Consider the following 562,983-nt stretch of genomic DNA (forward strand, 5'->3'; position numbering starts at 1 on the left):
ACCACCTGAAGACTTGCGGGGGTTGAGCTCCAGAGTTGGGACGTCAGCTGCAGGGTGATAGGAGAAAGTCCGGGGAGGTGGGCAGCTCTGTGGAATAATAGAATCCTGGAATCTCACAGCTGGAAGGGGCCAACAGAGGCGTTCCTGCCTGCCTCCGAGCCCCTGCACCCCTCAGAGCTAACTCCCGGCCCAACATCCCGAGAGCCCCATCCCAGGCAGGACCTGAGGTCAATCAATCAATCAATCAATCGTATTTATTGAGCGCTTACTGTGTGCAGAGCACTGTACTAAGCGCTTGGGAAGTACAAGTCGGCAACATATAGAGACAGTCCCTACCCAACAGTGGGCTCACAGTCTAGAAGGGGGAGACAGAGAACAAAACCAAACATACTAACAAAATAAATAGAATAGATATGTACAAGTAAAACAAATAAATAAATAAATACAGTAATAAATATGTACAAACATATATACATATATACAGGTGCTGTGGGGAAGGGAAGGAGGTAAGATGGGGGGGATGGAGCTCAGCTCAGCCTCCAGCCGCAGGGTGCACCATTTCCCTGAGCGGCGGTCAATATTGACTCCACTCTCTTGATTGACTATGGCAGACCCATTTTCACCGCCAGACCTGGCCTCTGGGAAGCCCCTCATTTGACCCCAGTAAAACATTCGCAGAGACTTCCGAATCTGGATCCCTCCTGGGTGGGTCTTTCTCCCGGGTACTGAGTCGCCGCTGAGCCTGGCACACTAAGTGTAGGTGTATGAGGGTCAAGCTTTCTGCCTGGCGACTGCCGCCTGGAAACCCAGCTAATTACAAGGAGCTGACTTCCTCGGCCGGAGGGGACGGATTGTTGTGTCAATAAGCGTCCTGTGTTGTCAACTGTATGAGACATGCTGATTGTCTGCGCAATGGAGTGGAGCTAAATATAGGGAGTGCTCCTGGGGACTCACCCCTGGCATCGTGTCACCCTAAGTCTTAACTTCCAGGAGGGTGAACTTAACAAAGGAGCCAGCGTGGCTCTGGGGCTCAGCTGTGGGTTGGATGCTCACAACCTCATTTCAAGCCCTGATGGAAGGTGAAAGTGGGAGGGTGAAAAGTAGCAGAAGCCTCTGGACCTCTGTTTTACCCTCTGTAAAATGGGCACACCAGTCAGTCAGTCCGTCGATCGTATTTATTGAGCGGGGGCTGTGTGGGGGCACTGAACTTGAGAGAGTACATTGTAACAATATAACAGTCACATTCCCTGCTCATAATGAGCTTGCAGTCTAGAGGGGGAGGCGGACATTAATATAAATAAATAAAATAACAGATGTGTACGTAAGTGCTCTGGGGCTGGGAGGGGGGATGAATAAAGGGAGCAAGTCAGGGTGACCCAAAAGGGAGTGGAAGAAAAGGAAAAGAGGGCATAATCAGGGCAGGCCTCTTGGAGGAGCTGTGGTTTTCAAGTTGGGGAGAGTAATTGTCTGTTGGATATGAAGAAGGAGCGCATTCCAGGCCAGAGGCAGGATGAAGGCGAGAGTTCGGCAGTGAGATAGATGAGATGGAGGTAAATTGAAAAGGTTAGCATTAGATGAGTGAAGCAAGCAGGCTAGGTTGTAGTAGGAGAGTAGCACCAACCCCACAGGGCTCCAGTGTGGTCGGACCTATGGGGAACTCTTAAATGGGGGAAACCCTCCCGCCCAACTCCCCACAACCCCATGATTTCCCATTCAGAGAGCTAAGCGTAAATTGACTCCCCCAAGTGCCCCACCTCAATGAGTGCCCACCCTTATACCCAGCCTGACCCCGGCCAGTCAGCCATGTGGGTGAAATGGTCCCCTCCGGAGGCAGGAAATTGGATTCCCAGCTAGCAGCTCTGGCTTGCAGACTGAATCCACCCCCTCTGCCAGCAAGGCAACTTGAAGTGTCCAGATGTTTCTGCGAGACTCAAGGGATCCAGCTGTGGAGGCGGCAGGAGGAGAGGGAGCAGCAAGGATAGGACACAGTGTTCAGTTGTTCTTAATGAGGAAGGCTTATTGTTCTTTTACTACGGGCTTATTGGATGGACAAGAAGGGAGAAAGGGGAAAAGTGGTGTTCTCAGAACCTAAATTTGTGGCCCCTGGTAAATATTCCATGACGGAGACAAAACCAACTATCCTGTTCTAACTGATCCTTGCTGGGTTTTCAGCTCTCATGCTTATTCAGAGGCCCTCCACTTTGTATCAGATTGGGGTGGACCAATCACTCTTCTTCCAGGATCCTGTGTTCCTTCCAGTCTGGTGGGGACTATAGCTCCCTGCAGGCTGCCTGACTTTCTGATTGGGACACCTCCAACTGACACCGGGAATGATGCTCAGACAGAAGTGAAATGGGAACAGATTGGCTGGTAGAGATTTTTTTTTAATTTCTGTGCTGGTTTTCAAGGGACCACCTGAAGGCCCTGGAGCTCTGAAAAGGAGGTTGGGAATCTGGGCCCCAGTTCTTGCTCTGCCCCTTGTTGAAACCCTCAGACAAGCCAGCCCTGTGCTCCGGGTCTCACTGTTTCCCATATATATGCCAGGGAAAGTGACAGTTTCAAACAGTCTCAAACAGTCCCCTCCCGTGGCCTGAGAGAAAGTGCAGAGGTGGGGTACGAAGGTTTGGGGCTCCTTGCAGAACTGTGCTATGTCATTCAAAAACTGGAATGTCACTGTCACATATACCCCTTGTGCCTCATTCTCTGGTTGGAGGCTCCCACAGACATAGGGAGAATCTCTGCCTATGTTATTGTGGTCTGCCCTGACCCTCAATGGGCAACCTGCTCCCCAGCCTATTGATCTGCATTGGAAAGACGCTGAAGGAGACTGAGGGAGCAGCAGCTATACTGGCTGCAAAACCATGGTCTCCTCTCCCCCAGGAGCCCCCGCAAACTGGGCACTACCGAGCTTACATTCTAATGGGGAAGGCAGACATGAAAGTATTTCCAACGGGATAAACAAGATAAATAACTGAACGTTCAGTTGAACAAAAACATGTACCTAAGTGCTGAGGACCTCCACATTTGTTTGCACTCTTCACCAGCTCCAGGTACTCAGACCACACTGGAATATCTGTCCGAGGAGCAGCAATATCAATAAGCCATGCTCTTTAATTAAGTTTTACCAACATCAAAAAATCTGTTCTTTGGCCAGAATTTTGTTGGTCTGTTCTCTTGGCTCTGCTCCAATCTAACCTGGAGTAACAGTTGTGTGTTCATTGCTAACAGCATTAGCAGTTATCATAACATATCATAATCCAACTGCAAGGATATCAGCTGGTTATCAGAAACTCCTGCCTATATATCAGGAGATTCTGGCCAATCAACACCCAGGCAGAAAGGCCGGGAAAATGGTTGGTCAGGGGAATGCTGGGCGATGGACCAGGGATGGGGCAGAGAGAGTATTAGGGTACCACTCATCAGCCTCTTCTCCTGTGGTGACTCCTGCTTTTGGCTACTAGATGAAGGAATGGGATGATCACACTCCAGTGAAGAGCTGACTCTGAGCCAAGTGTCTCCGAAGCAGCTGAATTCCCCATCGATGATCACGGAGGGAGCAGGAGAGGCTGACTGCTAAATTCATTCCATATCATTTGGCCCTTGTAGTCGCCTCCTCATTGATTTATTTTCTGACGGGCTGCCTGTGGGCCAAAGAAGACACAGAGGTTGGCGAGCTACTCTCCCACCATGCTCCTTTGGTTTTCCCTGGGGAAAGTCAGCCTCTAACTGGGTTTTCAGACACATCTGATGATGAAGTCTTGGGGAAATCCGCTTGGCCCCAGAGTTCAGAGGGTCTTGTGTGACAGGGTGTTGGTTTGGTTTCTGGTGGAAGGAATCTGGGGTTCCATAAATTCCTTGGAATGTACATCAGGGAAGGAATTCTAGGAAGAGAAATTATTAACGGAAAGACTCCAGAGGTAATAGTGAAAGGACCCAAAGTCTTGTCCCAGCTCTGCCTCCTGATTGACCTTGGGCAAGTCACTTAACTTCTCGGGCTCTCAGGTTCCTCATCTCTGAAACGGCGATAAGATGCCTGCTCTCCTAGACTGTGAACACTTTATGGGACAGGAACGGTGTCTGGTTTGATTATTTTGAATCTATCCTGGTGCAGTGCTTGGCATAGATGAATAACTCAGTTATTATTATTATTACTACTATTACATCCTCTGTGATCAAACGCCCCAGGGGCAGGACTTGTCTGCAGTAGGGAACCAGTCCACCTGCAGTCTCAGCCTGCTATCCAAAATGGGAGGTATAGGCCTGGTTGGGCAGCATTGAAACCTCCAACTTCTACCCCTTCCTGGATCTCTCTCTCTCTCTCTCTCTTGCTCCTCCATTAGATTTTGCTCCCCACAGTCCCAGCTCTTTCCCCCAAGGGACCCCTCCACAAACCCCTGGGACCCTCAGGAAGCTAGAATCATCCTAGAAGTTTTCACAGGTTAAATTTTCTGTGGGTGGGCAACTCTTTGCTTTCTCTGTCTCTTGCGGGGGTCCTTCAAGGCAAAGGAAGCTTTCTGGCTGGGTTGAGGCCTTCCTTTCACAGGGCGATTGACTTTGCAACTATTTATGACTCTCTTCCTGGATGTGGAGGGAAGGCCCAGGAGGGAATGATGAAACAGAGAGGTTAAGTGACTTCATCAAGTGGTCACACAGCACAACTTCCTGCTTTGTTCCCTTGTGGTGGAACCTACATCTGGGGAGAGAATCAGCTGCCCCCCAACTCTTCAGTCCTCAGGTGTGAAGTGGAAGAGCAGCCAACTGGCACCCATTCATCAGCCAGGTGATGCTCCGTGACCCCTCCACGCCAGGCCCTGACCTCACTTTGGCCAGAAATGCTGTTGGGCACAGGCAGCCTGGGAGCCGGGAGCTCTCCAAGGTCCGGCTGTTCCCCAGGAACCCTTTCGGAGAGCCCAGCAAGGAGCTTCTCCCAGATTTAGGGAGCTGGACAAGGGCTGGGAGTCTTGACACCTGTCCACATGTTTTGTTTTGTTGTCTGTCTCTCCCTTCTAGACTGTGAGCCCGTTGTTGGGTAGGGACCGTCTCTAGATGTTGCCAACTTGTACTTCCCAAGCGCTTAGTACAGTGCTCTGCACACAGTAAGTGCTCAATAAATACAATTGAATGAATGAATGAATGAGTGCTCAGCTGTTAATGGGCACCAAGGGCCAATTCCCCGTTGGCTCGCCGGGCTGGTTGGAATACTAGAGGTTTTAACTGGCTGGACCCGGGGAAGAGAGCTGCCCCATGCCAGGTTGAGGAGAATGCTTGATATTTGCATCTTTTGTTTAGTTGGTGTCATTCTTCTTTTATACCTTTTATATTGAATTCCAGTGCTCTAAGACCTTCCCAACCCTGCTTATGAGGTCAGGGGTAGTTGGGAGGGGTAGTTGCGATCCCCAATTTGCACATGAAGAAACTGAGACCTAGGAAGGAGAAGGAATTGCCATTACTAGGTGCTTGCTACTCTCAAAAGCACAGGTGATGATTAAGGCTGACCATCTCCTGGTCTCGGGAGGAGGGGCTGATAATCATACTCTTCCGAACCCAGTACCTCAACTCTCTGGGTCTAGGCAGTGGTAGCTGGGGAAGAAGCAGAGAGTTAACTTGGTTAATGTTTCTTAGGCACTGTGTGATCCTGGCCAAGTCACTTAACCTCTCTGTTCCTTAATTCCCTCTTTGGTGAATTGCCCCAGGGTGACTCTGTGGAGGAACTAATGAGAGAATTTCAACAGTGATAAACTGAGTACCCCGAAGTCAGTGCCAAAGCACGTTCATTCTCCTGGTCTCCACGCTGGCATTTTACTCAGCTCCCAGAAGTCAGTGAAAAGTTCAGGGCCCCATTTTCAGATTTACAGGGGTTCCCAGGCTTTGCCAATAGGAGAGTATTTGGCGGTTATGTGGCCCTTCATTCTTCCCTGAAGCTTTAGCTGTTTGTTTGTGCTGGAGCTGGAAGTTGAATTAGAGACGCCTCCAGACTTCCTCTGCCCACTGGGGAGAAAAAACAGGAGAATCGATTTCAAGTGGCAGTAGTTTTGTCTTATTGCCTTTTCCAGCCCTGGGAACAGTCACTTCTTCCTGCTGGGAAGTCCTCCTGACCATAGGAGCCAAATACAATCATCATTCCCCTCATTCCCTGCAGGATCCAGGGGGACTCCCTGGGCTCAGAAACAGCTTGGAATCAAGAGTTTTGGTTTCTAATCCCGGCCTGATGATTGATTCATTGACTGATTACTTGAGAGGGGAAGAGCACAAACAACTTTAAGCATGTTTTTTTTCAGTCAATCAATCAACAGTATTTATTGAGTGCCCACTGGGTGTAGAACACTGTACTAAGTGCTTGGAGAGTGCAGTGGAATTAGTAGATACATAATCCCTCCCTGCAGGAGTTTTACAATCTCATGGGAGTGACAGCCACAAAAATAAATAGGAGATCAGAGAAGGTCCTAGAGTATAAAGATATACCAAGTCCATGGACATGTGATGATAATGATGGCATTTGTTAAGCGCTTAGTATGTGCCAAGAACTATTCTAAGTGCTGGGGTAGATATAAGGTTATCAGATTGTCCCACGAGGGGCTCACAGTCTTAATCCCCATTTTACAGATGAATTAACTGCGGCACAGAGAAGTGAAGTGACTTGCCCAACATCACACAGCTGACAAGTGGTGGAGGCAGGATTAGAACTCACGACCTCCAACTCCCAGGCCCAGGCTCTTGCCACTAAACCATGTTGTGTGTGCGTGCAAGCGCACACACGCCCACACACACATCAAGTTGTCAAGAGCTTTCTTGGTTGACTGTGAAGTATGAATATGTCCAAATGGCAACCTGCTGGGAAGTTTGAAAGGTTTTGATCTATGGGGAAAAGTGGATCCACATGAGAATTTCACACCAGTTAAGCCTGTTTTGGTAGCTCCTAACATAATATCCAGCTTCTTGGAACATTGATGTCTGTGTCAATGAGAACCGTACAGCACTGTGGATGTGCTCTTTCTGCTTTTCTGCAGAAAGGCAAAAGAGGAATGCTTCCCCATTCTCCTGGGGTCTTACAGGGAGATTGGGGGGAGTCGAGGGCCCAGAAAGTGAAAGGATCAGAATAAAACCAGGGAAATCTGAGAGGGTTAGGGATTATGCCTGGACTATGCACCCCTTGAGAGCAGGGGATTATGTTTAGTGCACTGCTTGCTGTTTCCCAGGTGGGAATTGAATAAGTAATTGTGACATTGGTGATGATGATGATGATGGTAATTGGGATTAAGAGCTAGCTGCTAGCTATTAGCCACTAGCTACTGTTATTGAAGATGGACATGGGATCTATTTTGAAACTAGAATGGGTACCTACTGACCATAAGGACATAAGCAGAACCATACTGGACCATTCAAGCCAATATTTTGCCTCAACTCCAGCAGTATTTTGTCTCTAACAGTAGTGACAAGATGCTTGGAGAAATGGTGTGATGGTGCCCCTTTTGGACATCAAATTGGAGAGTTGTCGTGCCATCTAACATCTATAACTTTCCCTCTAATAACTTGTTGTGGGCTTCTCAGCCCTGAATTGTTCCAAACCCTTCTTAACTCTATTAACATTGTCTACCTGCCCAACTTCCTATGTCAGGAAGTGAGTGCATTTAATGAGTGCGGGTGAAGATGCATTTCCTTTTGATGATTTGCCTCCTTCAAGCTTCATTGTGTGCCTCCTCACTCTGGTAGGGAGGAATTCCGCAAACAACAATTTTGCAGAGGGCCTGTCCACCCTCTTATGATTTTGTAGACTTTAATCGTGTTCCCTGTCACTAGGCAGCCTGGACTGAAGCTAGTGGCCATTTCTATAGTAAAGAAAATCAGTTCCAAGAGACCAGGAATTCCATTTCCAATTCCTTCCAAGCCCGTAAAGCTCTTGGCTAATTCTGAGTCCTCTCAGCCCCCTGGGGACAGGTAGAAGATATATGCCTGAGGCAACTAAGGCCCTGTCTGGAAATTATGCCTTTCTCAATTTCCTTCAGTCTCCCCTGAAATAAGGTCAGGGGGCTAACTACAGACCACTCTACCTCAAGTGCCAGGGAGGTGGAGCCTCTGAAAGGGACCCTCCTGAATGCCACTGAATTCTGCCTTTCACCTCGCCAAAGAGGACAAGCCCTTCGTTGTGGGGAATCAAGACAGACCTGACAGTTTCTTCTCCCTCGGCACAGCTGAGAAGCCCCCGGTTGTTTCCTTAATGAGGGGCATGCAAATATACTTGCTGTTGTTTAAGTATCCATCGTTAAGGGTGGATATGAGTCTCCATCATGCTAACAAGCGCTTGATAAATGTCACCGCACAATTGGGGAGCGGTAGCAATCAGCAGTAATAAAAACCTTAATGGTTTTGAACAAATTCAGTCAAAAAAAGATCAAACATTAGTCAGGGAAGAGGGAACTATTGGTAGGGGGAATGTAGGAGGAGATGGATGTCAGCTGGAGTTGAGTAAATCTGAACTGTTTGTAAAGGGAAATGAAACATGCTGAATTAAATGAGAGAGATTGTCCTCTCCCAAGTGCTTAAAATGCTGCTCTGTACACTATAGGCACTCAATAGATATTATTGATTAATTGATAGAGATGGGACTCCAGCAGTGGTGAGGATGAAGGAATCCTGTGACATGTGTTAACATGTAAAAGTTTTCATCCCTCACTTGCACATCTGGTGACAGAGTGGACACTTCAGACTGGCCCCTGGCCAGATGGTCTTCAAGCAGCACTGGCTTGACAGAGTTCCTGCCCAGAGGGGTCTGACTTTGCTAGCAGTTACCACTGGCCTGAGCAGGAACAGGCTGAATTGGCTCCCACATTCTGCATGGTAGCTGGGCCTGTTTCTTTTCTAAGGCTGATGGGCCAGAGCCCAGAAAAATAAGGTTCCGGTCAGGCACCAGAAAAGTGCCAGTGAGGTGGTCCGGTCCAGGCTACCCACTGATCTTGGGAAGGACTAGCCCCTTTCTTGAATATCTCAGAGCGATGTCTCCCCCAGGCTCCCTTCCCAAAGAGGAGACCGGTTCTGTGGCTATCTTAGCCTCCCAATTTACTAGTTAGCGCCTGGTGCCTGAAAGCCTTCTTGTTTTCCCAGAGCTTGGGCAGCCAAAAGGAAAGAGGAGGATCGATTTCCTCCCAAATTCACCAGATGTCAAGAGGACAAAATAAATGGGCTGAGGTGATGGGGTTTGAGAGGAACGAAGACTCAGGCCTGTGATTGTAGGCCAAGAACTCAGAAGCTGGTGTGCCCAGTGATGGCACCGAGACCCGCTTCCTATACCCTTTCCAGGGACTGGGACCAGGGCCAGGCCAGGCTGAATGAACCACGGCTTCCCAGATGAGCTGCAATGAAAAAGAAGGGGCCCGTGGAGAGGGAGGGATTGTGCTTAGCTTTTGTCCGAAGACCCTGAGGGCGCGTGCATGCCCACCAAGGCCTGGCATTCATCTGGGCACTGATTAGTGAGGGCTCTGCCGTGTGGCGTTAATAGGGTGGTATTTTGTGAGCAGGACTCCCTGTTCCTACAGGCTGTGCTGGTATTCAAATTGCTTCAATTTGCAAAGCCACAGTGACCGCTGAGATATTGCAAGCTGCAGCAGGGGGACTTCCGCCATGCACAGTCCGCGGCTGCCCCTGCTCTGCCCCTGCCCACCTCTCCCTTCTGCTCCCAGCTGACTAGAGGAGAGCATGGCTTCAGAGGCCAGCCTTCTCTGCGGTCCCTCTTACTCTTTGCTGCTTACACACAAGGTCCTGTCCAGTGGTGTCCCCCCTCCTATAAAGGCTCCAGGCTGGAAGCCCCGCCACTGAGACCTCATCCATCCTTGCAGCCCTTGAGTGGGAGACAGGAGCCTTGGGTCTATGAAAAGAAGCATGGCCTAGTGGAAAAAGCGTGGGCTTGGGAGTCAGGGGCCCTGGGTTCTAATCCCAGCTCCGCCACTGGCTTGTTGTGGGATCTTGGGCAAATCATTTCATTCTCTGTGCTTCTATTTCCTCATCTGCAAAATGGGGACTCAATACCTGTTCTTTCTCAGACCATGAGTCCAATGTGGGATCTGTTTATCTTGTATACCCCAGTGCTTGGCACATAGTAAGTACGTAACAAATACTGCAGTTATTATTATTTCGCCACCCCCCCCCCCCCCCCCCCCCCCACCGGGCCCCTGCAACATTAAGACTTTTAAAATTGCTTCCTCATTTTTCTGTGGCTCCCACGAGCCCCTCCTGGCTCCCTCACTCCCCTCACTCCCCTCACTCCTGAAGGAAGGGTCATAAAGGAAGCTGGGGTTGCAAAGTTGAAACTGATGTGTCGTAAATGGGACGAGAATTTAACTCTGCAAGGGCCATTCAACTTGACTCAAAATACCACAAATCAAAGATAGCTGGAAGAGCATTGGCTGCTCAAGGAGGCTTCTTTCTTTGCCAGCAGCAATGGTAAACACATATTAGTCCTGAGTCCATCGGAGAGATGTTAGGCCCAGACTTAGAAACCACGGTACTTATTGCTCTGGACTTTGGGAGCTTTGGGGACTCCTCAGACTGCACAGGAGCATGACAGCACAGAGACTGCCTCCATTTAGAAATGATTTCTAATTCCTCCTCCACCCCCAGATCATGGGCCTGAAACTTTCCCTCTTATGCTTCCTCTGTGGGCGTTCAAAACCTCTCCCTCCTGCTCCTCTTTCTTCCTCGTCAAAGACTGTTTGGTTACTAGGCTGTAGACATTAGGGGACTCTGGTTCCCACTGAGGATTCGGGTGCTACTGGAGGGGATTTGGATTGTGACAAATGTCAAACACAAGCATGGTGGGCTGTTTTGCCAAACCCAGGGAAGGGTTGACTGGTAGCTGCCTGGAGGTGGGGAAAAAATGCTGCCTCCTCCCTACAGCTGCCCATCCTGAGGTACTTGAGTCTATGTGCATTTCTCAGGGTGCAGATTGTAATGCAATGACATCCTACAGAAATCCACTTAAACCCTGGAACCTTGAGTCTATCTCTGGTGGAATTCCTAGTTAACCATCTTCATTCATTCATCCAGTCATATTTATTGAGTGCTTACTGTTTACAGAGCACTGTACTAAGCGCTTGTAAAAGTACAGTGCAACAATAAACAGTGACATTGCCTGCCTACAACAAGCTCGCAGTCTAGAGTGGGGGAGACAGATATCAATACAAATAAATAAAATGACAGATATGTACATAAGTGCTTTGGGGCTGGCAGGGAGGGGAGAGCAAAGGGAGCAAGTCAGATTGAACAGAAGGGAGTGGGAGATGAGGAAAAGTGGGGCTTAATCTGGGAAGGCCTCTTGGAGAACATATAACTTCAATAAGCCTTTGAAGTACAGGGTTGAACATAGTCCTTGTCCCATGTCGAGCTCATAGTCTCAATCCCCATTTTGTAGATGAGGAACTGAGGCACAGAGAAGTGAAGTGACTTGCCCAAAGTCACACGGCAGACATGTGGTGGAGCCAGAACTAGAACCCAGGTCCTTCTGATGCCCAGGCTCTATCCCCTAGGCAGTGCTGCTTCTCACAAAATTTTACTATCACCCGCAGCAGTGGAATCAATGTAAAGGAGATGCGAACTTGTGGAGTTGGGTGGGGAGGCTTTTGCAAAAATAGTACCACAGCAGTTTGAGTTATGCTTAGGGACAATATGACCTTAATAAGGCTTCAAAGCTGAGGAGAGTGGTGATCTGGCATATATTGATTGGGAGGGAGTTCCAGGCTAGGAGAAAGATGTGGGCAAATGGTCAGCAGTGAGACAGAAACGATCAGGGCACAGTGAGTAAACTGGAACTACAGGAGCAAAGTGGGCAGACTGGGTTGTAGTTGGAAATCAATGAGGTAAGGTAGGAGGGGGCTAGATGATCTGGTAGGGACTGTCTCTGTATGTTGCCAATTTGTACTCCCCACGCGCTTAGTACAGTGCTCTGCACACAGTAAGAGCTCAAGAAATACTATTGAATAAATGAATAATCTAGTGCTTTAAAGCAGATGGTAAGGAGTTTCTGTTTAATGCGGAGGTGGACAGGCAACCACTGGAAGTTCTAGACGAGTGGGGAGACAAGGACTGACCTGATTCACATTAACAGAAAATGTGCAGTTTACGTGGCAATGCTATCCCTGAAAAAAGCAAAACCTTTAAGGTGGTATAAGAAGCATTAATTTTTTTACTGTGTGCACCCCAGCTTTTAACTGTATTATTGTCACACTTTGGTAAATAAATACAGGTTAGGAATAAGCCTACTACCTTAGAGAAGGCCAACATACATTGCATACTTCAGCTTTTTTCTATAAACTGTTATGTTACTTTGTACACTACCATGACATGATAAAACATAATGTTCTGTAATATGAGTGAAAACAAAGGACTTTTCTGCATTCCACAGTCCATCAGGATCAGGTATGTGGAGAATATGCTCAGCTTATATTCTCATGAAATAATAATAATAATAATGGTATTTGTTAAGCACTTACTATGTGCCAAGCACTGTTCTAAGTGCTGGGAGGAAAGAAGGTCTATATGACTTCCTGAAATTCTAAATTCCTCTTAAGATATTGCCGTAGGGACCTCCTAGACAGCTGTAAGTGATGCTACCTTACCTTTATCATCACTAGGAAACTTTGAACATATGTTGTAAAGTTTAATTTTAAAATTTTCAAAAGACATTTGAGACTACCTTAGATTGATTGATTGTCACAGCCAAGGCAGAGGACCCATAGGGGTTCTCAATCCTTTGAGCTGGGCAGTCCAATTGGACACAGTCAGGGTTGGGGTGTTCTGCACATAGAGGGGCTGTAGGAAGAAGAGCCAGGCTGGGAGTTTGCAGGGGATTTCAACCATTTTAGCAAAATGACTTTTTTAAAAATGGTATTTGTTAAGTGCTTACTAATATGCAGGCACTGTACTAAGCACTGGGGTAGCTACAAGCTATTCAGGTTGGACATAGTCCTTGTCCTATATTGGGCTCACAGTCTTAACCCCCATTTTATAGGTGAGGTAACTGAGGCACAGAGAAGTTAAATGATTTGCCCAAGGTCATATACAGCAGACAAGCAGCAGAGCCGGGATTAGAACCCAGGTCCTGGAAAAATATGTGTATGCAAAATATATGGAAGTGACCCTGCAAATTAGCATCTACTTGAGTCAAACACTCAGGCCCGTCTTTCCGACGGTCCAGGTTTCTGCAGCTGCTCCTGTCATCCTTACTGACCTTTGGGCTTTCCACGTACATCCTAGATATTAACATCTCACCAACCAAGAAAGAGGCCCTGAACAGAGCCCAGACCCAAACTCTCAGGAGGTACTCAAGTTCCTTTAACTCCCTCAGACAGCCTTACTGAAGGGTCTTGCAATCCAAGTTCAACTGAGAACCCTTCCTCATCTGTCCAATTTCTCCCTCCATCATTTCCCCACAGCACCTCTGGGCAAAAGCACAGCAATCAGCAAAGGGTAGCTCTCTGGTTCTCCCCATTTTGGGGATGGGAAAATTGAGGCTGAGAGTGGTGAAGTGGCTTGTCGCCCATCATCATCATCAATCGTATTTATTGAGCGCTTACTATGTGCAGAGCTCTGTAGTAAGGGCTTGGGAAGTACAAATTGGCAACATATAGAGACAGTCCCTACCCAACAGTGGGCTCACAGTCTAAAAGACTTCCATCACCAGGAAGACTGAAACTGCCGGGGCTCTGTATATGCTGCTCTCTCAGGGTCTTAATCCCTTTACTATTCTGCCTATCTCCTGGAAATAGAAACATTCTCCCAAATCTGCTCAACTGCAGCGTCATCAGTGGGTGCCCTCCTCCTTCAGAAGCACCCACCCTTCCTAAAACTCTCAGTTCTCCTGGGAGCTCAAAGGTCACAGCTGCACATCCTTCCCTGAACAATGGTGAGGTTGTCATGGTTATTTTTAGTTACCTTTGAATTCCTTCCTGATTAAAGACAAGGAGGCGGTGCTGGGTGGGATGCATGCAGTAGGGGTATTTTCTCTCACCTCTGCACCCTTGCCCTTTATTATCCTGGCATCATGGCTGCTCCTGCAACACCCCCGAACCTGTGGGCAGAAGGAGCGTAGACTCAGATGCCATTCATCTTTTTATTTCTGGGGCCCTGTGCACGCTGGGGTCAGGGAAGTTCCTGGAGCACTCAAGCACCCCAACCCCTTCGGAGCCTAGCTGGTTATGGCCAAAGACTAGAGAGAAACCTGGGAGGTGGCAGGAATGATATTTATTGCGTGCCTACTGGGGGCAAGGCAGTTTACTAAGCGCTTCATTGTGAAATTGGGGGCGACAAGAGGGGAGGTGTTTTAGGAGGGGACGAGGACTGGGAAGGAATCTGGAGGCCAGAAAACTTGGGATTTCCATTTCCGGCGCGGCCCAAACTCTAAGTGAAAATCCACTTGTTCTCCTTCTGCATCCCCCGGATCCCCTAATGAGCGAATCTCTGCAGGGAAAAGAGACAACAAACGAGTCATCCAGGTCAGCAGGCTGCTGATGGGGTAGGCCTGAGGCCCCCGGCATGATCGATGCAGTGCATCTCCCCAGCTTGACAGCCGATGTTTCCATTTAGCCCCCAGTGACCCACTGCTGACTGCAGATTTCACTGTACTTCACACATCAGCATGTGATAGCTCCATTGCTGAATCTTTGGGAAAAAGAGGACTGCACAGCTAAACCGTTTTCCCTCCCTGTGGCAGCCCAGTAGACTGGAATGCCTCAACCAACCAACTACTCAATCACTCATTCATTCATTCACTCAATCGTATTTAGTGAGCACTTACTGTGTGCAGAGCACTGTACTAAGCATTTGGGAGAGTACAATACATCAGCATTAGCAGATATATTCCCTGCCCATAATGAGCTTACAGTCTGGAGGGGGAAACAGACATTAATGTGAATAAATAAGTAATTTATAATATATAATTTAAAGATATGTACTTAAATTCTGTGAGTTTGGGGTGGGGTGTTTATCTGTATCAATAAGCCCTAGGGGGTGATTTGAGTGTAGCTCTCCTTGGAGGCAAACACCTTTACATGATTTTTAATTCCTTTCTGGCCTTTAGATTTTGTGAGCTTTACAAACTAACTTACCATTACAGGGCTCTTGTAGACTGTAAGCTCTTTGTGGACAGGTATCACATCTGCCCACTCTGTTGAATTGTACTTTCCCAAGTGCTTAGTACAGTGTTCAGGACACAGCAGACGCTCAACTGTAAGCTCCTCTAGACTGTAAATTCACCGTGGGCAGGGAATGTGTCTACCAGCTCTGTTCTATTGTACTCTCTCAGGCATTTAGTACAGCAAGCACTCAATCAATACAATTTATTGATTGAAAAAATACCATTGATTAATTGATCCAGAGAGGTTGCAGGAGACAATTGTTACTGAGATACAAGTGCAAGCATAAGGGCCGGGGAGAGAAACCTTCACCCGGATTGCCATTTAGACCACAGTTTCTGTTCTAAAGGGGCAGGCTGAAGGAGGGAAGGAAACAGATGTTCGGGGGAAAGGGAAGAGGGAGCGGAGGGATAGGAGGGTTGGAGAGAGAAAATCTGGGAAATGAAGATACCTAGATAGCAGAGAAAAACAAGCTACATGGTGGTTTAATTCCTAACCAGCAATTTCCATTTTAAGCCTCCTCTGCCAAATAAAGGCAGGACAATAAAAGCACTAAAAGGGACTTGAAAACCTATTAGGGGAGTGCTGGAAAACACTATGACTGAGCATATCACTCAGAGGAGAGTTGGAAATGTTTCCTGGAACAGATTTCATCTCCTCAGAAGAGATCAGGTAACTCAATGGGTGGTAAAGCAAAAGAATTAGTCACCAGCCCCGAGCTCAGCTCCGTAACCAAGGGGTGGTCAGACATCATCAGTGGGATTTATTGAGTGCTTATTATATGCAGAGCACTGTACTAAGTGCTCAGGAGAGTACAGTACAAGAGAGTTGGTGGACACATTCCATGCCCTCAACGAGTTTACAGCCTAGAGAAGCCACAGAACCAGGTGGTTTCCAAAGTGTTCCTGGCATCCGAGACTCTCCTGGATTAAAGAGGAAGCACTCTATGGGCAGGGAGCATTGTGGAAATAAGAAACAAAATGGTGGCTCTGGAATAGTGAGGGTCCAAAGGAAGATTGTGGCTCAACATTGCCAAAATTGTTCAACTTTTCCCGGCATCGGGGAGAAACACCCTTGCCAACCAGAATGCCCCCCGATATTGCTCAAGACTAAAAATTACTCCCTGTACCAAGAATAACCACCGGCCAAAATTACGCAGGACTGTTGACATGCTCCTAATGCCCCAAGGCTTCCCGCCAGGTCTCACCGGGGCTGCTTAGCCTCCTCCCCAAACCACAACCCTGCCTCCCTCCCTCCCTAATTTAGCTAAGGCCTCTAGCCTTAGCTAGATGGGAGAAGGGGAAGGGGCACAGAGCTGGTCCCTGAATTCTGCTAGGGGTTCAGAACCCTGGAGAAAAACGTCATCTTGGTTTTCTAGAATGTCACGCTCTTTGAGAGCAGGGCCGTGTCTATTTTTTAAATAGCTTCCCAAACTGTGCTCCCTGGGGCCCCTCAAGAAATCCTGGTTAACTGTTGGATTGGCTTTAGAAGAGCAGGAGATAGAATGGCTTATTTATGATCCTGCTATTCCTAGCTTTGCCCTGGGAGCTGCCTATCTGAGAAGTGGAATACAACCTGTGGGTTTTTGAGGCTGGCCTTCAGTCACTGAGCAGAGAGGGGCTGGTCCCCTATTCCCTTCTCTAATGAGGCAGGAGGAGAGTTCTTAAAGGAATCTCAAAGAATCCTAGTAAGCAGCGTAGTCTAGAGGAAAGAGCACGGATCTGGGCATCAGAGGACTCCAGAGTTCAAATCCTAACTCTATCATTTGCCTGCTGTGTGACCACGGGCATGTCACTTAACTTCTTGGTGCCTCAGTTTCCTCAACTGTAAAATGAGGATTTAATACCCACTCTCCCTCCTGCTTAGACTGTCAGCCCTATGTGGGACAGGGACTGTGTCTGACATGATTAGCATGTACTTATCCCAGCATTTAGAAGACTGCTTGACACAGAGTAAGTGCTTAACAAATACTGTTATTATTATTTATTATTAAGTAGAAATCTGGGCTTCCCAGAGGCAAAGGAACAGGAAGGAGCAAAAAGAGGGAAACAGAAAAGGAGCAACACCTAACAGAAGAGTCATTTCCACCAGAACAGGCCTGGGAGTCCTCTGACTCCTCTGCTGAAGTCACTTCTCTATGCCTCAGTTACCTCATCTGTAAAATGAGGATTACGATTCTGAGCCATAAGTGGGACAGGGACTGTGAACAACCTGATTATCCTGTATCTACCCCAGTGCTTAGTACAGTGCCTGACATATAGTAAATGCTCAGTAAATACCATTAAATAAAGAGATGCCCAGGAGACCAGTCATTTCTTGTTTCCATGATTTGAAACAAATATTCATCAGGTGGGATCAAAATAACAATAATTATGGTACTTGTTTAGCGCTTATTCTGTGCCAAGTACAGTTCTAAGCGCTAGGGTAGATATAAGGTAGTAAGGTTGGACACAGTCCCAGCCCCACATAGGGCTCACATGCTTAATACTCCTCTTTACAGATGAGGTAACTGAGGCCCAGAGAAGTGAATTGACTTGCCCAAGGTCACGCAGCAGACCTGCGGTGGAGCAGGGATCAGAGCCCATGACCTTCTTACTCCCAGAACCGTGCTGTATCCACTGTCGTGCTGCTTCAATAATGAATTTGCTCTGTCAGGACAGCATAATGAGAAAGCCAGAGACAGGGCAATATTGAAAAGACTGTTCGCTCGGGAATAATGAGAGCGAAATCAACTGCTTTTCCTACTCGGCTGGAACTTTTAGGGCTAATGAAACCAAAATATTGGACTTGAAATACCCAATAAAAAGGGATGGGTGGGTGTTTACTACCCTCTGCTGGACATATGGAATTTGGTTTCCCACACATCGCCAATCGGAGCGGCACTGCTTTGGGCGCCCATTTGGGAGCTCAGGATGTACTTAGAGCACAAGAAAGCATTATACTAAACGGCAGAGGACTGCAATAGTGTCAGTAGACCCAATCTCTGTCCTTAAGAAGTTTACAGTCTAGTGGACCGACATTAAACTAAATTACAAGTAGGGGAAAACAACAGAGTTCCGTAAATGACATTTGCGTAAGTGCTTCTGGAAGGATGAAGCAAAGGGGGAAGTGAGTGTCCAGTGATGTGTCAGTGCTGAAGTGTCCATAGGGGGGAAACGGACTGCGAACATGAGAAATTAATTAGGCAAGGCCTCATGGAGAAAGTGTGATTTCAAAAGGGCTTTGAAGGTAGAGAGAGCAGTAGTCTGCCCAATGTGAAAGGGGAAGGTGTTACAGGCTGGAGGGAGGATGTGATCAACGGTAGAGATGAGAATGAGGCATTACGAGGAGTTTGTCTAAGAGGATGGAAGAGCGTGAACTACAGCGTAGTGGGAGTGGAATGAGGATGAGTAATGGGGAGAGAGACGATTGAAGGCCTTGAAGCCAATAATGAGAAGTTTCTGCTGTCTATGAAGAAGAATGGGTTTTGCAGGATTTTGAGGAGTGGGGAGACATTTGCAAAATGATTTTTAGAAAAATGATTTGGGCAGCAAAGTATGAAGTGGAGAGGGGAGAGATTGGAGGTTCTGGTCTCTTGACTTCCAGTCCCATGCTCTTTCCACTAGACAACACTACCTCTCCAGTTGGCTGTGGGAGTGAGCTAGTGGTTCCAGGCAAGGCTGTCTGAGGGGGGACCCAGGACTGATCACAGAGACCACAGTTAGCTCCACCCAGCAGGCTTTCAGTTATTAACCAGGGCCAAGATTCCCCAGAGGCACAGAGTTGGCCAGATAACCTGAGGGGTAGCCCCAGGGGTAGCCTCCAGGGTAGATGAGGAGAAAGGGGCATAAAGTCCTTCTCCCCAGTGCTTAGAACAGTGCTTTGCTCATAGTAAGTGCTTAGTAAATGCCATTATTATTTACGGGAAGCAGCATGGCTCAGTGTAAAGTGGGAGTCAGAGATCATGGGTTCTAATCCCAGCTCCGCCACTTGTCGGCTATGTGACTTTGGGCAAGTCACTTAACTTCTCTGGGCCTCAGTTACCTCATCTGTAAAATGGACATTAAGACTCTGACCCCCACGTGGGACAACCTGATCACCTTGTATCCCCCCAGCTCTTAGAACAGTGCTTTGCACATAGTAAGTGCTTAACAAATGCCATCATCATCATTATTATTATTATTCTAGACTGTAAACTCACTGCGGGCAGGGACGTGTCTGCCAACTCTGTTATATTGTATTCTTCCAAGCTCTTAGCACAGTGCCCTGAACAGAGTAAGCACTCAATAAATAGGATTTATTGATTGATACATAGGTCAGTATCCACTAAGGCTCTAGCCCCAGAGCTGCCATGACCTCAAACCCCCAAATCTGTGCCTTGAAATGTTCACCAGTCGCTTAGTACAGTGCTCTGCCTGACTCTCTCGGGGAGGGGTGGGGCCGAGGGGCTCTCTCTGCCCCTCGGGTGACCGTCAGAATTAACCACAGAGCCACGGATTCCCTGAGAGCCTCAGGTTTCAGGACTGGGCATCCACATACCCTTGGGAGCCTTAATTCCCTTTCAAGAAGCCTGGGAAGGTTGCAGGCGGGGAACCCGCATTCACCTAGCTTTAGAAGAAACGCCAAGGATTCTGGCAAGACAAAAGGGACTTTTGATTCATTCCTGAGGAGGATTTCTCAGATTGCTCTGTAACCTCAAAACTCGACACAAGAGGGTATGGTAATCCCAGTCTGTTGGCTGAATTTCACCAGAGGTGAGAGAAAAAGCGCTAAGCCCTGCACTAAGTTCTGGGAAAGCAGCATGGCCTGGTGGATAATGAGCCTGAGAATCAGAAGGACCTGGGTTCTAATCCCAGCTCCGCCTGCTTGTCTGCTGTGTGATTTTGGGCAGGTCTCTTAATCTCATGGTGCCTCACCTCCTATTTACACAGTGAGCCCCATGTAGCACAGAGACTGTGTCCAACCTGATTATTTTGTAACTACCCCAGTGTTTAATATAGTTCTTGGTACAAAGTCAAAGTTTAACAAATACCTTAAAAAAAATCAGGTCGGGCACAGTGCCCGTCACACAGTGACGGTGCTCACAGCCAAGAGGGAGAATAGGTATCTAAGTTCCATTTTACAGATGAGGAAACTGAGGCCCAGAGGAGTTAAGTGACTTGCCCAAGTCACACACAAGCAAGTAGCAGATTCCCAGGCCCGTGATCTTCCCATTAGTCCATGCGTGGCCCACAATCTCTGCAGACAGTTCTATTCTGGACATCTCCCACCTCCGCCCTCACATTTCCCTTCTCACTGGCCCAGGGGTGGGTCACCTTCCACCTGGGCTGATCCTGAAGATCTGTCCTCCTTTGCAACCCAACTTATAGGTGCCCAATCAAAACGACATCAGAAAGTCTCTTCTCCCCGGGCTTCTCAAATCTGCATATGTTCACACCGCATCAAGTCCTGAGTCTCCAAGCTCCCCCCAACCAAATGACCGCATTCTCCTTCACGGGTCAATTTCCAACTACTCCCTTACCTGTAACCAGGTAAACTTCTCCCTCCACATCATGGGGAGCAGTGTGGCCTAGTGGATAGAGCACAGGCCTGAGAGTCAGAGGACCTGGATTCTAATCCCAGCTCTGCTACTTGTCTGCTGTGTGATCATAGGCAAGACAGTTAACTTCTCTGGGCCTCAGTTCCCTCAACTGGAAAATGGGGATTCAATACCTGTTCTCCCTCCTACACCCTCATGTTCTCCCACCCACCTTCGCATCAAACAGAAACTCCTTACCATCAGCTTTAAAGCACTCAATCACCTGGCCTCCTCCTACCTCAACTCGCTGCTCTCTTCCTTCAACCCAGCAGGCACACTTCACTTCTCCAGTGCCAACCTACTCACTGTCCCTCGATCTCCTTTATCTCGCCACTGACCTCTCGCCCACATCCCACCTCTGACCCTTTTCATATCCGACAGATAATTAGTCTCCCCACCTTCAAAGCCTTTTTGAAGGCATATTTCCTCCAGGAGGCCTTCCCTGACCAAGCCCTTATGTCCTCTTTTCCCACTCCCTTCTGAGTCACCCTGATTTGCTCCTTTTATTCACCAACCCTGTCCACAGCCCCACAGCACTTAGGGATGTATCTGTAATTTATTTATTTATATTAATGCCTGTCTCCCCCTCTAGACCGTAAGCTCATTGCGGGCAGGGAATGTGTCTGTTATATTGTTGCTTATACTCTTCCAAGAGGTTAGTACAGTGCTCTGCAGACAGTAAGTGCTCTACAAATAAGACTGATTGATTGACTGATTGGTACTTACTCTGTGAGCCCCATGTGGGACCTGATTATCCTGAATATACCCCAGCGCTTAGTACAGTGCTTGGCATATGCAAAGCGTTTAACAAATACCACAATTATTATTACTGTTACCTTCCTCTCCCACTTGGAATATTTGCATAGACTCTTGTTCTTGCCTGTAACAGGAGGCTCGCTTCCCTTTCCCCCAAACCATTTCAGCCGTCTTGTCTTATCTAGTCTATGCTCGGGATGACATCTTGGGTCATCCTAAGATTGCTGGACTTTGCTTGAGTCATCTCTGACCCACATTAATACTATTAAAATCTCACCTCTTTCAGGAAATCTCCATGTGGGCAGAGAGTATGTCATGTATTCTCCAAAACACTTAGTACAGTACTCTGTACACAGTAAGCACTCAGTAAATATTATTCATTGAATCGGCCCCCACCTCTAAGCAAGATGTCTGTTTGTTCCTTTACAACACTATGTGTTTCTATTTTATCTCTCTTTTAAAATGATAAGTTCCTTGAGGGTAGGGACATGGTGCTTTCCCTATCCACCTTCTGTTCCCTTTCTGTAGCACTTAGTACAGGACACAGTGAGTGCTTCAAAAGTTTTTGTTGATGATAAGGTCCTTGTTAAACCAAATGCTCCCATAACAGGAGCTCCTGTCCGTCCATCAGCCTCGGACATTCTAAGACAAAGATAGTGGACTTGGAGGTCTGGAATGCCTCTTGAAAAGCCATCTGGTCTGTCCCCCTGCCTCCAGGTGGGACTGGCTCCAAATCACCCCAGAAATGGAGGAGGAGGAGGAGGAGGAGGAAGAGAAGGATGAGATGGAGGATGAGGAGAGGGAGGAGGGGAGGGAAGAGGAGAAAAAAAGAAGAAGAAGGAGAAAGGAGAGGAGGAGGAGAAAGTGGGGAGGAGAAGGAAAGGTCCAGTGCTTATTCACTCCTGCAGAATTAACAGTTGGAATTTTGGCATAGGCCAGAGGAACTCAATTAAATGACAGCCCTCAGCTAACCTAAGAAGGCTCAGGGGTCAATTGAGAACATTAGGAGCAAATTCAAGTTTTCTCTCTGTCTCTCTGTCCTCCTCCTTCTCTCTTTTCTCCTCTCTCCTTTCATATCTCTGTATCTTCCCAGGTCCCTCAGGTTAACATCATTGACATTCTTCCTGGTGAGCAAGACTGGGCCTCATTTCCCAACTTGACTGTTCAGGCCTGTAGGCCAGAATCAGAGCAGAAGCTAAGGCCTCAGTGGGCGCAATCCCACTGGTGTCACCGATGCCTTTGGTGGCTTCAGATTAAATTTTGGCTCTTGGGAGAGGGGTTGAGAACTCCAAACTGTGATTCAAACCGTGAAACTTCCAGCTAGTCGTTTCCCCATCCCAATAGGCTCCAGGATGTAGTGAGGAGAGAGCAAAGTCTAGTTGTGGCCCTTTAATTAAGCCCCTCTGAAAGAACCACCCAGAAGGCCTGTGGGAGTAAAATTTAAGCTTTATTGACCCACTTGGGGACTACGGAATCACTGTGCCATGGGCCTAGACCAGTGCTTCTCAACTAACTGAGAAGCAGTGTGACAGTGGAGAGAGCACGGGCTTGGGAGTCAGAGGTTTTGGGTTCTAATCCCACCTCTGCCATTTTGTCAGTTGTGTGACATTGGGCAAGTCACTTAACTTTTCTGTGCCTCGGTTACCATATCTTTAAAAAGGGGATTAAGACTGTGAGCCCTACGTGGGACAGCCTGTTAACCTTTTGTCTACCCCAGCACAGTACCCCAGTACTGTTCTAAACAGTACTTGGCACATAGTAAGCGCTTAACAAATGCCATCATCATCATTATTATTATTAACTAGTGATTCTCTTCAATGACAGGTGGCCCAGCTGCCATTGGGTGAAAAATGCCCTGGTGGGGTCACACATTTTCCAGCAACCATGTCGGCCACCGATCAGGCCACATCCCTGAATTACTGGCTCAGGCTCTACTGCTGTTTCCAAAGCCCCATTTGAGTGGAAACACATAAGAAAACATGTCTTTGGTGCCACCTCACTCACCACATTAGACTTTGTTCTTGTTCCTGAGACAGACTGGAAAATCCAGGGGATATTTTGACATATTTTCCATTTGCTTTACGGGTGAGTAATGCAATTTGGTTTGCTTTCCCAGGTTGTGCCCCTTCCTCTGTACCATGGCTGTCTTCCAGGACATATATGTTTTGAGATTCGGTCTTATCTCTGTTTGCTGGTTCTCCCTGTACTGTAGCCATTTTCCGATGTGTTTACCTTTTTGTTAACAGCCTCAGTGACTTAAAATTTGCCTTTGCTTATCCGCACAACACAATTTGAGTCAGTTCTCTTCTCAACCCAGTTGATTTGATATATGTGCCATATCCTGAGAAATGGGATCTTTTTGGTGTTCAATTTTATCCAAGTCATGATAAAAAAAAAAAAGCACTGCTTTTACTTAAGTAATGCTAGGGAATCTTCCTTTAAATATCTTCCTAAATAGGAGGGAAAAATCTCTCCTGAAGGGGACCAGTAGCCTCTCCCATTAAGAACAGATTAAAAGGAGTAGTCAGATGCATTGCAGTATCTTCAGATGAGATCTCCTCCCTCCTCTCAAGTGCTACTCCATACACCTGTGCTTCAGACCCCATTCCCTCTCATCTTATGAAGTCTCTCGCCCCTCCTTAACTTCCATCTTCAACCACTCACTCTCCACTGGTTCCTTCCCCTCTGCCTTCAAACATGCCTACGTCTCCCCCATCCTAAAAAAAGCCCTCTCTTGACCCCACCTCCCTCTCTACTTATCACCCTCTCAAGCAGGAGAGGAGTTGGGAATGGAGGGAGTGTGGTTCAGTGGAAAGATCATTTATTATCATTTACTATTCTATTTATTTTGTTAATGATGTGCATCTAGCTTTATTTCTATTTATTCTGAAGACTTGACACCTGTCCACATGTTTTGTTTTGTTTTGTTTCCTGCCTCCCCCTTCCATTCATTCAATCATATTTATTGAGCACTTGCTGTGTGCAGAGCACTGAACTAAGCGCTTGGAAAGTACAAGTTTCTGTCTGACTGTGAGCCCGCTGTTGGGTAGGGACCGTCTCTATATGTTGCCAACTTGTACTTGTACTCTATATGTTGCCAACTTGTCACAAGATTGGGGTCTGGAACAGGAGCCTGCAGGTGAGAGGGGTGGTGGAGAGAGATTCTGATTGCAGTGGGAATGTGGGAGTGGTACAGTTGCAGAGTTGAGGAGTGAGAGAGTAGTGAGAAAGGGAGATATTAACCTTGATTGAAACTCAATAAGTGCTCAATAAAAATCACTGATTGACTAAGTGGCCTCTGGTGGAAAAGGCAAAGGAATGATCTCTTCATTTCCCTTGCTACTTCTCTCTGAACTATGATTCTCTAGAAGAAGCAGTGTGTGAGGGAGCCCTTCAGATAGTACCGAAAGAAGGTTTTAACTAAGCACCCACCTGCTTATGGTGCCAGACCTGGGGTGATTCAAAGTAAGTTAAATACAGTATTTGCCCTTCAAGAGCTCAGCATCTAACAGAGGCTAACATATCTAGCATTTCGGTTGTGGCAGAAGTTGTGGGCAGCTGGGAGGAAAGAGGGAGCTAGACACTATTACACCACAAACTACAGTATCTTCCTCTTCAGGTCTGGGAAAATAACCGAGAACTCGAATCCCACAAATTGGGAAATTCAAAGATTCTGGTTCTTGAAGTGACTTTATCTAGGTCTCCAGACTTGGGGTGGGGTGGGTGGGGTGTGAAACTAATGATAGCGATATTCTCCCTCTTCCGCTTAGATTCGCTTCCCATCCTAATTATCCATTTTCCGAAGAGTACTGAAGAGAGGGGCCCTCCCGGGTTTCCTCCATGGTCAGTGATTCGGGAATTACCCGGACCAGATTCCTCTGTCTACCTTGGGAACTATTAAACAGGAAATAAAATAATTAAAACATCCCGAACTTTTGTTTCTAGTCCTGCTTCTGCTTTGCCTCATGCCTTCTCTCTACCTTCTGAAGCCATCACCTCTGATCACCCTAGAAAGGTTCAAGAGGGTCATGCCTTTGCCCAGGAGCTTAGGAGAATCACACTAGCTGAGATTTGGTGATCTGAATGAGGGACTCTGGACTCTAAAAGGAGAAGTTATTTAGGAACTAAAGCCTCAGGATACTATCAAAAATCCTCATTTCATCAATGGTTTCAATATCCACTTTCATCAAACTCCTTTCTGGAGTCGCTAAGAAGTGAAAAAATTGACAGTAGGAGCCTCTTCTAGTCCCTAGATATTCTTTGACCTATGAAATGGCCAAAAAGCATTAGGGAAGACTTCTAGCCCATTCCCATTCAAGCTCCTGAAGGAAAAATTCAGAGTCTATATACTCCAAGCCCTGTTCCAGTCTTGTCAGCACAATTATTCAATCAATTGTATTTATTGAGCACTTAATGTGAGCAGAATACTGTACTAAGTGCTTGGGAGAGTACAATATAACCATAAATAGATACCTTCCCTGCCCACAGTGAGCCCAGTAATCCAAATGCTTTTTTGGGAATTGGCTCCCAAATGCTTTTCTCCGCTACCCTATTCTAATAGGTCCAGATGCAAATAATAATTGGGGTATTTGCTTGCACTTATTGTATGCCAAGCATCTACTAAGCACTGGGGTAGATGCAAGTTAGTAGGGTCAGACTCATTCCCTGTCCCCCATGAGGTTCACAGTCTAAGAGGCAAGTCACTTCACTGTGCCTCACTTTCCTCATCCGTAAAATAGGGATTAAAAACTCTTCTCCCTCCCCCCTATTGCAAACTCTGAGCCCCATGTGGGCCTGAGACTGTGTCTGATCCGCTTATATTGCACCTACCCCAGAATTCTGGCAGACAGCAAGCACTTAATATTACTAATAGTTCCCCTGGGACCAACAGAGGACCCCTCCTTCCTCCATCCACCAGCCCACCCCGGGATTGGAAATCCCAGGAGCCGCAGCCTGGAAAGTCTCAGCAGCAGCAACTTGGGAAGTCCTAGTAGCCACAGCTTGGAGAGTCCCAGCAATCTCTCACTCCCTCAAGCCAGGACTGCTTTCTGATGAAAACAGTGAAGAGTATGTCTGAGCCTCAAAACAAGGCCCTTCACTGCCCTCATCCCTCCCTCTTTCACCTCAATAAATACAATTGACTGACTGACTCAAGAGGGTGAAATTTCCAAGAACTTGCCTGCTAGGTGACCTTGGGCAAGTCACTTAACTTCTCTGGGCCTCAGTTAACGCAACTGTGGGATTAAGAGTGTGAGCCCCATGTGGGACAGCGACTGTGTCCAACCAGATGAGGTTGTGTCTATCCCAGTGTTTAGTGCGGGGCCTGGTACAGAGTAAGCACTAAACAAATACCATTAAAAAAAAGTGGACATGGAGGTGAGTGGGTAAATATGGCCCTCTGAGCCAGGCCAGAAGAATGGGGTGCAGGGGATGGGGTTGGGATAGTTTCTTCAGGCTCCGGGCTGAACGTGGGGAAGGGAAGCTGGCCTTAGACAGAGGGATGGGTACATTAATCATTTAAAAATTGATCCAAATTGGTTTCAGCTTCATTCAGCCTTTGGTGTGTCCCTTGCTTGAGTTATGTTGTACTTTCCCAAGTTTTAAGTGCGGTGCATTATGGCCAGAGGATGCTTAATAAATGATGCTACTATTTGCCATCCCAACAGGTCTGCTTACTGGGATTTGATATGGAGAAATCCTCAGGACAAGCCCAGTCCGGTTCTGTACCACCAGCTTCAGAATGAAAGGGAGGAAGAAGAATCAGTAAGTAAGCAGCTTGAATTAACAAAAGAGTTTGGACCTACTAATGGGAAGCCCTGTATTCTAATTCCCGGTCTGCTGTGTGATCCTGGGCATGTCACATCATCTCTGTTCCTCAACTTCCTCATCTGTTCTCCCTTCTACTTAGTCTGGGAGCCTCTTGAGGGACGTGTACTTTGTCCAATCTGATTGTCTGTATCTATCCCATACCTTAAGTACAGTGCTTTGCAAATAGCAAGCACTTAACAAGTGCCACAGTATTTATTATTAGGCAATACATGCTGGAACGGTAAACCACTTCTGTATTTTTACCAAGAAAAGTCTATGGATACACTACCAGAACAATAGCAGGTGGAGGTGGGGTGTTCCAGGAGAACTGTGTTCATGGAGCCGCTATGGGTCGGAGATGACTCGACAGCATAAGACACGATATGCTGGTGTCCGTAGACAGATTATTTTATATTACAAATTAGATAAAAGGGGGTGTGGAAGAATAGGCGCGGACTAGTGAGAGAGGGCATGGAGCCCAAAGGGATGTGAGGAAGAAGACATCTTGGAACAACTTGATAGAAAATGGGAGCTTGTCTGGGGACTGACCAAAGGGGAAATGGAGGGCATACTGACCAGTAAGGAAAAAGGGAGCTTGTGCTGGGATGGCAGGAAGCCCTGGGATCAGAAGGTAGCAGGGCAGGAGAAGGAAGAGCCATGAGGGCAGTGTTTGGTGTACCAGGAAAGTGGCATCGCATGTGTCATTTGCTTGTTTTGTACATCCTAAGATCTTAGTTAAGTGCATTACACCCAGTGGGTGCACAGTAAATGTGATCATTTCTAATAATTACTCCCTTTGGTGTTAGCCACCAGCAGAGAAAGAGTCAGAAGTCATTGTGAGTTCAAACAACAACTTTATTTTCCTTTCATGAAGGGACTATGAAGAGACTCCAGTAGCCTGGGGATTGAATCTTTGTCAATTTCATGTAAATGGTCATCAGGCTGCCTGGAGTTTGAGAGGGATTGGGCATCTGACTCATACTTCTATGGCCTCAGTTCTTCAGCATAGGGACCTTATCAGTATTCCTCATTAAATGGATAGTTAGGGTGGGATGAGAACCTGTAAAGAAAAAGGAAAACACAGTGTAATAACAATAATAAGATTTTTTTAAACAGCGTTTACTCTGTATTAAACTCGTGGATAGATACAATTTAGTCAGATGAGACACACTCCCTGCTCACCAGTGACTCACACTCTAATAGGGAGGAATAGCAAGTAATTCTTTTAAGCATCTGCACAGTCTCCCCCCAGGCCCAGAGAAATTACGTGTGGACACGGTGAGGGGAAGCTCAGGGGTGATAGTTCAGGGCATAGGTGAGGCCATCTTCTTGCAGCAGCAGCATCTGACTGAGGTCAGTCCCGACTCAGACCCCAAGAGATTGGGTCGTGGGGGCCAGGAAGGGTAGGAAAGGTAACTGAACCGGGGGGTTTCGTAGAAAATAGCCAGATGGAGAGGTGGTGGTGAAAAACCAGTACTGATAGAGAAGCAGCGTGCCAATGGATAGAGCATGGGCTTGGGAGTCAGAAGGACCTGGGTTCTAATCCTGACTCCCCCACTTGTCTGTTGTGTGATCTTGGGCAAGTCACTTAACTTCTCTGTGCCTCAGTTACCACATCTGTAAAACGGGGATTAAGACTGTGAGCCCTAGGTGGGACAGGGACTGTTTCCAACCTGATTACCTTGTACCTACCCCAACGCTTAGTTCAGTACCTGGCACCTAGTAAGTGCTTAACAAATATCGCAATTATTATTATTATTATCCTGCCAGGCTGTAGTAGTCAAGAGTGATGGCAGACTCCCGTGACACAGGGTGTTTCACCTGCCGGGCAAATCCTCAGGTACCCATCCTCATCTCCACTTTCCCTAAGTTTCAGTTCCCCTGGGCACCAATGCCCATTTGCCCAGTTTTATACCAGGCAGTCTGGTTTTCAGCTGCGGATCCCTTTTCTGAGGAAGATATTGCCCTAGACACTTTCATGTCATAGGTTTCTACTTGGCTTTTGCCTCCAGGTTCCATGGCTCCAAAGCAATGTCTGCATTTTCAAGCACCTGGGAGGGGAATGAAATGGCTTTGGAGCAAGGGAGGGTCAGACAGACTGCCATGAAATGTGCCACAGGACAAGAGTATCTAGTGTATGTAATGTCGAGTGCATCTGAGTGGGTGACATTGGCATGGCCATTCATTGAGGCAGGATAGGGCTGGCCATTGCCCCTGGAGATGGAGCCAGTCATCCTGCAGCCTCCCTCCTTCCCTGGGGTTCTGGACCTGCCCACAGTCTGCCCAAACACAAGCTGACCCTGTTGACCCCATCATTAAAAACTGACAAATTGGCCAGCCACTGAAGCAGCATGGCCTAGTGGATAGAGCACGGGACTGGGAGCTAGAAGGACCTGATCTAATCCACTCGTCTGCTGTGTGACCTTGAGCATCTCACTTCACTTCTCTATGCCTCAGTTCCCTCATCTGTAAAATGGAGGTGAAGACTGTGAGCCCCATGTGGGACAGGGACTGTGTCCTACTTGATTACCTTGTATCTACCCCAGTGCTTAGTACAGTGCCTGGCACGTAGTAAATGCTTCACAAATACTATTATGATTATTATTCACTCACTGATACCGGACTCCCCTTTGCCAATCAGAAGTAACACATGCATGAAACATTATGCAGGTTTTGCAATGTAATTGAGATTATATGGATCCTTTTGCAGAACGAGGGATCTCTGATCCCATCACTTTTGCTCCCTAGAAGAAGAAGGCTGGGCTTTGCCAATAAAAGTACCAGTCATAAAGGCATCAAGTGCTGTCTCCGCACCCAACGGGAAACCGACCAGCTGAAAACCAATGGTTATAATAATAATAATAATGGCATTTATTAAGCGCTTACTATGTGCAAAGCACTATTCTAAGCGCTGAGCACTGTTGTAAGCGCTGGCACTGTGGTTATGAATGACTACCCTATCCATAGGGGCGCCCCGGGGTTCAGGTTTCTATTCCAAGTGCCCACAGTCTCAATCCCCATTTTACAGATGAGATAACTGAGGTACAGAGCAGTGAAGTGACTTGCCTAAGGTCACACAGCAGACAAGTGGCAGAGGCAGGATTAGAACGCGTGATCCCAGGCCCGTGTGCTCTATCCATTATGCCATTCTGCTTCTCTGACATGGCCAGCCCTAACCCACAGGCTCAGGTGAGGGAAGACCCTTTTCTGGCCCTACAGGGTAGGAAAAACCAAGCTCTCATTGTTCCCCGGGCTGAGAAAGGATGGCCCTTTAAAAACTCAGACCACCATGCGAACAGTCAGTCACAGCTCCTGGAACCTGCTCCCTCATTCCCAGACAAGAGAGCTTTTCTGCTCTAGCCACACCTCTACCCCACCCAGGCCAAGGTTCTACAGCAAAGTAAATAATTGGGAGATTCTGGGGTGGCAAGAGTAACCCTCTCCCCTGTGAGGCTTCAGGTAGATGAGCAGGCCCGAGTTTAATCGGGAAAACCCGGATGCTGTTCAAACCACAGCCCTGCTTCCCTACATCCCTGCCAGACGTATTCCTTGACCTGTCTGGATATGCCCCATGACCCCCACAGCTCCACGTGCCGAAAACAGCAAGTTGGGCCCAAAGACCAGACACTCACATTTCCACCTGAATATAGCGGTAATTTCTGTTGAGGCCGTCGATGGCCTTCATATCCTCCGGGTTCAGCTGGAAATCAAACACCTGCCAGAGGGGTGGGGGGTGGGAGGGAAGTTCATTATTCAACTCCTCTGAAGTAAAGGTGTCTTGACTGATTCTGTCAAACTTCCCTGGGGAAGGGCCCCTAACCCTAGCTGTGAATACCTTGACAGCAGTGACCGTATCTGCCTTCCCTGCTCACGGTGGGCATGAAATCACCGTTGTTGACTGACTGACTGATTGGAGCTGCCAAGAGAAGGCTAACAGGGAACATGTGCAAACTCTTCAAGGTCAGCCACCTCCCTCATATTCACCTCGCCAAGCCTTTTCTTCTGTTTTTTCCTTCTATTCCTGTCCATCGGCCACTGGTGCTGCTTCCCTTCCTTTCCTGCCCCCACTCCTTTCCCCACCCCCACTCAGGACTGGAGCAGTGAAGAACAGGCGGGTCTAGGACTGCTGGCCCAGCAGAAAACCTCCGCTCTCACTTTCTTGGAAGTGGCCACCAGTCTTCTGGTTTCTCAGAAAATGATGAGGCACAGTGGGGGCTGATCAGGGCTCCATCTGCTGTCTCCAGCTTTGGCATCAATTTGCTTTGGAGGTCTCAGGTAATGATTGACTAAGTGGCCCTTCTAAATTTTCTCTGTTCATCTCTAACTTTCAGGCAGATTCCAAGGAGTCTTTGGGATTCGGCAGAGATCTAGAATGGATCCACTCTTCCGTTATCACTCCCCAGGGTCAGTGATTCTCCTCACTATACTCTTCCTAATACCAGGATTTGACTTCCACCCTTCCTCCAGAATCAAGGAACAGATCCCCTCCTTCCCTAGCATTCACACCCACCGGCAATACAGCTGCAATAGTTCCTTAATTCCCCTTATGGCCTCTTTCTTCCCAGCCTCCTTACCTGAATGTTCTCCTTGATCCGGTTCTCGGTGAAGCTCTTGGCCAGGACCACAACTCCACGCTGCAGCTGGTAGCGCAGGGCGACCAGGGCTGGGGTGCGGTTGTGTTTCTTGGCGATGGCGCCCAGGACTGGGTCCTCCAGCAGCACTGGGTAGCTCGGATTATCCTTCCTTATGGCCAGGGTTTGGATGGGGATTCAGGGAACTGAGGGGCTAGCTCAAAACGGGATCCCTGGGGCTTCCCTGATATGGGAAATACCTTGGGGAGGAGAGAACTAAAAGCCAACCTGCCCTCACACCCAAACCAGGGCCCTTAGGACTAGAACTTTCTGAGGCCGTGTGGCGTTCTCCATGCCTCGCTCCCCACCAAGATCTAGGGAGCATTCAGGTTGGAGCATCCTATGCCAAACCCAAGGAGTTTGGGGTTTAGTTGGACTTGGGCTGCAGGGAGAGAACTGGCAAGGAAACCACTTGCAATTAGCCAGCTTGATTTACTCTTTCCAGACTGTGTCCTTCCTTACACTGTCGGAATGACCTGGGAGCCCAGGGCACTGTATGCCACCAAAGCGATAGAGTTGGCCTTGCAGAACTCCAGGAGTTTGCTCTGGTTGAGGTACGGGTGACATTCTACCTGCAGAAGATCCCAAACATGGAGATTTCAGAGTGAATGAGACACCAGAGAGAGACCCTAAGAATCCAGGCAGAAGTCATTTGAACCATGAAGAGGGGAGCACTGTCTAGTCACAGCCATCTGAAAAAAAACACACCTGGGTGAAATAATAATAATAATTAATGATATTTGTGTTATTTGTTAAGTGCTTACTATGTGCCAGGCACTGGGGTGGATACGAGATAATCAGGTTGGACAGCGTCCCTGCCCCACATGGGGCTTACAGTCTTAATCCCCATTTTACAGATGAGGTAACTGAGTCACAGAGAAGTTAAGTGACTTGTCCAAGATCATACAGAAGACAGGTGGTGGAGCTGGGGTTAGAACTGAGTTCTAACTCTGAGCTGAGTTCAGAGACGCAGTGTGGCTTAGTGGAAAGAGCCCCGGCTTGGGAGTTAGAGGAAGCATGTTCTAATACCAGCTCTGCCACTTGTCTGCTGTGTGACTGTGGGCAAGCCACTTAACTTCTCTGGGCCTTGCTACCTCATCTGTAAAATGGGGATTAAGACTGTGAGCCCCATGTGGGACAACCTGATTATCTTGTATCTACCCCAGTGCTTGGAGCAGTGCTTGGCACATAGTAAGCGCTTTACAAATACCATTATTATTATTATTATTATTATTCCGACTCCCAGGCTTGTGTTCTATCCACTGGGCCATGCTGCTGAACCTTCCTGAGATTCCTTCTAGCCTCTAGGCTAAGAATTATATTTGGTGAGGGAAGGGGGAACTGTTGGGCTACACCTGGCAGGGGAGAAAACAGAGAACCCGAGCCTCAGGATGAGTCAGGCTTGCAGAGACCAGGGGAACTGAGTTCATTCATTCATTCATTTAGTCTTTCTTTCAGTCGTATTTATTGAGTGCTTTCTGTGTGCAAAGCACTGTACTTACTGCTTGGGAGAGTACAATATAACAACAAACAGACACATTCCCACCCACAGCGAGCTCACAGTCAAGGGGGGAGACAGACATTAATACAAATAAATAAATTACAGATATATACATATGTGCTGGGGGGATGGGAGGGAGGATAAATGAAGAAGCAGGTAAGAGCAGTGCAGAAGGGTGAGGGAGAAGAGAGAGGAGGGCTTAGTCAGAGACAGTTGGGAAGAACGTGAGCGGATTCATCAGGAGAGGAATCAATCAATCAATCAATCGTATTTATTGAGCACTTACTGTGTGCAGAGCACTGTACTAAGCACTTGGAAAGTACAAGTTGGCAACATATAGAGACAGTCCTTACCCAACAGTGGGCTCACAGTCTAAAAGAGTGAAGCAAACAGTGAACAAACTGATATACCTCTGGTCTGCAGTGGTTACTGGCAGCACTTCAGAATATTTAGCACTGTAAGCTTGCTATGTGCAGATAACATGTCTGCTAATATTATTGTACTCTCCCAAGCACTTAGTACAGAGCACTATGTAGGGTAAGCGCTCAACAAATAGCATTGATTGATTAGGGTACAGTATCTAGACTGTAAGCTCATTGTGGGCAGGCAATGTGGCCATTGATTGATTTATGCAATATCACACACATTACACCAGGCCCGCAATGTAACATGATGGCTTCATGGGTGCCACTTTGCAGAAGTACTCCGAGTTTGCCCGATCTTAGATCATTTCTCCAGGGTAACTCCTGGCTCCCGCAATTGCTCCAGAGCCCTCGCATTTCTTTCCCAGATCATCTAGCAGATGGGCACAACTTACCAGCTTGGGGTCACAGAGGCAGAAGCCGCGGCAGAAGGAGATCGGCCAGCTGAAAACCCAAATGTCCAGCTTAAAACTGGATAACTGATAACCCTACTCTGCTGCCCTTCTCAGCTTCTGAGGCAGTGGTCAGCCTCATTTTTCCAAGATGGAACTTGAGATTTTCATGCTGGGAACTGTCCCTAAATCTGTTCAATGTAGGGAGGGCTACAGACCCTCCTCCAAGGAATTGTCCTCTCTTGGACGGAACTAATGATAATTCACACAGATCAACACAGATGCAAGCAAGTGCCCACATTTGTGTAAGAAGGAAGAAATGTTGAGGGGGGCAGAAGAAGAAGAGATGGTCAAAGAGATGTAAGGCACCAGAAAAACAGTCGGAGACGTCTTACCTGGTTGCAGACGGGTTTATATTTGAGGCCGGGCTTGGTCAGGATCATCTCTAGCTGCTTGTGGTTGAAGTTGGAGACGCCAATGGATTTGGTCAACCCTGCATCTTTGCATACCTCCAAGGCCTGTGCCGGAAGAAATTGGGATTCCTGAGGCAGCCACAGGGCTATGAGGGATAAGCGGTTCCAGCCTCTGCTCCTATATTCGTTCATTCATTCATTCAGTCATATTTATTGAGCACTTACTGTGTGCAGAGCACTGTACTGAGCACTTGGGAAGTACAAGTTGGCAACATATAGAGACGGTCCCTACCCAACAGTGGGCTCACAGTCTACAAGGGGGAGACAGAGAACAAAACAAAACGTATTAACAAAATAAAATAAGTAGAATAAATATGTACAAGTAAAATAAATAAATAAATAGGTAGAGTAATAAATACATACAAACATATATGCATATATACAGGTGCTGTGGGGAAGGGAAGGAGACAAGGCTGGGGGGTGGAGACGGGGAGGAGGGGGAGATGAAGGAGGGAGCTCAGTCTGGGAAGGCCTCCTGGAGGAGGTGAGCTCTCAGTAGGGCCTTGAAGGGAGGAAGAGAGCTAGCTTGGTGGATATGGGGAGGGAGGGCATTCCAGGCCAGGGGGGTGACGTGGGCCGGGGGTCGACGGCGAGACAGGCGAAAACGAGGCACGGTGAGGAGATTAGCAGCAGAGGAGCGGAGGGTGCGGGCTGGGCTGGAGAAGGAGAGAAGGGAGGTGAAGTAGGAGGGGGTGAGGTGATGGACAGCCTTGAAGCCCAGGGTGAGGAGTTTTTGCCTGATGCATAGGTTGATTGGTAGCTACTGGAGATTTTTGAGGAGGGGAGTAACATGCCCAGAGCGTTTCTGGACAAAGACATTCCGGGCAGTGGTGTGAAGTATGGATTGAAGTGGGGACCTTCATTGTGTGTGGTGGGGGAGGCGGGGGGGAGGAGCGTGGTCCTTACTCAACCACTAGTTCTAGCGTTCTACAAAGTGTAATGGCCTGCCAGCCCCTTGGTGATTTTTCCTCCCAATTCATGTGCCCTATCTATAAATTTCTGAAAGTCTTTGTATGGATAAAACCTGCCCCGAGGAGGCCCTCGGAAGTGCTTTCCTCAGTTCAAGTTCTATGAAACCAGATTCAGTTTCATTTGGTCTGCCCTCCCCCATCCCTAGGGTGACCACCAACATATTCGACTGATGGGCCAAGGGATAGCAACGTGAAGTTGGATGGAACATTCTGCGGGTTTGGCCCCAAACCTACGTTGAGGTGATAATAGTAGTAAAAGTAAATGATAATGCATTCTATTAAAAATGTTAATGATAGAATTGCAACTAGAGTGCTTAAAAAATTCTGGTTAGAAAATCTTCGCAAAGTTGCAAGTCCATCTCGCTGCCTTTGTTGCTTATCGTCTGACACCGGCCCCGGCCATGGGGAAACACGGGGGGCGATTATTAAGTATGTGACTGCCCTTCTACACCTTTGTAATTAACAGCCGTAGCATTTGTAAAGAGCTGGTGTCTGTCAGTCTCCCCTTTAGACTATAAGCTCCTTGAAGGCAAGGTCTGTGTCTCTCATTTAGGTGTACTCTCTCAAGCACAGAAAACAGTGTTCTGCACACAGAAGGCACTCAGTAAATACCATTGATTGATTGAGTGATGTGCTATCAGTACTTCTATCAGCTCCTATCTGATATCAGGTAAGGAGGCCATTAAAGTATGCAGCTGCAAGAGGAAGAACTAGCAGGATTTAGAGACAAGTGAATGTCTGGAGGCAGAGGGTCAGTTGAAGGTTTCTGGGATAGGAAGGAGGGTGGTGTTATCAAAACTCAGGGGAAAGTAAAGAAGAGGAGAGACTTTGGAAAGGAAGTTCGGTTCTGTTTTAGGCGGATCAAGTTTAACTGGCTGTGGACTCTTCCAGACAGATGTCCTGGAAGGCAGGAGGAGGTGGGAGGTTATAGTTGAGCTGGCCAGGGACAGGATTCCTCCCCAGGAAGCCTTGGTTGGCCATGGAGCTGTGCCTCCATGGGCTACTCACCTCCCAAGTGGTGCAGAGATCCACATAGTCAAAAGACAGTTTCTCCTTTTTCTTTAATACCTCCAAGTCCATTCCAGGCTGAAAGACAAAAGGAAACATCTATTCTCAGCATAACATCCCCCTGGAGATTTTACCATGCAAAGAGAGCTCATGACTGCCAGAAAACATTAAGGAATGGTTTACATTGCAAAGACGATACGTTGATGAGCAAGGGAACTCAAATGCATTCTTAGGGGGAAAGTTGGGGATATAGAATTTTAGAGAGAAAAAATGTCATCCTCTCAGCATTACGGATGGAGGGTAAGGAGAAGAACATGTTTCCTCCAAGCAACTCATTGCCACTATCCATCCTGGTGCACCCATGGGCTCACAGTCGAAGAGGTAGGGAAAGCAATTATCCCAGTTTTGAAGGTGAGGCAGCTGAGTCCCAGAGCAGTTAAATGACTTGTCCAAGGTCACCCACCAGGCCAATGTGAGATCTGGGACCAGAATTTCGATCTCCTGGTTCCTAGTCCCATGCCCTTTCTGCTAGCCCACGCTGCCTCCCAGATTGACCTGGAGGCCAGGAATCAGGCTGGTGGGACTGGGTGCCACAGAGCCAGCTAAGGCAAGGTAGTCTGTCTCGGAGGTGGATGTTTTGACCCCATAAGCCCACTGTGAAGCACAAACCCAGGGCTCTGACGATGAAGCTGTGGTGAAGTGTTTCTCCTCCTCAGAGAAACCACTCCGAGCCTAGCAATAAACAAAGCACTGGGCAGACACCAGCAAGTTGGAGTGCTTAGTACAGCACTCTGCACGCAGTAAGTGCACGGTAAATACCGTGGCTGGAATGATTGACTGGAGACTTGTGTGGATGAGCCTATGTGGCTCTCTGGTGAGCAAAAGCATTTACCTTCAGAGTGACGGGCCAGTGAATGATGTAGAGATTGAGGTAGTCCAGCTGGAGGTTCTTTAGTGTCTCTTCCAGAGCTGGGCGCACGGAGGTAGGGTAGTGACAGCTGCTCCAGAGCTGCAGGGTTGGGAAAGGTAAATCCAGCACTCATTGTGCAACTCGCCAGGACTGTGTGCGGGACAGTGGCGGAGCATCAAACAGTAGGGAGAATGGATTGGATTTCTCTTGGGTGCAGAGCCCACCCTCGGGATTCACAGAGGAGGCCGGGGTTTGGGGGCTTCTTTCAGGAGTGGGCACAGAGTCAGGATCTGGCTCAGGCTGGGACCCCCATCTCCCCCGGGGAGGTCTCGTAACTAGCCCTACTTCAGGTCTGGATCCAGCAAACCCCAACAGCCGAGGCAGAACCCCGGGCCGGGTGATGTCTGGCCAAAAGAAAAGAAGCAGTGTGGCTAGTGGATAGAGCACAGGCCTGAGAGTCGGAAGGACCTGGGTTCTAAACCTGGCTCCTCCACTTGTCTGCTGTGTGACCTTGGGCAAGTCACTTCACTTCTCTGTGCCTCAGTTACCTCATCTATAAAACGAAGACCGGGAGTCCTATGTGGGACAGAGATTGGGTCCAACCTGATTAGCTTGTATCTACCCCAGTGCTTAGAACAGTGTCTGGCACACAGTGAGCACTTAACAAAAAAAAGGGTCTTCCACTGAGGCACTCATGGAGCACAGGACACTCCATCTTTTTGCTTCACAGGGCCTCCAGGCAGATGGGGTGGGAGGCAATCGGGGTCAGGGAGAAGCCTACTGATGGCACTGTCGAGGCAGCAGTGAAGCAATGCCAGTGGCCTGGTCTTGGCTCAGGCTGGGCAGAAGGCCACCCCTAGGACTGTGTGGGAAGAGAATAGGATGGAGAGGTTGGGATATATCTCCCATCACTGTTCTCATCTGTCCCCCTTCACACCCTCAGTGCTGACTCTTCATTTCTGCTCTTTGCCAAGGGAATAATGATAATAAGGATAATAATAATTATGGTACTCGTTGAGCACTTACTTTGTGCCAAGCACTATATTAAGCACTGGGGTAGATGCAAGATTATCAGTTTGGACACAGTCCCTGTCCCTCGTGGTCCTTATAGTTTAAGTAGGACTGAGTAGGATTTAATCCCCATTTTATAGGTGAGGAAACTGAGAACTGAGAATTGACTTGCCCAGGCTTCACTGTCTCCCGGGCCCATGCTCTTTCCACTAGGTAGGCCCCGCTGTTTCCACAGTGTGAAAGGCAGAAGTGGGGGGAGCAGGGCTCAAGGGGCGGGGGGGTTTGTTGGGGAGAGTCTCAAGATGGCGATTGTTCTGATGGAGGGACCGGGTGAGTCTCTGATGTTCAGAAACCAGCCCTTCTCCCCAGGTCAAGGGACCCCCTTTCGCGCTTTCTCTTCTCCAGCTCCTTCCTTTCCCAAGGGGCCTGGTGGGAAACTCAGGGATGGCGACCTCAGAGGTTGGGAAAGGGGGGGCGTAGATCTCCATTTCCTCCTATCACCTAAGGGTAAGGAGAGAGGGGGACGTTCCTGCAGAAAGGCGACTCGAGAAACCCCTCCCAGGGAGGAACTGTGGGGTCCCCAGCTGGTCTGTGCCCCCAGATTCCGAGTTCCTTCACTGATCTAAAGCAGTTACCATCTTTTTCAGTCAGTCAGTAATGACTGTCAGATTGTGACATACCTCATTTAGGGCCTGCCTTATGGTGTCGGATCTGAGAGGCAGTAAATATACTTTTCATCTTAATGAATGAGCCTGATGGACATTATCCCAAGAACCATTTCAACAAAGCACGACCGCCAACATCCCCCCTTAGCACACCTTTCCAGTGTAGAAAATGTCCTCCCTAGTCACAGTACCATCTGCAATCTTTGCTTGAATGGCCCGTCCAACTTCCCTTTCATTCTCATACAGGGAAGCCCCATCAATGTGTCGGAAACCAACTTCAATGGCTTTCTTGACCGCCATTTCTCCTTCACTTATAGCCTAGAGATTGACAAGACAAAGAGAGACAGAGAGATTGCTTAGTAGCCTGTGAAGTGCATGGCCTGGGAGTTGGAGGATGTGGGTTCTAATCCCAGCCCTGCCACATGTTTGCTGTGTGATCTTGAGCAAGTCACTTCACTTCTCTGCAGCTCAGTTACCTCACCAGGAAAGTGGGGCTTACATCCGACTTCCTCCTTAGATTGTGAGCCCCATGTGAGACAAGGACTGTGTCCAACCTGATTTACTTGTATCTACCTTAGCGCTTAGAACAGTCCTTGACATCCAGTAAGCGCTTAAGAAGTATCAAAAGTAAGAAGTACCAAAAATTTGTGCCCGGCGGGTGAGAACCAAAGGTAACTGCCATATTATACAATCACAGAGTCCTGGTGCTGGAAGAGCTCTCAGTAGGTCAACTGGTCCAGATCTCTGCCTCCTGATAGGTAAATTAATAACATCCATGACAGCACACAGGAGGTGACAAACGTGATGGAAAAACAAGAGGGCAGCCTTTTTGTGTATGCACAGTGAAGCCAGGAATGTGGGTCTCACCTTAGCCCTGTCAGTTACACACACCCCTGGGTGACTTTCACCATCATTTGCATCTACTTTTGTTTTTTTTTAAATGGTATTCGTTAAGTGCTTGCTATGTGCGTGAACGGTATTAAATGCTGGAGTCCTTACAAGATAACCAGTTTGAACAATATTTAATCGTCATTTTGTACATAAGGTAACTGAGGCACAGCATAGCTTAATGACTAACCCAAGGACCCATAGAAAGAAAAGTGCCAAGGCAGAATTACACTTTGCCAAACAGCAGCTATGTTGGAAAGAAGAAGGGACTTTAAAGTAGTGAGGCAACTCTTGTGGACTCTGGCATGGACTAAAAGTATCCTGCAATTGTTTGAAGGAGGACTATTTTGTAAAATTCTGAAGGTTGCAACCCATGCAAGGTCAGATGTCGCCACTTAAAGGTTAACTGGAGAAAGAATTTTCATTGGATGTGGATTGGATTGGTCCCAAGAGGGACCAATAAGTGAAAGTTCAGGAAAGCAAGGTCTCTGCCAAACTGGACATCAGCATCCAGAGTAACATTTTACCAGAGGAAAATGATACTCCACTAAGCCGTATTCAAAATTAAAATTTTTAAATTTTAGATGAAAGGAAAAGTCGATGAAAAGGACATGTCTATATGGCCGCACTTTCTAATACCCCAAGAAGTGATTCTTGGATGGCAGCACATGTGCGGTTTAATCGAATCACCAAAGAGCTCTCCCTCCTAGAAGATACTGATTTGGGACATAAGGCACTCTTTGGAAATCGGGATTTATTTCAAGGACTAAGTAGTTTGTTAGGGCAAAGGAGATACACCCTGAGTAAATTCAAAGCCTCCTATTTGACATCCAGGTACAAAGCTGGAAAGTGGCATGCCTAGTGGAAAGAACACAGGTCTGAGAGACAGAGAATACAGGTTCGAATCCAGGCCCTGCCAATTACTTGCAGCGTGATCTTGGGCAAATCACTTAATTTCTCTATGCCTCAGTTCTCTCTACTGTAAAATGGGGATTAAATACCTGTACTGTCTCCTACTTAGACCATGAGCTCCATGCAGGGCAGGGACTGTGTCCAACCTAATTAACTTGTGCCTATGTGTAAAAAGTGTTTTATGCATAATAAGTGCTTAACAAATACCATACCCAAAAAAGCTGCACTTTCCTCTTCCAGTTAACTTAAGGCAAAGCTAGGAAGAATGAGGAATTTCCTATCATTATTGTTATTGTGAAGGAGAAGTGGAAGGAAAAAGAGAAGGAGATGGAGAAGAAAAACTTGCTACATGCCAAGTCTTGGAGTAGGTACAAGATTGGACACATTCCTTGTCCCATTCAAGGTTTGTAGTCAAAAAGTAAGAAGATCATGTGTCTTATCCCCTTTTTATGAATAAGGAAACTGAGGCTCAGAGAGAGTAAATGACTTGCCCAAGGTTACACAGCAGATCATTTTCAGAGCGGGAACTAATAAAACCCGGGTCTCCTGGCTCCCAGATCCATACTCTTTCCATGAGGGCTCACTGCTTTCAGTTACCAACTAGAAGCTGAGGGATCTCTGGAAGGGTTCCCTTTAGTCATCAGGGGAAAAGCCAACAGGTAATTGTGATGCTTGGATCCCAGGGCCCTCGAAATAGCAATCATTTCATATTGTGGCAAATGGGAAGAGTCTCTGGCAATTCAGATGCTATGTGTCACTTTGGCTACTGGAGCTAAACAGTTCTGGGTCAGTGTTTTATTTTGTTTTGATTTGAATGGTATTTGTTAGGCGCTTACTATATGACAAGTACTGTTCTAAGCACTGGGGTAGATGCAGGTTTATCAGGTTGGACACAGTCCCTCTGTCCATGGGGCTCACAGTCCAAGGTAGAGGAAGGGGGATTTAATTCTCCTTTTAAAGATGAGGTAACTGAGGCCCAGAGAAGTGAGGTGACTTGCCTAAGGTCTCTTAGTAATCACCTGGAAGAGCTGGGATTAGAACCCAAGTCCTCTGACTCTCGTTTTCTTTCCACTAGACTATGTTGCTTTCTGGGGTCCAGTTGCATTGCCTCCCTTTCTTCTACCAATTTTGTTACAGTGCTCTCCATTTTTTAACCAAAACAATGACTTCTAAATTTAAAAAGGGAGCTTTGTAACAAGGGCAAGAATAGCTAATTTATTTGTGAGAATTATTTAACCAAGAGTTACTGTCAATTTTCTAGAGTAACTTCAGCATCATAATAAACTAGCTGTTTCAATAGATAATTTTGTGCATGTGTGGTCTAGGCAATTATTCACATTTATTACAAGTTGTACATGGAGTCCAGCTTGAGAATGATTATTTTTGATCCTCATAAATCTCAAATTTAACCCCCCAGTGGTGGGGTAAAGAGATCGATTGGTGTAATCTGCTTATAATGAGTCCCCGTTCCCTTAGCGGGGGATGCAGTGCCCAGAGGAGAAAGCATCCCACAAAAGGATGTCTGTACTTACGTTCATAAGTCCAAAAGTCCCAAATCCCAGCACTGGTATTTTGTTCCCATCATTCAGCAGCATGTGGCGAGCTGTCACAAAGTTCATTGTTGGTGGATGAACAGAACCAGTCAGCAGGACTGGGTATGTGTTCACTAGATGCCTCTCCTCTTTGTGGAGCAAAAGAGAAGAAGGTTTTACTCTAAGGTGCTATTTATAAGCTTCCACTACCATGTAGATCAGTAGGAGGGGCCTGGCTTAAAGTTGCAGTTTGGAGAGGAACATAGATCAACAGAGTTGAAAAAATCAATACATAAAACATTTGGATTCAAAAAATGAGGTCAGGTTGGCCATGGTGAGGACCTGAAACTGGAGGACATCACATTCATTCATTCATTCAGTCGTATTTATTGAGCGCTTACTGTGTGCAGAGCACTGTACTAAGCGCTTGGGAAGTACAAGTTGGCAACATATAGAGACGGTCCCTACCCAACAGTGGGCTCACAGTCTACAAGGGGGAGACAGAGAACAAAACAAAACATATTAACAAAATAAAATAAATAGAATAAACATGTACAAATAAAATAAATAAATAAATAAATAAATAGAGTAATAAATGCATTTTGTGTATGCATTTCACTTCTAAGTGAAGTGTAGGGCTGTTCTAAGCCCTGGAGTAGATAGAGACAAAGTGATAGGTTGGACACAGTGCACGTCCCGCCCGGGGCTCACAGTCTTAATCCCCATTTTACAGAAGAGCTTACAGTCTAGAGGGGGAGACAGACATTAATATAAATAAATAAATAAATTATGGATACGTACATGAGTGCTGTGAGGCTGAGGGTGGGGTGAATACCAAGTGTCCGAAAGTGTGCAGCTTCTCAGAGGAGAAGCTGACTGAGGATTCAGGAGTAGGTGGTCTTTTCAGTCATTTAATCAAAGTTATTGATAACCCAGTGCACTGCACCAGGCAGCTCGGTAAGATGGCAGAAGAAAAAAAAAAGAATTTTCCCCTCGGATTATTTAGCAGGGAGACAGGACAAGCCTAAATATGTGAGGTAGTTAACGTCCAGAACCTAAAGCTACATAACAGGTCAAATTTGATAGCCACAAGCCTCAGTGAAGAATAATAATAATTATTATTATTATTATGGTATTAAGTGCTTACTATGTGCCAAGCACTGTTCTAAGTGATGGGGTAGATACAAGGTAATCAGGTTACCCCTAGAGGGGCTCACAGCCTTAATCATTCATTCAATCATATTTATTGAGCACTTACTGTGTGCAGAGCGCTGTCCTTATCACCTTTTACAGATGAGGTAATTGAGGTACAGAGAAATTAAGCAGCTTGCCCGAAGTCACACAGCAGACAAGTGGTGGAGACAGGATTAGAACCCACGTCTTCTGACTCCCACTCCCTTTCTCTTTCCACTGAGCCACACTGCTTCTCTAATTATGACTGAATAGTGTCAGGTCTCCCTAAATGGTAGTGGAGGTTGGTCGGCAAACAAGGAATATGGGGATGGGGTCAAACAGATGGCAAGATTGCTTCACCCCAGGGCTGCAGGATGAGAGAGGCGAGGAAGAAGGTGCAGCATGGAGGAGGCCAGGGATTGCATTGCCCTTTCCTAGGGTGAGGGTGGATTCTGTGATTCCCACCTCCGTAAGTATCTCAAGGCCCCAGTAGCATGTGAATCAACAGCAGCTGCTGCAGAACCAAATTCCTTCTGTGCTTTCCCTTTTTTTGGTTTTCAAATGGTATTTATTAAGCACTTACTGTGTGTCAGGTGCTGTTCTAAGCCCTGGAGTAGATAGAGACAAAGGGACAGGTTGGACACAGTGCACGTCCCGCACGGGGCTCACAGTCTTAATCCCCATTTTACAGATGAGGTAACTGAAACCAAGAGAATTTCATTCATTCATTCAATTAATTCAATCGTATTTGTTGAACGCTTACTGTGTGCAGAGCACTGTACCAAGCCCTTGAAAAGTACAATTCAGCAACAAATAGAGGCATTCCCTGCCCAACAATGGGCTCACAGTCTAGAAGGGGGGAGACGGACATCAAAACAAGTAAACAGGCATCAATAGCATCAATATGAATAAATAGAATTATAGATATAAATATACACATCATTAATAAAATAAATAGAATACACAAGTACTGTCCAAGGTTACACAGCAGACGAGTGGCCGCCAGGATTAGAATCCAGATCCTTCTGACTCCTAGGCCTGTGTTCTATCCTCTAGGCCATGCTGCTTTTTCCGGCAGGTGCAGTGTTTCTCAGCACTCAGTGACTTGCCTCCAGGCCTCACAACCCAAATTGGACAACCGACATGTGTCCCCCCCACCGAGGGGCTCATTACCCAGACCCCTTTACTTCTCTTATGTGCTCTCTGCGGATACCTCCAGCACAAAGTGGGCCAGGACACGGAGAGAAAGGGGAACTCAAAGAGGCATTTTGCTCCCGAAGAGCCCCTTTGTACAAAGGGGAGGGAGATGGAAGCATTTGACTAACAGGACTCACTGTCCTCAATCGCGACTTCCAATTATCCGAACCCTTCCCAGCCCCTCAAGACTCGAGATAATGAAGAGTTGCGGGGGTATTTGGTAGTGGGGGCCAAGGAGGATGGGCCTCCTAGCACTCTGGGCTTCTGGAATAGCCCCCAGGTTAGGGACCGTCTCTATATGTTGCCAACTTGTACTCCCCAAGCGCTTAGTACAGTGCTCTGCACACAGTAAGTGCTCTATAAATATGATTGAATGGATGAATGAATTAATTAATGAATTGGAAGTACGGAAAGATCCTGCTGCCGTTTGGATAGAGAGGAAAGGGCGGACTTGAGAGAACCAGCTGGGTTTGGTGACAGCTATAATATGTGGGTTGAATGAGAGAGGTGAGTCGAGGATAAATGCCAAGGTTGTGAACTTATGATATGGGGAGGATAGTGGTGTCATCTATAGCGATGGAAAATTGGGGAGGACAGGCTTTGAGTGAGAATATGAGGAGTTCATTGGTAGAGGTTCATCCAAGTAGAGATGTCCTGAAGGCAGAAGGAAATGTGAGACTGCAGAGGAGGGAGCTCAGGACTGGAGAGGTAGATTTGGGAATCCTCTCCATAGAGATGGTAGTTGAAGCTGTGGGAGTGAATGAGTTCTCTGAGGGAGTGAGTGTATATGGAGAATAGAAGGGAACCCAGAAGTGAGCCCCAAGGGACTCCCACAGTTAGAGGGTGAGAGGCAGAGGAGGAAGCTGTGAAAGAGACTAAGAAGGAGCAGCCAGAGAAATAAGAGGAGAACAAGAAGAGGATAGTGTCATTGGTAACCTTAGAGATGGCTGTTTCCATGGAGTGAAGAGGGTGGAAATCCCAAATTGGAGGGGATTGAGGAGAGAATCAGAGGGGAGGAAGTGGAGGCAGCGGCTGTAGACAACTCACTCAAGGAGTTTGGAGAGGAATAGTAGGAGGGCAATAGGGAAATAGTAGGAGGGGGTGATAGAGGGAAATGTGGCATCTAGAGAAGGTTTTTTTTAGGACAGGCAATACATGAGCATGTTTGAAAACAGTGGTGAAGTGGTGAAGGAACAGTGGTGAAGGAGCTATTGGAGGGTGAAGGTGCAACATGATGGGTTTGGAGGCGCAGGTGGAGGGGATAGTTTTTGAGAGGAGATGGTAGATTTCCTCTCGAGATACTGCTGGGAAAGATGGAGAGTTGAAGAGGGAGGGAGGAGAGGAGAAGGGGAGATTTTAGAAAGATCACGCCTGATGGTCTCAATCTTACCGATAAAGCATGGGGCAAGGTCATTAGGGACAAGAGATGAGTGGGAGGGGGCCAGGTGGTTTGAAGAGGGAGTTAAAAGTCCAAAATAACTGGTACAGGCAATGGGCATGGAGTTAATAAGGATGCCAAATGGCAGCTCTAAGCAGCTGATGTTTCTGAGTCACATCTACCCCCACCAGAGCAGGGAGAGATTGATTCTGAGCAAAACAAACCGTAGAAAACATTTCTGTCCAGCTATGGTGTTAGTAGGGAGACTCCATTTATAAGGCCTGGACTGGTATCTGAGACTCAGAACTAAAGAATTTGGTCCGCAAACACCTCTCAGACCCTTGAGATTTGGTTTAATAATGGGGGCTCAGAAACTTCTTGGGAACAAGAACTGGGTGTTTGCTTTCCTAAAGCTGATGGTCTGAGTTATGGGCAGGGAATGGGTCTGCTAACTCTGTTGTATTGTGCTCTCCCAAGTGCTTAGAGCAGTGCTCTCCTCATAGTGATTAATCGATTGAGCCCTTGATTAAAGGGGAGGACCAGGGGAATTTTGTGCCTAGTAAAAAGAGCATCACCTGTGTCTCCCCTACCCTCCCTAGGTAGTTCCAATCCTTGCCCCTTTGCCCAACTTGTGACCCTTCTGGGAGTTGGGAGGGAGGAGGATATAGGAGGAGGTGGCCAGCTCAATGCAACAGCCCCCACCCTAGCCATGTTCTTCTTTCCCAAATTCATTCAATGGTATTTACTGAGCATTTACTGCACACAGAGCAGTGTTCTAAGTGCTTTGGAGAGTACAATGTAACAATAAACAGACACATTCCCTGCCCACGATGAATTTACAGTCTACAGCGGGGGAGAGAGACATCAATACAAATAAATAAATTCCAGATCTGTACATAGGTGCTGTGGGGCTGGGAGGAAGGAAGAACAAAGAGAGCAAGTCAGGGTGATGCAGAAGGGAGTGGTAGAAGAGGAAGTGGGAGGCTTAGTCTGGGAAGGCCATTTAGAGGAGATGTGCCTTCAGTAAGACTTCGAAGGTGGGGAGAGTGATTGTCTGACAGATTTGAGGAGGGAGGACATTCCAGACCAGAGGCAGGACGTTACCAAGGTAATGGTGGAAGGGAAGGGGCAGATATGGGAAGTGTTGAGGAGAAAAATCGACAGGATTTAGAAGCATGCAGTAGCAGAGTTAAATAAGAGCAAAGATGCAAAGGTAATGCCATGGTTGTGGGATTTTGAGACAGCAGGGGTGGCAGTGTTGCCAACTGTTGTGAGAAAGTTAGGTGAACAGGACGTACTGGGAGAGGAGATGAGGAGTTCAGTTTCTGACATATTAATCTTGAGGTGCTGGTTGGACATCCTTGAGACACCTTGCAGTCAGAGGAATTGTGAAATGTGGTGAGAGAGATTTGGGAGCTATCTGCATGGATGTTATTGATGAAACCACACAAGCTTCCTGAAGGAATAACTATGAAAGAAGACAAATAGGGGAGCCAGAAAGGAGCCTTAAATAGAACAAGCAGCTGAATAGACAAGGAAATAGATGTTTTCACCCACTCTTACCCAGAATACATCCAAACTAAAGTACAGAAAAGCTCTGACTGGTCCCCTTGGCTTCCTCCACCCCATCTGTTCAAAATTCCCAAATTTTCCAGACCATTTCCATCAGGGAGAGGAAGGATCGAGAAAGTAGCCCAGTAACCGTGCAGGTGATCATCTTCAACCTTGAATATATCCTGCCCTCTAAGTGGCATAACTAGCATCACTTGATGGACAGCTGTGTGACTTTGGGCAAATCACTTAACTTCTCTGTGCCTCAGTTACCTCATCTGTAAAATAGGGATTAAGACTGTGAGCCCCACGTGGGACAACCTGATCACCTTGTATCCTTCCTAGTGCTTTGAACAGTGATTTGCACATAGTAAGTGCTTAATAAATGCCATCATTAGCATTATTATGGACCAAAAGCTACCAGAGAAGCTTCCTATCTACTTCCCTCTGGAGTGTTGAGACCCATTAGTCCATCAGTAGTATTGACTGAGTAGCTACTGTGGGTAGAACTTAATATTCACAGTTGTACTAAGAACACACTCAGTACAATGGATACTAAACACTTAAGAGAGTTAGAAGACACGATACCTGCCCTCAAAGTGCTGACAATCTAGTAAGGGAGAAAGACACTAAAATAAACTAAATTACAGATCAGACCCCTGAATTTCAGAATTTCAGGGTTATCTAAAGGCACAAACTAAAAAGTCAGCAGTAACCTACTAAGTGGAATCTGAAGGTTGCACAAACACCCAGAATAACAAAGCTTTGCAAATTATCACATTTCTGCCCAAATGGTTAACTGCACAATCAGGAAGGAGGATGATGTTTCAAAATCTTTGCAGGTGGTAGAAACAGGAGAAAGCCATTCTACATCTTCCAGTTTATGCCTGTGGGACAGCACATGCCTTTGTGGTGGGAGAACTGAAATGGTTTCTTCAAGATCCAGGATTTTTCATACTCCAGGCTTAAACCTTCTCTTTCAATCCCTCTGTCTATGCTTCCCATTCCATCCCTACACTTGGCCCATTTTCAGAATCACTACTGCTTTATAGCCACAATATCAAAACTTCATGAGCTCTTTTAAAAATAATCAGTTAGTCCTCAAAGCTTGTGAGGAAAGCAAATGTTATTTTTCTTCTGGAGAAAGCAGGGAACTTGTCAGATATACATTCTTCGCTAGGTCTCCCAGAAAGTGTTTGGCAGAGCATTCTGGATTTCAGTTCTCAGGCCAGTTTATGTCTTGTTAAAAACCCTAGATATGATTGATTTTGAGGTAGAAAGTTTCTATGTAGTGGATGACTCTTAAAAGCTCTTAGCCTCTAAGCTTCATATGGGACAGGAACTGTGCCCAATCTGATGATTGTGTTTCTACTCCAAGTGCTTAGCACAGTGATATCGGCACATCATAAATGTGCACATCATAAATTGTTGGAAATGGAGCACCAGGTGTTTTAAACATCAAACATGAGCACACAACAAAGTATAGTTTGTGTACCTGCTGTTGCAGGTCCAGGCTTCCTGTGAGGTATGCCCATAGTCCATCCTCTGAAGGGCATTGCAGAGACCCACTCTGGGCTGGGCTCTGGTAAAACTACCCAAGATCTGTTCTTGTCTCTTCCTAGAAAAGACAGGATTTGTGTTTCTGTTTGGGAGTCCTCAGCTGTACCCTGATACAAGGCATTTAGACCCACATCACAGAGCTGGTCAGGCCCTTTCTTTAATTCTGTCCAAAACCAAAAGTTGCCAGAAGCATCCTCTTCTGGTTCCCAGGAGAGTAGAGAACAAATCCAGCTTTGGTGCTGACTGGACCCTGGTCTGCCATATGATTGGATTCCTGGTAATCAGTCAATACGTTATATTTTATTGAGTGCTTACTGTGGGCAGAGCATGGTATTAAGGGCTTGGGAGACTGCAGCATAACAGAGTCGATAGTCACGTTCCCTGCCCACAACAAGCTTACGGTCTAGAGGACTGGTACCTCCAACCAATCAATGGTATTTATTGAGCCCTTACTATGTGCAGAGCACTGTACTAAGCACTCGGGAGAATATAATAATAACAGAATTAGCAGACACGTTCCCTGCCCATAACGAGCTTACAGTCTAGAGGGGGAGACAGACATTAATATGAATAAAAATGGGGATTAATCCTAATCCCTCCTACTTAGACAGTGAGCCCTGTGTGTGACAGGGACTGTGTCCAACACGATTAACTTGTATCTCTCCCAGCACTTAGAACAGTTCTTGACACGTAGTAAGTGCTTAATGAGTACTGGAATTATTATTATTATTAGAAAACATCAACTCATTCAATAAGCATTTCTCATATACATTACCATTTCTCCCTTCTATATGAAAATTATTTCAGCATCTGCCTTGCCTCCCAAAGCTATAAGATTCTCAAGTGTGGAGAATCAAGTCTACTATGTCTGTGGTGCATAAGAGAAGCAGCGTGGCTCAGTGGAAAGAGCACGGGGTTGGGAGTCAGAGGTCATGGGTTCAAATCCCGGCTCCACCAATTGTCAGCCATGTGACCTTGGGCAAGTCACTTAGCTTCTCTGTGCCTCAGTTACCTCATCTGTAAAATGGGGATTAAGACCGTGAGCCCCACATGCGACAACCTGATCACCTTGTATCCTCCCCAGCGCTTAGAACAGTGCTTTGCACATAGTAAGCGCTTAACAAATGTCATTATTATTATTATAAGCCACACAGAGGGGAGGACAAATAAGGTGAGGAAGTGAGGGGTTAGTCACGGGTGGCTTCTTGGAGGAGATAAGATTTTAGGAAGGATTTGAAGGTGGGGAGAGTGTTGGTTTGTCAGATATGAAGAGGGAGGGGGTTCCAGTAAGCGCTCAATAAATATGATTGAATGAATGAAAGTCTTGATCAAGAGGTCAGTCACGAGACAGGGAGATGGAGGTACAGCCAGTAGGTTGGCTTTAAAGGACTGAAGTGTGCAGGATGGGTTGATTAGAGAGGTCAGGCCAGAGCAGGAGAGCTGACTGAGTGTCTTGAAACCAGCTGTTTGATCTGGAGAAGCATGGGCACCCTTCGGGGATTTTTGAGGAGTGGGGAGATGTGAACAAAACCTTTTCTTAGAAAAATGATTTGGGCAGCAGAACGAAGTTAGGACTGGAGTGGGGAGAGACAGGAGCTAAGGAGGTCAGCGAGGAGGCTGATGCTGTAGTCAAGGTGGGATCTGAGTGCTTAGATCAGTGAGTTTGATTAGACAAAAAGGGGTGGATTCTAAGGATGTTATGAAGGAAGAATTGACAAAATTTGGTGATGGACTGAGGATGTGGGTGAAAGATTATGGGCTTGTAAGAGAGGGAGAATGGTGGTGTTGTTTGGAGTGATCGGAAGGTTGGGTGGAGGACAAGATTTGAGTGGGAAGGCAAGAATTTTGTGGTGGACAAGGCCTGTGGGCTGCAGGACTGTTTAACTTGAATTACTAAAGCATTTCTAATTTGCATGTTGATTCACAAACTTCTGAATGCTACAACAAAGGGACCCTAACTCCATTTTAGTCAAATCAAATACAAAATAATAGAGGGGTCTTCTTTCACCTGGCCATTTTTGTGTTTTTCTCTAATTCCTGCATCTTTGAGAAACTAGCTTCCTTCCAACCTACATATTCCTGCCCACAGGGAGTTCATAGTCAAAAGGGTAGCTTTGCTAGAACTTCACTATTCTACGAAGTTCCATGATATAACCCTTTAAAAGCATCTTTAAAACTTTTCAAGGTGGAAAGAGAGGCTCTCAAGCCCCTGAATGTCTTGCTGCTCTAGAAAGGTTTCTCTGCCCAGTCTTCTCATTCTGGAATTTTTACCCGTGTGTGCAAGGGTGCAAAAAATTCCTTACTGAAGACCCTCAGCAGCCACAGATGCAGTCCCCATCGACAGCGACATCTTGGAACCCCAAGACTGAAAGAGGACAAACTTCTTAGTACAAACCGTGCCCATTTCCATGTCCTAATTTCAATGTCTTTCATCTCCTTTACTGAGAGTTCACGACTTGTGCAACTCTAAAATTGTTTCCTAAAAAATTTGGAAATCTGTCTGTGGTGTGAATAACGTTGTCCTGCTGGTGGGGAAAATGCACAGAAAGCCTCTGTGAAGACCTTAGAAAAAACATACAAAGCAGCAGCTTCTTTATCACCACAGATTGCTGCAATTTCACCTTCACTGATGCAGAGCCTTTTAAGAGATAAACGGTATGTTCACAGGAATAAATCATGATTTATAATTCATCACCCCCCTGCTCTAAACCAAATATCAGTGACCTTGCAGAATGAACAAACTAAGCTGTTCACTATGAGCCTCAACTCTTCACCAGCCCAAAATTTTAATTCTGATAAAGCCCTAGATGTGTTACAAGCTGGGGAAGGAAAAATTCTATTTGGGAGGACAGGGGAAAAGTCCTTTTAAAACTTCTTTCAGTGAGAATAAGATCACAAAATCAAGTTTTGGATACAAAGCTGTTGTGGAATTCGGGAACATTCTTCCGACTGCTGTGACAGTCGTGTGATGATGATTCGGTTCATACCAAAACACAAGGTTTTCCAAGCATAGGATATATTGAGAATATTGCCCCCATCTCTACCCCTAGCCCTGTTTCCAGACAAATGATGGCACTGACATTTGGTCATAGCACTCTCCTTTGTATATAGAAATCTGCTAGGTCTTTGGAATTATACAAAGGAGCTTACTATCTAGGGCACAGTAAGGGAACTACAGCTACACCATTTACTCTCTTTTACTCTTTTCTCTTTCACCATTTACTTCTTTCACCTTCCAGAGCACAGAAGCTTCTACTGGTTAAAGTTATGTAGGTTTGCAGGAAGAGAAGTTTTGCAGCAACCTATCACTGTCCTAAGATGGACTACTAGCAGCCGCTCTGGCCAAAGTTCAGGGCAGCTTTTTCCCTGTCTTATAGATGTCAGCCCAGTCATCATGGTAACTACTGCCATGATCAGTCAGTACCTTCCAACCCCTGAGCCCAGCATTCTTTTAGCTCATCAGAACATCAGCCGACCAGCAGCACCGTTGCTGGAAGACACCAAATGGGAAAGGATCAGCCATACGAGCAGACCGCCACATTCAATCCCCCAAACTCTTCCCCCCCAGACACACACCAACGGAGGCGATTGAAACTGCTTCTGCCTCCCTGCTAGGCCTGGGATTCGAACCCCCGCCCTTGGAGGGAGGCTGGCCTTTTCGATCCAGAGAACCTCACCACTTCACAAGGAATCTCAAGAATGGCATCAGGTTCCTCCTGGGATTTTAGTGGACTTGTCATTCTTATTGTGCAGGCTGAATCTGACCCTCTAATAATAATGATGGTATCCGTTAAGCACTTACTATGTGCAAAGCACTGTTCTAAGTGCTGGGAAAGAATATACCGCAAAGCAGAGCAGACCACAAATGATTTGGCATGATCACTGGGGAATTTTTCAAAATTTGCCAGCAGCCTTCCTGGGATGTTGGGAAAACATAACCCTAGCATCCTACCGAGCAAAGCAGAGAGCTTTGCCAGCATCCACTGGACATGGTGTGCTATATGTCTGTGATCATGGGGAGTACCAGAGGATGTAATAATAATAATAATAATATTTGGTAATTTGGTATGTGCTTAATATGTGCCAGGCATTGTGCTAAGCACTAGTGTAGATACAAAGTAATTGGGTTGGGCATAATCCCTGTCTCGTATGGGGCTCAGTCTTCATCCCCATTTTATGGATGAGGTAACTGAGGCACAGAGAAGTGAAGAAGTGAAGAAGTGAAGTGAATACTGTCATTATTGTTTTAATTATTAAAAGAAGCAGGGAGGTACTTATAGCCTCAAAACAAGAACTGTCAAGCACCAAATGTTGAGTCCGAGACCAGGTGCTTGTGACAAAATGCTAAGACCCATGACATTCTGCTAGGGTAATAGTTTGGAAGAGTGCCTTGTCTTCTTAACTACGTAAGTGTTTACATAGATAGATCCACCCAGCAGCAGTCAGCCAATGGGCAATATAGGGGGAGGAGGAGGAGGAGAAGGAGAGGGAAGAAAGGGAGAAGCAGGGGCAGAATTAAAGGACGAGTGCAGAGGGAGAGAATGAGGAAGGGGAACATCTGGTCCAGGAACAACCCACCTAAACAAATTCTGAACAGTCCTTCCTCTCCTAAAGCAGTGGGTAGTGGACTGCAGCAGTTTTTTGTAACTTTGAAGCCAGAGAATCTATTGGCCGGCAATTCCGAGCACCTCTTGGGAGTGGAGACTGTGAGTTGAAACTTGTTATATTTGTGGGGTGAAGGAACCATTCACGGATGTCCCCAACTTCCATCTGGAAGCCCAACCCATTCCTGTCACGGTAAAAATGCTTTGGAACCAGATTTCATCTGATTCCCTCCCTCGGGGAAAAATGGGCATCCTCGGTCCCATGGTGGAGTGGACTGGGTCCCGGCTGTTCGCAAAAATCTCCAGTGGTCCTCAGAAATCTCCAGTGGCTACCAATCAACCTATGCATCAGGCAAAAACTCCTCACCCTGGGCTTCAAGGCTGTCCATCACCTCGCCCCCTCCTACCTCACCTCCCTTCTCTCCTTCTCCAGCCCAGCCCGCACCCTCCGCTCCTCTGCTGCTAATCTCCTCCCCGTGCCTCGTTCTCACCTGTCCCGCCGTCAACCCCCGGCCCACGTCCTCCCCCTGGCCTGGAATGCCCTCCCTCCGCACATCCGCCAAGCTAGCTCTCTTCCTCCCTTCAAGGCCCTACTGAGAGCTCACCTCCTCCAGGAGGCCTTCCCAGACTGAGCCCCCTCCTTCTTCTCCCCCTCGTCCCCCTCCCCATCCCCCCTTACCTCCTTCCCCTCACGTATTTATTACTCTATTTATTTATTTATTTTATTTGTACATGTTAATTCTATTTATTTTATTTTGTTAATATGTTTTGTTTTGTTCTCTGTCTCCCCCTTCTAGACTGTGAGCCTGCTGTTGGGTAGGGATCGTCTCTATGTGTTGCCAACTTGTACTTCCCAAGCGCTTAGTCCATTGCTTTGCACACAGTAAGCGCTCAATAAATACGATTGAATGAATGAATGAATTGGGTCAATCAGTCAGCCGGTCGTTTGTAAGCTTGCACTGAAAGCACTATCTAAGGTGAAAGCAGGGTCGGACGACTTGCCTCCCTCCCACTGCAGCCAAGGCCGTGCTCCTCCCTCTCTCCCACCCCAAAACCCACATCCCCACACAGGGCGGCCTGACTGCCGCTTTCTCATCCTCATTTCAACCCAAAGTCCAACAGAGTTCTTGTCTCCTCCCTTCACTCTAGGACGGACCATTTCCAGCCATCTACCATGGATTTTGACCGAAACTACCGTGTGAAACTGAATGATGGGAACCGAATCCCCGTGCTTGGCTTTGGGACCTCTGTCATCAGTCCGGTAAGTGAGCCCACTCGGGGCTGACTTATTTGCAATCTGTTGGGCCGGAGAGGTTTACTGCTGCCTTCCAGGCCTCCGGAGGCGGGGTCCGGATCAGATTTTCCCATGATTCAAGGAGACATAAGCCAGGTGTTCTTTTCCTATCTGTAATTTCTTTTACTGTCCAACTCCCACTGTAGAATGCAAGCTCCCTATGGGCAGGGATCATGTCTACAGATTCTTTGTTTTGTATTTTCCCAAACACTTTAGTACATTGCTCTGCACACAGTAACTGCATCAGAGAGAGGCAGCATGGGCTCATGGATAGAGCATGAGCCCGGGAGTCAGAAGAACTGGGTTCTAATCCCGGCTCCGCCATCTGTCTGCCAGGAGACCGTGGGCAAGTCATTTAACTTCTCTGTGTCTCAGTTACCTCATCTGTATATTGGGGATTAAGCCTGTGAGCCCTATGAGGGCCATAGACTGTGTCCAACCTGATTAGCTTGCATCTCCCTCAATGCTTAGTACAGTGCCTGGCACAAGGTAAGCACTTAACAAATTCCATTTTAAAAAATCACCACTTGATTGATTGACTGATTGATCTGAGGGGGTCTGAGCGATTGCAAGTGCGAGACTGAAGGGCCAGGGTGGCTTAACAGCTCCCTAAGGGCAGGGAATGGGTCTATCAACTCTGTTATATTGTACCTCCCTAGGTGCTTAGTAAAGGACTCTGCACTTAAGAAGCACTCAATAAATATGATTGATTGCCCTAGGGCAAATCACATAATAAGCCCTTATAAATATCACAATTATTATCTTTTGGGTGGAAGATTCCAGGTATCACAGGGCTCTTGGTCATCTTAGTAAATAGAATCCGCCTATCTGGCCTGGTCCTACCCTCGCTGCGGCTCGTGGCCACGATTCCAGTTTGCCAGACCTTGGTCCTCCAGATGGGACAGTGCTGTGTGAGTAGCTGGAGGCTCCTCAGCAAAAGGTGCCAGGGTGTAGAGCAGCTATCTGAAACTCGTGCTCCTCAATGGCCTTGGTGACTGTCTTGGTGACTGAGTTTTTACAGGTCCCATAGCTACAACCACGGGAAGGATTGGTAGCCCTGAGACTATTCTCTAGGGCACATTTTTCCCACTGGTTCACTCCCTCCCTTTTAATTGGCAGGATGAAAATATGAAATCTGAGGAGATTATTAAAGTGGCTATTGAAGGTGGTTTCCGCCATTTTGATGGAGCCCTTGTGTACGGGAATGAAGGGGCAGTGGGAAAGGCCTTCCGAGCTAAGATGGCAGATGGCACCGTCAAGAGGGAGGACATATTTTACACCGGGAAGGTAAGTGGCTTTATCCCACTCTTCCCCACATCCACAATGACTAGAACAGTTCTGCCGTGGTGCGTGATTTTGCTATGATGTGGGCTGGCTTGAACACTGTTGGTGGATTAGGAAACGTTGGTCTAGCAACACAAGCTTGTTCGGATACGGCGGGACACGGTGTCGGTGTCGGCTGTGTGTGTGTGCTCCGTGTCAGACACAGGAAAGAATTTAGTGCATTGTCCTAAATATGGGGTTATAGGAGTACCCAACCTTGTGGAGTAGAGGCAATCCTTACAAACTATCAGGAGAACGGTCCTGGAAGAACAGTTATCTCTGACCTTGACTTTGGTCCTTTGAATCGCTCCAGCTGTGGTCCACTTATCACCGCCCAGAGTTGGTTCGGAAAGGTCTGGAGCAATCGCTGAAGTACCTGCAACTGGATTATCTCGATCTCTTCATCATCCATTATCCCTACTCTTTTAAGGTAATGTTGACGTCAACCCACTGGGGTCTTGCCTTGGGCCTCACCATCAATAATTATAATAATAATAATAATAATAATTATGTTTGGGGAATTTGTTAAACCGTGCGGCCTGGTGGATAGAGTCCAAGCCTGGGAGTCAGAAGGATCTGGGTTCTAATCCCAGTTCCACCACTGGTCTGTTGTGTGACCATGGGCAAGTCACTTACTTCTCTGTGCCTCAGTTACCTCATCTGTAAAATGGGGATTAAGACTTTGAGCCCCAGGTGGGACACGGACTGTGTCCAACCTTGCATCTTACTCAGCACTTAGTACAGTGCCTGGCACATAGTGCGTGCCTAACAAATACCATAAAAAAGAGTAAATATTGTATTTATTGACAGCCCACTCCCCTAAGCTCCTGAGAAAGACATGTACCCTGCCCATATGGGACTTACACTGTAATGGGAGAGACAAGAGTAAAATGAATTACAAATAGTGGAGTCAGAGTAAATAATTGGATATACAGTTAATCAAAAGGTTCAGTTTCCCAGAAATACCCGCACCCTCACAGTCTCAAAGCACCTCCCGTGTTCCATGCAAGAAAAAGGCATGGCTATGCCTGTCAGCACCCGCTTCACCTCTCTAGGAGATGAGAAGTTTCACCTACCCCATACCCCTTCAGGGCCAGCTTATGATCTGGTTGGAAAACTTTCAAACAGAATTTATTGAGCTCTGCTGTTGGTCCAGGGGAAAGAGCACTGCTGTGGGAATCAGGAGACCGGGATTCTAGTCCCAGTTCTGCCCAGACCAGGCTAACATGGGTGAAGAAGATGGCACATGCGCTTAACAGTGCATTGCACCCCTGTCCACACACTGGATCGTGGCCCTCTGTGCCCCAGCAGATACATGATGGGCAAGGAGGAGAGAATGTGAGTAGGAGCTAGCGCACAAGTCCCTGGCACAATCACCCATTCCTCCACATAGGTTCTTGGCCCTCAGTAATAATAATAATAATGATATTTGTTAGCGCTTATTATGTGCCAAGCACTGTTCTAAGCACTGAGGTAGATACAAGGTAATCAGGTTGTCGCACATGGGGCTCACAGTCTTAATCCCCCTTTTACAGTTGAAGTAACTGAAGCACAGAGAAGTTAAGTGACTTGTGCAAAGTCACAGAGCTGATAAGTGGCAGAGGCAGGATTAGAACCCACGACCTCTTACTCCCAAGCCCAGGCTCTTTCCAAATAAGCCACGCTGCTTCTCAAGCCTCAGGTCTGAGGCTTATCTAGAGTTCCTGGCAGGAGAGTCTATCATCATCATCACCATCGGTATTTATTGAGCACCTACTGTGTGAAGAGCTCTTGGGAGAGGAAAATCGAGGTAGAAGACAAGATCCCTGCTCTCAGGGGGTTTATAATTCAGCTACGATAATTATAATAACAATTATGGTATTTGGTAAGCATTTGCTATATGCCAAACACTGTTCTAAGTGCTGGGGTAGATATAGGGTAATCAGGTTGTCCCACGTGAAGCTCAGTCTTAATCCCCATTTTACAGATGAGGTAACTGAGGCCCAGAGAAGTGAAGTGACTTGCCCAAGATCACACAGCAGACAAGTGGTGGAACTGGGATTAGAACCCACATCCTCTGACTTCCAAGCCCGTACTCTTTCCACTAAGTCGTGCTGCTATACCATAAGCCTCCACTGCCCTCACATAATCTGACTCATTAGCCAGCTCCCATTAAGGGGACTGATCCTAGAATCAATTGATCTATCAATCAATAGCATTTTTAAAAATTATTTTAATGGTATTTATTAAGCACTTCTACGTTCCAGGCACTTTTCTAAGCACTAGGGTAGATACAAGATAATCAGGTTGAACACAGTCCATTACTGAGCGCATATTTTGTGCCAAGTATGGTACTAAGAATTTGGGAATTTGCAAAAGTACAATAGGATTAGAAGACATAATATTGCTACCTAGGATTATACGGTTGAGTGGTGAGACAGAAACATGGTAATCTACTGATGGAAGGAGAGAAAGAAAAATTAACCTGTAGAAGATTAAGCGCTTTACTAGAATGGTGTGTAAGTAGATATGTCCAGAAATACTAGTGTGGGGGTTAGTGGAAGGGCAGAGCTGGGGTGGTAGTGGGGAGCTGGGGAAAATCAGGGGCCAGAGTAATTCCTGGGGAGCATCTCAGCATAGTGGGTCTCCTTAACAATATATTGGTTGTTCTTTTCCTCCCTTCAAGCCCGGAGGAGAGTTTCTATCACTGGATGGAAACAAGAAACCAACCCCAGATGATGTAGAGCTTCGAACTACAAGGGAGGTGGGTGAGACCCAGGTGCCCAGAACTAGGAGGTCCGGGAGCTTGATGAGGTTTGGGGGGAAACTGGGGGCTCAGGTTCTTCAACATCCCACGGCTGCCCAGCCGCCGATGTGCCCTGCACATTGCACTGTCCGGCTGGGTGACCCTGACACTATACCAGACCGGTCCCCACCTCCTGCTTCCCAACCAACCATGTGTCCCCAGCTCCCTGGCTCTGAATCGCTGACCTCACCTTTCTTCCCCAACTTGACTCCCTGAGAGAGCTTCCCCACCCAACCCTGCCCTATGACTCCCCTCTCATAACCGACAGACAATGACACTCCCCTCATCAGAGACTTATTGAAGGCACATCTCCCTCAAGAGGTCTTCTCTGGCTAAGCCCTCATTTCCTCTTCTCCCACTCTTTTCTGCATTGTCCTATTTGCTCCATTCACTCATCCCCTCTTCCAGCCCCACAGCACTTATGAACATAGCTGTAATTTATTGATATTAATTTCTGTCTCCACTTCTAGACTGTAAGCTTGTCATGGCCAGGGAATGTGTCTGTTTACTGTTGTATTGTACTCCCCCAAGTGCTTAGTACAGTGCTCGGCATACAGTAAGTGCTCAGTAAATATAATTGACTGACTGATTGCCTGACTGACTGATTGAGATTTCTGGACCCCCATCTGCCATCCTGGGCCTGAAAAGGGTCTTGGAGAGGATAGAGGCAGCAGGGAAGGGATAGAGTTGCAAGCGGATGCTCCTTGGGGAGATTGGGTGCTTCAAACAGACACCCTGGAGGTCCCCAGGAATTTCTCTGACTAATCAGAGACATCATCATTACTGCCATCATCAGTGTATATTGAGCATCTTCGGTGTGAAAAGCCCTGTACTGGATATCTACCATGTACAAAGCCCTACACTGGACTCCTACTGTATAATAGAGTCCTGTACTACACATTTAATGGGTGCAGATCACTCTACTCATTCAATCGTATTTATCGAGCGCTTACTGTGAACAAAGCACTGTACTAACCACTCTACTAGATGTCTGCAGTGTGCAAAGTACTGTTCTGGGCACCCACAGTGTGGAGAGCCCTGTATCGGGTGTTTACCGGTTACCTTCTATAAGAAAGGCTTACCCTGGATGTAGAACCACTTATTGCACCTTTTCTGGGTGCCAAGCGCTGTATTGAATACTTGGGAGGCTGCAATAGAAGAAAAAGACAAGGATAGGTGGTGTCAGTGGGGGAGAGATTAATCAGGAAGACTTCCCCGAACAGATGTGATTTTAGTAGTTCTTTAACTGAAGTGCTAAAGAGCCCATAATAGAACAGTCAGAATGGCCCTGTGGCTATCTGCAGTGACTTGGCAAATGAGTTTTAGGCCAGAGCAATACAATATAAGCCTCTAGCAAGCAGGCTTATTATACATATCCTTCGGCCCCACTTTTGGTCCAGTTAAAAGAGTATTGCTTGGGGAATCGGGCGATCTGGGTTTGTTCATTCATTCATTCAATTGTATTTATTAATAATAATAATAATATTAATGGCATTTATGAAGCGCTTACTATGTGCAAAGCACTGTTCTAAGCGCTGAGAGCACTGTACTAAGCACTTAGGAAGTACCAGTTAGCAACATATAGAGACAGTCCCTACCCAACAATGGGGAGACAGACAACAATACAATACATGTAGACAGGTGTCAAAATCATCAGAACAAATAGAATTATAGCTATAATGCACATCATTAACACAATAAATAGAATAGTAACTATGTACAAGTAAATAGAGTAATAAATCTGTACAAATTTATACAAGTGCTGTGGGGAGGGGAAGGAGGTAGGGCGGGGGGAATGGGGAGGAGGAGAGGAAAAGGGGGGCTCAGTCGGGGAAGGCCTCCCGGAGGAGGTGAGCTCTCAGTAGGGCTTTGAAGGGAGGAAGAGCGTTAGCTTGGCAGGGAGGGCATTCCAGGCCAGGGGAAGGACGTGGGCTAGGGGTCGATGGCAGGACAGGCGAGAACGAGGCACAGTGAGGAGGTTAGCGGCAGAGGAGCAGAGGGTACTGGCTGAGCTGGAGAAGGAGAGAAGGGAAGTGAGGCAGGAGGGGACGAGGTGATAGAGAGCCTTGAAGCCAAGAATGAGGAGTTTTTGCTTGATTCATAGGTTGACAGGCGTACACTGGAGATTTTTGAGGAGGTGGGTAGCAGGCTCAGAGCGTTTCTGTACAAAGATAAGCCGGGCAGCAAAGCGAAGTATAGACTGAAGTGGGGAGAGACAGGAGGATGGGAGATCAAAGAGGAGGGTGATGCAGTAATCCAGTCGGGATAGGAAGAGAGATTGAACCAGCAAGGTAGCGGTTACGATGGAGAGCAAAAGGTGGATCTTGGCGATGTTGTGGAGGTGAGACTGGCAGGTTTTGGTGACGGATTGGATGTGTCGGGTGAACAAGAGAGCAGAATCGAGGGTGACACCAAGGTTGCGGGTTTGTGAGACGGGAAGGATGGTAGTGCCATCTACAGTGACGGAAAAGTCAGGGAGAGGACAGGGTTTGGGAGGGAAGATAAGGAGTTCAGTCTTGGACATAGTGAAGTTCTGGTCTTGGATCTGCCCAAGGCCAGATAGCATGGCTGAAGATCGCACACACACAATTTTCAACGTGGAGGCATCCCTGCCCACCTACTCACCTGTTGCGCTCCAGACCCCAATGGAAATTTAACGGACAGAGGCCAGAGAGAGCGAGCGAGGCCACTTCTGTTGCTAGCACTATCGTCAGTTCCTCCGCAAAAGTTCTCGGCCCCAATGTCTCAGAACTGAGGCTCAACTGTCGTTCCTGATGGAATTCTCATCACGGGCCCCACATACACCAAACTGTCACGGGCCCCACATACACCAAACCCACCTCACTCGTGTTGCCAAGACAATAAAATAATAATAATGGTATTTGTTAAGTGCTTACTGTGTGCAAAGCACTGTTCTAAGTGCTGGGAAGGTTACAAGGTGATCAGGTTGTCCCACAGGGGGCTCACAGTTTTAATCCCCGTTTTGCTTGTACATATCTATTCTATTTATTTTATTTTGTTAGTATGTTCGGTTTTGTTCTCTGTCTCCCCCTTCTAGACTGTGAGCCCACTGTTGGGTAGGGACTGTCTCTATATGTTGCCAACTTGTACTTCCCAAGCGCTTAGTACAGTGCTCTGCACACAGTAAGCGCTCAATAAATACGATTGATTGATTGATTGATTGATTTTACTTGTACATATCTATTCTATTTATTTTATTTTGTTAATATGTTTGGTTTTGTTCTCTGTCTCCCCCTGCACACCTGGGGTGGGGGTGTAATGAAAGTTTGCACACCTGAGTGTCACTGCATACACAGAAGCACTGTGGCCAGTGAGATGCAGCATGGCCTGGTGGAAAGAGCACAAGATTGGGTCCACAGACCTGAGTCCTAATCACACACAGATCTATGAGTTTGGGCAAGTTGCTTAACTTCCTTGGGCCTCAGTTTCCTCATTTATAAAATGGAGACAGTTTGCCCGCTCTCCTTCCCTTTTAGAATGTGAGCCCCATGTAGGGCGGTGTCAGTCCATCAACTGTATTTATTGGGTGCTTACAGTGTGCAGAGCACTATACTAAGCGGTTGTTACCAACAATATAACAGAGTTGGTAAGCACATTCCCTGCTTACAGTCTAGAGGAGGATATACATGTTAATATAAATAAATTATGGATGTGTACCTAAGCGCTGTGGGGCTGAGGGATGAGTGAAAAAAGGAAGCAAATCCAAGCACAAGGGTAACAGTGGGAGAAGAGGAAATGAGGGCTTAGTCCCATCTGATTTGTTGAATCTACCTCAGTGTTTAGCACAATGCTTGGTACATAATCCGCATTGAAAAATACCACAGCTATTCCTACTGTTACTGGGGAGCAGAAATGAAATTGTACCAGGGCTCGGCCCTAGCACCTCTGGGCTTGGCAGTCCCTTATCCTGACACCTCTAACAGTAGAAATTAAGCCCCGCTGTGAAACCAGGATGTGCTGGCACAAAATTGAGCCCAGGGGTGGCCAGGCGGATTTGGGCAGCCTTCCCCTGGCCCCCAGCCGGTGTGAGAGTGAAGGGGAGGGAGGAGGCTAAGTGCGCATTTAAATATTCTTTTCATTCTGGTTTCATTCCCACTGAGCTTAAGGGGTGCTGAAACCAAAGCCAAGAAGAAAGCCTAAATGTAAATTGTCCCCTGGTAGCACCTGAGCTGAAATCACTTGAAACCTGGACCCATACAAGACAGGGGGTCGAATCCGATTACGCTTCTGGACCCCAGCCAGAGCTACCTGGTGGCCTCCTTTAAATGTCAGTCCCAGATTGTACATGGTCGTGCCTGGGTTGAACCCTGAAAATCCAGGCCCTGCCAAGGTCTCAGAACTCTGCTTGTGCACCAGGCTAGAACGTGGACTTTCAGGGGATTGACACCTCCTCCCTGCCCGCCACCCACCCGCACCACCACCACCAAAGGCCCTACCGGTGCTGTTAGATCGGGAGGCCCCGGGGCAGACGTCCAGAGAGGCCGAGGACCAGGCCGGAGCAGGCCGCTGAATGGCTGAGTGCGGGGATTAGGGATCGGCTGGAAGCAAAGGACCCTTTGGACCTGCCATCTCGGTTCTCTTTCAGGTTCAAGCATCATCCCATGTTTACGTCGCCTAAAGACTTTTAACAGCATTCCCCAGCCCCGCCAGCCCAAAATTCATTCCTGGTGTCCTGTTCCCAGGACCAGAGGGTGGCCCTAGCCCACCCTCCTCCTCCTCTTCCTCCTCAGAAACCTGTGTAGACATGGTGATAAGGCGGTAATCCTGGTATGGATCTGGGAGCCAGTTCAAGGAAATCACAGGTGACCAAGCATCAGCCTGGAAGGAGAATAAAGTTAAGTTCAAACCTAAAAGTCTTTGCCTTTTGGATGTGAGCTTAGGGCTTCCTCTTCTCACACTCCTTCACAAGATCTGGAGTTCTTAACAAAATTACAGGGCAGCAATCAGCCAGCCCTGACATTGCCAACTGAGGGGAGTACTTGGGGTCAATCCACCCTGGCACAGAAAGAAGCAGTGTGGCCTAGTAGATAAAGCACAGTCCTGGGAGTCAGAAGGACCTGGGTTCTGAACTCGGCTCAACCATTTCTCTCCTGTGTGATCCTGGGCAAGCCACTTCTCTCCTCTGTGCCTCAGTTACCTCATCTGTAAAATGGGGATTAAGACTGTGAGCCCCATGTGGTTCAGGGACTATTTCCAACCTGATTAGTTTGAATCTACCCCAGTACTTAATACAGTGCATGGCACATAGTAAACACTTAAGAAATACCATTTTTTTTTAAAAAAGATTCATCCGTAGAGCTACCTCCTTTTTGGGGTTGATTGCCCTAACCTTACCAAGAGTGGGGTGGGGGAAGCAAGTAGATGAGGATTCTCCACTCAAATATGTGATGATTGTGGGGCCCTTGACACCCTTTTTTGACCAACCTTTCCCCTAAACAGGTCATGCCTGTTTTCCTCCAGAGCATCTGGGCAGCGGAAGTCAAGGAAGCAGGGCTTCTGGAGCCCTTCCCGTGGGGTGGGCAGCAAGGGGTGAGGAAAGTGGGTTTGGGGGACTATGGGGAAAGCAGGAGGAGGTCCCTGGGAAAAGGTGGAGATGTTATGAGGCAACTCTCCCTTTTCCAACCCCTTAGCCAGAACCTAGTTAGACCAAGTCATGGCCAGAGACCCCAGAGGTGCCAAGGCTCTTATTCATTCATTCAGTCATATTTATTGAGCGCTTACTGTGTGCAGAGCACTGTACTAAGCGCTTGGGAAGTACAAGTTGGCAACATATAGAGACGGTCCCTACCCAACTGTGGGCTCACAGTCTACAAGGGGGAGACAGAGAACAAAATAAAACTATTAACAAAATAAAATAAGTAGAATAAATATGTACAAGTAAAATAAATAAATGGAGTAATAAATACATACAAACATATATATATATACAGGTGCTGTGGGGAAGGGAAGGAGGTAAGGCGGGGGAATGGAGGGGGGAGAAGGGGGGAGAGGAAGGAGGGGGCTCAGTCGGGGAAGGCCTCCTGGAGGAGGTGAGCTCTCAATAGGGCCTTGAAGGGAGGAAGAGAGCTAGCTTGGCAGATGTGGGGAGGGAATTGACCGCTCCAGTCTGGGGAAAGGGCAGGGTCTGTCTGTTCTTTTCCGAGGCCTGGTGTTGGCACTCCAAGGCCTACTTCTGCCAGATGCAGAGTCAAGGAGTTTGCAGCAAGACTGATTATCTAACATCTTATCTCAGCTTCTATTGCTGCTGCTTCCAAGGTTCACTCTCAGTGAAGTTAACTGACCTTTCAGGTCATAACCTTCTGTTTTCGATCATTCCTGTTATCACCGAAATCACTACGCTCTTCATCCATGGTGGAGCAGCATTGAGTATTCGGGACTTTATTAAATGCCCAAATTACTGGTCTTTTTCCTCCTAGGTATCTGTTAGTGTCAAGCACCAAAATGTCATACTTCCGTAGTTCCTGTCTCAAGGAGCTAAGACTAATAATGACACTGTCAGTACTTGTTAAGCACTTACTGTGTGCCAAGCACTGTTCTAAATGCCAGAGTAGATACAAGTTAATCAGTTTGGACACAGTCCCTGTCCCACACGGGGCCCATAGTCTAAATAGAAAGGAGTAGGATTTAATCCCCATTTTACAGATGCGGTAACTGAGGCACAGAGAAGTCAAGTGATTTGTCCAAGGTCACCCAGCAGGCATGTGGAGGAGCCGGATTAGAATCCAGGGCCTCTGACCCCCAGGTCTGTGCTATTTCCACTAGGTCATGCTGCTTCTCAATCAGGTCATTTAACTGCGCAATACCCCTAGGAGAGATATCGTAAGCCCTACTCATGCCAACTATTTCCGCTGCAGCTACTACTAATCCAACCTACTCTCTGTACTTCATTCTCAACCCTTTCACCTCCAGCCTCTTGTTCCTTCCTGCCTGAAACTCCTCCCTCCCCTCACACCCAACTCTCCCATCTTCAAAGCCCTTCTGAAATTACATCTCCTCCAGGAGGCCTTCCCTGATTACTCTCAACTCCCCGCCTTATATCCCACCCCCAAATGCCAGTTCCTTGAATTCCTTGAAGGTGAGGATCAATCAATCAATCAATCAATCAATCATATTTATTGAGTGCTTACTGTGTGCAGAGCACTGTACTAAACGCTTGGGAAGTACAAGTCGGCAACACATAGAGACAGTCCCTACCCAACAGCGGGCTCACAGTCTAGAAGGGGGAGACAGAGAGGGAGATCAGGAGGGAGTGGGAGGGCAGGGAGGCAGGGGCTGCCGAGGGGGAGAATCAATCAATCAATCGTATTTATTGAGCGCTTACTGTGTGCAGAGCACTGTACTAAGCGCTTGGGAATGACAAGTCGGCAACACATAGAGACAGAGGATCAAGTCTACTGAATCTGTTGTACTCTCCCAAGTGCATAATACAGTGTTATCCTCACAGGTCTACTGAATCTATTGTACTCTCCCAAGTGCGTAGTACAGCGTTCTGCAACTGATTAATCCCAATTTACAGATGGGAAAATCAGGTCCAGAGAAGGAGGTGAACTTACTCAGAGTCATAAAGCAAGAGTGACAAATCCAGGTACCCTCCCTCCTCTCCTGGGGATCTGCTCTTTGGGCAGAACGGGCACTTCTCTCCCTCCATCTTTCCGTCAGGCAATTTAATTTTAAGCACTCAACCTCCCTCTTCCTCAGCTCCCATCACCAATTTCTGTGGCTTGGAAGTGGCGCCCGCGTTCACAGGGACCCAAGAGGGGAAAGCAGCAGCCTTGGAGCAAGGGAAGGGGTCAGGAGTCCCTCTCCCTCCCCCGACCCCCAACCTCGGGAAGAACATTCTAGTTTCAGCAGAGTCCTTACGACCCTGTTAAGGGATGCTATGTGACCTGCATCACTTCCATAACAGACATACACCTGTTGCTTCCAGGTTCCCGGAGGAGTGTCCCATATTCTTATTTCCTAGATTATTCCCTCCCCATCATTCTGTCTGCATGTCTCTCCATGCCCGTCTTGTGTTTCCAACCCCCATTTGCATCAGCGTGCCTAGAACTGCGTGTTCTTCCAGGGGGGAAGAATGGAAGCTTTGGGCTGCACCTCTGGAAAAACTTCCTTTGTCAGGGACTGTTTTCTTTCCCCTGCAGTGACAGGGTGTTTCAGCAGGTCGTGACCGGAGCTCCAACCATAATCAAAACCACGAAAGGGCCATGTAAAAGGATCTTGGCTGTGTGCTCATACTTTCTTCTTGCAGAAAAAAAAACCGTGGGGAGCCAGAGTCCAGACCCACCAAATCGGCCTCTCTGATCCCAACTGCTCTGCACAGGGCTTGGCAGAAGCAGCGTGGCTTAGTGGAAAGAGCCCGGGCTTGGGAGTCAGAGGTCTTGGGTTCTAATCCCGGCTCCGCCACTTAATAATAAATAATAATGATGGCATTTGCGCTTGTCAGCTGTGTGACTTTGGGCAAGTCCCTTCACTTCTCTGTGCCTGTTACCTCGTCTGTAAAATGGGGGGTTAAGACTGTGAGCCCCACGGGGAACAACCTAATTACCTTGTATCTACCCTAGCGCTTAGAACAGTGCTCGGCACGTAGTAAGTGCTTAACAAATCCCATTATTATTATTATTATACTACCACCATTATCATTATGATTATTGGTGGGGTGCGGGACTTGGAGGTTGTTCCATTTCCTTCTGCCACGCTTGGGGTGCGTAATTCATAGTAACAGTTGGAGAGCGCTCAGTACATTCAAAGAGCAGGCGGACTAATTGATCCTAGAGTGGCTTGAGCCAAACTCTGATGGAAAACCTAACGGGGGCGGCCAGAGATCAAGTGGAAAGACCTCGGGGCTGGCAATCAAACCACCTGGGTGCTGCTAGTTTCGATAATGCCTTGGCAAATCGCTCAGCTTCTCCCTGCCTCAGTTTCCTCCTCTGTCTCTTGGGAACCCCGTGTGGCACAGGGACTGTGACCAGTCTGATCATTTTGTCCCTACGCCAGCACTTGGCACCAGGTAAGTGTGTAATTAACCCACTAGCTGAGTAAAGGTTTTACAACTTTTAAGGGAAAGTTCAGTTTGGGATCCAGACTTCCAGCTTCTGTAATGGAAGGTTTTGTTGGTGGTGGTGGTTTTTTAAATGATATTTGTTAAGTGCTTACTAGATAGATACAAAATGATCGAGTTGGATGCAGTCTATGTTCCACGAAGGGCTCACATTTACAAATGAGGTAACTGGGGCACAGAAAAGCCCAGGTTCGTGCAGGAGACAAGTGGCAGAGATTCACTTGAGGTAACTCCGGTTTCAGTTGGCATCACTTCCTCGTTTTCTCCACCCACCCACCTTCCCTCCCTCCCTCCTTCTCCGTCACTATTGACTGGCTCCTGGAGCCTGTTCTGTTGGCCAAGTCGGGGAGACCCTCTTTAATTCTCATCCAGGTGCTTTTTCCCAGTGCTAAATATACCCTTTGGCACACAGTAGACACTTTATTAATATTAATATCTGTCTCCCCCTCTGGACTGTAAGCCTGTTATGGGCAGGGAACACATCTGCTAATTCTGTTGTACTCTCCCAAGCACTTAGTACAGTGCTCTGCAAGTAGCAATTGCTTAATAAATATGGTTGATTGATTAATATATAGTATTGCTACTTCAGAGAGCTTCCTGAAGGAAACTGGCAGCAGGCTAGGACTGAGCTGCGAAGACCTTTGTCACGACATCGATTTATTCACCTCCCATACTCCCTTCTCTCCCCCCTCTGCAAGGCACCTGTTCCAACTAAGCCAATTTAAACTCTGGGGAACTAGACTCAGGGCTGCTCCTGCAAAGTAACCTCTCTCAGAACAAGATTTAATAAGTGTGGTATGTGTTAAGCACTTCCTATGTGACAAACCCTGTTCTTGGCACTGGAGTAGATGCAGGAAAATAAGGTCAGACACACAGTCCCTGTCCCCCTAGGGCTTACAGTGTAAGTAGGAGGGAGACCAGGTATTGAATCCCCATTTTATGGATGAGGAAACTGAGGCACAGTTTGACTTTCCCAAGGTAACACAGCAGGCAAATGGCAGAGCCTGGATTAAAATTTAGGTCCTTTGACTCTCAGGCCCATGGTTTTCCCTCTAGGCCACATTACTTCCCAGTTTGATGATCTTTAAACCGTAATAGGGAACCCACTGTCTTTTGTCACGATATTTCTCTCAAGACCAAAGCATTTTGTGAGTTCACCCCCGTTTGTCATAGAACTTCTGTGATGTCAGTCATAGCTAGATGTTTTATTTAACTGAAGAACAGGTGGAGGGTATTTGGAAAACCTTCAAAAGCCCAGTAATCAATAAAATGCATAAGCTACCACGTGAAACAAACAGATGTTGCCATGTGGCATTAATAATCAATTGATCATATTTATTGAGCACTTACTGTAGTAAGTATTTGGGAGAGTACAATATAACAGAGTTGGTAAGCACGTTTAATAAGGTTTTATTTTCCCCCAATTGCCTGCCAACTTCACGGAATTAAATGGACTAAAAATTATAGAAGCTTAGTGGAGCATTTGATTTCTAAGTACTATTTCAGGCGAAAGCAGCATGACAATGGAGAGGTAAAATCATTCTACATGCTGGCTGATGTGGACAAGAGCTCCTGGAGCAAGTCCAGGAGACCCTGCTGAAAGGCTTGGTCAGCCGGTCACTCAGTTCTAAAGTTCATCAGCCAGTCAGTCAATCCACCAGCCGGTCAGCAGAGTCTCTTCAGACTGATTGAAGGAGTTTTGAGGAGGGAAGGCTGAAGGGAGGATTTGAGAATGACATTTAAGAACATCAAGGGGTGCTCCAGGGAAGAAAGGGGAGAGCTATAACTATGTTTTCTCAGCACCTAGGATGGGGCTGTGTACATTGCAGCTGTACTCAGTTCTGTTAGCCAATCAACTAGCTCACTTCCAATCCTTCTAGAAGCTCTTTGAAGTAGTTGAAGGATTTATTAAGTGCCTGTTGTGTGCAGAGAACTGTCTGAGACCCTCAGACCTGGTCCCTGCCCCCCAAGAGGCTCACAACCTCAGAATAAAGACAAGGAGGAAGTTGGCAACAAACACATCAGGAAAGAAGAAACAATAAAAATACAATATAAAAAACAAGACAGTGATAAATACAATGAGAGCAACAAAGTGCCGTTGAGTAGAGGAGTGGCGTCTCCGGCTCCTCACAGCTGAGAGTCCAGTGGTAATCACAATTGCCGCTGCAGCAGCAAATGCAGCAGAAGCTGTCGGTTGGGTGGTGGGAACAGCGTCCATGGTGAAGAGAAGTGATTTCTTCTTCCTAAACTAACATGGGCCTTCTGCCAAAACCTCTGACCTCCTGAGCCCCAATCCTACTTGCCTGCATCACCCACATTCCTGAGGGTCAGAATGTTGGATTTCAGACCCCATGGGGATCCAGAACTGAGCTCTGCGGCCGTGGGAGGCCAGACTTGGTTAAAAGACGTATTATCTCCTTAGATGCCAATGGGCTCACTTATCTCCACCTTGAGCTACTGCTGTCTGGAGAACCCTGAAGAGCCTCCTCTTCGAGTCCATTGACCTCTTTGTTGTCCACGTCCTCTGTCTCTCCAGGTAGATGGTCCTTCTTAAAAACCTGTCCCTGCATTTTACTTTTTAACAGGATATCAGTGTGGGATTTTTACTGTACACCTGGTTCTGCTGTATCACAGATTTCATTACATGATTTGGTACTAATAATATAATATATAATAATAATAATAATAATGGTATTTAAGGGCTGATTTAATGGTATTGCAATCGGCTGAGACAAGGTCCCTTTCCCATGCGGATCTCACAGCCTAGGGAGAAAGAACGGGTATTGAATCCCCATTTTACAGATGATGAAACTGAGACACAGCGATGTTAAATGACTTGCCCAAGGCAAATGGCAGACCTGGGGGTAGTGGGAGGGGCAGGAATATCTGATCAGGGGCTCTGGACCGCGGAGTCCACAGGGTGATATCGGATCATGGACTGCTCCTCAGTGGTCTGTATATGTGAAGGAGCAGACTTGGCCGCAGCAGAGGATACAGAGCCCAGGCCATGGTGAGCCAGGTGGTCGGTTGGCCCCCAGCAACGCCTCTGCTTCTGTAGTGAGCCCACCATAGCTGTGGGCAGGGTTGCCCTGCCCCACTTTGAAGTAGGGACTGCGGGAAGCTGGAGGAAATTCATGATAATATTTTTAGTATTTATTAGGCACTTACTATGTGTCAAGCACAGTTCCAAGTTGTGGAGTAAATACAGTGCAGTCAGGTCAGATGGAGTCCCTGTCCCATTAAGGGGCTCAAAGTCTGAATAGGAGGGAGAACTAGTGTTTCATCCATATTTGATCTCCATTTTACAGGTGAGGAAATTAAGGCACAGAAGTTAAGTGATTTGCCCAAAGTCACACAGTAGGCAAGTGGCAGAGCCAGGATTAAGAATTCAGGCCAATAAAATCAATCAATCAATGTTATTTTCTGAGCACTTACTGCATGCACAGCACTGTTCCAAGCCCTTGGGAGAGTACAGTAGAATGGGTAGGAATGTTTCTTGCCCACAGAGAACTTTCAGTCTAGACATGGAGGAGGATATTAAAATAAATTACAGATGTGTACAAAAGTCCTGTGGGGCTGAGTTTTGGGTTAATATCAAGGGCTTAAAGGGTACAAGTTCTAGCTCAAGGGGGATGCAGAAGGGAGAGGGAGTAGGGAAAATGGGGCCTTAATCAGAGAAGGCCTCTTGGAGATGTGATTGTAATAAGACTTTGAAGGTTGGGGAGGGTGGTGGTCTGATATGAAGGGAGAGAGAGTTCCAGGCAAGAGGGAGGATGTGGGCAAGGGGTCAGTGGTGAGCTAGTCAAAATTGAGATTCAGGTACGAAGTGAGAGTACCTTTGGAGTGAAGTATGGACTGGAGTTGGGAGAGACAGAAAGCAGGGAGGTCAGCCAGGCAGCTGAAGACAGGGTAAGAGCTTGTATCAGTAAGGTAGGAGCTGGGATGGAGAGGGCAGATTTTAAACCTTGTTTGATATTACCTTGTATCTACCCCAGTGCTTAGAACAGTGCTTTGCACATAGTAAGCACTTAACAAATGCCAACATTATTATTATTATTAAACAATGTTCTGAAGGTAGAACCAACAGGATTTGGTGACAGATTGAATATGAGCATTGAATGAGAGAGAGGAGTCAAGGATAATGCTAAGCTTATGGGTTTTGAGACAGGGAGGATGGTGGTGTACTAAGCGCTGAGTACAGTGCTCTGCACACAGTCAGCGCTCAATAAATATGATTGAATGAATGGTGTCTTAAGTGATGGAAAAGTCAGGGGAATGACAGGGTTTTGGAGGGAAGATGAGGAGTTTTGTTTTGGTCATGTTAAGTTTGAGTAATAATGGCATTTATTAAGTGCTTACTATGTGCAAACCACTGTTCTAAGCGCTGGGGAGGTTACAAGGTGATGAGGTTGTCCCACGGGGGGCTCACATTCTTCATCCCCATTTTACATATGAGGTCACTGAGGCCTAGAGAAGTTAAGTGACTTGCCCAAAGTCACATAGCTGACAGTTGGCGGAGCCGGGATTTGAATCCACAACCTCTGACTCCGAAGCCCGGGCTCTTTCCACTGAGCCACACTGCTTCTCAGATGTCAGCAGGACATCCAAGTAGAGGTATCCTGAAGGAAGGAGAAAATGTGAGAGTGCAGAGGAGAGAGGTCGGTACTGGATATGTAGATTTGGGAGTCACCCATATAGAGATAGTTGAAGCTGTGGGAGTGAGCGAGGTCTCTGAGTGGATAGGTTTAAACGGTAAATAGAAGGGGACCCAGAACTAAGCCTTGAGGGATTCCCACAGTTAGAGGGTGGGAGGCAGAAGAGGAGCCAGTGAAATAGACTGAGAAGGCGCAGTCAGAGAGATAGGAGAAGCAGAAGAGGACAGTGTCTGTGAAGCCAAGGTTAGATGTTTCCTGGAGAAGGAGGTGGTACACACTGTCAAAGGCAGCCAAGTCGAGGAGGATCAGGACTGTGTAAAGGCTGTTGGATTTGGTGAGAAGGATGTCACTGGTGACCTTAGAGAGGGCAGTTTCCATGAAGTGAAGGAGGCAGAAGCTAGACTGGACGAGGTCAAGGAGAGAATCGGCAGGAAGTGAGACAGCAAGTGTGGATAACTCAGTCAATGAGTTTGGAGAGGAATGATAGGAGGGAGATGGGGCAATAACTGGAGGGAGCCGTGGGGTCAAGAGAGCATTTTTTTTAGGATAGGGTATCCATGAGCATGTTTGAAAGCAGTGGGGGTAAAGCCTCTGTAGAGTACACAGTTGAAGATGGTGGCCAGGTAAGGAAGAAGAGAGGAGGCAAGTGATTGGTAAGGTGTGAAGGGATGAAATCGGAGGTCCAGGAGGAGGGGTTAGATTTCTGGAGTTGGGAGATCTCCTCTTGAGATACTTCCGGGCGGCAGAGGGAATGGTGACCAAGCCTGAATCAGGTCATCCTGCCTTTGCATCCCCCTGGGCTGAGGACTGCTGGGAAAGCAGGCAGCTGTGGCCCAGTGAAAAGGCACAGAGACAACTAAGGGGAAGAAAGCAGAGTGGGAGCTCCCAGGAGCTCCATCCTGGATGGAAGCAGCTCCAAACTTCATCTCTCTCATATCCTTCTGTCTATTGATGAAAGGTTGAATTTTTATTCTTAGTCCTCAGTGCCGCCTCCTTTTGGGTCCCAAAGGCCATAGTTCTCTCTCCAAAGCCTTCAGGGCCCCTCTGCTTCCCTCACTAAACTCCTTTCTCCAGGCCGTCCTTTTTCTTGACCCTTCCACAAGCCATCTCCTCTGACCGTCGGCAGCTTGGCCCCCATGCCTCCTGCTATAGGCAGGCCCAGGACGCCGAATTGGGGTCCCTACCCCATGCCCCTCCATCCCACCAAAAGTTTTGATTCTGCTGTTTGAGCCACTGCTGACTGCCTATCTGCCCTCAGGCAAGCCCCTCCGCTCCCCCTTCTAGACCTCCGCTTACCCCTCCCCTTCCCACAGGACTGTTGAGAATAAATAAGATGGAGGAGGAGCCGCAGACGCTATTCAAAAGAACACAGTTGTAGTACAATAAAGGCTGTCAGAGAAGCCAGTCTAGAGGTCTCCCCAGACCCACTGATGGGAACGATGAGCTTGTCAATGAGGAGGTGCAGCCAGGTCCCGAGAAGAGCTCTGTGTGCTCTGCACACAGGAAGCACTCAATAAATACGACTGAATGAAAGAGGCAGGAGGCCCCCTGGGAGAAGGACTCTTTGTGCTGTCTTCTGGGCCAGAAAAGGCCAGGTGGGCCTACTCGGGTTCAGACCGCATGTAAACCAGGAGGTATGCTGTTTCACCCCTAGGAGGAAGAGGAAACGACAGTGTCAGGACAAGAGTGAGAGAGTGGGGGGCTGTGAGGGGTGACAATGGAGATGAGAACTTCAACTCCAGTCCAGGGGAGAGGAAAAGAGCAAAGCCATCAAACTTTCCAAACACCACAACCTGCTCAGAGGCGGTCTTGCTGGGGAAAAGGGCATGGCCCGTCTCTGCCATCGGCTTATTGTGTAACTAAGGGCCAGTCACTCACTCTGGTCTCTTCGGACTCTGTTTTCCTATCTCTAAATGAGGAGAATAATCCCTTCCCACCACTCTGCCCTGAAGGAATGTTGGGAAGGAAAATGGGATCATTCGTGAGAAAAGACTGGGTTCCTATGAAGAAAGGACCCAGAGACATCAAAAAAAATTGTTTCTGAGTCCAATGCCGTCCCCTGGTCTGTCTGGCTCTTTTAAGCCCAGATAGGGATGCCCTCAAAGATTAAGTTGTTGTGGGAGGGGAGATGGAGGAGCCCATCCTTCACTCAGACACCCACCCACCCCGGCACATTACTGAAGTAGCCAAGGACCATCCTTGTTCAGGTTGCTCAGGGACCTGTGGCTGCCAATGGAGCTACGGGCTAACAGTCAGCATGGCTGCCATGATGCCACCCCCCATTCTGACATCTCCTCGGCACACCTTGAATGGCAACGCCAGGGTGCAGAGAGGTGGCAAGGTAGTCAACATGTCACCCGCTTTGAGGGTATAATCAGGGAGGGGATAAAGGCAAGGGATTTCCCTTCTGCAGCTTCTTTGGGAGATCTGGGTGGGCCACTTTCCTGATGTGCAACTAAAGGTCGTGAAGACCATTACACTAAGAGCACAGACCCCTTACTGGACTATGACCTGCAGAGCAGAGAAAATGGACTCATTATGCACTCACAGGCACAGCTCTGACATAGCTAAATGCCTTGAATTTTATATAGTTTTTCAAAATACTTTCCTATAGCTCATTTCATTTCTGCCCCCACAACATCTCTGAGAAGTAGGAAGAGGCAAGTGTTGTTCTCTCCAATTCTGAGATGAAAAAACTGAGACCCAGAGAGGTTAGGTGACTTGCCTAAGGTCACACAGCAGGTTGGTGGAAGAGCTGGATGATAATCCAGGCTCCTCAGCTCCCAGGCTAATGTTCTGTGGTTCCCCTGGACCACACTGTCCCCCTGCAAATAACCCCTTGGGCTGAAGCAAATGTTACTCCTCTCCCTCAGCTTCATTCCCTGCTGTCTTATCCCTGTGCAGGCAGCAGGGAGTCAGAGATCAAATCACGGAAGCTCAGGAGGGCTGGAACCTTACCCGTATGTTCTGTTTATTTCCCAGCAGCCCCAGGGACCCACCTCAAAGAGTTAATCCACTAACCCAAGATTTTCTTACCAGTACAAATTCCACTTTCCATAGGTACATTTGATGTCCTCCCAAGACACCTAGAGCAGCCAAAAGACAAGGAAGTGAGCCAGTCTACCCCAAGGCCCAAGGACCCTAGAGATCTCAGGCACCCACGGGGCAGCTAGTTAAAGGGCATACAGGGTGACACTGCTGTTACATTCACATCGAGATTCTCCGCAAGTGGACCGTCCCTTTGCTGGATTATCCAAGCTCAACCCCAGATGCAAGCCTGCCTTCCCTTGTACCTCTATCACCACTGGATCTTCCCAGAGTCTACTATCTGAGGGGTGTCTCCTCCTATGTCCAGTTTAGACCCAGTCCCCTCTTCTGATTGCTATCTGTTGCTTTTTATTTTCTACCACCTTTTTTTTTCCCTCTCTTTCCTTCATTGGTATAGAAAATTGAGAACTGGCTGAACGTGACGGCCCCGGGTCCAGTAAGGATTTCACCCAGATGGTAAGATTACCACGCATCTCCCAACACCAAAACCTTCACTCCTTTCTGTGCAAACCAGAACCCCCTGAGAAAAAAGCTCCTTGTCTTGCGCGGCCCCAAACCCTCAGTCAGGCCCTCAGCGAGTTTGGGGTGAAGTTATTGGATGAGGCTAGGGGGCTAATTTGGGGTGGCAGGGGAGGTGGCTCACCCAGCAGACGCTAGAGTCGTTGAAGCACAGCCACTTTCCGTTGGTAGGGTTGCAGATATAGGCGCAGTAGTGGCCGAAGTTGGCGGTCCCAACGTGGGCGATCACGGCAAAAAGTTCATACTGGAAAGAGACAAAACCCACGCAGCTCACCCGCCAGGGCTCCCGGCCCAGCCCAGAAGCACCCAGAGACCAAAGTCTATTGAGCTTCCTCCCTGCTGGGAATCCAGGACCTGAGTGGTATCCAGACATAGAAAACCAGGGGCAAAACAGGTCACTAGCACCTCTATGCTAGTCAAAGGTACATTCCCCAGAGTCTAGCCCCGGGACCAGTCCAGTATGGTGGGGGAGAAGCAGCAGGGCCTAAGGGAAAGGGCCTCAGGCTGGGAGTCATGGAGGCCCGAGTTCTAATACCAGGTGTGCCACTTGTCTGCTGTGTGTTCTTGAGCAAGTCACTTCACTTCCCTGTGCCTGTTTCCTCACTAGTAAACTGGGGATTGAAACAGCTGTTCTACTTCCCTCTTAGATTGTGAGCCCCATGTGCGCCAGGGACTGTTTCCGACCTGATGATTTTGTATTTACCTTGGTGCCTGGCACATGGTAAGTGCTTAACATATATCAAAATTACTGTTATTGAGAGGTGTGAGTGGCGGGGAGAGAATTGTTTATCCACAGGCTCCTTAGGAATGCAGAGGCAGTAACAAAGAAGCCAAATTAGGGGATTAGTTCCTCCATAATGCTGTAAACCCTTTAAGGGCAGGAATCACACTTTTCAAATAATAATAACTATGGTATTTTTAAAGCACTTACTCTGTCACACACTGTATTAAGCCCTGGGGTAGATAAAAGATCATCAGGTCCCACATGGGACAATCAAAGTAGGAGGGTGAACCGGTGTTGTATCCCCATTTTGCAGATGAGAAAACTGAGCCACAGAGAAGTTAAATGACTTATAATAATAATAATGATAATATTTCTTAAGCGCTTACTACGTTCCCAGCACTGTTCTAAGCGCTACGGGAATACAAGGTAATCAGGTTGTCCCACATGGGGTTCACAGACTTAATCCCCATTTTACAGATGAGGTAACTGAGGCACAGAGAAGTGAAGTGACTTGCCCAAAGTCACACAGCTGACAAGCGGTGGAGTTGGGATTAGAACCCATGACCTCTGACTCCCAAGACCGTGTTCTTTCCACTGAGCCACGCTGCTTCTACTTCTGTGTGGCTCCGAAGGGCCCCGGATGGTGCTCTGCTCGCCATCAGGGCTCATCCGTACACTTAATTTTGCCACAATGCTAGTTTGTTTTTCCCATTGCTGAGTTCTGCCACTCTGGATTCTAAGAGCACTGTGTGAATTAATGGGAAAGACAATGACTTTTGTGGGGAGGAAGGAGTACAAGGCACCTCCTCCCCAGCCCTCCTGCCTCTAAGTATACCACCGTCTGGCTAGCAGCCCAAGTGGTAAAAATGGTTCCGGGAACCACACTCAGAATGGTATCTAAGCACTGCCCTGCTCAGAGCGGGATGGGGCGGACCTACTCAAGGAGCCTGCAAGGGTGTGGGGAGAAGAGAACCTGGGGGGAGCAGCAGCAGTTTCAGTGAGTCCACTGCCCATCTGTGCCCTGTCTGAGCAGGGACGCCTCTGGGATGCTCCGGTTTGAGAGTGTCTGGGCATCCCGGGAGCCCAGTGCAGACTCGGGCCCCAGCAGAGGGAGGCAGATGCTTCTCTGACCAGATTAATTACCTGCCCATTGGCATCCCAGGTATCACACTGCATTGGCAAGATCTGGCCGAGGTCCAGGCTCTGGGGGAAATGCAGAGGGTGGCCGACCTTTTGGGTCTCGGAGTTCTTGAGCCTGAAACGCTGGAGATGGATGGTCAGTGTCTGGGGAAGGCTAACCAGCTTCAAGGTCTGAAATATAAAGCACGTTGATCCTGAAGGTTGGGGAGCAGGAAGCAGAGGATGAGAGAACCCGGCGGTGCGGTGGAAATCAAAGAGGACCGGCCTCCTTTCCAAAGGCAAAAGCTGACGTTCCTTCACGCTAAGGAGGCAGAGTGGCCTAGTGGATGGATCACGAGTGGTTCTGATCAGGAGACCTGGGTTCCAGTCCCAGCTTTGCCCCTGGCCCTGCTGTGTGATGGTGGGCAAGTCACTGCTGTGTGATCAGGGCCTCGTTTTTCTAGTCTGTAAAATAGGGGTAAGATATTTGTTCTCCTTTTAACACTGTGAGCCCCCATGTGGTACAGGGACTGTGTCTGACCCGATGATCTTTACTGAACTCAGTGCTTAGCTGAAGGCCATGGCTGTCCCTGACCTTAGGCAGAAGTGAGCATCAGGGGACTGGGTCACAGGTAAGAAGGGCTGAGGGACCAGAGGGGATTACCTGTAGTTTTGGTGTTTTCTCCCCACACCTCTCACACTTGCTGAGGCCCGAGGGCTCGCGGGGTTGAAAGAAGCAGCGCAGGGAGTCCTCCTGACAGTGTATCAAAGAAGGAAAAGCAGCGTGAGGCAAAGACCCCCAGTCCTGGAGCCTGTACCTTCAGTCCCAGGGCGGGGTGATAGATAAACCCACACGGATAGGGCTAAGGAGACCAGGAATATTCCCCTGGAGAAGAGGAAGATGAGGGACAACTGCGGCAACCTACAAGCCTCAGGTGCCTGTCTGTTGTCAGGAAGGAAAGGAGACAGGAGAGGAAAGAAGGGAAAGGAAAAGGAAAAGGGAGGAAGACTTATGGGAAATTTCACAAGGGAGGGTTGCCAAGGACTAAAATAATGCTAGGGCATCTCCCTGAGGCCCAGGGGAGATTCTTTTTTGTGTGGGGTTTATTGGCGGTGCTGCCTGGGAGCAGGGACTGGACCAGATGGCCTTCAAGGACCTTTCTGAGACATTATGACTTTATCCTGAGGAGGTTGAGGATGGTCAGGAGGAGCCAGGGCTCAGATGTAGCAGACCATTTCCCGGAGAAAGAGCCCAGGGCAGGAGGGCACTCACCACTGTCTTTAGGGGGTGCTTTCCAGCATCAAAAAGTGGGAGCGAAAGGGTGAGCATGTTGCTCCACCTCAGGGAGTCCAGGGAGCAGTGGCGGCACAGCAGTGATTCCAGCACCTGGATGGTGTACAGGGCATTCAGCCTCCCTGTCTGTGGGGGAATGAGAGGGCAGTTGCAAGGGACCTGGGGAGAATCCCCAAGAATCCCCCTTCGCTGGGACTCTCTGCTGCAGGTGACGCCTCCCCCAGTCACCTCATGGAGCTGCATTCCCAGACGGGCAAACCCAAAGGCCCAGGGATGGCCCCACTCTGGCCCCACTGTCCTTGTCTTTCCATGGTCCCCTCTAGCCGTTAGACCAGCAGGCCCCTCCCAGGCCTCTGAGGAGGAAGAGGAAAAAGCGGGATGGTTCAATTTCTTCCTCTTCTCGCCTCCCCTTTTACCGTGCCACCTAGAGTCAGGGACCTTACCAGCTCCGAGTCAGTGATTTGGTTCATGATCAAGTTCCAGAGGGTCTGGAAGAGCTCAGCTGCATCGTGCTGGACAAATCCTGGCCAGAGACAGGGGATAGGGGGTTTGGCAGGCTGAGGGGCAAATCTCCCTGCCTCTCTGCCCTCCAGCCTCCCGGGGATTTCCATGATGCCCGAGGCCTTCCCAAGATGTTCCAGGACATCAGCCTCCAATCACTGCAGTCATACACCCCCATGCACTGCCCTGGGGCCTGGGGTGGTTCAGAGCCAGATGGGGCTACCCTCTGATGGACAGGAGGGACAAAAGGCAAGAAGAGGAAGGAGAAAGGGACTGGAAGGGGGAGAAAGGAAGGAAAGCTTCAGACCTGGAATTATTAATAATAATAATAATGGTGGTATTTGTTCAGTGCTTACTATGTGCCAAGCACTGTTCTAAGTGCTAGGGGGGGATACAAGGTGATCAAGGTTGTCGCACGTGGGGCTCACAGTCTTAGTCCCCATTTTACAGATGGGGGAACTGAGGCCCAGGGAAGTTAAGTGACTTGCCCAAGGTCACACAGCTGACAAGTGGCGGTGTCTGAATTCGAACCCATGACCTCTGATTCCCAGGCCCGTGCTCTGGGAGCCACACAGACTGTAGACTGTGGAAATGAATAGGAGGCGGTATTGTGGGAAAAAATTGTTCCCTAGGATCCAACCAACCCTCCCCAAACCTGGAAGATGGAATCTGTTCCCTCTTATGGCAGGATCTACTCCCCCGCCAACACCATCAGCTACTCTACTGACAGCACAATTAGCATGAATCAGGTGCCCAAGGCCTTAAGGCAATACGGCCTAATGGACAGAGCACAGTCCTAGGAGTAAGGAGACCGAAGTTCTAGTCCCAGCTCTGCCACCTACCTACTGGGTGATTTGGACAAGTCACTCACCCTCTCTGGGCCTCAGTAAAATGGGGATAAGATACCACCTGAGCTCCATTTGGGGCCGGACAGTGGCTGGTCTGATTACCTTGAATTTATTCCAGTGCTTGCCGCCTCCCCAGGCAGCACTTAACAAATATCATCATTACTTTAGGGCAGCAGGTCTAGATTCATTCAGTCAGTCGTATTTATTGAGCGCTTACTGTGTGCAGAGCACTGTACTAAGCGCTTGGGAAGTACAAGTCGGCAACATATAAAGACGGTCCCTACCCAACAACGGGCTCACAGTCTAGAAGGGGGAGACAGACAACAAAACGAAATGTGTAGACAGGTGTCAAAGTCATCAGAACAAATAGAATTAACGCTCTATGCGCATCATTAACAAAATAAATAGAACAGTAAATATGTACAAGTAAAATAGAGTAATAAATCTGTACAAATATTTATACAAGTGCTGTGTGACCTTGGGCAAGCCACTTCCCTTCTCTGGGCCTCAGTTTCCTCATCTGTAAAACGGGGATTAAGACTGTGAGCCCTAAGTGGGACAACCTGATCACCCTGTATCTATCCCAGGGCTTAGAACGGTGCTTGGCACATAGTAAGCGCTTACCAAATGCCATCCCCATTTTCCAGATGAGGTCCCTGAGGCCTAGAGAAGTGAGTTGCCCAAGGTCACCCATAGATGATATCAGGCAGTGGGCCTAAAAGGGCCCCTTCTTCCCCACCTGGCTCCTGTCTCTGGCCTGGTTTTTGTGTCTGAGTGGCGGGAGGGGCTTGGAAAGGTAAAGGGTGGGTCTGCTGCAGGTTAGAGGTGTGTGTGCACACAAGGGGCTGGGATGGATGGAGCCCAGGAGAGAAGGGAGGGGAAAAACATGCAGGAGACATGCAGGCCTGGAGGCTGGTGTGAAAGGCTGCAACCTGGAGATGGATCTGGTTTAATCAACCGGGTCCTGCTCTCCAGTCCTCTACCCACCCACCCTGGTGGGCTGAACCTCCCCCCTGCCCAGCCCCGTGCTGACCCCTCCCCGGGCCCAACAGCAGCCGTGACCCCTTACGCTGCACGTTGTGCTCCTGGAGGCAGAAGGCCAGCTCTAGGGGCTGCACGGCTTTCCAGCGGCTGTCTTGCATCTTCTCCAGCAGCAGCAGCAGCTGGTACGGGACGCTCTGTCGCTGACGCTCGGCCCCCCATGGCACTTGGATCCTGCCACGGGAAGGGGAACAGGATGAGGCCTGGGCGAGGGGTCGGAGGAGTCGGGGGAACGGGGAAGGGGTGAAGGAGGGTGAGCCAGTTGTTCTCTTTCCCCGTCTGGGCACTAATAAGAATTCAGAGGAGAATCGCTCCAAGGGCCTGAGCAGAAGCTAAAGGCAAAGATGGGAAACAGTTCTTCTGTAGCTGAACCAACTGGGCTGGGCCCGGTTGAGAAAGGAGCTGGGTTGGGCAGGGCGTGGTGAGGGGTTAGGGTTCTGGGAGCTTGCCATTAATTGGTGAGGGAACCTGGTTGCCAAATGTGTTGTACTCTCCCAGGCGCTTAGTACTGTACCCTTCATATAGTAAGCACTCATGATGAGGAGGAGGAGAAACCGTTTTTGCCTAGGTGCACATTGATTTCCCCAGCCCCACAGAACTTACCTACACATCCATCGGTAATGTTGTATAGTTGCACTTTCCCAGGCACTTAGCACAGTGTTCTGCACACAGTAAGTGCTCAATAAATATCACTGACCGCCTGAAGTGAGTTCATAACCAGATACAATTAATGGAAAATTTCCAGATACATAAATCAGAGTGGGGCTTAAGAGAGTCAAACCCACTTTCTCCACCTTGGCCCTGAGGTCCTTGAGCTCCTTGTCTTACCTCTTCAGGATTCTGGTGAATTCCCGGTTCATAAAGAACACCTGGAGAAGGGAGTTGAGGCTGCATGTCTGTCCGATGTTGTAGAGTCCAACGGGGCCTGTGTGGGTTCAGGGGGAGGTGGGGATAGGGGGGCTGTCAGGACAGGTGGGATGGTCCTCCCTCCCCTTCTCCTGCTTCCTAAAGCAAGAGGCCAGGATCCCCAAGGAAAGGAGCAGACACCAGGAGTGGAGGAGGCACGAGAGGTGCTGGGAACAAGGCAGAATCACAACTGAGAAGAAATGACCCACAACAGGCAGCACCTCAGGGCTCCTTTAAGTTAATCAATCGTATTTATTGAGCACTTACTGTGTGCAGAGCACTGTAACCAATTGTATCCCAGAGCCCCAGACTGGAGAGGGCTTCAGAGACATGGAAGCAGGTTCTCACTGCAGGGGGGCTGGCGAGATTAGGACTGGGAGGACCTTGAGGAGATCAGTGATTCCTGGGGTCATTTGGGATGCTGGAGGCTGGCTCAATCCAGGACCACAGTACCCCTAGGGCAGCCCCAAGCCCCAGGGATGGGTCAGAACCTGGTCCCAAGGCTGATTGGACCCTCAGTGTCCCCTGACCTAGGCCCTGATCTGTGATGCCAGGCTGGATTCAGACTAGCCTCTGGCACTGCTTTGCAGATGATTCCCAAATCTCCATCCCCAGCCCTGATCTCTCTCCCTCTCTGCAGTCTTGCATTTCCTCCTGCCTTCAAGACATCTCTACTGCCTGCCTCCTGTCTCTCCCCATTCCCGTCCATACTTCACTCTGCTGCCCGGATCATTTTTCCACAGAAACGTTCAGTACATGTTTCCCCAGTCCTCAAGAAACTCCAGTGGTTGCCCATCCACCTTCACAAAGAGAAACTCCTTACCATGGGCTTTAAAGCACTGTCACCTTGCTCCCTCCTACCTCACCACCCTGCTCTCCTGCTACAACCCAGCCTGTATACTTCCTCCTCTAATGTGAACCTATTCACTTTACCTCGGATCTCGTTTATCCCTCCACTGACCTCTTAACCATCTGGCCTCCAGCCTGGAACATCCTCCCTCTTCATATCTGACAATTACTCTTCCCACCTTCAAAGCCTTATTGAAGGCACATAATAATAATAATAATAATGATGGCATTTGTTAAGTGCTTACTATGTGCAAAGCACTGTTCTAAGCACTGGGGTAGATACAAGGTGATCAGATCTCTTCCAAGAGGCCTTCCATGACTAAGCCCTCATTTCCTTTTCCCCCACTTGCTTCTGTGCTGCACACAGAAAGCGTTAAATACGATTGATTGGTTGGCAGTGGGGGCAGATGAGGACAGACCGGGCTATGGGCCGGGAGGAAAAAAGTTCTAAAAGGGGATAAAGTCCCCTGGGGCTAGGAAGATTCCAATTTTCACGGACAGTTCTGCCACCCAGCTCTACCAAGGCCGAGAACAAATAGTGCTGCTCAGAGACCCTAGAGTGAGAACCTGAGGGAAGCCAAAAGACAAACAGGAAAGGAGTTAGTGACCTTTGTAGCAACTCGAGGTATGGCACAGGCTTCTCAGCATCCCCCTCTTCTTGTCCGTGGTGCTGCTGTCTTTGGGCTTATTACCACAGGCGTCTGATGCTGTCAGCTCTGGGTGAGGAGCTTGGCTCTCTTGGCCGAAAACCCTGCCCATGAGCTGGGGCTGTGGGGTGCCCAGCCTACCGGTCTCGGCGTCCGTCCCAAAGGTGGAATTAAAAGTCTGCCTCTCGCCGTAGCTCCCACCAGCCTGCTTCGGGGTCACCTGTGGGGAAGAAACAAAAAGGGAATGGGTAAGGGGAAGAAGGAGGAGCAAGGATGGGACTTAGAGGTTGCCTGATCCAAATGTTGGATCAATCTAATACCACTGATTGATTGATTGGAGGGATGTCTCATTTGAGGAAGTGAAGCTCTCCATCCAGAGAAACAGTGATGAGGCCCCTCCATCTCCGTTAAACTGTAAGCTCCTTGAGGGCGGTGATGGTGTCTTTTACTTCTATTGTACACAGCGCTCAGAACTGAGTATGCACTCAATGAATACCATCAAATGAATCGAAGTAAAATGTCAAAATTAGTGCTAAACAGAGTCTTCCCTTAGGCTGCTGATACTGAAGGGAGAGAACCCCGGAACAAAATAAAATCTACAAAGCATCTTTTCCCCTAGGGGTTTAGAGAATTCACATTATAATATACATCATTCTACCAGAAAGGTGGAGAGATAGGTGTTATCCTTTGCCTGAGGTCAGACACGAGAAGAGATTTATGCAGGTGACCCTTTCTTGCTGTCATCTTCTTTCAGAAAAAAAGTCACAAGAGAAGATCAACCAGAGGATGTGGTAGGCAGAGTTGAGCTCTCATGAGGAGTTGCATGAGCAAGGAGCTCCTTAGAAAGAGAGCAAATGTTGCTGGCTTATAAATTTAAATGAGACATGAGAAGAGACAGAATAAGTTCCTGGAAGCACAGTAATAAGAGTTTCCCAAGGTATGAAAATGGCCAATGGTTCAAGGAACAGGAAGCTGGAAAAGAATGGGGGAGAAGTCCAGGGAGGAAAAGGACGTATTTATTGAGCACTTTCTGTGGGCAGAACACTGTACTAAGTGCTTGGGATTGTACAACATAGCAGGAGTTAGTAGATATGATCCCTGCCCAAAAGGAGCTAAAAGTTTCCTAAACTTTAGGCAAATGGTCATTTCCAGCTCTCTGCCTGCATTCAGATTTGGGTCTCTGACTAGGCACCCCGGGGTGAGACTCAATCAATATTTGCTGATGTTATGGGTGGTGGTGGAGATGATGATGATGATGGCAGCAGCTGAGAAGAATCTACCTGAGACAGGGTCAGATTACTGCAGGGGCTGATGGAGCTGCAGTCCTTGCACTTCAGACAGAGGAGCAGCATGGCCTAGTGGCTAGAACAAGGGCCTGAGAGTCCGAAGGACCTGAGTTCTAGTCCCAGCTCCACCACTCATCTGCTGTGTGACCTTGGAGAAGCAGCATGGCTCAGTGGAAAGAGCATGGGCTTTGGAGTCAGAGGTCATGGATTCAAATCCCGGCTCCGCCACTGGTCAGCTGTGTGACTTTGTGCAAGTCACTTCACTTCTCTGTGCCTCAGTTCCCTCATCTGTAAAATGGGGATTAAGACTGTGAGCCCCACGTGGGACAACGCGATCACCTTGTAACCTCCCCAGTGCTTAGAACAGTGCTTTGCACATAGTAAGTGCTTAATAAATACCATTATTATTATTATTATTATTATTCTCTGGGCCTCAGTTACCCCATCTGTAAAATGAGGATTAAGACTGTGAGCCCCATGTGGAACATGGACTGTGTCCAACCTGATTAGTTTGTATCTACCCTAGCGCTTAGAATAGTGCCAGGCAAACAGTCAGTTCTTAACAAATCATCATCATCATCAATTGTATTTATTGAGCGCTTACTGTGTGCAGAGCACTGTACTAAAAAAGAAAGGCAGCCTACACCTGCCTGAGTCCTGGCATGGTTGGCTTTTTAAGGGGACATCCCCCTCCCCACCCCAGCCACTGCATCCTTCTAATACTCATTTGTGCTAATTCCTGACCACCCCTGCACAGCTCCTCCATCACCACCACATCCTCCTCCTCCCCAGCTCTCTTCTTAGTTCACCCTCAGGCTTGACAACTGGATATCAATGAGTCCCAAAGGGAAATCAATAGGACTCATTAACCTACCTCCTCCTCTCTGCCCCCCAGCTTGTGAGCCAGGCCCCCTGTTTTAGGTATTTTACAGAAGCGGAGGTTTGGGAGTCAGACAAGCAGATGGCCGGAGTGAAGCGGGTGGGAACGGTTAGAGTTAGGTCTAGGTAAAGGTAGGACAGTGTGGGCTGATGAGGCCCGTTTTCACGTGTGATGTCACCTGCGCAACGTGGAGACTCCCAAGTTGCTCCGGCCCCTGGCTCTGGTTGATCTGGTCCTGCTACTCAGGATGGAGGCCAAAGGCAAAGCCCCCGGTTTTCTATTCTCCTGTGTTGGCAGTGCCACTCAGCAGGGGAAAATCTACCCTCCAGAAGAAGGAAGGGAAGAATATACTGGGCTTCAGAGCAAAAGCTGCAGTGGAATTATAAGATCAAGATTTGGGTTAATCACCACAAGGGGCTGGCTGCCCTTCAGTCTGCTGTATTGCATTTCCCCTGGCCCTTGCTGACTTAATGATCTCTTAAGATATCACTAGTGACGATTTTGACCTACTTCCCTTTTTGTGGATCTGAAAAGAGAAAGTCAATCGATCAATCAGTTGGTATTTATCAAGCACTTCCTGTGTGCAAAGAACTGAACTAAGTACTTGAGCAAGTACATTATTCATTCATTCAATCGTATTTATTGAACGCTTACTGTGTGCAGAGCACTGTACTAAGCGCTTGGGAAGTACAAGTTGGCAACATATAGAGACGGTCCCTACGCAACAGTGGGCTCACAGTCTAGAAGGGGGAGACAGACAACAAAACAAAGCATATTAATAAAATAAAATAAATAGAATAAATATGTACAAGTAAAATAAATTAATAAATAGGGTAATAAATATGTACAAACATATATACATATATACAGGTGCTGTGGGGAGGGGAAGGAGGGAAGGCCGGAGGAGGGGGAGGAGGGGTTCAGTCTGGGAAGGCCTACTATTCATTCAATTGTATTTATTGAGCACTTTTTACTGTGTGCAGAGCACTGTACTAAGCATTTGTTAGTTATTACAGAGTTGGTAGACACGTTCCCTGCCCACAAGGAGGGGTAGATGGAAAATAAAATAAGTTACATAAGTGTTGTGGGGCTGAGGGTGGAGTGACCATCAAGTGCTTAAAGGGAACAGATCCAAGACATAATGCAGAAGGAAGAGGGAGTGGGGGAAATGAGAGCTGAATCTGAGAAGTCCTCTTGGGGGAGATGTGAAGCCGGGAGAACGGTGGTCTGTTCGTTATAAAAGGGGAGGGAGTTCCAGCCCAGAGGGAGAATTTGGGCAAGAGGTTGGCAGCAAGATAGATGAAATCAAAGTACAATAAGTAGGTTGGCGCTAGAGGAGCAAAGTGTGCAGACTGGGTTTTAGTAGGAAATCAGCGAGGTAAGATTCGAGGGGGCGAGCTGATTGAGTGCTTTAAAGCCGACTCTAAGGGGTTTCTGTTTGCAGAAGTGGATGGGCAACCATTGGAGATTCTTGAGGAATGGGGAATCATGGACTGAACATATTTTTAGAAAAATAATCCGGGCAGCAGAGTGAAAAAAGGCCAGGAGGGGGAAAAGGCAGGAGGCAGGCAGACCAGCGAGGAGGTTGATGCAGTAGTTGAGGCAGGATATATGTGCTTGGATAAGCATTGTAGCAGTTTAGATGGAGAGGAATGGGTAGATTTCATAGAAAACAAGCATCATCAAGCAACAGTGCTCCAGAGAGTTGTTAATGGACCAAGCTCAAGGAGGGAGTACAGACAGTCTGGAAAGGTGGGTGCCCCACTGACCAGAGAGAGATAACCAGGATCCCCCTGGCCGGCTGATTCCTTCTGCTCTGGAGGACCCAGAGGACGTGGAAAGTTAGTGTTGGATCCAACATCCAGTCCTTTGGGAAGACGTTCCCAGCTCAATAGGGAGTCCATGTTGTCGAGCGTCCTTGGGACAAACCCTCATATCCAGACGGCCAGTTACACGCGACTTCACAGCCGCATCCACCTATGTGATGGGACACCAGAAGAGTCATCTTTGAATCTGGAGGAAAAATGATACCCTAACCTGTGTGTGTATACTTGAACATGCATATGCACCAGTAGGTGGTTGCTAGCCAGATAATCTTCCAGGCTGTGAGGGAATGGGGCAAGGAGGGGAGGAGAGAATGAGCATGGCCTAGTGGATAGATCCCAGGCCTGGGAATCTGAAGGACCTGGGTTCTAGTCCCAGCTCTGCCACTTGCCTGCTGTGTGACCTTGGGCCTGTCACTTAACCTCAGTTACCTCACCTGTAAAACAGGGATTAAGGCTATGAGCCCCAAATGGGACATGGACTGCAACCTGATTAGCTTGTATCTACCCCAGTGCTTAGAACAGTGTCTGGCACATAGCAAGTGCTTAACAGTTACCAGAAAAAAAATTTAAAAATGAGGCCATGAAGAGGAGGGTCTGCAATTTCATTTCTCGCCCACTCCGGCTCCAACCACAGCACTCCCCTGGGCTCCTGGTCACCTGAACCAAGGACAGTCTGCAGTGCAGCAGAAACACTAAAGTACTAGGAGAAGCAGCATGGCCAAGTGGGAAGAGACCAGGCCTAGGAGTCAGGAGACCTGGGTTCTAATTCCAGCTCCAGCATCCGTCTGCTGTGCGACCTTGGGCAAAGCAGTTAACTTCTCTGTGCCTCAGTTACCTCGTCTTTTAAACAGGGATTAAGACTGTGAGCCCCACAAGGGACATGAACTGTGTCCAGCCCAGTTTTCCTCCATCTACCCCAGGGTTTAGTACAGTACTTGGCATATGGTAAGCACTTAAAAATACCATAAAAAATACAGCAGGAGTCCCTACTGCCTGTTATCCCCACTAAATCTTTCAGATGAACAAATATTTGCAAGTCTGAACCCAGTGGGATGAGGCTCTCTTAGTGGGCATTGCTCCATCCTAAGGGTCATTTTATTTGTATTTTCTGGGTTACCGGAAACAGAAGTTCAGACACCTGTGCGTTTGGCCAATTGGTTCGGTGCCCACTCTGAGTACTCACACAGCATCTGATAGTGGCTTGGACCAATAGCTCCTTTTGGGGATAAATTCCTTTCTCCTTACTCACCACACTCTGGGGGAAGCCAGGCTCAAACCCACCCAAATCCAGTTTTGCTCCTCCTCCCCTAAACACATGAACAGAATGGCTTGTCTGAAGAGGGAGGAGGAAGAAGACAGGGAGGTTTGCCACCCCCCAAACCCATTAGCACGGAAACCTCTGAGCATTCCAGCCCACTAAAAGCCCTTCCCCTTTTGTGCTTTTATTAATTTCCATTTCCATCGTTACTCAAGTTCAGCCATGTGGTTGTTTGCACTTGGCATATCTGCCCAAATCAGCGGTTGATGACTGGTGATGTGTCAGTAATCAAGGATGTCCACGAACGTAACCGTCTCACCCTTCCTCCAAGCATCCTGGTTCCCCTGGGGGAGGTGGAGTCCTGGGCTGGGTGCACATCAGCCTGACCTCGGAATGGGAATGTTGATGGTCCTGGCATCCCAATGACTAAGCCAAACTAGCGGATTTGGCAAGAAGGAGGTCATTGGTGACCTTTGAGAGGGCAGTTTCGGTGGTGTTTAGGGGATGGAATCCAGATTGGAGGGGGTCAAGGAGAGAGTTGGAGTTGAGGAATTTGAGACAGCAAGTGTAGACGACTCATTCTAAGGGTTTGGAAAGGAAGGGTAGGAGGGAGATAGGGCGATAACTAGAAGGGGCAGTGGGGTCAGGAGGGGATTTTTTTAGGATGGGGGAGACGTGGACATGTTTGAAGGCAGAAGATGGATGTTGAGGAGGGAAGGGGCGAGAGTTTTTGTAAGATGAGCAGGAATGGGGTCCGAAGCACAGGTAGATAGGGTGGCACTTGAGAGGAGGGAGGAGATCTCATCTGAAGATACTGCTGGGAAGGATGGGAAAGTAGCGGAGAGGGTTGAGAGCAGAGGAGGGATGGAGAAGGGAGAGGGATGACTTTGGGGAGCTCAGAGGGGGATTGTGTCCAACCTGATTTGCTTGTATCTACCCCAGCACTTGGTACATAGTAAGTGCTTAAATACCACAATCATTATTATTATTAGTAGTAGTAGTGGTAGTAGTAGTAATTGGGGAGGACATAAAAAGGGCGGGGGATGGGAGGTGTCTACCACAACTGTGCCCTGAGCAGGCAGGAATCACCCAGAGGAGCTGACCTTGGGCCAGCAGAAGGGGCAGAGATGGCTAGGTCCTGCAAGGACAAAGAAAGTGAAGAAAAGTGGGAGGGGAGGCATGGGAAGGGGTCTGAAAGAGAACAAAAAGATGAGGAGACAGGGATGGGAGGGGACTCTGAAAGAGGAAAAGAACAAGAAGAGGAAGGTGGATGGCAATTGGCAAGCCGGCACGGGGGAAAAGCTCAGGCTTTTCCTGGGGAAGTCGAAATCAGTTTCCGATTTCATCAATGGCCACACCTCGGTGGGCGGGGAAGGGTTGGTAGGTACCACAGGAACTGCTAAAGCCCCCAGCATCTGGGAAATCGAAATCGAGGACGGTTTCCTGGCCCCAGTCATTTTTCTGATCCTCCAGAGCAGAGTGAACCCGTGTGAATTGCAAATTTTGCAGATTGCTTTCCATTTGCTAAACACATTAACATCTTCAGGTGTCAGCCCTTCCGCCCTTTCTCCCTTCCCAATCTAGCTGGAAAAATTCAGCTAAATTTGCAAACGGTGATCAAACCCTCCTCCTTCGCTGCTGGCAAGAACTGATGGCAAAGAAAATCCCAAACCAAGGTGGCTTCAGGACCCCAGAGCAGAAACCCCTAGAAATCTTTATATATCAAAAGCCTGGGGCAGCGTCTTCCAGCTGCCCACGATCTTCAAGAAGCTGCATTAATTGATTTAAATCCCTTAATTGTCCCCAGCCATCAACCGAACCCATCTTCTTTGCATTTACTCAATCAGTACTCTATTTTAAGCACCTTCAGGGTGGCTGCAGAGAGCCCAACTGCTACGAAAGGTGCTGGTTCGACTGTGTGCATTGCTTTTCCAAGTGGCTTTTGTTTCCCTGGGCATGAAATCGTTTGTACAGACATGTTGGCCTGGAATATCACCCACCCTCATCGGTGAGATCTCCTTTACCCCGGCTTTTGGCACTCACTACAGCATCCTTAACAGGGAGATGCCCCGAGAGGGAGAATTGGGAAAGTCTGGGTGGCATAGGGGTAAGAGAGCGATCTTGAGAGTTAGAGGATGTAGGTTCTAATTCCGCTCTGCTACTTGTCTGTTGTGTGACTGTGAGCGAGCCAATTAATTTCTCTGTACCTCAGTTACTTCATCCGGAAAATGGGGATTAAAACTGAGCCCCACCTCAGTTGTAAGAACAAATGGGGCTGTGGGGGGTTGGTGGGAGGGCTGAGAGGGTTAATGAGGGGTGGGGGGCGCCCTGGTGGGGTTAGCGGGGGGCTGGGGGGAGGGTTGGGACACTGGTGGGATTGGGGGAGTGGGCAGGGGCAAGCCCCTTCACTTCTCTATGCCTCAGTCCCCTCATCTGTAAAATGGGGATGAAGACTGCAAGCCCCACGTGGGGCAACCTGATCACCTTATATTCTCCCCCCCCCCAGCGCTTAGAACAGTGCTTGGTGCATGGTAGCACTTAACACCATTTATTATTATTGTTACTGTTACAGCCTAGAAGGAAGCATTTTCCCTCCCACCCTGGAAATGCGTGTGTGTAGACTGTGAGCCCGTTGTTGCATAAGGACCATCTCTATGTGTTGCCGACTTGTGCTTCCCAAGTGCTTAGTAAAGTGCTCTGCTCATCAATCAATCGTATTTATCGGGCGCTTACTGTGCGCAGAGCACTGCACTAAGCGCTTAGTACATAACAGTGCTCATAGTAAGCCCTCAATAAATACGGCTGAATGAATGTGTGTTTGAGAGAGATGGGGGTTATTAATAATAATAATGGCATTTATTAAGCGCTTACTATGTGCAAATAATAATGATGGTATTTGTTAAGCGCTTGGTATGTGCAAAGCACTGTTCTAAGCGCTGGGGGGAACAGGGTGGTCAGATTGTCCCACAGGGCTCGCAGTCTCAATCCCCATTTTACAGGTGAGGGAATTGAGAAGTATATTTATTACTCTATTTATTTATTTTACTTGTACATATCTATCCTATTTATTTTATTCTGGCGGTACGTTTGGTTTTGTTCCCTGTCTCCCCCTTTTAGACTGTGAGCCCACTGTCGGCTACGTGTTGCCAATTTGTACTTCCCAAGCGCTTAGTCCAGTGCTCTGCACACAGTAAGCGCTCAATAAATACGATTGATGATGATGAAGTGACTTGCCCAAACAGCTGACAATTGGAAGAGGCGGGATTTGAACCCCTGACCACTGACTCCAAAGCGCGTGGGCCGAGGGTCCCGGGGGTCGCGGGGGGGACTTACGGAGGCCAGGGCTGGGGATGCTGTTGGTCCTGAGCTCTTCTCCTCGCTGCTGGCCGTCTTGCTCCGAGGGCAGGCACGATCTCCTCTGGAGAGGGGAGGAGCAGGAGAGGAAAGGAGGGAGGCAGCCTGCTCAGTTTTCATTTCCCCTCATCTTGGTGCGAATGAAAAGTGAAACTTGGACGAAGCAGAGGCTCCAGCGGTGGGCGGGGAGGAGGAGGAGGCCCAGGCTGGACAGCAGGGCCGGCCAGATAAGGCGTCTCCCCCGCTCCCACCTTCCTTGACCATCCCGACAAAGGACTTTGGGGACTGCCTTCGTGCAACCGGTTCTCCAGCAGAACAGCCATCCTCCTCAGTTGTATTTATTGAGCGTTTACTATGTGCCGCGCACTGTACTGAGCGCTTGGGAGTGTACAGTGCGGCAGAGTTGGTAGACGTGTTCCCTGCCGGCTACAGTTGGCACTAGATTGCATGCGCATATAATAATAATTATGGCATTTAAGTTACTGAGTGCCAAGCACTGAGCATATATATGTATATCCTCAATCGTATTTATTGAGCGCTTACTATGTGCAGAGCACTGGACTAAGCGCTTGGGAAGTACAAATTGGCAACATAGAGAGACAGTCCCTACCCAACAGTGGGCTCACAGTCTAAAAAGGGGGGAGACGGAGAACAAAACCAAACATACTAACAAAATAAAATAAATAGGATAGATATGTACAAATAAATTAGAGTATAAAAATATGTACAAACATATATACATCAATCAATCAATCGTATTTATTGAGCGCTTACTATGTGTAGAGCACTGTACTAAGCGCTTGGGAAGTACAAATTGGCAACACATAGAGACAGTCCCTACCCAACAGTGGGCTCACAGTCTGGGTGCTGTGGGGAAGGGAGGGAGGTAAGATGGGGGGATGGAGAGGGGGACGAGGGGGAGAGGAAGGAAGGGGCTCAGTCTGGGAAGGCTGAAGTATCGAACTGTACTTTCCAAGCGCTTAGTACAGTACCCTGCACACAGTAAGCACTCAAATAGGATTTAATTAATATAGATGTATGTATATAGAGAAGCAGCGTGGCTCAGTGGAAAGAGCCCGGGCTTTGGAGTCGAGATCATGGGTTCGAGTCCCGGCTCCGCCACTTGTCTGCTGTGTGACCTTGGGCAAGTCACTTAACTTCTTTGAGCCTCAGTTATCTCATCTGTAAAATGGGAATTAAGACTGTGAGCCCATGTGGGACAACTTGATCACCTTGTATCCCCCCAGCGCTTAGAACAGTGCCTTGCATGTAGTAAGCGCTTAACAAATGCCATCATTATTATTATTATTATTATTATTATTATTACTTCTCTGGGCCTCAGTTCCCTCATCTGTAAAATGGGGATTAAGACTGTGAGCCCCTCGTGGGACAACCTGATCACCCCGTATCCTCCCCAGCGCTTAGAACAGTGCTTTGCACATAGTAAGCGCTTAACAAATGCCTACTATTATTATTATATAAATATTTGTATATGCATATAAAAGCCTGCCGCACGCGCACACACGTTCCCATAAAATATGTTCGTACTTATAAAACGTGCACATTTGCCGTTTAAGCCAGTCCTCGGTATGCGTCTTTTGTTTTTCAAACGGCATTTGCTAAGCGCTTACTATGAACCAGGTGTTGTACTAAATGCTCTTTCTTACTGGAAGACTGAAAACACGGATTGCTGTAGTGCTCACCATTGCAGGCGTGCAGACCAGTACTGCAGGCTGGGAGGCAGCTGGGTCTGCTAGAAAGATCACGGACCTCAGAGTCAGGAGACCCGGATTGTAGGCCTGGCCTTCTACTGGCCAGCTGTGTGACCGTGAGCTAGACATTCTAACCACTCTGTGCCTCAGTTTCCCCTCTGTGAAATGGGGGGAAGATACCACTTAGATTGTGAGTGTGCCCCATCTGATTACTGTGTATTCACCTCAGTGCTTGGCACATAGTAAGTGCTTGATAACGATAATAATAATAATGGCATTTGTTAAGCGCTTACTATGTGCAGAGCACTGTTCTAAGCGCTGGGGGGATACAAGGTGATCAAGTTGTCCCACGTGGGGCTCACAGTCTTAATTCCCATTTTACAGATCATTACTATTCAAAACAATTCATGAACCATTTCCCACCTCATGCCTCAGCCCTACCCAGCTCTTCCGTTCCTTCTCCCTGCCCCCAACCAACACCATGGTCACCACCCATGGTGACCCAGATCTGTGACTGCCTGTGGTGTTTCTCTTCCTATAAGAAATTGTATTTGCCCTCAGCCCAATTTCTTTTAAACCTTGCACCCACCCAAGGGGCAGGAGAATCAGATGCAGGGTTGTCAAACTGTCACACTCTCTCCACTGTCACCCAACCAGGACAATGTAGAATTTCTGCAAACAAGGGTATTTATTTTGTGCTTACTGTGTGCAGTGCACTGTACTAAGCACTTGAGAGAGTACAATACCACAGAATTCGTAGACACGATGCCTGCTTACAGTAGGACAGACTGTGAGGTCTGGAAGGAGGATGGGGGGGCGGGGGGGATCGATGTTGCTGACTATTCCTTTATTTGTCCTCCTGGAAAGTTGGATGGGCCTGAATGTAGGTGTACCCAGGTGATTTATTTCTGCAGCCATCTCCTCCTTCAGCTTCTCCAGTTTCCCTATATGCTATTTTTGACCACCCCGCTTCAGGTTTGCTGGGAAACAATCGAGAATTTATAGTAGAGCAGTCCACAGGTCCCAGCATCCTGACCCCAAAAACAACTTCCAGACTCTTTCACTTCCACTTTCTACTTAACCCTCATTACCTATAGCTTGCATAGGTGCCCTTTGATCCTGATCTTTCCCCCCCATCCCTTCCCATTCTAGCCAGGCCCAGGAGAGCCACCTGGGAAGGGAGGCCTCCCTTCCCCTCCGGCCCCCCCACCTCCAAGGAATGACCTTCTGGAGAGAATCTTGGGAAAGTGACATGGGCTTAGAGGGACAGCCACAGCTCCAAAATCTCCCTAAGGTCCCTACTTACCAGAGGGGTGGTTCACACACATGTGCATATTGTCCAGAATTCACCTCCTTCCCCTTTCCCAGGGGGCCGAGGATCTTGAACAAAGTTGAAGCTGGAATTGGAGGGGGTTTGGGGCGGGGGGGGGGGAATGGAGACAGCTGGGAGACCCCAGAGCCTGCCGTGGCCAGGGTCCCCCAGACGAAGTAAGTTTAAAGAAGCCACCTCAAGGAGTGATGCTACCAATATGATGAAAGAAAGTGCGAAGGGATGGGGGGAAAGATCAGGATTAAAGGGCACCTACACAACAGTTATAGGTAATGAGGGTGAGTAGAAAGTGGGAATGAAGGAGTCTGGAAGTTGTGTTTAGGGTCAGGATCTTAAGAGAAATCTGAATTTAGGGGTGTCTGGGGGAGCAAATTGGAAAGCAGCAGAACTAAGACTTCCTTGGAGGGAAAGGAGAAACGGGGTAGGGGCCACAGAGAGGCGTAAGGAGCAAAGATCCAGGGGTGGGGCAGGAGAAGTCAGAGTCAGGCGGCGGCCCTAGGAAAGTCCCAGGGTTTCTGCCTCTCCAAAGGCAGCGCGGGGGGAGAAACCTGGGCCAACTCGGGGCAGAGGGCAGCTCGTAAGCCCCTGCCAGTGTGGGAGGGAGAACTGGGGCTCACCCTGTCCAAGTGCTGAGAAGATGAACCATTTCCAACAGCACCCACTGCCCTCCATGGGCTCCTCCGAAGCATCGTGGCTTTGTGGAAAGAACACGGGCTTGGGAGTCAAAGGACGTGAGTTCTAATTCCGCCTCCGCCACTTGTCTGCTGTGTGACCTTTGGCAAGTCACTTCCCTTCTCTGTGCCTCAGTTCCCTTATCTGTAGAATGGGGATTAAGGCTGAGCCCCACGTGGGACAACCTGATTACCTTGTATCTACCCCAGTGTTTAGAACAGTGCTTGGCACATAGTAAGCGCTTAACAAACACCATATTATTATTATTATTATTATCAATTCCCTCCAGCCTTCAGGCTCCGGTCCAGGAGTCCCCTTTTGGGAAGAGTCTCCTGGTCAGGGGTAGGTGGGCTGAGGGGGCATCTGCTCTCTTCAATCTGTCACCTTGGGCTACAGTCCTCACTCATAAAGTGCCTGGGCTGGTCACCGATATGGGCTCTGTCTTATCTGATTTACTCACTACCGACTTAGTTGTGAGACTGAATATAAGCCATCATCATCTCCTCTTTCCCTCCAGATGCCCCACCCCCAGACCTGGACAGTCAAACCTGGTTGACCCAGCCTGGAATGGAGTTCCAAGTGGGCTCTTTTGGTGGCATCGGCCCCAGTCTCCACATCCCCTCTTCCCTGAACATTCAACGGCCTATTCTCCCAGGAGATCTGGAGGAAGGTGAGAGGGCATCCAGACTTTCCAGGCACAGCCCCGGATGAAAGGCCAGCTCCCAAGAGGATCTGGGATCCCTGATTCTCCAAAGAGAATGGGACCCAGGAGCAGAGATGAACAGGTAAGAGGCACCGTGGGAGGGGAGATGAACGAGGAAACAGACGCCCCAGTGAGGGAAAAATGAATAGGAAAGGAGGCACACGAGCTAAGACCTAGAGGACACTATATTTAAAATTCCTCTCCTTCATTTTCTTCTTCAAAGGAGTCAGTGCCCACTTCTTCATAGTCTTTCTCCAAAGCCGCCAGGTCCTCTCTGGCCTCTGAAAACTCGCCCTCCTCCATGCCTTCGCCGACGTACCAGTGCACGAAGGCCCTCTTGGCATACATCAGGTCAAACTTGTGGTCCAGCCGGGCCCAGGCCTCAGCTATGGCCGTGGTGTTACTCAGCATACAGACGGCCCGTTGCACTTTGGCCAGGTCTCCCCCGGGCACCACGGTAGGGGCCTGGTAGTTGATGCCCACCTGATGAGAGAAGAGAGGAGATGGGAGAGTCAGTCCGAGGTTGAGCAAACACTGGGACTAGAAGACAAAGTGCTTCTTGTGGGGTGAGGTCAGGGGTGTGTGGAGGGAGGGTGGCAGGAGGAAGAGGGTTGAGGAGTGGGGAAGATGGCATCAGTAGGGCAAGGGGGGAGGTGCTGATGAGAGCAAGAAAACGGATGGTCATGAGAGGCAGAAGCTGGAGAAAATGTTTAGCATTAGGGAGAGGAAAGGGGAAAGGAGAGTCGGTGGGAAGTGGGGAAGGAAGGAGCAGAGGTAGAGTGTGCATGATTGGTCACAGGAAGACAAGAGTGGTGGAGGTTGCAGTGGGACAGGCCGAGAGGCAGTGGAGATGGGGATAAGTATAGGACTTGGGAGGGAATTCATTAAATCGTATTTGAGCACTTACTGTGAGCAAAGCACTGTACTAAGCACTTGGGAAGTACAAGTTGGCAACATACAGGGGCGGTCCCTACCCAACAACAGGGAATCCAAACCACACTGGGCTAAGGTGAACTTTTAAAATAGGAACAGTTCCTATCTTTGTGAAATTACTTGTGAAAAATAATCCTTTACATCTACAGAGCATTTTATGTGCCCCAAGAGCTGGACCCGCCAGATTTGAATCATGTTATGAAAGAGGGGAAGAAGCGGGGTGTTTCGGTTGCCACAATTCTCTGGCCCGGAAAGCCCTAGCAGTTGCCCGCAGGAAGGCAGGGTTTTCCCTCCCTCCAGCCCATCAGCCTCTCCTCCTCGTGTCTGCCCTTCCTCACCTTGAAGCCCGTTGGGCACCAGTCCACAAACTGGATGGTCCTCTTGGTCTTAATGGCGGCGATGGCCACGTTGACATCCTTGGGCACCACGTCGCCCCGGTAGAGCATGCAGCAGGCCATGTACTTGCCGTGCCGCGGGTCGCATTTGACCATCTGATTGTTGGGCTCAAAACAGGCGTTGGTGATCTCGGCTACCGACAGCTGCTCGTGGAAGGCCTTCTCTGAGGAGATGATGGGCGCGTAGGTGACCAGCGGGAAATGGATGCGGGGGTAGGGCACTAGGTTGGTCTGGAACTCGGTCAGGTCCACGTTGAGGGCCCCGTCGAAGCGCAGAGAGGCGGTGATGGACGAGACGATCTGGCTGATGAGGCGGTTCAGGTTGGTGTAGGTGGGGCGCTCGATGTCCAGGTTCCGGCGGCAGATGTCGTAGATGGCCTCATTGTCCACCATGAAGGCACAGTCCGAGTGCTCCAGGGTGGTGTGGGTGGTCAGGATAGAATTGTAGGGCTCCACCACGGCCGTGGACACCTGCGGGGCCGGGTAGATGGCGAATTCCAGCTTGGACTTCTTGCCGTAGTCCAGGGAAAGTCTCTCCATGAGCAGGGAGGTGAAGCCGGAGCCGGTGCCGCCCCCAAAACTGTGGAAAATCAGGAAGCCTTGCAGCCCACAACAGGCATCTGTCTGGAAAGCAAAGGAAGACCAGGGGAGTCAGCCTCGGGCTGCAGGCGTAGCGGGAGGGAGGCATAAAATTCTGGGTCTCACTGTTTTTGAGAAGTGATTGGGGGGGGTCAGGCAAGAGGCCTGTTCCTTTAAGAACCCCATTCACCAATGGGGTGCTAGAGACAGACCTTGGGAAGCACCGAGCCACCAAAGCCCCTGGCTGCTGGCATCTCCACCCATCCACCAAAAGCTCCCAGCCCCGTACCTGCTGCACGGAAATCCTCCGTACAGCCTATTCAAGGGATACCTGGCTGCTCCCGTCAGCTCCCGGCCCTCAGTCCTTACCAACTTGCGGGTGCGATCCAGCACTAAGTCAATGTTGTCTTTGCCGATGGTGTAGTGGCCACGGGCGTAGTTGTTGGCCGCGTCCTCCTTGCCCGTGATCAGCTGTTGCGGGTGGAAGAGATGGCGGTAGGTGCCCATTCGGATTTCATCTTGAAAGGAAAGGGAACAGTGAGGCAGGGTCCCTCCCACCGCCCCCCGCCCCCCCCCAAGGCCTTTGCCCTCCCGTGAGGGCAGAGAGAGAGAGAGGATGGAGCTCTTGGGTTCCAACTAAAGAACCACAATTCCATCTCCTTTTCCTCCTGGGACTGGGGCTCCATCCCTTTCATCATTTGGAGGGCTTTCTCTGGCCCAAGTTGAGCTGAAGGTGGCCTGGCGTTAGCTAAATGGTAGGAAAGTTTGTTCCTTCCAAGGGGAAAACCCCCAGTCTCCGGGGACATGCCAGGGAATCTGTGCGTCCCCCTTGCCCCACCAACTAGGCACCCAGAAAGCTCGGAAGGCAGAGAAGGACTGCCTCCAGAAGCCTCCAGGTCCTTTTGAGAAGCAGCATGGCTTAGTGGAAAGAGCACAGGCTTGGGAGTCAGAGGTCATGGGTTCTGATCCCGGCTCCTCCACTTATCAGCTGTGTGACCTTGGGCAAGTCACATCACTTCTCTGTGCCTCAGTGACCTCATCTGTAAAAGGGGGACTAAGTCTGTGAGCCCCACGTGGGACAACGTGATTACCTTGTATCTACCCCAGCGCTTAGAACAGTGCTTGGCACATAGTAAGTGCTTAACAAATACCATCATTATTACTATGATTTTAGCTCACTCCCTCTACTTCCTCTCCTTCTCCCATTTATAGCTCCATGTGGGCATGTTGGGACTCACTTCCGGGGCCAGAGCCAGGAAGGGTGGGGGCCGGCTGAAGCGACACCCCCTCTTTCCACCGCCTCTGGTTTTATCCGGGTCACTGGGTCCCGCCCGCCTCTCACCTACAACTGTGGTCTCCAAATCCACCATGATGGCCCGCGGCACATTCTTGCCCGTGCCGGTCTCGCTGAAGAAGGTGCTGAAGGAGTCGTCGTGGGTCATCTTGCTGGCCTGGTTGTTGAAGGAGCCGTCGGCCTGGACGCCGTGCTCCAGGCAGAAGAGCTCCCAACAGGCATTGCCGATTTGGACTCCGGCCTGGCCCACGTGGATCGAGATACATTCACGCTGCAGGGGATGGGGAGGATGGAGAGGCAGAAAGAAGTCAGGGGAGCCAGGTCTTTTCCCTCTATTCCATCCCACCACTCCCATGGCACATCCGTCCGGCAGCCTCAGGGCAGCGGCCGGGGCTGGACTCTGCTTTCTCGCACCCAGACCCCCAGCTCCTTGTATCTGGGCTGTAGCACTTACCCCAAGACGGTTGGGTCTGTGGGCCAGCAAAATCGCTGAACATCGAGGCATTTGCCTTGAAGTTTTGCAAGACAGAGACAGTCCCACTTGGTACCCAACCACCCCTCACTCTCTACCTCTTTCCCCGCAGTGAGCGATGGAGTATGTGACGGTGACCAGTCCGCTGTCCACCCACGGTCCCCCAGATGCCCGCAACTAGGAACGCAGGTATGTGGTTATTGCCTTCTGTCCCCATCCAGGCCCTGAAATAGCCAAGCCCCAGGTAACTTTGAGAGGGGAGCCCAGGCAGAGGGATCAGAGGCTCCTCATAATAATAATAGTGTTAACCACTTACTACATAATAATGATCATTATGGTATTTTTAAAGTGCTCATTATGTGCCAGGCACTGTACTAAGCACTAGGTGGATACAAGATAATTGGGCTGGACACAGTCCCTGTCCCATGTGGGGCTCACAGTCTCAATCCCCATTTTACAGATGAGGTAACAGGCACAGAGAAGTGAAGTGACTTGCCCAAGCACTACACTTAGCCCTGAGGTAGATACAGGGTGATCAGTTCCTTAGTTATGTTTTTGTTTTGTTGTCTGTCTCCCCCTTCTAGACTATGAGCCCGTTGTTGGGTAGGGACCGTCTCTATATGTTGCCAACTTGTACTTCCCAAGAGCTTAGTACAGTGCTCTGCACACAGTAAGTGCTCAATAAATACGATTGAATGAATGAATGAATCAGGTTGAACTTTCCCACAAAGAGCTCACAGACTTAAGTATGCGGGAGAACAGGTGCTGAATCCCCAGTTTGCAAATAAAGAAGCGGAAGCACTGATAACTTAAGTGACTTGCCCAAAGCAAGCAAATGGAGGAGCCGGAGGTCCTCCGACCCCCCAGATCTAGGCTCTTTTCACTAGGCCATACTGTCCTACTAGCCCTGAGATGGAGAAGATGCCGCGGCTGAGCACCAGCCTGGGCTAGGCTGCCCCAGATTGGTCCCTTTCCCCACTCTTACACCTGCCCTACTCACAACCAAGCACAGCCCATTCCGCCAAGTCAGCTGGGGCTCTCTGGCTCAAGTGAGTAGTATTTTTAAGGTTTGGACCCGTTTTCTGCCATCTTGTCCGGACACCCGCCCTTCCCTTTGCCAAACCCAGGTTGGGCTGTTCGTGGCTACAGCCCAGTTCTATCCTGCAGCAGGGATCGTGGGAATGCCATCCCTCCGTCAGTGGTATTTATTGAGCACCTAATGTAGAATAATTGTGGTATTTTGGTAAGCACTTACTGTGTGCCAAGCATTGTACTAAGCGCTGGGTAGGTACAAGGTAATCCGTTTGGACACAGTCTCTGTCCCACGAAGGGCTCACAGTCTTTATCCCCATTTTACAGATGAACTGAGGCACAGAGGAGTGAATTGACTTTCCCAAGGTCACACAGCAGACAAGTGGCGGAGCTGGGATTAGAAACCAGATCCTTCTGACTCCCAGGCAAGGTGTTGTGTGAAGCTCTTGGCAAAGTACAGTTGAGTTAGAGGGGCCCCTGCCTTCAGGGAGCTTATAATGTCGGGACTAACAGATCTCCTTTCAGCAGGGAGAGTGAAGGAAGAGAGGGAGGAAAATTCACGCAAAAATCTTGTCCTCAGAACCAGGCTCTTCCTGCCTGGGCTTCTCTCCCTCTAACTCCCCTACTCCCCCCAACCATCCCTCCCACATCCTGTGGCCCCATCCTTGCCCCCCACACTCCTTTTCCGGGAGTCTTCTCCACCCAGCCTGGGACCTCACCAAGCCCATGCCCCAACCACAGCCCTGCAGCCTGAAGCCCAAGGAGACCTGACTGCTGGGTAGGCAAACACGGAGAGCATCTGTCGAGCCCGTCTCCTATGCCGTACCACAAACCCAGAGCAACTGGGGCCACTGTGATAATGCCAGGCTCTGGGCTCACTAGCCTGGCAGTTGTAGATTGTTCATTTGTTCTACAATTATCACCACCTCCAGCTTCAGTCTCCTCCCCATGAGTGGCCCTAAGCCTTTCCTCTCCATCTTTTGGGAGTCAGATAGAGCTGACTCAGCCTGGAAAAATGAAAGGGAGGCTCCGCCGGGGCAAGGCCTAGAACTCAGGCCCAGGGCAGGCAAATCTGCATCCCTGCAGGCAGCCACAGCTCAGTCACTGAGTCCTTCAAAGGGCCTCCTCTTTGCCCCGGGATTCCTGCCAGAACCCAGGACCTCTTGTTAGACTCTAAGCTCCCAAAGGGCAGGAACTTTGTGGAATCTTCCCTGGGACTCCTCAGACCTGCAGGTCAGGCTGAGCGCCCTGTCAGCCAGCTAGCCCCAAGCTGAGGCAGAGTGGCTCCTCTTCCTCCCAGCAGGACGGATCACTACTTCAGGCTGGAGCGGGGCAGGAGGCTTAGAGGCCCCACAGGATGGTTGGGTCCCTCAGAACTAGGTCAGCCCCCGCCCTGCAGCCCGGCCAGCCAAGAGCCGGCCGCTGCTGGGCCTGTTTAGGTAAACTGATCCTGTTGGGGATATTTAAGTCCTGTGCCTTCTCCAAACTCATATTTCAAATCCCCCTCTGCTCACCCAGGCCTCTTGCTTACTCTTTCTAACTATAGCCCCCCTGCTCTATTTTAAGCCAGGCCCCGGGGAGCTCAGAGGAGGCAGGGTGCGGGCAGGGTGCTTGTCTGTCCCGAGGGGAGTGCCCTCCGTCCCCACAACAGAAAGGCGGGTGAGTCCGAACGCCAAGCAAACCCAGAGCTGGACCAGCCTGCACTGCCCCCCTGCACACAGACATTGTCTCCTCCTCGGCCCCCAAGGGAATTCAGGCTGTGGGGTGGGGGGGCGGTCCTGAATCAGGGGACTCTCCTGTCCCACATTCCCACCGTGCCCTCCCAATCCAGGAAAAGCATTCATTATGACTCAAGCACCAAGAGCTGGGGCTGAGGGAAGCCGATAGTGATGTCAGCGATCAGTGACAGCCATCCCTCATGTCACACTGGGGCTAGACTGCCAAGACAGCTTTACCCCCTGGGGCAGATGTTGACAGAATACTACAATTACAACACTGACTCCAAGGACTACAATGTTGCAATACTAACAAATACTACAATTATGATGATTAACCTCCCCGGGGGGAAGGGTCTCCTTTTTGTGCCGGGGTCCCCTAGCCCCAGCTGTCCATAACCTGCTGGGTCAGTGAGTGGAAAGTGCAAAAAGTACTGTCAGGTCAAAAAGTTAAAAATAATTGCCTACCAGCATGCCCAAGAGCGTGATGCAGAAATAGCCACACCTGCCGGGGTGGCGGGCAGATTAGACTGGAGGGCAGTGGAGGGGAGGGAGGGTGACTTTCTGCAGGTGAGGGGGCCTGACTGTGGAATCTAAAACTCCTCTCTGCAGGATGGGGTCTCTTTGGTCAGAATTCAGCCCTTCCTCTTGGGCCCTGCTGTGTCCCCAGGTCAGGTCAGTAGCAATCCAGCCGGACGGGCAGGGGAGTGGAGAGTAGCGGGACGGGCCTCTACCAGGCCAGATGGTCTTGTCCCCCAAAGGGGTAATGTGGGTTTTTCTGGAATGGGCCCAAGCACTGAGATTTCTGCAGCAGAACCCAAGGTGGAGCCGGAGGGGGTGGGACTGACTCCTGGCCCAGCTCAATCAGGGGATAATAATAATAATAATAATGGCATTTATTAAGCACTTACTATGTGCTTAATACCCCTATAATAATAGTGGTAATTGTTAAGTGCTTACTATGTGCTAAGCACTATGTTCTAAGCGCTGGGGAGGTTACAAGGTGATCAGGTTGTCCCACGGGGGGCTCACAGTTTTAATCCCCATTTTACAGATAAGGTCACTGAGGCCCAGGGAATAATAATAGCAATAATAATTTTGGTATTTGTTAAGCGCTTACTATGTGCAAAGCACTGTTCCAAGCGCTGGGGAGGATACAAAGTGATAAGGCTGTCCCATGCGGGGCTCACAATCTTAATCCCCATTTTACAGATGAAGTAAAACCTGATTACCTTGTATCTCCCCCAATGCTTAGAACATAGTGCTTAGCACATAGTAAGCACTTAACAATTACCACTATTATTATAGGGGCTAATCAGATTAGACACAAGCACATATCCCACGTGGGGCTCACAGTCTTGAGCCCCGTTTGACGGATGAAGTAACTGAGGCCCAGAGAAGTGAAGTGACTTGCCCAAAGTCACCCAGCCGACAGTTGGCGGAGCCGGGACTTGAACCCATAGCCTCTGACTCCAAGGCTCGGGCTCTTTCCACTGACCCTGGCTGCTTCCCCTTCCCCTCTGGCCGGCGGGGCTCCCCAAGCCGCTCCAAGTCGGGGAGGGCCCGTCTCCAGACGTTGCCAACTTGGACTTCCCGAGCGCTACGCCCAGTGCTCTGCACACAGTAAGCGCTCAATAAATACGATTGATTGACTCCATCCGCTTAGCCCAGTTGCTCTGCACACAGTAAGCGCTCAAGAAATACGATTGATTGATTGATTGACTCCATTCAATCTGCGTGCAGAGCACTGCACACAGTAAGCGCTCAATAAATATGATTGATTGATTGACTCCATTCAATCTGTGTGCAGAGCACTGGACTAAGCGCTTGGGCAACGCCTAGAGAGACGGTCCCTACCCAACAGTGGGCTCCCAGTCTGGAGGAGTCCGGGCTCTTTCCAGTGGGTCTCCCCCCCCCAGCAGCTTCTGGTCCCCGAGGGGTGGCTGCCGCCCCGCTCCCGGGTGCGGGGGGCTGCGGGCGGGTCTGCCGTGGCTCCCCCAAAGCCCCCCCAACTGCCCCTGTCACCATGGCTACGGCTGTCTTCCCCCGCTGGGCTCCTGGTGCTGCTGCCTGGGCCGCCTCCGCCGTGGCCGTGTGAGTCCTGAGCAGCAGGGAAGGGCCCGGGCACCGCGCTCCCCCGCCGCTGCCGCCCTCCGCATCACAGTACAGCGCCCGGCCCGGCCCTGCCCTGCCCTCGGCGGGGTCACAATCGCCGCCCCCGCCCCGCCCAATCATTTCCCCCGCGGCCCCCGCCCCGCCAATCAACAACCCCCAAATCCCCCTCCCTCCTTTGCATACGGCGCGTCATTGGCCGGCTATACTGGCCCTCATTTGCATAGGATTGCCCCGCCCCTTCTCCGAGATGCCCCCGCCCTCCCTCAATCAATCAATCGTATTTATTGAGCGTTTACTGTGTGCAGAGCGCAAGGACAAGTCGGCAACATAGACCCAACAGCAGGCTCACAGTCTAACAATCAATCAGTCGTATTTATTGAGCGCTTACTATGTGCAGAGCACTGTACTAAGCGCTTGGGAACTACAAATTGGCAACACATAGAGACAGTCCCTACCCAACAGTGGGCTCACAGTCTAAAAGGGGGAGACAGAGAACAGAACCAAACATACCAACAAAATAAAATAAATAGGATAGAAATGTACAAGTAAAATAAATAGAGTAATAAATATGTACAACCATATATACATATATACAGGTGCTGTGGGAAGGGAAGGAGGTAAGACGGGGGGATGGAGAGGGGGACGAAGGGGAGAGGAAAGAAGGGGCTCAGTCTAGAAGTATATATGTTTGTACATATTTATTACTCTATTTTACTTGTACATATCTATTCTATTTTATTTTGTTAATATTCAGTCGTATTTATTGAGTGCTTACTGTGTGCAGAGCGCTGGACTAAGCACTTGGGAAGGACAAGTCAGCAACATAGAGAGATGGGCCCTACCCAACAGCGGGCTCACAGTCTAGACGTATATATGTTTGTACATAGTTATTACTCTACTTATTTTACTTGTACATATCTATTCTATTTTTTTTTGTTAATATTCAATCGTATTTATTGAGCGCTTGCTGTGTGCAGAGCGTTGGACTAAGCGCTTGGGAAGGACAAGTCGGCAACATAGAGAGACGGTCCCTACCCAACAGCGGGCTCACAGTCTAGAAGTATATATGTTTGTACATATTTATTACTCTATTTATTTTACTTGTACATATCTATTCTATTTTATTTTGTTAATATTCAATCGTATTAATTGAGCGCTTACTGTGTGCAGAGCGCTGGACTAAGCGCTTGGGAAGTCCAAGTCGGCAACATAGAGAGACGGTCCCTACCCAACAGCGGGCTCACAGTCTAGAAGTATATATGTTTGTACGTATTTATTACTCTATTTATTTTACTTGTACATATCTATTCTATTTTATTTTGTTAATATTCAATCGTATTTATTGAGCGCTTGCTGTGTGCAGAATACTGAACTAAGCGCTTGGGAAGTCCAAGTCGGCAACATAGAGAGACGGGCCCTACCCAACAGCGGGCTCACAGTCTAGAAGTAAATATGTTTGTACATATTTATTACTCTATTTTACTTGTACATATCTATTCTATTTTATTTTGATAATATTCAATCGTATTTATTGAGCGCTTGCTGTGTGCAGAGCACTGGACTAAGCGCTTGGGAAGTCCATGTCGGCAACATAGAGAGACGGTCCCTACCCAACAGCAGGCTCACAGTCTAGGAGTATATATGTTTGTACATATTTATTACTCTATTTATTTTACTTGTACATGTCTATTCTCTTTTATTTTGTTAATATTCAATCGTATTTATTGAGCGCTTACTGTGTGCAGAGCGCTGGACTAAGCGCTTGGGAAGTAAAAGTCGGCAACGTATAGAGAGACAGTCCCTACCCAACAGCGGGCTCACAGTCTAGAAGTATATATGTATATATGTTTGTACATATTTATTACTCTATTTTACTTGTACATGTCTATTCTCTTTTATTTTGTTAATATTCAATCGTATTTATTGAGTGCTTGCTGTGTGCAGAGCACTGGACTAAGCGCTTGGGAAGTCCAAGTCGGCAACATAGAGAGACGGTCCCTACCCAACAGCGGGCTCACAGTCTAGAAGTATATATGTTTGTACATATTTATTACTCTATTTTACTTGTACATATCTATTCTATTTTATTTTGTTAATATTCCATCGTATTTATTGAGCGCTTGCTGTGTGCAGAGCACTGGACTAAGCTCTTGGGAAGTCCAAGTCGGCAACATAGAGAGACGGGCCCTACCCAACAGCGGGCTCACAGTCTAGAAGTATATTTGTTTGTACATATGTATTACTCTATTTTAGTTGTACATATCTATTCTATTTTATTTTGTTAATATTCCATCGTATTTATTGAGCACTTACTGTGTGCAGAGCACTGGACTAAGCGCTTGTGAAGTACAAGTCGGCAACATATAGAGACGGTCCCTACCCAACAGCAGGCTCACAGTCTAGAAGTACATATGTTTGTAAATATTTATTACTCTATTTATTTTACATGTACATATCTATTCTATTTATTTTATTTTGTTAATATTCAATCGTATTTATTGAGCGCTTACTGGATGCAGAGCACTGGACTAAGCGCTTGGGAACACAAGTCGGCAACATAGACGGTCCCTACCCAACAGCGGGCTCACAGTCTAGAAGTATATATGTATATATGTTTGTACATATTTATTACTCTATTTTACTTGTACATATCTATTCTATTTATTTTATTTTGTTACTATTCAATCGTATTTATTGAGCGCTTACTGTGTGCAGAGCACTGGACTAAGCGCTTGGGAAGGACAAGTCAATCAATCAATCAATCAATCATATTTATTGAGCGCTTACTATGTGCAGAGCACTGTACTAAGCGCTTGGGAAGTACAAATTGGCAACACCCAACAGCGGGCTCGCAGTCTAGACGTATATATGTTTGTACATATTTATTACTCTATTTATTTTACTTGTACATATCTATTGTACATCTACTTGTACATATCTATTCTATTTATTTTATTTTGTTAATATTCAATCGTATTTATTGAGTGTTTACTGTGTGCAGAGCACTGGACTAAGCGCTTGGGAAGTACAAGTTGGCAACATCAATCAATCGTATTTATTGAGCGCTTACTGTGTACAGAGCACTGGACTAAGCGCTTGGGAAGTACAAGTCAGCAACATATCGAGACGGTCCCTACCCAACAGCGGGCTCACAGTCTAGAAGGGGGAGACGGACAACAAAACCAAACACACAAAGAAAATAAAATAAATAGAATAGATATGTACAAGTAAGATAAATAAATAAATAGAGTAATAAATATGTACAAACATATATACATATATACAGGTGCTGTGGGGAAGGGAAGGAGGTAAGATGGGGGGGATGGAGAGGGGGACGAGGGGCCCCCTTCTCCTTTAATAATAATTGAATGGATGAATAATAATAAATATAATATAATAATAACGATGGCATTTATTAAGCAATCAATCAATCAATCGTATTTATTGAGCGCTTACTGTGTGCAGAGCACTGGACTAAGCGCTTGGGAAGTACAAGTTGGCAACATAGAGAGACGGTCCCTACCCGACAGCGGGCTCACAGTCTAGAAGGGGGAGACAGACAACATCATCATCATCATCATCATCAGTCGCATTTATTGAGCGCTTACTGTGTGCAGAGGACTGTACTAAGCGCTTGGGAAGTACAAATTGGCAACATATAGAGACAGTCCCTACCCAACAGTGGGCTCACAGTCTAAAACAAAGCAAAACATATTAACAAAATAAAATCAATAGAATAAATATGTACAAGTAAAATAAATAGAGTAAAAAATACGTACAAACATATATACAGGTGCTGTATATATGTGTATATGTGCTGTATAGGTGCTGTATGCTCGCGACCAATTTGCATAGGATTGCCCCGCCGCTTATCCGAATTGCCCAGCAATCAGCCCCGCCCTCACCCCCCACTTTCCCCCTTCCCCTTTAATAATAATAATGGTGATGATGATGATGATGATGGTATTTGTTAATAATAATAATAATAATAATAATGGCATTTGTTAAGTGCTTACTATGTGCAAAGCACTGTTCTAAGCGCTGGGGGGATAATTCATTCATTCATTCCTTCAATCGTATTTATTGAGCGCTTACTGTGTGCAGAGCACTGGACTAAGCGCTTGGGAAGTCCAAGTTGGCAACAAAGAGAGACGGTCCCTACCCGACAGCGGGCTCACAGTCTAGAAGGGGGAGACAGACAACAAAACAAAACATATTAAAAATAAAATAAATAGAATAAATTAGTACAAGTAAAATAAATAAATAGAGTAATAAATGCGTGCAAACATATATACATATATACAGGTGCTATATGTATGTGTATATGTGCTGTATAGGTGCTGTATACTCGCGACCAATTTGCATAGGATTGCCCCGCCCCTTATCCGAGATGCCCAGCCATCAGCCCCGCCCTCACTCCCCACTTTCCCCCTTCCCCTTTAATAATAATAATAATAATGTTGGTACTTGTTAAGTGCTTCATTCATTCATCCATTCAATCGTATTTATTAAGCGCTTAGTGTGTGCAGAGCACTGGACTAAGCGCTTGGGAAGTCCAAGTTGGCAACATAGAGAGACGGTCCCCACCCGACAGCGGGCTCACAGTCTAGAAGCGGGAGACAGACAACAAAACAAAACATATTAACAAAATAAAATCAATCGAATAAATATGTACAAAGAAAATAGAGTAATAAATACGTACAAACATATATCCAGGTGCTGTGGGGAGGGGAAGGAGGTAAGGTGAGGGGGAGGAGGAGGAGAGGAAGGAGGGGGCTCAGTCTGGGAAGGCCTCCTGGAGGAGGTGAGCTCTCAGTAGGGCTTTGAAGGGAGGAAGAGAGCTAGCTTGGCGGTTGTGAGGAGGGAGGGCATTCCAGGCCAGGGGGAGGACATGGGCCGGGGGTCGATGGCGGGACAGGCGAGAACGAGGTACGGTGAGGAGATTAGCAGTAGAGGGTGTGGGCTGGGCTGGAGAAGGAGAGAAGGGAGGTGAGGCAGGAGGGGAGCCCACATGGGCCTCACAGTCTTAATCCCCATTTTACAGATGAGGGAACTGAGGCAAAGAGAAGTTAAGTGACTTGCCTCAAGATCACACAGCAGACAAGTGGCAGCCCCAGAATTAGAACCCAGGTCCTTCTGATTCCCAGGCGTATGCTCTATCCACTAAGCCATGCTGCTTCATCTGTAAAATGAGGATTAAGGCTGTGAGCCCCACGTGGGACAACCTGATCACCTTGTAAGCTCCCCGGCACTTAGAATAGTGCTTTGCACATAGTAAGCGCTTAATAAATGCCATCATTATTATTATTATTATTATTCACAGCAGCAAGCTTGTCTGCTGTGTGACCATCGGTAAATCACTTAAGTTCTCTGTGCTTTACTTACCTCATTTGTAAAATGGGGCTTAAATCCTCCTCCCTCCAATTTAGATTGTGTGCCCCATGTGAGACAGGGACTGCCCTGTACTTCATCTGTAAAATGAGGATTAAGACTGTGAGCCCCACGTGGGACAACCCGATCACCTTGTAAGCTCCCCGGCGCTTACAATAGTGATTTGCACATAGTAAGCGTTTAATAAATGCCATCATCATCATTATTATTATTCACAGCAGCAAGCTTGTCTGCTGTGTGACCATCGGAAAATCACTTAAGTTCTCTGTGCTTCACTTACCTCATTTGTGAACCCATGACCGTGCTCTATCAACTAAGCCAATATACAGCACAGTTCGATGTGTCTCAAAGGTGTACCTCCCAAGCGCTTAGTACAGTGCTCTGCACACAGTAAGCGCTCAATAAATACGATTGAATGAATGAATTTGTAAAATGGGGCTTAAATCCTCCTCCCTCCAATTTAGATTGTGTGCCCCACGTGAGACAGGGACTGCCCAACCTGATTTCTTTGTATCTACCCTAGTGCTTAGAACGATGCTTGACCCTTAGTAAGCGCTTAACAAATGCCATTAAAAAAGGGGGAATTGCGGCTTGCCACGTGGCACTCCTCTCTCTTGTCACCTGGGACCCTGGCACCAGGAGGGCGGGAGGGAGACCTACACAGCTAATGGCTCAGTCCACACTTCACCCCACTGAGAGCATCACCACCGCCCTCCAGCTTTTTCTCCCCATCGTCCTGCAACTTTTCATTTTTTCCCTTCATCCTGGCCCTCTAAGGGACAAGTCAGCGAGTAACCTGTGAAAAGGACAAGGGAAGACAATTTGATTAATCAGTTGCTCAATTAGATGTATTGATTGATTGAAGCAGCGTGTCCTAGTAGAAAGAGCACGGGCCTGGAATTCAGAGGACCTGGGTTCTAATCCAGGCTCTGCCATTTACCTGCTCTGTGGTCTTGGGCAAGTCACTTCACTTCTCTGTGCCTCAGTTCCTTCATCTTGCAAAATGGGGCTTCAATACGTATTCCCTCTCCTACTTAGACCTTAAGTCCCATGTAGAACCTGATTATCTTGTATCTACCCCAGTGCTTAGTACATTGCTTGACACACAGTAAGCGCTTAACAAATACTACAGTTATTTATTGAGCACTTATTGTGTGCAGAGCCCGAGGCTTGGGAGAGTACAACAGAGTTGGTGGACATGTTCATTGACTAGTTACGGTAATTTTCTAAAGTAATTTGTACTTGAGCCGCAGCAAACAAAGGAATGAAAGGGACTTAAAATTCAAACATATGTAGGTTCCTTTGTGCAGTAAGAGGTCTTGAGAATTTCAACAGGCACTCACTGGTGAACTTCTCAGCCGGTCATTTTCTTCGAACACGAAGGACAACTATATATAGAGAGAGCCTCATTCTAATGACCTGGAAGCAAATGGGACATTTTCTATTTCTGTTTCACTCTGGCCCAGCCATCGTTTAAGAAAGAAATGTCTTACCCACTAGAGAAGGTTAACCGTGAGTTCACCAGAAAGGACGAACCTCAGGTTACCCTTCCCTAAGAATGAACTCGTTTGGTGGGCTCTGGTCAGCCCCTTCCCTAACTAGAATGGCTCCTCCGGCACCCCTCTCCCCATGAAGAAGGACAAGGGGCAGCAGTGACCCTCTCTCCAAGTCAGAAATGGGAAACTGAGGCATCGAGTGGCTTAGTGAAAAAAGCGTGGGCCAAGGAGTAAGTGGACAGGGGTTCTAATCCTGGCTCTGCCACTTTTTTTTTTTAATGGTATTTGTTAAGCACTCAGTATGTGTCAAGCACTGTTCTAAGCGCTGGGGAAGACCCAAGTTTATTAGGTTGGACACAATCCCTGTCCCACATGGGGCTCACAGTCTTAATTTGGAGGAAATAGGATTTAATCCCCATTTTTACAGATGGGGTAACTGAGGCCCAGAGAAGTGAAGTGACTTGCCCAGGGTCACATGGCAGACAAGTGGCGGAGCCAGGATTAGAACTCAGTTCCTCTGACTCCCAGGACCGGGCTCTTTCCATTAAGCCACGCTGCTTCTCACCACTTGCCTGCTATGTGACATTGAGAAAGCCATTTAACTTCTCTATGCCTTAGTTTCCTCATCCGTAAAATGGGAAATGCCTGTCCTCCTTCCCTTCTAGACTCTGAGCCTCATGTGGGACGGGGCCTGAGTCCAACCTAATTAACTTGTACTTACCCCAGCGCTGAGTACAGTGCTTGGCACATAGTAAGCCCTGAACAGGTCCTATTATTGTTGTTGTTTTTTATTATTAATAATAAAGGGACTTGCTTGAGGTCACACTGCCGGCCAAGAGAAGAACCCAGTTTAAAACCCTGCCTGCCTTGGTCCCGGGGATGTCAGAACCTCGAACCAGTGCAAGGAAATGGTTATAGCACCGGTAGATTACCGCTTGTGTTCCTGCCAGAGACTTTTCACGTAGGACCCATTTACTGCCAAAGTCACTACAGCAGGGTGCTGCCGCTGACCTGTAGCCCCTCCGTCCAGTCGAAAGTTGCCTTGGTATCCATTCTCGTCTTTGCCATCTATATTACCCAGTTTGTTTTCAGGATTCCCGCTGGATCCGCCCACCTATCGGAACACTGTAGGGGGTTCTTTGGTCAGAAAGCAAAATGGCCTAGTGGAAAGAGAGACTAGACTTGGGAATCAAAGGACTTGGGTTCTAATCCCGGCTCAGGCTCCTGGGCGGCCTTAAGCAAGTCACAACTGCTCGGTGCCTCAGTTTCCTCATCTGTAAAACGGGAAATCAATCCTACTCCCTCCTGCTTTGACTGTGAGCCCCATGTGGAGCAGGGACTGTGTCTGACCTGGTTGTCTTGTAACTTCCCCAGTGCTTAGTACAATGCTTGGCACATAGACTGTGAGTCTATGTCTTTCAGACTGTGAGCCCACTGGTGGGTAGGGACTGTCTCTATATGTTGCCAACTTGTTCTTCCCAAGCACTTAGTACAGTGCTCTGCACACAGTAAGCGCTCAATAAATACGATTGATGATAGTAAGCGCTTAAAAAATAAAATAATAATGAAGAAGAAACCTTGACCACTGATGGTATGACCCTGGCAGACATGCCCCTACTTGCAGAGTCGGGATTTTGACCCTGGTCTCCTCATTCCTTGAGCTGTGTTCTTTCTGCTTAGTTTAGCACTTTGCACACAGTAGACACTCATTAACCCAAACAACCGTGATGGCATTTATTAAGGGATTACTGTGTTCCAGGTATTGTACTGAGTGTTGGAACAGATTCAAGCTAATCAGATTGAACACAGTTCCTGTCCCACCGAGGGCTTACAATCAAGAGGGGTGGAAAGCCAGTATTTTAATGCCCGTTCAGGTGGGGAAATTGAGGCACAGATAAGTGATTTACCCAGGGTGACACTGTGGGCCGAGTGGCAGAGCCGGGATTAAAGCCTGATCTGTGCCCTTTCCACCAGGCTATGCTGGCATTGATTGGTTAAGTGCTATTTATAATAGACACGGTGAAGGGAGTTAACACAGTAGGTGGTTGTGGTAGTAGTATTTACTAAGTACCTACGTAGGAAAAACACTGGAAAAAATACACGGTTGGGAATCAGACGTGGTCTCTGGCCCCCAAACTAGGAATGAGCGGGCAGAAGGATGTGGGGGTGGGTGCCCCTACCAAAGTGCCAACTAGGGAGCAAGCCACCACAGGGCCACCTCATATTTCATAGGAGTTTCGGGTTGAGGGGAGGAGAAAGTTCTATCCCATGACCCGCAGGATGCCAGCTTGATTTCTTGATACGTTGGTAACGATGGGTAGATTAGAAGAGAGCAGCGTCCCTCAACAGCGTGGCCCAGCAAAGGACCCCATGGTGTCCGAGAGGCACGACCGAGGGAGACGACCCTATCCCAAGCACAAGAGGCTAGGAGTCAGGATTCTGGTCCCAGCTCTGCCGCTGGCCTGCTGGAAGACCTTGAGCAAGTCACCTATCCTATCCGGGCCTGTTTCCTCATCTGCAAAATGGAGTATAAGCTAGTGAGCCCCAAGAAGGGGCCGTTCAATCTAATAATCTTGTTTTTACCTCAGCGTTTAATAATAATAATAATAATAATGGCATTTGTTAAGCGCTTACTATGTGCAAAGCACTCTTCTAACACATTTGTGGTAAGCGCCAAATAACTAGCTTAGTTAAATCATCATTCCTTCAACTGTATTTATTGAGCGCTTACTGTGTGCAGAGCACTGTCACAAGTGTGTTAGAATCTCGGCCTGGGCTGCCCAGTCACCGTCAGCATGTTATCCTCCAACACGAAGGCCAGTTTTATCATCATCATCATCATCATCAATCGTATTTATTGAGCGCTTACTATGTGCAGAGCACTGTACTAAGCGCTTGGGAAGTACAAATTGGCAACAGTTTTATGTATGGAAACTCAGGCAGGGACAAAACTGAAACCATAAAACAGAATGGACTCAGAGTCCTGGAATCAATCCAGCTCCGAGCCATACTAAAAGATAGAGGTGATGCCTGTGGTGTTTACCCGTGGGTCCTGCTAAAAACAGAATTGCATTTACGCTCACAAGTTTTATGGCCTGTGAAAAGCAGCAGCGCAGTTCAGTGGAAAGAGCCCGGGCTTGGGAGTCAGAGGTCATGGGTTCTAATCCCCGCTCCGCCAATTATCTGCTGTGTGACCTTGGGCAAGTCACTTCACTGGGCCACAGCTACCTAAAATGGGGATTAAGACTGTGAGCCCCCATGGGACAACCTGATCCCCTTTGTATCCCCCCAGGGCTTAGAACAGTGCTTTGCACATAGTAAGCGTTTAACAAATGCCATTATTATTATTATTATAAGGAGTTTGATCCCCCTCTCCCCTCCCAGCGGCCAAGAGGGATGCTGTTAGCTGGATCTGCACCTCAGGCCCATTTGGGCTGGGTCGTAGCCTGAGGGGCTCAGAGCCACAGAACCTGGCTTGTGAAGCATCATCACCCCAACCCTCAACTCGTGTGGTCCGGGGAGCCCCCGCAATCCCAGCTCAGCTCCCTCGCCCCGGGTCCGGTTCCTCAGAGTTTCACCTTCATGTCCAACACGGGAAACATCCCAAGCTCTCAGTATACTGGTGCAAACTGTAAAGCAGGGGGTGGGATCGCCACAGAAGATCAGAATGCCTCTTTTCAGCCAAAGTTTTATTTCTGGCATGTGTTCTCCCTCTCCTCCGGCTCCGATTAGCATCCCAGGCTCCGTCTCCAGCCCGTCCGACCTCGGTGTCGGCCCGCTTCTCAGGCTGCCCGAGTGAAAATGGAGCCCCGCACCAAATGCCAGCTCTCGTCTTCAAAATGGGGGCGGAGATCCAGGGGGGCAAATTGGGGAGGGGGAGTTACAGTAGACCGGGGCCAGAGGTGTCCTTGTCTCAGCTGGGGCCCTCAAAATCACCCACACGGCCATTCCCTTGAGCAAGGCAGAAGTGGGGCCACTGACAGTCAGAGTAACGGAGCCGAGCCAGTCCCTCCCCGCCCAGCCCAGTGGAAAATGGAGCTGTGGGCCAAGGTGCAACAGACAGAGTCACTTTACCCTGAGAGATAAGGAAGCTGAAGACTCTTGTTTGCTTTCAGCAGAGGGGGAAGGTGGGGCAGGGTCTTGCCCTGAGAGTGTAAGCGAGGGGCCCAGTGCTAAGTTGGCACTCCCCCCGCCCCCCCAGGAGGTCCGGGCAGCAGGGTGGCACCCCCCACCATCATCCTCCTGTTTAGCCAGACCCCGGCTGGCCTGCGTACTTCGGGATCAAGAGCGGAGTTAAAACCCCAAGAGGAGACTAGGGGGTGAAGGCCGGGGTCGGGAAAATGGAGGAAGGGGCAGGGCTTGCTGCCGCCCTTGGGCATCCTCCAAAGGAAAACCCCTTTCGAGGGCAAGGATCAGGCTCAATCAAGTAGAGCGGACCTCTTCAGTCTTCCAAAGTCACATTGCCCAACCTGCGAGACCTTCCTGCTCCCCTTCTCCTGGCCCTCCCTTTCATGATTTGCAAGCTTCCATCCCCCTTGAAGACCTCCCCATAGAGCTCCCTTTCCCAGTGCTTGCTAAGGGCAACAGAATACCTCATTCTTTATGTGTGAGCGTGCCTGCACACATATGTGTTGCAAGTGCATACGTGTGTGTGCATGTGCAAATCTGTGAGTGGCAGGAGAGGTGGGATTCCAAATGTTACAACCCTTTCAGGGGCCCCTCCGCAGGGAGGACCTTAAAGAGGGGGCAGGATCCTTAAACCCTGCCCCACCCTATCCTGGAGACGGGCAGCAGTGAAGGTTAGTTCAGGCCCACCTTCCCCACAGTCAATTCTGTTCCTTTGCAGCCTGGCTCGAGGGATGGGGGGGCAGATCTGTGGGGGATGTCACTTTCCAGGAGCCCTGGGGAATCTCCATTTCCAGCCCCCTTTCCCCAATCATGGGAGTGCAACTGCTCAAGGGGCGAGCAGAGGTGGGATGCACTGGGGCAGGACCCTCGGCTCAGTCCCGGATCAGGGGCCGGTAGAGGGGGGAGAGCACGGCTCCTCGGAGCCAGCGGAAGAGCTGGGCCAGCCTGTGCAGGAGAGGCAGCGAGGAAGGGCTGCCTGCAAGACACAACACAACACTTCTGTGAATGCTGCTTCTGCAGGTCTTCCTCCCCCACCCCACTTTCCTCTCTTTCACCCTCCCTTCCCACACCTTGAATCTCTCTCCTCACTTCCACCTCTCCAGCAAACCCCGGACCCCCGTCAGGCCTCTCAGACTGGGACTGCTATGGAGTGGGGCTGAGGTGGGGTACAAGCCCACCGGGACGGGGACTAGAGACCCCACTTTCTCCCTCTCCAAGGAAGAGGGAACCCTTGAGATGAGGGAACTGGTGTGGGCAGGGGGAGAAGGTGCCAAAGGAGAGGAGGAAGCAGAGGGGCCGAGGTGGAAGGAATTCTGTCCGTGACTAGGAGAGGGGCTGGCTCTCAGGAAAAGCTGGGGGGGGGGGAATCAGGGCTTATCGGCATCAGACATGTGATCATCCGGAGGAGAGTGAAAGTGTGACTGAGGATATCAAGCAGCTGGAAAAGGACGGGGAGGACCAATGGGGAAGAAAGCCAGAGGGACTTCTGAAGTTCTAACTGATCTAAATGGTTTGCAATCTACAGCATACAGGCAGATTTGCAATGGGAGACCAATAAAATGAAAAGGGGCAGGTACGTTTGGGGGAGTCAGGGGACTGTTTGGTTCTCAGTCCTGGACCCAGGACGCAGAGCCTTGGCCCCGGTGTTCAGGAGATGGCTGGGGGATGGGAAACGGGCCGGTCCCTCACCAGCCCCCTCCAAGAATCTGGGACCAGCCCCATTCCCGCAGCCCCCAGGCAACTGGCCCCCAACCTCGCCCCATGATCGCTCCTACCCTGCCCCACCCCACTTACCTGGGTCAAACCTGAGCACCAGGAGGCCCAGGACCAAAGCAGCCAGCAGGGCCTTCTTGAAAGGAAGGGCCAGGAGGTGACCCGCCCCCGACGCCAGCACTCGCCGCAGCCACAGCAGCAGGACCAAGACCTTGTGGGGGACGGAGCCTGGATGGGGGAGAGCAGAGGGGCAAGCTGGGATTATCCCAGGGAGACAATCTAGCTGTGGATGCGGCGCGGAGGCCTCGTAGGGCCCGGCCGCTCCGGTCTGAGGCACGCCGGGGGTTCTCACCCTCCCCTTTCCCATCTGTCCCGGGGTCTCCCCCAGGTGGGTCTGTAAGGATGGAGCCCACCCTCTCCACATTCGCTGCTCCACCACCGGTCAAGGTCCAGCTGAGCTCTTCCATCCCATCTTCTCCTGCCCGTCCCCACAAAAGCCACTTGAGCTAGCACGCTTTACAGTTCCTACTGAGGCTTCCACTACGGGTTCCCACAGGTCTCTTGGCCAGTCTGTACAGCCCAAACTCAGTCACCCCCACTATGCTCCTCTGCCCTGGGAAATGGCACCAGCTTTGTTTGGAGGCTGATGCGAGATTTCAAATTTCTAGCATCGTACCTAGTCAGGTTAGTGTCAAGTCCCGGGACAGGCCTCAATATCTACCTGGTAAATAGGTCACCCTCCACCCACACTGGCAACTGCCTTCCTTGTCCCCGGGCCAGGGGGATGGGGGACCCTGTCAAACAGAGAAGGCCCGATGGAAAAATCCCTCAACAAGCCACACCAGTTATTCTGACTAGAGGTAACAGGAGAGTTCAGGGTAGGGGATCTGGGTTCTAATTCCGATTCCACCACTTGCCTGCTCTGTGACCTTGGGCAAGTCACCCAAGTCTCTGTAAAATGGGGAACCAATGCCTGTTCTCCCTCCCGCTGACTGTGAGCCCCATGTGAGGACAGGGGGCTGTGATTATCTTGGCACAGAGTAAGTGCTAAATACCACAATTATTAGTCGAACCGACGCACTCACAGGCCCAAGTGCAGTGCTAGAGGGTGAGGTGGGGAGGAGGACCAAAGCTCTCACCCAAAACAGGCTGAGGAAAGGCCAGGAGTTTGTTGGGGAGGGTGGAGGGCTGGAGAGGAGCAGGGAAAGGCAGAGATGTCCTACCTTCCCGTTTCTCCTTGGGCGGGGGGCACTGCTGCTCTTGGGCTGGCCGAGTGGCCTCCTCGGGACCGGGCTGCCCCTCCTCCTGTCTTGCCTTGTCGATGGCTTCCAGGGCTCCCAGCCGCTGCTCCTCACTGAGTCCCGCGCAGCCCCGGGCCAGTTCCCGCGCCTCTGCCCAGCGGCCCAGCGGCAACAGGACCCGCAGCAGGTGAAGCTCCACCAAAGCCCCGTAGTCCCGCAGGCCCTGGTTAGCTGGCTCTCTCAGCCAACCGCCCGCCACCTCCAGCATCACCTGGGGCTCCTGCACTCGGCTGTACAGGAGGATGCTGCCCGCACCGGAAAGAGGTAACGGCATTGGCGCCGTCCCGGCACCTCCCACCACTGCTATTCACTTCTTCCCCACCCCCCCACGTGGTCCCTCTGTTTAAGGTACGTCCGCGGGATCTGGCCTAATTCCGGGCTGCTCTCCCACTACTCCAGCCCCGGCCGGTCATTAGCTCATCAGTCCCTGGAAGCAGGCGGGATTCGGGCCTGGCCAGGTCTGCACCTCTGGTGGCCCCTCAGTTCTATTTTTCCTTGTGAAATTAATTAAACAAATTGGGTGGGGCTCAAGGGAACAGCAGCCTGTACCCTCCCATACCCGTTCCTCACCAGGGCTCCCGAGTTCCCGGCCAATCGGTAGCAGGGAACCGGGGACGGCGTTGGCGGTAGTGGCAACCCCCCCAGTGTTTCCGACCGCCGTGCCGGAGGCGCTGCGGATACTCACTCACCACAGCTCCAGGAGTTGAGGAGGCAGGCTCTCCGGGCCCGGGTAGTACCGGAGGACCCACGGCAGGACTTCCCGCCACCGGTCCATCTCCGCTAGGGCCTGGATCCCCACGACACACAGGGAGCATTTCACTTCTGCAGAGCTGCCAAACACACCGATGGCCTCGGTTTGATTTCCCCCTCCCATCCCCTCCACACCAAACTAAGGCCCTTCCAGCAAGGTTGCTGCCTCTTTCCCTTAGGAGAACGGGCCAGTGTGGGCCAGCTTGTGGGTACAGAGGGAGGGCAGAACTAGAGCCCTTGATTTCTGCCTCCTTTTCTCTTCCCTCTCCACGGAGGGCAGACGCCCAAAGGACCCGGAGCAGAGACCTGCTCTGTGGGTGCTGATTGTCAAGGCTAATGCCGTCACAAACATACACCCTACTTCCTCTACAATACCCTATCACACACGCACCCCCCACCACGCACACACACTCTCTCTCTCTCTTTCTCCTCCTTCACCCCCACCCCAACTGGTCCCAGTCCTTTCTGAGACAGCAAGGGGCGAGAATCAGCCATCAACTTTGCATCCGAACTCTGCCACAGCTAGCTGCGGGACCTTTACGGCGTTCCTTTGCAGGCTCAGTGGAAAAGAGCCCGGGCTTTGGAGTCAGAGGTCATGGGTTCAAATCCCGGCTCCACCAATTGTCAGCTGTGTGACTTTGGGCAAATCACTTCACTTCTCTGTGCCTCAGCTCCCTCATCGGCAAAATGGGGTTAAGACTGTGAGCCCCCCATGGGACAACCTGATCACCTTGTAACCTCCCCAGCATTTAGAACAGTGCTTTGCACATAGTAAGCGCTTAACAAATGCCATCATTATTATTATTATTATCTCATCATCATCATCAATCGTATTTATTGAGCGCTTACTGTGTGCAGAGCACTGTACTAAGCGCTTGGGAAGTACAAATTGGCAACATATAGAGACAGTCCCTACCCAACAGTGGGCTCACAGTCTAAAAGGGGGAGACAGAGAACAAAACCAAACATACTATTGAGCGCTTACTATGTGCAGAGCACTGTACTAAGCGCTTGGGAAGTACAAATTGGCAACATATACAGTCCCTACCCAACAGTGGGCTCACAGTCTAAAAGTCTAAAACATACTAACAAAATAAAATAAATAGAATAGATATGTACAAGTAAAATAAACAGAAATAGAGTAATAATAAATACAGTAATAAATAAATACTCCACTTTCCTCATCTGTGAAATGGAGGCAAGATGGCCACAAGGAATTACTGATGATAGTTCCAGTCCCCGTTAGAGTGGGATATACCCCCCGTGGTAATCTTCCTGAGTTCCCCTACACCCCCCCCTGACCCAAGTCCCTGGCATACTTGTCCCTGCTCCCATCCTCGGGATCGGAGGCCAGGATCTCACAGCCCCGCTCACATGTCTCCAGGGCCGCCCTGAAGTCCAAATCCACCACGAGCTGGTCAGAGGCCTCTTCCAGCAGGAATACCACCAGTGGGGTTGGGGGGCCGGTGGGTATGGGTTCGCTGCTCCGGAGGGGACCAGCTGCCCCCATCGATCCGGCTAAGGTTGTCGATGAGTCGCTCCGCATGGCCGGTTCCCAGGTGCAGCTTCCTGCTTTAATAATAATAACAGTAATAATAATGGTAGTATTTGTCAGGACTTTATGATGTGCCAATCACTATGTTAAGCACTGTGGTAGATACAGTCAAATCGGACACTGTCCCTGTCCCACAGAGAGCTCCCAGTTTGAGAGGAGGAGAGCAGGCATTTTGCCCCCATTTTACAGATGAGGAAACTGAGGCACAGAGGAATAATAATGATGATGATGATGGTATTTGTTATGCGCTTCTAGCACCGGCGTAGAGAAGGGAAGCAGCGTGGCTCAGTGGAAAGAGCCCGGGCTTTGGAGTCAGAGGTCATGGGTTCTAATCCCAACTTGTCAGCTGGGTGACGTTGAGCAAGTCATTTATCTTCTCTGTGCCTCAGTTCCCTCATCTGTAAAATGGGGATTAAGACTGTGAGCCCCCCATGGGACAACCTGATCACCTTGTAACCTCCCCAGCGCTTAGAACAGTGCTTTGCACATAGTAAGCACTTAACAAATGCCATCATTATTATCATTAAGTAGACAGATGTTAATACCATCATTCATTCATTCAATCATATTTATTGAGTGCTGTGTGCAGAGCACTGTACTAAGCGCTTGGGAAGTACAAGTCAGCAATATATAGAGCTGGTCCCTACCCAACAGCAGGCTCACAGTCTGGAAGGGGGAGACAGACAACAAAACAAAAAATGTCAGATAAAGCAGCGTGGCTCAGTAATAATAATAATGGCATTTATTAAGCGCTTACTATGTGCAAGGCACTGTCCTAAGCACAGGGAAGGTTACAAGGCGATCAGGTTGTCCCATGGGGGGCTCACAGTCTTCATCCCCATTTTACAGATGAGGGAACCGAGTCCCAGAGAAGTTAAGTGACTTGCCCAAAGTCACCCAGCTGACAAGTGGTGGAGTCTGGATTTGAACCCATGACCTCTGACTCCAAAGCCCGGGCTCTTTCCACTGAGCCACGCTACAGAGTCAGAGGTCACGGGTTCAAATCCCAGCTCCACCAACTGTCAAATGTATGACAAGGCACTTCTCTGGGCCTCCGTTACCTCACCTGTAAAATGAGGATTAAGACTGCGAGCCTCCCGTGGGACAATCAATCAATCGTATTTATTGAGCGCTTACCGTGTGCAGAGCACTGTACTAAGCGCTTGGGAAGTACAAGTTGGCAACATATAGATCAATCAATCAATCGTATTTATTGAGCGCTTACTGTGAGCAGAGCACTGTACTAAGCGCTTGGGAAGTACAAGTTGGCAACATAAAGAGACAGTCCCTACCCAACAGTGGGCTCACAGTCTAAAAGGGGGAGACAGAGAACAAAACCAAACATACTAGCAAAATAAAATAAATAGAATAGATATGTACAAGTAAAATAAATAAATGGAGTAATAAATATGTACAAACATATATACATATATACAGGTCCTGTGGGGAAGGGAAGGAGGTAAGATGGGGGGGATGGAGAGGGGGATGAGGGGGAGAGGAAGGAAGGGGCTCAGTCTGGGAAGGCCTCCTGGAGGAGGTGAGCTTTCAGTAGGGCCTTGAAGGGAGGAAGAGAGCTAGCTTGGCGGATGGGCAGAGGGAGGGCATACAAAATAAAATAAATAGAATAGATATGCACAAGTAAAATAAATAAATAAATAAATAGAGTAATAAATATGTACAAACATATATACAACCTTGTAACCTCCCCTGCGCTTAGAACAGTGCTCGGCACATAGTAAGCGCCTAATCAATCAATCAATCGTATTTATTGAGCACTTACTGTGTGCAGAGCACTGGACTAAGCGCTTGGGAAGTACAAGTTGGCAACATCATCATCATCATCAATTGTATTTATTGAGCGCTTACTATGTGCAGAGCACTGTACTAAGCGCTTGGGAAGTACAAATCGGCAACATAGTCAGTCCCTACCCAACAGTGGGCTCACAGTCTAAAAGGGGGAGAGCCATTATTATTATAAATAGAATGATACACACACACAAACACGCTTAGAGCAGTGCTTTGCACATAGTAAGCGCTTAATGCCATTTAAAAAAACCCACATATATATGTATATATATATACAGATATATTCGGCCAGGGACTTTTCCACCTGCAGAGCGATGCAGGCTCTGAGCCTCGGCTCCTTCGGATGGGCGATCCGCCCTGTGCCCACCTCCAACTTCAACCCCTTTAAACCCACGCTAGCGAAGCAGTAGTTGCCCACCGGGTTCCCGCAGCCAGCGGCCTGGACCGGCGAGTTCTCGCGAGATCTGAGCAAGGGCTTCTGGGAATTGTAGTGTCTCCGCCGCTCGTGTCCCAGAGAGCGGGCGGGGCGAAAGGAAGCCGGAACTACACTACCCAGCATGCACCTCGCCCGCTAGGGAGGCCAGGGTGCGAAAAGGATTCTGGGACTTGTAGTTGGAGGGTGTTCGGCCCTGCTTCCCTCAGGGTCGGCCCTTTTCCCTCTCAGTTCCTGAGGAAAAGACTAAGGCTCTAATACTAAAACAACAGATTTGGTTGATTCATTAAACTCCCTTCCCTTCCCCACAGCACCTGTATATATGTTTGCACGTATTTATTACTCTATTTATTTATTTATTTTACTTGTACATATTTATTCTATTTATTTTATTTTGTTAGTACGTTTGGTTTTGTTCTCTGTCTCCCCCTTTCAGACTGTGAGCCCACTGTTGGGTAGGGACTGTCTCTCTATGTTGCCAACTTGTACTTCCCAAGCGCTTAGTACAGTGCTCTGCACACAGTAAGCACTCAATAAATACGATTGATTGATTGATTCCCTAGGCGAGCTAACCTGTTAGCGCTGAGTGTTACTGCCATATGGTTGTCTGGCTTCAAATCGGATCATCAGTCAATATGTCAACCCATCAGCCGGTGTGTCTTGAGCATTTACCATGTGTAGAGCACTGTACTGAGCGCCTGGGGGAGAACAGTAGAATAAGTAGACCCCATCTCTGCCCTCAAGGATCTTGCGGGCTAGCTGGGGAGACAGAGACGTTCTCGATTACAGGTGTTGGGTAGGGACTGTCTTTATCACTCTTCCCAAGGTCTATGAGCATTCCTGGCTCATTCGAGGCTCCACTGGCAATAATAATAATAATGGCATTTATTAAGCGCTTACTATGTGCAAAGCACTGTTCTAAGCGCTGGGGAGGTTACAAGGTGATCAGGTTGTCCCATGGAGGGCTCACAGTCTTAATCCCCATTTAACAGATGAGGTAACTGAGGCACAGAGAAGTTAAGTGACTTGCCCAAAGCCACACAGCTGACCGTTGGTGGAGCGGGATTTGAACCCGAGACCTCTGACTCCAAAGCCCGGGCTCTTTCCACTGAGCCACGCTGCTTCTCCGGCTCAGTCATTCATTCATTCAATCGTATCTATTGAGCACTTACTGTGTGCAGAGCACTGGACTAAGCACTTGGGAAGTACAAATCGGCTAAAGAGACGGTCCCTACCCAACAACGGGTCAATCAATCAATCAATCAATCGTATTTGTTGAGCGCTTACTGTGTGCAGAGCACTGTACTAAGCACTTGGGAAGTACAAGTTGGCAACATAGAGAAGCAGCGTGGCTCAGTGGAAAGAGCACAGGCTTTGGAGTCAGACATCATGGGTTCGAATCCCGACTCCACCACATGTCTGCTGTGTGATCTTGGGCAAGTCACTTAACTTCTCTGGGCCTCAGTTACCTCATCTGTAAAATGGGGATTAAGACTGTTAGCCCCACATGGGACAACCTGATCACCCTGTATCCTCCCCAGCGCTTAGAACAGTGCTTTGCACATAGTAAGCGCTTAATAAATGCCAATTATTATTATTATTATTATTATTATTATTATTATTATAGAGACAGTCCCTACCCAACAGTGGGCTCACAGTCTAAAAGTCTAATAATGGTGGTATCCAATCACGTGGATTGCATATTCCAGTCAGTCAATCAAATAAGTATGCAGAGCGTTCTAGTAAGTGCTTGGGGAAAAGTACAGGGCAACAGAATTGGTAGAAAAATTCCTTGCCCAGAAAGAGCTTACAGTCTAGGGAGAAGCTTGCAGTCCAGCAGTAAGCAAACACTTGATGCTGATTAAGGTATTTATAAAGTGTTTACTCTGTGCCAAGCATTATGCTAAGCCCTGGAGTATATACCAGATAATCAGATACAGTCCCTTTCCCCTCGTGGGGCTCACAAAAATAGAAGGAGAATCTTATCCTCTTATCTGATCTTATCTTATCCTCCCCTTCCTTCCTCTCCCCCTCGTCCCCCTCTCCATCCCCCCATCTTACCTCCTTCCCTTCCCCACAGCACCTGCATATATGTTTGGACATATTTATTACTCTATTTATTTATTTATTTATTTTACCTATACATATCTATTCTATTTATTTTATTTTGTTAGTATGTTTGGTTTTGTTCTCTGTCTCCCCCTTTTAGATTGTGAGCCCACTGTTGGGTAGGGACTGTCTCTAGATGTTGCCAACTTGTACTTCCCAAGCGCTTAGTACAGTGCTCTGCAGACAGTAAGCGCTCAATAAATATGATTGATTGATTACCCCATTTTACAGATGAGGAAACTGAGATGCTTGTGTCCTCTGGTCCTGGGAAGAAAGTGGATGGGCTGGGGACGACATCGCGGATGAGGGAGTGAGGCAGGCCGGGGAAAACAGTGGTGGGCATGAGAACAACCCACAGCACTGATGTAAAGAGTGATAAATTATTTATTCAGATTGATCATCAATCGTATTTATTGAGCGCTTACTGTCTGCAGAGCACTGTACTAAGCGCTGTCTGTCTCTCCCTCTAGACTGTGAGCTCGTTGTGGGCAGGTATGTGTCTACCAACTCTGTTGAACTGTACTCTTTCCAGCACTTAGTACACTGCAAGTGCTTCTGCCTGCCTTCAAGGCCATGATGAAAACTCCTCTCTCTGTCAGCAAGGGAGGTGTGGCAAAGTAGAGTAGCAGCGTGGCTCAATGGGAAGAGCACAGGCTTTGGAGTCGGAGGTCATGGGTTCAAATCTCTGCTCCACCAATTGTCGGCTGTGTGACTTTGGGCAAGTCACTTAACTTCTCTGTGCCTCAGTTACCTCATCTGTAAAATGGGGATTAAGACTCTGAGTCCCCTGTGGGACAACCTGATCACCTTATAACCTCCTCAGCGCTTAGAACAGTGCTTTGCACATAGTAAGCGCTTAATAAATGCCATCATTAATTAATTAAAGGAGGGTCTCCTGTGGTCCCCAGGGGGAGGTGGGGCCCAGGGGGCACCATAGGCCTCTCTCCAGGCTTGCGGACGTCCAGCTGTCCCCAGGGGTCAACCCTTGTCCTGATCAATCAATCAATCAATCAATCGTATTTATTGAGCCCTTACTGTGTGCAGAGCACTGTACTAAGCGCTTGGGAAGTACAAGTTGGTAACATAAACATATAGAGACAGTCCCTACCCAACAGTGGGCTCACAGTCTAAAAGGGGGAGACAGAGAACAAAACCAAACATACTAACAAAATAAAATAGAGTAGATATGTACAAGTAAAATAAATAAATAAATAGATAAATAAATAAATAAATAAATAATGAAAATCCTGATGGGCTGTGCCAGGAGTGGGCTTCGGCATGACCAGCAGCAGCTGCGTCCACCCCTCCTTCCGCCCTCATCTGCGTTGGCTGATCCCATGACAGGTCAAGACCTGTACAACCTGGGCTACCTAAATGCCAACCTCCAGAGCCCATGTGCCCGTACCTTTATACCCTATCACTTCCTCCTGTGCTGCTTTTATCTTAGGGCCCACCTTCCCCTGCTAAGCTGCCAGCTCTTGAAAGGTAGGGATCATTTCTTCTGACTGTATTGCACTCTCCCTAGGGTTTAGAGCAGTGGTCCGCAAGTAGTAATAATAATAATAATAATAATAATAATAATAATAATGGCATTTATTGAGCGCTTACTACGTGCAAAGCACTGTTGGGGCTCACTAAATGCCACCAATTAGAGAGGAGCTGGCAAGGGGCCGGGAAAGCAGCGCTGGGAAAGGCAGTGGCGAAAACAGCAAGCGAAGCATTGGAAAGGGGAGAAAGCCAGAGGCCAAGGCCCCTTTTTGAAGTAGAGGCATCTACATGAAGAGGAGGAGTGAAGTCATCAAAATAAATATGTTTTTCCCCCCTAATGATAGCTCCTTCTATTTACAGGGCACACCTTCAGAGGCCGTGGGGAGTTCTTTCCTGCCCTCAGCAAATTCTCCTCCCTGCTTGCAGGCAAGAGAGGTAAGGGGGAGGCACAATTAATTATCCCCAGCTTTCAGATGGGCAAACCGAGTCCCAGGGACAGCAAACTCAGCAGCCCCACTGAGTAAACTCATCCTGAGAGCAAGGTGGGGACCAAGTCAAGGTTTCTTGATGGCCATCCCACCATGTCAGCCCTTCTCTCCCCATAACCGCTCCCGCTCTAAGCTCTCTCCCTGCCCATCCCGTCCATCTCTTGTAATAATAATAATAATTATGGTATTTGTTAAGCGCTTTACTATGTGCCAGGCACTGTATTAAGCGCTAGGGTGGATACAAGCAAATTGGGTTGGACACAGTCCCTGTCCCATGTGGGGTTCACAGTCTCAGTCCCCATTTTACAGGCGAGGTAACTGAGACCCAGAGAAGTGAAGCGACTTGCCCGAGGTCACACAGCAGACAAGTGGCCGACCTGGGATTAGAACCCATTACCTTCCGACTCTCAGGCCCGTGCTCTTCTGTGTCATGCTGCTTCTCTTGTGGCTCAGGGCCTGCCCTCAGAGGGACAAACTACAGCTCCCAGGAGGCGAGGGGCAGAGGCTGGGCTGTCCCCTCACACGGATTCCCAAATATGGAGCCCAATTGGGTTTAGGAGGAGGAGGGAAGAGAGCTCGGCCCTGAGAGACGGGGGCAGGGGCGAGGAAGGAGACAGGGAGAGAGAGAATGAGGTAAGTTTGGAATATTCAACTCAATCACCTAAGCATGCGCGGGGACTTTCCCACAGAGCAGCCCAGGCCACAGCCCGCTGCCAGCAGGATTCGGGGTGGGGAGAAGGAGGGCTGCTGTCGGGGCATCAGCCTGGCACCTCTCACTCGCTCCCCAGAGCTGGGGCTTTCCGTTGTGTGGGGCCGGGGGAGGCAAGAGGCTTTTTCTCTAGTGCCAACGGCCCCTGCTAGCAGAGGAGACTGACCAAGGGGATGCGACAGGCGGGGGGTCCGGGCCCACTTGGTTCTGCAGGAGGGCAGCGCTGCCGTCAGCAGAAAGGCGGCTGCAGGGGCCTTAGGAATGTCTGCCCTGAGATGGAGCGCCCAAGCTCCAAGGAACCAGGAGGCCAGAGGCCTTCAGACCTTACACACACACACACACACACACACACACACACACACACACACACACACACACACACGCACAATGGCCCAGGAGGACACAGAGAGGGGCTACTTGGGCCCACCAGTCCAAGAAGGGGCACAGGGACGGATGGCTTCAATCCCATGACCTCAGGAGGGCCAAGGCTCGGAAAGAATGGACCCTACAGAAACTCAGTGCCCGAGGGGCAGGCCCGAGAGAAGGGCTATTAGCATCTGACTCTGTGGAATCCAAGAAGGAGAAATCAATCAATCATATTTACTGAGCACAGACTGTGTGCAGAGCCCTGCTCTAATCGCTTGGGAGAGTACAGTATGATAGAGTCGGTAGATGTGTTCCCTGCCCATAACGAGCTTATAGTCTAGAGTAGGGGAGATGAATGGAAGAGATCACCTCCTTCTTCCCACTGCTTCCTGGCCCTAAACCAACCCAGAGAAGGCCGCCCGTTATTCTCTTGGGCCTCGTGTGAACTGTTCAGCATGGCAAAGAGAAGGCAAAACGGGGCAATAATCGCAATAATGGTTTTTATTAAGGGCTTACTACATGCCGAAGCACTGGGGTAGATACAAGATAATTAGATCAGACACAGTTCCTGTCCCAAACGGGGCTCAGAGGAAGGGAGAATGGGTACTCATCCTTAAAGATGAGGAAACTGAGGCCCAGAGAGGCTAGGCGACCTGCTCAATGTAACCCAGCAGGCTCTGGTTATGATCACTTGTATCTCTTTTTTTCCTAACTATAGATAATTTGGGGTCTTTCCTGGTGGAAAGAACATGGGACTGGGGACTCCAGAAGCAGCACGGCTCAGTGGAAAGACCAAGGGCTTGAGAGTTAGAGGTCATGGGTTCTAATCCCAGCTTCGCCACTTATCAGCTGTGTGACTTTGGGCAAGTCACTAACTTATCTGTGCCTCAGTTACTTCATATGTAAAATGGGCATTAAGACTGTGAGTCCTATGAGGGACAGGGACTATGTCCAAACTGATTATCCATGAGTCCTATGAGGGACAGGGACTATGTCCAACCTGATCCAATATCTACCCCAGCACGTAGAACAGTGCCTGGCACATTCATTCATTTATTCATTCATTCAGTCAGTCATATTTATTGAGTGCTTACTGTGTGCAGAGCACTGTAGTAAATGCTTGGGAAGTACAATTCAGCAACAAATAAGAACAATCCCTGCCCACAACAGGCTCACAGTCTAGAAGCGGGGAGACACACATCAAAACAAGTAAACAGGCATCGGTAGCATCATTATAAATAAATAGAATTATAGATATATGCACATATTAATTGAAAAAATAGAATAATAATTACTAATGTGTACAGCTATGCACAAGTGTTGTGGGGTGCAGAAGGGGGTAGAGCAAAGGGAGCAAGTCGAGGCGTTGGGGAGGGGATATAAGCCCTTAACAGGTACCCCAATTATTATTACTATTTTGGCACTGTGAAAAACATGGAAACTAAACTGGGATCTGGCCCGCCCGAGAGGACTCAATGTCCGAGCCTTGGGCGCTCTCTGATGTCAGCAGCAGAGCCGAGTCTCTGCTTGACCGGCCACTAGCTCGGCCGGCGGTCCCCGTTGGCCGGGCATCTTCCCCATTCGGTGGCCATGTGGGGCAACCTGCCACCCCCAGTACCCCACTAGATGTGTTCTGTGGAGTTTCAGGGTTGGGCCTTTTGGGGGGCTTTCTCCCTGCCCCTCCCGGTCCTTCTCCCACTGAAGCCTAAGATTCACCTGACCTGTGCCTCCCCTGCCGCACTTCTTCCACCCCAGCCCTGAGCCCCCTCACCCACACAGAGCAGGTCTAGACTGTGGCGGGGGCTCGGCCAACCTCTTCCAGTGGTCCTCCTCATCCTCCCTCCAATGGGGCCACGAGCTGTCTGCCCCGACTCCCCCAATTCCTGAGCCTTCCCCCTCCAGCCCGCTGTCCAATAGATGTCCAGCCCCGCTTCACTTCCTGTACTAAACAGAGCCTTCCTGGATCTCCTGGATCTTCCTGGATCCAGGAGGCCTTCCCAGACTGAGCCTCTTCTTTCCTCTCCCCCTCGTCCCCCTCTCCATCCCATCTTACCTCCTTCCCTTCCCCACAGCACCTGTATATATGTATATATGGTTGTACATATTTATTACTCTATTTATTTATTTATTTATTTATTTATTTATTTATTTATTTTACTTGTACATTTCTATCCTACTTATTTTATTTTGTTCGTATGTTTGGTTCTGTTCTCTGTCTCCCCCTTTTAGACTGTGAGCCCACTGTTGGGTAGGGACTGTCTCTATGTGATGCCAATTTGTACTTCCCAAGCGCTTAGTACAGTGCTCTGCACATAGTAAGCGCTCAATAAATACGATTGATTGATTGATTGATTGATCTCCCCCAGCCCAGAAAGGATCATGGCCCTCCGTGGGCCAGGGTAAATATGTCTGCCCTGATCCCTGCCTGGGAAAGGGTGAAGTGCTTGGGGGGGGTTCTTTGAAAGAGAAGTTCTGGAAAGTGCCGCCACCATCTCCATCTTGTCATTTGGCCCAGGACCTGGTAGCAAGCTCTCTCTCTCTCTCTCACTCGCTCTCTCGCTCTCTTCTTCACAGGTCCTGGTAGCAAGCTCGCTCTCTCTTCTTCATTCTCCCTCAGTCCCTCCTTATGTCGGGAGACTGGGTAGCGAATGAGTTCCTGATTGTTGGGTGCAGTTGTTTACTCGGCTAGATGAGGGCAGGGTGGCTCCTGGGAGAAGCCAGGGAACATTGTCTCTCCTGGCTCCTGCTCTCTCTTCCCACCCCTCTCCTCTCCTTCCCACCTTTCGGCTACAAAGCAACCCGGAACTCGGAAGCCTAGGGCTGTCAGCTGGTCTTGGCCATTAGAGACCACTGGCTCCCCGTACTGTTTCCCACGAACAGGCTCCGATCCCTCTCTCATCGAAGAAACCTTGAGGTAAGATTGGCTGTTCCCCTCCTCATCAGGCCTGGAAAATAGCTGTGTCTGTTTGCAATTGACCCCACTCCGAGGGTGCCCCACAGACCCAGCTTCCCATAAAGTCTTCTTTGAAAGAGACTATGAAGACCAGCAGAGCTTTATTACATTTCTTTGGGGCCCTTTGCCTGATTTCCTGCTGTATCCTGGGGATGTGGGGAACATGCTTAAACTGCGGAATTTGCTTAAATGGGTAAATCCGGGCGGGAGCTGCAGTACCTAGGTGTCACCGCTAGAGGGCGCGTTTAATCCTGCTTTTCGTCCTAGAGGGAGAGGGCTATTTATTGAGCGCCGGCATTGTACTAAGCGCTTGGGAGGGTACAGTACTACAGTAAACAGACACATCCCCTGCCCACAACGAGCTTACCGGGCTGGGTTACTTTAGAATTCATGTGGGGACAGGAGGGTAGTAGTGATAATAATAATAATGATATTTAATAATGATGGCATTTGTTAAGTGCTTACTATGTGCCAAGCACTGTTCTAAGCTCTGGGGGGGAATACAAGGTGATCAGGTTGTCCCACATGGGGCTCACAATCTCAATCCTCATTTTACAGATGAGGGAACTGAGGCACAGGGAAGTTGTGATTTGCCCGAAGTCACACAGTTGACGAATGGCAGAGCCGGGACTAGAACCCGTGACCGCTGACTCCCAAGCCCGTGATCTTTCCTTGTTAGGCCGTTGTTATGTGTCAGGTACTGTACTGAACACTGGATTAGATGCAGGTTAATCAGATTAGATACAGTCATCTCCCTTCCCAGCCCCACAGCACTTACGTACATAGCTTTAATTTTATTCATTTATATTCATGTCTATCTCCCGCTCTAGACTGTAGGTTTGTTGGGGACAGGGAATGTGTCAGTTATACTGTACTCTCCCAAATGCTTAGTACAGTGCTCAGTGCACAGTAAGCACTCGATAAATCTGATTGATGGACTGACCGACTACCCAGGGCTCGCAGTCTAAGGGGAAGGAGGACAGTCATTCAATTCCCATTTTACAGAGGAGGAAACTGAGGCCCAGAGAACTTAAGTGACTTTCCCAAGGACACAAAGCAGTGTCGGAGGAAACCATTCATTCAGGGAGCCTGGCTTGCTAACCCCCTTGGGGTGCTGGGAGGATGAAGGCCAAATGGACCAGTTATTAGAGTTTATTAAGCATCTCAAATTTCTTGGACGAGGATGGAACAATAACTCCGATGTTCTTAATTACCCACGGTGACCTTGGCCCTCCTGCATCCCTGATGAATCCCTCCCTCTTCCCTAAAGTGGCATCCTCAGCTTCAAAGGGGAAGGGAATGACCTGGGGAGAGGCCAGAGGAAAGCTCTGATTAGAAGGCTGGAAAACGGGGCCCATGAAAGAAAGTTAAAGCAGTGTGGGAAGCTTTTTTTGATCCCAGCCCCTTCAGGCCTTTCAGCCAGAGATGGGTCAACGGGCCAGGATGCTGTCTCTCGGAGGCAATTCTCAGGGTCAGGACACCCTTGGAGCCCAGTTCTTCCCTGGCCAGGAAGAATGGAGGCCTGGGTTCAGAACATGATGTCGGGCGAAATGAGATGTCCTCCTCTTCACCACAGAGCTGAAAGGGGAGGGGGCTGAAGCCAGAGAATTGCTGTTTGATCCTGGGTTGTTGGGGCACGGACACCGGGGGTGGGGGGAGGGAGTCTATAACAGTCACTGTCGGGGGGCTCGGGGGACCAGCCCCTCCCAATGGCAGACACCCCTTCTGCCAATCCTGTAGCGATGGGGTCAGCCAAGTAAAACAGAACCAGAGTGGCCAGTGCCAGCCCGGCCAAGACCGAGCGGGCCAAGTTGAGATTCTGGGCCGAGTCTTGCCCATCCTGATTCACTGCGGCGGGGAGCGCTCCGGGGAGGAGTAGGAGCAGCAAGACTGGGCACTGGAGGAAAGGCTAAAGGGAAAGGCCTTAGGAGCAGCATGGCGTAGTGGATAGAGCATTGGCCTGGGATGGGAAAAGCCAATACTGAGCCATAAGTGGTCAGCACTCAGCTCGTGCCATCTAAACCCTAGTGAACAATAATAACCATAGACTTGGCAACTGGAAATGGCCAAAGGCTCGCTCTCCGCTGGACCCTCTGACTGACAGCGGAAAGGAAGCCCAAGGAGGAAAGGGGAATCAAGGGAGGTGGAGGAGCAGATAGGCAACCACCTGGACCAAATACAAATGTAGAGTGGCCAGAGAGCGGCCAGGGGAAGCTAGGGAAAGCAGAAAGCCATCTGGAAATGCAGCTGGAGAACGTTGTTTGTCTTTACTGGTGAGATCACTGCACCTAGGTTCCTGATAGGGATCTTCTGTGGCACTATTCACTGCAGCTCGGGAGAGCATCCCTGCTGGTTTCTGTTCCGCTGCCGGATGGCACACAGCACCAGGATGGGAGACACCATGTGTCCCCTACTCTATTCCCCAAAAGCTCTCTGCAGGGCACTGGTGGGACAGGAGCCATCCCACATCCTCCTCGGTGACTGCAAGGTTGCCATGAGGCCCAGCTTCCCCCATCCTGCAGGGAACAAGGGGCAGTTTGGGATCTGGGTTGGGGAGGACCAGGACTCCACCACCTCAGTGGTCACCAGGCCCAATCCTGCTCCGCTCGCAGGGGACACAAGGGTTCACCTGTTTGGCCCTCAGTGGGGTGGCCAAGCCTCCTGCCGGGAAGTTTAACCTCGTGTCTGGATACTTAAATGTGGACACAGCTATTGTGCCCTTGAGTCTGGGCGGGCTGCTGCCCCAGGCGCTCCTCCGGGGATATTGATCCGGGTGGAAATCCCTGAAGTCTCCTTCTTGCTAGTCCCACTCTGGCTAAGGCTACCCCAGCAGAGGGGTTTTGGGTGGAGAGGGAAAAATTATATAATCGGTTCTCAGGAAGAGCTTACTAAGTGTCAAATGCAGGGATAGGCACCAGCTGATCAATCAATCAATCAATCGTATTTATTGAGCGCTTACTGTGTGCAGAGCACTGTACTAAGTGCTTGGGAAGTACAAGTTGGCAACATATAGAGACAGTCCCTACCCAACAGTGGGCTCACAGTCTAAAAGATCAAAAGATCAAAACAGACAGAGTCCCTGTCTCTCACAGGGCTCACAATCCACAAATCTGGGAGAACAGGTGTCTATCCCCATTTTAAAAGTGAGGAAACTGAGGCCCAGAAGGGTTAAGTCACTTGCCTAAAGTCACCCAGCAAGCCAGGGGCAGAGTCAGGACTAGAATCCGGGTCTTCCGAATCCCAATCCTGGGCTCTTCCCACTCAGCCGTGCTGCGAATGACCCCGGCAGACTCTTAACCTGGGAAACCCCAGTTTCCCATATAGCAAAGTAAGGGTTGCCATGAGCTCCTGAGATCTCCAGCCCCCAACTCCACCCTCGGAGGTTCTGCATCCTGGAACTTGGCATCCCGGGAATTTGTTCTGCCACTTGAACCCTCACATGTCGCCTTCCCTAAGTTCTTTGAGGAAGGCCATTGCCGCCACCAGAACAAAGTAGAGTCCAGTTCCCTCCCCCTCCTTCCCTCTACAGGCCCCTGACCCCTCTTAAGGCATGGGGGTAGCAAGCAGCGATAGGACACATTGATGTCCTTCATGGAATCCGGCCATACTTCCACATCCTGCAGGCCGACCCCTCGGGGGCCCGGGGGGCCCCACTGACTTGGCTCTGGCCGGAGGCGGTGGGGAAGAAAACCGCGAGGAACAAAAGAAAGTTTCAAGAACAGAACAAGGCGAACGCTGAGGGCCTGGTTGTGTGGGGGAAGGAGGGCGAGCCATATGAGGCAAAAGAAGAAAGCAGCTAAAAGTGGCCAGTTGGGAAAGGGAGTGAGTAAGAGGAGACAGGGTGATATGATCAGGGAGCATGAGATAATAACAATAATAAATAAGTCATACTTCAAGTTTGTGTGACTCCTTTTAGAGAGCAGGGCAGCTGGGCACTTGTGCTTACTCTGCAGGCAAGAGGCACCAGAAAGTCAAGGATTCAGGGAGCCTCCAAAAACTGCTCTTTCCACCACCTACTAAAGGGAGGGGGTGTAATATTAATAATAAGTGGAGAACGCAGTGTGGCCTAGTGGAAAGAGCAGAGGACCTGGGTTCTAATTCCGCTCCATGACTATTGTGTGATCTTGGGCAAATCACTTAACTTCTCTGGGCCTCAGTTACCTCATCTGTAAAATGCGGATTAAAGGTGTGAGCCCCATCGACATGGATTGTGCCCACCCTGATTATCTTGTGTCTGCCCCAGCACTTAGAACAGTGCTTGTCACCTAGCAAGCACTTAGCAAATACCACAAAAAACAAATGATAATTTGTTAAGTGCTTACTGTGTGCCAAGCTCTGTCCTAGGCACTGGGGTAGATAAAAGATAATGAAGCAGCGTGGCTCAGTGGAAAGAGCCCGGGCTTTGGAGTCAGAGGTTAGGGGTTCAAATCCCGGCTCCACCAACTGTCAGCTGTGTGACTTTGGGCAAGGCACTTCACTTCTCTGTGCCTCAGTGACCTCATCTGTAAAATGGGGATTAAGACTCTGAGCACCCCGTGGGACAACCTGATCACCTTGTAACCTCCCCAGCGCTTAGAACAGTGCTTTGCACATAGTAAGCGCTCAATAAATGCCATCATCATCAAGTCCCCCATTAGGCTTACAGTCTAAGTAGGAGGAGGAAAAGTCTTGAATCCCCATTTTGCAGATGAGGAAACGTTGGCACAGAGAGATTAAGTGACTTGCCCATGGTCACCCAGGAGGTAAGTGGCAGAGCCAGGATTAGAACCCAGGTCCTCTGACACCCAGCCATGTTGTTTCCCTCTGGGTGTGGGAGAGGGACCTCAGAGCAGAGAGTTTGCTAACTGGGCTCCTGGTCTGCTTCCCCACCCCTGACCCCCGACCCTCTGTGAGAACTTGAGCAGGTGATTTGCCCTCTCTGAGTCCCTCTTCCAATTGACAGGAAAGGGTCACCACTGACCGATGCTGGAGTGAGAGGAAGGATGCATTAGCTTGTGTTTGTTGAGCTCCCTGAAGTCCTGGGGATTTCCACCTATTTGGGTATCTGGTCGTTGGGCTTTCGGAGCAGTTTTTCTCCAGAGAGTTCAGTGGTATATAATACCGGCCCAGGCAGCCCTGACATGTGTGCCTGGTGACCACAAGCCACTGGGCCAGCGAGCCAGCCTCCTGTGGCGGGGGACCCAGGGCCACATTAGCCACCATGCTGTCTGTCTGTCTTGCAAGAATGTATACTCCCCATGAGCAGAGAACTTGTCACTTGGTTGTTTTGAATTTCCCAGGTGCTTAGTACTTGGGCAGCTCACCCAATCTATGCCACATGCACTGATCATCTTCTTGAAGCCTTGCTTCTCTCCTCAAATCTCTGTTGTTTCTCTCTGCATCAAACAAAAACTTCTCCCAGCTTCTAGCCTTCCCACCAAGTCACCCCTCTATACCATTCTGCTGTCTTCACCAGGCTATTTGCCAACTCTCTCTCTCTTCATCCCCCCCAAGCTATCCTTCTAGTTGTTCCCTCTGTTCCCTCACTCACCCTGTTCCTCCACCGTGGAACTCCCTCCCTTCCCAAATCCAACAGACCACAGCTCTCCCCGCATTCAAAGTGCTCCTAAAATTCCACCTCTGCCAATAAGCCTTCTGTAATTAATTTCCCAACATCCTAAGCTTTTTAAACCCTGTCAGCCAACCCCTAGCTCTTATGAACTTATTTACATCCTCCTCAGCACTCTTGTGTGTATGTTTAGTCGGTTGTACATTTGCTTATCTACTTTAACGACTCCTGTAAATGTCTTACATTTGTCTCCCCCATTAGAATGTAAGCTTCTAGTGGGCAGGAAATGGGTCACTTCTGTATTCTGTACTTCCTAAGCAGTGTGGTGTATCAAGTGAGAAGCAAAATGCCCTAGCAGAAAGAGCTCAGGCCTTGGAATGAGAAAACCTGGGTTCTAATCCCAGTTTGGCCACACTTTTTTTTTTATATTTAAGCACTTACTATGAGCCAGGCACTGAACTAAGTGCTGGGGTAGATACAGGCTAATCAGGTTGGACCTAGTCTATGTCCAACGTAGGACTCACAGCATTAATCCCCATTTTACAGTTGAGATATCTGAGACACAGAGAAGTCAAGTGATTTGCCCAAGGTCACACAGTAAACAAGTGGAGGAGCCACGATTAGAATCCAGGACCTTTGGACTCGCAGGTCCATGCTTTATCCACTTAGCCAAGCTGCTTCTTGGGCAAGTCTTGTAACTTCTCTGCGCCTCAGTTTCCTACACTGTAAAATGGGGATTAAGTAGTCCATTTTAGACTGTGGGATAGGGGACTGTGTCCAGCCTGATTATCTTGTATTTACCCCCGTGCTTAGTACAGTGTTTGGCACATAGTAGAGGCTTAAACAAAACCAAGCAAAACGAACCACAGAGCTGAACGACAACTAAAAATGGTTGCTGGGGCTGATATCACTCAGAATACATTCCTCCAGGGGAGAGGAATCAAGCCCTCAGGCCCTGATGCGACATCGTGGAAGGGTTCATTATTCCAGTGATGCTTTTTATCCATCAAACTGTGACACACACGGCTGGGGTCCTGGAGAGGCTAATAGGAACACATAGAGTCCCAGGGAGGGACTGGGCTGGTGGGGTGAAGGGGTGGGGGTGAGGGGGACATAAGCGGGGCTCCTAAGGGGGAGGTCCTTAGGGACCATGGGAGAAGGGGGAATGACAGGAAGGAAGATTGGAGTCCCAGTCCCAAAGCTTGTTCTGTATTCCCAGAACTGCTTTACTTCCCCAGTCCCTTCCCGTGATCCCACTTATCCTTTACCACATCCCTATAGGAAAAAGGAGCAGGGTTGAGTCTCCCCATTTTACAGATGGTGGCAGGGGGGATAGACTCGGAGGGATTGTGACTTGTCCAAGGTCACACAGCAGGTCAGCCATGGGTCCTGGGTTCCTAGATATGCTTCTTCCACTGTATCAGTGGAAAGAGCACCGAGAGAAATAAAGTGGCCCAGTGGAATAAACACAAGCCTAGAAGTCAGGGACCTGGGTTCAAATCCTGTTTCTGCCACATGCCTACTCTGTGATCTTGGGCAAATCACTTAATTTCGCTGTGCCTCAATTTCCTCATCTTTAAAATGGAGGTAAGATACTTGTTCTCCCTCCCCTTTAGACCGTGAGCCCTGTGTAGGAAAGGAATTGTGTCTGATCTGCTTTATTGTGTCCACCCCAGTTCTTGGCACATAGCAAATGCTCAGCAATTATTACTATTATTATTAATATTATTGTTATCATTATTATTATCATAGAGGCTTGAAGCAAGCAGCACTTATCGAACTTGCAGGTCCATAGCCCTGGGTGACCACTCAAGCTGCTAACAGTGGCAGGGTATTGTTGTGGGGTGCTGTTCTCTTCCCTGCTCTCCTCTCCCCACTGTGCAGACTGGGCCCCAGAATAAGAGGTGAAGAGACCACTAGAAAGGAAAGAAAGCCCCTTCAGGGGCAACCATCAGTGGATGGAAGCCGCTCCCTCTCTCTCTGTCTCTCTCTGTCTCTCTCTCTCATTTTCTTGCCCGCTGCTGGGGATGGAGGATCCTGGCATCTGGATTGAGCCTGAACTTTGGCCTTTTGTTTCCCTGCACTTTCCTCTTGGCACCACTCAGAGCCCTTCAGTGTTGTGTTTTCAAAGTCACATGATAAGATCTTTGCACAGCTGCCTAGGGAGAGAAGGAAAGATACAGAGACAGAGAGAAAGAGAGAAAAAGAAAGCCCAATCTCTGCTGTTTCTGTTCCTGCTTTGACTGATGAAGTCGAGTGCTGAGACTTGGCAATGCTGGGAACCCACATAAACACGCTCTCCCTTACCCTCACCTCCCCTTGCATAACAATCTACCCCTGCCCAGCTATAGACCCACAGTCCATCACACTGCTCTCTCCAAAAACACACAACATACACACAGACCCACACCCCTACTATGCTTCCCTACAAGCTGAACAAAACATGTTTTACTTCCTCCTTGAAATGCATCTATTCATTTATTCTCAGACTCTTTGTTTTTCTCTCTTTCTCTCTCCCTCCTTTCTTTTTGTATTTCTCTCCCTAATTCTCAATACCTGAGCCCAGTCAACTCTATGGTTTCCCTTTCTTTCAGCCCCTCTACCCCAAACAGAAACATTCATTCCTCTCAGCCATCACACTCCCTTCTCTGTCATTACTTATTTTTCAATTCACTGCAGCTCTGCTTTCTCATCTTTACCATCAAATGACTCTCAGTAAGTACCCTGTTACTGTACATGATGCTGTGCTTGGTGCATTACGGGTTACTCAAAATGCCCTCAAATCTCCTACCTTCTGTAATAGCCACACACTAGGGCCATTAGGCATACAGAAATTTAGAGATGGAACAATGCAAAATGAATAAATAATAGAGATCTATTATTTACATGCTTTGTGTTTTGATCACATTGAGTTCTATATCTTTCTCCTATACACCTTTCATCCCCATCTCTTGGGCCTGTCAGGGAACGGATTAGAAAATTTAGAATCGTAGAATTCTGGAACTGGATTGGACTCCAAGGGGTCACTGGATTTAGCCCCCGGCCCCCAGTCAGGGAATTACTTAAATCATCCAGGACAGACAGGTGTCTAATGTGTCTTAAAATAACTGCAGAGATGAAGAGTCCACAATTTACTTTAGGAACATATCCTAATATTAAGCCACCTTACAATCAAGATTTTCCTAGTCTAACCTAGCTCCCTCTTGTTTTAACTTAAGCTCAATTTCTTGGCTGGTCTTCCATGAACATGAAGAAACACAAAGCAGCCATCTGCAGTGTTTGGGTGTTGGTCTTACCTCGAGCTCTGTGCCTCTGTTTCCTCATCAGTAAAATGGGGGAATAAAAAAACTGCTCTCCCTAGGTTTTGGGAGCCCAAGTAGAACGCGGGTTGGATCAGATTTGATGATCTGGCCTCTACCCCAGGACGTAGCATATAGAAATCGCTCACTACCGTAATTATAATTCTAGGGAAGGGCCCGAGGGAGGAGAACAGAGTGCTGGGGAAGCCGATACAATTAAATGAAGCCATTTAATAATAATCATAATAATAATTGCGGTATTTGTTAAGTGCTTACTATATGCCATGCACTGTTCTAAGCGCTGGAGTAGATATAGGGTAATCAGGTTGTCCCACGTGGGGCTCACAGTCTTAATCCCCATTTTACAGATGAGGGAACTGAGGCCCAGAAAAGGGGAGTGACTGGCCCAAAGTCACACAGCAGACAGGGTAATCAGAATGTCCCACGTGGGGCTCACAGTCTTAATCTCCATTTTACAAATGAGGGATCTGAGGCCCAGAGAAATTAAGTGACTTTCCCTAAGTCACACAGTAGACAAGAGGCAGAGGCGCAATTAGAACCCATGACCTCTGACTCCCAAGCCCACGCTCTTGCCACTAAGCCATGTTTCTGCTCTGTTGTCGGGGTGGGGTGGAGGGGGAGGGTTTTCCAAGGTGCAAGTGGGAGAGAGAAATTCAGGAGCAAGACTAAAACCGTAGAGATTTTCATTCTATTTCAGTCTAGCAACTTGTATTTAATATCTGGCAATAATTTGGGGCGGTTTTGGAGAGATTGATTTTTTTTTCACTTCATGTCTATTTTTGTTCAATATTTGTCCTTTTGCTGCAAGATCTTCCAAATAGATGTTCATCAATGTTAGTAGTAACAATGATAATCATAATAGCATTTATTAAGCACTGACAGTGTGCCAAGCTAAGCTAAGCTAACCACTGTGGTAGGTAGGTACAATTTATTGTACCAAGGGCTAAGAGGAAGGAAGGAAACAGATGTTTTATCCCCATTTTTACAGCGGAGGAAAGCCAGGCTCAGAGAGGTTAAGCAACTTTCCTAAGGTCACACAGCAGGTGAGTGGCAGAGTCTTCCGACTCTGAGTCCCGTGCTCTTTCCACTAGGCCACCCAGTATTGAATTCCTCAGGCTGCCAGCTGGATGATAAATCCATAAATTGTACTTTCTAAGCGCTTAGTTGTACTTCCCAAGCGCTTAGTACAGTGCTCTAAACACAGTAAGTGCTCGATAAATACGATTGAATGCATGAATGAATGAAATCCTTTTGATAAAGTTGGAAGATGTGTTTTTAGAGTGAAGTGGCCACTGACCAATGATCCCTGTAGGATTCGTCCAGAGAGGCCCGAGAGAAGTGACTCTCTCAAGAGAGCCACCCCACTCAATCAGTCAATCAATCAATCAATCAGTTGATCAATGGTATTTATGGAGTGCTTACTGTATGCAGAGCACTGTACTGAGCTCTTGGGAGAGTACAACAGAGTTGGTAGACATGTTCCCTGCCCACAAGGAACTTACAATCGAGAGGGGAAGACGGGCATTAAAAGAAATTATAGATATGTACATAAGCGCTGGGAGGCTGAAGGTGGATTATTAAGTGCTTAAAAGGGGACAGATCCAAATGCAAGGAGTCGCAGAAGGGAGAGGGAGTGTGCAAAATGAGTGCTTAGGGAAGATCTCTTGGAGGAGATGAGATTTTAATAAGGCTTTGAAGGTGGGGTGAGTGGCGGTCTGTCGGATATGAAGGGGGAGCGAGTTCCAGGCCCGAGGAGGTTGTGGTCAAGGGTCGGCGGTGAAAGAGAAAAGATCAAAATGATTAAAGGAACGAAGCTTGCGGACTGGGTTGTAGGAGTTGTAGGAGAAAATCAACAATGTAAGCTAGGAGGGGGCAAAGTGATTGAGTGCTTTAAAGGGGATGGTAAGGGGTTTCTGTTTGCTGCGGCGGTGGATGGGCAGCCACTGGAGGTTCCTGAGGAACGGGGAGGCTCCAAGATCCAGAGAAGCAGCGTGGCTCCGTGGAAAGAGCCCGGGCTTTGGAGTCAGATGTCAGGGGTTCAATTCCTGGCTCTGCCAATTGTCAGCTGTGTGACTTTGGGCAAGTCACTTCACTTCTCTGTGCCTCAGTTCCTTCATCTGTAAAATGGGGATGAAGACTGTGAGCCCCCCATGGGACAACCTGATCACCTTGTAACCTTCCCAGTGCTTAGAACAGTGCTTTGCGCTTAATAAATGCCATTATTATTATTATTACTTCACTGCTCTGTGCCTCAGTTACTTCATCTGTAAATGAGGATTAAATCCTCCTCCTTCCGATTTACCTGGGAGACTTATGTGGGATAGGGACTGTATTCTATCTGATTATCTAGTATCTACCCCAGTGCTTAGTTCAGTATCTGGCACCTAGTAAACACTAAAAAATATCATTAAAAAAAAAGAAATCAATCAATCAGTGGTATTTACTGAACATTTCCTGCATTTAGACCACAGTACTGAGTTTGGGAAAGTACCCTATAATAGAGTTGATAAGCCTATAAAGAGCACGCAGTCCACAGGGGGAGACAAACATTAAAATAAATTATAGATTGGGGAAATAGCGAAATAAAAGGATATTTACATAAGTGCTGTAGGGCTGGGGAGAGTATCAAACAAAGAGACTCATATGAAGGGGGCACAAAATAGTAGCTTGGAACTGCTCTAATTATATGTTACTGGATTGGACAGTGCAATAAAATAAGTCCTCACAAATTAGTTTTGACCTGCTCAAAGGCTTTCTCTGGCTTTTTCTTCCAATATTGATATATCCTTCCTCTTTCTCCACACACACACACACACACACGCACCACCCCACCCTTATCTTCTCTTTGCTCATCTATACTTTCGTGCATGTGCACAGGTGAATATTTCGCTTTCACGCCCTACCCCGCCCCCCCAACCTCATCATACCCTCAAACACCCATGAATGCCTGCTCATCTTCCCACTCTCGCACCCTTTCTCCCTCCCCTTCCCACGGATCCCCCCACCCGTTCTTGGAAAGGTATTCAGGGAACCTTCTCGTTTGGAGGTAGCGCCGTTCAGAGGGCTTTGCAAAGGAAGCCTCCACTCCTGGGAATGTGGTAAGGCAGCCCTGAAGGTGAGCACCAGCCCAGAACCTAAACCAAATCAGGCAGCAGGGCCTAAATGAAATTGACTCCTATTTCTTCGGCATTTGTTTTTCAAGAGAAGAGAAACTCTGGGGTGTTTGCTATAGGCCGCCGCTTGCCCTTCTATTTCTTCGGCATTTGTTTTTCAAGAGAAGAGAAACTCTGGGGTGTTTGCTATAGGCCGCCGCTTGCGTACTGCTCGTAGAGGCAGCATGGCGGAGTGGACATCTTTTAGACTGTGAGCCCACTGTTGGGTAGGGACTGTCTCTATATGTTGCCAACTTGTACTTCCCAAGCGCTTAGTACAGTGCTCTGCACACAGTAAGCGCTCAATAAATACGATTGATTGATTGATTGATTGATTGACAGAGCCAGGCCTGGGAGCCAGAAGCTCGTAGGTTCTAATCCTGGCTCCTCCACTCGTTTGCTGTGTGACCGTGGGCAAGTCATTTGACTTCTCTGTGCCTCAGTGACCTCATCTGTAAAATGGGGATAAAGACTGTGAGCCCCACGTGGGACAACCTAATTGTCTTGTATCCACCTCAGCACTTGGCATGTATAGTAACTACTTAATAAATACTATAATTACTACTATTAGTACTCTCAGCTTTGAAAGAAGAGGTTGGCAGGCTGGGGGCCTGAGGCAGGAGAGAATGGGGGCGGGCCAGTGAATTTTTTACAAGTGGGATAGAATATCTGCGGCTGGAAATTCTGAAAGGGTTTTGCCCATCATCCCTTCAGCAGGAGCTGCAGTGAGAGTAGGAGCAGATTTGGAGGAGGGAGAGGGGTCCTGGTAGACATAGGAATGGATGGGTCCCTCTTCCTGGACTCCCCAGAGCACTCCCAATCTAACCTGCAGAAAGCTCCCCTGATGCGGGAGAGCAGGCACCATGGGATTAATAGCCTCCTCATCCGCTTGGTTGTGGGTTCAAATCCCAGCTCTGCCAATTGTCAGCTGTGTGACTTTGGGCAAGTCACTTCACTTCTCTGGGCCTCAGTTACCTCATCTGTAAAATGGGGGATTAAGACTGTGAGCCCCCCGTGGGACAACTTGATCGCCTTGTAACCTCCCCAGTGCTTAGAACAGTGCTTTGCACATAGTAAGTGCTTAATAAATGCCACTGTTATTATTATTATCCACAGGCCATTTTCCCCGTGTCCTTAAGTGCTCTGAGAAGAGGATTATTTCACCCCATGCTTCAGGGAGACAGGATGGGTAAACTCTGAGCCGGCGGCCGGCAGGGCGGCTTCCGAGGGTTTCCTTTTCCCTTTTTCATTTTTTATTTCTTTAATTATTATTTTTATGGCATTTGTTAAGCACTTACTATGTGCCATTCACTGTACTAAGTGCTGGGGTAGATACAAGTTTGCCAGATTGGACACAGTCCCTGTCCCATTTACATTTTACAGATGAGGTATCCGAGGCCCAGAGAAGTGGAGTGACTTACCCAAGGTGCATACAGCAGACAAGTGGCAGAGCAGGGATTCGAACCCAGGTCCTCCTGGCTCCCAGGCCTGGGTTCTATTACCTAGGCCGGGCTGAGCCATCAGGACCTTAAATTGGTGCCACTGGCGAGATAGCAGCAGGAAAAAAAAAGAACTTGTGCTGGGTGCCCCTCCAGGCTCCTAGTGGGTGTCCGAGCAGGCACAGTTAGCCTGTGCCGCGGTGGCAGCGGCGGTGGTTTTGACTTCGCTGATATCTGCACGGCTGTCCGCTGCCACTCTCAGCTCGGGAAATCACCCAGATGGAAAAGCTGATGAGTGGAGATGGCCCCATTAGCCGCTGTCAATCAATCAATCAATTGTATTTATTGAGCGCTTAATGTGTGCAGAGCACTGTACTAAACGCTTGGGAAGTACAAGTTGGCAACATATAGAGACAGTCCCTACCCAACAGTGGGCTCACAGTCTAAAAGGGGGAGACAGAGAACAAAACCAAACATACTAACAAAATAAAATAAACAGAATAGATATGTACAAGTAAAATAAATAAATAAATAAATAAATAGAGTAATAAATATGTACAAACATATACATATATACAGGTGCTGTGGGGAAGGGATGGAGAGGGGGACGAGGGGGAGAGGAAAGAAGGGGCTCAGTCTGGGAAGGCCTCCTGGAGGAGGTGAGCTCTCAGCAGGGCCTTGAAGGGAGGAAGAGAGCTAGCTTGGCGGATGGACAGAAGGAGGGCATTCCAGGCCCGGGGGATGACGTGGGCCGGGGGTCGATGGCGGGGCAGACGAGAACGAGGCCCGGTGAGGAGATGAGCGGCAGAGGAGCAGAGGGTGCGGGTGGGCTGTAGAAAGAGAGAAAGGAGGTGAGGTAGGAGGGGGCGAGGGGATGGACAGCCTTGAAGCCCAGGGTGAGGAGTTTCTGCCTGATGTGAGGAGTTTCTGCTGTCAGTTTCCTCCCTTCGGTCCTGAGCGATGGGCTGCAGCGAGGTCTCGGGCTGGAGGAAGCCGTTCTCCTCTGGACCAGCCGACCTGCCGCGGGTGAAAGCGAGATTGCTGCAGGGGGAGAAGGGAGGCCCAACTAGGCTCTAGACTGTAAGCTCGTCGTGGGCAAGGAATCTGTCTGTAATATTGTTGTACTGTAATAATAATAATAATGGCATTTATTAAGCGCTTACTATCAATCAATCAGTCGTATTTATTGAGCGCTTACTGTGTGCAGAGCACTGGCCTAAGCGCTTGGGAAGTACAAGTTGGCAACACACAGAGATGGTCCCTACACAACAGTGGGCTCACAGTCTAGAACTACATGCAAAGCACTGTTCTAAGCACTGGGGAAGTTGCAAGGTGATAAGGTTGTCCCACGGGGGGCTCACAGTCTTAATCCTCATTTTACAGATGAGGTAACTGAGGCATAGAGAAGTGACGTGACTTGCCCAAAGCCACACAGCTGACAATTGGCGGAGCCGGGATTTGAACCCATGACCTCTGACTCCAAAGCCCGTGCTCTTAGCACTGAGCCACACTGATTCTCTACTGTACTCTCCCAAACACTTAGTACAGTGCTCTGCACACGATATGTGCTCAATAAATATGACTGACCGACCAACCAACAACGTAACCAGAAGCAGCGGCCTCTTCATCCTGTCAGCTGGTAATAATAATAATAATATTGGCATTTGTTAAGCGCTTACTATGTGCAAAGCACTGTTCTAAGCGCTGGGGGGGATACAAAGTGATCAGGTTGTCCCATGTGGGGTTCACGGTCTTAATCCCCATTTTACAGATGAGGTAACTGAGGCTCAGAGAAGTTAAGTGACTTGCCCAAGGTCACACAGCAGACATGTGGCGGAGTCGGGATTCGAACCCATGACCTCTGACTCCAAAGCCCGTGCTCTTTCCACTGAGCCACGCTGCCTTCAAGCTTCCAGTATTCCATCCCTAGAGCCATCTCACTGGCCAGAGGGAACCCATCGGGACAAGTCACTATTCCTTGCACGAACCTGTGGGAGTCGGGAGGGAAATACTAGATTAGTTAGTTGCAACCTTTCTCTGATTCTTCCCACTCCTTTTCCCCAAAGGAATGGTGTATGACAACAATAATTGTGGTATTTGTTAAGCTCATACCCTGTGCTAACCACTGGCATGGATACGGTGTAATCAGATCAGACAAAAGTGGAAAGGAACAGGCTGGCCTTGTGGATAGAGCAGAGTCGGAAGGACCTGGGTTCTAATCCCGGCTCCACTTATGTGCTGTGTGACCTTGGGTGAGTCACTTCACTTCTCTGTGCCTCAGTTACCTCATCTGTACTATGGGAATTTAGACTCTGAGCCCCCACATGGGGCAGGGACTGTATCCAAACCTGATTAATCTGTATCTATAACCATGCTTAGTACAGTACCTGGCACATAGTACGTGCTTAACAAATACCATCCCCCCCTCCTTACCTCCTTCCCTTCCCCACAGCACCTGTATATATGTATATATGTTTGTATGTATTTATTACTCTATTTATTTATTTATTTTATTTGTACATATTTATTCTATTTATTTTATTTTGTTAATATGTTATGTTTTGTTCTCTGTCTCCCCCTTCTAGACTGTGAGCCCACTTTTGGGTAGGGACCGTCTCTAGATGTTGCCAACTTGTACTTCCCAAGCGCTTAGTACAGTGCGCTGCACACAGTAAGCGGTCAATAAATACGACTGAATGAATGAATGAACCAAAAGAAAAAAGAAAGGTGTGACAGATTGGGGAACCCTGACCCTCATGAGTTGAAGCATCGATCGGGCTGCCAGTTCTAGCCACTGCGCCCTGTGGGCATCTTGGCAGCAAGGTGCTCCAATGTACTTTTTAGGAGGACCACCCCTCTGCCCGCTTAAGGCCAAACTGCCAGCTGAGCATGGTGGGAGCAGCAGCCCTAGAGGAAGCGGACCTCGGTTCGGGAAAATTATCAATATTGGGACTGGATGCCGGCGACTCACCCGGGGAGAATGCAGGGAAGGACCCAGGGATCATGTGGGAAACGTGAGTGAAGGAGGCAATCGTAGGTTCCCACGCCCTGCCCTCTCCATGGATTTCCTGGCATATGCCCGACCTTGTGGGCTGAAGATCCTCCAGACATCATCCTCTTCCACTCAGTGGTCTTCCCTTCCCTTTGCTGGTAAAAACGTTGGGTTCTCCCAAAGTGTGGGGGATGACACTTGGCTTTCCAAAGCCCTGCTGGCAGGATGGAGTCCCTGGCCCGGGATGCTGGGTTGGAGGACGGGAAAGGGGAGGAAGGGGCTGCCAGATGGGAAGCTCCTAGGGGGAAGGGCACTTGTTTATTCAGTCTATCGTGTCCTCCTAAGTTCTTAGCCCAGTGCTCTGCCATCAGGCATCAGAATTGGTCAAACACCCACTGTGCAAGGAGCCCTGAACTAGGCGCTGTGGGGTGGCAGCAGCAGCTGGAGATGTGCCCCTGTCCTCAAGCAGCTGGAAGGTTACTAAGGGTAAAGGCAGGCAAGTTAACCTGCATTCCCAAATACCAGGAACCAGTAAACGTATCACAAGCCAAAAATAAACCCACAGAGTTTAGTACGTAGCACCTTTGGACCCTGGAGGTGGGAAGGATCCTGAGGAACTGAGGATTTTCCACAAGCTCTCAGGAAGGGCCGGGTGCAGAGATTTTCTCTTCTCCGGTCCGCCCTGCCTGCCTATCTGCCTGCTTGCCCTCATCCCGTGGGCAGGGACCGGGGCTTATCTCTAGGTCGGACAGCACCTGGCACGTAGCTCCTAAGACATGCGTGTGGAAAGTCAGTTGTAAAGTTTCACGTGTGTTGAAAGTCAGTTATAAAGTTCCTGGCATGGAGGTGATTCCTCATGAATAGTGCCTGTAGAAGTTCCACCCTGAGTCAGCAGCCAAGGGCCGGCCTAAAGCACCCATCCAGGCAAGACTGGCGAGAGGTGACCCCTCCATTTGCTGCCCCAAAGTCTCCCAGGAGGGAACCACCCACCCGCTCCTCCTCCCGACGCCCGCATGCTATTTCTCAGGCAACACTAACTGAAAGCTGACATTTCAGGGACTATTTCTAGCCAGGGTTTTGCTACTGAGGGAGCAGAATTCCCTGTTTTATGGTATTTGTTAAGCGCTTACTATGTGTCAAGCATTGCTCTAAGCGCTGGGGTAGATACAAGTTAATCAGGTTGGACCCAGTTCCTGTCCCACATGGGGCTCACAGTCTAAATGTGAGGGAGTAGGATTTGATCCCCATTTTACAGCTGAGAATCCTGTGGCACCGAGAAGTGAAGTGACTTGCCCAGGGTCACACAGCAAGCTGCTTGAGAAGCAGCGTGGCTCAGTGGAAAGAGCATGGGCTTTAGAGTCAGAGGTCATGGGTTTGAGTCCCGGCTCCGCCACATGTCTGCAGTGTGACCTTGGGCAAGTCACTTCACTTCTCGGCGCCACAGTTCCCTCATCTGTAAAATGGTGATGAAGACTGTGAACCCCATGTGGGACAACCTTATCACCTGGTATCACCAATCAATCAATCAATCATATTTATTGAGCGCTTACTGTGTGCGGAGCACTGTACTAAGCGCTTGGGAAGTACAAGTTGGCAACATATAGAGACAGTCCCTACCCAACAGTGGGCTCACAGTCTAAAAGGGGGAGACAGAGAACAAAACCAAATATACTAACAAAATAAAATAAATAGAATAGATATGTATAAGTAAAATAAATAGAGTAATAAATATGTACAAACGTATCTACATATATACAGGTGCTGTGGGGAAGGGAAGGAGGTAAGATGAGAGGATGGAGAGGGGGACGAGGGGGAGAGGAAGGAAGGGGCTCAGTGTGGGAAGGCCTCCTGGAGGAGGTGAGCTCTCAGCAGGGCCTTGAAAGGAGGAAGAGAGCTAGCTTGGTGGATGGGCAGAGGGAGGGCATTCCAGGCCCGGGGGATGACGTGGGCCGGGGTTAGAACAGTGCTTTGCAAATAGTAAGTGCTTAACAAATGCTGTTATTATTATTATTATTACAGAAAGCAATCGGCAGAGCTGGGATTAGAACTCAGGTCCTCTGACTTTCAGGGGACTGTGCTCTTTCTACTAGGCCGTGCTGTATCTCTTCCCTGGGGCTTGGGCCTCATGATCACGCTGAGATTTCCATCCCATCCACGTGACAGGTGCTCTCTGGGGATGGCTCAGCAGGCCAGCTCCCTGCAGGAGCCTAGACAGGCAGTCCCTTCCAGGGTGGCACCTTCACCCAGAGGGAGGGGCAGTGGGAGGCTGGCACGGCTTCATCGTTCCCCTCCCTTTCGCTGCTATGCTTCCGTGCCACGGGAGAGCCTGCACCTCCTGGTTGCCATGGTGACGGCGCTGCACCAGCAATCTGCTCCATCATACCGAATTCACAAGGACACAGCCGAGACGGGGTCGGTAAGCTAGCTGGGAAAGTGCGGGAGAAGAGGGAGCCGCCCAGGACCCAGCTTTTGCCTGGCCGGGCCCATTTTAGGCTCCCGGGCATCCTGAATTAGAAACCGAGGAATAGGAGGGAGGAAGAAAAAGGGAGCAGGAAGGGCAGGTCCTAAGGAGCACCTGAAGCCAGCCTGTGAGATAAGAATAATGATGGCATTTATTAAGCGCTTACTATGTGCGAAGCACTGTTCTAAGCGCTGGGGAGGTTACAGGGAGATCAGGTTGTCCCACGGAGGGCTCACAGTCCTAATCCCCATTTTACAGGTGAGGTAACTGAGGCCCAGAGAAGTGAAGGGGCTTGCCCAAAGTCACACAGCTGACAAGTGGTGGAGCCGGGATTTGAACCCATGACCCCTGACTCCAAAGCCCGGGCTCTTTCCACTGAGCCACGCTGCTTCTCTGAGAGATGCTCTGAGAGCTGCCCAAGCCCCGCCAGGAAAGGCCCGTGGTTTGGAGAGGCAGAACCAGAGGATTACTCCCCTAGGGGAAGAACCAAATGTGTCAGGAGATGCAGTTTCATGCCTTGTCTTGTGAGTAGCCATCAATCTCTATTTGCTTTTCATCTCCCTAGAGGTGCACCTGTGGCTTGATTCATAGTTGAACAAATGCTGCTTTTGATTTAGTTTTTCCCAGGCAACATTTTCCCTTTCCAGTCGTGTTTGGCCTCAGTCCATTTTCCTTGAAGGACACTGAGCTAGGGGGACAGCTTCTCCCCCACACTGGCTTCCAAGTGCTCTGACACCTGTACATAGGCTCCCCCCCGTCCCTCATACACGCGTGCGCATGCGCACGCACACACACACACACACACACACGTGCACACGTGCAGGTGTACGCGCAGGCAGAGGAATGCCTCTTCCCCCCTCCAGCTCAGCACATTACAATAATATTTTCTCAACCCCTTTTGGCATCCAAGTTGCTCTAAATTCTCTGACCATCAGTGTGAGGCACCAGGAAAGCTGACTGGGGTTGGAGGGTGGGAAACACGGTGGCAGGCTGTCTGTTTATTGTTTTGTTGTACTCTCCCAAGCACTTAGTACAGTGCTGTGCACACAGTAAGTCCTCAGTAAATACAATTGACTGACTGACTGACTGACTGATTGATGGGGCTGACAAAACTGGCCCTGGGCGTGTTTCCTTACTGGTAAACTGTGTCCTTCCCCAAGATCTGAGGGAAGAGAACCATTAGCTTATTGAGAAGGAATGATGATGGCACCCCCCACCAACACACACACCGTTCTCCCACACCCTACTCCCCCACAGATAAAATACACACATAGACACTTAGGCGGCCAAGATATGATAAGGAATTTTTATTTCCTTAGAGAAGTTTAAGGACAGACTTCTGGGGACAGGGGACTGAGAAGCAGCATGGCTCAGTGGAAAGAGTGCGGGCTTGGCAGTCAGAAGTCATGGGTTCGAATCCCCGCTCCGTCACTTGTCAGCTGTGACTTTGGGCAAGCCCCTTCACTTCTCTGTGCCTCAGTTACCTCATCTGTAAAATGGGGATTAAGACCGTGAGCCCCACGTGGGACAACCTGCTCACCTTGTATCCTCCCCAGTGCTTAGAACAGTGCTTCACACATAGTAAGCGCTTAACAAATACCATCATCATTATTATTATTATTATTATAAATGACCTCTGGAAGACTCACCAAATCCCGGGAATAGACAATCCCTCCCGGCCCCGCCCCCCACCGCCCCCCACACCATCCCTCTTCTACAATCCTAGAACAGTCAACTTCCTTGGAATGAATTTCATTCATTCATTCAATCGTATTTCTTGAGCGCTTACTGTATACAGAGCACTATACTAAGCACTTGGGAAGTACAATTCGGCAACATATAGAGATGGTCCCTACCCAACAACGGGCTCACGGTCTAGAAGGGGGAGACAGACAACAAAACAAAACATGTAGACAGGTATCAAAATCGCCAGAACAAATAGAATTAAAGCTATATGCACATCATATGCCAATTTGTACTTCCCAAGTGCTTAGTACAGTGCTCTGCACACAGTAAGCGCTCAATAAATATGATTGATGATGATGATTAACAAAATAAATAGAATAGTAAATATGTACAAGTAAGTAAATAGAGCAATAATCTGTACAAATATATATATACAAGTGCTGTGGGGAGGGGAAGGAGGTAGGGTGGGGGGGATGGGGAGGAGGAGAGGAAAAGGGGGGCTCAGTCTGGGAAGGCCTCCTGGAGGAGGTGAGCTCTTAGTAGGGCTTGGAAGGGAGGAAAAGAGCTAGCTTGGTGGATGTGTGGAGGGAGGGCATTCCAGGCCAGGGGAAGGATGTGGGCGGGGGGTTGATGGCGGGACAGGCGAGAACGAGGCATGGGGAGGAGGTTAGCGGCGGCAGAGGAGCGGAGAGTGCGGGCTGGGCTGGAAGAGAGAAGGGAGGTGAGGTAGGAGGGGGTGAGGTGATGGACAGCCTTGAAGCTGAGAGTGAGGAGTTTTTGCTTGATTCGTAGATTGACAGGAAGCCACTGGAGATTTTTGAGGAGGGGAGTGACATTCCCAGAGCGTTTCTGCACAAAGATGATCCAGGCAGCAGAGTGAAGTATAGACTGAAGTGGGGAGAGACAGGAGGATGGGAGGTCAGAGAGGAGACTGATGCAGTAATCCAGTCGGGACAGGATGAGAGATTGAACCAGCAAGGTAGCGGTTTGGATGGAGAGGAAAGGGCGGATCTTGGTGAATGATTTCCTTGACTGAGCCTGGCAAGGCAGGGAAGGGGTGTAAAAGTCTTCAGAACAGTAGTGTTGATCCTGGAACTTGAGGTCTCTGAACCGCTGTTTGGTGGTGGCAGAGGGGCTGGGTGGCTCCTCAAAGACCTCCTCCCTCTAGACTGGCCAGGGATCGTGTCTATCAACTTCATTGTATTGTACGTTCCCAAGCACTTAGTACAGTGTTCTGCACACATTAAACACTCTAATATTGATTGATTGATTGACCCAATTACCAAATTATCCTGGTTGCTCTCCAGCCCCCTCCACTTGTTACAAGACTGGACCCACCCCAGAACTGTCCTGTAGGAAACAAACTCCCCTTGATAATAATCGATCGATCAAACAATCAGTGGTATTTACTGAGCACTTTCTGTGTGCAGAGCAGCATACTAATCTTGCAGAGTACAATGCAACAGAGTTGGCAGACACATTTCCTGCCCACAAGAAGCTTACAGTCTAGAGGGGGAGACAGATATTAAAATAAATTGTGGACATGTACATAAGTGCTGTGAGGCTGAGGGCGGGGTGAATAGCAAGTGCCTAAGGGATACAGATCCAAGGGCTTAGGTGCTGCGCAAGAGAGAGGGAGTAGGGGAAAGGAGAATTTAGTCAGGGAAGGCCTCTTGGAACTGATGTGATTTTAATAAGGTGGGTAGAGTGGCGGTCTGTCAGATATTGGGAGGGAAGAAGTTTCAGGCCAGAGGGAAGACACGGGCAAGGGGTTGATAGCATTTATTAAATGCTTGCTCCGTGCCAAATAGACTTAAGTGGATGGGACACAGATCTAGTCCCCAACAGCATTCATGGTCAAAGGGAGAGGGAGAACAGGTGTCTTTTCCACATTTTTAAAGATGAGGCGACTGATACACAGAGAAGTTAAGGGATTAGCCCCAGGTCACACAGCAGGCAACTGGTGGAACTGGGATTAGACCCCCAGTGGCTCCACTACCAGTCCAGTGCTCTTTTCACCAGAGCTGATTCTTCCCCTGTTGTTTGTGTGTTTTTTAGCCTAGAGTGCCTGCTTGGGTTTAAATTCTTGTTTTTGCTCTGCACACAGTAAGCGCTCAATAAATACGATTGATTGATTGTTTTGTTTTTAAAAGGAAAAAGGTCCCTGGCAGCAGAAGTCTGCTTTCCCCCCAAATAAAGAGGAAATTGAGGGGAATTCTGCAGGGCCCGACCCTGAAATCCCCTCCCGCCGGTCCGGCTGGGTTGAGCGCAAATGGGATTTTGCTTGTGACAGCGGAGAGCTTGGTCTTTGGGCCCGGTTAGGGGTGCCGGGCTCAGGCCTCGCTGTAATCTCATTAGTCCTCTAAGGCTGCTTGCGTGTGTGTGGTCCCGGAGGATTTAGGCCGATAGGAGATCTGCTGGGGGAGATGGAGGAGCGAAGAGGAGGTGTAGGAGGAAAAGGGGGAACGCTGTGCCTTTGAGGAAGGAGCGGGGAGTGCTGAGGCCTTCAAATCGCCAAGAGCCAGCAGATAGGAGAGGAAGGAAGAGTCTGTCAGGATTCCCATCTCTGTGAGTCGATGGGGTGGCAGGAGGTCGACATGGCGCTGAGTGAGGCCATGGGGAGTTAACGGCTTCATTTCCATTAATGCTAATCAAAATCACGTGGAGGAACTGAGGCTGGGAGTGGTTGCCGCTTGGCGGGGAGTGGCCCAGGTGTGAGGCTGGGAAGGCCAGAGCTCCGAGAGGCGGGAGGGAAGTCAGCCATCTGCAGTCGGTTGGGTATCAGTCATCCACAGTCCTTCACCATGGAACAGGCTTGGAATCCCCGACTATCCTTCCTGGATGGTTAAGGTGTGGCCCAGACTGGAGGCACCCCCTGAAGGCTCCCTGTGCCCCTCATTCTCACTGATTCTCCTTCAGGAGTATTCAAAAGGTGGGAGAAAGATCCCGGGGGCACCCAAGCAGGGGATTCTCAGGCCCACAGGGCTCACAGAGGGAATCAAAGCATGTGCAGGCTCTGGACAGGAATTTTAATCGCTATGGAAAACAAAACATTTGGCACAGATTCCGGACTTCCTCATGCCTCTCCTGCTCCTGGCCGTCGCCGTCAGCTGCATCATCTCTCTGACAGCGCTAAGGGGCAGGCCTCGGCCTGTCCTCTCGAGGGGGCCCCATTGCCGTGACTTCACCCACAAAGCTGTTACCATTCTGCCCCTACCCAAGGGGAAACCGAGGCTGTGATCGGGCCAGGACCTGACAGTGGGTCCTGGCTTCCTAACACTCTGGTTTAAGCTCCCACTCCTCCCCACTCCCGCTTCTACCTGGGGCAGGACTCCGAACCCAACGGCGCAGACTCTCGGACTTAGTCCGCGCCAAGGCACGGGTGACTCCGGTAATCCACGCCAAGACAAGGATGACTCCCACGCTGAGCTCTCCCTTGGAGGAAAAGTCCTCTCCAGCCTCGGAGACTTCTCTGCAAGGAGTTCTCTTCTGATCGCTTCACGGAGCTCTCCCTCCCTACCTTTCCCTCATTACTCATCCTTCCAGTCCCTGCTTCTGATCTAGACTATTCCTCTGCTCCCTGGGCTGTTTACACTCTGCAGACATTTGCAGACAGTTACTACATCCTCCACCCTCCCCTTTACTCATTGTTTGGCTAAGAGACAACACCGTATACATCTGCCATCTATAGAAAACAATGCAGGGAGTCACCCTCTCCTTGGGTCCAGGGTGGTGGTGTGGTGATGCCTCTCTAAAGAAAACCCTGTTCTCCAGAGGCTGGAGAGTGTGGGCAGAAAGCCCGGGGCAGGACCGGCCGCCCCACATCTCCAGTCTGCCGTGGTGTTGGAACCACTGTTTCTAGCCAGGGTGTGAGAATGCGGTGTGAAAACGCGTCGGGGCAGGAGCCCAGAAAGAGCAGGCTCTCACCCAGCCACCCAGGAAGGCTGGGGAATTTCCATCCCTGGAAATCTGTCCCTGAGAAACAGCGTGGCCTAGTGAATAGAGCATAGGCCTCCGCCATTTGTCTGCTGTGTGATCTTGGTCAAGTCGCTTAAATGATCTGTGCCTCAGTTACCTCCTCTGCAGGATGGAGATTGAGACCGTGAGCTCTAAGTGGGACAGGGACTGTAACCAACCTGATTAACTTAGTACAGTGCCTGGCACATAGTAAACACTTAACAAATACCATTAAAAAATCTTTAAACAGAGGACAGACAATTTTCTAGGTGGTTTAGGCGTTTTACCCGCCTGAAGCAGGAGTCTGGATCAATTGATGGTTCATTCAATTGCATTTATTGAGTGCTTATTGTGTGTGCATGTGTATTACTCTATTTATTTATTTATTTTACTTGTACATATTTATCTATTTATTTTATTCTGTTAATATGTTTTGTTTTGTTCTCTGTCTCTCCTTTCTAGACTGTGAGCCCGTTGTTGGGTAGGGACCATCTCTATATGTTGCCAACTTGTACTTCCCAAACACTTAGTACAGTGCTCTGCACACAGTAAGCGCACAATAAATACGATTGAATGAATGAATGAATGTGCAAATCATGGCCTAGTGGGTACAGCACGGGCCTTGAAATTAGAAGGACCTGAGTTCTAATCCTGGCTCTGCCACTTGTTTGCTGTGTCACTTTGGACAAATCACTTCACTTCTCTCTGCCTCACTTACCTCAACTGTAAAATGGGGATGAAGACTGTGAGCCCGAAGGGACTGGGACCAACCTGATTAACTTGTATCTATCTCAACGCTTAGTACGGTGAATAGCACACAGTAAGCACTTAACAAATACTAAAAAAAAAATCAATCAGTAGTATTAAAGTTCCTGTGTGCAGAGCACTATAAAAATGCTTGGGAGAATCCAACTTAACAGAGAGAGACACAGTAAAATAATAATAATAATAATGGCATTTGTTAAGTGCTTACTATGTGCAAAGCACTGTTCTAAGTGCTGGGGGGGGCGGATACAAGGTAAGCAGGTTGTCCCACGTGGGACTCACAGTCTTAATCCCCATTTTACAGATGAGGTCACTGAAGCACAGAGAAGCTAAGTGACTTGCCTAAAGTCACACAGCTGACAAGTGGCAGAGCCGGGAATAGAATCCATGATCTCTGACTCCCAAGCTCTGCTCTTTCCACTAAGCCAAGGTGAGCACACAAGGTCATGCCTGGCTCTGTCTGTCTGTCCTCATTTTAGAGGTTTTCCCCTCTATGTTTAGAACAGTGCTCAGCGCTTGGCACATAGTAAGCGCTTAACAAATACCATCATTATTATTCCTCCAGGCAGAATTTTCTCTGGTTACAAATCCCTGTTCCTGCCAATAACTGACCACCCCTCACCCACCTGCCATTCTTTCCTCCAATGGAGTTTTTATATTTGGAATAAATATTTAAGCTCTCCCCAACAGGTTATGCCCCTGCCTGTGGCTGAATGAGGGCAAGAAAAGTCCCGCTGGATCTGCCAAGGGCCTGCCCGTCCGGCTCACTCCAAGCTTATTGTATAATAATAATAATGATGATGATGTTGACATTTGTTAAGCACTTACTATGTGCAAAGCACTGTTCTAAGCGCTGGGGGGATACAAGGTGATCAGGTTGTCCCACGTGGGACTCACAGTCATAACCCCCATTTTACAGATGAGGTAACCGAGGCACAGAGAAGTGGAGTGACTTCACAAAGTCACACAGCTGAGAAGTGGCGGAGCCGGGATTAGAAGCCATGACCTCTGACTCCCAAGCCCGGGCTCTTTCCACTGAGCCACGCTGCTTTTCATCGTCACCGCCATCCGCTTTTCCCTGGCTAAGACAAGGGAGGATCATCATCATCATCATCAATCGTCTTTATTGAGCGCTTACTGTGTGCAGAGCACTGTACTAAGCGCTTGGGAAGTACAAATTGGCAACATATAGAGACAGTCCCTACCCAACAGTGGGCTCACAGTCTAAAAGGGGGAGACAAAACCAAACATACTACAAAATTAAATAGAATAGATATGTACAAGTAAAATAAATAGAGTAATAAATATGTACAAACATATATACATATACACAGGCGCTGTGGGGAAGGGAAGGAGGTAAGGTGGGGGGGATGGAGAGGGGGACGAGGGGGAGAGGAAGGAAGGGGCTCAGTCTGGGAAGGCCTCCTGGAGGAGGTGAGCTCTCAGTAGGGCCTTGAAGGGAGGAAGAGAGCTAGCTTGGCGGTTGTGAGGAGGGAGGGCATTCCAGGCCCGGGGGAGGACGTGGGCTGGGGGTCGATGGCGGGACAGGCGAGAACGAGGTACGGTGAGTCACTGTGAGGATGGAGTCACTGAGCTGGCTCAAGTCCTTTGGTCTGCCTCAACTTCCTCAGCCACTGAAGAAGCCAAAGGTCATTTAGAACATGAAAGATCCTCTTAACGGTTTTCACCTGGTGCCTTGCCCAGCCTCAGAGTGCTGCAGACTCCCCGTGTAGGGAGTATTTATTAAGCGCCTACCGGTGGAAAGCTCTGTACTATGCTTTGGGTACGCCTATTACCCTTATTGTACCTTCCCAAGGACTTAGTACAAGGCTCAGCTTAGCCTAAGTGTTCAATTAATAGCTTTGACTGATTGATTGATTAACGAATTGCAGTTGGGCTAGGAGGAGGAGCCTTTACTCAGACAGGAAGCGGGTTCTGAGTTTGAGGTGGGAAGAGCGAGGGTTGGATTTGGGCGATCTGTTCCAGGCCATCCTGTGACCCCTGATTAATCAAGTAAGTTCATTATGTATTAAGTGCGTACTATGTGCCAAGCACTGTGCTAAGTGGTGGGGTAAATACAAGTTAATCAGATCGGGCCCAGGCAAGACAATGAAAGGTTCTGTAAACCGAAGATGGCAATAATAATAATAATGATGGCATTTGTTAAGCACTTACTATGTGCAAAGCACTGTTCTAAGCGCTGGGGGAGATACAATGTGATCAAGTTGTCCCACGTGGGGCTCATAGTCTTAATCCCCATTTTTACAGATGAGGTAACTGAGGCTCAGAGAAGTTAAGTGACTTGCCCAAGGTCACACAGCAGACTTGTGGTGGAGCCGGCATTCGAACCCATGACCTCTGACTCCAAAGCCTGTGCTCTTTCCACTGAGCCACGCTGCTTCTCCTTGTCCCAGGGGCAGGGCTATGAAGTTCTGAGACTTTGGAAAGCAAAGTAAAAGGGAAATGTGGGAAGAAGGGAGAGATAGGAGTTGTAGACGTGTGGGTGACACCTTTTTGATTGCCAGTAAGATGGTCCTACTCACTAGGTTTCTCTTTTTTTATGATATAATAACAATACTGATGGCATTTATTAAGCGCTTACTATGTGCAAAGCACTGTTCTAAGTGCTGGGGAGGTTACAAGGTGATAGGGTTGCCCTGCGGGGGGCTCACAGTCTTAATCCCCATTTTACAGATGAGGTAACTGAGGCCCAGAGAAGTTAAGTGATTTGCCCAAAGTCACACAGCTGACAGTTGGCGGAGCCAGGATTTGAACCCACGACCTCTGACTCCAAAGCCCGTGATATCTGTCAAGCACTGGGATAGATACAAGCTAATTAGGCCAGATACAGTCCCTCTCCCCACATGGGACTCGGTCTAAGGAGGGAGAATAGGCAATGAATCCCCATTTTGCATTTGAAGAAACTGAGGCACAGAGAAGTTAAGTGACTTGCTCAAGGTCACACAGCAGGCAAGTGGCAGGGCTGGGATTAGAACCCAGGTCCCCTGTCACCCAGGCTCGTGCTTTATCCATCAGACCACACTGCTTCCCTTCAAATACCGGCCGAGGCTCTGGGGAGCCACAGACAGGTCCCACCACATTCAGCATCCTCTGCTGTCTGACTTGTTGGCTGGATGCTGACTTTTAGACTGTGAGCCCACTGTTGGGTAGGAACTGTCTCTGTATGTTGCCAATTTGTACTTCCCAAGCGCTTAGTACAGTGCTCTGCACATAGTAAGCGCTCAATAAATACGACTGATGATGATGATGCTCTCTCAACTACTGCAGCTCTGCCTGGATAGGCTTAGCCCTAGCCACGCTGATGTACCTCTTTGCCCAGGAAGATCCCATATTTTTGATTTTTCAGAGCCGAGCAGGGCGGGGAGGGGATGGATTTTCCGAGTGACTGCTCTTGCTGTGACCTACAGCCATAAACTACACAGAAGTGTGGGTGTTAAGAGGTTCCCAGAAGGAAAATTCACAGGTCTACGTAGTGGCTTATTTAAAACAATCAAACACCACAAAACAAAAAGAAAACATGTTCTCTCTCTGCCCAGCTGCAGGGATAAATAGATTAGTGGGTAAGAGCCAGGAGCTGAGTTCCAATTCAGGGATCTCTTTGGCTTGCTATGTGATCTTGGGCAAGTCTCTTACGCTTTCTGGGCCTCATCCTCTGTAAAAGGGGAACGATACTACCTTATCTCTTCTCTTCGGGTATGCTGTGCCAAAGAACGAGAGCCAAATTAAAAACAAATTGAGAAAAAAATGAGCTGTGCAAATAAGGCTATTACTCTGCTAGTCCTAGGGAATTGGTTCTGAGACTATTCACATAAAAAATGGGTTTTTCTCTGCTAGACTATAAGCTCAGTGTGGGCAGGGAACATATCTACCAACTCTGTTACATTGTAGTCTTCCCAAGTGCTTAGTACAGTGCTCTGCACACGGTAAGCGCTCAATAAAAACCATAGAATGATGGATTGATCTCAGAACCAGTAAGCTATAGGGTTGGGATCCTCTCAGATCCTATTATAGATCTTTTGTTATCGCGTCAGAAGCAACTGTTTCCGGCTCTGACTGGAAGGCTACAGTTTCGCTGACCGGTTCAGAATCTCCCAGTAGGAGCCTTGGGTTCAGCACTTCTTTCTAAGGAGGGCAGAGCATTTTCTAGATTGCACGTAGATATGTTGCAATTAGAACACCGATTACACTTATAATTAGGACAGTGAGGTAGCCCGACTCAAAGACCCGTCCTGACAGGTTGCCATGGGGGTGGCCTGGGGGATCATCATCATCAATCGTATTTATTGAGCGCTTACTGTGTGCAGAGCACTGTACTAAGCGCTTGGGAAGTACAAGTTGGCAACATATAGAGACAGTCCCTACCCAGCAGTGGGCTCACAGTCTAAAAGGGGATGAGGGGCCTCCTTTCGTACCTGTCCGAAGATACCCTCGTGACCATGCTCGGGGGGAGTTGCCAGGTTCTGGTCTCTTCCCCCAGCCCCTGCTGGTGCCAGGGATCCTCCGCTGGGCAGAACTGGTGAGATGGACCCGAGGGCAGAGCGCCCAGACATTGACATTATTCATTCATGCCAACTTGGACTTCCCAAGCGCTTAGTAAAGTGCTCTGCACACAGTAAGCGCTCAATAAATACGACTGAATAAATGAATGAATGAATTACTCTATTAATTTATTTATTTTACTTGTACATATTCTACTTATTTTATTTTGTTCATATATTTTGTTTTGTTCTCTGTCTCCCCCTTCTAGACTGTGAGCCCGCTCTCGGGTAGGGACCGTCTCTAGATGTTGCCAACTTGTACTTCCCAAGCACTTAGTACGGTGCTCTGCATACAGTAAGCACTCAATAAATACGACTGAATGAATGAATTACTCTATTTTACTGGTACATATTCTACTTATTTCGTTCATATGTTTTGTTTTGTTGTCTGTCTCCCCCTTCTAGACTGTGAGCCCGCTGTTGGGTAGGGACCATCTCTAGATGTTGTCGACTTGGACTTCCCAAGCACTTAGTACAGTGCTCTGCACACAGTAAGCGCTCAATAAATATGATTGAATGAATGAATTCATTCACTTCAACTGTATTAAGCGTTTCCTGTGTGCAGAGCACTGTACTAAGCGTTTGGGAAAGTACAATTCAACAATCAACAGTATCGGTCCCTACTCACAGCGAGCTCACATTATCCTGCGTCATTTATTCAATCGTATTTATTGAGCGTTTACTGTGTGCAGAGCACTGTACTAAGCGCTTGGGAAGTACAAGTTGGCAACATAATGGCTGCAGAGGGTGGGTTTAAGGGTCAAGGTACTCAGGTACTTCTCAACTGAGTAGTTTTTTTTTTAATATGCATTTAAGTGCTTACTACATGTCAGGCCCTGTACTAAGCGCTGGGTTAGGTGGAAGCTAAACAGGTTGGACACAGTCCATGTCCCACAGTCTTAATCCCCATTTTACAGATGAGGTCACTGAGGTATGGCCAAGCGAAGTAACTTGTCCCAGGTCACACTGCAGACAAGTGGCGGAGCCGGAATTAGAACCCAGCTCCTTCGGACTTCCAGTCCTGTGCTTTATCCACTAGCTTCACTGCTTCTCATTGTTGAATACAGAGAGTACTGTATTAAGTGCTTTGGAGAGGCCAATACAATAGAGTGGGGGTACTTACTTCCTTTCTGAAAAAATGCATTAGGGACATTTTCCAAATCCTCCTGGGATTGTTTGGCCTTTTCACTGTCTCCTTGCAGTGGGACCCGGGCCTCCGCTCCTAATCACCCAGGGTGAAGCTACCCTTGCTGAGGACACCTCCTCCAGGAGGCCTTCCCAGACTGAGCCCCTTCCTTCCTCTCCCCCTCGTCCTCCTCTCCATCCCCCCCTTCTTACCTCCTTCCCTTCCCCACAGCACCTGTATATATGTATATATGTTTGTACATATTTATTACCCTATTTATTTATTTATTTATTTTACTTGTACATATCTATTCTATTTATTTTATTTCGTTAGTATGTTTGGTTTTGTTCTCTGTCTTCCCCTTATAGACTGTGAGCCCACTGTTGGGTAGGGACTGTCTCTATATGTTGCCAATTTGTACTTCCCAAGCGCTTAGTACAGTGCTCTGCACATAGTAAGCGCTCAATAAATACGATTGATGATGATGATGATGATGACACCTGAGAAGGGAGATGCGCTTGCCTTCCCGGGCAGGAGTTGACTATCCAAGCTCTTGCTTGTGGCATTTCATTTGGGGAGCACCTCTCAGGTCCTCAAATCTGCTAGCTGGTTTTTTTGGTTGTTTGTGTTTGTTTTTTTTGACAAGATCGGGGAAGGGCTGAGAGATGTGGTGGGAGATTGTGAGCCCGTAGTGGGCAGGGATTCATTCATTCAATCATATTTATTTAGTGCTTACTGTGTGCAGAACACTGTACTAAGTGCTTGGGAAGTACAGGTTGGCGACCTGTAGGGACGATCCCTACCCAACAACGGACTCACAGTCTAGAAGGGGGAGACAGACAACAAAACAAAGCATGTGGACAGGTGTCACATTGTCAGAATAAATAGAATTAAAGCTACATGCACATCTTGAACAAAATAAATAGAATAGTAAATATGTACAAGTAGAGTAATAAATCTGTACAAATATATATACAAGTGCTGTGTGGGGGGGGGGGGAGGAGGAGAGGAAATAGGGGGCTCAGTATCGTCTCTGTATTTGCTGTTGTCCTTTCCAAGCACTTAGTACAGTGCTTTGTACATAGTAAGCACGCAATAAATATGATTGAGTGAGGGAGAGGAGGACAGACATTTTTTTCTCTGGGGCACGATGACAAGTCTTTCTCCCAGGACTGTACAAGTTGGCAGTTATTTGGAGAGGTTTTAATACCTTCGAGGGGTATTTTCATGGTGCCATTTCACCCAGACCTTTTGACAGCCAACTCACTGAAGCCTCCACTCACACTCACTTCCTTCTCTCTGCAGCTGCCCTCACTCTGGATCAAGAGGGGGTATGTTGCAAGTGATTTAAGTCAAGTTCAGTCCAAGTCCAGAGTAGCCTTTGTTTGCAAGAGTCTTGTGCGCTTGCCTGCATGTGGGAGGGGGACAAAGGGAGATGATTGTAATAGCCCGCTTCCCCTCTTCGGTAGTACAAAAAGCCTTCAGCAGGAAAGAGAGATTATTCAGCACTGCAGCTTTTTATGGCAGAGAAGGTCTACTAGTTCAAGAAGTTTGTCCTTCGACTATAAGTATCCAGAGAGCAAGGGACACATTCCACTGCCTTACCTTACATCATCATGGTGTTCTGCTGCAAAGTAGTTACATATGCAGAGCTGCTGCAGCTGAATGTGACGATGTTGTGAGGCTTCTAAAGGTCTGGAATATGTTTGTCGAGGAGGATAAGGAACCTCCTCCTTGGAGGCTTTCAAAAACAGACTAAACAGCCATCTGTTTGGGGTGGGAAAGGGGCGGTCCACGCTAGAGGCAGGGGGTCGCCCTGGATGTCCTCAGGAAGCCCTTCCAACCCCCCAGGATCCTCAGGCTCTGCAGAAGTGACTGAAGATGGGATTTCATTTTGTCGCTTGTTACGCCTAGAGATCTCTCCTGGGTAGCAACTCCCTTCCTCCCCCAACTGCCTTTGTTTTAACCTAGGTTTTGGCTACCCAAGTGGGTAAATGCCAGGGAATTGGGGATAAACAATGGTCCAGCTTTTGTTCCTTTTGTAGAGGGCAGAATTAGAAAAGGATCCCAGAGAAGCAGAATTGCCGCTTAATTATGCTGCAGTTTAATTAGTGTGAACCTTCCCTTCCACAGAGCAGGGTGAAAACCCCCAGAGGGCTACAGCTAGCTACATCCTGGCAGTTTAGCATGCCTGCACAGAGTGTTGATTTGGTTGTCCGGGGTGCCAGTCAGGTCTGGGAGAAGGGCAGGGAGTGTGTTTGTTTACTATTGTATTCTCCTCTCATCATCATCATCATCAATCATATTTATTGAGCGCTTACTATGTGCAGAGCACTGTACTAAGAGCTTGGGAAGTACAAATTGGCAACATATAGAGACAGTCCCTACCCAACAGTGGGCTCACAGTCTAAAAGGGGGAGACAGAGAACAAAACTAGACATACTAACAAAATAAAATAAATAGGATAGATATGTACAAGTAAAATAAATAAATAAATAAAAAGAGTAATAAATATGTACAACCATATATACGTATATACAGGTGCTGTGGGGAAGGGAAGGGGGTAAGATGGGGGGATGGAGAGGGGGATGAGGGGGAGAGGAAGGAAGGGGCTCAGTCTGGGAAGGCCTCCTGGAGGAGGTGAGCTCTCAGCAGGGCCTTGGAGCACTTAGCACAGTGCTCTGCACACAGTAAGTTCTCAATAAATATGATTGACTGACTGACTACTGTGATACAGAGCAGCTCTAGGAGGCAACCAGCTTGAATCCAAAAGGATAGGGAAGATTAGAGTCACTGGAGGCGTCTGGTGGGGGCTGACACTGATTTATCCTACCTTCAAAGCTCACCTCCTCCAGGAGGCCTTCCCATACTGAGCCCCCTTTTTCCTCTCCTCTCCATCCCCCCGCCCTACCTCCTTCTCCTCCCCACAGCACTTGTATATATTTGTACAGATTTATTACTCTATTTTACTTGTACATATTTACTGCTCTATATATTTTGTTAATGACGTGCATATAGCTATAATTCTATTTATTCCGATGGTTTTGACACCTGTCTACGTGTTTTGTTTTGTTGTCTGCCTCCCCCTTCTAGACCGTGAGCCCGTTGTTGGGTAGGGACCGTCTCTATATGTTCCCGACCTGTACTTCCCAAGCGCTTAGTCCAGTGCTCTGCACACATTAAGCGCTCAATAAATACGATTGAATTAATGAATGAATTGAGCAAGAGCTGAGCCTTTCCCTCGAGGTGAATCTCTTGGAGCCAGGGATCTCCTGTAGCTAGGTTCTTGATTTATGGGGTCTCCCATCCTTTGAGGAGCTGGAATTGAGTTGGCTTGTGAGTGGGATGGGAATATGGGGAAGTTACTTATCTTGATGCAGTCCCTTCTCTGTGCTATCCAGCACAACACAGCAAGGTAAGGTAAACCTGGCGTTCTAGCCACAGAAAGGTTTTTCCTGAAATCAGCTTTCTGTAGCTGCCTGCTCTCTTCCCCCACCTCCCTGGTTAGACACTGGCCTGGGCTCCCTTCTCTTTTGGCAGGGGGAACCTCCCCTTTCCGCTCCAAACAGTAAAGTCCTCTGACTTGGAAAGGATTCACCACCACCCGAGATCAGGAAGCGCTCCGAAGCTCCTCTGCCGAAAGCAACAAGTTCAATCTCTTCCTTATGGACTGGGCTCCCCTTACACTCTGACAGTTCCCAAGGATCCTCTCGAGCAGCATCAACCTGAGGTGGGGGTCCCATTTCTGGGCTTCTTCTCCCCCTCTTCTTCTCTTTCCCCAGATCGATGCTGGTGTTCCCAAAGCAGGATGATCGGGAGGAGCAGCCAGGGGTGGTACCGTCTGGCTTCCCACCTTCCCCTCCCAAATACGTCTGAGCCTTTTCGTTTTCAGTCCAGAGCTTCCGACTGGCTTCCCATCTTCCTCTCCCCAATATGTCTGAGCCTTTTTGTTTTCGGCCCAGTGCTTGTGGCTTAATTAAGGAGCGGAGGGATTGGGAGATGCACCCCTCATTTTTGTGGCCTCCATCAGCAGAGAGGGCTGTGGGCAATTGTCCAATTTGCTCCTCGGTTAAAGCGGCCTTGACCTCCCCTCCCACCCTCCTGGACAAAGTGATGGGTTCAGCCTAAGGGCAGTGGTTGTGTCTACCATCCTTTGCTGCTGTAGTGGATCAGCAGAGTCAACCAGTGGCATTTGTTGAGCATTGTCTGTGTTTAGAGCACTATACTAAGTGTTTGGGAGAGTTGGTTGACACGTTCCCTGCCCCCAAGGAGTTTACAGTCTAGAGTGGGGTGATGACTTGTATTCCAAGGTGAAAACATCACACTGGGTGAATCCAAGTAGAATTGAATCAGACATCCTCCTAACCTCAATCACACTGGGTGAATCCAAGTAGAATTGAATCAGACGTTCTCCTAACCTCAATCACTTCAGTGAGTGCTAACTGTGTGCAGGGCACTGTACTAACTACTTGATAACCTCCGCTAATCTAGAGCGTTCGCACGCCCGTTTTTGTGGTGGTTCACAAAGGTAGAAAGAAGCAAAGTTGTGGCCCCAAAGTGGTTTTATTGGGTTAGGGGTGCGTGTCACGTTTGACTTGTGTGAGGCAGGGCAGTGTCGGCAAGCCTTTGGGATGATTGACAGTCTCCTCTCGTGGTTTCCTCCGTGTCCTTAGACGGGAGCCTGTCGTGAGAGAGGACTTTGCACCTCCTTGGAGCCAAGGCAGCTTCACCGGGGGAACCACGTGAGCCCCTTCCTTCCTCTCCCCCTCGTCCCTCTCTCCATCCCTCCCATCTTACCTCCTTCCCTTCCCCACAGCACCTGTATATATGTATATATGTTTGTACATATTTATTACTCTATTTATTTTACTTGTACACATCTATTCTATTTATTTTATTTTGTTAGCATGTTTGGTTTTGTTCTCTGTCTCCCCCTTTTAGACTGTGAGCCCACTGTTGGGTAGGGACCGTCTCTATATGTTGCCAACTTGTCCTTCCCAAGCGCTTGGTCCAGTGCTCCGCACATAGCGCTCAATAAGTACGATTGATGATGATGACCGTCTCTATATGTTGCCAACTTGTACTTCCCAAGCGCTTAGTCCAGTGCTCCGCACACAGCAAGCGCTCAATAAATACGATTGATTGATTGATTGATGATTGACAGTCTCCTCTCGTGGTGTCTTCCGTGTCCTTAGACGGGAGCCTGTCGTGAGGGAGGACTTCGCCCCTCCTTGGAGCCGAGGGAGCCTCACCGGGGGAACCACGTGCTGGACGGCGCCCTTCTGGATGCGGAGAGGGGGAAATCGCGACGAGGTTTGCGTCCCCTTTAAATCACCTTCCGCCTCTCGGGGAGGGGGATACTGCGCTCGTCCCGTCGCGCCTTCCCATTGGTCAATTCGTCCCTCTCCCCGCCCCCTGAGGGCCCGCCGGCCAATCAGGCCCTGGATGCTCCCCGTCCGCTCGGGGGTGGGCGGGGCCGACTTTGGAACCTACCACGGGGCGGGGGGGAGGGAGGGGGAGGCGCCCGGTTAGTTCAGCCGATGTGCACGGGGAGAGAAGGGAAGAAGGGGTTAAATCGGAGGGGAGGGAGGGGAAATGCGATTGGATTCATCAGGGGTGGAGACGTGACCTGCATAGGTTTAAAGGAGGGAGGAGGTGTGGGGGGGGGGTGTTGCCCCCGCTCCCCCCCGGGGAGTCGGTAATGGACGAGTCTGAGGGGCGGCTTCTCCCTCCTTCCCTCCCTCCCTCCCTCCCTCCATGTGCCCGCCCCGCCCGCGGCCCCCGTGCCCAGCGCTGCCATCGGGTGGGAGCGGCGGATCGGCCCGGTGCCCGCCGCCCGCGAGCCCCAGCCCTGGCATCTCCGGCATGCGGCCAAGGTGAGACTCACAGCGCGGACCGGGCCTCGCCCCGGCCTTCATTCATCAGTCGGATTTAGTGAGCGCTTAGACCACTGGCCTCGCAGCAGCATTCAGTCAGTTGTGTTTATTGAGGGCTTACTGGGTGCACAGCACCGGCCTGGCAGCGGCGTTCATTCGGTCGGATTTATCGAGCGCTTAGAGCACTGGCCTCCCAGCAGCATTCGGTCAATTGTGTTTATTGAGCGCTTACTGGGTGCAGAGCACCGGCCTCCCAGCGGTATTCAGTCAATCCTATTTATTGAGCGCTTACTGGGTGCAGAACACCGGCCTTGCCCCGGCATTCATTCATCAGTCGGATTTATTGAGCGCTTAGAGCACTGGCCTCCTAGCAGCATTCAGTCAGTTGTGTTTATTGGGCGCTTACTGTGTGCAGAGCACCGGCCTCGCAGCGGCATTCATTCAGTCGGGTTTATTGAGCGCTTAGAGCACTGGCCTCGCAGCAGCATTCAGTCAATCGTGTTTATTGAGCGCTTACTGGGTGCAGAGCACCGGCCTGGCAGCGGCATTCATTCAGTCGGATTTATTGAGCGCTTAGAGCACTGGCCTCGCAGCAGCATTCAGTCAATCGTGTTTATTGAGCACTTACTGGGTGCAGAGCACCGGCCTCGCAGCAGCATTCATTCAGTCATATTTACTGAGCGCTTACTGTGTGCACAGCACCGGCCTCGCAACAGCATTCATTCAGTCGTATTTATTGAGCGCTTAGAGCACTGGTCTCGCATTAGCATTCAGTCAATTGTGTTTATTGAGCGCTTACTGGGTGCACAGCACCGGCCTCGCAGCGGCATTCAGTCGGTCGTATTTATTGAGCGCTTAGAGCACTGGCCTCGTAGCAGCATTCATTCAGTCATATTTATTGAGCACTTACTGTGTGCACAGCACCGGCCTCGCAGCGGCATTTATTCAGTCGGATTTATTGAGCGCTTAGAGCACTGGCCTCGTAGCAGCATTCAGTCAATTGTGTTTACTGAGCGCTTACTGGGTGCACTGCACAGGCCTCGCAGCGGCATTCATTCAGTCGGATTTATTGAGCGCTTAGAGCACTGGCCTCCCAGCAGCATTCAGTCAATCGTGTTTACTGAGCGCTTACTGGGTGCAGAGCACCGGCCTCGCAGCGGCATTCATTCAGTCGGATTTATTGAGCGCTTAGAGCACTGGCCTCCCAGCAGCATTCATTCAGTCATATTTATTGAGCGCTTACTGGGTGCACAGCACAAGCCTCGCAGCGGCATTCATTCAGTCGGATTTATTGAGCGCTTAGAGCACTGGTCTCATAGCAGCATTCATTCAGTCATATTTATTGAACACTTACTGGGTGCAGAGCACCGGCCTTGCCCCGGCATTCATTCATCAGTCGTATTTATTGAGCGCTTAGAGCACTGGCCTCCCAGCAGCATTCAGTCAATCGTGTTTACTGAGCGCTTACTGGGTGCAGAGCACCGGCCTCGCAGCGGCATTCATTCAGTCGGATTTATTGAGCGCTTAGAGCACTGGCCTCCCAGCAGCATTCATTCAGTCATATTTATTGAGCGCTTACTGGGTGCACAGCACAAGCCTCGCAGCGGCATTCATTCAGTCGGATTTATTGAGCGCTTAGAGCACTGGTCTCATAGCAGCATTCATTCAGTCATATTTATTGAACACTTACTGGGTGCAGAGCACCGGCCTTGCCCCGGCATTCATTCACCAGTCGTATTTATTGAGCGCTTAGAGCACTGGCCTCCCAGCAGCATTCAGTCAATCGTGTTTACTGAGCGCTTACTGGGTGCAGAGCACCGGCCTCGCAGCAGCATTCATTCAGTCGGATTTATTGAGCGCTTAGAGCACTGGCCTCCCAGCAGCATTCATTCAGTCATATTTATTGAGCGCTTACTGGGTGCACAGCACAAGCCTCGCAGCGGCATTCATTCAGTCGGATTTATTGAGCGCTTAGAGCACTGGTCTCATAGCAGCATTCATTCAGTCATATTTATTGAACACTTACTGGGTGCAGAGCACCGGCCTTGCCCCGGCATTCATTCATCAGTCGTATTTATTGAGCGCTTAGAGCACTGGCCTCCCAGCAGCATTCAGTCAATCGTGTTTACTGAGCGCTTACTGGGTGCAGAGCACCGGCCTCGCAGCGGCATTCATTCAGTCGGATTTATTGAGCGCTTAGAGCACTGGCCTCCCAGCAGCATTCATTCAGTCATATTTTCGCAGCGGCATTCATTCAGTCGGATTTATTGAGCGCTTAGAGCACTGGCCTCGTAGCAGCATTCAGTCAGTCATATTTATTGAGCGCTTACTGTGTGCACAGCACCGGCCTCGCCACGGCGTTCATTCAGTCGGATTTATTGAGCGCTTAGAGCACTGGCCTCCTAGCAGCATTCAGTCAATTGTGTTTACTGAGCGCTTACTGGGTGCACAGCACCGGCCTCGCAGCGGCATTCATTCAGTTGTATTTATTGAGTCTTTTAGACTGTGAGCCCACTGTTGGGTAGGGACCGTTTCTATATGTTGCCAATTTGTACTACTCAAGCGATTAGTACAGTGCTCTGCACATAGTAAGCGCTCAATAAATATGATTGATGATGATGATGATGATTGAGCGCTTAGAGCACTGGCCTCCCAGCAGCATTCAGTCAATCGTATTTATTGAGCGCTTACTGGGTGCACAGCACCGGCCTGGCAGCGGCATTCAGTCAGTCGGATTTATTGAGCGCTTAGAGCACTGGCCTCCCAGTAGCATTCAGTTAATTGTGTTTATTGAGCGCTTACTGGGTGCAGAGCACCGGCCTCGCAGCAGCATTCATTCGGTCGGATTTATTCAATCAATCAATCAATCAATCGTATTTATTGAGCGCTTACTGTGTGCAGAGCACTGTACTAAGCGCTTGGGAAGGACAAGTTGGCAACACATAGAGGCAGTCCCTACCCAACAGTGGGCTCACAGTCTAGAAGGGGGAGACAGAGAACAAAACCAAACATACTAACCAAATGAAATAAATAGAATAGATAGGTACAAGTAAGATAAATAAATAAATAGAGTAATAAATATGTACAAACATATATACAGGTGCTGTGGGGAGGGGAAGGAGGTAAGATGGGGGGATGGAGAGGGGGACGAGGGGGATGAAGAAATGGAGCAAGTCGGGCTCAGAGCACTGGCCTCGCAGCAGCATTCAGTCAATCGTATTTATTGAGCGCTTACTGTGTGCTGAGCACCTGCCTCGTAGCGGCATTCAGTCGATCGTATTTATTGAGCGCCTACTGTGTGCAGAGCACTTGAGCCCACCGTTGGGTAGGGACCGTCTCTATGTGTTGCCAACCTGTACTTCCCAAGCGCTTAGTACAGTGCTCTGCACACAGTAAGCGCTCAATAAATACGATTGAATGAATGAATGAATGAATGAACTGGCCTCGTAGCAGCATTCATTCAGTCGTATTTATTGAGCGCTTACTGTGTGCAGAGCGCTGGCCTCGTAGCAGCATTGTCAATCGTATTTATTGAGCGCTTACTGTGTGCAGAGCACTGGCCTCGTAGCAGCATTCAGTCAATCGTATTTATTGAGCGCTAACTCTGTGCAAAGCACTGTACTAAGCGCTTGGGAAGTACAAGTTGGCAACTTGCGCGCCGCCTAGTCCGTGCCCCCGTCGCCCTGTATATATGTATATCTGTTTGTACATATTTATTACTCTATTTTACTTGTTCATCCATTCACTCAATCGTATTTATTGAGCGCTTACTGTGTGCAGAGCACTGTATTAAGCGCTTGGGAAGTACAAGTTGGCAACATAGAGAGACGGTCCCTACCCCACAGTGGGCTCACAGTCTAGTACATATTTATTCTATTTATTTTATTGTGTTAATAATGGTTTGTTGTCTGTCTCCCCCTTCTAGACTGTGAGCCCGCTGTTGGGTAGGGACCGTCTCCCTATGTTGCCAACTTGTACTTCCCAAGCGCCTAGTACAGTGCCCTGCACGCAGTAGGCGCTCAATAAATACGATTGAGTGAATGAATGCGGGAGGAGGGGGCTTCCCGGCCCCCGGGAAGGGCACGGGGATGTGCGGGGGCAGAGCTGCAGGATCCGAGGCTGTTGCAGTTGTTGCTGTTGTCGGGGGTGTGTGTGTGTTTTGTGTGTGTGGAGGGGAGGAACCTCTGTCGGAGCCTGTGGCTCCCAGCGCTTAGAACAGTGCTTGCCACTTAGTAAGCGCTTAATAATTACTATTATTATCATCATTATTATTTTTGTTGCTATTTTCAGCCCCATCCCCCAGAGGTCCAGGCCGGTCCTTTTCGGTTGGGCCTGAGGGATGAGATTTTGGGGGCGGGGGGCGGGAAAGGACGTTATTGGGCGAGTCAGTTCACTTCTCTGGGCCTCAGTTCCCTCATCTGTAAAATGGGGATGAAAACTGTGAGCCCCCCGTGGGACAACCTGATCACCTGGTAACCTCCCCAGTGCTTAGAACAGTGCTTTGCACAGAGTAAGCGCTTAATAAATGCCATCATTATTATTATTATTATTAATCCGAGCTGCGAGACCCAGTGAGAGGGGGGTTGGCGGGAGAACACTGGGGAAAGGGGAACCCCTTTGGTTACCCCCCTTTGTTCGTCCAGCTGCCGGGAAACGGGTCCGGGGTCCGGACGGGCATAGCTGGGGCCCTGCAGCCCCTCTTTCCCAGGTAAACCCCCCTCACCCATCCAGGGACCCAGGCCACAATAATAATAATAATAATAATGATGATGGCATTTGTTAAGTGCTTACTATGTGCAAAGCACTGTTCTAAGCGCTGGGGGGGATACAATGTGATCAAGTTGACCCATGTGGGGCTCACAGTATTAATCCCCCTATTTACAGATGAGGAAACTGAGGCCCAGAGAAGTGAAGTGACTTGCCCAAGGTCACACAGCAGACTTGTGGTGGAGCCGGGATTCGAACCCACGACCTCTGACTCCAAAGCCCAGGCTCTTTCCACTGAGCCATGCTGCTTCTTTAACTCGGCTGGCGTTTCGTAGGGTGGGTGGGGTCACCTCCTTGCCCCCTCCATCGGGCACAGAACCGAGCGTTTAGAACAGTGCTTTGCACAAAGTGCTTAACAAATGCCATCATTAGTTAATTAACCCAAGCCACGTCTTCCAGCCTTCAGCTCGTAATACGGCCGTGGATTCTGCTTCATGGTGCTATCGCCGCAGCAGAGGAGGAGGCCTTCTTTCTGGGGGCCTCGGGATTCGTTCAGTCGTATTTATTGAGTGCTTACTGTGTGCAAAGCACTGCACTACGATTTGGGTCTTGGCTCGCGTTAGGGTGGACTAGGGGTGTTTGGATTTGGAAGTCGGTGTCCAGCGGGGAACTGTGCAGGCCGGCATCCCCCCACCCTCCCTCCCTTGCATCCCCCGGGCTGCTCTAGAAGCGCTTAGAACAGTCCTTGGCAGATAGTAAGCGCTTATCAAACACCATTATTATTATTATTATTTATCGTTGCGTTAGCCCCGTCCGGTCCTGTTTCCGGGGCCGTTAAGAGGATGCCGCCAACCCGGTGCGTGATGTTCATCTGCGCCTCGGATGGAAACTTGGCCTTCAATAAGCCTTAGCCCGAGAGTGAGTTTCCTTTGTGCGTTCCGGATTGTAAAAGCCTTTAGCCCTATGACAGGGTATTAAATACCAGGAGCGCGGAGGACAGGTTTCGGCCGCTTAGAACAGGAGCTTCGGACGGGCACGGCGGCGGTGCCCTTTGTTCCCAGGCTCCCGGCCCAGGCCGGCTGAGGAGGGCAGCCAAGACGCCGTTTGCTATTTATTTTTACCCGGAGAGACGGTTTAAACGTTTGCCGCTCGGTTATGGCGCATGAGATTTTTCAGGGTGGCGTTCACTGAAACGCTCCCATCCATGGTGGGGTCAGGAGGTGGGAATAAGCCTTTTTTTTTTTTTTTTTAATCCAAAGAGGCCTAGTGATATCCCTACCGGGGGTCTGAAGATGTAAACACATGTGGGTGTCGACCCCGCCACCCCACATTCACCAGTTTTATCCTGTAGCCTCAGCTCAACACTTGAAGCAGTCGCACCTTTCTGCCTTTTTTTATGGGAGTGTAAAAATAAAACTTGGCCACCCTGCATAGGGACGGCGGAGGTGGATGCTTGCATGTATCTTCCCCCACTCCTCCCAGGTCCCTTTTTATCTCCATACGGCTTCGGTGTTGCATGTTGTGTGGGGGCTTGCCGCAGTGGCCACTCGGCAGCAAAGGCGGGGGGGGGGGGGGGGTGTTTAACCCTTCCTTCCCCGCCCCTTGGGCTGGTGAGCAGCTTTGGCCCCAGGGTTGTCGGCTTTGTGCCGTGGTCGGCTTTGTGCCGTGGTCGGCTTTGTGCCGTGGTCGGCTTGTTGTGTGGTAGCGGAGCCTTCCCTCATTCCTCAGGTGTACGTTACAGGCTGGACCGACCCAGCGGTTATTTGAGACCTCTCTCCTAGCAGGAGCTGAGCAGGGACTGGGAGACAATCCTCTTGAGAGCTGGCTTTAACGCCCCCCCACCCCCTTCCTGCCCCCCAAACACACCCTGACTGGACTGTAGCCTCAGCAAGGCAGCACCCCAACTTTGGGGTAATTTCCTTGGAGACTGCCTCCAATCAACCCTCCCTATGCCATGCCAGTTTTTGAGACCTTTGGAGGAGGGATGCTGCTGTTTGGTAACGCCCTCCCCCCTTCCCCCCACTCCCCGAGGGCACTGCGCTTTAATAAGCTCAGTAATTTTAATTATGTAGACCCTTTTTAAGCATCTTTCCAGGCATCCGTGGGAAGTAGGCCAGAGCAGCCACTGTTGTCCTTGTTTTTCAGTGGGGAGTGGGGGCTACAGGCACAGCGAGGTAAAGAAACCTAATCAAGGTCACACAGTGTCAAGACTGGAACCCAGATCTCATCACTCTCAGCCAGAGGCCCCCTTGGTTAGGCCGCAGTGCCATCTTAAGGAATAGCATCACCAAATGGGTTTATTTCCAGCCTGAAACCCTCCTGGAGGACACCGACGGATACAGGAAGAAAAAGTAGTGATAAAATATTTCTGGTATTTATTAAGCACTTACTGTGAGCTAAGCTTTGGGGGAGATGGGTAACAATCCTGGGCCTCACGGTCTAAGGGGGAAGGAGGACAGGATTTAATCGTCACTTAGTAGATGAGGAAAGTGAGGCACAGAGAGGCTAAGTGACTTGCCCCAGGTCACAGAGCAGGCAGGTGGCAGGGCCAGGATTAAAAAGTGCTCTTCCCATTAGGTCATGCTGAAAGCCGGGTGACATTGTCAGTGACATCAAAATGGCATAGGTGGACTTGAGCGATAACCACGTATTACCACTGCCACTGTCACTTGAGGTACAAACCAGAATGTACAACCCTTTGGTTGAAATGCCACCTGTACAAGGACTGGTGGCTGTCACAAGGAAGATCCAAATTAAAAACCAACCCCAATCCCACCCACGTGGAAGTTGAGATGGTGGCATTTTGGAGGAATTATTGGAGGCTTCAACAAAATTCTCGCTTAAAAGGGTACTATCTCTAGCATCTTGGCACTTAATTGCTTAAGCTACAGTGGTGTTGCTACCTCTTTGAAACTGTAAATGGAGAGGCTCCTTGGCTGAAAATCCGTTCATCTGGGCAACTGATAAAGCTCTCATTTGCTTCATCAGATGGCAAAGGTGGGAGTCTGATTCTTGTGGGGCTCTGGCCTTCTCCAGGAATATAGCTAGATTTGGAATCTTGTGGCCAGGGAACGTGTCTGCCAACTCTGTTTCTGTGGTCTCTCCTAAGTGCGTAGTACAGTGCTCGGCACCCAGTAATCGTTCAGTAAATGCCATTGGTTGATCTTGTCTTCTGCTAGTGTACTCTCCCAAGTGCTAAGTATAGTATTGTGCACACAGCAAGTGCTCAATACCGTTAATTGATTTTTGGCTTCTGACTCTAGTATACTATCCTTAGTGCAGTGCTGTGTGCACCTTATTTTTAGCTGCGCCCAGTTGTTGTTCAGTCAGTGCTACCGGTTGATTTGCAGTGCAAATCCTAGGGATGCGGCCATAAAAGCCAGAGCCTGCAGGTCTTGGGAAAAAGACCGTTTTCTCTTCCTACCGTTTTTCCGACCTCTGCCAAAAGGTCCAGCTCTGCCAAAGTCGGGGGGCCCTAAGCTGTGGGTCGGGGTCCTTCCTGTCCCCCGGCATTTTCAAGCAGACTCGCCGATCCCAGGTTTCTGGCGGTGTGGGCAGGTTGTGGTGTTTGCTGTGGCATTGTTATCCGGGGGCTGCAAGTACCATGTTGTGCAGCTGGCCTTTCTAAAGTGAGAAAGCTCGGCACCAAAGTCCACCTTGCCTATGTATTGATCGTGGGGCCTTTTAATCACTTATATAAAGGACAGTGATTCAGGCACCAATCTGGGCCCGCGGGGGGAAGGGTAGAGGCACAGGGAAAGAAATGATGGAGTGAATTAGGTAAAAAAACAATCCATCAGTTGGATTGATTGATTAAATTCAGCCAGGGGCCGGCGTCCGCTGCTGGGAGGAAGCAGTTCTTGGCTCCTCGGGGCTCCAGGCAGGGCTGGCCTCTGGGGAAGCTCCCGGAGAGCAGGGGTGCCCGTCTCCTCCCCGGGATGGATGGACCGGTGGGTGGAAGGGCGGGCAGGGAGGGAGATGCCCCGCTGATGCACCCACCTGGAGGGGCAAGGGGAAAACGTATGGGTGCCTTAATGGGTGAATTAAGCTGTCCAGGCTTAATGAGTGTATGTGGCTTTCTTGGATTTAGAAGGCGATGCTCCTGGCGGTGTGTCCGGGACTGACTGAAAAGGCCAAAGTGGGATCCACAGCCCCAATCTCATTGTGTGCCCACAGATGGTTTGGGAATGACGACGCTCAATAAAGGCCACCGATTGACAACCCGTGAGGAAGATTTGGAAATAGGTGTTTACCCAGGGAACTCTGTGACAGATAAATAACACTTTTAGGCTCCTTGTTGAGGTCTGCAGGCAGAGGAGACGGAGGAGGCACAGAGTGAATCAATCAACCAGTCAGTCGTATTTACTGAGTGCTCACTGTGTGTGGAGCACTGTACTAAGTGCTTGAGAGAGTACAATGGAACAGAGTTGATAGACCCGGTCCCTGCCTACAATGAGTCCAGAGGTAGGGACAGATATCAATATAAATAAATTATTGTTATGGACATAAGTGCTGCGGGGCTTAGGGAGGGGTGAATAAAGGGAGCAAATCCAAGCGATGCAGAAGAGAGTGGGAGAAGAGGAAGTGAGGGCTTAATCAGGGAAGGTCCCTTGGAGGAGATGGGCCTTCAGTAAGTCTTTTGAAGGTTGGGAGAATGACTGTCTGGTGGATATGAAGAGGGAAAGAGTTCCAGGCCAGAAGCAGGACACGGGCAAGAGGTCGGCAGTGGGATTGACAACATCAAGGTACAGTCAGTAGGTTGGCGTTTAGAGGGGGGAAGTGTGTAGGCTGGGTTGTAGTAAGAGAAATGGACCTTTAGAGAGTGAAGTTTTTTGACGCCCGAAAGTCAACGAAAAATAGCTTTGGGCGACCTCGGCTCAGAGAGGGAAAGGGGGCCGGGGTATTAGGGAGAAGAAGAAGTCCCTCCTCCAGCGTTCACGTCTGTCCGAGTTTGGATGCTGGGAAGGTTCCTGCAGAGGGATGGGGGAGTCGGGTGCTTCGTCCCCAGCTGGAAAGCCTCAGAACCATCTCTTCTTTTAGCGGTGCTGGAGGGGTCATAGTCATCAGACATCTCTGACGCCAGGAAAGGTCCTTATGTGAGAATGGTTGCCTTCTCTGAGCTGAGGCTCTGGGGAGACCAGGTGCCTGCAAAGCAGGTGGGAAGACGACCACAAGCAGTGGGCTTGAGGGGGTTTGTTTAGTAAGCACTTATTGTGTGCAAAGCACTGCGCTACAGAGCGGCAAAAGGATATACACAGGTGGGAACTTTGTGGGTTCCCTGGTCCTCAAGGGGCTCCCAATCTAAGAATAAGGGGGATGAGGGGGCTGAAGGGACAGGAGCTTCTGAACAGCCGAAGGCAGCGCTCTTGGGCATCCAAGCGCTTAGTACAGTGCTCTGCCCACGGTAAGCGCTCAATAAATACGATTGAATGAATCCATGGTTGCTTGGATTGTCTGAGCTCATGGGCTCATTGTTGCCCTTTTAGAAAAAGGGGTGGTGGTGAGAGAGAGAGAGAGAGAGAGAGAGAGAGAGAGAGAGAGAGAGAGAGAGAGAGAGAGAGAGTGAGTGTGTGTGTGTGTGTGTGTGTGTGTGTGTGTGTGTGTGTAAGGCATTGTTCAGCCCAGCCTTCTGCCTTCAGTCAGTGATATTTGATTGCTAATAATAATAATAATAATAATAGTAGTAGTAGTAGTATTTAAGCGCTTACTATGTGCCAAGCACTGTTTTAAGTGCTGGGGGAGGTACAAGGTCATCAGGTTGTCCAACGTGGGGCTCACAGTCATAATCCTCGTTTTACAGATGGGGTAACTGAGGCCCAGAGAAGTTAAGTGACTTGCCCAAAGTCACACAGCTGACAAGTGGCGGAGCCGGAATTAGAACCCATGATCTCTGACTCCCAAGCCCGTGCTCTTTTCACTGAGCCGTGCTACTTGCCTGTTGTATGGGGGGCACTGTACTAAGCATTTGGGAGATCATAATAGAATTAGTGCACATGATCACTGCCTCATTCATTATTATTAATTATAATAATGATGGTATTAAGTGTTTACTTTGTGCCAATCACTGTATGAAGCGCTGGAGTAGATACAACTTAACCAGGTTAGACATAGACCCAATCTTGCATAGAGCTCACAGTCTAAGGGAGACATAAATCTTAAAGCGGTGGTCTTGGTTAGTGTTGGACCCGTGACCTTTGGGTGCTCCGAGAGTCTTGGCTGGGGTGCTTTTTTCCCCAAATCTTTCATTTTGGTTAAGGGTGGGGAGAACCGGCTGCGTCCCATGGGTGGGCTTTGGGCAGAGTCAGGATGACCGGGAGAATTGGGTGCCTGGTGAGCCCAGGCGGGCCTGTGTCTGCAGCAGCAGTAGCAGAAATATTCTATATTGAGCGCTTACTTTGGGCCGAGCACTGAACTACTAGTAATAATGATGATGGTACTTGACTGTTAAGCGCTTACTATGTGCCGAGCGCAGTATTAAGCGCAGGGGTAGGTACAAGATAATCAGCTTAGACACAACTCCCATATGGGACTCACAGTCCTAAGGAGGAAGAAGTAGGATTTGCTCCCCATTTTCTGATGAGGAAATTGAGACACCCCCCTTTAGACCGTAAGCTCCTTGTGGGCAGGGAACATGTCTCCTAACTCTGTCATACTTTCCCAAATGCTGCAGTGCCTGGCACCTAGTAAGCACTTAATAAATATCATTATTATTGTTAGTAGTAGTAGTACAATGCTCTGTATATGGTAAGCGCTCAATTATTGTGATTGATTAGGAAGTTAGGTGACTTGCCCAAGGTCATGCAGCAGACCTATGGCAGAGTCAGGATAAGAACCCAGGTCCTCTGATTCCCAGGCTTGGGCTCTTTCCACTAGGCCTTGTGGCTTCCATAGTAAACACTGGATGTTGAGTTCCCACCAATGCTTCGTGGGACGTGGGAGTTGTGTTTTCCCCGGGACACCAGGAGAAGAGCGGGGAGAACTGTGGTTTTTACAGTGTAGGGAGGAGAGTGGGAGCTCAATGTTGGAGCGTGGCTTTTCACGCCACGAATTTGAGGGTGACTGAAAAGTCCAGAAAGGTCAGTTTTTGGGCCAGAAGAGGTCAATCAATCAATCAATCGTATTTATTGAGCACTTACTGTGTGCAGAGCACTGTACGAAGCGCTTGAGAAGTACAAGTTGGCAACATATAGAGACAGTCCCTACCCAACAGTGGGCTCACAGTCTAAAAGGGGGAGACAGAGAACGAAACCAAACATACTAACAAAATAAAATAAATAGAATAGGTATGTACAAGTAAAATAAATAAATAGAGTAATAAATATGTACAAATATATATACAGGTCACGGGGCAGACTGTTTGGCAGCTTGCTGGAAGGCACAGCTAGCTTGGACGCTAGGCCTATTTTGAAATTAGATTGTGCTCCTTCGGATCACCCCAGTGATGGTGTAATTATCTGGTTCCAGCACCCTGGGGACTTGTAGCCTCTTTCTTCTGAGGATCTCAGAGGCCCTGACCTGCATTCTTGTGCTTATCCCCCCCCGACCCCCCAGCCTCCCTCTGAGACCTTTGACAGACGAGGAAGACAGAATGGCCTCTTGCAGAGGGCATGGGACTGGGAGTCTGGAGATCTGGGTTCTTGTCTCACCTCCACCGCTTGCTTGCTCTGTGACCTTGGGCAACCCGCGTAACTATTCTGCACCTCAGTTTCCTCATCTGTAAAATGGGGATAAAATGCCTCATGAACCTGGGGTGGAATGGGTACTGTGTCAGTATAATGATCTGGGATCTGCACCACTGCTTGGTGCATAGTAAGCATTTAGTCCCTTTGTGGTTATGATTATTAGGTCGTATCCCCCCTGTTTCACAGATGGGGAAACTGCGGCACAGATAGGTGGAGTGACTGATCCAGTCATTGAGCGAGGGGGGCATGAAGGACGTGAGGCCTGGAGATCCCCAACATTCAAACTCAGTCCAGTTTTGGGACTGAATCCTCAGCGTTTTATGCTGTCCTCGGAGTGTTCGGACAGCACACTCCAAACCTCTTCCTCCACCCAGCAACTGCTCCCCGTCCGCTCTTTGCCGGGCTGAGAAGCATGAGGAATGAGGAGTCCCGCACATTTGCACCTTGGCTCTTTCCTCACTAGGGCCGGCCCTGGGCCTCTGTCCAGCGGGGGCTGGTCCAGATGATCATAAGCACCCTGATATCCGCACCCATTGCCCAGGCCATACTAGGCTTTGTTCCTGAGGCCTGGGCACCGTAAGCCTCCTTGCCGAGGATAATTGGCCCAGAGATAGTGGGACAAGCCCTCTCTTCTTTCCTCTGGCCACAGGCCTCCCTTCGTCTTTGCTCAGTTTTATCTCAGCCCTGCAGACCACTTTTCTGTTTCCAAAGCGCTTTCATATCGATTTTTTCATTTTATCCTCAGGACATCCTTGTGAAGTAGAGGAAAGCAGGAACAACTGCCCCATTTTGCAACTGGAGAAACGGGCATAGAGAGGCTAAGGGACTTGTTTGAGATTACCCGTTAGGCCAAGACCAGAGCTGGAACTAAAACCTATGTGTCCTGTCTCCCAACCCCATTTGCTTTCCAGGAGACCATGGTTACATCACCAGATTCCCCTAGCAGGTGTTCCTGGGTGTCCGGCCCTTGGTGCCAGCCTGAGCTCCCCTTTTCCTCTGCTCTTCCTCCCCTCTCCATCATCCCTACTCTCTCCTTCTGCTCTACCCCCTTCCCTGCCCCACGGCACTTGTGTATATTTTTACATATCATTCTATTTAATGATGTGTTTATATCTATAATTCTATTTATTTTGATGCTACTGATGCCTGTCTACTCATTTTGTTCTGTTGTCTGTCTCCCCCATCTAGACTGTGAGCCCGTTGTTGGGGAGGGATTGTCTCTATCTGTTGCCCAATTGTACTTTCCAAGTGCCAGTACAATGCTCTGCACACAGTAAGAGCTCAATAAATACGATTGAATGAATGAATGAATGGTGGAACCGAGGTGGGAAAGAGTGAAGAATCTATGTCAGGAGGCCCCCAACAAGGGTCTCGGCTTTTTCCAAGACCCTCACTGCCTCAGTTTTCTGCCCCCAGGGCCGAATCCAGCGCACCCCTTGATCAATCTGCAGTATTTACCGAGCACCTACTGTGTACAGAACACTGAACTAAGCACTTGGCAGCATTCACTAGAGTTAGTAGACTTTTCTCTGCCTTCAAGAATTTATAATCCAGAAGTGGCGACATACACTGAAATGGTATGCCTTCAGGGAAGAAAAAGGAGAGGCAGCTTGGTGTCCAAGCTAGTGTTTAATTAACAGCCGTGGGGAACATTTCTGAGAGTAAGAAGCCTGGATTTTGGGGCCCTGGATTCCACTTAGGGCTACGTACTGCACCGGTAAAGGAGGTGAGGTTTGATCTGGAGACGCAGAGTCCTGTAGCAGTAGACCGTTTGCACCTGGCTTGAGCCATTGGATGCCCTCCTGGGCTGTGGTGGGGTAGATCTCGGGGAAGGGGCAGAGGCAGGGGGACCCGGTTGGGAATTGGGGTGAGAGGGGTATGAGGCACAAGGACACCTGGGTTGGTGGGAAAATCATCATCATCATCAATCGTATTTATTGAGCGCTTACTGTGTGCAGAGCACTGTACTAAGCGCTTGTGAAGTACAAGGGAAAATGTGTCATTGAGGTGGCAGCCAGGCTGCTTCTGCCGGGAATTTTACCCGCCCAGAAGCAGCACAGCCCTGTGGAAAGAGCCCAGGCCTAGGTGTCAGAAGGACCTGGGTTCTAATCCACTTGTCTTGTGTGTGACCTTGGGTAAGTCACTTAAGTTCTTTTTGCCTAAATTACCTTATCTGTAAAATGGGGATTAAGACTGAGAGCCCCATGTGGGACAAAGACTGTGTCCAACCCGATTGCCTTGTATCTATCCCAATGCTGAGCACAGTTCCTGGTGTATAGTAATACAATTTTTTTTAAAAAAAACAAACAAACCAATGGCTTTCACCCACCAGGCATCCTCTGGTGTCCTCTGGAAAGATCAGAGCTCCCATCCTGGCCCTAAACTCCATAGCCCGGGGCCGGACGCTGCCCTGAGTGCCCTCAAGCAGGAAGGGAATGCTGAGAACTGTTAAATGGGTTTCTGGGTAGAGAGCAATTTCTAGATGAAAGAGCCTGCTAAGTGCTAATTATTTGCTTTTGGGACATCCAGGAATTGACTTGGAAACATCCCTCTCTTTGCCCCTGTCCCCATTTTCCTCCTGCTCCACCATGAGCAGGTAGGCCTGACTGGATTCTTTTCCACACGCTACTAGATCGGATCTCCTAAGGTCTGACAGGAGGTGAGGAGCTATAGGGAGCCAGAAGGATTGCTCAGGAGAGTGAATTGAAAGAAGAATAAAAATTAGTGCCCCCTCTGGGATCGAAGGTCCTGCCTGGCTGGTCCTCGAACCCAAGAGTGCACTCCTCCCCCCTGCAGCCTTCCTTGGTTGAGGCCATCAGTCTGGGTTTTTTTTTATGGTATTTGTTAAGCACTTACTATGTGCCAGGTACTGTACTAAGCGCTGGGACAGATATGTGATAATCAGTTTGGACACAGTCCCTGTTCCATATGGGGCTCTGTTCTGGTGGATCCCCTACATGTTCGTATGCTACTGCCACTAGAATCCATCCATCAGTTGTATTTCTTGAGCACGTACTGTGTATTAAGTGCTTGCCAGAATCCAGTGGAATCAGTAGACCTGATCCCAGCCCTCAAGGAGTTGCTAAGTGTAATTATTGGCACAGTCCTACCTCTCCCCTACCCCCAGTTCTCCTCATAAAGGTCAGCCCCCAAAGGACCCCCTTGATACAGAGTGTTTCGTACCTGTAGGACTGCAGAGTCTGAGACGAGAACATCTGTTGGAGTGGGAAGGAGGAGGGATAAGGAGGCAAAGGACAGAGTTTGATTTTATTTTTTTTCCCCAAAGTTCAGGTTGTGAGGTCCCGCCCAGTTTAAAATGCTTTTGACAGTGAGGATGGTACAGGTGAGGGACAGAATGGCCCCCATCACATCCTCCCCCTCTGCTCCTGCAGGTTTACCCTTCACCTCTCTAGTGGACGACCCCCTTCCCTCCCAAAACCTTCCTGAAATGTTCATGACCCTTTTTCTCTGGGTCCTGCCGTTGGGGTGACAGAGCCAGGCTGGGAAGGAGATCTGGGTGGGTGGCACCATGCCTCCCTCACTCTACCTGTCCCCAGTGGGTTTTGCGGCCAAGGGTGCAGACCGTGGCCCCTCTGGGGTGGGCACCTCCCAGAGCCTGACTTGGTGCCAGCAGGTCTAGCCTGTGGGTCATTGGGCTGCTCTGTTCATGGGCTCGGGCGGGCACACGTGTGTGAGCCTACATTGACCCTCACTGTTGGACAGCCATGCCAGCTACTCCATCCAAGGAAGGGACAGGTCAGGTTACAGTTGCTGTGGGAACAGTGACCTTTGAATTTCCTGGCTTTCCTGGGGAATTTCGTTGCACAACAGTGGAGCACTATGCTTTTTTATTTTCCTCTCTCCTTTCCCTTTGGTATTTCATTTTTATCTGTATGTAAACGGGGTGTCTTGCCTCCCCTTTGCCCCCCAACACTCCCTGCTGAGGCGTGGCGGATGGGTCACGTCTGCCGGGAAGCTGCCTTGACCCCGCCGACCATTCTGGCCGTAACTCCTCATCCAACGAATGAGGCGGCTCCTTTTGGTTGCCTACTGCTTCAGCGTCCTGTTCTCTGGCAGATGCTCCTGGCCATTAAGGGGCTGGGGGTGGAGGGGTCAGATGAACACCCCCTCCCTTCCCCGCCTGCCTGACTGCCTGCCCGGAATCTTTAAATTCCTGGCTCCAGGTTGGCAAAACCACCCCAGTCTTCTCCCTCGGCGATGGTCCGCCTCAGTTCCCGAGTGCCCGTCTGAAAGTTTTCAGGAAAGAGTGAAGCGGCGAAGGGAGAAGCTTCCTCTTGTGGGCAGGGGAGTCTCAGCCTTGAGGGTCTCAGAGTCACCTGGCCAGGACCTGGTTGTGCCACGAGGTGTGGGAAAGGGCGGGAGTGTCTCACTGGATGATGATGATAATATTAATAATAATGATGGCATTTATTTAGCGCTTACTATGTTCAAAGCACTGTTCTAAGTGCTGGGGAGGTTACAAGGTGATCAAGTTGTCCCACGGGGGGCTCACAGTCTTAATCCCCCATTTTACGGATGAGGGAACTGAGGCCCAGAGAAGTGAAGTGACTTGCCCAAAGTCACACAGCTGACAATTGGCGAAGCCGGGATTTGAACCCGTGACCTCTGATTCCAAAGCCCACACTCTTTCCACTGAACCACACTGCTTCTTCTGGGTCACAGCCTGAATGCCCCAGCTAGCCACCGGCCCCGTCCACACACAGCGTCTGCGAGGGTGATGGAGGCCGGCTCGAGTCACTCTCCACACCTAGGGTAGGGGTGACTCCCACTAGAAACTCCATTGCTAAGGGGATTCGTTGACTCTTCTGCCTCCCTGTAGTCCTCTCTTCAACTCCTTGCCTCTCTGCACCATTGGAGATGAGCTCCTTTGGCCGCACAGATGGGGACCCAGGGGTCCCTGTCTGGTCTCCTGTAGGGACTCGCTCTCTCCTTGGGAAGAACAGGGGTATCGAGCTTCTTGTCTGCTCTTCTTCCCGGGAACATTGGGTGAGAGAAATGACTGATGAGTTAGGACCTTTAGCTTGTCAAATGAGAGGCTCTATGAAATCCGCAACCGAATCCTCCAGCAAGGTCTGTCCTGACCCTTGGACGAACTGGCCGCCCGAGAAAGGTTGGAGGGGAGGCCCCCGGGGCCAGTAGCAGATGCGGTGACAGAGTGGAAACTGGTGTAGAGCAAGCGATTCTGTCTCCAGGGAGTGTGAGCTCCTGGACCCAGGGAGATGGATGAGAGAGGAAGGGGGGGCTCAGACCTCGCTCTTTCTCTCTCTTTTTCTGTCTCTCTGGCAACATTCACCCGGGGTGGAGGCTTGCGGGTTGATTGGCCTCCCCCGGAGAGGCAGTGGGAGGCAGAGAGAGGAGAGGGAGCCCAAGTCCAGGCTTTGGGGAGGAAGAAGGAGGAGCTGGGATGTGTGTGTGTTCACATCCAGATCCAAGGGGGGAATCCAGCAAAATGGGACTGAAAAATGCCTCTCCTGCCCTCTTCCCACTCCTCATTTAGGCCCTCTGGCTCTTGGTCCAGAAAGAGCATCCTGCCACGGCTTGGCTCCCACCCGGAGCCCGGGGCAGCCTGCAGAGCCGCCCTCCCAAACACAACGCATGATGTTCCAGGTGGCACCTTATTGTTCAGCTCTCCCCGCTTTTTGCGCTCTGCTGATACGGTTTCTCAAACTTCTTGATCCCTTGAGACATCTGGCTTTTCTCCAGCCACCACAGCGCGTCCCGGACCCACATCTTTCTCTTTTAGTCTCTTCTCCAGTGTCCTTTTCTTAATATACCTCCCTCCCAACACCAGTTAGTTCCTCACTTTGAGCACTCCCCTTCTCTGAGAGACCAGGGTTCCTCCCCTGCCCCCCGGGTAACCTGGCCGGGGGAGAGGGATCCAGTGAGACGGTTGGGCCAAGAGGGGAAGTCAGAGGTTAGATGCTTCCTCAGGGGGAAGGGTTGGGGTCGGTGCACGGGCTGGGGAGCGCGTGCATTTGATCCAGACAGCAGCTCAGTCGGGCCCCGGAACAACCTTCTGGATGAAGATTCCTTCCAGTCCACTCCCTTAAAGCCGGCGGGACTCTCAGAAGTCATGGCTTACGGAGAACTCAGTCATCTTCGGTTATCAATTCTGAAGTTTCGCCCTGGCAAATTTGCCCGACCACCTATTTGACTTGGGTCCTTCTTCCTGCTCCCAGCATTTGAAAATCCTTTTGTCTGCCTGGTGCCCCCCATTAGATTGTAAGTTTCTTGCAGGCAGGGGACATGGGTCTTTGCTTCCATTGTGCTTTTCCAGTGACTAGGACTGTGCTTTGCACCCTGAAGGTGCTCAGGAAATAAAACTGATGGATCGTCTCCTACCAACTAGGAAAAAACATCCCAGACCTGTTCATCTGTGGCCCACATCTTCTTCGCTACCTAGTTTCCCCTGAGGGCCAGGCTAGGGGACCGATTTGGGGTGGGTCATCGAAGGATTTCTTCCCCCCGCCACCCATCCCCTGCATTTTTGTGCTCTCTACGTCTGTCCCTGCACGTGCCTTCTAGCCACATTTGACTGTAGAGGGACTAACAACTGAAAACCCAGAACAAGCCACTTCTCTGTTTCCTCCTTCCCCATCCCCTCTGCTCTTCTGGAGAGTGAGCAGCAGGGGGTCTGGATCTTGAATTTGTCTCTGGGGGCAGTTTCTTCTTCATTTTTTTCCTTTTTTTAAAAAAATTCAAAGCACTGAACTCTGTCTCGGGTTGATGAAGTGAGCGTCATGCTCTGTAGGCGGCCCCCAGCAGAAACCAGCTGCTTGCCCTTTGAGGGTGAGCTCCCAGCCCAGACCACCCTGGGGCTCCTGGAGGGAGGAGAGGAAAAATATAGTCTATGGAGTTTTCAGTTTATTACGTTTCTACTGCTTGAGAATGGGTGTTCTGCCTGTCTCCCCCATTTGAGTGGAAGACCTTTGTGGACAGGAATGACATTTTGTGCTTCTGTTGTTTCCCCCGTAGTGCAGTGCACTGCATCCAGTAGGTACCCAGTAAATTCGATCCCCACTACTACTAATTACCGCCTCTGCTGCTGCTGGCTGTGGACCAGGGCAGAGGCCACGTGGTTGCGGTCTGTGGATCCAGGAATGGTGTTGGGAGCTGTATGTTTAAACCCTTAATCTCCCTTAAGTGTCAAGATATCCTAGGGGATGAACCCTTTCGCCTGTCATTATGTGGAGAATGTTCACAAAAATGAGGAAATGTGGCCCCTCGTCCCCCTCTCCATCCCCCCCATCTTACCTCCTTCCCTTCCCCACAGCATCTGTATATATGTATATATGTTTATACATATTTATTACTCTATTCATTTATTTATTTTACTTGTACATATCTATTCTATTTATTTTACTTTGTTAGTATGTTTGGTTTTGTTCTCTGTCTCCCCCTTTTAGACTGTGAGCCCACTGTTGGGTAGGGACTGTCTCTATATGTTGCCAATTTGTACTTCCCAAGCGCTTAGTACAGTGCTCTGCACACAGTAAGTGCTCAATAAATACGATTGATTGATTGATTGGCTACTTGAGAGTTGCTAATATAAAAGACTGAGCAGAGCCCCTTCTGGTCTGATACACCAATTCTAAATGCTAGTTCCACTTGGGGCCAGGGGGCCCCCAGGAAGAGAAGCACAGTTAAAACAGCCCCAGACTGGGAGTTAGGAGGCCCGGGTCCTTCATCCTGGCTCCACCGCTTGCCTGTTGTGGTGCCTTGGGCAAGTCACTTACTTTCGCTGTGCCTCAGTTTCCTCATCTGTTAATGGGGAGTAAGTATCCATCCTCCCTCCCCCTTAGACTGTGAGCCCCACGTGGGCAGGGACTGTGTCTGTTTTGATGGCACTGTATGCACTCTGAGGCTTGGCAGAACGTTCAGCACATAGTAAGTGGATAACAAGTACCAGCCTTATGATGATTATTCTGATTAGACCAAAAGCTCGTAATGGGCAGGGAACGTGCCTGCTAGTTCTGTTGTATTATACCCTCCCAAATGCTTTGTGCAGTGCTCTACACATAGTAAGCACTCAATAAATACCATTAATTGAATAATTGTTAGTAAGGGGAGAACAGACAGTCTCTCTGCCTTTGCTGGTCTGGGGAGCGTCTGGGCATCTGCTGCTGCTGTTTTGGGGGACCAGGAGGGGTGGTAGGCGGGGAGCGAACTTTGTGCTAGAAACCACATGCAGGAGGGTGCACGTCTTGGCCGGGCCTCTGAGTGAGTACCCGCCTCTGCGTTCTCGACCGCACGAGCACGTGAGAAATCTGAAATGGCGGTGATTCAGCTGGCTGTCCCCGGGCCTCTGAGCGGTGGGGAGAGGAGGGCGGGGGTTTCCCGAAACAAAGCCACCTCTGTGGGGTGAGCGGTCTTGTCCAGCATGGCCGGCCCACAGCTGGCGATGGTGGCTTTGCCTAGGGTCAGGGTGGCAGAGGGGGCGAGCCGGAGTTTTGGGCTCTAGTTTGGGCCATGCAGGCGTCTGTGGCCTTGGGCGAGGGGGAAGGCCTGCCGGGCAGCCGGACCATTACCTCTCACGCGTCCTTTGAGTGCCTTGGAAAGCGCTTTGAGACCCTCAAGTGAAAGGACCTTAGTTCACAGTGGGGAGACGCAAGGCCAGTGGACAGGGTTGGGTCTCTGGGGTTCTATCCCAGCTCTTATCCTGACCAGCTGTGGGATTCTGATCTCAGTTCCTTCACCTATCAAGTGGAGCTATAGTTTGAGCCCAGGGTGGGGCAGGGATAGAGGTTGTATTGTGGTGGTAGTTGGAATTATTACTATTATTATTGTTATTGATGATGATAATCAATCAATCGTATTTAGTGAGCGCTTACTGTGTGCAGAGCACTGTACTAAGCGCTTGGGAAGTACAAGTTGGCAACATATAGAGACGGTCCCTACCCAACAGTGTGCTCACAGTCTAGAAGGGGGAGACAGAGAACAAAACCAAACATATTAACAAAATAAAATAAATAGCATAGATATGTACAAGTAAAATAAATAAATAGAGTAATAAATATGTACAAACGTATATACATACATATATATATACACATATATGCAGGTGCTGTGGGGAAGGGAAGGAGGTAAGACGGGGGCGGTGGAGAGGGGAACGAGGGAGAGAGGAAGGAGGGGGCTCAGTCTGGGAAGGCCTCCTGGAGGAGGTGAGCTCTCAGTAGGGCCTTGAAGGGAGGAAGAGAGCTAGCTTGGCGGATGGGCAGAGGGAGGGCATTCCAGGCCAGGGGGAGGACGTGGGCCGGGGGTTGATGGTGGGACAAGCAAGAACGAGGCACGGTGAGGAGATTAGCAGCAGAGGAGCAGAGGGTGTGTGCTGGGCTTGTATACCCCCCCCCCAGCACTTAGAACGGTGCTTGGCACATAGCGCTTAACAAATACCATTATTATTATGATAAGGATATTAAGTGCTTACTGCGTGCCAAAACTGTGTGCGAGGTGCCACAGTAGATACTGAACGGTTGGGCACGGTCCCTCCCACAAAGAACTCCCAATATGAGAGGGAAGAGCGCAGGAATTCCATCCCCATTTTACAGATGAGGAGACTGAGGCCCAGAAAGGCCGATGCTCCTCCCTGAAGCTCTCCTGGGCCAGAATCTCTTCCCAGTCCTCCCCGGCATCTCCTCTCACGCGTTCAAAGAATTAAAATAATGGTATTTGTTAAGTGCTTACTATGAGCCAAGCCTTGTGCTCCCTAGTTCACTAATGTATACTGAGCACTGCTGCGCGCGGGAAGGGGTTGTCGGGCCGGGCAGTGCCGCCTGCCAGCTGAGCCTCGAGGACTGTGTGTTGTAGCCTGTGATGGTGGATAGTGAACGGAGGAGGTGGCCGTGGTGCCCAGCACCCCCTGAGCTGCCGCCGGCACCATTGGTTGGGGGTGTTGTCCCATTTGCCGCTGCTGTGGGACGTACCATCCTGGAAGTAGAGGGATGGGACCCAGGATGCAGGCAGTGGGGCTGTTTGACCGCGGGACGGGTATCGTAGTATCGTAGTCTCCCCCACCCGGGAGATGGTGCAGTCAGAGGCCGGCCTGAACTGCATCCCGGGCTGCCCCCGCAGCTCCCAGGGCAGCGGGTCCTCGGCGGGTAGCAGCGGCCACAGAGGGACCCAGGGCTCACTGAGGCTGGGCAGCTATAGGACGAAGGTTTGGGATTTGATCGGGGTCCGGGGCGGGGCATCCTGGTGATTGCACACTAAGCCAAATTGTGATCCAGGGCCAGGCGGGCCCCTTGGGGGCTCTTTAAACCCAAGGCTCCCCAAGAGGGGCGTACTGGGGTTACCCCGATCATGATCAAAATCGTCAAGAACCAGGCCGGCTTTCAGGGAAGAGAGGGTTCCCGTCTCACCGTTTTCTTGTTCCGAAGCCCTTGGGGATGGGGCCGAGCGCGCTCTCCCTCCCCACCGCAGGAAGTCTGTGGCAGTCACTTGTTCTGGACCTCAGGGCAGGACTGTGGTCCGGTCGAGTCCCCCGAGAGCCAGCTAGAGCCGATCATTTTTCTTCCTGTCTTTGCATTTCTCTTCTCCCCATAACTTGCTCTCCTCTGCCTGACCTCTCCCAGCGCCAGCTCGGCTCCGTCCCCTCCCTGCAGACGGAGAGGATGAGCTTGGCAAGACTGGGCAGATCCAGCAAGTGTCTTCGTGGCGAGGTGAGCCACACTGTGGATCTGAGAAGGCCCTCCCTCTAACTCTCCTCATACCCGGGGGCTTGTGGTCAGCTCCTTGTAGCAGAGAATCTCCCTCTGTAAGTTCTGTCGCCACAAAGCAGGGGCCCAGCTAGATAGACGGCGATAGGCAGCCCTGCCATGAGTTTCTGGTTTTTCAGTGTGCTCTCTGGGGACATTCATTAACCTGAGCTGTGTCCCGTGTTTTCATCGATGGCCGATCGGGCCAGCCCGGCTGGTGCAGGTTTTCCCCTCCAAGTGCCCCACGTCCAGGTGGAAGGCTTGTCGCCTGCCTCGTCTGCCTGTCTGCTCTCACGACCCCTGAACGTGAGACTAAGCTCCCCTGCCCCGCACTTCCCTTTTTCTAAACAAGGCCCTGAGCCAGCTGGAGAAAGAGAGACCGTGAAAAGAGGGAATGAAGGGAAAATATGCTTTCTCCCCACCCTCGGTATTTAAGCACTTGGGAGAAGCAGCGTGGCTCAGTGGAAAGAGCCCGGGCTTTGGAGTCAGAGGTCATGGGTTTGAACCCCAGCTCCACCACATGTCTGCTGTGTGACCTTGGGCAAGTCACTTAACTTCTCTGAGCCTCAGTTACCTCATCTGTAAAATGGGGATTGACTGTGAGCCCCACGTGGATCAACCTGATCACGTTATATCCCCCCAGCGCTTAGAACAGTGCTCTGCACATAGCGCTTAACAAATGCCATCATTATTATTATTATTATACAGGTTCATCTGGTCAGACACAGTGGCTATCTCACATGGGGTTCCCAGTCTAGGGCGGAACACGGGTATGGAATCCCCACCCTCTACATTTGAGGAAACTGAGGCCCAGATAAGTGACTGGCCCAAGATCACACAGCAGGCAAGTGGCGGAGCTGAGATTAGAACTCAGGTCCTCTGACTCCCAGGCTGATGCTCTTTCCACTAGGCCACAGTGTCTCTCAGACCTGGGCTGAATGTTTTCTGCCCAGAAACGAAGCAGTTTTTACTCGTCCCCCCGCAGCTGGAGGCTGGCAGCCCAGAGTTCTGTCCCTGTCCCCCCAGGAGAACAACCCACCTTCCTGTTGTGAACGGAGCTGTTTCTCCAGAGCTCGGAGTGCTTTAGGGGGGCAGGGGTGGAGGGCAGAGGGCGGGAGGTGTGGGCAGGGGGCGAAGGAGGAAGCGTACAGTACAGATATTGTTCAGCTTGGCAGAGCCCGCCAAGTGTGCGCTCCCTGCGCGATCGAGCATGTTATTGCACTGAACCAAGGACAATAGGGGCGAGGGTGGGTAGGGGGCCCGGGACCCCTCCTCCCTGCTCCCCCCAGCCTCTGCTTGCTAATGGGGAAGGGGGCAGCATTCTTGGCGGAGTTTTCCCTGGAGGCGGTGAGGCCCGCTCACCCCCTGGCATCGGTTGGGCAAGAATTGCTGGGCCTGATGACAGGGTGAGCCGGGCACCTCGGGGCTCTGGGGGAGCGGGTCCCTGGGGGGCAAGGGCAGAGTCTGCAGCCACGAGACCTGAGCAGTCACCTCGCTGCCCAAGCGCTTAATACAGTGCTCTGTTCACAGTCTCCCCCTCTAGACTGTTCTCTCTTCTAGACTGTAAGCTTGTTATGGGCAGGGAATGTATATACCAACTCTGATATATTGTACTCCACCAAATGCGTAGTACAGTGCACTGCACACAGTAAATGCTCAATAAATACGACTCTTGCTTGATAGACGGTGCTTAATAAATTCCGTTGATTGATTGCCCCCCATGGCTTTGAGTGGTGTTAAAATGGGGGGTTCGCCTCATCATTCTGTAATTACTTCTGTGCCTTTCCTGTCTTAAGCGCTGATGCCACCAGGGTGTTTATGAGATCAGCACACTGCCAGTGGAGCTGATAATGATATGATGATGGTGTGTATTAAATACTCGGTGCCAAGAACTGTGCTGAGCTCTGAGGGAGATAGAAGAGAACCAAGCCAAACATAGTCCCCATCTCATGTTGGGCTCACAGTCTGAGGGGGAGGAACAGTAGATATTTTAATCCCCATTTTACAGGTGAGGAAATTGGGGCTCAGAGAGGTTAAGCGACGTGCCCAGGGTTATAGAGCAGATAAGTTGCGAAGGGTGGCCTAGAACCCAGGTGTCCTGACTCTCGATTCCAAGCTTTTTCCATTAGGACACACTGCCTCCCCAGCTCTTATGAGATGATGAGAGTGGCAGGTGTGTAAATAATGCTACTACTAATAATTGTGGTATCTGTTAATCGCTTACTATCTGCCAGGCACTTTAGTAAGCACTGGGGTAGATACAAGGAACTCAAGTTGTACACAGTCCCTTTCCCACGTGAGGCTCTCAGTCTCAATCTCCATTTTACACATGAGGTAACTGAGGCCCAGGGTCACACAGAGGACAAGTGGCAAAGCCCAGATTAGAACCCATGACCTTCTGACTCCCGTGCCCATGCTCTATCCACTATGCCATACTGCTTCCCATGAAACTTGTCACTAGGCGTTGGCCAAAGCTTCTTAGAAAGCCATGGAACCACAGAGTAATCCCCTCTCCCTAAATACCTCACACCATCAAACCATTGGGACTGCAGTACCGCTCTTCCAAGAAGTGGCTAGGGAAAGGAGGAAAGTCCGTAGTGGAAAAGCCAAGCTAGCCACTCTCTGGGCCTAGAGAACTCCCAATTATGTTTTTTCAGTGTCCACTTCACATCAAGTGCTGGGTGAGCCCTGGGGGGGATTCAGGAAATTCAGATCTGACCCAGTCCCTGTCCAGTATGAGGCCTGGGGGCAGCCGATATCAACCCCATTTTAGGGATGAGGCAGGGAGGTCAAGTGACTTGCCCAGGATCCTACAGCAGGTCGGTGACAAGGCTGGGTTTAGGACCCAGGTCTTCTGACTCCCGGCCCCAAGCACTTTCCACTCGGCCACGCCGCCTCGCAGCCAGGATTCTTCCTAGTAGCAGACAGGCCTTCTTCAGCTGCACTACTTAAGAAGGGCTTAGCTGGCCTGTGGGCTCAGGGTTAACTGAGCGGTCACTTAGGGGTCATCTTGATTGATCTGAGGCAGGTGCGGACTCTGATTGCCTCCTGCCTTTGAGTTGACAGCCTTGCACTTGGTCACCGGTCTGGCGGAGGGGTTGCTAGGGGCAAGGAGCAGAAAACCGTTCTTTCCAGGCTGGGAGGGGAAACCTGGCTGGCTGGCATGGTGCCCCTCAGTCCTCGGCCCATCTGGAGTGAAAGGATTGCGGGGGGTGTGAGTTAACCTAATGCATTTCTCCCCTAAGAGAGCCTTAAAAGCATTTGCTATTTAATCTGCAGAAAGGAGGTTTGAGCCCTCCAAAATCCCGCTGCCTCAGCTGTGGGGGAGTCCAGGTGTGACCGAAAAGTGGGCCCAGGAATCCCTAGGCCCTAGATCAAATGAGGGAGGGTAGGGCTGGCTCCTGGAAGGACAGCGAGAGGCTACCACATTCACCCTAGAATTGCCCCTCATTTATTCCCCCCCCTCGAATTTGTCAAGCCCCACTATTGTCTCTCAGCTCTGGATGGCCACTCTCATTCTGTCCTCCCAGCATCCCTTGGTAGAAAGAGTCAGGAAAAGGACCATGGCCCAGAGAGACCAAGTGTCCTTCCTGAGATCCCTCAGCCCGGTGGCAGACCTGGGGTTAGAACTCTGGCCAGAGTTCCTAGGTTCTGGCTATTAGACCCTGTGGGCCCCTCAGCCCCTGCCGGCCCTCCACCGAACCCCCCATCCTCAGCCACAGGCTTTCCTGAGGTCAGCCTGAAGGTGCTTTTGGCTTTGTTCCTCATTGCCCCTTTGGCTTCTGGCTGCTCCAGTTGGGTTGCTGGATGCCTCAGAGACTAGATCTTTGTTTAGGTCAAATCCCACCCTTATGCCTTTCTGTATGTGTACGTGTGCCTCTCCCTGCACCGAGGGCTTGGAGGACAGAGCATGGAAACCCAACCGTACTGTCCAAGCACCTCAGATCCTGCCAAGCCCCTGCTCCACCCTAACCCTCTCCTTACAGCCTCTGTCTCAATTGGTGGTATTTATTGAGCGCTTGTTGCGTATGGAGCCCTGTGTTAAGCGCTTGGGGGAGTATAGAGCTGGTACTTGTCTCTCCCCACTTCAATCCATACTTCACGCTGCTGCCCGGATTGTCTTTGTCCAGAAACGCTCTGGGCATGTTACTCCCCTCCTCAAAAATCTCCAGTGGCTACCAATCAACCTACGCATCAGGCAGGAACTCCTCACCCTTGGCTTCAAGGCTGTCCATCCATCACCTCGCCCTCTCCTACCTCACCTCCCTTCTCTCCTTCTCCAGCCCAGCCCACACCCTCCGCTCCTCTGCCGCTAATCTCCTCACCGTGCCTCGTTCTCGTCTGTCCTGCCGTCGGCCCCCGGCCCATGTCATCCCCCTGGCCTGGAATGTGCCCTCCCTTCCCACATCCGCCAAGCTAGCTCTCTTCCTCCCTTCAAGGCCCTACTGAGAGCTTACCTCCTCCAGGAGGCCTTCCCAGACTGAGCCCCCTCCTCTCCCTCTCCATCCCCCCCGCCTTACCTCCTTCCCTTCCCCACAGCACCTGTATATATGTATACATGTTTGTACGTATTTATTACTCGATTTTACTTGTACATATCTATTCTATTTATTTTATTTTGTTAATATGTTTTGTTCTCTGTCACCCCTTTCTAGACTGTGAGCCCACTGTTGGGTAGGGACCGTCTCTATATATTGCCAACTTGTACTTCCCAAGTGCTTAGTCCAGTGCTCTGCACACAGTAAGCGCTCAATAAATACGATTGATTGATTGATTGGTAGGTACAATCTCTGCCCCCAAGGAGCTTACAGTGTAGTAGGGGAGACCGACATTGAAATAAATTACAGGTAGGGGAGAACAAGAGAGGATAAAGATATCCTCCTTATCTTATCTTATGTGTCTTAGGTACAGACACATGAATAGGTAATACCGAAGGGGGACAGGGTAAGGAGGTGGTGCTCCTTCTTCACATCAGCTACTCGGATTGACTCGGGACTTTACGGTGATTTATTTTTGACCAAAATCTATTCCGTGGATTGAAGGCCTGAAGGATCCGATTTCAGATCCCCATTTACCTACCAGTCCCTCCCCCTGGTCCCGCCCACCTCCTCCTTCCCAGCCTGGCACCTCCACCACCTGTCCATGGGTAGGGTTGGGTGGCTTGTTTGGCTCGGGAGCAGCCCAAGAATGCTGGGGCTGACAGTCCTAATCCCATTTTGGCCTGCAACCGAGAAGTGGCTTCCCTGCTAGTTAAAATCAGAATCCTAGTGCGCAACTGCTTCTCGAGGGTGTTGGGGGAAAAAACCACCAAGGAAGCCGCTTGCAGAATTCCCGCCCAACCGGGACTGCTGAAGGAGAGATGAGGGAATTGTCCTTAACAGGAAGTCGGTGGTGTCACTGCCACCGTCATTGCCCCTTGGGTGGGGTCAGCCTGGAAGGGCTGTGACTGAGTGAGACCCTCCCTGCCAACAATCTTACCTGCCCCTAAGACCTTGGACCCTGAACAAAAGGGCACAGCAGGAGCCACTGCCCAGAGAAATACCTGTTTCTAGGATGCTTGCCCAAATTCTTGGGCAAGAGAAATCCCACCAGGTTAGGGGATTTTCCAGCTCTTACTGTCATCATCAATGGTATTCATTCATTCATCATTCATTCATTCATTCAATCATTTATTTATTGAGCACTTAGAATGTGCAGAGCACTGTACTAAACACGTTGGAGAAACACAGTAAAACAGAATTGGCAGACGTGTTCCCTGCCCACAGCAAACTTTAAGTGTACCCCCAATTTGTCTCCAAACCCTGATCCACTCTTTCCTCCCGTGTCTTGTAGCCACAGACAAGACCCTCTGAATGAAAAAACGGTTTTGGGGAGGCTCACGTAGGAGAGAGTCTGGCCCCCACCTTTCAAGGGAGTGGCCCCCAGACTGCTTGGACGCCATCGGAGGAACTGCCCCTTTCTTTCCCCATAGTTCTGGGCTAGGACTCTTCCCTCTCTCCCATCCCACCATCCCCTCCACTACCACATTCCCCATCTACCCAGCTGACTTTTTCCTCCCCAGAGGAGAAGGCCTGGTCCCAGAAGGGACAGGAAGGAAAGGACATTTTCAGGCTGCTTGTGGCAATGTCTGTAACATGCCAAGAGGATTGGGACTGGGCCAAAGGGAGGAATGAGGTGATGGGAGGGACGGGGGGGGCGGCTCCCTTTTTACCACCCTTTCCCCTCACTCTCCCCTAGGTACCCTCATTGCCCATACTGGGGAGAGGTAGGCAGTGGGCAGCCAGGGGACATATGGAGGATGGGGACAGTGGCTGCTACTGGGTCTCTGACCTCACTCGAGCTGTGGATTGGGTTGAGGCTTAGCTATCTGCCATTTTTCCTTCTGAATCCCAGTCTCTCAAGCGTTTATCTCCTTGGCTGCCCTCTGCCCTCTTCCCTGTCTCCCTGGGGAGCTTCCCTGCTCTTCCTGTGCCAGGGAGAGGATGTGAGTGTCGGCATGTTGAAAGAGGCCCAGTCAGCCCCAGTGCCAGGCAGGGAGGAAGCCCAGTATGGCGGGAAAAGGCAGGCGGGCAGACTGACTAACTTCCATTTCCTGCGAGGCCGTTGCCGGAAGTGGGTGTCATCCGGGATGAATCCCATGCAGGTCCTTTCGGCTCCAGTACCTCTTGGCTCCCAGTTTGTCCTGGCCGGATTTCTGGCTAGGAAGTGGCATGCCTGTCCAGTTTCCACCACCCGCCAAACTAACATGGACTTGGGAAAGTAGGAAGTGGGGGTTTCTGCATCCCAGCCCTGAGCTAAGCCCCTGGGTGGGCTGGCGGTATGTGTTCTGGTGCACATGTGATCCCCTGGACAGAGCAGGGAATGGTTGAGCAGAGGAGAAAGGAGATATTGAGCTGGCAAAGGGGGCGTCCCCTGAAATGCCCCAAGCCCATGAGAACTGTTGGAGGTGGAGATGAGACCTCTCCAAACTGGAAGCTCCTCGTGGGCAGGGAATGTGTCTGCCAACTCTGTTATATTGTTCTTTCCTGAACACTTTAAGTGCTCTGCACACAGTAAGATCTAAGTTAAATACTGCCGATTGATTATTAATTGATTAGGTTAGGGTTAGCCTTGAGAGGCTGAAACTGGGAGTTGAGGTTTCTTGAAAGATTTCTTTCTTGAAAGGTTTTTAAGAAAGATCACTCCTGGCCTGAGTTGTTGGAAATGCAGTGCTACTTGGAGGCAGGGGAGTGCTTGGCTGGGCGGGGGGTTGTGGGTGTGTGTTTTGTGGGGAGGGAGCTTCCAGGGCTCCGGGGCTCAGAAGGATCCATAAGAGGTAATGGCCAACAAGGAACATCCCGTAATGCCCAACTCTGGACAAGGTCTTAGCAGCGGCTCCCCTGCCATTCTTAGGAGAAAGGAGAATCGATCCCCACGGGCCATTGCCCAAACCTTGAAGTACATTGACATAGGCTCCCTGTCATGACCTGCTCTGACTTGTATTAAGTCCCCGGACTTCCCTGTTAAATCAAATCTGCCGTATTCCGTCCCTCGACATCCTCCCTTTGGCTTAACCAGCAGTGCCTGGAGGACAAGCTGCCAACGCGAAGCTTGTGTGTGTTTGCCTTTGTTTCTGCTTGGGGATGAGGGAGGGGGAACAGCTTGAGGGAGCCCCAGGTGGGCTCCTCTTACGGGCCTGCCCTGTAGCCCCTGAGCGATCCAGGGGCCAATCTCTGTATCTGTTCCCGGGTCAGGTTGGCTCACCAGGAATTTTCCAAAGCCTCCTGTCACAGCACGTCCTGCCCCGGGAAGGTTGCCGGCCCCCACAGCTCGTGGGCCCAGTCTCCTTTCATCCATCCCCGGCCCCTGGGGCTTTGATTTGTCTGGGGGAGAGGAAGCTCTGAAGCAGCCCCCCTTCTGCCACCCCCGGTCTGTGGCCCTCTCCGGCCCAGTTAGGCAGAGCTTAATTCTGGGCTTGCCTGCAAACGTGCAATCAGCGGGCTATCTTTAGACTCTTTGTGGTGGAACTTCAACCCGCCAGAGACTGAACGTTACAGCTGGGCGATATTTTTCAGTACCAAACCCACAGGGAGGTGGGGACAAGGCCCTCCCCCTGCCCCCACCCCCCTCAACATGGGCTCGGATGCCCCGCTCTGCCCTCTGCCCATCTCCTTTTGTCCCATCTCCTCTTATTCATCCTGTGGGAGATGGGGCAGGTGGGTGGCTGAGGGGCGTGGGGGTGGGGTCTGGGCTGTGGCATAGGGGATAGGGACTGGGCGAGCTAGCACTTATCCCCTAGGATACCCTTAATAAATAGGCTTATCATTATAATAATAATAATGATGGCATTTTATTAAGCGCTTACTATGTGCAAAGCACTGTTCTAAGCGCTGGGGAGGTTACAAGGTGATCAGGTTGTCCCACGGAGGGCTCACAGTCTTAATTCCCATTTTACAGATGAGGTAACTGAGGCCTAGAGAAGTTGTGACTTGCCCAAAGTCACACGGCTGACAATTGGCAGAGCCGGAATTTGAACCCACGACCTCTGACTCCAAAGCCCGGGCTCTTTCCAGTGAGCCACGCTGCTTCCCCCAATTATCAGTATTGGAGGGGCCACTTGGGTTACCCCCAGCCTTGGTTTCAGAGCTGAGTGGTTTATCTACATGTTGTCTGCTTGCCTTCCTACTCCACATTCTCCTCTCCGCCTCTTCCCCACCTTGCAGCCCAGTCACCATCATATATCTATCTATATCTGTATATAGTTACAGCTATGTATAGATACCTATATCTACATGGAGAAGCAGTGTGGCTCAGTGGAAAGATCCCGGGCTTGGGACTCGAAGGTCGTGGGTTTGAATCCCAGCTCCGCCACTTGTCAGCTGTGTGACTTTGGGCAAGTCACTTCACTTCTCTGGGCCTCAGTTCCCTCATCTTTAAAATGGGGATGAAGGCTGTGAGCCCCACGTGGGACAACCTGATCACCTTGTATCCCCCCCCCAGTGCTTAAAACAGTGCTGTGCACATAGTAAGCACTTAACAAATGCCATCATTTATTTTATTGTCAGCTGTGTGACTTTGGGCAAGTCACTTAACTTCTCTGGGCCTCAGTTCCCTCATCTGTAAAATGGGGATTAAGACTGTGAGCCCCAAGTGGGACAACCTGATCACCTTGTAACCTCCCCAGTGGTTAGAACAGTGCTTTGCACATAGTAAGTGCTTAATAATGCCATCATTTATTATTATTATTATATAGATGTATCTCTATATATCCCCCATAAAGGGGATTTTCATATTCATTCATTCAATCGTATTTATTGAGTGCTTACTGTGTGCAGAGCACTGTACTAAGCGCTTGGGAAGTTGGCAACATATAGAGACAGTCCCTACCCAACAGCGGGCTCACAGTCTAGAAGGGGGAGACAGACAACAAAACATATTAACAAAATAAAATAAATAGAATAGTAAATATGTACAAGTAAAATAAAGTAAAATCAGACTTGCCAACTCAGTAGCTTATTCTAAGGGAAAAGTTTGATAACTGCTGTGAAAGCCCCTTGGGAAAATAAAAGCTCTGACAGTCCCTAGAATTTAAACCCCCTGACGCAGACATAGTCTCTCGTTCTGGCCACACCGCCATCCTCAGTTTCCCCAAACTTGAATGTGGGAAGTAAACTGGAGGGCCTGATTTGGGAGAGCCAGGGTTAGATCTGCAGTCCCTGAGTCCATTGCAGCCACAGTGTGCGCAGTCCAGCACTTCTGCCCGCCCCCATCTCCCCCCACAAACCGTGAAGGCCCAGGGGCACACAGTGTGGGAAGCTTGTCGGGCTTTGCTTACTGCCCACTGGTCTTGGTGCCCACGCAAGACCACCACCTGCCAGACTTGCATCCATCGGTGTTCTGATCAGGGAACCCGGGCCTTCAGTGTCTTCGATGCATCTGGAGGCCGCTCCCTAAAGCCTGCCAAGTTTCCTCTTGGATGCAGAGTGATCTGAAGGCCGAGGTGGCCTTCTGGAAAGGGCCGGGAAGTAGACCTGGGCATCTCCCTTGAGGGGATGCCTGACTTTACAGCATCATTGAATCCCAGCTGGAGCCAGCAGATCTTGGTTCGGTAACGGAGCTGCGTGACCCACCGGTGATTCCCCCCCCCGCCGCCCCTCCCAACGTCTATTTATAAAGTGTGCACTCGGGTTGAAATCCGAACAGCTCCTGCCTTGGGGAGGGGACCCGGCGTCTGGCAAAATGGTGTTCATTTCACTCTTACTGACCATTTCTGGTAGTCCACAGCTTGCTGTAAAAGGGATCTTCTTCCCTACTCCAGGGTTAGTGGCAATTTTGAGGGTTAGTGGCAATTTTGAGTTCCCTCGGTTCCATGACCCCGAGGATTGGGATGTGAGGCAGTTTTACTAAAGGGAGTGGGCATTGAGCAGGGAGCCAGCCATCCCCATTCCCTGTCCCCTCCTAGACTGTGAGCCCACTGTTGGGTAGGGACCGTCTCTATATGTTGCCAACTTGTACTTCCCAAGCGCTTAGTACAGTACTCTGCACACAGTAAGCGCTCAATAAATACGATTGATTGATTGATGGCCAGTTGGTCGGTTTGCCATCTTGTAGACCCAACATTTACCGTCACTGTTGGCATTGCCGTTCCCTCTCCTTCCCAGAAGTCTGGCCAGCTTGGGTCCCTGCCAGGAAGGAGCTGAGAGGTTGGTTTGAGGAGAAGGAAAGATAATAATAATGGCATTTATTAAGTGCTTACTGCGTGCAAGGCACTGTTCTAAGCGCTGGGGAGGTTACAAGGTGATCAGGTTGTCCCACAGGGGGCTCACAGTCTTCATCACAATTTTACAGATGAGGGAACTGAGGCACTGAGAAGTTGTCACACAGCGGACATTTGGCAGAGCCGGGATTTGAACCCATGACCTCTGACTCCAAAGCCCAGGCTCTTTTCCACTGAGCCACGCTGCTTCTCAGTGTGCGGGAGGCAGCAGCTGACACATTACCACTTCTTCAAGTGTGGCCTGGACCTTGTCTTCTCTCCTGGGCCAAACCTGTGGGTGGCTGAGTGTTGGATGACTGGGCTTTGGCCTTTCCCAGTGAAAGGCTGGAAAAAACCCAACCAGGGCAAAAAGTAGGTCTTTCCACCGCCCCCAGCTCCATCAGGAGATGCCCCTGGACTTGCAAAAACCTCAGGGATTTAATGGCTCTTGTGTACTTAGAAGGTGCAGGCCTGAGACTACATCTTTCTGGACAAGGAGCTTGAATTTCCTTCTGGAGCAAGAAATTCAAGGAAGGACAAAGAGGTTGGACTTGCATCCCATGATGAATTGACTCAGCCCCATGGTAGGCTGGATCCATTTCCCCAAACCTAACCCCCGAGACGTGACTTTTTCTCTTAATGCGGCAGGTTTTCCTGGAAGTTTCTCCAGCTGGGATGGCATTGCTTACTCAGCAGTTTTTACTCTGGGTAGATTACTCCACTCTCCTCTCCCATCTCCTCCTCCCCCTTTCCTTAGTGATCCTCAAAAAGGGAGAAACCCTTTTCTTCTCTCCAGTGGAGATTTTCATTAGTAGGGACCTGTGGTGGTTTTATGACCAGGCTGGGGGGCAGAGATGCCCTCCTCTTCTGCCTCTTGGGAGAATCCAGGCAACTGAGGCCACTAGAGCATGACCTTGTGAGTCAGAAGGACCTGGGTTCTAATCCCAGCTCTGCCACATGTCTGCTGTGTGACCTTGGGCAAGCCATTTCACTTCTCTGGGCCTCAGTTACCTCATCGGTAAAGTGGGAGTTAAGATTGTGAGCCCCACATGGGACATGGACTGTGTCCAATGTGATTATCTTGTATCTACCCCAGCTCTAGGTACGTTGCCTGGCACATAGTAAGCACTTAACAGATGCCATTAAAAAAGAAGAGAGTGGCAGGGGGTGGCTGCCTTCCCTGGGCATCTTTTGGGGATGCTCTGGGGGAGTGAGCCCACGGGAGTGACAGCAGGTCCGGCCTGAGGCTAAATCCGAAATAGGATTGGGGATGGTCAGGCCTTCCCCTGGCTCTCCGCACCCCCTTCTCACCCTCACTAGAACAAGGAGAGTCAGTCTGCAGTCTGCTACAGCCCAAATTCCCAAAGGAAATAATAATAATAGTAATAAGAATGGCATTTATCAAGCGCTTACTATGTGCAAAGCACTGTTCTAAGCACTGGGGTTAACAATAATAATAATAATAATGACATTTATTAAGTGCTTACTGTGTGCAAAGTACTGTTCTAAGCGCTGGGGGAGATACAAGGTGATCAAGTTGTCCCACGGGGGGCTCACAGTCTTCATCCCCATTTTACAGATGAGGGAACTGAGGCACAGAGAAGTTAAGTGACTTGCCCAAAGTCACCCAGCTGACAAGTGGCGGAGCCAGGATTTGAACCCATGACTTCCGACTCCAAAGCCCAGGCTCTTTCCATTGAGCTGCTTCAGTGTATGCAGCTCTTTCAGCCCTGTCGCCTGGTTTCCTTGTAGTTCCCTGCTCCACTCTATCTCCATTAGGACCCAAGACGTGAGCAGAAAGTAAACTGCCTGCCTCAGTTGGCCCTCAGTTTTCCGGGAGAGGGGTGAGTGGGCACAGGGCCTCGAAGGAGGTTATCCTGGGCCTCGCCGACCCTGTTACCTCCTAAACTGGAGAGTTTTGACTGAGCTGTTTCAGCTCAAATGAAAAACAACAGGAAGCAGAAACTGACACAGCTTTCCTTCCTGATGCCAGACCAGCTTTCCCAGAGAGCCACACAGGTGCTGGAATCAGAGCCCTGTATCCAGGGCAACCCCTGCTCTTACCTCTCTGCCCAGAAAGCCTCTTCTCTTCCATTTTCTCCTCTTTCTCAGTTTCTAAGTTCATTTCAACACCAAGCCTACTGGGAGTAGGCCCTGGAGAAGTCTATGGGGGGGACCAACACACAGACCAAATGAAAGGCGCAAGTGACAAGAGTCATAGGACATACTGAGCCCCCTTTTTCCTCTCCTCCTCCCCATCCCCACTGCCCTACCTCCTTCCCCTCCCCACAGCACCTGTATATATGTTTGTACGGATTTATTACTATGTTTTACTTGTACATATTTTCTATCCTATTTATTTTGTTAATGATGTGCATCTAGCTTTATTTCTATTTATTTTGATGACTTGACACCCGTCCACATGTTTTGTTTTGTTGTCTGTCTCCCCCTTCTAGACTGTGAGCCCATTGTTGGGTAGGGACCGTCTCTATATGTTGCCAGCTTGTACTTCCCAAGCGCTTAGTACAGTGCTCTGCACACAGTAAGTGCTCAGTAAATACGATTGAATGAATGAATGAGTATTGGCGGCTCCTGTAACAACTGATGGAGTCAGTTGTTTTAGACTGACTTTTAGTCAGTCTGACTTTTAGTCAGTCTTTTAGACTGTGAGCCCACTGTTGGGTAGGGACCGTCTCTATATGTTGCCAACTTGTACTTCCCAAGCGCTTAGTACAGTGCTCTGCACACAGTAAGCGCTCAATAAATACGATTGATGGTGATGGAGGAGCCTTGACCAATCCCGGAGGGCTTTGAGACCGAGAACCCGTGTGCAGGAAGTAATCATAGGGCCATTGGTTTGTGCATGGCTGCTAATAATAATTATGGTATTTGTTAAATGCTTACTATGTGCCAAGCACTGTTGTAAGTGCTGGAGCGCTGTTCTAAGAGCTGGGCTCTCTTGTCCCTGCCAGTAGTGTTCCTCTTGGGCCAGTGGGTGCAACAAGCAAGGAGGTGGGCAAACAGGCTCCAGAAATTTTCATACCAAACCCATTCCAGCTCTTCTCTTCTAGACTGTGAGCCCACTATTGGGTAGGGACCGTCTCTATATGTTGCCGACTTGTACTTTCCAAGCGCTTAGTACAGTGCTCTGCACACAGTAAGCACTCAATAAAAATGATTGAATGAGTGAATGAATGAAATTGACTGTGGTATAGTGCCGCTGCCGCCACTGTCAGCAGCCTCTTCGTATACGGGGGCTGACTAGATGGGTATGATGCAGTAATAATAATAATAATTTTGGTATTTGTTAAGTGCTTACTACATGCAGAGCACTGTTCTAAGCACTGAGGAGGATACAAGGTGATCAGGTTGTCCCATGTGGGGCTCACAATCTTAACCCCCATTTTGCAGATGAGATAACTGAGGCACAGAGAAATTAAGTGACGTGGCCAAAGTCACACAGCTGACAAACTGTAGAGCCGGGCCTTGAACCCATGACCTCTGACTTCCAAGCCCGGGCTCTTTCCACTGAGCCACGCTGCTTCTCTGTGCCTTGTGCCTCTGTCTGAAGGGGTGGAAATTTATGTAGCCAGCCCCAGCCGAGGGCCAGTCTGATAGAAATGGGGATTTTAAGCCTTTCGGTGACCCTCCTTCTTCCGTCCACCCACCCCCACCACATTATTCGCCCCAGACATCCCTGTCCTGGTACCTGTGTGACTCAGGCAAGGATTGGAGTGAGGAGGGAACAGGGGTTCCCCAGGTCAGCCGAGGCCTCTGGGTGGAAACGTTGGTGCAGAAATGGACGGCCTTGTCACTTGACAGCCTTGTCAATAAATACGATTGATTGACTGTGACCAAGCCTGGTGCCCTCCTGCGCTCAGCAAAAGCAGAGCCTTCGGCTCTCTGGGGAGCCGGACTCCCCACTTAAATGGGTTCTGGCTGGTGCTGGGGCTGGGGTGGGGGTGCTTTGGGGGTGGAAGCAGATCTTGTCTTGGCCAAGAAAATTAAGGAGGGCAAGGCCTCTCCCCACTTGGTGAGGGTTTGCACAGGCGGCGCAAACACCGGGTCCAGGTTTGGGGAGAGCCGCCAATGACCACCTGCCTGGATGCTTGGTGGCCGACCTCTTCCAGTCCTGCCTGACATCACCCCTTCCCCAGTGGGCACAGCTGGTCCATCCATGAGAAGGGAAAATTAGGGCTTGGAGTAATTTGACTGTCAGAAGATAAGTTTCCCTGCCCCTCTTCTCCTCCCCCTACTTAGCCCATCTCCCTTCCCCCAACTTCCAGTTGGGCTGTTGACTTTGACCCTTTCCCTGTCCTGCTGCTACTGTCCCAGGCACCTGCCTATCTCCCCGTCCTTATCAGACTAAACACCAGTAGCTCTGACTGAGGGGCTTTTCTTTTGTCCTCACTTGGAAAAGTGGGGCCTCGCCCAACACCCGGGAGATATGACAGATTCGTGACTTTGACGCAGACTTTGAAGAAGCCTGGGATTAGACATTTCAGAGGCTTATCTCCGGGGAAGCTGGCCAGGGGGCTCTTTCCCCCTGCTGTTGGTTGGATTTTCCAATAGGAAGGGGCCTCCTCTTGAAGGGTGGGCCGGGTGACTGAAGACAGCCTGGCTCTTCCCAAACCGTTAACCTTCCTGGGCCCCCAGGCTTGCTCTCCCCCTCAGAAGGCTGGAACCCGGGAGAGCCCCGGGTCAATCATGTCACCATGGTGGCCAACAGGGACAGAGGTCCGGGAGCCCGAGTGGGAAAGAAAGCAGGTAAAGCTCCTTTCTCCTGGGAGCAGCTCCAGACTCCAGCCCCGTGGCTTTTGTCCTCACCCTGGGCCCACGGTCTTCCCCATCCTCAGCCCATTTGGGGAACGCCAGCCGGAGGGCAGGGTGACCGGATCATCCAGGGCGAGTGGCTGCCATGTAGGGCCACCCAAGCCAGGCACTTGGGTGCTCGAGAGAGAGGGTGGTAATCCGGGTTTCAGAAGCATTTTTATGGAGTGTCTTTATGGTGTGTTTTATTTCCCAGACGTAGGTAGAGTCATCTTTATCTGTTGAATGTGGTCACACAAGCTCAAGGCCTTCAGGCCCTTTTAAGGCCACTGCCTCCTTTGCCTCTGGAGGACTCGGAGAGAGTGGTGAGGCTGTGCTAATCCCAGGAGTGTTTGAGTCGGGGGGTAGATCTACAGGCCCAGGATGTGAGTACAGCTTGCTCAGTTGGATAGTGTTGGAGCCCAGAGAGAGGCCTAGCTTTGGGTTCCTGGGGTTGGGGAAGGGTAGAATTGCTGAGGGAGGGGCTGCTTGTGGCTGGTAGAAGACCCCTGGGGCTGGGACCCCAGAGTTCACCTCAGCACTGGGCTCAGCCAGGCCCCAGGAGGATTTATGGCCCTCTGAGAGCCCACCTCATGCTCATTTGAATTTTGTTAAAGCTAGATATGCTTCTAGCTTTACTTCTATTTATTCTGATGACTTGACACCTGTCCACATGTTTTTGTTGTCTGTCTCCCCCTTCTAGACTGTGAGCCCGTTATTGGGTACGGACCATCTCAGTATGTTGCCAACTTGTTCTTCCCAAGTGCTTAGTACAGTTCTCTGCACACAGTAAGCTCTCAATAAATACGATTGAATGAATGAAGGTCGGTAGCGGGCCTGAGGCACTGCCCTGGCTGCACCAGGAGAGGAGTGAGAGGGGGACCGAGGAGGGGGATCCTTGAGTTAGCTGGGCCGAGCTGGGGTTCTGTAGGGAGAGGCATATGCGGACATGTGTGTGCGAGTGTGTGTTCATCTGGAGAAACCCCCTGTCTCCGGTGTAGAGCAGAAGCAGGGTGTTGGCCATTTGGTTGGTACCCACGCGGTCGTTGGGTGGGAGCTTTGCTGAGCCTGTGTGCCACACCCGTCTCCTTGGGCCCACTCCCAGACCATGCAAATATGGGAGGAAGGGCAGAGATTTTTCAAGTCTCGACTGAGGCGACCTCAGTTGGCAGCCAACCGCTTAGAACGTCTCTTAAGGTTGTCTGACTTGTGGCTTTGAGGTCTGTTATTTTAAGAAGCCTGGCGCAGAGCTAGTTGCTTAGGGTGAGGAAAAGTTTATGCTGAGCTCATTTAAAGGTGACTCCCCAGGCTCACTCCAAGGGGAAGGCAGGCCCCCTGCCAAAGGTGGTCGAGGGGACTGGGATGGGTTTTCTAGTTCAGAAGGTCAGCTACGTGATTTTCGTTTTTTTGATTCGTCCCCGCCTCCCCCACTACAGTTTGCATTGGCTCCCAGCCTCCGCCTGGTTTTTCCTCTGCTTTTGTCCCGGGATATTTCAGACTCGCCGTTCGGCCCCAAGCTGGCTTGGTTCTGCTAACGAAACCCCTCGAAAAAGGCCCTGCCAGTCTGTCAGTGGGACAGGGACAATCGGGGGTCATGGCGTCACCACCTGGAGCAAGGGTTGGGCCTGCCTTCGGTGAGTAAGGAAGAGGGCCTCGCCCCAGGTGGGCGGTGCCGTTAACTGAGAGGATGGTGAGGAGCCAGGATCAGAGGAGGCTGACAGGCAGGCGCTTAGGGGCGGGTCTCATAGCACAGACCATCAGCAACTGTTCCTACAGGCTTTGGACAGAAATCGTCCAATTTCTTCCCCGAAAGAATTGCATCGTGGGAAGACACGAAGCACAGCCCTCAATGGGATCCTGGGCGTGGCTTTAGAAATCCCTCCACGCTTTCTCTCACAACTCCCTTTTCAGATCCAGTTTCGTGCTCGGGGCCCAGCCCGCTTTCGGTGGGTCTTCCCGGCACCTCCACCCACCTGCCCGTGCTGGAAGAGAATCAGATGAGGCGTCCCTGCGCTCTTCACAGACCGTCCCTCAGAGAACGTGCGTCCCAGCCCTTGATGGCAAATGAAAGCTGAAAAGCATTACCAGCTGGCTCACCCTTTTTCTGCCCGTTGGGGTGTGCTGGCTTAGAGATCCACCCTTCACTCTGGGAGATGATGCCCCCGGCTCCCAGCCTTGCAAGAGGGAGAAAGGCTGGAGTAGGCCAGCCAGGGTCTGTTCCACACCTTAGGTGCAAAGAGATTGCCCTTTGCCTTGCGGGCCCAGTTGCCACTTGCAGTGCCCCTCAGTCCGATCTCCTTTGCTTCCTAGTGGCCTGATCCTCCCCTTGAGGAGGAAGAAGAGCAGCAGTCTCCCTCCTGCTGGCTACAGGCCGAGCCTGCCTGCCGCCAAAGTGGCGGTCCTGCCACCAGGCACCTTGGCCCACTATGGGATGCACGGTTATCCAGCCTCTTCTCCCGACATCGCCATCTCATTCTGTCCCGGCAGAGGCTGGCCAGAAGTTTGGTTCTCTAATTCCCTAATCAGGTTCCATGCCGACAGCCCGGTGAGGAGGCTACATTCGGCTCTGAGTGGACAAGGAAGGTCTCCGCTCACGTAGATGGGCTCCTTGGGTGCAGGCTGGCCCACAAACCTCCGCTCCTCAGGCTTATTGTCAGACCCGAGCCGACTCCAAAGCAATTCATAACCATCTGCATATCTTGGGCCTGTTTCTCCAGAGCACAGGCAGTAACGCACGGCAGTTCTTGGCTTCTGTACAAGACAGCTATGTGCCGCAGACACAGAATCCATTACACTGTTCTCTTTGTTATCCTGGTGGTGGATATGTGTGTGTGTGTGCGCGTGCACACTCACAAACGTGCATATAATAGGGGGAAGTTACCATCATCATCATCGAGATCCATTAATGTTCAGCTCCCAGAGGGCCCCCAGCTCCCTCCCGGGCCCTTTAAAATCTATTTTTGGGCAAGTTGGAATTTGTGGGCAGAGAGCCTGGACTCATCACCTGCGTGGAGATGGTCCTAGACATCTTGTGGGATCCCAAGTTGGTTTCCTGGAAGAAGTAGGTAATTTCTGGTGCTCCACTTAGCTTATCAATCGAACCGTCAGTGGTATTTATTGCGCCATCCCAAGTTGGTTTCCTGGAAGAAGTAGGTATTTTCTGGTGCTCCACTTAGCTTATCAGTCGAATCGTCAGTGGTATTTATTGCGCGCTTACTGTGTGTAGAGCACTGTACTTAGCGCTTAGGAGAGTACAGTACAACAATGTCAGTAGACACATTCCCTACCCACAAGGAGCTTACATTGTAGAGGAGGAGACAGACATTAAAATAAATAATGGATGTGGACATAAATGATGTGGGGCTGAAGGTGGGGTGAATATCACGTGCCCAAAGGGGACCTATCCAAGAGCTTATGGGACCGAGGTGCAGTGTGATGGATCCCTGATTGCTCCCAGTAGTTGAGGCCCCCTTCCTTGGCGGTCTTCCCTTGTTCCCCCAGTTTCTTCTGGCCACAGTCCTGAGCCCTTGATCGTCCAAGTCTCTTCAAGTCCTGACCTATCACATCTTGGGGAAGAGCATTTCCTGGGCTGTTTCCTAGATCCTGAGATTTGCACAGCTGTGCGGGTTTACGCAACGTAGAAAATGAACGGTGCTGCGGTCAGGAGACGCACCTCTTCCAGTTTATCATCTCTCTCTCTCCCTCTGCCCCGTTAGATTCGGTTTGGGTGTTCCAGTTCTTAAAGAAGCCCCCTGTCCTGTCCACCCCACCCCCCCCGGCACTGGAGGTGGAGGCCTCGAACGTACAGATAGCCCACCGTGAGTCAGTGACAACCTTTTACCGTTGTTGTAAAGAGAAACATGCACCGTGTTCCTGCATGTACTTCACAGGCTTCGCCCGCCCCTCCCCGGCCCTCCCTGGCAGCCGCCGAGGAATGCACAGGACTTCTGAGTCAGCAATCAGCTGCCGCGAGACAAAACATGCAGGATATTGTCAAACTCGCAGAAATGGCGGGGCCACGTACCCTGGAATGCCCTGGAAACCTGGCATCGCCGTCGCTTCCTCTTCCCTTCCCCCAACCCCACTTTCCCCCTTCTGTTTCCTCCTTCCTGGTCCTGCCTCTCTCCATCCCCCCACACGCTGGCTGTGTTTTATGGCTTCTTACTCCCAGGTTTCGGGCAGGGAGCATTGTGTTCTGGTGTGTCGTCTTGTGTCCATATAGGAGAGCAACTTGTGAGATTGCCCTTCAGGAACAGTAGAAGGATTGCATATAGTCCCTAGAGTGGTGGGGTGCTGAGTGGCAAGCAGAGCCCCTTTCCCCCCTCCCCATCCCCTCCTTCCTCCTCTATCTATTCCCCCTCCTCCTGTTCTGTGTTAATAGGTAATTCTGGTTAGGCCCCTGGGTCATTGAGTCTGAGAAAGGAGGAGCTCAGCAAAGTCAGGATCCAACAGTCGGTTTCCACCAACTGAAGAAAGCTTGGCTCTCACCTGCTCCTCCAGGCTCTAGTTTGGTGAGACTCCTTCCACTGCTGCCGTCTTCCTCTTGGGTTTGCGGAGCAGCAGAAAGGTGGCAGCTGAGGGAATTCATCCCGGCCACTGCCCTGAACTCGGAGGCTGGCAAATCGGTCCAGCCCTACGGGTCTCTCCTCATCGGTGACACTCCCCTTCTTTGCCACCCCCTTTAGGTGCTTGAAATCTGCGGCAACTTGATGAGAGGTTAGCTTAGTGTGGGCAGGAATTACCAGGAGGGTTTTCCTCTGGATTTTGGGGAGGAGACCCTGGGAAGTGAGTGGACTGTGAAGGGAGCAGAGGAAGAGAAGGAAGTTAAACATTCTTTGGGACCGGAAGACCCCCTTAAGCTGAGGGAGTGTGGCCTAGTGGAAGGAACACTGTGGTCTGAGAATCCAAACAACCTGGCTCTTAGGCCCAGTTATGTCCCTGGACCGGCTGTTATTTGACCGTGGGCTGGTCGTTTCATCTCTCTGGGTCTTAGTTTTCTCATGTGCAAACCGGGCAGACAAATAGCTTCCTACATCACAGGGAAGTTGTGAGGACAAAGCTGAGGTAAATGTGAGGACGCTCGGGAAAGCGAAAGCACCAAATAAAATTGGAGGAATGGTGACTCTCAGGGCAAAGCTCCGCTGAACCTCAGATCAGGGCCCAGAGAGGTAGAGGCACAGTCTGTTTCTCCCTCAGACCCTGCCTGGGCTCACCGCTGTTAGAGAGTGGAAAATGGAGATTGGAAGATAAGAGCCAAGAGGACAGGGCCCTTAATAGGAGGCCAGGGCAGAACTATGAGGATGACATCATGGTTGGCCAATCCTCTCGGGGGCCAGAGCTAATAGAGCTGTTTTGAGGTCCTCCTCTGGCTCTGCAGGCTGCCCCTGCTTGTTCGGAGCCAACGGGCAGCAACCCGGTTGGACACTTTGGTGCCTTCCCCTTAATGCCCTGGGAAACCAAGGTCCCAGACCTTTGCCGGACGCTGTAGCGCCTGTGAGAGGAGACATGAAGGGGATCGAATTTCTTGATGTGGATTTGATAAGAGCTTGGGACATCAGCAGTCTGCCTCACATGCCCTCCCACCACCTGTTCCTCCTGCTCCTCCTCTCTCCCCCACCCCGATTTTCAGGAGCCCACACCGCTCAGGACATTTAGGGTCACTGGTTCAGGAGCTGAGTGGTACCGAGGTCTGGATCGGAGAGAGATGCTGTTGCAGTTTAGAAACAAAGGGAAATGGAAGTTTCTCCCCGGAGCACACAAAAGGCCCCAGACAGCATGGGAACAGGTGAGGTGTTTGCAGACAGAATTGCTCAATACAGCTTGGCTGCCAGAAAGCAAAGCAAACAGCAGGCTGCCCCAAAAAGGAACTCGGGGTTAAAGTCAGCTTTCCTGATGCAACAGGCACCTGGGAACCTCACTTCTCTGCCTCTCTCTCTGCTCTGCCTGACACATATTTACCCCCCCCCCCAGGCCAAACACACACACACACACACACACACACACACACACTTGTTTGATTGCTTGCCACATTTTCAGGAGCAGCCGTGGCTGGCAGGAAAGAGCCAAGCTCTTTTTAGGAAACTCCTTGAGATTTTTCCCAGACTCGCTGCCACCTGGAGCAAACTGTTTTCAGGGGGAAGAGAAGCCAAAACTAAAGCCACTTCTGCGGTGAGCCCCCTCTGTCCCCACACTGGGCTTAGGGGCCACTGGACGAGGCCATTGGCTGAGGGTTAGGGCCTGTAGGCTATGTCAGTAGGCCTTGGCTGTTTTGCCATGGAACTCTTCCTCCCTCCCTGCCTCCTTCCAGGAATTGTCTTCCTCATCAATTCCTACAGACCACCCCTGTCCCCACTTCCATACTATTCATCCATTCAGTGGTATTTATTGAGCACTTACTGTGTGCGGAGCACTGTAATAAGCTCTTGGAGAGTATATGTTGCCAACTTGTACTTGTACTTCCCAAGTACTTAGTACAGTGCTCTCACATAGTAAGTGCTCAATAAATATGATTGATTGAATGATTGATTGAGAGTACAATTCGGCAGCAAATAGAGACAATCGCATCTTCCCGGACTTAATCTTTCATTTCCCCTCCCTCTTCGCTCTCTAGTATATTCATTCAATCATATTTATTGAGCGCTTACTGTGTGCAGAGCACTGTACTAAGCGCTTGGGAAGTACAAGTTACAAGTACAAGGTACAAGTACTATGTCACCCATGCATTTGAATCCATGCCCCCTGCCCTTAAATAAGCTCTTAGGTATTCCTCCCCTTGTCCTGCCCAAGGACTTGTGTGCATATCCTTCTACTTGATTCATTCATTCATTCATTCAGTCATATTTATTGAGCACTAACAGTGTGCAGAGCACTGTACTAAGCGCTTGAAGTACAAGTTGGTAACATATAGAGATGGTTCCTACCCAGTAGCGGGCTCACAGTCTAGAAGGGGAAGACAGACAACAGAACAACACATATTAACAAAATAAAATAAATAGAATAGTAAATACGTACTTGATGGCCTCCCCTACCCATAATTTATTTTAATACCTGCCTCCTTCAATAGATTGTATGGGCAGGGCTTGTGTTTTCTTATTCAACCGTGTGCACCCAAGCACTCAATAAATACCACTTATCAATTGACCGTTAGGTAAAAGGTGTGGGATTAGGGATAAGCAGGCACTTGTACAGGGTGTTAGAGGCATATGCCTTGAGCACCCAACCCTGTAGACACATGAGTTTGGCTGTTTCATTTAGGCAGGCAGCAGTAGGATGATAATAATAATTCCTAGAATCTGTTGGTATCTTCCAGTTCAAGTACTTTGCCTCGGTTCCTGTTTTGTCTCACTATCAGTGGGCTAGTGGGAAGGGCAGCACTTCATCTCGTGAGGCAGGTTCTCTGACTTCCCCAAGGTCACAGAGCCAGTCAGTGTTTGAATGGCCATTAGACCCCATCCATGATCTACAGGTGCCCTTTCCTCAGAGAGAGACTGTCTCCAGGGTGGGAGAAGTGAAATGGGCAGTTGGTATTCCTTTCCCGTTCTTCACTCCCTAACCCCGAACCATTCCTACCAACCGGCTAAGATCAGGCCCCAGAGTATTGGGCAAGACGCAGATCTCAACCGTGCCTGGGAGCACGCTCACACAGCCGGAGAATACGGAGCCATGCTGATAGTTGGGTCTCTGTGGAAACTGAAGCTGGGCGACCGGATTAGGGGAAGCTGCTGTGGGGCAGCGTCTGAGGCTAACCAAGTCTCTCCTGGAAACATAAGAGGTTCCTCACACCTCCAGGGTGACATGTGGGGCCTAGAGCTCACCTGGGTGTGGGTCAATGTGGTGGGTGGAGTTAACCCATGAGGCTAAGACCAATCCCCCAGTCATACTTGTTTAGTGCTTGCTGGGCACTGAGCCATTGTACCAAGCTCTTGGGAATGAAAAGATGCGGTCTCCGTTGAGATGATTTTGGTCAGGTGGAACCCAGTGCCCGGTTGCTTTGACCTGGCTGGGGAATTCCCAGTAGAAGGCGTCAAGGCCGCCCTCCTGAGCAGCCTCACGGGCCCCACCAGGATGAGCCCGGTCTCTCTGATGGTTCCTTTCCTCCCGCAGGTTGACCGGGTTGGCCGGCTAGCCCCTTGAAGGCCGCGGGCAGACAGACGGCCCCAAAGGGAGGACCGCGCTGCCCCGGGGATCATGGAGGAAATCAGGAGCGACAAGATGAACCAGGCACACGTCCTCTTTGACCGCTTCGTCCAGGCCAGCACCTGCAAGGGGACAATCAAGGCCTTCCAGGAGCTGTGCGACCACCTGGAGCTGAAGCCAAGGGACTACCGCTCTTTCTACCATAAACTTAAGTCCAAGCTGAACTACTGGAAAGCCAAAGCGCTCTGGGCCAAGCTGGACAAGCGAGGGGGCCACAAAGACTACAAGAAGGGGAAAGTGTGCACCAACACCAAGGTGAGGCCCGACTGGGCTGGGGCCAGGGCCGGGGAGAAGCATGGGCGAATTCTAGTCTAGTCTGTTTGGAGACTGGGGATGCCCGGGCTGGACACTGGGCACAGGGACCCCGCCACAATGATCTTCAGCCAGTTTGACATGGATGTTGTCAGCTAGCGGAGTCGAATTTTTCACGGGCCTTGAGTGGGTCATGGCCCGTGACACAAGTCAGCGGGGTCCTAGGCCCTTGGCCTCATTGGCCACCTGGGCTCCTCGTAAAGCCCTTATATCATTGCCAGGCTTGATCAATCAATCAATGTCATATTTATTGAGCATCTACCGTGTGCAGAGCATTGTACTAAGCTCTTGGGAGAGTACAACACAACAATATAACAGACACATTCTCTGCCTACAACAAGCTTACAGTCTAGAGACTGACCTCTCGAGTTTTCTCGCCATCCGGGGAATGGGATTTCATTGCAGCGGGCGCAGGGTGTGAGTTTGGGTTTATCAGGCTGTCTGCAGACTCCCTTTCGGTGGCCCGGATCTGCTTACTTCTTTTCGGGTCTCTCGTTCGACCACCTTTACGGAAGCCCTGGCTCAGCCGTGCGGGCTCACGAGGCCTGGATGCCCGCTGTGTTAAGTTTAGAAAAAGTGGTTTGACAGTGAGTGAGTCACCCCGTGATTGTCCCCCATCCCATCATCAGCCTTTGTATAGTGGGTGTTAATGAGTTCTGGGGATGGGATGTGACCAGAGGCCTCCTGACTACAGGATTTCATCCCGGTGGGTGTCAGCTTGGTGATTCTAGGCCCCAGCTGAGGGAGCCCTCACCGTTTTCTTGGAAACAATTCAGTTTGGGACCCAGAGATCCAGCGGGAAGTCCCTGTTTCTGTTGGGGCCTCAGGGGCTGTGAATTATGCCCAAAAACCAAGCCTCAACCTGCCAAAGTGAGGCTGGAAGCTTGCTTTCCTGGCCCAGGTGACACAAAGAGATGAAGGCTGTGAGTCTCTGGGCTCGGCAAGTTAGCTCCTGGTGAGAGGAAGGGTGTCCTCTGGGGTTTGGGGGGGTCAAGCCTGGCCCCCAAATGACTGAGCAGGGTTTCAGGGTTGAAATTGATTTGGGAACATGTCTACCCCTGAGATCCACCCCACGGTGCAGAAGGGACATGCCACACCTCCAGAAGAAAGCAGCCCTGGGGGACGTGGACCCGAGACCCGGACCAACCTGCAGTGGAATGGTTGCTCTGGGGGTTTAGGAGAGGAGGGATTTGGGTGGGGGCTGGGGAGAGGTCCATAGGCCCCTTCTACCTCAGTACCTACTGTGAATCGGAATCCCGAGGAGCCCCCATAACCTGAGAATGAGCCCTGGGCATGACCCCACCGGGAGTCCGGAGCAACCCTTGCTCCGGCTAGGGGTGCCATGGTACCCTCCATGGTACCCATCATCCTCAGCTGCAGCAGTGTTCCCATTTGGGCATCTGCTGCGGGTGGTACCCACACCTGGGCAGTTGGGGACATTTGGCAGGGGGCCAGTGCTTTGAGGAGCTGGCCTTTTAACAGAGGGCCTCATTGTTCGGCTGGTCTTTGGCTGTTTCAGTGTCTCATCATCGGCGCGGGACCCTGCGGTCTGCGGACCGCCATCGACCTGTCTCTTCTGGGAGCCAAGGTGGTGGTCGTTGAGAAGCGGGATGCCTTCTCTCGCAACAACGTGCTCCATCTCTGGCCCTTTACCATCCACGATCTGCGAGGGCTTGGGGCTAAGAAGTTCTACGGCAAGTTCTGTGCCGGGGCCATCGACCACATCAGTAAGTGCAGCCGGCTCCATGGAACCCTTCCCAACTGCAATGGCCTCGTACGCTTCTAACCTTAGGAGAGCAGCTCCACCTGGGAAACGAGGACCCTGGCTTCCTTTCTATGCTTAGAAGCCTCTGGAGATGGTCAGTTGGACTACCCAACGGCCAGGTTTCCAGTGGAAGGGTCACAGCGGGGGTAGTCGGGGGGGGTGGTCAGCATCAAATCGTCTATCCATCCGGTCTCCAAGCGCTTTATCGAACCCGACGCAGGCCGGTCAGTCATCATTCAAAACACGTCTTGGAAAATGTCAGTCTGGCTAGAGAAGGCGTCGAGAATCCCAAGAAGCTGACCGTGGGCGGTGGGTGGGGCCGGCCTCTGGAGGGCCTTCATCCACGGTCCCTCCCTCCCACTTCCTGACTCAGTCTCCTTTCTGTCCCACAGGTATCCGGCAGCTCCAGTTGATCCTTTTGAAGGTCGCCTTGATCCTGGGGATCGAAATCCATGTCAATGTGGAATTCCAGGGGCTCGTCAACCCCCCCGAGGATCAGGAGAATGAGAGTAGGTTGGAGCGGGACAGTGGATGGTGGGATGGGAGGGCCGGGTGGGAAGGGCACAGTGAGGTGTCCCGTTGCAGCGGGTGGGCTGGTCGAGTTGCGGTGACCCCCGTACGTGAGGGTTCACACGCAACGTTCCATTAGCGCTCCCAAGTGTGTTCTTTTATGTCTGGGCTGGAGCCCAGAGTATCAGTAAACCGTGTAGAGCTGCTTGGCATTCCTGGGTCGTGTTCTGTGGGACCCAGAGAGCCGGGCGTTTAAAGCATCCAGCTGCACCGCGGCCGTCTCAGAGGAATTGGCTGTCATGTGTGACTGTGATATGTTATGATGTCCCAGGCTTGGGAGGTGTGTCTTGTGGGTTGGCAGGTACTGACTCAGAATTTTGTCTGTAGGGATAGGCTGGCGGGCCCTGGTGCACCCCAAAACACACCCCGTGTCGGAGTATGAGTTTGAAGTGATCATCGGAGGGGACGGCAGGAGGAACACCTTGGAAGGTAATGGGTGCTGCCCTTTCACTCTGCCTGGCTGGGGGGGAGAGGGGCGCTGGCCCCTTGACCTTTCCCCTTTGGGCCGTCTGCTGAGTGAAAATGGCCATTCCCAGTGTCTTTTGGGGGTAGGGAGCCCCGTGGTGGAATTATGGAGGCTAACCAGTCTGAACTGGTCCAATGTCAGAGCTCAGCTTCTTCTGCCTTGCTGGCCCCCGCCATCCCGGTCCCCCTTCAGAGGAAGAGTATTGTGGGCTTGTCCTGGGCGTGCTAATGAGAGGAGCGAAGGAGCTCAGAGAACGTGCCTTCCTGGCAGGGGGGGATCTGGTCAGCCTCATGCTGGGGTTCATAGGCCCTCGGGGGACCTCTTGTTGGGGCAGATGGCAGCTCTGTGGGCTGGCCTAGCTCAGCGAGTCCAAGGACTTCCCTAAGATAGAGAGCCGGGTGTCTTTGGGCGGAAGCCATTGTAGTCTTAAGGTGGCTTGAGGTAGTGAGCAGCTGTTGTTTGGAAACCCTCCCGCTCCTTTTTCCGGCCTCTTATCTAGCTATTCCTCACCAAGCCCCCTCTCTTTCTCAGGGTTTCGTCGGAAAGAATTCCGAGGCAAGCTGGCCATCGCCATCACGGCCAACTTCATCAACCGCAACACCACAGCGGAGGCCAAGGTGGAGGAGATCAGTGGTGTGGCCTTCATCTTCAACCAGAAGTTCTTCCAGGAGCTACGGGAGGCCACAGGTGGGTGACAATTGCGGGGGGAAATCGGATGGCCGGTTCGGGGCCACACTGCTATCCACTTCCCCACGCCTTCCCCTTTTTTTCTCCCTGCGAGTGTTGCTTGGTTCCCTCCTCTTACCTGGCCTCTTTTTCTTGCCAACCACTGGATCATTTCACTTATTTCCGGGATCTCCTGGGCTCGGACCCTTAGTTTGGCCCCTGTGTTTCAGAAGGGCATGGTGAGGTGAAACTCACTGTGCAGAAGAGGATCGAGGCAGGGTGTTTCATCTCAGCAAAGCGTCATCTTGGCCCCAGGCCCCAGTTCAGTTCACGGGGTTAGACAGACAGACATAATCCATCCCCTGACTGTGGGCCAGATTTACCAAAATTATCCCAGAGGATAGTAGTAATAATTTTGCTGTTTGTTGAGCGCTTACTATGTGCTAAGCCCTGAGGTAGATACAGGATATTTGCCCCCTTTCCTCCCTTCCCCAGCCCCACAGGACTTATATACATATCTTTAAATTACTATAAATTGTTTATATTAATTTCTATCTCCCCCACTAGGCTGTAAGCTCGTTGTGGGCAGGGAAGGTGTCTGCCCACTCTGTTTTATTGTCCTCTCCCAAGCTCTCAGTACAGTGCTCTGCACACTGTAAACACTCAATGAATATTGTTGACAATGATGTTACTCAGAGGTGGGATGAGACTCCCACAACTTCCCTTTCTCTTTAGCCTAGTCCCTCCTGCTCCAGTGTAAGTTTGAAGTTCCCAGCTCAAAGCTTCAAGAAAGGCCAAGTCTTCCATGCCGCAGGGAGACCCCCGGCCTGGGCGGACTCTTGCTTGGGCTCGCAGAGGTGTTGATGATGATGATGATGGTATTTGTTAAGCACTTACTATGTGCCAGGCACTGTAGTAAACACTGGGGTGGATACAAGCAAATTGGTTGGACACAGTCCTTGTCCCACGTGGGGCTCACAGTCTCAATCCCCACTTTCCAGATGAGGGAACTGAGGCCCAGAGAAGTGAAGTGACTTGCCCAAGGTCACACAGCGGACAAGTGGCAGAGCTCAGGATTAGAACCCGTGACCTTCTGACTCCGAGGCCCGTGCTCTCTCCACTATGCCATGCTGCTTCTCATGGCATGGTGGGACTTGCTCGCCCCCCCAGCCACCCTGGGGTCCCTTATCCGCTGGGCATACCGCCTTGGTGAGTCTTCCTCTTCCGGTTTCAGGCATCGACCTGGAGAACATCGTCTACTACAAGGACGACACGCACTATTTTGTCATGACAGCCAAGAAGCAGAGCTTGCTGGAGAAGGGGGTGATCCTACATGTAAGTCTCTTGGAGCCCTCGAGGGGAGCTGATAATGATGGAGATTGGGGTTCTTCACAGCAAACCAAGCCTGTCCCATAAGGTCCCTCCATATCCAGAGAGGTAGTTGGGCTCCTTCTGGCATGGAGGGGGTTAAGTCGTCGAGCTGGAACCGGGGGCTGAAAGTGAGCTTGAGGCTGTAGCAAAGGCCCGTCCGTGGTAATTGTTTTTATTCAGCACTTTTTATCAGAACACTCTGCTAAGTACTGGGGTAGATACAAGGTTATCTGGTAGGACAGTGTCCCTCAGAGTGCTCCCAGTCTAAGAGGAACGGGGGGAGAGTGGGAATCTTCGTCCCATTTAACTGATGAGGGAACCAAGGCCCTGAGAGGTTACCTGCCTAAGGTCACCAGGCAGGCCATCCTGCGGTTCTCTCCAGTGCAGTTCCCCTGAGCTGGGGGGTTCACTTCCTCCCATGTGGGAGGGAGTCTTGTCAGGCCGATTCTGTTCCTTCTGGTGTTGACTCTCTGGGGCTCAGCGGGTCCTCGCTGTTTTCAGACTGAGGAGGAATGAAGTTCAGTTTGGCTGGATTTCTCTGAACCTGACTTCTCTGAACTTGGATAGAGTGCGTGGTGGGGCCCCACAGTCAGCACTCCCAGAGTTCTGGACTCCCTCCTCCACCTCCGGGCCTTGTTCTGAACAGACGAACAGTCTCTGAGCTCAGGGTGGCAGCGACATGCAGAGGCAGTGGGTCCCAGGCGGCGGCCAAGCCTGTCCCCAGGATGGAGTCGCTCGGCTGCTCCAGGAGAATGGGCTGGATGTCCCGCTCGGCTGATGGTGGCTACCGCAGAGAACTGGCCCCGGTCTACCTCCTTGCCATCCCTCGAGGGCGGGACCGATGCCCTCTGCCTGTATTGCCTCACATGTTGAGCAGTTGTTGTAGCGGGTGCAAGAGGGTCAACACTGGGTAGGGCAGGAGCATTTGATTGGCAAGTCCCGAGCACAGGCAGGGGCAGGGAGTAGAAGGTGAAGGGCGGCCTCTGCCAGAGGCTTCTAGGCTTTCCAGAAGAGAGGTGGCCAACCATTTCTCCTTGCAGGAACGCAGAGCTGGTCCCACAGGCCCCAACTCTCACTCGCTTCTGCTTGTCTACCCCACATCTGCCGCTCCACCTGTGCAGTCACAGCCAAGGCTCCTGGCTGCAGGTCCCAGGAGCTGTCCACCCGGTTAGATCGATCGACAGCAGGCGAGAGAGTCGGCGCTTCATGCCAATGAGAGCTGACAGGATTACTTCCCATCCGGGCCAGGCAGCATGGTCCGTCCCATGAGGCCCTCATGTCTCCTGGGGACCCCGTTCCTTGAGGGGCACCCTGTCTGAGTTGCGTCTCTCCCCGTGCACAGGACTATGCAGACACAGAGCTGCTCCTCTCCCGGGACAACGTTGACCAGGAGGCGCTGCTCAGCTACGCCCGCGAGGCAGCCGACTTCTCCACCAACCAGCAGCTGCCCTCGTTGGACTTTGCCATCAATCACTACGGGCAGCCAGACGTGGCCATGTTCGATTTCACGTGCATGTACGCCTCCGAGAATGCGGCCCTGGTGCGGGAGCAAAACGGCCACCAGCTGCTGGTGGCCCTGGTCGGGGACAGCCTCCTTGAGGTGAGCGGGCCCCGGGGGCACTGACCGTCAGTTGGGTGGCTGGGCAGGGTGATCGATGAGGCTGCCCCTTCCCCCAGACGCTTTGTGGCTTTAATCAATCAAGCGGTGTTATTTATTAAGCACTACTGTGTGTAGAACACTGAGCTAAGCCCCGTAATTTATTTTCCTTTCTGTTGACTCCTGCACCCCATAATTTCTCTTTCTTCTCTTCCTCTTGCACCCCATTTCTCCACCTGTGCAGCCATTCTGGCCAATGGGAACTGGGATAGCCAGGGGCTTTCTGGCCGCCATGGACTCTGCTTGGATGGTACGAAGCTGGTCTCAAGGAACCAGCCCACTGGAGGTGCTGGCAGAGAGGTAATGAATGCCGGGCGACCGTGGGGACCGCCTCGCTCTATGGCCGTAGTGGTCCAGCCTCGATCCCACCCATCCGGCCCCGGGACACAGTGCTCCTGGGTCACCCCCATATAGGCATCAATCGCCACCTTGGATCTGGGTCCGGAGGCCTGTTTGTTCTCTTTTATAAGACACAGCCCTGCCTCGGTGGGGAGAGGGAGGAAAAGAGCCACATGGGTTGGCACTAGCCGAGGTTGAGTTTAGGAGTCCAGTCTCCAAGCTCCCCATTTGGCCAGGTAGGCGGGCGAGACAGCACCGGAGTTTGGGTAGATGATCTGACCCGGGCCCCGGTTCTGAATCCCCCCATCCTGCTTCCTTTCTCCTGGTGAAGCCACTGTAAAGGCCCTCCCGCCAAGTCCAGCAAATAGTTGGAGGTTCACAGGAGTTTGGGGTGCCTTGGGTCCTGCACCTCACAGAACTCTGCTCCTCTTGCCCCTTTTTGGGAAAGCCCAAATGGCCTGAGCCCAGCCCTTTGTCGCTGGAGGATGAAGTGAGTGTTCTGGGGCTCACAGAGGGGCATGCCCCCCGATCCACCCTGATCCAAGACCGTTCTTTGCTCCATTTATGGCCAGTGGGAGCCATAAACGTTGGCCCTACTGATGGGGATGGGAAGCAGAGAAGGCCTGAAGCACTTGGGCTGACTCAGGTGTTCAGGGTCCTGGGGGGAAGGAAGCCTGGCACATATACAGGTGACCCATGGCCGTTTCCCGGGCTCAGAGTTTGGGTGGTGAACTCTATTTTACTTGGGTCCCGTGGAAGCCAGAGCCAGTCTCTGGCGGGTGGGAGGTGGTTGGGGCTGGAGGTTTTGGGTGAGTCCTTGGGTTGACGGGGCTCCAGTTTGACCCATGGGGACAGAGTGGCTTTGGGATGCGCGCTGCTCTCACTGATTGGGCTGTGGGCTGTCTCCAGGGAAAGCATCTACAGACTGCTGCCTCAAACCACCCCAGAGAATGTGAGCAAAAACTTCAGCCACTACAGCATCGACCCCGTCACCCGCTACCCCAACATCAACGTCAACTTTCTGCGGCCAAACCAGGTGAGCGCTCTCTCTCCCACCACCTGCTTGCCCACACATCTGAGCTGTTCACGTTTGGGCTGGAATGGTGGGATTCCCCCTGACCAACAACTGGGACAAAATACCGAGCGTTTCTCTCACCCCTTCCTCCAGAGAGCCCCAGGCTCCTTCCTAAACCCTCTTGGGCTTCCCCTTGCATTAGCCAGAAAAGGCTGGGAAGACTAGTAGATAGTGTCTCCCTGTCGAGTTTTTCTCATTAGATTATAAGCTCCCCAAGGGCAGGGGTATGGTGGCTTTTGCCCCTTACTCCCAAGCTCATTGTAGGCTAGTGAAATGTTCAGTGAATACTGCTGACTGGGTATTGTGACAGGACCAGAGAGGTTGTGTGGTCACCAATCAGAAGACGAGCCGTCACTGGTGCCTCAGGACTTTGGGTTCAATCAATCAATCAGTCATTTGATCAGTGGTATTTATCGAGTGATTACTATGTGCAAAGCACTGTACTAAGTGCTTAGGAGAGGACAGTACAAGAGAGTTGCTAGACAGGATCCCTAATCTCAAGGAGATGTTGGACTCTCAGATCTCCAAAGCTTTGCCCTTCACCGCCTCTGGGGTGGGGACGTGACGTGACGCTGCCTGAGGTGGGGGAGGGATTTCCGCATCCTCAAAACAAGCATCCTCTAGGTAGCCCATGAGCATCCTGGGGGCGGCTGGGTAGCCCTGAACTGTCACTGGGCTGATTTTCACTCTATCTTTCTCTGGGATCTACCACAGGGCGAGGGCTTTGGAGCATACTGATTATTTCATTGCGATGTTTGCCATGATTTAATCTCTCTCCTTCAACCCTTTCCCCGCCCTGCCTTCTGTCCTCCAGGTACGCCACCTTTATGACACTGGGGAACTGAAAGACATTCACCTGGAAATCGAGAACATGGTGAACTCGAGAACCCCGAAGCTGACACGCAATGGTGAGTTTAGTGATGGCTTCCCAGCAGGGATTCCCCATTGAGGTCTGGCAGCTGCCCTTGGCCCGGGCCTGGAATGGTGTGCCCAAACTTGTCTCCTGCCCTGGCAGGGAAGGGCACCCACAAACTCTCCATCTACTACTCCAGGTCCTTCTAGGAAGCGGGAACAAAGTGAGTACTCCTCTTTGAGGTGACACCCAGTCGCCCAGGCTATTTGTTCAGTCAGCTGAACAATCAGTCAGGATTTGAGTGCTTACTGTGTACAGAAGCACTGTACCGAGCACTTGGGAGGAAAGTCCACTAGAGATAAAAGACACGAGCCCTGCCCTCAAGTGGAAACAAAGAGGAAACCTTGAGGAATCTCTTGGTTTGCACGGCAGGGGGATGGTAGTGATAGCACTAGTGGTAATGATGATAATGATGGTGATGATGGTAATGGTGTTTGAGCGTACCTTGTGCCAAAGCACTGTGCCCTACCCAGGGGTAGATGCCCAGCTTACACTCATGGTTCTTCTCCAGCTGACCTCTCACCGGGCCTCATTCTCAACTCTCTCCGTGCCCACCTCTTCTATTTGCTGCTCGCAACTCCCTTCCGCTTCATATCTGTCCGGCCACCCTTCTCCCCATCCTCAATGCCCTGTCGAAGCCAGATTTCCTCCAGGAAGCCTTCCCTGATCTCTAATTTTAGATTGTGAGCCCTCTGAGGGACAGGGACCATGTCTAATTCCCATCTGTGGGTTCTTTCCCAGTGCTTAGTACAGTGCTCTGTGCACAGTAAGCACTTAATAAATACTAATACTACTACTGTTGCTCTAATCTCCCCACCTCTTATCACCATCTGCTACTTCAGCACTTCGACATCACCTAAACACTTAAATACTTACCCACTCCCTGTAGGACTTAGCTACATATCTTTCTACTCTATTACTTCCTCCTAGCTGTAATTTACTTTAGTGTCTGCCTTCCCTCGAGTGCGCAAACTCCTTGAAGGCAGGGGTTCGTGACTGTTCATTGATTCATTCAGTCATTTATTGAGCGCTTACTGTGTGGAAATCTGTTGATTCCATTACATTCTCCCATGTGTGTAGTACAGTGCTCTGCCCACAGTAAAGATTCCATAAATGCGGGGGATTGACTGGCAAAAGATAATCAGTTACAGTGTCTGCCCCACATGTGGCTCATCATCTAAGATGGAGGGAGAGTCAGTATCTTATCCCTTGTTTTCTGATGAGAAAACAGAGGCACAGAGAAGCTAAGTGACTTGTCCAAGGTCATCATCATCATCATCATCATCAATCGTATTTATTGAGCGCTTACTATGTGCAGAGCACTGTACTAAGCGCTTGGGAAGTACAAATTGGCAACATATACAGATAGTCCCTACCCAACAGTGGGCTCACAGTCTAAAAGGTCACACAGAAGGCTAGTGGCCGAGATGGGAGTAGAACCCGGGTTTCGTGGTTCCCAGTACCATACTCTTCCCATTGGACCACAGTGCCTGTCTGGCGGGTTCGCACCGACTTCCAGATGCACCTGAGGCATCGCACGTGATCTTGAAGTGGCCTCCGATTTCCCTGCGGGCTTGAGTCTGCCAGGCTGGGGCTGGGTCTGGGACCCAAGCCAGCCCGTTCGCCTGCTGCTGCTCTCAGCCCAGGCTCGGCAGTGGGAGAGGCCATTCTGCAGACCCGGGTCTTCCCCATGTAGCAAACTGCCCATGCTGTTAGAGTCAGGAGTCTGGAACTTTGGCCTGTGTTCCTCTCTGGGTGGGACCGGGAAATAAGTTGTGCCCTCTGCTTCCTGATTTCTAGAAAAACCTGGGGCCATGGCGAGGGAGGTGGCTCCGCCCCGGGCAGCCGCCTGGGCTGCTCATCGAGTCTTTGCATGGTGCTCAGAGAGTTGGCCCAGGGCGGGTCACCAGGATGCGGAGGGATGGGTGTGGTCTGGGTACCAGTGGTCATCATCATCATCATCATCATCAATCGTATTTATTGAGCGCTTACTGTGTGCAGAGCACTGTACTAAGCGCTTGGGAAGTACAAGTTAGTAACATATAGAGACAGTCCCTACCCAGCAGTGGGCTCACAGTCCACTGCTTCCTTCCCCCCTCTTCTCAGTAGGAGAAGATATCCCCTAAAAGTCCCATTCTTCCTCCTCCCCTCCCTCCAACTCCCCTCATTCGAACCATTGCCCTGTTGCCTGCTGGGCGATGGCCCGAGGTGGGTAAGGGGAGGAGAGAATGCCGGGGGTGGGACCGTGGCCATGGCCCCTGTCTGACGGGCGGGTCTCTCTGGGGTGTTACAGAGTCCGTCGCTCGCTCCAGCAAGCTGCTGGGCTGGTGCCAGAGGCAGACAGAGGGCTACGCTGGCGTGGACGTGACCGACCTCACCATGTCCTGGAAAAGCGGGCTGGCCCTGTGCGCCATCATCCACAGATACCGACCCGACCTGATGTAAGTGGCGCGGGCGCTGACCCGGGCTGCCAGCTTCTCCCGTGGCCGCCCTCGAGGGGAGGGGAGCTGAGCTGAGCCACTAGGGTCTGTTGGGCCCCCGAGCAGCAACTCTGCCTTCCCTGACCTCCCCAACTCTTCCCAGTCCTGTTGCTCTGCCGCACCAGTTTAAGTAGAGTCCTGGCAGTGCCAGTGGCCCGGAGACAGGGCCCGCTTGAGCCCGACTTCCATTGTCTAGGACTCACCGGAGGCTTCAATTGGCAATTCCAAGCCAACTGACCTAGTCTGCAGTGCAGGAGCCGTGGGGTGGGCTCTGGACAGAAGCACTTTTGGCGTCATACAAATCTCAGACTGCAGGTCCTTTAATCAGCCGAGACAATTTGCTTCATACCCACCATCATGGCTAGTGTCCTTCCTCCTTCCCCTCCTCCCCGCTTCCTAGATGCCTCTACCCATCCTATTGCTTCTTTCCCCCCTCTAGAATGTAAGCTTATCGTGGGCAGGAAATGAGTTGGTTTGTTTTTGTATCGTACTCTCCCAAGAGCTTAGTACAGTGCTCTGCACACAGTAAGTGCTCAGTACATACAATTGAGTGACTGACTGAATGAATGATTGCAGCAAGCATCCCAGAGTCCCACCCCCTCCTTCGAGGCCCTGGGAAAACCAGGGTCTGAGAGAAAGGGGAGGCAAAGGGATTGATGTTCTTTTAGGCCGCCCACCTCGCCCCCATCTCCAGTTAGGGCGCTGGTGGGAATAGGTCTTGGGGACCCGGCCGGCTGGTCCATTCAGCCGTGAAATCTGGGACGGAGAGGATGGAGTAGAGGCAAGGGGCCGCCAAGTGTGTCCTTGTCCTCTGAACTGCTCAGAGAAGCAGTGTGGCCCAGTGGATAAAGCCAGGACCTGGGTTCTAATTCCAACTCCACCGCTTGTCTGCTGTGTGACCTTGGGTAAGTCACTTCACTTACCTGTGCCTCAGTTACCTCACCTGCAAAATGGGATTAAGACTGTGAGCCCCATGAGGGACATGGACTGTGTCCAACCTGATTAGCTTGGGGCTACCCCAGCGCTTAGTACAGTGCCTGGTACGTAGTAAACGCTAAGCAAATACCATAAATAAAAGACCGGTGTGGAATCCCTGGAAAGAGGCTTCACGTTGGGCTTAACTGAAGAAAAGAGCCGCACAATTGTCCTGGATCCTCACCAGCTCTCTTCCCCCTCCCTAAAGGCCATCAGCCAACTGCGGCCCGGCCCCCCACCCCACCCCGGCCATTTCCTGCAACAGGATGGGGACTACAGGGGGAAGTGTCTGTTTGATAGAGGAGGAGAGAGAATAGAGGATTGGACGTTAGCGTTGGCAGCGGGGCCAGGGGCAAAGTATTCAACACTGGCTGGGTTTGTTTTCCCTTAGTTCTCTGAGCCGAACAAAACGCCACTCAGTGAGGTCATTTGGCTCCGATGGGATCCCACCGGGATCCTCTGGGCCATTTTGGAGCCGTTGGTTGGGAAGAGCAGGATATTCAGAAGAATGAAAATCTCATTTCGAAAAATAAGTGGGTTACGTAACGGTCGGAGAATGGTGTAGGAAGGGGAATTGTGATCAAAGGGGAAGCGATCTCGGCGCTCACCCCGTAGCCTGATCGTTAAAGACCAGTATTAAGGACTTGGGGAAAACTCAAGAAATACAGCCCTGGAAAGACTTCCCAAGGAAAGTCTTGGAATTTCCCCAGGTCAAAAGCCGTGGAAGGTTGAGTGCGTTTTGAAAAATGCTGTTACGAGGTGAAGGTGTCCTGGTCAATCAAGCAGTGGTATTTATTGAATGCTTAATGTGTGCAGAGCACTATACTAAGTGCTTGGGAGGATACAACATAACAGAGTTCATAGACAAGTTTCCTCCCCAGACCTATTAGTGTAAGGCTGGGTGAGCAACTGAAGGGTGATTGTCTTCATTGTGTAACGGTTCTGCCGGTGCCCTGGGCACCGTACGGAACCCTCAGAGCTGGCCCTCAGCCCTGGAGCTTACATTCTGGCAGGGCCACGATGGCCACCAGAAGCGGGCCAAGAGGCCTGCTGTTTCCCCAGTGAGAGCCCACGGCCCTGCCTAGCGAGAGGAGGAGTGCTCCTCAGTGGTTATTGAGAAGGCGGGAGCGAGAGGAGGGCGCTGCCTTCGCATTCGGGGATGGGTTTGGTTTTTATCTTTAGGGGAGCTCCCCCTGACCCTCCTCACGCCGACCTCTCCCTGCAGAGATTTCGATTCTCTGGATGAGCGCCACGTGGAGAAGAACAACCAGCTGGCGTTTGACATCGCCGAGAAGGAATTGGGAATCTCTCCCATCATGACCGGCAAGGACATGGCCTCGGTCGGTGACCCAGACAAGCTGTCCATGGTGATGTACCTGACCCAGTTCTACGAGATGTTCAAGGACTCTCTCCCCTCCAGTGGTAAGGAGGCTGGGGTTCCCATCCCAATCAACTGGTTGCTGGAGCCAAGTTTCTTTACCTTCTCTCTTCTCATGTATTAACTGCTTAGTTGGTGCCACGCACTGTACTAAACACTGGGGTAGATACAAGATAAGCGGGTTGGACACTCGCCCTGTTCTACATGAAGCTCACTTGGCTCACAGTCCAAGTGGGGGAGAGAGAACAAGCATGGACTCCCCATTTTACAGATGAGGAAACCGAGACACAGGGAGGTTAAGTTAAACCGACTTGTCCAAGATCCCGCAACAGGTAAGAGGCAGGGCCAGGATTAGAACTCAGGTCCTCTGACTTCTGGGCCTGTGCTTTTTCCAGTAGGTCATGCTGTGTCTCTTCTTTCTGCTCAATTCCAGCCCCTCCCCAAACCGCTTAGTACAGTGCTCTGCACACAGTAAGCACTCAATAAATATGATTAATTGATTGAATCATTGATTAACTGAGGCTGGACAGTGCCTCACCGTAGGACTTAACCTCTCTCATAGTTGAGCACAGGGCAGTCTTGAAGGAGTCACCGCAATGCAGTGGGCCCTGGACCAGAAAGCCAGGGTGTGGGCAAGTCTGATTGCTTCTGGACCGTCCCCAGGCAGTGAGCTGGCCCTCCATTCTGTGCTTACAGACACTCTGGACCTGAACGCAGAAGAGAAAGCCATCCTGATTGCCAGCACAAAGTCCCCTATCTCCTTCCTCAGCAAGCTGGGGCAGAGCATCTCGCGAAAACGCACACCCAAGGTAAGGCCCAAACACCTCTCTGTGTCTCATGCCCAGCCCCGGGCAGTCAGGGCCAAGGATGGGCAGGCTGGGGCTCCTTGAGCTAATGGCAATTCTTTCTGTTCGGGACAGGATAAAAAGGAGAAGGAACTGGAAGGGGCAGGGAAGAGGAGGAAGACCAGCCAGTCTGAGGAGGTGAGGGTCAAATGTGTGGGCGTCATACCGAGTTAGTTGCCCTTCTGGCTTCCATGAGATCTTCCTTTCCCAATTCTGCACCTTTCCCCGCCTGTCCCCGGGCTTCCTGGGGATTTGGGCGGCAGAAGGTGTCTCCCTTAGCAGAGGAGAGCTTTTGGACTGGGAGGGTCGCTTCTCAGGAGAGTAGCTCAGAGCCACCTTTGGCCTAGCCCCCAGGTGAGTTGGAGAACCTGGCAAAGAGAGAGATGCTCCCGTCCCCTTGCCTGGCTGAAGCTTCTGCCAGAGGCTGAAGGGGACCTGCAGAGGCCAGGAATTGGGTGGGACTTGTAGGGATGGGATAGTAACCTGGGACTGAGAGCTTCCTGAGCTTCCCTCGGAGATGGGGAGGGGGACTGGAGGGACTGGGGAAGGTGGAATCGTGACGCTTGACTCCTGTGGGCCAGGAGGAAGCTCCCCGCAGCCACAGAGAAGAGAGGCCCACCCTGGTGAGCGCCCTGACGGAACGGAGGATTGATGTGGCCATTGGAAACCAGAACAAAGTCAAGTCTATGGCGACCCAGTTGCTGGCCAAGTTTGAGGAGAATGCCCCTCCACAGGCTACCAGCGTCAGGAGGCAGGTAGGGTACTGCTCGCTTCCCGCACCGTAAGCCGGAGGGTCTCCGCTTAGGCCCAGGTGAGGGCATCCTAGCATGGATGTGAGGCCCGGGCTGTGGCCTGAAGGAAACATGCCCTCATGCCCATCGTAGCCCCCGGGGGTTTTCCGTCGCCTCTGCTGGTCGGGGCAGAATGGTGTTCTGGGACCTGGAGGATTTGGGGCTTGAGGATCGAGGCCCTCTCCCCACTTCTGATGAGGTATTTCTTGCACTCCACCCATCCTGGGGCTCCCCTCTCTTCACCCCAACATCCACCAACAGGTGTTGAGAGGGTGGGGCAGGTGGTTTCCTCAGCCCCGCCATCTGTGCTCCCACAGACAGTGCTCCTGCAGCCTCCTTGGGACTGCAGAGCGGGTGGGAAGGAGATGAGTTTGCCCATTCAGAGGAACTAGGACAGGCGAGCGTCACACAGGACTGAGAATATCCTCCTCCACTCCTTCCATCTGCCCATGTGGTTTCATCTTATCTTCTCCGTTTTTCCTTTTGGATCGTGCCTTTTCTTGGTCCTTCATCCTGTACCAAAACACTGCCGCCCTTTGTTGTTCCCGAATGTGTTTAGGTGCCGCCCCCCCCCAGCTCTCCGTGTTCTCATCCGCTTCTTTAATTTTAATTGAATTTTATTTTGTCTCCATGTCCTGCTTCCCCACCCGTGACCTGCATGCCACAGTCCCTGCCTTCCCAGCCATCCTGTAAACAGCCCGACCAGGGCCGCCCTGCTCCCGGGCCTCAGTGGAAACAGGTAACGGAACTATCCAGTGACTGGGAAATGGGTCCCCTTACCCGCCGGCTCTCACCTCCCCACCCCCCCACCCCTTTCTTCCCTGTCTTTTGACTGAGCCTTGGTTTTTGTGCCGTCCTGGCTAGTTGAAAGGGGCTTTGTTGTCCCGGGCTCATTCCAGGTATTACTCGTTAGTTTCACGCCATCCGGTGAAAGTAGCCCCCCTGGGCGAGTGTTGGTGACTATGCTCGTTTCCCTATTTGGCTCATTCCCGGAGGGAGGAGATTAGAGTGAAAAAAACAAAAAAGGGCTGGCAGGACAATCTTGGAGGTAGGCAAGACACCGGGACTTTGGGGAAGTGATTCATTTAAGCAAGGATGTTTCTAAATACCATTGAGCACATCTCCCCAGAGGCAGAGAGCTTGCCGAAGGCCCCAGACCTCAAACAGTGCCCAAAATGGGGGCAGTGGGATCTCTCAAAGTGGTGGCTCAGAGACGTGGACTGTGCCCGGGAAGGCTGCGGGGGTGTCAGCAGCCCTTGGTTCTTCTGTGACTTGGAGAAGAATGTGTGGGTCTTTTGGGCTGGATCTGCAGATCGACCCCACCCCCAGGTCGGTTCGGGGTGAGACCCATCTAGAAGGACGCTTTCCGGGGCGGGCAGGCAGAGGGTATGTAGGCGGCACTGGGTCTTCAGCCAGAGTCACGCGACCGCCTCTGGATCCCCAGTGGTTCTGGGTTGTGTGCCCGTATGGCCCGTCCCGTCCCCGGGTGCCCCTGCAACCCTCTCTCTGGGTGGTTTCCCTCATTATCAAGGTGGCTCAGGTCGCAACACTCACTGGGTGGGGTGAGGAGCGGGGGATGGTTTAAATCTTGTCAGACCACAGCTTCTGCCTCAGCCGGACTTGACAGCACCAGTCACCGAGGCGAAGGTCACCTTGGAAAAAGGGTGACTGAAATGTGTGTGTGGGGGCGAGAGGCAGTCTGAGAGGGAGAGAGAAGGAGGCCTCACATTCCTCTACTGTGGCTTCCCCTCCCCCACCTTCGACTACTCTCTGCCCTACACCTCCTGTTGGAAGCACAGACGCTGGGTTACACTGTGCCATGCCAGCTGGAAAGCAAGGACAGGAGGGCACCCCTGTGGGGATGCCGGAGCCGCCTGAAGGAGTGGGTCGGCCTGGGACCTCTGAGGGAGGAGATGATGTGGATGGCGGGTCAGAGTGCCAGATGACTTTGCTTCTCCCCTTCCTGTGGAAACCCTCTGGCCCCACAGTTGGCTTCCATTCCCGGGCCTGAGCCATTCTCTCTCCCGGCAGCCACAGATGTCCTCTGTTCACAGCCTCAGCCCCCCACTACCTAGAGGCAGGATGCAGGGCTGCTGTCCCCGAGGGTGCCCGGCTCACAGGCAGGGCCTTGTATACCTCATGGTGTCGCCATGTCTTGCTGCCCTGAAAGCAGAGCCAGGAAAGTCCCCGGATACCCAGGGGCAGGAGGAAGAGGGCTTGTAAATAGAAAGGAGTGGGCGTCCTCACCTTGCATTCCCTGAGAGGCTGAAGAAAGGAGAGGGGTGGCCTAGAGTTGAAATCACAAGGGAGACAGGAAAGGAACAGGGAGAGACGCTGTGGACGCGATTCGCTTTACCTTCAGCCCGGCGCAGTGTGTTTTATTTAGACATTGTATTTCCTACACTTCATTGTATTTCCCTGGCACTCTTCCCAGGACTCTGAGGCCGCATTTGAACGCCGGCCGGGTGGGAGGTTGTGGCAGGATGGCGGCTTTACCGCCGTGACCGGGACAGCGAGAGACCTCCTTTTTCCTCTGCTGTCCACGGTGGCCTGCTGCTCCATGCCCCCTCTCTTGCCCAGAGCTCTGCCCCTGCTGACCTTCTTCCTTCCATTGGCTGAAGTCCCTCAGCCCAGCTATGGCTTCCACTTACTGATCGAAGCGGCCACAGCAGCTGGTCTAGCTAGGAGCGGCTCGTCTGGGCCACGTCTGCCAGAAGACGCCAGACTGGTCTGAGTGTCAGCGGGAGGCTGCCAAGTAGGCTTCTCCCCTGCCTCCTCGACAACTCGGTGGAACCTCACGCCCCTCCCTTCCCTTCCCCAGTGGCCTCATAGTTGTCCTCTTCTCTCTGTCTGTGCATCTCGTTTGTTGTGGAAAAGCGACGGGAAAAGACGAGTTCCCGGACCTGCCCCAAAAAAGTGATTGCACTCTCTTCCTCCACTCCACCTTCCTGTCGGTTTTATCGTGCCCCTCAGGTGATTCCCTCCGCATGCCCTTTCCCGCTCCCCTCTGCCTGTCTTCCTGCACTGTGGTCAAAAGCGGCTTCCTGGCCACATCCCATCCCCTGAGTGCTGCTGCTGCCGCTCGACACCCCTCTGGAATGCCCTGGGGATCTGAGCTCCTTCTTCGGTCCTACTGACCGGCAGCTGGGTCCTCTTAGCAGGGCATAGTCCTCCCGGGGAAGCACTTGTCCGGAAGCGCCAGGGCCTTGTTCGTTGTGTGGGTGTGAGGAGGAAAAATAGCTTTGCTCTCCTGGCCCCCAGCCCAGGGTGGAAAGGTCAGGGTGCCTTAAGAGAAAGTAAGATGCCAAGTGCCACCACGTTGATTGTGCCAGGCTCAGACGAGCCTCCCCAACTTTTGTCATTTCCTGGATGTCTTTGCCGACCTGGGAGGTGACTGTCCAGGGAATTGGGGAAATTCCGCCTTGGGAGGCAGGTTGTAGTCACTGTGGGGGAAGTTGGGATGACACCCAAGCGGTCCATTTGAAACTGGTCCCCAGCTAAGTGTTGTCAGTGGTGCTCCCCAGTTCTGCAAAGTGGTGGGGAGCAGGGAGGAGAGGGGTGTTCTGACAGAGCCCTACCAGGAGCCACCCTAGCCAGAACCCTCTGTACTGATTTTGCTGGCACAACACTATTTTACTCAAGGTTTCATTTAAAAATCCAAAAGTCCCTTCCCTTCCTTCTTTTTCCCACCTTCCGCACCCCAAGAACTGTCCCAGGAGGCGTCACTCCTCAGGTCACTGTTGCTGGTCTCCCTCAAGTTCTTGGGAGCCCCAGAGGAAGCCCTCAGGCTACAACCCGACCTCCCCAAGACCCGAGTTTTGTGCCGGAGCCTCAGACTCCCCCTCCTTCCTCCTTGCTGCTGAGGCCCCGGCTCAAGGGACAAGGGAGATGAATGTCCGTTTCCTGCCTTTCCCTTACAGTGGGGTTCCAGTGAAAAATTGAGGCAAATACTCCCCCCTTGAAGGGTCAAAAGGCCTTAAGTCATGACCGTATGTCTCCCTAGGGCCAGGAAAACTGGCACAGCTGTGGATTTACCTCCTGGGCGATCTCCTCCCACTTGCTCGCCTTTCTGCTCCCGAAGCCTGTTCTCATCTCCACCCCCAGTCTATTAGGCAGCAATGTCAATTGATCAGTAGCACTTAACGGTGTGCAGAGTAGGAGCGTGGCTTAGTGGCTAGAGCACGAACCTGGGAGTCAGGAGGTCATGGGTTCGAATCCCAGGTCTGCCACTTGTCTGCTGTGTAACCTTGGGCAAGTCACTTCACTTCTCCGGGCTTCAGTTACCTCATCTGTAAAATGGGGATTAAGACCGTGAGCCCCATGTGGGACAGGGACTGTGTCCAACCTGATTACCTTGTATCTACCCCAGCGCTTAGAACAGTGCCTGGCATATAGCAAGCACTTAACAAACACCATTATTATTATTAATATTAACTAAGCCCTGGGAGAGCATCCCACAGTGAATAGACCTGATCTCTGCCCACAAGGAGTTTATAATCTAGCACTTTGGATGAATCTTAGTAGGCAAAGAGCCAAGGGCCATGATGAGACCACCCCTCTCCACCACCCCCCACCCCCAACTCCACTGGCCTGGGGCTTTCTCCAGGCCGTTTGCCGTGGTCACCTCGGGTCTGGCCAGGATCCAGCTCCTCACCGACCTCTCTGGCATCTGTCGTGGGAAGCCGCACCCTTTCACCCTCCTCTCCTTTCTAATGCTCTCCTTCAATTAACCCTTCCCATCTCCTGCCACCGGAAGAGATCGAGTGTGTTCCACCACAGTACTAACCGGCGTGTCTGCCCATCTGACTAACTGCCCGTGGGCCCAGCAGACGGGCTGACCTCTCAGTCCCAGGGGTCTGTGTGTCGGGGGTTTTAAAGGATGTGTGTGTGTACGTGTGTATATCTGTGTGTGTGGCTGTGAATACCCTCTGGTACAAATGGTCACTTCTTACTATCTCTTAGCTTGCCTGACCAGACTGTAGGACTGTTGTTAAGTTTACCCTTTGTTGCCCACAGACTTTGAGAGATCTTGGTGCTGACCCCTGTGGCAAGCAGAGTCCCAGGCCTGAAAGGGTAAAAAGAGCATGAACCAATGGCATGGGGTGCCCAGGGAGGCGGGGCGTGGACGCAGGGATGGGGAGTGCCAAGATGGAGCAAGGGAAAGGGTCATGTGTCTTGTGACCCCCATTCAGGTCACGCTTTTTTCCCCGCTTCAGCCCTTCAGGCTGGAGACAGAGGAAACTGAGTCGGTTCAGATGGATGCCCCTCCGCGCCACCCCCCACATCACGCTTAAATCCGAGCATTTACTCAACCTTTGCATTTAATGGCTGCCCAGCTGTCCCTTTCCCTTGACCTCCAGCCATCCTCTTTCCCAGCCTGACCCCTCTCAGCCTCCGGAGCCTTAGGCTGGGGATCTTGGGAGGGAGGCATTCCCCTTCACTCCAAAGCAGCCAGATTAGAGGAGCCGGTGGAGAGGAACCGGCCCACCAGAGAGAGGAGTGGTCAGGGGCACGAGGAAGGAAGGAGGAGGAGCAGGAGGAGTTCGGGAAGGTAGGGGAGAGTCCACCTCCGCGTCCTGGTTCTGTTAGGGCTTCGCTTGCCTCAGTGGACAGGTCGGGTCCAGTGTGAATGGCAGGGAGGGAACAGGGGCCCGGGCAAAGCTGCCCTGCCGGTGAGGGTTCTTTCAGGGGTTTCCAGTCAGGCCATTGGGAGGGGGCCCACCCCCTGTTCAGCAGGTTCAACTAAAGATCCCCTCTCCTCCCCTCTCCCTACTCTCCTTCTCTGTGAGGAGCGTGTTAGCCCCCTCAAATCCTCAGAGGAAAATGGAATTTCCCTCAGGCTCCCAGCCACAATCTAAATATCTAAAACAAACAAGACATCCGGGAGACTTGTCAAGGGAGGAGGTCTGGTTTGGGACAGAGAGGTGCTGGGGGACAGAACCTGGGGAAAGGCCAACTCCCTGGTCTGCCTTGCAATTCCTGGCTCTGTTAGGACCACATTTGCCCCAGGGATTGGGCCCGGCTATCCCGGGCTTCCTGCCCCTGGGAGACCCAGTGTCATAACACCCAGAGAGAAAAGAGGCCACTTTTCTTGTTTTCAGTAAGAGAAAACAGCCAGGAGGAAGTGGGGCTGAGAGAGGGGTTGGGCATCAGCATCAGTGATGAGATGGAGTTCTTCATTTGTGTCTGCAGGAAAGGGAAGGGGCAGCCACTTCCCTCGCTGCCCCCTGGCCCCTGCTCTCACCCCCTCCAGACATTAGGCTGGCCAGCTCCACTGCCATGCCCCGAGCGTGGGCTTTCCTTTTCTAGTTTCCCGGCTACCTGCTTCCTCTCTATCTGCAGAGCTCTCCTTGGGCCATTCGGCCACCGGAGTCTGAACCCACCTTGAGTACTTAGCCGTGGGTAAGCCAACCAGCCACTCTTCTGGGCCAAAGACAAAAGAGGCATCAGGTGACTACTGCCTTGCGTGGTTTCCCTCCCTGAGGCCATTGTCCAGGGGCTGGAGCCAGGGGGGTATGAGGACAGAGCAGCTTAGAGCCAGAGGAGCGGAGAGGGTGTCATCACCGTCACAGTGAGGCTGGGAATCCCCCTCTCCCTGCCACATGCCCCGACCTCTGGCTCATCTAGATGTACTTAGTGAGAAAAGGCTCTGCTCCCCTGACTTACTGGATGGGGACTTGGAGAGGGCAGCATCGCCAGTGACCGGAGGAAACGGGGGCCCTGCCTGTCTGTCTTCAGGTCATTTCTTTGGGTCTTAGGGCAAGTGCAGTTAAGGATCAAGTGTTCCTCTGGGGATGAGTGGAGAAGCAGCCAGCTGCCTTTCAATAGAGAGTTTAGCCACTCCCTTCTCCCTAGCACACTACGTGCTCACGTGCTTGTGTCCGCGCATGCGTGCCCACACACACTCTCAGACTTTTCTCCCTACAACCTGCCTAATCCCTGCTGGCTGGGCCGGGTGGATGGGGAGGCAGGAGAGTTTCCTGCCAGGGAGGAGTGGCGGGGAAGGAGGGGTGTGAGGTGGCTGAAAGGGGCAGGTCTGACCACTGATACATTCCCTTGAAAGAGAGCATCTCTGGAAGGAGAGGTCAGTCTTTCCTCTCTCTTCCTTGTCCTTTCCCACTTCAATTCCTCAGAGGCGGAAAGAGTCCCCAACAGGATCGGTCAGCGTGATGGCTGACAGCTGGGGTGGGAGTTGGGTCTTGGGGGGCCAGCTTCTAGACACCCCCTCCCTTCTCTCTCTCTCTCTCTCTCTCTCTCTCTCTCTCTCTCTCTCTCTCTCTCTCTCTCTCCCCCTCCCCCTCTCCCTCTCCCTCTCCCTCTCCCCCTCCCTCCCTCCCTCTCCCTCTCCCTCTCCCCCCCCCCCTTCCCTCCTTCCACTTTTGGTCCTGGACGCAGCAGCTTGGGGTCAGGGGAGTGAGCAGAGTATCAACCCAGAGTCCACCCTGTCCCTGTCTGTATTCGGTGCTTCCTTTGACTCTTTCTTTTCCATCTTTTCTTTTTTAGCCAGAGACCGAACCTTCCCGCCGCTTCTTTGTTGACCAATGGGAGCTTTCCCTTAGCCTCCGCTCCTCCAATCGCCCCGCCTCACCCTCCTCTGACTCCCTCCGCCAGGTAGCGTGGCGGGGATGCTGCTGCAGAGGCTCTGCCCGCGCTGCTCCCACTGATGCCACCCGCCGGGGTCTGCCTCACAGGAGGGGCGGGGGCTCGTTTGGCCGGGCTCAGGCCTTCAGGCCTTCGATCTTTGTGGGTGCGCGCGCACCTGTGACGCATCTGCATGCCTGTGACGGTTGGTGGGGAGGAAGAGGCCACAGCTGAGTGAGGGAACTTTGAAGAACTGGCCTATTTTGCCTGAGCCTCATGGACTAGTGGGTGTTTTCTAACACTTTGTCATGAGTGTGCAGTGTTTTTCTTGTAATTACTTAAGGCTGTTTAAGGACTGACCCTACTGGAAATTGGCTGAGGAATAGATTTTCACGTGCACTTGTGTGTGTATGCGTATGTGGGTACATGTGTGTATATGTGCACATAAGGTAGTTTGGTTGTGTGGCTGAGGGTCGAGGGAAGAAGAGGCTGTGTCTGGGTGTGAGAGAGGGTGAACACAAGGTAGAACTGCGCCTTAGGCTTGGCTGCTTCTGTAGCACGAGGTGAAAGAAGCCACCTGCTGCTCACGCCCCAAGCAGGAGTTTTGCAGGTGTCCTCCGTCTCCTGGTTTCCACATCATTGTGGAGCTGAATGCAAGTTGTCGCCGCAGTCCCGGATCACCCCGGTTCTGCCGGGGCCGAGAGTTGTGGAACGGCAGGCTGGAGGCTCTGGGGACCTCCTAACGCCAGCCCTTCTGGATTGAGGAGCCTGCCAGGACCAGCTTAGCCAGTTTCCTGGCTCCCCCCACCCCGTGTTCCCCTTACCAGTGTTCTGCGCCCTGCCCGCCGGGGAGCAGAAATTAACACAAACATCCTCCACCGACTCGGAGATTGATTCTCTCTCCAGCTCTACCTCTTTTCTACACTCTCCAAGCCTAAGCTTCTCCAGTTTCCACTGTCATATCCCACTGAGTTTATGATCGGCTTTTTCCCCACCGGGAGGGTAGAGTACCGTTCAGGCAAATCTCTTTCCTTCCTCGCATCTCCCAGCTTCTGCCCCAGGAGAAGTAGGATCAGAGTTTGGCTGGGGATGGAGGCTGAACAGCAAAGGGGTGAAGTCCATTGTCCCCGGGGGCAGTCGTGGTACCCGCCTTGCAGCAGGGACTCTGGGTGGCGGAGGATTTGTGTGTGGACCACCGAGTGTTTGTGTGTGTACATGCCTGTGCGCTAGCACACGTACACACACAGCCTATGCTCAGCCACCTGCCCCCACACTTCCCTGGCAGCTCTGGGCACCTGCCCTCTCTGCCCAGGCCATTAGATCCAGACTCATCTTACGGTCGTCACCTTCTGGCCCTACCCTGGCCCCTGGCACTGCTCAGCTAGGGCAACTGCCCGGCTTCTGTGTGGCTAGCGGTGTGGCTAGCGAGGTTTGAGTGGGACGCTGTCATCTCAGCTAGGCTGATGGCTCTGTTCGGTCACTAGCACCAACCCGTCTCTCTCCATCCACTCACTCTGCTCGCGGGCACGGTTTTGGCATGGTTTGACTGCAGCACCTCTGAGTCATTTTTTAGATCTCTTCCGACACGGTTCCCATCGCCTTAATGTGATTTTTCTTCTTCTTCTCGTTTTACCTCATTTCCTGGCGGTTTTATTTCCTCCGACCACTAGAAGTATATAAAGATGTACACAGGCGGAGTGAGCTCTTTGGCTGAGCAGATAGCCAATCAGCTTCAAAGGAAAGAGCAACCCAAAACCCTTCTAGACAAGAAGGAGCTGGTAAGAGAAGCACCCAGGATGTCATGTGTGTACAGACGTGACGTGGAGCCGCGACGGCGTGAGCTTGGCAGGGGGCCTGGTGCGGCAGCGGTGGTGGGACTGACCAACCAGCGAGGTTGTTTTTATTGAGTCTTTTGGAGCCTAGGAACCTTCTTCCTAAGTTCTCAGGTGCAGAGTTGAAGGTGCCTCGGAGATGGAGGGAGAGAACAGGATCGGGCTTGGTGGACAAGGTGGCGGAGGCCCAGAGCCCTCGGCTCCTTTAGTCATGCCGAGCTGGAAGAGATGGAAAAGGCCGAGCCCCTCCCGGTGTGGTGGCTGGCCCGGCCCGGGGCCACCGACTGGGCAGCTCCCGGCTGCCGGGGCCAATGGGGATGTTTTGGTCTGGTCCCGGTGAAGAGGGGAGTCCCGCAGAGCCCTGCCTGCAGGGAGCCGGGATTCCTTCCCCGATCCTCTGCCTCAGTCCAGGGAGCCGCCCGCGTGGGAGGGGAGACCCTGACCTTCCTCCCCTTCGATCCAGGGCTCGCTGAAGAAGGAGTTCCCGCAGAACCTGGGCGGCAGCGACACGTGCTACTTCTGCCGCAAGCGAGTGTACGTCATGGAGCGGCTGAGCGCCGAGGGCAAGTTCTTCCACCGCAGCTGCTTCAAGTGCGAGTACTGCGCCACCACACTGCGCCTGTCCTGCTATGCCTATGACCTCGAAGATGGTAAGGGCGGGGCCGCGAGCCGGGGAGGGCGAGGAGCCTGGCCCTGACGCCTGGCTTTGGGATCCGGTCGGGGGCCGCGGCGGTGCCGTGATCCATCACCTCCTGTCCCCGCTGCCGGGGACAGCCGGAGCTCAGAACGGCATTTCCCGGATCTCTTGGATCCGGCCCTGGCCTCCCTGCTCCTTCCGAGCGTGCCTCAAGAAGTTTCCCGGGAACCCCTGGCCTCACCCTGATAACGGTATCCTCATCCTCAGCCTCTGATGTGCCCAGAACAAACATTTTCTGCGGGTCCTGGGGTCAGCTGATGTTAAGTGCTTAGTACAGTGCTCTGCACATAGTAAGCGCTCAAGAAATACGATTGATGATGATGACCCTAGTGCATAGGAGAGCCAAGACTGGTTGGTTTTGAGTGGCCTGAGAGCCCTCATGAGATTAGTGGCAGGCCTTGAACTTGGGCTCGGGTCTCCCTTGACTGCTCTTCCCAGAAGCCTCCTGTCCAGGGTAACTGAAACATCCATGGACTACTCCTCTTTGCCAGTCCCTCCTACTGCTTTGAATGTTTTCCCGCCTTTGGGGATTGCGAATCCTTCAGCGGGATCCGGGATTATTTCTCAGGAGCTCTTTGGGATCCTTGAGGACCTGCTGTGATGTTCAGTCGAAAGACATTGACTCTTCTCCATTAGAAAGCCACATGTGGTTAGGGAGAAGAGAGAGAAGTGGGCTGCCCCGAGGTAAACCCTCTCCTATCACCCCCGACAGCTGCTGGAGAAAGGCTGGGCCCCACCCCACCCCACCCATCTTGAACTGGAGGGTTTGGAGCCCAGAATACCCGGCTTCTGAGTCCCCAGCTGAAATCCTGAAACAGAGCTGGGGGCTAGGGGCTGCTAGCTCCCTTTGAGAGAGTTACTGAAACAGTTGCCCGAGGGCAGGGCCTCTCTACAAAGCTTCTGACCCATCTCTCCCCTCCTCCGGTTGGAGAACCCAGTTGGGCTGCTCAGGGAGCTTGGGGCACGAGTGACTCCCTTGAGATTAATGAAGAGCATCGGACTGAGAGAGAGCATGAAATAGAGCGGAGGAATGAGGCAGATTCAGGGGGGCACTCCCACAGAATGGAGAGGTGTCCAGGGACTAGAAGCTACGAATTCTGGGAGGGGAAGCATGGCATGTTATAGGGGGAAGGGTCTTCTCCACTGCACGGACATTGCAGTGGGGGTTGGGGGGTCAGCAGCGATCTCAGAGAGGACCCCATAGTTGGGGTTCTCATCTGGGCCCTGCCCAATACTGCACACCCTCAGTCGCAGGCCCCGCCCCTCCCACCCCCAGAATTTCTGTTTCTGTTATACTGGCCACAGTCCGTGGCTGGGCCGGGATGTCTGGCTTCCCCAGCTCCGGTGAAGGCTGCCCTTTCAGAAGAAGCTGCGGCTGAAAAACCCGACAACTCTGCCTTTGCCCCAGTGCTAGCTCATTTCCTCTTGCTGCCATCTTTTCAGGAAAAGACTCCACATTAGACAGCGTGACCTACTATTTATTCCCGGGGTTCTTGTGGTCATTATCCAAGGGAGATGCGGCCAGGCAGGGCCCAGGGGTGAAAGCTGAGCAGAGTGTAGCCGTGCATGGCTTTTAGGGCCAAGCAGTGGGGAGGGCGGGGCTCTGTCACGCAGCCATTTTTTCTTCTCAAACGCAACTCCATTTCCCCTGCTAATCAGTCATCTCTCAGGCCCTCTGAGGTACACTAGGGTTCACCTAGCGCACTGTCCCAGGTCCCAGTCCCCAAAACCAAGTGGACCCTGTGCACCCCAGCTGCAGTCTGCTCTGGGGCACGCAGCAGGTGGGGAGGGAACCAGAGCACAGTGGTGTCTTCTAGGCTGGGACTCTGACTGGGCCAGCCTTTCTGTCAGACGACGCACCTGTCTATCGACGCATCTGTCTGTCGACGCACGTCTCCTGCCCACAGCCCAGGGTGGATGAGAAATGGGGCCGTGTACCGGTAGTGTTAGCGGTGCTGGCTTGGGGACAGTGTTATGGACTGGGGCAGAGGCAGGGGCAGTTTCTCTGGACCGCAGCTTTAAATGTTAGCACCCTCTTTCATCCCTCCATCTGCCACCCCGCTACCCCGGCCCGTGAGCGCTGGCCGCGTTCATCTCCGTGTTGGCAACAGTGGCCCTCCCGGCTTTTCATGTGATGCGAGCGCGCGCACACACTGCCGCATTGTTCATGGCCGGTGCCTCACGTAGGCCTCTTGCCTCAGCTTGGCTCACCTCTGGGGACTGTGCCCCATGAGGGGAAGCCATGACTTTGGAGCAAAGGGAGAGGAGGAGTGTCCCCAGCCAGGTGTGTGTAGAGAGATTGTGCCCTGCGGGCAAAAAATGGGGCAAGGCGTGGACCGAGGCTCTGCCAAAAGCTGCAAAGGTCTGAAGCAAGCCGGGATTTTTCTCATTTCTCACTGTTCCACCCGCAGGGAAATTCTACTGTAAACCTCACTACTGCTACCGACTCTCCGGCTACGCACAGAGGAAGAGGCCCGCATTGGCCCCGCTGTCGGGAAAGGTAACGTCTGTATTGGGTGTGGGGCAGGCGGGGGTGCGCAGCGGCAGGTGCCAGTCTGGGGTAAAGGAACCCCGGTGGGCAGGGAAGCTAAGGGCATCTGAAGATGGGGCGGGAGGACTACTGGAAAACCCTCCCATCTGGGACAGCTGCCAGCTTCCGGCAATGGACCAGAACTGTCCATCAGAGGGGAAGGCAGGAGGTCAAAGGGCATCCACTCTGGCCTCTGTTCAAGCCTGTGTTTTGGAGGGAACCAGCAACGTTGTCACAGCTGCCCAGCCCAGCCTGCCATCAAAGATGGGTTAACCTCCTGGCCAGTAGTTGCCTTCTGGGAAGCAGATGCCAATTGGATGGGTGCTCAGAAAAGATTGTTGCTTAGTCGGCCCTACTCCCAGAAACTCCAAGTTGGGTTTAATCTTGGCCCTGCACTGCAGAGGAAACTGCAGAGGGAAGTAGCTGTCAGTCTCGCGGGGGGCTGCTTACCCATCCCCTTAATGCTGTGACATCCCTCAGGAAGAGGCAGCATGGCCTAATAGAAAGAGCCACTAGCTTGGGAGTCACAGAATCTGGGTTAGAATTCCAGCTCTGCCACTTGCCTGCTGTGAGACTTCGCACAAGACACTTTACTTCCCCGTGCCTCAGTTTCCTCACCTGAAAAGTGGGGTTAAAATACATGTTCTCCCTCCCTCTTAGACTGTGAGCCCCTTGTCCCTTAGGATAGTGCGTGGCATGTAGTATGTGCATAATAAAGTTCATCGTCATTGTGGCAGCAAGAACTCCATATGGCTTGGGCTGGAATGTTGTGGGTCTCTACACAACAGGCAGGAGGTCGGACATCCCAGTTTGTGATGTGGGTTATATTCCACCCGTTGCATAGGGGATTGTCTTAGATGAAGCCCCGAAACACAAGGCGGCTGGAGCGGTGAAAATTCAAGCCCTGCCCAAGGCAGCGGGGCCTCAGGTCAGCTGAGGGCTGAGGGGCCGGTCACCATTCGAGGGCCCCAGGGGCTGGCCCGGGCGATCGGCCCCTGCCTGGTCCTCATCGGCCTCTCCTCTCTGACTTCCAGGAGAGCAAAGGGTCCCTGCAGGATGGCACTGCCGCAGATGGGCCAGGACGCACCAGCGCCGTCGCCGGCTCGGCCGAGAGGACCCCAGGTAGCCCCGCTTCCTTGTTTGGCTGGGGGGTGCGGTACTCGCTCGGCCTCCTGGGCAAGGCCCAGGGGATGAGCCAGCGCCTCCAGATCACCGTCTCCTCACTCGGGCGCCAGGTGGCCCAAAACCCCCTGGACTCCTTTTTCATGTGCCAGCTGCTTGCCTTCGGGGTCCCCTTCCTCTACGCCCTGTCCGAAGTGCTGGTCCAGATCGTGGGCGAGTTCCCCTGGCAGCCAGCCCTCCAGTAGGCCTGGACCAGAAGCTAGCTCCTTTGCTGGGGGAGTGTCACCTCTCGCCGCAGCTCCGGAGCCCAGGTCTCCCCACCCCGGGCACTAAAGACAGCTGGCCTGGAATCCATCCGGTAAGCACAGGTGTCTCGAGAGGGGCTCCCGGTGCCTCCTCTGGGCACGGGGTAACTGCGGGCGGCTGGCTGACCGGTTTGGATTCCTTCCGCCCGCTCGCTGAGTGGCTTGGCTCTGGGAGGGGAGGTGCCGGATTGGATTTCTATGCTTTCCTGGACTCCGGGAACTCCTCCCTCCCCTCCCCACCCGCCTCCTCACTGACCCGGTGGCTGCAAGAGAGACGACCCAGCTGATGGATTTGGGCTGTGGCTGGGTTCTCTGGCACACTGGAGTCTCCTGGGCTGGGACTCTGACCGGTCCGGCCAACATCCCCCTTTCTGTCTGTCGACATGATTTCCCGCCCACGCGGCCCAGGAGCTGGGGGGAGACTGGGGCCGGCACAGACTCAGACGCGTGGTGTATTGTCTCAGTATTCTTCAGGAGCAACCTGTCTACGCTTTGTGCCCCAGTTTCTCAAGCGGCTGAGAGGTCCCAACCTCCCCATCTCCCCCTTCTTCCCTCTGCCCCACTCCCCGCCGACTCAAGTGAGCTGGAGACTTCTGGGTAACCAGGGTAACGAGCTGGAGGGAGAGAGAGCTATGATATCTTCCTTGCTAACAAATATATATATATATTTATCTCTGTAGCAGCCATATAAGAACCTGGGACTTTTAAGGGAGACAGGTTTTGGTGTTTTTAAAGAACTTGGGCTTTAAAATGAAAAGAGAAGCCCATTGGCCCAGGCTCTAGGCTGGAGGAAGGTGTGTGTGTGTGTGTGTGTGTGTGTGTGTGTGTGTGTGTGTGTGTGTGTGAGAGAGTGTTTTTGTCTATGTGTCTTGGGTGGTGGTCAGTGCCATCGGGACCGGGGCAGATGGTGGCTCTGGGTTCACAGGTGACTCTCCTCCCTTCCCTATAACTTGAACGATGCTCAACCCCAGCCAATCTGCTTCCTCTGCCTAAGGAGCGCCTGCGAGCCCCCGGTCGTGTGATTCGGTCTGCCTGAGAGCCGGCCAGCACTACCAGGTTGGGGGTGGAGGGTGGGGCCTATTTCAGCCTCCCGCCCGCTGTGGGCGGGCTGAGTTTGCACTCTGTGCTGCATGGGCACTGTATGTGTTGTGTGTATGCAGGCCACAGTTCCTTTCAGCAGCCAGGGGCCACATGCAGCTATCTAATGCTTTCTCCTCCTCCTCAGCCCTCAGTCTGGAAACTAGGGGGCTCGAGGGGAAACATCTCAAAAGGGGTCCTCCCGGTACTTTCTCTTCCCACCTCCTCAGCGTGTCATTCTGGGCACCCCCCCTCAGATGGGCCATGACCAGGATGGGTAACCGGAGGACTCTTAGGAGAAGTCGAGGCAGACCATAGGCAGCTTTATCAGTCTTGCCAGTTCTCTGATGTTAGATTCCCAGGTGAGGAAGTGGGCTCTGCTTGTTTCCATGCCACAATCCATGGGGCAAGTTACAGGGATTCAAGGAGACCTCCCAGAGAGCTGAGTGGAGGGTTTGGCCCTTGGGAATATCCGGGAAGACAACTAGAGGATTAGCAAACTTCCAAGGTACGCAGCACCCCCTCTCCCAGCCACTGTCCCCCTTCCTACTGTGGCTGTTGGGGAGGGAGTGACCGAATTCAGGCTTGTAGTTGTGGCCACCGAGTCAGAAGCTCTATGGAGAGATAGGAGGGGCCTCTCCATCCAAGGAGAGAGGCTTCGATTGGGTGGGGAAAAATCTAAGGCCCCAGGAGCAGCATGTAGGCTTCTGAGGTGACTGCTCCCGCTACCACTTCTTAATTCTGCACATTTGAAAACCTTCACATCTTGGGGTTCTCTGTGCTCCCTGCCCTGCTCTCTTGGTCCCGTGAAAGTCACCCCCAGAAAGATCCAGGGCCGGGAACAGACTCCCCCTGGCCAGATGCCCAGGCCCCAGCTTAAGGCCTCCTCTTGCCCCGAGATCTCAGATCAAATGGGGCAGTGGGCGGCGGAGGCGTCATTGGCCTTTAGGGCCTGTATGCGAGGGTGGGACCCAGAAACCGGCTCAGTCTAGTGGTGCCCTTGTCCTGAGCCTTTGCTTCTAGGAGGGGGATGACCAGGTGTCCCCACTCGCCACTTAGCAGCCATTTAAGGTTTGGCCTGCTTCCTCACCTTAGAACCCTCCCACCAGCAAGGGACTCCCTCCCTTCTGGAAGGAGCCCTCCCCCGAACCAGGGGGCTTCTGGTGGTTGTGTTTGGAGACCCCAGTCCCTGCCCCCAACTGCTGCAGAGGGAGGAGGAGGAGCTGGCTGCTGGACAGCCGACTCCCCCATCCTTGCTGGAGCAGGCCTTTTCCCCAGCCCGGGTTCAGCACGGGGCCCTGGCATGCTGGCGAGTATCTCTTGGCTTGAGAGCCTCCCTTCATCTTCCTCCCCCATTCCTGCTGTGTTCAGTGTGTGCTGCGTCTGCCACTGTGCTATAGCTGCCGTTGCCAAAAAAAGAACCTAACCCAGCAACAACCCTCCTCTTCTCCCCCCAGCCCCTCCCTGGAACAAACACCCTAAACCCGCTTGAGATGGTCGTGCCTACCCTTGGTGGCACCGACCGCAACTGCTGGCTTATTCGCAACTGGGACGTTGTCTTCACCGTTTTTCGTTTGCAATGCACTTTAAAATGGAAGCTGTTCTCTTTGAAAGTCTGTAAATGTCGTGTTCCCAAACTTCCTAAATAGGAACTCTGGACTCCTGATCGGGGCCCTGGGGACAGACAGTCTTGCCCAGGGCCTGGCTTAAGGATTGGGACTTGGGAAAGGGGTGGGGGGAAGGGGCAGGCCCAGGTAGTGTCAGCGCCAGATCGTTCGATTGTATGGCCCAGAGCCAAATGCCAAGCAGGTGGGGTGCTAGAAGGGTTCGGGTGGAGAGTAGAGGGAGAGAAGGATGGCTTCGTGGTACCCAACCGGCTGAGCGGAGGGTAAGCTGCATTCTGTAGGGTACATCATGGCCATTTACCCCGGGCCTGTTAGTGTTAAGAAGCCTGGCAACCTGCACCCTAATGGTCAACACTGGTTCCAAGTCGCCTTGCCCTCCGCAGGCTTCTAGGGTTCCGTGCCCAGAGTGTGGTTTTTCAATAGCTGGCAGAGCAGCATCCAGCTAAGGGGAAAACTTTGGTGTTCTTGGTGGGCACCGAGATGTCAAGAACCCGTCTGCTGCTTCACCGAAGCTGAGAAAGCTTTGATCTGAGGCAGGAGCGAGTCCTACACACACAGTCCAAAGCCTCTTAGGAAGGCTTTGCTTGTGGTCCGGGGCCTTTTAACCCCAGAGCTCCGACAGGGCCTGCTTTGGTGCGCCGGCACGGCCCCAGTTGGGAAGGAATGGCTTTCTCCATCGAGGGAAGTCCTTGGCCGAAGAGTTTGGTGCTTCCCAAGGTGGTCTATCCACCTGGATTTCCTGGCAGAGGGAAGGGACGGTGGTGGGGGAATCCCATCCGCTCCCGCTCCGAGCCCCAGCAGAGGGTTGGAGGAAAGTGGGAGAGAGAGAGAGAGAGAGAGCAGACAGCTGAGGGTTTCTCACCCTCTGAGCCAGGGCTGGGGGCTCTGGCTGGGAGCCTGAGGCTGGGAGAAGCAGGAATCGGTACTTCCTTCCATCCTGCTCGTTTCCTACCTGCCCGCGGGTTATTTATTTATTTATTTATTTATTTCTCTATCTGTCTGTGCCTGTGTATCTTGAGCTTTCCCGGGCACACCTGAAATAGCCCAGGAACGACCTCACCAGGCGGTTAGGGTGGCACCGCCATCATAACTCTCTCTCCCCACCCGGCTCATCCACCATCCTGGGCTGGAGGCAGACTCTGCAGATGCCTGCTTCCTGATGAGGGGAGGAATGCAGAGGGTAGCCAAGGGGAGAGGAGGTCCCTGGGGTGGGGTCAGCTGTGCCCAGGGAAGTCTGTGTCCTCTTTGGTCTTTTGTAAAGCTCTTTCTGCCCTTGTTTTTCACCCTCTGCTGTCATAAGCTTCTGGTGTGCTTCTTCGTGAGTTTTTTTTTTTAATTGTGTAACATCTGCTTTTGTCGTTACTGTGAAATTAAGGTGGCTTTTTAAAATTAAATGTTATCGCTCTTATCTCAGAGAATAAATTCCAAACAACCTGCTGGTCTCTGAGTTTTTCTTTCCCCCCACCCTTTACCTGACTGTTCGGGGAAAGGGAGGTGAGGGCAGGCCCCATAGGCGGGTTTGGAAGCCTGGGGGTTTTGGACTCGCACACTTTTGGGGAGGAGAGAGGGGAGACAGGGAGGCAAAAATGCCCTCACCCTGACAAGTGTCCGAAGTATTTGAGATCATTGGGAGAGAGGGCAGCCGGGGGTGAGGATGCTTCAGGGAGAGCGGGCATGTTGGAAGCATTTTGCTGCCTCCACGGCGAGAAATAGCACCCACAACCCCAAAAGAAATTCCATTCCATTCCCTGAGTCTCAGACTCAGCCAGGCGACCAGTGGGCACAGGGATGGGGCGTGAGGCAACTGAGAGGAACATCCAGGAGAGATAGCCTGTCCGATCTTGGGCTTGCATTTTCTTTGCTTTTTTCCCTCAGGAGGGAGGCAGACTCTGAGAGGATGAAGCAGAAGAGAGTCTCTCTGCTAGATAAGGCCTCTCCAAGGAGTCAGTCAGTGTGTGTCCAGCGTGGTGTTGGGGAGGGCTAGGGATGGGGGTCCGATCTGTTCCACCCACCCCCCGGATATCTTTCTGTCTGGCTCTGTCATGTTTCCTGCACTAAGCAGGGTAGCAAGTTCTATTTTGCAGCTCTGGAACCTGCAGGGATTTATTTAGCTATAATAAGAAGCCAATCGGCTGCTCCCTTCACTCCCCTGTTGCTCACATCAGCACAGTAACCTTTCGCTCCAGCAGTTGTCTGCCGGTCGTGGGGCTCAGCTTGACCGAACAGGTCACCTTGAGGGTTGAGCTGTGTCAGCCTGGCTGCTCCCCTTGGTCCCGTCCCCGGGTGAGGGGAACTCCCCCTCCCCTGTGCCCTGAGGCCCCTCCAGCCCCCCCTTTCCAATCCGGTGTTCCCAGGCAGCTTGCGAAGCGTATTTCCTCGGCTGTCTGGAGCCTTCTAGGCTGTGATGCCGGGAAGCGGATGTGGGCCGGTTTGAGGAGAGCATTTGGCATAGAGGAGGGCTGTAAGGGCGGTAGGGGGCTCGGGCTCTCCCCAGCTTCTCTTGGCCCCGGGGTTTCTCCTTCTGTCTTGGAGCATCTAGTTCTGCCCCAGCTTTATGTGCATCCACTGTGCCTTCCTCAGGGCCTCTTTCCCTACGGATTGTTCCTTCTCCGTTCTCTTACCTTGGTGGTGCTCCTCTTTCTTTGCTGAGTACCTCTGGAATTTGGGGTCGGGGGCAGGGTGAGTTGGTGGGTGAGAAGCAATGGAGAAAAGTCAGGAGATGTTAACTTGAAAATCCCTCCCGTGGGGTCAAGCGCAAATTCTCTGTCCATCCGCTGCTTGTCATGTGCACCCCCCTAACCACTCAGCCTTTGGGTCGCACAGTCCCTTCCCCTCTGGCTTCTTGAAATCACAACTGGCCCTGACCTGTGGCCGTCAGTAAGGCCGTAAGGGAAGCGGGGGGTTTCTGAGTTTGGCCCACAGAGTGGTGGATGCAGCAGTCTCAATTCCAGCTCCCTGACGGATAGTGGCCCCAGACTATGCCGGGGGGTGACCAGTTCCCTTTGGGAGCATGACGTCTCCCTCGAGAGGCCTTTTGTAGCCTGCTGCAGTGGCCAGTAAAGGTCCAAGGTCCAACTGGGCACTCCCAGGCTCAGGAGTGGCTCCGATAGGCGGTGGGGAGGCAGATTCCATCCCAGCCGCGCCAACCCAATTGCCTCAGTCCAGGTCAAGCCAACTTCCCTGGAAGGTGCCAACGGGCACTGAGTCATAGTTACAGTGGAAAAAGAGAGTCAAGCTGGCACCGTTGTCTAGGGGATGTCCTGAGGCCAGTGTCCTCTTGCTCTCTGCACACTGCCGGCATTCTCCTGCTCAGAGTGCGGGGGGCACGGGGGTGTGTGTTTGTTTGTATGTGTGTGCGTGTGAGTTCTTGTGTGTGGAAAAACTGACACCAACAGCTAATTGTGATCTCTCAGTCAGTCGTATTTATTCAGCACTTGCTGTATGCAGAGCACTGTACTGAATGCTAGGGAGAGTACAGTTTGAAAGAGTAGGTATAGACAGTCCCTGGCAGACAGTTGGGGTCCCAGACCAACTCCTATTTCCCTCCATTTGCTAACAGCCAGGCCTCTGTCAGCCACCTCATGTAGGGTCTCCCCTAAAGTTCAACCCTCTCACCAGCAATAGGACAGCCCTGCCCTATCCAAGCAGAGAGAGCAAGGCCCCATAAAGATCACCACCAAATTATCAGCTCCTCGAGGAAAGGGCCTTGGGAGTCAGAAGGTCATGGATTCTAATCCCGGCTCCGCCACTTGTCTGCTGTGTGACCTTGGGCAAATCACTTCACTTCTCTGTGCCTCAGTTATCTGTAAAATGGAGGTTGAGACTGAGCCCCACATGGGACAGGGCCTGTGTCTAACTCGATTTACTTGTGTCCACCCCAGCGCTTAGTACACTGCCTGACACATAGTAAGCGCTTAAATTTCTAGACTGTGAGCCCGTTGTTGGGTAGGGACCGTCTCTATATGTTGCCAACTTGTACTTCCCAGTCGCTTAGTACAGTGCTGTGCACACAGTAAGTGCTCAAATACGATTGAATGAATGAACACATACCATTATTATTATTATCATTATTACTAACTCCACAGTCCTCCCCCAAGCATTTAGTACAGTGCTCTGCACACCATAAATGCTCATTAAACATTATCAATCGATTGCTCTTCAGAGAGAAGCCAGGGGTAGGAAGCATTCTGTTGGCTGTGGGTTTTGAATGAGTCCGTGGGTCTGCCATTCCCCACAGCTCTGTCTTCTACCAACCTGGATTAAATTGGGTTATGAACAGCCCTTTAGCCGAGACCCGGGCATGAATCTCATGGTGACCCTGAGAAGCTTCCATGCCATGGAGAGACACAGAGTCAAGTTATTGAACATGTTTTGTGTGCAGGACACTCTACTGAAAGCCTAGGAGAGCATATTAGAGGTAAAAGATGCAGTCCCAGCCCTCAAGGAGCTTACGGTCTAACGGGGACTGGCAGACCCGATAAATTACCGATCAGAAGTGAAAGAAAAGAGGCCGATGAATAAGTGACTAAGTGCTTAAATAGTTGTTTGACCATTGATAGGTACGGAGGTAGTATGGATAGTTGAGAGAACAGAATCAATCAATCAATAATATCTGTTGAGTGCTTACCATAGAGTGCAAAACTCAATGCTTGGAAGAGGATAATACAAGAGTCCTGGTAGATAAATTCTCTGCTCGCAAGGAGCTGGTGGCCACAGGGAAAGAAAATGAATTGGGGAAAGTCTCCCTGGGGAAGATGGGATTTCAGGAGGGCTTCTCTGGGTCTCTTTGGTCCCGCTTCCCAGCAATAGACTCCTCTGCCCCGCCGAACCTGAGATCTAGAATCTTCGCTTTTCAGGGAAGTCTGTGCCTGGAGGGCACTCCTTGGCACGGTTTGTGTGGCTCAGTGAGCTGGAAGAATGGTCAATTTGAAGAGTCTGCATTAGCCCCAGTCGGTTTCTCCGGTTACAGTAGCATTGAAGAGCAGTCAGGCTCAGGAGCCTCAAGAATTATACTTCCTGGTGGAGGCCCTATTTTCCTTTTTTATTAGGATTATTTTTGCCTGCTGCCTGATTTTTTTTTAGACCCTGATAGGTGGTCTTGCAAGGGAGGGAAGCCATTAATCAGTCAGTGGTATTTATTGAGCACTTACTATGTCTAGAGCACTGTACTAAGTGCTTGAGAGAGCACAATATACCAGAATTGGTAGGCACGTTTCATAAAGCTTGCCATCTAGAGGTGTTAGTGTAATCCATCGTGAACGATTGGAAAAAAAGGTGAGTGTGTATGGGAGAGAGACAATGAAAATGAGGTGGGAGGGCGCAGTGACCTGTCGCCCCATCAAAGTAGAAGTGTGCTCTACCAAAGAACCTATAAGAGGAAGGACAGGTAGGATTTTTAGGTGAAGGAACAGTGGAGGGAGGGTCGGGAGGATGGAGCCAGCCAGCTAAAGGGCGTTGCTGATTGGAGGAGTTGTGGCTGTATTGCATGAAACTCCTGCCGTATTGGCTATCCATCGGCATGCCCTGCTCTCCAGGGAACCTCCCTTAAGTTTATGTGCTCCTGTTGCGGATTCCAGGCTAACCAGCCCCTCTTTTGCACCGGCTAATCCCATTATTTCCGGGGATAAAGACTGGATCTCAGTTGACTCCTTCCCCGGTGGAAATTGGGGAAGGTGGAAGTTTTCCTATTCTCTCCCACCCTTTTATTTTCAGCGTTGCATCGGGGCAGGCGGGAGGTGTGGGAAGAAACGGCAGTTGGTTTCGTTCTTCAGACTCCTTGACTTCGTCCTTCATTTGAAGTTTAGCTCACTGCAGTTGGCTGCATTTGAAGGCCGCAGGCTAAACGCGCATAACTTCCCAAATGAGGAATTTGGACTTTACCCTGTTGGACGAATTTGCTTTTAGGCATAAACAGTGCGAGAGTAGGAGAGAAGTCTACTGAGCATGTGCGGACATGGGCCCTCCCTGAATTTCCCAAGGACAGGCTGGAACAGGCAGGGCTCCGCGCTGGCAGAGTCTGACTGGTCCGGAGATGGAGAGCAAGGAGGATCAGATGGGAAGTTTGTTTGCAGCCCCTGAGCCAAACAAGCGAAAGAAACCTGGTTTTCTCTTCTTGCCCCCTTGGGCATCTTGAGGGCAGGAAAGGAGAGAAGGAAGTGTTACCCCATTAGGTGACATTGCATTGTGGGGGGAAGTGAAATTAGGGATGACAGTGGTCACCATTTTGGAGGGAGGCTTCTTTGGAGTCTGTGAATGGGAAGAGCAATAGTAAGAGCAAGCATCAGATGGGAAGTAGAATGAATCCTACAGGAAGAAACATCAGGATCACTAAGGGATGTACAATTGAATGTGCATACATACACATGTAACTGACAATGGGCATTGATGGGACATCGCTTGAGATGGCGTAGGGATTGATTTGTCTCGGGTTGTCGGGAGTTAATTGGGGGAGGCTCGCTGGGAGGATGGACGAGAGGACAGACAGTCCTGGGTTGGTTCCGAGTTAATTCTTGATGCTGTAGTTGGTCCTCGCTGAGGTATTTGGTGGAGAACTCGGCTCCTCCTGACCCTGACTATGCGTTTGTGGAGAACAGGGATTGTGTGTTTGGGTCAGGACACCCTTGGCGTTCCCTTTAGAGATTAGTCTCTTTATTTATGCTCTTTCTAATGCCTCCGTAATGCTCCTCGCTACCAGTGGGATCTGAGAACAAATACTCGACAGCCACGTCGTTCTCTAGAAAGGCAGTTGTAGCTTCTTTTCAGTTTGCTTTTCATCTGTAGGCGAGAGGAACCGTCCAGTTTCTTAACAGGGCTAAATTGTTTTCCTCCGGTTCGCCTTTGCCTCTTGGAGAGAGCCGGTTGTTTAGACACCCAGTAGTGGACCTGTGGCAGAATGAGTTTGAAATCTCTCAGCTGGTACGGTCAGAGGCGGTGTGGTCGGGAGGAAAGAGCCCGATGCAGGAAGTCAGGAGACCTGGGTTCTGGTCCCAGCTCTACCCCCAGCCTTCTGAGTGACCCTGAGCAAGGGTGGCCTTCTTTGCACCTCAGTTTCCTCATCTATAAAATGGAAATAAGGGTGACCACCTGTCTCACCGGGATCTTGTGAGGATAAAATAGCATAATTGATGTGAGAGTGGTTTGGAATAATAAAAGCACAATAAATTTGAAGCCAGGTATTATTATTATTATTAGAGGGCGTGAAATGACCTTGTTCCTTTAAATAAGGATGACCCTGGACTTCCTCAGTGAAAGTGCTTTGGGCCATGTGAGCTGGCAGCTGGTAATTAGCTGTAAAGCTGAGTGCCTGCCTTTGGCCTTGCCTCTCCAGCTGGGTGCTCTGAAGAATGGGGAAAATGAACTTGGCAATGGGCATGAAAGGCCCACAGAATAGCCTCCTCTTCCTTTGCCTCGCGTCCTCCACCGGTTGTTGTCTGTCGGAGATGAGCGTTTATCCAGTGGACCCCCATGCAAAAACCGCACCCGGGTGGGGACTGGGTGAACCATGTCCCAGGGCATCCAGGGGTCACTTGGGTAACTCCCTTTTGTGGAGCATTAAGGGGCAAATTGATTATCAGAATACAGTGCATTTACCATAGGATAGGGCGGTGCCAAGCCCCTGCCTGGCATGTCATTGTGCCCTGACCCTCGGCCCCTATTCCAAATCATTCGTATTTCCTCCCATCCCTTAGGGAGGCTTGGTACCGTTAACCCATTGAGCAGAGAGGTAAACTGAGGTGCCGGAAGGTTGAGGAACTGTCCCCAGAAGGAGGGCTTTGAATCTCTAGATTCCAATCATTAGCCTGACTTCACTAGGCCAGGCCTCTCCTCCCAAACCACTCAGCCAAACTACTGGAGTTTACTTCAAAGCTACCACAGATTAGCCCTGTGGTCGGGGTTATTTTGGGGCTGGGACTGTTTGCATTGAATTGCTTGAGCGTGAGGCCTATTTGTCTGGGAAGGGATTTGGCAGGTGAAAGAAGGATAGGTCACAAGTTCAGCTAAAACAAGGGGAGTGAGCGAGTTATGGAAACAGGAAGATTTCAGTCAGTCAATCTGTAGTATTGAGCATCTACTGGGTGACGAGCAATGTATTAAACCCTTGGGACAATTCAAGAGAAGGGGAAAAACCCAATTTTTGCCCTTGAGGAGTTTACAATCTAATGGGACCTGAACCCGGGTGCTAATCCCGGCTCTGCCACTTGTCTGCTGTGTGACCTTGGGCAAGTCACATCACTTCTCTGAGCCTCAGTCACCTAATCTGCAGATTGGGGATTAAGACTGTGAGCCCCATTTGGGACAGGGACTGTGTCCATCTTGATTAGCTTATATATACACCCCAGTGCTTAGTTCAGTGCCTGGCACATAGTAAGCGCTTGACAAATGCCATAAATGTTGCTACGCCTTACCAACTGAGGAGACCCAATGTTAATTAGGTATCCATTTTCTAGGCTTGTACATCTATCTGCTTTTCTGTCTGCCACCTTCTCTCAGTACCTATCTGCTTCCTGCTTCTGTGTTGGCTCATTACTTTTAAGATTAATGTGGAGGCCCGCTTATCAATCCACATGTGGCATTTATTGTGCACTGGCTGTGTCCGGAACTACGTACTAAGTGTTTGGGAGGGTACAACGGAAATAAAATACAAGGTCCCCGCCCTTAGGGTGCATACATCGTATTTATTTTACAGTCTGCATTCTTCACTCTTTACTGACAAGCAGACAGGTGTATTTGTGGAGTCCCAGCTCTTGGTGCTCCTGATGACTGAAATAGTGATGCGAGCCAGGGAAGGGCATTTCTGGGCTGAAGTTCCAGGGTGCCCGACTGTGATTCTCCCTAGGATTGGAATAGTGATGTGTGCCAGGGAAGGGTATTTCAGGGCTGAAGTTCCAGGGTGCTGGAGTATACTCACTGTTTGGACTCTTCTTCCTATCCCCGCCAGCCTGTAATGTTTAATTTAGAATTTCCCAACTTTCACGGAAGTAAATCTCCCCTCCTGAGCCGAGCGGCCTCCTGGGGCACAGGACGCCTTGTGCGGTAACCCATTTCCTGGGAAGAGACTGCACTCGGGTCAGAGGAAGACGTACTACCACCCAACTCTTCCGTCTCACTGCCCCGGATGGTGGGATCGTGCAGTGGACAAAAGAAAAGGTCCTTATTATATGCAGACCCAGCCGGGAAAGAGAAAATGTTGCCATGGCAGAGATAATGTAGCCAAGATGATGTTTTGGAGACTGTTTCTCTCTCTCTGTGCCTCAGTTCTCTCATCTGCAAAATGGGATGCCTTTTCTCCCTTCTGCCTAGACTGGGAACCCCATGTGGAAACTGATTACCTTATATCTACCCCAACATTTAGTGCAGTGCTTGGCACGTAGTAAGTGCTTAACGAATACCACAGTCATTATTATCATTGATTATTACATATTTTCTGGGTCTCCAGAGCAGGGCCTATCTATCACTGACTGGGATCCGATCTGCAGGCTGGGCTGGGCTCCTGGAGCAAAAGTAGCTCTGCAAAGAGGCTTAAACTGAGAGTCAGCCCAAGCCACATCCGCTGAGGTGAATAAGCAAGGAGACGAGAGATGAAAAGGCAGAATCTGTGATCCCAGATAACGTCAATCGATACTATTTACTGAGCACCTTTTCTGTGCACATCACTGCACTAAGCAGTTGGGAGAGTCCAATAGAGTTAGGAGACATGATCCCTGCCCTTGAGGAGCTTATAGTGTAAAGCGGGAGACAGTAAAGTAAATTACAGGTGAGTGGAAACAATAGAGTTTTAAAAAGTGCAGTACGGGTTAGATGTGTGAGGACCCAGAGAAAGTCTGAGAGGATGACATGACCCATGTTGGAGGGGGTAATCTATAAATTGGACTTCTTCCTTGTCCGAGGGCCATCTGGTTTACCTTGCTCAACCCCGGGTTGAACTCGATCAAGACTGACCTCAGATCCCCAGAATAATAACGGTGGTATTTGTTAAGTACTTACTATGTGCCAAGCGCTGTCCTAAGCAATGGGATAGATACAGGATAATCAGGTTGGGCACAGGGTCCCCTTCACCCATCTTCCCACCCCTTCCGGAGGCCAGAGCTCAGGGTCTTAACAAGAAGCCTCATCTTTCTTCCCTCCCCAAGGGACTCTTGGAGCCCAACCTTACCGCCCAGCTTGGTGTTTTCCATAGAAAAGAAGTTGTGCATTGGTGGGACTCTCAGGGAGAAGCTAGACAGGCTTTTTATTTGAAACAAATCTAGCCAGTTGAGATGGGCAGACCCAAGAGATGTGGAATGGGTGGATACACGATGCGTTTCTGTCGGCCTGACGGTTTTTCTCTGAGAGTTTTGGTGTCTCCCCATCTCCACAAACCGGAATCTTCTGTGTTGCCTATTAGGAAGCACTTGTGGGGACGGGGGTGTTGATGGAGGAATGAGTCACCCCCAATGCCCAACATCCCACTGCCCCGCGATGAACCTCACAGCCTCTCTGGGGTGGCAGGGGGTCATCTTTCCAGCCCCTGGGGAGACAGCTGGAAGACTGAGGGAGCACCCCATCCCCAGATGGGGCTGGACGAGGGTCCCACAGCAGCCCGTGCTCATGATCTCAGACCCTCGCATTCCTTCCAGGAGCCAGGCTGAGATAAATGACGTCTTTGGGCTCTGGCAGCTTCTGCGTATCAGCTGAGAGCAGGTTGTCCCTAGAGGAAAAACATTTCTCTCGGGATGATGTATGGGCTCTCGGAGGCAGTGACTGTTCCAAAACAGCCACTCGGTGAGGTCCCGGAGACTTTTCCTATTTAGGATGTGGCCTGGCCCTGGGCAAAGCTCCTCTGTAGTGAGGGCCGGGCTGGGTCGGGCTCCCGAGGTGTCTCGGCTGGAGGGAGAATGTGGCTTGTCACAGGGCGGCCTGTTGAATCAATCCAGCGTCTCTGACCCCCTCTGGGAAGGCGTGGGGGGAGGCGCTCGTACGTGGGCTGACCACCCTGGATTTAGAGCCCCAAAAGGGATGGAGAAGGACTGTCAGCTCCCCTGCAGAACATCAGGCCTCAAAAAGACCTCACTGATCGTTCCGGGATAAGCTCCGTGGGAGAGCTTGAGGAAATGCTGACTGTTGTCAGAGAAGCTCGTTGTGGACAGTGCCTGAGTCTAACTCTGTTGAATTGTACTCTCCCAAGCTCTTAGTGTAGTACTCTGCATGTAGTAAGCACTCATTAAATATGATTGATTTTTGTTAAGCGCTATATGTCAAGCACTGGGGTTAGAAGCTATACAGTAAGGTCGGACAAGGTCCCTGTCCCACATGGAACTCTCACTTTGAGGAAGGAGAACAGGTATCTTATCCCCATTTTAAAGATGAGAAAACTGAGGTACAGAGAAGTTAAGTGACTTATCTAAGACTACACGGCAGGCAAGTGACAGAGCCGGGATGCACCTCATGTCTCAGAACCGTGAGCTTCCCCCGTCCTGTGGGGGAATTGTTGGGTCCAGAATTGAAATCCCTCACGGAGCTTCCGGAATCACTTCTGTGTCGTCGGGTCAGGCTCTGCTTTCATACAGCTCTCCCTTGCTCCACTCCTGGGCCTGAATCTATGTTTGTTATCTCCATGTCAGACCTTTTGGCTTGGTGATACTTTACTCCCTTCTGAAATCACTTCTCCAGAAGTCCTTTCCTGATTCATTTCCATTATCCTATTCTCCTCTTTACCTTCCAATTTCCACTTCACTACTTCTGAGTCGCTTAAATCCTTTGACCCTCCCGCCCCTCCATTGTCCATACCTTTACACTGTATTGCTTCCTCCTACCTCTAATGTAGGAGAACCGGGATTATGTCAATAACTCTATTGTACTCTCCTAAGAACTTAGTGCTTTGCACAGAATAAAGGCTTACAGTACCTTTCCTCCCTCTACCTTTCCTCCCAGGGCAGCAGGGGCCATGGGAGCCGTACCCCTTCCCAGTCCATCAGTCATATTTATTGAGTGCTTACTGTGTGCAGGGCACTGGACTAAGCACTTGGGAAGGTACAATATGTTAGAGTTGGTAGACACAATCCCTGCCCACAAGGAGTTTACGGTCTATGGGAGAGACGGGCATCTCCCTCCCTCTACCCAAGCCGCCACCATCATCCTCAACAACCACCACAGCATTGCGTGGGTGTGTAGTACTGTGCTTGGTGCTTAGGGGCATACACAACGCACACACCCGAACCTCAAGAACCTTGTAGTCTTAGGAGGTGGTGGAGATGATAGGACACAGGATGCTAATTATACAACAGATTAAAGATTAAGACCAAAGAGTCAGCAATTAAACATAGAACGAATGAACATTCTTCTGAGTGCTAAGGTGGCTGATAACCACACTCCATGGCCAAGAGTTTGTCCCTTCCCTTGACTTGCAGCAGGATAAATGAGGTTAATCCTGACAGCTGGTTGGAGCAATTAGCTCTTCTAATTCAGTCCTCCCTCTCTGTCTCTGACCGTCTGTATACACTATCTATTCAGGACATATTCACATCTGTCTCTTAGCTCTACCGATATGTGCTTAGAGGTGTGAGTCATTTGTTTTCCCTGCAGTTCGTTTCTTTTCCTTCATTTTTTTCTTCCCTGCCCAAAGGAAATATTTGTTTCGGTGCCCTGTTCATTAAATTCCAGAGTTTATAACTGTGTGATTACTCTCTCCCTCTCCCTTTTGCGTGTGCGCGCACACACACACTCACTCTCTCCCTCCTTCTCCCTCTATTCCTCCCTTCCTCCTTCTTAAGAAAGGGAAGAATCAGATTGTTTTTTAGATCAGGAAACCTCTGCATCCCTTCTGGTTTTGCCTAAGGATTGTGGGGAGTAAGAGGTGGACTGGACTAAGGTAAAAGAAGCTTCACTTGTTTTTATGAATGGGAGTAGCCAGGAGGAATTACACCTGTTTATTCAGGGAGCTGCCACAGGGCTAGGCTTGAAGGAGCCCAACTCCAGGGCACTGGGGCCTCCCATCTACTTGTCCCTGTCCTGGAGAAGGCAAAGGGAATTTGCGTTGGTGGGAATTTGGAGGTGGTAGGAGTGGCTCTTTCCCCTTTACTTTGCCATTACCCACAGTTCTTACCTCTCACTGTCCATCAGACCTCAGCAACAAATGCTTTGCAAGGGTTTCTGGATGAGGGAGCTTGAGAATAGGGGACAGAGGAAAATATCCAAGGTTGATCCACCGGAAGTGCCGAGTGTCGGTTTCTGAGGCTGAGAGCACCCATGTGTACATGTACTCACACACGTGTGATGTTAGAAGCCAGCGCTGTCACTGTGGCTCTCCTGTGAGTTGGTGGCTGTTAGCTCTCGCCTCCTTCCCTGCCCCCGGAGCGACACCCTGGAAGATTGTGTTTGCAAGCTCTCTTGACAAAGCTCCAGGCTTCTTGGGTCGCTGTTGACCTTTTTTTTTTTCCCTCTAATGAAATTGGTTGAGCGCTTACTATGTACCAGCCACTGTACTAAGCACCAGGGTAGATACAAGGTAATCAGGTTGGACACAGTCCATGTTCCACTTGGGGTTCACTGTCTTAATGAGGTAGCCGAGGCACAGGAATGTTAAGTCACTTGTCCAAGGTTACGCAGCATATAAGTGGTGGAGCCGGATTAGAACCCAGGTCCTTCTGATTCTCAGGCCCGTACTCCATCCACTGTTGGTGAAATTGCTTAGCCCAGCCACTCCAACAGGTCGCACGGTCTTCACCACTCCAGAAAACTACCCCGCCGACCCATGTCCCAAGACTAGGCGCGGTCTCTGGATCGTGAGGCCGAGAGAGCCCGTCTGCCTGGTGGATCTCCGGAAGAGCCGGGCTGAAATGAGTGGCCGAGCCTGTTCCGTCCCTTGTAGCCCCCTGCCCGATTTCTGAGGCTTTCTCATCTCTTGCATATCACCCTGTAGTCTCGAAAAGGTTGGGTGGCAGAGGGGGAAGGGCTCCTGTCAGGAGCAACCTACCACCCCTCCCCATTGCAAGGGCCTTAGCTGCTGGCTGGGGGCCCCAAGGAGAAGCCTCTAAGAGCCCCACCCTCACTCTGTTGGCACTCATTTGTTATTGGCCTTAAGTGTGCTGAATGGAGTTGTGGCGGTCTGTGTTGCCACTGGGCTTTGGGTCCAGGTGCCTTGAGACGGCCAGGCTGGAAGTGAACCAGTGTGTGGAACTGGGCTTCTCCATCTGTCTCTTCGCTGCCCTTCCCAACTGGCCAGAGCCCAGAATCGCCTCCTCCTTCCGGGACTGGAGGCAGCTTTCTCCGATCCCTGCAGCACGCTGTTCTTTTCCAGCCTCGCCGGCGATCTGCAGCAACTGGTCTTTCTGTAGGGCCACTTTAAAGGGGTCGTGTTTCTGAGGGGTGCTCTGAGACCCTCACAATGCCTCTCCCACTCCACTGTACTCCCACCTTATTTTTGAGTGCCAGCTAAGGCAAGCAGGAGACCCCGGCCCCCCTCCCTCCACCCCACCCGCTGGTCTATCATTTCCCTCCTCGCCTCGCTCCTAGAGGAAACCATGGACCCTCTCTGGGAGTTGGCTCGGGCCTGTCTGCCAGCCTGGCCGGAGAGCAAGGCCTTGTCCCCGCCCCATCCTTCCCCTTGACCTGCCGGACTTGAACACAGTGCTCAGGACTCACCGCCTCTCCCTGTGGTTGTCTTTCAGGCTCCGGCGTGAACGGCCTGGAGGAGCCCAGCCTGGCCGCCAAGCGTCTAAGGGGCACACCCGAGCGCATCGAGCTGGAGAATTACCGCTTGTCTGTGCAGCAGGCTGAGGAGCTGGAAGAAGTCCCAGAGGAGACTCTGGCTGAGCACAACCTGAGCAGCGTGCTGGACAAGGGGGAAGAGGAGGACGTGGGCAGCAGGTCAGTAGGTGGCCTGGACCAGGCCCATTCCCTCCTCCACCTTCAGGCTCGCCTGCTCTTCTCCCACATCACTGTGGCCGGGGGCCCAACAAGCCCTGCCACCGTGGAGCAGAAACAATGGGGCACCGGGGCCTTTGTCGGAAGCTCCCAGGCTAATCTTCCAAAGCAGAGACAGTTGGCCCTGTCGAGTTTGATGTTCCCTGGGGCATTTCCGCGTGCCGTTCGTCAGGCAGCCGCCCAGCTGGGAGCGACGGCTCAGAAACCATCCTCGCGGCAGGTCATGGGTCTTTATTTGTTTGGTGTGCACCTCCTGGGGTTTCTTAGGGGTCAGACACCACCCCCACTTTGTACACAGGATCAGGGCTGCCTCCTTACCCCCACAGTTTCCTGCCTCTTCAACCATTCCACCTCCAGCCCCTTCAAAAACCCGACGCAAAAGTGAGGCTCGAAAAAAAAATCCACCTTCGAGCAGTAGGTGAGATAAGAGGCTCGGGAGGGGAAGCAGCCTACTTCCTGGAATCCCAGAACCTAACCCACCATCAGAGGATGGTCCGGGGAAGAAAGGCCGGCTGGGGCTCATGGCCTTCTTTCTTGGCCTGTCAGGGAGAGGACAGTGAAGACCTCGCCAGGGGCTGGGAAGTCATCTGTGCTCACCTTTCCAAGAATAACTGGACAGACCTGGGAGTCTGGGAATGAGGAGGGGAAAGGCAAAGAGAGGGATGCCATTTTGGGGGGTAATTATTTGCCAGGCAGGTGAGCAGGTGCGAGGGGCGGCGGGGACTCTGATTCTGTGGATTTCACTGTTCCCCAAACCAGATTAGGACTCTGCTGTTGTAATGAGCACAAACTCTGTTCCCGTCATCAGCTGCCTGCCATATTTAGCAGGGGCTAATCAGCTCCCCGAGAACCCCAGGGCTGTGGAGAGGTGCACAGAGGGCTCCTCTCTAAAGCATCGATGCATGTAGCAGCCACCTCAAGAGAGAAGGGAATTCCCCTCAAGAAGTGCAGGCTGAACCCTCCAAGGCTTGTTCCAGGCGAGACAGTTCTACTTGTGGAACTTTGTCCAGTGGGCTTTCCTCCCAGGGTATCCGGGCACCCCTTCCTCACAAGAGCAGGACACATGCTCATTTCAGAGCATTTCCAGTCTAGGGTGACCATTTCATCCTGTTTTCAGCTGGTCCGTCTCACCTCTGGAGTCGATTTGGCCCCAGACACCTTTGTGTCTGGTCATTTTGATTTTCAGCCCTCAGCCTCCTTTCACCTCTATCTCCACTCCTGCCACCAGGTTCCATGGTTTGGATGGGAGCACCTTTTTTTCTGGGGATCTGAAGCAATGGGGGGAATTAGATGCTCTCCTTCCCTCTCCCCACAGCTCAGCCACTCTAGGTACTGCAAATTTCCACAGAGCACCTTTTAAATATGTGTCCCGATGACACTCTGACATGATAGCACGTAAACATACGTAACCTGTGCCTGTTGCTTGTGCAGAAATGGGGTCAGCAATTCTGTGGTGCTCTCAGTGGTTGCCCTTCTCCAGAATATTATCAGGCCGGGAAAATTGGCTGTCAAATAACCTAGGGGCGATGAAGTCCTCGTAGCTTTTTCCCACTCATTTGGACAAGTCCACAAGGTTGGGTGGGTCTTACTGAATATCTTCCCTCCAGAAAAAAAAAATGTAGCGTGATCCTAAAGGCTGGGGGCCTGGGCTTCTGGTTTGCTGCCATCCTGAATGTGCAGGCTGCATTCCGTTCTATTTTGAGGGGACTGGGTGTACGTGCTATGAAAGAAGAACAGCGGGTACTCTCGGGGGTATTGATGACCCGTCAGGGTCGGGATGTTGGTTGTCCCCTTCTGCCTGTGGTCCGTGCAGTCTGGGACTGTGATCCAAAGAGTCCGTGTGACGGACCTTCGCCTGACCCTGTATCTTCATTTGTGTCATCCGTGCTCCTGGGGACCCTGAAGGAGCAGTCCCCTCTCACCGTCACTTCTTCTTCACCCAAAAGAGCAAATCTTGCCCTTTTTCTCTTCCTGTCCTGCCCACTCGTCCCCAGGGATTCCTTCAGAAGAGCCCTGGAGTTCTCCGCTCTTTTCCCATCTCCTCCCTGGTCACCTTAGGTGGTTCTGACCCGATCTGTGTGTCTCTCCCCAGCACAAGGCATCCTAAAAATTACTGGGCAAACAAACTCCAAGCTAGAGCGAGAGAAAAGTTGGGGGGGACAGAAAACTGCTCATCTCTGTCTTCTAGAGCGAGGCCTCTCCCTCCCATCTTGGTGATTCAAAAAGGTGCAGAACTGCAGTTTCCCAGCAGTCTGGCTTCTAGTCAGATTCCGGGGTTTACATGAGGCAAGAGGGAATATTCACATTCGGGTTTATGTGCCCTAAGCCCCCTCTCGAGCCTCCACTCATCTGCTCTTAGATCCCCACTCCCCGTTTCTACTTGTGTCAAACAAGACTGAGTGTTGGCCCCTTCTCTGCTCCCCATTCTCTCCCTCTCGTTCACCCCGTCTGCCACTCCTGCCACCCCAGGTTCTGAGGTCTTCCTTCCCCACCCCCCAACACCGAGCCCTCTTCACCCTCTGCAAAATTGTGTTTTGGCCCGTCACTTTAATTGTGTCTCTCCTGCCTTGTCTACAGCAGTTCTGAGTCTGAGATGGAGGAAGAGGAGGAGGAGGAGGATGAAGAGGAGGAACTCCAGCTGCCCACCTCTGACCTGGGTGGCGTGCCCTGGAAGGAAGCCGTGCGTATCCACGCTCTCCTGAAGGGGAAGAGTGAGGAGGAACTGGAGGCCTCGAAAAACCATGAGCTCGGAAATGGGGAGGAAGAAGAGGAAGAGGAGGAGGAGGACGAAGAAGAAGAGGAGGAAGAAGAATCTAGCGAAGGTTGGTCAAGCCAGGTCCTTTCCTAATTTTGAACCGCCCGCTACTGAGAAGAGATCTGATTGTGGTGCACTTTATTAGACTGTGAGCTCTTTGAGAGCAGGGAATGAGTGTCTTGTAAGAAAGGTGCCTAATTCTCAGTGGGCCCTCAGTAGGAGCCACTGATTGACTGGCGGCCGAGCCCTTGCCGAGGGCTCTGTGGTGGGTGAGGACTGACCATCGGCCTCGAAGGAAGCGCAAGAGTCGTATTTTCCGTCCCTGGGCTGCTCTGGCACCTGGGAGGGTCAAAGGGACCAGCCAAGCTGGCTAAGACAGGCCAAGGAACCAGGGCTGCTGTGGCCCTGGAAATAGAGTGATGGGTTTTCTTGGGTGACTGAGTGTGCAACCAGGTGCTTGCTCTGGCCCCTCGCTTCCCATGGCAGTTACCTTTCTTCACCTCTGCACTTGGGTCTCCTGAAGTGATTTTAGCTCAGTTGAGGCTCCAGGAATTAGAACCCCAGGACACTAGAAGGGAGGGCTCCCTCTGATGAACCCCCAAGTCACCAAATACCAGGCTCAGGCTTGCAGGTGGCCAGTTCAGACCAGGGCCCATAGAGTCTTTGCGGTTATTGCCCTTTGACTCCCAGGGAGGATTATTGACCTCCCCACTCCCCACAAGAGAACAAGAGCATTGTAATGCCCCCGGAAAACCAGCTAGATCTGACCTGGATGGAACAGTGGTTTGAGAGGCCGAAATGTAGATTCAAGCTCTGACTGTGTTATCTCCCCCTGGGGTTCCCAGGAACATAGTGAGAGTGTGAGGATTGAAAGCCTTAAGGCTTTCCAGGAGCAGGTTTCTCTGAATCTCTGAAGGGCAGAGCATTCTCTGGGTGTCAGTCAGGACTGAATTCCAGACCCCTCTGGGCACCTGTAGCGGCGGGGGGGCCAGATAAATCTGGTGCGCTTTCCGCTTCTCCCTGCTGGACCCGGAATGTGTGGTCCTGGGCTTCTCTGTCCAGACCAGTTTCGAACCCCATAGGCTTCTGGATGGGGCCGGGGGTGTGTTCATCCACTGGAGAAGGACTGGAGGTCCCCTCATTCATTCATTCAATCGTATTTATTGAGCGCTTACTGTGTGCAGAGCATAGTACTAAGCACTTATGTTCTGTAAAGCTAAGTTCCCTGAGGCCTGAGGAGGGACAATGAGGTGAAAAGTGTGTTTGCCACCTCAGCAAGAGGCTCTTGGGAAGGAAAATGGAAAGTCCAGGGACCCAGTCAACCTCTTGGGCCTCTAGCAGTCTGTGAAACCACATGGCCACGTGTGGGGCAGAGCAGCCTTACGCTCTCTGTGATGCCTCAGAAGACCCAAGCCTCAGCGCCTGGTACTTTTGGGGTCCCTTGTCTCCAAAGAGGTGAACCAGCTCCAGTGAGGTGGAAAGGGATTGAGGATTAGCCTGGGCCAATAGAGGAAAAGGTAGGGGTGTCCAGGAGGGTTACACTCACACAGTTCCTCCGAGTTTCCTGTTAACACAGGCCAAGGCAGAGCATCGGGCTGACAGAGTAATGGCTCGGCTCGTGGATAGATGGGGATAAAGATAGAGAAGCAGCGGATAGAGAATAGAAGCGGTGGATAGAGAAGCAGCGTGGCTCGGTGGAAAGAGCCCGGGCTTGGGAGTCAGAGGTCATGGGTTCAAATCCCAGCTCCTCCAATTGTCAGCTGTGTGACTTTGGGCAAGTCACTTAACTTCTCTGTGCCTCAGTTCCCTCAACTGTAAAATGGGGATTAAGACTGTGAGCCCCATGTGGGACAACCTGATCACCTTGTATCCTCCCCAGTGCTTAGAACAGTGCTTTGCACATAGTAAGCGCTTAACAAATGCCGTCATCATTATTATTATTATGTTCTTTCCTCTGGAAACCGGGATGGCAGTATCTAAAGCATTCTTGGGAGAGAGGTATGCTGTTCGACTGCTGAAATGCCAGTGCCCAGAATGTCCCCCAGCCCTTCCCTAGTTGGTTCTCTGACCTGCCGTTTAGATTTTCCAGAACACTCTCAGTTAGTGGCACAGTCGTCTACCCGCTGCTGAGCCGATACGGCCGTCATTCCGGGCTGATGGGATATGACAGCCATCCTCTGTCACAGCGTCGCCTCTGGGGCCTTGCTCGGGTCCTGGGTCCCTGGGTCCGTCGTGGAAACTGCTGGTCTTAGAATTGGCACAGGGTGGGGGCTGTCAGGGCCCACGATGCAAGACATAATAATAATAATTATTATTATATGGCACTTAATAATAATAATAATGATGGCACTTATTAAGCACTTACTATGTGCAAAGCATTGTTCTAAGTGCTGGGGAGGTTACAAGGTGATCAGGTTGTCCCATGGCGGGGCTCACAGTCTTCATCCCCATTTTACAGATGAGGTAACTGAGGCCCAGAGCAGTGAAGTGACTTGCCCGGAGTCACCCAGCTGACAGTTGGCGGAGCCGGGATTTGAACCCGTGACCTCTGACTCCAAAGCCCGGGCTCTTTCCGCCGAGCCACGCTGCTTCTCTTGAGCACTGTGAGTAGTGGTAGCACTTGGAGTTTCATTCTCCACGTTCCGGCACCCTGGACGGGAACCTCTCTTTGTTACCTCTCTCTTTTAGACTGTGAGCCCACTGTTGGGTAGGGCCTGCCTCTCTATGTGGCCAACTTGGACTTCCCAAGCGCTTAGTCCAGTGCTCCGCACACAGTAAGCGCTCAATAAATACGATTGATTGATCGATCGATTGATTGTAACCTGCCAGGGGAATTCGGCTTTCAGGCAGAGGCTCTGCTGGACCTGGGCAGGGTCCGTGGCCTTTCAACTGAGCGTAATTCCTGTCCATTCTCTCTCATCTCTCTTGTGGCATCATCTCCTCTTCCCTTCTTCTCCTGGGCCCCCCCCCTCTCTGCGCGCGCTGATGGCTTTTAATGCTGCCTGGGTGCGTGGCGCCCCCTGCTGTAGAGGGGGAGTATTGCCCCTGGGAGAGAGAGCTCCAGCAAGGTCACTGGCTCCAGCGTCTCACAAACGAAGAGGATACGGGTACATTTAAAGGTACCCGGCGTGTCCCCCTTCCCACCAGCCTCCCCCACTTATCTCCCGAGAGCAGGTCCCACAAGACGGGGATGAAGCTGGGGTCAGAGAGACCTGAGAATCCCAGCCGCCGACCCCCGTGGAGGTGTGGGCGGGTCCGGGCGGATCGGAGGAGAAGCCAGGGGAAAGGGAGAGATTGGAAATGTTTGAAGGTGACCGGGTCTCCCTCCCCGGGTGGACTGCTTCCCCCCAGCCGGGGGGCCTCTCTGACCGGCCCCTGGACACCCCTCAGTGCCCTTAGTCGTTCGTTCATTCAATCATATTTATTGAGCACTTACTGTGTGCAGAGCACTGTACTAAGCGCTTGGGAGAGTACAGTGTAACAAACAAAACATTTCCGGCCCCCAGTGAGCTTACAGTCTATAGGGGGACTGTATACCAGCATATGCGGTTGTTGTGCTTATCAAAGTGGTTGGCACATAGTCTTTTTTCATTATTATCATCATCATCGTTATCATCATCATTGTTAGTCGTAGTATTGTGAACCAAGGTTCCTCTGGGCCCTGGCTCTTTTGAACATTCACTCTTCAATTTCCCATTCAAGAGCCCCCCCTGCAAACCAGGTAGCCCTCATTTTTTAAGTTGTTTAGTTTCCAAACCTTCCAAGGCTACAGCTGGCAGGGGAAGGCAAACAGGAACTCCGGAGAAGAGTAAGCATCTTCTCTCCGCTGCTCCGCAATGATTCATTCGTTCATTCGATCGTATTTATTGAGCGCTTACTGTGTGCAGAGCACTGTGCTAAGCGCTTGGGAAGTCCAAGTTGGCAACATATAGAGACGGTCCCTACCCAACAGTGGGCTCACGGTCTAGAAGGTGGGGAATGATCAGTCACCTTCCCTCAGTCCCCACCAGCAGCCCTGCCTGGGCGAAGGTGAGCTCAGCTGAGGAGCAGCTACGGGCCAGCAGAGTGGAAAGGGAATAGCCTGGCCCCTGCCCAGTGCCATTATTCATTCAATCATATTTATTGAGCACTTACTGCGTGCAGAGCACTGTACTAAGGGCTTGGGAAGTACAAGTTGGCAACATATAGAGACGGTCCCTACCCAACAGTGGGCTCCCCCCCTGCCCGCCCCCTGGTAATCCAGTGGTACACAGCAGGTTAGCACCCAGAGAAAGTCTTGCTGATCAGTGGCACCTGCTCTTGTGGCCTGAAAACACTCTCCTTTCCCCTCCTCTCCCAGCATCCCTCCCAAACCAGTTGTCGGCCATCCCTGGCATTGTAACCAGCTGTGTGGCATGATGTCCACTAACCACGGGGGCCCAGGGGGATGGGGACTGTGTGGTGGGGCTTTGGGGATCTGGAAAGAACCATCAGAAGATTCTGGAGCTGTTTAAATGGCAGGATCTCCATCCGGAGAAGACCTCTGTTCCCTCTCCCAGCCCGCCAGCCCGCTGCTGGATCCGCAACCCCTCTTCAGTTAACACCAAACTCCAAAGCATGAGCATGCAGCCTGAAAGGTGAACTAAGCAGCGGGGTCCAGGGCATGGGGAACAGTCTCCACTCCAGCCAGCCACTGGCTAGGCCTGACAGTGCCACATCCCAAGAGAACTGCCTTCCTCTAAACCTGGGCTGCTCCCGAGATCCCTCCCCACCCCAGCCAAGTGGAAAAAGGGGGCTGGGAATGCCCTGCCTTGGGCAGAAGTGACGGAGCGGGGCCTAGGCCCTTCGCCACCAGCTCGGGCAGACTCCGTGTTAGGTGGCTCCATCTCCCACCCAGGGCTGGGGTTTGGGGGCACCATTGGGGGTCATGGGACCACCAGGGGTGGCATCGGGGAACCTTTGGAGGATGGTGGCCTTCCTCCCCAGGGGAGTTGCGTGAAACTACTTCACCTGTAACTAACAGCATTGTGCTTGTATCGACTAAACTTTGCAGGTGGAGGGTGTGGGGGTGGGGGCGACTGGCCAGCAGGGCCTGGGGCATGCGTGCGCGCGCACACACACACACACACACACACACACACACACACACAAATACCCAACACACACACACACACACACACACACACACAAAAACACCAAACCAACACACATACTACTGGATCCCATTTCTGTCCAACTCGACCTGGTCTTTGCCAATAACTTCTGTTTCTCTGTTTCCTTTTCTGTGGTGTTTTGCTCCCTTGTTCTTTCCCATGCTTCCTCTTCTCTCCCTGTTTTTTACTCTTTCCTTCCTGCCCTTCCTCCTCCCTCCCCACTCCCTCACCCACTACGAACCCCCTCCCTCCCCGGTCCCCGGGGCACTAGCTGGGAACCTGAGGCTTCAGCAGATCGTAAATCCAATCGATCCCTTGGAGATTCTGGCAGATGTGCACTGGACACACATCCACGAGAAAGAGGAGGAGGAGAAAATGGCATCTGCCTCCAAACCCTCCACCTCTAGAGGTAATTTCTGCCCCCAGTCCCGGAGCTTTAGACATCTCTCTCCCAGGCTCTGGGGTAAGGGTTCCCTTTTTCTTCACCACCTTGGGATCTGCTCTGGAGTCTGTTGGGAGCCAAGTGTACTTTTTGCGGATTCTGGGGCCTTTAACTCTCCCGGCCCTCAGTTCCATCTGCGGCCGATTAGTAGAAGGCACCTCTCTGGTCCATTTTCTTGTGTTGGTGGCAAGCTGGGTTTGGGTCAAGCTAGTTAATGTCTGTCTGTGGGGCTTAGGGCATGTGTGTCTTTGTGTGTCTGAGTCTGCGCACGCTGTGGAGAGGGATATCGGGGACAGCTGAGGGACGCAGTGGCCCACGTCATCCTGTCTCTTGATTTGAGGTTGGAGGGGTGATGAGTGTTTTCCTCAAGTACCGCTTAGATTGTGAGCCTCGCATGGGGCACAAACTGTGTCCAATGCAATTATCTTGTAGCTTGGAGAATCAGTGTGATCTAGTAGAAGGAGCATGGGCCTAGGAGCCAGAAGTACCTAGGTTCTAATCCCAGCTCCACCACTTCCCCGCTGTGTGACCTTGGACAACTCACTTCACTTCTCTGTGCTTCAGTTCCCTCATCTGCAAAATGGGGATTCAATTCTTATTCTCCCTTCTACTTAGACTCTGAGCTGATGTGGGGCCTAGTTATCTTGTCTTTATCCCGGTGCTTAGTAGAGTGCTTGGCACATAGAAAGCACTTAACAAATACCACAATGATCACTTTTTATTATTACTGTTATTGTGAGTGCCTGCTTCCTTCCCAGATTCATCTTGCTCAGAAGGAATCCAGCAGAGGTGGAAACGGAGGAGGAGGCAGCAGGATACTGCAGCTGTCCTCTTTCTACCCTCCCGAGGCCCCTTAGCATCTCTGTGTTTGACACACTGAGGCTTCCAAGTGGTTTCAACCTCTTTCTCATAGCACTCGCTTTATGATGCCCGTTTGCCCTTCCCGCACAGCAAGCGGCACCTGTTGACAGTATGTTCTCCAGTTCCTATTGCCAAGCGAAACATTTGAGAAAAGAGTCCTTGCTGAGGCCGAGGGCCTGCTGGGCCATAGGCTGGTCTTTGGGGATATTTTGTTCTTCTCTGAAGGGTCTCAAAGAGCCCGGGGATGGCTCTCTGTCCATCATCTACAAACAAAAGGGACCTTGGCCAAAGTCAGCAGGGAGGTTACCCCTGCCTTCTTGATTCTGTGCTCCATTTTCTTCTGGAAGGCCTGGAAAACTCCATCCTCTGGGTGCTGCTCCTGGATAGACATCTTCTCTGGCCTGGTTGGTCTCACCCTAGGGTCCTGGCGTGTCGCGGGAATAGGCTGGCCGGTGTGGGGTGGACCAGGGGCGTGGTAGCATGGGGGACAGGTGTGTCACTCTCCATGCTTGGCCTAAAGCAGGGAAATTGTGGTATAGTTGGGAAAAACTTGTGTTGAGATGGTCCACTGTTGGCAGTGCTACCAGGGCAGAGGAGCCCGCCAGTTGCCCAGAGGACCCGTGAAGCGATGAATGGTTGAATTTCTCCAATTGGCATCCCTTGTCCAGCTTTTCAGGCCACTGGGCCTGGCCAGGAGCGGCATCTTGGAACTCTGGGTTTGGTCCTGCTGCCCCGGTTACCTCCCCTGCCCTCATGACCCTGTCATCTGAGCCATTAAGGGGTGCCGAGGTCACTGATTAACCCACATCAGTCCTCCGGTATTATCTCCACCTCCCAAAGCCACTTCAGGCATCCAGTCCCCGCTTCAGAGGGACTCCAGGTTGCGGCCCTGGGCCGTGGCAGCGTGGAACTGTGTGTAACCTGTGCATTTATCATTTGTTTTAAATTCAGCGTTCGACCTTCCCTCCGTACGCCGCGCAGCGGTGCAGGCCTGGCTGGAGACGGTCTCCGGAGGTAGTCTGGTGATGTTTGCCCTCTGCCAATTCACAGTAACCCTGCCCCGCTGCTGGAGCTCAGCGGCTCAGCTGGTACCTTAACACTAGAACCCAGGCCCTGTCGCTACCGCATGCCCAGACCGGGAGGGAGGGTTGGAGGGAGGGTCAGAGGGTGCATGTATGCCTTGCATGAGTCAAGACTCTCATCTTAACCCCTTCAGGGCAGGTTAGAGGGAAAGGGGCATCCTCAGGAGGAATCAGAACAAGGAACAGGGATCCGGGCTGGGAGCAAGGTGCAGAAATGGGAGTTAGAGTGGTGGGGCGAAGTTGACTTGTGAAAGAACTCATCCTGGGGAGCAGTTGAGGGTCCTGTCCCCGCCGGACGGCCCCTGACGAGTTGCAGAGAGAGAAGCTGGGAGTTGTGAGGACCGCTTGGTTGAGTGAGTTGGCGAGAGCAGGCGGTGGTGGCGTTGGATGGAAAGGAGGAGGAGGAAGAGGAGGAGGAAGTTATCCCAGAATGGGAGCGGCCAGAGAGCTATCGCTGGGGTCAGCAAGCCAAGGGCCGTGTCCCGTCTGTGGTCCCTGGCTGGCTACCGAGTCAACCAGACGGAGGTCGGTTGCCCTCCCCACCCTGATTATGTCCTGTTCTTCCAGGACAATCTGACTCAACGGGATGGGGATTTTTAACATTTTTAAAAATATTTCCTCCATTTTCATACTCCCACCTGACCCACCTCCTCCCTCAGCAGCAGCAAAGGAAAGGAAAAGAGAGGACAGGGGAGAGGGTGGCTTCCGGGATTGCCCGAAGGATTGAGAGGGGAGGCGGTCCGACCTGCAGTTTAGTGTCACGTGCAGGAGGCAGCTCTAGCCTTAGTCATTCTCTTCCGCTAGTTAGCTTCTCGGGTCGGTCCGGGGAGGCCGAGTGGAAGTCGGAATAGGGAGTCGGCCCCACCTGGCCACCGAGAGGAACCGAGTACTAGACACAATGCAGTTTTCTGGCTTCCTTAGCGTGCGCCTCATCTGTGTGGCAGCTTCTGGCCTCTTGCTCTCCATCCTAACCGACACCTCCACACCCCCACACCCCAAGCCGTGTATCGCTCGGTTTCTGCTGCTGTTGCATCGGCCCCACCTTCCCGTCTGTTGTCTTATATACACAACTGAATTGTTTCTTTAAGGTACCCCGAGAACTTCGGTCTTCTTGTTCCTCTGACTCCTATAGTAGAAACCCCTGTAATGTGAATGTCAACAAGGAAAACTTTAGTGGGTGCCAGAGGGCCAATCCATGAATAGGGTCTGTCTTTGGGCCCGATGAGGGAGTCCTTTGCAGTGATCTCTAGGTGACTCCTGTGTTTACTTCTCAACAGCGAGAGTGGCTACAGTACACACCTCGGAGCCTCTTGCAGAGGGGCCTTGGGGTTGCGTATCTATGGGTCGAGATGTCTTTCAAGCATTGTGCCTTGTGGGATGTGAATTGTCTCTGGAATATGATCGGGAGGAGCCAGCAGGCAGGGTCGGGGGCTGGGGGACAGCTTGGACCAAGGACCGGGGATTTCTGGGAAGCCCGCCTGGCCGGCTTTGGCACGACAGCATTCCCCGGCGATGCCAGGGTCGCGGCAGCCGTGCCACCGCCTTCCGTGACCTCTGATGGAGAGAGAGCTGGTGGTGCTGAGCTGGAAATTTCCCCATATCTCTTGAGGCTTGGGGAGCTTCCACCCCTGTTCCTATCTCACCCAATCTTCTGTGGCTCCCCGGAAGTTGGATTTGGGTGGATGGGTGCTGCCCATGGAGGATGTTGGAAAGCCGGAGCGAAGGGCCATTTGGTCTTGGGACATCCATCTCATCCATTTGAAATGCCCCCCAAGAGCAGCCAGCAGCAGATGGTGTGGCCCAGCCTGGAATCCTGATGGTGGTTCCCCACCTGACCCCCTGTCGCGCTCCAGCAGCCTCCAAAACTTCCGGGTCTCCAGGCCAGAGGCCCTGAATAGCAGAACAGTTGCCCAAAGTGAAAAGCCCCAGACTCCCCTGGGGAAGGGCCCTGTTGAGGGCTTACCTCGTGCTAAGGGTCCTTCCAGAGTGCCCAAGCCCCATACCCAGCAAATTCTCCTGGCTGGCTACCAGTGGTCATGGAGCCCCAGGGGGAGGAGGTGAGCCCTGGCATACTGAAGCAGCATCTGAAGGTCTCCCCATTGTCGCTGGGTCCCAAGTGGGTGGCGAGGGGCCGTCTCAACCACGGGAGAGAAGGAGTGGAGAGGTAGCCATAGCTCACCTACAGCCTGGAGGGGTCTCTGGACCCCCCCACCCCCGATGTCTGTGCTGCCCCTCAGGCTGCTGGGAGGAGTCCGTTCCAGCCTTGCCCTAACGTAATTCATCGCCACAGATTCTCTCCTCCCCGTCCCACTCCCCTACCAAGAGTCTGAGGGTGGACTCACACTCCAGTGCTGTCCATCTGCCCTCTTCTTGTCCCTCAGCTCTGCTCTGCTCTCCTCTCGCAGTCTTTCCCTCTGCCCATTGATCCCTGGGCACCATCCACCTGGTTGGAAACAGGAGCTGTCAGTTTGGCCCAGCTGAGCCACAAGTGGACACTTTCTTCCCGCTCTTTGTGGCCTTTCCCCGCACTGCCCTCTGAGCCCCTTTCAGGTTTCCCAGCAGGTTTGGAGGGACCCCTTTGCAATAGCCCCCGCTCCATCCCGATGAACCCGGCTCCAGTCGAGGGCGGAGCAGGATATCTCCTCTCTGCCTTCAGACTGTGGGCCTGGGAAACGCTGAGGGCTCCGGCCCCTCCCGTCCACACGGACGGTGTCTCTTTCCCTTTCTCAATCTTGCTGCTTTGCAGACCCCGGTGAAGAAAATGACTTGGAGGAGGAAGAGGACGAGGTGGGCCCGGAGCCTGCCGAGATAGAGGGGGAGGCCGCCGAGGACGGGGACGACACTGGCGCCGAGCTGGACAATGGTATGCTGAACACCAGAGCCTGAGGGATGCTATCAGGTGGCTTAGCCAGCCCAGCATAGGGGAGTAGGGCGCCAGTGCTGTGGCAGGTGCTTTGGGCAGCAGATTAGGGAAACAACCATCATGTATGCAGATGACTCCAGTCCCCTGCTCCATTCCAATCTAAACTCCACTTTTCCGTACTTCAGACCTGTGCTCAGGTTGAGAGCCCTGGGCTAAGGGATTCTGGACTCCTGAGACTTATTCCTGGCTCCACCAATGACCTGGATTTGTCTTTGGGTGCTGTGTGCCTCATTTTCCCTGCCTGTAAACTGAAGATGCATCCACTTATTCCAGAGGATGCTGGGAACCCACCAGAGTCTTGCACACTTCTGCAGAGGCCCTTAGGCCAGAGGTGCTGCCTAGTTAGGGGATGGAGCCAACTGTGGAGACAGGAATTAAGGGGCTTTGAGGGGCTATAGGTAGGAGCTGTGGCTTGGGTCAGAGAGAAGATGAAAATCAAGGAATGGTGGCAGGAAGAGAGGGAAAACAGTGGAGCCGAACAGACGTCGGAAGGATCTGAGGGATGGCCTGACTGGAGAATTTCCTTCTCTTAGAGGCCTGTCATATTCCCAGTTGCATTTCAGGCAGGAAGGAGGGGTGGTACCTAGCAGCTGCGCCCTGGGATCTAGAAGACCCTGCTGCCTGGGGAACTGGAAACTGAGAGCTATCGCAGGTGGGAGGGTCTGGGGTCGGCTCCCAGGCAGGTGGGTGAGTAGGAGATGCAGGGTAGGGAACTTTGTCCCAGCCACCGGTCCAGGACATGGTTGGGGCCAGTGGCAGGAGTAACCAGTGAAGAAAGTTTGGCTCTCCAAACCTGCTTCCCCCAACCAGATCAGCGCTGGTCTGACGACTTCCCGTCCGACGCCGAAGCCGAGTGTCGCCTGCGGCACCGGGAAGAGGTACAGGCAGAGCTGGAGCTCAGAGTGTCTGACGACAAGGAAGATGAGGAGGAGGAGGAGGAAGAGCAAGAGCTAGCCCTCTTGCCCACCGCAGGAGAAGCAGGTACCTACACACAATGCTTGGCAGCCCAGAATCCCCAAGTCCGATTGGCTGGCTGGAGTATGGCGTGGGGGTCTGAGAAGGGCATAGGAAGCCCCTGGGGCTTGTAGCCGGACCACTCCCACCTCCTCCCTCCTTTTCAGAACAAGAGAAGGAGTGCCACAGGCCTCAGCGCTCTCTAAGAGTCCTAGGGCAAGGAGAAGCTACTTCACGTTCCCTGGAAATTCCTCCATGCCATAGACTTCCAGGGGTTGGGGTGAGAGAGTTCCAGGACCTGGTCCTTCTTGTATAAAAATCATTTCCGTGGTCAGCCTCGTTAGATTTCCAATGACGTGGAACCTGGGACATTCTTCCCGGGATGCGGGAGCCTGAGAAGATTCCGTCTTGTTGGGGAGGTCCTACTGACTTTGCCCCCCCCATCTCTTGACCCTCAGCCAGTCGGGTGCCGAGGATTATCCATCTGGTCAGTCTTTGGCCAGTTCAGTATGGCTTTTGAAGTTACCCCTCCCTCTGCCTCTCCCCAGATCCTTTCATCCCAGGCCCCTCGGGTCCCTCCAGCCCCATCCAGTCTCCTCGGGCAAGTGCTCTGCCGTTTCCTGCAGCCGGCAGCCCCAGGATAGAGGTGAGTGGAGCCAGTGTGTGCGTGCATGCGTGCGTGCATCTGCACACATTTGGTTAAGTGGGTTTGGACCCATCCAGGCCTCTACCACCGGGCTGAGGGCACTGTGCCCCCTGGGCTCTTCCAAGAGGCTCTTCACTGTCTTGAGGAACCTTGAAAAACATTTCTGCTCCTTAGGGTTTGTATCTGGGTTTGTGGGGGCTTCCCAGCTAGCGGAGGTTGAATTCATTCATTCATTCATTCATTCAATCGTATTTATTGAGCGCTTACTGTGTGCAGAGCACTGTACTAAGTGCTTGGGAAGTACAAGTTGGCAACATAAAGAGACAGTCCCGACCCAACAGTGGGCTCACAGTCTAGAAGGGGGAGACAGAGAACAAAACAAAACATATTAACAAAATAAAATAAGTAGAATAAATATGTACAAGTAAAATAAATAAATAGAGTAATAAATACATACAAACATATATACAGGTGTTGTGGGGAAGGGAAGGAGATAAGGTTGGGGGGGGGATGGAGAGGGGGAGGAGGAGGAGAGGAAGGAGGGGGGGCTCTGCCCCCCGATCTGGACCTTGCCCTGCTCCGCCCCCAATCTCCGACGTGCCCTCTGGAAGCTCCTCCTCTCTCCACTGCAGTCCGGGAATGAGGGTCCCCCACACCCTGGCCCTCTGAATGATCGGAGGGTAAATTAGACCCCAAGCTCTACCCTCCTGCACATCCCCAGAATGTCAGAGCTGAGCATATGCTTCCGGTGCTGAGCCCGTCCCCTTTATGGTGGTGAAACTGTGGCTGCAGCTCTCTGCCTGGGAGGATCCTGAGTTCTGGCCTGATTGCCGGAGGAAGCGCAAGTGTGGATGTCCTTGAGCACGTCATGGCTTTAAAGCTTTCGTCGTGTCTGTCCGCAAGACCCTTGCTAGTTGTGGCTCTGAAAGAGCCTCTCTTAGGTAGAACCCTTAGCATCCGTGGGGCTCCATGGCCAGAACACGCTTGCGCGCGCACACGGGAGGAACCCTAAAGCCAAGTCTGCAGATCTTCCCCTTCCGCGTCTCCCAGGTGTCTTCTGATACTTTCTGCCCCTTTCCTTCCCATAGGATGCCGGAGTCCCCTACGCTTCCGTTTCCAGCAGGGAACGAACCCCACGGGACCGGTTTTTTCCAGACCCCTTCCTCCTCATCCGGGAGCCGGAAGAGGAGGCTGCCGTGTCTCGGAGGGTCCCCAGCCCTCCTCCACCACCGTCGCCCATCCGGTCCCAGCCCGTGGCCCTGACCGAGGCCATCACACCGGGTGCAGCGGTCGAGTCTCCAAAGGCATCCCCGACGAGGGGATCGCCCTCCGCCTCCTTGTCCTCCCCCTCCGCCTCCCAGCCACCCATCTGTTCCCAGCCCCAGCCCTCCTCCGATACATCCGTCCCATCCCCTACGGAATCCCCCGTGCGTTTCCAGCCCACGGCAGCTGTGACGTCCACCCCGCTGGCCCTCAAGAGCCCGGACAGCTCAGGCAGCCCCACTGCAGCCGAAGAGGCCCTGAAGCGGAGTGACCTTGTGGAGGAGTTCTGGATGAAGAGCGCTGAGATCCGCCGGAGCCTCGGCCTCACCCCCGTGGGCAGGAGCCAAGGGCCAGAGCCCGGCTTTCCCACCTCCGTCTTGGACCCCGTGAGCCTGAAGTCGTACGCGGGCGAGGAGGGGATTCGCCTCCTGAAGCCCCAGCCTGCCCCAAGGAGGCCGGGCCCGCCCAAACTAGAGGGAGACAGGCTCTCGCCACTCACCCCCAAGTCGCCCTCGGACCGTGAGCTGCGAAGCTGCCACGAGGAGCGCAAGGATCTGTCCAGCAGCTCCGGCCTGGGCCTTCACGGTAGCTCCTCCAACCTGCGGACCTTGGCAAGCCAGAGCTTCAACACCTCCGAGTCCACCATGCTGACGCCCCCGTCCAGCCCTCCCCCGCCCCCGCCCCGGGACGAGGAGCCGGCCACCCTCCGGCGGAAGAGGCCTCAGGCCAGCTGGGCGATCGCCACCGAGCCCCGGCCGGGGCCCGTCCCCCCGCGTCCCCCGTCCCCACCCCCAGACGTCCTCGAGCGCGGCCGCCCCCCCGGGGACCCGGCTCAGTCCTCCAGGGAGGAGGTGCGCAAGTCCTTTGTGGAGAGCGTTGACGAGATCCCTTTCGCGGACGACGTGGAGGACACGTACGATGACCGGACGGAGGACACGAGCTTCCAGGAGAAGTTCTTCACACCGCCCAGCTGCTGGGGTCGCCCGGAGAAGCCCCAGGCCCCGGCCAGGGAGAAGGTCCGCCCACCTGCCCCGGAACCCTCGAGAGGACTGCCTGTGGTGTCACCACAAGCCAAGGAGCTGGCGGAGGAACGCATGAGAGCCCGGGAGAAATCGGTGAAGAGCCAGGCCCTGCGCGACGCCATGGCCAGGCAGCTGAGCAAGATGAAGGAGATGGAACTGGCGGCTGCCACGGGGCACCCCGGGGCTCCGCTGCCCTCCTCACGCCAGGCCTCCTCCCTGCCCGCCTGGACCCGAGAGCCGGCGCCCGAGGCCCCGAGGTGGCCGGGCCCAGGGGTTTCCGAGGGCCCCGCCCCAAAGCAGGAGGCCACTGGTGAGGGATTCCTCTCCCCTCCCTCGGACTCCGGAGGCCCCGACGGCTCCCTCACCTCCTCCGAGGGCTCCAGCGGGAAGAGCAAGAAGAGGTCTTCCCTCTTCTCTCCCCGCAAGAACAAGAAAGAGAAGAAACCCAAGGGCGAGGGCTGCCCGCCCCCAGAGAGGCCTGGTAGCAGTGGCCTCCTGGAGGAAGCGGCCGCCAAGCCCAAGTCCCTCTGGAAGTCGGTCTTCTCTGGGTACAAGAAGGACAAGAAGAAAAAGACGGACGACAGGTCATGCCCGAGCACACCCTCCAGCGGCGCCACGGTGGATTCTGCAAAGCACAAGACGTCACCCATACTGAGGGCAGGTAAGGATCAGCTGGGCAGCTCCGGCGTCCGGGTCCTGGCGGCCTCCTCCACTTGAGCCTGGGGCCAGCGGGCAAACTCCACTACCCTTTGTTGTCATGCAGCTCCGAGCTTGCGGAGATTCTCCGGGAGGCCTTGGGCTCGCAGACCAGGTATAAATCGGCCTCAGGACTCCCAATCTCCCCTTCTTTTCCACTGGCTCAGAGGCACCGGAATCTCCTAGGCTGGGTCTCTTTGAGCAGCTTGGACCACCAAGACCAACTGGCCTCTTTCTCCTGGAACATAATCCCCTTCGGGGAGAGCAGGGCCACCCTCCAGGCCTGGATGATGGAGCAGGAGTCCGGGGGTGGGGACTCTGTACTCTCTCCAGAGGGCTTCCCATTGGTGGACCCCTTGGACAGGACGTTTTATGGGGGCAGGCAGAACCAGCCTTGTTCCCAAAGGCAGTTTTCCCAGCAGCAGGAACTGGGTTGGGAGGGAACAGTTGTCCTTGCTGAGAAGGTGCCATAGTGGCACAGTTTGGAGAAGGAGAGTGGAAAGAAGGCCAAGAGGAGAAGCAGGGAATCTGAGTGAACGTGATGACCATGCTTATCATACAGGCTGGATTAGAGCTCACGCCACCTTTCCCCACCCCCCTCCTCCTTCCCCAGAGCTGCAGCTTCGCCGCCACCTGAGCTTCTCCGAGGACTCCGACCTCTCCAGCGACGACATCCTCGAGCGGTCCTCCCAGAAGTCCAAGCGAGAGGTAGGCAGAGCCCAGCCGGCTGCCGTATCTCGGCCCGTCTTGGCTTTGGGGTTTCCCGGGGCGAAGGATATCAAGGTTAAAAAACAGGGTTGGATTTCTCGGGGGGCAGGGAGATAGGGAAACATTGACGGAGTAGCCAGCCTGGCTGAAATAGAGGTGGAACTGTGGGATTGTGCAACTGTGTTCCTATAATTCTGCCCCAACATGGGGTGGGCACAAGATGGGGGCAGTAGATAGCGGGCCAAACCCACCTCTTTGGGGAGAGAAGATTGGATGAGAAGGAAATAGGAACACACTTAGTGAAGCTGTTGTGGGTGGGGGTGTGGGGTGTGTGTGTGTGTGTGTGTGTGTGTGTGTGTGTGTGTGTGTGAGTCATTGGGATTGATTGAGTACCTACTGAGTGATTGGCACTGTGTTAAGTGGTTGGGAGAGAGCAGAGATAACAAAACACAAATTTCCTGCCCTCAGGGAGCTTGCAGTCTATAATGAACTGTAAGCAGTAACGCTCAGCTCCATGGGAACACCCCTGGAAGGCCCCAACCCTCAACCCTGAGTAATGGCCAACTCGAGGAAGGGGGCCGGGCAGTCCCGGGGATGGGGTCCGCTAGACCAGCCGTGGCCAAGGCCTGATCCTTCCCGTCGAGCCACCCAGCTTCCTCAGAGACCCACTGACCTCCCTGTGCAGCCTACATCAGGGACAGCCCCGCTGTGCTCAGCCTCCCTCGGGCACAGGTCGGGGAGATCTCCTGGGTGAACAGCCCCGGGCTGTACCCAACGCTGGGATTCCAAGAGAAAGGGATGGACAGAAGGAGGGAGGGAGGGTCCGGTTTCGATGGTGGGTTTGGTAGATGCTGGGATCAGGGTCCAGGAGGGTAAGTGGCAAGTGCAAAGCCGAGCAAATGGTCCAGGGGGTCTCTGGGAATTGAGTAGGTGAATCCTAACATCTTCATGCCCCTTTCTGGACACACCATGTCCCAAAGCTAGGCCCCAGCACCCCCAAAGCTCCAGAACGATACGTCAGGAAACGGAAGGCGGTGGGGCAGGGGGCCGGAGCAGCGGACCCCAGAGAGGTCAGCCAGCTCTATTCCCCAAAATCAGACTTCCCCTGTGTTAGTTCAGGCTCTGCCTCTCACTCGCTTCTCTTGGGAGCCTGGACTTCCCAGCCTCTGGGGACCCAGGTACCGTAGGAGATGAGAGGACCCGTGAAAGGCAAATAGGGGAGGGGGCGCGAAGTCCAAAGTCTCAGTGGGTTCCGGTTGGTTCTGCCCCTCTGGGCAGGGGGCACACATTTCCCAAAAGGCTGGGGCCACAGCTCTGCCCAGAGGTGTGTGGGAGAAAGTCCCCAGACAGAATCGATGCCTCTTCGGCTCCCATCCCTGTTGCCGCCGCTCCTGCCTTGGCAGCTTCCGACCCGGCCGCCCCTCCAGACCCCGCCAAGCCCATCATTTGTGCAGTCTTGTGTGGCATTTGACCATAATCCCGTGTTTCAGTCCCGTGTATTTGTTTGAAACCTCTAACTGATTTTTGCTCCATTTCTGTGTGTTCGTTTTTTTTTATCATTACTGTTTTGTTTTGTTTTCCTTTGCCATCCCCTTTAAAGTCGATTTATGTACCTCACGCCTTGGCATTCAAGAGATCATACTCGTCAAAGGTAGCGTCTCCATCCCCATCGGCTGGCCACCGTTGCATGCATGTCCGCAGATTAACCAGTCGGACCGATTCCCACTCCTGACCGCCCAGTCACATTAGTACTAACCCCAGCCGTACATGCATGGTATCGTAGCTGTCGCTGACAGCGGAGTCTTCTCTGGATGTGTCTTAAAAAAGAAGGGAGACACAGACCTGTTCTTGGAGCAGGCCAGAGCATGTGCCGGGGTCACCAGAGGGGCTGGGATGGGGGCAGGGGGTGGGCAGGTTGAGGAGGGTGGGTCCGTGCTCCCTGCCAAATGATGGCTCTGCTCAGTCAATCAGTCGCATTTATTGAGCGCTTACTGTGTGCAGAGCACTGTACTAAGCACTTGGGAGAGTACAGTCTAACAGAGTTGGTAGACACATTCCTGAACGGATGGGATTCTGAATTCTTTAAGTTTCAGGAATCCTTTAAGATTAAGTTCCTATTGGGGTTGTCATGTAACCTTGAGAAGAAGTTCTTTCCAGCTCTTGGAATCTTGAGAATTCCCCATTGTTGTACTGAGACTCTCTCTGAGGGGGATTCAAGGGACTGCTGATTCCCTGGCTTTTGAGGCATCTATAGCCCAGGTGATCCTGAGATATTGAGAACTTTGTCCCTTTTATTTTCTCTGAAAGGGACTTTTCTGGGGGAAACCAGCCTCTGCCCCGACCAGGGCTAGGCGTGGGGCTGGCCATTTCCTGTCCTTGCGTGAAGGCTGAGATGAAGCCCTTAATTACGAAGGCTGGCCCGCCTCGCCCTTCGACCTGCTTCGGCCCTGAGACAAGTATTCCAGTAATACAGGGCAATAAACACCTTGCCCTCTTAAATACCATAGTATGGACGACATCCTTTTGCCAACTCTGAAATCTCGTCTGGGCCCACGGTAGCCCTTCTGCCCAGGCGGATGATCCTCGCCTGGGTTGTTCTCAACAATCTTTTAAAGCAGGCCTGTGTGTGATTGTACCACAGAGAGAGCCTGGGTCTCACACTGTTTCTAAAGAATCTTTCCTCCAATTCTCACTGCTAATCATCACCTCTTAGGGAAGCCTTGCAGATAGTCATTCAGCCACCTGCCCAAGGTGAGTCGTCCCGATGGGTGCCGGGCGAGTTGTCTGGGACGATCTGATTCTTGGTGTGCTGAGTCCTGGTTCAGGAGCGGAGGCAGCCACTGCCCAATGCTGGCTTAATTTGGCAACAGCTCCTCTCCATTGGGTCACTGTCCTCCTCACTGTAGGGCACCCTATCGTCCCAATCCATGGGTGCCCAGTTGCAGGTAGCTCAGGGCAGGGAGTCGGAGGAAATCTAGTCTGAGGGGCAGGGAGGCCTGAGAGTGGGGGAGATTGCACAGCTCTTCACCTCTTCATGGGTGCCAGCCTCACCACCACCTTACCTGCCCTTTGGGAAGAGGCGGCTGATTCCTCCAGCAGGGCCCTGGCAAAATGAGGCAGCCAGGGGCTCCTCTTCCTCCTTTTCCTTTTCCCTTTCCTTTTCCTTTTCCTTTTCCTTTTCCTCCTCCTCTCTCCCTCCTGCCCCCTCCCTGGGACCGCAGAGGGGGCACCAAACATTGGTCTTGTCTCCTTCCAGCAGAGGACCTACACGGAGGAGGAGCTGAGCAGCAAGCTGACCCGGAGGGTGCAGAAAGCAGCGCGAAGGCAGGCGAAGCAGGAGGAGCTGAAGCGCCTGCACAGAGCCCAGGTACGCCTGCCTTCCCTTTTCCTCTTCCCTCTCCCTTCCCGTGCCCTCCCCTCACTGGGCTCTCATTTCCTCTGCCCTCCCACCCCTCCTCCCCCACAATCTCCACACCGAGTTGAGGGGTGAAGGATGACAGCACTGATTAATCCCAAGTGCCTGTTTCCTTAGCGCTGGAATCTGGCCTGCTTCTGGTCCTCAGTGCCCTGCCTTATCCGCCCAGTCAGTCTTTCCCTCTCGTGGCCCTGAGAGAAAGCGGGGTCGGATGAAGAGTCGGAGTTAAAGAGGAGGAGCAGTAGTGTCAATCAGTAAATGAATTAATGGTATTTATTGAGGGCTTACTGTGTGCCGAGCACTGAGCTAAGCACTTGGAAGTGTATGGTACAACTCTGTCCAGCACTTAGTACGGTGCTCTGCACATAGTAAGTGCTTTAAGAATGCTGTTACTACTGTCTGAAAATATTTTCAGCTAGAATGATCAAAATGTTCAATCAAATAAATACATCGTGTACCCGAGTTACTGGGTTGCCAGCAGTGACAGACCATGGTCCGAGCCCCGGGCCACTTTCAGAGCCCCAGCTTTGTGGTGCTGCAGAAATAAGTCCTGGGGAGTCTGACCCAGTGGCCCTTCTTGCCCCTGGCCCATGGCCACCTTGCCTCGGGACGGCCAGCAGTTCCCTGTCGGTGAACGGACAGGAGGGTGGCCTTGGTTTTTTGGGTCCAGGGGCCAAGGTGGGAGATGGGTCACTGAGGCTCACTGGGTGTTCTCCTGCAGATTATCCAGCGGCAGCTGGAGCAGGTGGAGGAGAAGCAGAGGCAGCTGGAGGAGAGAGGGGTGGCCGTAGAGAAGGCCCTCCGAGGAGAAGCAGGTACAGCTTTGGGTTCCATTCTCTTTGCGGTCCCTGCAGGATCCCCAGAACACCCATTTGGCAGGGGGGCTGGTTGGAAGGGAGTGAGGTGACCTCTGAGAGGCTGAAATTTCCCATGTTCCCACCTAGAATCCAGTTCTCTCTCCCAGCAGGGTCCCCCCTGGTCCCCAGCATCTTCACCCAGCCCCTAATGGGACATGGGAAATCCAGGTAAGTGGGGCCAAGCCAGGTCCCTTTCCCGGGGCTCAGAGGGCTGATGCACCTTGCCTCATCTCCAGACCCTCACCAGCTTCAAGGGGAATCCCAGCTGCCATCCCTCCACCCACCTCCGTACCCAGACACAAGGTGTAACCGGTGATAAGGTTCTTTGGTTATCTCCTTGGTGCTGAGGGTCATGAGAGAAGGAAAGGAGGCTGAACTAGAAGGAACCATCACAGAACTGTTCCCCCTCCCATGGCTCCCAGGCCTCCCCAAGGGTGATAGGTTCTGTGGCCGGCACCTACCCCAGTCTGGAGGGAGGGCCGGGCAGCTGCGGTTCTTGGGTCACGCTCCGTGTGGGGTGGGAAAATGGGGTGTATGTTATTGGGGGGTGTCTGCTGCGTATCTATGGGACCGGATAAGGAGAATCCACACACCGCCGAGAGAGCGTACTCTGTCTGGTACCCCAGGGAGGACTAGACAGAAATAGGCAGGTCTCTTCCCACTTTGGGCCGGGGTTCCACCAGGTCTTCACCCATCATAGAATTGACCGACTGAGCCTTGGGCTGCAAGTGAAGGAGCTGACACTGAGCACCATCCATGCTAGAGAGCTAGGTCCCTTGACAGCCGGGAGGTGGGTTGAGAGGCCTTTTTCCCCCACGGGTGCTTGCTAGGGGCAGGCCCGGCACCGTCCCAGTGAAGACAGGCTACTAGTCCGGGGCCCATTGAGTTCTCCCTGCTTTGGCCCCTCTTGTTGCCCAGACTGTATCTTGACTCCATGACTACCAGTTGGTCCCACAGTATAGGAGGTGGCACCAGGCCTTGGGAACTAACATAGTGCCCCTCCGACTGCCATCAAGTTACCACCTGGCCCGCTGCCCTACTTTCGCCGTGCCCCTCTCTCAGCAGGGGAGGGCCCTGTCACCTCCACGCTCCCCATCTTTCAGAGGATGGATGTGTGGGAAGGGCGATGCCCCACATCTGTCCCACCAGGTGCCAAGCACAGCAAATAACTTATAAAGGCTGCAGCATTGGCAGTTTGCGGCAACAAGTTTTGCAGCTCATTTGAAAAGCTCTAGGTTCGCCTCATTAACCAACACTTTCATTATGAAAAGCAGCTCCCCACGGATCTCAGCACAGGTTGAGGTGCCCGGGGTTCACTGCAGAAGCCCCTTCCCACCCTGTTGCTGACCGTGGCTTACATGGGTCAATTCCCCATGGTCCAAGGCTTGATTTTTCCCTCCATCCTTCTTCCCAGTGATTTATCAAAACCATGGGACCTGGCTGGATCGGGCTGCATCGTAACTAGCGATTTCGGGTTCCTGTGGGGTTGGGCCATGGTCAGCTCTCTCAGTTAGACCCCTCCGCCAGAGGGGAGGCCGAACAAGCACTTCCAGCCGGGGTCTTGGGAAGGAAACCCTGGCCATCAGGTGCAGAGCCAGTGTCTGGGCCCACTTGACTCCCCCGTTCTCATCAGCTCATCTGTCCCTGGTGCTGGGGTCTCAGGCTCCACCACGGGCGTGTAGTGTCTGTCTGTGGTACGAGGTGGGACCTGCAATAGCCCATGTGACCCGGGAGAAGGAAGGATGGCTTGCAGTCCCCATCCAGGAAAAGGCGCTCGGAGACCCCGGACAGAGGTGGAGGCCAAGCGGCCCAGCCCGTTGGAATGCTGATTTGGGCCTGTCAGTGCCTTTCAGCGAGTGATTTCTGGAGATCAGCAGAAGCAACAAGACTCCCTGGGCCCCTCACCTGGCTGGGTCGGGCTCCCCAGTGGGCAGGCTTGCTTCAGAGGTCCTGATGAGTTTAAGGAATGGAGTCAAATTTGGGGGCTTGGGGAAGGATTGGGGGTGCCCGAAAGCCCTCCTGTCTGTCTCAGCCTGGGCCCCCACCAGAGACAGAAGTATAGAAAGGCCCTCTTCTTCCATCCTTGTGCTCACTTAGTATTTGCTCAGCAAGCCTTAGTACCCACAGTCCTCCTGGTTGGACACCAGTAGCTTCCCTCCAGCAGATTCCACCCCTTAGGAAACCCTCTGAAGGCACCATCCGGAGAAGAAGTCTCTTCTTCGGTATTTCCCAGAACATACCCCTGGGGCTGACAGCCAGCAGGCACACCTCCAGAATGCCCCGGTCAGAGCAAACCAAAATCTGCACCTCTCGCTACATCTGAGTCGTGGCAGATCATTGGGCCTGTGAGAAAACCAAAGTCAGCAGACTCTGCCTACCCATAGGGACCAGGACAGTGGCAACTTGTCAGGGGCCAGTTGGCAGTATTCAGATATGTAGCATCTTTGGTTACATACTTCCGTGCTGGTGAGTTCTAGATCCCCTTTCCCGCCTCTTTTGACGAGAAGTACACATATGAAGAGATACACACTCGCTATCCCTTGCTGTTCCTCTGACTCTCACTCTGTGCCTGTCGCATACTGTGTCCCATATTTCTCGGGGAGGACGGGGGGCTTTGGGATGAAGGTATTTGGTCCAATAACTGTCTCTTCACCAATTCCTTGTTGTAGACTATTGGGGAGAGTCTTATTACAGTGACCTCATCGACTTGCACCTGGGTGGTATGTATAGAAGCAGCAGCTCCTGCTGGACTAACCCTGCCGGAATCCCTCCCTCTCCCACCCGCCGCTCTTCCTATCCCCTGCTCACAACCAACAAGAAGAAATAAGCCGTATAATCAATTGGCAAAAGCTCAGCCTTTTCCAGCTTAGATGGGGGCATCGCTGTAGGCGCCAGCCCCCGCTACCCCGAGAGGGGCTCGGCAAAGAGATTTTTAACACCGCCCATGAGAGCCCACCCGGCCTAGGGGAAAGAGCCTGTGTCTGAAAGCCTGGAGTCTGGGGGTTGAGTTCCAGTTCTGCCCAGCTCGCTGCAGGACCCCAGCGCTTAGAACAGTGCTTTGCACATAGTAAGCGCTTAATAAATGCCATTATTATTATTACTGGGGCAAGGTACATAATCTCCCCGGGCCTCATTTGGAAAACGGAGATGACAGTGCCTGCCTCCCCCTAGTTCTAGTGGGACATTGGATGGAGAAGCCGAACTAGTGGATAGATGGAGACTTTGGGCGAAGCGGATGCCTTCCTGAAAATTCAAAGGGTTTGTCTCCTGCCCCTTTGGCCTGGCAGCCTGGTCCCTGCGCTGTTCTGCTCATCTGTTGAGATGCCAGCTCCCCACCTGGCAGACCTCCTCTCTCCTCTCACTGAGGAGGGGATCGCCTGGATCCCGGACCTCACGTCTCAGCCCCTTTCATCCCTGAGGCTGCTTTCATTTCCCCCACTCTGGGGTAATCTCCAGGGACCTGCTGATCTATCCCAGAGAGGGGCCGGAGGGAAGCCCAGACTGGGGATTTAGGGGTGAGCTTTGTGGTCCTGCAGAGGACACTTTATTGGGCTTGAAAGCTGAAGCAGTGGCCCTCACTGTTGGCCCTAGCTGGGAAGGGAGTCTGGGGTGTGCTGTCCTTTTAGAGGAGAAGTGGGTAAGTCCCAGGGAGCTTTTCCACACCCTGTTCCCCCTAGAAACTCTGACTGTGGTCCCCGCTGCCATTAGGCCTGCCCGGTGAGCAGTGCCCATTGGACTTCCTGGACTTGCTCAGAGCCCTACCTTGCAACTCATTCTCTGGAGATATCAGGCTCTGAGTTGGAGAGGACTGAAGGATCAGATGAGAAGGGTTCTGTTCTTCCAACTAGCCTCCTATGCTCTCTCTCCCCCTCTTTCTCCATCTCTCTCTCTCTCTCTCTCTCCTGCTAAGGACCCATCTTTTCTAAAAAAAAAAATAGTAATTTGGGATTTGTTTTAACCTTCTCTACCAGTAGTGCCATTCAGTCACTCAATCATATTTATAGCTTAGGTTTCCAGATCCCTAGCCTCCAAATTGCACAACAAATAATGCAGCCCCCCAGGCTGCTGGGCCCTTTGGCTCTCCAGATGCTGTTGGGCCTGAGGCACCCTGCACGCTCCAAGACGGGGAAGCTGTAAAAGGGCTGATGCTGAGCTTCTAGTTAACAGTTCCCTCCCCTCCTCTAATGGCCTCCGTTGTTCCTGTGATCCTCCTTCACCTCCTCCACCGTCACCTCCTCCTCCTCCTCCTGCTAACATCTCCTGAAGGGCCATTGACTTAGAATCGGTGTATTAAAAAAAACGGATTTTTAAATTCCTTCCAGTGAACAGGCCTCTCCGATCATGCACATCTTCCCCGCCTGGGCTGGAGCATCTGTCCGGTGGGCCGCCCGGCAGGCCAGCCAACCACTTCCCTCTCTAACACACACGAGAAATGCAAACCCGCCGTTTTTAACATCGATTTCAAGGTTCATAGAGCCCATTCGTGTAATCCTCTGAATCACTGGAACCGACCCAGCCTCCCTCACCCCCCAAGCACCTCACCACTTCCCTTTCCAAAAGTCCGGGGTCCTTCCCACATGTGTGTTCGTTGCCGAGTTTCACCTCTGCCCGCCCCCAAGCCCATCTCTGCTTTGTTGTCTTTGTTTGGAAAATGCTGGGTTCCTGCCACCGAGCCGCAGAAGAGCCTTTTGAATTGGCAGGGGTGTGCTGTCTGCCCTTCTCCAGCTCAGTGGTCTCCAGCCTGCTCCCCACAGGCCCCCTCGGGACTCTAGCCTGTACTGTCCAAACATCCCCGTCAGTTCTGGACCCCATAGACTGGCTAGAAAGCTCAGAATCCCCTGCGCCGTTACCTCAGACTTTTCCTTCTCATTTTGGACATCTCCCCGCAGAGACTGAACTCTGAAATGTCCAGGGGGACCCGAGAACCAGGAAGCTCCTCTCACTCAGTCAACCAATAATATTCACTGTCCTTTCCCTGCAGAAGCTCCTGGGCTCTCTCAGAACTCTTTCAGTGTGGTCCAGGCCTAGAGGGAGGTCAGCACTGCAGCTCCTCCTTCATCCCCTTAAACATCTCTTATCTGATCTTGATAGACTTACCAAAGCACACCCAACCCCCTCTCCTTCCCTCCCCTCCCAAAGCACCTTTGGCATCGAGGCTTTGGGATTTTGACTGAAAACAACCACCCAGACTTCTCTTTCTTGCCATACAAACCGGTGAGTCAGAGAGGCTGCTCACAAGTAGTACAGTGGCTACAGGAGGGAAGTAGACAATGAGACCCACGGCCTCCACGCCCTTTCTCCCAAGTGAGGCTTCATCGCGTGGCCTGGAACTCAGTGAGTCTTGCTTCCCGCAACTGTGAGGCTCAGTGTCACTTGCCGTCTCCTCCCCACATCTGGCCCCAGCCCCCTGATCGGTCCAGTTGGGAATCAGGCTAGTTTGGGAAACACCCCTAAAGGCTAGCAGATGGTTTTCTTCCATTGTTGTTGGTGAGCCCAGCTGAGGGCAGGCCGCCAGCTAGCGAGCCTGGCCCCGAGGCTGCCAGCTTCATCTTCCCTCCCTGCCCCCGGCACCCTTCTACCCCGCTCGCTTCCCCCTCCGCGATGGCACGTCTCGGCTCCCCCCCCCCACCCCCGGCCTCGAGTGCTGGCCTTGCTCTGCCCCCACGACGGACCTGGGGACTCAGGAAGATTCCACAACCGTCCCAGGACTCATTTTGCATGAAGTTGGCATTTTCCGGCCCACCTTCCACCCCTCCCCCGGCCGCCGCCAGAGATCACGGCTCTGTACCATTGATGGCTGAGTGTCTGAAACACTAGTGGGGTGAAACACCCCTGTCATAGCCCCAATAACCATTATTGCGTGAATGAACTTGTCCGGGGACCTCTGTTAGGAAGACACTCTTGATTTCACAGTGCCATCACAAACATCCTGCACCTTTGTCTTTCTGGGGGGCTATGGAGTTGGGTCCGAGACACTCCCCCACCCCCCCACCTAGTACAAAGAAAGCCGCTCTCCCAGTTAGGAGTGTGGACTTGGTACTGATAGGCAGGCGGCTCCCTCTCTGGAGTGGCAGATCGATCGGATGAAGCATATAAGTCAGCGCAAAATGCCTCCAGATTTGCAGAGGCCAAGAGAGAAAAGCAAACGGACTCAGCATTGGAGAAGCAGCGTGGCCAAGCGGAAAGTTCTCGGGGTTGGGAACCAGAGGACCTGGGTTCTAATCCTGGCTCTGCCAGTTGCCGGCTGTATGACCTTGGGCAAGTCACTTAATTTCTCTGGGCCTCAGTTTCCTCAACCATAAAACATTCTCCCTTTTACTTAGACTGTGAGCCCCAGGCGGTACAGGAACAGTGTCAGACCTGGTGAACTTCATCTGTCCCGGCGCTTAGAACAGTGCTCGACAGATAGTTAGTGCATAACATACCGTACCAAAAAAAAACAAACCCGCAAACATTGCCAGCTCCTGGCCCACCAGAAGCTGACCCCTGAATAGCTGACCCCCGGAATATCTGTGGAATGGATGGAGCTTGGGATCGGTGGGCTTTGGAAGGCGGGGTCGGTTTTCCGTGATTTGCAATGGAACGTTACTCTCTGCTATTGAAAGATTGTGATGCTTTTCGATCAGATCTTTGGTCTCTCCAAACCTACGTGCTATTATTAGCTCTAGCAAAATCTCCTAGGATCCTCCTTGGTAAAAGGAAGTCGGAGTCGGGTAGGGTCTCGTCTCCAATAGCCGAGGCCTCGGGATAAGGCGATGCTGGCCAAGTCGGATTTTTCTGGGAGAGAGCGGAGTGTGAACCTCAAGGCTTGTTTTGTCAATCCACCGTGTTTATCGAGCATCTGCCGTGGGCAGAGTGCTGCACTAAGCGTTTGAGAGAGTTTGGTAGAGGTAGATGGCATGGTCCCTATCCTCATGGAGTTTACAGTCTAATGTCTGTCTTCCCCTCTAAACTTTCAGCCTCTTGTGGCCAGGGGATGCAGCTACAAACCCTGTTGTACTTTTCTCTCCCAAGCACTTAGTGCAGTGCTTTGTACGCAGTAAGCACTCAGTAAATACTGTTAATTGATCAAGGAGTTGGCGAGAGGCTGCTGGTGGTTTGTTGGAATTCTTGGGATTCATGGAGGGGTCAGAGCTGGGGGAGCTCAAAAACCGGAAAGGGGTCGGGATGTCTGGCGTTGAGAAGCAGAATAGGATGATGGCGTGGCCGGGAGGACTGGGTACGAGGGTCTGGAAGCTGTAGCAGAGCTGGACGGGACAGGCCCGAGGCCGCGGAGAGCGTGGTGGACATGGCGGGTGAGGGCGGGGGAAGCACGGTTGCCAGATCAAAGCGTGTCGTGAACGTTGAAGGAGCAGAGAGACTCTGAGTAGCATCAACAGGGATTTGCCAGAAAGGCACAGAACTGACAGTGGGGAAAGGGGTGCCTGTCGACTCCTGGAAGGGGCATTGAACAAACAGCTGAACCGCTCGGACTTCTCCAGAAAAGGAGCCCAGCCTATTCTTGGGATTTGTGCTGTGTGGAAAGATGGGAAACGTGCTTCACTTTTGTCACAGCTGCTGAGGTGCCTTGAGTAAGTGTCCACCTCACCCTTGGCCCTCAAGGCTCCTTACACCAACACTCACCTCTGTGCCTTTCTCTGTGTTCCCCTCGCTTTGGCTGTTAGCACCGTGATTCCTGTGGCCTCCTCCAAGCATCCCCCCCCCGCCCCAAGTTCCCAATACGCGGTCGCCCTCTGGATCTCTGAGATCCGTAGCTCTCCCGGCATTCCCAACAGTTCCTCCCTGATGTTAGCTCACCCCTGGTTCCACAGTTGCAAAATTCTTCCCCAAATGAACTTGGCCAAAATGTTGAATTCATTTTGCCTCATTTGCCTTTGCCTCATTTCCGGGATGTGAAATGAACAGTGGGTTCCTGGAGGCCTTGGAAAGCCCACAAGATGCCTTGGCTGGTGCTGTGAATCAACAACGAGAACTGGCAGTGGGTTGGCATGTCCGTAGGGAATTAGATGAGTTCTTTGTGTAGGGTTGACCTAGTCACCCTCTGGGTTGCATCCCATCCTGGGGCATGTGAACTCTGTGAGATGCAGCTGGGTCTAGAGACTAGAGCCCAGGCTTGGGAGTCAGAGCATCTGGGTTCTAAATCCTAGCTCCTCCACTGCTCTGCTGTGAGACCCGGGGCAAGTCACTTAACTTCTCTGGGCTTCAGTTCCCTTATCTGAAGAATGGGGATTCAATACCCAGTTCTCCTTCCTACTTAGGCTAAGAAGCAGCGTGGCTCAGTGGAAAGAGCCCGGGCTTTGGAGTCAGAGGTCATGGGTTCAAATGCCGGCTCTGCCAGTTGTCAGCTGTGTGACTTTGGGCGAGTCACTTCACTTCTCTATGCCTCAGTTACCTCATCTGTAAAATGGGGGTTAAGACTGTGAGCCCCCCGTGGGATAACCTGTAACTTCCCTAGCACTTAAAATAGTGCTTGGCACATAGTAAGTGCTTAATAAATGCCATTACTATGAGCCCCATGTGGGCCCTGATTAGCTTGTATTTACCCCAGTGCTTAGTACAGTGATTGGTGCATAGTAAGAGCTTAACAAGTACCACAATTATTATTAATATCGTCATTAATAATAGTAAGCACGGAAAGGACCGAGCTCAGACCGGAGGCACTGAGTTTTTTATCCACTTCAGTGTGAGTTTCAAGCCAAAGAGGAAGGCAAGAGAAACCAGTGGGAGGTGCAAGGAACCCTGTTTTCCAGAGTGCCGGGGATCCAGCCTTTCCGAAATCCCCTTTCCCCTCGGAGACTTCCGATCCCGATCTGCACCTAGGCTCAAACCCCCTGCCTTCTCTCAGAGCTCACAAGGAAGCACAACCAGAGGCCTTCCGTCTGTCGGATTTGTTGAGCGCCTACTCTGTGGAAGAGTACAACAGAGATAGCAGACGCGATCCCTGCCTTGGAGGAACTTCCAGTCCGGTGGGTGAGCAGGGATGGAATCCAGCATCCCAGCAGTGGTGCCTTGGCAGAGAGACTTGATCCCAAGGAGCCAGCGGCGGTCGGCCGACCTGAAGGGGAGGGTCTCTCAAGGGTCTCCCCACTGCAGTGCCAGCCGGCCTCAGCTGCTCATGTTTAACGGGCGGGATAGTCTCTCTGGAGGCAAACAGGCATCCACCCAAGCTGGGGCCTCCCCCTGTACCCTGGCATAGCTGCGGGTGACCGTGAAAAGCTAAGCAGGATTGGGGGAGCTAGCAGGCGCCTGGGCCAGACTTTGCTGGTTTAATAAAAAGGTGCTTTATTCCAACTGTAGTATCTAAAAATATTTGAGTAAAATCCAGCTCTAATAATATCCCTAACTTCTTTTATAATTTTGACATATCTGACCATCTTTTTCCTCTTACATACTAGATTGTGCAGGGCAGAGTTTATCAGGCATTCAGGTTAGTCGCCATCACCATTCCATTTTTAGCAAGTAAGCAGTTCTGGTGCCAATTCTAAGCACATATCAAATCTCATTCTTGGTGAGGAGTTGGAGCTTTAAAAAGTTTAAACTTCTAAATGGGCATATTTCATCCTGTTTTGAAACATCCTTAATTGAATGTTCCTATTTGTAGTTCTTTGGTGCAGTTGCCCAGTATCTATCCTGTACATTTACCTATTGTCAGGAGCCAATGTACCTATTGTACATTTACCTGTTGGGGCTCACAGTCTTATTCCCCATTTGGCAGATGAGGGAACTGAGGCCCAGAGATGTTAGGTGGTTTGCCCAGGGTCACACAGTGGACAAGTGGCGGAGCCAGGATTGGAACCCACAGCCTCTGACTCCCAAGCCCGGGCTCTTATATGTTTGTACGTATTTATTACTCTATTTATTTATTTATTTTGCTTGTACATATTTATTCTATTTATTTTATTTTGTTAATATGTTTTGTTTTGTTGCCTGTCTCCCCCTTCTAGACTGTGAGCCCACTGTTGGGTAGGGACCATCTTTATATGTTGCCAACTTGTACTTCCCAAGCACTTAGTACAGTGCTCTGCACACAGTAAGCCCTCAATACGATTGAATGAATGAATTGTCATTTAGATTGACGTACACTCTGTGAGAGGCGATTTATGTTTTTAAAAATCTGATTGCAGGAAGCTAAAAGGTTACACACCCTAAGCTGCATTTCAGAAAACTCAAAACAGAGGGCAGCAGGGAACTTCTAAGTGATTTTTTCGTTGTTACTTTGCTATTTGATTGTCCTCTGCTTGTTGAATTCCTAGCCGACTGCTCATCTCAAGTTAGCAAGAAAAAGTAAATAAGAACGTGTTAAACAGAAATAATGGAGTTGAAATGACACATTTTTCCATTTATCCTGCCTCTCGCCTGGAATGCCCTCCTTCCTCATATCCGATAGACGATTACTCCCCCCGCCCCGCCCCGTTCAAAGCCTTACTGAAGGCACAACTCCTGCAAGAGGCCTTCTCAGCCCTCCTTTCCTCTTCTCCCACTCCCTTGTAAGTAGCCCTGACTTGCTCCCTTTATTCATCCCCTCTCCTGGCCCCACAGCACTTACGTACATATCTGCAATTTATATTAATGGCTGTCTTCCCCGCTAGACCGTACACTCGTGGGCGGGGAATGTATTCTCTCAAATGCTTAGTATAGCGTTCTGCACACAATAAGCACTCAATAAATATGACTGACTGACATCAGAAGATCTATTAGTGCACAGTAGGTCATTCTGGGCAGGGAACGGTCTGCTGTTTCATTGCATTCTCCCAAGCTTGTAGTACAGTGTTTTGGACGTAGAGCCCAATAATACCATTGATTGATAGCATTCTCCTTTCATTTGAAGACACATCACTGATGATGAGCCTGATTTTATGAGTGTAAGCCTCTCCGAGAGGGACTTTCTTGCACGCATTTTCTATGAAGATACAGTACTGTGCCTCTTCTGGCCACTTTCCACTCAGGGAAAGCATTGCTAAGACACCAGTGGCTAAGTGGAGAACAGGAATTGTACTTGAGTTGTTTTCAGTAGCGGTGATTTCTAACTGAACCGCCCAAATGGCAGCCTCCAGGGTGGACATGCTCAGGGTCAGAAGGGGAAGGGTTTTCTGGCAGGGCCACCCGGCTGCTCGGCCCCTTTTCTCCGGCCGTTCGGGACTCAGGGTCTCGTTCCCGTCTCGGGCAGAGCGGGTGGCCACGGCTTCGGCGCCGGCGTGTCCTCTGGCCCGTCGGTGACTTCTCTGTGTGCTTCTGTGGTTCTGTGATGGTCCCTTGCTCGTCGCCGCACCTCCCCGGGCCACCTCCCTGCGCCGTCCCAGGCTTTGACCTCACTTGGTGATGTTGCTGCTGGTATTTAATGCGTCCCATCAGTCTGCCTCCCTCTTCCGGCCCCGCAGTCCGAGGGCTGACTAGCAGAGCCTACCCTCAGGTGGGGTGGTTGGCCCCCACTCGTGGGAGAGCTGGAGTGGGAGGGGGAGCTGGTGGAGGCCCTGCCCTGGGACCCTCTGGGAAACACTGGGATTGGCTGGGGGAGGTTTCCTGTGTTTCTCCGTGTCTGCCCTGCCCCCGGTTCTCTGCCGGCTCGGGGCAGGGCTGATGACAGAGCCCCAGAAACCAAACGAAAGGCTTGGTCCCGGTCCCGGCCTTTCCCGTCGACCCTGCCAGCCGGCCAGATGGGGACGGTCCCTCCCTCCCTACCGTCCCCAGCATCGGGCTGGCACCTGCCCCCTGGGAGACCCCTACCCACTCATGCCGTGGCCCCAGAATCCCTCCAGATCTGATGTTAGCAGTTTGTCCTTTCCCAAAGTTCACTGCCTCGAGACCCCTCTCCCTCCTACGGATTTGGCCGGTTTGATGGTTCCTCTGCCGGCCTCCCCTGCCCCCGACCCCAGGCTCAAAACTAGCCCCAGACCCCCACACCTGGGCCAGCTGGGAGCTCCCACTCTGCAGCATTTTCCATCGGGGCCTTGGGGGACAGTGGGTGGCAAACTCCCTCCCCTTCCTCTGGAGGTGCCTGGGTCCATGTTGCGCCGCGAGGGTCCTCCACCGCCCCTCACTAGCCGAACGGGGCCCCGGCTCACCCGTAGACTCGTCTCCCTTGTTCCCCGCTTCTCCATTTCTCGTATTTTTTTCTTTCCTTTCTTCTTGTCGTTTCTTTCTTTCTCACTCTTACGCTTTTTGTCCTTTGCTTGTCTTTTATTTCACCTTTACCCTCCTCTCCACTTCCAAATTCCTCCTCCTCTTCCTCTGCCTCCCCACCCCACCTCCCCATCCCTTCCGCCCCTCCTCCTCATTCGGTCCTTTGGAAGTGGAGCCCAGTGGCGGGACACCACGGCGTAGACCTCTCTCCTTCTGCCCTTGCTGTGTTCACGAAGGTAACGTAATCTCCTGCCATCCCATCCCCCCGCCCCTGCCGCCGGGGGTCAGCGCGGCACTAGCCCACTAGTGATCCCCGCGCCCAGGCCAGCCTCTCTGCCTGCCCCTCTCCCCGGCGATGCTCGCCTCTGCCAGGAGTCCAGTGCTGGCCCTGAGGCAGCGTCGGAGGAGGCCCGGTAATCCTTCGACTGCTTCAGGTGGGGGCCTGGGGTGGAAGGGAGTGGGGGCTGAGACCCTGACCGGTCCCAAAGACTCTGGCACCCCCGGGGATGGGGAGGGAGGCCACCAGATGTGAGAGAAGGAGGCCCTGCCCACCCCCACCCCCCTTGCCCCAACTGTTTGAGGGCCCGGGAAAAGAATCCAATGTCCTTACAAAGGCTGGTGTGGATCATTTAAGACCCAAAGCACCCCAGAAAGCCAACCCACAACCCCCCCACCCGAATACCTCCCACATCCCCTGTCTTGCTCGGTGTGTTTTTGACGCTGTCCAGTTTGGAGTCTGTTGTGTAGTGGTGAAGTTGTCGTTGCAAAGGCATGTGGGAAGGAGTCGGGCAGTGTGATTCCCCACTAACCCTCGCTGACCTCTCACTCGTGGCTCTCACGTGGCTGTTGTTCTCGTGCTCCTACTCCCCCGGTTCATTGGCCGTTCACTGGCCTCTCCCAGAGATGGCACCCACCGGTGCTCTCTGGGGCACCCCCTTCTCTCTTCACGGGGTGCTGGGTGGGGGGCTGGGGCGTGCGGAGCGATTTCCCCCAGGGTCCTCGTGACTCCGTGCCGTTGGACGGCTGGCATGCCTGAGGCCGCTAGCCGCACAGACACTTTGGGTAGAGCTGCTCAGGAGGGACTGTCCTGGCCGAGCAGGGGGCTGGCTGGGTGGAGACAAGCCAGAGAATCCAGGCTATCAGATTCGGTGAGGAGGCCGGCTCCCCCATCTCCCGTCCCCTGCCTCTCCCCCCGGCTCCACTCCCCGCCCCTTGGCTCCCCCGGGGCAGGAAGCGAGGTTGGAGCCGGGCTACCTGCACCATTTGGTCTGGCGCAGATGGGAATGCTCACCCAATGTGCGTCGCCAACGGACGGAGAAGCCCGGGTGTCCCTCTTTCCGGGGCCACAGGGCCAAGCACGATGGCCTAGGGAAGGCAAGCAGCAGATAGAGCATGATGGAAAGGGCTCAAGAACTTCCCGGTAGCCCGCCCCGGGCAAGGGTGGCTGATTTTTTTTTTGCAGAGGGTAGTAGTTAGCCAAGCAGGTAGGGGGATGGACTCTGAGGGGTCGCCCAATGCAGCCTCCTGCCTCTGACGGGGCTACACCCAAACCGATTCTCTCCGGCCTTAACGACCACCAGAGAAGGCTACCACCTCTCCCCACTCACCCCGCGGTGCCCTCAGACCCTTACTCGTTCCACAGTTTACCAGACGTCTTGTCAGGAAGTTCTCTTCTACTGCTCTTTAAGCCTGAGGAAGCTGGTGCCAGGCTCCAGGACTCAGTGGCTTTGAATTGGACCATTGGGCATCGCTCTGCCGTCCGCCGCTGCTTCTCTGTCTCTTGTGAGAGGACTGCCGGGGTGGGGGCAGGCAACTCCAGAATTGGAGCAGGCCGGCCAGAGGCCTGGCCGACTGCCGTCGTCGGAAGGATCCTGCGTGATTCTAGAAAGCCGGTCTAGAATATGCTGCAGGGAAGCGGTGCCCGGCCAGCCCGGGAACGGGGCAGAGCCGGTCGGTGGTTCGGACGCAGCACCGAGGCAAAGCTGTCACCACGGGCCGGAGATCTGGCGGGGAAGGGAGGCGGGGCCGGGGTCCCCGGGGTGGCCCTCATCCGGGCGATTATGCGGAAGGCTGGTCCGTGGGGGAGGCGAGGGTGGGCAGGCAGGCAGACAGGAGTGAGCCCCTCTTCCGGGTTGTGTGGGTGGTGCCGGGGACTCCCGCCGTTCTGCGCCCCTCCCCATGTCCTATAGGCAGACGTAACCGGCCTGGCTTGGGAGCGCCCCGGCAGCATCCCGTGCTCTGCTTCCTTTGCACATTGAGCCCCGTGTCGTTGCCCCCCCCCCGGAGAGGACAGCAGGCCCGACCAGGGGGTGACCCGGGCGTCTCTCTCGGCAGGCATGGGCAAGAAGGATGACCCCAAGCTGATGCAGGAGTGGTTCAAACTGGTGCAGGAGAAGAACGCTTTGGTGCGCTACGAGTCAGAGCTGATGATATTGTGAGTGGTGGCCGGGGGTCGGGCTCCGGGATGGGCCCGGCGGGACGCTCCCTGCCCGTCACCGTGGGGCCTCCGAGATCGGGGGAGCCCCAAACCTTCCCTGAAGTTTTTCCCTGTGTTTCAGCGCCCGGGAGTTGGAGCTGGAGGACCGGCAGAGCCGGTTGCAGCAGCTGCTGCGGGAGCGGATGGCCGTGGAAGGTAAAGGCGGAACATGGGGCGGGGGGCTGGCCGGGGGTTGGGAGGGGAAACGGTCCCCTCTCCGTAGGCCTTCCGCCCCCAGCGTCTTTGCCTCCATCCCCAGACCACCTGAAAACGGCCGAGGAGCTGTCGGAGGAGAAGCGGATCCTGAACGAGATGCTGGAGGTGGTGGAGCAGAGGGACTCCTTGGTGGCCCTGCTGGAGGAGCAGCGGCTGCGGGAGAAGGAGGAGGACAAGGACCTGGAGGCCGTCATGCTGTCCAAGGGCTTCAATTTGAACTGGTCCTGAGGGCCCAAACTCACCGGGGTGGCCTCGGTGGCCGCCGGGCCCAGACTGGGTTGGCCCAGATGGCCCGGATGGAGAATCTGAAGGAAACCCCCCTCGGGGGCCAGGAGCTCAAAGTCCCCCGGCCAGAAAGGACCCAGAGCGTGGCCACCTGACCCATCCGGCTACCCGGAGCCCGGGGCAGAGCGGCCCGGGGGAGCCGGGGGAGCCGAGGGCGAGGTGCCGACGATCATGGGAAAGCCTCACTCCTGCTGGGCTGGCAGTGGCTGAGCTCCCTCCGCTCTCCTGTTGGAAGGGGAAGAGAAGACACTGCTGAAACCCCGGCGGCCAGAGTCGGCCTACCGAGGGGCGGTCCGGGAACCTGGGGACGCCCGGGCAGGGGCGGGGAGCGCTGCCCGTTTTCTTCCTCCAACCCCACCAAAGAAACCCCACTTGGGGCACCAGTGGTCCTTGCCTTTGGCCCATCTGCCAATCGGTCAAGAGCAGAGAGCCGGGAGGATCCCTCCCTGTGGAAGCCCCCTAGTTGGCTGTGTCCCCGAGCAGGAAGAGGAGGTGACAGGACACTGCCCCCTCACTGCCCTCCCCCCCCCACCCCAACAATGGTTGGAGGCCACAAAGCCTCCGTGGTTACAGCCCCGGGCCCGTGGATGTCTGGGTTTGCTGCTGTTGGACGTTGCGACCCTGCCGACACTGGAAAATGCGACCCTCGGGGAAGGGGGCCCGGGTTTTCAGGGCAGGACTGGTATCACCCCGGACAGGCCAGTTGCCGGTGAACCGTCCTCCAGTGCTTTCGAGAGCAGGCAGGAGGGCCGGCGTGGGGCCAGGGGGCGGGCGGGGGGTTGTGTTTTCTCTGACGTCTCTTCTTTATCCCCCCGTGTTTGCACATTGAAAACGAAGCGGGCTGGGGCTGCCTGCTCCCTTCGTCACTTTGGACCCTTTTCGTCAATTAACTTATTTTTTTAATACTTGAAAAGAAGCGAGTTCATTTTTGTATCTTCATATGCCGAACGGGCCCCATGGTAGCCAACCGCCCCGAGGCCGGCCCGGCCAGCGGAGACGGGGTCCTGATTCCCACGCCTGTATGTTCGCTGAGCCCATGTACTGTCCCTGCCCTGTTAGCACTGGCTGGGTCAGGGCAGGGTCCCGTTCCCCACCCTAGCCGGGCCCTGCCTTTTTCCTTCCTCCCGCCCATTTTCTCCCCTTCCTTCTCAGTCAATCGATCAGTGGTATTTATTGAACACTTACTGAGTGCAGAGCACTGAACTAAGCTTTTGAAAGAGTACCGTGGAACGGGATTGATAGACACGATCCCTCCCCAGGAACTTATCTTCCTCCTCTTTTCCTTCCAACCTTATCCCTCCCCACACGCACATCTCATCAGCCTCCCTGTTTTTCCCTTTTGCCCGAGACTCTGTCAGACCCCTGACAGACACATCACAGAAGGCATTTTGCCGTCCTTCAAGCCCCAAAGCCCAAATCAGGCCATCAGCCTTCTGGCCACCCTTTGCTTTCCACCTTCCTGGTGGGCAGAAGGGTCTATCTGGCCTGGCACAAAGCAGGCTTCTGAGAGCCAACTTCCCTAGGCCTCATTTCCCGGGCTCAGGGGTGGAAGCGGGTGAGAGATGGACGGCTTTGGGACACACCCAACCCGCTCATTCACAACTACCAGCAATACTCAGGATTTGGCCCTCTCCTTTGAGGTGCCTCTGAGGCATCGGGGCACGGGTGAATCTTACTTCCTGGGGTGGCGGGAGTCTTCCCAGAAAGGGCCCGAGCCCCCTCCGGCAGCGGATTCGGATTTGAGACATGGGGGCTCCAACGACTCGGCTTGTGTCGGAGAGAGCGTCCCCACGGGGGCTGAGCCATGGGCCGAGTGCCGCGGGGACCTTCCAGAAATGGGCAGGATCCAGGCCTGCCTGCATGGAGTTTTCCAGGCACGATGGATAGGGACTTGTCGGGGCTGACGGCTAGCCTCCGTAGTACCCCCATCCCACTCTTCACTGCTCCAGCTGCACCCCTGCTTCTCCCGTACTCCACCTGCTAGGGACAGGGACCGACTGTCTCAGTAATGATGGTTCCTCTGGGCCCTGGAAAAGGGTAAGTAAGGAGTTAACTACTAAAGTTATCCAGATGGATGGAGATGGGGCCATAACAGTCAGTAGTCTGATGTACCAGTCATATACACACAAACACACACATAATATCTCCTCATCTCTTGCTCCTTGCTTCTATGTTTGGGACGAGCCTGTAGTTGTTGGCTGCCGGGGTGGAATTTTTCTCACCCAGGCCATGATTTCACCGCGTCGGGTGCCAGAGTCGGAGTGGAGGGAACCCATGGTTTGGGTTAGATTTTTCATAATCGGATTCTTCTTGACTGCAACCACGATTGATTTTAAACCCAGCCCAGTTTCGGTCGGGGTCTGAAGCGTGTTCGCTTGGCCAGACGAAACCAGGCAGCACCAGCTGGGGACGAGCCTCTCAGCAGGGTTTTTTTTTTGATATTTGCCATAAAAATGGGCAACTGTCCCATACTGCCCATCGATACAGACATAGTCCTCAACCCTATCCTTTGGTGAAGAACAGAAGGGAGAAATCTGGAGCCCCCTCAGCCCAGTTCAGGGCTGTTTCAGGGTGCAGACCAGGCTCTGTTGAGCCTTTAAAAGGGCACTTTTTGACCCTCTGGTTTGGAAACACTGGTTTGGCATTTTTCCCCGGTCCAGAGCATCTTGCAGCCTTGAAATCGGAATTCTGCCAGCTCCACTGCCACAATTTTCTCTGGCACTGTGGGGCCTTTTAGCAAAGTACTAGGGTGGCTGGAGAGATTCCCAGGCCTCTTAAAACAGAGGCCCTGTGAGGGTGGGAGGTTGGTTATGGGAAGCAGTGCCTGACTATTGAGGGAGGCAGGTGTAGGGTCTGGAGGGCGTCAGAGTTGCCTGCCCAAACGTCACCCCATGGAATATGGGACACCCCTTAGGTGGGGAACGACTTGGCTCTGGTCCCATTGTCTTGTAACCTCACTCCACTCTGGCCTCTCAGGAGCCCTCACTGGGCTGCTCTTTTCAGGTGATCTGGGCCATAGCAGAATGGCGATGTGTTTGCAGGGGGGGAGAAAGGCGAGAGAGCTCTGCACACAGTAAGCGCTCAATGAATACGATTGAATGAATGAATGAATGAGAAAGCCAAGAGGGACAGGTGGAGAAATGGTCCATTTTACGCACAATAAACTTTTTTTTAAAGAAATACATATTTACCGTATTTCTTTTAAAAATATTTTGATGAATTTGAGAGTAACCCACCTGCAATCCTTTAGAACCTGTCACTGTAGTATCTCGGTGTTCACATAATGACCCCCTCCTGCCCGGGTCCATATGTGGAGGTGGAGGGCACAGGCTGAGTAAAAACCCACTCAGGACGGTCTCCCGTTGAATCATCGTCATCATCAATCGTATTTATTGAGCGCTTAGTATGTGCAGAGCACTGTACTAAGCGCTTGGGAAGTACAAATTGGCAACATATAGAGACAGTCCCTACCCAACATTGGCTCACAGTCTAAAAGGGGGAGAAAGAGAACAAAACCAAACATACTAACAAAATAAAATAGAGTAATAAATATGAACAAACATATATACATATATATAGGTGGACTCTAAAGACCCAAGCCCTGGCCAGCTGCTGTTGCCCTGCATGGGGTCTGCTCTTGATGACTCTGTCACCCCCATCCACTCTGTCCAGCTTGGGAAAAGTGAGTTTTCCGAGCAGGACTATATCTTCAGAGGTGATGCTTTGACCCTGACTATCCCCGCAGCTTTACCCCAAGCGCTTACTGTATGCCAAGTGCTGGGGTAATAATAATAATAAATAATAATAATAATAATAATAATATTAGAGCCCAGGTCCTTCCGACTCCCGGGCCCTTACTCTATCCACTAGGCTACACTGCTTATCACTGGTGCCAGGCAGTAGTCTTTAATGGGTACACCCAGCACCCCTTCAGTGCAGTGACAGATTGAGGATGTGAGGAAGCATCACTTAAGTGGGGCTGAAAAATGTGCCTCCTGAGTTTATTCGTTCATTCAATCGATCATATTTATTGAGTTTACCGTGTGCAGAGCACTGGATTAAGCGCTTGGGAGAGTACGATGCAACAATAAACAGACACATTCCCTGCCCCCAAGGAGGTTACAGTCTACAGTCCACATGCTAGGCCAGTGCTTAGTTCTTGCTTCCCCTGGTCTGTGGCCTCAGGCAGGTCATTTCACTTTTCGGTGGCTCAGTCTTCCCCTAGAATGGGTTCATTTCTCCCAGCCTCATAGGAATGAGGTGAGGTGAAGTAATTTTGCAATCCTTAACAAGTGAGCAATTTAGGCAAGAGCAGTGTTAGTCTTCCTTATGGCTTCTGTTGGTCACAACATCTGTTCCTCCCCGTGGGGGCCCTGGAGGCACACGGGCAGTCGGGGAACACATCTGAGAAGCAGTGTGGCTCAGTGAAAGGAGCCCGGGCTGGGGTCATGGGTTCTAATCCCGGCTCCACCACTTGTCAGCTGTGTGACTTTGGGCAAGTCACTTAGCTTCTCTGGGCCTCAGTTCCCTCATCCGGAAGATGGGGATGAAGACTGTGAGCCCCACGTGGGACAACCTGATCACCTTGTACCCCCCACCCCTCAGCGCTTAAAACAGTGCTTGGCATAGTAAGTGCTTAACAAATGCCATCATTAATAATAATAATAATAATAATAATAATAATAATAATAATGGTATTTGTTAGAACAGTGCTTTGCACATAGTAAGTGCTTAACAAATGCCATCATTATTAATAATAATAATAGTAATAATGATGGTATTTGTTAAGCGCTTACTATGTGCAAAGCACTGTTCTAAGCGCTGGGGAGGTTACAAGGTGATCAGGTTGTCCCACGGGGGGCTCACAGTTTTAATCCCCATTTTACAGATGAGGTCGCTGAGGCCCAGAGAAGTGAAGTGACTTTCCCAAAGTCACACAGCTGACAAGTGGCGGAGCTGGGATTTGAACCCATGACCTCTGAATCCAAAGCCCGGGCTCTTTCCACTGAGCCACGCTGCTTCTTTATTATTATTATCTGGGAAACTGAGGCCCCTGAGGAGCTGGAGCTGTCAGGGGAGGAGAAGGGGGAACGGGCGGCCCCTGGCAGTCAGGCGGCGGGGAGCTGGGGCTGTCGGGAGGCGACCTCCCCTTACTCAAGCGCTCAGTACAGTGCTCTGCACACAGTAAGCGCTCAGTAAATACGATTGAATGAATGAATGAGCTCCCCCCCGCCTTACCTCCTTCCCCTCCCCACAGCACCTGTATATATGTATATATGTTTGTACGTATTTATTATCTATTTTATTTGTACATACTTATTCTATTTATTTTATTTTGCTAGTATGTTTGGTTTTGTTCTCTGTCTCCCCCTACTAGACTGTGAGCCCGCTGTTGGGTAGGGACCGTCTCTAGATGTTGCCAACTTGTACTTCCCAAGCGCTTAGTACAGTGCTCTAAACACAGTAAGCGCTCGAAGCAGCGTGGCTCAGTGGAAAGAGCCCGGGATTTGGAGTCAGAGGTCATGGGTTCAAATCCCGGCCCCGCCACTTGTCAGCTGTGTGACTTTGGGCGAGTCACTTCACTTCTCTGGGCCTCAGTTGCCTCATCTGGAAAATGGGGATGAAGACTGTGAGCCTCCCGTGGGACAACCTGATCACCTTGTAACCTCCCCAGCGCTTAGAACAGTGCTTTGCACATAGTAAGCGCTTAACAAATACCAACATTATTATCATTATTATTAATAAATACGATTGAATGAATGAATGAATAAATAAATAAATATGAATGAATGAATGAATGAGAAGGTGGAACGGGCGCCCCCTGGCGGTCAGGCGGCGGGGCGCTGGGGCTGTCAGGGGGGGAGACCTCCCCTTAGTCAAGTGTTTAGTACAGTGCTCTGCACAGAGTAAGCGCTCAATAAATACGATTGAATGAGTGAATGAATGAATAAATAAATACGATTGATTGAATGAATAAATGGATAAATGCGAATGAATGAATGAGAAGGGGAAACGGGCGCCCCCTGGCGGTCAGGCGGCGGGGCGCTGGGGCTGTCGGGGGGGAGACCTCCCCTTAGTCAAGCGCTTAGTACAGTGCTCTGCACACAGTAAGCGCTAAATAAATACGATTGACTGAATGAATGAATGAATAAATACAATTGATTGAATGAATAAATGGATAAATACGAATGAATGAATGAGAAGGGGAAACGGGCGCCCCCTGGCGGTCAGGCGGCGGGGCGCTGGGGCTGTCGGGGGGGAGACCTCCCCTTAGTCAAGCGCTTAGTCCAGTGCTCTGCACACAGTAAGCGCTCAATAAATACGATTGAATGAATGAATGAATACGATGGATTGAATGAATGAATGGATAATACGAATGAATGAATGAATGAGAAGGGGGAACGGGCGCCCCCTGGCGGTCAGGCGGCGACTTCCGGGGCCAGGGACGCCCCCGTGGAAGCAGCCAATCAGGGGAGGCGTCCGACGCCCGCCACGTGGAGGGAAAGGCGGTTTCCGGTCGCCCGCCCGCCTGTTCGCTCGCCCGCTCTGCCGCCTGGCCCTGGTCCAGTGAGCCGCCCACAGCCCCGGGGGCCCGAGGAGGGAGGCCCGGGCGCTCCCGGGTGCCCCCGGCCCCGCGCTGACCCGCCCGCCCGCCCGCCCAGGTGAGAGCCGGCCCCCCCTCAGCCTCAGCCGCCGCTTCCCAGGGTGCCCCGCGGCGGCGGCGGCGCGCGCCAGGGCGGGAACGCGTGCGCGTGCGCGCGCGCTCTCCACACTCGCTTCTCCTCAGGGAGTCGTGAGGGGGTGGGGGGAGGGGCAGGCCCGCTCGTGAGGCGCCCAGTCGTTGGGAGGCCCGGGGCCTGCCCTATCGTCCTCCTCATCATCATCATCGTCGTCATCATGGCATCGTGGTTCAGTGGAGTCAGAGGTCAGTCAGTGTCAATCAATCGTATTTATTGACTTGCCCCAGGTCACACGGCAGACACGCGGGGGAGTCGGGATTCGAACCCGTGACCTCGGACACCAAAGCCCGGGCTCTTGCCACTGAGCCACGCTGCTCCTCTACTGAGCCACGCTGCTCGATCAGGTTGTCCCACCCGGGGGGGGTCACAGTCTTAATCCCCATTTCACAGATGAGGTAACTGAGGCACAGGGAAGTAAAACATAAAACCTGTATATACGTTTGTACGTATTTATTACCCTATTTTGTTTGTACATATGCATTCTGTTTTATTTTGTTAGTATGTTTTGTTTTGTTGTCTGTCTCCCCCTTCTAATAATAATAATAATAATAATAATGGCATTTATTAAGTGCTTACTATGTGCAAAGCACTGTTCTAAGCGCTGGGGAGGCTACAAGGTGATCAGGTTGTCCCACATGGGGCTAGACTGTGAGCCCGCTGTTGGGTAGGGACCGTCTCTAGTTGTTCTGTTGGGTAGGGACCGTCTCTAGATGTTGCCAACTTGGACTTCCCAAGCGCTTAGTACGGTGCTCTGCATACAGTAAGCGCTCAATAAATTTGAATGAATGAATGAATTGAGCGCTTACTGTGTGCAGACCCACCGCCACAGACCCAGTCGTGAGGGGCTCAGTCAAAAGAGCCCGGCCTTGGGAGGCACAGGGCGTGCCTTATTATAATCATCATAATGGCATCGTGGTTCAGTGGAGTCAGAGGTCAGTCAATGTCAATCAGTCGTATTTATTGACTTGCCCCAGGTCACACAGCAGACACGTGGGGGAGTCGGGATTCGAACCCATGACCTCGGACACCAAAGCCCGGGCTCTTGCCACTGAGCCACGCTGCTCCTCTGCTGAGCCACACTGCTTGATCAGGTGATCAGGTTGTTCCACCCGGGGGGGGGGGTTCACAGTCTTAATCCCCATTTCACAGATGAGGTAACTGAGGCACAGGAAAGTAAAATATAAAACCTATACATATGTTTGTACGTATTTATTACCCTATTTTGTTTGTACATATGCATTCTGTTTTATTTTGTTAGTATGTTTTGTTTTGTTGTCTGTCTCCCCCTTCTAATAATAATAATAATAATGGCATTTATTAAGCGCTTACTGTGTGCAAAGCACTGTTCTAAGCGCTGGGGAGGTTACAAGGTGATCAGGTTGTCCCACATGGGGCTAGACTGTGAGCCCGCTGTTGGGTAGGGACTGTCTCTAGATGTTGCCAACTTGGACTTCCCAAGCGCTTAGTCCAGTGCTCTGCACACAGTAAGCGCTCAATAAATTTGAGTGGATGAATGAATGAATTGAGCGCTTACTGGGTGCAGACCCACCGCCACAGACCCGGTCGTGAGGGGCTCAGTCAAAAGAGCCCGGCCTTGGGAGGCACAGGGCGTGCCTTATTATAATCATCATAATCATAATAGCATCGTGGTTCAGTGGAAAGAGTCCGGGCTTTGGAGTCGGAGGTCAATCAGTTAATCAATCGTATTTATTGAGCGCTCACTGTGTGCAGACCCACCGCCACAGACCCGGTCGTGAGGGGCTCAGTCAGAAGAGCCCGGCCTTGGAAAGCACAGGGTGTGCATAATCATCGTAATAATCATCATAATCATCATAATAGCATCGTGGTTCAGTGGAAAGAGTCCGGGCTTTGGAGTCAGAGGTCAGTCAGTCAATCAATCGTATTTATTGAGCACTTACTGTGTGCAGAACACCGTACTAGGCGCTTGGGAAGTCCAAGTTGGCAACATAGAGAGACGGTCCCTACCCAACAGCGGGCTCACAGTCTAGAGGGTCATGGATTTGAACCATGCCAATTGTCAGCCGGGTGACTGGGCAAGTCACTTCACTTCTCTGGGCCTCAGTGACCTCATCTGTAAAATGGGGCTGAAGACTGTGAGCCCCACAAGGGACAGCCTGATCGCCTTGTAACCTCCCCAGCGCTTAGAACAGTGCTTTGCACATTGTAAGCGCTTAATAAATGCCATTATTATCATTATTATTATTATTATGTGCTATGTGCAAAGCACTGTTCTAAGCGCTGGGGAGGTTACAAGGTGATCAGGTTGTCCCACGGGGGGCTCACAGTCCTCATCCCCATTGGACAGATGAGGGAACTGAGGCTCAGAGAAGTGAAGTGACTTGCCCAAAGTCACCCAGCTGACAGTTGGCGGAGCCAGGGTTTGAACCCATGATCTCTGACTCCAAAGCCCAGGCTCTTTTCCACTGAGCCACGAGGGTTCTCATCCTGCTGCCTCTGCCACTTAATAATAATAATAATAATAATAATAATAATAATAGTGATGATGATGACATTTGTTAAGCACTGTTCTAAGCACGGGGTGGGGGTACAAAGTGATCACGTTGACGTTGTCCCACGTGGGGCTCACAGTCCTCACCCCTATTTGACAGATTGAGGGAACTGAGGCCCAGAGAAGTGCAGTGACTTGCCCAAAGTCACCCAGCTGACAATTGGCAGAGCTGGGGTTTGAACCCATGACCTCTGACTCCAAAGCCCGGGCTCTTTTCCACTGAGCCACGAGGGTTCTCATCCTGCTGCCTCTGCCACTTAATAATAATAATGATGATATTTGTTAAGTGCTTACTATGTGCCAAGCACTGTTCTAAGCGCAGGGGGGTGGATACAAAGTGGTCACGTTGACGTTGTCCCACATGGGGCTCACAGTCTTCACCCCCATTTTACAGATGAGGGAACTGAGGCCCAGAGAAGTGAAGTGACTGGCCCAAGGTCACACAGCAGACCCGTGGCGGGGTCGGGATTAGAACCAATGATCTCTGACTCCCAAGCCCGGGCTCTTCCCACTGAGCCACGCTGCTTCATTTGTCAGCTCTGTGACTTTGGGCAAGTCAAATCACTTCTCCAGGCCTCAGTGACCGCATCTGGAAAATGGGGAGTAAGACTGTGAGCCCCACGGGGGAACAACCTGATTCCTTTGTATCCACCCCAGTGCTTAGAACAGTGCTTGGCATATAGTAAGCGCTGAACGGATACCATAATCATCATCATCGTGTGTATGTTGGGAGCCAGAGGTCGTGAGTTCTAATCCTGCCTGTCACTTATCAACTGTATAACTTTGGGCAAGTCACTTGACTTCTCTGGGCCTCAGTGACCTCATCCGGAAAATGAGGATTAAGACTGTGAGCCCCATGGCGGGGGGACAACCTGATTCCCTTGTCTCCACCCCAGCGCTAGGAACAGTGCCAGTGCTTGTTGCATAGTAAGCGTGTATGTATGTTGGGAGTCAGGGGTCGTGGGTTCTAATCCTGCCTCCACCACATATCAGCCGTGTGACTTTGGGCAAGTCACTTGACTTCTCTGGGCCTCAGTGACCTCACCCGGAAAATGAGGATTAAGACTGTGAGCCCTATGGGGGGCAATCTGAGTCCCTCGTCTCTACCCCAGCGCTTAGAACAGTGCTTGTTGCATAGTAAGCGCGTAACAAATACCATAAGCATCATCATCATGTGTGTGTTTGTGTGTTGGGAGTCAGAGGTCATGGGTTCTAATCCTGCCTCCGCCACTTATCAGCCGTGTGGCTTTGGGCAAGTCACTTGACTTCTCTGGGCCTCAGTGACCTCATCTGCAAAATGAGTAAGACCACGAGGGACAACCTGATTCCTTTGTATCTCCCCCAGCGCTTAGAACAGTGCTTGGCACATAGTAAGCGCTTAACGTGTGTGTGTGTGTCATTCCGGCCATCAGTCAGTCGGTGGGGTGACGCCACGGCACCTGTGCAGAGCCGGCTGGCCGCGGGATGCGGGTGCGAATAATAATAATAATGGTATTTGTTAAGCGCTTACTATGTGGCCAGCACCATTCTAAGCGCCGGGAGCAAAACTGAAGAGCTGCGGTCGGAGGGGGTGGGGGACGAGAGCGGATGGCACGATGAGGTGACGTGGCACTTGTTTGCACAGTCCGTCGCCCTTGTTTCACTTTCTTTTCCAGCGTCTCCATGTCTCCGCAGCGTGAGGAGCGAGCCTCCTTTGGGCCTCGCCTTCCTCCACGCTGTGGGGGAGGCTTTGGGGCCCGTCCAACAGGAAGGAGTGCGCTCTGGGGCGAAACTGCGCCGGGACCGTTTCCTCTGTTTGCTCTGCCGTGAATTAATTGCGTTTTGAAGGTGTTCGATGATCTCGTGGCACCAATCCCGAGTCATTAGTTATTTCTGGGTTCCTCGTGGTGGAGGGCCATCTTGGGATTTCCAAATAGACAGGATTGGGGAGGGGGTTCTGGAAATTGCGTGTGTGGGGGTGGCACAGGGGACAGAGAGAGAGAGAGACTCTGCAGGCTTCATTCGCTCATTCAGTCGTATTTATTGAGCCCTTACTGTGTGCAGTGCTTGCAAAGTACAATTCGGCAGTAGAGACAATCCCCGCCCTCACCGGGCTTACAGTCTGGAAGGGGGGAGACAGACATCAAAATAAGTAAACAGGCATCAATATAAATGAATAGATACACATCCAAACAAACCGTCCCGCAGCTAGGAGGTCTGTCTGGGCCCAGCCTCAGGGTCGGTGGGCAGAGAGGTGCCCAGTGGAAGTGGGAGCCGTCTGGGTTCAGAGCGACCCGGCCCTTTCCTGGACACGCGGGACATGGGCTAATCAGATTATATCTACCTCAGCGCTTAGGACGGTGCCTGGTGCTTAGCAAGCACTGTCTCCTTATGACCAGGGAACATATCTCCTAACTCTGTTACATTGTACTCTCCCAAGCCCTTAGTACAGTGGTCTGCACATAGTAAGTGCTCAGTGATTACCATCGGTTGATTAATAAATATCATAAAAAGTACTGTGGTGGTGGGGTGAATGTCAGAGTTCTTATGGGGTCGTGGACTGAATTTAGAAAATGATTCGGGCTGCAGAGGGAAGTATGGGCTGGAGAGACCGGAGGCAGGGAGGTCAGCGAGGGGGCTGATGCAGTAGTCGAGGCAGTATACAAGTACTGTATACAAGTATACAAGTACTTAGATCAGCGTGGTGGCAGTTTGGCTCTGGAGGAAAGGACAGATTTTAGCACTGTTGCAAAGGTAGAACTGTCAGGCCCTGGTGACAGACTGATTTAGTGGGTTGGATGAGATGAGGATAAGGCCAGTGTTATGGGGAGGGTGATGGTGTTGTCTACAGTGATGGGAGATGGTGGCAGAGGCAGGGCCTTTGGCTGGCTCCTCTTCCTCCCCAGAACCTCTTTAGGAACAAGTCAGACAGCCTTCTCTCTCAGAGAGTTAAGGGGAAAATATAGATGTGATCGATTGTTCAGTCAATTTATACTGATTTACCCATTTGAAAATATTTCTATGCCTGTCTCTCCACCTAGGGTGTAAGCTTCTTGAGGACTGGGAATGTGTCTTGTGCTTCTCTTGAGCTTTTCCAAGTGCTCAGTACAGTGCACTGCATCCAGTAGGTGCCCCAAAAATACCTTATTACCACAATGGCTGCTGCTACTACTTCTGCTTCCACGTAGCCGTCACTTCACTTAGACCGTGAGACCCGTCAGGGACTGGGCCCCACCAGATTGTTCTGTATTTAACCCAGCGCTTAGTGCGGTCTTTGGCATATAGTGAGGGCGACTAGCAAATATAGTATTATTCTTCTGCTGATGCCGAAAGGTCCCAAGGAGCTGTGAGTTTCTGCAGCAGTAGTGCCCCTCAACTGGAAAGCCAGTCGTCACCACCCCCCTGCACCCTCCCCTGGACCCCAGAGCTGGTGGGGGCTTGCAGGGAGGGGGAGATACCGTCAAGCCGGGGTCGGCCCCGTGGAACTGGAGACCCCGCAGCGGGAGAGTCAGGTGGTGGTGGGGTGGGGGAAAGCTGTCAAGGAAAAAAGCGGGAGCCGGTGGAAAAAAGGCGGACATAATAATAATGATAATAGCATTTATTAAGTGCTTACTGTGTGCAAAGCACTGTTCTAAGCGCTGGTCTTCTTCTGTTCCCCGTGCTCCGGGCACCGAGAGGCCAGTTTGGCAGGTGAGGTGCGGCCAGGGGAGGTAGGAGAAAGGGGCTGAACAGAGCAGTGCAGGGGGTCTCTAACTGAAACTTTGAGGTGTGGGGAATTAAAAAAAAAAAGGATGGCACCCTACCCACACCTAGGGGATTCATTTTCTGTCGTCATGAGGGAAGGAGGAGCATCCCAGGCCATAAGCCTGCCCTGAGGGCCCTACCCAGCAGCAAGCTTTTTTTTCCCCACCTTGGTATTTGTTAAGCATGTATTATGTGTTAGGCACTGTACTAAGCACTGGGGTAGATACAATATAGGTTGGACACAGTCCGTGTCTCACATGGGACTCACAGTATTAATCCCCATTTTACAGGTGAGGGAACTGAGGCACCGAGAAATGAAGTGAATCGCCCGAGGTCACGTGGCAGACAAGTGGCGGAGCCGGGATTAGAACCCAGGTCTTCCTGACCCCCAGGCCCGGGCTCTTTCTTTCCACCAGGCCACACTGCTTCTCAGGATGCTTCTCATCCTGTTTGACCCGGGATGTCATTTGCTCACTGGGGGCCACCCGCTGGAGCACCGGACTCCAAGAGAGGAAGTGGGCAAGGCACCTGCCAGGTTTTCCACAAGGAAGGAAGCGTTGGCCCGGGCGGTCCCCAGGAAGACAGTAATGACCAGGGAAGGCCCCATGGATGGTCTGCCGGTCCGTACAACGGTGCGGCCAAGGGCAAGGTCCTTAGGCTTCCGGGTAGCAGGGCCCAGTGCCGGCTCAGGGAGAAGTGGGCATCTATTCCTGGGTCCAGTTAAAGGGTGCTGCACAACTGCTGTTGCTGTTGAAATCTCTAAAGTAAATCTGGTGTGCTGGAGTCTTGAGAGAGAGAGTGTGCGTTTGCGTGCATTGTAGTCTACCAAGCACTTAGTACAGTGCTCTGCGTGTAATATGCCCTCAATACATATTATGCGTGCTTGAGACTCACTGTCTCAGGAAGGGGGTGACCTCGGGGCTTGGCCTTCTCTTCACATTTCAAAGCCCAGTCCTGAGGGCGTGGGGCTGGCTAGCTGAACCCCAGATCCTTCCTGTGCCCTTTGCGAAGACCAAATCTTCAGTCAGTGTGATTGATCGACCGATTGGGACACTGGCATGGAAGTCCACGAGCCAAGCGTTCACTGCAGGCACTGGGACCCAGATGTTAGAAAGAGATCTGCGCCGCCCCCCTGCCTGACCCCAAGGCTGTCAGTGTGGGCAGCCTGCATCCTCCTGGATTTGCAGGACTTGACTCACAGATGTTTGTTTTGCCTTCTGCAAAAGCTCGTAGGAAATCCATCAGTCCATCCACCATCCAGTGACTCACCCCCCCCGCCCCCACCCAAGGCCAGGCTGAGAGGAGGGCGCATCCCTAGCCCGAAAAGAGACCCGGTTGGTGAGCAGATCTTAGCAGGGCCCGCTACTGGGCTGCGTAGCCTCCCTGGGGCCGTGGAGGCCTAGGGAATGGGGGTTTCCACTTGAGATACAGGCCTGGGCTTGGGATGGGGAACCAGGGCCCGCAGGTTATGTGGAAAATCTGGCCCTTCCCACCCGAGGGCTTTGTCTAGGGCCCAGCCAGACTTCTCCCTTGTCGGGGCATCTCCAAGCTGATTCTGTTGGATTTTTTAGGTGCCGAAGGCCAGGTCACGGGTCAGGTTTGTGGCGCACGCTCCCTTTTCCCGAGCCGTGTGGCACTGCCCCGCTCCGGCCGCCTCCCTCCCCTACCGGCCGCCGGGTCCTCCTGGACTGCGGAGCCGCGGCTGAGGGGATGCCGCTCTTCTGGAGTCCCTGTCTGGTTCGCCCCGGGTGTCTCAGAAGGCCCCAATTCGGGGCTTTCTGATCCCTCAGCTCCTGACCCCCTTCCCCTCAGCCCCACAAGTGCAGCCTCTTACCCCGTCTCCTCCAAGAAACAGGAAAGATGGCCAGGCTCCCCATCTCCCCCGACCCCCCCTCCCACCCCACAATGGCTTGAATAGAGGTGGGAGCCGGAGCTGTGGGTCTTGGGTGGGGCGGGGAGGGGTGGAGGAGGGAAGCGGCCCATCTTCTACCCCCCTCCGACGCCCCTCAAACAGACGGGTGGGGGGCCCAGGACAGTGGCCCAGGGCTCGGGGGGGACAGGCCTGCCCATGTCTCTGGGCAACGAAGCGCTGGGCTCAACTAGGAGTCATGGTGGTGGTAGTGGTAGTGGTGGTATTCATCCAAACCTGGTGTATTAAGCGCTTACTCTGTGCAGAGTGCTGAAAGTGCTGGCAGAGAGTGCACGGGAGGGAATTAGATGTGGACCTTGCCCCCCAGCCCCTGGGGGCCCAAAACCCAGGAGCTGTGTGTGTCTGTCTGTCTGTCTCGGGGGTTGGGGGAAGGACACCGGAGACAAGCGCATCAGGAGCATTGCAACAGTAAAGGACAACCAGTGCATAATATCAGTCTGTTAAGGGTGTTTACTGGGCGCTTCCTGCTTGGAGAGCGCTGTAGGAAGCGCTTGGGAGAGGGCAATCGAGTGAGCGGCCCCGATCGATCCCTACCCCAAGCAGCCGATTGATTGGTGGATTGCAATAGTCGGGCGGGGGGGCAGGAGGGCTGCATGCCCGCCGCACCCCGGGCGGACCCCCGGACAGACCCCCGGACAGGCTGGGCCGGGACAGGCCGTTGGGCCCGGGGGGCGGAGCCGGCACAAGAAAAAGGAAGTGAAGACGGGACAGCAGAGCAGAGCAGAGCAGAGGAGAGAGGACAGCAGAGCGGAGCAGAGCAGAGCAGCGCGCCCTCCGGATCCGGGCTCGGCCGGCCGGGCAGCCGCGGGCTGGGGGAGGGAGGGAGGGAGGGAAGGAAGGAAGGAGGAAGAGGGGCGGCGAAGGACCGGGCCAGGCCGGCTCCCGCAGCCTCTGCCCGCAGCACCTGCCTAACCTCCAGCCGTGAGTGCCCGCGTCCGACCCTCCAGCCCCGCTCCCCACAGCCGAGCCATGAAGGGTCGCCCTGGGAGCCCCCACCCCCTCCCGAAGCTTCCCGGGGGGCACCTCCAGGTCGGGGAGGGAGGGAGGGAGGGATGGTGGCCCCCTGGCCTGCCTCTGCTGCCCGGGACACAGGAAGAGGGCATCGGGGGTTCACCGTCCCCCTGGACCCACCAACTCAGCCCAAGGGCAGGCAGCCTGCCCGCCCTCCCGCCCCCTGCCCGGCCCAGGGGCCGTGGATGGAGCCGGTGAGCCTGCAGAGGGAGGAGAGGATGCAGGGGTGCAGGCAGACAGAACCGTGATGGCTGGGCCCGAGGCCCTGGGCTAGGCACCGGCCTAGGGGATCCCTGTTAAAGACATCCTTCTGAGGGCGGAGGGAGATCCGTCGCCAGCTTCTGGAGAGGCCTCGGCGGGTGGCTGTGGCTGTGGGGGCTCCTTGGCCCATCCCAGCCCCTCCCAACCCACGCCACCCTCCAGGGAGGTATCCCAAATTGGTGCCACACAAGCCCGCCTCGGCCATCTCTCCCAGAGACGGATGCCCATACACCTGCCCGAGGCCTTGCCGGGCCTCACCCCCCTCCGGTCTCCGCAGCCCTGCCACGGACCGCGGGGCTCGGCCCCCAGGGACCCGGTGCGGGTCGGGCGAGAGCCCAGGAGATGAGCCACAAAGCGGCCGTCGGAAGCCATGCCGGCTCTGCCGCCTCTCTCCTGGGGGAGTGAGGGGTTCGCTACCTCTGAGGGTCCGCACTGAACGCAGCGGGGGAGGCCAGGGGGAAGGGCGGGGGGTGACTAATTGTTGTGAGCACAGGGGCGGAAAGGACCGGAGGTCTTTTTTTCTGGAGGTGGAGAGGACTGGGAGGGGCTGGAGACCCACCATTTTGAGTCTCTTCAGCCTTGACCCCCGGGCCCCCAGTGTGGTCAGCGAGCTGGACTGAGGGAGTTGGGGGGTGGTGTCCAGCTCAGAACCGGGTGGGGGCCTTCACCCTCGGGGAGTGGGCACAATGTCCTGAACCCGTTCTCAGGGTGGTAGAGAAAGAGGAGGCTTCTCCCAGGATGATGGGGGCGGGTGGTGGCGGCCACTGTGCAGTGAAGCTTGGGGCAGCCCCTACAGCCCGACTTGGAGGCTTGGAGGACACGGTTGAGAGCCGGCCAGAGGACAGATCATCTGATTTCCGGGTGTAACTCCTGGGTCAGGAGGAAGGGGCAGGATGGAGGGGCCAGCCAACCGGGGCCTAGCCTCAGGATTGCAGGGTGGGGGTTGTCCTCCACAGTGGCCGAGAGCAGGAAGGAGGAGAGGGGGCTGCTAGCCACTGCTCAACTCTTCATCTGGCCTAGGGACGGGCTCCCTGGGCTTCCCCGGGTGCTGAGCCTCTGGAGGCCGTGGAGGCTCCGAGCAGGAGGCCACAAAGTCCGGGGCACGTCGGGTCGGGTCGGCTCGGCTCGAGGAAAGGGTTGGTAGATGCCATCCCTGCCCATGACGAGCTTCCCGTCTACAGGGGGTGAAGGCGGGGAGTCAGAGGTGAGGAGTCTGTGGGGCCCCCCCTACGAGGAGGCCGAGGGCTCCTGGCAGCTGGACTTGCTCCTGATGGGAGCAAGAAGGGAGGGCAGGCTTCCCGCAACCCCCTGTGGCTCCTTGGCTCGGGCCCCGCCTCTGCCGGGAATTGGTGGGGTGAGGCCGCCGGCCCCTCCCGCCCGGTGCGCCGCCCGGGATACCCGCGGGAGGCCCAGCCTCCAGCCACACTTCCGCTCCTCCGTGCAGCCTTCCCAGATTGACCCCCGTCTGGTTCAGTCCCCAGGGTCTGTCCGGTTCCCACGGTTCAACTGCCAATTTGTCCCTTCCCCTCCTCCATTAGACTGGACCCCGGGGCCAGGAACTGGGTCCCTTCATCTTTCTGCTCCCCACAGCTCACATCTGGCCTGGGCTCACGGGTTTCCCACAGGGGCCCAGAAATGAACCTGGACGGTCCCCAGAAGGAAGCAAAGATGAGCAGGAGGCCTGGGGGGTGGCACGGGGTGAGATCTGGTGGACTTGGGGGCTTGCTGGACACGTGTCCTGGGGCTCGTGTTTTCCCGGGGCTCCCTCCAGCAGAGCAAGCTGCGGGGGGCATCCCCTTTCCTCTCCTTGGAAAGTTCTCGGAGGAGGAAGCTGATGGTTGTGGTGGCGGGAGAGTTGCGGTCTGGGCTTGGGCCAGCGGTAAAGCTGCCGGGGCGGACAGCATGGGGGAGGGACCCCACTGCTGTGCCCTCTGTGCCCATGAGCTGCTGGGGCTTGTAGACCCAGTGCAGACACGGGGACTCTATGCGTGCCATTTTTTCACAAATGGTGATGGCACGGCACCCCACACCCCCACTCCTTCCCCTCCCCCAGCCCTGAAACGGGGAACCCAGCCCCATGGCCAGGGCATCCAGCCCCACTAGTATTTAGCCTTTGTGGGTCAGAACTGTCCCCTGCACGGAAATGCATCAGGAGTGCCCCCGTCGTCTTTCCCGGCCAGGTGGTCCAGGCAGTGGACTCGTGGGCACGCCACTTCTACCGGGATTGCTGCTTTTAATAGTTCTACCGCCTCCCCCCCCCCCCCACCTCGCCCACACACTCTGCTGCCCACCTCTAGACGAGCGTCGTGGCTTCTTGGCACAGCCGTCCATGGGTGAGTGGAGGCAGAGAGATGAGCAGAAACTGTCAGCTTTGGTGAGGGAGGAAGCGGAGGAAATCATTTGCTAAAATGACGCTTTTTGGTTATCAGCCGCTTTAATTATCCAAACCTTCCCCTTCACTGGGAGTGTGGGTCATCCAGAGCGGGCTGGAATTTGTTTCTTAAAAGCAGCAGCCCTGGCCTCTCCGGGGCCAGCTGCACCGTCTGACCTGGTACCCTTCCTCCGACTGCCCGTCTGCCATCGGGGAGGGCGGGACTGATTCTCGAGCCGCTTCTACCCCCGCCCCGGACCTCCCCGTCCGTCTCGCGGGCCGCTCGGGCCTTGCTGGGTAGAGGGAGGTGGGTGATGCGTGTCTCGGAGGGTCTCATGAGGGTGAGAGGGTCCTGTGTTGACAACGCACACGTGTCGCCAGCCGGCGGTGAGGAAACCCGGTTCCGTGTGGGCCGTATCCTTGCCCCTGGACCGGGGTGCTCTGTTCAGCTACTTCCCCAGCCCCATCCCCCCCACTCAACCCAGTTGGACTCAGGGGTTGAGGTGTGTTTCTCCCTAAGGAATAACGTTTCCTGGTGGCATTGGAGCGTGGAGCCAGGCCAGGAGTGAGTCAGTGACTGGGCGTGGCCGGGTCCATCTTGCCCATAAACCTCACTGTGTCCCTCTTTTCACCCCCCGGTCGGTCTTCTCTCTTCCAGGCTCTTCCCCTGTGGCGGTCAGCCGGAGGACAGAGAGGGTCAACAGCGAGGCGGCGCTGCCATGGAGAATAAGGTCAGCTTGGGTAGCCCGTCCTTACGCGACCGGACGGCGGGGAAGGGGCGGGACAGACCGCAGGGGCGGCCCGCTGAGAGGGAGTGGCCCCCGCTGTGACCTCCAGGAGTGATGTCTGTCAGCCCTGAGGCGGTACCCAGGGACAGATCTGTCAGGGACTTCTCTGCGGGCTAGGATGAGGATGATGGTAACGGTGGTATTGTGAAGCACCTACCGTAGGCCGAGCGCCCAGCCTAGTGCTAGGATAGAAACGAGGTGATCGGGTCGGACACAGAGTCCAAGCCCCGTGTGGCACGGGGACTGAGGGGAAGGGAGAATTGAATCTCCATTAAACGGATGAGGAAACAGAGGCACGGAAAAGTCATAATAATAACGACATTTGTTAAACACCACGTGCCAAGCGCTGTATTAAGCACTCAGGATAATTAGGTTGGGCACAGTTCCTCGTGGAGCTCGGTGTAAATAGGAGACAGGACGTGAATTGAACCCCCATTTTGCAGTTGAAGAAACTGAGGCACAGGGAAGTGAAATGACTTGCCCAAAGTCGCACAGGTAGTCGGCAGAATCGGGACCCGCGTTCTCGACCCTCAGGCCCGGGCCCTTTCTACTAGACCATGCCAGAGGAGCTGAGGAAGCCCCGTGCGGCCTGGATTTACTGAGCTCGGGCCAACTGTGTGGCAGTGAAAGAGGTTAACTGGGCAGTGAGAGCCTGACTCCATCCCTTGGAGACCCTCCTCTCTGCCTCATCCTCATCCTCATCGGTATTTAGTGAGTGCTTGGGAGAATACAACGTTCTCTGCCCACAATGAGCTTACATTCTAGATGGGGAGACAGACCTTACTATAAAGTCTGAATTACTGTAACTCAATCAAGGTAAGTCACAACTTGATTAGAGAAGCAGCGTGGCTCAGTGGAAAGAGCCCGGGCTTTGGAGTCAGAGGTCATGGGTTCAAATCCAGGCTCTGCCAGTTGTCAGCTGTGGGACTTTGGGCCAGTCACTTCACTTCTCTGGGCCTCAGTCACCTGTAAAATGGGGATTAAGACTGAGCACCCCGTGGGACAACCCGATCACCTTATAACCTCCCTGCCGCTTAGAATGGTGCTTTGCACATAGTAAGTGCTGAATAAATGCCATCATTATTATAATATAAAGGGTGAGTGCTGCGGGGCGGAGTTTGGGGCATATATCAACTGCCCAAAAGTCTCAGATCCAAGTGCACAGAATAACCCAGAAGGGAGAGGGAGCTGGGGAAAAGAGGTCTTAATTGGGGCAGGCCTCATGGAGATGTGACCTTACACTAGGCTTGTGGGGGAAGAGGGGTGGTCTGCCGGGTATGGAGGGGTAAAGGGGTTGGTGAGGAGATAGAGGAGGGCGGGGAGCCTGTGGAACTTGACCGAAATGGGTTGGAGGAGCGTTGCCCTCCCCATTCACGATGTGTGTGTGTGCGCGCGCGTGTGCTGCAGGTGGGAAGCGGCTCCGCGCCCAGCCTGAAAGACGAGGTGTGCACGGGCATGCTCGTCTACACCTTCCTCCACTGCTCCCGGGACTGCACCTTCCGCAAGGAGCTGCACTCCATGGGCAGCGAGCTGCAGCTGCTGCCCGACGACTTTGACGACGACGGGGAGCTGCAGACGGACGGAAATCGCAGCAGCCGTTTCCACGTGCACGGGGGGGAACCCGGTAGGTGACTCGTCGGCATGCAGCTTGGCGGCCTTCCCCGCGCGGGGCCCCGGCCCACAGCGGCTTTTCCCAGTTGCGGGGGTGCCGGCGGGCCCGGCTTAAGGGAGACGTGTCTCCCCCGAGACGGAGGTTGACAGATTCGGCTGGGCCAGTGCTGGCGTGAGGGCCGGGACTCAACTGGAGTTCCGGGGCTCTGCTCCTGCGGGCTGGGCCTTTTGGGCAGGCGCAGGGGGGCTGATTGTCCTCCTGGTCTCCCCAGAAGTCGGTCCAGACAGCGGGCTGGGGGAATGGGGCCCGGTCGCCAGGCAGCCCGGCCCCGGAGCAGAGGGAAGGTTGGATGGAGCCGCTCCAGTCAGGACAAGTGGCGTGGGCCCTGACTTCCCCTCCCTCGCTCACTGGAGCCCCCGGGAAGGCTCTGAGTTGCCAACTCCATCCTGCTCTCATCCGCTCCGGTGGTATGGGGGTTGGGCCCTCGCTGCCCTCCCCCTAATGGGCAGGAGTGGGTGACTGAAGCCCCCAAATGCCCTATTTTGCTTCCATGGGTGGGTGACTGAAGCCCCCAAATGCCCTATTTTGCTTCCATGGCTGCTGCGACCAGAATCGGGGCAGGAGGAGGAAGCCATCCGCCTCATCGCCGAGCAGCTGGCCCAGATCGGGGATCAGCTGGACGGAAACATCCAGCAGAGCCTGGTCCGCGACCTGGCCCGGCAGTTTATGAACGCCAGTCTGTCCGAGGAGGTGAGTGGGGCTTCCGTTTGTCTGGGCCCGGTGAGCTGGCTTTTGGGGCTCCCGTGGCCTTGGCCAGACCAAGACGGTGGCGGTCTCCCCTTTCCAGGACAAGAGGAAGTACCTGGCGGCCACCATGGAGCGCGTGATGCAGGCGGTGCCCCCGGAACTGGAGCGGGAGAAAGCCACGCTGCTCTTCACCCTGCTCTTAGCCAAGAAAGTTGTGAACCACAGCCCGACCCTGCTGCACAGCGTCTTCCGCACCACCGTGGACTACATCAACCGGAGCCTCCTCACCTACACACGCAACCTGGCCAGAAATGTGAGTCCCGGCCCGTGGAGCGGGGAGGGAGGCGGCGGAGGGCCACGTGAGCGAGCGCCCGTGTCGGCAAGTGGGGGCCGCCCAAAGTCCGATTCGGTTTTAGGTGGCGGTCGCCGAGCTGCTTTCGGGTTGGAGGCTGGGGGGTGGTGCGGTGCGGGGGGCAATGATGATAGTGGTATCACGGGCCTGCACCAGTCTGGTCTTGGTCCACCCCTCCAGAAAAGTAGGTAGGAGACCCAGGCTGCTCTCTGGGGCGCCCCGGACAGTATCAGCAGGGGCAGGGGGGTGGGCCCTGGTGTCCGGGTCGGCTCCAACGCCGGGTCACCTCCCCTCCGGACTTACTCTTCCTCCTTCCCTGGGCCCTTCTTGTACCCCATTCTCCAGGAGATGGCCTGAGGGGCTCCCACCCACCCAAGCGGCAGAACAGAGCAGCCGTCCACCTCCCGGCTGGGACAGGAGCACGGGCCTCTGCCGGTTTAGCTGGCGGAGCCGCCGCAGGCAGCGGTTAGCATGCTTGGCTGCGTTTTCCCTTAGACTAGGTTTTGCTTTGAAGACGGCAGGTCCACCTCAGCCGTGCATCGGGTCCGTTTCGTCCCCCGAGTAAGCCGTGGCGGGGGGGGGGGGGGGGGACTGGTTCCCGCCCCCTCCTTCTCTGTGAAAGTTTTTGTTTGTTTGAAATGGCTTGACAGCGGGTTTGATGACAGGTGCTCGGAAAGCCTTCGTGCTCATTTCTTACCTCAGCTGTGAATGTTTTTTTACTGTTTTAAATAAAAATTTTGAAATCCATCGGCAGCCTGGTGGCGTGAATGGCAGAGGCAGATCAGCCTGCCCATGGATGCCCATCCTCTGCCTGGACGGCTGTGTCGACACACCTGGTCCGTTGCCGAGTCCCGTCCCGCCCCCGGCCGAGCAGGGCCCAAGAGGGAGGCCGGAGGAAAAGAGGGACAAGGGAAGGAGGTGGTTACTCGATACAGAATGCGCCTGCAGGTTTCTGCCATAGGCCTCAAAGTTCTGCAGATGCCAGGTGTCTCTGGAAAGCAGCGGGCAGGGCACAACTTGCCCTGGACTGTACAGAAGCAGAAACTGACACCAGGCTGCAGCCCCCAGAGTGGCTTCCCTGCTGCTTCAACCCCAGACACGTGAGTAAGGGGAAGACCCTTCTAGGCTTCCGCAGGAAATAAGACTAGGGCGTCCTTTTCTCAAATCCTGAACCACAAGATTCTCCTCTCCCAGGACTCCTTTGCCGCCAGGTGAGGATTCCCTGCCAGTGGAAAGAGAGCAAGATGCTGGGCTAGCACCTGGCTCTGCACAAAGGAGACCTTCACGTAAACAGGGTGGTCAGCTTTGTCCAAGCTCACCCAAGAAGGGATCCAGACATTATTATTAAACTAATAATAATGTTATTGGTTAAATACTTACTATGGGTTAGCCACCGCACTTAACGGTGGGGTGGATACAAGCAAATCGAGTTAGGCCCTGTCCCACCTGAGGTTCAGTCTTAATCCAGAAACAGCATAATCTAGTGGATAGGGCATGGCCCGGGTGTCAGAAGGTCATGGGTTCTAATCTCAGATCTGCCCCTTGCCTGCTGTGTGACCTCGGGCAAGTCACTTCACTTCTCTGCGCCTCAGTTCCCACCTCTGTCAAAGGGGGATTAAGACTGTATGCCCCATGAGGGACGGGGCCTGTGCGCAACCCAATTATCTTCAATGCTTAGTACGGTGCCTGACACACAGTAAGCGCTTAACCAATACCGTAATTATTTTACAGATGAGGTAACTAAGACGCAGAGAAGTTCAGTGGCTTGCCCACGGTCACACAGCAAACGGGCGGCAGCACTGGGATTAGAACCCAGGTCCTTCTGACTCCCAAAACCGGACTCTAGCTTCCTCCAAACAGAGAGAACCTACCACAGTGAAGGCTGGGGGCACCATGGACATCCATTCAGGTGACTAGTGTCGTTCACCAATTCCACGTCTCTAGGACCTCAGAAGCTTGAAGGGCGAGGGTTCCAGACGGACACACAAACACTTCACACAGTGAGTGAATGATAAAGCCTATGGAAGTTTTTCCCACAGGAAATTGTAAAAGGAGGAAGCAGCAAGGCCTAGTGGAAAGAGTAAGGGCCCGGGAGACAGGAGGCCTGGGTTCTTTATCCTGGCTCTGCCACTTGGGGCAAGTCACCTCTGCGCCTCAGTTTCCTCATCTGTAAAATGGGGGTTCAGCACCTGTTCTCCCTCTGCCTTAGACTGGGAGCCCCACTTAGGGCAGGGACACGGTCCCCGACCTGACTGCCTTGACTCTACCCCAGCGCTTAAGACCGTGCTTGGCACAGAGCAGGCATTTAAAGATACTATTAAAAAAGTCAGGGAGGGAAGATCCGCAAGGCTCAAGAAAGGCAGGTCCTGCTAGATTCAGAGACTGCGAAAAAGCTCTGTCGTAGTCTCCCACACAGAGGGGACGCTCATTCATTCATATTTATTGAGCGCTTACTGTGTGCACAGCACTGTACTAAGCGCTTGGACACGCAACAACTTCCACTGATCTATTGGTTAAGTAGGTAGGAGGTTGACTGTTACCCGCTGGTCTATTAGCGGGTGACATCAGGGGTACCAGAAAGCAAAGGCATGGATTTAGGATTGGAAAAATATTTCTCATCACTGCAAAAATTGAAGCCTCCCCCTCCCGCCCAAATCTCCCAGTGATGAAGACCCGCACTGGAGCCCGAGGCAGCCCTTCCTGGAAAAACATATTTCCACAGATAAGTTAGCTCGACCCTGAATCTCCATCCACTTGGCCTTTGCTCCTAAGAAGGTGGAGGCAGGAGGGCCACAAAAAGCTCACCGGGGAACCGATCCAGTAGCGGGGCTTGGAAGAAAATGCAAGAAAGCCGTGGCCAGAGAAGATGACCTTCAGGGCTGCCCGCCCACCCGGCTCCACCGGTTTGTATGGAGGAAGGAGGAAGCGGGAGAGGGCGAGAGGCTCGGGCTTTAGCCAGAGGGAAGACCTGATCCAAAGGCTCAGGCACCAGATGACAGTGCTCCTCAAAAGACAAGGGAAAGGGAAAGAAGCTGCGGGCCCCTCGGGCTCAGGCACGTTCCTCCCCAGAATCCCCACCCGTACACTGCGGAACCAAACGGGGCTTGGCCTCTGCCCCCGGGCCTCCTGGCTCCCTTCTCGCTGACGTCCCCGTAGTGAGGACTGCGAGGAGCATGGCCTGGTTGGGGTGGAGAGGGGTGGAGGAAGGGGAAAGCTTCCAATTCTGTAAAAAAAACCAAGAAAAAAAGCCACAGGCCAACTCACCGGTATCCTTCAGGCCAGTCCCCGCCGCGTCTAAGATGCCTGGAAGGATGAGCTTGAGAACAGCAAGTAATGCCACGGAACAATCCCTTTTAGCAAGTCATCTACTGGGTCTGGTGCTTGACGGGGTCACCCCGGCCGGGCCCCTACAGAGCAGCCTGAGGGCCTGGGGTGCTAACGGTCGGCACGGCGGCGCCGGTTTCTCAGCCGTCATCTATTGCCCGTTGCCCTTCAGGGGAGGAAATTTTGAAACAGAGAAGAGAAATGCCAGCACACTAAAGAACACGTGCGTTGTGGGCCGGGGTAGGTTGGGGTTCTTTTCCTTTTTGTTCCCCAAAGTCATTTTATTACAAAATCCAGGATCTAAAAAGTAATTAGTTACATTTACTGATGAGTTGGAGATGACTTTTTGCATGAGGCACGTTCGGCCTGCATAATGACACTGTGCCTGCGACGAGGCCTCTGGTCCACCCGACCTCCCTCCCCTCCCCTGCTCACCACCCCCGCGGGGTGAATTCACGCGGGAACTCGGTCAGGGCAGCGGGAGCAGCTGCCCCGGCGGCATCGCACGAGCCGGACAGTCCAATCTCAGCCCGGACGCTTTCTGCGAACTAATTCATCTTGGGCAGTTGGCATAACTTGGCTCTGAAAACAGTAGTATCAAGACCCTTAGTCTGCCCGAGGGCTGGCCAACGCCGTACCCGGGCCCGAGGCTGCAACTCGGGGGCATAATCGGGAAGGGGTGGCAGGCGGGCGCTCTCCCGGCCATCGGCGGGGAGGGGCCGCGGGAGACCGATGGTCTCGAAGCCGGGCCCAGACGTATCTTGGGGAGGGGGAGGATCGGGCTGAGAGCGGTCCTTCTCCTTCCTCTGAGTAGGGCAGGGCAGACGGACCGGGCAGGGAGGAGGCCGGGAGAGTTCTAAAGGCAGCATCGTTACAAGGTGCGGAGAAGGAAGCTCGGGGCGGACGGGGTGTCAGCACAGGCGGCGAGCAAGCACTCTGACCCTGGGGCTGACGGGGAAGCAGGGGAGGGCTGGGGCTGGGGCCAGGACCGGGGCAGTACCTGAGAGGCGGCTGAAACGGAAGGGGAGAGATCCTCACTGACGCCACGCAAAGGTCAGGGAGTGGGATAGGGAAGGGGACGGGAAGAGTCGGAGCGACCACCACCACGGGCTGGGTTTCGGGCGAGTCCCAAGCCCCCGGGGCCGGATGAACGGCCAGAGACGCCCTACCGTGGGAGCGGCGATCACCGGAGAACGGAGTTTCCGGTTCTGGGCCTAGAGGCCAGCCGACGGCCCCGTGTCCCGGCAGGATCCGAATCCACGGGGCGCGCGGGCCCCCCGCCCACCTACCGCTCTCCTGTCGCTGAACCGGCTCCGCCACCGTGTCCACCCCCGCTGGCCGCTGCCCCGCCGCCCCGCGCCCTCTTCCCACTGAAGAGTCACCAACGTCCAGTCCACCGGCAGCCAGCTCCACCTTCAGTCAACGCAACTAAGAACGAGGATCCTCTCCCACGCCTCCTTCCCCTCCGCAACAGCTGCTATTTCCTCCTGAGCGCCATGGCCACCCCCACGGCCACCGCCAGGATGGCCACCGCGGCCACCCCGCCGTACAGCAGCACGGACTTGCCCTCAGGCAGCAGGATGGGCTTCTCCTCCGCGACGGTGAGCTTCTCTTCCGGGAGGCGGCCCTCCTCCCGGGCTCCCGCTTCCACCGCCGGAGGCCGCGCGGTCCTGGGCCGGGGCCCCGGGGCCGCTTCCTCAGCTGCGGGGCCCGGTTTCGGGAGAGGCTTGCTCAGCGGCAGGGGCACCCGCAGCTCCGTCGCCTCGCCCGCGGCGGCTCTCACCTCCTCCTCCTCCCCGAGTTCCACAAACGAGGACGTGGCCGGGCTGACTCCCTCGGCGGCGGTCTCGGGCGGGGAGGCGGCGGTGACCGCTGGGAGCTGCCCCGGCGGGGCTCCGGCCCGCGGGGCGCCCCTGGCCTCCTCCATCCCCTCAGGGAGCTCCTCCTTCTCCACGTGCACAATGTCCGAGTTGGACGAGTTGTTCTCGCTCCTCTCCTCGCCCCCACCGTTGCTGTCGAGGCTCTTGACGTCTTCGGGGTCCATGGCCACCTGCTGCCACGACTCGGGCCCCAGGGACACGGGGAGGCTCTCGGCCTGCCAACTCTGGCTGGCGGACAGCGAGACCGGCAGGCTCTCCGACTGCCAGGACGAGGTCACCGTGGGAGACTCCGGAGGGCTGACCTGCCCGGAGTTGTCGCTGGTGAGGATGTAGATATCGTTGCTGTCCTCGGCAATGGCTCCGTGGTACGCTTCCTCTTCCGGCTCCAGGCTGAAGACGGTACCCTGGGGAGGAGCGAGGGGGCGGAGGGAGGGGAGAAGAAGAGCGAGAGAGATGCCACGTGAGCAGAAAACAAGGAGAGGCTGCTACGTGGCATCGTTTCCTGAATGCCACTGCCCGGTGGGGCTGTCCAGCCGGGGCCTACGGGACCCCGGGGAGCGGACTGGTGTGGGATCCGCTCACGGCTGGCCCCAGATCTGAGGGGCCCTAACCAACCGCACTGATGAGGAGGAGGAGGAAGAGGCAGCCGGGATCACCACCCCTAGTCTAGGTGGGCAGGGAGCTAGGAAATACTGCTGCTCTTCTGCTTGCCTGGAGATGAAACCGAGGTTGCTCTGCCTCTCTCTGTCAATATCTCCACCTCCCTCCATGACCAGTACTTCAGGGACAGACTTATTCATCAGGCACCTCCAGTTTCCTCCGTGGCTCTATCTGTACACTCCCCGCCTGGCCCGCGGACCACTGCGCGATCCCGCTCTTGAGCTATAACCCCTTCGCAGCCAGGCCAGAGGCCCGCCATCTGCTCAGCACGAGCCGGAAAAACAGCCCGGGGGACGGAGACCAACAAACAGTCGGCACACCACAACCTCTCATTCCGAGAAGGATCGCTCATCACCTACTGAGCTCTGTTGAATGTCACAATCCCCTCAGATGGGTCCCCCCTCTGTCTCGGAAGCCTGCCCTCCCTTCTTGAAAGCAAAGAATGATCGGCGGCTGAGGTGGGCATCTGCAGATCGGGAAAAAGCCCCGGCCCGGAGAGATCCCGCGACAGGCCGGTCTGGGACCTGAACCGGGAACTTGACCGTTGCAGGCCCAACACAAGCTCGAAAGAGTAAGAATGGGTTTTCTAAACGGCATCTCTCCCTGTGACCTCGCCACCTAAAGGGAACTTCCCAGTCCCCTTGTTTACTCCACTGAACCCGGATGGGCCCCAAAGAGGGGAAATCTGTTGCAGCCCGGGCGGAGAGGAGAGAGGAGCATTCACCCTCTGGGATGTGACACCACATTCAGCACCCCCACACTTCCCCTTCCCTAGAGGTTCTCTCAGTTAGATGCCCCAGAGAAAACCAGGGGGCTTTGAGAGATTCGGTGTGGGGCTGGGCAGGGCTGCCCATCCCCAGAATGCTCCAAAAGAGAGCAGAAACCCCGATCGGATGGGAAATCCCCGGGGGAGCACTTGGGGCCGGCCAGAAGGCCCTCAGGCAGGGCTCGACGGGTGGTAGGAGGAGCTGCTGGGACCAAACCTCCCCACCCCGCCCCGACAGCAGAGTTGGGTCCTTTCCTCCCCGTGACACTCCTAATGGCCGAAGCAAACAGGGAGTTGGGCCAACCTTTCTCCATCCACAGTCTAGCTTGGAAGCCTGGAGAGCCGGAGGGAAGGAGGGAGGGGTCTACGAGCTTGCTAGGCCAAAATCACAAACTTGAGGAAATAGTCACTGAGCGCTCCAGACCCAAACCCTGAATTTTCAAGCACACGACACTGGCGTTTGCGGCCCAGGTTGGGGGCCACCAAAGATAAACAGACCTAGGTGGCAACGTTCTAGAACCCAAGCCCGCTCAGGATGGCTCTGGGGAAAATGCCATCCCTTGGTGCAATGACACTCTAAATCTGTCTTTGTATCTGAAAATTAACATATCCAGATGGAGGACTTGGAAGGACTGCAGGAAACACTAAGCACACAGCAAGTGTTCAATACCACTGACTGACCTCTTAGAATCACTAACATTTACTAAGGACCTGTACATCGACACACACATGCACACACACGCACACACACACACACACACACACACACACCCACCCACCACCACCACCACCACCACCACCCCCATCCATCCCCAACCTGTATTGAACAGGTGACCTCCCCTTCCTTCTGGTGGCAGCCAGAGGAAGAGGAGTGAGGAAGAAGGGAAGCAGGACAATAATAATGGAATGACACACGCTCTCATCCAGGGACCATCCAACACCAGGCCGCCTGACTGCCAAGACCGCATCAAATTGGGGAATGGAGCCTCCTGGACCCTTTGTGTCCCAAGGGGTGGTCTGCACCACTGCCAGGGAGAGGCCTAACTTCCCACCTACCCCCAACCCAACTGGTGTTAGGCTGGGCGTGGGCTCCGCCCTCAAAATATCCCACACTTGTCCTTTTCTCCAACAAAAACTGGTCTTACACTGTGGGCTCTTGGGGCTGAGCCTGTCGGTGGAGAAAAGACCCATGACAACATTGACCCTGAGGGCACTCAAACTCATCGAACCTCAACCCTTCCCTTGCCCGGGGACTAGCTCTCTTGCGGTTAGCTGCTGGTAGCCACAGGCACTGGCCCACCAACCCAGGGGTTCCCTGGCTGGGTGTCACCGTTTCGGCCCCCGCAGATCTCTATTCTCTGGGGCCTGAGAGAGGGCCGGGCTCAGGAGAAGAACAGCCTGGCTGCCAGCAGACAGGCTCGGGTCTGATGGCCTGATCTGGGGTGTGGTTGGCGTTCCAGACCCTTAGAGGGTCTCAGTCCCCGCCCCACAGCAGATCCACACCCCAAATTGGCCCAGAACCAGACCAGCCTCCCCCTCCAGGCCCTGCGCTCCATCACTGGGTGTTTGCCAAGGCTTCCAACCCCTGTGGGCTTCCTTTCCCCGGCTTCTAGCCTAGACTCCCCTCCTTCTTGCCAGCACCGTGCCTCTCTATCACCAGAACCCAGATTCCCTTAAGAAAAGGGAATCTGAGTGCATTCCAGGGGAAGCGCCCTTTCCCAATCTTCATAAGGAATCCCTTTGGACGTATCTGACAAGCAAAGTACTCTGCCAATTTCACCTTTGCCACGGCAGCTCCTAAATAGGTAGCGTTGCCCTCCAAATAGCTTGTCCGGTGCTGACGTCCAGCCCTATGTTTAAACCTTCTAGTTAGAGAGCCCAGGCCCACCTCTGGCCAAAATCACCCTGATAATCCCGCCTGAAGTGAAAACCGAGGCCACTGCTTGCCGCAACAGGACACTGCCCGGCCCTCTAGAACCAGCTGGCCTCTGAAACGGGCTGGAGCCCTGCCCTACGGGAAAACTAGCAGCCCTGAACTCCGGCACCAACGCTGGCTAGCTGGAGCGCTCCCATACCGGCGGAAACGCGCAGCGTGGCTCAACGGAAAGAGGGCGGGCTGTGGAGTCAAGAGGTCATCATCACCATCATCATCAATCGTATTTATTGAGTGCTTACTGTGTGCAGAGCACTGTACTAAGCGCTTGGGAAGTACAAGTTGGCAACATATAGAGACAGTCCCTACCCAATAGTGGGCTCACAGTCTAAAAGGGGGAGACAGAGAACAAAACCAAACATACTAACAAAATAAAATAAATAGAATAGATATGTACAAGTAAAATAGAGTAATAAATATGTACAAACATATATACATATATACAGGTGCTGTGGGGAAGGGAAGGAGTTAAGATGAGGGGGATGGAGAGGGGGACGAGGGGGAGAGGAAGGAAGGGGCTCTCGGCTCCGCCATTTGTCAGCTGTGTGACCTTGGGCAAGTCACTTCACTTCTCTGGGCCTCAGTTCTCTCATCTGGAAAATGGGGATGAAGACTGTGAGCCCCCCCCGGGGGGGGCAACCTGATCACCTTGTAACCTCCCCAGCGCTCAGAACAGTGCTTTGCACATAGTAAGCACTTAAGAAATGCCATTAAACTTGTACTTCCCAAGAGCTCAGTACAGTGCTCTGCACACAGTAAGCGCTCAATAAATACGATTGAATGAATGAATTAAAAAAAAAAAACTGCAACGTCCACCTGAAGAGCGACTGCGACCACAGCACCACCTTGTGGGGAAACAATGAATAATCATTCAATCGTATTTATTGAGCGCTTAACTGTGTGCAGAGCACTGTACTAAGCGCTTGGGAAGTACAAGTCGGCAACATTTAGAGACGGTCCCTACCCAACAGCGGGATCACAGTCTAGAAGGGTAATGATTGTGGTATCTGTTCAGCGCTTCTAAGTGCCAGGCATCCCTGTCCGACACAGGACCCACAGTCTCAATCTCCATTTTAGAGAGGAGGTAACTGAGGCACAGAGAAGCCAAGTGCCTTGCCCAAGGCCACACAGCTGACAAGTGGCAGAGCCGGAATCAGAACCCATGACTCCCAGGCCCGCAGGACATGGACTGTGTCCAAACTGATTAGTTTGGATGTGCCCCAGCGCTTAGTACAGTGCCTGGCACATAGTAAGCCTTGAAATACCATAGAGAAAAGAAAAATGAGACCAAAATGAACGCCCTTGCTTCGGCCTGTTTGCTGGACCTCCCTGAGAATGGAATTGAGAAGGCTAATGCCAACGCGGCGCTTAGAACAGTGCTTTGCACATAGTAACTGCTTAACAAATGCCATCATTATTATTATTATTATTATTATTATTATCTGCCCCTTCTAGCCCTTCCCGGAGGAGGAGATGAGAGCCGGCAGTTCTCGCGCCAGGCCACTCTTTCCGGGCTCAGCCCAGACTCGTGCTGGTTTTTCTGTGATCTTGCTTTTGGAAAGAGCTTTCTGATTTTCTTTTTTTTTTAAAACTGTAAAACCTGCTTACGATTGGAAATTTGTAATCTGTGTCCCCCATCTGAGACCACCATGAGCCAAACCATCCTCCCAGAGTTTTTGTCACCTTTTCCTCCTTGGGCCATCGCTCCTTAGTGCCCAATTTAACGTTGCAAAATCTTGCCGGGGTCTCACCAATCAGAGAGGCCTTCCTATAGCAACCTTCCCACTGGACCGGCCCCAGGAAAACATCATAAATCTTCTTTACCCGAGGTGGGGGTGGGGTAAGGTAGCTGCCTTGAAAACGTTATTTCTTCAATGTCCTTGGATGAAACCTTGACGCGTCTCTGCCAACTCGGCCCCACCCTTTCCCGGCCTCCTCAATCATCCGGGCGGTTTTTAGCCTCACTGCTGGGAGGACTGTTGCCGCGGAACTGCTCGCTAATATTCCTGAGTCACTCCCTCTGGTTCTACAAGTAGGAGAGGCAAACAAACTACTCTAGGACCCAAAGGTGGACTGAAACTGCGGGACTGAGAAATAACTGCAAAAATCAAATGAAAGGAAATTAGAGGGGTCTTCCACCAGTCCCCGGCCATGGAAGTGGCACAGCAGGCAGCTGGAGCATCCGCTGAGGGTTTTGTCCTTCTGGGTCAAACAGCTGCCAGGCTCTCTGAGGGGAGGGCTGTCCATCCATTCTCCCACCCTGAGGGCTGCCGCTGCTAACAGAGCTCAGGTGGGGATTCTGCTATGCGCCCCTTGTCCCCTCAGTGCCCGAAGAGTAGCGGGTTGATGGATGAAGATCGCCGAGTGAAAAACCCATTCACCTGCGACGCCCTGCCAGACCTGGCCTGGGGCCCAAGCTCCTGTCAGGACACACCCCGCTCCCTGCCCCAGCACCCTAATGTGGGGGAATTTCTCCTGAACAACGTACACAATTAGGTTGCTTGCAAATACTGTCAACAGGGGAACGAGAGAAGGCCCGCGGCTGCCCAGATCTTTGCTTGGGGCCACGGCCTCCCCTAAAGTGCCCAAGCGGCGCTTATTACCCTTCAGATTAAAAATCACTCATCATCCTTCATCTTGTAGGCCAGGGGACGCGCTAAGCTAACATCAATAACTGCCTTTCGAGTTAAAGCAGACGCAGCTCAGAGCCCTCAGATTTGGTCTGCTAACCGGGGCCAGTCCAGAAAAGGGGAATATGAAAAGGGGGGAAGCAGGGGCTTTTAAACATCCTTACAATCGAGAAGGTTTTTGAGAAGCCCCTCTTCCAAATGCTCTGTAGACAAACGTTTTGTTCAGAGTATGAAGCTTTTTCAGGATTGCTGTAAAGTGGGGCACAAAGGCCAAAAGATGCCCTAAAGTTTTTTTTTGGGGGGGGGCAGGTGGAGGGGTCAGTTCCAATCTGTTGGTTGTTCCCTGGTGATTCCTCCACACACACCACCTCCCTTCTGAGGGGGCCAGGCTATGCTGGGTGCCTTCACGAAAGGGAAAAAGGAAACATCTTACCCTTGCTGACTGATCTGACGGTGCACTTTTCAGAACAAACCTTGTTCCCGGAGGAGCAGAGAGGATGAGTGAGCGGAGCGAGGCAGAGGGAGGGAACGCGAGGGAGAGAGGGAGGGAGGGACAGAGAGAGATGCGCATGCCAACTAGTCAGGGCCCTAATAAGGCTGCCAAGCGCAAAATAAATAAATAAAAAATCCTGAGCCTTGACCAAATTGGACCCGGAATCATTCTGCCCTGGATGGAAAGCGGCTGGAACCTTCAAGGGCGGTTTGGTCTTAGAAGTAGCCAGCCGGGAGAGGGAAGAAAGAGAGGCTGAGCATGTTGAAGAGAAACCCTGAACCGTTCGGACGCCTCTTGAGGCTGTCTGCCACCCGAACCCCTTCTTTCCGGGAGCTCTGGGGAACTGGGCCCTGCGGAGGTCAGGGCTGGGGTGGACAGATGGAAAACAGATGGACAGAGAGCGAGGGCCTGCTCCCGGCCCAAACACGTGGTAACGGGATGCCCTTCTGCCAACCTGGAAAGCCCAGGTACGAGTTCTGTGCATAGGCTACGTGGCAATGTCACCACAGCAGAGGGACCTTGGCAGAAATCTACATGAAATTAGAGATGGCGGGTCACCGGGGCTGGGGGGTAGGGGGCATGGGACCCCCGAGTGCCCCCCTTGCCCCAGGGCCATCGTCTTCCCCTCCCGAGATCCCTGTGACCATGAACAGGGGCGCCGCTTCTGAGGCACGGGGCTGGGGCGTTGAACTCGGAGTCCCAGGCCGAGAGGTGACTGGTGCGGAGTCAGTACTGGATAGGAGACCAGGCAAGTTGCAAACCGGTCCCACGGCCACCCTGCCTCCCACAGGCGGCACGGCTGTGGTGAGAGATGGGGGTGAGGGGTGGAGTTGGCTGGCCAGACAGGGCAATGCAGCTGGTCAGCTGGTGCTGGCGCATTTGCACCAGAACAGCCTTATCTGCCATTACAGAGCATTTTCCCCACAGGGGATGGAGCCTCTCTCAGGCATCATCTGAAGAAGTAGGACAGAACGGGGCAGTGGGGAGGGGGCACAAAGGGGGCTTCCACCTAGAGGGGTGAAGTGACTCACCGATCCCAGCCGGGTCCTAGGCGAGGTCTCCTGGGCAGGAGTTAGGGCTCCAGGGCTCTCATCGCTAGGAGGCCTGAGGCCTCTCAAAGGAAGCCCAAGGGCACAGTACCAGGTAGGGGGCCTGCCCCCCGTCTAAGCAGTCTGGCTCACGCCATGAGCACTGGGCGGGAGACAGATCCAAAACACTGCCGGCTCCCACCTCCCCACCACACACCTGGCACTGGCAAGGTTTAAGGAGCCACGCTCTTCTCTCCAGCTCTTCCTTTTCCCTTCCACGGGGAGAGGCAGCACCCGGAAGCTTCTGGCCAACACTTCCCATTCCTGGGGCCCAGCGGCAGCCCAAGCACTCCTTCAGGGCAGCTCCAGGGAGTGACGCCTCAAGGAAGAAGCAACCCTGTGGTGACCACCTTCATTTCTATAGCTTTACATGCCAACCTGGTGGGGGGGGGGGGGGGGGGAGAGTCGGCTTTGTCCTCATCAAGGGGTCCCCCCTCACCTACTGCCCAGGCTAAAGGGCACCTCATCGTAACTGGGACGAGAAACCAATCATCCCAAAGAGGCCTCAAGACTTGCTGCCAAACACTCCAGCAGTACTAAAGCAGGAGGTGTGGGGAGAGGGGGGCAAGAGCATCCCCCCTCCTCCCCTGCAAGCCCACAGGCAGAAGGGCCTCCGCCCATTCCTGGAACGAGCAGTGGGTTATCACTCCACATTCACCCAGTCATCAGAGCTGACAGCACCTCCTCCTCTTTTCTGTTTAGTTACAGAAATAGCTCTACCTCCTCTGCTAGGCTGCTTGTGTCATCTTGATTTCTTGCCTGAGTGACTACACACCAACACTCTGCCCATGGCATACACCCACCCGGGCCCCCAGCTTACATAACACACACACGCGGGGTCACGCGGTCGCTATCCACCAGGCCTCCTGCCCTCTGGGGACTGTCGCCGTGCTGGGGGCTGGGAGGGCCAGGCAGGGGCTGCCCTCATTACCGAGCTGCCTTGGGCAGGGTTCATCCTGGCCCCAGGGGCACCCTCTGTCCTCCTGAGCCTGCAGGGGAAGGGGCAGACACAAGTTTGGCCCTCCAACGTAAACCGAGAGCGCCCAGGGCACACTCTCCCTAGGGGGAAATGGGCACGGTTCTCCCGCCCCACCCTGTGCCTTGTCCTACCCTCGGCACACAAGGGGACCTCAAACCACATTGGTGAACGAGTGAGAAGGTGGGGAGAGGAAAAGCGACCCAGGGAGAAAAAGGAGGGGGATGAACCTGAACCGGGAGTGAGGTCCTGCACGCTGACATCGGCCAAGAGCCCCAGCCAGTCCTCGAAGCAGAAATCCCCAAAGGAAAGTGAAGCCCTCAGATGCTGAGGAGAGGCTTCTCCCAATGGGGCTTTTCATCACTGGATTGTCCTAACCAGCTTTACTCATCCAACAAACTGACTGGGGAATCATTTCATTAAACCCAGCTTAGAACAAGCTACGTACAAAGAGCCCCGGCAGAGGCAGGGCAGCCCATTCATTGCGAGCATAGCTCCCCCCCTTTTATCTCTCCACCGGCAAACCCGGGCAGCCAACTGGAATCCAGCAAGCCTCGCTTGCTATCCCGGATCTCTGCTTACAAATGGGCTTGCAGTGGTGACACCGCTCACCTCGCGGCTGCTGAAGTTCAGCCTGACTCAGTAGGGCTGCCTCAGTGGGGTTTCTTAATGCGGGGTTGCTCTGGGCAATGACCCATCCTGGCCCTGCAGGAAGTCCAGGCCCTGCTCTCCCAGGAAAGGAAATGGAGCTAGGCTGGGATTGTGGACAGACACTTATCTGATTTTCTTTCTAGTCCAGAGCTTTGCCCAGTACTCAGCGCTTCATAATCTGATAAATATTGAAACGGCAACAAAACCCAACAGAGAACTCTGAGTGTGTCAAGTCGGGGCCGGGAAGGGAAATTATGACCACACCACATTCCCAGTGGGGTCCAAATATCAAGAGGGGCCCTAGGAGTTATTTTTAGCGGTTTAGCCCTGCAGACAGTAAACTCCTTGTGGGCAGGGATTGAGTCCCAAAAAAAAAGTACTGTGGTATTTGTTCAGCGCTTACTATGAGCCAGGCACCATACTAAGCACCGCGGTAGATACAAGATCATCGGGTTGGACACGTTCCCTGTCCCACAGAGGGCTCACAGTCTTCATCGCCATTTTACAGATGAGGAAACTGAGGTCCCGAGAAGTTAAGTGATTTGCCCAAGCAAGCACGTGGCAGAACCAGGATTAGAACCTGTGTCTATCTAACTCCCGGGCCTGTGTTCTTTCTAATCAATCAATCAATCAATCGTATTTATTGAGCGCTTACTATGTGCAGAGCACTGTACTAAGCGCTTGGGAAGTACAAATTGGCATCACATAGAGACAGTCCCTACCCAACAGTGGGCTCACAGTCTAAAAGGGGGAGACAGAACAGAACCAAACATACCAACAAAATAAAATAAGTAGGATAGAAATGTACAAGTAAAATAAATAAATAAATAGATAAATAGAGTAATAAATATGTACAACCATATATACATATATACAGGTGCTGTGGGGAAGGGAAGGAGGTAAGACGGGGGGATGGAGAGGGGGACGAGGGGGAGAGGAAAGAAGGGGCTCAGTCTGGGAAGGCCTCCTGGAGGAGGTGAGCTCTCAGCAGGGCCTTGAAGGGAGGAAGAGAGCTAGCTTGGCGGATGGGCAGAGGGAGGGCATTCCAGGCCCGGGGGATGACGTGGGCCGGGGGTCGATGGCGGGACAGGCGAGAGCGAGGTACAGTGAGGAGATTAGCGGTGGAGGAGCGGAGGGTGCGGGCTGGGCAGTAGAAGGAGAGAAGGGAGGTGAGGTAGGAGGGGGCGAGGTGATGGAGAGCCTTGAAGCCCAGGGTGAGGAGTTTCTGCTTGATGCGCAGATTGATCGGTAGCCATTGGAGGTTTTTGAGGAGGGGAGTAATATGTCCAGAGCGTTTCTGGACAAAGATAATCCGGGCAGCAGCATGAAGTATGGATTGAAGTGGAGAGAGACACGAAAGCCACGCTGCTTTTCTACCAACTCCATTGCACTGTACGTTTCCCAAGCGCTTAATACAGTGCTCTGCCCACGGTAAGCACTCAATAAATCCACTGACTGATCGATAGGGGAGGGTACGGGTTCCTACCATGAAGTAGATCCGTCCCCTCCAAGCGCGCCCTCAGCCCGGCACCTCAATGTAGTCACAGAGTTCCCAGTTCCAGCGGGTCCCCAGAAGCAGCAGCGAGTTCCCAACCTCTTCCGGCTCTCACTCCCCAAGAACTCCAGCCGCCAAAGGGAAGATCTCTCCACTCCCACAGAGGACTAGGGTTTCCCGACCCCCCAGGGAGGCTCTTGGGGAATGGCCTTGATGCCACAACCTTTCCGGCAGCCCGAACCACCAGGCCCGACTCAGAGGGCAACGGCCACTTTGGCCCCAAGTCCTCGGGTCCCGCGCCCCTGGGGTTTAGGATTGCGAGAAGGCCACTGACCTCTGCCTCACACCCCCGTGGGCCAGCAGGCCCCCTCGCCCACTCCTTACCCATCCGCCCTGCTGGATGATGTAATCCGCGGCGAAGTCTTCCAGGTACGTCACGCCGAACTGCAGCAGGGCCCCGAGGGGCTCCTGTCCGCGCAGGGTCAGCTCCTTCAGCATTCGCTGGAGCAGAACCAGAGCCACCAAAACCTTCCGGAGAAGCAGAGAGGGTTGGGGGGGGGGAAGAAAAAACATAAATCGGACGGCTGGAAAACGAGGTTTTTCAGGTTCGGCTACCTGGTGATTGAACTGAGCGAGGTGGCCCAAGGCAGGAAACCATTCTGGCAAAGGGAATATGGAGGCGGTCCTCAAAAAGAAAGAGTTAGCCCAGGAGGCTACTTCCCTGGTGCTACTGCTCTCCTAGACTAAGCTGAAAATCAGGTCACTATTGCGACTCTGACGCACAGCTTCCTCCGACAGGAGGCCACACAGTCGAGCACGGGACCAAGAATCAGGAGACCCACGTTCCGGCCCCAGCTGGGCCACATGACGGCTCCGTGCCTTTGTGTGAATCACTTCACCTCTCTGGGCGTCAGTTTCCTCATCTGTCAAATGGAGATATGATATCTGTGCTCACAGTCCCAACACGTGAGCCGCTCGTGGGACTGGGACCGTGTCGGGTGGGACTGCCTCAGGCCCGCCTAGGTGCTTGGCACATTGTCAGTACTTAATACATCCCATAATTATGTGAATATCAGCCGGTCTTCTTCTTCCCCATCTCACCCAACACACACGAGAATTTTTATGTTTCCCAATGACTGGGAAGGTGAGCTGGGCCGAGAGGTCGCAGCCTTTTTAAGGCCACTTTGTTCCCCTGCTCCTTGGTCAGAGGAATCACCCTGGCTGAGTCCATCTATAGACTCCCCCACTGCCCAGCTTTCTGCAGAGAGGGGAAATGGAGTCATTTTCATCTTAGGGTGCCGGTGGCCCTCTGGGCTTGTTGTTCTTCGAAACTGTGGGACTGCACACGCCTGCTCGGCAGCACTGGAGAAGAGAAGACATTCACAGCAAGAAGCAGCATGGCCTAGTGGATAGAGCAAGGGCCCGGGAGTCAGGAGGACCTGAGTTCTAATCCTGGCTCGGCCACTTATCTGCTGTGTGACCTTGGGTAAGTCACTTCCTCTGTGCCTCAATCACCTCATCTGTAAAATGGGGCCAAGACTGTGAGCCCCAGCCTCTAGTACACTGCCTGGCACATAGTGAGTGCTAAACAATTACTATTAAGAAAAAAAAAAGAGATGAAACAGAAGCAGGGGAGCCAGATGAGGCCTTTTTATGTCTTTAAAAAAAAATTCTACATCTGCCTCCATTGCCAAACAACTACAGCACACAAATGGGACGCTTCATGGGATGAGCTACAAGAATAAATCTCATTTTACACACATATTAGTCTAACAGTCTCTTACATAGTCTCAAAAAGCCCAGAAGCACCCATTTCACCAAATTTCAACTAATGGAACTCTTATGAACTTTCCTAATGGATTTTTAAAACCATGTGATCAAAACCAAAAAAACAAAAAACAAAACCCAATCCTTCACTAAGATGGCCAAACTGACAACGTTTTGGGGTTTTCTGGGGTTTTTTTATGGTATTTGTTAAGTGCTTCCTCTGTGTCCAGCACAGTTCTATGCACTTTAGAATAATGCAGAAAGGACTTGTTTTATAGTGAACCTAATCAATTTAGGCAAGAGAAACAACCCCATATCCCCACTTGCAGAATTCAGGGAGTCCCCCGGCTGGTTAGGCTCATGCCAGGAGAGCCAGCTACTTCTTCCCTGGGGATAAGTCTTGCCCTCTGAAAGGGTTCTTTTTGATCTCTTGGGAGTGTTTTGTTTGAAAATGACTGCTTGGGCACACTAAACCATTTGCTAGGGGCTGAAAGCTTAGGCCAATACCCAGATTAATAACTCTGATCCCCTGAATCTACTTGCTTGGTCTCTTGAGTCGAGCCAGCGGGAGTTATTTATTAACATGTTGTGAGAAAGATCCAGGCAGCAGCAATGCTACCAGAAAAATGAACTGCCAAGCACCTTTCCTCTCCTGACCTTTAGGTCATCATATCTGGTTTCTAGAGGTTACTATTTTGATCTGGTGACTGTACCTACCCCAGCACTGAGCACAATGCCTGCTCCACCGTAAGTCTCTTATCAATCAATAATATTAACTAAGCACTTACTGTGTGCAGAGCACTCTACTAAGCGCTTGGGAGAGAACAAAGCAGCAGAGATGGTAGACATGTTCCTTGCCCACAAAGAGCTTACAGTCTACAATAACACTACCAACAATATCCAGGGGCCCCATAACTGCTAACCAGGAGTTTCCTAAAATAACATGGAGTGATAAGGGAATTTTTTAATAAGCCCAATTTATTCTACCCAGAAGGAGAAAAGTACCCTAAACTACATCACGTCCTGGTAACTTCAATTTCAAGGCCGCTTGCGATTCACTGTTCTTTCTACCCTCTGCTTGAACCTACCAGGTGAACAAAGAAACAAGTCAAAGGGGAAGAAGATGGGTCCAGGAAGACCCCGTTATTATAATCAATCAATCAATCGTATTTATTGCGCGCTTACTGTGTGCTGAGCACTGTACTAAGCGCTTGGGAAGTACAAGTTGGCAACATACAAAGATGGTCCCAACCCAACAGTGGGCTCACACAGTCTAGAATGACTGACCCTCGCCTCCTCAAAATATAATAATAATGATAGTATTTGTGAAGTGCATACTATGTGCCAAGCACTGTTCTAAGCGCTATACAGTTGCTTCCTCCCTCCCCCAGACAGGGGCACGGGGCCTTTGCTTCTCTACTAGGCACGGAATCCGAGTCAACGTTTCATTTAAAAAAAATAAAATTCACCCCTGAATGAAAAGCACTAGCAGGTGCAACTCCCGGAAATACTCGCGCAGTACTCCCTTGCTCCAAGTCTCTTCTGGCAGGATGGGAAGAGGAAATGAAACCAATTCCTCCGTAAGGCCTCCAGGACTGCTTGCCAGGGTAGCACTTTTAGGAGAGACGGCACGTACGTCGCCTGTCTCTAAGTGGACTAGCGCTTGGGAAGCAGGCTAGCCAACTGCACGCAACACATGGATCCTGAAGATTAGAAGCTGGTCCGGGAGACCACCGGACTGCACCGCCTAAATCTCCCTGCCGCCGAGCCCTCCCGCCGCTGGCCTTCGGGCCCCAGACCAAAGCTGAATGCTAGCCATCGCACTTGGTTGCCACGTCCGAGTTTGGTCTGGCTGGGCCCTGCTCCCAAGCTCTCTGGGGCTAAAAATAGCTGGGTGGTCAGCCAGCCGCAGCTGATACGGCCTGGTGAGACCCACTGGCTTGAATCTAGGGAGGGGCTGGGATCTACCCTGCTAGAGAAGCAGTAGATAGAGCAGAGGTCTGGAGTCAAAAGGTCATGGGTTCTAATCCCAGCTCTGCCACTTGTCTGTTGTGAGGCAATTCACTTCACTTCCCTGTGCCTCAGTTACCTCATCTGCAAAACAGGGGTTAAGGCTGTAAGCCCCTCACACAATGAGTGCTAAAATACCCCACATGTGTCAAGACTGAACTGTGCCTTCTTTCAGTCACTTAAGTCACCAGAAATTTGAGGGGGCAAACTCCAATCTCAGACAACACGCATTTCTGTCCAAGAACAGGAAAACCACATTTATTCATAGGATGAATTTATGATGATTTGACCCCCTTGCTCCCTTCCCATATTCTTTTAATGGTTGCCCAAGAAAGGTAGGACTTTATTTAAAGCCGGAAATATTTGATTTACGCTGTGGTTTACCAAGCCTCAGAAACACTGCAAACCAAGAGTTAAAAACAAATTCAGGAAGGAGTCAGTAGGGAAACAGTAGGAGAGACATGAAGAGTCAGTGGTCACAGGCAGATGGAAAGAGATGGAGAAAGACTGGCCAGCACAGAGACAGAAATATTAAAAAGCTACGGTTAAAGCACAGCAACCCTCACTCGGTTAGAACACCCCCCTTCCAGTACTGTAGTAAAATTTACACCCCCACAATGCTGACCTTTCACTAATTCTGTCAAAAGTCATCTGTCTCTGCCATCCCTTCCCAGGTGAATACCTCGGTTTACCACACTCACTGCAATAGGTCACATTTTCATTCACAGATTTACATAAAATACTGGGTTAGAGAGTTATGCACATTAAGTGTCAGGCTAGCATAAAAACTTCTATCCTCTCCTAGAATGCAGAGTGATGAACTCTTTTCTGCACAACATCCAGATCTTAAAAATTCTTAAAGGGAGAGAGGGATGGAGGGAGAGAGAGAGGGAAGGAGAAGGAGAGAGATCAACAAGACTTCAGTCAGTACCTTATTCCATCCACTGGCATGAGAAGCTGTCTCCAGTACACGTTCCCGATATTCCTGATAGGTCACAGGCCTACAACAATTTAAAAAGCATGGTATGAGACAAAGAAAAAAGAAAAACTCTCATTTCCAAGCTCTCTCTCCCTCTCTCGCGAACCCATGCGGACAAACAAATGCATACACACACGCTCCTCTAATTCTAAAATGACATGGGTCACCCATTCATCACTGACTTGTAGCCTTCAAATATATCACTGACGGGGGTCAGGATGTCCTTTGAACTCAGCATACTACATCCACTTATGACTATCCTCCAAAGTAGTGGCCTGAAAGCCACTCTCTAAATGGGGAAAACCATTCGCCGGAAGGAGTCATGCTGAACCTCCTCACCGGACAGCACCATATACATTCTCCTGCACTCTGAACTAGACTAGACTATTCTGTAAGCTCCTTGTGGGCAGGCAAGTTGACTACCAACTTTGCTGTACTGTCCACTCTAAAGCACTTAATACAGTGTTCTACACACAGTAAGGGCTCTGTACATTCAATTGATTGATTGGAAGTTTACCGTACTCTCCCGAGCGTTTAAGTACAGTGCTCTGCACTCAGTAAGCGCTCAATAAATATGACTGGTTGATATGTATGCCCAGCACATGTTTATGAAAAATATTATTTGACTTAGACACAAATGATCACTCAGAAGTCACCTTTAAGATCAACAATTCACAACTGGGGGGGGAAATATCCCATCATCTGGGGACACACCAAAGTAGCAAGGTTCTGAACAGTTAATTTCAAAAGACTGACTCTTTCTTGTACAATAAAGAATTCTGGGCTGGGCCGGGTCAGGCCAAGCCTGTCTCATGAGTTCGCCATTGCATCTAGAGGTGAGCCAAGCTGACCCTGGGCAGTCACCAGCTGTTTGCTGGGAGGTGGGTAACACGAGGCCACCCGCTTATTTTACTTACTGCACTTTCCCTTTCTGTAAACTACTTCAAGTGCCCCTTGCAGCTTCAGGGCATGTGGGAATCACCTTCCTTGCTTTCCTGAACCCGCTGGGCCCCACAGTGACTCTTACAGGAAATTTATGTACCAGGCGAAGGTTTTAGCAGCCTTCAGGACGAAACATACTGAAGAGTCAAACGCCGGAATGCACATGGGAGGGCGACGGAAGCGTTAAAAATTAGGGAAACCCGACGTCTGGCAAAGCCATAAGGGCTCCCCGAGCCCGGGCGAGGAGACCAATGGGCGTAGTGAGAGCCCAGGGACGACAGACCTGGGGAGTCCCGCGGGAGGCTCCTGACCTAAGCTCAGAGGAGGAGCGGGACAGGAGGAGCAGGCCTCGTTCAGCCAGTGTCCAAAGGAGAAGAGACAATGGCCTTGGTTTAGGACTTGCTGGAAGATTACAAAAGGAACTTAACTGGCCTGGTCACATCTTCTCGACAAAAGGAGTGAGGGAGGTGTGAGCGGTCGGGGGGACTCTTCCAGGGCTGATCTGGCCTCGTTTTACTGAAACCACAGTGAACTGGGGTAGTTCGGTCAAAACGATCGAACACCTGCTAGGTCAAGGCATTTTCCAGGAACTAAGGACACCCCTTATTTAACCGCATTCCAACGCAAGCTTCCAAAGGCAATTTCACCTGTGCCAGTTTTAGAATGAATCCTCTCAGTACTTGGGGCTTTTTACTGGACCAGAATTCACTTTGAACAGCTAATTTTGGAGTGCGGTGGAACTAGGCTGAAGAAAAGGCTACAGACTGATAAAGACCAAGGGATGAAAACAGGAATACTTCAGAGAACTCATTTCTGTGAGGACCGAAATGGTTGCTTCTAATTTGCCCTAACAATGCTGAGAGAGGCAGAATGGCTATCAGTCCCATTTGACTGATGGAGAGATTGAGGCACAGAGAAGTGGAATTCTAGAATAAGTTGGGAACGGAGCTGGGAACAGGATCCAGGCCTCCCCAAGCTCCTCGATTCAAGGGTCTCCCTTCACTTCCTTCTTCCTCCCGCTCCAGCTCGGCTCACTCCAGGCCTATCTCCCACAGAGAAATTCAGGAACTCACACTCCATCTTGCTAAATTCCACTCTAACGAACGAGCTCTAAGATGGAGCCATTTTATCCTTTCTCCTGCCCCCGCGGAGCTGTGGAAACGCTTTCAAGGAACTTTTCCCTAAATCAAAGGGGAGTTTCATCTGCTTCAATAATTCGAATATAAAAAATAATAAAACAGATCTTAAAGTTCAAAAAAAATTTCTAAGCCATGTCTGTTTTTTGAAGACCTACCCAGCTACAAAAGAGTAAGAGTAAAACAGAATACCTGCTTTACGGTTTAAGCCCATTTCAACTCATCTTTAAGGTCCGCTCACTCTCACTCTCTGCTTGCTTCACTCCAGGCAGAAGCAGCCTGGCCTGCCTGAGGAGGTTGTCTTTCCTGAGAATAAGGAAGTGGCTCAGGGAGAATGAGAGGTGCCAGCCAAGCGATTTGGGAACAGCTGAGTGCCCCGAGATGGAAAGCCGGTGACAGCAATGGCCTCCCATCACGAGTCAGGGGCCGGGAGTCCAGCAGCTCGGCCCTTTCAGGATCGTGGGCCGGTGATTGTAGAGGGGATAAAGGAGGGGCTGGAAGGAAGGGGACAGGGAAATCACTGTAGCTCCTCCCTAACTCAGAGAAAATGTATCTGCCAAAACGGATCGGGATTAGCCGAAAAAATGAATCCAGGTGTCAGATCCCCATCGCTCCAAGTGACCCCAGGCTTTGAAGCGGAGTTGCCTTTCAGCTGCCGCAAGGGCGGGAGAGAGAACGGAAGATGCCAGCCCACCCAGCCACTGGCCCGGCCAGCGTCCCCGATCGTCCGAGAAGCACGGGGAGCGAATCCTCAGGACAGAGAGCGGCTCTCTGGGTGTCGGCTGGCAGCTCACCGGCTGAGCAGGGTCTGCAGCGCTTCGTGCAGGGGTTCCTTCAGCTCCAGGGCCACTTTCTCGCCGAGCTGGGCCAAGCAGTCTTCTATTGAGCTCTCGGGGTTGGCCGGGCTGAACACCGGAGACGTGTGGCAGTCAAAACCCGTGCTGGCGAAGGCTGGGGACAGAGATCAGAGAGATCCCGCTAAGTCCAACAACATCTGCCACGGGGCTAGGGAAGGTCCCCATGCCCTCTGCTCCCAGGAGAACACCAGCAAACTGCAGAGTCACTAAGAAAAGACCAGATGATAATAATGACAATTGCGGTATTTGTTAAGCACTTACTACGTGCCAGGCACCGTTCTAAGCACTGGGGCGGATACAAACAAATTGGGTTGGACGTAGTCCCTGTTCCACATGGGGCTCACAGTTTTAATCCCCATTTTACAGATGAGGTAACTGAGGCACAGAGAAGTGAAGTGAGGTCACACAGCAGACAACAGGTAGAGCCAGTACTAGAATCCAGGTCCTTTTGACTCTCAGGCCCGTGCTCTTTCCAATAGGACATGCTAGACGACAGGCAAGGAGTGGGGTGGGCCACAGTAATAGGCTAACGAGGAAAAGAAACACAGCAGAGAACTGCCCGACCTCTATCGTGCACGCAAAGCAGGTCTGACAGACCTCAGAGCTGTTGTTCTCTTGCTGGGTGACTTCGGCCAAGTCACTTTATCTCTCTGGGCCTCCAATTCCTCACCTGTAATATGTGGATTATATACCTGTTCTCCCACTCCTTTAGACCAGGAGCTCCATGTGGGTCAGGGGCTGTGTCTGGTATCGAGCATCTACTCCTAGCGCTTAGCCCAGCACTCGGCACATAGTAAGCACTTCACAGATTCCACAAGTGGTATGAAATCAGCCAAATTAGGAGATGGGTAAACAGACCTTCCAAAATTTCTTTATCCAAGGACTTTAGCTCTTCTTCAATTTCAGCTTTCACCTTCCCCAGAACCTCTTTGTCCAGCGGTTGAGATGATGCAGGTGGGTGGGTCCCTGAAACAAATCACAAAAACTTCAGCCCATGAAGAAAACTTAAAATGAGTCAGAAGAGTACCAGGCAAAAGAACCCTAATGGACCAGAACATGTAAAATGAAAGTTCTTGTTACATTTTAAAATGGCTACTGGGCCGAGGGAATGCCCCACCCACTCTAGTCGGTGGTGTGCCATTTTAGTCGGTCAACTGTATTTATTGAGCGCACACTGTGTGCAGAGCACTATACTAAGCACTGGGGAGAGTACAATATAAGAATATAACAGACACATTCCCTGCTTACAGTGAGCTTACAGTCTAGAGTCAGCCCAGAGAAGTCCCAAAATGGGCTGATTTTCACATGGGTAATGCTGTAATAACTACTTGCTGGGCCAATTGGCATAGGTGGCTAGCAACCCTTAGGGTACTCTGAATCACAGAAGGGGAAACTAATGTGTCTGTTGTTACACTGTACTCTTCCAAGTGCTTAGTACAGTGCTCCGCACACAGTAAGCGTTCAATATATCAGGTCCACTCCGGGCCCCTACCTGGTGGATTGCTAATTAGCTCCAGGAAGGTGTCACATCTTGGATCAAGGGGTGCCATGACAATCTGGGTGTCTGAGAATCCGGTTTGACACCTGGGCAGACCTCTCTGCAGATCTGGATTGGTTTGAAGGGAGGGCTAGGACCCAAACTCAACTGAACCACAGGGAAGACATGCAGAGTGTTGAGGTATCAGAGATGCAGGTCAGGTATATCCAGAGGCCCAGCCCACAGGCCAGGGACCCCACCACCCTGGAATCTCAGCCACTGGGTTTCTCCCCTACTAGACTGTAAACTCCTGGAGGCAATTAATACACCAAGAGTACGGTGCTCTGCCCACAGTGAGTGTCAATACTAGCAGTCATCTGATTGATTGATGAACTTCACGCTCTAAAAGGTCTTACAGAGAGAACTCTAGAAGCTTCAGAAAACCTGCTACCGTCACAGATGAGATGTCCCAAATAGGCCCTCGTATCTCTCCATTTGCCCTACTATAGGGTGGGGAGGGGTGGAGGAAGGGATAGAGCAGAGGGAAATTCTGGAAGGATCAAGGATTGAAGACGTACACATCATAGAAACACTGCCTGTACCTCTCCATATTCAGGCCTGCACCCAGGCCCCACTGTCTACACCCCCTCCGTGGCCAAAGTAGGAAGTCTGAGTTTAGACAGCTGGCACCCTACCAGCTTTTGACTTTGCTAAACTCTGGCTGCTCTTTAATCTGCATTTCTTCCTGAGACTTTTATCAGTGTTCCACACTGGTGCTCTTTCTGGTACGTTTTTTTCCCTAGTACGCTCCAGATCTTCACTGGGTCTTGCAGGGAGATGGTGAAAGCTGGATGAATTTTTGAATGAAAAAAGAACCGGAAGACAGAAAAAAAAGGAGAGTTGATTCCAGATTGGATGGAATGAATGAAATCTCAAGATGCTAATTAACGATGGCATCTGTTAAGCTCTTGCTATGTATCAAACGCTGTACCAAGTGCTGGGGTAGATGCAAGATAATCAGTTCAGATCCAGGCCCTGCCCACATGGAGCTCCCAGTCTCAATGGGAGGGAGAACGGGTATTGATCTCCAATATCAGGGGAAAGAGATAGGGCCGCCCACATGGAACCACGGGCAGCAGGAGAGAGGGCACCCTGAGAGATCTTAAAAATGTGACCAACGAAAAGATATGAACGATGATCAAAAGGCCTTTCCATTGACAATTCTACAGACCAGCGCAACGGGTTGTGGAAGACCACAATCATCTCTTGTGATGTTACCCGTCCAGGGCCCTGAAGGTAGGACACCGATGATCTGGGTTGGCCATCTCGGACAATAAAAATCCCATTACTTGTTTTAGTTCCATATCCTTGGCTCAGACTATGGCCCCCAGGGTGTGTCACTGAACGCTCACTTGACGACTCAGTCTCCTCAAGCCTGGGGGGGCCTGCCTGTTGGACATCATTGATTTTTGCTTTGGGAAGGATGGAGGGGTGGCGGGCATTTTCTAAAATAAAAAAATCAGGATCTTTGGTTCTTTTTCTGCCATCCCGTGACTAATAAAGAATGCAATACTAAAAACATCTCCAGGCATGTATCTTTAGTCTTAATGGATTTAAAATGGAATGTATTCGGCTCAATGAACCGGAGGCTGGAAAACTGCTTTATCCAGGAAATGCTGAGTCCCCCTGGCAACCTCACTGACCCATCACTGCTCTGCCTCTTCCACGCTGGCTCACAGTGACAGAAAGCAACCAGCAGGAAGTGCTGGGCCAGGGCATGAAAACACATACAGCCTATAGCACCCTAAGCTTGGGTCTCCCCAGCTTGCTCCCTAAGGTTCTTAATGAACTACTCATTCTTCTTCTGGCCCTAATACCGGGTCCCCCATTCTTTATTTAGTGCTGAATCCTCCAACCCATCAAGTCACTATCCTTGGTTCCAAGTGATGGCTCTTTTATCATTCGCCTCCAGCAGGGAAGCACTCATTTCTTTGCGAGACAGCTGCGCTCCGGCACAGCGGAAGGAAACCTTCTGAAGAGCTTATTCAAGCCTTTGGCAGACCCAGGCCGGAGAGCGGCAGTTGAATCAAGAGAGCCGCCCATTCTCCCGGGACTAATGTGACGTGGATTGCACACGACCGGTTGTCACTCTGAAGAGCAAACCAGGTGGAAAGTGAGAGGCCTATAACCCCCACTGCTGCCAGGAAACAAACAGCGAGGTTGTATGTGTAACTGAGGCGGCATATTCCGTGACTCTGCAATAGGGAAGCCAGACTGAACCCTGCAACGATGCTGGGCTTCTCTGAACCTCTGTTCCTGGGTTCAAGGACCCTGGGACAACAAACACTGCAAAGTCTGTTTGTCTTCAGCACTGCTAGGGGAGGCCCCTCTGGCCTCCCAGTTTCCATTAGGGCTCAACCAGCACTGGGCCTTCTCCCCACCTTCCTCTGCCAACCTAGGACGGCCCAATCTGCAAGGCACCTGGTTAGACGCATTTTTTGCGTTTGCTATCCTGGGAGAGGTCAAGTTAACCTCACCTTCTTCCTCTCACCGTGTGTTGAGTGACTTCCCCCTCCACTCTCACCCCAAATTCATTTCAAGGGATTTGGGGACGGGGGTGGAGAGGGTTGAGGAGCTTCACACTTGACCAATAAATCTCAGGTCGATAGTGCAGACGTAGCCAGTTCAAACTGTTTATTGGCTGAACACTAAGAGGCTCCTTCCATTTGTGTGAGAGTGCACCTGCTAAATGTGCTTGTGCTGATTTTTTTTTGATAGTGTAGACGCAGCCAGTTCAAACTGTTTATTGGCTAAACACTAAGAGGCTCATTCCATTTGTGTGAAAGTGAATCTGCTAAATGTGCCTGTGCTGATTTTTTTTTTTGAATCAGAGTGAGACAAATGGCCAGAGTGTTAATGGACCACCCCGACCACAACAGGGGCCCCCTCAGACATCTCCGATTGATCGGTCACCCGGCAGTTGGAGCATCATTTTCGGAAAAAAGTTCAGCCTGATTTGAGATTCACCGTTGTGGCTGTCACTAAAATGGTGCCAGGAGTCGAACGCTAATGCTGTGGGCCATTATAGAGAGAGTTATATTAGGTGGCTGGTTCCTTTAAATAAACAAGGCTCTGTTTGGGAAGACAGGAATCTCTCCCAGCTCACCCTGGTATTGGAACAAGCTTGGAAGGACATTTCCTGTAGTTTAAAGGATTTTTTTAAAAAGCAGAGTTCCAGCAGTCATCACCAGTTCACTGCTGATGACTGATTTTTACTGCTAAGGGGCCTGAAATAATAGGAGTCACTCAAATGCCCCCCCGACCTTCCCGCCCACCCTGTCATTACCAATAATAACAATAGTAGTAATTTGAGCTTATATTTATTATGCTGTATTCTACGCACTGGGCAAGCCACAAGATAATCAGATCAGACAGTCGCTGTCACACACGGGGCTCACTATCTAAAAGGGAGGGCAAACAAGTATCTTCTCCATGTTGTATAGATGAGGAAATGGAGGCCCAGGGAGGTTAGAAACTTGGCTAAGGTTACACAGCAGCAGGTCAGCAGGTCAGTAGCAGAGCTGGGACTAGAACTTGGGTCTCCTGACTCCTGGCCCTGTGACCTCTTCCCCGGTTCACGTGCCAGTAGAAACAAATTCAAGGAATGAGAGATTCAAGGGGAAGAAGACCACAGAAAAGCAGCAGTAACAGGGAAAAGGGCTCAGTCCTGAACCGACAATGCTTATTTTGGGAAGGATCCTGCTCTTGAGAGGCTTACAATCTATACCGGAGAGACAAGCAGACCCCAATTATTTATAAATACCAAGAGTAGGAGGGAAAACCAGGTAGCAAGAGTACAGGAAGAAGATTAGTGAAGTAGTGATGATCAAGTATAAGTACTATGGGTGGGTGCAAACACATAATGATTATGAGTGAAAACTAATGCAAACACACACAGGTTTAAACATTAAACTACAGTGGAAATCCAATTCAGTTTCCTCACATGGGCAAACAGGGATTTCCTGCCACGAGTGTGGGAGGACATTTTTATCATGTCTTCAGAGTCAATCCAGATCATTTTGTCTGGAAGGGAATCCCCGAGGCGATTAGTGTTGATCAAAGAGTCAGCTGAGGTTCAATTCTTAGCTCCTCCAACCCGGTCTCCGGCTAACGCAGTGGTCCAGAGAGCCCTGGGTTAGCCTCCACATCACAGGAAATGAGGAAGACACTCCCCTTAGCTTCTTGGCTCAGTGGTTAGAGCAGGGGCCTGGGAGGAAAAGAACATGAGTTCCAACCCTGAGAATGCTCTAATATGGAACACGAGGGAGGATTTTGGGGCCACTTAATGAACAGGGGGAAAAGGGTGCTGAGGACGGGGCATCCAGACTGGCAGGGCTTGCTCGGCAGGCTTTCAGCCGCGGGCGGCGGGGAGGGAGCAGCAGAGCACAAATAAACAAGCCCCAGCTTTGTCTGACCTTAATCAGACTCGCCACCATTAAAAGATGAGATGCAGAGAGCCTCATGCCAGAAATGAGGACAAACGTGGCTTTTTTTTTTTTTAAAGGGCATTCAAAAATGAGCACACACACACATACATATACATATGTATGTGTGTGTGTGCTCATTTTTGAATATATATATATATATATATATATATATATATATATATATATATATATATATATATATAAAATGAAAAAGATGCTGCACTGGGATCAGGAAGTTTGGTTGGACAAGTCTTCTAAGGGGAATGCCAGTGGCAAGGGGAGTTACTCTCAGGGGAGAGCAGATGGAAAGAAAGCCCACTTTTTTACATTAAAATTGAATCATATTTATAGAGCGTGTCCTGTGTGCAAAGCGCTGTACTAAGTACTTGGGAGAGTACCATATAAAAACAAATGATCACATTCCCTGCTCACAATGAGCTCGCAGTCTAGAGCGGAAGATAGAGAGGTGACTCAAAAAATCCTGCTGGGTGGCTACCGCCGCCTTCACAACCTATTGGTGGCCACACCTCATGGAATTAGGCTCTCCTTTTTGCCAAGCAATCCACGATGATATTTACCGAATTTATTGTGTGCAGAGCGCCATTCTAAGCATTTGGGAGAGTAGAATAGAATTGATAGATGTGATCCCTGCCCGCCCCCTTCCTCTTCATAACCGACAGCCCACTCTCCCCACTCCCAAAACTCTCGTAAAAAATCTTATTTCCTCCAAGAGGCCTTCCCAGTTTAAGGTCCTTTATTCCCTTAGCCACCCATTCCTATCCCTAAAGCCCTCTCACGTCTCCAGCCACTAACCTCTCACTCCCATCCTTTCCCCAGCAGGAATCCCTCCCCGCTTCAGATCCAACACTCTTCCCATCTCCAGAGCCTGTTTTCCAGGCGGCCTTTTTCTCTAATCTCCCCACTTTACATCCCCTGCGGGTCACCTATGCCCTTAAATATCCACAACCCCCAAAGGACATGTATGCCTATCTTACAGATAAGAAGAAAAGCAGAAAAGCAGCATGACCTAGTGGAAAGAGCATGGGCCTGGGAGTAAGAGGACCTGGGTTCTAATCCCAGCTCCGCCATTTGCCTGCTGTGTGACTTTGGGCAAGTCACTTCACTACTCTGTGCCTCAGTTCCCTCCTCTGTAAAATGGGGATTAAGCCCCATGTGGGACAGGGACTGTGTCCAATCTGATTAATTTGCATTCACTCCAGCGCTTAGTACAGTGCCTGGCACATATTAAACACCTAACCAATACCATTAAAAAGAAGTAATCATAGCATATGAAAATTGTTTTAGCTTCTGGCTCTCTTAGTAGAGAGTCCGCTCCTCAAGGGTGGGGAATCACGTGTCCTGACTCCTGTTCTCTCCCTCAGGCTGAGTACAGTACGGCTCCGCACCCAATACTGCCAAGGTAACTGCTCAGTAAACACTACCGATGGACTGGGATGGTGGGAAAGTCAACTCTGCACAACAGAAAGTTCGGTTCCAGAGTCCCTGCAAACAACTCAGGCCAGGCCTGGCTCAGTCCCAGAACGGCTCCTTCTCTGGCTCCTCCCGGGGCTACAGCCCTGGAAGTCATTTCCCAAGGTCTGGGGCCTGAGCCCACGGGGTCTGCTATGAACGATCCCACCGGAGAGTTCACGTTCCATCTGGGATGGGATACTTTCCCCGCCTGCTTCCCCCTCTGCCCGATGGGCTTCCCGCCCTCTGTCTCACGTGTCAAATAGCCAAGCCACAAATACAGGGGGTTGGACAGCTTATCTTAGAAACGCCTGCGTGCTGGCTATCTGCACCCTCCAAGTGCCCCTGAAAGGCCACGGCTCTGCCGCACAGGAGGCTCCGGTGATTAAGGGGGCAGAGAAAGGACATAGCGACACATGTCATGTCCCCCCGTCCCTCCACACACAAAAGTAAGGATGCCACTAGGAGAAAAAAGTGCCCTGGACACAAAACCAAACAAATAACTCACTGCCTGGCCCTAGGGGTGGGGGATTACAAGAGTTATCTGTGAAATGGAAGTCAAATGAAGGCAGTGGAACAGCTGGCCTGAGATAACACTGACATTCCATTCCTGGCTGGGGAAGCAAACCAGGCTAGTCTTTGGAATACAAAATGAGGCTGTGGATAAGGTCACAGATTAAGTACACAGGGGCCAGGAGGATTTTTTGAGGCCCATATCAAGGTGTGTGAAGAACACAGGATCCTGCCTGGGATGTGCATCTAATACACAGGCTAGGTTGTGCTTAGACAGTTATCTACTTAAGGCTCCATTGATCACACTGAGGTCGTTTTTTGCATTTTCTCTTCTCTACTCCTTTTCGCCCATCCAGTAGGTCTCCCAGAAACCCCAAACGTTCAGCAATGGCCTCAGCAGGGGAGGGGAGAGGCGAGGCGCAGAGTCCGACAGCCGGAGAGGGGACAGGGAGCCGCGCCCTCCCCAATCCCCAAAGCCCCCTCCCTCGCTCCTGCAGGACATGGGCTTAAAATAGCTCCAGTGGCGTCAAGGAGATGAAGGCAAACAAGGAACCGAAGGAGAGTTAATCTTTCAGGAGGTGGGGGGGTGAGGGTGAACACTGCCTCACGGGTTTCCCCTGGACTTTGGGGTAAGAGAAGACAGCATCTTCCAGGATTCCTTGCTCGGCCAGTTTGGAAAGTGCTGCCTTAGGGCCTGATTTCAAAGTCAAAAGTGGCCTGGATTCCGATCTCTGACCCTTTTCTGCCACCCCCATGAGTCCCCTGGGACCCTGACACACAAACTGAAATGTGACAACTCTGCTGCCATGTATCAACAACGCCATCGGCCTCGCCCCTGCAGTTCTGGTGTCAGTGTGTCATTTGCGTGGTGACCCCCAAATCTGGAGGTTCTCAATCAGTTGTCCACTTGCTCCTTATCCTCCCACTTTCTTCCCCCTCTATGTCCCAGCTCACACTCCTCATTCATCTTGACCGGAGCTCAATCCTGGGACTCCGGTGTCCAATTCTGGCCACAGATAAAGAGGGCTGGAAACGGGGCTTGGGTGGATTTCTTGTGGGGGGAGAAGAAAGAGACGAAAGGGTGAGGTTTGTCGTCCCAGCAACACTTAGAGAAGTGGAAAAGGGGACAAAATTCAGCCAGCACCAAATTCCCAAAGGAAAGTCTGGGCCCAGAGGTAGCTTCACGGCATAGAAAACAGAAAAATTTATATCTAACAACACCTACTGGTTATGGAAGTTTCATACACCAGGTGAGCTTTAAATGGGTTTCCCTACGCTATCGCTCCTAATATTCTGGGAACATTTGACATCCGTATCTATTGGTTTTCGCAAAAAGGGCTATCACCACGTCTGATCGCTGACCATGCCCACCTATTTCCTCCCAGTGCTGTGGACAGTGCTTTACCCAAAACAAGTACTTAATCCATCAATCGCATTTATTGAATGCTTACTGTGTGCAGAGTACTGTACTAAGTGTTTGGGAGGGTACAACACAACAATATAACTGACACACTCCCTGCCCACAACAAGCTTGCAATTACCACTATTACCATGGCACAGAGGGAGGCATTACCTTGAGCTGAAGGCGCCTGCAGTTCTCGTGGTTTCTCTTGAGAAAGGAGTCCTAGGTAGCTGAGGACAACATACTTTGTTTCGTAGTGAAAGCCTACCGGCACAGCAGTTAAGGACGCCATTGGCTCGTCTGGGGGAGCTCCAAAACCAGTCCAAAAACCTCTGGGAGTCGTGAAAGGCTGGAAGGAGGAAAAGTCATTTTTTGAGAGTTGGTTCAAATCACGGAGCTTCCCATTTAGGCAATGCTGCTGGACACTATTCCTTCCATGCTGTTGGATTACTATCCCAAAGCCAGGTCGAGTTCCTCAGCATTTTTCCCTCTGTGTCAGAGAGTACAGAAAACGGAGGCTCAACAATTCCTACGTGTAACACAGTAGTGAAATTTCTGAAGATTTGCTAAAATGCCAAGTTCCGGTTCAAAGGGCAAAGTTATTTTCCCTTTTTAAAATTACACTAGAGATTTTCTGAATTAGAACCAGGGACTAAGAATAACGACTCTCCAGAGCTGAGCAAGGAAAGGAGTTGGGGCACTATTTTAAATTACTGCCTCAAACCCACTGAACAATTCTAACTCAGCAGTAACTGTTTATTGGGACTATTTCCAATAACCACTAGGAAGAAATCCTAGTGGTATTTCTTTGCCAATTCAAAATTCTCCCATAATTTGACTTTTGCCAGACTATTTACTACAGTAATAATAATAACGATGGCATTTAAGCGTTTACTATGTGCAAAGCACTGTTCGCAAATAGTCGCCGCTTACCAGATGGATTCTGACTTATGAGAGCCTTTCGAATCCTAATCCCCAAATCAATTCTTGCAAGATAATAGTGAACACAATATCTATCATCCTATGGCAAAGGGGTTTCACAAGGCTCTGATGACATGACCCCCTATGCTGGGTGAAAATTTTCATTCTTCCACTGTTCCACTTTCGAAGGAAATACATTTCAATCAAGTTCCAATTTTAACTACTTTCGAGGACCTCTGACTTTTTCTATAATTCCAAGTTTTGAAAATCTGAACCAATGAAATCTACTGAGCATTTAGTGTACAGAGCACTGTACTGACCACCTGAGAGAGTTCAACCTGAGAGTTAGAAACGTTCCCTTGCCCCTGAGCCTACAATCTACTCTGAGAACTTTCATACCTGTACTGTTCTGACAGGCAGCTTTGAACATTAATGTGTAACATGTTCCACTTTTACGCGTGGGGGAAAACTGAACTTCTTAGAGATCAAACGACTGCTTTGAGTTACAAGTCAATCCGGTTCCATGTTCACACCTGACACACAAACTTCTACAAACAGAATATCCAAACTGTCACAGACCATTCCTTTTTTCTGAATTCTACAATTTTACCACTCTTCCACAGCAGCAGTACCTCCCAAAATGCTCCAGACACTGCCCGGCCCCAGCCAGGAAAATACACCGAGTCAACTGCGTGAATATTTACTTTATAACCTCAGTGACCTGCCCAATTGAAACAGGCTTGTCTAAATGAAACACTTTGCTTCCACCCTGAATAACTCATCTACAAGATCTTCATTCATTCTCCATTTCTGAAGCACTTTCTTTCTCTCGTAGATAAGCTCAGTGGGTTTTCTTTTCTTTGAAAGAACAGAGTTCAAACATCTCAGGAAAAAGCCTTGGCATCAGAACTGGTTGTTAATCCAGGCTCTGCCACTTGTTTGCTGTGTAGCCTTGGGCAAGCCACTTGACTTCTCTGTGCCTCAGTTTCCTCAGCCGTAAAATTCCTCCTCTCCCTCCATTAGACAATAAGCCCCATGAAGGTCGGGGACTGAATCTACTCAAATAATCTTGTACGTTCCCCAGGATATAGTAAGATCTTAATTCCCTCATTATATTTCATTCTTTACCTTTCCTCAAGTGACTCTGCCTCCTCAACCACAAATAGTAAACTGATGGATTGTGTAACACTCAAGAGCTCTGTAGTAACTATTTATTTGGACTGGGGCATTAGTTGAAACAGCTGAAAAAAAAATTCATTTCAGTCCATGCTTCCATTTAAAAAGTTTGCCGAAGAACTTAAGTCCTAATAATAATATAATAGTAATAATAATGGCATTTGTTAGTACTACGTATCACACAATGTTCTAAGTGCTGGGGTGGACGCAAGCTAATCAGGTTGGACGAGTCCTTGTCCCACTTAGGGCTCAAAGTGTTAAGCAGGAGGGGGAACAATAGAGAAGCAGCGTGGCTCAGTGGAAAGAGCCCGGGCTTGGGAGTCAGAGGTCATGGGTTCTAATCCTGGCTCCGCCAAGTCTGCTGTGTGACCCTGGGCAAGTCACTTCACTTCTCTGAGCCTCAGTTCCCTCATCTGGAAAATGGGGACTAAGACTGTGAGTCCCACGTGGGACAACCTGATCACCCTGTATTCCCCCAGAGCTTAGAACAGTGCTTTGCACATAGTAAGCGCTTAACAAATGCCATTATTATTATTAATGGAATCCCATTTCACTGAGACAAAGAGACATTAAGTGGCTTGCCCAAGGTCACACAGCCAACAAGTGGTAGAATCGGTTTTCAAGCCAGGTCCTCTAACTCCCAGGCTCGGGCTCCTTCCACTAGGACATGCTGCTCCTTTTCCGTCCACTGCCGAGAAAACATTCTTTAGTTCCGCTCGGTTCTACCACCAAATCAAAAACGTGTTTTGTGCCACCCCCCGTTTGGTCTGTGCACTCTGCTCTCGGGCCGAGGACTTCAAAACCCCCCAGAACGAAGCCACAACAACCAGAGGCCACAGAAGCAGCGTGGCCTAGTGGAAACAGCCCGGGCTTGGGGGTCAGAAGGACCTGGGTTCTAATCCAGGCTCGGCCACTGGCCTGCTCTGTGACCTTGGACAAGTCACTTCGATTCTCTGTGTCTCCGCTACTTCATCTGTAAAATGGGAGCTAACGTTGTGAATCAGGGGTGGGACACTGACTGTGCCTAACCTGATTAGCTTGTTATCTACTCTGGGGCTTGGCACATTCGTTCATTCATTCAGTCATATTTATTGAGCGCTTACTGTGTGCAGAGCACTGGACTAAGCCCTTGGGAAGTCCAAGTTGGCAACATCTAGAGACAGTCCCTACCCAACAGCGGGCTCACAGTCTAGAGGGGGGAGACAGACAACAAAACAAAACATATTAACAAAATAAAATAAATAGAATAAATATGTACAAGTAAAATTCACTCATTCATTCTATCGTATTTATTGAGCACTTACTGTGTGCACAGCACTGGACTGAGCGCTTGGGAAGGACAAGTTGGCAACACATAGAGACGATCCCTACCCAACAGCGGGCTCACAGTCTAGAAGGGGGAGACAGACAACAAAATAATAAAAATAATAATGGCATTTATTAAGCGCTTACTATGTGCAAAGCACTGTTTTAAGCGCTGGGGAGGTTACTAGATGATCAGGTTGTCCCACGGGGGGCTCACAGTCTTCATCCCCATTTTACAGATGAGGGAACTGAGGTCCAGAGAAGTTAAATAATGATGATAATAATAATGGCATTTATTAAGCGCTTACTATGTGCAAAGCACTGTTCTAAGCGCTGGGGAGGTTACAAGGTGATCAGGTTGTCGCACGGGGGGCTCAGTCTTCCCTTCCTTCCTCTCCCCCTCATCCCCCTGTCCATCCCCCTCATCTTACCTCCTTCCCTTCCCCACAGCAGCTGTATATATGTATATAAGTTTGTACATATTTATTACTCTATTTATTTATTTTACTTGTACATATCTATTCTATTTATTTTATTTTGTTAGTATGTTTGGTTTTGTTCTCTGTCTCCCCACTTCTAGACTGTGAGCTCACTGTTGGGTAGGGACTGTCTCTATATGTTGCCAAATTGTACTTCCCAAGCGCATAGTACAGTGCTCTGCACACAGTAAGCGCTCAATAAATACGATTGATTGATTCATCCCCATTATACAGATGAAGGAACTGAGGTCCAGAGAAGTTAAGTAATGATAATAATAATAGTGGCATTTATTAAGCGCTTACTATGTGCAAAGTACTGTTCTAAGCGCTGGGGTGGATACAAGGTGATCAGGTTGTCCCACGGGGGGCTCACAGTCTTCATCCCCATTTTACAGATGAGGGAACTGAGGCCCAGAGAAGTAAAGATAATAATAACAAAACATACTAACAAAATAAAATCAATAGAATATGTACAAGTAAAATAAGTAAACAGAGTAATAAATTCTCAATCCCCCCATTTTACACAGATGAGGGAACTGAGGCCCAGAGAAGTGAAGTTCTGCCCCTCCCCTGCGGTTGAGTAATAATAATAATAACAAAACATATTAACAAAATAAAATCAATAGAATATGTACAAGTAAAATAAGTACAGTGCTCTGCACATAGTAAGCGCTCAATAAATACGATTGATGATGATAAGTAAATGGGAGTAATAAATTCTCAATCCCCATTTTACACAGATGAGGGAACTGAGGCCCAGAGAAGTTCTGCTCCTCCCCCGCGGTTAAGTAATGATAATAATAATAAAACATAGTAACAAAATAAAATCAATAGAATATGTACAAGTAAAATAAGTAAACGGAGTAATAAATTCTCAATCCCATTTTACACAGATGAGGGAACTGAGGCCCAGAGAAGTGAAGTTCTGCCTCTCCCCCGCGGTTAAGTAATGATAATGATAACAAAACATATTAACAAAATAAAATCAATAGAATATGTGCAAGTAGAATAAGTAAATAGAGTAATAAATTCTCAATCCCCATTTTACACAGATGAGGGAACTGAGGCCCAGGGAAGTGAAGTTCTGCCCCTCCCCCGCGGTTAAGTAATGATAAGAATAACAAAACATATTAACAAAATAAAATCAGTAGAATATGTGCAAGTAGAATAAGTAAATAGAGTAATAAATTCTCAATCCCCATTTTACACAGATGAGGGAACTGAGGCCCAGAGAAGTGAAGTTCTGCCCCTCCCCCACGGTTAAGTAATGATAATAATAACAAAACATATTAACAAAATAAAATCAATAGGATATGTGCAAGTAAAATAAGTAAACGGAGTAATAAATTCTCAATCCCCACTTTACACAGATGAGGGAAGTGAGGCCCAGAGAAGTGAAGTTCTGCCCCTCCCTCGTGGTTAAGTAATGATAATAATAACGAAACATATTAACAAAATAAAATCAATAGAATATGTACAAGTAAAATAAGTAAACGGAGTAATAAATTCTCAATCCCCATTTTACACAGATAAGGGAACTGAGGCCCAGAGAAGTGAAGTTCTGCCCCTCCCCCGCGGGTAAGTAATGATAATAATAACAGAACATATTAACAATATAAAATCAATAGAATATGTGCAAGTAGAATAAGTAGAGTAATAAATTCTCAATCCCCATTTTACACAGATGAGGGAACTGAGGCCCAGAGAAGTGAAGTTCTGCCCCTCCCCCCACGGTTAAGTAATGATAAGAATAACAAAACATATTAACAAAATAAAATCAATAGAATATGTGCAAGTAAAATGAGTAAATGGAGTAATAAATTTTCAATCCCCATTTTACACAGATGAGGGAAGTGAGGCCCAGAGAAGTGAAGTTCTGCTCCTCCCCCACGGTTAAGTAATGATAATAACAAAATATATTAACAAAATAAAATCAATAGAATATGTGCAAGTAAAATGAGTAAATGGAGTAATAAATTCTCAATCCCCATTTTACACAGATGAGGGAAGTGAGGCCCAGAGAAGTGAAGTTCTGCCCCTCCCTCGTGGTTAAGTAATGATAATAATAACGAAACATATTAACAAAATAAAATCAATAGAATATATGCAAGTAAAATAAGTACAGTGCTCTGCACACAGTAAGCGCTCAATAAATACGATTGATGATGATAAGTAAATGGAGTAATAAATTCTCAATCTCCATTTTACAGATGAGGGAAGTGAGGCCCAGAGAAGTGAAGTTCTGCCCCTCCCCCGCGGTTAAGTAATGATAATAATAACAAAACATATTAACAAAATAAAATCAATAGAATATGTGCAAGTAAAATAAGTAAATAGAGTAATAAATTCTCAATCCCTATTTTACACAGATGAGGGAAGTGAGGCCCAGAGAAGTGAAGTTCTGCCCCTCCCTCGTGGTTAAGTAATGATAATAATAACGAAACATATTAACAAAATAAAATCAATAGAATATGTGCAAGTAAAATAAGTACAGTGCTCTGCACACAGTAAGCGCTCAATAAATATGATTGATGATGATAAGTAAATGGAGTAATAAATTCTCAATCCCCATTTTACACAGATGAGGGAACTGAGGCCCAGAGAAGTGAAGTTCTGCCCCTCCCTCGTGGTTAAGTAATGATAATAATAACGAAACATATTAACAAAATAAAATCAATAGAATATGTGCAAGTAAAATAAGTACAGTGCTCTGCACATAGTAAGCGCTCAATAAATATGATTGATGATGATAAGTAAATGGAGTAATAAATTCTCAATCCCCATTTTACACAGATGAGGGAACTGAGGCCCAGAGAAGTGAAGTTCTGCCCCTCCCTCGTGGTTAAGTAATGATAATAACAACGAAACATATTAACAAAATAAAATCAATAGAATATATGCAAGTAAAATAAGTACAGTGCTCTGCACATAGTAAGCGCTCAATAAATATGATTGATGATGATAAGTAAATGGAGTAATAAATTCTCAATCCCCATTTTACACAGATGAGGGAACTGAGGCCCAGAGAAGTTCTGCTCCTCCCCCGCGGTTAAGTAATGATAAGAATAACAAAACATATTAACAAAATAAAAGCAATAGAATATGTACAAGTAGAATAAGTAGAGTAATAAATTCTCAATCCCCATTTTACACAGATGAGGGAAGTGAGGCCCAGAGAAGTGCAGTTCTGCCCCTCCCCCACGGTTAATGATAAGAATAACAAAACATATTAACAAAATAAAATCAATAGAATATGTACAAGTAGAATAAGTAGAGTAATAAATTCTCAATCCCCATTTTACACAGATGAGGGAAGTGAGGCCCAGAGAAGTGCAGTTCTTCCCCTCCCCCGCGGTTAAGTAATGATAAGAATAACAAAACATATTAACAAAATAAAATCAATAGAATATGTACAAGTAGAATAAGTAGAGTAATAAATTCTCAATCCCCATTTTACACAGATGAGGGAAGTGAGGCCCAGAGAAGTGCAGTTCTGCCCCTCCCCCACGGTTAATGATAAGAATAACAAAACATATTAATAAAATAAAATCAATAGAATATGTACAAGTAGAATAAGTAGAGTAATAAATTCTCAATTCCCATTTTACACAGATGAGGGAAGTGAGGCCCAGAGAAGTGCAGTTCTTCCCCTCCCCCGCGGTTAAGTAATGATAAGAATAACAAAACATATTAACAAAATAAAAGCAATAGAATATGTACAAGTAGAATAAGTAGAGTAATAAATTCTCAATCCCCATTTTACACAGATGAGGGAAGTGAGGCCCAGAGAAGTGCAGTTCTGCCCCTCCCCCACGGTTAATGATAAGAATAACAAAACATATTAACAAAATAAAATCAATAGAATATGTGCAAGTAGAATAAGTAAATAGAGTAATAATTTCTCAATCCCCATTTTACACAGAGGAGGGAACTGAGGCCCAGAGAAGTTAAGTAATGATAATAATAACAAAACATATTAACAAAATAAAATCAATAGAATATGTGCAAGTAAAATAAGCAAATGGGGTAATAAATTCTCAATCCCCATTTTACACAGATGAGGGAAGTGAGGCCCAGAGAAGTGAAGTTCTGCTGCCCCCCCCAATGCCGTGTGTGTGTGGTCTGTAGACCGCCGGTTTGGGGCGGGTCCCCGCCTCCCTCACCTGGCCTAGTCCCCGGCGGCGGCGATGATGGCGGTGATGATGACGGCGATGGCGGCCCGTCCGTGTCGGCTCTTAATCCACGGCCGCCACCGCCGCCGCCATGATGGAGGCTGAGGTCACCTCAGCGCGCCTCCCTCACCGCGCGCGTCACTCAGGCCGCGGAGGGGGAGACGACGACGACGACCACGGACTTCCGGCGGAAGCGGCGCTCACCCCACTTCCGGACTCTATGGTTCTCTAAAGTCCGCCTCCCCTCACTGCCGTTTCCTACCATACTGAGCAGCAGCGCAGCCTAGTGGAAAAGCGCAGAATTGGGAATCAGGACACTTTGGGTCATCATCATCATCGATCGTATTTATTGAGCGGCGCTTACTGTGTGCAGAGCACTGTACTAAGCGCTTGGGAAGTACTAATTGGCAACATCTAGAGACAGTCCCTACCCAACAGTGGGCTCACAGTCTAAAAGATTAGTGTCCTTGCTTGCTTAGGACACTTGTTTAGCAGGACACTTGCTTAGTAATAATAATAATAATGATGATGATAGCATTTATTAAGCGCTTACTCTGTGCAAGGCACTGTTCTAAACGCTGGGGAGGATACAAAGGGATTAGGTTGTCCCACGGGGGGCTCACAGTCTTCATCCCCATTTTACAGATGAGGGAACTGAGGCTCAGAGAAGTCAAGTAACTTGCTCAAAGTCACACAGCTGACAATTGGCGGAGCCGGAACTTGAACCCATGACCTCTGACTCCAAAGCCCGGGCTCTTTCCACTGAGCCACGCTGCTTCTCTACCCACTAATAATAATGATGACATTTGTTAAGCGCTTCCTATGTGCAAAGCAGTGTTCTAAGCGCTGGGGAGGATACAAAGTGATTAGGTTGTCCCACGTGGGGCTCACAGTCTTCATCCCCATTTTACAGATGAGGGAACTGAGGGAACACAGTCTAGAGGACTGTGATTTGTTAAGCGCTTACTACGTGCAAAGCACTGCTCTAAGCGCTGGGGAGGTTACAAGGTGATCGGGTTGGCCCACAGAGGGCTCACAGTCTTCATCCCCATTTTACAGATGAGGTCACTGAAGCACAGAGAAGTGAAGTGACGTGCCCAAAGTCACACAGCTGACAATTGGCGGAGTCGGGATTTGAACCCATGAGCTCTGACTCCAAAGCCGGGCTCTTTCCACTGAGCCACGCTAATTCTTCTCCCCCGACTCCCCGACTCTTTTCTTTTTCTTCTTCTCCTCTTTTTCTTCTTCTCCTCCTCCTCCTTCTTATCTTTTTCTCCTCCTCCTCCTCCTCCTCCTCCTCCTCCTTCTTCTCTATTCTTGTCTTTTTCTCCTCCTCCTCCTTCCTCTCTATCCTTTTCTCCTCCTCCTCCTCCTCCTTCTCTATCTTTTTCTTCTCCTCCTCTTCTTCCTCCTCCTTCTTTTCTGTCTTTTTCTTCTCCTTCTCCTCCTCCTCCTTCTTCTCTATCCTTTTCTTCTCCTCCTCCTTCTTCTCTATCTTTTTCTTCTCCTCCTCCTCTTCCTCCTCCTTCTCTGTCTTTTTCTTCTCCTTCTTCTCCTCCTTCTTCTTCTCCTCCTTCTTCTTTATTTCTTTTCCTCCTCTTCCTCCTCCTCCTCCTTCTCATTATATAATTAATAATGATGGTATTTGTAAAGCGCTATGTGCAAAGCATTGTTCTAAGCGCTGGGGTAGATACAAGGTTATCAGGTTGTCCCACATGGGGCTCACAGTCTTAGTTCCCATTTTACAGGTGAGGTATAATATAATATAGCATTATATTTATAATTATTTATATAATTATATACATGTACACTATTAATAATAATAATGGTATTTTTAAACTCTTACTATTTGCCAAGCACTGTTCTAAGCGCTGGGGTAGTTACAAGGTAATCAGGTTGTCCCACGTGGGGCTCACAGTTTTAACCCCATTTTACAGATGAGGTAACTGAGGCACTGAGAAGTTAAGTGACTTTCCCAAGGTCACACAGCAGACAAGTGGTGGAGCCAGGATTAGAACCCATGTCACCTGACTCCCAAGCCCGTGCTCTTTCCACTAGGCCACACTGCTTCGCTTCCTATGTGTCGAACACTGTACTAAGCGCTGGGGTTGATACAAGTTAATCATCATCATCAATCGTATTTATTGAGTGCTTACTATGTGCAGAGCACTGTACTAAGCACTTGGGAAGTACAAATTGGCAACATATAGAGACAGTCCCTACCCAACAGTGGGCTCACAGTCTTAAAGGGGGAGACAGAGAACAAAACCAAACATACTAACAAAACAAAATAAAATAAATAAAATAAAATAAAATAAAATAAATAGAATAGATATGTACAAATAAAATAATTAAATAAATCAGGTCAGACACAGTCTCTGTCCCACATGGGGCTCACAATCTAGGAGGGCGAACAGGCATTTAATCCCCCATTTTACAGTTGAGGAAACTGAGGCACAGGGAAGTGAAGTGACTTGCCTAGGGTCACACAGCAAGCAATGGGCAGAGTGGGATTAGAACCCAGGTCCTTCTGACTCCTATGCCCGGGTTTTATCCACTAGGCCATGCTGCTTCCTAAGATATACGTCAGTATTAAAGATAACAGGGGTTGGGGAGATTGTTCTCGAGCTCTTGATTGCTCTGAGCATGAATCAGGAGATGCCAGTTTCCCAGAATAACCAAATAAAATTATGGATTAGTCAACTTTGGTAGCAAGCATTTGCGGATATAAATAGACATCGTGGATAGTCTAATGAAAGAAAAAAATAACGGCGTGCGCTAGAATTGCTCTGGGTCAAACCCCGGCTCTGAAGGAAGGTTTGGAGAGAAGATTAGGCTAGACTCAACCTTGCCACTTTGGCTCTGATGATGACAGATTTTTAACAGAAACAATGAGCAGAGGTACCAGCTGGTAGCGTGGCGATGATGATGATGATGGTATTTGCCCTGGGGCAGATACAAGATAATCACGTTATCCCACGTAGGGCTCATGGTATTAATCCCCATTTTACCTTTGCTGATTCCCCAACAGTTTTATCATCCTCATCATCATCAATCGTATTTATTGAGCGCTTACTGTGTGCAGAGCACTGTACTAAGCACTTGGGAAGTACAAATTGGCAACATCTAGAGACAGTCCCTACCCAACGGTGGGCTCACAGTCTAAAAGGGGGAGACAGAGAACAAAACCAAACATACTAACAAAATAAATTTTATGTTGTGCCCGGGTGCCGGGGACCCCTGAAGCATAAGATAGCTGTAACAGTCATTGTCATTCTTACGCGAATATAATGCGCAAGGGGTGGTCGGGTTTTTTAATTGCATTTTTCTTCACCGCAGACAGGCAGGGAATGTGTCGTTTATTATTGTATTGTAATAATAATAATGATGATATTTATTAAACACTCACTAGGTGCAAAGCACTGTTCTGAGCGCTGGGGAGGTTACAAGGTGATCAGGTTGTCCCACGGGGGGCTCACGGTCTTAATCCCCATTTTACAGATGAAGTCACTGAGACCCAGAGAAGTTAAGTGACTTGTCCGAAGTCACCCAGCTGACAATTGGCAGAGCTGGGATTTGAACCCATGACCTCTGACTCCAAAGCCCAAGCTCTTTCCACTGAGCCACGCTGCTACTCTCCCAAGCGCTTGGTACAGTGCTCTGCCCACAGGAAGCGCTCAATAAATACGATTGAATGAATGAATGAATGAATGAATAAATACGTTTGAATGAGTGAATGGAAAATACCTGACTTGGAGGAATCCAACGCCATAGCCTGGTTCTGCCGCTTGCCTGCTTGTGTGACCTTGGGCAAATCAATCAATCAATCGTATTTATTGAGCGCTTACTGTGTGCAGAGCACTGTACTAAGCGCTTGGGAAGTACAAGTTGGCAACATATAGAGACAATCCCTACCCAACAGTGGGCTCACAGTCTAGAAGAGTGGGCTCACAGTCTAGAAATCATTTAACTTCTGTGTCTCCTTTTCCTCATCTGTAAAATGGAGAGTCAATGCCTGTTCTCTCTCCTACTTAGATTGTGAGGCCTTTGCGGGACCTGGTCATATCTGCTTATCTTGTATCTACCCCAGCGCTTAGTACAGGGCTTGACTCATAGTAAGCACTTAACAAGTACCACAATTATTAGGGATAGGCTGGCTGACAACAGGACTGTCCAGCATCAAAGTGGACAAATAACCCCTGAAACTCGATTCAGGCCTCCAGTTAGGGGTGGCATCAATCAATCAAGAGTATTTATTGAACTTTTGGGAGAGTACACTAGAAGACAGGATGATCTCCGCCCACGAGGAGCTTTCAATCTAATGGGAAATTTACAGTTGACCGGATCCTTGTATTTTTGCAACTTTGCAGTAGTTTGTACAGTAAAACAGCCAAGAGTTTACAAGGATGTAAAGCATTCTGCTAGAGGTGGATATTTAATGATGGCATTTGTTCAGCGCTTACTATGTGAAAAGCACTGTTATAAGCGCTGGGGGGGATACAAGGTGATCAGGTTGTCCCACGTGGGGCTCACAGTCTTAATCCCCATTTTACAGATGAGGTATCCGAGGCTCAGAGAAGTTGTGGCTTGTCCAAAGTCACACAGTGGACAAGCGGCGGAGCCGGGATTAGAACCCATGACTTCTGACTCCCAAGCCCGTGCTCTTTCCACTGAGCCATGCTGCTTCTCTAAGCAGTGGATATGACAGTAATGCAGGAATTTGTAGTAAAATGTCATTCCTGGAGGATTCTTTGGCCCACTTCAAACCACTCATCCCCCACTAATACCCACTGAATTGGCAGTTGTTGTAACACAGTTTTCCTAGATATTGTGGCTCCTTAAGAACACCACTGTCCCACTGTGATTTTTTACAACCCCTCCTCTACAGTGTCAGGATCCTCTCATAGGCCCATCCTTCCTTCATTCATTCAATCATATTTATTGAGTGCTTACTGTGTGCAGAGCACTGTATTAAATGCTGGGGTGAATATGATACAACAATAAAGTCATATTCCCTGCCCACAACAAGCTTACATTCTAAAGGGGACTGTCCCTTAAAATGGGTTGGGAAACAGACTGCTAAAGGGGCTATAGCCCAGGGGACTTGGGGGTGGTAAGCGCTGGGGAGGTAACAAGGTGATCAGGTTGTCCCACGGGGTGCTCACAGTCTTCATCCCCATTTTACAGATGAGGGAACTGAGGCCCAGAGAAGTTAAGTGACTTCATGAAACTCAGATCTCATGAATTTGCCAGCTTGGAGTCGCTTTCTAAAATGCTGAATTGTAGGGAGGTAAAGGCTGGTTTCTGGTCTTTCTGGAGCCTTCTTGAAGACCCTCTAGGCCCTTTGGTCGGGGGTAAGGAAGAAGGAATGAATTCCTGCTTTCCAGTTTGATGGCCACCTCCCAGCAATGAGAGTTTGAATGGACAGACTTCCAGGAGTTCTCCAGGAAACAGGTCCAGGCAACCGCAACCTCTTCAATCCGGGAAAGGGATGCGTCCCACCTAGGGATCTGGAAGAGACAGGAGCAGGAGTCTTGGCCGTCGGAGCTGAGGCAAGAAGAAGGGTGATGCCCACCCCGCTCTGTGGCACATTTCCTCACTTTTACTACCCGTGGAAAGAGCACAGGCCTGGGAATCAGAGGACCTGGGTTCTAATCCCGGGCTCTGCCAATTGCTTGCTGTGTGGCCTTGGGCAAATCAGTTAAACTTCTCCAGGCCTCAGTTTCCTCAACTGTAAAATGGGGATTCAAAACCTGTTCTCACTCCTACTTAGATTATGAGCCCCAGATGGGATAGGGATGGTGTCCAACCTAATTAACACGTACGTACCCCAGCACTTAGAACAGTGTTTGACACAGTAAGTGCTTAACAAGCTGCTTAAGAAGCAGTGTGGCTCAGTGGAAAGAGCCCAGACTTTGGAGTCAGGGGTCATGGGTTCTAATCCCGGCTCCGCCAACTGTCAGCTGTGTGACCTTGGGCAAGCCACTTAACTTCTCTGGGCCTCAGTGACCTCATCTGGAAAATGGGGATTAAGACTGTGAGCCTCCCGTGGGACAACCTGATCACTTTGTTACCTCCCCAGCGCTTAGAACAGTGCTTTGCACATTGTAAGTGCTCAATAAGTGTTATTATTATTATTATCATTATTATTATTATTATTATTACCACCACAGAAGCAGCATGGCTCAGTGGAAAGAGCACAGGCTTTGGAGTCAGAGGTCATGGGTTCAAATCCCGGCTCTGCCAATTGTCAGCTGTGTGACTTTGGGCAAGTCACCTAACTTCTCTGGGCCTCAGTTCCCTCATCTGTAAAACGGGGATGAAGACTGTGAGCCCCCCGTGGGACAACCTGATCCCCTTCGTAACCTCCCCGGCGCTTAGAACAGTGCTTTGCACATAGTAAGTGCTTAATAAAGGCCATCATTATTATCACACACTAAGGGAAAAGGAAAACTGGTATATTGACTCCTCATTTTACAGATGAGGAAACTGAAGCACAGAGAAGTGAAGTATCATGCTCCAGGTCACACAGCAAGCTAGCCACAGCACTGGGATTAGAATCCGGAGCTCCTGACAAGCAGTTCTGTGCTCATTCCACTAGGCCACACTATTTCTCTAACATATTCTGTAAAGGAAATCTGTAAGCAGCGATGAGGATGTTCCTGGGCCCCCAGGTCTACCGGTACAATCTCTGACTTTAATAATAATAATGGCATTTATTAAGCGCTTACTATGTGCGAAGCACTGTTCTAAGCGCTGGGGAGGTTACAAGGTGATCAGGTTGTCCCACAGGGGGCTCACAGTCTTCATCCCCATTTGACAGTTGAGGTAACTGAGTCACAGAGAAGTTAAGTGACTTAGTAATAATAATAATAGTAATGACATTTATTAAGCGCTTACTATGTGCAAAGCACTGTTCTAAGCGCTGGGGGGGATACAAGCTGATCAGGTTGTCCCACGTGGGGCTCACAGTCTTCATCCCCATTTGACAGTTGAGGTAACTGAGGCACAGAGAAATTAAGTGACTTAATAATAATAATAATAATAATGGCATTTATTAAGTGCTTACTATGTGCAAAGCACTGTTCTAAGCGCTGGGGGGGATACAAGCTGATCAGGTTGTCCCACGTGGGGTTCACAGTCTTCATCCCCATTTTACAGATGAGGTAACTGAGGCACAGAGAAGTTAAGTGACTTAATAATAATAATAATAATGGCATTTATTAAGCGCTTACTATGTGCAAAGCACTGTTCTAAGCGCTGGGGGGGATACAAGCTGATCAGGTTGTCCCACGTGGGGCTCACAGTCTTCATCCCCATTTTACAGATGAGGTAACTGAGGCACAGAGAAGTTAAGTGACTTAATAATAATAATAATAATGGCATTTATTAAGCGCTTACTATGTGCAAAGCACTGTTCTAAGCGCTGGGGGGGATACAAGCTGATCAGGTTGTCCCACGTGGGGCTCACAGTCTTCATCCCCATTTTACAGATGAGGTAACTGAGGCACAGAGAAGTTAAGTGACTTAATAATAATAATAATAATAATAATAATAATAATGGCATTTATTAAGCGCTTACTATGTGCAAAGCACTGTTCTAAGTGCTGGGGGGGATACAAGCTGATCAGGTTGTCCCACGTGGGGCTCACAGTCTTCATCAGATGAGGTAACTGAGGCCCAGAGAAGTTAAGTGACTTGCCCAAAGTCACACGGCTGACAATTGGCGGAGCTCGGATTTGAACCCGTGACCTCTGACTCCAAAACCCGGGCTCTTTCCACTGAGCCACGCTGCTTCTCTTAATTTTCAGCAGCATGTTCCAGGCACTGGGGAGAGGGAGAGGAAGGCCTAATTCTGATTAGCGTGGTCAGGGGCAAAGGGGAATCTTGAGAAATGAATCTCGCGAGCCCGGGTCAGGGATGGGTACTTACTGCTGAAGGGCCAGAGGAAGCCAAGCACCTGCACCTCGCACAGGCTGCTGGACCCCCGTCTCCTTGGCTTGACCACCGACACGTAGCGGCCTCTCATTCCGTCGCAACTGAAGGAAAGGGTTTCCCCAGGAACCACGGACGTGATGGTGGCACACCTGGAAAGGGGCCAAACTCTTCTTCCGTCTGAAGCTGGGGATGGAGTTTTCCTCGGGGAGGAGGTCGATGAGGAGGAGAGGGGAGCCGACAGGAGGGTGGGTAGCCCAAGGTCTGGGCTTTACAAAGGCACCATTCATAAGACGAGGCTCTTCAGCAGAGCTCCGGGCCCTGGGGGTCGAGGCCCCTAGTTCTGAGGAAAACAAGCCCTTTGATTTAATATGTAAATATACCTATTTAATATGTATGTAATATGCTTTGCACATAGTAAGTGCTTAACAAATGCCACTGTTATTATTATTATTAACAACAATAATAATAACAATAAATAATAATAATATAATGGCATTTATTAAGCGCTTACTATGTGCAAAGCACTGTTCTAAGCGCTGGGGAGGTTGCAAGGTGATCAGGTTGTCCCACGTGGGGCTCACAGTCTTCATCCCCATTTTACAGATGAGGGAACTGAGGCCCAGAGAAGTGAAGTCACACAGCTGACAATTGGCAGAGCCGGGATTCAAACCCATGACCTCTGACTCCAAAGCTCGTGCTCTTTCCACATAGCCACGCTGCTTCTTGTGCTTATTTGCACTACAAAAAATAGTATTTGTTAAACGCTTACTTTGTGCCAGGCACTGTACTAAGAGAAGCAGTGTGGCTCAGTGAAAAGAGCCCGGGCTTGGGAGTCAGAGGTCATGGGTTCGAATCCCGGCTCCACCACTTGCCAACTGTGTGACCTTGGGCAAGCCACTTAACTTCTCTGGGCCTCAATTACCTCATCTGGAAAATGGGGATTAAGACTGTGAGCCCCACGTGGGACAACCTGATCACCTTGTATCCCCCCAGCGCTTAGAACAGTACTTTGCACATAGTAAATGCTTAACAAATGCCATCAGTATTATTATTAAGGGCTGGGGTGGATAAAAGCAAATCGAGTTGGATACAGTCCTTGTTGCACATGGGGCTAACAGTCTCAATTTCCATAAGTTATATTGTTACATGAATAATAATAATAATGGTACTTGTTAAGCACTTACTATGTGCCGAGCATCATTCTAAATACTGGGTAGATACAAGGTAATCAGGTTGGACATACTTCCAGTCCCACATAAGGCTCCCATTCTTAACCCTGATTTTACAGATGAGGAAACTGAGGCCCAGAGAAGTGAAATGATTTGTCCAAGGTCACACAAAAGACATATAGCGATTATGGGATTAGAACCCAGGTCTTTCGGACACCCAGGTCACTGCTTTATCCACTAGACCAAGCTGCTTCTCTGCACGCCGTTAAGTGCTCAATATATGCCATTGATTGACCAACTTGAATGATGTGCACTACAATTACCAGAAGGCTTCGAGCCTTTATGCTCCACTTCTATCCTTCTCTCTCGTCCTGTGGTTCAGTAGCCTGATGCCACGCTGAAAGTGGCCCCCAGCTCAGAGTCAGGCCCGAATCCTTCAGCGTGCTGCCCCTGCCTTCCTTAGTAGACAGCAGAAGGACGCCAAGAGATCTGAAATCCTAAAAGACCATAGGGATTTTGGAGTAGCTTCCATCAGTGGGGGGAAGTTCTCAGACCACCAGTCCGAGCCCCCCGGAGGGAAATCCAGAGATCGAGAAGCAGCGTGGCCCAGCGGAAAGAGCCCGGGCTTTGGAGTCAGAGGTCATGGGTTCAAATCCCGGCTCCGCCAATTGTCAGCTGTGTGACTTTGGGCAAGTCACTTCACTTCTCTGTGCCTCGGTTACCTCATCTGAGCCACGCTGCTTCTTGTGCTTATTTGCACTACAAATAATAGTATTTGTTAAACACTTACTTTGTGCCAGGCACTGTGCTAAGAGAAGCAGCGTGGCTCAGTGGAAAGAGCCGGGGCTTGGGAGTCAGAGGTCATGGGTTTGAATCCCGGCTCCGCCACTTGTCAGCTGTGTGGCTTTGGGCAAGTCGCTTCACTTCTCTGTGCCTCAGTTCCCTCATCTGTAAAATGGGGATGAAGACTGTGAGCCCCCTGTGGGACAACCTCATTGCCTTGTAACCTCCCCAGCACTTAGAACAGTGCTCTGCACATAGTAAGTGCTTAATAAATGCCATTATTACTATTGTTATTGTTTTTAGGATTCCAGAGTTGTTGGCCCTTTCTAATTCAGGTTTTGGATGGATTTAGGAAAAACATTGACCTGTCAGATGGCAGTGGGCAAAGTCGATGAATGTAATTATCAAAGCACCATCATTCCAAGAGTCCGGCTCTGGGATTCATCCCAGAAGGATGGGTTGGGGGGAAAGAAATCAGTCGGGCCATCTCTAGACTGTAAGCTCATTGTGGGCAGGGAACATGTCTACCAATTCTGTTGTACTCACCCAAGTGCTTAGTAATAATAATAATAATGGCATTTATTAAGTGCTTACGATGAGCAAAGCACTGTTCTAAGCACTGGGGAGGTTATAAGGTGATCAGGTTGCCCCACAGGGTGCTCACAGTCTTCATCCCCATTTTACAAATGAGGGAACTGAGGCACAGAGAAGTTAAGTGACTTGCCCAAAGTCACACAGCTGACAAGTGGCGGAGCTGGGTTTTGAACCCGTGACCTCTGACTCTGACTCTGCATACAGTAAGTGCTCAATAAATACCATCGATGACAGTATGGAGGGGCGATCCTTTGGGGAACTCCAGAGCTCGGAAAGGAAGCTAACCCCGGCTTGGCAGTCCATCAGTGACCCAATACCTGGGATTTAATTTGCCTCCTTTTGAAAACTTGTCTCCAATCCGGATCTCAGCCCGTTGAAGTTGCTCAGCACGGCAGTCCCTTGCACTGGTGACCATTACGGCGGAGATGACGTATGTCGCGTTCAGGTCTACCGTCCACCACGGTTCAAATTCTCTGTCGGTGTGACTACAGGATCCATTATCCAAACTATTCCCTAAAGACCCGTCGACGGCTCTCTCAGATGCGCCTTGCGGAAAAGAGGTGCTGGATTGGGAAGTTCTCTTTTTCAGTGCTAAATTTGGAACTGAAATAGAGCGGTTCTTGAGGCATTATGGCTGAAGAAATTCTCAACGGGTTCGATTACAGGGTGACTGCAAGGAAGGTGGGGTAGAGGAAATGTTTAAAGAGCGTAGCAAAAAGCAGCCTCAGATAAGGTGACATCACAGCTGAAAGCTGGGAGACAACTCCAACGGACAGACCCGACTGGCGTTACTGCAGTCAAGAAAAGAGCAGCCTTTTTCTTTTTTGTCAGAAGCTTCAAGATCACGAGGCAAACAGGCAAAACCAAAAACAGTTCCAAACAGAGAGCAGTCAGCACAACAAGGAACCATCTTTGTGTGTTCTGGATTGTCACAGTGGCCTTTTCAGTGACGCCCTTTTTGCATCTGATGATGTTCATCTTTGAATACTAAGGAACGCTGTATGTGTATCTCTCTATCTGTGTATATATAGTGCCGAATAGGTTCTTAGCAGCTCCAGGATCACTTTTTTCTAAGGTTCAGTTCGAGCTGAATAAAAGAAGTTACTGTAGCCTGCAAAGTGCTGCGGCAGCTTCCAAACGTACCAAATTTTCTCCCAGGGCAGAACGGGGGAAATTTACATTATCTAAGAATGGATCCAGCACTATTAGAGAAACAGCATGGCTTAGTGGATAGAGCACGGGCCTGGGTTCTAATTCCGCTCCACCGCGTACCTGCTGTGTGACCTTGGGCAAGTCATGACTTCTCTGGGCCTCAGTTACCTCATCTGTAAAATGGGAATTAAGACTCTGAGCCCCATAAGGGACAGGGACTGTGTCCAACCTGATTAACTTGTATCTACCCCAGTGCTTAGAACAGTGCTTGGAACATAGTAAGCACTTAAGAAGTACCATAATAATAATTATTATTATTCCCAAGCTCCTGAATTATTCATGTGAAAATTGGCTCACAATTCGGGAGCCTAAAAATTCAATTTCTGGCCAAGAATCAAAACCTGAAAAATGTCATTAATACTTCAAACTAGAGCTTCGGTTTAGGGCTAGAAATCAACAATCTATTAGACTACAGGCTCTCTTCAAGGGTGAGGATTTTATCTTTTCTCTCTATGGTAGTCTCCCAAGGACTTAGTTCAGGGTTCTGCACACAGTAGGTGATCAATTAAACACTATTAATTGATTGACTGAGTGGCACTTGATATATTCATGATTCAATCTGTCAACATTTCTTTATACGATCAGCTGACTCTTCCTCGAAAGACACCTTTTCAGAGCTGTGTTATGAAGTAATAATAATGACATGAAAAATAATAATGATACAAAAAATAACTGTGATATTTGTGAAGTGTTTACTATGTGCCAAGCACTACACTAAGCACAGGGGTAGATATAAGATAATTAGGTCGGACACAGTCCCCGTCCTCTGGGGGACTTATAGTCCAAGTAGGAGGGAGAACAGGAATCGAATCCCCATTTTACAGAGGAGAAAAGAGAGGCACAGAGAAATTATATCACTTGTCCCAGGTCACACACCTGGGATTAGAGGGGCTTTCATTTCTTTTTAGCCTTAAACAATCGGAATGAATAATTATGGTGCTTTTTAAGCATTTTCTTTATATCATAGCACTATGCTACATGCTGGGGTTAGAGGATCAGCGTGGCTCAGTGGAAAGAGCAGGGGCTTTGGAGTCAGAGGTCACGGGTTCAAATCCCGGCTCCGCCAATTGTCAGCTGTGTGACTTTGGGCAAGTCACTTCACTTCTCTGTGCCTCAGTTTCCTCATCTGTAAAATGGGGATTAAGACCGTGAGTCCCCCGTGGGACAACCTGATCACCTTGTAACCTCCCCAGCGCTTAGAACAGTGCTTTGCATATAGTAAGCACTTAATAAATGCCATAATTATTATACAAGATAATCTGACTGGTCCCAGCCCCTATTCCGGCTCCCAAGAGGGAGCGCACCTATAGGATCTCCCATTTTGCAGATGTGGAAACTGAGGCCTAAAGAGGCTAGGAGCCTTGCTCCAGATCGCAACACTCAAGGTCAGTGGCAGAGCCGGCATTAGAACCCAGGTCTCTTGATTCTCAGGCCCGTTTCTTTCCATACGTCCCGCCGCCTCCTTAAACACCAAAGGTCGACCTGAGGACTTCTACTGCAGAGGAAGATAAGACTGCACCTGAGGTGACAACCCAGTTTTGATCCAGATATGAGACACTCTCTGGAGGCATGGACTGTGGGGATATTTCCTGGGGGCAGTGGAAAAACACAGAGATCATTAGCTCCAAGAATGCAACGGTAAAAAAGGTAAACATGGTATTGAGGGAGCTATCTTGACAGAACAGAAAATGAAAAGAAGCCAGAAATAGATGCCGGATTCTTAAAAACGATTTACTTGCTTTGGTTCCATAAACTGTGATGGGAGTCTCTCCTCTGCTGGGAACTAGTTAGAAGTAGAAATGGGAAAATTCCACAAAAATCAGTCAAGAAATATTATAATAATATTTGTTTAATGCTTACTATGTGCCAAGCATTATACTAAGTGCTGGAGTAGATACAAAACTATTAGGTCGGACACAGTCCCGGTCTCACATGGGGCTGATGGTCTGTCAGTGGAAGAAAAGGTACTGAATCCCCATTTTGTAGATGAGGAAACTGAGGCACAGGGACGTTAAGTGGCTTGCCCAGGGTCCCACAGCAGGCAAGTGATGGAGCCGGGATTAGACCCAGGTCTTCTGATTCTCACGCCAGGGATCTTTCCACTAGGCTACACTGCTTCTCAGTTTGCTGGGTTAGGCCAAGTCTTAACTTTGAAACCTATTACGGTACAACGACTCTTCCCAAATGGTTTCTTTGGTTTTCTTGGCTAACATCACGTCTCATTTTGCCTTGCCTTTTCCTCTTTCCACCAGTTTCTTCAATCAGTATTCTCCCTCCAAATTCCGCACAGCACGGGGTATTTACATTCTTGAAGACCTCCATATCAAGGAGCAACTTAATGCAGTGAAGCAGTGTGGCCTGGGAGCCAGAGGACCTGGGTTCTAGTCCCAGTTTCACCACTTCTCTGTTGTGTGACCTTGGGCAAGTCACTTCACTTCTCTGGGCCTCATTTCCTCATCTGTAAAATGGGGATTAAATACTTGTTCTCCCTCCTTAGACAGCTAGTCCTGTGTGCAGACAGGGACGCTGCCTGATTCGGTCGTATCTTCCCAAAAATTTAGTGCGGTGTTTGGCACATAGCAAGTGCTTAACAAATATCACGATTATTATTAATTTCATTACTGTATAAATGCCTCGACTGGTGCCACGTGAAAACACACAACCTCTCCTTCGAACAGCACATCGTGTTCCATCCATCCAGATGCACAAAATCCAAAAGACTTTCTCTAAACCCCCCAGAGCGTGATCTCCTCATCGTGCCACGAACCCACGCGCTCTAGAATGGACTGGAATTCCAGGCCACACAGACGGGCTGGTAGAGATCGGTCTCATCTACTACTGCTAGGTTCTAATCCCAGCTAATTGGAAGCGGGTTCTAATCCCGGCTCCGCCACTTGCCTGCTGTTTGACCTTTGGCAGGTCACTTCATTTTTCTGGGCCTCAGTTTCCTCATCTGTAAAATGGGGATGCCTGTTCTACTTCCGACTTAGATGCGAGCCCCGTGTGGGAAAGGGACCGCGTCTGACCTGTATACATGTATACACCCCATTGCCTAGTACAGTGCTGGGCACAAAATAAGTGCTTAACCAATAGTTCCTGGACATGCAACAGCAAAGGCTCAAATTTCCCTCCCCAGGGAGAGAATCAGGAGTGAAGACACTTTGGGGAGGCATTTAGAGAGGCAGGGTGGACTAATGGAAAGCACATGGGCCTTGGAGTTGAAGAGTTCTAGTCCCATCTCGGCCCCTGGCCTGCAGTGTGACCTTGGAAAAGTTGCTTAAGCCCTCTGTGCTTCAGTTTCCTCATCGGTCAAATGGGAGACTACACCTGCCTCTCCTTCCTCACAGGGACGTTGTCTCCCACTTATAAGAATAATAATAATAATAATAATAATAATAATAATAATGGTATTTGTTAAGTGCTTACTATGTGCAAAGCACTGTTCTAAGCGCTGGGGGGATACAAGGTGATCAGGTTGTCCCACGTGGGGCTCATAGTCTTAATCCCCATTTTACAGATGAGGGAACTGAGAAACAGAGAAGTGAAGTGACTTGCCCAAAGTCATCATCATCATCATCATCAATCATATTTACTGAGTGCTTACTGTGTGCAGAGCACTGTACTAAGCGCTTGGGAAGTACAAATTGGCAACATATAGAGACAGTCCCTACCCAACAGTGGGCTCACACTCTAAAAGGGGGAGACAGAGAACAAAACCAAACATACTAACAAAATAAAATAAATAGAATAGATATGTACAAGTAAAATAAATAAACAAATAAATAGAGTAATAAATATGTACAAACATATATACATGTGCTGTGGGGAAGGGAAGGAGGTAAGATGGGGGGGATGGAAAGGGGGACGAGGGGGAGGGGAAGGAAGTCACACATCTGACAATTGGCGGAGCCGGGGTTTGAACCCATGACCTCTGACTCCAAAGCCCAAGCTCTTTCCACTGAGCCACGCTGCTTCTCATAGAGTGAAAGCTCCTTTAGGGTAGGGATGCTCTCAACCAACCCTACCATATTGTACTTTCCAAAGCACTAGTTACAGTGCTCTGCACACAGTAAGCGCTCATAAATATCCTTGATTGATTGATTGATTGGGGACAAAAAATGAGATAAACAATAGGGAAGCTCTATATAAAATTCAAGATATTATTTGGAGTGAAAAGCTAAAGGTTGGAACATGACTTTGTGTAGCCCAAGTAAAGTTTGGGAGAGGACTTTCCAAGAAAGCCTGCTCACAGACAGCATTGCCGCCAGGTCTAGAGAACAGTGCTCACCTTGGGAGGGCCACAGAATACCAAACACCTGCACTTCGCACAGGCTGAGTTGTTCTTTTCTCCCGGGAATGGTCACAGTCACATACCGACCTTTCATTCCCCGACAGTTGAAAGAATAGGTCTCTCCCAGGCCCATGTAGGTGATTTTAATGCACCTGGAAAGACATAAAAAAAAGATAATAATGATGGCATTTATTAAGCGCTTACTATGTGCAAAGCACTGGGGAGGTTACAAGGTGGTCAGGTTGTCCCCTGGGGGGCTCACAGTCTTAATCCCCATTTTCCAGATGAGGTAACCAGAAGTGCCAAAGTAAGAGGGAGAACATATTGAATCTCCACTTTCCAAAGAAGGAAACTGAGACCCGGAGAAGTGAAGTGACTTGCCCAAGATCACACAGCAGGCAAGGGACAGAGAAGGGATTAGAAGCCAGGTTCTCTGACTTTCGGGCCTATACTTTTTCCACTACTGAGCACTGTACTTGTACATATTTATTACTCTATTTATTTATTTATTTATTTTACTTGTACATATCTATTCTATTTATTTTATTTTGTTAGTATGTTTGGTTTTGTTCTCTGTCTCCCCCTTTTAGACTGTGAGACCACTGTTGGGTAGGGACTGTCTCTATATGTTGCCAACTTGTACTTCCCAAGCGCTTAGTACAGTGCTCTGCACACAGTAAGCGCTTAATAAATACGATCGATTGATTGATTGATTGCTCAGGAGAGTACAATGGAATTGGCAGACATGCTAAAAGTCACACAGCTGACAACTGGTGGAGCTGGGATTTGAACCCATGACCTCTGACTTCAGCCCGTGCTCTTTCCATTGAGCCACGCTCCTTCTTTGACATGGTATTCAGTCAGGCACCGATCCCTTTACTCCAATCTAAGAGACCCATGTAGACCGCTCACGCGTCACACGATCTTCCTTAGTTTCGCCGGGAGAGAAGCCGAGACGCCACTTGGGGCCAAATACCTGGGATTGTGTTTTCCGCCTTCTTCCAGCGAGTCTCCGATGCGAATCTCAGCGCCATTGATCTGCTCCCGGCAGCAGTCCCCTCGGCTGACGATCACAATGGAATCCACGATGGAAGTCGAATTCAAGTCGACCGACCACCAAGGTTCGAACTCCCTTTTGGTCGACGTGCAGGATCCTTGAAAGAAGTCGCTGGAGAGAGACCCATCGACGGCTCTCTCCGAGCTGCTGTTGGGATGCAGGGTGCTGGACTGGAAAGATCTTTTCCTCAGGGCTAAGTTGGGATCTAGAAAACAGTAATTCCCTCCGCTCTTATTCGCTCTCAGGGATTTACAATATTCGGTACATCCACCAGATACCAGCACGGTCACCCTTCGGTTTGAAGATAATGCTCTCGTTGTCTAGATGGCAAACTCCTTGAGAGCAGGCATCATGTCTGCAAATTCTGTTGTACTCTCATGAGCACTTTGGAAAGAGAACAGGCCTGAGAGTCAGAGAACCTGGCTTAGAGTCAGAGAACCTGGGCAAGTCACTTCACTCCTCCGGGTCTCAGTTCCCTTCTTTGTAAAGTGGAGATTCAATATCTGTTCTCCCTCTTACTTAAACTGTAAGCCCCTTGTAGGGCAGGCCTTATGTCTGACCTGAAAATATTGTATCTTCCCCAGGGCTCAATATAGTGTTCGGTACAGAGTAAACGCTAAACATTATTACTACTGATTGATTGAGACTGCAACCACGAGCGCGAGGGTTTGAGAGAGAGAATTGTCCAAGACGGAACACTGAATCCAAATGGGAAACCAAGAAAGTGTTACGCTTGGACTACCTAAAACCAGCAAACACCATGGGGACCCCAAAGGTGGTTTCACTCAGCCCCCACAATCTACCTTTCTTGAGGTGGGGAGAGCCCACCACCCTTCTTTATCTGTACTCTTTTGACTCTGGGTAATGACAGAAGGCTGCACTATTTTCTTCCTCTCCCTCCCCCTGCCCGCCCCCGCCGTCAACAGAGCCCCAGATGAGAGGCTGGGATGAAGGGATGTGGATTTATTTATAGGCCCGTTTTTTTTAGTTTGTGCCATCTTCCAAAGCATCATTTTCTATTTTGGGCACTTCAGAGAGAGACGCATACACCCAAAAATCCCCGAAGGACCCCTAAGGTATTTGAATATGAAGGAAATGGTGTTATGACAAGAATTTTATAGAATCCCATCCCTAAAGGACCACCGTACTCACTATTGAAGGGCGACAGAGTCCCGAAGACCTGCACTTCGCACAGACTGAGATACTCTTCCCTCCGGGGAATGGTGACCGTCACATACCGACCTATCATTCCTTTGCAGTGGAAGGAGCGGGTCTCGCCTGGGGCCATGGTGTAGATCTTAGCGCACCTGGAAATGAACATTTATGGTCTTGCTTTCAGACAGGAGCGGGGCCGACACCTCAGACGCCACACACTGCCTGTCTGAGCAGGACAGTTCAGGGAGCAGTCCTGACTCCTGAGGGCCCAAGCCGAGGGAAATGACCTGAGGGGAAGCAGGGGTCCTGGTGGGGTCCCCGGTGGTGGATGCAACAACTCTAGGCTTGCCTTCTGGAGAGCCCAGGTCAACTCTGGCTCTTGACAGGAGACAGCTCTAGCAGCGACAGGACTAGGCAACGTAGGCCCAAGGGAGGTCAAATCTGTAGCAGCCAAATGGACCAGAGGTGGTTTGGCCCGAGGGAGGTCAAATCTGTAGCAGCCAAATGGACCAGAGATGGTTCGGCCCTGGACCCCAGGTGAATGAGGGGAAGTCCTGGAGATAGGGGTCTGGTCAGGGGCAATATCCTGGGCCCACCCGCTGCTGGGGTTTAAGCCCACCCACCCATTGGCCATGGACCTTTCTGGCATGGAGAAGAGTCACACACCCTCCGCTTCTGCTGCCAAAACATCAGGTCCCATGGACTTTAAAACTCTCTGTATTTCTCTGAGGTAAAGCAGGACCCGCTACCTGGGGTTCGATTTTCCAACCCTTTCTGAGGAGTAGCCGACCCGGATCTCCGCGCCCCGGATCCGCCTGCTGCAGCAGTCCCCTCGGTTGGTGATCGCCACAGAGTTGATGATGTAGGTGGAGTTCAAATCCACCATCCACCAGGGCTCCAAGTCCTTATCAGTGCTTGCACAGGAGCCTTGGAAGAGATCGACGTCTTGCTCTCCATCGGTGGCTTTCTCCGGTGTGGCAAAGGCAGGGAAGGTGCTGGACTGGAAAGCTGTTTTCCTCAGGGCAAAATTGTCCCCTGAAAACATTTTAGGCTAACATGTATCATCCTGATCCTGGAAGGAACAGCCACATGGAGGAAATACGACATACCTCGAGGTAGGAGGAAGTTACAACTCTCTCAGCAAGGGTGGGGCAGTTCTTTTGATCAGAGGGCCATTGGGCTAGTCCAATCAATCAGTATTTACCGAGCACCTACTGTTGATTTTTTAAATAATATTTGTTAAGCGCTTACTATCTGGCAGGCACCGTACCAAACGCTGGGGTAGATACAAGATAATCAGGTTGGACACATTTCATGTCTCACACGGGGCTCACAGTCTTAATCCCCATTTTAGAGAATGGCAGAGCATCATTCTAAGCGCTTAGGGTTCAAAAAACCTTGACTCACTGCTTACATCCACCCCTAAGTTGCCCAGAATTTACTCAAGCCCATTTACATTCACCCTCCCACCTCCACTCCTCTGTCTCAGCTCGTTTCCTGTCCCACTTCATGATATACAGTGGCAAGGAGTAATAATAATAGTAATGATAATAATTATGGTATCTGTTAAGCATTTACTATCTTCCAGGCACTGTACTAAGCACTGGGGTACACACAAGCGAATCGGGTCGGACACAGTCCTTGCCCCATAGGGGGCTCATGGTCTCAAGCAGTGTGGCTCCATTCAATGGAGCACGGGCTTTGGAGTCAGAGGTCATGGGTTCAAATACCGGCTCCACCAATTGTCAGCTGTGTGACTTTGGGCAAGTCACTTAACTTCTCCGGGCCTCAGTTCCCTCATCTGTTAAATGGGGATGAAGACTGTGAGCCCCCCGTGGGACAACCTGGTCACCTTGTAACCTCCCCAGAGTTTAGAACAGTGCTTTGCACATAGTAAGGGCTTAATAAATGCCATTATTATTATTATTATTTTACAGATGAGGTAACTGAGGCACAGAGAAGTCAAGTGACTTGCCCAAGGTCACACAGCAGAAAAGTGGCGGAGCTGGGATTAACAACCAGGTTCTTCTGACTCTTAAGCCAAGGAATCCCAACATCTCTTAGTTCTCAATCAGCTACCTAATACAGTGCTCTCTTTCCAGTGATGCAACAGTGCTTGGCACAAAGTAAGCGCTTAACAAATACCATGATTATTATTATGATGATTATTAAATGGGCCTGATAATACTGGTAATAATTTATGTGGAATTCATGTAGTGCTTACGATGTGCTAAGCACTGTAATAATAATAATTAATAATGGCATTTATTAAGTGCTTACTAAGCACTGTTCTAAGCCCTGGGGAGGTTACAAGGTGATCAGGTTGTACCTCTTGGGGCTCACAGTCTTCATCCCCATTTTCCAGATGAGGTACCTGAGGAGAAAGAGAAGTGAAGTGACTTGCCCAAAGTCACACAGCTGACAAGTGGCGAAGCCGGGATTTGAACCCATGACCTCTGACTCCAAAGCCCGGGCTCTTTCCACTGAGCCACGCTGCTTCATGTACTAAACACTACTGTTGATGGTCTGCAGGGAAGTAGTGTCGTCTAGCGGAAAGAGCATGGGCCTTATCATCAATAAGAGCATCTCCTTACCTTTAACAAGGGCTTACTATCGATTTTATAATATCTGTTGTATTTCCAACTGGGATTCTGCCCAATGGCTTTGTGATATTTATCATGATGCTTCAGTTCAGGATTTTTTCCAGTGGCTGCGTGATATCTGTCATGCTTCTGAAAAGCAAGCTTTCCTTTTACGAGAGTTAAGAAAGGAAAGAGAAATAAGAGAATCCCTTAAGAACAAATGCAAACCAAACACAGTCTCAGACACTGTGACTGTCAGCTTAAAAGCAAAAACATGTTCCAACACAATTCAATGTCAAGGATTGGGAGTGTGATTTCTGGTTGTGTGGGAGGATGTTATTTGACCAGACTGGGATTTATTGGAGTCTTCCATGTCTGAAAATATCCTCACAGTGTCACTTTTTCCAGACCCAGAGTCACATTATGAACCAAAGACTATGGCGAGAGGGGAGTGGAGTCCATCAGATCAGATTGTGACGATAATCTGGGAAGTCACGCATAACTTTTCTGCATTACACAGTTTCAGAAACCACCTTTGCCCGGGTGTACTAGCTAGCCGAAGTTTGGCAAAAATTCATTAGCCATGGGAATCAGACATGGACCGTCTTATTTTTGTTTTCGAGCGAGAACACCTTGGCTAGACTTGTCTTATTTCTTTCACAGCCCCTCCTGGAGAGCCATGCCTATCACTTAGATATTTTATTTCTAACCTCACCTCTTCTGCCGATGAGTATATTTTTCACTCAGCCTCGCTGTTCGTCCAGTGGAAAGAGCATCCTCTCTAAGAATAAGGAGGATTGGGTTCTATCAGTCAGTTAATCATATTTATTGAGGCCTTAGCGCGTGCTTGGGGGAGTACAATAGAACACAGTTGATAGACACGTTCCCTGCCCACAGGGAACTTACAGTCTAGAGGGAGTTCCAGTTATACCAATAGCTGGTTATCATGGACAAGGACCACAACTTCCCTTTGCCATGGGCAGCACCCCGGCCCGTCTACTTACTTGTTGCATTTGGTGCCTCTGAAAACTCGACTGACTGGAACGAGAGAGTAAGAGTGGGGCTGGGCAAACCAGTAGCACCATCATTATAATCACTGTTATCATCAGTATTATTATGGTATTTGTTAAGCATTCAATATGTGTCTCTAGACTGTAAACTCATTGTGGGCAGGGAATGTGTCTGTTTAGCATTGTACTGTACTCTCCCAAGTGCTTAGTACAGGGCTCTGCACAGAGTAAGCATTCAGTAAATATGGTTGAATGAATGAATGAATCAATCAAGCACTGTTCTAAGCGCTGGGCTAGATACAGGCTAACCAGATCCTATAATCAATTCCTCTGCCCGGGTTATCGGTGCCGAAACCTCAGGACCAAGGCTTTTCTGTTGCTCCTGACTGGAAACTCTCTCAGTCTCCCTCAGCTTTAAGGGGATAGTATCGAGTCCAGTATATCGCCAGAGATCCAAGGAGTTTCCATATTCTCAGTCCCGCCCAGCCCTCATCTTTGGACTTTGCTCCTCCGTATCAAGCAGAAATGCCTTCCCATCAGCTTTAAAGCCCTCAGTCAGTTTGCTCTCCCCTACCTTACCTCAGTGATCTCCTAATTCAGCCAGCCACACTCACTTCACTCCTTGAGAAACAGCTTGCTCACTGTACCTCATCTATCTTGTTGACAATCCCTTTCCCACATCCTCCCTCTGACGTGGACTCCCTCCCCCTCATATGACAGACCACCACTCTCCCCAACTTCCAAGCCTTATTAAACTCACATTTCCTCCAAGAGGCCTTCCCTGTCTCTTTTTCCCTCTCCTTTCTGAATCACCTACGCATTTACATGTGTATTTTTTAAGCACTTGATATCCACCTCACCCTCAGCCCCGCCGAATTTCCATACATATCCGTAATTTATTTATGTATAAAAATGTCTGTCTCTCCCTCTAGACTGTAACCTCCTTGTGGGCAGGAGATGTGTCTACAAAGTCTGGTATTGTACTCTCCCAAGCATTTAGTACCGTGCTCTGTACACATTGAGAGCTTAATAAATTCCACTGATGAGGATGAATTCAGGGCGATTTGGTCCAGAAATGAGAGTCAAAACGGGCTCACCGTGAATAGTTTTGAAATACGAAAAGTCCCAATAAACAAGCCTGTATTTCCAAATATCCCCTAGTGGGATGGGGACGGTGTTGGGTTGGATGAATCGGCCTCCCCCGCAGAGTCCAGCCCAGGGCTTGGCACCTTCTAGTCAGAGTCGGCTGTTTACCGGGACATCCCTTAGAGCAGTTGAGAGACCTGACTCACCTGGTTTCCCCACTGGCCAGCCAAACACCTTCACTTCACACAGACTGAGATACTCCAGTCGCTTGGGAATGTTCACAGACACATAACGGCCCCGCAGGTTTCCACAGGTGAAAGACTTGGATTCCCCCAGGCCTAGACTGGTGACTTTAGCACATCTGGAAAACATCTGCATTGTTTAACCTAGGTGGTCTGCCCACGGAGGGAACCCTATCTCCCAGAACTGTGGCACAATCGATCAGTGGATTTATGTGAGTGGAGCATTGCACTAAGAACTTGGGAGAGTACAAGAGAAGCAGCATGACTCAGTGGAAAGAGCACGGGCTTTGGAGTCAGCGGTCATGGGTTCAAATCCCTGTTCCGCCAATTATCAGCTGTGTGACTTTGGGCTAGTCACTTCACTTCTCTGTGTCTCAGTTCCCTCATCTGTAAAATGGGGATTAAGACTGTGAGCCCCCCGTGGGACAACCTTGTAACTTCCCCAGCGCTTAGAACAGTGCTTGGCCCATAGTAAGTGCTTAACAAATACCATCATTATTATTATTATTTGCACATAGCAAGTGCTTCCATTATTATTATTATTGTTATTATATTACAATACAACAGGGTTGGTAGACATGCTCCTTGCCCATAAGGAGCTCACAGTCTAAAGATAGGGTTGATTAACTGATTGATAGGACTGAGAGGGTAGGAAGGAGAGTGGTTAGAGCACATTAAATATTTTAGGATCATGGAAATGAACTCTTTCCACTAGGCAAGCAGGGTGCCCAGGGGTGGAACACACAGCAACTGTCGGGCAGCAGGGAGACAATTTTGAAAGTCTCATTGGAGGAAGGGAAGACAAGGGAAACATTTAATGAGAGCATAGGGGAATGGACTGAGGAGAGCTGGAAAGGACGAGGATTTCTTGATCCCCAAGAAGTGTCCGTTTTACTTCAGATGAAGTAAAGTTGGCTACCGTACCAGAGAAACTTTGTAACTGACCAAAAGGAAATGATTCTGGCTATATTACTCATCTATAATTGATGGAGTACAGAATTCTGGGTAATTTTCGTTAAAAGGCAGCCTTGGTTCAGGAACCAATCCCCTACATATAATATCATTTCTATGGAGAAGCATTATGGCCTAAAGGATACAGCATGGACCTGGGTTCTAATCCCAGCTCGGCCCCTTGTCTGCTGTGACCTTGGGCAAGTCACTTCATTTCTCTGTGCCTCAGTTTCCTCATCTGTAAAATGGGGATTAAGACCGTTAGCCCCATGTGGGACATGGACTGTGTCCAACCTGATTAGCTTGTATCTACCCCAAGGCTTAGTATATAGTAAGCACTTAACAAGTGCCACAAAAAAGAAAAATTCTGATGAGAAACTTGGTTTCTGATTTAATAACACTTCGATTTAAGATGTAGTTTTCAGGAACCCGTGGCTTTGAAAGTCCAAGGACTGCCTGGGGAACGTAGATGCCAAGCAGTGAGGACAAGTCCCTTCCCAGAGTAGGTGCTCAACAAATACCGAGGATGGAGAAGGAGGGGGAGATTACCTGGTATTCCATCGGCCTCCTGTATTCCTAGAGCCCCCAACTCGAATGTTGGCTCCGATGATCCTCTGGGAGCAGCAATCTCCACGGTTTGTGATCTCCACAGAACTCACCGTGTAGGTGGAATTCAAATCCACCATCCACCAAGGCCCCAAGTCCTTGGCTGTGTGGGTACAGGATTCACGGAGGGAATTATTCCTCGATATCCCATCGATTGCCTTTTCTGGTGTCCCAGAGGGGAAGAAGGTGCTGGACTGGAAAGCTCTTTTTCTCAGGGCTAAATTAGAGACTGAAAAACATTCATGGTTGGTTTATGATTAAAAGATCTTCATGGTCAGGGGTTGCTGCTGTTCTGTATTTTTGAGGCACTACTGAAGACTGGATTTATAAACAGTGAATCCCGAACACTGTAAGCTCCTTGTGGGCAAGGATCACTTCTCTCAACTTTGTTGCTTTGTACTCACCCAAATGCTCAGTACAGTTTTTGGCACACAGTAAAAGCTCAATAAATGTGATTGACTGATTGATCGATTGATCCATGGGCTTCTCACTTACTTCCTCAGGGGAGACTGTTAAAGTGCTTTAAGATACAAATATACTTATAGGTCAGTCAGTCCCTTCAAGACAATCAATCAGAGACAAGGATCTAGGAATCAGAACATAAAAATCATGGGAGTATGGTAAGGACATTAAATCCATCAGTGGTTGATGAGTTGTGTGGGGCTAGACACTGGATATATTTTCTTCCCCTGCTAGTTCTCCTTGAGGGAGCAAAGTTGTTTTTTTTTCAAGACCTCCCCATCCCCAGGGTGATAGAGTGAGTTTCTACGGATAAGAAAGAGGCAGTCACATTAGCAGAAAGTGCCAAATCTGAGTTAAGAATGCGCTGTGTCTCACGGGGAATTCACAGGAACCAGTCAGCAGGAACATTCTAACCAAGCAAACACGTTAAACCTGGTGATGTGTACTTACTGCCTTCTCCCCTCAGAGGTTGGTTTGCTCTATCGAAAGGATCTGGGACAGAAAAAGGAAGATGAAGTTGAAGAAAAGAACAAGAGCGAGCCCGAGGCCCCATGGCAAAGTTTCCCCGGATTCTTACCTGACCCTATCATCGAGTCTTTTTCGTGGATGGAAACTAGAGAAAGACACACAACACGGTGGAAGGATTGAGCAAGATGCAAGAGATTCAGCCACGAAACTCATACAGTGTTCCCTAAAACTTGCCTTCTGAGGGACCAGGTTCTGGTCTGGGCATCTCCTCTTTTGCGGTGCCTGGGTAAAGAAAGAGGCGTGGGAAGTGAAGAAGAGGTGAAATTCAAAAAAGGGGGAATAAGTCAGGCTCAGCAGGACTGACCTGATTCTGGTTCCTTGGTGGGAACAGGGGTAGTCTCAACGGGACCTAGAATGAAAGAAACCAGTCATCAGATATTTTTGTAAATATTTTTATTACCTTCTCCATTAGAGTGGAAACTCTTTTTGGGCAGGGAATGTGCTTTATGCTTCTGATGTACTTTCTCAAGTACAGTGAGTGCTTCATACATGCCATTGTTACCATATCAAAGAGTTTCTTCAGATAAGGACTAATGGCAGGAGGCTACACTTTCTGCCAAGGCCACAGTCGAGGGTCCTAACATACCATCAGCAGTGCTGACCCAATTCTAGCTCTTTGCTTGGAGCAAGAGTTGGTTTGTTGGGAACTAGAATGAAAGAAAACAGGAAGCGGAGTTCCATTAGCACAGCTACCAACGCCAGGAGTGATTTCATTTCTGGCCAGGCCACCACCCAAGGTTCAAAATTGGAATCCATGGAACTGACCTGATCCTGGCTCTCTGCTTAGGGAAAGGGTCGGTTCACTAGGAACTAGAATGAAAAAGCACAGGAAGCTGAGTCCCATTAGTACGGCAACCAATGACAACTACGCTTTCTGATCAGGCCCCCACGCGAGGTTTGAAATTGGAATCAGCAGTACTGACCTGATCCTGGCTCTCTGCTTGGAACCAGAGTTGGTTCAACGGGAACTAGAATGAAAGAACACAGGAAGTGAAATCCCATTAGCACAGCGGTCAATGGCAGGGGTGACTCCATTTCTGGTCAGATGACCACACAAAGTTCAAAATAGGAATCCGTGGAACTCACCTGATCCTGGCTCTTTGATTGGAATGAGGGCTGGTTCAGTGGAAACTAGAATGAAAGAACACGGGAAATGGAGTTCCATCAGCACAGCAATCAGGGGCGGGGGTGACTCCCTTTCTGACCAGGTGACCAGCAAAAGTTAGAAAAGAGCATCTGTGGAACTGACCTGATCCTGGCTCTTTATTTGGAGCAAGAGTCGGTTCAGCAGGAACTAGAATGAAAGAATACAGGAAGTGGGGTCCTATTAGCACAGAGACCAATGGCATTTGTTGGCAAGTCTATGGCTAAAGGTTCTATGTGAAATAGTGATTTTTATATTTACTAAGTGATTACTACATATAGAAGCACTATGTTGAGGGCTGGGGTAGATGCAAGACAATCAGTCAGACACAGTCCCTTACCCTAATCTAATCCCTATTTTATCTTATTCCTATTTTATATAGAGGACACTGAAGTACAGAGAGGTTAAGTAACTTGCTCAAGGTCACCTAGCAGGTCAGGGGCAGAGTTGGGACTAAAACTTGGGTTCTTCTGACCCCAGTTCCACGGCCTTTTTTTTTTAATGGTATATGTTGAGTGCTTACTATTCGTCAAGCACTGTTCTAAGCACTGGGGTAGATTCAAGAAGCAGCATGGCTCAGTGGAAAGAGCCCGGGCTTTGGAGTCAGAGGTCATGGGTTCAAATCCCAGCCCTGCCAATTGTCAGCTGTGTGACTTTGGGCAAGTCGCTTAACTTCTCTGGGCCTCAGTTACCTCATCTGTAAAATGGGGATTAAGACTGTGAGCCACCCGAGAGACAACCCGATCACCTTGTAACCTCCCCAGTGCTTAGAACAGTGCTTTGCACATAGTAAGCACTTAATAAATGCCATTATTATTATTATTATTCAAGTCCCTATCCCAAAACATGGAGCTCACAGTTTTAGTAGGAGGAAGAAGAGAGATTTTAAAACCGATCCCCTGGCTTTGAATCTGGGCCAGACTGAGGATGCCACTACTTTCTCATAGGCCCATCACCTGATTAACAAGGGTCCAACTCACCTCCTTTCTCCCCATTTTTCAAATCCATCAAGGCTGGAATTACTCGAGCAGGGCTAAGGCTCCCCATCACCATCCCACGGGTGCGGAGAGGGGCCTGGCTAGAAAGCTGGCTCTGAGAGGCTGCCCATCAGGAGACTCAGTCTTCCCTGCTCCTGTTCCACCACCACCACACAGCACACTGTCCCAACCTTGCTGGTCTTCTCTATACTTGGAACAGGAGACTCAAATTCTGATTCCCCTTTGGTTCCTTCTCAGAAACCCTGCCTGAGCCCCTGAATGGCAAAAACACTTCTTTATTCATTCATTCATTCATTCATTCAATCGGATTTATTGAGCGCTTACTGTGTGCAGAGCACTGTACTAAGCCCTTAGGAAGTACAAGTTGGCAACATATAGAGACCCAACAGTGGGCTCACAGTCTAGAAGGGGGAGACAGAATGAAACAAAACATATTAACAAAATAAAATAAATAGAATAAATATGTACAAATAAAACAGAGTAATAAATCCATACAAACATATATACATATATACAGGTACTGTGGGGAGGGGAAGGAGGTAAGGCAGGGGATGGGGAGGGGGAGGAGGGGGAGAGGAAGGACGGAGGAGGGGGAGAAGGATAAATGTTCTTTAGAACATTTATTAGTTGTTGAAGCTTATGCGTTTGCCTGTGTCTTTGCCTCCCTAGTTCATGTCATTATCGGTGTTGTCTCTAACTAGGTGGACAGGGACCAAGACTTTTTAATCCAATTTTGTACAGAGTCAAGCTTAAAACCCAATAGGCATCAAGGCATCATTACCCATTCTCCCTCCTACTTATATTGTAAGCCCCATGAGGGACAGGAACTGTGTCCAACCTAGTTTTATATCCCTTCCCCACAGTACCTGTATATATGTATATATGTTTGTACATATTTATTACTCTATTTATTTATTTATCTTGTACATATCTATTCTATTTATCTTATTTTGTTGGTATGTTTGGTTTTGTCCTCTGTCTCCCCCTTCTAGACTGTGAGCCCGCTATTGGGTAGGGACTGTCTCTATATGTTGCCAGCTTGTACTTCCCAAGTGCTTAGTACAGTGCTCTGCACACAGTAAGCGCTCAATAAATACGATTGATTGATTGACTGATTGATCACCATATTGCTGTTATGAATCAGCATCATCATTATCAACACCGATATTTTGGCTGAGTTCCCTGCTCCAAGCTGAGACTGGGGATGGTCCAGCATTTCACCTGCAGGGACAGCATCGTTTACCGGATAGAACACGAGCCTGGAAGCCAGAAGGACCTGGGTTCTAATGCTGGCATCTGCCCCTTTGCTGTGTGACCTTTGGCAAGTCACTTCGCTGCTCTGTGTCTCTGTTTCCTCAAACGTAAAAGGGGGTGATTAAGACTACGAGCCCCAAGTGGGACAGGGGCGATGTCCAACCTGATTTGCTTGTAGCTACCTCAGTGCTTAGTACAGTGCCTGGCACATTCTAGACTGTGAGCCCGTTGTTGGGTAGGGACTGTCTCTATATGTTGTTGACTTGTACTTCCCAAGTGCTTAGTACAGTGCTTTGCACACAGTGAGCGCTCAACAAGAGAAGCAGCGTGGCTCAGTGGAAAGAGCATGGGCTTTGGAGTCAGAGGTCATGGGTTCAAATCCTGCTCCGCCAATTGTCAGCTGTGTGACTTTGGGCAAGTCACTTAACTTCTCTGTGCTTCAGTTACCTCATCTGTAAAATGGGGATTAAGACTGTGATCCCCTCCGTGGGACAACCTTATCACCTTGTAACTTCCCCAGTGCTTAGAATAGTGCTTTGCACATAGTAAGCGCTTAATAAATGCCATTATTATCATTATTATTAACAACTTGTACTTCCCAAGCGCTTAGTACAGTGCTCTGCACACAGTAAGTGCTCAATAAATGCGATTGAATGAATGAATAAATACAATTGAATGAATGAATGAATAGTAAGTGTTTAACAAATACTATGAAAAAAAGGGGTACCAACAGTAAAACAACCTTTCTAAACCCCCTGCCTTATTGCCCATGAATGAATTAATCAATCAATCAAGGGTACTTAGTAAGTACTTACTATTTACTAAGTGCTTGGGAGAGTACAATACAACAGAATTAGCAGACACATTCCCTCCTCATACCGAGCTTACAGTCTGGATGGGGAGACAGACATTAATATGAATAAATAAATAATATATAATTTCAAGATATATATATATATATAAGTGCAGGGGGATTGGGGGTGTGGTGAATATGAAATGTCCACAAGGGGCTCACAGCCTTAATCCCCATTTTACAGATGAGGTAACTGAGGCACAGAGAAGTGAAGTGATTTTCCCAAGGTCACACAGCAGATAAGTGGCGGAGCAGGGATCTGAACCCAGGTCCTTCTGATTCCCAGGCCCATGCTCAATTCACTAGGCTACCGTGCTTCTCTATTCCAGACTTTGTGGACTAGAGAGAGGAAACCCTCTCTCCCCCGTAATACTTTCCATTTCCCCCACGGTTCGCCCGTGAATGACTGACATAATTCTTTCCCTGCTGTTGGCGTCCTGTTGGTGACCTTTAGAAATGGGAGAGAGGTGGAGGAAGAAGAGGAAGATGTGTGCCTGGGGCCTGCACAGTCTAGAGGAGGGGAGAATCCAATTGAATGGGTGCTAATCCAGCCCCAACTATAGACTCACCTGAGATGGGAAAGAAGGAAACGTTTGTCCCTGGAGAAGTAACACCTGTAACATTAAAAGAAAGCAATGCTTACCCATGCTGTATCCCCCCCCAGGCATCTCCGTGAGGCCTGGTTCGAAGAAGAACTATTCCTTTGAAGTTACCAGCATCTGTAATCACCAGCCAAGTCAGTTTCCTATGCAACTTCAGCTGGCAGTGTGGGGAAGTTGTAAGAAAAACTGGTGGGAAGGTGAAAGGGACTGGAGAAGAGAATGAAAGTACCCAGGTTTTATTGACAGCACTGCAGTGTTCATTCACATTTATCTTGTGGTCCATTACGACCTCCATATCATTTTCTGGTTTATTTGTCCATTCTGTGTCATGGATCTGGGGGGCTTTTTTATTTCCTGGGAACTGGGGAAGGTTGGGGGTGTCTCCTGGTGGGGCTTTCTTGCTGTTCACTTGGGATGCACCTCATGACATTGCCAGTTATTTATGCCAAGGAAGTTATTATTACTTAGAATAGAAGCAGTGTGGCTTAGTGGAAAGAGCACGGGCTTGGGAGTCAGAGGACGTGGGTTCTAATCCTGGTTCTGCCACTTCTCTGCTGTGTGACCTTTGGCAAGCCACTTAATGTCTCTGTGACTCATTCCCTCATATGTTAGAAGGGAGTTAAGACTGTGAGCCCCATGTGGGACAACCCGATTACCTTGTAACTACCCTAGCGCTTAGAGCAGTGCTTGGCACATAGTAAGTGCTTAACAAATACCATAATAATAATTGCCAAAGCATTCCCCCTGCTTCCTTTCATGAATGAAGTTTTCCTCTTGCTTCCTACTTTACTACCTTCTCCAAATCCAACCCTTTGTTTTCCCTGTGCTCCCCATCCACTCCACCTTGGTTTCCTGGTTCTACTCCCACTCCAGTCCTAGAGATGACCGTCTGTGGATGGTGGTCTTCTCCCCCTTCAACGGTTCCTCTCTGTCCCGCATTTAACCCTTTGGACTTGCCTAACCAGGCAGTTGGTGGTCAGCAGTGATAGTAAATAATGAACTGTATCTGGGAAAACTCACAAGTAGCATTTAGTTTCTACTGCATCTCAACGGGGTCCAGGCAATCAATCCATCAATCAGTGGAATTTGTTCAGTGTTCAGAGAGCGTTAAGCACTTGGCAGAGTACAAGAGAAGCAAGATACATGTTCTCTGCACTCATCTAGCTGACAGTCTAATAGGGTTTGCTGTGAAGTAGGATTTTTTTCCAGTCTCTTGATGGCTGTTCCAGAGATGAGATCTTAAAGAGTGGTCCTGGCCTTTTCACAGTCCATAAAATAAGAACCTCAAAATGGTTCCCCAAGGGGTTGAATAATGATGCTGTTCCAGTACCTAATTTCTAGCAGCTCCCAACTTTCTCCTTCCAGAGAGGCGTTTGTTAACAGTGCTTTATGTATTTATATTAGTGTCTGTTTCCCCTTCTAGACTGTAAGCTTGTTGTGGGCAGGGAATATGTCTGTTGCATTGTTATATCATACTCTCTCAAACACCAGAAACAGTGCACTGCACACAGTAAATGCTCAATAAATACGACTGACTGACTGACCAATCAATTCTTATCCACCCTATTTTCCCTCCCTACTGACTCTCCCGTGCCCTCAGCCCCACCTTCCTAAGAATTTAGGTACTCCCCAACCCTAAGCCACCACAGCACTTACATCCATGGCTTTATATTCAGTTGCTTCCTTTCCCTGTAATTTATTTTAATGCCCGTCTCTCCCGTTAGATTGAAGCTCCTTGATGGTAGGGATCATGTCTATCAGTTGTATTGTACTCTCCTGAGTGGTCAGTACTTCATTCATTTGTATTTATTGAGCACTTACTAGGCGCTTGGAAGATTACAATAAACAGACACATTCCCTGCCCACAGTGAGCTTACAGTCCAGAGGGGGAGGCAGGCATTAATAGAAATAAATTACAGACATGTACATAAGGGCTGTGGGGCCGGGGTGAATGTAGGGAGCAAGTCAAGGTGATGCAGAGGGGAGGGGGAAGAGGAAAGTAGGGGTTAATCAGGGAAAGCCTCTTGGAGGAGTTAGTAATAATAATAATAATGATGGTATTTGTTAAGCGCTTACTATGTGCAAAGCACTGTTCTAAGCGCTGGGGAGGTTACAAGGTGATCAGGTTGTCCCACGGGGGGGCTCACACAATTTTAATCCCCATTTTACAGATGAGGTAACTGAGGCACAGAGAAGTTAAGTGACTTGCCCAAAGTCACACAGCTGACGGTTGGCGGAGCCGGGATTTGAACCCACGACCTCTGACTCCAAAGCCCATGCTCTTTCCACTGAGCCACGCTGCTTCTCTAATACAGTGCCCTGCACCCCATAAGCACTCAATAAATGCCACTGAATAATTCCCACTGAGTCCCAGAGCCTGCACTGGTCTCTGGCAGGGTTCTTGAGAAACAACAGCCGCACCGAGAGGTACTCACCTCCTCTGCCCAGCGTTCCGGGGAAAGCGGTCCCTAGCAGCAAGGAGAAAAGCCACACCATGTCTGCTCTGTTCAGGGAATGGCGATTCCTCCCTCACTCGCCACAGCACGGCTAGTGATTTTTCAGGGCGTTTCTGACAGACCCTACAGGACTACGGCTGGGAGCCTAGTGAAACCGACCACTCTTCTCCTTCAGACTGTGACATCCCTCCTCTCCTTTGCTTGGGAGGAAGAGGAGGAGAAGAACACTAGCTGACCATTTCTTCTTATCGGGAAAGGTAATGGTCTTGGTGTCCCAGGGGACTCAGGAGAGTGAGCCACCTCTGTCCCCAGATCTCTATATGTTGCCAACTTGTACTTCCCAAGCGCTTAGTACAGTGCTCTGCACACAGTAAGCGCTCAATAAATACGATTGAATGAATGAATGAATGAATGAGAACGTGCGGTCTTCGGAGAGCTGTTAGACCCCATCAGAGCTAACAGATGGAGAAGTGTTTGACTGGTTTGGAAGAGATTCAAGAAAGCTAAAGGTTATAATTCACCCCATGGCTTCAGGTTAGGGGTGAACCAAATGGTCTAGGGCCACCTCTTTAAATTGCTAGTAAAAGCATCAGATTTGAAACCTACAGAATAGTAATATAGTATATTACTATAGTATATATATATAGTATATATATATAGTATATATATATATATAGTATATATATATAGTATATAGAATAGTAACTGTACATATTTATTACTCTATTTATTTATTTTACTTGTACATATCTATCCTATTTATTTTATTTTGTTAGTATGTTTGGTTTTGTTCTCTGTCTCCCCCTTTTAGACTGTAAGCCCAGTTTTGGGTAGGGACTGTCTCTATATGTTGCCAATTTGTACTTCCCAAGCGCTTAGTACAGTGCTCTGCACATAGTAAGCGCTCAATAAATACAACTGATGATGATGATAATGATTGCAGTATTTGTGATGCATTTACAATATGCCAAGCAAATAGCCAGATCAGACACAACACTTGTCATTTGTGTGTGTGTGTGTGTGTGTGTGTGTGTGTGTGTATGTGTGTGTGTTGGTGTTACCCAAATAAAGGAGCATGATATGAACTCCTGTCAAGCCACTGCCTCCAGTTCCTGCTCAATCAATCAATCAATCATTGATCTTTATAGAGCACTTACTGTGTGCAGAACACTGTAATAGATGCTTGGGAGAATTGGTCTCTTTGGGCCAACAGGTTACTCATCTCTTCTATCTAAATTGCAGTGACTGACAAATGAAATCCCATTTTATCATCAAATCAGCCTGTCTTGTGTCTGGATCTTAGGTGTCTAAACTCACATATCCTTTTCCACATCAGGAGAAATCTTGGTTTTAATTTCCTCAACAAGCTATGGATCTGGGCTGATGTGTGTTCAAATTCTTTTGAGAATTTTAGAGGAAAATTCTCATAATAATAATGATGGTATTTGTTAAGCGCTTACTATGTGCCAAGCGCTATTGTAAGCACTGACGTAGATATAAGGTAATCAGGTTGTCCCATGTCAAACACTGGGCTAAGCGCTAAAGATGATACAATCCAATCAGATCAGACACAGCCCCTCTAAGGACCTTCCTCTTTTGAGGAGCAAGAAGCAGGATTCTCTTTAAAATTGAATGGAAAAAATTAGACTTGTGACAATTGGCCCTGAAAATGATTTTGTTTTATTTTTCTCTCCCAACATCTGCCCCTCTCTCACCTGAATTTGTGGACTGATTTATTCATTGTGAATTTCTGAAACAATCTGACCACTAATAATAATGATGGTATTTGTTAAGTACTTACTATGTGTGAAGCACTGTTCTAAGCGCTGAGGGGGATACAAGGTGATCAGGTGTCCCACGAGGGGCTCACAGTCTTAATCCACATTTTACAGATGAGGTATCTGAGGCACAGAGAAGTTAAGTGGCTTGCCCAAGGCCACACAGCTGACAAGTGACAGAGCCGGGATTCAAACCGATGACCTCTGACTCCCAAGCCTGTGCTCTTTCCACTGAGCCACGCTGCTTCTCTATGATGACGTTAGCTTCAGTTAATGGTTTTAATGTATGATATGGGTGTAGGTGCCATGTTTTCATTGTGAGTGCGGGGCAGGGAAGGGGGAGACTAGGAGGGGACAGGCTTCAGAGAGCTAACAGGCCAGAGAGCCACCATTTTGGGTTTTCGCATCCCTGACTGGAAAATCCTCAGGTTTTGTCAAAAGCCCGGACTGAGAGAGACCGGTAATCCAGCTCTAACAGGTGGGGGCCATTGCCCCCATCTTGTCCGTGGAGTTGACAGTATGAATGTTACTCTTTTTGACCCCTGGAGAAATCCGGGTTGAGTTGGCACAATCACCCCATCCTCCCCGCCCTGACCCAACCCCTTCACCTCAGTGGCCTCTCGGTGGGCCGGATTACAAGGTGGACAAAGTGTGCTGGTTCGGCATCATCACTCCCACTGTTCCCAGTGTCCTGCGATGAAAGAATGTTGTGTAGGAAGTTTTCCGACCCAGTGAATCCAGCTCATCCAAGGAGAACCAGTGAGGCATTCAATTTTCTGAGTGGTGAGGTGTTTTATCCTATTTGCTTTTGAATCAAGCTCTCAGAGGAAGAGGAAGAAATCTCCCCCTCCAGAAAGTCTTCCCTAAGCTCTCATTCCCCCCCCCCCATTTATTTTTCCAATTAGCCTGCTTCATCCATACATTTAGTCCCACCCCTTATGTACCTAGATACTCACCCTCCACGGCACATATGTCTGTTGCTTCCCTCCACCTGGAATTTATTTTAATGTCTGTCTCCCCTGCTAGACTGCAAACTCTTCAAGACCAGGGATTGTATCTTCCAACTGTTTTGTCCTTTCCCAAGTGCTTAGTTCAGTGCTCTTCACACAGTAAGTACCCTGTAGATATCACTGATTCACTATAGGAAACTTCCAATAGAAAAAGCAAGCACGAGCACATCTATATGTACCCTTATACTCAGTTGCTTGCCTTGAATTTATTTTAGGGTCTGCCTCCCCCTCTAGACTTTTTGCGGTCAAGGAACATGTCTTTTAGCTCTATTGTACTGTATTCTCCCCAGCTCTTAGTTCAGTGTTCTGCACCCAGTAAGCACTCAATAAACAGTAAGCACTCAATAAATACCACTGATTGATTGGTTGATTGACACTGCATCTAGAAAAGTCACTTCTGAAAGTTTCTCTTCAAAGGGTATGCATTCCCTGGTCCGACACCGGTGTCCATATTCTCCAGAAGAACCCAGGTACGTAGAGGTGTATGGGTCTGAGAGTGCAGCCCATTAGATGTCCATCAATCCTATTTATTGAGTACTTACTGTGTGCAGAGCACTGTAATAATAATAATAATAATGGCATTTATTAAGCACTCACTGTGTGCAAAGCACTGTTCTAAGCGCTGTACTAAGAGCTGGGGAGAGTACAATATAACAGACGCATTCCCTGCCCACCATGAGCTTACAGTCTAGAGGGGGAGACAGACATTAATAGAAATAAATAAATTACAGTTACGAACGTAAGCGCTGTGGGGCTGAGGGGGGCATGAATAAAGGGGGCAAATCAGGGTGACGCAGAAAGTGAAATCCTCAAGGGCAGAGATGATATCTTTCATTTTTACAGTTTGTTCCCAACTGCCCAAGCAATGCTCTGTGCATATTAAGCACTCACTGATGCAGCAGATAGGACAGCTTGTTCCTGGGAAACTTTTCTTTACTTCCACGCTCCTATCCACAGCCTTGCCCTGACACTCTCTCCTTCTCAGGGAGTCTGACTTGAGTTTGACTCTGAATGTCAAACATTGAGCCAGCTACTCTGACTACTAATAATTGCAATATTTGCTCAACTCTGACTATGTATTGAGCCCTGGGGCAGATAGTAAGTGCTTAATAAATGCCATTATTATTATTAATACTGAGGGACTCTCTCTCCCTCTCACCCCCTATGCCCCTCTTCTCTCTGACCTTTCTCATCCTCTCATCTTGCCTAGCTCTGGACTTGACCCTAAGTATTCGCCACCCCTCCCTCATAATAATAATAATAATAATGGCATTTATTAAATGCTTACTATGTGCAAAGCACTGTTCTAAGCGCTGGGGAGGTTACAAGGTGATCAGGTTGTCCCACGTGGGGCTCACAGTCTTCATCCTCATTTTCCAGAAGAGGTAACTGAGGCCCAGAGAAGTTAAGTGACTTGCCCAAGGTCACACAGCTGACAACTGGCGGAGCTGGGATTTGAACCCATGACTCCAAAGCCCATGCTCTTTCTACTGAGCCACACTGCATCTCTATGCCATCTTACTCTCTGACTCCAGCTCTCCCCTGCTTCCCCTCATATGAATGCCTGCAGGAATGGAGGTAGCCTATTAGAGATGACAAAGCGTGGGTACATGGGCATTTTTCCCTTACTATTATCATTGAGAACAGACATCATGGACTCTCAGCAGAGCTGAGCTACTGTTTATTAGAAAAAAACAACCAACCTATCGGACAGAAGAGTAGCCAAAGTTTAATACCGAAAATTGCTTTCAGTACATCGCATTGGAAAGCAGTGATTTCTCCTCAAACTAAGTGTTAAATCAATGGGGGAGCTTGGATTCTTCTCCAAGTGGCTCTGAAAGCCCTGGGGGTGTCTATTAGCCAACACCCCTTGGTTTGGGCCAGCCCCCTGGGGCATTCTCCTCCTGAGCCATTGAGACCCCAGGCCCACCCCAAAAAACTTGGCGTCCGGGAGGGAGGTCTCAGAGCAACCTGTCCCTCTTCCGCTGGGGAGGGTGTAAGTGCGTCTTTTGGAAAATGAAACCATCTTATCAAGTTATGAGCTGACTGTAGTAAAAATGCATCAACGCTCAATGGAGGGAAAGGCTAAGACCCAAAGACTTGCACTTCACACAGTGTGAGGAATTCTTCCTTTTTGGGGATGGTGACAGTCACGTACCGCCCGCTCATGCCTCCGCAATGGAAGGAGCGAGTCTCTCCGAAGCCCATGCAGACGATGGTGGCGCATCTGGAAAGCAACCCATACCATTAAGTAGTTCCCTCTTCATATCCACAGACAAAGCACTCAATCACCTTGCTACTCTCCTACTCCAACCCGGCCTGCATACTTCGCTCCTCTTAAGCTAACCTGCTCACTGTACTTCGATCTCCTCTACCTGGCTGCCGACCTCTCGTCCACATCCTGCCTCTGGCCTGAAGTGCCTTTCCTCTTCAGATCCAACTGATGTTTGCTCTCCCCCATTTTCAAATCCTCATTGAAGGCACATCTCCTCCAAGAGGCCTTCCCTAAGTCCTCATTTCCTCTTCTCCCACTCCCTTCTGCGTCACACTGATTTGCTCCCTTTATTCACCCCTCCCTCAGCCCCACAGCACTTCTGTACGTATAATAATAATAATAATAATGGCATTTATTAAGTGCTTACTATGTGCAAAGCACTGTTCTAGGCGCTGGGGAGGTTACAAGGTGATCAGGTTGTCCCATGTGGGGCTCACAGTTTTAATACAGTTTTTTACGTACCCAGAATTCATTTATTTATACTAATGTCTGTCTCTCCCTCTAAACTGTAAGCTCGTTGTGGGCAAGGAATGTGCCTACCACCTCTATTGTACTCTCCCAAGTGCTTAGTACAGTGCTCTGAACACAGTAAATGATCAATAAATACCACTGATGGAATGTTTGGTTGTTCTTCCTGTGCCCCTGAACTGTAAGGAGCTTTTGTCTGCCCATTACATTACATTGGAAGTTCCTGGAGGGCAGAGTTGAGGTTTATTCCTCAAATCACCTGAAGCTGGTGGTTTCTGTAGCTTGGGGTGCCAGTGGCTTCCCCTGCATATTGCAAACATTTCAGCACTACCTATGCAGCTGTGAACTCATGACCTCCCGTAGCACTTACGTGGTATCTTTACACACCCTATGATTTAAGCACATACTCACGTTTATATTCCCTCTTTCTTCTTCCTCCTACCTGTAAATTACTTTAGGGTAAGCTCCTTGAGGGCAAGGATCATGTCTACTGATTCAACTGTACTCTCCCAAGTGCTTAATATACAGTCGGTGCTCAATAAGTACTATTAATCGATTGACGGAATACCCCAATCCCCCTGAGACCCACTCCTCCAGCACCGCTGGGACCCCCAGCTCAGGGAGAACATATTTACAGTTTCTTTATCCCCGCCGGGGTACGAAAGGAAATAGCCGGTTTTGGCCTCAATTGTAGACTTGATAGTCAACTGTGGGCTCAAATCCCAGCAAAGGAAAACATACATAGTCCCGGCCGGCCTCATGATCTTTCCTAGAGCCAACTAGAATACCTGGGATTGGTCCTGCCTCCCTTCAGGGGTGAGTTTCCGACTCGAATCTCTGCTCCGTTCAGGCGATCGGGGCAGCAGTCTCCTCGGTTGGTGATGACCACAGAGGTCACGCTGACGGATGATTTCAAATCCACCATCCACCAGGGATTCTTCTCGATCACTGTGTGCGTACAGGAGTGCTGGGTGAAGTCTGACTCCAAATTCCCATCTACCGCGTAAGAAGATCTGCCCTTGTTGTAGATGCTGGACTGGGATGTTTCCTTCCTGAGGGCTAGGTTGGCAGCTGGAATGCAAGAAGGTGACATGTCACTAGGGAACTTCTGGTCTCCCTGGCTCTGAGGGGGCAAGAGAATCACTCCCCTGGGCCCCAGAGGGAGAAATGAGCGTGATTCTCCCACCTTGTGGGGAGGGGGGTGGCATAAACATGTTCAATCAGTATAGGCTTATTGCCACCTCTAAGGGGGACCTGACAGACGCAGCACATATGTAGCGTGCGTGGACCCAGGGTGAGGGTGGAGAGTGGCTGGGTCCCGGGCAGGGGTGGCTTTCAGCTACAATCAGGACCCCAGAGTCAGCCAGCTGGCTCTCCCCTCCCTGCCCCATCTCCCAAATTTCCTGGCTCAGCTAGGAGCAAACAATCTCCTCATCACTGCCTACAGCTGGACTCCATTGGGAAGGATCTGAGAAGGGAGCTGGGAAGCAGCTGCGGCGATGCCTGGGTTTCTGGAACAGATTAATTCTGATCACTTTCTGGATGGAAGGGAAAACTCTCTTGCAACCCCTCTTCAGTTCTCGCAGGACAACTGGACACAGAGAAGCAGCGTGGCTCAGTGGAAAGAGCCCGGGCTTTGGAGTCAAAGGTCATGGGTTCAAATCCTGGCTCCGCCAATTGTCAGCTTGTGACTTTTTGTGACAGCCTGTGCCAATTGTAAGCAAGTCACTTAACTTCTCTGTGCCTCAGTGACCTCATCTGTAAAATGGGGATTAAGACTGCGAACCTCCCGTGGAACAACCCGATCACCTTGTAACCTCCCCAGCACTTAGAACACTGCTTTGCACATAGTAAGCTCTTAATAAATGTCATTATTATTATTATTATTATTATTTCCAAATGTAGAAGCCCCTTCAGATCTCTAGAGCATCACCTAGCCAACAAATAAAAATTCCCCGATGATGATGGAAAATGGCAAATTTATCCACTGTACCTACTTGAGGGTTTAGGGTCATCTTGAGAGAGATTCTCTTCCCTGGATGGTGCTAAAAGGCAAGGGAGAGGAATGTTAGCCTGACCAGGAGAGAAAAGGGAGGAGTTCAGTGGTAGGGAATTTTCAGTTTGACAAGGCCTGAAACTTGATTGTTATGGAGTTTTATTGCTTTTTAAAAAATTCAGAGAGAAATCCAGATTCAAAAATTTGGGGCTTATTTTAGCTTTTATTTTTAGGATTCTTGTGCTAAAACAGTTGCTTGGCAACTGTTTCCTGAGGAATATTACTCCTTTCCAACATTTGTAAATTATGCTAATGATTGAATCAAGACTCATTCCAGCTATCTCTCTCTCTCTCTCTCTCTCTCTCTCTCTCACACACACACACACACACACACACACTCACCCACTTCGTTTTCAAAGATGATGCTACAGATGATAAGATTCTAATAGAGGTTAGCCTCAGGGCCACTCAGAGCAAGGTCAAGGCTCCTTGCTTAAGGGTTTCCAAAACATCATTCCAAAGCTCAGCTACCCTAATTTTGGTTTTGACCTCAACCCATCAATCAATCAATCAGTGGTCTTTCTTGAATGCCAATTATGCCCAGATCATTGTACTAAGCGCTTGGGTGGGTGCAATGCAACAGTTGGTTAGCACATTCCCTGCCCACAAGGAGCTTACAGCTACAAGGGGAGAAAGCAATACAATTAAATTATGGATGTGAACCCAAGTGCTGTGGGGCTGAGGGTGGGATGAATATCAAGCACTTGAAGGGTAAGAGATGAAAGCCCTCTACAGCAGGGAGAAGAATGATGTCATCTGCACGGTTGAAAACCGGTGCTCAGGTATCCCCAGAAACGCAAGGCTCTTACAGACTGGGGAGAAAGGAAATTCCCCAGACAAGGAAACTGTGATGCTCTTCCAAGTGGCCAGATCTTCTGGATGTGACAATTCCATAACACAGCGCCCGCTGCCCCCCAGATGGTGGATGTTGTCAGTGGGGGGCTGGCCCAGGATGTCGGCCCAGAGTGCTGGAGACTGCTAGAAATCCATTCTTCGATGCTATTCTCCCTCTTCATGTCAATCAAGCAATAAAACAATCATATTTACTGAGTGCTTACTATGTGCAGAGCACTAAATGCTGGGAAGAGTTGCCCGGAAACACACCGTTTGACGATGTTTAAGACTCGGGGAAAGCGGGCCCGGGGAGTACTCACCCTTAGACAGCCCAACCTGGCTGTAGGCCTCCACTTCACACAGGCTGAGGAATTCTTCCCTCCCCGGGACCACCACGGTCATGTACCGGCCCTGCATCCCCCGGCAGCTAAAGGAAAGGGTCTCCCCTTGCACCATGCAATGAATCTTGGCACAGCTAGAAGGAAAGTAGATCAGCTTGCTCTTAGTTACACCTTGGCAGATGGCTTCCTCCCCAGCTCCACAGTAACACACTCTCCTCAGAGCGTGCGCAACACACCGCCCCCTGATTTACACAAAAGCCACCTCGCCGAATCGGCACAACACACCCTCCCCATCCTGCACACAAGCTGCTCTTCTCAAGCTGCACAATAACACACACTTCCCACCTACCCACAACATAATCTCCCAGGCTGCATTCCAACATGCACTCCCAGTGGGCTCAACACACACCCTCTTCAACTAACACACAGTACGGCTTCCCGGTCCCACAACAACACACCCTCTTCGATCAACACCCAGAGCACCCTCCTCGACCCACAGTGACACACCCCATCACCCCACAAAGGTAACCCCTCTGGACCCCTCCCTGATTCCCCATTACCATCAAGTCTTGCCCAAGTGGAAGACAAGAATCAGCTTCCCGTTGGCCCAGTACCCGCCCCCTCTGCTTTCCTTGCCCTGTCAGGCTGGAGGTCCAGGGCTGAGGACTCCAAAAGGCCGGCCTCACTCTGCCCCCCCCCAACCCACGTCTCTTTCTGGGACCCCACCCAGCCTGTGATGGATTTGGGCATGCATTAGACGAGATCCTTCCCTGATATAGAAGGCTGACCCTCCAAACCCTTGAAGCGCACTTCTCCTCCCACAAAAGCTTGTCTTATCTTACAGTATTCATTAAGCACTTACTATATAACAGACTCCACACTAAGCGTTGTGGCAGATACAAACTAATCAGGTTATCCCACATGGGGCTCACAGTCTTAATCCCCACTTTACAAATGAGGTAACTGTGGCACAGAGAAGTTAAGTGACCTGCCCACGGCCACCCAGCAGACAAGTGGCAGAGGCAGGATTAGAATCCAGGTCCTTCTGTCTATCCACTAGGCAACACTGCTTCTCACGCATCCCTCCCTGAGCCTCTTTCCTTCCCCCACCCCGACACTGGGCTCAGACCTGGGATTTGCTCTGCCACCATCCTCAGCGGAGTCCCCGATTCTGATCTCCGCACCACTGATGCGTTCTGAACAACAGTGCTCTTGGTTGGTGATCACCACAGTGGACACAGAATACGTCGCATTGAAGTCTACCATCCACCACGGCTCAAAATCCTTCTTTGTGTGGGTGCAGGACCCGTTCAGATAATAGTTCAATAAAGACCCGTCATTGGCTTTCTCGGGGGTCCCCAGCTCGTCAAAAAAGCTGGATTGGAAAGACTGTTTTTTCAGCGCTAAATTATATCCTTGAGAAGAAAGCAGAGAGGTTTGGTCAGCAAATGGATGTTGCAACCAGTGAGGAAAACAGGGAATTCTGGGCAACAACTCTGAAAACATATGTTTTCCAAATAGGAGTCAGCCCTAAAGGGAAAAACCACTGGGAAGGAATGGTGGGGGAATGGTAGGGGCCAGAAGGGAATGTGGCTGGGAGAAGTGGGAAAGGATGCTTTCTCAGGATCCTCTGGGTTACTCTGGCCTCCTCAGCTTAAAGCCAAATGGGGGATACAGGACAGGTTTAGAAAAAACACACTTACCCTCAAGTGATAGAATCCTAGAATCATGGGAGCTATACGGGCAGATCCACTCATACAAGGGATAATGGATCCCCTGTGGAGCCAGAGGAATGAGGGAAGGGGTTTCCACCTCAAAGTACCAGGGCAGAACTGCTAGACAGGGGTCCTATAGGTGAGGAGACCCAGCTTGTACCTTGGGGGCTAAAAAGAATCATGGAAAGAGCTGAGGGAACACAGCTTCTTAATATTTACCTGAGATGTGTACAGGGATCTCAGAGTCTGCATCACTGGTTCCTAAGGGAAAAAAGATGAATTTCAGAGATTCCCAATGGAACAAAAGAAAGAGAAAAAAGTAGAGAAAATAATCAATATTTGGTAAGACACCTAGATTTGAATTTGTTTGTGAGGGAAGAAACTGGCACGGTGGTGGGATGGACAGGGTGAGAACACAGAGCTATGCAGGAAATAATCACAGTTCCTTTAACTCTTGTTCTTGTGTCTTGAAAATGGCTAATAAGGGCCTGGAGGGTTCATTAATGTGAAGATTATGCCTTGCTTATTGCATGCCCCACAGTTGCTGCTATATCCTGTTGTCATTTTTCTTGTTTAGTAGCAACTCCTCAACACCGACTTGTTTTTGGCTTTGAGTCCTCTCTGGCACCCAGATCTTTTCTGGCTGGACTCAGGCAGAGCCAACCAGATCCTGCCTTGCATTCGTATTTCCTTGTTCTTCCTCCCTCAGGATAAAAAAACATTCTCACCCGTAATGAACTCCGCAGTAGCAAGCTGATCATTTTCAAGGGCAGATTTCAAAGTCCTCCTCAGAAACCCGAAGGCCACAAGATCAGAACAAATTTCAGATGAGCAAATAATTTAAAATAAAGTACCCAGGAGAGTTCTAAAAAGGCCACTTGTCACCTGACCATTGGTTGACCGTTAATTACCATTTGGGTTTTGGAGTGCGAGGGGATTGGGGTCGGCGGGGGGGCGGGGTGTAAGCAGTAGCTCTTCATTTTCCATTCTATTTCTATTCCATTGTCCACTCACCTCCACGGTAATAGCCCTCCATGACCAACCCAGGTATGGTCCCCAACTTCATCTGCTGAGTTTAGCCAGCCAGCCAGCAACAAAACCACGGTCCAGGAAGACGGGGTCAGCTGACTGGAAGTGGCAGAATCATGGCTCTCTTTTCTGATGCTGGGAGCAAAGTCACCCACTTAGGACCCGGTTTGCAGGCTGACTTTATGTAGTGATTGTAAGAAAGCTTTTTTTTTTTACAAGTTTAATCCTGCCAAGTCTTAAAATGTCTTTGTGGTTAGGTGGAATCTAGTCCTTTAATTAAGTACTATGTTTTACGAAGTTTCATTAGTCTGAAAGTTCATAAAAACTAATAAATGGCTTTGCTCTCCTTAAGGTTCGTTGCAATGGAAGTTTACTACACTTCTGAATTGGGATCCATTCTCCCGAGATGTTTCCTTGGGAACGATACTCAATCAATCAATAGTACTGAGAGCTTACTCTGTGCAGAGCACTGCACTAAATGCTTTGGAGAGCCTTGGTACTCACCATTCATTATGCTCTGTAGACTGAACACTTGTACTTCGCACAGGCTGAGAATATTTTTTCTACTCCCTGGGATGGTAACAGTGACATACTGTCCTCGCATGCCCCCGCAGTAGAATGGGACCGTCGCTCCGTTGTCGATGGAGGTGATCGTTGTACATCTGGAAAGGAAATGGGTTGCCAGGAAATGGATTCCAGGTGTCCACACAAACAGGAGTTCATCTTCCTGAAATCAGGCCTTCAGAGCAGGGCCAAATTCGCGGCTACACCGATCTGTCTGCTGAGCAATTGTACATGGGCCTGGGACCCCCTAGTAGTTGGGGGACCACTGACATCGGCTATGGGAACCTCATTCTAGGAGTAGGGGAGTCCGGGATGGGAGACCCACTCCTGGAGTAGTCAAGGGGCTAGGGAAATACCTGTTCATTCATTTATTCAATCATATTTATTGAGCACTTACTGTACGCAGAACACTGTACTAAGCACTTGGGAAAATACAACGATTGTCACATTTCCTGCCCAGCATTCCCTGCCCACAACAAGCTTACAACCTAGAGGTGGGTAAACAGACTTCAATACAAATTAATAAAATTACAGATATGTACATAAGTGCTGTGGGGATGGGAGGGGGGAAGAGAAAAGGGAGCAAGTCAGAGCAATGCAGAAGGGAGTGGGAAAAGAGGAAAAGTGGGGCTTAGTCTGGGAAGGCCTCTTGGAGGAGAAACTGGGGCTCAAAAGACAGAAGCAGAGTGGCTTAGTAGATTCAGGATGAGGTTGGTAGTCAAAAGGATCTGAGTTCTAATATCGGTTCTGCCACTTGTCTGCTGTGTGACCTTGGGCAAGTCACTTTACTTCTCTGTATCTCAGTGACCTTATCCGTAAAATGAGGATAAGACTGTGTACCCCTTTTGGGACATGGACTGTGTCCAACCTAATTAGTTTACCTACCCCAGTGCTCAGAACACTAATAATAATAATAATAATGGTATTTGTTAAGCGCTTAATATGTGCCAGGCACTGTATTGAGTGCTGGGGTAATACAAGATAAGTGGCTGGCACATAGAAAGGATTTTAACAAATACCATAAAAAAAGAGAAAGAGAGAGATGGTTGGCAGCACCCTGGGCTGGGAGAATCTCCAACCCAGAAGGCTGAAAGGAATTCTGCCAGTAGGGATTTTGGCTGTGCCAACAAGAAAGCAGCGTACAGATCCGTTCCCAGACTGATCTCTCCCGCTTCTGCCCCAAGGACTCCTTCAACACCCATCCTAACATCACCGTCCACGTGCCCCGGCCGAGGTTACCTGGGGTTGTCTGTGCCACCCGACTCGGATGAGTTGCCAATGAGAATCTCAGCCCCGATGAGCCTCTCTCCACAGCAGTCTCCGCGGTTAGTGACCACCACCGTCGTCACGCTGACGGACTCATTCAAATCCACCATCCACCAGGGGTTAACCTCTCTTCTGGTGTGAGTGCAGAATCCTCCGGCGAAGCTGCTCTCCAGAATGCCATCGTTGGCCTTCTTGGCTTCCCCTCTCCTGTCTTTGATGCTGGACTGGGAGGATACTTTTCCAAGTGCTAAATTGGGACCTGGAAATCCAGAAACAGAAACATTTTAAGGGGGAGGTCTGATGAGTCACTGCATCAGTGGCACGATGGGGTGGGGGTTCTCCGCAGGGGTGGAAGAAATAGGGAATCTCTGAGTCCTGCTTTCAGCCCTCGAGAGCCCTAATTAGTGAAGGGAGGTAGTGGCTTCCTCAGTGGTTTTTGGTATCACTGTAGCTCTTCCCAGTGCCTCCTGCTTCCCAGGGAATCTTGCACCCTTGGAAGACAAGGTTCAAGGCTGATTGGCAGCAGTGGCACAGGTGGGCTCATGCCCTAAGTTCTCCAAGTAACAGAAAGGTGAAGACCCTCCCTTTATGCCCCCAGTGTGGCTCCTTCTCCCTCTCGGCCCCCATTCTCCAGGTAGTTGGGCCCACACCTGGCTGCCCCTGTGGAATCCCTGTTTCTATGTCTCCCCAACAGGTCAATCTATCCTTGCCTTTTCCTTCATCCCCCTGTTGGGGCCAGGAACATGAAAACGGAACAGACTTAGATTTAGCCACTTCATCTGAGCTCAGGAAAGACATCCTGCTCCACTGAGATTCAACATCAGTCTGCCTCAAGGTGGAGGGGGGAAATCGGGCTTCATGAGCAACTTCAGCTTGTCACTACTCTGACTCCAGATAACCTGGATGGGGGTGGAGATGGGCCAGCGTTCCCACACTTGGGTGTACTGACAGCTTCAAAAACTTTTCTTCGGGACTATCCTTAGATATGCCAGGGTGCATCTTCAAAAATGTAGTGATGAGGGTTTGTTCAAAGTTCACGGTTCTAAATTCAGCTGTTTCGATGTCTAATCATGATTTAGAAAATACGGTGGGTAGGAGGGTCCCTCATCTTTCTTGGTTTTGCAGGTCTTTAAAGTGAACAGGGATCGTTCAGTCAAAAAATGAACATCATTTCTTGCACAGTCATTATCTGCCGAACAAAAATGACTTATCTTAGGAATTTTTCAAACAATCTGTGTGTGGGAGTGTGGGAATGTGTGCTTTGCATCTTGGTAGACCGAAACCAAGTATAACTCCAAATTGAAGAGTAATGTTACCAAACAATCTAGTCTGCGGTGCCCAAGGAAGATGGAAGCACCCTTGGTTCACAGAAATATTCGAACTGACGTCAGCCCAGAATTATGCAGCACACCTGGCTGGCCTTGGACATAATAATAATAATAATGCTCAATAAGCGCTTACCATTAGCTGAACCTCATGCTAAGCATTGGGATAGATTCAAAATAATCTGACTGGATGCTCTCCCTGTCCCACAGGGGGTTCATAGTCTAAGAAGGAGGGAGACGGGTATTTTATCCTCATTTTATAGATGAAGAAACAGAGGCACAGAGAGGACAAGTGACTAGTCTAAGTTCACACAACCAGCAAGTGGCAGAGCTCGGATTAGAACCCAGATCTTCTGGCTCCCAGTTCCGTGCTATTTCCAGTGGCAGTAGGTCTTACAAATCAAGTGCAGAAAGATAAATAGTCCTCATGGAAGCAAAAAAACACTCTCCTTGGGGACTGCTGTTGCTGAAGATGCACATATTTCTGCAAGGACGGGGCACTGGGAGGCAAAAGGACCTGGGTTCCAATCCTGGCTCCACCACTTGTCTGCTGTGTGACCTTGGGCAAGTCACTTCACTGCTCTGTGCCTCGGTTTCCTCATCTGTAAAACGGGGACTAGGACTGTGAACTCCATATGGGGCACGGATTGGGTCCAATCTGCCTTACTTGTATCGACCCCAGCGCTTAGTACAGTGCCTGGCACACAGTAATCACTTAGATACCAGAGGAAAAAAAAATTACCATAGGGGACGAGCACTTGGACTTCGCACAAACTGAGGTATTCTCTCCGCCTCGGTATGGTCACGGACACATACTGCCCTATCATCCCCTCACAGGTGAAGAAGTGTGTTTCCCCAAGGGCCATGGAAGAGATTGTTGCACATCTGAAAAAGAACCAGGTCACCGGAGATAAAGATTGCAGGGAGAGGGGCCGATAATAAGGATTATAATTATCTGGACGGTGGAGGCCTTCGGGGGAGAGAGGGGGCACATTCATTCAGTCATTCATTCAATCGTATTTATTGAGCGCTTACTGTGTGCAGAGCACTGTACTAAGCGCTTGGGAAGTACAAGTTGGCAACATATAGAGACGGTCCCTCCCCAAGAATGTTCTCCCGGGGGGATACAAAGTCTACCCTGAGGGCTCAGTTCCAGAGTCTTCTCCCCGAATAAAAGAGACCAGTACCTGGGGTTGTCTTGGCCCCCATTCCCTGAGGAATTCCCGATTCGGATCTCGGCTTCTTTGATCCTCTCGGCACAGCAGTCTCCTCGGTTGGTTATGGCGACCCCAGACACGGCGAATGCGGACTTCAGGTTGATCATCCACCATGGACCGTACTCCTTCCTGGTGTGCGTGCAGTGTCCTTTCACAAAGTGGCTCTCTGAGGACCCGTCATGGGCTTTCTGGGAGATCCCTCGGGAATCGTGGGTACTGGACTGGGAAGACCTACCCACCAACGCCACATTCAACCCTGAAAAACAAGAATCCAAGTTGCCTGACGGTCAGATGGCGGGAGTGCGATGGTGGAAATGTTCCTTCACCACAGAGAGCCAGACTTCTGCTAGGATTCAAGGATTAGATAGAGGAGAAGCAGCGTGGCTCAGTGGAAAGAGCACGGGCTTTGGAGTCAGAGGTCATGGGTTCGAATCCCAGCTCTGCCAATTGTCAGCTGTGTGAATTTGGGAAAGTCACTGCACTTCTCTGGGCCTTAATTCCCTCATCTGTAAAATGGGGATTAAGACTGAGCCCCCTCTGGGGCAACTTGATCACCTTGTAATCTCCCTGGCGCTTAGAACAGTGCTTTGCACATAGTAAGCGCTTTATAAATGCCAGTATTATTATTAGGAATCTTGACTCCATCCTACATCCATCAACCTTTCTAACCTTTACTGGATTGTGAGGTCCTTGTGGTCGGGGAACGTGTCTACCAACTTATTGTATTGTATCCAATTGTATTATTGTATTCAAGTGCTTAGTACAGTGCTCTGCACACAGTAAGCACTCAATAAATACGATTGATGATGATGATTGTATTGTACTCGCCCAAGTGCTTAGTACAGTGCTCTGCATACAATAAGTGTTCAATAAATACCACTGATTGACTGATCACTGATGTGGGTTCCTCTCTCAACCCACCCACCACCAACCCACTGATCACTAGCTCCCCTGTCCCCCCACCACAGGTCCAACCCAAATCCACAAATGTTCAACTGACGGCAAGCTCCAGGGGTAGAACCTTTGGGAGTTGAAATGTTGCAGAAGATATTCAGAGAGATATGAGAGTTCAAATCTAACTCTAGTGATTGTAAAAGATCTCTCCAACATCCCCCCGAAAAAAAACACCCTTCACCATAAGTCTGGCTGGGGCTAGCAAGGCCATAAAAGTGGAAGGGGATATTTTAAATCTCAGTGTGCTGGAGGAGCTCTCTCAGAGGATGGGACATATCCAGAAGCTTCCAAGCAAGGGAGTAAAGGTTCACTTGTTTTGTCTAGTCCAGTGATTGGAACCCCCGTCTTCGATTAATTTAAGCCAGTGTGTTCTTTTCAGACTGTGAGCCCACTGTTGGGTAGGGACTGTCTCTATATGTTGCCAACTTGTACTTCCCAAGTGCTTAGTACGGTGCTCTGCACACAGTAAGTGCTCAATAAATACGATTGATTGATTGATTGATTGATTTTATCATCCGGCACCCCTAGCCTTCAGATGTCCCAGGGCTCCTTCTGAGCACTACTGCAGACCCGTTAGAAAACAGATCGAGTCTGCTAAGGCTAAGAGGACCAAGAAGCCAACAGCCACACACTGGTACTTGGAGAAACGGACTCACCTACGTATGGCCCCGGTTGCCCGTGAACTTGTACTTCACAGAGAGAGAGATACTCTCGCCGGCGGGGAATGATCACGCTCACGTAGCGGCCTTTCATCCTTCTGCAGGAAAATCTAGCCGTCTCCCCCAGGCCCATGGAGGATATCACAGCACACCTGGGGGGAATCAAATGAACAGGCACTTGGCTGGAGTTTCTCCTCCAAAGCCCTGCTAAAAAGTACCACCTCCTCCAAGAAGCCTTCCCGGACTAGTCCCAAAATTTCCCATTCAGCAGGACACCTAGGCACTTTCTAGTTACTTATTTTTCATCTATTATCATATTTTCACAAAATATCCCCCCCATGTCTTCTGTTTGTTTCCCCAAGCACTCCGTACTCTGCTCTACACTCAGTAGTTGCTCAGTCGGTCCTGTTAATGAGGATGGTTGTTGACTTAGAATAGAAGCTCCTAGAGGGCAGAGCTTGGGTCAGCTGTGTGACTTTGGGCAAGTCACTTCACTTCTCTGTGCCTCAGTTACCTCATCTGTAAAATGGGGATGAAGACTGTGAGCCCCACGTGGGACAACCTGATCACCTTGTAACCTCCCCAGCACTTAGAACAGTGCTTTGCATATAGTAAGCACTTAATCAATGCCATCGCTATTATTATTATTATTATTAGACAACACACCTGGCACTCAGTGAACACCCAAAACAAATATTCTCAATCAATCGATGATATTTATTGGGCACTTTTTCTGTGCAGGGTATTGTACCTAAGAGTACAATATAATAAGGTTGGCCGACATGTTCCCTGGCCACAAGAAGCTTACAGTCTAGAGGTATCTCAGATGGTGGGGCTGGCTTGGAGGCTGGAACAAGTGGCTGGGGGACTGGGACGCTCTTAAGTCCCATCCCCAAACATCACCGAAACGAGGTTCCCCCTCAATCATTTCACCACTTCTGATGCCGTGTGAGTAATGGAGGTGGCTAGAGTCTTTACCCGTCATCATCGCCAAGGGGAAGATTGACCCAGTCTACGGATAGAGTGATTCTACTCCTGTCTTTCCAGAAAACTTGAGTGAAATCTCTCATTCATCACTATCACCTTCTACAACCCACCCACACACTTAGATCCTAGAGAAGCAGCGTGGCTCAGTGGAAAGAGCCCGGGCTTTGGAGTCAGAGGTCATGGGTTCAAATCCCAGCTCCACCAATTGTCAGCTGTGTGATTTTGGGCAAGTCACAACTTCTCTGTACCTCAGTTACCTCATCTGTAAAATGGGGATTAATACTGTGAGCCCCCCGTGGGACACCCTGATTACCTTGTAACCTCCCCAGCGCTTAAAACAGTGCTTTGCACATAGTAACCGCTTAATAAATGCCATTATTATTATTATCCTCTTCATGCCAACCTACTCACAGTACCCCACACTTATCTGTCTCTCCACCAACCTCTTGCCCCTCTGTCCTGGAACTCCCTCCACCTTCACATAAGACAGATCACCACTCTCCCCTGCTTCAAAACCTTATTAAAATCACATCTCCCCCAAGAGGCCTTCCCTGATTAAGCCCTCATTTCTCCGATCTGTCCCCTTTAAGCACTAAATAGTCACCCCTCGCTCAGCCCCAAGGCACTTATGTAAATAGTCATCATTTATTTTAATGTCTCTCTCCCCCGAAGTCTGTAAGCTCCTTATGGGCAGGAAACATGCCTACCAAATCTACGGCATTGTACTCTTCCAAACGCCTAGTACAATGTTCTGAGCACATTAAGGACTCCACAAATACCACTGATTGATTGCTTGATTCAGGACACCGCTTTCCCCTCTCCTAAATCCTCCTGCATTCTCGCCTGTCACCATCTAAAATTCAGATGAGAGAAGCATTGAATGGAAGAGCAGCTTCCACCCCTGCTGGTTCAGTCCAACTTCTCGGTTCCCTCCTTCCTCCGGGTTGAAGGAGAAAAATGTTACCTGGGGTTATATCTGCCCCCTTCCAGCTCTGAGTCCCCGATTCGGATCTCAGCTCCGTTGATCCGCTCTTGGCAGCAGTCTCCTCGGTTCATGATCACGACGGAAGACACGATGGCCCTGGAGTGCAAATCCACCCGCCACCAGGGCTGGTAGTCCTTCCTGGTGTGAGTGCAGTGGTTTTGGACAAAGCTGCTGGATGGCGACTGGTCGATGGCATTCTTGGAGTTGCTCCTGGAATCGAGGGTGCTGGACTGGGAGGTGCTTTTTCCCCAGGCCAGATCTGGATCTGGATGACGGCAATCAGAAAAGTGAGTCCACATGGCTGATAAAGGAGACCTGGAAATTCTCTACTCCCCCAGTGCTTCGAACAGTGCTTGGCATTCATTCATTCATTCATTCATTCAATCGTATTTATTGAGCGCTTACTGTGTGCAGAGCACTGGACTAAGCGCTTGGGAAGTACAAGTTGGCAACATATAGAGACGGTCCCTACCTAACAGCAGGCTCACAGTCTAGAAGGGGCACATAGTAAGCGCTTAACAAATACCATTATTATTATTATTATTATTATTATTATTATTATTATTATTAACTACTAAGTGCGTTCCTTTCCCAGGGTAAAGGAAAGTCTACTGACAAATCAACAGATCCCTAGATAGGCTTGACATATGGCCCCTGAGATGCTGTGAAATGCCTAATGCATAGATGGGCTCTTGGCAGTCTGGGTTTTTCTAAAACATGATCTATAACTCAGATCATATCCTGTATCTTTTCATTCATTCATTCAATCAATCTTATTTATTGAGCACTTACTGTGTGCAAAGCACTGAACTAAGCGCTTGGGAAGTACAAGTTGGCAACATGTAGAGACGGTCCCTACCCAACAACGGGCTCACAGTCTAGAAGGGGGAAACACCAAATAAATGATTTACTTCTGCTGAAGAACTTTGGCCAGGAGGAAAAAATAATCAGTACTATTCTTCCCTCTGTTTTGAGTAGGTGTGTGCTCCCTAGGAGCGGAGGGCACCTTGGATTTTCCTCTTCTGGAAGATAAGACTCCTCCGTTCCAGGAACTGCGCTCTGGCCATCTGACTGCCTAAAGTCCACCACGCGCTTTTCCTCAGCTCATGGTCGAAATGGGATTAAGACTGTGAGCCCCACGTGGGACAACCTGATTACCGTACCCCAGTGCTTAGAACAATGCTTGACACATAGTAAGCACTTAACAAATACCATCATCATCATTATTATACGTGCATATATGTGCGCATATACACCTATACGTGCATATATAAACAAGTAGATGTGCCTGTATACATGTGTATACCTCTTTCCCCTCCCCACAGCACCTGTATATATGTTTGTACATATCTATTACTCTATTTATTTTACTTGTACATATCTATTCTATTTATTTTATTTTGTTAATGTGTTTTGTTTTGTTGTCTGTCTCCCCCTTCTAGACTGTGAGCCTGCTGTTGGGTAGGGACCATCTCTATATGTTGCCAACTTGGACTTCCCAAGCACTTAGTACAGTGCTCTGCACACAGTAAGTGCTCAATAAATATGAATGAAAGGAAGTCCTTCACCTCTCCTTGCCTCAGATCATCTGAGGGATCATCTGTAAAATGGGGATTAAGACAGGTAGCCCCATGTGGGCCAGGGACTGAGTCCAACCTGATTAGCTCGTACCTACCCCAGCACTTATTACAGTGTCTGGCACATAGTGAGCACTTGACCATTTGAAAAAAAATCTCTTGAGGTGCAGGGTGACTGGCCCTATCCTGCTCTCTGGTGTCACCCAAGCCCTCTTCCCTGGAGTTGTGCCCCTTGGGAAACACCCAAGGGGATGGTCCTTCACAGAGCCTCTGCCCTCATATGAGGAAAGCAAAAAGTTGGTCAGAATTGGTTCTGCCCCTTCCAGACTCTGATGTGACGAGCACCAGCATGTCCTCTCTGCTCTCCAAAAGGAGAAAGTTAGGCTCAGGGTGTCCTTATAGAGAAACCCCAGCAGGAAAATGAACTGTGAATGTGTTTTTCAGATAATGACACAGGCAACAGAACTCAGGAACCCGATGCAAGAAGTTCAGTCTTTAGGGCACACTGAACTGCTGAGGCAAAAATCATAGGCAGAAAGAAAAAAAGGAAGTGAGGCTTCTCAGTACTTACTTGGGTCATTGGCAACATCATAATTAAATATTTCTCCTAAAGGGAAATGGAAAGAAATTCAGGACAGTTACTGGTGACACTCCCATCCCAGGTGTCTGTAGTGTTCTTGGCCCCCAAGGGAATGGAAATATCTCAGGCAAAACTGGAAATGCCAGGTGGGGAAAAGGAGAGGGGAAGGCCGGGCAGAGTCTCATTCACAAGCTGGGCAATGGAAGGATAGACCAGAGACCAACCCGGAGACGCATGTCCCAGCCTGGGAGCCAGGCCCACCCGAGAGAGGATGATTTGGAATGGAATTGCACACAACCTCTTTGCTGCAGAGGAATGGCCTCTCTGGGCCACCGACGGTTTCCGAGTTCAAGAGCTGTGACCGCATCATTGGAAGGAAACAGGGGAAAGCACGGACCATTCCCGATCCGTATTGTCAGGGTAGCATGAGGACCTCCATCTCCTTTGGACAGTGGTCATCCACCTGCTGGTCTGACCCTGCTCAGTGACCTCTGGCTCGATCCCCAGCTCCCCAGCTGTGGAAGCATGGGGCACAACAATTCCAGCCCGACTTTACTGGAATTTCCCAGAGCCTTGGAGTACCCCAAGCAGGGCTTCATGCAACGGGACAGGGCTCCCTAGGCACTGAGAATGCCAGGTGGGGAAAGTGGATGGGAGGGCTGAACAGAGCCTCGTTCCCAGACCGGGCAATGGGAGGATAGACCAGAGACCAACTGCAGACTATTAGAATCTTAGGGATATAAGGGCCCACAAGGGGTCATCTGGGCCAGTTCCATGTCTCCAGTCCCCTGACCCCACAACTTTCCTCTGGAACTTTTCCAAGGGGTTTATCATTCCCAGTAATTTACCAAAGCAGGAATGTCAGGAATTCATTTTGGCAGAAATGGGAACACTGTGAGGCCGTGGGCATTCTCTGGAAACCTTCATAACGGTACTGGCTAAATTTCACCTGACCCTGAACCTCTGGCCCAGCTGGAGCATCTGAGATGAGGTGTGGGACAATCAGAGAGAAGGGTCTGGGGTTGGGGGGGTCAGAACTGTACAGTCACACAATCCCACGTCACCCCTCGGTTGCCTGAGACTTGAACGGTCTTCTAGAACAGGGGCATCCTGGGTGGAAACTCGCTGGGATGCTCACTCAGGTGCTTGGGGCAGAACTTACCAGAATCCTCCAGGGGTTTGCCCAGAACTTGCACTTCACAGAGACTGAGGTATTCAATCCGCCCGCGGATGATCACCGACACGTACCGGCCCAGCATCCCACCGCAGTTCAGGATGATCGTTTTGCTGAGGTTCCTGGAGGGGACTGTGCCACATCTGGAAAGGAAACAAGTATCCACTGAGACTGGCAGTACCATGAGGGTGGGGCGACATGGAATGACGCCCCCATCATCTCCCTGTTCTTCCCCCAGCCTCCACAGTCCACTGGGGACCACCCAACACTGCTTATGAGGCTTTGGCATTCTTTCTCTCCCACTGACTAGAGGAGAAAGGAGAGTCTGGCAACACCAGAAAGCTCCTTCCTTCCTTTCCTTGCTCCAGGATCTCAACGATCAGCTATATGGAGCTCAGTCACAACTGCCCTTGCTCGCTGCCACTTATTGCAGGGACCCTCTGAGGGGTGGTACTGGAGCCTCCCTCTTGAAATTGGCCCTTGGCCAACTCCTGGGGATTTTTTGGACAACTGGGCATTTCCTAGCTGGACGCTGAGCTATAAGATCTAATCATCTCCAGGAGAATAAGTGTCCAAGCCCAGAGAAGAGATGAGTAGGAGGCCGAAGAGGAGACCATTCTGCTCATGTTCTGCCTTCCGGGGCTACCTGCCCCAGCATATACCCACTCCATTCGCTGATGGTCTCAGCATTGGGTTTTCCCAGATGGAATAAGTTGCCCAGAGAAAGGGAATGGGCTGTCTTTTGACCCGTGAGTAAACTTGTCTTTCCTGGAGAACAGGATGTCCATCTGGTCCCTTCTCGAAGTGCCAAAAACCCAAGGGAGACTGAGACAGGGAGGCTTCACCAATGTTCCGTTCCCGAATAAGTCAGGCACAACGTAATAAAGTCACCAGACCCAGTGAACAGAGAGAGATTTTAGCCAGGCAGCTCAAGAATAAATGTTATTCAGCCACGCACACCTGCATCTCTGACTCAGAGAGTTACCAGGCAGATTAGGGACCTGAGGGTGAGGAAAATGACTGAGGTGTAATTGGGAGAGGGCAAGGAGAGAGGCATGGGGAGATGACAGCATCCCACCTCACCCCCTGGGGCCAAATGACGCCATTACTTCTAACCTGCCAGGGACAGAATGATCCAATTCCCCCAGATCCAGTAGCCACTAGAAATCAAAGGACTAGTCGCTTCATTCAGAGGCAATGGATCCTTTTGATGTCCAATGTCCTGGTCCAAAAATGATGGGAGAAGTTTCCATTCCGCTTGTCTCCCTGCCTTTTAACCTTGAAATAGCCTCCCTTCCGTGGGGTCTGGTTCCTACCAGCCAAGACCTTGACGGTGTATCCTGAATACAGGGGGAGTCTTTCTCTTTCAGGTGCCCGTTCACATTCTTCTAAGAGAAAGAAAGTGGCAGCTTCATCAGTAGAAGCCCCAGGTGGGAGGCAAGGATAGTCCCTAGGAACATTGTGGAAGGGGAGGAAAGATGAGAAGTACTGGGGGAAATAACTAACTCGTATCTACCCCAGAGCTTAGAAGAATGTTTGAAGCATAGTAAAGCGCTTAACAAATGCTGTTTAAAAAAAAAAAAAGGACTGAAGTCTGGAGACTGGGGGAGGTTAAATCAAATTTATGGGATAATGTCGAATGGGATGAGACAAGTGGCTAGACCGTGAGCCCGCTGTTGGGTAGGGACCGTCTCTATATGTTGCCAACTTGTACTTCATAAGCGCTTAGTACAGTGCTCTGCACACAGGAAGCGCTCAATGAATACGATTGAATGAATGAATGAATGAATGAATGAATGAATGAATGAATGAATTGGGGGAAAGCTAAGCCGTTCAGTCCCTGAGGAATAACCTGACTGGGGAGAGAGACCCTCAAGTTTTCTAGTCTCACAGCAGATTTGGGGAGACAAGCAAGCTGAAGCAGGGAGCCTCCAGACCAAAAAAAAAGGTGGCAGGAGAAGCCGCGTGACTTTACAGAAATATCACAGGCCTGGGAATCAGAGGACTGGGTTCTAGTCCCAGATCTGCCACATACCAGCTGAGTGACCTTGGGCAAGTCACATAACTTCTCTGTCTCCGTTCCCTCATCTGCAAAATGGGGATTTGATACCTGTTCTCCCTCCTTCTTAGACTGGGAGCCCCAGGTAGGACTTGTGGAACCTGGAGTCGGAAGGAACTGGGTTTTAATCCCGGCCCCGCCTCTTTGTCTGTTGTGTAACCTTAGGCAAGTCACTTCACTTCTCTGTGCCTCAGTTAACTCATCTGTAAAATGGGAATTAATACTGTGAGCCCCATGTGGGACATGGATTGTGTCCAACCTGGTTAGTTTGTATCTCGCCCAGAGTTTAGTACAGTTCCTTGCACACAGTAAGTGCTGAAGGGCCTGAAGCTATAGAGGAAGTTCTATTAGGAATCTACTAAAAGGAAGGCCAACTGATATTGACCACTAATCCGACTTGGACGTAGATCAGTGGCAACCACATCAACCCGTCAGAAGAACCCGGATTCTAATTCTGGCTTTGCCACATATCCTCTGTGTGACCTTGGGCAAGTCACTTAAGTTCTCTATGCCTCAGTTACCTCATCTGTAAAATGGGATTTAATACTGTGAGCCCCATGTGGGACATGGACTGTGTACAACCTGATTAGCTTGTGTATACTCCAGCGTTTAGTACATTTCCTGGCATGTAGTAAGCACTTAATACCATAAAAAAGACCCCCAAACCCAGGGGTCTGGTCATCCTTATGAGAAGCAGCGTGGCTCAGTGGAAAGAGCCCGGGCTTTGGAGTCAGAGGTCAGAGGTTCAAATCCCGGCTCCACCGTCAGCTGAGTGACTTTGGGCAAGTCACTTAACTTCTCTGTGCCTCAGTGACCTCATCTGTAAAATGGGGATTAAGACTGTGAGCCCCCCGTGGGACAACCTGATCCCCTTGTAACCTCGCCAGTGCTTAGAACAGTGCTTGGCGCATAGTAAGCGCTTAACAAATACCAACATTATTATTATTATTATTATTATTATTAGAATGGTGCTTTGCACATAGTAAGCGTTTAATAAATGCCGTCATCATCATCATCATCATCCTTAACCTGCTTTCTTCTACCCGACACAGCCCAGAGTCATTACCTGGGGTTGCCTTTGCCGCCGTTCTCTGCCGAGTCCCCAACCTTGGCCTCGGCCCCATGTAGACGCTCCCCACAGCAGTCTCCACGGTTGGTGATCAAAATGGAAGACACGTTGATCCTTGTCTCCATATCTACCATCCACCAGGGTTCAAAGTCTTTCTTGGTGTGCGAGCAGTGGCCGTTAGAGAAGTTGTTTTCCGAAGATCCATCGATCGCATTCCTGGGGTCTCCTCTTGTATCATGGGTACTGGACTGCGAAGAGTCTTTGCCAATGGCCAGGTTTCTATCTGTAAAATAAATAGCCCTGGGGACTCACTGGCTGGCCAGGTGGTGAGTGGGGAGCATTAACCATCCTGCGTCTTTTTCATTTTAAACCCAATGCTTCCCTTTTCCTTTGAAACTGGCTCAGGAACGGGTCAGGCCTTGTGCTACGAAGGTGGGAGCTTCTACATATAGGCATCCTACCAGTAGGTTCTCATAGCCGCATAGATCTAGGGGAGGGCAGCAGAGCCAACAGCTCCCAAACAGAGGTTGTCAGGCAGTCCCATGGCATTGTGCTCTGGACCCCACTAGAAATTCCCCTGTGGTCCCACCCGTTCTCCCACCTCACCCCTTCCCTCTCCCTCCATCCCCAGCCTGGGACCCCAGGAAGAGCTAAGTCATCATCAACCCTGCACTCAGCTAGCCCTCTCTTCCCTCAAGCACACTTTCTTCTCTCTCTCCCAAACACCCCTGGTTTCCCGCAACTGACTCCAGAAGCTGCTGAAGTCCAGAGAGGTGGAGGAGATTTCCATCATGGAAACCCACATTGCAGCTGGTTGAGTTGTGGAATAACATTTGCAGGGAGGCAAACCACCAGCAAGGCTAAGTCTCCTTAAATTGTGAACCTTCCTGAGGGACAGTGACTTTGTCCATTTCCTTCCTGGATATTTTTTCCGGTGCTTAATACAGTGCTCTGCAGACTCTAAGTACTTAATACTATTACTACTACTAAAGCCTCCAGCCCAGCACCCTGAAATATTAATGAGGACAATCGAAGCATTGGGGTCACTTCAGTGGCCAGGAAACAGCAGGAGATGGACCATGGGGGGCACTGACCTGAGAAGATGATGCTGTCACTGGGCCGGTCTCCTTCAGCCTCTGGATGAAAAGGGAAGAAACAGAGCCGAGATGGCCCCAAGAGATGATGGAGAGTGAATACCTCCTCTCCTTTTTCCCCCTCCTGATTTCTTCCATTTCCACTGCCTCTCTTCCTCCTCTCCATTTTCTTCCTCTTTCCCCTTCCTTAACACCTGTCTCCTTCTAGTCCTGAGCATGCTCGGCATTCATTCATTCAATCATATTTATTCAGTGCTTACTGTGTGCAGAACACTGTACTAAGCGCTTGGGAAGTACAAGTCGACAACATATAGAGACGGTCCCTACCCAACTACAGGCTCATAGTCTAGAATAGGGAGACAGACAACAAAACAGAACATGTAGACAGGAGTCAAAATCATCATCTTCATTTCCAGAAGTGAACTGGGACTGTGTATAGGGGTGACACTTGGAGTCTTCAGAGAGCCTTACCAAATCCCTGGTAAATTTCACATGACCCTCAACCTCCAGCCAGGCCTGGGGTGACTATCCAGATGAAATAGGTGGAGGACCTGGTGTGGGACAATCTGAGAGAAGGGCTTGGGGTTGGAAGACCGGGATTGCACAGTCAGACAATCCCATGTGACCCCCACTGCTGCCTGAAACTTGAATGGCGGCTGGAAACTTGCTGAGATGCTCGCCCAGATAATAATAATAATAATGATGGCATTTATTAAGTGCTTACTATGTGCAAAGCAATTTTCTAAGAGCTGGAGAGGTTACAAGGTGATCAGGTTGTCCCACATGGGGCTCACAGTCTTCATCCTCATTTTACAGATGAGGTCACTGAGGCATAGAGAAGTGACGTGACTTGCCCAAAGTGGCGGAGCCGGGATTTGAACCCATGACCTGTGACTCCAAAGCCCGTGCTCTTTCCACTGAGCCACACTGCTTCTCCTGATGCCTCGGGGCAGAACTTACCAGAACCCTCCAGTGGCTTGCCCAGAACTTGCACTTCACAGAGGCTGAGGTACTCAATCCGCCCGGGGATGATCACCGACACGTACCGGCCCAGCATCCCACCGCAGTTCAGGATGATGGTTTCGCTGAGATTCATGGAGGGGACTGTGCCGCATCTGGAAGGGAATCAGATCCACAGTGAACACTCATCCTGCTTCCGCTGGACATGTGATTTTCACCCCGACATCCAAAAGACCCCAGTCCGAATCCACTAGGGACCTGCTTCCTCCCAGCAAAGTTCTCTCTCGGAGGTCTTCAGTGAGTCAGGAACGGTGTCACAGACCACCAACTCAACAATTCCTGGCCTTGGATGTAAATCAGTGGCAACTGCATCAACCAGGAGCCCGATCATCTTCTCTCTGGAGCGGCCCAAAGCCAATACCTGGGGTTGCCCTTGCCGCCGTTCTCTGCCGAGTCCCCAATCTTGACCTCGGCCCCGTGTAGGCGCTCCCCACAGCAGTCTCCCCGATTGGTGAGCAAAACAGAAGACACGTTAACTCTTGTTTTCAAATCTACCATCCACCAGGGCTCGAAGTCTTTCTTGGTGTGTGAGCAGTGTCTGAGGGGGAAATGGTTCTCCGTAGATCCATCAATGGCATTCTTGGAGTCTCCTCTTTCATCCTTGGTACTGGACTGGGAAGACATTTTGCCAACAGCCATGTTTTTTTCTGCAAAATAAGCAGACCAGAGGCCTAGTTAACCAGCGAAGTGGTGGGTGGGGAGCCTGGAGAACAGTGCGATATTCCCGTTTCGGACCAAAATTTCTCTTTCAGGTGCCCAGGGGAAGAAAAGCAATTTCCAACCAATCAAATGAGTGGTAAACTCTCCTCCTTCTCCACCCAAATTATTGAGCTGCCCCCCAGAAGTTAAGACAGAGGGGACAGCTCCCCGAATATAACCATAACCCAAAGTTGTGCAGCCGAAACCTATAGTAACATCTATCTGTCACCTCCACCTAGGTGTTGTCTCCTCAGCGCGATCGGGCAGGGAGCAAAGTGAGACTCCTCAGCCAGAGGCTCAACTCTGCTTCTCCCTTCTCCCTTGACTGGTGGATGAAGATCGTGTGAGGTGGGCAGGAGGCTTTATTTCCTCTGGGGCTTGGGCAGGCTTCTGATCGATGGACACGGTGCCTGTATCTTTAATAATATCTGTTAAGCACTTACTATGTTCGATGCACTGTGCTAAGCACTGGGGTAGATAAAAGACCATCAGGTTGGACACATTCCATGTCCCACAAGGGCTCACAGCTTTAATCCCCGTGTTACGGATGAGGTAACTGAAGCACAGAGAAGTTAAGTGACTTGCCCAGGGTCACACAGCAGACATATAGCAGAGCTGGGATTAATAATAATAATGATAATAATGGCATTTATTAAGTGCTTACTATATGCAAAGTACTGTTTTAAGCACTGGGGAGGTTACAAGGTGATCAGGTTGTCCCACGGGGGGCTCACAGTCTTCATCCCCATTTACAGATGAGGTAACTGAGGCCCAGAGAAGTGAAGTGACTTGCCCAAACTCACACAGCTGACAAGTGGCAGAGCCAGGATTTGAACCCATGACCTCTGACTCCAAAGCCCAGGCTCTTTCCACTGAGCCACGCTGCTTCTCAACCCAAGTCCTCTGAATCCCAGGCCTGTGCTCTTTCCACTAGGACCCCAACGAAGAACCCCAGGAGGGACTGACTCCATCTGTCTGGTCCTGACTTACTTCTGGCAAGCCTTCCTCTCTTCTCCCCTCAAATGCCTCACTAATTTCTGACACATGATGCCCGGAACTGGTAAACAGTGAGGGGAGACTGAGGTGAATTGAGACATGGAAACCCTCACGCACCTGGGTTAGAGAACGAGCTAAGGAGTAGAGTTGGCTAAGGGGAAAAAGGTAAATTAGCACTTAGAGTAACTAAGGCTAAACCAGTCAGCGCAGCACCGGAGGACAATAAGGGAAAAGAGAAGTAAAGGACCGCTACCACTACGTCAGAGAAGCTGCAGCAGCAGCCGAAGAAACCCACTGAATACGGACCTGAAGGGACGTTGCCATCACTACGGGGCTGCACTCCTCCATCTGTCTCTGAGAGAAAAGGGAAGAAACAGACCTGAGATTCCTCCCTGAACCGATGAGATCAAGGGAAAGCGGCTTCCTGATCTTCACGGCCACCGGGGCGAAGGCCGGTGATCTGTAAGGGATGGGGGATGCAGCTGACCTCAGGGCTGGCCCTTCCGATCACTGTATTATGAACTCCCAGGAATGAGAGAAATCTTATTATAATAATTATAATAATAATGATGGTATTTGTTGAGCGCTTTCTATGCGCCAGGTGCTGTATTAAGTGCTTGGGGAGGAATACAAGCTAATCGGGTTGGACATAGTCTTGGTCCCACACTGGGCTCACAGTCTTAATCCCCATTTTACAGATGAGTTAACTGAGGCACCGAGAAGTGAAGTGACTTGCCTATGGTCACACAGCAGACAAGGGGAAGAGCAACAGGAAACGTGGCTGCCCAGGCTGGCTCAGGTCATTCTAGACTGTGAGCCTGCTGTTGGGTAGGGACCGTCTGTAGATGTTGCCAACTTGTACTTCCCAAGTGCTTAGTCCAGTGCTCTGCACACAGTAAGTGCTCAATAAATACGACTGAATGAATGAATGAATGGGTCCATATGGGTCAGTTGAGAGGCCGGGGCCTGGCTAGGGAAACTGTAGTTTCTCCAGTTGTCTGCTCTGCGTTGGCTTTCCAAGGGTACCCAGCTTTATAGAATATGTGCTGTGTAGCAGGGTGGGGCAGCCCCTTAGCAGACCCTCCATGAATCAGGCAGTCCTGAGGCAATGGGTTCCCAAGATGCTCGGAGACCGGCACCAGATCCCTCAGGATATTCCCCTGCCCTCTGCTGCAGTCACCATAGAGAGGGTCCCAGGGTCCTCCAACCCAGCTGTTCCTGACTCCTCTCTGGCCCACTTTCCTCTCTCAATCCATCAATGCTACTTACGGAGCACTTACTGTAATAATAATAATGGCATTTATTAAGCGCTTACTATGTGCAAAGCACTGTTTTAAGCACTGGGGAGGTTACAAGGTGATCAGGTTGCCCCATGGGGGGCTCACAGTCTTCATCCCCATTTTACAGATGAGGGAACTGAGGCACAGAGAAGTTAAGTGACTTGCCCAAAGTCACACTGCTGACAATTGGTAGAGCTGGGATTTGAACCCATGACGTCTGACTCCAAAGCCCGTGCTCTTTCCACTGAGCCACGCTGCTTCTCTGCTGTGTGCAGAGTACTGTTCTGAGTCCTCCAAACACACCATTGGTTACCCTAAGACTGTAAGCTCATGTTGGACAGGGAATGTTTTTACCATCTCTGTTACATGGCACTCTCCCAAATGCTTCGTACAGTGCTCTGCTCACACTAGGCACTCAATAAATACCACTGATAATGACTTAGAGACCTGTGATCAATCCAGAGAGATGGAAGTGATTTGCGTCTATCTGGATACAAACCAAGGAAACTCCAGTGCCCCTGAGGAAGAGACTGAGCTGAGTGGGAAAACTAGGTTTGCTTGGGAGAAAACCACCCCGGGGCTAAAGGGTCAGCCCAGTACCCTAATGCAACGACAAGAACAAGCAGAATATTACGGACCATCACAGTGGCACAGAAACTAGAATGATTCCTCTAAGCACTGACCTGAGGGGGGACTGTTGTCATAAGTGGGCTGCTCCTTGCCTTCACTGGGACCTGGTCGATAGGAAAGAAACAGGTCTGAGATTCCCCCACTGGGCGCAGGGGGAGGGCTGAACTCTGCCTCCTCACGTAGCGCTGTCGACTGGGCAGCCATGAGGCCCCCAAACTTCCAGAACAAAGACCAGAAAACCAGTCCACCCAGCCTGATACTTTTTGGTTCTTCTGGCATGTGGAGTCATGGCAAGGGAGAGCTCCCAGCTGCCACGTCCGGAGAGTCACAACTGCATCCTGCTGCTTTTGGCCCTTGGCTCACACCTCCCTGCGGAGGTGTCAGCGGGGGGGGCCACCTTGGTTGGCAGACCCCTGTCTCCAGGCCAGGGGGTGCTCCTGGGCAGAGCCCATGGTTGAGGTGATGGTCACCCCACAATCCACACTTCCTCTGGCCCTGCCTGACATCCTAGGTTTCTGGTGTCCAACAAGGTGAGAGGCTGCGAAGTCACAGGAGAGGAGGCCGGGGCACAGCAGGGAGAGCTCCCACTCACCACCTGCCCACACTCTGGGGTGGGCTACGGGGAGCGGGAGACCACCGTGCTGGTAATCAGAGTGAAGGAGCCTGTGTCCGATAAACCGTCCACCTCCAAGTTCAGTCATTAGTAACTTCAGACCCTCACGGCTACAGAGAGGGACCCATTCTACCTCGTACTTGGCAGCAGGGGATGACCCGAGCTCGGGTGGGCCTTGACGATCCTGAACCGAGACCAAGAGATTTTATTACGGTCCAAAAGCGGGTGGCTCTTTGCTTGCCATGAGCTCTGTCAAGCCAAGAGCTGCTCGGGAGGGATGTGACTGCTGAATCTGGTGAGGAGGCCAGATCCGGGGAATTTTCTGGTACTCTCTTGAGCAGATCTAACTCCCCTCTGGCTGTAGTGGCTGTTTCATCACTTCCTTTCTTCACCAGCCCCTGTCTGACCAGGGACAATAAACCAGGAAGGGCTAAGAAAACACCTCCCTTCTATCCAGCTGCTCCTGATTCCCCTCTGACCCACTTTCCTCTCTCCCCTCCAAACACCCCCTCTTCTCCCCAGGTTAAGAACCTACCAGCAGCGCAGAAAGATGAGGCAATTTGTTTTTATCTGGGCACAAACCAAGGAAACCCTATTGCAACTGGGAAAGAGGTGAAGCTGATGTGTAAAATTTGCTCAGGGAAAATCGCCGTGAAGCTAAACCAGTCAGCCCAGCACTCCAAAACAGCAACGAGAACAAGCAAAATATTAGGAGTGGCCAGAGTGGAGGTAGACTGATTCCTCTGGGTATTGACCTGAGGAGACACTGTTTTCATTAGTGGGCTGCTTTCTGCTTTCACTGGGCTCTGGATGAAGGGAAAGAAATAGGTCTGAGATTCTTCCAATGGGTGTCGGAGGAAGGGTTTAAGTATCAATGCTGAACTCTGCCCCCTCACCTCTCAGGACCCCCAGGCCCCCAGGGGACAGCCACAAGGCCCTGAAACTTCCAAAACAAAAACTCACCTGCATGACCTGAAGCTTTTTGGTCAATCAATCAATCGTATTTGTTGACCGTTTACTGTGTGCAGAGCACTGTACTAAGCACTTGGGAGAGTAAAAACAAGAGAGTTGGTAGACACGTTCCCTGCCCACAAAGAGCTTACAGTCTAGCGGCCCTTCATGCTTGTGGAGACCTGGGAAGAGGGAACTATCAGGAAGCTCCCAGCAACCATGGTTAGACAGTTACATCTGCATCCCTTCTCTTTCAGCCCTTACCTCATTACGACCTGTCGTGGTGACAGTGGGGGAAGTCACCACCATTGCTTCCAGCTCGGAAAGGGATAGAAAAGGGCAGATCAGGGGAAGGTAGAACCTTGGGCTAGGAGGGTTTCTGCTTAAACTCGCTAGACTATGTGCTTGTTGTGGGCAGGAAACATGTCTTATGCTTCTGTTGAAATTTCCCATGGGCTAGATACAGTTTATTGCACCTAGTAAGCACTCAAATACCAATATTACTTCTACTGCTGCTATTGCTCATGCAGGTGGCCATGGGTCCCCATGGCTACCCAACTGTATAGTGGTCAGTGGCAGGCCAGAACAGGGTAGGATGCAGCTGGTAGCCCCCAACCTCCAGCACTAGTTTCCCATTTCCCATGCTGCTTACGGGACTCACGGTAGACACTCCTGTACTTCTCCATCCATGAAGTCTCCATTCCGCAGGGGTCCCAGACCCTAACAGGGATTGAAGGAATATCTTCCCTCCAGCACGCTTGCAAGCCCACTTTCCTCTCTCCCCTCCCAATGCACCATCAGTGACCATTAGGAACATGTTAGCAGTCCAGAGACACTGATGTGATTTGTGTCCATCCAAATAAACACCAAGAAAACTCTTGAATCCCTGAGGAAGAAACTGCACTGATGGATAGAATTTACTAAGGGAAAACTACCACAAGGCTAAAACAATCAGCCCATCAACCCGGAGCAGCAATGAGCCCAAGCAAAGCATTCGAGGTTCCTCCCCAGAACGGCAGAGAAGCAGCACTGACCTGAAGAAACATTGTTGTCATTAGCAGGCTGCTCTCCATCTTCACTGGAATCTGGATGAAAAGAAAGAAATAGGTCTGAGATTCCCCCAATGAGTAGAGGAAGAGGGATCCAAGAATCAACATTGAACTCTTTCCCCTCAGTCAACGCTGTCGATTGGACTGATTCAATGGACCCCCAAGGGACAGCATGAGGCCCTGAAACTTCCGGAATAAAGACCCGGCTGATGAACTTGAGCTTTCTGGTCCTTTTTGTTGGTGGAGACGCGGGAAGGGGGAACCATGGAGAAGTTCCCAGGGGCCGTGGATGGAAAGTCACAATTGCATCCTCTCTCCTTTCCAAACAGGCTGATGGCTTCTGACAGGTGACACCATCTGCTAGGCACCTCTGATAGTTCAGAGATCAATGGCACAGAGCTCTCTCTCTCATCAGAGGGACTTGATATGAACTCCCTCCAACAGAGTGTAAACCCCACCAAGGGCAGGCACCTGGTTTTCTACTCCAAGTATATATGCCCAAGCCCCAAGTACAGTGCTCTGCACAGATTAGCCCCAAGTACAGTGCTCTGCACAGATTAGGCACTTGACAAATTTCAGATGATGGTGGTTTGTACCTCTATCACTCTGGATCAGGCTTTCACCATCTCTTAGCTGGATTGCTGCCTAAACCTCCTAGCTCATCTCCATGCCCATTGCCTTCTTCTTGAGGCTCCTCTGTACTCTGCTGCTGTGAATGCCACTCCGAACACAACACTCTGTCCCTCAAACACCGCCCATGACTTCATTTCTCTACGCTTTAAGCAGAAATCCAAACCATGGGATTGAAGGATATCAACCAGCTGTCTCCTTCATACCTTCCCATTTTCTTCTCTCACTTCACCTCCTCCAGGAAGCATCCCCTGAATTCTCCCCACTTCCTCTGATCATGTAGTCTTACTCTCCCATAGCACTTTGGTGTATATTGGTTTATTTCTTCACCTAGTCCAGTTTGGACTACCAGTCTCTAGCATACTCTTCCAAGCACCTTAGTACAGTGCTCAGTGCAAAATAACGTGACTCAGTGGAAAGAGCCCGGGCTTTGGAGTCAGAAGTCATCGGTTCAAATCCCGGCTCCGCCACTTGTCAGCTGTGTGACTTTGGGCAATTCACTTCACTTCTCTGGGCCTCAGTTACCTCATCGGGAAAATGGGGATGAAGACTGTAAGCCCCACGTGGGACAATCTGATCACCTTGTAAACTCCCCAGTGCTTGGAACAGTGCTTTGCACACAGTAAGCGCTTAATAAATGCCATCATCATCATCATCAAAATAAGCACTCAAATATCAGGGAGTGACAATGTTTGGATACCATCTGGATCTGTCTTTTTATTTCCCCTTATGTAAATTCATCATGAGTAGGGATTGAACTGATTACTCTTATGGGATGCTCCCAAGCACTGAATCCAGTCTATTACCCTGGACATACTAATGAATGAATAAATGACTTGTATCTACCCCAGATGCAACCCAATGAAACTCTAGTGTGCCTGAATGAGAGAGTGAGCTGAGGAGAGCTTACTAAGGGGGAAAACTTCCCCAAACTAAAGCAGCCAGCTGGCCAAGCCCCCCCACAGAATAACAATGAGAGCAAATGGAATATTTAGGGGTCACTTCAGTGACACAGAAGCAACTGACTTGAGTGGACACTGCTGTCAGTATTTGGACGCTCTCCTCCTTCCGTCTCTGAATGGGAGAGAAAGAAACCAAGCTGAGATATTCTTCCCAACTCCTACTAATGCATCTGGGGTGAGGGTGAGTTCAGGGATAAATTTTACTAGGGAGACAAGCATCGCAAGATGAAAATAGCCTAGCACCCTAAAGGTGATGACAAAAAATAATGAAACATTAGAGGTTGACCCTCTAATAGAAGAAAAGGAACAAAGAGATTGCTTCCATGGAGGTCTGACCTGAAGGGACAATGCTGCTCTTTGCAGGCAACTCCCTTCCTTCTGCCTCTGGATGGAAGGAAAAAAACAGGGATCTGGATGGCTTGGGGTGGGAGCAAGAGAATGGAGACAAGGAAGCAAAGCTCAACTCTGCTCCATCACCTTTTCAGGCCAAGGGTTAGTGAATCAACACTCCCTGAGCTGGCCCAGCCTTCTCTCTAGCCCACTCTGGCCTATCTCCCCTCCAAACATCCCCCTGGTTGGGCACGGGTACTGTTAAGAAGCCAGATAGCTGGAAGTGATTAGAGTAAAGGAAACCCTAATGTGTCCAGGGCAGGTAATAAGGCTCCAAGTTGGCTCAGAGTCTGTCCTGGAGCAATCAAAGGAACAACAAATGATGAAATGAAATGAAATTATAACAAGTTCTGACCCAAGGAGTTACCACTGTCATCTTTGGGCTGCTCATATCCTTGAGGCCCTGGAGGGAAAAGAGAAAAAGAGTTCTGAGGGCCCCTTCAAGGCAAGGTGGACAGAAAATATCATCTCCCTTTTTACCCATTCCCTCCCACTTTTTTCCCCTCTCTTCCTTTTCCTCCTCTCCCAGTTTTTCTTTACCCTTAGTCATTCTCTCTGTCCCGTCTCAATCCCCAACCTCTCTGTCATACACTCTGGTTCCAATCACACCCCACAGGAGGTGGCTAGAATTCTGCTCATCTTCTTCCGTCCCCCCACCCCCAGAAGTGATTGTGTACCCTGTCAGGGATCTGGATGGATGTGGCCACACCCCCTGGGATTTGGCTCAGGCCAGGCCAGTTCTGGTCCAGGTTGTATTTTAGTAAATATGTGTACTCTCTCCCCCCCACCCTTTGTCTCTCTCTCTCTCTCTGATGATTCAATGCCATCATCATCATCATCTAAAATCCTCCATTTGGCAGTGGTCCAGTGCAGAAAATGTCATCCTTAGGCTCTTCTGACCCCTCTGAAGACCCGTTATGTATAGAAGGACACTGAATGAGAAAAAGAAGTGATGTTTCAGGGACTTACCTGAATCCTTGTCAGTCCCCTGGTTACCTCCTGATCCTAAAGGGAAATGAAAGGAAATTCAGAGCAGTCACTGGAGATGGCGGTGACCCTCCCATCCTAGGGTTCTGTGGAATTTTGTGCTGTCCAGGGGAACGGAAATGACTCAGAGAAACCCAGGAATGCCAGGTGGAGTTTGGTGGAGAGGGGAGAGGTGAGCACAGCCTAGTTCCCAGACTGGGCAAGGGGACGACAGACCAGAGAACAACCTGGTGATGTATCACCCAACCTGGGGGATGAGTTCACCCAAGAGAGGATGGTTTGGAATGGAAGCGAAGCTCCAGTCCTTGACTGGCTGCATTCAGCCACCGTGCTGCAGGGGAATGGCCTCTCTGAGCCACTGTAGGTTTCCTGGTTCAAGGGCTGCAACTGCATCACTGGAGGCATTAAGGGCAGGGGAACACGGTGCTGTTCCCCATCTGTATTATAATGATAATAATGATGATGGCATTTATTAAGTGCTTACTATGTGCAAAGCACTGTTCCAAGCGCTGGGGAGGTTACAAGGTGATCAGGTTGTCCCACGGGGGGCTCACAGTCTTAACCCCCATTTTACAGATGAGGTAACTGAGGCACAGAGAAGTTAAGTGACTTTCCCAAAGTCACACAGCTAAGTGGTGGAGTTGGGATTTGAACCCATGACCTCTGACTCCAACGCCCGGGCTCTTTCCAATGTGGCATGAGGAGATGAGTCCTGACCACTATCTCCTTTGTATGACGGTCATCCCATTGCTGAGTTGACCCCTGCAGTGACCCCAGCCTGATCCGCATCTCCCCAGCTGTGATTTAGCAAGGCATGGCAAACCCAACATGACTTTTACCAGAATTTTCCTGCTCCAGAGAGCCTTGCAGTGTCCTCAAGCAGGGCTGCATACAATGGGACGGAGCTCCTTGGGCTACAGCTTCATAAACTGATGGGGACTACGAGAGGTCATTTGCGCCAGCCCTCTGCCTCCATGTCAACCCTCCTCCTCCAGGGAGGGAGATGCCACAACTTCCCTCAGGACCTTCTGCAGAGGAATCTTTATCTTTTCATATGGATCAGATCGTACCATCTGTAGCATCCTCTTGGCAAAGACAGGCCAGCTGCATCTATACCTAAACTGGGGTATCAATTTCTTTAATCTACCACTACAAAGACATCAGGAACTCACTTGGACAAATAGGAGGATTGTAAGGCTGCAGGCATTCTCGACAAACTCTCATCTAGCTCAGGGTTAAATTTCACTTAACCCTTAGTCTCCAGCCAGGCCCCAGGTGTCTTTCCTGAAGCAGCGTGGCTCAGTGGAAAGCGCTCGGGCTTCAGAGGTCATGGCTCTGTCATAGATCTGCTATGTGACCTTGGGTAAGTCACTTAACTTCTCCGTACCTCGGTTACCTCACCTGTAACACGGGGAACTTTGACAAGTTGGCAGGGAATGTGTTTGCCAGCTCTGCCACTTGTCAACTGTGTGACTCTGGGCAAGTCACTTCACTTCTATGGGCCTCATTCATTCATTCATTCAATCGTATTTATTGAGCGCTTACTGTGTGCAGAGCACTGTACTAAGCGCTTGGGAAGTCCAAGTTGGCAACATTATAGAGACAGTCCCTACCCAATAGTGGGCTCACAGTCTAGAAGGGGGAGACAGAGAACAAAACAAAACATACTAGCAAAGTAAAATAAATAGAATAAGTATGTACAAATAAAATAGAGTAATAAATACACACAGACATATATACATATATACATATATACAGGTGCTGTGGGGAGGGGAAGGAGGTAAGGCGGGGGGGATGGAGATGGGGAGGAGGGGGAGAGGAAGGAGGGGCCTCAGTTCCTCATCTGTAAAATGGGGATTAAGACTGTGAGCCCCACGTGGGACAGCCTGATCACCTTGTATCCTCCTCAGCGCTTAGAATGGTGCTTTGCACATAGTAAGTGCTTAACAAATGCCATCATCATTATTATTATTATTATTTCCTGACACAGTCAATAGATGTGGTGTGGGACAGTCAAAGGGAAAGGATTGGGGTTGGGCAAACAATCCCATGCGTCCCCCTTGCTTGGCCGAGATTTTACTGGGCATTCTGGGTGGAGATTCGTTGCGGCTTTTACTCAGCGATCCCTAGGCCAACTCACCAGAATCTTCCGGGACCAGCTGCAGTACCTGCACTTCGCAGAGGCTGAGAAATTCTCTCCGCCCTGGGATGACCACAGACACGTACTGGCCCAACATCCCCTTGCAGTCAAGGGAAATGGTTGCACCGAGGTTCTCCGAGGGCACGGTGCCACAGCTGGAAGGGAATCAGGTTTAAAATAACTAGAAATCATAATAATATCATAGTATTCACTAAGAACTTTCTATTTGCCACAGCACTTGGATATATTTGTATAGATTTATTACTCTTACTTGTATGTATTTACTATTCTATTTATTTTGTTAATGACGTGATTATAGCTATAATTCTATTTGTTCTGACGATTTTGACACCTGTCTACATGTTCTGTTTTGTTGTGAGTCCGTTGTTGGGGAGGGACCGTCTCTATATGTTGCCGACTTACTTCCCAAGCGCTTAGTACAGTGCTCTGCACACAGTAAGTGCTCAATAAATGCAACTGAATGAATGAATGAATGAACAGAACTAAGCGAAGCGAGGGATACAAGTTAATCAGGTTACATACTGCCAGTATGTAACAGTGTGGACTAGCATAAAGAGAATAGGCCTGGGAAACAGAGGAACTGGATTCTAACTCTGGCTCTGCCACGGATCTGCTATGTGACCTTGGGTAAGTCACTTAACTTCTCTGTACCTCAGTTACGTCACCTGTAAAATGGGGATCATCATCAATGGTATTTATTGAATGCTTGCTGTGTGCAGAGCACTGTACTAAGTGCTTGGGACAGTACAACAGAGTTGGTAGACACGCTCCCCACCCATCCTGTGAGCCCCATGTGGGACAGGAACTGTGTCCGATCTGATTTCTGTGTATCTACCCCAGTGTTTAGAACAGTGCTTATCACATAGTGTTCAACAAGAACCATAACCATAATAATAACAGTTACACAATTCAATTAGTGTCTGTCTCCCCCTCTAGAATGTAAGCTCATTGTGGGCAAGGAATGTGTCTGTTTACTGTTGTTTTGTACTCTCCCAAATGCCTAGTACAGTGTTCTGACCATAGTAAGTGCTCAATAAGTACAACTGAATGAATGAATGAATGAATATGGTGTCCCACTCTGGTTAGATCATGATGCCAGGACTCCAGGAAGGCCCGGGAATAGGAGCTGATACAGCTGCTTTCAGTCAGAGGGGAGTCTGACATTTATTTATATCAATGTCTGTCCCCGCCTCTAGACTATAAGCTCACTGTAGGCAGGGAATGTGTCTGCCAACTCTGTTGTATTGTACTTTCCCAAGTGCTTAGTACAGTGCTCTACGCATAGTCAGCGCTCAATAAATAGCACTGATTGATTGACCCTGACCACCTCAATGATGGTGGTGGGGACATGATGAGGAAGGGATGAGGGAGGTCTTCCTCAGGGATGAGGAAGAGTGGAGGAGAAGCTCCCAGGCCCATCCTCTACCCTGGAACACCCTGGCCAGAGTAGAGAGCCCGTTCAGTCAGCAGCTGGCAGAGGCAGGATTTGAATTGGGGGCCCTTCCTGGGGAGCCTTCAGGGCACTGGTTCGCAGCCAGGAAGAACGCCAACAGCAAGATAAAAGTTAAGGGACTCCAAGAAGCCTCTGTGTCCAGGGCACACAGCGAGGCCAGCACCGGCCCAAGCAAGCCACTCCCCATGGGGAGGCCCTGGAGACGATGGTCTGGATCAGGTCCTTGATGGAAGCAGGATTAATCCAGCCCAGCCCAGGAGGCCTTGAGCCAACAAACAGGCACGCAGGACAGAGGAGAGTGACTAAGGAATCTCTAGGACCATCCCTTTGCATACTCAATGGCCAGTCCTGCCCCTCATGACATCTGTGGGAGGTTGGGAAAGGCTGGTATTTCTATTCCCATTTTACAAAGGCAGAAACTGAGGCAGAGGGAGGGTTAGTGACTTCCCCAAGTTGGCACAGTAAGCCAGGGGCAGAGCGGGGATTTGAACCGGGGTCTCCTAACTCTCAGCCAGGGGATCAATTCCACTATATCACACAGACTCTCTAATGTTATGAAGCTATCACTATGCCCATGGGGCACTTTTCCTCGCTTAGAACAGTGCTTTGCACATAGTAAGCGCTTAACAAATGCCATCACTATTATTATTATTATTATCAAATGGATAATAATAATTGGGGTATTTGTACAGCACTTTCCGTGCCAGGCACTGTACTAAGTGCTGGGGTGGATACAAGTAAATGGGGTTGGACACAGTCTCCATCCCACGTGAGGCTCACAGTCTCAATCCTCATTTTACAGATGAGGGAACTGAGGCACAGAGAAGTGCAGTGGCTTGCCCAAGATCCCACAGCAGACAATTGGCGGAACCAGGATGAGAACCCATGACCTTCTGACTCCCAAGCCTGGGCTCAATCCACTAAGCCATGATGAATTAGCATGCTGGAAAGGCCCTAAAATTGTAGAACAACTCCCTTTCCGGGATCTTCTATAAACTAGAACCTATCGTCCATCGACTCTGGGTCCCACCCATCCTGGTCGTCGGTGAGGATCTTCCTCGACTGGCTTTCTCATACTGACGCAGCCCAAAGCCAATACCTGGGGTTGCTTTTGCCGCCGTTCTCTGCCGAGTCCCCAATCTTGACCTCGGCCCCGTGTAGGCGCTCCCCACAGCAGTCTCCCCGGTTGGTGAGCAAAACGGAAGACACGTTAATTCTCGTTGACAAATCTACCATCCACCAGGGCTCAAAGTCTTTCTTGGTGTGTGAGCATTGTCTGCTGGGGAAATGGTTCTTTAGAGATCCATCGTTCGCATGATTAGGGTTTCCTCTTCCATCAAGGGTGCTGGATTGGGAAGTTTCTTTGCCAACCGCCACATTGTTTTCTGAAAAATAAGGAGCGCAAGAGGGCTCACAGTGTATGGAACACCCAGGCCAGAGTAGAGAGCCTGTTGTTATTTTTATTATTAAAGGATCACAGCTGAACTCGGCTCCCTAACCTTTGAAGCTGAAGACTGCGGCAAGCAGCTAACCTCAGGGAGAATCCTCAGTCCAGTCCAATCCTCAATACACTAGGCCATGCTGCTTCTCAACTCCTGCAACTTCTTTTTCACTAGCTCCCAACAGAGACACACTTAGAAACCTATTTGCTGTACAGCAAGATCAATGTAATTTATGTCTATCTGGGTGTAAACCAAGGAAACCCTAGGTAGAGTGAAACGAGGGTAGAACTTGCTAAGGGGAAAAAGTTGAACAGTGTGAAAACAGTCAGTCCAAGCTCTCCAAAACGATAATGTACATTTTAAAATTACCTCTGTCATCACAGAGAAAAATTGATTCTCATTATTACTGACCTGAGAGACCTTCATCATCATTATTAGGCTGCTCTCCTCCATCAGCCTCTGAGGAAAAATTAAAGAAACAGATTTGAGATCCCTCTAAACCGGAGCAGGAGGACAGGTTTAAAGAGAAGCAGTGTGGGCTAATGAAAAGAGCATGGACTGGAGTCAGAAGACTTGGGTTCGAATCCCGGCTCTGCCACTTGCCAGCTGGATGACTTTGGGAATGTCACTTTACTTCTCCATGCCTCAGTTCCCTCATCTGCAAAATGGGGGTACGACAGTCATTCTCCTACCTCCATAGCCTGAGAGCCCTATGTGGGACAAGAACTGTGTCTGACCTGGTGATCTTTTATCTACCCCACGGCTTAGTACACTGCTTGGCACATAGTAAGCACTTAATACAATTATTATTATTACTATTAAAGGATCACAGCTGAACTCTGCTCCCTGAACTTCGAAGCTGAAGACTGCGACACGCAGCTAACTTCAGGGAGGGGCCTCAAGCTTGCTGCGTTATAAGTCCCTAGAGACATGAGAAACCTTTTTGCCCAACTTTGAATGTCCAGGCTGGCTCAAGTCATTCTGGGGAGACCAGAGCCTTTCTGGGTCTCCATGGGGGTCTGGGTTATAAAAGTACAGAACCAGGGGGGTCCTCCTGTGACCCAAACATGATAACGAGAAATGACAATCTGTGACAAGCCAATCTTTTCGTGGTACCCTAAGCAAACGGAGGGTCCAAGCTTTCTTTCAACATCATCTCTGGGTCAGCCGAGGGCAGGACTGGCCCACAGGGATTCTAAGAAACCCCTAGGCAGGATCTATAGCAGCCCTGGGTCGTAATGCAAGGCAACTGGGTACATCTCCATCTCAGCATTGATGGTTTTCCACAAAATTGCCATTTCTCAGCATCTTCCCCATAGCTTCTGGGTATGACGCACTGCACTGGGTGCTAGGGAAGTACTGAATAAATGTTATGCATTCTGCCCACAAGGAATTTAAACTCTTATGGGAATTCACATTCTTAAATAGGTTCAACTGTGATTTCCCTGTGTAGGCTAAATTATTTTTTCCCATTACAAACTTGCAGTCCTGTCCCTGAGTTATCTCCAGCTATGCCTGCTCAACTGGGAATGTGTCTGCTTATTGCTGTATTGTACTCTTCCAAGTGTTTAGTACAGTGCTCAGCACACAGTAAGTGCTCAGTAAGTACGACTGAATGAATGAACAGACAGTGGTTGGGGCATTTCCTATTCCCAACCCAGCGGCCCATCCAGAGACCACTCTCGGGGGTCCCTCATGGCAACTCCCAGAGTCCAGGAAGCTGGCAGGGGGAGAGGGGAAGTAGCAGCTACTTCAGGGAGGTGCTGTCAATAGGGTGGATTCCCTAGATACCCAGGGAGCATCTGAGGACCTGAAAGATTAAAATAAAAAAAACTCACTTTTGTGCTTGTAGACATCTGCGGGGTCAGAGATCCCAGCTGCACCCCGGACCCTACCATCCTACTGAGGCAGTCATCAGGGCCTTGGGTAGGGTGCCCAAAGGTGCCGTAAGCAGAGGAACAGCCTTAGCCATTGCAGTGGTTGTGCAGAGGGAAGCAGGTGAAATAACCAAGATAGGTAGGGGCTTAATGGGGTAAGAAGAACCAAAGCATGTGAGGAAAGGGGGATGAAGCCTCGAGTCCCAACGGTTCCTCCGTGTTCTCACAGCATGGCCTGGGAGTCAAGAGGTCATGTGCTCTACTCCCTGCTCTGCCACTTGTTTGCTGTGTGACTCTGGGCAAGTCACTTCACTTCTCTGGGCCTCAGTGACCTCATCTGTAAAACGGGGATTAAGACTGTGAGCCCCACATGGGGCAGGGGCTGTGTCCAACTTGACATGCCCATTGTGGGCAGGGATTATCTCTCTATTGTTGTATTGTACTTTCCAAGTGCTTAGTAATAATAATAATAATGGCATTTATTAAGCACTTACTATGTGCAAAGCACTGTTCTAAGCGCTGAGGAGGTTACAAGGTGATCAGGTTGTCCCACTGGGGGCTCACAGTCTTAATCCCCATTTTACAGATGAGGTAAAAGGCACAGAGAAGTTAAGTGACTTGCCCAAAGTCACACAGCTGACAATTGGCAGAGCCGGGATTTGAACCCATGACCTCTGACCCCAAAGCCCGGGCTCTTTCCACTGAGCCACACTGCTTCTCATTAGTACAGTGCTCTGCACACAGTAAGCCCTCAATAAATACAATTGAATGAATTTCCTGGTTTCTACCCCAGCACTTAGAACAGTGCTTGCTACATAGTAAGTGCTTAACAAATGCCATCAGCGTGGCTTAGTGGAAAGAGCATGGGCTTCGGAGTCAGAGTGTAAGGATATTCACTTAAAGAGCCATGGTGCTCAGGTGAGTATCAAAGTGCTTAAGAGGTCAACTAAGACACCATTCAGCTCATCCATGGTAAAATGTTAAAAGAAACCACAAAGCAATCCACCATTTCGCACGCACAAACTGTCGACATGTGAATTCATAACAAAACCACCTGGCAGAAGATTAAAGATATCCAAGACATTTCCATTCTACATGGCTATCATTTTCTGATCACCAAATGTTAGAAATTTATCACTCATTCCAATTAAAGCAGACACTACCAATTGACCATTAACCAGGAGCTCCTATTTCTGTTAAAAGATGCTAACAATAAGAAAAGGGAACTCAGATTGAATTTCCCTACAGAATTTGAACATTTTATCTGTTTATTTTTAAACCATTCTGCATACAGGTGGTGGGAGTTGGGAATCCTACTCCCCCAATCTTGAATCACCCCAGGCCCCTGCCCCGGGAAGGATTTAGGCGTATTCCTTAGCCGGAGGATGACCAGGGTGGCTACCTCAATCATGGAGAGCCCTGTTGAGGGGATGCCAAAGGGCTAAACTGAACGGAAACCCTTAGACACTTCCACAAGGGCACTAGAAACTCAGGGTGGGAGTGGGGGAATCCTGGTGACAATGCCCTGCCGGGGGGTATTCCAGTTGGGCGGTTCCCCTGGGTCTCTAGTGGGCTTCCCACTGCAGTCCTGTGGCCCACCCAAGATTGGCGTATTGGCCTCCAGTTTGAAGGTTCTGGTGGAGGTGGAGGCCCAAAAGAATGGGGGCATTTTGACCCCCAAATTTTCCCCCCGTCCAGGCCAAATGGTCCAGAATGGTGAAAGAGCTCACTCCCCCAGGGGCAGAATCACAAATTGGAGCTTGGCACTCCCCCAGAAGGGGCAAAGTTGTCCCCCACCAATGGGTTTTTTTTTTGGCAAGACAATCAAAAGTGCATTTAAATCGGTAACTCACCTGTAGTGCTTGAAAAACCCCACAGGGCTGTCAGGAGTAGCAGAGAGAGGTGGATGTGAAACATGAATGGTTAGTCTGCCAATCACCTGGAGTCTCCAAAGATTCCTCGTGCTTTATTTCCTCCAAGTGCTCCGAGAAGGAGGGTCTGAAATCCCAAACAAGACTCAATAGAAAGATCTCTGGGGATTTTGAGCAATCTCACACCCACTGATCAATGGCATCCACCAATCAGCTTCATCTGGACAAAGGAGAACAATTTCTGACCATTTGATCTTATCTGTCGGGACAGGAATATAATGGCCCCACTGTGCCTCTGAGCAAATTGGAACAGCAGTGTTCAAATGACGATCAGGAAGTGCTCTAGAGAATGTAAGCAAATCTGCAAGCCTCTTCCCTAGCAGAGGGATTTCACATAGGATGGGATTGATGGGGTTGAGTTGAAGAATTTCATCTCCCCACTGAGAATTAGGTCTCTGTGCCTTGCCTTCCTTCTCTTCCCTGAGTGCCTTGTCGTATCCTAGGATGGTATAATTTTCAAAGGAATACATGAATATCTCAGTTGAAACACCGCAGACCAGCTCAGGTCTGATCACAAAACATAAGTAGCCGGGGATCTGCCGCTGACCTGACGTGTGACCTTGGACAAGTCACCCGACTGCCCTGAGCTCTTAGTACAGTGCTCTGCACACAATTAGCACTCAATAAATACCATTGATTGATTAATTAATTGAATCAGACAAAAAATGATTTACAAACAGTGAAAGCAGGAAGTGGTATAAATATATTGGGATGAATGACTACCAGAATTGGCCTCATTAAAGGAACTGGGATTCTATTTATTGCCTCCACTAACTTCAGGAGCAGAAGCAGTCTTTCAAAGTTTGGGGGGCTCCTCCTGACCTAACAAACCTTAGCTTTCCCTTGTCTCCATTGTCTTCACAGCTAATAAATGCCCCCATTAACCCTTGGCTGTTTTGATGAGATCAAAGGAGCTGGTGGAATTTTTTCCAATTAGAAGCTGGTTTGCCGGGTTCTAACTCACCCCATCTTTGATTTTACCCGGGTTTGTTGGGGCTAATCTTCTCGGTGGAGGTGGAATTTGGCCCCAGGGAAAGCTAGGAACCAGTGTGTGGCTGGGAGAGACATCCAGTGTGTGAAGCAGCATGGCCTAATTCAGACCTGGGATTCAGAGGACCTGGGTTCTAATCTTGGCTCTGCCACTCGCCTGCTATGTGACCTTGGGCAAGTCACTTAATTTCTCTGACCCTCAGTTACGTCATCCGCAAAACGGGGACTCAGTACCCATTCTCCCTCCTACTCGGACTGTGATACTCATGTGGGACCTGAGGATGTATCTACCCCAATGCTTACTACAGTACTTGTCGCTTAGTAAGCGCTGGACAAATACCACAGTTGTTTTTATTCCTTGGCTCTGTGACCTTTGGACATTTGATAGTCATCCCACCCAAAACCCCGCAGCACTTCTGTACATATCCTTAAATTATATTATAGTATATTAATGATTTCTATTAATGTCTGTCTCCCACCTCTAGTATGTAAGCTCATTTCGGGCAGGGAACGTGTCTACTAATTCTGTTGTATTATACTGTACCAAGTGCTTAGAACAGTTCTCTGCACGTAATAAGCTCTCAATAAATGCAACTGGTTGATTGATTGATTTTTAGGATTCCTGTGGCTTCAATGTTTCAGCTTCTCAGTATCTTCCACCACACGTAAGCCATATCGCAATACCAGCTGCACTGCATTCAGGGATTCAGTTGACCTCTATGTTCTCAAAATTGTAGCATAAATATCCAGGTGAGCTAGAGCCAGTCATCCGAGGAGAACAGATGATGCCCACTGGGGCTGACCCTAATCAGAGTACGGTTCTAAGTCCTATTTCTCCTCTCTCCACAATCTGCCACTGCAGGGTTTGAGGGAAAGGGTGTTTGGTACCCAGAAGAGAGTGACTGAGCCCCAGGATTCAAGCAGTGATTCAGTCTCTCCGAGAGTGCTGGGATATGTTAAGAGCAGACATAACATCTTGGGGTGCAACTATCAGTCCCAGGGGACAAAAGACATTTGGCAGGTCAAGAGGCCAACAGGTAGAGCTGGAAACTGGGAATCCAACCATCATCATGAGTGCACAAAGGAGGGCTCTTTTTGTGTGTGGCCACAGCCCGCCCCTTCCCCCCGACTTTTTATGGTATTTTTTAAGTGTTTACTATATACAAGGCACTGTATTAAGCACGGGGGTAGATACAAGCTAATCAGCTTGGGCACTGACAGTGTCCCACACGGGGCTTACAGCTTTCATCCCCATTTTACAGTTGGACGCTGTCCATGTCCCACAAGAGGCTTACGGCTTTCCTCCCCATTTTACAGATGAGGTAACTGAGGCACAGAGAAGTGAGATGATTCGCCTAAAATCACACAGCCAACGAGTGGCAGAGTCGGGGGTAGAACCCAGGTCCTTTTGACTCTCCGCCCATACTCTAGCCACTTGGCCAAGCTGCTTCTTACAATCCCTGGGCAAGGATGTTCCTGGTGTGGGGCTATGTTGGGAGGAAGCCTTCCCAAACTGAGCCCCCTTTTTCCTCTCCTCCTCCCCACCCCCTTCACCCTACCTCCTTCCCCTCCCCACAGTACCTGTATATATGTTTGTACAGATTTATTACTCTATTTATTTTACCTGTACATATTTACTATTCTATTTATTTTGTTAATGATGCGCATCGAGCTTTATTTCTATTTATTGTGATGACTTGACACCTGTCCACATGTTTTGTTTTGTTGTCTGTCTCCCCCTTCTAGACTGTGAGCCCGTTGTTGGGTAGGGACCGTCTCTACATGTTGCCGACTTGTACTTCCCAAGCGCTTAGTACAGTGCTCTGCACACAGTAAGCGCTCAATAAATACGATTGAATGAATGAATGAATGATCAGTTGCCCGAAAGATCTTTGCAGTCTGGGTTCCCAGACTCAACCGGTAATCATAATCAGGTCCTTCTTCAGTCGGTCAATCGTATTTACTGAGCACTTACTGTGTGCAGAGTACTTGGGAGAGCACAATATAACAGCGTAACAGAGTTGATAGGCACTTTCCCTGCCTTCAACGAGCTTACGGTCTAGGATCTTCTTGTCTATATCTATGCAACCCCATCAGATGTTAGATAACCCCTGTCCCGCCATGCCTCTGCTCTGGGCTGGGGAATTACATTTTGAAGAGTCATGGGTGGAGGGAGGAGGAGATTAAATTTGAAAGACACGTGGAAGTACCCCCTCCCACCACGTGCCTCCATCCCATCCCTCCCTCCTCCCCGCCTCCCTCCGAAACCTACGCCTGCTTATATCTACAGGTTCCAGGAGACAAGAGACCAGTTCCAGCTAAATAGAGAAAACACACAATGGGGAGCAGATTCTCTAGCCTGCAGGCTCATTGCGGGCAGGGAATGTGCCTACCAACTCTGTTGTATTGCACTCTCCCAAGCGCTTAGGACAATGCCCTGCACACAATAAGCGCTTAATAATTACAGTTGATTGATTGATTGGAGAGGGCCCGGCCTTTTCAGTGGGACAAAGAGAGACAGACTTACAGACGCTTGGTTTACCCATGGACCCATTGTGCATCACGTACCTAGTGGTCTTAATAGCCGAGTTCCTGGTTGGGATGTTGGTCAATGGGCTCATCGTGGGAGTGAGTTGCACCAAAGGGTACCGAAGAAGGAGAATGACACCGTGTGACCTCCTTCTCACCAGCTTGGGATTCTCCAGGATAAGCCTGGAACTGGTTGCACTTCACGGTTCCTTCAAGATGATCCTGTTCCTGAAGAGTTACTCGAAAAACAAACTGCAGTATTCCTTCTGCACTTTCTCCACCTGGCTCAGCATCCTCTACTGTGTGAAGATTGCCACCTTCACCCACGCCCTCTTCTTCTGGCTGAAGCAGAGGATCTATGGGATGGTGCCCTGGTTGCTCCTGTGTTCTCTACTCTGTTCCATCATTCCCAGCTGCCCATTACTAAGGAAGTAGACCAGAAACGGGCCCCCGGGCGATCTCTCCAGCAGCCACCCAGAACCGGGAAGCACTCAGGTGGTCATTAATCCACTTTCCAGCCCAATCCTCATTCTACCCTTCCTGATCTTCCTCACCGCATCTTTCCTGCTGATGGTTTCTCTCTGCAGACACGTCACGCACATGAGATGCTCGGGCACCGGTGCCCAGGATCCCAGCATGGCGGCCCATTCTGGGGCCATCAAGTCTGTGTTGTTCTTCCTCCTCTTCTGCAGCATCTATTTCTGTTCTGATTCTGTTCTGTCAGCAAACTTTCCCCATAGAAAGCTCCTTCACGGCTCTCTGTGAAATTATTCTATTAGCATGTCCTACAGGGCACTCTGTTGTTCTGGTTCTGGGAAATCACAAGATGAAGTGGGCTGGGAAGCGGCTTCTCACCTGCCCTGGGATCCGCCAAAGTCAAGGGGCTTCGTCTCTTCAGGGCCTCAGACTTAAGCCCTAAGGACGTCTCGACTCCGAGTCTCCTCCTCAAAGGTCGAGTCCTTTCCACAGTGGGTTGGGTGATTGCCTAATAAGGAAAGGAAAAAATTGGGGAAAAAATAGAACAGGGTCTGGGATGGGGTTATGAATAGGAACGGAGTCTTTGTTGCCAATTAGGAGTCTGCTGAGTGCCCAGGGTAAGAAATAGAGACTGTTGCCTTGTAAGTGTGGGTGTGTACTTGTGTGCATGTTTGTGTGTGCCTTTCTATGGTCCCTGGGACACAGAGTTTACTGCCTAGCCAGTCTGAATAAATGCTTTTGATCAAGGCCTTAGTACAACTAGCCATCCAGTGCTTAGAACAGTGCTTTCCACATAGTAAGCACTTAACAAATACCGTTATTATTATTATTATTATTAATAAAAGGCAACATTCAGGAGTTACCCTTCCCTCAGCTTCAGTTTTTTCTTCTCCAAATTCTTTAGCCAATGTTCTTCTCTCTTGTAGAGTCAAAGGGGACTATTATTGCTATTATTAATATTATTAATGGTATTTAAGTGCTTACTGTGGGCTAAATATTGGTGTAGATACGATACCATCAGCTGGGACTCAGTCTAGGTCCCGCATGGGGCTCACAAGTCTAAGAGGGAGGGGGAACTGGTATTTGATCCTCATTTTAATTATAATATAATTATGGTATTTGTTGTGTGGTATGCATCAAGCGGCGTACTAAGCTCTGGGGTAGATATAGATGAGGAAACTGAGGCACAGAGAAATCAAGAAACTTGCCCAGGGTCACACAGCAGACAAGTGGCAACATGGAATGGAAAGAGTGGGAAGAGTGCAGGCCTGGGAGCGAGAGGACCTGGGTTCTAATCCCGGCTCGGTCACCAGTCTGCCGTGTGACCTTGCTCAAGTCAATTAACTTCTCTGGGCCTCAGTTATCTCGTCTGTAAAATGGAGATTAAGACTGTGAGCCCCAGACCCTGGATTGTGTCCAACCTGATTATGTTCTATCTACTCCAGTGCTTAGTACAATGTTTGACACATAGTAAGCGCTTAATACAAATACTTTAAAAAAAAAGTGGCAGAGCAGGAAAGAGAACCCACATCTTCTGACACCCGCAGAGCTTCTTTTCAGCAGTGATGCCAGATATGTAACCCTGGACTCCTGAACCCATTCCCAGAGGAGACAAAGCCCCCCAGGCAGGATGATGGAGGTGTGGCCTAGGAGAAAGACTAAAGGACTAAGAGTAGAAATACCTGGGTTCTAATTACAGCCTTGGCACATGCCTTCTGGGTGACCCTGGGCAAGTCACTTCACAATTTCGTTCCTCAGTTTCTTCATCTGTAAAATAGGGATTCGATTTCTGCTCTCCTTTCCCTTTAACTGTGAGCTCCATGGGGGACAAGGACTATGTCTCATCTGACATATTGCATCCACCCCAGTGCTTAGCCCACAGTAAGAGCTGAACAATACCTCAATTGAAGAAGCAGTGAGGACTAGTGGAAGGATCTTAGGACCTTAGAGTCGGGAGACTTGGGGTTTTTTTTTGATGGCATTTATTAAGCACTTACTACATGCAAAGCACTGTTCGAAGCATTGGGGCGGTTACAAGGTGATCAGGTTGTCCCAGGCGGGGCTCACAGTCTTAATCCCCATTTTACAGATGAGGTCACTGAGGCACAGAGAAGTTAAGTGACTTGCCCAAAGTCACAGAGCGACAATTGGCAGAGCTGGGATTTGAACCCAGGGTTCTAATCCTGACTCTCAGTTTTTTTTATGATATTTGTCAAGTGTTTATAATGTGCCAGACACTGTACTAAGCGCTGGGATAGATACAAGTTAATCAGGTCGGGTATAGTCCATGTCCCACAAGGGTCTCACAGCCTTAATCCCCCATTTTACAGATGAGGTAACTGAGGCACAGTGACTTACCCCAAATCACACAGCAGGCAAGTGGCGGAGCCAGGATTAGAGCCAAGGTCCTTCTGATTCCCAGGCCTGTGTTCGTGCCACTAGGCCACGCTGATTCTCTTCTGCATATACATTTATTCAATTTTACATTCAATGATTTATTCTGATTACTCTTTTTGGAAATACTTTGATGTCCATTCCCTCATTGGAATGTAAGTTGTGGGCAGAGTATGTGGCACTTGCTTGTTTTGTGCTTTCCACATGCTTAGTACAGTGTATAAATACTTAATAATAATAATAATAATGATGATGATGATGATGGCATTTATTAAGCACTTACTATGTTCAAAGCACTGTTCTAAGCACTGGGAAGGTTACAAGGTGATCAGGTTGTCCCACGGGGGGCTCACATTCTTCACCCCCATTTAATAATAATAATAATAATAATGGCATTTATTAAGTGCTTACTATGTGCAAAGCACTGTTCTAAGCGCTGGGGAGGTTACAAGGTGATCAGGTTGTCCCACAGGGGGCTCACAGTCTTCACCCCCATTTCACAGATGAGGGAACTGAGGCCCAGAGAAGTTAAGTGCCTTGCCCCAAGTCACACAGCTGACAATTGGCGGTCGGGATTTGAACCCATGAACTCTGACTCCAAAGCCTGTACTCATGGTTCAGTGGAAAGAGCCTGGGATTTGGAGTCAGAGGTCATGGGTTTGAATCCCGGCTCCGCCGCATGTCTGCTGCGTGACCTTGGGCAAGTCACTTAACTTCTCCGAGCCTCAGTTACCTCATCTGTAAAATGGGGATTAAGACTGTGAGCCCCAGGTGGGACAACTTGATCACCTTGTATCCCCCCAAGTGCTTAGAACAGTGCTCTGCACATAGTAAGCGCTTAACAAATGCTATCATTATTATTATTATTATTATTACTCTTTCCACTGAGCCACGCTGCTTCTCTTCTTCCACTATCTCTACTAGAACTATTCCCTTGGGACCAAATATCTGATATGAGCCCACTGTTGGGTAGGGACCGTCTCTATATGTTGCCAACTTGTACTTCCCAAGTGCTTAGTACAGTGCTCTGCACACAGTAAGCGCTCAATAAATATGATTGAATGAATATAAGAATATTTTACAAGATGCCCCACGGCACTTCTGTACATGTATGCAATTTATTTTTTCATGCTAATGTCTGTCTCCCCCTCTAGACCGTAAACTCCTTGTGGGTAGAGAACGTATCTACTGAATCTGTTATATTGTACTCTCCCAAGTGTTTAGTACAGTGATCTGAACAGAGTAAGCACTCAATAAATACCATTCATTGACTGACTACAAGGATTTCAGGTTCACTGGGCTAATTAACTATGGAGACTCTGCTGAACACAGAGTGGGGTCCTAATAGGTTAGAAAGGACGTGGGAACTCCACAGTCTTACCTCCCGCCCTAGGGAAGCTGGATAATACGTTGCCAACTTGTACTCCCCAAGCGCTTAGTACGGTGCTCTGCACACAGTAAGCACTCAATAAATACATAAAATAATAAGCACTCAATAAATAAATAAATAAACGGGGAAGCAGTGTGGCTCAGTGGAAAGAGCCCGGGCTTTGGAGTCAGAGGTCATCAGTTCAAATCCCGGCTCTGCCACTTGTCAGCTGTGTGACTTTGGGCAAGTCACTTCACTTCTCTGGGCCTCAGTTACCTCATCTGTAAAAAAAACGGGGATTAAAACTGTGAGCCCCCCGTGGGACAACCTGATCACCTTGTAAACTCCCCAGCGCTTAGAACAGTGCTTTGCACAGAGTAAGCGTTTAATAAGTGCCATTATTATTATTATTATTATAAATACGACTGAATGAATGAATGAATGAATGAACAGGACCAACCCACAGAAGTTTCACTCCACATCAGAGAGCACTTTGAACTTTGAATGTCAAACATTGAGCCAGCTACTCTGACTACTAATAATTGCAATATTTGCTCAACTCTGACTGTGTATTGAGCCCTGGGGCAGATATAATCCCCATCCCCATCCCCCCGGCCTTACCTCCTTCCCCTCCCCACAGCACCTGTATATATGTATATATGTTTGTACATATTTATTACTCTATTTATTTATTTTACTTTTACATGTTTATTATATTTATTTTATTTTGTTAATATGTTTTGTTTTGTTGTCTGTCTCCCCCTTCTAGACTGTGAGCCCGCTGTTGGGTAGGGACCGTCTCTATATGTTGCCAACTTAGACTTCCCAAGTGCTTAGTACAGTGCTCTGCACACAATAAGCGCTCAATAAATACGATTGATTGATTGATTGGTTGATTGATTGTACTTCCCAAGCGCTTAGTACAGTGCTCTGCACACAGTAAGCGCTCAATAAATATGACTGAGTGAATGAATGACTACAATACAATCTGGTCAGACACGGTCCCTGTCCCCCATGGAGCTCACAGTTGAAGGGAGAGGAGAAAAGACACTGAACCCACAATTTGTAGAGGAAGAAATTGAAGCCCAGAGAAGTGAAGCGACTTGCCCAAAGTCACCCAGAAGGCATGTGGCCGGGCCATGATTAGAACCCAGGTCTCCTGACTCCCAATCCTCTATTCTTTCTCCTAGGCCATGCCCCCGTTACCCTGCGCAGGGAACTTTACCTCCTCGCCAGTTTCACAGATTTACTTGTAGCACCCTGGGAATGGAATCAGGAATCCAGGGTGACGCATGGTTGCACCACTCCTGAGCCTGAACCCCTTTTGGGATGTTTCTGGGAGCAGCCGGAAAAAGGCGAATAAGGTGCAAGGCACGCCAGAATTTATTTTTTTTTATATAGTATTTGTCAAACACTTACTACATGCCAGACACTGGATACGAGCTAATCGGGCTGGACACAGTCCATGTCCCGCATGGAACTCCCAGCCTTAATCCCCGTTTTACAGATTCATTCCTTCAATCGTATTTATTGAGCGCTTACTGTGTGCAGAACACTGTACTAAGCGCTTGGCTCAGTGGAAAGAGCCCGGGCTTTGGAGTCAGAGGTTATGGGTTCAAATTCCGGCTCCGCCAGTTGTCAGCTGTGTGACTTTGGGCAAGTCACTTCACTTCTCTGGGCCTCAGTTCCCTCATCTGCAAAATGGGGATTAAGACTATGAGCCCTCCGTGGGACAACCTGATCACTTTGTAACCTCCCCAGTGCTTAGAACAGTGCTTTGCATATAGTAAGCACTTAATAAATGTTATCATTATTATTATTATTAGAAAAGCAGCGCGGCTCAGTGGAAGGAGCACGGGCTTTGGAGTCAGAGGTCATGGGTTCAAAACCCGGCTCCGCCAGTTGTCAGCTGTGTGACTTTGGGCAAGTCACTTCACTTCTCTGGGCCTCAGTTCCCTCATCTGCAAAATGGGGATTAAGACTATGAGCCCCCCGTGGGACAACCTGATCACTTTGTAACCTCCCCAGTGCTTAGAACAGTGCTTTGCATATAGTAAACGCTTAATAAATGCTATCATTATTATTATTAGAGAAGCAGCACGGCTCAGTGGAAGGAGCATGGGCTTTGGAGTCAGAGGTCATGGGTTCAAATCCCGGCTCTGCCAGCTGTCAGCTGTGTGACTTTGGGCAAGTCACTTCACTTCTCTGGGCCTCAATTCCCTCATCTGTAAAATGGGGATTAAGACTATGAGCCCCCCGTGGGACAACCTGATCACTCTGTAACCTCCCCAGCGCTTAGAAAAGTGCTTTGCACAGTGCAGTGCTTTAGTAAGCGCTTAATAAATGCCATCCTAATTATTATTATTATTATTATTACAAGTCGGCAACAGATAGAGACGGTCCCTCCCCAACGACAGGCTCACAGTCTAGAAGGGGGAGACAGACAACCAGACAAAACACGGAGACAGGTGTCAAAATCAGATGAGGTAGCTGAGGCCCAGAGAAGTCAAGCGACTTGCAGATGAGGTAACTGAGGCCCAGGGAAGTCAAGCGACTTGCAGATGGGGTAACTGAGGCCCAGAGAAGTCAGGTGACTTGTGCAGGGACTCCCAAGCCCCTAACCTATCCACTAGGACACGAGGGTGACGCGGGCAGTCCGGTTCCCTCATCCATTCATTCAATCGGACGCATTGAGCGCGTACTGTGTGCGGAGCACTGTACTAAGCGCTTGGGAAGTGCAAGTTGGCAACTTAGAGAGCTGGTCCCTCCCCACCAACGAGCTCAAAGTCGAGAAGGGGGAGACAGACGACAAAACCAAACATGGAGACACAAGGGGGCAGCAAGAGCGGGCAGTCCAGCCCGGGTTGGCCACCCGTACCCGCCGCCCTCTCTGTCCGCCCACCTAACGGAGTGGGGCGGGCAGCCAGTACGCTCCCTCATTGGCCAGCCCCGGGAGGCAGGGCCGCATCCGGCCCTGGCAGCCAATGGGGAGGTGGTGGGGGGGGGGTGCCCTGGGGGTGCCCAGGGACTGCACCTCGCTCCTGGGCCTAGCAGCAGCAGCGGGCCTAGACAGCGGGCGATGGCCGCCCCGGTGGTGCTGGACCTGTTCTACGATGTGGTCTCCCCCTACTCCTGGCTGGGCTTCGAGGTGGGAGCAGCAGGGGCTGGAAGAGGCTTTGGGGCGGCAGGGGTGGGGTGGGGGGTCGCCCTTCCCAGTCTTCCCTGCTCTGCCCAGCTTTCCCGCCCAGGGTGGGCCGGGCCTGCCAACTTCTGCCCCCAGAGGAGGGAGTCGAGTCCCAGGGTCACTTGCTCAACTTTCCCCCACTTCCACAGCCCCTCAGAGCCGGGGTGAAGCCCCAGCCCCCAGCCTCTCCCCACACTGGGGCCTCAGTTTACCCAGTCCCGGAAAGCGAGGCGGAGTTTCATGGACTCTCTTCCTGCCCCCGCCCCAGGGTTGGCTCTGGGTCTGGGGTCCTTGTGGAGGGTCGTGCCACTAAGGTACGTGAACTTGGGGGGGGGTGGCTGGGGCCCCGCTTCAGAGACACCCAAGTCCAGACTGCCTTTGGCAGTTACCATGACAATGTGCCCTTTCCCTCTGATGCCCCCACTTTCCAATCTCTGAGAAGCAGCGTGGCTCAGTGGAAAGAGCCCGGGCTTTGGAGTCAGAGGTCATGGGTTCAAATCCCAGCTCTGCCATTTGTCAGCTGTGTGACTTTGGGCAAGTCACTTCACTTCTCTGGGCCTCAGTTCCCTCATCTGTAAAATGGGGATTAAGACTGTGAGCCCCCCGTGGGACAACCTCATCACCTTGTAAACTCCCCAGTGCTTAGAACAGTGCTTTGAACATAGTAAGCGCTTAATAAACACCATCATTATTATTATTATTATTATTATTTCTTCAGGCAGTGCCCCTCCTCCCCACCCCCAGAGCAGACGGGTGGCAGATAGCCATCACCTAGTAAGCGCTTAACAAATGCCATCATTATTATTATTACCCCTGCCTGCCTTCTAGACGGTACGCTCATTGTGGGTAGGGAATATGTCTTGTATTCTTGGGGAAGCAGCATGGCTCAGTGGAAAAGAGCCCGGGCTTTGGAACCAGAGGTCACGGGTTCAAATCCCGGCTCTGCCACTTGCCAGCTGTGTGACTCTGGGCAAGTCACTTCACTTCTCTGGGCCTCAGTTCCCTCATCTGTAAAATGGGGATGAAGACCGTGAGCCCCCCGTGGGACCATCTCATCACCTTGTATCCTCCCCAGCGCTTAAAACAGTGCTTTGCACGTAGTAAGCACTTAATAAATGCCATTATTATTATTATTGTAGTGCACTCTCCCAAATGCTTAATACAGTGCTCTGCACACAGTAAGCGCTCAGTACAGACTAACGGACTTCCCTTCCCTCTCCCTGGGACAGGTCCTGTGTCGCTACAGAAACATCTGGAACATCAACCTACGCCTCTGCCCCAGTTTTATTGCCGCGATCATGAAGGACAGCGGTGAGCCCGGGGAGAGGGCCAGGCTCAGAGGAAGATGGGTCCAGCCGTAAGGACCCCTCCTCATCCAGAAACGGGCAGAGCCCAGCCCTCGTTGGCTAGAAAGCTGTCGTTCCGTACCCCCAGAAGCTGCCCTCCAGCCTTAGGCATAGATAATAATAATCAATCAATCAATCAATCGTATTTATTGAGCACTTACTGTGTGCAGAGCACTGTACTAAGCACTTGGGAAGTACAAGTTGGCAACACATAGAGACAGTCCCTACCCAACAGTGGGCTCACAGTCTAAAAATAATAATAATAATGATGGCATTTATTAAGCGCTTACTATGTGGAAAGCACTGTTCTAAGCACTGGGGACGTTACAAGGTTGTCCCACAGGGGGCTCACAGTCTTCATCCCCATTTTACAGATAAGGGAACTGAGGCCCAGAGAAGTTAAGTGACTTGCCCAAAGTCACACACACAGATGGAATTGCCATCTCCCGGCCCTCGGCACTACGACCCCTCGCTCTGACCCTGATGGGTATCTGGGGCTGGTGAGATGCTTGCAGCCGCATGACAACCCCCGTGGTCCTCCCTCCCGCAGGAAACAAGGCGCCCGCCCTGGTGCCCCGGAAGGGCAAGTACATGACCCAAGACCTGAAACGCCTGGGTGACTATTTTCAGGTCCCGCTCCACATGCCAAAGGATTTCACCCACTCGATTCTGGAGAAAGGTGGCTAGAAAGTCGGGGATGGGGAAGAGAACTGGGGGAGGCTTAGGGAGAGTGACTGGGGGAGAGGGGGCAGGAGGAGCCCCTGGGTGCTCGGGAGGGCAGCCCCGGACTGGCGGGGCGAAGGTTGGCACAGGAGGGGTGGAAACGGGCAGAGCCCAAGCCCCCAGAAGCCCGCTCCCAAGGGCCCAGCCCCCTGGCTGACTCATTCGTACGGCCTGCCCGCCTCCCCGCGGCCTCAGGCAGCCTGTCTGCCATGCGCTTCCTCACCGCCGTGAACATGGAGCGGCCCGAGCTGCTGGAGCCCATGTCCCGGGAGCTGTGGATGCGGATCTGGTCCCGGGTGAGTCTCCCAGCGGCACCCCCACCCTCAGCAGCCCCCAATCACCCCCCGGCCCCATCCCCTCTCCCCAGCCAAATCCCCCCACCAGGCTTCAGAAAACACCCCTCAATTTTCCCTGTGGTTCAGGATTGTCCTAGCCCCTGCCTTCCCCATATAACACCCTTCCCTCTTCACCAGGATGAAGACATCACCGAAGCCCAGAGCATCCTGGCTGTGAGTGCCCCAGAAAAGCCCCATGTGGGTTCCACCCGGCCCAGCCCCAAGGTGGAGGGCAGTAGAGACACACCTGACTCCAACACCGGGAAAGTTTCTCTGGGGCTCCCCTCACCTCCCGCGGGGCAGGGGGGCACACCCAAGCGCATTGTAGATGTTAGGTCCGGTTGCCCCACTACCTGCCTGTGGACTTGCCCACTTCGGAGCAGAGCCAGAGCCTCTGTCCTCCCCCAGCCCAGGAAGCGGAGTCAAAGTGGACTCGGCGGGCTGTCCTGTCAGGCCCCAGTCCAGCCTGTCATCCCAGACCAGGCAGGGCCTGGCTCCCTGGGTCCCAGATCAGACCCAAAGAGATGCTTCCTGTGAGCAAGAAGGAGGGGGTGACCATCCATGATGTCTGGCCCCAGAGTGACACCCTCACGACCCATCCCCTTCAGGCCGCAACCCAGGTTGGGCTGACCCCACAACAAGGACAGGAGCTTCTGAGAAAGATCGGTTCCCCAGAGGTGAAGGAACAGCTGAAGCAGACCACTGACGCAGCCTGTAGCTATGGGGTGAGATCCCACCCCAGGCCCCTAACTCCACTCCATCCATTCCCTGTCCTTCCCACCCCTCCCCACCTCCTGCCCAACTCCTCCTGTCACCCTGACTGTACCCCACTCCGTAGGCTTTTGGGCTGCCCTTGGTGGTGGCACACGTGGGCGGAGAGACACACGCGTTATTTGGATCGGACCGGTTGGAGCTGCTGTCCCACCTGCTGGGTGAGTGTCCAAAGTGTGCAGGGTTCCGCGGCCAAGCCCCCTCTCCGGTGGCCGGAGCTCAGGGGAGCTGCCACGACAATGGACATCTGGTTTGGCACATAATGGCCGCTCCCAGATGCTCCCCGGGCTCCGGTGCTGTGGAGGGCCTGACCGGAGTGAGCTTGCTGACAGGGTGAGGTTTCTTTGCTCCTTGCAGGAGAGAAGTGGCTGGGCCCTGTCCCCCAGGCACGTAAGTCCCAGCTCTGAGCCGGCCATGCAGGGAGCGTGTTCCCGCCCCACCTGGAATCCTGGACTCGGGTTCTGGCCTCACCCTTGGGCCTCAGGGTGGCGGGGGTTGGGGGCATCAGGGGCCCAGGGTGAGCCCTTCAGTACCAAAGTGACTTACGGGAGAATGGGCTCCCCATTACTCTGTCCCTGAGAAATAAACAGCCTGAAGCTGGACCCTATAAGGAGTGTGAGCGTGTTTGGGGGGGGAAATTAGTGCAGTGCAGAGGGCAGGGGACCCCATCCTAGGGCAGGGGGAGCTATGCAGTGGGGGATTTATTCACAAGGCTCCCCTGGGCCTGTCTGTGCACCTTGGTCCAGTTCTGCACCCGAGGAGCCCATGAGAGGGAAATAAGGGCCCCCTCCTGACCAGCTGACCAGCCTGGAGCCCAACCTAAACGTTGGATGGAAGGCGGCTCAGGCCACAGGGCAGGTCTGCATCCGGCCTCCACGCTAGAGTCTGGACCCCTCCCAGCCCCTACACCCAAGGGCCCCAGAGATCGGCTCCCGACACCACCCCCGCCAAGGGAGAACGGACGAGCACCGTTGCCCTCAGTTCAGGGTCCTGGGGGAGCGTTCTCTCAGAGGCCAGCACGCGGTGGTTCCAACTCCACCATTCACACGCTGAGAGGAGGTGGGAGCGAGTTTCTCCCCCTCCCTCCCTCTCCAGCCTGGGTGTGATTCCATGAGTTCACGGCAGGCCTCGACGGGTTTCCTCGGGGTCTCCCCTCGAGGCATTGGTGAAATCCTGGGCCCTGGGCATGAGCCCTCCCAGCCTACCCTGGCACCTAAGGGCTCCAGAAAGAATGCAAATGCTAGGGGAAGCTTGGAGCCAGAGGCCATTCACTGGACCGATCCCAGCTGTCGGTCAGTACTTCTCACCCACCTACCCACAGCCCCCTGCATTCCTCCTGCACCCAAGCCAGAGCAGAAATGAGTTCTGGACGCCCCCCACCTCACCGCCCACAGAAGGGACCACCCAGAGTCCGTGCTGGGTGCGTTGGTCAGAGCCTCTTTATTGCCAAGCCTGAAACGCTACAGAGACACAAGAAGCTACAGGCCGAGTTGGGAGGGACCCAGGTTGCCAGGGAGCCAGGCCAGAAGACAGGCAGACGGACGGACAGACACAGACACCGAGGGGAGCGGGAGCGACGCTGAGGAGAAACCTAGAAGGCAGAGAGGTACTCGGGCTGACACGCTCTTCCAGAGACAGTGATTACCTCGGTTCCTGGAAGGGTCCCGATGGCGGGCCGAGTTTCGGGGCACCGGCCAGGCGACGATGGGGAGGAGGTGGGGGACCACTGGGCTCCTGGCACCCCCTCCATTCAGAGAGACCTCAATCTTCTCGGGGGGCAGGCTCCAGAGGGACCTCTTCTGAAGCAGCGGACGAGATGCACGGACAGCTACAGGGGGCGGGATGAGGGAGGAAAGGCAGGAGGAAGCAGGGAGGCTGGGGTCCCTTGAGGAACAGCCACGCTCCTCACTGCACAGGAGAATCCTACAGGGAAGGGAGACACACATACACACAGAGAGAGGAGAGAGAGAGAGAGACACATGCACAGAGGCAAGGAAAGGCGGGATGAGGGAAGGACAGAGACAGAGACAGTCCCAATCAGAAGAAGCCGGGAGCCGGAAGCAGCTGCCGTGGCGGCCCAAGGACAGGACCCACGGCCCTGTGAAGAGGGGCTCAGAGTGGGGGGTAACCTACCCAGATCTAACCCTCTTCCTCATCACCTCCAGGGTCTGTTCAACCTCTCCGCCCAGCTATTGAGGACACCTGTCCTACCTAACCGCGTCGAGGGGAATTAGCCAACCATAATTCTTTAATCAGCCATCAGGGTCTTTCATCTAACTCCCTAGGCCACCAATTTGGGCCTGTGTCCTAACCTTAACTTTGTATTTATCCATCGGGGGCATCTGACCTTCCATCTTCCCCTTGGGTTGCCCTTTCTCTCCCGCCTGGAACTCTTTCCCTCTTCACATCTGACGGATCACTCCTCCCCACATCTTCAGAGCCCAACTACTAAAAGCCCATCTCCTCCAGAAAACCTTCCCTGGTTAATCTCATCTGCCCACTCTAATTCCCCTCCAACTGCCACTTTACCTTTTCTGCATTACCTAAGCATTTGAGCACTCACTCCCCCACATTGTGTTTACATTGAAAACTTTATACTCTACTGCTTCCTCCTACCTGCAATCTCCTAAAATATTTGCCTCCCCTGCTATATTTTAAGCTCTTTGAGGATGGGGATCATCATGCCTAATTCTGTTTCACTGTCCCAAGTGCTTAGTACCGTGCTCTACGCAGCATAAACACTCAATACCGCTGATGACCTGATTCTGAAGAGACGCTTAATTCACTCGGGTCGACAGTAGGATGGGTTCCTTTCAACGTCTGACCCTGCCCTCATCCCTTGGGCAGAATTCTACGGAAACGCATGGGCTAGCTGCACGTTTCACTGCTGGGGGTGTCCTGACTCTGTGTCTAGAAGATTTGTTGTCTGGGACTGCACTTGAGGCTGCCTGAGGAATCTCCAGACCCCCCAGAACATGGAGGCTGCAGCCAGTTTCTGGCAACTTCTGGGGCCAGTTCTGACCCCTGCCACTGCCCCCGCCTCAAGTTGCCTCTGCTCTTCCCCATGGATCCTCCCTCCTCGGGGCTCCTAGGACAAGAACCGGAGTGAGGTTCATCCAGATCTCTCCCCCGTGGGGGCTCACTGGTCTATCCTGAACGATTCAGTCTATTTTCTTTTCCTTCTCTCGGGCTCCTGAGATGTCAACCTCACCCCCGCGGAGGCTCTTCTGAGATCTCAGGAGACTCACAGCTTGGGAGAAATCTCCAGCCCCTCCAGCGTCACCCCACTCTAGAGACTAGCCTTTGCTCCTCCAGTGGTCCCCAGTCCCCAGCCCCCTGCTCACCCAGCCGCTGGGTCGTCCTAAGCAGTGCCAGCTCATGGCTTGGAATTTCCACGGGGCACATCTCCTTCACCCCCGTCCCGTCTCCCTGGCACCTCCCTCACCCAGAGGTTTCACAGGGCCCAAGGTCCATCCCCCTAGATAGATGCCGAGGAGGCCGCAGATCAGCCCCGGTGGGGCTGCGTTGCCAGGTAGGGGATCTGTGGTCTTCTGGATCGGATGGGGCCTTCCCTGCTGGGGTTGCCCCTACTCCACTGCCGGAGGGAAACCGAGGGAACAGAGCAGAGACCACCTCCCCCCAAGGCCCCTTCCCGGTGACCCTGAGGCTTTGCCCCTCCTTAAGGACCCTGAAGCCAGCTACGGTAGGCTCTCTGATCCCCCCAGGACAGATGGGGAGTGACAGGAGAGGCAGACAGACAGACGGGGGAGACAGACAGAGACCAGCTCGTGAGCAAAAGAGGATGGAATCGCAAAGCAGCGAGAACTCAAATATCACGGGGCAGGAGGGTGGGTGAGCAGGTGGGAGTGAAGGGTGCTTTGGAGGGCAGGAGAGGGAGATTAGGGAAGGTGGGGAGCTGGGCTGGGGGCGGGCAGGTAGGTAGGCCTACCAAGGAGCTCCCAGGGCAAAGCAGGGAAGAGCTGGGTCCAGGGGGAGCCAGGGGTCTGACTGGAGGGAACTGGGGCAAGGAAGGTGAGGCAGGACAAGTGGGATGGGGATAATCATCCTCTAGATGGGGGGGGAGGGAGGGGGGTGGCCCCCACCCAGAGGCCCTAGGGCCCCACTGGGCTGGTTACCTGTGCATTACCCAGCATGCACTGCCACACCCCTCCGGAGGACCGAGTCACACACAGCACAGAATGGAGGCCTGCAGAACAGGAGAGGGGAGAGGGTGGTAGGTGGGACCAGGGCTCAAGGCAGCGTGAACTTGGGCCAGAGGGAGAGTGGGGGAATGAAACTGAGGGAGATGCCCCTTCCTCCCGGCCCCCCCACTACGGGCCAGATGGGGTCAGGGCTCCTACCGGACTGTAGCGCTGGGAGTCCGGCTTGCTGCCCTTCCCTTTCTCCTCAGAGCTGCTGGAGCGGAGCAGGCGAGTGACTGCAACCAGACACAGGGCAGCCATGCTGTCCATCCCTCTGCTTCTCGGCAGGGCAGTTGCTCCCCCAGCCCACACAAACAGACTCAACAAATACTATTGATCGACAGATTGATTGACACTAATTCAGTTTCTTTAGAACTCACTGGGAGCAACTGGGAGGGGGAAGATGGAGTTGTGGGGGTGAGGGGGAAAGCCGAGGCAGACCAGCCCACAGTCCCTAGCTGAAACCCCAACTCTCTGCCCCCTGGTCCCACTTCCTCCCTGCTGGAGGGCCTGTCTACGGTCTCGGCACCCCACCCCGCTCCCTGTGCTGAGGGGTGTTGGTGGCAGCAGGAGGGGGGTCTGGCCTGGGTGGCGCAGGGGGGGCGGTTTACCTGGGGAGCCGGTGCTGCTGGGGGTGCAGGCCCCATCGTCCAGCCACACGCTCTGAATCAGGGAATCCCGCGGGGGATGGCCGTCCAAGGAGAACGCCAGCACCTGGGGGCCGGATGCCAGCCAGGAAGCAGGAAGGGAGTCAGAGGAGGAGTGGGAATCCAAGGCTGGCAGGGCCGGGGGGGCGGTTGGTCAGTCTGAAGGGGCCACAGGTAGGTGGGGGAAGCCAGGGGATGAGAAGCCCGTGGTTGACGGGAAGGACTGGAGGTAGGGGGTGGAAGAATGAAAGGGGCAGGGATCCCTCTGGAGGAGGCGCTGGGAGGGCCTGGGGGCTCAGAGGAAGGGATGGAGTCGGGAGGGCCACCCTTCACTCACAGGCTCAGCCTCGTCTTCCTCCTCAGAGCTGTCGGGGTCCCTCAGGCCACTGCAGCAGCTGCTCCCATTGGAGGAGGATCGAGACAGCGGGGGCATCGGACAGTATCCGCTGCCGCCTCCGGGGCCGCCGAGAGCCCTGCACCGGCGGGAAAGGGAGGCAGGCTGGGGTCGTGGAGCAGGAAGCACTGAACTGCCTCTGCCCCTCCCCACTGCAGCCACCCCATTCTCCCTCACCTGCCCTTCCTCTGGGGGAGCTCAGGGGAGCTGGGGCTGGAGGAGCCGTCTGACTTGAGATCGAAGGAGGGGCCCAGACCCTCTGAGACTTTCTGAGTGGTCTCTACAGCCTCCCTGTGGGGCAAAGAGGCGGGAGAGGAGCGAGTCCCGGGGCACGGGCCCCCATGCCACCGCATCCCTCCACCTGCCCCACCCCCGTCCCCCTCACCTCTTCTCTTCCTCGATGTTCTCAATGCCGATGGCACTGCAACGGCGACCAGGGAAACGAGGCGTGCGGGGTCGAGATGGGCTTCGGCCGGGGAGGGCAAAGGACTGATGGGAGAGGGAGAGCCCAGCGTCAAGGGGGAGAAGGCAATGGGGGCAGGGAAAGAGGGAGTGAAGTTGGAGAAGCACAGGATCGGGGAGGGAGCAAGAAAGGGATGGGGGAGCAGGAAGAGAGAGGGAGAGGAGAGAGGACAGTGGGGAGATGAGCAGCAACTGCTGGGTCAGGAACAGAGACCGGAAAAGCAGGCCTAGGTGTGGAGGAGGCAGGGACAAGGTAAGGGGGGGTAGGGACAGAGGCGGGAGCAGGGGGAAGAGGTTCGAGGTCAGGAGCTCCGGGGCTCCCCTCACCGCGGCGATGGCCTTGGGGGTCTCGGCGACCCCCGGGGCCAGGGCGAGGCCGGGGGATGGGGGAGCCGGCGTGGGCGGCTGCTTCTTCCCAGACAGGCCCACGGTGTCCAGGCTCTGGCTGCGGCCACGGATTACTCGCTAGTGTCAGGGAGGCGGGATGAACACAAGAGGACAGGCGGTCAGGCGCAGGAAAGGATAGAGTGGCGGGGGGGGGGGGGGATCTTCCCCGGGTCCAGTCCCCCCTGAGGTTTCCTCCCAGTGGGCAAGCCAGCACTGTAGGGGCGGGGGAGTGGGCGCCACCTTGAAGTTCTCGAAGAAGCCGCCACCACCGCCACTGCCGTAGTCCGTCCGCTCGTCCTCGCCGCCCCCGGAGTCCAGCCCCATCATGGTGCAGCTGCGGCTCTGCAGCTCCTCAAAGAGGCTCTCCAGTAGTGTCCCCCGTGTCCGCTCCTGCCAGGGCGGCGGGAGGCGGGGGGATCAGCTCCCAGGGTCCAGGAGTCGGGTTGGGGCTGAGCCCTCAGGGGGCTGAAGGGCTGACCAGTCCTCAGGGGCCCCACAGCCCCCAAGATTTGCAGTTCCTTTGGGTCTGTGCCCCTCAGGGACCATCCTGGGTAGCCCTGGGTAACCCACATTCTGCCAGGGGCCCGGTGACCCAGACCCTTCCTGGCCCCTGGGACCCACTACCCTTGACAATGACAACTGCCCATTAGTTAAGCACCTACTACTACTACTAATAATGATGATGATGATATTTGTTAAGCGCTTACTATGTGCAAAGCACTGTTCTAAGCGCTGGGGAGGTTACAAGGTGCTCAGGATGTCCCACGGGGGGGGGGGGGGGGGTCACAGTTTTAATCCCCATTTTACAGATGAGGGAACTGAGGCCCAGAGAAGTGAAGTGACTTGCCCAAAGTCACACAGCTGACAATTGGCAGAGCTGGGATTCGAACCCATGACCTCTGACTCCCAAGCCCGGGCTCTTTCCACTGAGCCACACAGCTTCTCCTATGTTTCTCCTTGGCTACTCTGTGCCAAGAACTGTACTACGCACTGACAAAAATACAATTAGATCCAACTGAGGCCCCGTCCTGCATTAGGCACTCCATCTAACTTATCCCCATTTTATAGAGGAGGAAACTGAGGCCCAGAGAATTTCTACGAGTTGCCCAAGGTCCCATGGAGCCAGAGTGAGAACCCAAGTCTCCTAACTTCCAGTCTCATACTCCTTCCACTGGGCCACACTGCTTCCCAAGCAGACAACCCCTCAATTCCCAATATGCCAAGCTGACCAGCTAAAACAGACCTTCCCGGAGGGAGCCAAGAGATAAACAGGGGCTCTTTGCATCCACTTCCATGTCGTCCCATCTGCCCACCCCTTTCCCTCTCCTAATCCAACCCAGAACCCTGCCAACTAGCCATTCAGTGTCCTTCTCCATCATACCGAGCCAACCCATCGATGGCATTTACTGAACGCTTACTGTGTGCAGAGCACTGAACTCCGTGCCTGGGAGATTGTAGTATAACAGACCTCTCCTGCCCGCAAGGAGCTTCCAGTCTTGAGGAGGAGCTTCCTGTCAATCAGTGCAGGCTGCTTTAGTGGAAAGAGCACAGGACTTGGGAGACAGGACACCCCCAGGATCTAGCCCCAGCTCTGAGAACTTGAGCGAGTCGTTTCACTTCCCTGGGCCTCAATTTCTTCATCTGTAAGATGGGGATAAGAGACATGTCCTTCCTACTTCTTAGAAAGGGAGTCCACGTGGGGCAAGGAAGGCCACGTATCTATGCCAATGCCTAGTTACGGTGGTGACCGAAGGCTTCCTAGGTCTTGGAGCAATCTCCTCCCCCGCCAGTCACCTCTTCCTCATCCAGTTCCACCCACTGCTCCAGCTCCTGTTAGCACCGCTACCCTCCCCACAACGTCCCTTCCCCTCTCTCACTTCCTCCCCCCACCCCCTTGGGATGACGGGGACACCGATAGTGTGTCTGCACAGACTAAGCACTCAATAAATACAATTGAATAGTGTCACCTCCAGTTTGGCGAACTTGTCAGCTTGGTAGCTGCTGTGCTCTGCGTTGATGAGCTTCGCCAGGAGGAAGTCTCGGAACTCCGGACCCTGCGTGGGGACCCGGGGTGGAAGAGGAAGGGAGGGTCTGCCAGGAGCGGGATGTCCCTGCTCCTGTTCCCAGGGGAGTCCATGACCCCCACCCCGCTCCCCTTCCATCTCCAACCCGCTCTTCTTCCTCCTGGAGGCCCCGCTCTACCACCCCTGCCCTGGCACCTCATCCCCGCCCCATCCCCAGGCCCCTGCCCTCTCACTCACTGGGCCCTGGGTAGGCGGGGGAGACACAGACCTTCCTGAACACAGCTGGGCTGGGCAACGGGGGCCCAAAGAAGGGGACGTCATCTCGCGCTGTGACCGACACCTTGGATGGAGACGTGGACTAGTCAGGGCCAGCCGGGGGGCGGTGGAAGGTGGGGGCAGGGAGAGGAAGAAGTGGCTTCGGGGACCCAGCACTTACAAACGCCCACGTTAGACTGTAAGCTCCATGGGGGCAGAAATCGTCTCTGCCAACTCTATTATATTGTTCTCTCCCCACTGCTTAGTCCAGGGCACACACAAAATAAGTGCTCAATTAAATACCACCAATTGGAGGTGGACAGGTAGATCCTTGGGGGGCGGGGGAGGTTGTGGGAAAATCTAGGATGGGAATAGATACTTGGTACAGGACAAGTTCCCAGTGGGTGACCAACCATATTTTTGTTGAAAACAGGGACATCAGGGCCCTCCCCCTTCTCCTTTTCTTTGAGGGTGGCCAGGACTGTGGGGATAAAGCCTTCCATCATTCTGGAAAGCCCGTATCAGTAGTCCCAGCATGTTCTGGGCCCATAACAAAACATGTACTAGGCGTGCTCCGGACAAGGAGAGTCTAAGGATTTCAAATGAGAGGGGAGGATGCGAGAGGGAGGCAGACCAGTTTAGGTGGGACAGTTCGATATTTTTCTCAAATTGCCAGGAAGAGCCCATAAAAAGCTAGGACTGTCCAGCCAAAACTGGGACACACAGTCAGCTTGGGGGAGGGGAGGGTGGCCACCCATGGCAAGTAAGGATATCGAGTGCTCCTCCGCCAATCCCCAAGGAACGGACAAGCGTTCCGTTATGTACGTTGGAAGAACTGTATCTTCAGTTATCTGGTTAATGTTTTTGTAGCTCTCCCTGCTGTATTTGTTGCTCCTCAGGCTTTTACTGCCTGAAAATCATTTCTGCCTGTCTTCCTCATTAGAGGATAAGCTTGAGGGCAGGGAGCACCTGTGTCTTCCTACTGTGGGTATCCTAGTACTCGGTAGGGCATTCGGTAAATGCCACCGATGGACGGAGCAGTTGTGGAGCATGTCACCGGGCCAGGGGAAAGCAAGGGGACACTCCTGATCCCCTTCAGATCACTTCAGAGCCATCGAGTTCCCCTTTCGGGGTTCCTGTGAACACGGACGCTGCTTCTGAGCTACAGAGCTCAGCAGCAGCAGCTAAAGCGGAGGGAGGCCGGGTGTTGAAAATAAAAATACTGGACATTAAGGCATCCGGTGCCATAACAGCGCTTAGAACAGTGCTCTGCACATAGTAAGCGCTTAACAAATGCCATCATTATTATTATTATGGACCGGAGATTAGCCAGCTGGAAACAGGACCACCCCAGTGGTGGGCTCCGGGGAGCTATCAGGTGTGCGGACAGGTGGGAAGGGCCTCTTAGGGTGTGTGTTCCTTGTGAAAGGCCACAAGGGTCACATGTTGAGGGGGTTACCCTGGAGGTGCTTTAGGAAGAGCCTTTTGGAGGGAAGGGCCTGTACCTTGTAGAGGGTGTCATCCTGGGGGTGATCCTGCGGGGATGCCGGGGGGACCACGGGCTGCACCACAATGTAGGCGTGCAGGAAGTTGGAGGCGATCATGTCGGGCACAAAGGGAGTGTCCTCCTCCTGGAACACCAGTGCCACAATGTCGTTCCCAATGTGCCGCTTCCGCTGCAGCTGCGGGGAGACCAGGCAGGGTCAGGGAATCACCCCCCACACAGCTCAGCACCCCCAGCCCCTCCAGCTACCTGCACTCTGGGGCTGAGTCCTGATCCCTAATCCTCCTCCCCATCAACCAGCGTGGCCAAGTGGAAAGAGCACAGGCCCATGAGTTAGAGGATTTAGGTTCTAATCCTGCCTCGGCCATGTGACTGCCGGGGGCTGTCGCTTAACATCTTTTGGCCTCAGTTTCCTCATCTTTAAAATAAAGATTAATACCTGTTTTCCCTTCTGTTTAGAGAGTGAGCCCCATGGGGGCGAAGGACTGGATCTGACCTGATTATCTCGGATTTACCCCAGCGCTTTGTGCCACAAATACCACTATCATCAATCTTTCCTCCTCCCACCGGGTCCCTTCCCATCCAGTTCAGCCTCAGCCCAAACCCTTCTGCGGCCTAGACTCCTAAGGTTCCTACCAGCCCCATGGGGTACCTGAGGAGCAGGACCCCCTTCGGGGGTTCCAGGCCACCGCCACTCTCGGGACTACAGTTTCCCCATTGGCTGGAGAAACAAGGAACCCCGGGGAAGAGGGTGAGCCTGAAGCTGTGCTCCGTGATTCCTCCAATCCTCCGTATTCTCAAATAGCTCCCTGGGACCCTCTCATCTGTCCCCCGCCACCAGGCACCCCCTCCCCCCATCACACACACACACACACACATCTGCCCCGTCGCCCTCTGCCCCAGGCCCACCTGCTGGGCATCACCCAGGGTGAAGGGCAGGAGGGTGGAGACGTGGAACATGATCTCCTTCCCCCGGAACCTCGTGTACACGGACTCGGTGCCCGTCTGCCCCTGGCGCACGTCCAGCCCCCCGCGGAACCTGGGACGAGGCAGAATCAGGGGGGTGCAGGGACCCGGAAGGGCAGGCTGGGGTCCTGGGGTGATGGGAGGTTGTGGAAGGACAAGGGGATGGAGGCTGGAGGAGAGGGACGGGGTCTCACCCATGGAAATCCTGCAGTTGTATCCGCTCCCCCAGCAGCTCCAGGAATTCTCGGAACGCCAGGCTCTCCTCCAAGTTACTGAACACCTCCTCCTCTGTAGTCTGGGGGAGACCATGACGGGGGTGGAAGGGATGTCTTTTAGACTGTGAGCCCACTGTTGGGTAGGGACTGTCTCTATATGTTGTCAATTTGTACTTCCCAAGCACTTAGTACAGTGCCCTGCACATAGTAAGCGCTCAATAAATACGATTGATGATGACGATGGGGCCACATGGTCAGAAATAATTCAACCCTGCCCCTCCCCGCAACTCTCTGGGCTCCTCTTCTCCACTTCCTCCACAGTGCCTGGACTGGCCGGGAATTAGATGGGTGGGGAGAGATAGTCTGTCAGCAGACCCTTCCTCCATTACCCTACCATGATTTCTTGAGCTCCTCTGTCTTCTCAGACCCAACAATGGCCCCCATCTGACCAGCGGCCCATCTCACAACACCCCCCACCCCCACCCCAATCTGACCAGCCCCCAACCCCAGTCTCACCTGTCCAGCTCTCTGGTAAATCACTCCAAATTTGAAGTTGTTGCTGATGATGTGTTCATCAAAGGCCACAATGAGCTGAGAGGCCTGGTTGGGGGTAGGGGGGCAAACAATTGGAAACTGAGATATAAGACGCCTGGGGGAGGAGAAAGGAGGAAGCCTAGGGGGCTGGGCGAGCAGTGTGGGAGCGAAAGGATGGACCAGGGATGGGAAGAGACATGGCTGATGGGAGAAGATCCTCACCTTGGGATAGAGAACAGGAAAGAACCGGTCTACATTCACATCCTCACACAGCAGCTGCAGGAACCAGAGAAGCAGAGGTCAGGAGCGGGAGTGGGTGGGGGAGGGGACGAGGGGGCTGAAGTAACAATAATTATAACCACTAATGATAGTGGTTATTTATTAAGGGCTTACTATGTGCCAAGACCTGTGGAAAATGCGGGATAATCAGATCGGACGCAGTCTCTGTTCCACGTGGGACTCCCAGTCTAAGAGGGAGCCAGAACAAGTATCTTATCCCCATTTTACAGATGCAGAAACTGAGGCCCAAGAGAAGTTTAGCGATTTGTCCAAGGTCAAGCCACAGACAAGCCGGCATTAGAACCCAGGTCTCCTGACTCCCAGTCTTGTGTTGTTCCCACAAGGCCACGCTGCTTCGTTAGGCCCTGTCCCCTAATGGAGAGGGTCAGCGGGTAACAGAAGTTAGGGGAAGTGTGGGGAAGCTAGGGAGGAGACAGAAAGGGAACAGTGAAGTGATGGGGATTCGGGGAGGCAGGGAGCGGTGGCCGAGGAAGAGCCAGTAAACAGCCAGAACTGGGGGGGCAGCATGGCTCAATGGAAAGAGCCTGAACTTTGAAGTCAGAGGTCATGGGTTCAAGTCCCGGCTCTGCCACTTGTCAGCTGTGTGACTTCGGGCAAGTCACTAAATTTCTTTGTGCCTCAGTTACCTCATCTGCAAAATGGGGATTAAAACTGTGAGCCCCCCGTGGGACAACCTGATCACCTTGTAACCTCTCCAGCACTTAGAACAGTGCTTTGCACAGAGTAAGCACTTAATAAATGCTATCATTATTATTATTATTATTAAGGGGAGGACTAGGTGTGGGGGGATGGGGGTTAGAGAGGAAGGAGAGGGTGGGGGCACGGGGGGGGGGAGGAGGCAGGAATTAGAGGAGGGGCTAAGGAGGGGATGGACTGGCCTCACCTTGGCCATCTGTACAGCATTGGGGAACTCGCTGAGGCAGGAGATGGGGATCACGTCCTGTCTGGTGCCCAACCGAGTCCTGTTGCGGAGGGATAATAAGAATAATTGATAAATAATTCTGGTATCTGTTAAGCGCTTACTCTGTGCCAGGCACTGTACTAAGCACTGGGGTGGATACAAGCAAATCGGGCTGGACACAGTCCCTGTCCCATGTGGGGCGCATGGTCTCAATCCCCATTTTACAGATGAGGTAACTGAAGCTCAGAGAGGTAAAGTGACTCGCCCAAGGTCACACAGCAGACAATTGGTGGAGCCGGGATTAGAACCCATGGCCTTCTGACTGCGGGGCCCGTGCTCTAACCACTACGCCATGGGGGAGCAGGGGCCTTGACGTTGATCTCTGAGGCTGGGACTCCAAATCCTGCCCAGTGGTGTCCCACTGCCTGATCCTCCAAATCCTGCCCTCCCCATCCTACTCCTTGATCCTATCCAACCTCCCACTTCCGGCCAGGCCTGGGGTAAAGCCAGGCCTTCTGCTGTGGTAACAGCTGCTGGTGACCGCTGACCTCAGCCTGAACAGGGTCACGGCCCGGAGTCCCCAAGCATCTACGGGAAGGGGATGGAGGGAGGGTTGAGCTGGGAGCAAGGACAAATAGGATCAGTCTCAGCCTCAGCACTGAGGCTTCTGGGGAGAACTCTCCCTGGGGTGTTGGGGGGGACTCAGTTTCCTCACACTTTACCACCCAAGCCCCAGCTCCCCCTCCAGGGTGCCCCCATTTCTGAAGTTCCTAAATCTCCCCTGGGCCTCCCCCAGATCTCCCAGGCCGCCCCATCCCCTACCTCAGCAGCAGCCTCAGGGCGTCCTGCTCCCCGGCGGGTTCATATCTCACTGACAGCACCAGGCAGCCCAACGCCACGTCACTCGCGTAGAAGTTCTGGTGCTCCTGGAGGGGATGGGGTGGGAGAGCCAGGAGGGGCTCAGAACACCCAGCTGAGGGGCCTCTCCTCTCCCTGATCCCTGCTCTCCTTCCATTCCCTATGGACATCAGTTCTCCTCTCCTCCTTGGACAGCAATTGCCAAGCCGGGTGCCAGAAGCCCAAGTGGAAAAATGCCAGAGGTGCCACTCAGGGGTAGGGTTCTAGAACTCAGAAAATTTTTGAAGCGGCCTCCTAGGTTGAATCTCAAAAAGGCCAGGAGTCATGGAGTCACTAGTTTTTGTTGACAATCCATGCACACAAAAAAACCCTTCGGGGGCTGCAATAGCCAGGAAGAGGACAACTGTCAGCATCTCTTGAAGCCAAGGGCCATGCTAAGTTGAATGAATGAATACGGCCAGGATGGTCTGCATTGACTTCTGGGATCTGCTTTTGAAGGTCGTGCTAGATTCTACAGTCCGCTTTCAAACCCAAGGGGCAACAATCAGCAGTTTGCAACTTGCGTCCCCTTCTGAGGGACATCCTCTTTTCATCAGAAAAATAAATACATCTTCAAAATCGGTATCCCTGTAAACCCAGGCGGCCGTCTAACCGCCCTCAGCGAGCGGGGCTAGGGTTTCTCCAGTTATAAGTCAGACTCTAAGGTGGCCTGGTCCAGGAATTGCCCCCGCACGGCCCCTAGGACCCCCGTCTCCCTCCCTGCCTCCAGGTTCTGGCCCCTTCACCTTGCCCAGGAAGTGTCTCCGGTAGAGTCTGGCCGTGGGATCACACTCGAGCTTCACCCGGGGGCTCGGGCCGGGGCCGGGCCCTCCCCAGGGGGAGGATGGCAGATCCGGATGTTCCACGGTGGGGTCTGTGGAGGGGCTGACCAGGTGGTGGCAGGTCCCCTCAATCCAGTACCCACCAAATTGGGGCAGAATAATAAGGGGGTACGGCCCTCCCTTGCGCAGCACCTGCGTGGGGAGTTGAAGATCAAAGTCACTCAGTCAATCGTGATTTATTGAATGCTTACTGGTGCAGAGCACTGTACTAAGTGCTTGGGAGAGTACGGCATAACAATAAACAGACGCATTCCCTGCCCACAACGAGCTTACAGTCTGGTGGAGGGGAGACAGACATTAATATAAATAAATAAATTGCTGAAATGTACCTAAGTGCTGTGGGGCTGGGGCTGATGAATAAAGGCAGCAAGTCAGGGTGATGCAGAAGGGTGTGGGAGAAGAGGAAAGGAAGGCTTAGTCAGCCCGGGAGGTCATGTTGGAAGGCCGGCTGGCCGGCTAGGGGACGAGTGGTTGGGATGGTTGGGAGGGGACTTGGTATCTGCACAGCTGAGGTTGGGCGGCGGGGGGTGGGGGGTCTTACCTCATGGATGCTGGGATACGGGATGTACTCCTCTTCCCTCTGGAAGGACAGGGCGGGGAGGTCAGTGGAGATTCAGGAGAGAGAGAACCAAAACTTCCCGAGTCTCCTCAATCCCTCATCTTCCTTCCCCAGACTCCATCCCTCCCTCGCCATTCCCCTCTCCTCTCCGCACCACCGGCCCACAATGGGAGATCGTGGGCCATGGACTGGTCTCCCGGTGGGAGACTGATTCGGCAGCCTGGCACAGGTCCAGAGCAAACAGACAACCCAGATCCACAAGCAACTGCACAGATGGGTGTGCAGACAGACAGACAGGTGGGCCAGCCCTGGAGTTGACGACAGATGGAGAGGGGAAAGAAGAGGAGGGAGGAGAAGGAGGAAAAGGGGAAGGGAGTAGGGGAAAGGGCTTAGGGAGGGTGACACTAGAGGGAAGAGGAGGAGGATGGATATTTGGTGGAGGGGCAGAGACCCAGGAGGGGAGTTGGAAAAGGAATGACAGTCAAGGGTCACAGGGAGAGAGCAGATGCTGACCTTGAGTGGGGAGGGAAGAGAACATCTTTGCTCATCTAGACGACTCCCCTGTGGCAGACACGGGGAGCATGAGACTCCAATGACCTCTCCCAAGACTCCCAACAGCACCCTCCCTCCGTTGCTCCCCCCAACCCCTGCCGCCAACCTCTCTTCTCCCTCCCCACTCCCTCACCTGCATTTTCTCAATCATTTCAAACAGGTCGATGGGCTGGAAGAGAAGATGAGGTGGTCAGAGCTGAGGCCGGACGTGAGAGGAGGGTCGGACCCAGGGGGTCAGAGGGGCTCAGAAGATAGGCTTGGAGGACGGACAGGGCCGAGACAGAGCCGGGGCCCAGCTCTGAGGGTGAGGGGCTCTTAGGGGTCACCGCAGGCCTGAACCAGGCTGGGCCGTTGTCAGCGTCCTGGGATCCCTGCTGGGAGACAGAGCTCACCCACCGGAGCCCCCCAGGGGCTTCTCACCTTGCAGGGGTCTGGAGGGTGGGCATCTAGGGAAGGTTCCCGGGTTGGAGAGTCGAGGGTCTCGGGGAGGCAGCGCTCAGTGTCCTCTGATTTCCTGTGGGGAGAAGACATGGGTAAACCCTTCCAAACCCTCAGGCCCTTCCCAACTCCGGGTGCCCTTCCCAATGGCACCCCTCCAAAGCCAACTGTACTCACTCCAGGGGCATGTCACAGCCACCTCCCACTCCCATCCCACCCGCCCCCAGCTTCCAGTCACCTCCATGTTCCCCACCAACCCCCTTTATAATACCCTCAAACCACTCAGGGGTAGAGGTTTTGGGAAGGGTAAGAGGCTGTTTCCTGTAGATGAGTGGTGGACAACAGGGGTTATTCAAGGAGGAGTAGGAGAGGGAGTGGGGGGTGAGAGGAAGTATTGAGGGCTGAACGACAGGGAGGGGTGGGGTGTCCCTACCAACCCCACGTGGGTCCCCACCTACCCTGAGTGGGTCCCCAAGGAGACGCCGCGCTTGCGGGAGAACATGGCTCCGAACCGCTGTCCGCTGCCTCCCTCGTCCCTCTCTCTCACGGTTCTGTGCCACCCTCCATCCTACCCCCCCCGGCCACCTCCCATCCCCCCCAACCAGCCTATTCTCCCCTGCCAATGGGCAGCTTGAGCCTGGAGAGGCAGGGAGGGGAGGGGAGGGACTGCTGGGGTCACACAGAGAAAGGAAGCTCCCGGGGAGAAGCAGCCAGGCCCCCATGGGGTCGGCAGGGGGGAGGAAGGGAGAAGAGAAGGGGGAGAGAGGAAATTTCAGGGCAGGGAGAGACCTGGGAGAGGATGTAGCCCGGCAGGGAAGGAGGGAGGGGAGCTGCAGACAGATAGGAGACGGAGGAGATGGGGAAAGGTTGGGCAGGTTATTGATGGGTGGGGGGGACACAGGAGAAAAGTGACCCTCAGATAGGAGAGGTCTGGGGAGTCTGGAGGGCAGAAATTGAGGAAATCAGGGATTCCTGAGGGCTGACGGAAAGGGGTAGAGTTGTTGAGGGCGGGGATATACTGGAGAGAGAGGGGTACCCACCTCACTTGTCCCCCAGCTTCTTGTTTCTCCCACCCAATGCCCCCCGCCCCATGTTTCCCCCACTTATATTCCCCTGGATCCCAGGATACCCCGCCTTTCGGTTCTCCTTGTGTCTGGGTGGCCCCATCACAGAAACCCCATCACCACACACTCCCCAGCCCCTACTAGGGAGGATGAGGAGCCAGGGGGAGGGAGAGGCAGAGGGAGGAGGGGAGGAGGGGGGTGAGAAGCAGACGGGAGAGGAAGCCTCCTGGCCCGGTGGGGCTTCTGCCCTTTGCTGTGTCCTTCTAGGCTCCTGGCGGCGCATGGGGATGAAAGAAGCCACAGGAAACTGAGCTCCGTGACTGTCGCCAGGGCAACCACCCCCTCCTGGGTACCACCCCCCACCCTGCACATCTCTTCTGCACCTACCCACCCACCCCCGCACCCCTTCTCTGCACCCACCAGCCAGAGACGAAACGGCAGAGACCGCGCAGGCGAGAGACACACGGAGACACACAGCAGTCGGCGTCAGACATACACACACACACCCCCGCCCCTACCCGCCAGGGTCAGACAGAGACAGAGACGAAAATAGAGGCTGAGAGACAGCACAGTCGCTCGCAGAGATCATTTACAACCGCGCATCGCAGTTATTCAGCACAGAATACATGCAGACACACAAGTCTGTCCCTTATAACTCCATCCCCAAAAGACACACACACTGGGGTCTCACTCACCCAGGCTGAGGTCCAAAAGTGGCCCCCCCCTTAGATATTGGCTCAAACCCCCACACCCGCACCCGAAGAACCACGGCGGGGGGAGCGTGAGCTGGGAGAGGGGGCGGCCCCACAGCTGGCAAGGACGGAATGACTGAACCTAGGATAATGGGGAGTGGAGGAAGGAGGGGGGGGGGCGAGGCAGGAGAGGGCCGGGGCTAGGCCGAAGGCAGGCAGGGAGGATGCCCGGGGCCGGGCTGGCCTAGCCGGCCTGGCCGCCCTACCTGCGCCAGCTCCGGCTCCTGCTCCGGCTCTGTCCCTCCTCCTCCTCCTCCTCCTCCTCCTCCTCCTCCTCCCGCACCGGCGGGCCGAGCGCGCCCCCCCGCACATCGATCACTCGGGCTGTAGCGCAGCCCGCCCCGCCCCGCGCCCCACATGGACCCTCCGGCCCTTCGGGTGACCAAAGCCCCTTCCCCGTCTGCCGGCCCTGGCCTCCATCTGCTCCGCGCCCTGTCCCGTCCTCCTCTCCCAGTCTCCAGCCACCCCATCCTCCATCCTCTCCGGCCTCCAACCGCCATGTCCCCCAAGCTCTCAGGCCTCTCCCCCCTGCCTCCAGCCACCCCGTCCCCCAGCCTCCAAATGCCTTGTCATCCGTGGGGCCTCCAGTCTCTGCGTCCCTCACAGGGGTACGGCCTCTGGCTCCCAGCTTGCAGGCAGACCTCTTCTCCCCTAGCACTGGCTGGAGCCCCAGTCTTTACAGTCGGGCTGGTGGTTTCAAATCCCTCTCCGACCCACCTGTGACCTTGTCCAGACCTCCCCATCTCTCCTCCTGGGCCTTATTTCCTCTCCTTTCCAACCCAGCCTACTGCCCTAGTTGACACCTGGGAAGTGGGACTCCTGGGTCTAGTCCCTCAGTCTTCCTCTGGTCCACCCCGGGGACCTGGGCTGGCCTTGCTCCCTCTTTCGCCCACCTCACTTTGGTCACATAGTGGGGAGAGAATGACTCTGAGCAGGTGTGCAGATCTCTCTCTCTCTCTTTCTCTCCCCCAACACTTTCCCCGACAAGAAGGGACAGTGTGGGACTTCAGGGAATAGTGGAAAGAGCATGGGCCTACAAATCGGGGACCTGGGTTCTAATCCCGGTTGCCACTTGTCTGCTGTGTGGCCTTGGGCAACTCACTTCACTTCTCTTTGCCTCAATTACCTCATCTGTAAAATGGGGATTAAGATTATGAGCCCTATTGGGGTCAGGGACTGTCTCTAACCTGATTAGAGAAGCGGCGTGGCTCAGTTGAAAGAGCCCGGGCTTGGGAGTCAGAGGTCATGGGTTCAAATCCCGGCTCCGCCACTTGTCAGCTGTGTGACTTTGGGCAAGTCACTTAACTTCTCTGAGCCTCAGTTACCTCATCTGTAAAATGGGGATTAAGACTGTGAGCCCTACGTGGGACGACCTGATCACCTTATATCCCCCCCAGCGCTTAGAAAAGTGCTTCGCACATAGTAAGTACTTAACAAAAGACATTATTATTATTATTAACTTGTATCTGTTCCTCGGTGTAGGGAAGCAGCATGGCTTAGTGGATAGAGCACGGGCCTGAGAGGAAGAAGGTTACGGGTTCTAATATCAGTTCTGCCACTAGTCTGCTGTGTGACCTTGGGCAAATCACTTCACTTCTCTGTGCCTCAGTTACCTCATCTGTAAAATGGAGACTGAGTCCGTGAGCCCCACATGGGACAGGGACTGTGCCCAACCCAATTTGTTTGTATCCACCCCAGTGGTTAGTAGAGTGCATGGTACATAGTAAGCACTTAACAAATGTTATTATTATTATCGTTATTATTATTATCACAGTGCCTGGCATATAGTAAGCATTTAGCAAATACTATGAAAAAATAGGACCCAGGGGACAGAGGGGGCGACTGGAGGGTGATTTAATGTGCCACAGGCATAAGTAGAATGACTTCACCTCTCTCCTCCCCATGCATGCCCCCCAAACTTCCCCAGCACCATCCCATTCTCTGGCCCAGTCTGGGGGTTGAGGGATGGAAAGACTCAATCGTGCCATAATAATAGTAATAATATTATCAATAATAATAATAACAATAGTGTTATCTCTTAAGCCCTTACTATGTGCCAAGCACTGTATTATGTACTGGGTAAGAGACAAGACTTTATTAAGTGCTTACTGTATGCAGAGCCCTGAACTATGATTACATTTAGGAGAGGACATTACATTACATTAATGTTACATTACATTATTAATAATATACATAATTAACTACATTAATGTTCTAGATTGTGAGCCCACTGTTGGGTAGGGACTGTCTCTATATGTTGCCAACTTGTACTTCTCAAGCGCTTAGTACAGTGCTGTGCACACAGTAAGCGCTCAATACGATTGATTGATTGATTGATTGATTAATGATTACGATTACATTTGGGAGAGAACACAGTAACAGAATGGGTACACACATTCCCTGCCCACAGGGTACTAACAGTCCAGAGGGGGCAGACAGACACTAATATAAATAAATTACAAATATGTACATAGGTGCCGTATGGTGGAATGAATAAAGGGTACAGAGGCAGTGCCCAAAGGGAGAGAGGGAGGAGCAGGGGAAATGAGGGTTAGGAAGACCTCTTGCTGGAGATGTGATTTTAGTAAGGCTTTGAAAAATAGTGATGGTATTTGTTTAGCGCTTACCATGTGCAAAGCACTGTTCTAGGCACTGTGGGTGGGGGAGATACAAGGTGATCAGGTTGTCCCACGTGGGGCTCACAGTCTTAATCCCCATTTTCCAGATTAGGGAACTGAGGCCCAGAGAAATTAAGTGACTTGTCCAATGTCGCACAGCAGGCAAGGAGCAGAGCCAGGACTTGAATGCAGGTCCTCTGACTCATAGATCCATGCTCTTTCCACTAGGCCACACTTGCTTTTTTGTTCCAAAGTCCAGGAGTTGGATAGTTGGGGAACTGTGAGCCCATTGTTGGGTAGGGACGGTTTCTACATGTTGCCGACTTGTACTTCCCAAGCGCTTAAGTACAGTGCTCTGCATACAATAAGCACTCAATAAATACGATTGAATGATTGAATGAATGTTAGGGGGAAGGGGAAAGAAGGAGGTTCTGGTGCTATTGATGCCTGTCCACTTGCTTTGTTTTGTTGTCTGTTTTACCCCTTATAGACTGTGAGCCCGTTGGGTAGGGAATGCCTAATTTGTTGCCTAATTGTACTTTCCAAGAGCTTAGTACAGTGCTCTGCACACAGGAGGCGCTCAATAAATACGACTGAATGAATGAATGAATGTAGGGATGCGGTCAGCAGCCTGCAGTCTGGAGCCAGAGGAGAGAGAAGGAAAAGAGGTGGGGCTGAGGGTCAGAGGAGAAAGGAATTTGGTCTGGAGGTGGGGCAGAGGACTCCAGCCTCACTCCTCCGCCACTTCTTTCTTTTCTTCCTCTTCCTCCTCCTCTATTCCCTCCCCTTTCTTTTCCTCCTCCTCCCAGGCTTCCTGCTGAGCTCCCGCGGTGCAGGAAAGGTGAGATGCCCACCTGTGAACAGAGGGGTAGGGACAGAGGGCAAGGAGGGCTGGATCAAGGGAAAGGAGGGGCCAAAACCGGGTGGCTTGGTGGCCAAGGAGCCTCCCCTCCTCATCTCCCTCATCCTGGGCAGGGGCACCCACTGCCATGGGCTCAGAGGGGCTCTGGGCTGGGGGGATCCAAAGGGGTGAGCCTGGATTGGGGAGCAGGTTTGGCTGCTGGAAGGTGAAGTGCGGACCCTGGCACCCCAACTGTGGGGGCTTTCGGGCTCGAAAGGAGACTTGGGGGGTGAAGCAGATATTGGGGAGCAGGAAGGCCAGAAATGCACCATGTGTTCCATGTGTGGGGGCACCTAGGGTCTGGCGGGGGAGGTGGGGAAACAGACACAAGAAGTGGGGGGCTCAGGGTGGAGAGCAGAGGGATCTGATCAAAGGAACTGGGGTTTGGGGGAAAGACCAACTAGGGGACAGGACTGGATTCCAGGATTTGGATTGGAGACACTGTCCCCTTCTCCATTCCCCGTCCGCTTCCTTGTCCCCTGGCTGGGATTCCGGGAATGCCTGTGTGCAGCCAGGCTGAGGCAGGTAACCCCTCTACTGCTTGGGGGGAGGGGATCCTCTTTGGGTAGGCCTTTCTTTTCCTTTTCTCCACTGTTGGGGCTCTTTTGTTGAAGGGGAGGAGAGGAGAGGGGTTGCCCAGGGGTTAGGGGATTCTCTCCCCTCCCTGCCAGGCCAGTCTACCTTTAAGAACAAGTAAGATTTATTTACTGGCTGCAATTGGAAATGGGGGATGGGAGGGAAAGTCCAGGAACTGAGAATAGGTATGCGGAGGAGGAGGGGAGAGCAAGTCTTGCCCTGGAGAAAAGGTGGGGAGGGGCTTGGGAAGGAGGCAGGGGAAGCTTGGGAATGCCTGGAAGGAGATTTGCAGGAGCATTTGGTTTTCAGTGGAACTGACTGAATCACACACCCCTTGTGTGGGTGAGTCAGATCCTGGGGTCACCTAGTCCAGCCCCCTGTCTCCAAGACCTTAACCATGACACTGTTCTCTCAAGCATCTTTTGGGTTAAATGGACCATTGTTCTGCATTCATTCATTCATTCAATCGTATTTATTGAGCGCTTACTGTGTGCAGAGCACCGTACTAAGTGCTTGGGAAGTACAAATTGGCCTTGTTTATGATAGGAGTTAGGATGAGGGCAGGAAGGAGAAAGTCACTAGTCTCAGCCTCTACAGTAGTGGTCCCTTCATACACTAGCCCAGGAAGGTGGCCCGCAGCAGAAAGAGAATTAGCAGGGAAATCTCCTTAACCCTTAGTTTCACCTCTGTACCCAGAGTGGATGAGAAAAATGGTAGCCTCATTCCCTCTACCTGGAGGGCCAGTGGCTTCCAGCCATGGGGGGAAAACATTTATTCACCTCTCCTCTTCCCACCCTAATCTCCCTCCCTTCTGAGTCATCTGTGCATTTGGGTCTGCACTCTCTAAGCACTTTGATAATCACCCCAGCACTGTACCTATAAACATATCCTTATACTCCGTGCCTGTCTAGTTGTTTATTTATGCTACTGATGCCTGTCTACTTGTTTTGTTTTATTGTCTGTCTCCCCCTTCTAGACTGTGAGCCCGTTGTTGGGTAGGGATTGTCTCTATCTGTTGCCGAACTGTACTTTCCAAGTGCTTAGTACAGTGCTCTGCACACAGTTAGCGCTCAATAAATATGATTGAATGAATGAATTTATTTTAATTCCTGTCTCCCCACAGTAGATGGTACAGACCTTGAGAGTAGAATTGGGCCTACCAATTTTATTAGTTCAGTAAGGGCTCAAGAATTAACCACTGACTGATTGATTTTAGAACCTGGTGTGGCCTAGAATAATAATAATAATAATGATGGCATTTATTAAGCGCTCACTATATGCAAAGCACTGTTCTAAGCGCTGGGGAGGCTACAAGGCAAACAGGTTGTCCCACAGCGGGCTCACAGTCTTAATCCCCATTTTACAGATGAGGTAACTGAGGCACAGAGAAGTGAAGTGACTTGCCCAAAGTCACACATCTGACAGTTGGCAGAGCCGGGATTTGAACCCATGACCTCTGACTCCAAAGCCCGTGCTCTTTCCACTGAGCCACGCTGCTTCACTAGAAATTTGTGGCTCAGCCCAATCCACCCTGCCCTACTCAATCAATCAAATTACTGTGGCTTGGGAGAGTACAATACAATCAATGGTATTTACTGAGTACTTACTTTTTTAATGGTATTTGTTAAGCACTTATTATGTGCCAGGCATTGTACTAAGTGCTGGGGTAGGCAACAAGCCAATCAGGTTGGACCCACGTGGGCCTCACAGTCTCAATCCCCATTTTACAGGTGAGGTAACTGAGGCCCAGAGAAGTTCAGTGACTTGTCCAAGGTGACACAGCAGACAAGTGGCAGAGCTGGAATTAGAACCCATGACCTTCTGACTCCCAAGTTGGTGCTCTATCCACTGCGCCATGCTGCTTCTCTGACGGGGCTGAGGGTTCAGAAGGCCCAAGGAGCCATGGTGCCTGCACCGAGGTGGAAGCAACTGACGAAGCCACTGCTGTTCCTGTCCTGTGCGACCCTGCTCGTGGGTTTTACGCTGCTTAGCCTAGAGCAGGACGTAACCTTCCTGGGCTTCATCTTCCTCATCGCCGGAGGCCTCCTCTTCCTCTCCTTCTTGCTGGCATGCTTCGGGGACTGGTGGCAGAGGCAGCAGCACCCACTGATGCCTTCGCCCTCTGCCCAAGAAACTGGACGGTAAGATGGGGGCGAGGGTCGTCCCTGTCTCCACCCTTGAATTCATCTGGGAGAGGGGCAGTTCTGCACCGAGAGCCTGGATGGAGACAGGGAGAGGAATCAAAGTGGGGCATCTGGAGTTTAAGAGATGGAAGGGAAGCAGTTTGAGGGCAATGGGGAGGGGCTGCCTGGGGGACAGAAAAGAGGTCAGGCAGCAATAATAATAATAATAATGTTTGTTAAGTGATGGCATTTATCAACAATGATAATTATTAATAATTAATAATATCAATTATTATCGATATATTAATAATTATAACATATTAATAATTAATATTATATTAATTGATTAATAATATATTGATGATAATGATGGCGTTTATTAAGTGCTTACTATGTGCAAAGCACTGCTCTAAGCACTGGAGAGGTTACAAGGTGATCGGGGGGCTGGGGGGGCTCACAGTCTTCATCCCCATTTTACAGATGAGGTAACTGAGGCACAGAGAAGTTAAGTGACTTGCCCAAAGTCACAGAGCTGACAATTGGCGGAGCCGGGATTTGAACCCATGACCTCTGACTCCACGGCCCGCGCTCTTTCCACTGAGCCACGCTTACTATGTGCCGAGCGCTGTTCTAAGCGCTGGGGTGGATACAAGGCAATCAGGTTGGGCACGGTGCTGTCCCACATTCATTCATTCATTCATTCCATTGTATTTATTGAGCGCTTACTGTGTGCAGAGCACTGGACTAAGCGCTTGGGAAGTACAAGTTGGCAACATATGGAGACGGTCCCTACCCAACAGTGGGCTCACAGTCTAGAAGGGGGAGACAGAGAACGAAACAAGACATATTAAGAAAATAAAGTAGAATAAATATGTACAAGTAAAATAAATAAATAAATAGAGTAATAAATACATACAAACATATATACATATATACAGGTACTGTGGGGAAGGGAAGGAGGTAAGGCGGGGGGATGGAGAGGGGGAGGAGGGGGAGAGGAAGGAGGGGCTCATGCAGCTCACAGTCTTAATCCCCATTTTACAGATGGGGTAACTGAGGCACAGAGAACTTAAGTGGCTTGGCCAAGGTCGCACAGCAGACAAGTGGCAGAGCCTGGATTAGAACCCTTGTCCTTTGCCTCTCAAGCCAGTGCTCTTGGCACTAGTTCATGTGGACAGTGTCCACATATTTTGGTTTGTTACCTGTCTCCCCCTTCTAGACTGTGAGCCCAGTTGTTGGGTAGGGGCCGTCTCTATATGTTGCCAATTGCTTCCCAAGCGATTAGTCCAGTGCTCTGCACACAGTAAGCACTCAATAAATACGATTGATTGATTAGTACAGTGCCCTGCACACAGTAAGCGCTCAATAAATACGATTGAATGAAGGAATGTATCTCTCCTATAGGGACAATGCAGCCTTCGAGGTGCCAACATACGAAGAGGCCATGGAATCAGGGGCTCCGGCCCCTCCGAACTCACCAGCCCCGGGGGATCCTCCTGCTTACAGCACACTGACCCAGGCGGAGATCAAGGGAGGAGGGCCGGTGAGAACTATGGGGTGGCCGAAAGGGCTCGGGAGCATCAGACGGATGGGATCTGAGGGCAGTAGCCTAGCCCTGCCCAGGCCGGGCACCGGCCTCCAGCCACGCGGTCAGAGGGCTGTGTCCGATGACTCGGCCCTGAGGGGGCCACAGGGGCTCCCCTGGCCAGAGCCCCTGACCCCACCACCTGCCTACATTGAGATCGACGACGAGGGTGAAGACAGCGTTTTTTACGAAGACGCCTGGTCCCCCACCTAGACCCCCCAGCCCTGCAGAACCAAAGCCACGCCGGGGATCCTCCCCGGGGGGACACAAGGGCCGTTCCAGGTGAAGGGCAGAGACAAGCCCATCGATGAGCCAGTCAGACATCCTCTGTCAGCCATCGCAGACCGGCACGGAGGGAAAGCGGGCCCCGGTCCCTGCCAGCGGGAAGCTCACGGGGCGGACACGTGTGAAGGAAGGTTGGAAGCCGGACAGCTGTGACACTTGGTGGTTTTTCTCAGCAATTTATGTCCTTGCCTCCTGACCCCTCCACTGTGGACCCTGGGAGACCCCAGGAATTTCAAGCCTTTCCTTCCGGTACCCAGAATAGAAGGATGGTAGGCTAACCCCACCGAGAGGTCAGGCAACCATTGAGGTCACCCAGGGGAATGTCACAGTCCCCAGTACTAGGGGGCTAGAAATACCAGGGGGTGAGCACCCTGAGAGGAGAATAGCCCCATACCCTCTGCAAACAGATACTGCCCTCCTGGGGCTTATGACACAAAAATACTAAGGGGGTGGTCACCTTGAGAGGAAAATAGCCCCCATCCCATAGCAACATTCATTCAAATGTATTTATTGAGCGCTTACTGTGTGCAGAGCACTGTACTAAGCTCTGGGGAAGTACAAGTTGGCAACAGGTAGCGACGGTCCCTACTCAACAACGGGCTCACAGCCTAGAAGGGCAACAGGTATTATTTTGTTAAGTTGTTTTGTTGTCTGTCTCCCCCTTCTAGACTGGGAGCCCGCTGTTGGGTAGGGCCCGTCTCTAGATGTTGCCAACTTGTACTTCCCAAGCGCTTAGTACAGTGCTCTGCACATAGTAAGCGCTCAATAAATACGACTGAATGAACGAACGACCAGGGTTTGAGGGGTGGGCATCCTGAGGAGAAAACAGCCCCATTCCTAGGGCAATGAGCCATGCCTATGGCAAGAAAGCTCAACCCTCCCCCTGAGACCAATTTGTGCCTCTTGCTTAAAAAGAAAACAACAATAAAGTTACTGAAATAACGACCGTTTGTGCCTCAGTTGCTTTAAACCTGTATATATACATATACATATGTATATGTATACATATATGCATATATACACATATATAAGTATATATATACGTATGTATATATGTATACACATATATACATATAAATACAACTGAATGAACAAATGACCAGGGTCCAGGGTTTGAGGGGTGGGCATCCTGAAGAGAAAACAGCCCCATTCCTAGGGCAATGAGCCATTCCTATGGCAAGAAAGCTCAACCCTTCCCCTGAGACCAATTTGTGCCTCTTGCTTAAAAAGAAAACAACAATAAAGTTACAGAAATAACGACCGTTTGTGCCTCAGTTGCTTTAAACCTGTATATATATACATATACATATATATGTATACATATATACATATATATCATCATCATCATCAATCGTATTTATTTAGCGCTTACTATGTGCAGAGCACTGTACTAAGCGCTTGGGAAATACAAATTGGCAACACATAGAGACAGTCCCTACCCAACAGTGGGCTCACAGTCTAGAAGGGGGAGACAGAGAACAAAACCAAACATACCAACAAAATAAAATAAATAGGATAGATATGTACAAGTAAAATAAATAAATAAATAAATACAGTAATAAATATGTACAACCATATATACATATATACAGGTGCTGTGGGGAAGGGAAGGAGGTAAGATGGGGGGATGGAGAGGGGGACGAGGGGGAGAGGAAGGAAGGGGCTCAGTCTGGGAAGGCCTCCTGGAGGAGGTGAGCTCTCAGGAGGGCCTTGAAGGGAGGAAGAGAGCTAGCTTGGCGGATGGGCAGAGGGAGGGCATTTCAGGCCAGGGGGATGACGTGGGCCGGGGGTCGATGGCGGGGCAGACGAGAATGAGGCACAGTGAGGAGATTGGCGGCAGAGGAGCGGAGGGTACGGGGTGGGCTGTAGAAGGAGAGAAGGGAGGTGAGGTAGGAGAGGGCGAGGGGATAGACAGCCTTGAAGCCGAGGGTGAGGAGTTTCTGCCTGATGCGCAGATTGATTGGTAGCCATTGGAGGTTTATATATACACATGTATATATACATATATATACACATATATACACATGTATATATGTTTGTACATATTTATTACTCTATTTATTTACTTATTTATTTTACTTGTACAAATCTATTCTATTTATTTTATTTTGTTAGTATGTTTGGTTTTGTTCTCTGTCTCCCCCTTTTAGACTGTGAGCCCACTGTTGGGTAGGGACTGTCTCTCTATGTTGCCAACTTGTACTTCCCAAGCGCTTAGTCCAGTGCTCTGCACACAGTAAGCGCTCAATAAATACGATTGATTGATTTAAACAGAGCGGGGGGGGGGGCTGAGAGGGAGGGTGACGTCACGTCAGTTTCGGCGGGAAACAGCGTCCAGTCAGTTCCTGCGGAGGAGCGCGCGCGCGCGCGCGCGCGAGGCCCCCCCGCCCTCCTCCCGGAGGAGGCAGCCGGCCTGTCTGCGCAGGCGCGGGGCGCAGGCGCGCCGGCGGCCGCTCGTGTTGTTTGCGCCGTGATTGACGTCGGGGGCCGCGGGCGCGTGCCCGGGCGGGAAGGCGGGAAAAGGGAGCCGAGGGGGGAGCGGAGCGCGCGTGCGCGTGCGCGCGGCAAGGCCGGCGGCCGTTGGCGCGAGGACAGGTGAGTGGCGTGAGGGGAGGGGGCCGCCCTGGGGGCTCGGATTGGGCAGCCCTGGCTTCATTCAGTCGTATTTATTGAGCGCCTACTGTGTGCAGACACTGTACTAAGCGCTTGGGAAGTACAAGTCGGCAACATAGAGAGACGGTCCCCACCCTACAGCGGGCTCACAGTCTAAAAGACTGTAAGGTTTAGTCCTGTCAGGGCTAACACGATCCCCCAGCATCCCCCGCGCCCCCCTGTCAGGTCAACCGGGCCTGCAAAGCCCTCAGCAATCCTGGGCTTTAATAATAACGATCATGATGGCATCTGTTAATCAATCAATCGTGTTTATTGAGCGCTTACTGTGTGCGGAGCACTGGACTAAGCGCTTGGGACGTACATGTTGCCAACATATACAGTCCCTACCCAACAGTGGGCTCACAGTCTAAAAGGGGGAGACGGAGAACAAAACCAAACATGCTGACAAAATAATATAAATAGAATAGATATGTACAAGTAAAATAGAGTAATAAATATGTACAAACATATATATATACAGGTGCTGTGGGGAAGGGAAGGAGGTAAGATGGGGGGATGGAGAGGGGGAGAGGAAGGAAGGGGCTCAGTCTGGGAAGCGCTGACTAGGGGTTGAAGCACTGTACTAAGCGCTGTGGGGGGGAGGGATGCAAGGTGATCAGGTTGTCCCATCTGGGGCTCATAGTCTTCAACCCCACATCTTCGAGACTGTGAGCCCACTGTTGGGTAGGGACTGTCTCTATATGTTACCAACTTGTACTTCCCAAGCGCTTAGTACAGTGCTCTGCGCACAGTAAGCGCTCCATAAATACGATTGATTGGTTTTGATGATGATGATGATGGTACTTGCCAACTTGTACTTCTCAAGCGCTTAGTAAAGTGCTCTGCACACAGCGCTCAATAAATATGATTGATTGATTTTGATGATGATGATGATGGTACGCGCCTAACTACGTGCCGGGCACTGTAATAATGATAGCATTTATTAACCACTTACTATGTACAGAGCACAGTTCTAAGCGCTGAGGAGGTTACAAGGTGATCAGGTTGTCCCACAGGGGGCTCACAGTCTTCATCCCCATTTTACAGATGAAGTAACTGAGGCCCATAGAAGTTAAGTGACTTGCCCAAAGTCACACAGCTGACAAGTGGTGGAGTAGGGATTTGAACCCATGACCTCTGTCTCCGAAGCCCGGGCTCTTTCCACTGAGCCACACTGCACTGAGCGCAGGGGTTGATTCAAATCCCGGCCCTGCCAATTGTCAGCTGGGTGACTTTGGGCAAGTCACTTCACTTCTCTGGGCCTCAGTTCCCTCATCTGTAAATGGGGGCAGGGATCATGTCTGCTAACTCTGGTGTACTTTCCCCAAGTACTCAGTACAGTGGTCTGCACATAGTCAACATTCAGTAAATACCACTGATTTATTGAACTCTTAGGAGCACTTGGAATTCATTTCAGTATAAACAAAGTATTATCAATGTCCTGTTACAAACTGAAGTTCTGTTCTGCAGCAAATTCACAGATAACCAAACAGTGAAATATGGAGCCACCAGTACTTGCAGGACTGTGTTGGAGTGTTTTATTCTCAAGTTAACTATAAACACCTAAGTATTCATGGTGAGAGCTCTGTATTCAGCAGGATTTGTCACTCAGTTGTGTGTTCTACTTCTGCATGCTCTTCTAGTTGTGACATCGAGCCCCCCGTGGGACAATCACCACGTAACCTTCCCAGCGCTTAGAACAGTGCTTTGCACATAATAAGCGCTTAATAAATGCCATCATTATTATTATCATTATGCAAGAGAAGCAGCATGGCTCAGTAGGAAAAGCCTGGGCTTGGGAGTCAGGGGTCGTGGATTCTAAACCCGACTCGGCTGCTTGTCAGGCATGTGACTTTGGGCAAGCCACTTCATTTCTCTGTGCCTCAGTACCCTCATCTGGAAAATGAGGATTAAAACTGTGAGCCCCACGCGGGACAAGCTGATCACCTTGTATCCTCCCCAGTGCTTAGAACAGTGCTTTGTACAGAGTAAGCGCTTAACAAATACCATCATTATTATTATACAAGCCAATCGGGTTGGATACAGTCCCTGTCCCAAGTGGGGCTCACAGTCTCAATCTGCATTCTGATGATGATGATGGTATTTGTTCAGCGCTTAACTATGTGCCAGGCACTGTACTGAGCGCTGGGGTTCATACAAGCAAATTGTCCTAATCCTCCTCGACCTCTCAGCTGCCTTTGACACTGTGGACCACCCCCTTCTCCTCAACACGTTATCTGACCTTGGCTTCACAGACTCCGTCCTCTCCTGGTTCTCCTCTTATCTCTCCGGTCGTTCTTTCTCAGTCTCTTTTGCAGGCTCCTCCTCCCCCTCCCATCCTCTTACTGTGGGAGTTCCCCAAGGTTCAGTGCTTGGTCCCCTTCTGTTCTCAATCTACACTCACTCCCTTGGTGACCTCATTCGCTCCCACGGCTTCAACTATCACCTCTACGCTGATGACACCCAGATCTACATCTCTGCCCCTGCTCTCTCCCCCTCCCTCCAGGCTCGCATCTCCTCCTGCCTTCAGGACATCTCCATCTGGATGTCCGCCCGCCACCTAAAGCTCAACATGTCGAAGACTGAGCTCCTTGTCTTCCCTCCCAAACCTTGTCCTCTCCCTGACTTTCCCATCTCTGTTGACGGCACTACCATCCTTCCCGTCTCACAAGCCCGCAACCTTGGTGTCATCCTCGACTCCGCTCTCTCATTCACCCCTCACATCCAAGCCGTCACCAAAACCTGCCGGTCTCAGCTCCGCAACATTGCCAAGATCCGCCCTTTCCTCTCCATCCAAACCGCTACCCTGCTAATTCAAGCTCTCGTCCTATCCCGTCTGGACTACTGCACTAGCCTTCTCTCTGATCTCCCATCCTCGTGTCTCTCTCCACTTCAATCCATACTTCATGCTGCTGCCCGGATTATCTTTGTCCAGAAACGCTCTGGACATATCACTCCCCTCCTCAAAAACCTCCAATGGCTACCGATCAATCTGCGCATCAGGCAGAAACTCCTCACCCTGGGCTTCAAGGCTCTCCATCACCTCGCCCCCTCCTACCTCACCTCCCTTCTCTCCTTCTACTGCCCAGCCCGCACCCTCCGCTCCTCCACCACTAATCTCCTCACTGTACCTCGCTCTCGCCTGTCCCGCCATCGACCCCCGGCCCACGTCATCCCCCGGGCCTGGAATGCCCTCCCTCTGCCCATCCGCCAAGCTAGCTCTCTTCCTCCCTTCAAGGCCCTCCTGAGAGCTCACCTCCTCCAGGAGGCCTTCCCAGATTGAGCCCCTTCTTTCCTCTCCCCCTCGTCCCCCGCTCCATCCCCCCGCCTTACCGCCTTCCCCTCCCCACAGCACCTGTATATATGTATATATGGTTGTACATATTTATTACTCTGTTTATTTATTTATTTATTTATTTTACTTGTACATTTCTATCCTACTTATTTTATTTTGTTGGTATGTTTGGTTCTGTTCTCTGTCTCCCCCTTTTAGACTGTGAGCCCACTATCGGGTAGGGACTGTCTCTATGTGATGCCAATTTGTACTTCCCAAGCGCTTAGTACAGTGCTCTGCACATAGTAAGCGCTCAATAAATACGATTGATTGATTGATTGATTGATTGACACAGTCCCTGTCCCATGTGGGGCTCACAGTCTCAATCCCCATTTTACAGATGAGGGAACGGAGGCCCAGAGAAATGAAGTGACTTACCCAAGTTCACACAGCCGACAAGTGACCAAGCTCGGATCAGAACCCATGACCTTCTGATTCCCAGGCCCGTGCTCTATCACCTTTGCCATGCTGCTTCCCTGGGGAATAATAATAATAATAATGATGGTATTTTATGTGCCGAACACCGTTCTAAGCACTGGGGTTGATACAAGGTAATCAGGTTGGCCCACAGGCGGCTCACAGTTTTAATCCCCATTTAGATGAGGTAACTGAGGCACAGAGAGGTGAAGTGACTTGTCCAAAGTCACACAGCTGACAAGCAGTGGAGGTGGGATTAGAACCCACGACCTCTGACTCCCAAGTCTGGGCTTTTTCCACTGAGCCACGCTGCTTAATAATAATAATATCTGCTAAGCACTTTCTATGTGCCAATAATAATAATGACAATGATGGCATTTGTTAAGCGCTTACTGGGTGCCAAGCACTGTTCTAAGTGCTGAAGTAGATACGAGGAAATCAGGTTGGCCCACGGGGGGCTCACAGTTTTAATCCCCATTTAACAGATGAGGGAACTGAGGCACAAGGGAGTTAAACGGCCAGCCCAAGCTCACACAGCAGACAAGTGGTGGAGCTGGGATAATAATAATAATAATAATTATGGTATTTGTTAAAGCTTACTATGTGCCAAACACTGTTCTAAGCACTAGTTTCCTGAGGTGTGGGGAAAATGAGTGGAACTTTTTTAAGAAAAATGGTCTGGGCAGTAGAGTGAAGAGTGGACTGGAGTGGAGAGAGGCAGGGAGGTCAGCGAGGAGACTGATGCAGCAGTCAAGGTGGGATATGGTGAGTGCTTTGATCAGCGTAGTAGCTGTTTGGATGGAGAGGGAGGAGTAGATTATAGTGATGTTGTGTAGGAAGAACTGACAGCATTTGGTGACAGATTGAATTTGTGGGTTGAATATGCGCGTTGAGCTGAGCAATCCGTCACACTGGAGACTAGTCAAGCCCTAGATCGGTGCACCCCAGCCTAGAGCCCTGGAGCATCCTATTGCTCACATGGCATATTGCAAATGGTTGGGGTACTGGTGATTTCAGTGTAATAAGAATTGTGACATTTGTTAAAGTGCTTACTATGTGCCGAGTTCTGTGCTGAGCCCCGGAGCAGACACGGGGTAATCAGATTACCACAGTCCGGACACAGCGTATTGGCTTCTCCCTGGCCTGGCTGACTCTGTGGCTATTGTGTGCAGCTGCTGGGTTCTTGCCCTGCCAGATGTTGGACTAGAGATTTTCCTACTAGATTCCCCCGGGGTCCAGTCAGTTCTGTCAACATCTCCAGATTCCTGCAGTTTCTGAAAATCCAGCTAGTGCTTGTGGTTAGGACTTGAACAGTGTCAGGATCCAAAAAGGCTTGGGAATCGCTGCCATCAGTCTTTCGGTCCAGGAAGCGTGAGTCATCCCCCAAATCTGTTGGGCAAAGCCTGCCAGTTTGGTTCTTTAGCATTCCCTGCTTCCCTTTGTGGCAGTAAATCAGTAAGGAGCCAGTGGTGTCCTTTGAAGTGACCGATACCGAACAGCTCCTGAGATAGACGCTTTTCCTCTATCCTCTCTTGTGTCCACTTGGCCAGAACACTACTTTCCTGAGCAGTGGGGAAGGGGGCGGGTTGTGGGTTTTAACGTTTCTGGGCGTCCTCATGTCCAGAGTCAGTGGTGTCCTGACTGACCCAGAGCGGGACAGAAATAGTCTCTTGGGTGACATCCAATTGATAGAATGCAGTCCTGAGTACACTGAAGTGTTTAGCGCAGGACGGGGAACTCATGGGAGATCCAGGATCAGGGGGTTTCCTCAGCCTCGATAGCTGTGAAGACTGTGGACCCCAAAAGTGACCCCTCCTGACCCCTTGATTTCTGGCTGGCTTCCCCATTTAGACCTCTCTTTTGCTGCCAGGTGAAGAGATTCGGGCTGAGTCTTTGGAGAACCAAAGTTATTGGAGAGAGCAAAGGAAGTTCCGTGGGAATCAAACAGTGGTATTTATTGAGTGCTTACTGTGTGCGGGATGCTGTATATTCCTATTCCAAACCTGATGGTCCTGCAACCAAGGAGAGCGGAGGTCCCCTCGCTCTTACCCCCGTTTATTCCTCCAGGTTCAAGATCTGACTTCAGGAATCTTCTGGAAAAGGAGCACGGGCCTGGGAGTAATGGGTTCTAAATCCAGCTCCACCACTTGTCTGCTGTGTGACCTTGGGAAATTCACTTCACCTCCCTGTTCCTCCGTTACCTTATCTGTGAAATGGGGAGACTGTATCCAACTCGATTTGCTTGTATCCACCCAAGCACTGAGTACAGTGCCTGGCACATAGTAAGCGCTTTACAGATAGCATCATTATTATTGTTATTATTATTCCCCAACCTCCCTGCCACCCCCCCCCACGCAAGTTCCTGTTAAACTGATCCTCATCCTTAGTCATTCCACTCAGGGCATTCCAACCCCTACTTTCCAGGTAGTTCTTCTCAAAGATTTTACATGCACCAAGTCCCTGGTTGGTCACTTCTGAAGCTACACTGGTTGCTTCCCCTTGGGTTTCCTCGACCCCGTCCAAAGCTTCCTTCGGCAGGGTGTCCTCTTGAAGTCACTCTCCAGAGTGGCTCTTAGGGGTCAGAAGGGGCCTCTGCCCCTGTCAGTCTTCACTTCCTACTGTGGAACATGTGAGCCTTCCCAGGGGGCCCCCCTAGTAATAATAGGGTAGTATTTGTTAAGCACTTACTATGTTCCAAGCACTGTACTAAGCGCTGGGTAGGTACAAGCTCATCAGGTCAGTCACTGTCCCTGTCCCATATGGGGTTCACAGTATAAGGGAAGGAATTAGAGAAGCAGCGTGGCTCAGTGAGAAGAACACAGGCTTGGGAGTCAGAGGTCACGGGTTCTGATCCTGTGTGACTTTGGGCAAGTCACTTCACTTCTCTGTGCCTCAGTTCCCTCATCTGTAAAATGGGGATTAAAAGTGTGAGCCCCAAGTGGGACAACCTGACTACCTTGTACCCCCACCAATGCTTAGGATAGTGCTTGGCACCTAGTAAGCGCTTAACAAATGCCATCATCATCATCATTATTGAGCTCCCATTTTACAGAAGAGGGAACTGAGGCACAGAGAAGTTAAGTGACTTACATAAGGTCATGCAACAAGCAAGAGGGAGAACAGGATTAGAACCCAGGTCCTCTAACTGCCAGGCCTGTGCTCTTTCCACTAGGCCACACTGCTACTTCTGAGTGGGGTCTGGGGCTCAAGGGAGTTCGTGGAGGCTGCCAGCACGCAGAGCACACCCCTCTCCCTGCTTGTTGGTCCCTGGTGCCACCCCTCCCAGCTTCAAAGCCCCTGGTATGGGAAAGGTGAAGGAGCCCCTAGAGTCCTCCCCATCTCTGTCTGTCCCTTCCCTGGGCAGGATGCTGGGTATGTGTGGCATGCAGCCTTGCCACCAGGAAGCCCTGAAGAAGAACCGAGTGGCACTTGCCAAGCAACTGATGCTGAGCGAGCTGTTGGAGCATCTGCTGGAGAAGGATGTCATCACCATGGAGATGAGGGAGCTCATCCAGGTATACACCTGGCCTGGGGTCTAGGTGGCACTGCCTAAAGGGTCCCGAGGGTCTGAGTAATTGCCTGGGCACAGTCCCGAGCGTATGAGCGATTGTGGGCAGAGGTGGAAGCGGCATTCCCTCTGGGGCCCCTTCCTCTTCCTGCTGTCACAGTTCGGGTCAGAACGGGACAAGTCCATCCAGAGCTACCTTCTGGAGACCTCTTCCAGATTTCTCTGGGAGGGAAGAGAACCCCTGGGAGATTGGGTGAGTTCTGGGCCCTTAAGAATTCATGCCGTTATGGTCAAGCCCCTAGGTGTTTGGTGAAGTCGCGGACCTCAGGCCCACAGAGCAGTGAGGGGCAGGAGCCAGGGGAACCTAAAGTCTTCCAAGAGTATGCCGGGGTCCTCAGGCCCAGAATGACCTGTACCCATCCGATAGAGCGGGTGGCTGGCCCGTTTGCCCACTGTGTTCAGATGGAACCGGAGCTTCTTCAACCTTCCTTCTTACCTTCCCCACTCCCTGACTGGTTTGAATATTCTGCCACTAATTCTCGATCCTACACGGGCCCTGGCGTGAGCCGGGGAAATGTAAAGGACCTGATGCAGGAATCCAGAAAAGTGGAGACAGGACTTTAGGGCCAAGAAAAAAATAACAAAATAATAATAATCCTGGCATTGATTGAGTTCACACACTATACCCAGAAGTGCGCTGAGCACTGGGTGAATACACGATCATCACCATCAGATTGGACGCAAAGTTCTTGCCCCCACCTAACGCTTGAGATGTAAGTGGGAGGGACATAGGGTATCCCCTTTGAACAGATAAGGAAACAGACGTAGTGAGGTTGTGACTTACCCATGGCCATGCTGCCTCCCAAAAAAAGATGGTGAGAAGAAGAGTGGTCCTCCCCAAGATTCCAGGATAGCGTGGAGAAGAGTCTTCCCAGGAAGCTTTCCTGTAGGGATGGGGGTCAAGATGGGCCGAGCAGAAAAATTAATGCTCTCTGATTGTCTTTGATGCTTTCTGCCCACCTCTTCTCCTCCAGGCCAAAGCGGGGAGCTTCAGCCAGAATGTGGAGTTTCTCAACCTGCTGCCCAAGCGGGGCCCCAAGGCCTTTGATGCTTTCTGTGCGGCTCTGCGGGAGACAAAGCAGGGACACCTGCAGGACCTGCTGTGTAGAACCCTTTCCACCCTGTCGCCCACGTCCGCGGCGGTAGGGACCCTGGGAACTCAGAGGGAGGGGACAGAAACCTGGGGAGGATCCTTTGGCGAACAGTGCCTGCGCTTTGGGTTGGGAGAAGGATTTCTGGTGGGATGAGGCGGGGGGCGGGACGGGGAGGAGAGGGGGTAGGTGTAGAAGGGTGTGAGGAAGCTTATGATTGTCAAAAGCTGAAATAGTGTCCATTGGTGGCCCCGTTTGACTTCCGGCGCTAAGGGTGTTTGTTTTGCAGTTGGGCTGTGACTATGACTCAAGTCTCCCATTTCCAACCCGCGAGTCAGGGCTTGCCCTCAAAAAGCCACGCCTTTCTGAAGGTGAGGAACTAGCAGGCGGGGTGGGGGGCAGGGGGCGGTCGGCCGGGGTTGCCCTTCCTGTCTTTTGTTTCGGTGTGCCCGATAGTAGTTTGCCCCTTCGTTATGGTCCTGGGGAACTCCAGACTGTAGCCAGCGCTGTCTGCGACCTGAGGAAAAGAACCCGGTTGCGGGCCCTCGGCGCTATAGCCATCCTGATCGGATGCTCCTCATTTGGCTTCCCTCACGCTTGTGCTATCAACCTCTGGGCTGCAAGAACTTCAATCAACCACTCAATCCCTTTACTTCTTTCCTCCTCTTCCTCCACAGGGAGTTTAGCCGCCTGGGGATCGGAGAGAGAGTATCTTCTCCCACTTCCCCTTCACAAGCACATCATCAGTTCTGCAGTCCCACCCCCAGCGTCAGTCTGCCTCCCCAACAATCCTTAGCCTTTTTGCCCAAAGCCGAGCCGGGGACCAGTCATCAGTTAATCAGGCAATCAGATTATTTTCCCGAGAGACCTTAGCACAGTAGGGAAAGAGCAGAGCTGCCCAAGCCCATCAGCTAGGCTCCCTGTGGCATCTGTTGAGAACTCCTGGTGCTCTGAGCTCATTCCTCCTCTGTCTCTGTCTGCTTCTCAGAGGAAATGGAGAATTCCCTGGATAATGGGGATGGGCCGCCCTGCCCCCAGGTGAAGCCTTGTACACCCGAGTTCTACCACGTTCACCACCACCTGGTGAGTACCTCTGTCCCTGGGTTGGCTTAGATTCCGTCATCCTGTCAACTCACTCCAACCCTGAGACTAGAGGGGCTCACCCTCCGCTGCCCCAGATCCCGAATCCCTCTGGATCAGACCTTCATCCACGTGGCTCAGTGGAAAGAGCATGGGCTTTGGAGTCAGAGTTCATGGGTTCAAATCCCAGCTCCCTCAATTGTCAGCTGTGTGACTTTGGGCAAGTCACTTAACTTCTCTGTGCCTCAGTTACCTCATCTGGAAAATGGGGATGAAGACCGTGAGCCCCCCCATGGGACAACCTGATCTCCTTGTAACCTTCCCAGCGCTTAGAACCATGCTTTACACATGGTAAGCGCTTAATAAATGCCATCATTATCATTATTATTATTACCCTCTTCCCACTGAGCCCTCACAGCAGGCAGGGCCAAGGAGTAGACCACATAGACCCTGTCTGCCCTGGACCTCTCAGCCTTTCAGCAGCTTCTCTTCAGGCCTACAGGTTAGAGTCCCGACCCCGAGGCCTGGCCCTGGTGCTCAGCAACGTGCGCTTCAACGGGGAGAAAGACCTGGAGTTCCGCTCAGGCGGGGACGTGGACCACAACGCCCTGGTCACCCTCTTCAAGCACCTGGACTACAGCGTTGAATTCCTGTGAGATCAGACTGCCCAGGTACCCGGGGTGGGGGCGTGAGGGGAGTGGGATGGACCCACTCAGCCGATGCCTGCCCATCTCCTTCATTACCTTCCCGGGACCCATGTCCCCTCATGGGGGGATGGAATAGCTTGAAAATGTCTCTCAGTATTTTGACCCATGTGGCCCTGGGCTGGTATGTCTCCTCCTGCTTCTCTTTCTCTTCCTCCTCCTCCTTCACACCTGACCCCCTCTCTCCCCTTCCCAGTTCCATGGGTAGTATAACTCCATCTGTACTGTATCTGAGACTCAAATCCCAGCGAAGACCTGGACTTGACACCCATCACTGATAGTGTGGCTCAAGCTACTGTTCCGAGGGCCTGGAAGGGAGTCACTTTGATTCCTTTGCGCACATTGACTTTCTTTGATGTGAGAAGGGTAATGGCATCAGCCTAACATTCCACAGCCTGGCCTAGGCAGGGCTGTACCCACCTGGTCTCCTTGTACATTCCACTCCTCCCCTTCTGTCATCATAAATTGAACAAACGGGATGGAAAGTGAAAGTGATCAGATCTAGGTGCCCAGCTGTTTCTCCCCCCATCTCACCCCCACCCCGGGCTCCCCCCTAAAGCAGGAACCTACATTTGCAGACCCTGGGGGGCTCATGGGGCTGGGCCACTTACCTTATTATGGATGCTAATGTGGGGGAATGGGCTGCATTCCTATTTAAATAGAAGCATCTGGGTGGGTGTCCCAGCAGGGGTTTGGATCACATCTCAAAGGAGAAGATCTGTGCATTTCCTGTGTGAGGGAAGCAAACATTCCCCAGAGCTTTTGTTCTGTCTGCTCAATTTAAATACTCCCTGGAGACTGAAGGAGCAGCCTTGGGCAGGTTTGCTGGAGAAAGATTGTACACAAAGCCTGGTGGTTTTACACACACACATTCATTCATTCATTCAATCGTAGTATTGAGCGCTTACTGTGTGCAGGGCACTGTACTAAGCGCTTGGGAAGTACAAATCGGCAACATATAGAGACGGTCCCTACCCAACAATGGGCTCACACACATAGACACTCTTTCTCTCTCTTACTTGAGATTGGGTAGGGAGGGAGAAGTTAAGGTATGGTGCCTTCTTGCATCACCCGTGACCTCCTTTGCATCATCCCTTCTGATTGTGTCAAGTTGCCCCTTGGGCAGCAGAGTTGAAGAGCTGGTAAAAAGAAGCCATGGCCAAATGAGGAACAGAGCATAAGGGCAGCCCCGGTCCCGGAAATCCCCACCTCCGGTCGGTCGGGATGCTCAATCACCATTTCTGCTGGCCAGGGCACAGGGCTTGCTTCCTGCCGGCATTTCTCAGGCTAGTAGGATGAGCTGAAGCGCTTAGTACAGTGCTCTGTGCACAGCAAGCGCTCAATAAATACGATTGAATGAATGGTAGGCAGCAGCCGAGCCTGGTAAGGTGCCACCTCCGAAGCTGAGTTGGCCGAGCGGGCTGTCAGCAGGAATACCTGAGCCCTGGATTGGTTTCACCCAGACCCCATCCCACCTCAGCACAAACCCGCCTTTCGGCCACAGTGCCTCTGAGCCCCCGTTATCTAGTGGTGACACAAGAAATGGGGCGAGGGGGGCTCCCAGGGGGGTCCCCACCCCACCCAAGGCCAGTCTCTGATGGGTACCTTTCGTGCTTGAACTCCTGTTCCGACCGGCGGGGCTTTGTAGAAAACACATCCGAGCTTTGAAAGAGAACATGTAGGAAAACGACGGTTTTCATTTTTCAAAACCTGGGTGGAGCAGATGAAACAATGAGTGTGGTATTTTGTCCAGGCTGAATAAACATCCTTTGGAACTAAGCTCATCTCACCCTTTCTGCCTGAATTCCTGGAGGTTTCCCTTCTATTAGAGGGTGTGAGTGAGGTAACAGATGGCCCGAAGGTGGGGGAGATCCCTTATGGTTTTATAATCATCAAATAAAAAGCAGAGTTAGCATTTTTTTTCCAAGAAACCTAACCAGGCACGTCCTTGCACTCTGAGACAAAGCATTTGAATAAAGCCTAAAGAAGGACACACACAGCTGCCTGTTCCCTGCCCTTCACCTAGCCCAGCATGCAGAGTAGAGTACAAATTTGCAGCAGCTGACTGAGGAATTAGCCACTTTGTGCGCCCGTGCACTTTCCCCTCCCCACAGCTAAAGACTGGGGTGACCATTTTCTCTTCCCTTCCCATCCCAGGAGATGCAGGAGAAACTCCACAGCTTTGCCCAGTCGCCACGTCACAGGTACACGGACTCGTGTATCGTGGCACTTCTCTCCCACGGTGTGGAGGGCGGCATCTACGGCGTGGATGGCAAGCTGCTCCAGGTACCCAGCTGCCCCCGGGTGGGCCGGGAAGCTCATTTGCTCCTTCGTTCCCTGGTCCTCCTCTCTTGCCCTCCACCCACCCCGGGCTGGGTGGTCTCCGGTCAGGTCTGGGGTGGGTTCCCCAGGCCTCGCCCCTCTCGTTGATCCTCTCTCCTGCACCAGTTGCAGGAGGTTTTCCGGCTCTTTGACAATGCCAACTGTCCCAGTCTGCAGAACAAGCCCAAGATGTTCTTCATCCAGGCCTGCCGCGGAGGTGAGTGTCCCAGCCGGGCGGCCAGGTGGCCGGGCCACGGCTCCCGGGTGGCCCCTCCTGCCGGCTCTCACTGTCCTGTTTGCTCTCTCAGGTGCCATCGGATCCCGCAGGCACCTCCCTCTGTTCACTGCTGCCACCGCCTCTCTTGCTCTGTAAGTGCCTCTCGCTCTGCATGGGGTATACTGGGACTGGGGCAGCCCCTGGTTCTCAGACAAGTCAGTGCTCTCTCGCTATAGCTCTCTCTCACCTCCACATCCTGCCCTCGGGTCTCAACCCACTAAATTTTTCTCCCCTTGGATTTCTCTCTCGCCATCTGTGGGCTGCCTGCCGTTGGTCTCTTTCTTTCCTTCCACTTCCACTTCCCACCCCTGGGATCCTCTGCTTTCCTTTCTCTTCCCGTGGTTGTGCCTGTCTCTCTGGCTGCTCCGTGTCCCTCTTTCCTTCTCTCCTCTCCCCTATGCCCTCTGCCCCTGAGACCCCTATTGTCACTAATACTCACTCCCCTGACCAGAGTGACCGAGTGATGAAGGCCCAGTGCAGTTTGTTGTCCGTCTCCTTGTCATTGCATGTGGTGCTTCTGTTCCTTCACCCAGAGCGGCCTGCCTCACTCTTGCCCCTGCACACAGCTGATTCTGTTCCCTGAAAGACTCAGACCCCGCACCCATGGGGCTGTCACAACACACAACCTCATCGCCTAATTCTTGGAGCATGCAATTACACAGTTTCTCCATGCCTTGAGTGGCATGGTCTTCCTTACCTGGCAACTGCCCTTCTTGGGGGTGCAGGAATGTAGCACAGGTACCAGCAGAGCGACAGGGAAGAGGTGTTCGCAGTGGTTTCCCATCCTGCTGTCTCTGATCAGGCAGAGCAGCCTGGGAGGGGAGGGAGGGAGGGAAGGTCTGTTAATCTCCTGGACTGCATCATTCCCCCAGGCTGGGTCTGTTCTGGGGCAGCGGGGCGATGGTGATGGTAATAATAACAATGGGGCGATGGTGATGATAATAATAACATTTTGATTTTGTAGGGCACTTTTATTTTTCCAAAGTGCTTTCACTTCATTTATCTCATCGTATCCTCACTACAACTTGGTGAATTAGTGTGGTGCATTGTTAAGCACTTAACAGGTGCCAAGCACTGTACTAAGCATTTGGATAGATACGAGATTACCTGGTTGGACACAGTACCTGTCACACATGGGGCTCACAGTCTGAAGTAGAAAAGCAGATCTTACAAATGAGGAAGCAGGTCCAGGGAAGGGAAGTGACTGCCCCAAGATCACCTGGCCGATGAGTGGCTGAGTTGACCCTAGAACGCAAGAGTTCCCAGTTCCCAGATGCATGTCTTTTCCATGAGACTGTTGCTTCCCTAGATGAGAGCCAGCACTACCACCCGCCAAAAACCCCATACCTTGCAGGGAACTAACGAGACAAGCTCTTTGGTGGGGAGCCCTTTTCTAAGGTGGGGCAGGTGTCCTTAATTGTCTCATCATCCCTTCTTCCCCATCCCCTCTCTGCATGACTCATCTGTGTTGTTGAAGAGTTTCTTCATTCATTCATTCATTCATTCATTCATTCAATCGTATTTATTGAGCACTTACTGTGTGCAGAGCACTGTACTAAGCGCTTGGGAAGTACAAGCTGGCAACATATAGAGGCGGTCCCTACCCACCAGTAGGCTCACAGTCTAGAAGGGGGAGACGGACCACAAAACAAAACATGTGGACAGGTGTCAAGTCATCAGGATAAAAAGAATTAAAGCTAGATGCACATCATTAACAAAATAAATAGAATAGTAAATATGAACAAGTAAAATAATCTGTACAAACGTATATACAGGTGCTGTGGGGAGGGGAAGGAGGTAGGGCATGGAGGGGGGGGGTGCCCAGTGTGTACGAGGAACACGTTCAGAGAAGGTGCCCCTCCCCTACCCACCCCCACTCCCTGCCTCCATTCCAGGTCTCCTTGGGCTGGGAACCGTATGGTAGGGGCCAAGAACCAGCACAGCTGCCGTGGTGGTTTCTGGAAGTACAAATCCCAGCAGTCTCTGGGACAGTTGCCCACATGGCAGTCCTGCCTTTCTGGAGATGAGGTTGGGCTTGATTTGTTCTGACCGAGCATGGGGCCTTGTGTGGGCTTGGCTTGGCTGGGGCTGGCTGGTGAAGCTGACTTAGGGAACTGCCCAGACTAATTTTGGGGCCCAACCGAAGCGGAGGCCCAGGACGGCAGCAGCCGGGTCTGAGGCACTGTTCATCCCGGTGGATGCACAAAGTGCCACCTGTGCAAGGCAAGCAGTCTTGCTGCTCCACTGAAGCCCGGCCCCAGCCCAGGATGGCTTTTGCTTTGGCCCAAACTGGCCAGTTTGGTCGACCCGACCCCAAAAAAGTTCCAATTGGCCAGGCTCTCATCCTGGGCAGGTACATTGGCCCTTTTCCTACCTCCACTCCTGACTTGTGTGGAAGCTCTCAGATCTGTGCTGGGGAATGGGGAGGTAGGAAGCAAGAGGCTGGATTCCTAGGACTGGGCCTCTCTGCCTTTAGCTTCCCTCCAGAAGGGGCTGGGGGTGTCCTGTGCCCCTCTCAGCAAGTACTCTAGCCTGGCTGAGGGGCTTCTCCCCTTTAATCGTGCCTCGTTCTCTCCCCCACCCCACAGCTAGTACAAGAGGAAATAATCAGAGGATACGGGGGTGAAGTGGGCTGGGCCGAAAGCCTCTTACAGGCATGGTTCAGACTAGGCACCCTGCAGTCCCTCTCTGCCCAATGTCAGTGGATCTAGGCTCCTTCCCTTTCTGGGATTCAGTACCAGGGGAGTCCCATTGTTCTGGGGTGGGCAGGCTCTCGACTCGTCCTCCACTTCCTGCCTACTTGCATTTATTGGCTGAGGCAGCAGCAGGAAAGCCTCGTGTGGGAAAGAGGAAGTGGAAAACTGATAAGCCATTAAATTCCTGACGACCACTCCCGGTTACTCTCACTGAATGTGGGGAGCCGGGCACGCCAACTGGTGCCAGTTCACCCCCGCCGCCCAGAACTCGGAGGAGACTAGCTGGTCGAAGGCCCTCGGGGAGCCTAAGGGGGCTGCTTTGCGATCCCATAGATCTGGTTTTCAGCTTAGGACTGGGATTCCGGGAAACAGACCTCAACTCTACCAGAGGGACCCGGAACTGACCTGGGCGGCTCCTCTGTCCTGGCGTTCCCCAAGAACCCCGACCTGGCTGAATTGTTTCACAGCCTTGTGGAACCTGCTGGGAACAGACCTGGGCCGAACCAGTCCCCGGTCCGGGTGGAGGAAGAGCCTCTTCTCTTCCACAGTAGCAATCAGAGGAGCTCGTTGGCTCATTTCCGCCTCCTGGTTAGGCAGTGGCAGCAGGAAATGCCCCTTTCCGAACAGGGAGAGGTGGCGCCCAGGCGTGCAGGGGCTCGGGGCAAGGATTGATGGCTTGGATTGTCTCTCTCTCTCCCTGCCCCGCCAACCTGTCCTGTAGATGAGACGGACCGTGGGGTAGACCAGCTGGATGGGAAGGAGCGGGCAGCCTCCCCAGGCTGCGAGGAGAGTGATGCCGGCAAGGAGGAGATGCTGAAAGTGCGGCTGCCCACACGCTCTGACATGATCTGTGGCTATGCCTGCCTCAAAGGTACCCGCCGGGTCTTGGGGTTGAGCAGATTGCCTCCCCTCCCTGCTCCTGCCTTTCCCCTCCCCGCTTCACACATACACACCAATCGCCCAGGGACTGTCTCGCCCACCTTCTCCCCACCCCGCAATTCGTTCTACCCGGTCTTGTTGCAGGCACAGCCGCCATGCGCAATACCAAGCGGGGATCCTGGTACATCGAGGCCCTCACCCAAGTGTTCGCCGAGAGCGCCCGGGACATGCATGTGGCCGACATGCTAGTCAAGGTGAGTCCCTCCTGCCTCTTGTCTCTCCGTTGGTTGCCCTATCTGCTCCCTGGTCCTCCACCATGAGCCAACCTCCCCAGCGCTTAGAACAGTGCTTTCCACATAGTAAGCGCTTAATAAATGCTATTATTATTATTATTATTATTATTATTATTATTATTAACCGTGCCCTAGTGGAAAGAACACAAGCCTGGTTCTGATCACGGCTCCGCCATTTGCGGGCAGTATGACCTGGAGTAAGTCATTTAACTCCACTGTGCCTCGGTTTCCTCACCTGTAAAATGGAGAGCCAATACCTGTTCTTTCTCCTCCTTAGATTGTGAGCCTTACATGGGACAGGAACTGTGTCTGACCTGATTCATTCATTCATTCAGTCATATTTATTGAGCACTTACTGTGTGCAGAGCACTGTAATAATAATAATAATGGCATTTGTTAAGCGCTTACTATGTGCAAAGCACTGTTCTAAGCGCTAGGGAGGTTACAAGGTGATCAGGTTGTCCCACGGGGGGCTCACAGTCTTCATCCCCATTTTCCAGGTGAGTTAACTGAGTCACAGAGAAGTGACTTGCCCAGAGTCACCCAGCTGACAATTGGCAGAGCAGGGATTTGAACCCATGACCTCTGACTCCAAAGCCCGGGCTCTTTCCACTGAGCCACGGTAGATGGGCAGCCATTGGCGGTTTTTGAGGGGGGGAGATGTGGCGTGAACAATTTTTTTTTCTTTCTTTTTTTAGAAAAATGATCCACACAGCTGGAGTGGGGAGACAGGAGGCAGGGGGAGGTCAGTGAGGAGGCTGATGCAGTACTCAAGTTGGAAGGAATAGAGTAATTGTGTAATTATTATTGTGGTATTAAGGGCTTATTAAGAGAAGCAGCATAGACTAATGGATAAAGCCCGGGCCTGGGAGAAGGACCTGGGATCTAATTCCAGCTCCTCCTCTTCTCTGCTGTGTGTCCTTGGGAAAGTCTCTTCACTTCTCTGTGCCTCAGGTTACCTCATCTGTAAAACGGGCATTTATCCTACTCCCTCCTACTTATACTGTGAGCCCCATGTGGGACAGGGACTATATCCACCTGAATAACTTGGATCCACCCCAGTGCTTAGAACAGTAAGCACTTAACAAGTGGCATAGACTCAGTAGAAAGAGCATGGGCTTTGGAGTCAGAGGTCGTGGGTTCAAATCCCAGCTCTGCCACTTGTCAGCTGGGTGACTTTTGGCAAGTCACTTCACTTCTCTGGGCCTCAGTTCCCTCATCTGGAAAATAGGGGTTAGGATTGTGAGCCCCCCGTGGGACAACCTGATCACCTTGTAACCTCCCCGGCGCTTAGAACGGTGCTTTGCACACAGTAAGTGCGTAATATATGCCATCGTTATTAATAATGGTACTGATAATTATTATTATTACATGCAGAGCCTTGTCCTGAAAGATAAATGGTTGGATTAGTGTGGTAGCAGCACCCTTTGGTGTGACACCAAGCTAACTGGCGGGGCAGGTGCATCAGGATAGCTCTCCCCCATTCCGTCAGCCGGGACCATACCATCCGATGCATCTCTTCCCTTTCCCAGGTGAACGCCCTCATCAAGGAGCGGGAGGGCTACGCCCCAGGCACCGAGTTTCACCGCTGCAAAGAAATGTCCGAGTACTGTAGTACTCTGTGCCGCCATCTCTACCTGTTCCCGGGCCGCTGAGCCCGAGTCACCAGCCCCCTCCCTGGGCCAACCCCGAGGCCTGGGCTGATGTGCCGGTTCCTTCTCCCCCAAGGAGCCCGCCCCATCTCATTGGCACTCCCCGTCCATCTTACCCGTCGGCTCAGGGACACGGGGGATCGCCCCTGCTCCCCACCCCAGGCCCAAGCTCTGGAAGCTCCTCACTCCTGGGCCTGTCTTCTCTCCAAGGCTGGGGGTTGAGGCCGCCAGCCGCGTTCCCCTTCCTGGGCTCCGAGCACACCACTGGGATGACCGCACTGGCTGCCACTTCACTGGCAGCGTCCCAGCCAAGGAGTAGCGTTGGAACGGGCAGCTTCTGGGTCCCCAAGCCGAGCCCTGGGGGCCTTCATCCCGCTGCGAGCGGGTGGTGCTATAGACACAACCTTGCAGTGCTGTGAGGTGTCAGAGGTGGGCTCTGACAGTCCTCAAGCATTGCCATCCGAGCCCTACTTCAGGAGAAGGTTCCAGGGGCACTCCTCCAATTAGCACGGTTTGTCACGTCTGGGGCCCCGGGACGTCGCTTTTACCCCTTGATGCCCATCCCCACCTCTCCCCTCTTATCAGCCCATGGCTCACTCACCAAATAGTGTGGTGTGGAGCAGGCCTGGGGGGAGTTCGGACTTGACCAAGGGCAGAATGAGAATGCGAGGGTGTCAGAGTGTGTTGGTGTGTGTGAGGATGAGAGATATAGAGAGTGTGTGTGTGTTTTTTGCGTGCATGCATGCATCCTATGCATCCCCTCCTCCAGTACTGTAAGACTGCCTTGCTGGAACAAGACCCTGGGAGCCAACCCGCCTTTACCTGCCTGCCCAAGCCCCCCAGGGTCACCACCTGGGCCCCCAGGGTGAGGAGGTGCTGTTGGCCCCAATCTAGGAATCACAGGGCAGTTGTTTAGGAAGCCTTTGGGCAGGGGATCTGGACCCCAAGGAAATAACCCAAATTTTCTAAATCCTTTTGTTTGACTTATCTGTTAAATGTGTTGTCTGGGGAAAGCTGAGGGATGGGTCAGAGGGTGGCCCTCGGGAGAGATCTGTTCCCCCCTTTTAGTGTGGTGAAAGCATCCAGACTAGGCGCCGGGCCCCGAGCCCCCCAGTTCCCCAATGCCGGGTTTTGTACTGCCGCCAGGTGCCATAATAAAAAACATCTTTGTTGCGGAGTCTCCGTGCCACTTCTGTCCGTACGGCTCACCTCGTCCCAGGATGTCCCCGCTCCCCACCACTGGAGCTTGGGCCTTCCTCTCGTCCCCTCGGTACCACCCCAGTCCAACATCAACCTGCCCCGCCAAAATCTGTTGCCATTCGCTCTTGCTGGGGAAACTGTGAGGGCCTAGCCTTCTCCAGCAGCTCCGACGGGCTGACGGCCTGGCTCCCTGAGTGGGACTAGGGAGGGAGTTGTTTGTCCTCCAGGAGCCTGGTTCACATGTGGAGGGTTAGGGGCTTTCAGGCTCTATTCTCCTGGAGGTGGGCTTGAGAGCATGCGCTCTGAAGTGGGCTCAGAAAACGGCGGGTGGTCGGGAGAGGGTGAGACAGGAAGAGGTGGTTTTCCCCGCAAAGGATGGGGTGGGTGAAGGCCCAGAGCTTGTGGGCAGAATGGGGGGAGGCTAGATTGGAGCTCAAAAGAGCTGAACGAGGTGAAGGGACTAATCCTTGCCTTAGAAGGAGGGCTTGGGGGGTGGAATTGCCCCACTTGAAAGCCAGAGGGGAAACTGCAGATTGTCACATCAGTTATATAGTGATGCTTACTTTATATGTAAATGGTATGTAAGTGTTTACTATGCTGGTAGATACAAGGTAATCAGGTTGGACACCATCTGTGCAGTATTAATCCCTATTTCACAGATGAGGTAACTGGGGCAAAGAGAAGCTAAGTGACTTGCCCAAGGCCACACAGCAGACACATGGTGGAGCTGGAATTAGAACCCAGGTCCTTCTGACCCCAAGGCATGTGCTCTAGCCACTAAGCCATGCTGCTTATTTTGTGGGGAGCACTGAACTGAACGCTTGGGAAAGTACAATACAATAGTCGGTAGACAACATCCCTGCCCATAAGGAGTTTAGGGTCTACAAGGGGAGATGGACATTAAAATAAATTAGGGGAAATAAGGGTGTAGAGGTGAGTGCTCTGGGGCTGGTGTAAGTATCGAAGTGTTTAATGGGTAAGTGGGGCAGAGGGGAGGGGAAATGAGGGCTCAAGGAAAGCCTTTTGGAGGTTCTTCCATCCAAATAAATTACGAGCTCAGGTGAGCCCAGGGGCTGCTCTTGGGAAGAGCTTAGACCAGCTGGGTCCATAATAATAATAACAATAATAATAATAAAGTGCATTTATTAAGTGCTTACTATGTGCAAAGCACTGTTCTAAGTGCTGGGGAGGTTACAAGGTGAACAGGTTGCCCCATGGGGGAGCTCACAGTCTTAATTCCCATTTTACAGATGAGGTCACTGAGGCCCAGAGAAGTGAAGTGACTTGCCCAAAGTCACACAGCTGACAATTGGCGGAGGCTGGATTTGAACCCATGACCTCTAACTCCAAAGCCCGGGCTCTTTCCACTGAGCTTAGGAAATGAGGAAGAGGACCCTGGCCTGGACACTCCCTGAAGGAGAGGCCCAGAGGAGACACTATGAGGCGAGGCCTGTGCAGAGAATGTGTCTGCCAACTCTTATGCTGTACTCTCTCAAGTGCTTAGTACAGTGCTGTGCACACAGTAAGCGGGCATTAAATACCATCGATTGATTCCCCGGAGAACTAGCCTGGAGTGAAAAGGTGAGGGGTTGGGGACTCCAGCTGGGCCGGGAAGATCCGCCAACCTTCAAGAGGTCGTGTGGCGATGGGGAAGGAGAGGAGAGAGTCAGTTGGAGTAATGTGGAGTGAAAAATGCCCTTCACTCTTCCCTTCCCGCCGGGCACAGGTGGGAGTGAATGAGGAGCTGCCGTCAGGCTTGCCTCCCCTTGCCTAGAGGAACTGAGCCTCTTACCTCAGCTGAAGGGCTCCAGGGGTCTGTCCTGATGCCAGGCTTGAGGCTATGTGAGTGGGTGCCGTCAGGCAAGGGGGCACTGGTTACATTGTCTGCCCCACCCCTCTGGAGAACTCCCTCTGCCAGGGTCCGGCTGCCCCCTCTCCCCACCCGGGCCACGAGCCCCTTCCTCTCCAGCCCCCGGGCATGAAAGTGGACAGAACTGCATTGGTGGGTATTCCACTATCGGCAGTACTCAGCCCCACTGGCCCAGCAGCCCCTCGGTGGGTGGGCTGCAGAGACCCAGGTGTGGTTTTGTGCCCTGTGAGGCTGACACGCAGAGTAGGAAACCCTGAGAGGAATGGGCTCAGCCAGGGAGTGCTGTTTAGGATGTCCCATAGGTGATTTCCAAGGGGCTCCTTGGTGCCCAAGCTGCCCCCCCTGGAGCGGAGGTCAGGCCAGGCTGGGGGGAATTGATCAGTTCCCCTCCCTGGTGCCCAAGCTGCCCCCCTGGAGCGGAGGTCAGGCCAGGCTGGGGGGAACTGATCAGTTCCCCACCTGGGCCTGTCACCCTGCCCACCCTACCAGCTGGACTTTAAGTAAGACCACAGTTTGGACTGTATCTCCCACAGTGGAGAAGCAGTGTGGCTTAGTGGATAAAACACAGGTCTGAGAGTCAGAAGGATCTGAGTTCTAATCCCAGCTCTGCCCCTTGGCTGCTGTGTGACCTTGGGCAAATCACTTCACTTCTCTCTGCCTCCGTTGCCTTAACTATAGAATGGGGATGAAGACTGTGAGCCCCATGTGGGACAGGGAGTGGGTCCAAACTGATTAACTTCTACCCCAGCGCTTGGAACAGTGTTTGGCACATAGTAAGTGCTTAATGAGTACCATTATTATTATCATTCATTCATTCATCCAATTGTATTTACTGAGCGCTTACTGTGTGCAGAGCACTGTACTAAGCACTTGGGAAGTACAAGTTGGCACCACATAGAGACGGTCCCTGCCCAACAACGGGCTCACAGTACTCCCATTATTCAGTACTGATGGGTGATGTTCCCTCTGCCTTAACTGGGAATTGCTTTGCACATAGTAAGCGCTTAACAAATGCCATTAGTATTATTATTATGAGACTCCTCGTGGGGAGGGGAAACGGCTTGGAGGGCATGCCAATGTGTGCAGCAACTCCTCGGTCACTTTCCACACCGGCACCCAGGGACTAGAAGAATTTGGGGTTGGGGGGAGAAATGGAGGATAAAGAGCAGCACAGAGGCCCGGGGTAGGGAGAGGCGGGAGCTGGGAGAATCAGGAACAAGGGACCAGTGCGGGGATGGGGGTTGGAGAAGTTGTCATTGGAGCTGTGACCCTTTGGGGTTAGCAGAGAGCCAAGTCCCATCCCAGCTGGGATTGGGTTTCTCCGCTCTTTCCCTTCCCCCTCCCCACCTCCTGCCCTGGGATTCTCTTCTAAAATTAACCCCCCCTTCCTGGTTTTCCTCTACCTCCCAGCCCGGCCAGGGGCAGGAAGGCCAGTGGAGGGAGGGGGCTGGGGAAGCTGAGGCCAACAGGCCGGGATGGGGAATGGGGGCTTGTGGGGGAGAGCTGGCTAGGGAGCACCCCCAAAGAGCCAGGTCGGGGGACAGCTGCCCGAGCGACCAGGCCCCTGCCCTCGGGTGAGGTCCTGAGTTGCTGAGGTAAGAGGCAGGTTGTCCGGGGGGGTTGGAGGAAGAGGGGCTCCATCTCTAGACTGTGAGCCCACTGTTGGGTAGGGACTGTCTCTATATGTTGCCAACTTGTACTTAGTACAGTGCTCTGCACACAGTAAGCGCTCAATAAATACGATTGATTGATTGATTGATTGATTGATCTCCCATTTCTCACTGAGGATGTGAAGGTTGGGGAAGACTCAGGGGCAGAGAAAACTTTGTGGTGACGAAGAGGGGGGGAGCAGGGGCTCCTCTACTTCCTAGGTTTTGCACACCGTAAGCACGCAGTAAATACCAGTGATTGAGGGGGAGAGTGGGGGCTCCTCTATCTTCCGGGCTCTGCACACGGTAAGCAGTCCTTCAAATACCATTAATTGATATTTTCCTCATCCCCTCCCCTCCTCTCTTTTCAGTTAGGTTGTAACCAGAAGCTTGTTATGGACAGGGAACGTGTTTACCAACTCTGTTACATTGCACTCTCCCAAGGGCTTAGTACGGTAGTCTGCACACAGCAAACACTCAATAAATGGAGAAGCAGCGTGGCTCAGTGGAAAGAGCACGGGCTTTGGAATCGGAGGTCACGGGTTCAAATCCCGACTCCGCCACTTGTCAGCTGTGTGACTTTGGGCAAGTCACTTAACTTCTCTGTGCCTCAGTTTCCTCATCTGTAAAATGGGGATGAAGACTGTAAAATGGGGATGAAGACTGTGAGCCCCACGTGGGACAACTTGATCACCTTGTAATCTCCCAGTGCTTAGAATAGTGCCTTGCACATAGTAAGTGCTTAATAAATGCCATTAAAAATAAATAAATAAATATGACTGATTGATTGATTGATTGAGGTCTCAGAGGATACAGTGACCCACCACCTTCTAGCCCCTGTCCTGCCCAACCACTCTCTTGGTTCTAGTCCTTAAGGTGCGAGACTTTGGCCCCTCAAAGAGGACCTACATCTGCCTTCAGAGAGCAAGAAACAACCACCTCTCCCAGGCCTTAATTCCAAGACCACCCTAGGACCCTCTTCCCACTGGGTCCTTTCCCAGTGCCCAGTGAGAACCTGGGGTATTTCAGCTAGGATGCAGCTCCAGACCTGCCGGGGCTTTCGGGGGTCGCCATCCCACCCTCTATCCCTTCTCCCCGGGAGTCTCAGGCAGGTGTGGAAAGAGGGACTCACCTTGACTGGCCCACTGAGGTCCAAAGGGGTCTTGTGGTCCAGGCTTCCTGGCTCTTGAAAAGATGGCTGAGGCGGAAGATGCTCTCGTCTTTTACCGAACCCGACCGAGCTGGGCGGCCGTCTGTAGCCTAGCCCAGCTCCCTGTAGGTCCTGGCCATCCTGGCCACCTGGATCCTGAGCTGCCCAGGCCAGCCAGGGAGGGAGTGGTGATGGCGTGCCAAATGGATTGATTTGGCCTTGGCCAGAGACATTTATTGCCCCTGATGTGGGGGTGGAGGCAGGGGTGTACAGGGTGGAAGTTATCTCCTGTCCTCTCATCCCTCATTCCTGTCAGCTTTGTCAGGGGATGATGGAAAGTGGCAGGAAAACCCATTATCCTGCCCCCCAGGGAGGGTCCCAGCTGGGAGACCCCTGCCTGCAGGGAACCCCCACCCTGGAGTTGCTGAGAGGGCAGAGTCAGAACTTGCCCAGGGTCCAGCTCTTTCCGTCACTTCTCACCCAGTGGCTGACCTGTTTGTGGGCAGCCCGCTGGCCTGCAGGTGATAAATCACCCTGGGACTATGGGAGCCATGGTCAAGGTCGGTCCCCTCCCTGCCCCCCTATCTGTCCCCGGAAGCCCCACGAGGAGGGGCCGGCAGAATGGGAGCCTGTGGGGCAGGGAGAGGCAGGAGGGAGTGGACAGAGAGGTGGAGGGATGGACAGAGAGGACAGACAGGCGGGTGGGCAAGTTGACAGGAAGTCAAGGCCTGGGATGCAGCAGGTGCGGATGGCAGAGCGACGCAGACTCCTGACCCAGGTAAGTGGCTGGTCATCGCCTCCTGACCCTGGCGCTGCCCTAGCAGATGCCCACTCCTGCGAGAGGCGTGACAAACTGGGGTCTCACCTTGAAAGATCTGGGGGTGGGCTGTCTTGAGGGGTGGGAGAACTCAGAGGGAAGTGGGATGTGGGCTTCTCCCAACTCCCTCCCACACTTGCCGTAGCCCTGGTACACCCCCGCGCCCGCTTTCAGGGCAGATCAGATGTGGCAGGGGGGGTCATGTGACGGAGGGGGTAACTATAAATAGAGGGGGGTGGGCACGGTGCCCCAGACGACTTGGGACCCGGCCGGAGGACGATCCCAAGGAGCAGTGGGCCGGCCTCCTGGGGGCGGGAGGGACATGGAGAAGACCCCACCGCGCCAGCCTGGGGGTCGCGGGGGTGAGCCAGTCTGGTGGGGAGGTGCACCGCAGTACCAGTACGTCCCCTTCGAGCACTGCACCAGCTATGGGCTGCCCTCTGACGGGCATCCCCAGGCCCGGCCCAGAGGGGACGCCGCCTCTCGCCCCAACGTCCACCCGACTCAGGTACGGCTGGGCGGGAGTGGGGGCGGGGGGCCGGAGGAGCGGGATGGGAGGGCCGGGAGGACTGAGTGGAGGGACAGAGTGGGAGGGGGCAGTGAACATAGGGGCAGTGAGTGCAAGCTTTGTGTGCCCCATAACTGGAGGTGAGGACAGATAGACACACATACACACACACACCCGCGTATGAACAAACATGTCTGCTCTCATATATTCAAGTAGAATCAGGGGGGCACCCTCATCCACCCTTATGGGTTTTTGTGAATGTCACATTCAGGTCAGGTCTACTTGAGCAAATTATCTAGGTAATTCAGGCTCAGATGTTCCCAATCACTTGGGTGAAGACCCAGCCTCTGAGATCTGCCTGCCCCTTTGACACACAATCGATGAGAGAACCGCACTTCCTAGGGTCAGAGGTCACTCAGATGTCTCCTATGCAAGACCCCCTTCTGAAGAAAATTTGATGATGACCTTACACCCTACTACCTGCCCGTCACACAAATACACCCTTGTACCTCATTCAAGCTCCCCTACACACACAGACACCTGGATTTATACCCAGTCCCACACAAACACATCTGGACATGAATAGAGTTACTCCCATTACCGGTCCAAATGCACTTGCATATATCCACATGGCCCAGGTGCACACATGCTCACTTGTTATGCACACACAAGGACACATAGCGATATACACTAAACTTGAAACCATCCCTGTGAGCACAAGGTCTAGTGGGTCTGAGAGCTGTGGAATGTGGGGATCTGTAGAGCTGAGCTGGGGCCTGGGGGGTCCAATATGGGGTCAACGGGGTTCGGGGGTGTGGGTGAAGGATGGGCTTCTGCACTCATCTCTCCTTCCCAAACTGGCTGGTGCTGGGCCTGGCCTGGGACCATGAGCAGACGAATTTAGCAGCCTTAATCTTCCCCCAGCCCGCTCCCCAGATCCCTGCGGTGGACCCCACCCACACCCACAAGGACCCGGGGGATCCCCTACAGGGCCTTGTGCTGAAGGAAATCAGGCAGCAGGCCAAAAGGAAAGAGACTCCATTTCCCCTGAGCCCCAGGCTGGGTGGGAGGAGGGGAAAGGTGCAGAGAAAAGAGGGGGAAGAAGCAGGGGGGTCATTCCTGCGGTTAACAACTCCTCCCCACCACCTGGAGCAGGACCACCCTCTGGGGGAAGGACTGTGGGCAAATGTCTCAAGCTTCTGTGTTGAAATCAGATCCTGGCACCCCCTGCCCAGGGCCCCAGCTCTGAGCTGTGGGGTCCCTGAGCTGGAAGGGGCCATTCCTCCCTCCCCACTCCACTTACCCCCATCCTCCCGCCGACCCCCCCACCGCCCCCCCGATGAAGCACTTCTCCCTGGGAAGGAACCTGATGCTGAGCTCCTCAAAGTGGTTCCTGTTTTTGGTTATTGATTGAACCAGGGCTGTAGAGGAGGAAGGGACTCATAAAAAAAGGGGGGACTTGGAAGTGGTGGTAGGTGTTGCCCTCTAGCCATGTTTGGGCTGGTTTTAGGGAGCCCCAGGAGTCTTTTCTGGCTGGGCTGGTGCCATCTAACCAGTCCTAACAGGGACTGAGGAGGCCAAGGCCAGAGGCCTCAAGGAAGAGAAGAGCAGAGAAAGGAGAGGAGGGGTCACTCCCCAGCTCCTAGGCCTAGACACCTCCCTCCAGCTCCCTTCTCTCCCATCTACTTCCTCCTCTCCACCTCTGACTCTGTCTCCCCACCTGACTCTTGTCTCTCTGGGTCTCTGTCTCCCCTGCCTCCCCCAGATCTATGGGCACTACAAAGAACCACACCCAGATGTCTCTGGCCCAGAGAAGGATGGGGATCCCTGGGAGAAGGCCCCTGGCCCTGCCCCAGACAGCCAGGATGAACAGCACCACTCCAAATGCCAAGGTAGGGGGCCAACAATGGATCGGTCAACCGATTGATGGTACACTCTGGTGGCTGGGACAGGGCAGAGCCCCCCCCCCCCCCCCCCCCTCATCCTGCAATACCACTCCGGGGAGGTGGGAACATCTGAGGGAGCTGCGGCGGGGGGGGGGCATTTTTGGGGGGCTCCGGGATTAGAGAGGATGGTGTGAGCCCCCAGCCCCTTGCCCGCTTCCCCGCAGACTGTGGGCGGCGTTTGGGGAACTACGTGCGGAGGAAGCTGGGAGAGGACTGGATCTTCCTGGTGCTGCTGGGACTGGTCATGGCACTGGTCAGCTGGTCCATGGATTACACCAGTGCCAAGAGCCTGCAGGGTTTGTCTGTCCCCCGTCCCCCGCCCTGAACCCCAGACCGCGACAATCTGCCAAAAGTCTCCCTAATCCCGTTCACCCCCCTGCCCCAGGCTCTCCTTTCCCTGAGCCCGTTCCAGGGATGGAACCAGCCTCTCCCAACCAGGACCAAACCCCACCCTGCCCCTTACCCCTACAATCCCCCACAGTCCCCTGAAGAGTTGTCCTCCTCCAGCCCTGGGCCAACAGACAAAGGATTCCGGATATCAGGCTCCCTGGCCTCTGTCCCACAGTCTCCCTTGTCCCTCCCAATGGCCCCCTTGCTCTCCCTGCCCCAATCTCTTGCTGATACTGGCCTGTCTGTACTTCTGCTTCCATCCCTCTGTCTGTTCCCCTTTCTCCCACACCCTCACTGTGCCTGTACCCCTCTCCCCACTGTTCCTTTCCTGTGGAGTCCTGACCGTCGGGTTCCCCTGGTTCCCCTCCAGCCTACAAGTGGATGTACCGTCAGATGGAACCCAACCTGGCACTGCAGTATCTGGCCTGGGTCACCTTCCCGCTGGTCCTCATCCTCTTCAGTGCCCTCTTCTGCCACCTCATCTCCCCCCAGGCTGTGGGTGAGACAGCCTCCTAACCTCCGTGTCTCCCCACCACCCCCGGGATCCTCCCTATGCCTTTTCCCAGACATCTCTCCCACCAGGCTGGCTGGCACCTCTCCTACCCCTCCTCCCCACCCCCACACCTCGGGCCACCCTCAACCCCCTCCCTCTCCCCAGTCCTCCTCCCCTCCCTCTTTCTATTTCTTCCTTCCTTCCTCCCCCCAGTGCACACCCCCACTGCTCCCATTTCAGGCTCTGGGATCCCCGAGCTCAAGACCATTCTGCGGGGTGTGGTTCTGAAGGAATACCTCACCCTCAAGGCCTTCGTGGCCAAAGTCATCGCACTCACCGCTGGACTGGGCAGCGGCATCCCTGTGGGCAAAGAGGTCAGCCTGAGGCCGGGGGGAGGAGCCACAGCGGGGCACAGCTGAAGCCTGGGGATGTTGAGAGTGTGGAGAAAGGGAGAAGGGAGCCACAGGGAGGGTACCTGGGGGCAGAGCTGGTGCCTGGGGCTACTAAGGGGTCAGGGAGAGCCTGGGAGAGGCAGGGGGGTACCAAGGGGCAGAACTGAGCCCCAGGAACACTGAGGGTGTTGTGGGGAGGTTGCGAGGGAGAGTAGGTGAGCAGGACTGAGCCAAGGGCAAAGGGGGTGGGAAGAGGCAGAAGACAGGAGGGCACAAGGAGGCTAGACGCAAGGTTGAGGGACCAGCAGTTTCGGGCAAGGAGGAGCAGGGAGGAGCGGAGGGCCAGAGGATTCAGAGTCCACCGGGGAAAGTGCTGGCCCAGGGTGAGAAAGTCTGACCCCCCTCTCCCACTCTAGGGTCCTTTCGTCCACATCGCCAGCATCTGCGCTGCTGTCCTCAGCCAGTTCATGTCCATGTTCTGCGGGGTTTATGAGGTGAGGGCGCCTGCTCCAGGCCCAGTGGGCTGGGCAGTGGGAGGGGCGGAGACTAGTTCTGAAGGACCAGTATCCCACCCACCCCAAGCCCAGGGCAACTGCCGGCTCAGGGGCCAGTTGCCCGTGGGCCGGGCCGGTATTCCCCTGCAGGGCTGGGTTACTGACATCCTGGGGCCCAGACTGATGGGGAGAGGGCTGAAGCAGATCCTCACACCTGGCTCCATGCCACAGCTGACCTATGCATGGCTTTCCCCCTGCCTGGCACCTGCTTCTCTAGCCTGTGGCCTGTCTGTCTTCCCCCCATGCTCCCCCAGCCTGTTGTCTGTCTGCAGCCCACGCTTCGGCCGCAGCTCGTGTGTCTGCCCACCGTGCTCCCTCGGGCTGCTCTTGCCTCTCTGTACTTTCTCAGCTGGCCCCAGGCTTCCTCCCAGGCTCCAACCTGTCTCCCTCCATTCCCTCACCTTCCATATCCCCCACTTTTCCCCAAGGCCTCCAAACCCCAAACTCCCCTTCTTCCCTAGCACTCCCTGCTGCACTCCCCTGGTGATCTCCCATCCCATCTCCCTGGCCTCTCCCCTCATACCCCCCGCCCGGCCATCAGCTGCCTCGGACCTCCTTGATGCTGCTCTCTCGCGATTGCCTTGCCTCCCTGTTCCTGCTCCTCCTCCTCCTTGCCAGCCGCCCCCACGCTGCCCGCCTGCCCGCCCGGCTGGCTTTTCTGTTGCAGACGGTCCCGCGGCAGCTTGACCTCCTGGTGTCGGCCTGTGCGGTTGGAGTGGGATGCTGCTTCGCGGCCCCCGTTGGAGGCAAGTGTCCCTCCCCAGTCCTCCCCTGCATGATTGCAGCTTGGTGGGGGGAGGAGGCAGGAGCTTACTGCCAGAACTCCAGCTGGGCGTCCCCCCACCCCAAGTGGTCAGAATATCACCGGCCCCCTCCTCACACAATTGTGGATGGACACCAGTGCCCTCAATTTCTGTCAGAGAGGGTGCTTACTCTATGGTGGGTTGGTAAGGCCGCTTCATATCTGAGGAATCTGGGCTCCCGTCACGCTCGGTGGTGGTTACTTCATCCGGCTGGGGCCTCTGAGCTTACTCCCTTCGTTCGGATTATTCCCCCATCCCCTGGCTGTCTTCTCTGGTCTGGGTCCTGCCGTTTTTGATGTCATTTCCTCCCTCAGCTTAGAGAATGTGAGGTCATTTCCCATTTGGCAGAGCAGCTGACTTTCTCTGGAGGGAGCAATGGTGGGTGGGGAGGAGGCAAACCCTGAGAACTGGGCCTCTTACCCTGTCTGTACACCTATCTGTTTGTCTGTCTTGTCTGCCTGTCTCTCTCTCCCCCATTCGTCTCTTCCCCAGTAGCAGCCATACTATTACACCGACATCCTGACGGTGGGCTGTGCTGTGGGGGTTGGTTGCTGCTTTGGGACTCCACTTGGAGGCAAGTGAACCCTCCTGGTCTATCATGCTCTCTCCATTCCTCCATTGCCCCTCTTCCAACCCCATCTCCCTGGTCTCCAGGAGTCAAACCAAATCCACCATTCTATTAAAAAAGAGACAGGGAGTGTGTGTGTGTTTGGGGGGGTGGGTAGGGGGAATGTTATATTGATTAGGAAGCTTGTATAAATCTGCATACAGTGTTAAAGATACCCCAGGCAGGCTGTGGTCTCCCTCCTTAGCTCCCCTCCGTATCAAGGCTCAACAGCAAGGCCATTCCCTGGATCAGACCAATGGTGCATCCAGTCCCAGGCTCTGACTCCCTCCCCGGCCCCAGGATGCTTGGAGGAACCGGGACACGATGGCCTTCCTGGACAGCAGACATCCCCAACATTTCCCCTCTGTATTCCTAGCTTCCCCTCTAATAACCAATGACAAACATCTAATGGGTAATCCTCGATCCAGACCCCTCTTGCCTGGCCGATAACTCTGGTTTCCAATTCCAGATGCTCCCTTGGTCCTGAGGAAGAGACATTTACTTGTACTTGTTAGGAACCCGTGGGTATCGGGCCATCCCGGTAGGGTGGGGTCTGGTGAACAGCTATTCCCTCTGGCCTAGTCCACACCTTCATGTTTCTGCCAGACTCCATCATGTCCCTCTCGACCCGGTCTTCTCAGACAGAGAGTTTACACTCTTGGCTCAGGGTAGAGGCCTCTGGGCCTTCCTTGTTCCTGTTCTACCCTGCAGTCACTCTCGGGGGCTGGAGAATTGGACCCCTTTGTAGAGGGATTTCCCCCCCCTCACACCATTTCCACAGCATGTCCAGGTCTCTGTTAAGCATTTACTCTGTGTCAAGCACTGTTAAAAGCATTGGGATAAATACAGTCATATTTGACACAGTCCCTGTCTCACATGGGGCTCCACCCAGAGAACAGGACAAACCTCTTGGACAATTGGGACCCAGTGCCCATCCCTCTCCAAGAACAGTTCACAAACAGCCGTATCCCCCTTCAGCAGCTGCGGAGCCTGGATCCCTTCTACCGGTTTATCGATGAGGACTCTAGGTGGGAGGGAATCAGACTTTTGCTAAAATTGAGGCAGATTCCCATCCATCGTTTCCCCTCTCTCTAGCAGGCCTGCCCCTCTGCCAGAGCAAGAGCATAGTTAGATAGTCGAGAATTCTAGACATGGAAAGATCCCAAGGCTTCAAGAGGTTCAGCTCCTTGCCTCCAGGCCATTGAAGAAGACCCAAGTCACCCAGGAAAAGGTAGCAGCAGCAGTGTTAGTATTTATAGAGCACATACTTGGTGCAGTGCACTGCACTAAATGCTTGGGAAGTTTGGAAAAAAGAAGTGATTCATTCCCTGCCCAAGAAGTTTCCAAGCTAATGAAGGAGACAAATATCACAATGTTTACGGGAGTGGTCAAAGCAGATCATTAAACGTGCAGTTGAGTATGTATACGTATGAGGGTGCTGAGGGTGAGTACAGATAGAAATGATAGCTGTGTAACTGATTTTTAATATGGTTAGATTCCCAACCTCCCTCTGCATTGGCAGTAAACTCTCCTTTATGCCTAGCTGGAAATTCTCCTGCCCCCATATCACCAACTTCCTCTGGTGCAGACCTCTGTGATATGAAGAAAAATTAGTCACAATCGTCACTTTCATCTATTTAAATCCCCTCTCCCTTGCTCCTCTGCTCCAGGCTAAACAACCTCCATGCCTATTACCTTTCTGCATCAGATCAATTCCATCTTCATTTCCAAAAGCAATTCTCTGAGCACCTACTGTGACCAGAGCTGTGCAAGGTGCCTGGGGATGTACAACAGAAGTCACAGACCCGGTCACTTTCTGGTCACTCGCTCTGAATCCTCTCCAGCTTCTCCATATCTCTGTCAACAGGCAGCTGCCAAAAGCGATCCAGGAGGGTAGACTGAGATAAGAAGAGAAAAGTGGGGTCAGAATGGAGGACTGAGGTCATTGAGAAGCAGCAAGGCTTGATGGAAAGACCACAGGCCTGGGAGCCAGAGGACCTGGATTCTAATCCTGACTCTGCCACTTACCTGCTGTGTGGCCTTGGACAAGTCACCTAACTTCTCTGGGCCTCAGTTCCCTCATCTACAAAATGGGGACTCAATACCTGTTCTCTCTCCTATCTGACTGTGAGCCTCCTGATCATCTTGTACCTGTCACAGTGCTTAATACAGTGATTGACACGGAGTAAGTGCTTAGAGAAGCAGTGTGGCTCAGTGGAAAGCGCACGGACTTTGGAGTCAGAGGTCATGGGTTCAAACCCCGCCTCCGCCAATTGTCAGCTGTGTGACTTTGGGCAAGTTACTTAACTTCTCTGTGTCTCAGTGACCTCATCTGTAAAATGGGGATTAAGACTGTGAGCCCCCATGGGACAGCCTCATCACCTTGTAATCTCCCCAGTGCTTAGAACAGTGATTTGCACATAGTAAGTGCTTAATAAATGCCATCATTATTATTATTATCATTATTAACAAATACCACAATAATAATAATAATAATAATAATAATTATTATTATTATTAAAAGCTTGATAACAGAGGCTCAACCCTCAAGGAATAGAGGCAGCTGCACGTCGAAGCAGAGAAACAGTGTGAAAAGCAGGATAGTGGGGACTAAATTTTTATCATTTACTTCCAGTGGCTGGGAGGGGGTTGCACAACTTGGTAAGCATCTTGATTTGATCTGCCCCAGAGCAAATGAAGACAAAGCAAAGGGGAAAGAGAGGGTTTATATAATGTTTTTTCTGAAGCAGCATGGCCTAGTGAAGTAAAAAGGACCTGGATTCTAATCCCTTGTCCATTATTTGTTTACTGTGTGATTATGGGCTAGTGACTTAACTTCTCGGTGCCTCAGTTACCTCATCTGTAAAATGGAGATTAAGACTGTGAGCCCTATGTAGGAGAGGGACTGCGTCCAATTTAATTTGCTTGCATCCACCCCAACCTATCATTCATTCATTCAATCGTATTTATTGAGCGCTTACTGTGTGCAGAGCACCGTACTAAGCGCTTGGAAAGTACAAGTTGGCAACATATAGAGACGGTCCCTACCCACATAGTAAGCACTTAAAAATACCACAACTATTATTATTATTATCATCATCATCATCATTCTGAAAAAACTCCACTCCACCAGGCCAGGGTCCAAATTATTGCTACTGTTAGTGGCGACAGTCACACTGTCTCGCTCTTGTATTACACAGCTAGTTGGGAAAAGTAATCTATTAGTGTTTGGCATCTGAACACAGCGATTTTCTGTGACTCAAACTTCCCAGAATTGTTCCCTTTGGAAAGATTTTCCACCTTCTTCCTCCATACATTATTCCCCCCTCCCCCCCCCCACCATACCCCTCAGATGGGTTTCTGGGCAGGGCTTCTTCCAAGTTATCAATTATTCAAACTTATTTATTGAGCACCTACTGGGGACAAAGCAGTAATAGTAGTAGAACTGTGTTGTGTGTCCACAGGGTACAGTGCGTTGTACTGAGCGCTTGGACAGTACTGAACGAAGAAGTGACACATTCCAGTCCACAAGGGGCTTGCGTGCTAATGGGGAAGACAGATCTAATATTGCGGTTTGGTGATAAGAGCACAGGCCTAGGAGTCAGGAGAACTGGGTTCTGATCCTGGCTCCATCACTGGCCTTTAGAGTGACCTTGGGCAAGTCATTTAACTTCTCTGAGCCTCTGTTATAAAATTGTTTAGACTGTACTGAGTACCTAGGAATGTACTATAGAGATTGGAAGGCATGATCCCTGCTCCCAAGGAGCTTTAGGTGACTTCCACTTCCCTGGGTTGTGATGGCCCTGTTAACTGTCTCACAGCAGATGGGAAAGAATCTGGAGCAGAGGAGGGTGGAAGGAGACAGAAGAGGAGGTTGAGCCTTGTGGGGCAGGAGAAATCTTCAAATCTCCAAACCCACACAAAAATGTCAGTAGGGCCTGAGGATGACAGGAGAGCATCTTTCCCAGAAAACATTTCTAGTTTTCCAGGAAGGAATAAGCCATTTCCATGCTCGACTCCCAAACGCACCCCCCTGGGCCTCAACAACTGCTTAAAGGCCAATTCTTTTTGGACCCTGGGATACAAGCCAATGGGGCCCACAGGTTTGAATACATCCAGATTGTTTAAGGACTCTCACCAGACTTTCCTCTTTTCCGGCTTGGAATCCCAACCTTCCAGTTAGAGTCTGGCTTCCTCTGCTTCCAATTTTCAGACTGTTTTTTTGAAAATTTGGAAGGAAAAAAAAATCATTGAATTCCTCTTGTCTGGTTGGTGGTATCTTTATTGAGAAATCAGTTGTATTTACTGGACACTAATTCTGTGCCAAGTACTAAACAAAGCCCTTGGGAGAGTACAGTAGAGTCTGCAGACACCATCTTTGCCTCTTGAGCTGGTCGGGGGGCGGTGGGGGGCCCTGGTGGAGGTGGAATTTTCTCTCATAAATGAATGTAGAACAGGGTTTTCCTCATCCTTTTCTTTCTTCGTCTTTCATTCTTGACCTAACCAAAGCATTTTTTTCCTCTGAAGTCTTTTGCAAATTACACTTCATTTGCTATTTTAGCTTTCCAAACTTTACTCCTCTATGCATTGGCTGTTTCCTTATAGCTCTCCTAGATCACCTGTACAGGCTGCTGCTGCTTGGGGGGTTCCCCTCTGAACATCAGCTCCTGCAGGTTTTGGTTAAGCCAACTTGGTTCCTTCCTCCCTTTCTCATGTTTCCTGGGCTCAGAAAAAGCCGTTTCTTGCATCCATGTCAATTTCTTCAAGTGATAATCTTCGCTTTTCATGAGGTCTACCCAGCCCATTTCGGCTCATCCCTTTTTCCCAGCACAGTAAAAGCTGTTTCCTTAGAATTCTTTTTCTCAGTGTTTCTGGCACCAGACACATGCTCTCTCCTGCCTTTGTTCCTCGATATTCCCTGCTCCCCTCCCATTTTGTATACTGATTGGGAAGAGCAAGGAGCACCTACCTTGCTTCTCTCCTATCCAACGTGCTGGCAAATAAGTCCATCAAGCAACACCGCTCCTGGCTGACTGGTGGTCCATTTAGAGCAAGATTCCCTCTGCACTGGAGGCAACTGGGTACTTGGAGGTTGCCAGGTAGTAGTTTCTTTCCGTCCACCTAACTAGGGATGGATCATTTGACACCTCTCCCCAAACTTTCCCTCTAGACATTCCGTGGGCTGCAAGAGGGCTGGATTGGGATGTCATAAAATCTCCCCAGGCCAGTGAGGGGAGGTGGGGTGGTGGAGGGGAGTGAATGGGAATGGGAAGGCAGTGGATGGATGTGGAGGGGGAACTTATGGATTTGGGGGCTTGGATCCTCTCCTCACCCTGCTCCCCTGTACCACTTGCTTACCTAGTCTCTGCAGGATGGGGTCAAGGGTCAGAGGGCTCCTCCTCCAATTCCCAGGGGTGACCCTTCCCCCACCTCCCTTCCCCTCACCAGGCGTCCTATTCAGCATCGAGGTCACCTCAACCTACTTCGCCGTCCGCAATTACTGGCGGGGGTTCTTCGCGGCCACCTTCAGCGCATTTGTCTTTCGAGTGCTGGCTGTCTGGAACAAGGATGCAGGTAATGAGCATCCAGAGTCCCTCCGGGCCTGGGGACCCCGAGAGGCCCAGGGAGGGAACTGAGAGTCCGGGGGTCTTGGTGTTCACCGCCTTCTCACTTTGGGGTCCCCGTCTTCCCTCTCTCCTCCCTCTCCTATTTTCCTCCTGTCTGCCTCTCCTCCCCTGCGCCTGCTTGGTCTGCCCCACAGTCACCATCACCGCCCTGTTCAGAACCAACTTTCGCATGGATTTCCCCTTTGACCTACAGGAGCTGCCGGCCTTTGCAGTCATCGGGTCAGTGTGGTGGGGTCAATGGGGAGGCTCACAGGGAGGTAGGGGAGACTGAGTCAGCAGAGGTGGGGAGGGGGCGGCTGGAGGGTTGAGGGAGAGGCCCGATACCCACAAGCCCTCTGACCGCTCCTTCCTCCCCCACCCCGGCCCTAGGATCTGCTGTGGCTTCCTGGGGGCCATCTTTGTCTACCTGCACCGCCAACTGGTGCTTGGCATTCGGCGACAAAAGACTCTGAACAAGTTCCTCACCAAGTAGTGAGTCCACGCCCCCTGAACTCCCACCCCCCCAGCCGGAACCCTCGCGGCTGCTGGGATGGGAGCTGGAAGAAGGGGGTTCGGGGACGGAGGGGGTGAGAGGGGCACCACCAGAAGCTGTGCCCACCCTACATCTTTCCTGTTCCAGCCGCCTGCTGTATCCCGCGGTCGTGACTTTCGTTATCGCCTCACTCACCTTTCCTCCAGGGATGGGGCAGTTCATGGCTGGAGAGGTGAATGAGGCATCAGACCCTTGGGCAGGGGGGCCGGGGAGAGTGGGGGGTGGGAAGGGGAGTCTAATTCTCCAGACCCTGGGTGTGGAGCCTGGCAGAGGGGCCAAGCTGGGGGGCAGCCCGCTGGGCTCCAGAGAGCTGACCACACACTCCCCGGCCGCTGTCTGACTGCTCCCGCCTCATCCAGCTGATGCCCCGAGAAGCCATCAGCACCCTGTTTGACAACCACACGTGGACCAAACACGTGGGAGATTTGGAGGTGTTGGGCCTCTCCGCCATCTGGATCCACCCCCACGTCAGCGTGCCCATCATCATTTTCCTCTTTTTCATCATGAAGGTGCCAGAGCCCCTGCTTCCTGCCCTGGTCCTCCCTCTCCCCCATGTCCCCCCTCCTCTACCAGTGCTCCTTCTAAGAAAAACTGCCCCTGCCACCCCAAGCCCCTGCCCCTTCCTCCGACCAGACTTCCCCTCCTCCAGGAAGCCCTCCCAAATTAATCCTCTCCCCTTCTCCCATCTCTTCCGCTCCCTCCAACTTCTGAGGGCCAAGGATCTATATCACCACCACCCCCAACCACCACCCCTGGGGACATTTCTATCTCTGCTCAGATTTCTGCATACTAGACACCCTCTGTCATTGTGCTTGGACTATGTGTTCCCCTAGATTGTCTCCTTCCTGAGGGCAGGGCCTGGCCTTTTTCTGAATGTAAACAGCCAGTATGGTCATCTGCCCTGCCTTCCCTCCCTCCCTCTCCCCACACATTACAACCCTCAGGCAGCCAAGCCTACTGGGTCCCTCCTGCTCCTTGAAAGAGGCAGGGGGAAGGAATGAGGCTCTACCATTCCCCAGGGGATAGAAGAACACGAGCAGGAGTTGAGGGGTTAGTTAAACCCAAAGAAAATCTTCTTGGCCCTCAGGAGTCAAGGAGGGTGAGAACTGGGGCAGAGGACAGAGAGAAGGAAACAGGTCAGAGAGGGAGGCGGGGACATCTCTTTCCCCTGGAGATTTCTCAGCAGAGGAGGAATTCCCAAGGGAGGCTTGAGCTTAATGTGTTGACTTTGACATCCTGCCAGTTCTGAGGGTTTGTGACCTTTAGGACTGGTCTGGAAGGAGGGAGGAAGGAAGGGTGACTGAGTGTGTCTCCACTGTGACCCAATGACCTGCGTCTCTTCCAGTTCTGGATGTCCATCGTTGCCACTACCATGCCTATTCCCTGCGGGGGATTTATGCCTGTGTTTGTGCTGGGTAAGTCCTAGTGGGGGCCTGGCTGGGACTTGGGGCTGGGAGCAGTCAGGCAGGGGAGGGGGCTGTGCCTGGGGGGATGTGGACTGCATTTAAGGAGTCCCCGATTGGGTGGGGGGTGGGGAACGAAGGACGCTGGCAGTCCTTCGGACCCCGCCAAAGAATGACAGTTGGCCCCCCGGCCTGGGAGAAACTGGCACCCTTGGCTCTGGGGCAGGCACCATGGTTGCCCCAAATGGGAGAGCCTCCCAAGAAAGCTTGTGCTCGATTGAATGTGAGGGACTTCCTGGGTTTCCAGTTGGATAAGCGGCAGCGGCCCTAGTGGGGCTGGGATGAGGAGTGACAACCTCCCTTCCTCCTCGGCCCTTTCCCCCAGGAGCGGCATTCGGGCGGCTGGTGGGAGAGATCATGGCCATGCTGTTCCCCGACGGGATCCTGTTTGATGGGATTGTCTACAAGATCCTGCCCGGTGGCTATGCGGTCATCGGTCAGTCCTCCCGCTCACCCTGCCCCAAGCCCCTATCACCGGCCTTGATCTGATTCCATGAAGCCCACAGCCACTAGCCCCCCATGCCCACTTTCTTCTCCCTACCTCCCAGAGTTCATGTGATCCTCCAGTCCCCTCCCTCCCCAGCGGGACCACTGCCCCCATCCTTGGGCTTGGGGCCCCAGGGTCCACTGTCAGCTCTCCCTGCCCCAACCCCCAGGGGCAGCTGCGCTGACCGGAGCAGTATCCCACACGGTGTCCACTGCGGTCATCTGCTTTGAACTGACTGGCCAGATCGCCCACATCCTGCCCATGATGGTTGCTGTTATCTTGGCCAATATGGTGGCCCAGAGCCTGCAGCCCTCACTCTACGACAGCATAATCCAGGTCAAGAAACTCCCCTACCTGCCCGACCTGGGCTGGAACCAGCTCAGGTGAGAAGCCAGAAAGGGTTGGTGGGTACCAGGGTGGGCCCTCAGCGCAAGACTAGCCCTCTGCAAGACTCGGAGTGACACTTTCTCTCCCCTCTCCCCCTGCTCAGGGCTACTCCTAGGGCCCAGACTACTGTTCCTCAGCCCTGATGATCCAGGGCCCTCCCTGGCCTCCCCACAGCATAGTAGCCCAACTCCCCCGCATCCCCAGGGAGGCCCCAGCTGGGCTAGCTCTGACCCCAGCATGGCCAATCTGGGCCAAAACCAACTTACTTCTTCCCCTTGGTGTGGAGGTCAGGACAGTTTGAGGCAGGCTGGGGACCAGTGCAGCACCTCTCTCTCCCCTGCAGTAAATTCACCATCTTCGTGGAGGACATCATGGTGAGGGAAGTCAAGTTCGTCTCGGCTTCCTGCACCTATCGTGACCTGCAAGCCCTGCTCCATGCCACAACCGCCAAGATCTTGCCCCTGGTCGAATCCCCAGGTGAGACCTCGGTTGGGGGAGACATGGGGGCCATGGGAGGAAGGGGGAACGTAGGGCCGTGGGGAGATGTTGAGAGGAGTCACGTGATCTCACCTCCTGCCGCTTCCCCGGGCATCCCCCAGAGTCCATGATCCTGCTGGGCTCGGTGGAGCGGTCGGAGCTCCAGACCCTGCTGCAGCAGCACTTGGCTCCCGAGCGGCGGCTGCGGGCGGCCCATGAGATGGCGCAGAAGCTGGCGGAGTCTCCCTTCGACGGGTTGGCGCGGAGGGTGGGGCCGGCCGGGCAGAGCCACCGGGAGTCCTTCGCTTATGTGGACGAGGACGAGGATGAGGAGGGCAGTGGGAGGCCTGAGGTAAGGGGGCTGGGGGAGGTGAGTGAGGTGGGGGACCTGAGAGGGAAGGGTGGGCTGGGGGTGGGGGGAACGAGGGCTAGGGAAGCACTATGGGATGAGAGGGGAAGGCGAGGGTGAGGTGTGGCAGGGTGGACTTCAGGGAATAAGAAAGAGTTGGGAAAGGGGTAGAAAGCCTTCCCCTGAGGATGACAATCTCCCCTCTTCGCAGCAGCCTCCTCCTCCCCACAACCCTCTTGCTGCCTCCCGGCTTCCGGATGAATCCAACGGACCCCTGCCCCCCAACAAGCTCCAGCCAGAGGTGCCCAGCTCTCAGGCGACCCCAGGTAAAATGCCCCTCCCTTTCTTCTCTGAAGCTGCCCGGCCACCCACCTCCTCTCCAGCTGCACCACCACAGTAAACTGCCAAGAAGGATTTGGCAGTGTGGCGGGTGCCCTCGCTGTCATCATGACCCATCGCCATCCGGGGGCCGAGGGGTGTCCACGCTGCCTGACCTCCCCACCTGCCTCGCCCTGCCCTGTTTTCCTCCAGGGGACTGAATCCCAGCTTGGCCTCTCACGACACCCTCTTCTCTCTCCTCGTCCTCCCCAGCCCGTGGTTTTCTGGCCCTTCCTCTGCTGCTCCGCCGCTTGTTGGGCAGGGCCCCTCGGTCCCAGAAGAGTCCTAGGATGGCAGCCCAGGTGTGCAGTGGTGTAGTGAGGTCCCTCCTTGATTCGGGAATGGTGCAGGGGGGAATTTACGTGTGGGGCTCATATAGGGGAAGCCAAGCCCCGAGCTGTGGGATCGGGGCTGGGGGGGATCCTGAAATCAAGGGCTAAGACATGGGGTGGAGGGAGAGAGGGGAGTAGATGCAATGACCCCTATATCCCTCTCCTTCAGGATTCAGCTGACCTAGTGGACACAATGGCCCCGGAGGAAGTGAGTGTGTGGGGAGAGCTGGTGGGAGCAGGGGTGACCTGGAGGTAGGGGTGGGGAAGAGGCGGCAGAGGGGGCTCGGGACTGGGCGTGTGCTGCAGTGTGGGGGCCGGTGGGGGGTGACGTGACCCCTGCCGGCCTCCAGATTGAAGCCTGGGAACAGGAGCAGCTGAGCCAGCCTGTCTGCTTCGACCACTGCTGCATCGATCTCTCCCCCTTCCAGCTGGTGGAACGGACCTCCCTGCATAAGGTGGGCCAGGCCCTCTGGTCCCTGGGCCTCACCCCTCCCAGATGGAGGAAGGGAAGGTGGGAGGAAGGGAGTGAAGGAGTAGGTGGGAATCCTCCAACTGACCCCGTGCAGTCACCACCACCACCACTGATTCCCTACACCACTTCCTCAGTCTCCACGTTCCCATCTTACTCTAGCGTTTGGTCAGATACGAACACACTCAGGACTCTTCACACTCCAGGACTCCTGGGATAGCTGCGCACATCCCCATCACTAGCACTACCCCCACTACACACATATGCTCTCTCACTCTCTCCCTCCCTCCCCTCTGCCTGAGAAGTAGAGAGCAGGCCAGGATGGCAAGATGGGAGGACCTGGGAAAGGCAGGTAGACAAGACTGGTTGGCCAGATAGGATGGAAAGGTTTGGATGTCTAGGCCAATCTTGCCCAGTCCTTGCCCCACTAGCCTGCCCAGACCCCTTCCCCTGTCCAGAGTCCAGACCACAGACAGTCAGTGTCCCCAGGTAATGCTGACCTAGACTGGGAGCTCCGTGTGGGACAGGGACACTGTCCAACCTGCTTATCATGAATCTAGCCCAACATTTGGAATGGTGCTTGGCGCCTATTCAGCGCTTAACAGATCCCACCTCTGTTATTAGCCATATATGGAGGGTGGTGGCTCTATCTTTAGGTGGGGAACTCTTGAGTTTGGGAGAGAGACTGAATCACGGAATGCTGGAAGGGCAGGGTAATGGCCTGGGAAGGGAACCCTTCCCCCACGGTCTGCCCTCAGTGTCAAGCGCTTAGTACAGTGCTCTGCACATAGTAAGCGCTCAATAAATACGATTGATGATTGATGATGATGCCCTTCCCTGACCTGCCTTGCCTCCACCCGCCCCAGACGCACACGCTGTTCTCCCTGCTGGGAATCCACCTGGCCTTCATCACCAGCATGGGCAAGCTGAGAGGGGTCCTGGCCCTGGAGGAGGTAATGCCTACAGGGAGCCCGCGGGCCCTAGAGAGTGGGGACTGGTGACCGCACCCTGTGGGGTCCCCAGGGGTTTTGTGGGTAAACACCCCTCTGGCCCTCAACCCCAGCCCACCCCAACTTCCCTCCTCCTCTCTTCCCTTTACCCTGATCACCTCGGTGACCACGTCTCCCTGCTGGCGTTGTCTCCCTGCCGGTCTCTCTGGTTGTCCCCAGCTACAGAAGGCCATCGAGGGCCACACTAAGTCAGGGGTCCAGCTCCGCCCGCCCCTCGCCAGCTTCCGCAACGCCACCTCCGCACGCAAGGACTCCCGGGGACTGCCTCTGAATGCCGAGGGCTGGGGCCAGCCGGATGGTGGGCCCGGTGAGGGGGGCGGGGAAGGACCACCTTCCCCCATATCCCCACCCTCTCCGGCCCCACCCCTGCTGAGTGAGGCCTTTAGGGTGGGGACGGAGGATGGCGAGCTGGAGGACTTTGAGCTGGGGAGCCCCTCCAGAGCAGAAGAGGACATCTCAGACATCCTGCAGGGACCCAGCCTGCGCTCCACAGACGAGGAGGATGAGGATGAACTGACCCTCTGATCTCCTGAGAAGTTGGGCCGAGCCCCCGGCCCAGTGGCCCAGAGGGACCCACAGCCCCAACCCCCAGTCGGGGCCCCCGCTGTATCCGAGCCCTGCGGGGTATTCCCACAGTGTCACAGTCTTAAACCCTCCCGATTCCCCTGGCCCTCCCACACTGAGTGGCCCCACTCCCCACTGCCCCTAGTCTTGGCCCACACCTGGGCAGTGTGTTTCCACACTCAGGAGAGTCCCTCCAGCACCTCCTCTCTTTGCCTCATGCCTCTGCCCCCACCCTCCACAACCAGGCTCAGAGTGTAGCTGGACCTCAGTTTCCCTCACTGCCAACCCTGTGTCGAGCGAAGGTGGGTTGGGGCCACCTCAGGGAGGGTTTATCTGACTTTGACTCTGAATAAAGCTCTGCTCCTCCTTCCACACCATGTCCCTGGCTCCACCCCATTCAGTTCTGGTTGGTTCCTTTCTGGCTTCTGGCCTCCCTTCCCCTCCTACCCCTAATCATCCAAACCCAGCAGGGCCGGGTGCCCCAACATGGGCCATCAGCTTCCCTGCGGTTGGCAGGTTCCTGGAGGTTCCTGGGGTTGTGCGGGAGGGGTGGTCACCTCGGGGCTGGAGGCTTGATATAACACCACTCCTGTGGGCTAGGCGAGCCCTGCGGGGCCTCACTTCTGCTTCAGGGTTGGAGCGCTTCCTCTGAGTGATGCCACTTCCTCCGTGTAAGGTCACCTCCCAGAGGGATGGCACTTTCTTGCATCAACGTCCCCTTTCCGGGTGCTGTCACATCTTGAGGGTGGGATCTCTCCACTAGAGAGGGAGGGTTGCAGGTACCACAGTGCGCCTGACCAGGCCCTCCAGAGAGTCATTCATTTCATCCCCCTGCCTCCACACCCTCATCCATCCAGATGAGGGCAAGGTCTCTAGCTCTGAGATACCTAGGGAGATGATGGAAAGAGACCCGACAACCCAGTTGCTGTCCTTGCCCTCCTCACCCCTTCAGCCCTGTTCTCTGCTCCCTAAGGCACCTTCCCCCCACTCCCCAACTCTGAAATAAGACACATCTGGAGGCACAGAACAAGAACACATTCTGTTTAGTGTCACATGCCCTTCCCCTCTCCCCAACCCTGGGTCTGGCCTGCCTCCCCATCCCCATTAGAAGGACGCGGGGGAAAGGGCAGTGAGCCCAAGTGGGGGCTACAGCCAAGCCCTGTGGGGAGCCGGAGCCCCTGCCCAGGGTCCGTGTGCACATATATATATATATATATATATATATATATATATATATATATATATATGTTATAGATCATATATATATACATATATATGTATATGTGCATATATATATATATACGTATAAAACTCTCTGTGTTAATTTACAATGTCATGGACTCTCCCTGCCTGTCCCTTGATGCTGCATTAAGAAAACATGCAAAGAACGAAGAATATAACTGGATGTGTAAAGGGTCAGGCAGGAGGCGTGTCCGAGCTGGAAGACAAGGAGAAACAAGAAAGAGGGATCAGGGAGAGTTTGGTTCTTGGGGTCGGGTGGGGGAAAGGGTGGGGGGCGGTGGGGGGAGAGATCCGGGCCTGGTCCGACCACTGCCTCTCCCTTCCACTGGCGGCGGCAGCAGCGGTGGCGAGGCAGAGCCTCTTTGGGGAAGGTGATGGGTGACTGACAAGACCCCAGTCCTGAGCCGTTGGGGGTGGGGGAAAGCGGGGGCAGCTCCCCGGACTCTCCCCTCCCTCAACACCCCTCCCCAGGTAGCAAAAGCTTTTTCATTCCCGAGAATACAAAATCGAAGCCCCAAGCCCGGGTAGCTGAAAACATGCTGTAGGCCCCCAGCTCTGCTCACTTCCCTCCCCACATGCCCCCACCTCAGCCTCACTCCCTCCCCGCCCCTCCCCCCCAGCCCATGAGAACCAGCCAGCTGGGCCCCCCCCCCACCCCAACATGCATAGTCCCGGTCCCTGGGAGGGCAGACACCGTACCCCCATTCTCACACACACAGACACACTCCCCCTCACCATGGAAGAGGCCATGAGGTGGGGGACGTCCCCATTCAGGCTCCTGTACCAGCTTCTTTGGTCCCCACCACCATCCTGGGCACCGGGCTGGGAGGAGGGGTTTGGGGGTGGGCAGGGGACAGACTGACACCAGTCTGATTTGCCACCTACACCACACTTTGTGCTGGCCCAGCTTCAGCCCAGGCTGAGGATAGTGCAGTTTCTGGTAAGCACCATGACTGTGGCCCCACCGCGGGGGAAAATCCCTTGTTGACCTCTGACCCCCAGCAGTCTTCAGAACTGCCACCCATGGCTGTCCTAGGAGTTTGCCTTGGTTCTGAAAATTTGGACTTCGCACCCTGAGCCATCACCATTCCCAGGATCCTTTTGGGCCCCAGCTTTGACATCACGGAGGCAATGGGGATGGGGGGCTGGAAAAGGCAGCCCGTCATCCTCCGATGAGCCCAATGCTCCCACCCAGACGGGAACCCCTTTGCCCCTCAAGGCCCCACTTCTTTGAGCTGGGCCTGTGGCCAGAGGGTAAAGGCCGGGGATTTGGGAACCCCACACCGACCACCCCAACTTCTGCCCTGGCACAGAAGCTCACCTGAGAATGAGGCAGAGAGCAGGCTGGACTCCCTAATCCTGCTCTGTGCCTCTCTCTGCTGCCAGGTTGTCAGGGGGGCGAGGGAGGGACGGGCAGGTGCAGTAGCTCATGGGGAGTGCAGCAGTTCAGTGCTGCAGTGTGTGCAAGAAACCGTAGGTACAGGAAGCGGCCCCAGCAGCCCACCAGAATAGCAGTGCAGAAAACTGCTAGCTGAGGCCCCTCCCCTCACACCATGCCCCACCCAGGCAGGATTGGAACCAGGCAAGGCCTGTCCTTCTGGCCCTGGGAAAGGGGGCTCTTTTATTAAACCCAGACTGGCCCCACCCTGGAGTGACTTGGCACCCCTCAGAGCCCAACCTGGATTCCACCGTGCCCACCCCGGAACACCCAGGCCACTCACCTCACCTCTCAAACCACAAATACACCCCAAAAGGTCACCCAAATTCACACACACACAAACACACCCTCTTTCTGGGTCACATATAATCTGACACCTACACTCCTATGTGTTCACACATACTGTCCCTCTCTGCACTGTCTACCCACATCTCTTTAACACACACACACACACACACACACACACACTGCTGCACCACCACACATATAAATACCTCAGTGTGTAAGATCCATCACCACCCTATCTGGGTGACGCTAACACAGAAACACCCATGGGTTACGCATTTGCAACCCGCCACTATCTGTCACAAACGTGTGGGCACACGTGCATACACACACACACACACACACACACACACCCTTGTCCCTCTTTGTCGCCCCCCCCAACCCCACGCCTGTATCACAAACCAACTCAGGGTCACAATCTGAGTCACAAACACCCCCACCCCGTCCCCAAGCACCCCCACCTCCCTCGCCCCACTCTGGTCCTGAGTAGTCACCAGTAAAGCTCAGTGCGGCTTGTATGTAGGGGGGGACGCAGGGGACAAAGTAGGACTGGCTTACTGTAACAAAAGCCCCTAGCTGCCCCTACCCTAGCCTGCAGTGGGAGGAGGGACCACGGAGCCTGGACCATGAAGCACCCATGGGGAGGTCCTGGCCAGAGACCCCAGAAGGGAGAGCCAATTCTGGACCCCCCTGGCTCCCCAGGGTCAGCCCTGCTGTGGAGAAGGTAGAGGCCAGGCCTGAGTGGACCTGGCTCCTGGGCCCCTCTGGGAGGGTGTTGGGGAGGTAGGAGAGAGGAAATCACTGGCCCCTAGGTCCCATCCCTGTGAGGAAAGGAGCACTATGGGTAGATGGAGGGGAGTAAAGAGCTCCAGAGAGGCCTGTGCCTGCCCCCAGAGAGGAGACAGCGCTGTTCAGATCCGCTGGGCCCCTGGGACAGCCATCATTGATCTTCCTGGGCCTCTGTCTTGCCTCGGGACTCTCACCTGCCCTCATCTGGGTGGGCGATGGCTCCTGGGTGGGGTGAGGAAGGGGACAGGATGGGCTGACGGCCCCTTCCCTTTCCCTGGCACCTCGAGATAGAAAGCAAATACCCCCTGCTTGCCATGGGCACTGGGGTCTTCCACCCACCCACCCGCCCGCCCTCAAGCTCAGCCCCTAGTCCCAAAGATACAAAAATGTAGAAAAGGCAAAGAGAAAAGTGTAAACGGCTCCAGACACTCTCTCCCCCGGCCCTCTGCTCCTGCCTTTGGCAGCAAAAGGCTCTGTAGAGAAGCTCAGAGGGAGAAGACCAGAGGGGGCTGGGCGGGGGGCACAGCGGGGCAAGGCCAGGTCCCAGGGCCGGACACGTCCCATTTCGGGCAACTCGGCCCTGTCCCACACACCTTCTGGCTCCACCAGGCCCAAGTTTTCTCCCCAAAGGTCCCGGATCAGCTCGAGCATATCTTCTCTGGGACCATCGGGATCCCTCCCTGGCAGCCTCCCCCCTGCCCCCTCAACCCAACCAGCCCCTCCACTCCCATACCCAGTAGAGCCCCTGGCCCAGGCAGGGACTCTTCCCTGGGTGGCAGCGGGGAGATGCCCTGGAAGGGAGGAGGTTTCCTGAGAGACAAGGCCCTTCGGCAGCCGTGTCCCCGTCCCCCCTCCAGGAAGGACGGGGGACTCTGGTGAAGACCTCCCTGATGGGCTCTGCCCATGGCCTCTATCCACAGGGCCTCATCCAGAGACGTGGCCCGAGCCCATAGAGACAGCTCGGGCCCGTTTGGGTCTGCAGGGCCTCACCTTGTATCACCCTACTCCTCCAGGACTGAGTCTCGTATGATGATCCGTATTTGAGACCCTACCTGTGGCCGATGGTCTCCCTATGTCGGCCCAACTCTTAACAGAACCCCACGGGCTCGACAGGGACCTGTTTCCGGGCCCTTTTCCAGGCTGGACCGGCCCGGCCATCCAAAGGCAGAGAACTTGAGACCCCCGAAGAGCCAGGGCTGCGGCCAGGGGTGGGGGAGACCCCTGGGTCTCGGGGCCCGTCCCAGCCTCACCCCCCTGACCCGGGCCAGTCTGTACTGTCCAGGCCCCAACCCCCTGGACCATGGCCCCTGAGGCCCACGGGCGGTGGTCCGCTGGGGGGATCTCCGTGGAGGGGGGATTGGGGGGCTTGCTCAGTTGGTGGCCTCGCCTTCCTCCTCGTCGAAGGACTGCACTCCGGACGAGGTCACATCCGAGACCTTGCGGCCCGACCCGCTGGCTGGGACCTCGGCCTCCTCCTGGGGAGATGGAGACCCTGGTTCCCGGTCACCCAGGCCCTCCTCCTCCTCCAGTGATGGTTTCCCCTCCTCCTGCAGGAGCGGGGCCCCCTCCTCGGTCGGCCCAGACCCCCAAACGTCTGCCAGGCTTGGCGCCTGGACTCGGGGGGGCCCTAGGCCCAGGCCCCCATCTTGCAGGCTGGGCTGAGAGTCTTCCAAGTTGGGGCCCAGATAGGAGCCAGTGGCGGGGGAGGCAATGAGGGACTGATCGCTGGTCTCCCAGGCGTCCGAGGAACCCAGGCAGTACATGCCCTGGGACACGTAGGAGTGAGGCCAGCTGTCATACGGCACCTGGGCCAGGGGATCTGCGGGCAGAGATGGGGCGTGGGGTTAGGGGCTTCCCTGGGACCCCTTAGGCAGAGGGGCGGGGGAATTCAGAATGGTCTGGGGACGATGCCGGGGAGCTTGAGTGGGACTGGTTTGGGGGCGAGAAGGGGCCTTAGGGAGGGGCCTGGACCCAGGCCAGGGTGTCGGGGGGGGGGGGGGGGGTTCCGAGGGGTGGGGGTGGGGGGCTTACCCTGGCTCTCCATCAGTTCCTGGTAGTTGTCACTGTAGTGGCCCCCTAGAGGCTCTTGGGTGGAGTTGACGCTCATGTCCTCCCCATCCATGGAGCTCCAGGCCATGAGGGTGGCCTCAGAGATGGCAAACTGCTCCATGACCCCTGGAGGTTCAGGCAGGTGAGAGGTCCGGGAAGAGTGGGTGGGGAAGGGGAGGAGGAGGAGGAGAAGGCACTGACTCTTGACCCTCCAGACCTCCACCCTGAGCTCTCCTGCTAACCTCCAATCCTCCACTTCTGGCATTCTCCCAATCTGGAGTGTTCTCCCTCCTCCTCTTCCTCCTCCTTTTCCTCCTCTTCCTCCTCCCCTCCTAGACCACACCCCATCCCTCACCTTCTCCAAAACCACTTCTAGAGAGCACTCCTCCTCCACCGAGAAACCTGCCCAGATTGTTCCCCAGCTCTGATTGCTCAGGCCTCTTGCCAGGGTGGGCAGACCCAAAGTTTGAGTTGTAGGGGTGTTTCTGCTCTTGGGCATCTGTTTCATTCCCCATCTGCCACGTGTTCCTTATTTTGACTGGAGGGTGCGTGTGTGTGTCTGTGTCTACTCGCCTCACGGTTCCCGGGCCTACAAGTTCCCCAGGCTCGGGGATGTCAGGACAGTGCGTTCTCCCTCAGTGCCCCTGATTCCCCCAGGCTCCCCCCACCCCAGGACCTGATCCAGGGCTTGACTTTGGGGGGCTCGGCATGGGCAGCTGACGGAGTGGGTTACAGGGGCCCCTCTCCGCCCTTGCACTGACCCCTCAGCCCGACAGTCAGGTGGGGACAGGGGCTTAGGGCTGCTCCCCACCCACCCCCTTGGGCACCGCACCCTGTCTCTGGAAAGGGGTCCTACCTGCAAGGAAGCGGGCCTCTTTCTCGCCATCGCTGAGGTCAGAGTAGGCGTCGGCATCCTTGCGGGCATCTTCGTGGCTGTGCTGCTGCTGCTGCCCCCATGTCCCAGTCTGCCCCTTGCCCCAGCCCTGCCACTCGATCATATGGGCCACGCGGCCCTGCCCCATGGCCGTGGGCTTGGTCACGTGGTCCTTCATGCTGCGTGATATCCCTAAGGGGCCAGACGTCCCCACACCACAGGGGCTATCGGACAGCTCCCCAGAGACGCCCTCCCCCCGGCACCCGCCTCACTGCTGTCAGCAAGGCTCTCCCCCCACATCGACCCTCTCTCTGAGTATCTCTGAGATCCCCCCTTTATGATCCAGAAACCCAGAAAGCCAAGGTCTTATCCTCTGGGCCACCATTTTCTCCTTCACAGGGATGCCACTGTGTCATCCTCCCCTCTCCTGCAGTCCTGGGAAGCCAGCACCCATGAGGGTGGAATCGGAGGGGGCGGGTGTCTGGGAACGGCCCCCACTCCACCAGTCTACAATGGCTCTCCAAGCAGCCCCCAGGTGGTGGTGGGGCCCATAACCATGATCCCTGAGCATTTGTCGATGCTGAGCACTGCTCCAAGCCTGGGAGGATGCAAACTAAGCCAGGGGCTCACCTGAGAAAGATGACTTGGCCAGAGCCCCGATACCATAGGCGTTGGAGTTACGCTTGAGCTTGGGCAGGATGGAGGTGGTATCTTCCATGGAGAGCTGAGCCCCGGAGGGGAGGTTCCCGGGGAGGCGGAAAGAAGGAGACGGAGAGATGGGGCAGTGCCGGGGGGGTAGGGGGAGAGGCCAGGAAGCCCAGAAAGACGGATGAGGTGTGAGAGGCCGCAGAGGAGGGAGAGGTCAATGAAACGTGAGAGGCAGGAAAAGAGAGAGAAGCCGGAGAGGTGTGAGAGGCCAGAGGGGAGGGAGAGGCAGGGAAGCAGGATTATGGGAGCCCAGAGACAAGATGAGAAGAGGACAGGGAGAAGTTACACTCAGAGAGGCCAGAATGGGGAGAGCTGAAATGGAGCTGATTTCTCCACTTCTCTCCCTGCCGCCCCCCTCCTTTCCCCTAGGTGGTCCTGGACCAGGGGACAGAAAGGGGGGGCTGGGGTCCGTGGGGGGTGTTGGAAGGGGATGTGTCAGAGGTCTGTGCCCTGGCGGGAGGCTGGGACTACAACTCAGGGAGCTGGGCCGTTCCCCGAAAATCCAGCCAAGCCGAGTCACAGGCCCTGGTTAAGGGCAATGGCCCCACCCACCCAGAGCTAATTCTGTTGCTTTGGTCCCGCTGTCTTGTTCCCCACAGGCCCCCACTTGCCCCTGCCAAGTCTCGCTGTCATCTCTCCTGCTAATAATAATAATTGTAATATTTGCTAAGCGCTTACTGTATGCCAAGCCCTGGGATAGATATGGAATAATCAGGTTGGACGCAGTCCCTTTCCCACATGGGGTTCACAGTCTAAATGGGAGGGAGAACAGATATTTCATCCCCATTTTACAGATAAGGAAACTGAGGCCCAGAGAAGCCCAAGGTTATACAGCAGGAAAGGGGAAAAGCCCAAATTAGGATCCAGGTCTCCTGGCTCCCTGTGCCCTACCCACTTGCTGCTGCAGCGTTCAGCTTGGCCCTTGGAATTGGTGGTTGTTTCTGGCCTCAGAACCTGAAGTATCTTCCACCGATGCTCCCCTCCTTCCAACATTCTCTTCTCTGCGTTTATAACATCTTCAGTGACCCCCATCCCCCAGGCCCCTCCAAAGTCACAAAGCCTGGTGTGGCCTTTATTTTCCCCAGTGCTTCTCTCCCTTCTCTCCCCCTTCTCTTCTCTCTCCTCTCTCCCCTCCTTTCCCCCATCTTCTCTCTCTCCTCTCCCCTCAATTTCTCACCTCTCTCTCCTCCTCCCTCCCATCTCTCTCCCTCCCATCTCCTCTCCCCTTCCCATCTCTCTCCACTCCTCTTCCCATCCCTTTCCTCTCTCCCTCCCATCTCTCTCCATCCCATCTCTCTGTCCTCTCTCTCCCCTCTCCTGTCCCACTGTGCCACCAGGCCCCAGAGCTGTGGTGGGAATGACGCCTCCCAGAAGAGCAAAGCCTGTGGATGTGAAGGAGGGTGCGTTTGTCTGTCTGTCTATCTGTTCTGAGTGGTTGACCCTTGACAGCTTGGTGGGACTGGGACTACTAGTGCCTGGTCTAGGACTGACCCCTGACTCTCTGACCCTGGAAAAGGCAAGTGGGTGGGTGGATTGACCCTGACAGTGGGAATAAGAAGCAGGAACGAGAGAGGGAGAGAGAGAGAGAGAGAGAGAGAGAGAGAGAGAGAGAGGAGAGAGAGAGAGGAGTGTGTGTGTGTGTGTGTGTGTGTGTGTGTGTGTGTGTGTGTGTGTGTTTGTTTTGGGGGGGTGGGGATCAGCAGGAGGGACCTCCCAGTTCCGTAGCCCGAGGTCTCGGCCTCACACTTGTTACTCTGGAACCCAAGGACAGGCGGTCAGGTCCCATCCTGTGGGAATGTTCCTCCTCAGTGACTGGGAGGGGAAAAGGAAGGAGGGGCTGGCTAGGGCTGGAGGGGCACGAGGGGAGAGAGAAAGGGGGAAGGGTCCATAGTACTCACATTGATGCCATCCCAGGAGAAGTCTGTGCGGGTTTGCTTTGGGGAGAGAAAGGAAGAAGAGAGGGATGTGAGGATCAATCAGAATTAAAACAGACTCCCACCCCACCTACAAACACCTATGATCCCCTCCAGCCCCTCAAGGAGGGACTTCTTGGGGTAGGGATGATCTGGGGAGGAATCTGGAATAGAGGGGCCAAGGGAGGGAGCTCTCTGTCCCAGGTTGATTGAGAGAAGCCCTCTGTTCATAATTGGGGGCCTTCTGCCTAGACTGATCATGGGGAGTCCTCTGTCCTAGGTTGGTTGGGGGAGCCCTGTGTCCTAGGCTAGTAGTTGGGAGCCCTTTGTCCTAAGTTGGTAGTTTGGTTGTGGGAAGCTTCTCTTTCCTAGACTGGCTGGGGGAGCCTAAGAGCAGGGAGGGAGGGAGAGAGAGAGAGAGAGCGCTTTCTATCCTGTGGGAAAAGGAAAGGTACCCCCTCTCCTAGGAGAGCAGGGAGGGAGGGTGCTCTCTGTTCTGGTGGGGAGGAGGAAGAAAACGCTCTGATCTAGGTGGATGGAAGGCACTTTCTGTCCTTGGGGGACCCTCTGTGGGCTGTGATCTCCGAATGGGGAGGGGACTCTGTGGGTGCCACACCTCGGTGGAAGGCCGGTGGATGCTGCTGCCATGTAGGGAGCTGGTGCTGTCCACGTTGGTCTGGTCCACATCCTTGAGCCCCTTCCAGTCCACGGCAATCACCTCATTCCCTAAAAGCAGGGTCACCCATGAGCCCAGCTGTCTGCCTGCTAGCCCCCACCCAGTTCACACTCCTGCCTGCTTCCTCGGGGGTCCGCAGAGCCCCCAAAACCTTCCAGCCCCTGCTCCTCTCCCCAGAGAAGGGTGCACACTGCCAGGACCCTGGGATGGGGAGCCATCAGTCAATTCAACACCAGACGCAGGAGCCCTGGGGCCAGAGGCTTGACCAGAACTAGACTGTCACTGGGCAACTCAGGTGTGTGTGTGGCTGAAGTGGTGGGGGAGGGAGGAATGGAGGGCTCCTCAGCAGCTTGGGCAGCTGTTGTAGTTGGCCTGGGCCGATCTTTGGCCCCCTGAAATGGGAGGGTGGAATAGAACCAGTGGGTCCCCAAGGGACTCTCAGCCTGGGAGACCCGTGCACAACTGAAACTTGACCAGCTCAGCTCCAGGGCTTCAGGCCAGGCCCCCTCAGATAGGAGAAGGGGGACCCTGCCTGACTCTATGGAGTGAGCATGTGCAGAGAGACTGGGCAGGGGAAGCTAAATTTGGATGGAGGAACAACCCAGCTGGGGGTAGAAAGGGGCGGGGGAGAGAGGAGGTAGAGCTGAGAGGGTTGGTCTCCCTCTGCCCCTTGCAGAATCCCCTCAAAAGGCTCTGGGTGCATTCGGGGGCAGATGGGGGTGGGTTGGAGCAAGATGAGAGAAGAGGGTGAGAGAGGGTGAGAGAGGCAGAGAAGGGTGGTCCAGAGAGAAGAAGCTTCAGGGCCCAGCTAAGGGCTGGAGCAGGAAAAGGTGACTGGGTGGGATGGGGAGGTCTACCGGGAGACACTCAACCTCTAAAGGGATGGGGTCAGGGCCTAAGGAGAAGTGTGGAGTGGTGGGTGTCAGGTGGCTTGGGGAAAGGGGTTATGGGCTGAGACCACGATGAGGTGGGAGAAAATCAGGAGTGAGAGAGAGCTGCAGCAGAGATAGGGGCCGGGAGAGAGGGGGAGACCTTGGGGGTGGATCCAAAGATATGAACCCCATGAGTCCAGGTTTGGGTGGGTGGGGGGAGAAAAGGAAAAATGGGAGCTCTGCCTGCAGCCCGAGGTCACTGATCCGGGAGGGAGGCTCGGGAAAGGCTGTTGGGTGGTGAAATCTCCTGGGGCGGGGGGGTTGGGAGGAGACTGAGTGGGGAGAGGAGGACGGGAGGAGGGAGAGGCAGGCCTCAACTGAATAAACAGAAATGAGAACCGACGGGGAAATCAAGGCACAGTCATCCCATCCCCAACAACTAGAGAGCCTCCTACCCTCACTTGGGAGCGTTGCCCCCTCTATCCACTCAGTTTAGCCCCCCACATTTTACCCACCCCCCGCCTCTCCCTCTCTCTTTGTGTCCCCCAGCTCATCCCGCCCCCGGCCCCAGGAGAACGCAGCTAAACAAAGCTTTTTCAGGGGGTGGGAAAAGGGGAGCGAGAAAGGAAGAAAAGAAGGCAGAGGAGGTAGACACATCGAGACAGATGGGGAGGGAGTAGAGGAGGAGGAAGAGGAGGAAGAAGGATAGGAGGGATCGGGAATGAGGGGGGGTGGAGATGGGAGGGGGTGCTGCAGAACAGAGATGGGGGGATAGTGGAGGGAGGAGGGGGGCTGGGGGAGATGATTGGGAGATGGAGGAGAGGACGAGAGTAGGAGTGATGGAGGGAGAAGGATGGAGGGAGAAGAGGCAGGCAGGAGGGAGGGATGGAGAGAGGGGAAGCGGGACCAGGAGGAGAGGGGCGAAGGAGAGACGGATGCAGGGAGCGCGCTGGAGCGCGGAGGAAAGGGGCCAGGGGAGCGGGGGGCAGACGGAGCCCCCCGGCCCCTGGCCCCCGGCCCCGCCCGGATACCAACCCACAGTCCGGGAGCCGATGCAGCCCATGGCCGGGGCCTCAGAGGCGCTGGGCGGGCGGCTCGACAACCATGCCGGGCTGGGCCGGGCCGGGCCGGGCCGGGCCGGACCGGGCAGCAGGGCCAGGCCGGGCCGGGCAGGAGGGCCAGGCCGGGCGGGCGGCAGTGCCAGGCCGAGGCTGGGCTGTGTCGTGTCGGGTGGTGCCGCCGCCCCAGCCGCTCTGCAGCGCCGTCGCCGGCTCGGCTCCCCCTCCTCCCCCTGCCGCTGGCTCCCCCCGCCCCCCGGCTCCCCAAGGCCACGACCGGCTCGGCTCGGCTCGGCTCGGCTCGGCTCCACTCGGGCTGGGAGGGAGGGAGATGAGGAGGGAGGGGGTCCCCCCCGCCGGGATTGGCTGCTGTCGGGCCCGCCCCCCGCCCCGGGACCCCCCTGCCCCCCGCACCCCCGTGGCCACTAATCTGGCCCTCTCTTGGCATCCCCTCGCCCCCCTCCAGGGGTTTTCCGTCCTCCTCCCTCCTCTCCCGGAGCAGCCCGGAGGGACGAAGGGATCCGGCCCCGGCCCGGCGAGGGTCTCTCCCACCCGAGCCCTTCCGGAGGACAGAAAGAGAAAAGTGGGGACGGAGAGAGGGGAGAGGCAGGGAGCCAGAAAAAAGCTGAAAGGGAATTCTCCCTGGCCAGCACACCAACCCTCTCCTCAACACACCACTCGGGGGATAACGGTGAGGGGCTTCATCTAAGCCTGAAGGTGGGGAGCGTTAACTCACATCCTGGCTACAAATAAGGGTAACTTCCAGCCTCGTCTGGGTTATAATAATAACGATGGTATTCGTTCATATTTACTGAGCGCCTACTGTGTGCAGAGCACTGGACTAAGCGCTTGAAAGAGTACAAATCGTCAAGATAGAGCCGGTCCCTACCCGACGACGGGTTGTTAAGCACGTACTATGGGCCAAGCACTGTTCTAAATGCAGGGGTAGATACAAGGTGATCAGGTTGCCCCACTTGGGGCTCGCAGTCTTAACCCCCATTTTACAGATGAGGTAGCTGAGGCACAGAAAAGTGAAGCGGCTTGCCCAAAGTTACACAGCAGACAAGTGGCAGAGTCAGGATTAGAACCCACAATCTCCAACTCCCAAGCCTGGGCTCTTTCCACTAAGCCACACTGCTTCTTGTGTCATTAGCACTGACATCAGCCTTGTTCCCACCGGGGGTATCAGCACTAATAATAATAATAATGATAATGATGGTATTTGTTAAGCGCTTACTATGTGCCAACCCCTGTTCTAAGCGCTGGGGTAGATATAAGGTCATCAGGTTGTCCCACATGGGACTCACAGTCTTCATCTCCATTTTCCAGATGAGGGAATTGAGGCCCGGAGAAGTGAAGTTACTTGCCCAAAGTCACACAGCAGACAAGTGATGGAGCCAGGATTAGAACCCACCACCTCTGACTCTCAAGCCCGGGCTATTGCCGCTAGGCCATGCTGCTTCTCTAGGGTTAACTAGTGTTCACACTAGTGTTAGCTCCCATCGGTAACTCCACTGGGGATAACTTTCAGCTTCATCTACACCGGTGTTATCAGCACTAGCTTTAACTCACATCATCATCATCATCAATCGTATTTATTGAGCGCTTACTCTGTGCAGAGCACTGTACTAAGCGCTTGGGAAGTACAAATTGGCAACATATAGAGACAGCCCCTACCCAACAGTTGGCTCACAGTCTAAAAGGGGGAGAATAAATAGAATAGATAGGTACAAGTAAAATAAGTAAATAAAGAGTAATAAATATATACAAACATATATACAGGTGCTGTGGGGAAGGGAGGGGGAGAGGAAGGAAGGGGCTCAGTCTGGGAAGGCCTCCTGGAGGAGGTGAGCTCTCAGTTGGGCCTTGAAGGGAGGAAGAGAGCTGGATGGGCGGATGGGGATTAAGACTGTGAGCCCCCCGTGGGACAACCTGATCCGCTTGTAACTTCCCCAGCGCTTAGAACAGTGCTTGGCACATAGTAAGCGCTTAATAAATAAATGCCATCATTGTTATTACCCGGACGGACCGGCGGGGAGGGAATCGCAGGCGCATCAACGACTATGCTGAGTATTCCCATTCTCGTCTATACTGGCATGGGGCAGAATCAGGACCAGCGTTAATTCACAAGCGGAATTACACTGGGGATAATTCCCAGCCCCGTCTACCCCGCGGATATCAACAACAGCATTAATTAATAATAATAATAATGATGATGGCATTCGTTAAGCGCTTACTATGTGCAAAGCACTGTTCTAAGCGCTGGGAGGAATACAAGGTGATCACGTTGTCCCACGAGGGCTCACAGTCTTAATCCCCATTTTACGGATGAGGTAACTGAGGCTCAGAGAATTCACACCCATGACTACAAGGGGGATATTTCCCAGCCTTGTCTTCCCCAGAAGCATCATTCATTCATTCATTCAATAGTATTTATTGAGCGCTTACTCATCAATCGTATTTCATCAATCGTATTTATTGAGCGCTTAATATGTGCAGAGCGCTGTACTAACCCCTTGGGAAGTACAAGACGGCAACATCTAGAGACGGTCCCTACCCAACAACGGGCTCACAGTCTAGAAGTGGGAGACAGACAACAAAACAAAAAACGTAGACAGGTGTCAAAACCCTCAGAATAAATAGAATTTCAGCTATGTGCACATCATTAACAAAATATAGTAAATATGTACAAGTAAAATAGAGTAATAAATCTGTACAAATATATACAAGTGCAGTGGGGAGGGGGAAGGGCGGGGGAGATGGGGAGGAGGAGAGGAAAAAGGGGGCTCAGTCTGGGAAGGCCTCCTGGAGGAGGTGAGCTCTCAGTAGGGCTTTGAAGGGAGGAAGAGAGCTAGTTTGGAGGATTTGTGGAGGGAAGGCATTCAAGGCCAGGGGGAGGATGTGGGCCAGGGGTCAACGGCGGCGGGACAGGCGAGAACCAGGCACAGTGAGGAGGTTAGTGGCAGAGGAGCGGAGGGTGCGGGCTGGGCTGTAGAGGGACAGAAAGGGCAACCATGGCTACACCATGCTAGGAAAAGTCCAGGGAAAATGTGGAAGAGGCAGACCAGCAGCCAGAGAAACCAAAACAACGCTAACGGAAGAACCGTTAGCGAGGTTACAGATTATTGCAGAAGACAGGACGTTCTGGAGAAAATATATCCAGAGTCTCTGTGAATCGGACACAATTTGACGGCATTTGATAATAATGACTACACTGGGGATATTTCCCAGTCCACACCACGGGGATCAGCAGCATTAATTCACATCCATGACTACACTGGGGATATTTCCCAGCCTCGTCCACACCACAGAAATCAGCAACAATAACTCACATCCATGACTACACTGGGAATATTCCCGAGCCTCTTTCACAGGGGGCATCGGCAACTGCGGTAACTAGGGATAAAAGCTGGGGATCAACTCGAGACTCGTCTACACTGGGAAACAGCCTTTAGAGAGGAGAGAGAAATAGGCCCAAGAATAATCCTCACACAACTACCGGCGGGGGGAACGGCACTCTGCAGCCTCCCTCCACAGCCAGGTCTACCCCACCGGAGCAGCCTGGCCTACACTGGGGAACAATAATAATAATGATGATGATGGTATTTGTTAAGCACTTACTATGTGCCAAGCACTGTTCTAAGCATTGGGAGAGTCAGTCGTCTCAAACACCACTGAGGAAACAGTAGTAGAGATGAGTCGGGTCTAGTCTACACAGGGAGAATGGCAGTGGGGTTAATTCATTCAGTCATATTTATTGAGCACTGACTTTGTGCAGAGCGCTTGGGATAATCCATTCATTCATTCAATTGTATTTATTAAGCACTTACCGTGTGCAGAGTGCTTTCCTAAGTGCTCAGGAAAGTACAACAATAAACAGTGACATTGCTTGCCCACAATGAGCTAACATAGCCATATCAGGTGAATCCAGCCCCTCCTCACCAGCACCCTGGGGAGACCCCTAAACTGGGGACTGACTCCCAACTGGATCTGTCCGGTTAGACTAATTTGCCCAGGGAGGCGGACAGGGCTTCCGAACCGCTGCCCTTCCCCGACCTTTATTTAGAAACAGCGTGGCTTTAGTGGAAAGAGCAAGGGCTTGGGAGTCGGAGGACGCGGGTTCTAATCCCGGCTCCGCCACTTGTCTGCTGTGCGACCTTGGGCCAGTCACTTCACTTCTCTCCGCCTCCGTTACCTCATCTGGAAAATGGGGATTAGGACTGTGAGCCCCACGCGTGGCGACCTGATTACTTAGTAATTAGAACAGGGCTTGGCACATAGTAAGCGCTTAACAAATACCATCCTTATCACTATGATTTACTGCTGAATTGTACTTTCCAAGTGCTTGGTACAGCTTCTGCCCACAGAAAGTGCTCAATAAATACGATCTAATGAATGAATGAGCGAATGAATGACTCCACAGAGGGGCAGAACCCCCGGAGTACTCCTCCTTCTTGCCCCGGAGACCCCCGCATGACAGAAGGCAGGGGATGGGCTCAGGCCCAGGGCTGGGGGAGGAGGGTCTGCCTCTGAAAATGTGGTGGATTCCCCTCTCCCCGCTGGCTCAGGGAGGGGCAGCTCAGGAGGGTGGGAGTGAGGTGGTCTTGGGTGGAGGGAAGGGGTCTAGGTGGGGCTCCTCAAGGGGGGCTGATCCGGGGGCGACCCCAGACCCATCAAGGGGCAGGGAGGGAAGGGGCACGGTTAGGTCGACCCAACATCCCCGGGTGGGGACAAGGGAGCACAAGGCTTTATTATCCCCCCCCCGCAGACCCCCTCCCCCCCCCAATCCCAGGTCGCTGGCAGGAGGGAGGCCCAACCCCCGGCACTTCATTCATTCATTTAATGGTATTTATTGAACGCTTACTTTGTGCAGAGCACTCTGTCGTATTTATTTTCATTCATTCGATCGTATTTATTGAGCGCTTACTGTGTGCAGAGCACTGGACTAAGCGCTTGGGAATCAATCAATCAATCGTATTTATTGAGTGCTTACTGTGTGCAGAGCACTGGACCAAACGCTTGGGAATCAATCAATCAATCGTATTTATTGAGCACTTAATGTGTGCAGAGCACTGGACTAAGTGCTTGGGAAGTCCAAGTTGGCAACATATAGAGACGGTCCCTACCCAACAGGGGGCTCACAGTATAGAAGGGGGAGACAGAGAACAAAACATATTAACAAAATAAAATAAATGGAATAAATATGTACAAATAAAATAGAGTAATAAATCCGTACAAACATATATACATATATACAGGTGCTGTGGGGAGGGGAAAGAGGTAAGGCGGGGGGGAGGGGGAGGAGGGGGAGAGGAAGGAGGGGGCTCAGTCTGGGAAGGCCTCCTGGAGGAGGTGAGGTCTCAGTAGGGCTTTGAAGGGACTGTGTAAATTAAATAAATAAATATTATTTATTGAGTGCTTGCTGGGTGCAGAACACTGTACTAAGCGCTTAGAAGGTACAATACGGCAATAAAGAGAGACAATCCCTGCCTGCAACGGGTTTACAGTCTCGGGGGTGGGGGGAGGCAGACACCCAAACAAGTAAACAGGCATCAGTAGCAATAATAATAATGATGGCATTTATTAAGTGCTTACTATGTGCAAAGCACTGTTCTAAGCGCTGGGGAGGTTACAAGGTGATCAGGTTGTCCCACAGGGGAGTCACAGTCTTCATCCCCATTTTACAGATGAGGTAACAGACACAGAGAAGTGAAGTGACTTGCCCAAAGTCACACAGCTGGCAGCGGGCGGAGCTGGGATTTGAACCCATGACCTCTGACTCCAAAGCCCGGGCTCTTTCCACTGAGCCACGCTGCTCCTCATAAATAAATAGCAATAAATAAAGAGCAGTTGGGGCGGGGGCCCAGACAGCTGGAGGGTAGGGTTGGTGGGAGGGGGGTGTCGCAACAGCTGGGAGGGGGGCAGGAGCTCAATTTTTCTGTCTGTCTCCCCCTTCTAGCCTGTGAGCCCGTTGTTGGGTTGTTGGGTAGGGACCGTCGCCATCTGTTGCCAACTTGTACTTCCCAGGCGCTTAGTCCCTCACTGTACCTCGCTCTCGCCTGTCCCGCCATCGACCCCCGGCCCACGTCATCCCCCGGGCCTGGAATGCCCCCATTCCCTCTGCCCATCCGCCAAGCTAGCTCTCTTCCTCCCTTCAAGGCCCTGCTGAGAGCTCACCTCCTCCAGGAGGCCTTCCCAGACTGAGCCCCTTCTTTCCTCTCCCCCTCGTCCCCCTCTCCATCCCCCCGTCTTACCTCCTTCCCTTCCCCACAGCACCTGTATATATGTATATATGGTTGTACATATTTATTACTCTATTTATTTATTTATTTATTTATTTTACTTGTACATTTCTATCCTACTTATTTTATTTTGTTGGTATGTTTGGTTCTGTTCTCTGTCCCCCCCTTTTAGACTGTGAGCCCACTGTTGGGTAGGGACTGTCTCTATGTGATGCCAATTTGTACTTCCCAAGCGCTTAGTACAGTGCTCTGCACATAGTAAGCGCTCAATAAATACGATTGATTGATTGATTAGTCCAGTGCTCTGCACACAGTAAGCACTCAATAAATACGACTGAATGAATGAATGAATGCGGAAGCAGCGTGGCTCAGTGGAAAGAACCCGGGCTTTGGAGTCAGAGGTCATGGGTTCAAATCCCGACTCCGCCAACTTCCAGCTGTGTGCCTTTGGGCAAGTCACTTCACTTCTCTGGGCCTCAGTTCCCTCATCTGGAAAACGGGGATGAAGACTGTGAGCCCCCCGGGGGACAAGCTGCTCACCTCGTAACCTCCCCAGCGCTTAGAACAGTGCTTTGCACATAGTAAACGCTCAGTAAATTCTATCATTATGATTATCATTGTAACCTCCCCAGCGCTTAGAACAGTGCTTTGCACATAGTGAGCGCTTAATAAACTCTATCATTATTATGATTATCATTGTAACCTCCCCAGCGCTTAGAACAGTGCTTTGCACATAGCGCTTAATAAATTCTATCATTATTATGATTATCATTGTAACCTCCCCAGCGCTTAGAACAGTGCTTTGCACATAGTAAGCGCTTAATAAATTCTATCATTATCATGATTATTATTGTAACCTCCCCAGCGCTTAGAACAGTGCTTTGCACATAGAAATCGCTTAATAAATAATACCATTATCATTATTATTATTGTAACCTCCCCAGCGCTTAGAACAGTGCTTTGCACATAGTAAGCACTTAATAAATTCTATCATTATTATTATGATTGTAACCTCCCCAGCGCTTAGAACAGTGCTTTGCACATAGTAAGCACTTAATAAATTCTATCATTACCATGATTATTATTGTAACATCCCCAGCGCTTAGAACAGTGCTTTGCACATAGAAATCGCTTAAAAAATAATACCATTATCATTATTATTATTGTAACCTCCCCAGTGCTTAGAACAGTGCTTTGCACATAGTAAGCGCTTAATAAATTCTATCATTATCATTATTATGATTGTAACCTCCCCAGCGCTTAAAACAGTGCTTTGCACATTGTAAGCGTTTAATAAATTCTATCATTATGATTGTAACGTCCCCAGCGCTTAGAACAGTGCTTTGCACATAGTAAGTGCTTAATCAATCAATCATATTTATTGATCGCTGTGTGCAGAGCACTGTACTAAGCGCTTGGGAAGTCCAAGTTGGCAACATCTAGTGACAGTCCCTACCCAACAGCGGGCTCACAGTCTAGAAGGGGGAGACAGAGAACAAAACCAAACATACTAACAAAATAAAATAAATAGAATAGATACGTACAAGTAAAATATAAACTCTATCATTATTATGATTGCAACGTCCCCAGCGCTTAAAACAGTGCTGTGCACACAGTAAGAGCTTAATCCATCAATCAATCGTATTTATTGAGCGCTTACTGTGTGCAGAGCACTGGACTAAGCGCTTGGGAAGTCCAAGTTGGCAACATCTAGAGACAGTCCCTACCCAACAGTGGGCTCACAGTCTAGAAGGGGGAGGCAGACAACAAAACATACTAACAAAATAAAATAAATAGAATAGATAAGTACAAGTAAAATATAAACTCTATCATTATTATGATTGTAACGTCCCCAGCGCTTAAAACAGTGCTTTGCACATAGTAAGCGCTTAATCAATCAATCAATCGTATTTATTGAGAGCTTACTGTGTTCAGAGCACTGGACTAAGCGCTTGGGAAGTACAAGTTGGCAACATCTAGAGACAGTCCCTACCCAACAGTGGGCTCACAGTCTATAAGGGGGAGACGGAGAACAAAACCAAACATACTAACAAAATAAATAGAATAGATACGTACAAGTAAAATATAAACTCTATCATTATTATGAATGCAACGTCCCCAACAGTGGTTTGCACATAGTAAGCCCTTAATCAATCAATCAATCGTATTTATTGAGCACTTACTCTGTTCAGAGCACTGGACTAAGTGCTTGGGAAGTCCAAGTTGGCAACATCTAGAGACAGTCCCTACCCAACAGCGGGCTCACAGTCTAGAAGGGGGAGGAAGAGAACAAAACCAAACATACTAACAAAATAAATAGAATAGATACGTACAAGTAAAATATAAACTCTATCATTATTATGATGGCAACGTCCCCAACAGTGCTTTGCACATAGTAAGCGCTTAATCAATCAGTCAATCAATCAATCGTATTTATTGAGCGCTTACTGTGTTCAGAGCACTGGACTAAGCGCTTGGGAAGTCCAAGTTGGCAACATATAGAAACAGTCCCTACCCAACAGTGGGCTCACAGTCTAAAAGGGGGAGACAGAGAACAAAACCAAACATACTAACAAAATAAGATAAATAGAATAGATGCAAGTAAAATAGAGTAATATGTACAAACATATATACAGGTGCCGTGGGGAAGGGAAGGAGGTAAGATGGGGGGGATGGAGAGGGGGACGAGGGGGAGAGGAAGGACAAAATAAAATAAATAGAATAGATATATACAAGGAAAATAGAGTAATAAATATGTACAAACATATATACAGGTGCTGTGGGGAAGGGAAGGAGGTAAGATGGGGGGGATGGAGAGGGGGACGAGGGGGAGAGGAAGGACAAAATAAAATAAATAGAATAGATATATACAAGGAAAATAGAGTAATAAATATGTACAAACATATATACAGGTGCTGTGGGGAAGGGAAGGAGGTAAGATGGGGGGGATGGAGAGGGGGACGAGGGGGAGAGGAAGGACAAAATAAAATAAGTAGAATAGATATGTACAAGTAAAATATAAACTCTATCATTATTATGGTTGCAACGTCCCCAGCGCTTAGAACAGTGCTTTGCACATAGAAATCGGTTAAAAAATCCCATTATTATCAATGAATAGTGGGGGGGTGCCCCGGTGACTGAGCCGGGGCAGAACTGGGAGACTGAGTCACACCCGGGGGGGGGGGTGGGGGGGGTGAGGAAATGACATCAGCCGTGGGGGGTGGGGTGGTCGGAGGGCGGGGGTCCCGGGGTTCCCGCCCGGCGCTCCGCCCCCCGCTCTCCGAGGCCGCTCCTTGTACGGTCTGTCTCCGTGTCGCTCCTTTCCCCGCCCCCCGAAGGAAGAGGGCCCGGCCTCGGGGACCCCGCCCCGAGACCCCCGCAGGACCGGCACACAGGACCTCGGGACCCCCGGACCCCCAGGCCCCCCAGGCCCCCCAGGCCCCCCGGGCCCGGCTCCGGACCAGGCCCCAGCGGCCCACGGTGAAGGGCGGCCGGGGGGTCCCGGGCGGGTGGGCTGCGGGGGCCCCCCGACTGTCCGGTGACCGCCCCCCCCCACCGCCCTCTCCCCTCCAGGCCGGCCCCCCCATGGCGGCCCCCCGCCCGCCGCCCGCCGTCTCGGTGTCGCCGCCCGCCTTCTACGCCCCCCAGAAGAAGTTCGGGCCGGTGGTGGCCCCGAAGCCCAAAGTCAACCCGTTCCGGGCCGGGCCGGGGGCGGGGGCCGAGGACCCCCCCCCGCCGGGAGCCGGGCCGCAGCGAGCCCGGGTGGGCAGGGTGGGCGAGGGGCCCCCTCCCCCGCCGGAAGGTAGGTGGGACTGGATAGGTGGGGGGCGACCCCGACTCCAGTGGGGGCCGATCCGGGGGTCGGGCCGGGCCCGGAGCAGATGTTCTGACCTCATCGTCCAGTGGCCGGGAGCCAGGGCGCCTGGGGCCGGTTCCAGCTCCTCCAGCCGCTCCCGCGGGAGGGGGCAGGGAGGGAAGGGGGGGAGTCGAGGCCTGATCCTCCCTCCCCCCCTCCCCAACCCACCGCCCCCTCCTCCTTGGTCCCCAACCAGGCCTCGGCCTCCGCCACCCGGGTCGGGGGGTCGCTTTGGGGCCGGGGGTACGCCCACCTATACATACACACTGTGCTCCCCCCCCCCCCCCAGACCTTCCCCTGCCGCCCCCTCCTCCGCCCGGGGACGATGAGGCCGCTGTCCAGGGAGGGGCCTTCCCCCCGCCGCCGCCTCCCTTCGAGGAACCCTTCCCCCCCGCCCCGGAGGAAGCCTTCCCCTCCCCTCCCCCGCCCCCGGAGGAAGAGAGGGGACCCCCGGCTGCCCCCCCGCAGGTGAGGCAGGGGACCCTCTAGACTGGGACCTCGTGGTGGGCTTTCCCGAGCGCTTAGTACAGTGCTCTGCACACAGTAACCGCTCAGTAGATGAACGAATGGGACCTCGTGGTAGGCAGGGATTGGCCCTCTCTATTGCTGTTTTGGGCTTTCCCGAGCGCTTAGTACAGTGCTGTGCACACAGTAACCGCTCAGTAGATGAACGAATGGGACCTCGTGGTGGGCAGGGATAGGCCCTCTCTATTGCTGTATTGGGCCTTCCCGAGCGCTTAGTACAGTGCTGTGCACACAGTAACCGCTCAGTAGATGAACGAATGGGACCTCGTGTTGGGCCGGGATTGGCCCTCTCTAGTGCTGTATTGGGCTTTCCCCACCGTTTAGTACAGTGCTGTGCACACAGTAAGCGCTCAGTAGATGAACGAATGGGACCCCGTGGTGGGCCGGGATAGGCCCGCTCTAGTGCTGTATTGGGCTTTCCCGAGCGCTTAGTACAGTGCTCTGCATACAGTAAGAGCTCAATAGATGAACAAATGTGACCTTGTGGGGGGCAGGGATTATCTCTGTCTATTGCTGTACTGGTTTTCCCGAGCGCTTAGTACAGTGCTCTGCACACCGTAAGCACTCAATAAATGAACGAATGGGTGACTTGACCCCAGGTCGGGGGAGGAGGGGCAGGGGAGATCCGGGAAGACTTTCCCAGCCCCAAATTCCCCCGACCCCACAGACCGTAGGGAGGATGAGCAGTATTGACCTCGAGATGGACTCGCTGTCCTTCATGTTGGACGACATGACCCGCAATGACCCCTTCAAGCCCCGAGTGAGTTGGGTGGGGTCGGGTGGTGAGGGACCACACTGGGGTGGGAGCGGGTTTGGGGGTGAGGTGAGCCAAGGAAGGAGGGTTGGAGGGCGCAGGGGGAGGGAGGAAAGTTGGCGCTATGCCTCGGCCTAACCTCTGACCCCTGTCTCTCCACCCCACAGCTGGCATCTGGATCCGCCATCCCCCCGGCACCCGCAGCCCCCCCGGCTCCCCCTGCCCCCCCTGCGGCCCCACAGTTCCACTCCAGAGCCAATACTGGGCCCAGTGCGGGATCGGGCCCACGTCCTCCTGCCTCCAGCGGGACCTCCCGGCCCCCCTGGGCAGCCTCTTCCAGTCCCAGGGGGGGCCCCACCCCTCCTGCCCCCGTTTCCGCAGCCAAGACCCCCACCATGCAGGCCCGTGTTCCCACTGCACCCAAGGTCAGCCCGGGGGCACCCAGGTCAACCCCACTGGTGCCCAAGTTTAACCCTCCCGCTCCTGGGGGACCCCCCCAGCAGAGAGGAGGGGTCCCACTCCCACAGGCTGCTCCCGGCTCGGGGCCCTCCCAGGCCCCTGGCTTCGTCTATGCTCAGCAGAGAGAGAAGCCCCTGGTCCAGGAGAAGCAGCGGCCAGTGCCCCCACCCTCCAACCAGAGCCAGGTGAGAAACCACCAGCAGGAGTGGGCAGGGCACCAATGGGCAGGGGGGAGGTGGCAGTCCTTGGGCAGCAGAGACAGAACCCAGGGGGCTGGGGAAAGGTCCAGAGCCCCAGGAAGGGGATTTGGTGGGGGCGGAGGGGAACTAGGAAGGGAGAAGAGAGTAGGTGCCCCTACCTCCTGCCCCCTGACCCACCTTGGCTTTCAGGCTGGAGCTGGCCCAGGACTAATCTCCTTACCTATTGGGTGTAGGTCGTGGGGAAGAGGACAGGTCCTGGCCTTCACCTTTCTCCTCCCTTCCTAGGGGTGTGGTTCCCAGCCCCAAGGTCTGAGCAGTTGTTCCTTATCAAAAATCAACACTGCTCCGCAGGAAAGGGGAGGAGAGAAGCCGAGAAACGGAGCTGGGATTATACCTGTGGAATTAGGGGGGGAGCATTCCCTCCCTCAGGCCAGTGGGACCCTCAGGGTTAGAGCCCCCGGATTCTAGGGCTGGCCCAGCTGCCCAGGGTCACGGGGAGGGTAGGTCTCGGGGCACTGGGGAAAGAGCAGAGTGTGTGCTGGGTGTGGATTTGGGGTTTAACCCACTCCCTGTTCCCGCTCTGTGCTGCGCTGACCATGGGGCAGGGCTGCTTCCCAGTGGGCGGGATGGTCAGGTGCGTGGTCCTCGTATGTCTGCGTGTGTGTGTGCAGTTCCGTGGGGGGCATGCAGGTCTCATGTGTACTCGTGGGCCCCAGGCTCATCCAGCGTCTCTGGTGTGTGTGTGTGTGTCCGTGTGTGGCCTCTCTCTGCTCCGTCCAGAGATCCCAGCAGAGGCTAGGGCTGGCCACTCTCTGCTTGGGGAAGTGGGCAGGGGACTGTGTTTGGGGGTTGTGTAATTGTTGTTGGGCCTAGTGGGGTGTGGTGGGGGAGTGCGGGATGAAACAGAGGACCGGCGAACAGCAGTGAAGAGTGCCAAATGCAGAGGAAGGAACGGGTGTCAGCTCAGAGCCTTGACCACGTGCATGCATGTGCGTGTGTGTGTGTGTGTGTGTGTTTGTGTGTGTGTGTGTGTAGTGGGGGCTGGGTGTTTCAGTTCAGGGAATGATAGTGGGTGTAGGGAAGGGGGACGAGGAGGGAGGAGGAAGAGTCCTTGGAGGGCTGGGGCTCCGGCTAGGTGAGGCCGAGATGGATGGGTTGGGGGGGCCTGGCCTGACCCGGCCCAGCACTGACTGGGATGAGTCGGGGGCTGCAGGTCCAGGCCCCCGGAGCCCCAGGCCCCCTCAACCTGCGGGAAGTGGAGGAGCTGGAGCAGCTGACGCAGCAGCTGATGAGGGACATGGAGCAGCCGTCCGGCACGGAGGCCCCCACCAATGGTGAGAGCCCCTCTCTCTCCCTCTCCCCGATTCTCCCCGGGGGTCTGCGTCCTCCCCACAACCTCCCACTGACCGCTGCCCCTTCTCCCCCACCTCCTCGCCAGAGTGGTGTGGGCGCTGCCGCCGGCCCCTGTCCCGCTCCCAGCCGGCCGTCAAGGCGCTGAGCCGGCTCTTCCACGTGGAGTGCTTCACCTGCTCCCAGTGTGAACGGCAGCTGCAGGGGCAGCAGTTCTACAGCATGGAGGGGTCACCCTACTGCGAGGAGTGCTACCAGGTACGGCAAGCCAGCCCGGGGCGGGGCAGGGAGGGGCGGAGGGGGCCTTGTAAGGGCCCTGGTCGAGGTTGAGGGGTCCTGACGCTCCCACGCTCCCCTCCGGCAGAGCACCCTGGAGAAGTGCAGTGCGTGCGGGCAGCTCATCACGGAGCGGATGCTGCGGGCCACGGGCAACGCCTTCCACCCCCAGTGCTTCACCTGTGCCGTCTGTGCCTGCCCCCTGGAAGGCACGTCCTTCATCGTGGACCAGGCCAACCGGCCACACTGTGTCCCTGACTACCACCGGTGAGGCACCCCCGCTCCTACTCCCAGCCGCCCACACCGCCTCCCTCCCCGACTACCCACGAGTGGGTAGCTCTCGTCTGGCCACACTGCGGCACCGCTTACCAGCCTGTCCACCCATCCCCCTGTCTGCTGGGGTGGTCCCCACTGTGGGTGGTACTGGGGCCTTGGGGCCTGGACTGCTGAAGTCCTCTCCCCTGGGGGATGGGAGGATTGGTGGCTCACCAGACTAAGGGGGGGGAATGCTGTGGCCCAGAGAGGAGACATCTGTCCCGCTGCAGCCCCAGCCCCCCCTGCACCCTGCCCTGGGAGCAGTGGGAGGGAGACTGGGGCAGACTAGGCCCTGCCCACCTGCTTGGGCCTAGAGTCTGGCCTTCAAGCCTCAACCTGGCTCAGAGCCGCTCTGGAATCTGTCCCCACTCCCGGAGCACAAACCTTCCCCCTCCTGCCCCTGCCTCTTTCACAGCACACTCTCCCCCTTGCATTGCTTTCCCCACTGCACATGCTCTAGAACGTAAGCTCCTTTAGGGCAGGGAACATCTCTGTTATAGCATTCTCTTTCAAGCACACAGTAAGCAGTCAGATATGATTGATCGCTCTCCCTCAACACACGCCCTCCCCCCGCACGCTCCCCCAAGTCGCGAGTGGGCCAGAGCTTGGCAGGGCTCCCCTCCAGCCTCAAGCCAGAGTGAGAGGAAGTGATGTGGAGTTATAGGAGTGACCTCTCCAGCCACCAGCTGCTCCCAGACTGGCCAGTCTGTGCCAACCCCTTCCCTAGTCTCAGCCACCAAAACAGCAGGACCCCGACGCCACCCGCTGACCCCCTCCTCCGGCCCACAGGCAATACGCCCCTCGCTGCTCCGTCTGCTCCGAGCCCATCATGCCGGAGCCCGGCCGTGACGAGACCGTCCGCGTCGTTGCCCTGGACAAGAACTTCCACATGAAGTGCTACAAGTGCGAGGTCAGAACCTCCTGCCCCCGTGCCGCATTGGGCCCAGGGCGTGGCTCCACCGGAGCAGGGAAGTGGGCTGGGCAGAAGCAAAAGGGGGCTGAGACTGGGGGCGGGGGTGCCTCCCACTTCCTCCCACAGCGGCTGGGAGGAGGAGGGGTGTCGGCGGAGCGGCCCGTCCTAGGCCTCCCCGGATTTTCTGAAGGTTTTGCATCATCTCTGCTTGGGGCGCCCACGGATTGGGTGGTGGGAGGGAGGGGGGGGTGCCAGGGGTGGGGGTCAGACCCCTCTCAGCTACCAGCCCACAGACGGCCCCCAACACACATCCGTGTGGCACCTCCAGTGGCCCATAGTTCTAGCCACCTGCCACGGAGGGGAGGAAACAGGCTACAGCTGCACTGACCCACCCCCTCACTCCCACAGAGCTGAGAAATGGAGAGGAAGTGGAAGTGAGAGTGGGAAGGGAGGAGAGATAGGAGTCCCAGCCCCCTTCTGTGCACCAGAGAGATAAGGAGTCCCAGGCAGTTGGGGGAGGAAGGAGCAGACTGTGGAGAAAGGACCAGCGAGCAGTGGGCACCCACCCCTCCCACCGTGCCAGCCCTGACCTGCCTCCGGCCCCCACCTCTTCCTGCAGGACTGTGGGAAGGCCCTGTCCATCGAGGCAGATGAGAACGGCTGCTTCCCCCTGGACGGACACGTCCTCTGTCGCCGCTGCCACGAGAGCCGGGCCCAAGCCTGAGTACTACCCGCTCCCTGCCCCCTGCCCTCCCCGTCCGCTTAAGTTCCCACCCTCTCCTACTCATCCCTGGGCCTGAGCCTCCTCTCCGTGCTGGAGCCTACCGCTCAGCGAGGGGGGTCCGGGATCCCTTGGGCCTTGCCCTGCCGCTTTCACTTCCGCACCAACTCCCCCAGCTGACCCCTCACCATCGGCTTTTGGGGAAGGGGGGGCAATTTGGTGGGGAGGCAGTTTGCCACCTCCCAGATGGGACCACAGCTGATTTGAATAAAGTCAGATTTCTTTTTCTGTTGCCTGCTTGTTCCTTTTCCTGGGGACCATGATCCTGGGCTGGGGGGGGTGGGGGGGGGTGCATCACTACACTTACCCAGGAGGTTCGTGGGTTTGGGGCACACAGTGTCCAATCTCATGTTTATTTACAAAATATTTACAGCCCGCCCCTCCCCTGAGACGCAAACAGAACATCCGGGAGCTGCAAGCCACAGGGGCAGGAGGAAGCCAGGCCCCCAAACTTTCCCCATAGCACCGGGTGGGGGGGGGCTAAATTGACTCCAGGGGGCCCCTTCCAGAGGAAAGAGGTCCTGGGGTTTACGCCACCCTAGCTTCTGCCCAGCTGCCTTGAGGGAAGGCACATGCCTAGGGGTGAGGGTGCCCGGAGCTCGGTGTGGGCCCATAGGGCTACCTCCAGTGTGTCCGGCTGTGGGTCTGTCCACCTGCTGCTCCATCCTTCAGTCCTTGAAGCCCTGAATGCTGCAGAGAATCCGCTTCTGGTGCCCAGGCAGTGTCACCCCCATCTGGTTCAGGTCCCTGTCGGGGAGGCGGTGAAAAGGAGACGTGTTGGAAGTGTGTGTATGAACAGACTTCTGAACCCAGGGTGCCTGGGCCCCAGCCCCTCCAAGTTCTTACTCAGCGGTCAGCTCCAGGACCGACTCCATGGTGTCCAGCCCGGCCGAACGGAAGTGCAAGATGTAGCGCTTCATGCGGATGGACTCGAGCCACTCGGGGACGCTGCGGTAGGGAATCCCGTCCGAGCCGCTCACGCTGGGCAGGCGCAGGGTCACCCTGGGGCGGCAGGTTGGGCGGGCGGTCACCGGTCTGGCGGGCGCCGCACAGCCCATGGGACGGGCAGAGCTCATGCGGACCCCGCATCGAGCAGAGCCGCCCACTGATGAGGGACAGGGTTCCCTTGGGGTTCTCCCCTACACCCCCGGCAGGTTACCTGGGGTCAAAGTCTGCTACGGTGCGCAGGGCATGGGGGCTGGCAAGCAGCTGTTCCAGTTGGGCTTGGAGTTGGCGGAAGCGGGGCCGGCGGGCTCGTTCGTGGGCCCAGCAGCTCTTCATCAGCTCGTAGAGCGGGGCTGGGCAGTCTACGGGTGGGGGCAAGCGGTACCCATCTTCGATGCTCTTCATCACCTTGGGAGAGGAGGTGGGGAGATGGAGTCCGGGAGAAAGGGGAGAGGGAGCCGGAGCCCAGGAGAGAGAGGGGATGGGACTTGGGAAGAGAGGGAAGGGAAACTGGAGCCCAGAAGATGGAGCCTGAGAGAGTGGTGGATGGAGCTGGGCAGGATTGGAGGTCTCCAGACCGATGAGGTTTGGGGAGAGGGGGTTGAGCAGTCTGGGGGAAGGGGGAATAGCTGTTTAAGGGGCCCAAGGGGAGGCTCTGACCTCCTGGTTGCTCATATCGCCATAGGGTTTGTCCCCGAAGCTCAGCACTTCCCACATCACCACCCCAAAGCTCCAGACGTCGCTGGCTGCGGTGAAGATGCGGTGAGCGATGGCTTCGGGTGCCGTCCAGCGGATCGGGATCTTCCCACCCTGCGTCGTCGGGGGGAGAGGGGATAAGTTGCCAGCCACCCCCAGCTCCAGGAGCCAGGTCAGCTGGGTTCCTCCCACCCCCTAATCCCCACCCTTGTGTGTCTGTGCCAGGCAGTCAGGAAGGAATTCACTGGGCTGGACAGGAGCTCCTTGCTATGACCACTTCAGGGCCTAAGGCTGGGAAGACTGACTCACCTCCCTGAGGGACTGGACCACTATCTGGGGCCCCAGGCATAAGGGAGACCCTTTCAGGAGGTTGATGGGGTCCTGGGTGACCTTCCTGGAGGTGGGGTTGGGGTGGTGCTGCCCCTCACCCTTCCAAGAAAAGCATAAAAGGCAACTCTGCTGGGCCAAGGCCAGGGTGCTCACTGCCTAGGGGTGCCCAGCCCCAGGGCCAGGACAAAGTCAGTACAGTAGGGCCGTTCCCCTGCCTTTGTTTGGTGGGGTGTTCCCTGGAACTCACTCTCCCAAACAGGTGGCACTTGTTTTGCCTGCTGCCAGTGAAAGACCATGAAAAATGCCGATAGCGATGAACGTGGAAAAAGGAGTCATGTCTCAAAGTGGCAGGATGTAAGAGGATTGGGCTCTATGCCCCTCCCTCCCGCCCCCGGCCTTGAGGTTGTGGTCTGGGGGAGAGAGTAGTGTAGCCTCCCTCTTGTCCCCCAGAGTTAGAACCCCCCATCTCTCTTCAACCCTCAGGAAGACAGTGTGCTCCCTCACATTGTGGCTCAGATTCAGAGAAGCAGCGTGGCTCAGTGTAAAGAGCACTGGCTTTGGAATCAGAGGTCATGGGTTCAAATCCCGGCTCTGCCACTTGTCAGCTGTGTGACTTTGGGCAAGTCACTTAACTTCTCTGGGCCTCAGTTACCTCATCTGTAAAATGGGGATTAAGACTGTGAGCCCCCCGTGGGACAAACTGATCACCTTGTAACCTCCCCAGTGCTTAGAACAGTGCTTTACACATTGTAAGCGCTTAATAAATGCCATCATTATTATTATTCAGGGTTAATGACCAATTACTGCCCTCCGAGGCCCCTCAGTGCAGCGAGGAAAACGGCTCCTGGGTCTGGTTTTCTACCACCAAGCTCACTGGGGGTTCACCCGCAATCGTTTCCTTGGCCGTCGCAGTTTGAGAGTCCAGTCCACAGGAAATGGTAAACTGAAAACCTCACAATAAATTGCACAAGGCAGCGCTCTTCCCAGAGAGAAAGCTTTAAGAGTCTCCACCCTCTGATCTGGGTCTCTGAGGCCTTGACCCCTGACCTCGGGTCTCAGAGCTGACTGGCTCCAGGGCCCAGCCACTGACCTGGGTCTCATAGGTGCCCTCGGTGTCATTCTCTAGCAGGCGGCTCAAACCGAAGTCAGACACTTTGCAGCGGAGGCCGCGGGTCACCAGGATGTTGCGGGCAGCTAGGTCGCGGTGGACGTAGCCGCGGTCATTCAAGTAGCTCATACCCGAGGCGATGCCTTGGAGCATGGACACTAGCTGCCCTGCGCCCAGCTGCTCCTCATGGGCCTGTATGGCAGGGGCAGGGGGAAGGGCGGTGGTAAGGGGCAGGGCAGACCTCGCTGTCTCCCCCACAGTCTGCCTCTCCCGGCCCCCCGGCCCCTCCCGCCTCAGGGCTCCTTACCCTCAGGAAGGCATCCAGGGCCCCGTTCTCCATGAATTCAGTGACGATCATCATAGGTTTCCCTGGGGGAAAGAGGGAATGTCACCTGCTATTCCTCCCTCTCCCCAACCCCTGCCACCACCCCCACACAGACCTCTCTACAGACCTGGAGACCCCCCCACAGAGACCCTTCACACAGACTGAGGCCCCTCCACACACATCGAGACCCCTCCCACAGATCCAATGCCCCTGCAACATACCCACAGAGACCACACAGTCCCAGAGAGCCCCCCACTCTCACAGAGATGCCCCCAACAGACCCGGAGACATATCCAAGAGCCCCTAGTTTCCGTCCCTGATTGTGCCCCCTGCCACCCCCCCACCTCCGATACCCCACCCGCTCAGTCCCTGCGCTCCGGTCCCATACTTTTGGTGACGACCCCCTCCAGGCGCACAATGTGGCGATGGCTGAACTGTCCCATGATGGTGGCTTCACGGAGAAAGTTCCACCACTGACCGTCGGGGGACGAGGCCTTCAGGGTCTTGATGGCCACAGCGACACGGTCCTGCCCGGGGACTCGTAATGACCCCCGGAACACCTCTCCAAACTCTCCTGCCAGTAGGGTGGAAGGGGAGAGGGCAGAGACATAGGGTCAACCCCTCTGTGCCTCACCCAGAAAGCCCCCCTGCCCCCCAACACCCAACTCAGAGAAAGAGGCCCCACAGGCTGGGGTCTGGCTCTCACCCTCCCCGATGACCATGTCGATGGTCAGCCAGGCTGGGTCTAGCTCCCGGGTGGAGTCCAGGGCACCCTGCACTGGGTCTTCATAGGCTTGCAGGTCCACATACGGCTTCAGCCATACCTTCTCCTCTGGGGGTGGGGATGGAGAGAAGGGGCTGTCATCAGCCTCTCAGCCACCAGCGGGCAAGGTACCAAAGTGGCTCCTCCCCCAGTAGGCCCTCCGGCCCCCTCTTCCTCTCAGCCCAGCCCCCTCCTGCACCCCCTCCCACCTTCCTTTCTCTCTGTGGCCACCACATCTGGGAAAGGGGGAGCCACCCAAACCTGCCCCACTCTCCTACTTGCTTTCGTCCAGTCATTCCCCTTCTCCACTTTAATTTCCAACACTTCCCAGGATCAGTCCCCAACCTGTTTCCCCCACATGTCCCCTAACCCCACCCTTCCCACATCTTTCACATCCCTCCCTCTACTCAGCCCCTGCCCCCCTCACAACCCGCCACCCAGTGAGCCAATTTCCTAATCTCTGACGTCTCTCATCACTCCCCTGACCCCCGAATTCCTGCCTCCCCACAGGGGCTGTGATGTGCTCCCAGCAGCTGGAGGGTCATTAGAATCCGCTCCCTTCCAGAGGCCAGACGTCCAGACACAATGAACTGCCTAGGAAAAGGTCCATCTGCTGGGGCTGGAGCCGGCCCGCTCCATCCCCGACAACCCCCACGCCACCCCAACTCTGAGGCCTGGCCCCTCCATCTCCATCACCTGAAGCCTGGCCCACTCCCAGCCTGAAGCTTGCTTCACCACCCCCCATCCCCCAGGTTCTCCCAAAGTCCCCTGATTGGGGTTGGGGAACCCAAGTTGGACAGGATTCCCAAATTGGACAGGATTATCTGAGACACCTTAGGGCTCTGGCCCAGGGTGCAGGGGGGGAAGGGGTGAGGTGTGAGTGTGGGGGAGGCAATTGATGGCAGTTGGTGGGCTGCACCCCCTCCCCTTCCCTTCTGTCCGGCCTGAGATTTCCTAAGGTGCCCCTCCCTTGCGGCCCGGGCTGCTGCACGAAACTCCTCCCTCAGGCTTCATCCCCAAGGCAGCTGTCGAAGGAGAATTACTGAGGGGCCAATGGGCCAGTGGGGATATTAGCGCAGAATTAATTAACAAAAGTTAATTAAGAGGCAAAATAGAGGCCCTGGGAATTCCCCAGTCCTCTTCCCCTCTACCACACCGAGCCTCATAGAGACAGCAGCCACAGCCCAAGGCAGTGACTTGCCAGGACCACCTGCTAGCTCCTACGAGGTCCCTCAGTGCCCCTCTCCCACCCATCAAACCCATCACTCACCACGTCCCCCTCCAGGGGTGCACGTCTCTGGCTGGGCTTGAGATTGCGGCTGGGATCTCCTGAGGGGGCACATTGCGGGGGTCGGGGGGGATTGGCTAGGCCCAACACCTCCTCCTCCCCGATACCCCTCAGCCCCCTCTCCCTCCCCAGGGGCACATCTCCCCTACTGAACTGGAAACTGCCCGCTGATGCCCCTCACTCCCTCCCTTCCTCAGTTTCCCTTCCTTCGCCCCTCTCCCACACAGCCCCGGCTGCCCCGTCTCTGGCATGTGGTTGGCAGATCCTGCTCAGCCCTGGTGGTTAGCGGGCAATTTGTTTCCCCTCTCTGATCTGGAAAGACGTGAGTTCCTCTCTGGGTGATCCCCGTCCTTCCTCTTCCCGCCGATCTTATTCTCCCCACTTAGAGGATAAACCCCCCGGGAGGCAGAGTCCAGGTCTTTGCTTCTGAGGTACTCTCCAGAGTGCTCTGTTCAGTGAGTTTCCGCACACAGTACTCTGGGGACAGCACTGATGATGACGATGACGGGAGAGAGAGAAGGTGGCTGGGACGGGGAGCCTACCTTCTGCAAAATACGAAGAGGCCGAACATGAAG

At 51.6% G+C, this 562,983-nt stretch overlaps 18 protein-coding genes across 48 annotated transcripts in view; 8 read left to right on the plus strand and 10 right to left on the minus strand.

Annotated features, from left to right (window-relative positions):
• Positions 1-27,624: 27,624 nt before the first annotated feature.
• Positions 27,625-62,116, minus strand: LOC119921004 (prostaglandin F synthase 1-like). Its single transcript, XM_038741302.1, has 11 exons — positions 62,047-62,116; positions 60,504-60,569; positions 42,557-42,705; positions 39,378-39,542; positions 37,531-37,647; positions 36,639-36,716; positions 34,582-34,704; positions 32,336-32,443; positions 31,815-31,979; positions 30,873-30,955; positions 27,625-28,300 (listed from the first exon to the last, which is right to left on the minus strand). The coding sequence occupies exons 3-11, from the start codon at positions 42,641-42,643 to the stop codon at positions 28,258-28,260; spliced, it is 969 nt and encodes a 322-aa protein (XP_038597230.1). The 5' UTR covers positions 42,644-42,705; positions 60,504-60,569; positions 62,047-62,116; the 3' UTR covers positions 27,625-28,257.
• Positions 53,956-64,283, plus strand: LOC119921003 (dihydrodiol dehydrogenase 3-like). 4 transcript variants are annotated; one of them, XM_038741299.1, is made up of 6 exons: positions 53,956-54,031; positions 55,169-55,280; positions 56,433-56,600; positions 56,950-57,066; positions 59,302-59,379; positions 64,028-64,283. In XM_038741299.1, exons 2-6 carry the CDS (start codon positions 55,194-55,196, stop codon positions 64,058-64,060), a joined length of 483 nt encoding a protein of 160 aa, XP_038597227.1. In that variant the 5' UTR covers positions 53,956-54,031; positions 55,169-55,193; the 3' UTR covers positions 64,061-64,283. The 4 variants fall into 4 exon arrangements, with proteins under 4 accessions (XP_038597227.1, XP_038597226.1, XP_038597228.1 ...); XM_038741298.1 differs by having other exon boundaries at positions 53,980-54,121; XM_038741300.1 differs by having other exon boundaries at positions 53,980-54,121; positions 64,173-64,283.
• Positions 64,284-73,753: 9,470 nt separating this feature from the next.
• Positions 73,754-93,355, minus strand: USP18 (ubiquitin specific peptidase 18). 2 transcript variants are annotated; one of them, XM_038741333.1, is made up of 11 exons: positions 93,235-93,355; positions 84,613-84,871; positions 83,078-83,174; positions 82,278-82,423; positions 80,303-80,382; positions 79,839-79,985; positions 79,230-79,319; positions 78,590-78,757; positions 76,847-76,966; positions 76,192-76,241; positions 73,754-74,805 (listed from the first exon to the last, which is right to left on the minus strand). In XM_038741333.1, exons 2-11 carry the CDS (start codon positions 84,761-84,763, stop codon positions 74,757-74,759), a joined length of 1,098 nt encoding a protein of 365 aa, XP_038597261.1. In that variant the 5' UTR covers positions 84,764-84,871; positions 93,235-93,355; the 3' UTR covers positions 73,754-74,756. The 2 variants fall into 2 exon arrangements, with proteins under 2 accessions (XP_038597261.1, XP_038597262.1); XM_038741334.1 differs by lacking the exon at positions 93,235-93,355 and adding an exon at positions 88,587-88,639.
• Positions 93,356-97,274: 3,919 nt separating this feature from the next.
• On the minus strand, positions 97,275-106,246 carry LOC119920777 (tubulin alpha-8 chain). Its single transcript, XM_038740954.1, has 5 exons — positions 106,118-106,246; positions 100,922-101,144; positions 99,949-100,097; positions 98,944-99,624; positions 97,275-98,155 (listed from the first exon to the last, which is right to left on the minus strand). The coding sequence occupies exons 1-5, from the start codon at positions 106,118-106,120 to the stop codon at positions 97,862-97,864; spliced, it is 1,350 nt and encodes a 449-aa protein (XP_038596882.1). The 5' UTR covers positions 106,121-106,246; the 3' UTR covers positions 97,275-97,861.
• Positions 106,247-116,765: 10,519 nt separating this feature from the next.
• PEX26 (peroxisomal biogenesis factor 26) lies at positions 116,766-124,775 on the minus strand. Of its 3 annotated transcripts, none has more exons than XM_038741521.1 (6): positions 124,652-124,775; positions 122,306-122,555; positions 120,926-121,066; positions 120,159-120,481; positions 119,017-119,163; positions 116,766-118,198 (listed from the first exon to the last, which is right to left on the minus strand). In XM_038741521.1, exons 2-6 carry the CDS (start codon positions 122,530-122,532, stop codon positions 118,095-118,097), a joined length of 942 nt encoding a protein of 313 aa, XP_038597449.1. In that variant the 5' UTR covers positions 122,533-122,555; positions 124,652-124,775; the 3' UTR covers positions 116,766-118,094. The 3 variants fall into 3 exon arrangements, with proteins under 3 accessions (XP_038597449.1, XP_038597450.1, XP_038597451.1); XM_038741522.1 differs by having other exon boundaries at positions 122,306-122,558; XM_038741523.1 differs by lacking the exon at positions 124,652-124,775 and adding an exon at positions 124,322-124,340 and having other exon boundaries at positions 122,306-122,558.
• Positions 124,776-168,571: 43,796 nt separating this feature from the next.
• On the plus strand, positions 168,572-302,692 carry MICAL3 (microtubule associated monooxygenase, calponin and LIM domain containing 3). 16 transcript variants are annotated; one of them, XM_038741181.1, is made up of 43 exons: positions 168,572-168,640; positions 169,094-169,211; positions 216,526-216,873; positions 218,450-218,657; positions 219,088-219,204; positions 219,593-219,694; positions 220,263-220,418; positions 221,632-221,732; positions 223,111-223,368; positions 223,610-223,725; positions 224,674-224,800; positions 225,654-225,747; positions 228,046-228,193; positions 230,433-230,629; positions 231,282-231,394; positions 231,506-231,568; positions 232,012-232,185; positions 232,889-232,960; positions 235,099-235,194; positions 237,238-237,294; positions 239,725-239,832; positions 241,473-241,580; positions 242,098-242,284; positions 244,743-244,831; positions 245,896-245,983; positions 263,636-263,834; positions 266,469-266,713; positions 269,676-269,765; positions 272,050-272,187; positions 274,033-274,095; positions 276,910-277,026; positions 277,897-278,067; positions 278,589-278,686; positions 279,775-281,632; positions 282,281-282,375; positions 283,976-284,026; positions 285,632-285,742; positions 286,512-286,605; positions 289,317-289,367; positions 298,938-299,003; positions 301,102-301,201; positions 301,326-301,399; positions 301,503-302,692. In XM_038741181.1, the coding sequence occupies exons 3-43, from the start codon at positions 216,610-216,612 to the stop codon at positions 301,685-301,687; spliced, it is 6,849 nt and encodes a 2,282-aa protein (XP_038597109.1). In that variant the 5' UTR covers positions 168,572-168,640; positions 169,094-169,211; positions 216,526-216,609; the 3' UTR covers positions 301,688-302,692. The 16 variants fall into 16 exon arrangements, with proteins under 16 accessions (XP_038597109.1, XP_038597108.1, XP_038597111.1 ...); XM_038741180.1 differs by lacking the exons at positions 168,572-168,640; positions 169,094-169,211 and adding an exon at positions 169,698-169,774; XM_038741183.1 differs by lacking the exons at positions 168,572-168,640; positions 169,094-169,211 and adding an exon at positions 169,698-169,774 and having other exon boundaries at positions 285,635-285,742.
• A 5,872-nt stretch (positions 302,693-308,564) lies between these two features.
• BID (BH3 interacting domain death agonist) lies at positions 308,565-324,389 on the plus strand. 2 transcript variants are annotated; one of them, XM_038741553.1, is made up of 6 exons: positions 308,565-308,669; positions 320,969-321,041; positions 322,506-322,722; positions 323,321-323,460; positions 323,558-323,770; positions 324,155-324,389. In XM_038741553.1, exons 2-6 carry the CDS (start codon positions 321,030-321,032, stop codon positions 324,164-324,166), a joined length of 594 nt encoding a protein of 197 aa, XP_038597481.1. In that variant the 5' UTR covers positions 308,565-308,669; positions 320,969-321,029; the 3' UTR covers positions 324,167-324,389. The 2 variants fall into 2 exon arrangements, with proteins under 2 accessions (XP_038597481.1, XP_038597482.1); XM_038741554.1 differs by lacking the exon at positions 308,565-308,669 and adding an exon at positions 317,553-317,588.
• A 2,985-nt stretch (positions 324,390-327,374) lies between these two features.
• On the minus strand, positions 327,375-364,911 carry BCL2L13 (BCL2 like 13). Its single transcript, XM_038741282.1, has 7 exons — positions 364,790-364,911; positions 356,917-357,094; positions 348,255-348,362; positions 347,334-347,490; positions 344,414-344,483; positions 340,090-340,233; positions 327,375-329,417 (listed from the first exon to the last, which is right to left on the minus strand). Exons 2-7 carry the CDS (start codon positions 357,035-357,037, stop codon positions 328,611-328,613), a joined length of 1,407 nt encoding a protein of 468 aa, XP_038597210.1. The 5' UTR covers positions 357,038-357,094; positions 364,790-364,911; the 3' UTR covers positions 327,375-328,610.
• A 29-nt stretch (positions 364,912-364,940) lies between these two features.
• On the minus strand, positions 364,941-434,997 carry LOC119920821. Its single transcript, XM_038741044.1, has 33 exons — positions 434,977-434,997; positions 434,375-434,410; positions 432,011-432,061; positions 429,466-429,516; positions 426,169-426,454; positions 425,748-425,902; positions 424,788-424,829; positions 423,691-423,976; positions 415,260-415,414; positions 413,620-413,905; positions 413,175-413,317; positions 411,081-411,366; positions 409,782-409,939; positions 408,468-408,509; positions 407,663-407,948; positions 406,513-406,667; positions 405,300-405,347; positions 404,091-404,373; positions 402,646-402,786; positions 402,490-402,544; positions 391,714-391,758; positions 390,769-390,781; positions 390,514-390,549; positions 389,418-389,577; positions 387,882-388,036; positions 383,747-384,032; positions 382,995-383,149; positions 381,762-382,047; positions 380,783-380,937; positions 378,230-378,277; positions 375,600-375,885; positions 372,759-372,885; positions 364,941-365,081 (listed from the first exon to the last, which is right to left on the minus strand). The coding sequence occupies exons 5-33, from the start codon at positions 426,444-426,446 to the stop codon at positions 364,941-364,943; spliced, it is 4,692 nt and encodes a 1,563-aa protein (XP_038596972.1). The 5' UTR covers positions 426,447-426,454; positions 429,466-429,516; positions 432,011-432,061; positions 434,375-434,410; positions 434,977-434,997.
• A 1,165-nt stretch (positions 434,998-436,162) lies between these two features.
• On the minus strand, positions 436,163-447,394 carry LOC119920822 (fucolectin-2-like). The gene is made up of 9 exons (XM_038741045.1): positions 447,376-447,394; positions 444,045-444,057; positions 443,781-443,807; positions 443,509-443,561; positions 443,245-443,346; positions 441,889-441,906; positions 439,708-439,993; positions 437,135-437,289; positions 436,163-436,191 (listed from the first exon to the last, which is right to left on the minus strand). Exons 1-9 carry the CDS (start codon positions 447,392-447,394, stop codon positions 436,163-436,165), a joined length of 702 nt encoding a protein of 233 aa, XP_038596973.1.
• A 7,263-nt stretch (positions 447,395-454,657) lies between these two features.
• Positions 454,658-458,580, plus strand: GSTK1 (glutathione S-transferase kappa 1). 2 transcript variants are annotated; one of them, XM_038741305.1, is made up of 8 exons: positions 454,658-454,765; positions 456,031-456,112; positions 456,698-456,826; positions 457,066-457,166; positions 457,344-457,379; positions 457,814-457,930; positions 458,044-458,137; positions 458,334-458,580. In XM_038741305.1, exons 1-8 carry the CDS (start codon positions 454,697-454,699, stop codon positions 458,381-458,383), a joined length of 678 nt encoding a protein of 225 aa, XP_038597233.1. In that variant the 5' UTR covers positions 454,658-454,696; the 3' UTR covers positions 458,384-458,580. The 2 variants fall into 2 exon arrangements, with proteins under 2 accessions (XP_038597233.1, XP_038597232.1); XM_038741304.1 differs by having other exon boundaries at positions 457,066-457,379.
• An 814-nt stretch (positions 458,581-459,394) lies between these two features.
• On the minus strand, positions 459,395-476,607 carry LOC119921006 (rap1 GTPase-activating protein 1-like). 7 transcript variants are annotated; one of them, XM_038741313.1, is made up of 24 exons: positions 476,589-476,607; positions 474,038-474,131; positions 473,751-473,786; positions 473,579-473,626; positions 473,048-473,086; positions 472,411-472,638; positions 471,590-471,693; positions 470,750-470,828; positions 469,789-469,842; positions 469,549-469,632; positions 469,012-469,112; positions 468,761-468,890; positions 467,853-468,029; positions 466,361-466,432; positions 466,036-466,122; positions 464,309-464,458; positions 464,009-464,146; positions 463,605-463,708; positions 463,397-463,510; positions 463,163-463,298; positions 462,790-462,892; positions 462,338-462,414; positions 462,113-462,183; positions 459,395-459,899 (listed from the first exon to the last, which is right to left on the minus strand). In XM_038741313.1, the coding sequence occupies exons 3-23, from the start codon at positions 473,766-473,768 to the stop codon at positions 462,160-462,162; spliced, it is 2,067 nt and encodes a 688-aa protein (XP_038597241.1). In that variant the 5' UTR covers positions 473,769-473,786; positions 474,038-474,131; positions 476,589-476,607; the 3' UTR covers positions 459,395-459,899; positions 462,113-462,159. The 7 variants fall into 7 exon arrangements, with proteins under 7 accessions (XP_038597241.1, XP_038597238.1, XP_038597240.1 ...); XM_038741310.1 differs by lacking the exon at positions 476,589-476,607 and adding an exon at positions 475,815-475,946; XM_038741312.1 differs by lacking the exon at positions 476,589-476,607 and adding an exon at positions 474,514-474,532.
• Positions 476,608-481,798: 5,191 nt separating this feature from the next.
• Positions 481,799-484,470, plus strand: TMEM139 (transmembrane protein 139). Its single transcript, XM_038741502.1, has 2 exons — positions 481,799-482,107; positions 483,494-484,470. The coding sequence occupies exons 1-2, from the start codon at positions 481,869-481,871 to the stop codon at positions 483,885-483,887; spliced, it is 633 nt and encodes a 210-aa protein (XP_038597430.1). The 5' UTR covers positions 481,799-481,868; the 3' UTR covers positions 483,888-484,470.
• A 2,048-nt stretch (positions 484,471-486,518) lies between these two features.
• CASP2 (caspase 2) lies at positions 486,519-506,071 on the plus strand. The gene is given in 11 exon segments (XM_038741284.1): positions 486,519-486,554; positions 493,727-493,877; positions 494,905-495,072; positions 495,311-495,392; positions 496,010-496,104; positions 496,596-496,772; positions 498,963-499,091; positions 499,254-499,344; positions 502,822-502,971; positions 503,124-503,233; positions 504,805-506,071. Coding segments are annotated over 10 exon segments (1,275 nt in total). The 5' UTR covers positions 486,519-486,554; position 493,727; the 3' UTR covers positions 504,928-506,071.
• A 5,861-nt stretch (positions 506,072-511,932) lies between these two features.
• Positions 511,933-529,745, plus strand: CLCN1 (chloride voltage-gated channel 1). The gene is made up of 23 exons (XM_038741349.1): positions 511,933-512,118; positions 513,884-514,010; positions 514,229-514,360; positions 514,825-514,953; positions 515,188-515,321; positions 515,756-515,833; positions 517,192-517,270; positions 522,752-522,877; positions 523,065-523,149; positions 523,300-523,401; positions 523,550-523,634; positions 523,822-523,971; positions 524,808-524,877; positions 525,251-525,361; positions 525,582-525,795; positions 526,143-526,276; positions 526,399-526,628; positions 526,837-526,951; positions 527,217-527,305; positions 527,505-527,543; positions 527,686-527,790; positions 528,671-528,757; positions 528,974-529,745. The coding sequence occupies exons 1-23, from the start codon at positions 511,933-511,935 to the stop codon at positions 529,337-529,339; spliced, it is 2,973 nt and encodes a 990-aa protein (XP_038597277.1). The 3' UTR covers positions 529,340-529,745.
• Positions 529,746-533,484: 3,739 nt separating this feature from the next.
• FAM131B (family with sequence similarity 131 member B) lies at positions 533,485-541,345 on the minus strand. 2 transcript variants are annotated; one of them, XM_038741257.1, is made up of 7 exons: positions 541,260-541,345; positions 539,293-539,402; positions 538,662-538,697; positions 536,686-536,779; positions 536,038-536,247; positions 535,164-535,307; positions 533,485-534,951 (listed from the first exon to the last, which is right to left on the minus strand). In XM_038741257.1, exons 1-7 carry the CDS (start codon positions 541,285-541,287, stop codon positions 534,503-534,505), a joined length of 1,071 nt encoding a protein of 356 aa, XP_038597185.1. In that variant the 5' UTR covers positions 541,288-541,345; the 3' UTR covers positions 533,485-534,502. The 2 variants fall into 2 exon arrangements, with proteins under 2 accessions (XP_038597185.1, XP_038597184.1); XM_038741256.1 differs by having other exon boundaries at positions 536,038-536,256.
• A 9,764-nt stretch (positions 541,346-551,109) lies between these two features.
• On the plus strand, positions 551,110-557,181 carry ZYX (zyxin). Its single transcript, XM_038741255.1, has 9 exons — positions 551,110-551,326; positions 551,670-551,848; positions 552,573-552,665; positions 552,827-553,303; positions 554,532-554,652; positions 554,757-554,926; positions 555,033-555,211; positions 556,049-556,169; positions 556,792-557,181. Exons 1-9 carry the CDS (start codon positions 551,110-551,112, stop codon positions 556,894-556,896), a joined length of 1,662 nt encoding a protein of 553 aa, XP_038597183.1. The 3' UTR covers positions 556,897-557,181.
• A 111-nt stretch (positions 557,182-557,292) lies between these two features.
• The window catches only part of EPHA1 (EPH receptor A1), an 11,503-nt gene continuing 5,812 nt past the window's right edge, over positions 557,293-562,983 (minus strand). Inside the window, exons 9-18 of the mRNA XM_038741472.1 lie at positions 562,951-562,983; positions 562,391-562,449; positions 561,064-561,189; positions 560,746-560,931; positions 560,340-560,401; positions 560,015-560,224; positions 558,559-558,708; positions 558,113-558,306; positions 557,800-557,955; positions 557,293-557,700 (exon numbers count right to left, since the gene is read on the minus strand). The exon at positions 562,951-562,983 is cut by the window's right edge and continues 64 nt beyond it. Coding sequence (XP_038597400.1) covers positions 557,622-557,700; positions 557,800-557,955; positions 558,113-558,306; positions 558,559-558,708; positions 560,015-560,224; positions 560,340-560,401; positions 560,746-560,931; positions 561,064-561,189; positions 562,391-562,449; positions 562,951-562,983 — 1,255 coding nt within the window. The 3' untranslated portion in view covers positions 557,293-557,621. The remainder of the gene's footprint in view (positions 557,701-557,799; positions 557,956-558,112; positions 558,307-558,558; positions 558,709-560,014; positions 560,225-560,339; positions 560,402-560,745; positions 560,932-561,063; positions 561,190-562,390; positions 562,450-562,950) is intronic.

This window comes from Tachyglossus aculeatus (assembly GCF_015852505.1).
Source record: "Tachyglossus aculeatus isolate mTacAcu1 chromosome 12 unlocalized genomic scaffold, mTacAcu1.pri SUPER_6_unloc_1, whole genome shotgun sequence".
In the NCBI taxonomy this organism is placed as follows: Eukaryota; Metazoa; Chordata; class Mammalia; order Monotremata; family Tachyglossidae; genus Tachyglossus; species Tachyglossus aculeatus.

What these genes read in the sequence shown, in the direction of transcription:
- LOC119921004 (XM_038741302.1), bottom strand. Translation starts at nt 42,643, where the DNA reads ATGAACTTTGTGACAGCTCGCCACATGCTGCTGAATGATGGGAACAAA. An exon ending in ATCTCTGCACCACTTGGGAG is followed by an intron (nt 34,705 to 36,638) that starts GTGAGTAGCCCA and finishes CTTCCGGCACAG; the next exon opens with GCCTTGGAGGTATGCAAAGA. An exon ending in ATAAACCCGTCTGCAACCAG is followed by an intron (nt 32,444 to 34,581) that starts GTAAGACGTCTC and finishes GATCTTCTGCAG; the next exon opens with GTAGAATGTCACCCGTACCT.
- LOC119921003 (XM_038741299.1), top strand. Translation starts at nt 55,194, where the DNA reads ATGGATTTTGACCGAAACTACCGTGTGAAACTGAATGATGGGAACCGA. An exon ending in ATTATCCCTACTCTTTTAAG is followed by an intron (nt 57,067 to 59,301) that starts GTAATGTTGACG and finishes CCTCCCTTCAAG; the next exon opens with CCCGGAGGAGAGTTTCTATC. An exon ending in AGCTTCGAACTACAAGGGAG is followed by an intron (nt 59,380 to 64,027) that starts GTGGGTGAGACC and finishes GTTCTCTTTCAG; the next exon opens with GTTCAAGCATCATCCCATGT.
- USP18 (XM_038741333.1), bottom strand. Translation starts at nt 84,763, where the DNA reads ATGGGCAGGGTTTTCGGCCAAGAGAGCCAAGCTCCTCACCCAGAGCTG. An exon ending in TACCTCGAGTTGCTACAAAG is followed by an intron (nt 83,175 to 84,612) that starts GTCACTAACTCC and finishes GAACCCACACAG; the next exon opens with GCCCCGTTGGACTCTACAAC. An exon ending in AAATCACTGACTCGGAGCTG is followed by an intron (nt 79,986 to 80,302) that starts GTAAGGTCCCTG and finishes ATTCCCCCACAG; the next exon opens with ACAGGGAGGCTGAATGCCCT.
- LOC119920777 (XM_038740954.1), bottom strand. An exon ending in TTTGGAGACCACAGTTGTAG is followed by an intron (nt 100,098 to 100,921) that starts GTGAGAGGCGGG and finishes TTTCCTTTCAAG; the next exon opens with ATGAAATCCGAATGGGCACC. An exon ending in GGTGCCCAACGGGCTTCAAG is followed by an intron (nt 98,156 to 98,943) that starts GTGAGGAAGGGC and finishes TTCTCTCATCAG; the next exon opens with GTGGGCATCAACTACCAGGC.
- PEX26 (XM_038741521.1), bottom strand. Translation starts at nt 122,532, where the DNA reads ATGCGGAGCGACTCATCGACAACCTTAGCCGGATCGATGGGGGCAGCT. An exon ending in CCTCAACTCCTGGAGCTGTG is followed by an intron (nt 120,482 to 120,925) that starts GTGAGTGAGTAT and finishes CGGTGCGGGCAG; the next exon opens with CATCCTCCTGTACAGCCGAG. An exon ending in GCCCAAGGAGAAACGGGAAG is followed by an intron (nt 119,164 to 120,158) that starts GTAGGACATCTC and finishes TCCCCCATCCAG; the next exon opens with GCTCCGTCCCCCACAAGGTC.
- MICAL3 (XM_038741181.1), top strand. Translation starts at nt 216,610, where the DNA reads ATGGAGGAAATCAGGAGCGACAAGATGAACCAGGCACACGTCCTCTTT. An exon ending in CAGGAGGAACACCTTGGAAG is followed by an intron (nt 219,695 to 220,262) that starts GTAATGGGTGCT and finishes TCTCTTTCTCAG; the next exon opens with GGTTTCGTCGGAAAGAATTC. An exon ending in CTGGAGGTGCTGGCAGAGAG is followed by an intron (nt 223,726 to 224,673) that starts GTAATGAATGCC and finishes GGCTGTCTCCAG; the next exon opens with GGAAAGCATCTACAGACTGC.
- BID (XM_038741553.1), top strand. An exon ending in CGTGCACGGGGGGGAACCCG is followed by an intron (nt 322,723 to 323,320) that starts GTAGGTGACTCG and finishes TGCTGCGACCAG; the next exon opens with AATCGGGGCAGGAGGAGGAA. An exon ending in ACGCCAGTCTGTCCGAGGAG is followed by an intron (nt 323,461 to 323,557) that starts GTGAGTGGGGCT and finishes TCCCCTTTCCAG; the next exon opens with GACAAGAGGAAGTACCTGGC.
- BCL2L13 (XM_038741282.1), bottom strand. Translation starts at nt 357,037, where the DNA reads ATGGCGTCCTTAACTGCTGTGCCGGTAGGCTTTCACTACGAAACAAAG. An exon ending in GCAGGCGCCTTCAGCTCAAG is followed by an intron (nt 348,363 to 356,916) that starts GTAATGCCTCCC and finishes GATTTGTTTCAG; the next exon opens with GGACCCACCCACCTGCATCA. An exon ending in TCATCCAGCAGGGCGGATGG is followed by an intron (nt 329,418 to 340,089) that starts GTAAGGAGTGGG and finishes GCTCCTCCCCAG; the next exon opens with GGTACCGTCTTCAGCCTGGA.
- LOC119920821 (XM_038741044.1), bottom strand. Translation starts at nt 426,446, where the DNA reads ATGGCTGTTGGCAAAATGTCTTCCCAGTCCAGTACCAAGGATGAAAGA. An exon ending in GGTGGCAGAGCAAATCCCAG is followed by an intron (nt 406,668 to 407,662) that starts GTCTGAGCCCAG and finishes CTTTCCTTCTAG; the next exon opens with CTGTGCCAAGATTCATTGCA. An exon ending in AGATGACCCTAAACCCTCAA is followed by an intron (nt 404,374 to 405,299) that starts GTAGGTACAGTG and finishes CTTGCATTCCAG; the next exon opens with CTGCCAACCTAGCCCTCAGG.
- LOC119920822 (XM_038741045.1), bottom strand. An exon ending in GGCGGCAAAAGCAACCCCAG is followed by an intron (nt 437,290 to 439,707) that starts GTATTGGCTTTG and finishes ATTCCCTTCCAG; the next exon opens with CTGTGGCACCGTGCCCTCGG. An exon ending in GCTGGTCCCGGAAGATTCTG is followed by an intron (nt 436,192 to 437,134) that starts GTGAGTTGGCCT and finishes GAATGCCTGCAG; the next exon opens with CCTTACAATCCTCCTATTTG.
- GSTK1 (XM_038741304.1), top strand. Translation starts at nt 454,697, where the DNA reads ATGGCCGCCCCGGTGGTGCTGGACCTGTTCTACGATGTGGTCTCCCCC. An exon ending in ACTCCTGGCTGGGCTTCGAG is followed by an intron (nt 454,766 to 456,030) that starts GTGGGAGCAGCA and finishes TCCCTGGGACAG; the next exon opens with GTCCTGTGTCGCTACAGAAA. An exon ending in ACGCAGCCTGTAGCTATGGG is followed by an intron (nt 457,931 to 458,043) that starts GTGAGATCCCAC and finishes CCCACTCCGTAG; the next exon opens with GCTTTTGGGCTGCCCTTGGT.
- LOC119921006 (XM_038741313.1), bottom strand. An exon ending in ATGCTGTACAGATGGCCAAG is followed by an intron (nt 469,843 to 470,749) that starts GTGAGGCCAGTC and finishes TGGTTCCTGCAG; the next exon opens with CTGCTGTGTGAGGATGTGAA. An exon ending in ACAAGTTCGCCAAACTGGAG is followed by an intron (nt 464,459 to 466,035) that starts GTGACACTATTC and finishes CCGCCCTGGCAG; the next exon opens with GAGCGGACACGGGGGACACT.
- TMEM139 (XM_038741502.1), top strand. Translation starts at nt 481,869, where the DNA reads ATGGTGCCTGCACCGAGGTGGAAGCAACTGACGAAGCCACTGCTGTTC. An exon ending in TCTGCCCAAGAAACTGGACG is followed by an intron (nt 482,108 to 483,493) that starts GTAAGATGGGGG and finishes TCTCTCCTATAG; the next exon opens with GGACAATGCAGCCTTCGAGG.
- CLCN1 (XM_038741349.1), top strand. Translation starts at nt 511,933, where the DNA reads ATGGAGAAGACCCCACCGCGCCAGCCTGGGGGTCGCGGGGGTGAGCCA. An exon ending in GGCAGTTCATGGCTGGAGAG is followed by an intron (nt 523,635 to 523,821) that starts GTGAATGAGGCA and finishes CGCCTCATCCAG; the next exon opens with CTGATGCCCCGAGAAGCCAT. An exon ending in CGGTGGCTATGCGGTCATCG is followed by an intron (nt 525,362 to 525,581) that starts GTCAGTCCTCCC and finishes CCCAACCCCCAG; the next exon opens with GGGCAGCTGCGCTGACCGGA.
- FAM131B (XM_038741256.1), bottom strand. Translation starts at nt 541,287, where the DNA reads ATGGGCTGCATCGGCTCCCGGACTGTGG. An exon ending in GGCCAAGTCATCTTTCTCAG is followed by an intron (nt 536,257 to 536,685) that starts GTGAGCCCCTGG and finishes TGGGGACGTCTG; the next exon opens with GCCCCTTAGGGATATCACGC. An exon ending in GGAACTGATGGAGAGCCAGG is followed by an intron (nt 534,952 to 535,163) that starts GTAAGCCCCCCA and finishes CTCTGCCCGCAG; the next exon opens with ATCCCCTGGCCCAGGTGCCG.
- ZYX (XM_038741255.1), top strand. Translation starts at nt 551,110, where the DNA reads ATGGCGGCCCCCCGCCCGCCGCCCGCCGTCTCGGTGTCGCCGCCCGCC. An exon ending in GCCCCCTCCCCCGCCGGAAG is followed by an intron (nt 551,327 to 551,669) that starts GTAGGTGGGACT and finishes CCCCCCCCCCAG; the next exon opens with ACCTTCCCCTGCCGCCCCCT. An exon ending in CCCCGGCTGCCCCCCCGCAG is followed by an intron (nt 551,849 to 552,572) that starts GTGAGGCAGGGG and finishes CCGACCCCACAG; the next exon opens with ACCGTAGGGAGGATGAGCAG.